General features: G+C 48.6%; 2 protein-coding genes across 7 annotated transcripts; both read right to left on the reverse strand.

Moving 5' to 3' along the window:
* Positions 1-15,590: 15,590 nt before the first annotated feature.
* Positions 15,591-245,463, reverse strand: LOC142575350 (uncharacterized). 6 transcript variants are annotated; one of them, XM_075684634.1, is made up of 15 exons: positions 244,642-245,463; positions 73,335-73,576; positions 49,902-50,071; positions 48,056-48,161; positions 47,173-47,273; positions 45,868-46,029; positions 45,371-45,464; positions 42,953-43,016; positions 38,263-38,418; positions 37,023-37,189; positions 35,531-35,805; positions 33,673-33,730; positions 31,124-31,338; positions 24,515-24,723; positions 15,591-19,493 (listed from the first exon to the last, which is right to left on the reverse strand). In XM_075684634.1, the coding sequence occupies exons 1-15, from the start codon at positions 244,728-244,730 to the stop codon at positions 19,304-19,306; spliced, it is 2,298 nt and encodes a 765-aa protein (XP_075540749.1). In that variant the 5' UTR covers positions 244,731-245,463; the 3' UTR covers positions 15,591-19,303. The 6 variants fall into 6 exon arrangements, with proteins under 6 accessions (XP_075540749.1, XP_075540753.1, XP_075540754.1 ...); XM_075684638.1 differs by lacking the exon at positions 244,642-245,463 and adding an exon at positions 243,362-243,457; XM_075684639.1 differs by lacking the exon at positions 244,642-245,463 and adding an exon at positions 137,873-138,085.
* LOC142575351 (uncharacterized) lies at positions 184,152-186,845 on the reverse strand. The gene is made up of 4 exons (XM_075684641.1): positions 186,325-186,845; positions 186,079-186,232; positions 185,404-185,457; positions 184,152-184,787 (listed from the first exon to the last, which is right to left on the reverse strand). The coding sequence occupies exons 1-4, from the start codon at positions 186,727-186,729 to the stop codon at positions 184,351-184,353; spliced, it is 1,050 nt and encodes a 349-aa protein (XP_075540756.1). The 5' UTR covers positions 186,730-186,845; the 3' UTR covers positions 184,152-184,350.
* Positions 245,464-538,802: the final 293,339 nt, after the last annotated feature.

Here is a 538,802-nt window from a genome sequence, read left to right on the forward strand (position 1 = left end):
TCGCATTAACGTCGTCATTTACCGGGATACAGGTTCTGGCGGAATTTTTTAGGCCATGTTTTTCTCTGGCTTTAACCTCACACTTTGCGCAAGCGGGTGTTTGGCCCAGAAGACTGGAACCATGCCAACGACCGTGTATCAAAAGTGGTGGGTGGCTCCGTGGGCCGATTCCGATAACAACGCGCGACGTGTATTCTCGCGAAGGTTTTTAACGCGGTTTATGACGCGGGCCGATGCGGAGGAGTGTGCAATGTCACAGCACCTGTACACGCCTCGTAGCTTCGACAAAAATGCCACACTCTCCGGTGTGCCGTGAGTAGACTGGACGACCGGCCTTGTACAGAAGCAAAGATCCTGGGAGCCTGGCGTCACACCCAGAAAGCCACACAAGCTTTTCTGCAGTACATGAAGGCAACACACTTGAGTGCCGGACTTAGGGCCTGTACGTGGTCGATTCGCCCGTCCGTTCCGCCCTAGCCCGCCCGCGTGCGGACGCCCAAAAGGCGGATGGTGTCGCAAATTTCGATGCGCGCTCAATCCGCACGAGCGGATCGCACACGCACTCCTATTGGGCGACGCGGCCTGTTGACAGCTGGCAACCGTTCGGTGGAGCAAAGATGTTCAAGGTTGGCAACGACCTTTGACAGCGGACGACACTGGCATATTTTGGCAGATGTGATTTCAAGTTTCCGCGTCCCGGTGAAAATGCGACTCCAGACTGCCACATTCTGTTCTGCAGCCGTATGTGTTGCATTGGCACCGTCATCCTTCTTCGAAACATTGCACAGTCGTCTGATCTGCGCCACCTTTCACAGATGTATTGCAATCGCATCACCTCGCAGCACGCGACGTATTCTCGGATGATTACTTTCAGTGCGCGCTGCCTTGGCTGGTTGAACAAAACCTCTCTAATTATCCAACGTGCTGCGTTCTGCGTCACACGAAACTGACAGTGTCACCGGAAGCGCGGTGGCGAGGTTTCTGTAGTGCTAGTGACAGCTTGCAAGAATACGGAACACATGCACATCTGTCGCGGAATGCATTTGCGTAGGCCGCCAAGACGCACCTTTTTACCACTGAGCACGCGTGTGAGGCTCCGAGTACAGCTTGCTGATACGCTTGCTCGTGCTTTTTTTTTTTTCACTCTGCCAATTTTAAGAGAGTGCTTAAAGCAGTTGGATGCATGAAAGGCCTTTTCTTTTAAAGATATAAAGGCACCAAAAATGAGGCATGAAACATGCACCTTAGAAATTTAATACTTGCTGCTTGTAAACTTTCCAAACAAAATATAACCTTAAATGATGTGCTCAGCGATGAATGAAGTTGGGGATCAGTTATAGCCCGCAATGAAACTTCACGTCTCCTCATCGAATTCGATGGTTTGATGGACATATGGTGAAAAACCGCAGTGATATTGTATAAGACACGCTCGGGTGGAGCAATTGCCGGCCTTGATCGCCAGGCTAAACCCGCCTGTTGCTACAATTCACCACCACCACAAGTGCTCACCATGTGCAAAAAGATTGTGCATAAGTGGTTAACTTCATGCAGCAAGGAATTGAAGGTTAAGCAGTGAGTGTACAATTCATTATGACTGGCTTAAAGCAATATGTATGTATAGCGGTGGCCTCATGCAGATATATGTATACTCGTGAGATGTTTCCAAGGGGAGTATTTATTTGAAAGCATATAATTTACATTGCTGATAATAAAACTTATTTTGAGTGAAATCGAACAATTGCGTTCTTTTTTGCCAGCCTGGGTGGCCAATATGTTACCTTACTACCTTACCTTACTATTAATACTATTACTATTACTATTACTTACTATTACTATTACCTTACTATTACTGATACCTTACTACTTAACATACATAATTTAACATTTCAACAATGTACAAACATTACCAAAGCGCACAAAATTATGCAGTACCTTGACACGCATGCTCCCTCTCTCACCCATGGCACCAAACAAGGATGTTCGACTTGAGACTGTTTGATGCTGTCAGCATCATACATGCGTGTTCTATTTTGATTGCTCTACATATAAAAAATAAGCTCTACTCAGGTTATATGAGTTAGCTGGGCATGGGCTGCATGTTGTTTATGTACTTATGCAGTAACAACCTAGCTAGCTCATGCACATCCATATTTTAGGAAAATGAAAAATGCATAGCACAACATAAACAGTTGGCCAGTGCCTGTATTTATTTGAAAGCAAACCGAGATTATCAAATGTAGCTTAGCAGTGAGTTCAGTGACCTTTTGGGGTGTGAAACGGTTGATGTAGTTAGTAGTTTTGTGTTTGTCTTTCTTAATTAGTTGCTGTTTTAAGGTGCACATGACAATGAAATGAAGGCACATAGGGCGGAAGACAGGGCCACACGAAAAGTGAGGAAACGTTCATTGCCATTTTTTTATTTGCATAAAAAACCAGCGAATAGTTCCTTAGGTTCAGTTTTGTGAATAATGCACAAGGTGTTCTGCGTAAAATTGAAAGATTGTTGTGCTCCATTACCTATTCACTATTCGGGTAGCCGAATGAATGATACCCCCATTAGCACTGTGAGAGCACAGAAATTGGCAGTCAAGAGGCCGCAGTGGCTCAGCCACTGTGCCAAATGTAAGATTCTTCCAGAAGAAAGCATGGATACTGGTGAATTGGGCATACATTCGCATCTACTATTCCAATGCACACATCACAAGTAATCTTTCATTACTTGATGCATTGCTCACCATTGTACAGACATTGCCTCAGCATTGTGTGTGTGCAGTAATATAACTTGGCAAATCAAAGGTGTGGTTATTCAGTACACTGGAAGCAACATTGCATGTGGGTTAGATAATATAATGCTCCTACATATGGGTCAGCTTAGTATTATCAGCCGCTTTGTTTACTAGTCGTTCACTGTTATGCCTGGACTATACAACGCCACTGGACAATGCTGTATTCCTGCAGGCACGCTAGAACAGCATGGCTATGCACAAACATCCCTTCACATTGCGCTGAAATTAAGGTGGTGTAGATTTGCTCTCAGGATGTGCTTATAAGCATAACTGCTGAGCATTTAAAAAAGCGTTTGAAATGTAAGGGTGGATACTCAGCTTTGAAGGTGTGACATCTTACATTTATAGTGAAAGGTCACATCGATGGACAGGAAGGATACCACACAAATGCTCGTGGTGTGACCTCGCAGTCACACTGCAAGTAGTTTTCTGCGGTTTTTAGCTATAAACATGTGAAGCAATCTACAAATTCAAAACTGTATTAAGCAAACTGAGACACCATGAAAAGCAACATAACACTAAGGTGTACACATTTTTTTGTCACATCAGCTATTTTTGTTGCAGGTTAAATATGTATACGTACTATTTGTAGCTGAAAACAACATGTATTTCACATTTAGAGCTCATAATTTTCAATGGAAAAGATTTTTGATGTGTCAGACTGACATATGGTGCCTTGTCCAATGTTGTGCACACAGATAGCTATGTTTGGCACAACTTGAGTAGCGCATTCGTAATGGACTACTACAAGCAAAATCCGTTTTGCACCTCTCCTTTGATGTTCTACCTCCCGACACAGAAGTACAGACTGGAATCTTTTTTATGTCAATATTCAAAAGGCAAACAGGTTTTTGTCATCACATGTCTCAATATTTCACACATGGCACTTATTGCACGTTTTGAATGAGCATTCATTGCCGGTGGTATATCTTCTAATGTGAAAATAGTTTGTTCGACATAGTTTTACCTGTTTATTTTTTGACTTACCCATAAGTTCTCTGCCCTACTTGTATATACCTTCTTCAGTACTGGTATCTGTGATGTGCCTTCATTAGCGCAGTAAATGTTGTGAAAGCTGTTAATTCATAAAGTAGGAAGCCTATACAATATAAACAAGAAACTTGCAGGAAAGTAATCACGACAAACTAGCTGAGATGGTGGTACTAATCTACTTGTTTTCACTTGTGATAGCACAAGTGTTCCCACTTGTGCTACTGGAAGGTTGTGACCGATATGCTCGCGAAGGTTTGGGTCATTCACATTTCAAGGGATGAGTAACTGTTACATACGTGCCACATCTTCCTCTGCCTATATCAATGACTTACCTACGTGTGGCAGGTTTAGCTGTGTGATTATTGGTGTAGCTGAATTGATGTGTCACACATAGTTTCCGCACACTACCCGATTGGCGAAAAACATGCAGGAATTGGTCTTTGAGCTATTGGTTCAGCGGTGACTTTCCACTAAACTGACTGTTGAAGAGGCAGATTTCACTTCTTTGAAAGGCCCATGTGAAAATTAGCCTAGAACTCATGACGCCAAATACTGTCACCATGCGTGACTAAAAAACAACACATGACAGAACAATGAGCAGTGGAATTAATCTCACTAGTATACAAAGAATTGCAATGCATTCAGTATTTCACTGCTGGTATACTAGACACGAACCTTTATATGAGTTGTTTGGATGGCATAATCAACAAGATCCCTCTAATAAGCTGTGGCATAAGCTAAATAAAAAGCTGATACCTCAGGTACTGCATTGGCCTAAAATATGCATTCTCACATGCAGTGAATATAGTTCCTAAATTGGTTTACATAGGTATGAAATGTTATAACTGCACCATGTGATAAAATTTCAATAAGATCAGCTGAATACCACATAGAACATCTTTAATGGGTATAGTTGGTGCAACGTGCCTTGATATTAGAAGTTGTGCTGTTTTATTCACACACACATGCACGTAAATGCAAGGTACACATACATTTGTGTTTACGTGTGACTGTGTGCATCAAATGAACAGCACCACTTATACAACAAGCCATAAAGACAAATAATTTTTTCGTACCAGTCTAATTCCTATTAACTATGCAGTGATTTTTTTTTCTCATATGCAGCAACTCAACTCCGTGCATAAGTTAAGCTGATGTTGCTAATCTAAGCTAGACATGTGTGTCATGTCCAGAATATCATAAAATAAAGAAGTGACCATGTGTACGGGTCTAAAAGTGATGGTTCGGCAATATCTTGTCCGGCTCGGTAGTAAATTTCCGTCAAAAAAGAACAATTCAGCACACTGACAAAGCAGGGTGGCTAACATAATATAGGGAGCAGACACTCTGCAGGCAGAGTCACTTGAAGATTTTGCCAGCAGTTCGTCCTCATTGGCTGGCTTCGGTCACATAACTAATGCTGACATAATTAACTGTGAAAATCTGTGTTCAGGATAAACTCATAGCAGCCAATAGGCACGTTTTATATTGACACGTGTACTTATCTTTATCGGGCGACCACGTTTCACCGCCTAACAAATGTTATCGCACAGCGCGGGTCGCACCTGCATGTATCCGAAGTTTCTGGAAAGTTATCGATGCTTCTATCCGCTGTCTGTTGTCGCCGAACCTTGTTTTATCTGATTTCATCGCGTGACGCGAATGGTGTAGAACTTTGTGGAAGGCACGCGGGTCCCAACGATTAGTCTGGAACATTCGACGATTGCTGTATAAAAGCCGACGCGCTTGACCCGCTGATCAGATTTTCGACGATCGCCGACCGTGTTCGCCGCTATCGTTGTGCTATATAAGTGTAGCCTGTTTTTGTGGGCACAGGTTCGCCCAATAAAAGTTAGTTTTGTCTTTCACAGTACTGCTACTGCGTTCTTCAACGTCACCACCACGTGACAATATTGTGATAGCAGCTGACTTCTCAGGGACAATGCACTGTTGCCATGAACATGCTAAAGAATGACAAGAGGCGAGGTCCCCCTTTTCATAGTCTGGCAGCGCAGCTGAAAACGGTTCAGTTAATGAGTGCAACCATGGTCTACGCAAAATAAAGATCAGTCAGATAGCCACTTATAGCGTCCAACATTTCACACCCCCGAATGATAGGTAGCAGTAAGCTTACTGGCAGATGAAAGCGCACTGTAAAAACATTTAATGGACATACTTTGCAGGTCCAAGTCAGTTTAATGCACAGTATTTGCTAATGACTGTTGGCAGAATGAACACGAGGAGGGAAAATAAAGCACTCATCAGGCATATAATGCTGGTACTTGTGCTATTGTTCGCTTTACAGTGAAGGCTCGTCCCGCATCTCCTTCCCCAAGTGTACGGTAGCAAACATAACAAAGTCTATTTAACCTCCCTGCGTTAGCTCCCTTCCCTCTCTGTCGCTCTATTTACCAACAAGGCTAAGCAATAGGTGTCTCTGGCGGCAGATATCGACTGGTCTGCGGGGACGCTATCGCTGAAGTTTGACTGTCGTCCTTCGTTGTAACCTGCTCATCTTCTTTCTTTGCCCCACATTCCCTAATCATTGAGAAATAATTTAATGGCATTAAAATACAGCATGAAACAAATGTAACGAGGCAAACGCCGTTAGGATTGTTTTATCCTTTAGCGCCGTTAGCCTTGTAATGCACAACGTGCGATTTTTGTCAAGTTAAGTTTAGCACCTCAAAATTCTTATTTAGGCGCGGTAAACTTTAAAATAGCATGGAAAAACGTTTTATGATAGGGTGGCACGAGTTTCTAATTGTGAATCATTAAGCAAACCAGTTAATAGTTTAGTATTTGCAATACAAATGTAGCTTTTACTGAAATAACATTTCATCGTTTTTTAGTTGCCGCAAATGTGGTCTCCATGCCCAGAGATAAAGACGAACAGCCTGTTCTCCTTATTTTTTAGGTTGAACTGTGTTAGGTCATCTGAGTTACATTCAAAGAAATAATTTAACTATGCGAACACCACCAGTACGGAGACGAGTTTTGGCTGCAGCGATGGCACCAGAGAGATCGTGAGGATCGGCGGACGTCTCGCTAGAAAAGTTGTGCTGGCATTTCTATCGCCAGCCTCGTTTCGCGCTGTCGTTGCCTCACGCTCGCTCGATAGATCACGCTCACTTCTCACCAATTAGAAACAATACTTATTTTTTTCTCCCTCTATTTCTCTCTCTCTCTCTATTTTTTTTTCTTTTCTCCTCTTTTTTCCTTGGTTGGATGGGGATTCGCATTGGTTCCGTTCCAGGTCCAAGTTGAAAAGGCAGCGATATGGTTCTGACCTATCTGTGCCTGGGGTAGAGTAGCCTAGAATACTTGGGCAAGTACGCTCTACGTGAGATATCCGGAGCTCGGGTGATGAATTCCAGGTAGTAAGGACAGTGCAAAAAGATAATAAAGTTACAGAGGCATAGTTAAGAGCTTTAACGCGCGTTAATTGTCGCTTATATGTTGCCCTCTTAAATGCCGTCGAACGATATGCCGTCTACAGTAATGGCGTACCATGTCCAGGAATTTTGAACACTGATTCTTCGCCTATCTGTCGAACTTCACCACAGTGTGCCAGCGTAACTCAATGGCAGCATTTAAAAATATATATATGATAGTTCAGAAGGCCGACCGAATATTAACAACTTTCAGTTACCAACGTCGATAGACGTACGCCCTTTTATTAACATGCCTATTTACGGTGGTTAGTCGTAGCGTCTTCGCTGCGTGGCTAAATTCATAGCGCGTACTACTGGGACACAAGCTAAGGAACAAGAAAAGACAGAAAGAAAAGCGCTCTGAGTTTAGCCATGCTTCCATATCAACTTACTCATTTTTCACTTTTGGTCTTTGCTGCACTGTAGCAGAATTTTGGTCAGGATTAAAACACTGCTATAACACAGCAGAAAATTTACATTTAAGCGCCGTAAGTATGCACGTAATTTAAAAGGCGTACCCTGTCAACTTTGATAACTCAAAGTTGTTGGAATTCACGAGACTTTTCGACATATCATTTTTAAGAAAGTTGTCCTTTGAGTTACGCTTAAGCGTTGCGGTGAAGTTGGACAGAATGCTTCAGGCACCATGTCCAAAAGTCCTACGTGTGATCGTTTTCTTAGTAGCGCTCTTAGCAGCGAGGTATGCCAACCAACCGCGATTATTACACATAAGTGGTTGATAGAGTGATGGTATTTTAAAGGTACACTAGACATAAACACTAAACCAGCGTAGAATGATGCAGTACTTTTTTTATTATTACAACGCTCGATCCGCCAAACGCGTCTCGCCTTGTTGTCACCGCAAGTCTGTCCGAGGGGACTTCACGAAGCCATTCGTCGCAGTGGTACAGGAGAGGCTAGAAGGTCACTGCCCCCGCTGGCTGATCGTAACAGCATCGAGGCACCTCAGCGACGATGATGATGATTTATTGCTATCCCCTTTGTAACGAGGCGGTGACAAACAGTCACATTATTATTATTATTATTATTATTATTATTATTATTATTATTATTATTATTATTATTATTATTATTATTATTATTATTATTATTATTATTATTATTATTATATGGAAACATGTACATACAAGCACACAAAGGAAACAGGGAGGGACCAAGCTGACAACTGCCACCAAGAGGGGCACAACGCCTGCCTACTCTTTCGGGAGGAGGGAATGAGAAGATGAGAAGAGGAGAAGAAGATAGGAAACAAACAAATAGGAAAGAAAATAGGAAATAAACAAATGAAAGTGTGTGTGTGTGTGTGTGTGTGTGTGTGTGTGTGTGTGTGTGTGTGTGTGTGCGTGTGCGTGTGCGTGTGCGTGTGTATGTGTGTGTGTGTGTGTGTGTTTCTCCTCCTCAAAGCTCCTCTATCTGTATTTCTCTATCTGTATCTCTAAGCGCCCTGAGCGGAAGCGCCCCTAGAGCTTCTAGCGGCATCGGCGCGAAAACCTACAGCGCCCGGCAAGGGCAATGCCCCCCCCCCCTCCGCTCATACCACCCACACCAACGCTCAAAATTTTATGATGTCACGATGAGCGGCCTCTCGTCACGGTAAGAGAGCTCGTTTTACTAATGCAGAAGTCTACAATTTACTAATGCCGTTTAACTTGATATACGTTCTTAGTGCCCCTTTAACGTCCCAAAGCAACGCATGCGCAGGGAAAGAAGCTTTGATAATTATTCCTATAACACATACACCAAAGAACTTAATGGACCATGGTCACATTCATCAGCACCAAGGAACGCTCTGAAAGCTTTGCTGTCTATGGGAGCGCGGCATCGTCTCTAATTTATCACTTTGTGCAGACGAATCATTGTTGCAGTCACGTCATTTGCTCTCATACGATGACTGTTTGTTTGCGTGATTGCGTGCAGCGCGCTATAGAATTTGCCTAGAGTAAAACGATCTTGCTAAGTGACTCACTTCCAGTGCTATTCAATTCACTTACCCTGACAACATCTCCAGTTTATTCCTCGCCACGTTCTTGCGTACTGTACCCTTCGAAGCGACTTTCTCTGCACTTTGCGTTTCACTGTGGAGAAGCCAGCTAAAATAGTTTTTTTGCTTTTTGTTTGTTACGAAAAAACAGAGCGGTACACATGAAACTTTCTTTTATTTGCTTCAAGTCTGTTGACGTACCTTTGGAACCGGTTGTCCCTAGTTCAAGAAAAATTGCAACTGCTGAAGGCTCCTCACGTGGTCTAAAGCTTGAGTTGCTGATCAGAGGCTTTTAAGCTCGTACGAACACTAAGCGCTTAGCAAAACTTGCCTCCTATGACCACGATACTCTGGCGAGTGTCTTGTGGTTAGTGTTTTTGGTATGTATAGTATTTCGCCGGAGAAACAGAGCCGCATTCATTCATAAAAAGAAAAAGAAGAAAGAAGAGCGAGAGAGAGAGAGAAAGGTTGCTTACTGTGTGTGTCCGACATTCATTCGCAGATTGCGAAGACCCACACGAGTTGGTACCATGGTGGGTATCAGAGAGGTACCCCACCATGGAATATCCACCAATCCCTCGAAATCTAAAGACAGAGGATGCCACTGCCTGGCGTAGGCTCGAGACAGGTACTTACACGAACTTGCACACATTACATCGCATACACCCCACAGGTTACAGGGACGAATGCCCGTGGTGCAGGGCCACACCAACCCTATACCACATTACTTCGGAGTGCACGCTACACAACATAGAATACCACGACACGAGCACCACGAGGGAGCAATGGGAGGCACGGCTGTCCAGCTCGGGCCTCGACGACCAGCTCAAGCGGATCCAGAGAGCTGAGAAGATGGCAAGAGCCAGCGGAGCCCTGGAGTAGGGGCCTCGAACAATAGCGATTATTCTGATTACTCTTTTAATGAAGTTTATCTATCCTATCAGAGAGGTGATGCAGCAGAACCAAATAAACATCGTTAATTGCAAGATGAAGGCGACGTTACTTCTGCAAATGGAAAATATGCAAAAAATAGCCAGGTGCGTTCTGATTACAAGGTTTTCCAAAATGATGTAAATATATAATAGTCTGTAACATGGTTTGCATGCTGTCTCCATTAAATATGTGGGGGAGTGGTTGAGATTAAAGAGGGTAGGAATGCCAAGGTTGGTGAAGCCTGTTGTGGGCAGGCACATGCATCTCGAGTGATCGAAAAGGACACAGACTCAGCAGCCCTGCACCTGTGACCGAGCTAAGCAGCTGCACCGCAATTTGCTGCCCGACATGATCTAGTGATTCCAGTCATATACAACTGAACGAATGTGTTCCCATAAGCAATGTTTAAGATACGTCTTCCCTTGGAACACCCATGTGCACTACGGTTCGGGTGACACGGTGAAATTTGTAGTTCTCAGTTCGGTCAGATGCACGAGTCAGAAGCAACGCCAAAGATCTACACCTGAACACTGGAACATACAAGAAAAAGTATTACGGCCACGAATTTTTGAGTGAGGGTTTCGGCTTGAACAGAGCCAGTATGCAAACGCTTAAGGTACACCAGAGCTTGGAGGCGAGCGTAGAAGCAATCAAGATAGATATGTCATACTCTTCTGTACTTTCCACTTGATATTGCGGCACATCTGCACATTTTGCAATACTTGACAGGCTTTATTTCAATCGCAAGGTCGGTTTCGTACTGCAGTTTTACGATCAAGGAAATTAAAGTTACAACGCAACTATTTATTTTTTTTCTTTCGAGGCCACGGAATGCGGTGGTGGAGTTGCATTTCTTCTTTTATTCACCTGGGTTGCCAATTAGGGCGTCTATTGATTACAACTCAAGTAATGTCAATTGAGAAGCGAAGATCAATGTTAAACATTGGTCGTATGATGGCGACGTTTACTTAATTCGTACAGTCGCACGATAATTAAACCTAATTAATTAATAATTTGAATGAATGAATGAATGAATGAATGAATGAATGAATGAATGAATGAATGAATGAAACGTCGCCATCATACGACCCGACTCGTTTACATACATCAGAAAAGTACGCTTGCAAGATGAGCGACTGGAAAGAATGCTTACGTACTATCTGGCTAGTCCAACCAGGTAGATTCTGCAGTTATTTTTTTAACATTGTTGGCGTTTCTCAACGGACGCGCAAAAAGGGTCATGGAGATTTTCAAGAATGGGAAGACCGAAATTAGAAGGGGAAATCTGTACGATAACACAAAGGGCAGTGTCTTGCTGTTTGAGGCTCGAGCTGGTTTCCTAGAGACAAAAGCATACCGGAGCAAATATTCGCTACAAGGTGAGGCATCTGTTTGCTGCAGCGAAAATCCGGAGACCACTCAGCACATCCTAAGAAAATGCGAAAGTATTCGCCCAGTGAGACACGTAGATATACCTACACCTTCCAGGAGTGCTTGGAATGAAAGTGGATGGAAGCATCAACCGCTCAGTAGCAGAAATAGGAAAGAGACGTTCAGAGTATTGGTGAAAAAAAAGCAGGGACGAGATCATACGACCGGATCTGTTACAGGTATAGGTAGCGGTGCATCTAAGTTAGATGAGCAGTTGTGAGGAAGAGAATAAAGGTTAAGCAGATGTACAGCAAAAAGTCGCAGTTTCGCCCTAAAAGCGACGCATCTATTGCGATAGCAAATTAGCAGAGAGTCACAGGAAGTAAGGATAGTATTTATCGGCCGTAACAACTTGTAAACATTCGCTTGCTGATTAAATTAACAAGCATATGGTGTCAGGGCGTACAGCAAACAAGAACACATCACACTCGATGACCGCGGACACTCGGCGTCAAAACGCTGGCGTGAGTAAACGTGGCAGCAGCAGCGAGCGAAATGATCTTCGTGCTGTCCATCGCTTCAACGCAAAGTCAGTGCCGAGAACACACTGCGCGCACAAAGCTACGAGCCGCCGACGAACCTAGACGCTGCCACCAACGAATGTTATACCCATTTATAAAAGCGACGAAATAAACATTAACCTCCAATTATAGGTCATTTTCGCTGAGAAGCGTGTGTTGTAAATCTTCAGAGCATATCATTTGCACCAACCTGATGAGCCATTAAAGCTTTTTCTCCCCAAGGCAACATGGTTTCAGAGCCGGATTTTCATGCGACACACAGTTAATAGAATTTACACATTGCATATTTTTGAATTTCCGTAAGGCGTTTGATTCGGTCTCGCACACATTGCTGTTACTCAAGCTGTCTGTTCTTAACATGCCTGCTAAAGTTTTGATCTGGATTGAAGCTTGTCGACTTGATTATAGAAGACAGCGAGTGCTTCGTGATGGTGTATCGTCATCTTGCGCGTATGTGTTATCTGGCGTTCCGCAACGATCCGTTCCAGATAAATTTAAACGCGCTGTACGTGGCTCGTCGCATCTCGCCGGTGGGCGGCCGCCCGAAACTTGTTCAATAAAGCAAAGCGACTCCTGTAAATCCGCGACCAGCCTACGCGTTTGTTCTCGTAGACTGCAGATGGGGCCAGCCATAGGTTGTGATGTGCGTAAAGTGCGCTGCCGGTCATCGCCTGTGCATTCTTGCAGCGCAGCGAGAATGCAGAAATTTCAATTTTTCAGAAAAGCCGGCAAAAGGAGAGGAGTACCGGTCTCGCAGTTCGACTTGCGGAGTTCAGTACAACTCCTTCACATCCTAGAAAGTAATACTTGGACGAAATGACTCGGGCAACGGTATGAACGGTATCGATCGAGATGGTTAACACCGCTGTTGGATCCGTTGGTCGGATCACTACGGGGCGCGCACTTCCGCGCAACCGTAGTGTTCCTGTATATATGATATACAGGAACACTACGCAACCCGGCGGTGTAGTTGCGCGCAAAGGGCGAGAAATGTAAACAAAAGGGGAGAATCTGCCCGACAAGATGGCACGCAAATTTCCGGCGTCACTGAGATTCGAGAGTGACGTCAGGGCTGGCGACTGCATCCGTGTTAACCATGGATGTGCGTGGCGCCGGCGCAGCTTGTTAACTGCGCTTCGGCAGATATATCGTAGACGGCGACTGAGTGGACGGCCCGAAGCTTTGGCCACAGCTTCAGACACGTAAGCGTTTTCGGCGCTCATTACACCTTGTCCAAACAGCGCGTGCAATGTTTACGATGCTTGTACTATGTAAGCAGCGCTTGAAATGTATTGCAAGCTCTCCAAACTTTCCGCTTGTGAATTAAATCACGATCATTGCGTTTTGCTCTTCGTTCTTTATTCGACAAACACTTTGAAGTAGCAGTGTGTCATATTTCTGATTCAGCAACGTTTCTCGGTGAGCTCTCCGACTGTTTATCTTCTGCCTACTATATGATGGCGGGTGTGCTCAAATGCGATAGATTTGTTCTTCCTGCGCAGAAGGCTTGGAATGCTCTGTACATTGTAATAGCTCGCAGCAAATATGGTATTATCCTAGTCACTCGTTTACCCTGTGGACCGTCACGAAACGCTCTGCTTCTAATACTCTTATGTAATCGGTGCTGTCGCCGTCACACATGGTTCGGCGCATTGATTCAAGGGTGTGCCCTGCACCGATTGTTGATGCGTTGGCGTTATAGCGGGCCTCTTTGCGTGTGAATGGGGGGTGGATGTACGTGTTAAAGTGCGAGAAACTTATTGTTCCGGAAAGCGGCGCTATTCGCAGAGCCACTGTAACGATCGAACAGAGTACTCACTCTTGCCGACGTCCCAGGGTTGAAGTCCTTTCATCGGAGATTAGCGAGGAAAGCCGTGCATTGCAAATGACGGAAAACACGGGTAGTCCTCATGCAGCAGCGATCCGTGAACTTGGTCCGATTCATTCCATTCCTTAATGTGCCAGTCACTATTTTTGCACGCAACTATACTGCACACGGCTTTCCCCTACCGTTCCACATTTTTGCAGCATGAATGGAGCACTTTTCGTTAGTGAACACCCAGTTGCATTTACAGGAGGGCAGAAGCAGTAATGGTTTCGTATTTGTTCGCTTTCGTTGAAGCATATGCTCAAAGATACGCACGGCGCGCTGCTGCCGAAAGCACCCTCTCATGAGCAAGCTCCTCTGCGGTAAAGGACTGTATGGCAATTTTTTTTTTTTTTTTTTTTTTGCCAGCTGGGAGAAGATGTGAAGAAGATAAGAAGCTTGCTTGGTTGGCCTTTCACGTCAACCACAAAAGGAAAGTACAATTTTATGTTTTCAGATGGTATTGTTAATGAGACCTATAAAGCGATTTTGTGAACTTGTGAGAGCAGGCCCATAATGAAACTTCACCATAAATGAAATGCGGATGTGGAGAAGCGGTAGAGCACCCGCTTCAAAGCCATGGAGTTTTTGGTTCACACCCACATCAAGTCGGTCTCTTAATCATTTCTGAGGCTTGCAGCACGGTGTAATGAGCAGCCATGATGTTGCCAGGAAGTGCAATTTTGCAAGGAACCATAATGTTACAGGGATACTCTGATACCGAGCACGTAACTATTTTGGCCAGTAAAAAAAAAAAAAATACCAATTGGTGGCACACGCAAAATCCACATGCAGCAGATGACCGATTGATTGTTTGACTGAATTATGTGGTTTACCATGCTAAAGCAGCACTATAAATACAGGAATGACAGTTGTACTTCAGATTAATTTTGACCACCTGGAGTTCTTAAAGTGCATCTTAAAGGGACACTAAAGCGAAACAATAAATCAGTTTAGACTAATGAAGCATTGTTTGAGAACCCTGCAGGCAGTCATTTCGAAGAAATAGTTCGATTATTAGATGAGAAAATGAAGGTCCAAGTACCAGAATTTGAATTTCGCACCGAAACCCCAGCACCGGTACGTCAGCGTGAAATCGGGGATTCCAAAGTATGTTTTCGCATTTGGGCCACGTTGGCTGAATAAAGGTTCCCGAAACTTGCCTTGTTTAATATTTGGTTCCTTTAGAACACAATGTAGTCAATCTGTACCGCTATATACAATTAGTAGGCCCTAGAAGATGCCATCAAAATCCAAGACGTCACAGCCCCCAGGTGCGGGAACTTAAGTAGGCGTCGCAACCCGTATTTTCTGGCTTACCAAACGTCTTATCGCTGTAAGAGTGGTGTTTTTGGTGTTGTAGAACGGTAATTTACCAATGCAGAAGAAATCATTTTTCACTTTAGTGTACCTTTAAGCACCATGAGTATTTTTGCATTTCTCCGCTATTGTAATGCAGCGACTGCAATCAGGAATCGAAGCTGTGACCTCATGCTCAGCAGCAGACTGCAACAACGAACACATTGGGAAATGGCCTATTTCCAAAATTGTAGGTAAGAAGGCGCTGTTCTCTTCAACTTGGGAAATCAACAACACAGATCAATTGACTCCGAAAACCACCCGTGCATAATAAAATAGATGAAACATTTAATTCGTAAGGACATTAATAATCGGTGAAAATATTTACAAACACTTGGTCAAGAGAGGAAATACTGACTTATGAAGGGTTAAAAAACACAGATGAGAAGGCGTGGGTGGTGGGTGGGGCAGGGATACATGGCATGGGCAAAGGGGTTGAGGAATAATCACTTTGAAGAGAACCTAAATACAAACTTATAAGGAGAGGGAGTAAACTCCAAAATAATTTATTAAATTGTGGTTATGCACTTCACGACTCGAAGGCCACCAAGTTGGACTCCAGTACAAAGAGGGGTGGGGGAGGGGGCAGGTGGGATGCGACAAGGAGGAGGGAATCGGTAGAAACAATTTCCGAAGCAGGAGTCCGAAAACAAGTTCAGATTAGGTTGTGCGGTCCGGAAAGGGCAGAGTCGCAGAAAGTGGCAGGCAACATTGACACAAAGCGTCCGTGCACCGTACAGTGCCAGAAGCTTTTTGTTTTAAGTCTTTAGTTCATTCGATATAATGCCCGGGACAGACCAACAACAACAAAAAAAGTGTGAGTGAGAAGGCGGATGTTTTTTTTTCTTCTTTTTTTCTTGTGGTACAGGGTACATGCCTGCATTGGAACCATCAGAAGCAAAGCGAATGGTCAATTGCAAATTTAGAATGAGGAGGGGACAAGTGGGGAAAAATTTGTTCACTTTGCAAGAAGAGTCAAACACAAGAGGATCACAGTTCGAAGAAAACAATTTTAGCGGCGTGGAAAGATGCAGCCCATTGGGAGCAACAAGTGGCGTGCAGAGAAAGTTCCCACGGTCAAAACAACAACAAATACGAGAGGAGTTGAGAGCACAGTTTTTGCTTTCACTGGCTGCCAGAGTCAAAAACGCAAGTTGCTCAAGAGTTCTGTCTGAGGACTGGAATCGACGAACGAGTTTGTTCATATGAATATATTAACTAGCTCTTACAATAACATTTTTTTATATACTCATAAGCAAAGGAGAGGAAAAGAAAAAACTAGTTCTATACGCTTCCTGTCTCCTTCTCTCAGCTGCTTGCAAGCACTTGAGCACTGGCAGTCAGTGTAACCTCTCTATGATAACAACCATGCACAACAATGGCCAATTGCACATATCTGCAAAGTGAGACTCAGGACAGCAAGAAAAGAAAAAAAAAGGCAATAAGAAAAACGTCTACAGCCAAGTCTCGTACAAATGTGCATGCACTGTGGAATGAAGTGTTGCAGCAACTGCATGTCAGTTTGCTTAATACACCTGGTACACTTACGGTTTAACAAGTGCCAATTTGACAATTTTATGTCTTTGAAGTCTGCTATGTGCTTCGTACAAACCAGACCATGGCAGAAATGTGAATGGAACATTTTCGCGGCTGCTCACAGAGTGCAGGTCCTTTGGAATACTGAGCGAAAGTGCAATAAAAATGTTTCCTAAGTTCCATGTATGGGAAAGTTAATTCTGATTGGCATAACTTCCACTACATGGATTCTGGAACTGTAAATATTACGTACAATATTTATGGAACACTAAAACGTGTCCTTAAAGGGTTAATCATTGCTGCAACAATGTTAATAATTCATGAATGCAACTTCTACACATTCATTTGTTGTGAAGGCAGAAGTTGAAAAAAATGACACTCGCGCAACAGCAATGCTAGACAGTGACCACAATGTAAGAAAGTGACACAAGTTACTTTGTTAAATCTGCGAGAGTCTGGAAAGCGTCGCATGAAACACGTCCCTTGTCTCACTAACTGGCAGTAAGTACACCTTGTATAGATAGGTGCAAGATTAACACACTTCACAACTTCTGCAATCACATGCGAATGACAAAATGACCACATTGCTCAGGATTATCCTAGGCTTGCAGCTAACAGCTCAGACACAACCAAGTGTCAATGTTTTAGAAGCATTCCAAGTGACCTGCACCTGGCGAATATTTAGCCGAGTTGTAAAGGCGATTCTCGGTAAACAGCAGAAAGAAGTTGGGAACATGACAGCTAGACAAGAAAGGAGGTCTCACAGAAACGCACACATCCCAATGTGAATTGGTGAAAGGAAAGATACCAGACTAAGTATGCTGGCATTCTTCAGACTGTAAAGAAGAAGAAGAGAAAAACACATTTGTGTGCACCCCGAAGTCTACAAAGAGGCTGACAGATGCAGCATTTAAGTTAGTACATCTGTCCTCCCAGCAGCGCCGGGAAAAAGCAGCCTTAGAAAAATAACAAGAGTATTTATGTGTTGTCTGGGGCAGTGTGGCATACACAAAGAGAAAAAATGGAAAGATTTCCTTTCTTCTCACTTGGTGCCTCACTCACAGCAGTAGTCCCATGAAGTGCGAGGCGATATTACTATAGTACAATGTGCTTTCTTTTTTCTTCCTTTTTTCTAGCTTTCTGTGTTTAAGTTTTTCCAAAACAGCAAACAGCAGGTTTTGGCAGTACTTACTCGCTTTCGCTCTCTCTCTCTCTCTCTACATTCTCACCGTTTGTCGCAGGGGGGGGGAGGGGATGAGGGCGAGGTGTTAACTTGCGCATCTGCTACACATTTTCTTTGGTATGTCACTGCTAGCGCCATGGCGTTTGCCGTCGTGAGATCCATACCACAGCGTGCAAAAACAAAACACAAGCAGTTTCATTTCAGCCAAGGGGAAGGGAGTAAACAAAGGGAGAAAATGGGGATCAGCAGGGAGGCAAGAACAAAGCTATAATCCCTTTCTTGGCCTTAAGAGGAGGGAGACAAGCTGAGGAGGCAAATGCTTTTTTCCATCTCTCCCTCTTTTCGGCAGGCAAATTGTAGAAGCGCAAGGGGGAGAGAAGGGCTTCGAGACAAACGAGCGAGAGACTCTTGTCCCCGGGAAACACTATCACCGGGGCATCTCATTCACCCATTTGCGTGTAGGTGGCTGCGTGTGTACGTGTGGTGATGAAAGTGGTTTCCACTGCGCCTCAGAGGATGCTCCACTGCTCGCTGGCAACGGCGCCGCGAAGAACGGCACAACGCACATGCATTTTCTTTCACACTCATCAAACAGTCACACCAATCACTCGCAGCAGTAGTCACAGCATCCACACCACCAGACCGGCACAACATTTCAAGTGTCCACAGAAGCATCCATTGTATCATAGAGTTCCTCCGTGCACTATGTGTGCAGGCATCTTCTCGTGTGGGCATAAGGGTTTGCCTGCGCAGGGGCTAAAGCTCCTCCTGGAAATGTCCTCATCATTTTTTTTTTTGGCACATTGGATGTTGTGCACCATCACCTTCTTTGCAGTCTCTCGCCTCAAGCAGTCCTTAAAGAACACACTTGGATCAATATCAGTTACAGGCTGGCTCGAGACCATGTAGAAGAGGCTCACAGGCATCGTGTCTTGAAGGCTTTTGTAGGTAAGAAGATGGCAGCATAGCAGCTACGCTCCCAGTAAGACTTCTCTGTAGCTGCATGGTTGGTCATTAGGAAAGTGTGTTGAAGCTTCCTGAAGAGTCGGTGCAACTTGCCGATGCTCGATGAAAAGCGAAGAGATGAGGCGATCTGCAGATATTTCTTTTTTGTCCTGCGATCTCTCGCAGTTCTCTGTGCTTTGCAATGAATAGAAAGTTTGTTGGCTTGTGGTCCTTGTGTGCAAAAAGACGGCACCGCACTGCCATCAAGACGGCGGCTTAAAGCTTGTCCTTAGGTTACTAAGCCAAGATTGTCCTATTTGGGCTTATGTACGTATCGCAGCACAAGGTATCCTAGTGCACGGAAGAAGACGAGGAAGCTGATGAGTACCAAAGTGTTGGCCCAGATGGGCAGTGGCATGCCATGGTCACCTATGATGTCCTCAACAGGAATGACACTGCCCCCGGTGTTGCAGGCTGTGAAGTGGGAGTTTCGTGACAAGCACCTGCAGAGTAAAAAACAGCATGGAATTCACATGGACGCTCTGTACAAACTAATCACGTGTCCAATCTACCGTAACTGCACCTAAAAAAATTTCACATGCTACTTAGTTTCCGTAGCAGCATGCCACAGATTTGGAACACAGTCCAACCTCCTTACAGTGAAGTCACATTCGACACAAAAGTATGTTTATTACATCCTATCATTTGTTTTATCTATTATATCAAGGTTGCACATAGTAGGATGCCTTCTTAATTTGTTCATTTATAAGCTATTGTTGAGATTACACGATTTTGATCATTATCAGGGCATTACAACTACAGCAGCTGTAAAGATTCTGCTATAAAGTGCCTTAGCAGCTACAGCTGTGAAAACAGCACATGCCATGTTGCATAACAGAAATCTATAGTCATTCAAGAACCTTGTATGCGACAACACAGACGGCCCCTTACATGCAGAGGGACATTTGCTAATCATGTGCACTTCATAGTACGACCTTACTCAATATTTCTTTTCCTGTCAGATATATTAAGATGTATGTACTTAATTAGCAGATACAGCATAAATGAAAAAGGCAGATATATTTCTTCCTGATAAGGAATTTACATTTCTATTTGGGTTCACTAATCTACAAAACGATATGTATGGCTGAATTTTTTTGTGTTAGCTGGAAGCTTTAAGTAGGGGCTCCTATCTAAATACATGGGAAAGAATAATTCTTTTTTCTCGGCAAATATTGCACTGAATTTGATGAGCTTGATTGCCTCTAACAGAAAAACTTAAAATGTAGCGACTGTTGGATGTGGATTCGATAGAAGTCGATGTTTCTACAAAGATTTTCAGAAATCGTAAATTTTAAGAAAATGAAACTATGAAGTTTACAGTTCTGTAACTCGGCAATGAAAAATGATAAAGCAATTCTCTAAATTGAATCTAATAGCACATCTCAAGTGGACAAATTCGCTGTAATGTACATCATCAAATACACTACTAACAGTAGCACTTTTGCAAAACCGTCGTAAACATTGTAACAAATTCACATAAGATAAATTAATGTATCAAATTGCTGCACTTTGGATGCAATCTACAGACGGGCGATGTCTGTTTTGATTGCAGAGGCACAAATTTGTAAACCATGGGCTTCCATATGTTTTTAAACACACAATTATATAAAAATACTTGTAAAAGAATTCAAGCCATAAATCAAAATTCCACTTCCAGCAGTCTCTAGAATTTAACTTTCTCTCTCAAATGCACTAAATTTCATTAAAATCAGCCTAGTGGTTATCTCAGAAAAGCGTTTCTGCGCTTTACATGTATTTGAATAGGCTTCCTCCTAAGATAGTTTGCTTACTTGTGCATGTCTTTTAAACTATAGTATTGTGTCTGTATTACAAGTAGATGTTACACAGAGTTACATAAATGTCTGTTAGTGGCATGAGCACTAACATAATAGCCAAGATCTGAAAGAGTCTTCATAAAAGTTGTATGCCTGCTCATAGTGAATAAAATGTTAATATGTTTGTTCATCCATTCATCCATACAGTGATATAGTGCAACTGTTATTTTGAGGGAACATTTCTGTTTCTTTATCCTCTAGGCCATCTGCAGCAAAAGTTTCATTGTTCCCTGATGTACCACATAGCATGCAGCCTCAATATAAGCCTCAACATATAAGTGTGTTGGCAAAGCTCACAACACCATTGCTTTTGATTCTGCAAGTGCACTCAACATCAGGACGTGACACTAATGCTGAAAACAAATGTGCCTTCACAGTGACATCTTCCTCCATGTCTGCACTAAATGGTTCAGCCTATCAGTGAAATCTGAAAGTGACTTTCCCAAAAGAAATCAGTCCAAAATGTGGCGTCAGTCTCACTCCATCCACATGTGGTATCGTTCTTGCATGGCTTTGATCTGTTCCTAAAAGTTAATGCACTAAGTGGCCAAGCAAGAAGTCCTTTTCAATTGTTGGGTTTCCTAGAACTAGGTTCTGCCATGTGATTTCAATTTATAATGAACTACACAGGAAATGCGGAATCGATTCGAATGAAGGGTGCCTTGAGAGCATCAAATTGCATTCATTCAAAACAACTCTTCATAATGGGTGGCCCTTATAATGGGTGCTTTGGCTCTAAGCAAGTTGTGACTCCGCTTTCTTGTGAATTCTTAGCATTCAAATCCTTTAAACGGCAGTATCAAAAGCTATGATTGAAAACAGAGGCAAGAACCTAAACAACACTATGGGAAAGTCTGATGAGACACCTTTAAGGCACTGACAGAGAAATGAAACAGCACTGTCATTTGTCCATTGCTGTGGCATTGAGCATGTCAAAAAAATCTGTCACTAAAATGTGGCCAGTGTGCTGTGTGTTGCTACTGGACCCACACTTTGTAAAAATCACGGACAACTTAGTTTTGGCAAGCACTGAATTTTGCTAATAACGAACTATTCACAAAAATTTCATGTTGCGAACAGTTCACGGGACCAAATAGCCATTAGGGCAGCCCTTTAGCGGTGTGGTAATATCATAAAATTTGGTGTCCACGAACTGTATTAAAACTTGCAACAGGAACTAAGAGCAAATCAAGCTGGCCAAAGAAAACGTCATCACAGCATCAAGAGAGAGACAGAGAGAGAGAGCAAATTACAAATGAAAGGTAAGGAGGTTAACCAGGACTGAGCCCGGTTGGCTACCCTACACTGGAGAAAGGGAAAGGGGGACGGAAAGATTAAAAGAAGAAGAGAAAGTCTACTGGCGATATCCTTCGGTCACTCAGTCCGGATCACAGACGCTGAGTCAATCCGGTAGCTTTCAAATATCGCAGAAGTGCTTTTGTGGCCTTTTGTAGCTGCGATATGCGAGGCCATGGTCCCAAGATCTTGTTGGTCCCAAGATCAAGAAAAGCTACATCGTTTTGATGGAAATAAACCTTATTATTATTACTATTATTATTATAATGCACATGAAATGAACCACCTACTATTGGATGTTGCTTAAATTAATGACCATGCAGCCATCCTAAAAAGATTGAATTAAGGAACTCTCTCTTACATAACGTATATATGAACTAGACAAATAAAAGGATATGAAGGATGAGGGATCTGGGCTCTTTTTCGTTAGTTACAGCCATATGAAGGAAACATACAATGAAGCCATAGAAAGACTAGAAAAAATTAATTATGTTGAATTGAAATGTAAAAATAATTAAGGAAGAGAAATGAAAGTGGATGAAAATATAACTTGATGTAGGCAAGAGCCAAACCTACATCTTCTGCCTCATGCATGATGTGCTTTGCCAATTAAGCTACTGCGGCACCCTTCTTGTGCACTTGTGCATGGGTTAGGCATGGGAGTGTTTGGCAGCAACACTTGTTGCCATGGCAGTGAATGTGGAACAGCTTTTGGAAGGCAAATGTATGTGGAAGACAGGCCTGTTGCAACCAAATGGCTTGAAGAGAAGTATTTTTTGACAGAGTTTTGTCCAACTAACAATTAAATGATGGTAAACGTCCTTCATTACTATCTACCAGTGCCTAGCATGCAAACATTCAAAAGCAGTGGCACAAACAGCTAGCTTCACATATTGTTTTAGAGAAAAAGCTCTAATGTGAGCACTTCCGTGGTCTGCGAACACACACAAAAAAGATTTGGTCCTTTTGAAATTGAGCATACAGTAAACAAAGTGGAGAGGCTGCATATCACAAAAAAAAAAACTCAAGAAAGCCACACATCCTTATAGAAGAGTTGATGGTTGGGCTAGTTGGTTTTCCATAAGTGAAGCATTAACTTATAGAAATAAAAACCACAGAGACAAGAAAGATGGACAAAGACAAGTGCTACACTAACAACTGTTTAATGGGAAGATAGAAGCATACCTATTTATCCTCTTGTCACGCATGCGCATGTCAAGCAAAAAGAAAAAACACATACATATCAAAGGCAGTTGCTCAAGAAGTCAAATTCGGCATCAAGTAATGAGATAGAAGGTTCACATATACACCTATCTCTATTCTTCTTGATAAAGAAAGCCTCAAGTGCAAGCCTAGAAGAGGTGTTGCGTTGTGGAGAGCGTTGCACCCAACAAGCTTTCGAAGTTGTGCTCTCGAGTTTGCTGTGAGAGCAGGCGGGGCTGCCGCACGAGGCATGAGAAGCCCTTTGTCAAGTGCTCCAGAGGGGTTGTATATTTGCAATTCCCTTGCACCCTTGTGGGCAGCTGTGCAATGGACAAACCAAGCTTTGCGTGAATGACCATTTAAGGAAACATGCACAAAAAATAAAAAAAACGGAGGATATGGACGTACATATGGTGGCTCATGATACCGCGTGTGGGTGTGACGCTCGTTTTTCTGGGAGTACTATTCTGGGCAGGAGCAGCAACACCTCTTCTAGGCTTGCACTTGAGGCTTTCTTTATCAGGAAGAATAGAGTTAAGTGTATAAGTGAGCCTTCTATCTCATTACATGATGCCGAATTTGATTTCTTGCGCAATCGCCTTTGATGTGCACGTGCCTGTTCTTTTTGCTTGACATGCGTATGCATAAGAAGAGGATATATACATATGCTTCTATCCTGTCATTAATCAGTTTAGTGTAGCGCTGGTAAACATCATAAAACAGTCAACGCTTGGCAGTAATGTACTGCAAAATGGCTTTTGGTGCCATTATACCTTGCCTCTCGAAAGAATGTGGCATTGCTAATTATTGAGAAAGCAGCCCTCCAATATTGTAAGCTAACCACAGTTTCAAAGCAGAGAATGTTTAATTAACTTGTGAAAAGACTAGTTTGTTGCCTCTGATTATTTCTACAGCTTGATTTACTGCTACTGAATTGCAGTTACTTTATCACTGCTCAACTAGCAAATAAGCTGTAAAACCATACTTGCATCACATGTGGCAGCATTTCGATAAAAAAAAACTATTTCATTACTTAATTTACGTTGACACCAACAACAAACAATGACACCACGATGAACAATAAGCACCACAAACTAACAACACCAAGCTTCTAGACGGTGGCTCACCTGACCTCCGGCCCACTGCTGAACTCAACTATGTGCATGTTCTGGAAGGCGTAGTGTACCATGGAAAAGTACTGCAGCCACCGTAACCAGTGCGGCAGGGAAGATGCGTAGTAGCCTCCAAAGAGCATAGTGGACAGAGAGTACAGTGCCGACACTGTCACGGACACTTGGAGGTCGGTGCAGGTGGCACCGATGAAGAGCCCCACACTCTGCACACAGCACAGGAGAAACAACTCAGTTGTACAGCCCCAGACAAAATGAAATGGAGTCATATGCAACGTATATGAACTTGGAGGGTAACAACCAACTTGTACAGCTTTGTTTATATTACTCTCAGGAGAGTGTTGACCTACCCGACGGTCAGTGCAATATCATGGAGCGCCTCTGTGAAGTTATTGAAGGTAAGTGTGCGAGTGCATAGCATCCTCTTGTCTAAGCATCATCGGCTAGGCTATTCTGTTCAGCTCGACATAGTTTGTGCCACATAACCTCCTGCCTGTTGTGTCAGCTGGCACTCCCCTGAGATGATTAAAGACTTGAAGAGCTGTATGTCTCGATGGGCTAGCTTGCATATCTCCGCTAAAAAAATTCAATGCACAAATAACTTCACGACAAATCAGTCTCTGGATGAGTTAAAACTATGCTAAATTTATTGAGCATTGTGCCATAGAAATATATCGGATGAACAATTGAGTGTACACAAGCAGACAAAGTGAGAATGTGTGCTGCACTATGTGACAGCAAACCAGAAAATATTTGTGGTTCTTAAGAACAGCTTTTACATCAAAACACAGCTGTCATTGCTGAACATGGGCACTGGTCCTATCCACTTTCTGTCCACACTTCAAAACCCTCCTTGCCTCGCATCATTTATGGAGTGTAGAACACTACAGTATAGCCCTTGCCCCTTCCTTCTCTGTGCTACAATGAAAGAATCAGTTGTTACAAACTAGCGAAAATTAATTAATGAAAAAGCCGCACTTCACCTGAAAGACGAAGTATCTATAACGATAGCAAAGTACAGTGAAACCTCGTTAATTCAAAGTCATCGGGACCGCAAAAAATCTTCAAATTAAGCGGGTTTTTGAATCAACCAAACACACAAAAAATGCAACCCAGGCAGACAAATTTTGCTGCAGAAATGCGCTACCTTTATTCAGCGATCTTTGGATTACTTAAAGTAATCAGAGATGCTGGTTTGCCGCGTCCTGTAGTTCGAGGCTCCAAGGGTCATGTTTTCTAGTTGGTCAACTACTTGCAGCATTTGAGAATTTCCACTGTGGCACTCAACAAAACTGCGGATAACGTTCAGCGATCCGATAACTTCCTCGAGAGGGGGTGCTCGGGAGGGTTCGTTAGCATGGTTGTCACTGTCATCGCACATGGTCGCATCAGCGGTAGCTTCACTCTCCAAGTCTGAGTAGCACGTTTGTTGATCATTTTCAAAATTTCAGATACTCGGCGAAGCCGACTGCACCGGATTTGCTATCCTCTGCGCAGAGTGCATTGATGTGGTCGCATTACTCGGCTCCTTCATCGAGTGCACATGAATAGTCAGCACCAGCACTGACAGTGCTTTCCTTCGAGAAGCCAGCATGTTCAAAACACTGCATGGTCAAAGTGGGTTCCACTTGCTTCCATGCATACACAATAAGACATATGGCCCCGAGGAGGTCAATGGAGTGCTCCTTGCCGTTGTCGTAGCAAAGGAGCATGCGCTTGAACAGGTGGTGGCGGTAAATCTTCCTCGTGTGGTGAATGACACCTTGGTCCATTGGCTGCGAGGTCGACGTGGTGTTCGGAGGAAGAAATACATACCATCCTGATAGCTTTCAGGTATGGGATGTCACCATGTGCCGGGCAGTTATCAAGAACAAAGAGTACATTCCTGCCTGTGACCGCGAACTTGCGGTCAAGCTGCCGAACGCAAATCTTCAAATATTGTACCTGTGACCCAGGCTTTCTTGTTGTGCTGGTAGATAAGCTCATCCCTAGGCAGCAGCCGTGCATTTTTAAAGCAGCGAGGCTTCCCACTCTTTCCAACTACGAGTAGCAGCAGCTTGTGTTTACCGCACATGTTCGCGCCAAACAGAATGGTAATTTTTTCCTTGCCCTGCTTTCGACCCTTGACCGTGGTGTCCTTCACTGCGAAGGTTTTTGTGAGCAGCATCTTGTAAAAAAGGGCTGCCTCGTCAAGGTTGTACACATCGTCTGCACTGTACTCACTAAACAATGGAGCCAAAGTGTGTTTTTTCCAGTCGTCAACAACGGTCTCGTTTGCGCTGCCGCTCCCGCCACAGGCGGCTACGAAGGTCAAATTATTGTGCTCTTTAAAATGGCTGAACCATCCATTGCTACACTTCAACTCTTCGTGCCCAAGTTGTAGAGACAAGTTGATGGCCTTTTCCCACAGTATCGTTCCATTGACGGGAAGGTGGGCTGCGTTTGCTTTCTGCAGCGAGCGAAGTAAAGCTGATTCCACATCTTGATACGTGAGAGCCAATACTTGCGACCGCTTCGAAGAATATGTTTTGCTGTACGCCTCCAGTACCTTCGAAGGTTTTACTGTATTGGACAGCTGTACTGGACAGCTTTACTGTATTACGAAGAAGGTTTTATTGTATTGGACAGCTACGCGAAGTAAGGTTTATCGTTTTATCAGTTCTATAAATTGCCGTAGAGATTTACCTACTTATTAAATTAACAAGCATGGTGCCACACACAAGCAAGTAAACATGAACAGAGTTTACTCAGTGACCAACACTCGCTGTCATGATGCTGGCATGATGAAGACCATCGGCAGATGGGAGCGAATGATTTGTGCTGCCTCTCGCTTCAATGAGTCTCCAAAACTTGACATTAGGCGACTGCCAACATTAGGAGCGCGAGAGAACTGTGCACGTTAAGGTAGCAGCGATCTTGCTGCTTGCTCTACCATTGCACTTGCCAGCCATGTGCAGCACAGCCAGGCTAGAGGAGGAGATGCAAGCTTGCCTACTTCCCCTAGCACGCGCTTGATCAAGTTACTGCAAGGCTGACAGGCGAGAGGACACCAGCAAGCCGATATGCCAAGTCATCTTTCCGTGCAGTAAATGGTGGAGGTGATATGAATGAACACTTGCAGCCAAGCGCACACATTGCTTGCGACCACATGCGTGCAGGTGGGGGTGAACATAGAAAGCTGGTAGCTTTAATGCGTACAGTTGGATCACAAAGTTCACAGCGGATCACAGCGTAATTTAAATGTTAAGACGAGGAAGCACTCGTTCCAAATATGTTGCTTGCGACCGTGTGCATGCATGCAGTTGGGGTGAGCAGAGAAAGCCCTGGCAGTTTCAATGTACACAGTTAGATGTCACATGATCTGCTAAGTTTGAAGGTACAGCATGTTGAAACGAGGAAGTGCTTGGCCCGAAGGGAATGGAATGTTTGCTTTGGGTAAAACTGTAACATTCTTTAGTGACTTCGGCTCTAAATTTTCCCGGATATTATGTTTTTCTTGCTTTTTTTTTACCATATTAACGAGGTTCTACTGTGTTACCCAACCCGAGTGATGTTTGATGACAGTGACTTCAGAAGAGAATGCAATGTTGCAGACGAAATTACATGGGCGGAAATTACTGTTGTTTTAGAAGGTTCTTTATGAAGTAAAATCACTTTTCCTCTCAATAAATGACTCAATGTGGTTTTGAAAACGACTGCATGCTTGGAACATGTCATCCTCGTTCATGTGAGCCATTAAATTTCTGCTAAAATGGCAGGCTTTTATTTAGTCTTGCATTTTACAGCTGTTTGTTACACGCTCAGGAACTCTAAGATGCAGTACTTTAGGAGACTTAAATCTGGGGAGCCAAACAGACAGACTATCAGTGATATGGTCACAGGGGTTCCTGGAAAATCTTGTGTCACAAAGGCTGTGTGGGTAAGAGAAAAGGATTGCTAAAAAAAGAAGGAAAGACATCTGGCCTCTCTCAAAACACTGCCATTGTCTAGAGCTTCAAAACGGTGTCCACCACCTTAATAATGTGATTGTGGTAACATGAAGAGAGATATATATATAGGGATATTTATTTACACAACGGCAGACAGATTGGCCTGAGCTAAAGCTTGCTCTGGCCCATTGAAACATGCAATACTAAATGAAAAGCTGCCATTCTTCAAGAAATTTATTGGCTTACATGAATGAGGACAACTTGTTCCAATCATGCAGTTGTTTTCAATGCCACATTGTCGGTTGCTGAGATGGAAAATGGTCATCCCTTTTCCTCCCCCGAGTTAACATTAAGTCCTTAAAAAAAGTGCAGCAGCACAATTTCTTCATTGCTAAAAACAGATAAGACCATTTGGGGTGATGAAAACATACGCATCTCTTCAGGGTACCTGTCATTATGTATGTGAATATGTTCTCGTTTCACGTTTTGTTGTGTCTGCTTGGGTTTGATGTTGCCTTGCTTTTAATACTTCTTTGTCATATCTCGTCTCCTTTGCCTGTAATACACATGCATGCAGCTGCATGCATTGTGTGTTTTCCCCAGATTAAACAGATTTGCGAATAGCACCAGGTTTGTCTCTTTTGCTGTTGTGTCCTTCAGCAGCGGTTCTATCAAATAACTACATATACAGTGATAACAATACCGGTTTTTAACAATATATTGGTTATAACAATGGGAAGCTGCGGCACTGTCAACTTTTATATGTTTTGCATGGTGAAATAACGTGCTTACTACAATGCCCTGATGCCACATTATCTGTTATAGCGATGAAGTATGGCTGAAAGGTAGTGAAATGCAAAATTCTTGAAAACATGAAATGCGAGCTGCTGAACGATGGCCGCTACCCCAACAGCCGCAAGCTCATTTTCCAGCCTTCCCCGTGCACCTCTCTCTCGTCACCCTTCTACCCTTCCGAACACGAACGGGCAGCACCCATAGCTCTACACCGTGCCACCTTCTGAAACAGGAATGGACCACGCCAACTGTGCTGCTTCCAGATTGCTCACTGGCTCTTCATTCAACGCAGATCTGCAAGTGGCTTAATTGCTCGCGTTCGTCTTTGTTGGTCGCATCGAAATCGTTCCTGGCCACATGGTTTCTCCGCCTCGTTTAATTCTTTGCCGAAACAAAAGATGGCTGATCCACCCGCTGATCATCAGCAATGCACGACATTTCCGGTGAAAAGAAAGCGCATGGCTATATGTTTGGAAACTAAGCGCTTCTAACTGATGAGGCAATCATCATGAACATGCTTGCATCAGATAGAGAGGGTGACGACGGCAGCAATGATGCGGTAGGCCAGGCAGACTCGACGCGAGGCAGATGATTCAGTCCCTCCGGGGCTTCATTTTCGTGAGGAACCTTCCGCTGCACTACGTGGAGCACCTGCCTTGGAGAGGGATGTCGGCAAGCTTCATATAAAGCATGCAAGACTGATGGACATGGGGTTTTCTCATGCAAGCCAGTGAGAAGTACGTGGCAAGAGCATTGTGGCAATCTTGCCTCAGTGATTCTTCTGGATTTCTCAAGCTAACAAGCTGCCGCAACAACCTTCTCACATGTTTTAAAAGGCCCCTTTTGGGGCCACCAAAGCGATACCTAGGTGGAGCTCGCATAACGCTTGCCACCCGTGACTCCTCTTGCCAGTTGTTATAGCTGTGTCATTCTTTAACGCCGACAGCCGCGGCTTGTTACACGCGAATGGAGCGCCCAGGAAGCAGTTAAATGAGTGAATGCAATCATCAGCCGGATGGAGGAAGGTGGTGGGGAGGGGCACTGGCCTCCCCGCCATTATAGTTTTCTCACAACAGCTCTGCCATCCCCCTATTTAGATTTTTTTCATGCAACCCGGTAATAACAATTATCGGTTGTAACAATGGAATTTTCGTGGCACTTGAATTAAATATTGTTATAAGTAGGTTTGATTGTGCATTTGTACTATACATGAAGGAAGTAAAAAAAAAACACATTAATGATTGTCATAAGAATTGCAGTGTCAGTCTTCTCTAGGCAGTTTTGATATCACTGTAGAATGCTGAACTACTGAAGGTGGCGAATTATTAGGGCATGATGTCAAGGCAATCAGCCTAATAAGTGCCAGTGCATACGAGATGTTACATGAATAATGAAGCCATGTATAAGTGGCTCTTTCCACTGATCCGATAGCTCATTTGTGCATGGAATTGGCATTTCGTGATATTTTTCATTTAGCACTACCATGTTTTGAAGGTACCACTAGCTTGTTTTCTTAGAAAAATAAGTACATGTCTGTGGCTATGACGCACCAAGAAGTGTAGGCTTTCTCAACAACAGAATGGTGGCACCATCCGACATTGTTACCACAAACACAGTGCACAGTAACACTGTAACAGATGCAATGACAATGATCGATTTCATTCACAAAGACAATAGGTACTATTCCATTCCCGCATCGCACAATGTGTAGTTGTAATTATTTTAAGAACAGGTAAATACGGTGTTCAAATATTGCATTAAAGGAAACGTACACTGCGAAGTTCCACCTTTGTGCGAAATCTGAAAGCAACATTTGTTACGAATCATCAAAAGTGCCATGACTTGTTAATTTGTATGATGAGGAGCTACGTGCAAGCCTCACCTGCGATACCACTGTGCTTAGGACGAGGAAACCCCATAAGCTGAGGAACGTCTGTGCACTGTGAAAGCCGAGCATGGGGTAGGCGATGAGGTGGAATGCAGACGGTAGTGTCAATGTCAGCGGCAGCTCCCCTATCATCTTGGCCAGGTAGTAGGCCGACAGGCGGTAGGCGCCTGACGCCCGTTCCTTGTTGATTACTTCACGCTCGGGAGGAACTGAAAAGTTCACAAGGCGACACTTCTGTGGGCATCATGGGGTACAAAGTAGCAGTGCAAAGTAACATGTCCTCTTGAGAAAGAAAAGATACTTAATGTTTCATGCATGATCAACGAAAAGTATTCTAGATAACGTAAGCTAAATACCATATTTTCTTGCATATGAGATGCCTCTGCATGAAATCTGCACCCCAAATTACAGCCCTCGAAAAAAGAAAGATGCATTTGTGTGTCTAGGACACCTAAATGACTGTAGCAAAATGTGTTGAACTAATTCTAGCCTAACAATTGCACAGCACACAGCCTTGGGTATGCCTCGGGTGAAATTTCACCTGCCAGACATGCGTGGGACAAGAAGTTGCTTTGGCTCTCGCATTCACCTAGCCAACATGTTCTAATAGCAGAGTACCTGCATAAAAATAAGCGGGCACATCCCACAGCAAGGCTAGAGGCCCAGCGCAAGCAGCCTTGGAAAAAAATTATAATTTGCTATGCAATGCCCCCATCCTCCGCTGAAATGTACGAGCTCCAAGTCTTCTTGCATGATATCATGGCACGAATCATGCAGGCCTTGGGAGGCATTTAACTCGGCACACCCATGCCAATGCTGATTCTATTGGTTGATGGCACAACACCAGCATCGAATGCAATATGACCTGTGCATCAGGTGCGTAGCCACACTTTTTTTTTTCACGGGGGAGGGGGTGGCACTAAGGTTGCATTTCAGAGGGGGGAGGAGGGCCAAGACTTCATTATTCCCTGTTAAGTTTCCTATGCTTGGTGTATAACAACACAACTGTTACCTTGAGCAAGCCCTTGGTCTACCTGAAGGCATGTACCATCCTGTACTTGTCTAGGGCAGGGGTTCAAAGGATATGCATTTTTGTTTATAGGCAACATGCCAGGCGTAAAGGGAGCAGGGCGCTGGCAGGAAATATTACAGGGGGGGAGGAGGCGCTGAAGCCTGGTAGCCCCCCCCCCCCGGCTATGTCACTGCTATGCATCCAGGCTGCACACCAAGTGACAAGTTCAGGCACATGATCGGCACCAAGGCCTTTTTTCAGTGTGCACCTAATTTCTTGCAACACTGGTCAGACTCACCGTTTCATTAACAGAGAGCACATAGGATCATTCACAGTGCCTGCTATTTTTTTTCTTTCAGAGGCATGGAGTGCCTCCTCTAGCTGTTCTATTCCTGACTGTCTTCCAGCATACATCTACCCCAGTATGTGACTGTTATGCTAAAGCTAACAAATTAAATATTGCCATGTCTGCTTGTGAAGAAAACAACAAGAAAGATGAAACACGAAGTGGAAAAGAGCATCAGGGCAGGCCTGCCCAGTTCTCACAATTGAACGGCATGAATTGAGAGTGTCTTGCTGTTCCTCTCTTTGTGTTCCCGTCTTTCATGCCGATTTCATGACACAAGTGTACAAAATCATTCAGCTACCAATCTTTATACAAGCAGTAGTGTAAAAAGTTTATGTGGTACAGGATTAAAAAAAAAAGGCCTCCCAAAAATTGAGCATATAAGTCAAACCGTGTTATATAGTTTGGCGGACAAGTCTGATTCCATGAAAAGAATGTTTGTCTGCCTATAATGTGACTGAAGAAAGAAAAGCACTTTATTTTGGTCATGCAATACAGTGAAATGCTTAAACTCTGGAAGAATCTGGTACCTGATTATAATACAGAAAGTGAATTAGATGGATCAAGGCTCCGAGTGAAACCTCACATTCAATACAAGATATTACTGCAGTGTCTGTAAACACTGGGCAGATGGCCTTGAATTAACAGTTGCATTCAGCAGCAGCCATTTCCAACACACTGTGTTCCACTCACTCACAGAGGTTGCCCGAACCTTAGCAGAGATTCAGCTCTTATGGGGAAACCATATCCCCGCAAACTTCTGACACAGACTGCAGTCAACCGCAAAAGTTTACCGATTGAGTTTACAAATTGCAGGATGTGATAGAATGCTGAATTTACACTATGTTGTTCTAATATTACCATAACAGGCTGAAAATCCGAATACTACCAGGCTGAATATGTCTGTCCAGGCTGTGTAAATACTCAATAGTTCATAAACTTTTGCAGTTGACTGACTGTATGTGACAGGACACATCATACATGAATGCACAAGCAGTTATGGCCATGCAGGGCTTGGAGGGGTGCAAACGTATGACGATACAAACAAACAAACAAACAAACAAAAGCAGAAACAAACAAAGGCTTCACAAGCTGAACAAAACAAAAGCTTTCTTTTTTTAGCCACATGGAATCCTATGACGATGGGGAAAGAGCAGGGAAAAGGGAGGTATAAAATATTCTTACAAGATATGAGTGCGCCAAACAACGCAAACAGCATCCAGTATGTTGTGCTGAAGAAGATCTGCAAAACAAAGAAATTGTTAAAGAGGTGCCAAGTTCTTTTTGTGTAGCAACCACTATAAGGGCAGAGAAAGAAGCCAGTGACTTCTCCAGTAAATGCAAGTCTAAAAAGAATTCTAATTCAGCTTTTGCTAGTACATGCTGTCTTACATCCAAAAGGACAGCTTTATGATTAACAATATAGAATATTCAACACAGTAGACTTGTCAAGGAGCACAAAGAATTGCATTGTATTAAGGACTTAAAGAGTGTCTATTATAACATACAAAAAATAGTCATAGTCTGTTCTTTTTAAAAATGTGTGCATGCCCTTTGAAAATTACGTGTTGTCAACTGTAGTATCACTGATATCTGGAGAGCTTCACAAGTTGACATGTGTTTAGGAGTAGTATTTAGGTGTTAAGAACCTCGATTTTGTTCCTGGCTCACAAGATTTTCCTCTTTACAGATACACATTGAAGAACACAGATCATGCAACGGTGTCACAAATTTCATCAGATGAAGTTATTTACCTTGTGTCATTTTCGTTAAACCAAGATTTGTAAACAAGATTTCAGTGCGTATGAAAAGTATGTGTGCAGTGGACGTAGAAAAAATAAAGATCCGGAAAAGTTTTTGCTCGTGGTGTAGTAAACAAATATGGCACATAACCTGGAGCAGCCAACAAGCTTTGTTATATTAGGCCCGATTTTAGCGCCACTTATGTTTTAGGTCTCAGAGCAATATTCTTAAAATACTGGACATCAGAAGATGAGAGAATTATAATTATTAAGTACACAATTCCGTGTTAACAGAGTAACAGCCCAGACACTTTTTTACTAACTTATGTCCCATTGTACACATAAATTGTGCACCAATTCAAGAAAGACATCTGCTGTTGCTAAGTAGAAAAACAAGAGGAAGTTATTGAGTATTTTTTACCAAGATGAAGCAGTGCCACTACTCTTCTAAAACTAAATTTCCATTATTTGCATGATGGAAAAGAAACAAGCTGTTAGAGGAGAAAATCGCAGATGAAGGGAGACTTCGTGTAGTTTACAACAATGTTCATAGAATGACATCGCAGATTTTGTAGCACCTTTACAAATTTAATGTCTTTTTCCTGAACAAAAGGCCTAAATATGGGGTCAGATCTAATTTCCTCCAAACTGCAAACCAAACAATGAATAACTAAGCTCTAATAATAATAACAGTATTCTGGGGTTTTAAGTGCAAAAACCATGACTTGATTATGAGGCAACAAAAACTAACCTCAACCTTCTGCTGTTGTAACCTGCAATGTCACGAGGAGCTGCTTCCGAAATCCAGAAATGGTGCTGCTACTCAACTTTTGCTCGTACATTGCTTACTGGCTTTCCTAGTGCCCGAGGGCAGTATCACTGGTCAATCACTTTTGGGGATACTATCACTGCCAACCTGCATTGATTGACTAAGTGAGCCAAACTTAATGAAATCACGCACATCCCAAAAGTCATTTTCACACCGTGCACTCTTAGAACGTATTGACCGTTTCTTCATTACTCCAATGAGTAGTCAGAGTGGACATTACGTTTCACAAGGTGCGAAGGCATCCTGAAAGATGACTGCTCTGCCCTTCGAATGCAATGAAACCCAAGTGAAACTTGTTCGATGTAGTTGTCACTGTTACAAGATGTGGTACTTTGAATCACACCAATCTGTATACTGTGGGTCTCCTGCTTTAAAGTCTCTAACACACTTTAGTGTTTCTTTATAAATACAGACAACACATTGCAGAATGGAGCCGCTTTTGGCACCCAAGCTCTTCAAAAAAACCGCTCACCCAGCCCCTAATATCAGCAATGGTGTCTTCAGTTCGGTCCACTTGGAACCAGATGAGCCCGCACACGACGCCCAGGCCGATGGTCTGGACCCAGTTGAGCTTGGACAGCATGCGGCCCTTGGCTTCGAGGAAGTTGCGCCGCGTCAGCACTGACACCTGAGTCCAGAAGGACGTTGGCCACTTTTGCTCATGGCCCAAGTCATCCTGGCTGCTGAACACAGAGCTGCCAACTTCAGACCACGAAGAGCGACCCGAGTCCTCGTCGTCACGAATGGCTGCATTGCAAAAGGCGGAGAGGAAGAAAATGAACTTTCAAGTGAGCTGTGCCAACATTCTTAGAATTGCTTCTACGAAATAAATTAGAAACCTGGTTATACATAGCTTGTAAACGAAGCAAGATTTTCAAAGAGCTACCAACAGAATGTTTTTTTTTCTCTAAAATGTCACTATTCATTCTAGTGTACAGTGCCATGATTGAGCCCTCGAAAATTTAACTTTTCCTGCTAACTGGTTTTCTTTTCCTGAAGTAAGGCACCTAACATAATGTTTGTTTCTTGTTTCAATGAAATAAATGAAAAGCCTAGCTATACATAGTTGGTAAATGAAGAGAGGCCTCCAAGCATATAAAAAGCTGTCAGCATCAAAAGGATTTTTTTTTTCAATAATATTGATGCTTTTGATCATGGTGCAAAATGTCATTAATGTGCCTTTAAACTGTTATTTTAACTTTTCCAGCTCATTGCTTTTCTTTTCAGATACCAAGTCACTTAAAGTTTCAGTGTTCGCATTTCTACAAACTTGAGCTCCATTCTGGTTCCGAAGAAAAGACAATTCATGTTGCACTTGTAGCCAGCGAAATATGAAACAATATGTTCTGCACAGCCTAAAGCCAGTAAACATTATAACCATGAAATATTAATCAAACTAAATATCAAAGAATTTAAATTAACAGCAGTAATTTTCTACACTGAAATAAGAAGCTTCAGTCAAGGCCACCTGCCAACTGCAGAAAGGAGAATGACACCTGTTAAAATCATGTTCAGTCAACAGGCAACAAACTTGCACTCACGATTCCAAAGAGAACAGTATCAGAAATAATAAAGTCAGCTATAAGAATGAAAGATGTTTGCAGGCAATATCGTGACATCTGTAGTTATGCAATGTCTTCAAGGTATGGAAGAATTTTATTGCATTCTCTGACATTATTCTCAAGCACTGGTGTTTTGCAAGGTTTTGTGGCTAAATTCAGCAGAGACATTTAGCCCTAGAAATGCAAAACTGGTCTTGCAAGCCATGCAGCTCAAAGGAAATGAGATGGGAGCTCAGTTTTCATCCCCATGTGGTAGCAAAATGTACATTCAGTGCAGCCCCATGCACTAGTGAAAAACTACAAGGAAAACACAGGCACAACAAAAACGTGGCACAAACGTGACAAATGCATAACACAAGCAGCACACATTTTGCAAGAGCATGCTTGAAACTTGTGGCGCACCAATTTTGCTGTACACTGTGGGGATCTTCTTCTCGGGGTCAAGCATTACTCGCAATTCCACTTGCTTGGACTTTTCTGTGCCTGGCTTGTCATCCTCCGACACAGCCCAGACATACTGCTGGTTGTCCCCATGAAGTTCTTTGTGACACGAGTCCTCCTCGGCGTGCCTGTGAAGTGAATGTCAGCAATAATGTCGCTACAAAATAAGTGCAAAGTCCTCCTTTCCCTTCTCTTTCATTTCTGTTTCGTTTTCTTATTTTTCTTTTCTGCCAAGTATTTTGTGTTTTTGTGCACATAGTATGAGTATATGAAACATGTGTATTGCATTTAACAATTTCTGAAGGTTTCTGAGTGTAACACAACCAGCAGAAGAACACAGGACAGACAAGAGACATACATAGGGCTTGTGTCCCGTTTCTTCTTTGTGTCCTTTTACTGGTTGCGCTTCGTAGCAAGTGCTACGAATGGGTGGAGGTCTCATATTCCCTTAATTGGTTGTGCTACACTGGAAAATGTTGAAGCTGATGTAGCAACAAGTCTAAATCTCAACCCTAATGATTTCCTTTGTCATTTACTCTGATATGTATCTGTGCTGTGCTAAGTATACATATTGGGTACACAGCTACGTGGTCTTGCAATAAATACATACAGAAGAGTTTATTGAATTGAATTATGCAGCTTAACTTTAGTTACAGAGAATGTCACTGTAAGGAAACTCCAGGTTAATTCTGATTACCTCAGATTCTTCAACCCAAGGTATGGTACACACGTGTATTTGCATACCGCTTCCATTGGAATGCTGCAGCGGTGACCAAAAATCTAACCTACAACTTTGTGTTCAGCAGCAGAATGCCACAGCAACTAAGCGACCGTGGCAGGTCGAAAAATTTAGAGAAAATTTGCATATGCCTACTGCTGAGCTAGGCTGCTATAAGTGTGTCTTCTTCCACATCATTGGATCAAGCAAACGTTTTATGTAATGCTTTATTCAGTTACAAAAGATCAGTTAGGAAGCTTGTGCTTCATAAGAAAGAATGGTCACAAGTTTTCTGGTATAAAGTTGAACCTCGTTAGGACAAAGTCTCATCGAACAAAAAAATACCTTCGCTGCATTTGATATGTAACCATATATCTATTACATGCCGATATTGGCAAAAAAAAAAAAAGACACATTCTAAATTTACTTTCTTATATCCATGTTGGTTATATAGAGGTTCAAATTGTTGACAAATGGACATACTTGTGCTGGAAGGTCTTCCAGACATGTTTGTGACACTGCGGGCAATTGACGACGTTCGCAGCCGCCCCGTTGTAGTTGCACTGGCTCTCCACGTCTTCTGGACTGTGGTAGACCTCGCTAGTTTCAAGCAGCTGCTTTGGGTAGTCTGGATGTTTTCTGTGGAAAAATCAAGGTGCTTGGGATCAGCTGAGGCATCAAACCAGTTCTCTTACTGCGGTCCAGTAGTTGACAACATACGAGTGGGAACGAAAAAGTGTTAATGAATTTAAGCCTGAAATGTACTGCCCAGAGCAATACACCCCCCCTCCCTCCCCCTAACGCACAGTTTTTGAAATTTCAGGTTCGTAACCAAAGGCAGTTCATGCAGCTTTCAGTGGGAGTTGCACAATGTGGCTTGGCAGCGACTTGAGAAAAGACTGGATATGATTTGCCTTCATGTCGTGGTTCGGCTGCTCTTCAGCATCCCACTGCAATATGATCCAGCAAACATTTGGGTCTTAATGCACTTGACAAGCATGCAGGTGTATGGAAATTTTTAGCCCATAACAAAGCTCCACTAAAACATCCTTCAGTCTACTTTTTCATAACCTTCACATCTTAATCCACGCTACGAGTATGTCTACCACATCACCAGTCTCTCTACCCTAGCTCAATTGCCAATTAGTATGAGCTCCCAGACAAAACCACAGCGTCACTTTAGCTTATTACTGTCGAACAGAAACCGAACAGTTTGCAATGTCACAGCATCATGCTTTTCCTACATGCCGCTTAATGTAAAATATGGAAATGATGGAATGCTGCAGCTGTGACCAGAGTAACCAATTCATTACAAGTGGATATGAGCTTGTTGTCCATCCAAAGCTACTATTGCAGTTTTGGGGGCCTGTTCGCATTTAAGCTTTGCCGGTTCGAAAACTTGCAATTTGACATAAGATTCCTGAATTCATCAGCCCCTCCACATACAGGTAGCCTGGACTGGTGCCTTCATTTCCACCTTTATCTCTCACTACACAAGATAAGTAACCAAAAACTAGACCACATTGTTTATAGTGCAACATAGCATTGAAGCGAATTTTTCACATCCAGCTCTTGACCATTTTGCCCCCAATTTTTTTTTTTTAATCAAGATCGGCTATCTCTTAGAATAAGCATTATAATAGAGTACAAAATATGACGATCAAATAAGCAATATTTTTAGGTAGAACTTTTGGGTAGGTCATTCCATTTGCTTTCAGCTATTCATGGCCAAGTTGAGCCACATATTTCAGCTTGTTTTAGTAAGGGCTGCCTGCCTGTTGGCCCAAATTTTATCTAATCATCCTGACAGTGACCCAAGTTGAGAACTTTGTTATGTTATATAAGCTAAGCTACTGTGTCTGCAGGTTTGTTTGCTTGCATATTATTATGCACCAAGTCTTGCATTATTAATGGAGACGGCACTAAAAACCCACACCCCTGTGTCATCAAATTGGGTGAACTCAAATTTTTCACAAAAGATGGTGCTTGATACTTGGTCTCATAGAACATGGCACCTGATTGCAATGACCGCATATCTTGCTCGCAACAACCTGAAACAGCTCCTTATAAAAATCAAACAATATGGTTTCCGCTTTATTAGGCAATTCAGTGTAGTTCAGACCAATTCAGGACTGAGTATAACATTACTGAAGAGGTCAAAGAATCTTCAGTACTTAATAGTAATTGATTGGCAGTGGTTGAACAAGAGATGCTTCTGAAGCTTCTTGCCTCAGTTTTTGTCTCGAGACATATCTTATGTGACCACTGTTGAACACTTCAAGGTTTGTTCTCCCTGTGAAGCTCAATCTTGTCAAGATTAATAGCAAATGGACACAAATGATAAAAGTATTTCCATTTTTTCAAAAATGATATACTTGAATATGACCAAAAATGCGCACACGACATGGTGTTGTTAACCCATTAATTCCAAATTTATCATATATGCTATTCTAAGTTTTAACACAAGATCAACAATTGCATTTTGAATATTCTGGAGTGATGCTTCCAGCTGTGGATAGGTCAACAAACAAATTATTTATTAACTAATTACTACATTAAGGTCGGAAAATACAGGGAAATTTGTAGGTAATGTCTGTAGAAATCGTTCCGTGTTTTTTAGGTGGTGGGCATGCCGATATATATTCGAATTTTTAGATGAACAGCACTCCTGAGCCCTTCCTCAACTCAAGATGATGTCACTGTCATAGTTGGCAGCTGTCATCAAGTCTGTCGACAAGAATAACAAATGTGCAACACATTCCTTACATTAAAGGGAGCACTGGCAATAATTTTGAATGCCACTTCTTTTTTTTTTCTTCTTCCCGTTTGATTAGAAGGCAGCCAATGTTGTAAACATGGTATAAGGCCTCAATTCCTTTAATGCATGACAAATCATAAGCTATACAATCTTGTAATGCAACAAGTTGGAATAAAGTGCAACTTCTTGGTTTTAGGGTCTGTTGACAAAGGGTCCTCTACACATCACAAAAATTGTACGTAGTCATCAAATGGTATCGCAAGCTGCCGTAGCACATGATGATCAGCCTGGTGCAGTTGTCACAAGCCACACAATGATGAACCAAAAGCTGGACGTGCACTGTGTCAGCCATTCACCCTTTTTTCACTCTGCACTTTTCTTAATTTGACATGTGATCAGCTTGGTCCTCTGCTGCCACTTTCTTCGAAAGATGCAGCAAAACTCCTCACCATCAGTCTCCTATTATACAGTCACCTAAAGCCCTTGCCAACGCTATAAAAATGCAGCTTTGAGCAGAGCACCAGCCTGTGTATGATTTAGTGCAACACACCCCATGCCCACAGACCACACTCCATTTGGCTTGCGTTTTGGATTCATCACATCAAATGGCAGTAAAATTCACGAGTTGTTGCACATCTGAGGAATTCAAGCCCGATACTGTGATAATGAAGTCGGCAGCTATCTAATAAGGTGGCAAAAAGGCACCAGTGCTCCTTTTTTACAGCACAACCCAGTTGATCTGGTTTTCTAGGAAGTGCAGGAAAAAGAAGGTTAACAGCTGGGAAAATGTAACATTGAATAAGTCCCCAAATCGCCACAGCAATGTCATAAACAGCTCTGAATGGCTGCTAGTACAGCGATTAGAGATCTCGGAGCTCATACTGTGACTGGAGACGGTGCGTGCATGTGTATGTGTAATTAAACAACACATACAATGCTGCGTAACAGTGGCCCATTTCTAGTGTTAATATGCTTCAGCACAATATTTTCTGTATGCTTCACTGCATAACATGGCTTTATTGTGGCAAAGCCAATTTCACACAAACGGCAAATACGATTGTGCAGAGACGTGCTTATTGGGACTGACAATCTCGTACTTTCGGCATTTCACAGTGGGGCAACAGGCTGGGCTCAATTGGCTGAACCAACAATATACATTTATCTTCAAATCATCATATCAAGAGCGAAATTGCCTCTGCACCGCTAAATTTATGTGACTGCCGCGTTCACACGCGATATAAAATGCGGGAGCATTTACAGAATGGGAACAAATCTAATTGGACCATAACACATAGGAGTCAATGGGCTTCAAGTTTGGACTGCAAAAACGCAATATAGCAGCTCGGGACAACGCAACAGCGAGGAATGTATGAACAGGGCTCCACCGTATTAGCCATCTTTAAAGCCTCTCTGAAAAGCGAACAGTCCGCTCACCAGCCCCTTCCCCTTGCATGAAAGGCGAGCAAGTGCAGTTAGTCAAAGTGTGAAGGTATGGATGCAGGCCTTTTAGCTATTCAGGGTGCGGCTGTTGCGAATTTACTGTGGACTGCACAGGGCTGACAGGATTCTTTTCGTTTCTCTTTTTTTTTTCTTTTTTTTCTTTCTGCTAGTTCTGCCAATTTCCTGCCGGTACATAAATGGGTTAGTGCTGATTCCAGTAACCATGCATGGCCCAGCAAAAGCGTGAATGAATGTGACCTAGTCTCGAGGGCTCGAATCCAGTGTTGATTTGAACAGCAGCAAGCCGTCCATTTCTGGACAGCAAATGTCATCTGCAATGCATATCAATATCAGAACGAGTCAAACGATTAAGCCACTCCATTGCTAAGTGTGACGTCAAGACCATTAAAACAAAAAACAACGAGCTGATGATAAGGTTTCACAGGCTGTTGTGGGGCAGTTCTCTTCACGACAGTCAGATGCATCTTCATGTTGACAGCATGGAAGGACTGGGCTGTTTATCACTCCCAAGAGTAATGATGGCTTGTGCCAGATATATGCACCCGACCATGAAAGTTTTGGGGGTATGGAAATTGCAACATAGTTCATTGTTCTTTTTTTATTTACCTCTCAGATGAATTCAGCAATTGAGTGCGATTCAGAAGGGAAGTACACAACACTTCGCTTTTCAGTTGTATGGATGCAAGCTGGCTGGGAGTAAATTTTTTCACCAATCCAGACTGACAACTTTTGAGGTCGGGGGCACATTTAACACACAAATATCTGAATGGATTGAAATAATGGCAGGACATATAAAGCGCCAACCAATCGTTGAAAAAGGTATGCGCCCGATATTTCCCGCCATGAATTTTCCCGACCAGACTGGTTTCTGTCGAACCCTGGATTGAATTGAAATAATGATCAAAGAGTGCTTTGATGATATCAGTCACACTCAGTCCTTCTACATATACTTACTTTAGTTCTTGCGCGCTCAGGATAATTTTCTCTTGGATTTCGGGTGACCTCTTCACTTGTTCAACTGAAAAAGATGTTTCGGCCACCAATAAGTACATAGCGAATCGTACTCAATGATACAGGGCAAGTCACAGATATTGACAGGCACTAGAAATGGTGGTTTCTAAGCTCTTGTTTCCAGTGAATTTTCTAGGCAACAAACTCCCTTGCCCAAATAAATAATCAGACCATTATTTGTAGTCAGTTACAAGACCCCACTAAGGTCAACCCCACAATCTATAAACAAGGTTTTTGGCTAAATTAAACATTTTGGCCTTCCAGGAGTTCAAAAGTCTGGCCAAATACATTTGCCCACATGTGATATACAGGGTCTTGTGCATGACTGTGGGTGTTTCTACAAGATGGCATCTCTACAAGTGGCCATATGCTCAAGGTGACAAGGTCAGTATCTTTTTGCTTTCTTGTTCAGGTCCTATATTTGCTTGGACATGATGGGGTGTGCCATACCTGGCTGTAGAGCAACTCATAATTCTGTTTGGACTATGTTTTATATGTTGAAGTTATATGTACAAGGTTAACTTTAAATGAATTAAAGATGTTGACAATTCAAATGAAACTATGTGGCCCGTCGACATCCAGTTCAACTGTTCTGAATTTTCTGTCCATGTAGAATCTGAAATGCAGGTTTTTCACTCCAAGAGGCAGTCAAGCATTTCGGTTACATTATGGACAGCTTTGCAACTTTGCAACATGGCCATCAGTCATATCGCCAGGCGAATGTTCCATCATGCATATGAAACAACACCTAAATACAGCTGCAAATGTGTCAAGCTAGCGAAAATGAGATCAACTAAGTGATCACAACTCTGAAGAAAAATATTAAGACACCAACAGAAATCAACAAAGAAGCTACCCCTTTACAGGGCAGTAAGCACAATTATCATATGTATAAAAGCCAACATATATTAATGTAAATGTCTTCAAGCGAACGTTCATGTTTCTCCTGCTTTGAAACTCCATACATACCGTATTTACTCGCATAATGATCATACCTTTTTGTAGAAAAAATTGACGCAAATTTAAGGGTGCGATCATTGCGCGGGTTAAATTTCCCACAAGAAGCAACATTTTCTTTTTTGATCCCGCATTTGCTGTGGGATGACAAGCAGGCGGCTGCCACCATCTGCCGCTGTCAGTGCGGGACACCAAAACAAAAATGGTGGCCGGCAGAGCAAGCCGAACGCTCCGAACGCGATTATTTTTCTTCTCACAAGTAAATTACGCATATTGAAACAGTTTCCTCCATATCAGTAATGAATAATATCATTAATATCGGCAAGTTTGCGACAATAATGTAGCCATGTACACTTTGAGGGGACGGAAACAGAGATGGGCGCGCTTAGCTGGCAGTGAAATAGAAACACATGGCGGGCATGCTGCAGAAACTGCAGCATTTGTCTTCACTGCTATCTTAATACGGCACATTTCCACTAAGGGTGGGCAAATATATTAGCTGCGTTACAAGCGTCGGCGAATTAATAGGGTACACTTGTAATGTATCAGCGTAAACGTGGCCACTGTAGTTGCCGCTCGCAATTTGTCACGTGCCCACTAGTGCAGACGAGAAGAATCGAAAGGCGCTTTTTATGTTGTTGTCGTTGACCAAAACCATTATGAAGCCTACAAATAATAAAGCCGAGGCAAGTTTGGTTGTAGCTTTTTTTTTTTTTAATGGAAGTGCAGAAAGTGATGAAAGGAATGAAATGGAGCATCTGCTTAAGAATGTTGGGTGTTTGCAGACGGCTTGGTATGTCTTCAAAGTCGTTCGTGTAGCATTCGACAGATGGAAAGCGCGATCACCATTAGCTAGCCTTGGCACACGACATATCGCTGCAACAAATTCAGGGTGCGATCATTACACGGGAAGGAAAAAAATTCGAATTTTGACGACAAAAGTCAGGGGTGCAATCACTACGCGAGTGCGATCATTATGCGAGTAAATACGGTAGTTCGAGCGAAATGTGCTATTTTTGCAAGGTTTAAAGAAATGGAGGCTTTAACAAAAAGCAACATCTCACTTACCAGAGCACAATTATCACACGTGTAAAAGTCAACATATATTAACGTAAACGCCTTCAAGTGAACGTTCATGTTTCTCCTGCTTTGAAACTGCATACACAGTTTGAACAAAATGTGCTATTTTTGTGAGATGTTTAAAGAAATGGAGGCTTTAGCAAAAAGCAACATCTTACTTATCAGAGATACCACAATGTAGCCAAATGTTATGTAATATGTTCAAGGAAAACACACATTTCGACGATTAGAAAACACACATTTTGACGATTACTAGCAGTAGCACATCAGTCTCAAGATTATCAAATGTGCAAGGCCGTTGAACACGAAAGTATAGACACTTACGGATGAAATCAGCTGGGTTAAAATGCTGCTGGATTTGAAGACCTATGCTGCTGAAGAAGTCAACTACTTTGTTGACGTCACCATAGTAGGCTGTCTGCAAAGCAAAGGTTCCATAATTATCTCACTAGATTGAAAAATTGTGATAGCTCTCGCCAATGGGAGATATGACAATGAGAATCTGTTTATTTCAGAATCATTTTACACATGCTGTAACAGGATTGCCCAGATTAATTTTCACCGCCTGAGCTTTCTAAATGCACGTTGAGATATGAATTTGCAAACATTATTGCATTTTGCCTCGATTGGGATGGAGCCACAGTGAACGGGAAATGAATGGACAAGCGCATGCTTGGCAACAGAGCACCACTGCCATTAAGCAGCCACAGTGGGTGCCAAGATTTCGGCACTCTGTCTCAGTCACAAAGCACACAGCAATAAGCTTTGCTGCTTTCTTGTGAATAATAACGAACACCAGTGACAAGCTTAGGAGCACCAACCTGGCCATTGCAGAGCAAGAGAAGCTTGTCGAACATGTAGAATATCTGGCTAGAGGGTTGATGCACGGTAATGACGAGGGTCTTGTTTTCTCTGTGGGCGTACTCCTTCAAGGTCGACATGAGTGAATGCGCTGTGCTGGAGTCCAGACCTGAGGTGGGTTCCTGCACCAATTGAACAAGTTTTCCAGTTTAAAGGGGTTCTCAAGGCCGCGTAGGCAACTCCTATGATCTGAAATTGTTGGCAAGCTGAGACATTGTGCATGTACAAGAATGTGAAAGTTAGGCTAGTTGATTAAACACCAACGTTCTAAACAACAGCACTAGCTACAAGAATGTAAGTAGACAAGCAACACAGATGCTGACGATCGTCTGGTGTTTTCATGGTACTGAAAGGCCGGCTTCCAAACATGGACAGAAGTAGAATGAGAAAGGCAGCACAAATATGTGCATGAAAAAGGTGGGAAAATGTGTTTGTTAGCCAACATGACACTACTATGAGCTGCGTGTCATGAGGCAAAATATAAGTTTTCCTATGGTCCTGTAGTTAGAGCTGTGTTTCATAATCATGCTGTGCTTTTCACATTGTTGCCACATTTTCGCTGCCATCCACTCTACCTTTTCACCCACTTAACGATTGCTGACCACCCAAAAATAGAAAATGTATTTGAAAAATACCAAGGTCTACAAAAATATCTCGAACCTTCAACATAGCTATTAAGCACATTATGCAGTGCAACATGCTCTAACATCCCATATCAAATTATTCCAAGTCAAATTTTGTGTAACGTCCCAACTGAAAGCAGACGAAATGAAAAAGTGAATGGCTAACGAATTTCTTCCTGGAAGATTGACTACACCATCCACTTCATTTACTTGACTCACGTTTGTTTTGTTTAGTACCTTCTCTGTAAACCAGTAGGCAGTGGAGATTGTCCTTTACTTTATCATTTCGTCTGCTTTCTTTTTTATTTCATTGTCCCTTCATTTTAATAGTTTGACATTAGTGTTATTTAGATCACATGCGCCATCAATAAATTTTAATTGCAAGTCTCCATATTATGCATACACTAATTCCAAGTCAGCGTAGTATGTGTGTGTGTGCCATTTGTGTAATGCTGCGAGTGCCATCGTTGGTTTGCGCTTCTAGAAATTAGAACCCCGTTGAAGACTACTGAAGATGCAGTATTACGAATTGCTAAATCATCACAGTTTACAAGATTTCAGACTCTGGAAATGGAGGAAATAGGCATGTTAACTGAAGAGAAAAACAAAAACACAAATTAAGTGTCACTTGTGTATACTCACATCAATGAGCATGACAGTGGGATTCGTGAGCAGCTCGCAGGCTATGCTCGCACGCTTCTTCTCGCCGCCAGACAAGCCACGCTTCATGACGTCGCCTATTACTGTGCAGGAAAAAAAGATACAAGCAGAAAAGTTGTCAGCACTTATCTTAATGCAGAATGTTCCAGAATCTCTCTGAAAGTAAAGCACTTCTTTCATACGCCACAACTGATGTCCAACAGTGCATCCACATTAAGAACAGATTGCGTTCACTTTTATTCTGAGTGTTAAGCTTGGCCATTAATCATGTCTGTATTTGTTTGCAGAACACAGTGTTAAGTTTTTACAAATTTTACATGCAGTTACCTCTTGTCATGTCATTTTCTTGTTTGTACATGCATGCCAGAAAAACGACATATTTCATTAGCCAATTCCCATTTCTCAATCGAGCAAATGTCCCCACGGTCCAGGGGGGCTACAATACCAAGTCAATTATACCTGAAAAAGATTTCTGAATGCTATATCCATAAATAAAACAATATTATGGGGTTTAACATGCCAAAGCTACCCAAGGACTACGAGAGATGTTGTAATGGACACTCCAGGGGTTCAACCCCCTGGAGTTCTTTAGCATGACCTAGTTAAGTCTAAGTATACATTATTCTGCCCCAATTTCATGTGGCTTTAGCCACAGAAAATCGCACCTGCAACCTCATGTTCAGTAGCACAGTGCCATAGCCACTGAGTCACTATGGAAGGTCTTCAATATTCTCAAAATTAGGTCGCACATTACCTGCTCCAGCCCCAGTCATGTCACAGTAAAGGTAGTTTGTATAAAAAAATATGCCAAATCAGTTTCTCTTTCTCCTGGTTTGTTTTAAGAAGTTAAGGCTTGCTGTCTTACTTGTGTCTTGACACCTTGAGAGGTCCAGGACGTCAATGATTTGGTTGACATGTTCCATCTTCTCATGGTACGACATGCTTTCGGGGAGCCGCAACTGTGCTGTGTACTGGAAGAAATTTTTTTTTTGTTAGCACGTTTCACACTGCAGGAGGAATATCAAGTTTGGATATTTGCATATCGACTTCAAGCATTTGTAACAAATTGTTACTCTTTCACATGCTTTTTGGAGTCCTTCTGAACAAAGTAAAAGTTTTACAGCAGTTTGCTAGACATACTTTATGGTAGCATTAAAAACACGAGTGCCATTCGTGATGGCCCTTTAAGAATCCTCTTTGCATGTTTAGGGTGTGTTACATTCCTCAACGAGTGTACGTGCAAAAAATGCCAGCATTCTGTAGTAAAATTCTGATATTCGATGCCACACCTGATCTATCCTGTGCTAGTTCCTAGCGTAAATATAGAAACAGTTTACTTGTATTATTTTGTATGTTTGTTTCTTGTTTTCCTTACTCTGGCAAATACACTAGGTGGACTTGGAGTCTGTATTTTCATCCATTCGGCCGTTCAAGGAAAAGGGATGTCATAATTCTTACTTTCATAGCTTGTTGAATCTTACTACACTTGCAATCAGAGAGAGATGACAAGATAGGAATATGCTTCACAGACAGGACAGGGATTTGCATCCTCCTTCAGTTGAAGAGCCCCTTCTGATAAGGCAATCCCAAGGTGGCCACTCTGAGCAAGTTTGAATGCTTTAACACATGAGGATCAAAATGTCGTGACTGGCTTGAGTTATGCATTGTCATGTCTCCTGTTTCCATTTCTACATCCAATTTGATCTGTTGATCATTGTTACTTTTTTTGCCTCTAATTATGCATCATGTCTGCACATTATATGCACATGCATGTTTTCAAGATAGAACTTGTATGTATACTCTATTGTTAAAAAAATGTTGCAGTTATGTCAACATCAATGTGAAAGAATGCATGTGCCTTACAGAAGGTGCATAATTTACATGTCATCCTTATTGTTATGACTGGTTCGCTTAACCTCATTTTTCCTCTATCATGCAACAGTTGTTAATAGCTGTATATAGTGCTGCGACATCGGTTACTTGAACCTCAATTGGTGTTACTACTAGGTAACAAGGTGTTGTCGGCAGGCCGCAGGCATCCGAGAGACTAACGCAACCAAGCAAGGGCGAAATGATTTCTAGTATGAGACTTGCACTGTTCATTCCATGGTAACAAAGTAGGAAAAAAAGAAGAGCATAACAAAAAAGATACATTGCGGGGCTGCTTAAAAAGGACGGCTAAATTCGTAGGCGGGATTTTGCCCATGTCAACCAACGTCAACGTCACATGGTATGTACCGAGTCCGGTCAGTGATTGGCGGCTGCTCCCTCTCTCTTAGGCAATGTTGCATGTGCTTGCCTTCGCTTGTGGTAACCCGTGCGTCCCATTCGATTCGAGAAAGGAGAGCCTCCTCTTGACTCACACAGTTCATGAAAGGCATCCCTCACCCACCACGTCCCGCACACACAAACAGAGGGGTGCGTTATCACTGTGGTGCGTTATTCATGCCGGGAAATACCTGAGACACCCATAGGAATTTGGGATCTACCCTGTGCTTTCCAGTTAGGCATCGTTTTCAATAATCCAATTTGCACTGGGTGATTCACGCCAATCATAACGGTAGGTATGTAACATTAGTTATCATTATATCCAGCTACCTCATAACAGTGTCCCTCAATCCTGTGAATCTTGTCTTTGTAAAAAAAGGAAAATGCAGCAATGCTTCCCATCAAAACAACCAGTATGCATCAAACAGCATGAAGCCACTTACATTGAGTGTCTGCCTGAGTGTGAGGTCTGGAAAGAATATGTCTTGCTGGAGGACATAACAGATGCGCCTGCGAAGTTGCTTGTTGAGTGGCTCACTGTTGAGTAGAACAACGCCAGAGTCCATGCGGATGCGACCAGCCAAGGCATTCAGAAGGGTTGTCTTGCCAGAGCCTGCATGAGCACCGAAAGAGAATGAGGTTATTCACATTTCTGTACCGATGACTTGGAAGGTTCGAAAATAGACCCATAGCAAACTGTAAACGAAGCATTGTATGTTCAATCGCAAACCCTTGGCAAATTGAGGCTAAAAACAGACGAGTTTAGGAAAGCCACACGAGATGCCCGTTACAAGTCAGAAAGAAAACAAGATGCATTGAGAAGTAGAATTTAATAGGCCGGCACGAGGCATATATGCCTTTGGTGTGTTGTACGCTGTTTACTAAAATAGAAACTGAGTGAGAGTCGGCAGTGATGAAGTGACGAGCCGTAAGCGTATCGTATTGCGAGCGCGACGCACACGATGCGTGCGATAAAAAGAGTGTCTTTACATTTGCGCCTTCAAGTACGCGCATACAGCGCACACACAGCTTGCACGCATATCACCAGCTCCTCCATTTCCGACCAGTTCAAGTTTGCGCTGCTCCTGAAACAAGTTCTGCCACACGACAACAACGTCGCGCAGTGAAACCCGCTTGCGGTATAGGTACACCAGTACTGAAGGCGCGGACTCGCGTGTTCCTGGCGACACGGTACGGCAGTTTCCGCGACAAGACGTACGGTTTGAAGAACACAGTACAGTTTTCAGAGAAAAGTTGGCGGGTCACTTTTCACGAAGCAATCACGGTAGCGCCGCGTGTTGCTCCTGGTAACCGGAACCACCGTGGACGATTCCATAGTGGTCCATTGTCCCTTTCTTGCTTGGCTTCAAGAGCAAGAGAAATACTCCTGGTCCAGCGCTGACATATGTTTCTCTAGAGCATTTCAATACCAGCTATACAGGGCTCAGCGTCATATTTACACTGATGGCTCCGTTACGCCTACATCATCTGCCATTGGTGTGTGGATCCCGTCTGCGAGTGTTACTATGTCTGCCACTTTTTGCCGCCTCACTTCAACTACAGGCACTAAACTAGCTGCACTGCGGGCCGCTTTGATTTACATCATCGACCAGAGAGCCGAGTCTTGGGCCATCTTCACCGACTCAGAGCGGCCCTGCAGTCCTTGAACTCTCCACGCATGCAGGAACAACTCGTAATGGACACCAGGCGACTATGCAGTAAAGCCTTCAAACTGCATCAAAGCGTTGTGCTGCAGTGGTTACCAGCCCAGTGCGGAACTCAAGGCAACGTCCAGGCTGACCACGCTGCCAAAGCTGGACACGACACTTCGAGAGAAATGGCCTAGGTACATTTTCGAGAAAAGACGCGGCGACACTGGTATCTGAACACGCTTGGCGTCTCCAGCGATCCCTCTGGACGGATTCCAGTGCGGACCTCTGAATGTAACGTCCCTGAAGACCTGCAACATGTTCTGTGCGACTGCCACCACTACGCGTCAGCGAGAGGGTATCTGAAAGCGTCGCTACACCTTCAACGGGACTCGAGCTTGGCACTACAGCACCCTGTCGGCCCATGGCAAAGCACCATGCCAGTGCGTTACGAGCCACGAAAGCGCTGCTGAAGTTCTTGCGGGTCACGAGCCTTAAGGAAACTTTGCAAATATGTCTAGAGAGAGAGAGAGAGAAAGAGAGTGAGAGAGTGTGTGTTTGCTGTTAGGTGTTTATCACTGTATATATCATAATCATCAGTCAGCACCTGGAGTAGCATGTCAGGCAAACAGCCAGGCTCTCTCTCCCTGTTTGGTTCAATTTCCTGCTTTGATGACGCGACCCAAAGTTCTCGATGCACTGCACGAAGTTGACGACATGGAAACACACTAGAACTTGAATATAACGAGCTCGGCTAAAACTAATTACTATCTATATCGAACCTGTGAAGCTGATCGCGCAATTTTCCCGTAAAGTGACTTCCTCATAACATAACGGATTGCTCATTGGCTGTATGGAACTCGGGGGCTTGAATCAAGCCCTTCAACCAAGACATCCCGCCACTGAATGCCAGGAGCGGCCTCACCCGAAGTTTCAGCAAATGTGCTGCACCGCGGCAGCATGCCGACAGTGGGAAAGTTAGGGGCAGCAGGGTCTACGCAATTACGCGCATCAAGAACGCCATTCTGGGTGACACTTGGAATCGGTTCAAGGCACGAACTCGCCTAAACGAACTTATGTGATGCATCTGTTACAGACTTTAATGATCTCCAGTGGAGTGAAGAAGGAAGGAATTCATTTATTGAAAAAAAAAATACGCGTAGCAGGCAATAATAAAATGACTTGAAATACACCCGAACTATTTTTAGCTAAGCCTGTTCGTTATAGCCGGGACGCCGCGGCGCGAGACGCAAGACAAGGTTGAAGAGTGTCTGTGTTAAGTACTTTCCAGTCACAAGTGTGTTCCTCTGCCCTCGCGAAGAAACCAAAGGGTATTAAGTTGTGGTCGATGCGACCACCGTCGCCTGGCAGCTAGCGGAGGTCGACAACCCCGACCCGTGCAACGTAGGAAACATCCGAAGAAAAAGAAAAAAAAAATGTATTGCGAAAGCCACCAGGAAGCGCTCGCTCGAAATGAGACGTGGGAAGGCGCCATGAAGCGGCACAAGTGAAACAAACAAGCTCGTCTGCTGCCAATGCTCACAGAAAACGGACGAGACGGCCGCGTTTAAAAAAGAAACGGAGATGAGGAGCTAGCAGACGACGCACCGCGATGCCAACGAACATGTGCCCGGGCCGCTCGTCTGCCGTCGGTGTTCCATAACCGTCACCCGCTCCTCTCTTCATGGGAGACCAAACCTTTCGGTCCGTGGTGGGCAGCACCAGCCGTCCTTCCGTGTTTACCCTCCACTCGGAACGTACGTCTCACTTTCCAACGAAAAACGCGAGCTTTTTGTCAGATTTTTTTTTTTATCCTAGTCTCTTGTCTTTACTGCAAGCTGTCTGTCGAACACGTGCGCTTTCCAGAGCTTCCATCAATAACGACGGTGTGACACTCCACGGCACACCGGAAGCGCGATTTTTTTTTTTTTTTTGTCTTTTGCCGATAGTGACTTGGGTGTGTGTGCGTGCGTGTGACCCGTAAATGTGCCCCTCTTGAAGCACGCCCGAAAGCGGGTAACAAGTTGCAGGCGCTCGCATCGAGGACGTCGTTTGAGAGAGCTGGCGTGTGAAAGTGCCGAGAAATTTATTTGAGTTGTGTCCGACACGCTATACGCACGAACGGCGGACGGCTTCCGAATTCGCGTGTAATGTGGGGTTTGTTCGCACGAGACCAATACGTAGGAGAGTTCGAATAGTAAAATTTCCGAGTTGAATACGAATGTTCAAGGAATACAACCTTCGGCTCTCGAAATCGAATATTTAGTCATTTCTAAACAAAGTAAAGGATGAAGTTTTTGCGGAGTCCAGTTCGGTTCATAAATAAAGAAATGTTGGAAGGTAACGTTAACACGTAGTTGAACTCGACGATAGACTGCCTTCCGGCCTGGGCGAGTGTAGGGGATCGCGATGGGGCGCACGAACCCCATGATTAATTGTGAGAGCAGCGCTGGAGCGACAACGTTTGATCGACGTCAAGTAGAGGTTGAATCGGATCACAAATTTTTCCGATCAGTTATCAACTTACCAACATCATCACTACAATCACATCGCCACCACAGTCATCACAAACGTCATTATCATTATCATCAGCGAAGCTCGGAATAGCAAGGTCCATCGTCGTTGTCACCATCATCACCAGCAGCAGCTGCTGCTTTGTCGTTACGCTTCACCTCTCTTCGAGATCGACCCACGAAAGACACTGCCTTCAGAAATGGATCTTACATATATTATCTCGCCACGTATGTAATAGCAGTCACACTTGAACCCCCGGGCAACTAAGGAGCTCGAAAATAACATCTCGAAATAACTGCAAAGCAGTTGTTTTGCTGTACATGAAAATGATAGTGATGCACAAGGGAACAGCGCGTCACCAGACGCACACCCAGTGTTGTGTTCGCTAAAGAAGATGTATGATACTGGATACAGCGGCGCACATCATCTTAAACGGGTGTAAACAAGGTGAGGCAGGACACACCAACACAAGTCCAGACCACGAATTCGTATTATACAGGCTACACAAACGCAAGCCATTCTTGTTGAATGAATGGACATAACTGAGGTAAGTTATCTGCCCCGTGCGTTCTCTATGTAATTGGTGCCTCTGCGCAGCAAACGTTGCTCTCCTGAAACAACAATTCGGAACAGTTCTCGCTTCTATCGTTCCCTCTTCCTCAAAACTCCAGTAAGCGCTAATTGTTATCCACTATGTTCGAAAGAAACGAATATTCGACAAATTCCAGTAGTGAATTCTCGAACTGACCACGAACCGAATAGGATACATTATTAGATTCGTATTAGGGATTTCGTATATTGGCACATCCCTACAGATAACATTATCACTATTCACAAAATCGTTTAGAATGATGAGCGGTATCGAACATGACCCCGGACGCTGTACCACATCGCGATTGAGACTCAGGTGGCGGAAGTGTTCGGGCAGAACCCTTGTGTGCCGCTCTGTGCGCGCTGAGCGACATCTCGTTTCTCAAAGCGCTGCTTCTAAAGCTCGAGAGGGGGCGGGGGGGTGGCAATACTGGCGGGGGAAAACGAAAAGGAAACAGGCTGACCTGCACACACAACGGTTAAGCCGCTGAACTGAATCACGCGAAAGGAGTGTCCGTGACCGCGGACATATGCTAAGTGCATATGTCGCGATTTCCCGCCCCGAGACGAGCGTTCCAGCGGCGAGCCGGAGGGAATGTTTCGCGCCCACCATTTAACGTCGAGCGGATAGATGGATGTCCTTCGTCAAGCCGACGAAGGACATATGTCCTTCGTCCGCACACATATGGCGCGCGCGCACACACGCACACAGTTGGGCGCCGGAAATGTGGATAGGGCGTGACGACGCTGCAACGCTCGCTCGTCTCAATAAAAATTGGGAGTGCTATAGCCACGCCACCCGCTGAGCTGCGACCGAACAGACTCGCATTCCTTGGGTGAGGGCATCGCGTCTGGTTGACCAGCGGCATGCCAAGCTCGTCCACGCATCGTGGCCAGGGGCGTGGCCAGGGAGAGGGCACACCGGGCACGTGCTGCCTCCCTCCCCTTTCCCGAAATGTACGTTCTAAAGTGTGTAAGGTATATCTAAATATACGTCTAAATATGTGTTCCCGCAATGATTCGCCGTTTTGGAATGCGGTCGGAAACCGCACCCGCGACCTCGTGCACAGCAGTGCGCTCATCTGCGGTATACACCTGCTGCAAGTAAAGATGAGCGTTAACGAGCTGCCCATTTTTTTTTTCCCCAATTTTTTGCGAAACCCGCATACTCAAAGATTACTGTATAATGAGGCTTCAAACAAGCCGCGCACGACGGCTGAACAGGGTGGCACAAGTTTTGCATTCGGACAGTTTAATGTTGCGTGCAGAGCTCATTTAACTTAGGAAAAAAGCTGCCAGCGAAAGTACGTAGTTGCGTAGTGTGATGAATTATTTTTTTAAAGTGTTTTCGCGAAATGGCGGAAGAGTTATGGCGACCGTTTAAACCGCTACAGCGGGTTTCCCGCCAAGCGCTAATTCCGCCGTAAGTGCGTAGAGTTGTTAGAACGAACTTCTTAACGAAGGGAAAATGAGACATCCACCCCAATCGTAGCAATTGCTACAAAGGAAAACCCAAAGGAAACCTTGCGGGTTTCCGCAGAACTATTACGTCAAACGAACTCCTTGATCGGGGCAGATGCTTAGACCCACTGAGCTTAGTGTATGATTCAGTTTCATCAGTTCGTAGCTTGGCAGCTCTTACCCCCGTATTCTGAAATCTTGCGAATTCACTGATAATGAGGGCACACTGAAATCTGATTGTGTGTGCGTGTGTGTGCGTGCGTGTGTGCGTGTGTGTGTGCGTGTGTGGAGGGGGGGGGGCGTCCCGATTGCCAATTCGGTTATTTACTTTCTTCAATGCATGCGTTTTGCCTTTTCTCAACACGTGGGTCACTTCCCGGTCTGTTTGTTTCGCTTTTATTTTATGCCGTGAACCTGTTTTTGCAGCACGTATACACTCTCATGAAAACTAAAACCGTCACCTTAATTTTGGCTTTGGTCCGAAGCAAGTTTCTGGCGCGTAATATAGCTTGCGCGCGCACTCTGTCGACGCGGTGCGAGCAAAGCCGTGATCTTGAAACATGCTATGCCTATTACATTGCTTTTAGCGTTTCGTTAGTGGTCAGAGCGGCGCTTCGGCCGCGTTATCAAGGGATCTTGTTGTCAATGTGATCAGTCGGCCTTGATAGCGCAATAAGTGAGACGTAAAGCGGAAGTACTAGCTGCAAAGTCGCGAAACCTGCTGTTGGTGCTGCTTCCATACCATTATGAAGGTGATGCGCTGTCTCTTCGGGTTTGCGACAGACAATGCAGTTGCTTTCAATCACCTTATTTGAGGGCCCTGCTTTGTGATATATATATTTCGTGAGGTTTGTTTGCCAGTCGGAAAAAATTGCTCGCAATTAGTACGTCGATGAAAGCGCAGCAGTTGGACGTCATTTGGGGGTGCCTACAGATGCCTCATTGACACTTTCATAATCAGGACAGTACTTCTCGAGTTATAATTAATTGCAATTACCGAATTAAATGTCAGTAAAGAAAAATAACTGGCGGCTACGCCACTGTACTGGCAACAATATGCACTAGATTTTCTTCGTGTAACCCAACTGCTATTTTTTTTTTAAGTCTTGGTGCATGATAGTTGGGGCACCTTGTATAATTCACTCAGTAACCGAAACGACGTTAAGCCGAATTCACTCGAAATCAGAATCGACAGCAGTCATGCGCAAGACCGCTTATAACCTGACTCACAGAAAAAAAAAAGAAAGACACAGGCTGCAGTTTCTCCGGGAAGGCGAAGCAGTATTAGTGATAGCGAAGCATACGACAATTACACGAAGGAAGGTTACACCATGGCAAATGCGACATGGCAAAAGTTTTGCTATGTCGCAACGGGTATAATTCTGTAACTTCATGTAAAATCATTGTGACATTATAATGATATTTCATACATATCATTTAGCGTGCTAAGTTACACTTGCTGCTACACTTTCTTTTATTATTTGCAAGTGTACACGTGCACGTACTGCTGATTATGCCCACGTGCGCATGCCCATAAACGCGGCTGCGCTCTTGTATCTGTGTTTATTATGACGAAGGCCGTGCCAAGGCCGAAACGTTCAACCATTAAACATGCAATTTTCGTAAGTGTGCCCCTTCGTTTCTTCAACTGTATATATATATGAGGTTCGGAAAGATAGTCGGGCCCCAGCCACTCCCTCCCCTCCCCCCGGAAAAATGAAAACTTTCCGCCTATGCAAGCGCGGGATTCAAGTTGAGAGGCATTTCTGAATACGGGGGTTAGAATCTTGTCTCGTCTAGGACTGGTTCCAGGGCAGAGCCTACAGCGTCTGGTGACCGTCTCCTGCAGATGTTGGAGCAGACGCCTTCGAAGACACACAGGGTCTTCACGTGTACCTGGACCCTGGAGCAGCATATGAGCTTCGCGCGGAACCAACAAAGAAATTCCTTGTCTTCGTCCAGGAGTGACACTGGCCTCTATCAAACGTTCTACGGTTAACTGATATACAGTTGTTGAACAAGAGGTGGCTCTAGATAACCGCTATTGCCATGACGTAAACGGAGACAATAGACTTTTCAACAATCTATAGGTCAGGTTATGAGGAATGCGATACTTCTTTTCTTTTTCTTTTTGCAAGTGAGCGCCCCCGACCCCCACCCCGCGCGTTTGGTTGCGAACTGCTCTGAATAGCTGAAATGTTTCCGTTCACCAATCATGATCATCGTTCACTCACTGAAAAAGTCGACGTTCAGGAGAAACTGGCAACATATTGTGCTTACAAGCCAACACTTCTAGTCCATAAGAAATAATTCAGCCAAATCAGATGGGATAAACACCAGTCCTCCGAGATACCGCTTGTTTGACCACCTCCATGCCTCCGAATCTCTGCGTACTTCTGTCTCGTTTGGTACTCTGTATATTTATAAAGTGCCACTCCGGCCGTCTGGGTCAGTGGGACTGCCGAGTCCCTGCGCTGAACGGCAGAGTGGCAGAGTCGGCGCATGCTCTCTCCGCTGTCTTCAGCGCGCGAGGAAGGAAGGATGCGACACAGCGGAAGATGAGGGGTGAGCACCAGACCGGGAGGCGGCGGTACGACCAACAGAAAGAGGAAACGAGGTCGGCAAACCGCAGATGCGGCCGCCGCCACCGCCACAAAACGAAGCGGCGCGCGCAACGCACACACGTATGGTAGTCCGTGAAGAGGCTCCTTCCTTGCAGGACGGGGGGATCTTAGTGGCAAGAGCGAGCGAGCGAGGCGGCATGTTTTGGCTGTTTTGGCCGGGTGGCCGTAGTAGAGGACCCGTCCTAAGCGGCGCGCTGGCGCTGGCTGCTTCGCGCTTTTGTCTTTTGGGTGGCTGCTCTTTCATCCCCCGCATATGGGGGAAGTGGGGAGAGGAAAAGGGGGGGGGGAGGCGCTTGCGGCACCGTCCTTGACCCGCTTCTCGACTTATCGCCCCGGCGGCTGCTTGCGCGGCGGCGCTCAAGAAAGAGCACGCCCCGGCCTGCCAAACGGAGAAGCCGTCTTTCCCGGCGACGTCGAGTGATGTGCCGTGCTGTCGAGCCGGGCTACCACTGGCTTCCCCCGTCGCGCGAGGGGAGTAACAACTCGCCTTACAAGACTGCTTGCTCCCTCCTCTCCCCCCCCCCCCTCTATATAAGTAAGCGAGTGTTACACGTTTGTAAAACGTTAAGGCGAAAGCCTGCTTGCACACTTGGCACACTTTCTGTCACGATTAAGATACGTCTATGAAGAACTTTGGAAACTGTCCATCGGAGCGCACAACAGAGCTAACCGAAATCGCCGCCCCTGGTGGTACTTAGGGCCAGTGCCGTCGGCGCCTTCGCAGAGGGAGGGGCAGGACGAGAACGCTGGCATGACGAGCGGCATCGGAACCAGCGGTGGAAGACGACGAACGAGCGAGCAGTGGCACGAGCGCGTCTCTGTGACCACGTGACGTGTGAAGTCGGGCACGCACTAGGCACACGCTTAGTAAGCCAAAACCGTGGAGCAGCCATGGCATCAGGGAAGCTATGGAGCATACGTGCAAGTAGGCTCCCTAAGGGAAGCGTGCTCGCATCGCACCCCGGAGGCCTGGGTTCGATTCCCACTCAGACAGAAATTTACCAAATTTTCTTTTGAAAGCCACTAATTGAATTAGTTTACAGGACCCTCCCTGAGAAATATGACGTCAGTCCGAGCATTTGTTGGCGTGGTTTTACTCTTTGCGGCGTCAGCCATTTTTTTTTCAAGGCGCAGTGTGGCCAAGCCAATGTCACCGCCAACCTTTGTAACAGTTGCCACTGGCGCATTATCAGGATCAAGCGTATGAAACGCGTGCACAGACGCGTAAACGATGAGTGTGCCTCTGCTTCATAACTCGGGGTTCAGCTTTGACTGAAGCAGCGTGCGCAATATATGAGATGGAACAAAGGCTAGACAACGTGCTGCCTTTCTTGTTTTGTGTGCTGTTTCGAACATGAATCAGCTCCAGTAAAAAGAAATTAGAACCCTGCTGTGTTGGCGTTGCTTACTTTCCCTGAACGCGTCCATCCACGCGTTGGACAGCGTATTGCGACTAAGAAGTCGTCTTGACTTGGCTGACTTGGCATCGACAGTGCGCTGAACAAGTGCCACGTACGCCACACGCTCTCGCTCTATTGGGCGCATTAAAGTCTGGCACTAGTTGAAAAGTGGGGATGCCATCTCCTTAAGGAGAGTGCACTGCCGAAATGTGCTACAGCGGAAGAAAAGGTTAATGTGGAGCGGCCTGCCCCCACCAAACTGATCCACAGGGAGACAGCGCTGTAGATTAAAGCCCAAAGGGGTCTGGTCACTATTCTACTTGAGTTAAAGAGTAAGAAAGGGAGCTTGAGTAGACCACGTAATGCGAACGGCGGATAACCGGTGATCTATTTGAGTTACAGCATGGGTGCTGAGAGAAGGGACGCGGGGTCGAAGCTGCCAGGCCTCTAAGTGGGGTGATGAAGTTGGGAAACTTGCAGGCACCGGATGGTGTCACAGCTGACGCGAGACATGAGTAGCTGAAGGTCGCTGGGAGAGGCCCCCCCGCCTGCAGTGGACATTACGATCATAAATGATATGATCATATTCTAATTCACACTAAGAGAAAAAAAAAACGGCGCTGGGCAGGTCATGTAATGCGCAGGTTAGATAACTGTTGGACGACTAGGGTTACAGAATGGATACCAAGAAAAGGAAACGCAGTAGAGGACGGCAGAAGACTAGGTGGTGCGATGAAATGAGGAAATTCGCGGGTGCTAGTTGGAATCGGTTAGCGCAGGACATGGGTAATTGGAGATCGCAGGGAGAGGCCTTCGTCCTGCAGTGAACATAAAATAGGAGGCGGCTGCTGCTGATGATGTGGATAATGATGATGCGATTATGATGCGATTATGATAATAATAATAATGATGAAGATGCGGCGACGACGATGATGATTATGATGATGACGACGACGGACAACCGGCTCTTCAGCGAGCATGTGCGCAATGAGAGTGCGGGCGAGGTGCAAGAGACACCGCGACAGTTTTTTTTTTTTTAATAATAAAACAGCGCAAGCAGCAACAACCTATGAAACTTAACGTACCAAGGCCTGTGAGAGGCACCGAAGAAGGGAGCCCCTGATTGACAAAGAGAATAGTGCAAAGCTGACACGCTGGGCATATTGCGACAATGCCCGCGCGGGCTCACTCAGAAGCGAACTCCTCGCGTTAAATCGCGAGGGAGAACGACGCATCATCCCAAGGCAAATTCCATTGCCAGCACACTGAGCCAGTCTCGCAAAAAAGGAAAGATCAAACGACGGAGGAGAAGTAAAGGGAACAGAAAAGAGGAAGCCGAGCCATCTTGACTCTGTCAGCCAGATATCCGACGTTTATTTGCACCGCGGGCTAACGAGAACGTGCGTAAACGGGGCTTTTCGAGACCCATTCGCCGTCAACGCCCGGGAAGCGAGTGTGCAACAGCCTGCGCAGACGCTAATGAAGAAAAATAGGAAAAGAAAGCGACAGCAAAGAAGCAAACACAGTCGCGTGCATCGTGAACGAAAGCACAATGAGCCGAGTGGGGCGGAGTCACAACCCAGCGCACGGGGAGGGGTGCAAGGGGAGCGCACAGCAGCTTGGCCCGCACTTGCAAGCGCACAGCCCCTGTACGGTGCCAAGGGCGAAGGATTGTTCGGCTCGAGTGAACCAGCTGTTCAACAACACAACCAGGCGTACACTGCTGCTGATAGCGGAGCTACCGCGCTGCCCCGGGGCGCTGCACGGCTTGTTTTAGCACGCCTCGGGGCTGATTGATGGCCCCTTGGAACAACAAGCCGCATAGAGATGAATGGCTCCATTCGCGTGTACTGTTGTACGCGTAGGGTATATAGCGAGCCGTACTCGCCGATGGGAGGGGAGTATTTAAACGGTATTTATGGGAGGGGAGAGTGCGGTCGTTGTTTAAAAACGAAACAAGGAGGAGGAATGAGATGCCTGGCGCGCAGCGTCTGCAGAAGTCGACCGCAAGAGTGTACGGGACACTGGTCTGTGAAAAAAAAAAAAAAAAATCCGCGAAGCCTACAGGCACAGAGCCTCTAATCTGAGATTTAAAGTTTCAATCTGCAGCAGTTTATGCGACCTACATAGCGATCCGTTAAATTAGAATTGCCGTGCTTACTTAAAACATGTGTTCCGCGAGAAATATTGCCCAGGAGAAAGCGCCGGTTGTTCCAGTCCCTGCTATACACCGCACCGGGCCGGCCTGAAACAGCTGCGACTTATTTTTCACGTATTTGCTACGAGGCAGCACCAAAAAATAGACACGTGTAAAAAAAACTCATATTTAATGCAATGGCTCGCTATTTTCTGAAGTTCCCACTCGACATCACCTTTCTTCCTCTACACGCTACGCCGCCGACCTTGATGCACCACAACCGCTTCCAATTTCCTCTTCCCAACTTTTTCCACGAAACGCACCCCGTTCGTCCTTTCTCTATACACGACCCTTCTTTCGGATGAACAAAAAAATAAATAAGAATGGGGCGAAAACGTCCGGTCGGTAGGATCCCATTTTTCAGGAAAAAAGAGAACCTTGAACACCGAGGTTACAACAGCATCGCTCGCAACAGACACAGAGATTAGTTGCACGACCGAAAGAACGGTTGTCGAGCGAGTGTATAACCTTGGATTTCGGCTGGAGCCAGTCCCGATTTTTGCCTGGCCGGAAAGCCGGGCCAAATAATAATAACGACGAGGCAAACGAGAATTGAACGAGTCGTGCAACCGATTCACGCACATCTCGGGGGGGGGGGGGAGGTGATAGAGAAATGGGACAAGGTCACACTCGATTCGGAAATGGGGTAGACTGCGTGACGGGTAGGGGTAAAGAAAACTTCTAAAAGGCCTAAATTCGGGGACGAAATAGAAGGGGAAAGAAATTGAGGGCCGATGAACGCAAAGTTGCGCGTGAGATGTAGTATAAAGGGTGAAAAAGCGGGAAAAAAAAGGCTCCGCTCCTGTCAGAGGAAAGACGCAGCCGGTACGCTGTATACAGTATGTAAACGCATCGCACGTAAACCTGAGCGACGCGCTGCACCGCGTGAGAGAGAGTAGCGAATCGTGGAGCCGTGTTTGGGGCTCGGCGTTTCAGGCACCGCGAAGGGACGCTCAACATCCGTTCACGGGATGTTGCAGCAAGGTCAACTGATGCGCGGTATCACGTGTAAGAATAGAAGGCGTTTCCATTTTGACACAAATGCGGGAAAGATCGGAAACGCCGTGGAGCGGTGTAGAGAGCAGGCTTTCCCTCATAACATTGTCATCGCGAGTGCGCCGAAAGAGATTCAACAAGGACGAATATATACGCGAGGAGGCGTCACCAAAAGGACGCCAGTTTCGGCCATGCTGGTATTCCACAATGAAGTCCTTAATGAGATAACAGCGCGCGCGGAATACGCGTAAACTCTACAAAAGCTGCGGTACCCCATTGAAAGTAAGGCTGCAGACTAAACTTCCTGTACGCACCACACATACACACTCCGCAGATATCTAGCAACTGCGGCCTGTAGACATTGGTTATAACCCAGGCTTAAAGAGCGCCTCGTTTCGGGCTTTGTAGCCTTCGGCTGTCTTGTCCTTTCAAACCGCTAACGAGGAAGGCATAGATAGACAATGACCAAATGAAGAATCGATGCGCACCGCCAGTAATTAAGTAAAGGCCCGTATTTTTCCTTCGTTATAATAAGACAATAACGTACCACCACTTCTTCAAATAGCCCTCTGGTCCACATTCACCGCATGTTCTCCCCATCTCGCGTCACTACTTTGACCGGGAAATGCAACAGATCGCTGATTGTGCTTTGGTTCATTTGCAACGTTGAACTTTGCGTCAGAACCCATTATCTCACGTATCATCCGGACATATCTACCACAAGCAGCATGAAGAGTCAATGATTAAGCGAGTGCGACGGTATATGACGAACAAGTTTTCGACACGCATGTCGGTCACGCGTTTGTTTGGACACTCCAGCGGCTGCGGCATACGGGATGTTTTCTCACCCTCGCTGGAAGAGCATATAATAAGCGAGCTTGAGACGCTTGACCTCTTAAGGCCAGGACAGAGAAATGGCGAATCGGTGACTGCCACACTTGGCGCGACCAGCAGTGGTGCCAGCGCGCGCAGATAATTCAACGAGGAGCAGGGCGGCTGGAAACTGGGGCAACCGCTGCGAAACCAACTGCCGCAGCGCGAGCGACGCCCTTCCGAGCAATGGTCGGCGGCGGAAAGCGCCGCGTCAGATTACTTTCTCTCGGATAATTGGTTTCCTTTATTCTTCGCTTCCGTCGTTCTCGGCGGATTTCGTTCTCTATCCCAGGCACCCTCCCATCCATGCTTTCTCGAAGCAGTGTACTATGCAGGGCGGCGTGCTCTCCGCTGCTCGTTAAACTTTCACTGTCGGCCACGACCCAGGGAAGCTGGAGGAGGGGGAGAAATTAGAACGGGGAAGCGAATACCGCATTTATCTCTCGAAACAAACTGCGAAGACACGCGCGCGCAAGCGAGAGAGAGAGAGAGAGAGAGAGAGAGAGAGAGAGAGAGAGAGAGAGAGAGAGATGCGCCCGACCGCCTATTTTCCCGTAACGTCCCGGCCCGCCGCCGTTCACCGCTCGCTCGTCCGTCACGTGAGCGCACCCAAATCAAGAAACGAACGACGCTCAGAGTGTGTGCGCGCGCGCGTTTAATAACGAAAAAAAAAAGAACGCGATTTGGAGAGGGCACGTGCGCTTCCTCGGGGCGGGGTCACAAGTAAGGAGGATTTGGTTGATTGAGAAGCCGAACAAGGGGAGAGATTAGCGGGAATGAACCGCAGAAGAAAGCAGTCTTGGGCGTGATGCCGGCAGAAGGAGTCCAGAGAGGGCCTCAGAGGATGCGCGGCTCCCTTTTGCCCCTCTATATATTCCTAGGTGGAACTGGGCTGAGGGGGAAGAGCTCAGTAGTGTTCGTTTGTGCGAGCCAGTAAGCGTACCGTCGCGTCCATGAGAATGAGGTCGAAGATGGAGAAAAAGGAACGCACTCGATCAGCCAGCCGGGACTGCGGGAGTAACTAACAAATGGAGAGAAGAAAGAAGACATACATGGGGGAAGGCACCTTTTCTTCCGTCCCAAAGCACGCGGAAGACCATATGCTGCTATACATGGAGACGGTGCTATGCGAACATCTGAGAAAGAACGCGCTACAGGAGGGGAAAGTGAGCTATACATGAAAGGGAAAGTGACCTGGCTTTCCCCGCTGTTCCCCGCACAAGTACACGGGGATGAGTGACCCGTTTCATTTTTCTTTCCCACTTTATGGAAAGAAGCGAGGCAGCAGCAACGTGTATGTGTACCTCATATAGTGTCTCGTGCGAAAACGCTTAAGTGAAGAGTTAGCCTACTTTCGTAACGCAATGCCAGCTCTACATTATTTTTCCTAGAGGAAGAGGCAGAGACGGAGGGCGAGAAGCACTAGATTAAGTATGCAAATTTATTAGAGCGCGCCGTAGAGTCTCGTGGGCCGGATATCCCGCAGAACAAAAGCGAACAAAGTGAAAGCAAAGTTAAGCAAGGGGACAAAGATGGATAAAATAAAAAGCCAGGGGTCGATGCCAGGAAGGACCGGGGGCCATTGAAGGCTCGAATGAAACGCGGAAGTAGTCGCTCGCGAGGACCACGGTAGAAAGTGTGTCGGAAAAACTTTGGGCTCAACTCTCGGAGCGGTGCGTTTAGTTTACACGTACGGGCCTTCTGCCGGTTCCTTCCCCTCCCAGCCTCCTCATCGTACGGCTCCTCTCTTCCGACCCGGCGGCACCTTTTGATTAGGGCGTGGCATCTGCACAACAAAAGCCCCGCCGGGTCGACGGGCCCCCGGAAGGTATAGGCAAAGCCTAGTAGTAGCACTCGGTACGACGCGAAAGCGAGCGAGCGAGCTTCCCGCTTTTCTCCTTCCCGACACCGTCGTAACAGCGCGTTCTTACACTCAGTGTTTATTCAATCTCAAGCATTCTCCTCCGTCTGCTCTGTCGCCAGCCATCTGTCTGGACCGACGAGACAGGGCTGCCGACGGAGGAGTTGCGACGGGTGAAGGCTTCCCCTTCAAGCGTTCTCTTTTTACCTTTTCTTTATCAACCGCGTCACTCACGATTTCTTCGAAAGGCCCGTAGCATAATAAAGCGCATGCACACGGCACATAGTTGCGCTCTTCATTGGATGACACCTGAACTTCCTATGTGTCCGCGCACCTCGAAAAGTCCATCTCGCATACGCTCGGGTTCCCTCGCAAAGTCGTCCTTCGGAGGTGGGTGTCCCCATTTCCCTGCACTTACCGCGATGGAATGCGAAGGAGAAAATGGGAAAGCGAAGGCGCCTGTTGTCGCTTCTTGTCGGGCGCCGTTCGGTCTCGAAGGAGACTCGCTTCGCTTGTCGGGACCGCTGTGCTGGGTGCGGGATTCTTCAGCTTCGTAGCACGCGCCGCCATGCTCCCGTCCCACCCTTCTCAACGCTATCCCCCTCATCACTTTACTTCCCCCTTCAGACGCTATCGCCTATTTTGGTTCTCCAACGTCTAAAAAACAGCAAACAAACAAAATGGCGGTGAAGAACGTTAGAAGGGGGCATGAAGCGCCAAAAAAGAAGAAAAGATTCCGTTCACTTTCAGCGCGCGTGCTCGCGAGGTAAGAGAAGCAGACGACACAGAGGAGCGGTTCGTCTGCTACGAGCAGAAGGAAAGGCGGGGGAAAGGGGGGGGGGACGCTATTGCAGGGGGGCTGCCCCACGGTTTGAGAATCAGGTCGACCGGCGGCTGCGAAGAGCGCGCGGGCGCCGCTGCCCCCGCTGCTTCTTTCTTTTCGAAGGCGAAAGTGCCGGCACGCCGCTCCCCGCTATCGAACGCCGCATCGACAAACAGGAAAACAAAAATAACGCGACTACACAGCGACGACCACCGTGCCGGTTGCCTAGCCCGCCTGCAGACTGTGCGCGCCTCCCATCGCAATCTGCCTGGGCGCCCACTACCGTCCATCCTCCTCTTTCCGCCAAACAACGGTAAAGTAGGCGAGCACGCGCGCGCGAGCTTGCACGCGCAGGGTTTACAGGAAGGAGCCCGTGACGGATAAGGGCCGTTCAGATAAAGAAAATGGCGTCGACGGCGGAGGCCAGCAGACGACGCCCGGGTTGTGTGTGCCGAATTCTCGTCTGCTGCTGATCCTGTGGTGTTTGTCTGCTTGCCTGCGTGTGTGTGTGTTGGCTGCTGTGTCTATACAGGATCGTCGTTTGCGCGTACTACACCGATGCCACGTTTTCTTTGCTTTTGCCCAGGTTCACAAAATAACTAATATAAAACGGAAAGAAACAGGCATCTGATATTTTTTTAGTGCATTCTTCCCCCCTCAGACACGCTGTCTGCACAAGAGAGGCCGACAGAACTGCGATGACGCAGCTGACTTTCGCTGCCTCTTCGTTGCGCGCACGGGGTGGCGGGGGAACCGCTGACCTAGATTTTCCTCCTCTTTTCTCTTTCTAAATTTATTTAAATTTTCTTTTTCCGCCGGGTTGCGGATTCGAACCCACAACGCACTCTTGTCCTCCCTCCTCTAAAATGTTGGCGCTCGCCTCCCGAACCTCTCAGTGCCGCCTTCTGTTAGCTGCGATGCCATATGCATTATTTTCTTCAACGACGACGCAGTTTCCGTTATTACGATGGCAGTTGCTCGGCGTTCATTTCTTTCAGTTTTTTTCTGTTTTCAGACTTCGCTGCTATCCCGCACCCTCGTCCCTCGCCAGACGCGAGCTTATTTTGCTTGTCATTTGCAACAACCGCCGTTGGGCAAGCTGCTGTTAACGGCACGGAAGTGGAGGGGACTGCATGGAAGCACGTACACTGCATTCCCGCAGAATGACGCGTCTGTGTTTAACGACCGCCGAGACGTCGAAATTATGAAAGAGCCCTTTTCTTTTCTTTCTTTCTTTTTGAGGCAGACATTCGGCGAGTTTTCCCATGCTTCCGCTTCGAGAGCGGATAGGTTAGCGCTATCCGAGAGACCGCAAGGCCGCTTGAAATCGGGGACGTTCTCTTCCAAATGTTTGAGGCATGCCAGCCCCGGCCGAAACTCAACTGAACGCGCGAACATTCATTGTGAAGAATGCTGCCTGACGTTCGTAAGCGTTATGGGCTGCCCACAAGCGTGGGCGTCAAAAGAGGGGAACGAAGACAACGCGTTCGCTCAGCGTTCCCGCTACAAAGCCTCCTCTTTAATTTTATTTGTGCTTGTAGCCGACGACGACGGATTCCCGGCAAGTTCTCCAACGGCTCTTTTCAAGCCTTGCTGTTTCTCTCTCTCTCTCTCTCTCATTCAGAATGTCGCGTGATCGCTATATTTAGAAAACACGGGCATCTCTAATCCGCTCGTGGGGGGGTTGCCGAGCGGTAACGTGAGAGTCCACGCAAGTCACGTAGTAAACCGGATGCTGACGTCAGCGCCCGACGAGTTCATCCGGCTGCGATGCACTGACGTCATCGTCGCGGAACAGCCGGAGAAAACACTCGACCGATGCTGCTGCCGCCAGTTTTTCTTCCTTTCGAGGGAACCTTACAATTCGCCCCCCCCCCCCCCCACACACACGCACTCTTTTTTAATTTTGACTTTTCTTTTTCACGTAAAACTTACGCGAACATCTGCCGTGCGCCAAGAAAACAAAACAAAAGAAGAAACGAAAAGAAGGGTTGGGGAACGCAAGAAAAAAAAAATGGGGGGAATAACAGGCACCATCCGTGGAATACTTATCTCGAAAATGCTCCTAAGATCAAAGTCTCTGAGGCGGCGTCCGATCGAGCGTACAGAGGAGGCTGCCGATGCACCTACAAGAATCGGCCACCCACAGCGCCAAGAATTCAAGTGAGAGTAAAGAACAAACGCAACAGAACGAAAAAAGGCCACAACTTGCCTCAGTCAACCTCATCTCGTAGCGCTTTCGTAACCGCCTTTCCGTTGGCGCGCTTGCGTTTCGCCCTGTCGCCATTTACAACCACCCCTCTCTCTCTCACGATGACCTCACCCGTTCATTCGTTAACTCGGAAGGCAACGTACGGGCGCGATCTTTTTTTTTTTTTTTTCATGCGTGTCTGAGATAGCGAGAGAAAAGGCGGCAACTCGGGGAAAAGAGGCGGCAACGTGACATCCGACATTTGCCAACGATTTTACCATGCTCCGTGTTAAAGGTACGTGTCTGCCTTCATCAATACAAATAGTGCGTTCATTTTGTAGTATTAATCGTTCGTTAAACGGCAACCACGCGATAGAACAATGTCCTCAGCTAACTTGAGTGCACTACATAAGGCATTTCCCGGAGATTTCCTATTGTAACGTCCAGCGTGAACCAAATCGTCTTGATGTCCGCGAATCTCATTATCATTACTTGGCACCAGTTTTGTTCGAGCAGACCACCGCTTATCGGTTGCATCACATGACCCAATAAATTCGATTTCTTTCAGTCGGACCGAGATATCGTCTACTAGCGCTCGATCACCGATACGTGCTGACAACCTTACAAACAGGAAAGGGACACTATTCTATTCAACTTATTTCGCAATCATACGTGTTACGATTGTCCCGGAGCCTACGGTAAATCTGTCGACACTTTAGAGTAATATTAAAGAGGAAATTGAACGAGATTGTTAAATTTCATTTCTAGAACACTGTCATTTCACCACCTATCTATGCACCTGTCTGCTTCGAAATAAACTCGTAGTTATTCTGCTCTCCGCTTTCCTTTCCTGTGTATGCACCTGATTTCTGTGTTGTGCGGCGCGCCACAAGAAACAATGAAGAAGAAGACGTTAAATAGCTATCCGGCACCCATTCAACGCGCTGTTGGCAACTTCGGCCCTTGTCTGCTAGTGACCAAATGCCACCGAACCTTTCCAGACCGGGAAAGGACCGAAGCAACCGCAGGTGAAAGTTACAAGACCGCTGTTCAAGGCATGCTACACTACGACAATAGCTTTCAACGGCGTTCCGTTCTCTCCGAGTTCACACAGCTGCGAGCGAGGTCTAGTGTTGCGTAGCTTCCGCGCCACAAAGGGGCTCTGACTGACAGAACAGAGTCCCGCGTCCTTCAGCGCAACCTAGCGGGCCTTTTTCCTAGAAAGCATTCTCGAAAAGGGGAAGGAGCGTGGTTCTGGGCCACTTTACCTCGGCAAACGCAGCCTCATCCGTCTAACCGGCGCCTACAGAAACGCTTCGCTGGCCCTGGACTTGTACGATGTTCTTCTGTCATCCCGCGTTTCTTCGCTGGCCATACACAACAAGCGGCTGCACGCACGTGTGTATGTCACGGAGGGCCGTATAGTTGTCCCAATGATTCGTCACCGTCTTTCCTTCTTTCTTTTTTTGTGCGGCCAGCATTTTTCGCGGCCACTGCAAGACGAAGATTGAGGCGCAACAGAGCCCCAGCTTTTTATCCCCCACCTTCTTTCTTCGCGCTTCTCTTCATCCTAAATCACCGCCCGTCCGTCTCTACTCCGGCTAACGGCGGGAAGTCGGCGCGCGGCGCAAGAAAGGCTTTCCCGCACAACACGCGCCGCGTAGGAGAAGCGCCGTCGCCACCTCCCGCGGCGCGCGCGCCCTCCTGGAAGAATGGCTTGTCTGGACAGCACGCACGACCGCCGTCGCCGCCGAGAGGAGGCCATTATACGCGCAGGCGCCAGCACGCATACGTCGCTGGGCAGGCGAAGCAGCAGAAGCAAGAGAGAGTGAGAGGAAAACTACGAGAGAAGGAGAGACTGTCCGTGCGTGTGTGTGTTGGGGAAGGGGGGGGGGGGGCGGTGCTGTATGGGCATGCACCACGTTGCCCGGGGAGCTGTCGACGGTACGGCAGGACAAACCATTGCGCGCGCAGACGCGATTGTGCGCGCGCCAGCGCGCACCTGCGGTTCATCGCCGCTCGAGAGAAGACCGCGGTGCGCGGAAGCATTATGACCGGCCTCACGGGGGACACAGATGAGCGCTTGCTAGCGGGGAGCCGCTTTTCTTCGGCCCCGGCTCGCTTTCTACGCCGCGGAAAACGAAGGACCCTTCCCCTCCCACCCTCAAACGCCCTCGCTTTTCGAGACGCCGCTGACGCGCCCGCACTTTCTTCGCCGAATCCTGGTACCGCCGCCTGACCGCGAGACACGGATTCCGCCTAGTTGTTCGGAAGGAAAGGGCTCCCTGACCCACCGACCTCGTAGTAGTAGCGTAGTAGTAAGTAGTGGAATTGTCGTGAAGGCGCAGTGAAAAAGAACTGAAAGGGAAAACGGTTCGCGGGGGGTTTTCCGCTACGTGCGCGTTTGTGCTTCTCCAGAAACCGATCGCTCGGGTAAGGCGCGCATGTGTGTACGCGTGGGTGTGCGCCCGTTTTGCCTTCTTGTATGTGGGTATGCGAGTAGCTCGAAAATTCCTGCTACGGTTGGACCTTGAAATGTCTATGACTGGGCACTGAGATATGAGCGTCAAGTCATCGTTAAAGTAATATTAGAGCCTCTTAAGTTTACGCTGTTTTCTATGTAAACGCGAGTTACGTGATATTATTGCGCCTGCGTTAGGCTTGCAATCTGACGTTTATTGTGCTATTGCACCCGACTTTCAGTATTAGGCTTATCGTGAGTATGCTCTTATGCGAGCTACCTACAGAGTGTATGGTTTTGTCGTGTCCAGCAATCGTTGAGACCGTTTTTTTTTTCTTTTTGTCAACCTCATCTAATATCTGCATTATCTAATAGTGAATGTGTTGTCTTTACAATTTTCATCTTGTGAGGTGATAAAACATTCACAATAAAGGGAACAAGGTTACTCGAGTTCGAATCACGACATCTAAAAGATCTAAGAGTTGTTTTCCCCTCTTGTCAAGCGATATGCAACTACGTGCTCAGTATTTTTTTATATATATTTTACGACCACGGAACTACTGCATTGCACAAAAGAAGAAAGACCGCTGATCTGCCACTTGCGCTCGGTGCGCTGTAATTTGACTATCTTTTGCTATTACTGCCGTTTTCGTTTATCTTGAGCACGTGAGGAGGTTTAAAAAAAAAGGGAGGAGGGGGGTTGAATGTTGAGGGGATGATTCGATAACACAATCACGCCATATGTACGACAGCAGACGCCGATAATTAACAAGGTCAGTAGGAGCAGACGTGAATCGATTAAATAATCATATCGCGGGTATCCCAAGACGCCTCCGCCCCCATTTGCAGACATCCGGCGAAACTTCATCAACGGGCTAAAAATTCAATTTTCTCTCGAATGGATTCTGTTATGAAACGATAGGAGAAAGGGGGGCTGGGTGAGGGCGAATTTCCAGGTCAGCAATATCGAAACTTAGCCGTAAGAAAACGAGGAGAAAGGGGAAAATTATATTGCTGCTGCTGGATAATTGCGAGGATCTTCAATCTGCTTCCACCACGGCGGAACCGGAGACGAGTTCGAAAAAGAGACGGGAGACATTAGCCGCTGCGCTGCGGTGCCCTTAAAACAAAACAAAAAAAACCTAACCTTACGCGAGGTTAGATTTTGTTAAGGTTTCATTTGGGGGTCCAATAGAAGACTTAGCGCCAGCGATACGATTGCTTCGGAATGGATGCTTGCTAAAGTGACGAGCAAAACATCATCACAGCTGCAATTTCAAGAGACATTGATACCAGACGATAAGCAAATGGAACAAGACTTCCTCGGCGCAAAACATAATTTCACCCCGCCCTTTTGTTTACTTGCGTTAGGGAGCTTCCATCTTTTTTCGTTCTTTTTTGTCAGATACGGTATAGTATAAGAACGCAGGCTTCGTAGTAGCCAAATTTGTCATATTGGTGCGGCTATAATAAACGACAACTGACAATTAAGCGTGACACTGCGTTACAGCACAGACTTGTTTCATCGAGACGACTGACATTCAACAGACCGGGACCTCATAGCCCACGCAGACGCTTGTTCCTTTAGCTTTGCAAACCGTACCTATACGCGATTCATGGTCGTCATCATCATCATAATCAGCCTATTTTATGTCCACTGCAGGACGAAGGCCTCTCCCTGCGATCTCTAATTAGCCCTGTCTTGCGCCAACCGATTCCAACAAGCGCCCGCGAATTTCCTAATTTCATCGCTCCGCCTAGTCTTGTACCGTCCTCGACTGCGTTTCGCTTCTCTTGGTATCCATTCTGCAACCCTAACGGTCCAGAGGTTGTCTAACTTGCGCACTACATGACCTGCCCAGCTCCATTTTTTTTTCTCTTAATGTCAATTAGAATCTTTACTATACCCGTTTGCTCTCTGATACAAATTGCTCTCTTTATGTCTCTTAACGCTATGTCTAGCATTCTTCGTTCCATCGCTCATTGTGCGGTCCTTAACTCGTCCTCAAGACTATAGTCCCAAAGCAACAGTGGGTCCCCAAGTGAACGCCAGATCTAAAAGAGACGCTGTGTATTGGACAGCTCCGGCTTCATTTCGACCATCCCGGGAAAGAGGGAGGTCCTGAAAGGTGCAGCACTGCATTGCCGCCATGTCCCTCTGTCGCGCACCAACTATACGGGCCAGCTCAGCAGCAGCGGCTCGACTGAAAGGCGACCCGTCGGCGAGGCACTCACCGGAGGGTCCCATGACGGCGAGCATCTCTCCGGGTCGCACGAGGCCGGAGACGTCCTGCAGCAGGGCCTTGCTGCCGCAGGACACGCTCAGGCCCCGGAAGGCGAGCTCGACGGGTCTCGCCGCGGCCGCAGTGGCGGCGGCAGAGGACGACGAACCATGGCCGCCGCCCCCGGCGCCGCAGCTGGCGCCGCTGCTGGTCCCCTGCGCCAGCCGGCAGCCGCCGCTCGAAGAGCTCTCCAACCTGCGGAGGAGATAGAGAGAGGAATCGTCTCGTTCAAACGTCTACCGGTCGCTTTTTTAAAAACTCAATCGCTTTACTAGAAAGATCGCTTAATGCGAAGTTTTGCGAGGTCAAATCGCTTCGCGCAGCGCATACAGCAAACCGTCGCTAAAGCGAAATCGCTTTACTCGAACTTCGACGAGGTCCCGACTACGTGCCCATGCATTTCACATATTATTATTAGACGTGGAGTGGCGCCAGACTCGGCTACTTGATGTAAAGAGGAAAAGCCACACAATACGGTTAAACGCGGCGCACTCGGAAACACTTTGCGACAGCCAGGAGAGATAAAGAGCATTATGACCATGATGGCAAGGTGCTTTTCGCTTTGTGACGGACGGACGTATGGGTCACGTCCTAGCAGTAATAATGATATATCAATCCGTAAAACAAACAAAAAATGCATTGCGAATACAACTCCGTACCCTGGCGTCACAGGTCTTCGCCCCCTGTGGCTGCATTACAAGATCACAAACGACAGACGAAGTGGTTGACGAAGGGCGCGATCAGAATTTCACTTATGACGCTACTGTCGAGCGCGGTTTTGGTTCAATGCACGCTTTACGAGCCTCCGTACTTTAGGAGCACACTTTCCGCGTTACTACGGCGCGTTTGGCACCTCTCTGCTTTCAATGAAATACCGTTTATAAGGAACCGCCATTCATGTCCCGATGACTGCAATACGAGGGCTTATTGCACTTTGAAAATATTGCAGGATACAGAGAGAACGCAACCTCCTGGCTCCCTCATTTTGCGCGCCTCGTGTTCGCGACCGGCCATGTCCAGAATATGCGACAAGTACAGCGGCATGCAAACCAATGTGCTTAAAATATACTTTCCTTCCCGCTAGTAATTTCCACATGTCACAGTTTCTCTGATAATATTAGTGACTGCAATTACCAAGGTTTGCTACTGGCAGCATGATCCCCTGTTAGAGGATACACTTAATAAGCATTTCAGGTCTGGCTACAGGCGAATTTTGACACGAAGGCCTTGGAAGTAATTTCTTTGCCAATACAGGTCTCCCCTAACGCGTCACACTTTTTCCCCCGAGAAGTTGATACGTTCATGTTGGTTTGAATACAAACTAGCTGTTGCATTTAAATGTAAAGCACACCGCAGGGAAATTTTATAGTTTAATTTAGCTGCTTTTAAATTTTCCTTGCTGCTTATGCTTGGTTTCCACTGTGGCCGATTCCCACATGTACCACAGTCGTTTTAATTTTAATTTGTGCCGTCCGTTCAGTGTACGGAAACGTTCCAATGGGACGGCAGTGCGAAAGGCTCTCGTAGTAAGACTGGCTAAATGTTAAATGAGCTCAATGTTAATCCAGAACTAACGCTTTCCTTACAATCCATTCATCATAATCCGTTGGATGTCGTAAAGCCGGGGTAACGTCGACACTTCGCTGACGCTACTATAATTAACCAGGCGGTATTATTGCGTAAATGCGGTACGCGTCGCAGTCGTTCCAGTGGCTTTCTCTCTCTCTCTCTGGCTTTACATTTCAAGCCGCGGAACGCGGAGAAGCTGAAGGCACGCAGTTTCAGCCCTATTCAGAAGAAAAACACAGATTTCTGCCGGAAATTTCCACATCATCGCCTGATTCCGGTAACACGAAGACCGAGTTCACTTATCTATAAACAAGACTAAAATCTAAAAAAAAAAACGCAGAGTCACTTGTCACAGATACGCCACCACGAAATATATATTACGACAACGAGAGAGGGCAACGGGCACAGCAACACTGTGAGCGAAAACAACCTATACTGTGAAGGAAAAAACAGCGTAGAAGACAGCGCTCATCCCCTATACGCTTCTTGCTAATGTTCGAAGTTACGTAAAACGACCAGAAAGGTTAATTCGATACAATTCATACCTGTACGGAGAAAGCAAAAGGTCTCTTCTGGCGAACATAGGTTTTTCCATGGTGCCACATATTCGCGAGCTCTAAAGTTCTTCAAATGTCACGAAAATGTAGGAAGCCAACGCAAGGAGATATCTGCGCCAGAATTTTTTAGACATTGCATGCGAGGAGCAATTGAATTTCGGAGAACTGAGCTACGGACGTCCCAGAAAGAGAGTCGGCAGCACCGTCCAGTTATACGCTAGCATAGCTTCGGCACGCTTATGATAAACACTGCGATGTAAATACACCGTTGTCTTTCACAGCGGAACAAATTTAAGACAAAAATAGACATTTAAGTTTATCTGAATCCAGGTTAGAAAAGTTGATAATGTCAATACAATGAACGCAACACAGCGGACTTTTATTGGAAGTCAACGATGCGTAAGATATACCGCAAATGTGCGGGGGAAAAGAGCCCGATAGCTGTTTAACCAACCTACTTCACATGCAAAACAGTCATTCGAAGTTATCTGCGTCGGAACAAGTTAAGCTACTCGTTGAAGGTTTCCTTCGACATCATTATGTGCAGTCTTTTGGAAATTCTTCGGTTGAAACGCTACGACAGAATGTAAGGCCGCTGTGAAGAGAAACGAAGGAAAAGCACTGTCAGTTTTTTAAATAACTTTTGTTAAGCTGCCACAGGGCGAATTCCCTTTTCGGACTAGGCGGAAAGCTTCAGCGCACAAGAATCAAATAATAAAGGGCTGTTTTCGCAACTTGTCACGTCTTTACGAAGCCGTTGAGCCAAGCAACCTCAGCTTCTAGCAATGACTTTTGTTGCAATAGCAATTATGCGGACGCTCGAAGCGTATACCTGCAGCCACCGCTTTTTAGTATAAGTCCTTAAAGTCTTACTTAACTCTGCAGAAGTCATCTAAGGCATTTTCACCTGCGGAATTATAGGGTACCTTCAGCACACAGCTTAGTAGCTTCACAGAGAAGCCAATGTTACGCACCGCTTACGGAGTCTCATCAGCGGTCGCGCGCGAGATGCCGCACAGTTACGATCGCGCACGAACATTCGCTACATTGTAGTTTTTTCATGCAATGGTGCTTGAATGACACGGAATACAGCAGAACAGTGACAAGGTACTGACGTGCACAGGGATACCAAGACTGACGTCCATTATGGTAAAACCTTTTCCGAGGGCTTTGGAAGTCAGTCTAATTACCATCAGCACAAGTTCAACAAATAAATGATGCCAGGGCGTCTCGTTGGCATGTTTCTGACTGCCAGCAACAAACATAACTACTTAGCAACCTGCGAATCACGCTGTAGCGGCGTCCTCTGGTACAACACTTGCGACGGGCACATATTAAACACAACAGCGCTTAGTACGAGAAGTACGGGCCAATACTATAGAAAAGAACACGCTTTCGCAAATTAACAAAATAATTACCCTCAGCAGGTCAAAGCGAGCCGCACGAATCACCAGCGAATGACAGCAAAGCGAACGACATTCTGACGATGCAAACCAGCATCTCCAGAACGCAAGTTCAATCGCTTGCATTTCACATCATAATATTGCACGTCGGCTCTTTAACGATCGCTGCATTCGCGCTACCTAGCAGCCTTTTAAAACAAGTATTTCACCGTTCCTACCGATTCTGACAATGTGAGAGCAAATCGCCGATCGCACGATCGGTGCCAAGCCCCAGCTCCTGCGTTTCTAAAGTCTCTGCGAGCGCTCACTTGAACTGTCCCCGGCAGAAATGACCGTCGTAGGCAGAACACAACTGCGAAAAGAAAGAATGCCGCGCGAGATAGAACAACCGTCCACTGGCGAAAGGAACCGCAGCACAAAAGGAGCAACTGACCCGCATCCATGCCTCACAATGTCCAGCCTCGAGACGTCTCCCTTGCCGAGCACCAAGGACACGTAGCCTGGCAGCACGCGCGGCGGAGATCCCGGCACTTGCACCGAAGTCGCCTCGGCCGACGCGGGCCCCATGGTGCACGCGTCAAAGTCAGCGCGCCTCAAAGACACCACCACCGTTCACACTAGCGGCGCTAAAACAGGGCGCGCGCACACACACGCGCGCGCTCGGGCAACAGGGGCGCAACAAGCGCGTGACTCGATCGGTCGGTCGTCTTCGTCGCAGCAGCGCTCCCCAAGAGGCGTTGGCCGCCGCTCCTCGCAAGCACCGCTCGCATCCGCGTCGGCGCGCGCACTACTGACACAATGACCGGGCAATCTCCGCCGTGGCGCCCGGCGGCAGCCATTCTCCTCCGCCATGCTCTTTCGCTCCTCCTCTTACCCAGTTGTCCTCCTCTCCCATCCTCCTCTCTCACACCCGGACGTACACTACATGACGGACGAGGAGGAGAGAACGCTGCCCTCCTCCGAAACAGCCCGAGCTCTTGCTGCTTCGGTACGGTCGTCACCTTACGTTTCTTGGTCCGGGCCAGAGGTGCGTAACTCCCCTCTTCCCCGCACCCTCGGTGATGCAGTGTTACCGAGGGGCTGTTCCGTCCTCCTCGCGCAAAATAGTCCGCCCTCTCCATCTGCCCTCCCCATTCCACCGCGTAAACGTGGCGTGTGGCAGTTCCCGTGTGGTACACGCACCGCGACCCTGCCCACCCCGAAATTCCTTTAGAAGCTACCGGCTGGAAGAATGTACGAGCTGCTGCGTACGCGTGCGCGCATACATTGCAATGGAGCAGTAGCGCGGGAACGAAACTTCCTCGAGGGTTACGCGGTCCCCTGGTGACTGAAGAACTCAAAACTTCCAAGCCATTCCTCGGGTAACCACAATATCAACCGAGGAATTTTATGCGCAAGACAAAGCGGCAAATTTGATTGCGAGAGCAGGCTTTAATGGCAAACTCGAGAGAAGTTAAGCCTGGATGATGAGTTCGCGTGAGTACGGCTATGCAAGACGTTGAGTAAAAGACGAGATAGAAACCGTGAGCGAAAAGAACATGACACTATTCGAACTGAACGTTAGGCACCCATGTGCTAGTGTTCCACTGCAGCCATTCGATATTCAAGCAACTTGTTATCTGGACGGCAGTCGATTGATAAGAAAAGGCCTTGGCCCCTTAGGCTGGAAATATGGAGTCGGGAACGTAATAAAATGGCAGTCCGATCAGGCCCCGGCAGAGAGCGAGCCGAGGACCTCTTTGCCTGGCAGCTGATACAGTGTTTAAGGCAAGAACAGAGAAGAAACAACTATAAAGTGCACCAAACGTTGTTTTGATACATTTAGTGCACTGCTTCTGAACACGTGAGAAAATAGTTTCTCTCGCTTATTCATTGTTTCGTTACGTTTTGGCGGCGGTTCGCGTAAATAATATCAAAGTCATGGAACAAAGGCTCGGCTACATTATAGCGAACCAATGCGGTTCTGATTTTTTTTTTTTCGCACCAAAGCCAACCATGATGCTATGACAGGCGCCAGAAACGGGGTTCAGCGTTTTAATTATAGCCGCAGAGGGCGTGCTGTAAAGAATTAATGCGATAAGGTTTCGCCACTGTTCGAACCTTGAATTGAACCTAAAGCTTAACGCTGCGACCGTACAGCGTGCCTGTGCAAGCATGCGGTACGCCAAGGACGTGGACACTTTGGCAACAAGACATAAAGATTCCGGGAAAGTAATGTCTGCTGTTGGTTGGCCAGAGTGAAGGGCAGTCGACGACGACATTTTTTTGACAGAGTGAAGAGAGGCATTCAAGCATTTCGCCATCGTGAGCTCCTGGTCACCCTTCTGGAAAACTTAAGACCCAGAAGGCTTCTGCACTCGTGTTCTGTATTCTTGTCGGGATCTTTTCGCGCTGTCCCAAAGGTTTCATTCACACAGATATTTACCAATAAGCTCCGTTTACAACCCTTCGGCTTCCAGACGAAGCTGCCAGTAGCTAATGTTCGGAGCATGCGCAATCGCTACAGAAATAAACGAGACTAAGCTCCGCGCGATGCATAACGCCGACAGTTCCATTGTAGCACTATCGACGGCGCGTTCGCCGAAGTGTTGCGCTAGTTACGCCTAATGCGACGTCTCATTCGTGCTTGTGCGTGTACTAAGCGGTTTTTTTTTTTTTATTGAAGTGAATGTTAGGAGAGGTTGGCGCCTTTATGGTGGCACCGGCTACTCCTTGTCGCTTGGCAAACGAAACAAATTTGCGTAAAAAATAGCGTTTTCAGTGCAAGTGGGCATGAACTTTAACGCGGGTGCACGTGGGACGTTTCTTGTGGTTAGCTTTAGTTATCGTCTTAATATACGTTTCGATTTCCTTTTTCTGCGTTTCTTTGTCAAAGTACGTGCGTGCCTGTTACAATACGGGAAATACGTACGGCCTTGGTTTGTTAGCCGAGCCTTGGGATAGCCGGCGTTGATGCAGCCTATCTTCCTGCTCAGCTGCAATTAAGGAACAAAGGACTTCTCCATGCGTAAATACACGCCCGGCTGCCAATCGCCGCAGCTGATAATCATTCAAGATAGTAATCACATTTACTATCTTGAATGATTATCAGCTGCTGCGATAATCATTTAAGCAGTGTGGTAAGCTCACCTCTTTGTTAAAAACGTGTCCTACAGAGCCAGTCTAAACACAACCCGCCAAGCGATGACGCTCTGTGTATACCCGGAACTATGATTTAAACACCTTTACAAACGCCTACTTGCGGCGAAGGACTCAGCTGCTGGAACTTTCTCTTCGCGATAACAGTTACAGCTTCTTCGGTCAACTCCATCGGGGCAACGACACTTGACTGAGCGCGCGTTCGATCCGGTCCAGGCACCGTTTAGTGTCACAGAGGTGCTCGCGTGGGCGCCACAAGGGGTCAATGAACGAGATACGTGTCCACCTCGACCGCTGCTAATCTTGTGTACCTTCGGACTCGACGTCTAAAGGAGAGGCGTAACGCCTTACAGGCAAACGTCACGGGACGTGGACTCCGAAGCAGAGGGAAACGGAACGCCCCGGAGCAACGAGGAACGGCGTAGCTTCGGACGGCACTCGAAGCTGCAGGAGTGTCACGCAAAGTAAAAGCCGCACATTGGTGTGTTCCCTTACTTTTCTTTTGTGAAATTAAACTGCGCTAGGAACGAGACGCAGGTAGATAAAGACACAGGACGAACGCTGACAAACAACTAGCTTATTGAAATCACACAATGCTGCCGCTTCGAACTATGCGCATGCCCAAGCCGAATCATAACCGCGTGACCATGGAACACTCCCTCGGCAAGCCCCTATCTGCTGTGTCGGCTGTGGGTAGGAGTAGCATTCACCAACTCCTACAGCTATCGTATTGGAATGGCGGATTCACCAATGTGCGCTAAGTGCAAGTGTGAAGAGACCACCAGTCACCTTCCGTGCCACTGTTCTCGCTTCGATAGTCAACGTGCGACTCTCCAGTGTGCCTTGAATAGACTGAATGACAGGCCATTTACGGAAGCGAAGATCTTGGGAGCCTGGCCTCACAGTTCATTGGCCCAGAAAGCAGTTCGAGCGCTTTTTCGCTACCTGAGGGCAATAGACTTGAGTGCCCGACTATAGACATCCTACACCTAAGTTCTCTCTCTCCCTTTTTCACTCCCCATTCCCCTCCCCATGTGTAGGGTAGCAAACTGGACTCAGTCTGGTTAACCTCCCTGCCTTTCCGTCTTCCCTTCTCTCTCTTCTCTCTCTCTCTCTTCAACTTCTTTCTTGAAAAGATACACTGACGGTTCGCTGATGCACGTAACTGGGCCATGTCTTATCAAGGAAGCTTCCAAGATTTCACGTGCCCTTCGGTCCTTTGTTAGCCCTAACACCTTCGTTTTGTCAAATATCGGCTTGCACTTCTTCGCACATGACTTACAATGAACTGGCAGCTTCTTTCCACTGCCATCTTTTAATCACTTAAAATCAAAGGCTAATCTTCCCAAACTAGATAGGCGCCGCAAAACATCCAGACTTTGCCTTTATCATAAGCTCTACCATATACCCTCCCTCTGCAACACCCTTATCTAAACAGTCTTTCAAGCCGTATCAGCCACCATAAAGCAGTTTACCCGCCACATGCTCAGACAACTGCACAACTTCAATCCTCCTTTTATGAAACAGTAGTCAATCGTAATAATCTTCCAGTCAGCGTCATTACTCATGATCCTGCGAGTTTTAGGTTCGCCATTGAATCACTTGCCTGATCGCGTCATCTGCTCGTATTATCTGCAGTGTTCTTTTAAACGTGTTTCTGTCGACATCTTAATATGTTTATCGAGATGTCTGCCTGTTTTTACTCACCGTGTTCCATACCTAGAAAAAGGTCACTGCCGCTTTTTGTACACATTACGTTCAACACTTGTCGATTGTCATATTTGATAAGTTTTCGTGTTTTTACCCGTTTTTCTATTCCTTTATTTGTGGGTGCGCAAAGTGTTGCAGTCATCGGGTTTTTCTACGTTGCTCTTTCTCTCCTAACTCATTTCAGTGCTTACTGCAAATGGTAAATTTGTATGCTCACCCACCCCTCATGTAAAACCCCTTCAGGAGGGGTATTCGCGGTATTGTAAATAAATAAATAAATAAATTTCTGCGCGTAACCAACGAGGAAACCCGTCCGTCCGCCACGTAATCCGATAGATAACTTTCACGATACAACCCGAGCAGCGAACGAATGGACTTTGGTTCTCGCCTCTCGCTTCAACGCGAACTAAGCGGCGAGGACATGGCGCACACGAAGCTATCAGCACTCGGTGCACTCCGTCCCCATCGCAGATTAGTTTCAAGGTAGTGGACGGAAGGCCGTGCCATACGCAACCGCCACCTGAGTACGGTTGATAATGGTTCGCATCGAGAAGAGGCAGCGTCGTCCACCACGTCTACGCACGAGGTCTGTCAATCGTGACACTGTTTCATTTGCGTCATGTACTACAGCACGCATCGGCGAGTGCTCATCTTCTACGAACCAGAGGCATCATTCACACGCACCTTCATATAACATCAGTGAACATTTTTACATTTCGGTGATACAACCGCGCTTCTCCGTTTCACGGTTCTTTCGCGCTCTTTCTCGCAATTATACGAATCACGGCAGCACGCGGCGACGAATAAGCAGGTGATCGGTAGCAAATGGTTAGGCGTAGTTTATGTAACTCCCACGGAAGATTCTGCGTGTGATGTTTTCCAGAACCCGCGCCTCCCGATGAGCTTTGATGTCCGCTGTGCGTGCACTTAAGGGCAATTGCTGCTCGCAATTCTATGCCGGAGCAAATTCTTGTCTCGTATTTGACCGTAACTCCGTGTTTAGAGTCTTCGTGCTCCGCGATGGAGTGCGTTTTACATTGGCTGTGCCCAATCAGAGTGAAACGCATAGTAGTTCTGGGTGCACAGAGAACTCTCGAAAGCGGGACGAAATATATATGAGGCATATACAGTTACTCCCAGAAAGATAATCTAAAAATATATTTAGATGACAAGCTTTCTTATCTCTCCATTCATAAGCAACAAGAGCCAACGTTGCTCCGTTGAAGAAAGCTAGCCGTTGTTTATCACTGAAGGAGTCGCAACTTAGCCGCATTCGCTCTGTTCTCCAGGCGTACGCGTCACACAGGGGCACGTTAAAACGACACGAATGATCTACGTCGCCTTTTAGATTTATTTTCCTCGGTCCTCATAATGACTCCTTTTCAAGCTAAACAGCGCCAGAAGCACAAGTAAGGCACAATTTCGATACTTTTCTTTTTGTCTAGTTTCTGCGGGTGAGCGGTCGTTGCGTGCTGCACGCAACCATCCATCGCCAGCGTCGTTACTCGCATCCTGAGTGCCGCGCACGGCTGAGCGACCAGCACGCGATACCGAACAGCATATATACACACCGGCCACCGGAAACGAGGCGGCTCCGTGCACGCAACTGAATTCGATCAAAGCCTGCGGGGAGTCAGGTTGCGTAAGACCCTCCGATAAGCAAGAGCCGAGAGAGAGAGAGAGAGAGAGAGAGAGAGAGAGAGAGAGAGAGAGAGAGAGAGAGAGAAACGCTAAGCGCGACTTCTCCGGCTTTCTGCCTCCTATAAAGACGCGTGCGGTAAATTATTCAGCGATTGCCGGAACTTTCGGCGACGAAGAAAAAATGCGAGCTGTCCGAGGAAAGCGCTGCTTCGTGACGTCAGAGGCAGCTCGACGCATTATAACGCCAATATTTCCGGGTGCTGTGCCCGATTTCTAAATCGATTTTGCGCACGCGTTTCAAAAGGGTTGTGCCTCCGATATTTTTCATTTACAACGACGGATAGCTCGAGATAACTTTGCGGCCGTTTTAAGGGCCCCATTACCGAGCCACTGCTTCTTGCGAACGTATACTTGGCTCGCACTTGTTCTGAAGCAACTGACGCCAATCGACGTGACGAAACGGCAGGACAGAAAAGAGCGTTCTCGCGGCTAACTTGTTCGCAGCGGACAATTAACTTTTCTAAAAGGTATCTAGGTGTCGCCGTGCGCAAGCACAGTTGCGCGCGCCGAAATGCGACCCGATAACGAAAGACGTGGAATAGCAAATAAAGAAAAAAAACGTGACAGGTCGCTCTTGTCCTGTCATTTCTTCGTATCGTTCTGCGTCTGTTACAGACTAACGCATTACGCAGAGTGATGACAGTGTTTCAGGGTACGGTGGAAGACGAATTGGACGATTAAGCTGGAACAAATTATCTATCGCTGGAACCGCGGAATAAATACCCCTAGATATGGCGACGCTTGGCGCGGAGGCTCGCGTATTCAAGCAGTCAGTGTCGTATGTCTGCGTAACGCTGGGGAAGCGCAGTTCAGGTCCTGCAAATCCCCGTCACTCACACGAAGCACCCAGTATAGCGACAGCTAGCCATGCAAGGAACTACCGCCTACACTGATCACCGTACAAATAACAGCATACACGCGAGACGTCATCGCGTCTCGTAACTGAAACGCAAGATCTAGAACGCAATGGACCTCGGCGAAGCCAGGAAAACGGCCTGGTCGGTATGAATATGTGTCTGAAAACCATAACAGCGCGATGTTTTATTTCTTTTTCGTCCTATGTTCCTTGGACGAGAAAGAACAGCCGCTTAAATAAAATTATTCTGGTGAACAAATCGGCGCAAGATGTCGGCACAAGCGCAGCTGCTGATATTTAGCGGTTTGAACACAGCCGAAGAGCGAGCTTGGGAGCATGTGCCACTCCCAGTTTCAAAGCAGATGGCCACATCATCATCATCATCCATTCGCGTTTGTGGTGTTCCGGATTTCGTACATTGTAACACCTATCTGTGCCCGCTTCATATTGTTTCTTTTGCATAAATCAAAAGGGATCACGAAAAAAAAAGATATTCACAAGCACATTGACGAAGTTCTGGTCCCCGATTGTTAGAAACCCTAATTTTTTTGGCTGCGCGCTAGCCCTGAAGCCGCGTTGTCAACGAAGGGTAACAGGCAAGCCTCATCGTTTTCCTCTCGCGGTAAAATCACGAGCCATCGCGTGCCTTCGTTTCGAACCTGCAGCTGCAGACGACGAGCCAGACAACGAATTTATATAATGACACGGCAAAAAAAACTAAACTGGATCGCAATCCACTTCAGCCCCTTCCCCGCCCCCTCGACGACAGGTACATCGCTCACTCATTACGTGGCCACAGGCTACCATACTGCTCGCGCCTGAAGGCCTGCCCGCGTAGACAGAGAGAGAGAAAGAAAAAACACAGGGGTGAACGACCGCACCATGCGGCCACTGCGGCCAGCAGCCGCGGGTTATTGTACACCGTCGCCCGCATGCAGGAAGCGATCGGCACACGCTTTACGTTTCGCCCCGCTTCAGATTGCATTGTTTCCGGGCTCCTGTACGCCCAGTCAGGCGGGCGTGCGACAGATATAGAAAAATAGAAGCCGGCGCGGCACTTTCTCAATCGCAACGCTGGACGCTGAAAAAATCCGCTCGTGCCATTCACCTGCAGGACCCGCTATAAAGAGCAACAGGTCCGATTGATCGCACTGCACGCTTGCGAGGCAGTCAGCAGAGAGGGGGGGGGGGTGGGTAGTAATCAAAGCATCACAGAAATATGGTTAATAAAACCTCGGAGAGCTTCTTTTGCTGAATAATGGAGTAGCCAGGTCTGTTGATTTGGCAACCAAATGCTGCGGAAAAACCGCCGACAAAAATTAAACATGTCCAATAAATAAATAAATAAATAAATAAATAAATAAATAAATAAATAAATAAATAAATAAATAAATAATCGCTTGTGGAGTGCAATGCTTTCATGTATATATTCCCCAAATAATCTAAAAATTATTTTTTTTATTTGTATACTGTCTATTTTTCTTTTTTTTGCCCGATTCATTTGGCCACCCGGGGTTAACCAAATCTCGGCACGTGAGCGTTATTGCGTTCCACTCCCATGGAAATGCGGCCGGGATTCGAACCCCCGACCTCGTGCTCAAAAGCAAGACGCTATGTACAGTATATAGCCACCGAGAGTCTTTGCGGCGTCGTTCAAGAGAAAACAACTCGGTTTAGGTGAAACGGAAAGTGCTTCAGTTGCGTCAGTTATCTGTCCACCCTCTGAAAGAGCTGCCGCAAAGGCAAGAGGAGCGACAGTCGGTGTGCGTGTGAATGCGCCGACCAACAGTCTCCCTGCCCGTTCGTCCCCCCCATCCCCGAAATATCTTGTCTTGGCGGCCGATAAAGACGGAGATATGGGCCACGCGTTATCGCCGCGCTGTTAAAGAAATAAAAATCTCAAGGCGGTGAGCAGTGTCCGCAACTCAAAGCATCCGAGCGACCCCTCCCACTCAGCGAGTGTCCACAAGACGCCGGCCGGTTTCGAGGATGACCCGTGCGTTCCCGTGCATGCGTCTTGCTGTTCGAGACCTGGCACCACCTGACCGAAGCAGGACGAATGCCCCGTCGCGGAGGCGCTGAGGCTACGGCGTTGAACGCCAGGTGGTAGGTTCGATTCCCTGCCGCATTTCGCAGGGGCGGAATGCCAGGAAGCTCGTGCGCCGGCGATATCGGTGTACGTCAAAGAATGCCAGAATAGCACAGCTCGCTGCTACGGTATCTCGCATAGCCCGTGTGTACGCATTTAGATTTAAAGCGCTAAATCAGTAAATCAAGAAGGGGCGTGATTATTCAGCTGCGCTTACAGCCCCGAGCCTACAGGACCACGGCAGTTCAAGCGAATGCCGTCACGAATCTCGCTTGGACAACCGCCAATCAGACCATTTAAGAAAGAGAGGCGATCACACCAATGTGTGCAATCTCTGAAAACTAACTGCCACTAACTGCCACGGTGAGGCAAGAATTGAAGGGTATGAGTCGGATCTGCATAATCACGCTCCATTTAAGAGTCTCATTGCCAGCAAGCAAACCCGAACCAAACGATATCCGCATTCTGCTTACGAAACCGTCCCCCAGAATGCACCGCCTTCGATCGTTTTCGAGACGTCGGCGACCCGCGACTTCGCATAGCGTTGCGAGCGGCCAAAAATGGGCGCCGAGAGCGCCACGCTGAAAAAAGACGACGACACCGGGACGAGAAAAAAAAAAAGAAAAAGCAAAGAGCCAAAGAGAGACGACGGAGGATCGAGGGCCGAGTTTCAGCGAGGTCGACAGCCTCGCCGACGAGTCACCACAGCGGCGGCAACCGGAGATGCAGAGTAGCTGCAGAGGCTGGTTCAAAAAAAGAAAAGAAAAAGTAAAACAAGACCGAAATGAAACAGAATATGCATGATGCATCCGAAGCAGAGCAAAGTGCCGGCACCACAGGCCAGCCGCGCGCGATGCGCCACGGCAATCCGAGAACCGCGAGCCCGATCAGGAAACGAGACTGCTGTGTACGGAGACATGCACAGCGCGCGCTCTATAGGCCGGATAGGAGCGGCACGCGACGACCTCGCCGCCGGCACTTTATGGGCTGAACCGCGCGCCGGGTTTGCGGGGGAGAAGCGCGTGCCAAAAAATCTCGGATAAGTGGTCGCGCCTCGCTTCGAGTGCGCGGCATTTTGTTGTTTTCTTCCCGCCGCACGAGGCGCGTGCCTTGGAAGAGCGGACGCCGTAAGCCGCGTCAACCGACTCGATCGCGCTTTCTTCTCGAGCCGAAACCCTCGCACCATCACTTGACTAAGAGGACCGGCTCAAAGTAAGGCCTCGTGTGACGGCGGCTCGCAAGGCTCTCCCAGACTCGCTGGCGTCGCCCGACTTTGCGTTTGCTTAGCGAGGACTTGCGTATCGAGGAGTCCTCCCAGTCTTCCCCGGCAGGCCTGGCGCACAAACACGCTTACGCCCCCCCCCCCCCCCACCACGTCCCAATCCCATCGCACCCTCGCACGTCTCTCATCTAAGCTTTCTCGCGAACCATCTCGCCGCGTCCCCAAACAAGCTCGCACTTAGCGCTGGCTTGTGCGCGCAGAATGCCCGACGGCCACTCGCGCGGTCGTGTGTTTCCGGAGGGAACGAAGCGGGGGCCGAGAATCGAATGCCGGCTCCGCGTGACGCAACGACAGCGAGCGACCTCTTCTTGACTCGCGGAAGTGAGATGAGCGCCGACCCGAGCACGCGCCGGAACGCATGCCAAGAACGAGATTCAACTAGCCGCCACTTGAAATCGACAGTTCAGAGTATAGGCGCCAATGGACCGGGGCGCGGGGTGGCGCGAATGGAAGGATAACGTGTCACGGACAGTTCTGAGAGACGCCGAGGACTTCATTGCTCCGGATTTTCAGAAAGAAGTCCTTGATAAATCCTGTGAAATGCTGTCGAGATATGTAAAAAGTCCCGGACATCCAGATAAATTCCTGAACATCGTGAAAGAATCCTGAGCTAGTGGAAGAGTCCCGAACATACATCGTGAAAGAGTCCCGAACAGTGAAAGTCCTGGATATCACAAAATATTCCCTGGACATAGTGGAAATTCCCGGTATTCTCAAAAAGTACACGGTATCCCAAAAGAGTACCTGGTATCCCAAAGATTAGGACCTGGCATCCTGAAAGAATCATTCGTATCGTGAGAACGTCACGGATATTAAGTCAAGTTTTGGAAATCGACCCTGTTGCAATAGACATCGGTCTCGGATTGATGGCCTGGTGAAGATTAGCACCATCGAGAGTTCGGGCGTATGCATGCAGGCAAGCCCTTTGAACGAGGCGGCGCACGTAAACGCGAAAAATTCTCGACTTTGCCGATATATCTATTCATTCCGCGCTTGTGGGCAACACTTCAGCGAGAAAAGTTTCCTCCGTCGCCGAAAAAGCCTGTCGAGAGATGCAGTATAAGAAAAGTTTACACCCTTTGAGTCATATCTTGCCACACAACAATAAAACGTCATCTGTCTTGTCCGCATTTCCTTTCTTTAACGCTGCGAGCCCGGCACTTCCCAGTAACGAACGGCATGCGCGTTATCAGCACGGCATAGCATTGCCGACAGGAAAATAGCGGGCGCGGCGTTTTCAAGAAAGGAAACGCAAGCGAGGCAGATGATTCTTTTTGTGTGGCACATATACACGCCAAAGAGCGTAAACTTTTTTTATAGTGTGACATAAAAGCAATGCCTGCGAAACGCGTTAGCACAGCGGAACTCGAGGTGAACTTCCGCGTTCGAAGCGCGACAAAGTCCACTCTTGCGTTCTAAAGAAGAATCACCGAGTAATGCGCTATTTCCGCCACCAAATGTTGCCTTGACGCAAGACAGAAGAGGGCCACAGAAATGGGTACTCGAAACCACGCGTACTTTCCTAAACAACTACGCTCCTCAGGCCAAAACACTCCCCCCTCCCTTCCTGGCTTCCGGACCTTTTGTATGGGAGGGGTGACAGCCCGAACACCGGAGGAAGGAATCACGGAGTCCGGAAACGGCCGAGGCTTATCGACGAGACACAGCCGCGCGTCGGCTTGCAAGAGAGGAGCAACTGCACCACACACAAACGCCATCTCTCGAAAACACGCTCCTCCCAAAGTCAACGCCGGTCGACTTCGTGTTCCCGGTGCGTGCAGATCTTCCTGACGGTGCCGCTGCAAATGAGCCATCTCCGCCGAATGCGACAAAGGGTTGCAAGAAGGCAACAGCCCCGCCTCATTCAGTGGCCTCTACTTATAGCATACGCATATGCCACTCGCCAGATTGAAAACGGTCGCTGGTGGCCGGCACCGAGCAGGGCGAACACCTCTCTTTCGCTCCCCATGGGGGAACAGCATCGAAAGCTAAAAATAGAGAAGCGCCGCCTTATTTACGGTGGCTGACGCGAGGCGGAGCAGCTAATTAAACGAAGGCGACAACGAAGCCGAGAGAAGCCAAGAAGGTGCTAACGCGCGTCTGGTAATACCACAAGGGAAAACAGGTTTCATCCGGTGTTGCCTGTACTACACCACTCGTTCGTCCCCCCGCTGGAGAACTCGGCGTCTCGCTGAAGAGGTGCTACGCGCGGCGTGAATTATGCGTTCAACGGCCATTCTCTCTCTCCCAGCTTCGCAAAGACAGCGTCGTTTCGTTTGTCCGCGCACAAACTCGTCCACGAACAGATGCTGTGTCGTTCACATACGCGGCGGGAGTGTGTGTGTGTTCGCACGTTCTTGGATAGCGCGCACGCACCCTCCCTCCTCCCCCACCCCCCCTTCCAGCGAGGATATGGATCCTTTCGTCGTCTTCCTCGTGGCGTTGTATTAGATGCTGCAGGACGAACGGCCACCGACTTTCACCTCTCTCCGTCCATGCATCACAAAAAGCAGACGATATACGAGAGACGCCGGCGAGCGGTCCTCTGTACACCTCTCCGGCGGTTCGTGTGCCACCGAACGCCGTAAGGATCGAACGGGGGAGGAGGTGAGGCGATGGCGTTAGCAACAGTTCGGTTGTACCGGATCAACTGAGAAACGCCATAACTCTCGTTGGAGGCAACGCATCACGTGCGAGCAAAGACCCCGCGCCCTGGTAGGCCACTGTACCGCTCAGTCCTCTGTGCCACCCTTCACGAGAATTCAGTTAAGTTGTGCTTAGAAAATGCGAAGTTTTACTGTAGCGTTTTATGGACGTTTCATTATTACGCTTTATAGAGGGTTTATTAATACGTCTACAGAATGCCTATGTACGGCGTAGTTTTACTATAACGTTTTATAGACGTTTCATCATTGCGCTTTATAGAGGCTTTATTAATACTTCTACAGAATGCCTATGCACGGCGTAGTTTTACAACATTTTATAGACGTTTCATTATTACGCTTTACAGAGGGTATACGTCAACAGAATGCCTATGCAAGGCCTGCAGGCTCGAGTAATATCTATGTACATATCAGTCTATCAGCAGTCTATCAACAGACCAAAGGAAATTGGCCTGATGGCAATTACTACACTATGTGCCCGAAGGCTGTTCGGCGTTATTCGGAGATTTTCACTCGCAAGGGTTCGCGTGTAGCTTATTTACGGCCGCAGTTCGCCTAAAATCCCAAGTTCGTTGCCTTCGCGGTATACGCATACTCTCTATGCTAGTGCTTGCAGGTTGTGAGGTCAGAGCAGCCGTTAAAAAAAATAAAGAGATGAAGGAAGAAATATTGCACGCACGCGCACACACACACACACACACACACACACACACACACACACACACACACACACACACACACACACACACACACACACACACACACACACACACACACACACACACACACACACACACACACACACACACACACACACACACACACACACACACACACACACACACGTCCAGGGAAGCGGGGGAAGGGCTGATTGCTACGTAGGTCAAGATTCGGATCCACTGCGCTCTGGAGAGAAAGAATGTGTTTCCAGGAACATCGCGTAACTGTGGGAAAGATGACGACGCAGTATATATACTGGTACAACTGCAACCACTATAAGAACAACAAAAGATACGCAGCTTGGGAAAGGAAAAAGAGGCGCGAGGAAGAGAGCAACGGCCCCACGGACGCTCGTAGTCTCGTAAATAACGCCGCACGCTGTCAAGCTAGTCCGAGAACAGGCACCCGCCACCTTTAAGAGCAGATCCATTTACTTCAGGAATTTTTACGGTTTTCATTTTTCTTTTAAGGCGAAAACGCATACAGAACGTGCATGTGCTAGAAGAAACGCCAGGCACCGAGAAATGCGTAAGCCACGTTCCAGTCAGAGCAAAGTTTACGATGCACTACTCCGCGCCACCATTCGAACCCCTTTGTTTCCCGGCCCGTATGCCGCGCGCAATGCCCTGGCTTTTCTTTTCTTTCCTCGACTTCTTACACGTTCGCTTTCTCGCTCGACTTCAGTGCACGGTTGTCTCTTGGGAAAGCCCGTAACGTATGTATACGACGGAGGATGACAGGCGGTGGTTTATTAAACACGCCGCGCGCAGAAACTCGTATACCACCTCGCACGCGCACCGGGCGGTGTAGACTAGAGGATACACAAAGGAATCCCCGAAAATGGTTTCCAACGAAAGAGAAGCGAGCCGAAAAAGAAAAAAAAATTAATATTTAAGGAATGAACGGAAAAGGGTGAGAATGACCTCGGCACGCAGTGCGTATACATCGCTCAGGGAACCCGTTGCCCCCAACGAAAAACGTTATTTAAGAGCAGATACCTTTTTTTTCTTCTTTTATTACGAACGTGTGGCTTTTAGCCGCGGCGTTTTCTTTGAAACGGCATGTGCGCTCTCTGCGCGTTGTTTGGCTGGGCGGTTCTTCCAAGAGGTTCGTGCTCGAGATCCGCGTTTAGAAATTATAGACTTACGCGCTTTCCGCGTCATGTTCAGCCCATTGTTCACGCACGTCCCTAGAATCCCTTACCAAGGTGGTGCACTGCTCTGCCCCCCGCGGCACGGATTTATGAAAAATATCGGAGCGAAGCTAACGTCGTGGACTTCCCGCGGTGCTGGGAAAGCCGAGAGAGAGAGAGAGAGAAAAAAAGTTAGTGCATGACCTGTGGGAGCTCACACCTTCGCAGCAAGGAACGCGAAGGCCTTCGTGCAGCAAAGGAATGGGATGCGGCGATTGTGCCAGAGTTCAACGAACTGCAGCGACCGATTCTACGCTTTCCTTTAGTTCCGGCTCGTCTGGCTCAGCTCGAAAGCGTACAGCCTCGGTGAAGAAAGTTCGCGGGCCATCACCTCGTGCGCGATCCGCGCACCCGCCTGGATGGCAGGGCTACGAGACTTCCCAGGTGCCCACTGGCGCCTCTTCGCGTTAAGTGACGAATAGGACCGTCTAGTTGGCCTCCACAGCTTCGCGGTAGCACAGTGCGGCAGCAGTCAAAGCGAAACGACAAGCCAGAAAAAAAAATTGTGTGTGTCCGCTCATTTCTCTAACTAGCGGAAAGGTCACGCATGCCTGCAGTTGTATCCAGCGCCCACTAGGATCGCGCGCGTCGTGCTTGGGAAGCTAGAGGGAGTGACGAGACGGAGGGGTCAATGATCAGTTGAGCAGGAGGCTTGCAATGGCGGTGACCGCGTGTGCAGCCACGAAGGCCTTTGAAGCTAATGCCAAGATTTGACAAAAAAGCACGCCGCTGGACCAGTGCGCAGCTACACGCAAGCGTGCCCGGGGGCGGTGCGCAGTACGGTATAATACAAACTCGTTTCTAGCAGCGCTGTTTATACGTCTCTGTCTTTGTCGTATTCCTACGCGGTTTCCTTGTAAGCGACGAACAACAAGTCCACCTGAGAACGCTTCTGTAGTGGGGCTTCTTGTGGAATAATGAAAGTGCTGACAGGCAAAACGCTAAGAAAGGAACATGCACTCTCGTCACACAGCGTGTTTTCTGACTTCCCGAAAAGCCGACCCCCATCGCCCAACTCACACTCTTGAGGATACGTCCTACGCCTCTCACGATTGCTTTGCGCCGAAAGGCGCCGGCGCCGCGGGTAGTTCACGTGCTGCGAGCTTGTCGCGTGCTGTGGCTCGCGACGGCTCCGTTTTCTTCGAAAGGTCGTTGACTACCATCGCATAAAAGTTTCGAAACGCCAACTACCGTCTTTTACGTTCCAAATTTGTACGGTGAGCTGCGAGGAAGCTGGACGGCTCGGGGGTTAGCCTTGACAACGCAGACTTCTCAAACGTGCGCCTGAACTTGAATGAACGGGCGCTTTAGCATTCGAACCACGTCATAACGTGGCCGCCGAGGGCCGGAGTCGAAACCGCAACTCGGTGCTGGCTAGCCTAACGCGACAGCAACTCAAGTCGCCGAGGCAGGCAAGCGAAATAAGATTTTGTGGAGACTGCATCGACATGCGTTTACAAGTGAAGAACACTACGATGAGGTTTACTGAGCGCGCAGGCTGCCCGCAGAGCGGTGCGTGCGTTGTTTGTTCTCCTACAGCGCGACATAAGTAAGGTTCCAGTTGTGTTCCTGCGCGTCCGACCTCTCCTTGGACCGTCCATATGCGAAGTCCAAGATATGTGTGCGGCCTCTACACCGTTTTGTGCAACGGGCGTCGATGACACGTGAATACGGCTTACGATAGAGGCTTGGACTGCGTACAGAGAGTCACACAAACACGCGATATAGTTAATGTACCTGTAGAATGAAAAAAAAAATAACGCAGGCAATCACGTCGGCTCTGGGGGAGGCCTTCAAATGACAACCATCCAATTCGCAAACAAATTTTCCTTTCATCAAGCCCATTAGACGCTTAGTCAGGGCAGCTCTCGGCCGACATGAAGTCACCGAGTTCAAACATGCAGCGATCAAGCTACGCTAACCAGCTGAAGTTTAATGACCGCATCGAACATCGCGACCGATTTAATGGCGCAACTGCAAAAGGCGTAATGTGATTCACGCTGCCTTCTAACGAACATCGCAAGAAGCTGTGAAAGATTTATTCTGAAGAAAAGAATATACCACGCACACAGAAGAAAATTTAGCTCGAATGAAAATACTCCGATACGCTGTTCTCGTAACAGCAGACACCGCCAACTTTCGTTCGGTGAAGCCACCTCAGCGTACCAAAGCAACAGCGCCGGTACAGGCTTAGAAGTGGCGAACAGAAGTGAGTTGGCACAGCCATAAAATAGCATCAGTCGGAACGTGCGTACATGTGCACGGAACATGAATTATTCGTGGGTTGTCATCGATACGTAGGGTGAGTGGTATCCGCAAAAAAACTCTTGGCGCCAATCCTTCCTGAAATTCCGTAATAAGTAAGGCAACAAGATACGCCCAGACCAAAAGGAACGCATCGTTGAGGCGAGAACCGAAGCATAGCCACGCTCCCGAATCTTGCCGTCAGAAGTGCCACACAAACCGGTGCGAAGCTGAATGCCGAAGCAAAGAACCGCAGTGTCAACATGCGCGAGAAGCGTACACGTAATCCGATGCTTCAAGAGTCAAGAACTTATTGTGGTACATCGAGCAACAACACCGTTGTTTTGTGTCGCACGCTGCTTAGGTAACGAAGAAGGACAAGAGGGCGAGGGCGAAGCTCCGCCGGAGGGATTACACGCGTGTACAGAAACAACTTGTTGCACGGAGACAAAAACACAAGAACAGAACCGGTGCGATCACCTTGTTGCGTCGAAAGGGCGCTCGTGTGTACTACTCGAGAACCGATAAGGAAGCACCGACCGCCCAAAACAAGACCTACATTCACGGCGGCGGCGGCGACGACCTTCAAGGAGGAAGACGCGTTCGCGCGGCGGTAGTTCCAAAGAAGGATGCGCGCCGCTACCGCCGCCGGCCAAGAAACACGCAGACACGCGCACAAACACACACACACACAGGCAGCAATGTCCGGTACGCACTTTGATGTCTAGTACAACGTCGTAGCACGCAAGAGCCACAAACGGCCACGAGCGAACAGAGTCAAAGGGAGGAGTTGAAAGCACCGGCGAGGAAGAAGACGAAAAAGTAGAAGACGAAGATGAAGCAGACGGGGAAAAAAATAAAAGAGCGGACGCGCGAGCAAAACAGTGGCACGACGGCTTGTTTTTGACCTAGTGACCCTTATGGCTGCACCTAGTGGCCCCTCTTCTTCGCTTCGCACCCACGGCTGCACAAGTAGCTGCGGCAGACCAAAACATGCTGCCGCCGCCGCCCGACTTTTTTCACGCACGGTGCTCTCTCGCAGCTTCTGCCAGAGCACGCGCCACCAACGACCGACGACGGCTCGAGCAACGTTTTACTTCCTCCAAGTCGCGCTCGTTCTTCCGTTTTTGTTGCTTCCTCCAAGTTCCGCGACGAGAGATCGAGGAACACCCCGCCACGCAACAACAACGAAGGCGCCAATCGTACCCGACAAAAACTCTTGTTTGTCGAAATAGTAGTTAGAGAGCGCGCAAAGCGGGACAGCAGTGCTTCCGTTTCGGGAGACGTACATCACCGCGCGATGAAGAAAGAAAGCCGGTGCAGCAGCCCGGGTGCCTCCCATTTTTTTTTTTTTTTCAATTTCGTTCCTGTTTAGTCCTCCTTTTTGTCTCTTCCTACAAGATTTCTCGAACGAGTGACCGTCAAGCTAAACGCACCGCTTGTCTAGCAGTCCAGAACAACATGCGTATAAGGTATAGGTCGGCAGAGGTGGGAAGGAGGCACATGAGATGTGCTTGCGAAGTCGCCTGCTTTTCCGACCACCGGCTGCATAAAACCAGCAATGGGCTGAAAACGAAAGAAAAGTACACAAAGACTGGGAAAAACAGTTTGCTGCTCACCGGGGCAACACGTGGTCCGACGTAACGCGAAACGGTCAAAATTCGCGCAGCAGATGCACCGAAAGGTTTTTCTCTCTCTCTCTTACCCTCCTGCAGGTCAGGTGGAGATGGTACCCAGAAAACCAGCAGGAAGAAACCAGAATGCGTGCCACCCTGTCTATGGTTTAAAAAAAAAGTTTAAATAAGGCCCGAAAAGGGGGCGGACCCCGGATGCCCGCGCTGCGGGCCAGCCGGACCAAACAGATCCTGCGTGCAAGCGTTGGGATAAGACTGCGCGCGTTCTCCGTTGCGACCCCCCCCCTTTTTTTTTTTCAACGAACCAGCCGCAAACAAGGCGGCTTCGACGCAAAGTTGGACAACAGATTGAGTGTGCGCTGACGACCGGGTCCGCGGGCCACCCGCCGAACTCTCAGTTGTCTTTTATTCATTTTGGTTGCTTTAAAATCTTCGTCGTTGCCTGACCGTTCCTACCGGTCCTTTTCCGCCTACCTCTCACCGCAGCCTGCCGGACACTGCAGTTTTCCCCGTTCCACTGGTGATTGCTTTTCCGGGGGCCGTTTTTCCTTCCTACGTTTTGTACTTTCAGTGGCGCGTCTTCCTCAAACGGAACCGTCCGGACCTCCAGGAAGGGAGAAGCATAACGCCAAGAATGGGGAAAAAAGATAAAGAATGGACAGAAGGGAGACAGAAAAGGAGTGGCCCGGAACAGACCGCCACCGGTGGGGTTCCCCACGGGCAAGTTGTAGGTCAAGAGGTGAGGAGTTCCCCAATCCTTCTTTCCCCCTTTGCCGCTTTTGCGTGGCGCTCGCTTGAACCCGGAGAAGACGGCCAGACGGGAAAAATTGCAGGGCTTTTTTTCTTAACGCCCTTTTCTCTTCTTTTATTTCTTCCACCAACAACACACAGGTCAGTTCGTCTGAGAGTCGCAAACAACTCGGAAGGAACCGGTCCGCCACCGCTTTCTGTAATATCACCCTTCTGAACGCTCTCCTGGCCTTTTGCTCCCGTACAATATTTTTTTTCCTCTTTCTCTCCCGCATCCGGGAAGCTGACCTCCGATAGGCAGACGAAGTAGAAATGAAGAAAAAAGAAAGTAGAAGGGCAGAGGTCATCGCGTTGGTGGTGGCGGCGTATGGTTATGTCCAGTTGGCGCAACCAGCCCGCTTGGTCGGTAACCGCGTTTCCTCAGCTTCCCCCGAGCCAACCTCAACCTCCCCTCCTCCCCCGCCAAACCTTTTTTTCTTTGCCTGTCGTTCCAGACAGTTTCTCAATTTTCAGCGCCTCTCAGGATTTTTTTTTTTAGGTCACTTCCCCGTTTTTGCGCTTTATTGCCTCATCGTTCAGTGTCTGAGAAACACACCGCCGTGCTGCTTTTGAGAGGGGAAAAAGAAGGAGCGATTTTTACGCCACGACCAGACGGATGTAGCCCGTAGCCCTCTCTCTGGTAGCACGGCTCCCAAACGGACGACCAGCGGTAGTAGATGCCATCGAAGAGGGTCGGCGTCCTGTTGTCGAAACAGAAGAGTCAGAAAGAGATCAGGACCAACGACCAAGACGACAGCTGGGGAAAGAACTTAAAAAAAAAGAATCTTTCTCGCGCGAGAAAAGAGACTGCTGCGCCCTTCTCCTGTCTGGCCCAGTTCCCGTTCTTCGAGCCACCAGAGGTAAGACTTCCTCTTCTGTAGCACGCAAGCAGCGGACACGAGCGGTTCTTCCCGGTCCCGCACACGTCCTTTTCACAGGAATCCCTGGCATGACGACTATACTCCAACGCTGCCACAAACAGTCCACGGGTAGCGGATTGAATGTGCCACTTGCTTTGTTGGAAGTGATTTGTTCACGAAGTGAAGGGTTCAATCGTGTGTTTATTTCGCAGATTCGTTGATCAACGCAAAAGTCAACCCAAGCGTGTCACCCCAGCGCGCGCCGTAACACTGAAGGCAACCCGCTCAGGATATTCTGAATATGGTTAGCCTCAATGCTTCAGTCAAGGTTACCTCGAAGCTTACCGAAACAATAAAGCACGTCGCCTGCAGATCAAGCAGGTTTCAAAGCGTGGAAGGAGACGAAGAGGAGGGGAGCGGTGCGATCACGTGATTCGAGTCGCCAAAACGTGGGACCAATTTGGGCGCATTTATACCGGCGAGTGGAGGCGATCGCGCCACCAAATTGATCGCAAAGCGACGATCGCAAATGTTCGAAAAGCAATCGCTTCGGGTCAGTCACTCGCTGCACGATTTTTCGATCACTTCCGCGACGGAAGTAGCAAAGCTGCTGAACTAATCGGCGGCGCAGGAGCACGACGTCGGAATACACTGACGGTTATTTGACGTGGCGATGGTAGTGCGCGAGCCATCCGAGCAGACGTGAAGGGCACTGAATGCGAGATATTTCGGTGCGGCGACGCGATAGTCGAGCTTGTCGATGTGAACATCGGTAGCCGTGAGCCGCGGTCAGGCGCGCGACCTCGGTCAATCGCCGGTGTGAATGCACATCACTTAAGGGATGTCGCTTTAAAGAATACAACAGTGAGCAAACAAGTCTCACCGGCCTCCTGCGGGCGATACGATGCACGATCCAACAAAGGTTACTCGCTCGGAGAAGGAAGAAAAAAAGAAGAAAATAAGGACCACGATGTGCTCGGCATGGCGCGAGAGCTCCGCTTTTTGTCGAAGCGTAAGTCGAAAACGATTAACAGGCGCTCAGCCGAATTGCACGGGCCATTTTCGCGCACTGGTCCCCAAAAGCCGAATGCTGTTCGGCAGCCCAAGCACACAAAATATAAATAAACAAGTAGAATAAACGCCCGGTCAGAGACGGGGGAACGCAATCGCCATAGGGAATCGGGCACGCGCACTGTATCTCTGCCGTTATTGTTATACGGTCAGTGCCTCCGCGCTTGCTCACGGACAGTGGTCATGCGGAGGACTCGAACTCTCACACAGCCTTCGCCGTCACTCACGGACCGTTCCGAATCACCGCCCCCCCCCCCCCCACCCTCTCGGGCACTCGCTCACACCACTGAAAGAACGCCTCCGTCGCCTAGAGGTCGGCCTCAGGTATCCCCTAGCGAACCTGACTTTTTTTTTTTCTCTCCACGTCCGGGTTTGGCTAGATAGTCCGCAGACGTAAAGCTTATTCCTTTGCGTAATTCATATTTCAGAACCTTCTTTGGCTATTTTTCTTTCTTCGACCTCCAGCATGCAGTTTAGCGCCACACTTTCCGTTTTTATATATTTATTTACTTTTTTCACACACGCACAAGCAGACGGCATTGTGTTGCACTGGCGGCATTTCAATGTCGTCTGCGCCCTTCTGAGGTCAGTCCCTCCCTCTCAGGATTTTTTTTTATATACTTTCTATTCTTCAACGCCAGCTCAGTCCCAACTGGAGTTCTCTCTCTATCAACACCCTCCCTCCTACAACACCGAGAGTAAGCCCCTGAGGCCATGGGGCGATTCGGTTGGTCAAGCTGACCGGAATGCAGGGTGGAGGGGTATTCCGGCACGGAGCCATTGTGATCCGAGTCTTATATGCATGCGTAACGCACGCTGTTATCCTTATCGCGCTGTCGTTTGTGCGTTTCTCTCGCGTGACCTTATACTCTCCTGCGATCGGTACTTTCTTTTTTTACTTTATCTTTGAGCACGAGACTTTCGCAGCTCTATGACCGAGGCCTCTTGTTGTGCTGTGTTGCGGACATTACGTCTGCCGCCGAACCCCGCCTCTGTTGCGGAAGGTCGTCTGCTTCCGGTTGCGTCTTGGAGCAGCTGCCCTTTGGAGAGCGCGTCGTCTGCATTTGATTTTTTTTTCTTACAAGCAGACGTGACATGCAGACGCCCCCATGTGCAGAAGTTACCCCTGAGTCTCTATTTTCTGTTTGGAATAGCTTTCAAGGTTAAAAAACACCTTTTCTTGGCAACCTTTCATGAAAAAGAATGGTAAAAAAGCGAAACCAGGCTAGTGGGTGCGCTTTCAAAACAGACGCGTTTCGCAGGCGCATGTGTATAGATAGGCCAAGTTGCATAACGTACGTTATGTCATTGGCACCAAGCGTTGCGCAGAGTGGTGTTCCACACACACACACACAAAAAATAATATCTACGTTTCAAGGGTTGCGAGTCAGAAAATGAATGTATTTCCTGACAGCATTCTGCCGCAATAAAGACAAATACGTTCGAAGAAACGAGATTAAATAGGGCAGTAAGGGATGCAATATCATTTAAACAAGAAAGGACGTTCTATGGATACCAAAAAATCCGTCAGTTGAGCAATAAACACCCACAAGAACGATGAAGAATGTCAGAAAATATTAACGAGCCATATTCAGAACAGGTGAATTGATGCTATCGTCACTTCTCAACAGATATGCAACAACCTCTCACAGCTATACAGCTCCATTTTTTTTTTTTCGCAGGAAGGCAGTTGCAATGTTACTCGTTACAAACACATTCACGCTCACGCGGCGGTGGCTTAGCAATAGTTGTTTTGCGTATGATCAGGAGGTCGCAGGTTCGATTTCCGCGGATTTCCATCCGCGTAATGGTGAAATGGTGTGTGAATGTGTATGCGTGTGGTGATGGGTTGCACAGAAAGACATTGGCGCATCGAGCATCGAGTGCACGTTAAAGAAATACAGAACGTCAAAATTAACCCAAAATCTAGTTTCCTCTATCTAACGTACACCGTCTCTTCTTTAGCAAGCGCGCAAAAGCATCAATCGGGAAGCCATCTTCTCTTCAGTACCCAGGTACGTGCGTTGGATACTTCTTAGCCATGTCAAAAGACCTGAAGGGCAACGAAAGTTCTGCAGGACCTGCCTCTACAAATACTCAGGTGCAGGTTGCGCAGTAACCAGCTCGTCAAGTCTATGCCAAATATATGCGCATTCACGCGAATCAAAACCATTGCTCCCCTCGTTTCGCATTCGCCCGAGCATTTGCTCCGCACGCGCAAGAGCACACGCCTTGCAGGAACCTAAAGAAAAGCTAGAGCTCTGTAAAACAAACCTCGCGTACGGCAACCAGCCGTAACGCGACACAAACAACTTGAGCACAACTTGAAGCAGCGCGAAAGGACGAGAACTTGGACAAGAAAATAAACACGACAGGTCGGGCGCTGTCTGTGTCTCGTTCGTGTCCTCGTCCCTTAGCGCCGATTCAAGTTGTATTCAAGACGAACCAACTCGCCCGAAACAAGTTGTTGAAACAACTTTAACAGCGGCGATTAGAGTCGAACGGGCCCCACTTACAGACGGCAGTACGCTGTGTGCGGCAGCATCGTTGGACGGAGAAAGGATGGATCGGAACCGAGAGCGGAACGCCGTGTCCCGCCCAGCTGGTCGGCGAATGCGTGAAGAGCGCCGACACCGACAGTCGGAGACGAAAGAAACATTTTTTAACAAGAAACAAAACGAAAAAAAAAAAAGAGGTCCCGCTATAGACGCGCCGCCATCGCTCCAGCTGGACCTCGATTAACTGCTGTGACGTATCGGAGTTCGAGCGGCGACTCAACTGCAGCGAGGTTGGCGACCGCGTCTGCGTTGGAACACGCGAGTGTGCGACCCGAGTTTGCACTCGCGCGTAGGTGCAGTCCGCCCTGTGCGTCCTTGGAAAACCGCACCTGCTCTGCGACGCGCGAGCCTTCAACCAAGAGTCAGTACGGGGCAGCGCGAGTCAGAGCGCGGAGTTGTTTCTTTGTTGCATGGCTTTCTTGTTCGTGGTTTTGTCCATGGTTAAACTGAGCCGCTCGGTGATGTCACGCTGCCTCGCCTATAGGAGCGCGGCTCGGATGATTTATTGCTTTTACGCCCAGTGGTTCACACGCGGCGTATATGAATGCTTCATCACCGGAAAGTTCTGGGCTATCTTTGAGCGCCTGGGTTTCTACTATGTCTGTCAAAAGTTACAAGTTGAACCTCGACTGAACGGAGTCGATGAGTGTCGAGAATGATTTCGTTAAGTGGGGAACCTCGTTAAATCGAAGGCACTTAGAAACACTCACAGACGATGAGCTCGTTGAGCGCGCATTCTGTTCCTTCTTTCCTTCAGCGCTGCCGCATGGCTGGCATCGGATAAAGCCATCGCAGAGCTTGCAATACCGAGACCGTGCAACGAGTAGATTCGTAAAACAAAATCTGCCCGCCTCAAAACGACATGGCAACGCGTTTACTGTAGAGCAATACGTGAATAAGTTTCGAGTCATCCTGAACACAGTAGGCTTCCTGCAACTATTTATTTACTCATCTTCTCCCCCCACATTTCGTTAAATTGGGAGAGACGTCGAGTTTACTTCGTTGCTTCGAGATTTTCGACGTGTTGGTCTATATGAATGCTTGTCGGGGAATGGAAGCCACTGCATAAAATGAAATAAATCGCGGAATGAAATACACGTCTTTTTTTTTTTCACTATCTCTCTCTTTCAAGCCCGCACACCACTCACTCACTGACAGGCGCGCACACTGTAAGCAACGCCACCAAGTCAATACACCCCTCTCGGTGAGACAGTTGAAAAAAAAGAAAGAGCTGAAAAAATTGCTTTCACGTGACATCCAAGTACGGTATTCTAAATTTAGCCCAAGGCTAGAGTTTAAAGCCCGTAAACGGTAGAGGACTGCTCGATATCTTTCCGTGGAAAGTTTAATGGTGTTGCTTTTTCCAACCGACCGTGCAAAATACGCGCCGTGACAGGATGCGAGGTTGAAAGAGACAAACGTCTGTGGCTTAACCATTGAGTCAGCACGAGTCAAGAGATCCTTTGACCACGAGGGCATAGACGAGGGCATTAACACGTAGTTCGTGGGATGCTGCATGCGCTAAACTCGCGTTTCCGTCAAATAAAAGGAAATAAAAGGAACAGAACGAAAAGAAGAAAGAAAGCCAAGAAAACGCACTGCCACTGCAGGTGTACTTGGCAGGTGTGCTCTTGATGAGTCATTTAAAGCTCAAGTTGGTTAAGTGACAAGGCAACCTCTGTCAGTGAGCGGAATTAATCGCGCGCCGGTGCAACTCAGGTGACCGCGAATTTTGTGCGACTCCGTGGAACCACTGTCGTGACGAGCAATGAACACCACGCGGCACCGTCACTCCCTATGTGATAAATCTTGCGACTCAGAACCACCAAAACACTGCGCGTTTGGCGCGAAGAAGTTTGTCGCATCAGGTTTTGTTTCACCGCTACAGCAATGCTCATATGTTTCGGTTCCCGCAGTTTAGTCGCAAAGGTGCGTTGAAAATAAACAGCAAGAGCAGCAAAAGTACAGCAGCATGCATCCGAATATATTACTAATGGCTAAGTGCAAGTGTGAAGAGACCGTCAGTCATCTTCTGTGCCACTGTTCTCGCTTTGATAACCAACGTCAGAATCTCCACTGTGCCTTGAATAGACTGGACGACAGGCCACTTACAAAAGCAAAGATCTTGGGAGCCTGGCCTCACAGTTCATTAGCCCAGATAGCAGTTCGAGGGCTTCTTCACTACCTGAAGGCAACAGACTTGAGTGCCCGACTATAGACATCCTGCGCCTAACTTAGTGTATGTGAAAGTGCGGTATAGACTCATCTTTTTTCTCTCTCTCTCTTTCACTCCGCATTCCCCTCCTCACGTGTAGGGTAGCAAACAGGACTCAGTCTCGTTAACCTCCTCTCTCTCTCTCTCTCTCTCTCTCTCTCTCACACACACACACACACACACACACACACACACACACACACACACACACACACACACACACACACACACACACTAATGGCAAAGAGTAACAACGGTCCACGTGATTCTTCAATTGCTTGGAACTCTGCCGGGAATGAACGCGCGCAGCCTATATTTATGCTGAACAGAGATTTTATTAAACTCTCCTCGCTTTCAGCGAAACACGCATGCGTAGTCGCAACCTGTCACTAGCTATACCATGCGGTGCACAATCTGCCTGTGTAACACGGCAGAGAGCTTTAGAAATAGCGCGCCCAAACCTTTCTTGCGTTCCCGAAGCCCCACGCTCTGCTTCCGTTCTTTTGTACGCCGGGCCCTTTTCGTCTTCTTTCTTAAGGCGCGCAAACCCAAGACTCCCTAATTATGCTACATATATCGCAAAAATATTTGCAAGGAAAGCGTTTCTTTCGATGCGTAAGTGGGTTTCGACGCGATGCGTGTCCGAACTGGTAGATCAACATTTCGAACTTAAGATGACGGGAATAAAAACGCGCTATATATGAAGCCTAAAGACCTAACAAAGAACAAAAAAAGCAGGAATTGCCGATTCGGCCGGCACGTTTTAGAACACTGTCATTCCGCGCATTTTCTGTTCCTGTGACCACGTGGCCAGTCACGGCGAACGCAAGTACCAACAACACAAAATAAACCTTAGTGCGAAATATGTTTATGAGCTTGCGTTCTAACAAAAAAAAAAAGATGGACAAAAGGAACTCCAGAGCGGCTGCAAGTTGCGGAAAGTCAGATGTGCGTACATCGACGCCGCAGTTTCCGTTCGTACGTGAGCTATTCCGGCCGGACGTATGCAATCCGTTTCGACAGCCAGACCGTTGACGCGGTGCGGTTTTTCGACACGCGAAAGAGAAATATCGTACAGTCCAAAAAGTTGAGCTTTTGCCGTTTTCACGTTGCATGGCTATTAGAAAAATAACAAAAGACCCATTGCTGTGTGTGAAGAGTGGTGGTGAAGCTGCCGCTGTAACGCGCTATCCGCCGTTAACACACACACGCACACACACCAGCGAACTGTGAACCGGATTTAGATGTAAATAAGTTCCTGCGGAATATCCTGGCCAGAAAATTATTCAGGCAGTTTACATGACTAACGCGAACTCTCAGACTTCATGTTTAGCGTCACGCAAGGCATGCAATCAAGGGTTGAATTCAAAAGGTTTTTTTTTTGTGTGTGTGTGTTCCTAAGTGCCCGTCACCTTAGCCCTTAATACGTCAAACGCCATGATTTGGTTGGCACCTGCTCTTACGAACAGCTACAGCGTAAGAACAGCGTAAGCCCAGGTATCTATCTACAATGGCAGCTGCAGCTAACATTGAGAAGACGCCGCATTTTTAAACGGACACTGAAGGAAGAATCCCGAGACGATTTTCAGGAAATTTAAACAGTGCACTATACGTTAGCAAACAGATCAGTCTAAGCGTGATCCGACATGTCGCTAGCTGGAAACGACAGAAAAATTAGAGACTGGTAGACACGTCACCTTAGACTTTCTGCACTAGCTTGGTGAGGTCATGCGATTTTTAAAGCGTTTGTCCTGTTCTACACCTTAGCGTTTATGAAGAAATACCGACAGTGGCGCAACCAGAAATGTATTTCGGAGAGTCGGGGGCACTCACTTGACTGGGGACGACGAGGGCGAGCTGGAGGGAGGAGAGGGTTGGGCATGCCGCGTACTAAAACAAATTTCAGGGAGGAAACGGGGGAGGGGACACTTGGCTATATGCCATTGAAGAGCAATTAGACTGCGCGCAAAGAGCCCATGCAAGGGCTCTCAAAAACCTTTCTTGCTAAAGAGAGAGAGAGAGAGAGAAAGAACGACCGAAATGTGAGAATATACACTGAAATTAATGACCTAGTTCTGACGTGTGCAATGTTCCTCTTTAGTGTCCCTTTGAGGTACTGATGCGGTACTTTAAATGACTTTCTAAGTGTTTGGATGTAACACTGCGGCATGCAGTCACCGCTACAGACGCAAAATACGCTCGCTTCTCTGGTAAACGATACACGCACAGTCAACAACACAGCAGCCGTTTGGTTGGCTTACACGCACCTCACGTTCACAAGGAGTATGAAAAGATACCTGGCTATAGCTCTGTCGCAGTTGTTCCCTGTATCAATGTGGAAGCTACGAGCACCTCGACGGAACAGGTGGGCAAACGCGGTTTGCTGCCGGCGAGAGCATCTGCCTCTGCGGGCCTGGCAGCCTTGGCTCTGCTGCACGGAACTACTGAGACAGCACAGATTCATCGCTAGTTCTGACAACCGCTTCGAGACAAACAATTCATGCGAGCCAACTGGAGTAAAGCGAGCAGTAAACGCGCCGGAAACTACGTACAGTGAATCAATCAGAAATACCGGCAACATGTGTTCCGAGAAATCACGCACGTTTTTCCGAAACAGTTAAAAAAAATTAATTGCTATCCTGCATTTTATCTGTGCTGCTTTATATGGCACGGCAAGCAAAAAGGCGGAAACCGAATAAAACATTCAATGATCCCTGCCGTAAACTGAACCCTGACTAAGCTTTGTGCTCAACCTTGCATTAACGGGCTATCGACCTTCTCGAAATCAATCCCATGCACTTGCGAAATGTAGTGTCACAACGCCGACTTTAGGGCTGAAATATGAAACCCCGTTGCAGACTGCAGAATGAGAATTTGTGACAAAGCTTGCAATATCGACAAATAACTGATGTCAATAATTTTCTAACGCCATAAAGGTCGACCCGACGGGGATCTACCAATCCACATATCAATCAATATATCTAGCTATCTCATCTCAATCTCTCTTTTTACGCAAGTTCAAAAAGGTAGACCACAACGGCCTTCGCAGTACTTCACAGCGTAAATACAAAACGGGCGCCACCCTTTCCCTCGACTGAAATCCGCCGTCAATTGAGGGAAGTGGAAAGTCGATGCACTGGAAATACTTTTTCTTCGATTTGGAATTTGCAGTACCGATCGAACCACATTTGTTCCAAAGGATGTTTCCAGTATTTTCTGTCAAAATACAATACGCGCAATCTTATAGCGCTAGTAAGTACGTACAGAAATCGAAAAACAAATCCGCACTGCAAAGCAATCAAACAAAAATTTTTAAAAATGTGTTGAAATTACGCACGTTCGTGTAATGTTCGCGCCCGAGCGAAGTGGCATGAGCAAAAAAGAAAAAAAACTAAGTATATTAGTGCAATGGCTCCAGACAGGCCGCCATTGTAATATGAACCTGCCAACGTTTAACGCTAGAACGTTATGTAGTGAGGCGAGTCTAGCAGTGCTATTCGAGGAATTATAGGGCAGTAAATTGGATATAATAGGGCTCAGTGAAGTTAGGAGGCCAAAAGAAGCATATACAGTGCTAAAAAGCGGGCACGTCCTGTGCTGCCGGGGCTTAGCGGAGAGACGAGAACTAGGAGTCGGATTCCTGATTAATAAGAATATAGCTGGTAACATACAGGAATTCTATAGCATTAACGAGAGCGTGGCAGGTCTTGTTGTGAAACTTAAGAGGCACAAAAGGAAGGTTGTACAGGTCTACGCCCCTACATCCAATCATGATGACCAGGAAGTCGAAAGCTTCTATGAAGACGTGGAATCGGCGATGGGTAGGGTGAAAACAAAATACACTATACAGATGGGCGACTTCAATGCCAAGGTAGGCAACAAGCAGGCTGGAGACAAGGCAGTGCGGGAATATGGCATAGGCACTAGGAATAGCAGGGGAGAGTTATTAGTAGAGTTTGCGGAACAGAATAATGTGCGGATAATGAATACCTTCTTCCGCAAGCGGGATAGCCGAAAGTGGACGTGGAGGAGCCCGAACGGCGAGACTAGAAATGAAATAGACTTCATACTCTGCGCTAACCCTGTCATCATACAAGATTTGGACCTGCTCGGCAAGGTGCGCTGCAGTGACCATAGGATGGTAAGAACTCGAATTAGCCTAGACCTGAGGAGGGAACGAAAGAAACTGGTACATAAGAAGCCGATCAATGAGTTAGCGGTAAGAGGGAAAATAGAGGAATTCCAGATCAAGCTACAGAACAGGTATTCGGCTTTAACTCAGGAAGAGGACCTTAGTGTTGAGGCAATGAACGACAATCTTGTGGGCATCATTAAGGAGTGTGCAATAGCAGTCGGTGGTAGCTCCGTTAGACAGGATACCAGTAAGCAATCGCAGGAGACGAAAGATCTGATCAAGAAACGCCAATGTATGAAAGCCTCTAACCTTACAGCTAGAATAGAACTGGCAGAACTTTCGAAGTTAATCAACAAGCGTAAGACAGCTGACATAAGGAAGTATAATATGGATAGAATTAAACATGCTCTCAGGAACGGAGGAAACCTAAAAGCAGTGAAGAAGAAAACTAGGAATAGGCAAGAATCGGACGTATGCGTTAAGAGACAAAGCCGGCAATATCATTACTAATATGGATGAGATAGTTCAAGCGGATGAGGAGTTCTATAGAGCTTTATACAGTACCGGTGGCACCCACGACGATAATGGAAGAGAGAATAGTCTAGAGGAATTCGAAATCCCACAGGTAACGCCGGAAGAAGTAAGGAAAGCCTTGGGAGCTATGCAAAGGGGGAAGGCAGCTGGGGAGGATCAGGTAACAGCAGATTTGTTGAAGGATGGCGGGCAGATTGTTCTAGAGAAACTGACCACCCTGTATACGCAATGCCTCATGACTTCGAGCGTACCAGCACCTTGGAAAAACGCTAACATAATTCTAATCCATAAGAAAGGGGACGCCAAAGACTTGAAAAATTATAGACCGATCAGCTTACTGTCAGTTGCCGACAAACTATTTACTAAGGTAATCGCAAATAGAATCAGCAACACCTTAGACTTCTGTCAACCAAAGGACCAGGCAGGGTTCTGTAAAGGCTACTCAACAATAGACCATATTCACACTATCAATCAGGTGATAGAGAAAAGTGCGGAATATAACCAACCTTTATATATAGTTTTCGTTGATTACGTGAAAGCGTTTGATTCAGTCGAAACCTCAGCAGTCATGGAGGCATTGCGGAATCAGGGTGTAGACGAGCCATATGTAAAGATACTGGAAGATATCTATAGGGGCTCCACAGCCACCGTAGTCCTCCACAAAGAAAGCAACAAAATCCCTATAAAGAAAGGCGTCAGGCAGGGAGATACGATCTCTCCAATGCAATTCACAGCGTGTTTACAGGAGGTATTCAGAGACCTGGATTGGGAAGAATTGGGGATAAAAGTTAATGGAGAATACCTCAGTAACTTGCGATTCGCTGATGATATTGCCTTGCTTAGTAACTCAGGGGACCAATTGCAATGCATGCTCACTGACCTGCAGGAGAGGCAAAGCAGAAGAGTGGGTCTAAAAATTAATCTGCAGAAAACTAAAGTAATGTCTAACAATCTCGGAAGAGAACAGCAATTTACAATACGTAGCGAGGCACTGGAAGTGGTAAGGGAATGCATCTACTTAGGGCAGGTAGTGAAGGCGGATCCGGATCATGAGACGGAAATAATCAGAAGAATAAGAATGGGCTGGGGTGCGTTTGGCAGGCATTCTCAGATCATGAAGAGTAGGGTGCCATTATTCCTCAAGAGAAAAGTGTATAATAGCTGTGTCTTACCAGTGCTCAGCTACGGGGCAGAAACTTGGAGGCTTACGAAAAGGGTTCTACTCAAATTGAAGACGACGCAACGAGCTATGGAAAGAATAATGATGGATGTTACGTTAAGGGATAAGAAAAGAGCAGATTGGGTGAGGGAACAAACCCGAGTTAATGACATTTAAGTTGAAATCAAGAAAAAGAAATGGGCATTGGCAGGACATGTAAAGAGGAGGGAAGATAACCGATGGTCATTAAGGGTTACGGACTGGATTCCAAGGGAAGGGAAGCGTAGCAGGGGGCGGCAGAAAGTTAGGTGGGCGGATGAGATTAAGAAGTTTGCAGGGACGACATGGCCACAATTAGTATGGGAGAGGCCTTTGCCCTGCAGTGGGCGTAACCAGGCTGATGATGATGATGATGATGATGATGATGATGATGGTATTAGTGTTTCGTTACTGTAACAGCGCTATTTCATCTTATGACAATTGCGCTTCCCCACAGCAATTTATCATCTCTTAAAAGCCAATAAATGTCGGGAATATTTCCTATATCAGTAAAGACATTAACTGAGCCACCCACAGTATCGCATGCTGGCTCATTTGTACAGCCACTTCCCAAAGTTTTGTCAGGGACCCTCTTACAGAACCCAAGCGACAAGTTAATAAGACCCGCGTTCGTGCGTCACGAAACGCTTGGTTCAAGAGGAAAACACGTGGCATTCGTCTTTAATCTCCGGATGAGGACTGAAGCTTCGCCCGCAAGCTGGCTTTCCCGCTTCATAGAGAAGCACCTTGTGCGGCCCAACCTGCAACGCGCGTGGAGGTAGCGATCATCCGCAGCGCAACCACATTCTTGACATTACCAAGAGAGAGAGAAGGGGGGGGGGGGTAGCCGGTAACAGGAATTCGTAACCAACCCAGCCATAAATAAAGCTCGTCCCGCTTTCGTGAAGCAAAAAATAAAAAATAAAGATGAACTACGACGGCTACGAAAAAAAAGAAGCAGACAGGTTGCCAGACGCGTTACCCCGACGCGAAAGACGCGCCACGACAGGCCAGGATTACACGAAAAAAATTATTTCCCCAACTGGGTTAGTAGTTAAGTCGGCATTGAGCTAAGCCCGCGAGAGAAGAAGGGGTGGGGGACGGGGATGGGGGAGGAAGCGCTGAAGATAGTCATCCGTGCGTGCGTAGCGGTGCTTCTTCAAAGACGCAAGTCGCTGCTTCTCCTTCTGTGTTGATCTTTGTGTTCTTGTCATTTTCGTCTCAAGCCGTAGAGGATGAGGAGTAGGGGGGTTGCTCCGTCTAGACATCCTCAGGCCAAGCGCGACCGCCTCGGGAGTCGCTTATGGTCCCTTCGTCATCAGCGTGATGACCCGGCGTAGCCTCATCGAACCCGCCCCTTCACTGCATTTTTCTTTCTTATTTTCTTTCCTACAGCTGCTCGAGAGGAACGGCACATCGCCTGCGGCGAGGATGACGGCGGCGAGCGTGCTACTGGGTCGTCCTTGGCACTACTGCCTCAGTTGCTCAGCGTAGCGCGACCTTGACACTGAGCCGGCCAGACGGGAGAGGGTGAACCAGGGGGGGTGGGGGTAGGAAAGGAGCAGCAGCACGCAAAACGTTGACGCCCGCCAAGGTCAGGTTAGCTAAGGTTTCCTCCTCGTCCCACTGCCTCCTGCGGGCCGTTCCTTCTTTCTGAGCGAGCATCAAAGCGGCGCCGTAACGTGCGTGAGGACTTCCCGCTATGTATACAGAGAGAGAGAGAGAGAGGGGGGGCGCGTTGTGGAGAGGCATGCGAGAAAAGGACCGCAACCCGTTGCAGAGGCAGAGCGCGCGATTACGCAGCGGTGTGGGATTCGGAGCGTCGGGAAGAACCCCGTCCTGACGCAATAACATATAAACAGCACCGCGCACAGGCACTGGCTCTGGGAGGAGACGCGTCACTTTCTTAGCACGCGGCCGCGCGCGCAACAGGCCGACGCAAGACGCCACCGCGAGCAATTTCTGGGAAACGGTGAATGGTTGTGCACGCAACTTTCGTCGCGCCGCGCCCACACCTGCGCACCGCAGTGGGGCGAAGATTGATGCACTGCTTCCTGCAGGGGCGGCTTTCGTATTCTAGAGATCAGCTTGGCAGATGATATGATTGCGGTAATGCGTGTTCGCCAAGAAAGGTCACTTCAGAGGGTGATACCAGGATACTTGAATGACTGGACGCTTGCTATAGGCGAGTTAGCAACTGCATTGGAAAAAATAAAGGGGTTGTGTTGACGATGAAATGAGACCAGTTTGCATTTGTTAGCGCTTAGCGTCATTAACCCGAGGCCGCACCATTCACGAACGCGGTCAACGTCGTCTTGAAGGGTAGCTTGATCCGAAGTGTTAGTAATAGTACGATAAATTAGACAGTCGTCGGCGAAGATACGGATTTTACACGATACTTCACGATCATTAATATATATGAGGAACAAAAGCGGGCCGAGCACAGATCCCTGCGGTACGTCCGATGTTACAGGGAGAGTGCCGGAGCTGTGATTGTTGATAGAAACGAGCTGAGAGCGGTTACTTAGGAATTCTTTAATCCATACTAGAACATTAGGGTGGAAATTTAAAACGGCGAGTTTTATTAATAGACGTTGGTGTCGCACCTTGTCAAATGCTTTCGCGAAATCAAAAACATCATTCAACGGTCTGCAGGTAACGGTCAAGGTTAGAATGTAGGTCGAAGGTGAAGATTGTCAACTGTGTTTCGCAGGAGAGTCCTCTACGAAACCCGTGCTGAGCCGGTAGAAGGAAATTGTTGAAATCTATAACGGTGATATGTGAATAAATGACACGTTCCAGGAGTTTGCGAGGCAGGCTGGTTAAGGAAATGGGACGACAGTTTAACGGAGAATCTTTTATACCTGATTTCTGAGCCGGATTGACCCTGCCCACCTTCCAGTCGTCCGGTTGGATTCCTGTTGAAAGCGACTGAGAGAACAGTAATGAAAGATCTATGGCTGAAATATATTTTGTGTTCTTTAGCAATTTTGGGTTGATTTCGTCGACTCCAGCGGCTGATGATAATTCAATTCTGTCGACAAGTTTCATGATGCCTTGCGAAGTGAATTCGATTGATGTCATTGCTGAAAGTGTTACGCTAGGCGAAGCGGGCAATGATGAGTGAGTTTCGTCTGTGAAAACGGAAACAAACGCACGGTTAAATATGTCTGCACATTCACTATCAGTGGCTTCTTCGCCTGCGGTGTTGGTGAGAGCGATGGCACTTGTTTCTTGCGGGTTTATTATTTCCCGAAACCTCCTGGGGTTATTCGTTACTATTTCTGGCAGGTTAGTTTGAAAGAAAGCGTGTTTAGCGCAGCGAGTTGTGTTATAATACGAATCCTCGGTTGCACATAGCATTTATCCCATACATCTGCACATGGGTTCCGTTTCTCTTCGCTGTAAAGACGTTTTTTTCTTTCTTTCTAATCTTTTCAGATTGTCTTATAACCCCGGTTTTTGGCGATTTGCACGAAAACTGATACAGGGAATAAATTTGTTTGTTAGCTCGTTTATCTTGTTTTTGAAAACTGTCCAGTTATCGATGACAGATCGGTGATGAAATGTAGATTGAAAAGATGGCAGGAAAGCTTCTAGTTCTTTGTTAATCGCTTCGTAATTTCCTCTGTCGTACATGCGGATGGTTTTCTTTTAACGTTTGGCGGGGACTGGGGGTAAACTTGAAGATGGCATAAATAACCTTATGATCGCTAATTTCACGCAGGTGATAATCGATGATAAGCTTTCGAAGCTGTTGATTAGAATTATTTTCTGCTTGCGGCAAAAATCTGCGGCCCCACTTGTGTTCGCTATTTTATTTTTACAATGTTACTTCTAAAGCTTTTCTCTACTGAGTGACTTTCGAGTTTAATCTATCGTTCTAAATTTATTTTACGCGAATCTTGCGATAAGCTAACGATAACACTGCCGGTACGTTCGCTACACTTTATGTTCTATTCATGAGCCGCATATGAGATTTATTATGAAGATCATCACAACCATTTTTTTTTACTGACGCCGACAACAACGAAAACGATTTCTCCGTAGCGGTAACGCCTAAGACATCGGAACATCCCAGTCTGGCAAAACAAGCATACAGCGACGGCCTGTCACCGACTCGAAGAGTCGACAGAAAACGTTGTTCCTTTGGCTGTTTATCTATGCACCGGCTGTACCTGGTGGCGCTCAATCTTATCAGTTTTCTGAGAATCTTCGGCAAGCGGAAAACTACCCGAGCTTCTCCGCAATATAGCCCACAGGAATCGCCTGTCAGGCTGTGAGCAGTTCGCCTTATTTGTCCAACTAGCTCGTGCAGGCTGCAAGCGACGAATAACTTGGATACACGTAACTGTAAGGCGCAGGATGCTCACGCCAGGCAAGTAGCAGTAAGCGAAGGTCAAATTATCCTACAAGTGGTCATGATGATGCGATCTAATAGCGACGTCGTAGTGGACAGCCCCAGTTTTACCTATCTAGAATCCCTCACCGTGCATACAAAGCACACACGCGGTTTATGCATTCCACTCCCACAAATAATGAGCAGGAAGCAATCAAATCCGCCACCTCCTGTAGAGCAGCAGAACATCACGGTAGCTGCGAGTTTCGGAAATCAAAAACATAATTCGAATAAAATAACGAAAGCGAAGCACCGTATACTGCTGAATTCAAAATAGAGTGATGTATCAATGGTACCCGTAAAAAAGAAAATACTAAACAATACTGAGCAGTGTCGGCGCACAATGCGAAATCAACAGATAACGTCAACTGTTTTACCCCCGCATCGTCTCGTTCGCTGCCCACGTGGTGTTATCGAAACTTATAGTTGCGTCAGTCGTTGCGCAACCTTAAGGCACACATGTTTTACACTGGCAACACCGAAGAAAAAATAAATATAGGAGGAACTAGCGAGCGGGCTCTCGCGAGCTGGACGTCCGGCCCACGCGCCAACACAATGAGGCGACGACGACAACGACGAAGGATGTGCCATCCGCACACACCGGCCGTCGTCGTCGCCGTCGACAGCCAAGCAAGCGAGCAAGCAAGCGCTGGCGGCGTTGCGTCGGTGCCCGGTATCGGTCATGCCGAACGAGGTTATCGTGGCTCGAGGATAGGCCGCTTCCTTGTTTCGTTGCTGCAGTGCAGTGACCCGACCTCGCAGCCTTCGAACCTGCCTCTCCCCGCCCCGCCTCTCCCCCCCCCCAGTTTGCCCTCTCCCGTTCTCCTCTCCGCCTCTGTCAGCAGCAGCAGCACCACTTATCTGCGACCTCCGACGACGACAACGACTACGGCGCCGCCGCCTTGCCAATGAGCATGCACGTCGCGCCGCCGGCTCTGCCGCTTTGCCTCTGCTGCGGCTTCCCGTGTATGCACACAAAACCGCTTGACGCGAGCGGCCCTAACCTCAACTATCTCCCTTCCCCCACTCTTTCCAAACTGTCTCCGTTCCTTCCGGAGGCACTCCACGCAGCACCCGGCGCCACTTGCATAACAATGAACTCATCGCGTCCGCGCCGATGCGTCCTACCCAACCAGATGCAGGCGGGACACCTTTATCTGTTCATCCGCGCGCTATCTGCGCTAAGCGCCGGGCCCGACGCCGACACGGTGACCTACCGACAGAGCCCCGCAAGAGAAGCGGCGCTGCGCAAGTAACCTACGAACGCATGAACGGCATTAGACCGAAATTTGAATCGCTTTTATGCGGCAGCCAATTTTTTTACCAGAGACTGCAGGAACTGGCAGAAACAACGGGCGAGATAGGAAGCCAGCCATTTCCTCTGGCATATATATATGCCGTGCCACTACAGTTCGCTTGTTGGTGGCTTCGTGGTCAACTTCTCCGTCATCGAAAACCCGCAGTCACTGCGCCGGCCACGGCGATAGTTGGCGATTGGTGCGCTAGCATTTAAAGAAAGAAGAAGATGGTATGGTCTATACCACAGTCAGCTCGCAGTGGTAGTCTGCGTTCAGAAAATATTTTTAGTATTACTATTAACTGCAGCACGCTGAGTGACAGGTGGTATACTCGGGAATATTTGGATCCGCGTGCGCGTGGTTTCAACCGTTGGTTTATGTTGGGACGCGCGGTCAGCAGTAATTGGATTGGATTGGAGAAACTTTATTTATGCCTGCAGTTGGGCGCTCGCGCGCCCCGACGAGGGCCTACGTCATCCTCGAAGGTGCCGTTACTCGGCGCGGGTCTCCGCTCGCCGTTGCCGGCTCGCTGGGTCCGTGCCTTTCGAGCAGAGTGGCTCCAGTGCCGCAGCAAGCTGCCGTTGAGTAGGCCGTCTAGCGACAAACGTAGAAAAGCATCGTCCGATTGCCCCTACTATCACACTCGACAGGTTAAGCGCGTCCCAGACTTGCTGCTGCGTGATAAAACAAATAGAAAAGAAAACAACGGAGGAATGTCCTCGCAACCGTTGCCTTTCGTATACATTCAAAACGCGAGCAATTTTCCGTTTCGTATGAGCCGGGAATTGTTACTATGCTTACATGTAATAGACACAGTGAACATGCATGACGTTGCCCTTTGCATAGAATGGAAACAAACACGTGTTATGCGTCTCGTTAGTTCGTTCGTAGTTATTTCGACTTAAGATTAGACGAAGTCCTTGAATCTATTTTTTTTTTTTCGCCTCAGCAAAAAAAAAAATGTTTTTGGTGTGGTGCTGTTTACTGGACAAAACCAGTATGTTTGATTTCTTTTTGTTCTTGCTCGGCATCAGGCAGAAATGTATTTTTACAATAATGTACACTTTGTGCTTTTGTATTTTGCGTCTCTGTATAAGACTGCATTTGTCTGTGTAGGAATATTAGATTGTGCTTTATGCATTTCTGTAAGATTGTATAAGCTGTGTCAGTGCTGTGAGAGCCTGCTGCTTTTTCAAACAGTCGAGATGAGTTTTTTTTTTTTTTTTCGCACGGTCGGCCCTTAATTCCTATCGCTAAACTGTACTCATGCGAAAAATAAACATTTTCATATCAACTACTCGAGCGCTTCACTGAAGCTTCGCTTCGCGCTACATGTGCGTTTGATCTCAGTCATTTCTTTTTTCCTACCACAGCTCAAGCGTGAACGCAGGTCAGGAGGCGTATCAGCGACATAATAGGTACTGAATGTCAGAAAGGGGGGGGGGGGGGTAATTACGCTAACATTTTCGTGCCAAAAGCATATTAACGCAGGTGTAGCATGTCTTTCCGCAGAAGGCAATCAAGTGATATATACGAAGGCAGACTATGTATTAGCATATTTTTTTTATATAGAACAATTTATAACGTGGTATGTTCCCCGCATTGAACGTGAGGAAAGTTGCATTGCACAGGCGCACAACTTATTTTACTAACGCCTTCTGCGTTAAGAATTAAATTATGGGGTTTCACGTGCCCCAACCGCGATCTGAGTGGCACGTCGTAGTGGAGGACTTCATATTAATTTTCACTATCTGGGGTACTTTAACCTGCACCTAGCGTATTTGCATTTAGCCATCGTCGAAAAGCGGGCTGCCGCGACCGGTATCGAACCCTCGAGCTCAACACCGCAGCGCCGTATCCGCTGTTATGTAACCACGACGAGTGCCACCCCTGTTAAAAATATACTGCCGGATAAAAAAAAATGCTATATCCGCCTGAGCTCTCTAATGGCTCCTGTCCCGTTATGCGTAGCTCGCCCAGGCCACGTGACGAACCACGCAACTTCACTACACTATACCGGGCTTTCTGCCGCCTTTCCACTAGGTTTACGTACTCTTGAAACTCACTATTGCCTCAACGGCCGGGCCACATTTCATGGTCGAATCCAGCTGTTCTTATCCCAATTCCAGCTAGGATATCGCCCATCTGAGTTTGATGCTTAATTTATGACCCGCGGTTTCGATCAAGTTAGCAGAGAAGCCTTCGCATATGCCGCCCAACATGCGAGAAATGGCGGTTAATTTCGTTTGTCAAGCGTACTATGGAATCACATATGCGAACGTGCCGAAGGTCCAAAGGGGCACAAATTAAAGACATGAAATGTTAAAAAAGGTAATACGCTTCCTTTCTTTCGTAATTCGCAAGTGGGCTTCTCAGCACTTCATTTCTGCCTAACCGATTATGGATCCCGTTGTCCGACTGAGTGAAGAAGAGAGAGAGAGAAAAAAAACAAGGATAGGAAAGGCAGGGAGGTCAACCAGAACAGCATCCGGTGTGCTACCCTACGCTGGGGGTAGGGGAATAGAAAGAGGAAGAAGGGGAGAGAGTAAGCACTGTGTACGTGTGGGAGGGACACCATACACAAGGACCCTATAAACGGTCTCTTAAGCCGGTGCACTTCAAGTACTGCACTAAGTGAAAATTGTGTCTTCTCTATGCCGTGTCACCATCGCCACGAGAACACATTCTACTTCGGAAAACAGAGCTGCGTCCACGCGGAACGAATGAAATAGTAATTTCGGAGGACACGCAGATCCAACGCAACAACGCAATCTGCAATGACCCGAAGCGGCTGGCTCGATTTATCGAGGCAGCAGCGGATGACACGCGCACGGCCTCGTCGTCGCCTCTAGCTGTTGGCTTCCGCTGCCACGGAGACAGCGGCCGTGTACGCGATGCCTTTAGAGGGAAGGGCTAGCGGTTAGTCTGAATACAAGAAAACAAAAGCAAGTTTGTTAAAAACCAAAAGCTCATCCATTAAGAGAGATCTGCGAGGTTAGGAGATGCTCATGAGTCGACGCAACGCTTGCAAGTTAAGCGTCGTGACGCATCGTTCTATTGACGCAGACACAGGTGCACCCACAAACCACATTGCGGGAAACGCTTGCTTAACAACTACGAGAAGGGCGTAATGGACCGGCAGCAGGTAAAAGAAGGAAAATATTGATATCAGATACGACGAATCAATTCCTCCGGCGCAGTCGGTGGTTTATACTCGCTTACCTAACCATGTACCGTGAATTTAAGTTCGACGCGCGCACAGCCACCTGCCCTATACATGAGGAAGGCAATGACATTTCCTATCGATGACAGAGCAAAAGGTAATTCAATATAGGCACTGAAGCCGCGCATCTTCGTTGAAAAGTAACGTTTTACGCGAACATTTAATGATCATTTTTCGCAAAAGCAAGCTTGTATCATAAAGCTCATTCCCTCGCACTTATGATACCGCAGATGTAGACATAATGTAAGCACTTCATTAGTGAAGGAAAATTGATGTAAGTAACGATTATGTAACTCATTTCGCCAGTCATCCTGAGTAGCCAATGTCCAAACATTTCTATCGCAGCTGGCACGAATTTACCAGAGCCATGAATTAATTTTCTTCCTCTGACTTGACGTTTTTTAGATAATACCACCTTCACTAAAAAACAGCCCATCACCTGGCTGTTGACGCTTAGCAACAACAATCAGGTGCATCGGTTAATCGTCACCAGATAACAACAATGACCTAAACGAAGACGATCGCCTAATTACGAAATAAAAACAAAATCTATGACGCCAAGCCTGCTTTCATCACCGCTAGCCCCCCCCCCCCCCCCACCAATGTTATATCTACAAAGAAAAGGTCTTGTGCATACACTCTTACCAGTTTATCTCACAGGCTTTTCTTTATCTCATAAATTGCTAGCTGGACGAGACCCTGTGACCCTATGTTGTCCTCACCTAATCTAGTACTCCTGCGAATCACCACTGAAGATCATGCACGCGCTCTGGGCGCGGTCGCAAAACGTCACGTCGCCCAGTGAGAAATGAACAACACTGCCGGCTTTCACGAGCCACCGGCACATCAGGACAAAACGAGCAGAGAGGTCTTCCAAGATTCCGAGGTTTACACAAAGCCCCGATAGCTTACCTGATTTCGTGGTCCGCCCAACGGGGCTCGAAGAGTTGCACAATCTCGAGACCGTAGCTCAGAGGAAGCATTCCCGCGCGAGGGCCCCACTCTAGGCGGAAGGCACGCGACCACGCGTCGCGACACCAGCGGTCACCGGCGGCAGCAGCACAATACTCATGGAAGTCGCCGAAAAGTCGCTCGAAGAAGCCAGAGGCGCGCCGAAGGAGGACGCCTTTCGACGGCGTGCAAAAAACGTGCGTAGCAGAGGGGGCACGCGTCAACCGAAGGCAAGTCCACAACCCAATCCGGAACCGGGAAGGCCTTTCGCGCGGTGTCTTCGCCGAGGCCTTCTTATCTCCTCTTCCTCATTCTCGTCAGCTGTCTGTCACTCGCAGCCGCGGCGGAATTGGAAGATAGCGGCGGCGGCGACAGCACAAAAGGAAGGCGGAAAGAAACGGGGCCGGCAGCCGCGGCGGCACTCCTGCGGCGACGCGCCGCCTGCGAGAACAACCCGCGGCAAGGCTTCACTTCCCTCGCCACCGAAGATTGCGCGAACGTTGCCGGTGCGACACTCGCGTGCCGAAACAACCGAGGCGCCTCCCGAAGTCGAGTCGGGGATTCGAACCAGCCTGTCGCGCAAAAGCGAAGACGCCGGGTCCCCCGAATGCCGGGCGGGACGCGGTCAACCGGCGCCGAGGGGGGGGGGGAGAAGAGAGACGCCCCGTAGCGATAGGAACTCGTTGTCCGACGCACCCCGGCGATGGCCCAGGAGAGCAAGCAGGTCGTCCGTCAAGGTTGTCCTTCGCTTGGCGGGCGGTCGCGAGAGCAGGAGCACGCTGCCCGCGGGCGTCACAGCGGCAGCAGAGTGGAGCGTCCTTCTGCGTCGGCAGCGTGTGGCCAGCTGAGCGGCGGCGCGGGACCAAAGGGGCGTCGGAGGGGACGCAGTGAGCGAGGAGCGCAGGGCAGCGCGTGAGCGTGCGCGCGTCCGAGGTAGTGGTGTGCGTGCGTGTGTGCGGGGGGGGGGGGGGGCGATGCCCGGCCTCCGCAGTGGCTGACTTGCACTGGGGCGACTCGCCGCGCACGTCGTTCCACGCGGAGGGGGGGTGGAGATGATGCCGAACAAGAAGAGAGGGGCTCGGAGAGTCGGTCTGTGTGCCGCGGCGGGCGACGCGGAAGGACCGCGAGGGGAGCGGACGGGCGAGGGAAGGTGGCAGCGGTGGTAGTGGCGGTCAGGCCAGGGCCGCTGGCGGGGGGTCAACGCCTGATACAGCAACCCATTTCTGGGTCCTGCCGCTCTTCTTCCTCCCGCACGCTGCTGGGGCGAGCGAGCGAGCTCGCGATGCGTGCGTGCTCCCGCGGGCGTTCGTCAACGCTTATTCCTGCTACTTCTGCTGCTTCTCGCACCCACCTTCTCGGGAGGCGGCATCGCGCTACACAATGCTTGCGGGTTGCCCCCGAACGGATGACGAGAGCAGAGCAAACGCGCACCTGCGACGATGAGCGGTGCGCACACCTGCTCGTTGCTGCCGCTTCCAGTGGCGACGGAGAGATAGCCGCCGCGAAGATATTGGAGAGAAAAAAAAACGCGCGCATGTCTCTGCCGAGTGCGAGGCGTAGATTATACGCTGTACGCCCGCAAACAAGCAAACACACAGTGGAAAAGGCTGGCCGGCGCCGGATCGCCGCACTGCTCGGAGGAGGAAGGTTGCTAGTGTTCCGGACGGATGCGCGCACCAGATTCGTCGCGCGGAGACGCATGAAGAAACAGCTGCGATTTTGAACTTTTCGAGCAAACGAGTGGCGAGTTTTCAACATAGGAGAGGGGGGCGGCAACGCTAGTGCACGTTGCGGCGATGCGATAGTGTCGCGGCGAATTGCGTCGTGATCGCGCACGGACACACCCTCTTGATCGCGAAATCCGAGCGCACTTTACGCGATTGCGAACACGCCGAGCGGCAACGAGATCGTCCGCAGAAGTTTGCGTCTAACCACGCAAAGAAATTGACAAAGAAATAAATCATTAAGGTCACGTGCAAGCACCGTTGATGGGCTGCATTCCCGGTAGAGCTTCCCTGTCGCCTCACCCGTCAATGTAACGAAGCGTCCAGTACAGGCAGAAAGGGCGGCACACCAGGCTCAAGTCGTGGTTTCGCAGCGTGAACAAAGGCTTACAACATCCCGACGTTTCAATACACTTCTAAGTTAGACACTGCCGCCCTTATGTTGAGGATAGCTATAGGGGCTTGTTGGTACGGCATATCTTATTTTGTTGTAGCGCAAGCTGAACAAGGACAACAGAAAGGCACATCTGTGTGCCTTTCGGTGTGTGTCCCATGTGCCTTTCTGTTGTCCTTGTTCAGCTTGCGCTACAACAAAATAAGATATGCCCTTGTGCATTCTACTTCCAGACTACTTGGTATTATTTCATTCCTCTTACGCAGTCCCTGATTTTAAACAACACGTGTCAACGTAACTTTGTGAAACAGCAAAAAAGAAAAAAATAGAAAGAAGCAATACTGCGCATGTCAACGGCTTTGACAGTCGGTTGCGGCGTTCTGTGGTTGTACGATGCCAGCGCATGCGAAGAGCGCCTATAATGTGCCGACATGCACCAGTCCCTGCACATCATTAAAATAATAATTTAAAGAAGAGAAGAAGAAAACCGTCTCGTCGACTGCGAGCACGACAGTCTTGTTCTTATTGTTACGGGGATGTTGGGAGTATAGATAGACTGTATTTACAATATATATACAAGCAGAGTCAACGTGGTTACGATGGCTGACAAGCAACAACACGCAGCAGCCAGCGTCTCGCGATCTTCTTAATTTCTCTTCTTTTACCCTTCCGTAACAGTATGTAACCTCTAATCCGAAAGCAGAATGCCGAGCAAGGACAGCTCCGGCACATGATGATTTCTCGTCAACATATAGCAAACAGAACGTGCATGTTGCCAACTGGACTTCGCGATTACCCTTCGTCGAGCGGTCGTTCAACGCGTGTGCTAGTTTACCGTTGACAATGCATCTCTGCGCGAACTGGATCCCTCACCGCACCAACGGCAACATTCGCTGTGAAAATTACCTATGCAGGCGCCCATCAGCGCATCGTGCTTCCGAACTGACAGATTCCGGGGGTCAAGCTTCGCGCAGCTCCTTTAAAGCAGGTCATTTTCGCTTCCAATGTAAGGCCGTCTCGAATTTTGTGTGCCTACCAATACGACAGTCGCAAAGAGTGCTACATGCATACACATCGACCGATGCGAGAGGCTGCCACAGCTAGTGACTCTGGTCGCGGCTACGTCCCCCGAGCATTGCTTCTCACGTCACTCGAGGCCGGAGCGCCTTCAGCGAAGATGAAGAACGCACAATCCAATGATTGTAGGCTCACGTAAGTGAACCCCGGAAGGTATTCTTATCCGAAGCTGCCCAGGGTCATCCCTTGGGAACGTTAAGACAACGGGACACATTATCATTACTGCTGTACGCTCCCATATGTAGACGTATATATGTGCCCCCCCACCCCCCTTACACACACACACATCTCGCTTATCCCGCGGCACAACCCTCAGGTGGGATTGGCCTGAGGCCCAGCCCCGTCATCATCAGACTTTCTACTGCAGCTGCTCTCTTCGGTGGCAGTGGCGAAGAACCGCAAGAAGTTGGAGCAGGCGAATCTCCGGGTGGAGCTCTTCTCACGCGCCCTGACAAGGCGAGGAAGCGCGTTCCGATGACCTCAGCGACGGCAGCAGAGGCGTGCCTTCCCCCTTTTCTTCTCTTCTTCATCTGGGTACGCGGTGGACGAGTGCGTGTGTGCATGCGAGCGAGGGGGGTTGCCCATTAGGCAAAGGGACGCCGTTGTGCACGCGCCAGCGCAGCCAGCGAGCGGATCGAAGCGACCTGACCGACGCCGGCACGCCAGCGGCGTGCGCGGTGGTACGTGCAGAAGCGGAGGTCGTCGACCTCCCGTCCGGGATGCGGCGGCGGCGGCAGGAGGAGCTCTCCGCCGCTAGGCCGTTACCGCCGTTGCTCCAATGACACAATGAGCGGCGGTGGGCCGACCGATGGGCTCCCTCCTCCTCCGCGTGCGCTTCTTCATCCTCTTCCTCTTGCTGCTGCTTCCTCGCTGCCGCTTCCCCGCCGAGCGGGAGCGCGCGCGCGGCCACGAGCCGCACCCCCTCCCCTCTCCTCCACTGCAACTGCGTTCGCCCTTCTGCCATCCCCGACCAGCGGCGCTCACAACGATACAGCTGAACGCCACGGCCTGCTCTCGACGACGACGACGACGACGACGACGACGATGATGATGATGATACACTTTATTAAATAAAAGATAGAGGCTGCAGTTGTGGTGAGATGTGGCTGCTAGTAGCGGAGGGGACCGCAAGCGAAGCGCGAAGTTGTTGGTACAGCAAGAACCGAAGCGCACTCCATATTGAATGTCAGCGCAAAACAGAAAGAGACAAGGCACACATGCGCATGTGCATTGGACCTTTCTTGCTTCGCGCCCACATAGACTGAATGAACAGTCATTAACATGTGTCGATAAGCATTTCTATTTTCATGACATCACCACATTCGCCGAGACATTTCTTTTTCCACAGCCAACGGTCACGCAATTCAACGCCCCGCTCGTGACAAGAATCAGTATACAGCACGAATCGGCATGAAAGCACGAAGAAAGCGCGCCTGTTCCCTGTCCCTGTTCGTATGCGCGTTTGCGCTAATTACCATGTCAGAGCGCAATCGTCGCAGCGAAATATTCTCGGCGGTTGCTTCGTCAGAGGGCCTCGAAATATAAGGCTTTGAAGTTCCCATCAAATTGATATACTCGCTCTCGACCCAGTGTCACGAAATGTTCGTGACACTGTTGCAATGTGTTCATGCAATCCTTACTTTCACAACGTGCCGTTTATAACACTCTGAGAATGAGACTCCCTCTAGGAGGGCACCAGTTATAACTATATTTCCACCAAACGACTTCAATTACAGCTAACCAATCAAGAAATTACTCAGAATAAAATCAAGTGTAATGACTTAGACAATAGAAAAAGAAAACAGGGCAACAGAAAGAAGATGAAAATGGATAGAATTGGCTTACGGCTATTCACCTCTGTCGATTTTTCTTTCTTTCTTTCTTTCTTTCTTTCTTTCTTTCTTTCTTTCTTTCTTTCTTTCTTTCTTTCTTTCTTTCTTTCTTGCAAGCCTGAACTTCACTGCGAGGACTCGCCTCACAGACGGCATTTGTGCTCCACGCTGACATGACTCGGTTCAGGCCATTCGGAGCTATACTTATAGATCGGCAAGCCTGTCGTTAATTTTATTGCGTCACGCTCTCTTGTCCTTAGAGAGGAGCATTTTTGAGACAACGTTTAGAGGGGAGGTCCATCCGGACAACAGCAGCGTGAAGGTCACGCTAACCTTATTGTGGCCTTCGTATTTATTTTTCTCTGCCTTTTCTTTCTTTTCGCGTATTATTTTCTAACCAACTGTTCTCTTTCTTTCTTTCCTTCCTTAGCACCGCCTTTGTCATTTGCAGAGAAGGCAAACGTTGCTTCTGAGACTGAATGGCTTTTTTTTTTCCCTCGTCTTTGCTATTCGGTTAACATTTTATCTGATGTCCACAATTCATTCTCGGAAACATTGATTGTCGTTAGCGCCGAAGTTTCCGCAGAGATTTCGACAGACTCACTCGTTACAGTGCGAGACGATTGCTCGCTTTCCGTGGGGCGGCCCCTTTCACGATATCGCTATGGAGTCGCTGACTCGATGCACGACAAATACAGAAGGCAAATTTCATGCGTAATGCAAGCGTAGGATAGAGGACAATCTCCAAGCTTCTTTATTCTCATAACCTATTTTTTTTATTCTACCAAACGATGCCACATCTGGAGACGCGTTACGTTGCATCTCTCTCTCTCTCTCTCTCTCTCTCTCTCTCTCTCTCTCTCTCTCTCTCTCTCTCTCTCTCTCTCTCTCTCTCTCTCTCTCACACACACACACACACACACACACACACACACACACACACACACACACACACACACACACACACACACACACACACAGGCTCTTACTGACTAAGCCATTGCATTCTTTCGCTCGTTCACTTCTCTCACTGAAATCATTCCACCCACTCGCTAATGCTACTTTACGAAGGCGCGGCCACGAAAGGACCTGGCGCTACTTCAAGCACTCTATCCGTCTCCTTGTTCGCGAAATCTACCGTATATGGAAACCATCTGTGCCGTCGCGCGCATTGCCGGCGCTGCAATCGATCTCGTCATTCCACGTCGTCACTTGACATTTTCCTTACTTCGTCTTTCCTTTCTTTCTTTTCCTATCATTACTACTACTATTCTTCTTCATTCGACTTAGGGCTCCAGTCACGGCCCGCACGGGCTTGCGTCCAGACTTAACATGAACGGCGCGCGCCTCGCCGAGAGAGTGGAGACACGATTGCGAAAAAAGGAACAAATCTTACTCCTACCTCCAGCTTACGTAAGCGCAGCAGCAGCAGCCTGCATAATAGACGAGAGCGCACCAGAGTGCGCGCCAGTCTCTCGCGAGCCGTTCGAGTCTGGTTGTGTTTGTTCTTCGGTTGCTGCTTCTTCTGTGGAGTGTACACTTGTCTTGCCACTGATGGCTTCTCTTGAGGGCCGGTATCACACGCGCAGCGCAGGCGCGTCGGCTCTTAGCGCTCCCAAGTAGACCGAAAAGCACTGTTGCGAAAGTAAAACGCACGACCAAGAAGCGCCAGAGAAAGAAAGAAAAGCAAGCAAGCAAGAAAGAAAGAAAGAAAGAAAGAAGGAAAGAAAGAAAGAAAGAAAGAAAGAAAGAAAGAAAGAAAGAAAGAAAGAAAGGAAGAACTAGTCATCGCTTTTCCTCGCTCGCGATCCCTCTGTCCTGCTTGTCTAGCCACGGCGTGAATTTCGAAAGCCACGCAACCTTGGAACAACAGGAGACGGCACACGAGCTCTCGGACGTTCGGATCTTCGTCGGCGCCTGCAGTGTTACTTCGGGCAAGGCACGCCGCCGCTCAGACGGATCCTATTTACATTCCACTATGTTACTCCTTTCTTTTCTTTTGTCAGGCTTATAGGAACCCAGAACGCCGAAGCACTGTCACTAGAGTATCGCAAAAGAAATACGAGAGAAGGCGAAGTTGCGACAACCACAGGTACAGTTTTAAAAAAGAAGAAGAAGGAAAGGAGAAAGGATATCGAGAACTGAAGCAATCAGGAATACTGTTGAGCTCGCTGTTGTTGCGTTTCGCCTGCGACACGTGGTTTTGCCGGCGCGACTGCGGCGGGGCGGCAGACATTTTGGCCCGATCGTCGTCGCCGCAACGCTCATCGGCAGGTGTTTCCAGGCGCGACTGCGGCGATGCGACCGCAAAGGACCACCCTCTCATTCCAGTCATTGTGCCCGAACCAGGCGATGCGAAAGCAGGGATCATCCTCTCATTACAGTCATTGTGCCCGACCGGCAGCGCTACGACAGGGTGCTACGAGATCGTGCTCGACATGGTGCTACGGCAGCGCTACGACAGGGTGCTACGAGATCGTGCTCGACATGGTGCTACGGCAGCGCTACGACAGTGTGCGTCACCATTAGCCCATTGTACATTCACGTGCTCGTCTTTTGAGGGGTTCCTTCTTGCCCTCAACTGCGAGAGTATAAAAACAGCTGCCCCCGGACGCCAAAAGGAGGGCTCCGATTTCTTCTGTTGAGTAAAGTGCTCTCCCGTCTCTCTACTTCGGTCAACCTGACCGCCAACTCTTTGCGATGTTAAAATAAACAAGTTGTTTTGTTGTTACCAGTCGACTCATGCTTTGCCGGGACCTTCGGATGCTTCCAGTTGTACCCCAGGCCGCCAGGCCAACGCTACCCTTGGGGCTTGCGACCCAGGTACAACCACGGGCGTCAGCGCCGAGTTCCCAACAACCGATCGTACCAGCGGTGCGATCCAAACATCTGGTTGGCAGCGGCGAGATCGCCTCCGACTTCAAACAACTGTCTGCCAGCGGTGAGATCGCGACAACGGAGGCCAGCAGCGAAGAGATGCAGTTGACTGTATGCTGAGCAGCTCAACGACGATCCGGGAGCAGTGCAACGAGCCCTGTGTGACGACTGGTTGCCTGCAGCGGAACGACTGCGCGGAATTCCTGCCTGCGAGGTTTGGTGAGTGCGGGACTTTCTTCTTCTGAGCTTTGCCAGGCTTTTTGTTAGTGTTAGAAACAGAGCTGGTAATTGTGGTTGTCGTTGCTGCCGGGTTAGTTTGCGGCAAGACAATAGTAAGCAGTAGAGAAAGCAGCATTCAGAGCAGCCATGGATTTGAAGTCGTTGCGCAAACCGAAATTGTTGGAGCTTGCAAGAGAGTTGGGTCTGGATGTCTCAGACAAACTCAGAAAACCAGAACTGCTAAAGGCTATTCTTGAGTTAGAGGCTGAGGATGACGAGCTGTCGGAATGCCTTGAGACCATTGAAGAGAGGGAGACTGCAAAAGAAAAAGAAGAGCGTGAACGTAAAGAACAGAAAGAGCGAGAGCAACAAGAGCGTGACCGTCAACACGCTTTGGAAATGAAGCGTCTTGAGGTAGAGATGGAACGCGCTCGTAATGGAAGTCAGGCACACGGTGCAGGAGAACGAGTATTGTTCAAAATGACTGACCTGATGCGGCCGTTTAAGCTTGGAGAGGACATTGGTTTGTTCCTGGTTAACTTTGAGCGAACGTGCGAGAAGCAGGGGTTCTCTCGGGAAACGTGGCCACAGCGCTTGCTCACTTTGTTACCCGGCGAGGCGGCCGACGTAGTCGCTCGCTTGGATAGAGAGGAAGCAGAGGATTTCGACAAAGTAAAATCGAGTCTGCTAAAAAAGTACCGGCTGTCTGCGGAGGCGTTCCGTCGGAAGTTTCGGGAAAATGAGAAAGGCAGAAGTGAGTCATATACAGAGTTTGCGTATAGGCTTATGTCGAACATGCAGGAGTGGCTCAAAGAAGAGAAAGCGTTTGGTGACCACGATAAAGTTCTGCAGTGTTTCGGGCTAGAACAGTTTTATAGTCGGTTACCGGAGAACGTGCGATACTGGGTCTTGGATAGGCCAGACGTTTGTACGGTGGCTAAAGCCGCTGAGCTAGCCGAGGAGTTTGTGACACGTCGGGCTCGCGGAGCTAAGGACGGTCAAAAGGGTGAATTTGGCTCGAAGTTTGAGAGGCCGAAGTTCACACCCATGAGAGCAAAGGGGAACACGCGTAGTGCGGATGCGAGTGAAAGCAGTCCGACCAGACGTAAAGAGACGGCGGCAGCCAAACGCAGAAAGCGGTTCGAGATGAGGCGAGCGGGCGTTTGTTATACGTGCCAGAAGCCGGGTCACTTTTCGGCGCAGTGTCCGGAAACAACACCAAAAGTTGTGTTTTTTTCAATAGGCAGCACTGACGAGAACATGAAGCTTCTCGAGCCTTACATGCGAGACCTCCTCGTGAACGGGAAAGAGTGCCGAGTGCTTCGCGATTCCGCAGCTACGATGGATGTAGTTCACCCGTCTTACGTAGAACCCCATATGTTCACGGGCGAGTGCGCATGGATCAAGCAAGCCGTGGAAGCTCATAGCGTGTGTCTGCCGGTAGCAAAGGTGCTTATTGAAGGACCTTTCGGAGCGCTTGAGACGGAGGCGGCAGTGTCATCTATGCTGCCACCCCAGTACCCGTACCTATTTTCAAACAGGTCCGATCACCTCCTGCGCGAGAAGGGGCTTTTGTTTGGTGAAGCTAGTGTTCAGGCCTTAACCAGATCGAAGGTTCGGGAGCTCGCTGCAAAGGCGGTAGTTGCGGGGCCGACGTTATCAAACAACGAAAAAGGGTCAGAGGCGCAGCAAGCTGATATTCCGAGCACGCCCGAACTGAATAAACTTGAGTCTGTAACGTTAAAGGCGCCAGATACTGGAGAGGAAACGCCCGACGCGGGAAAGTTAGAAGAGCTATCTACTGATTTGCTCATCGCGCCTACGTCAGACGGACTTGATAGGTTGCTAAAAGTCAGCCGGACGGCTTTGATAGCCGAGCAAAAAAAGGATGGCAGCCTGCAAAACGTGCGCTGCAATGTCAAAGAAGGTATCGCCAGGAAAACTGCGCGTTTTGTGGAAAGAGGTGGAGTCCTGTACCGGAAGTATCTAGACCGCAGAGGAGTGGAGTTCGATCAGCTGATCGTGCCTCAATGCTATCGTCAGGATCTGTTGCGCTTGTCACACGGGGGTTCGTGGTCCGGACACCTTGGAGTTAAGAAAACTAAGGACCGTCTCTTGCAAGAGTACTATTGGCCAGGGTGTTTTCGGGACGCAGACCATTTCGTGAGGACATGTGACACTTGTCAGCGGGTGGGCAAACCAGGGGACAAATCGAGGGCGCCGTTGAAATTGGTACCTATCATTACGGAGCCTTTTAGACGGCTCGTTATTGATACTGTGGGACCTCTGCCGGTAACAGCCACGGGGTACAGACACATTTTGACTGTGATCTGCCCAGCGACAAAGTTCCCTGAAGCAGTGCCGCTTAAAGAACTCAGCTCAGTTGAGATAGTTAATGCACTACTGTCCATATTTGCGCGAGTTGGTTTCCCTGCGGAAATCCAATCAGATCAGGGCACAGTGTTTACTAGCGCTTTGACGACAACTTTTCTCGAAAGGTGTGGGGTAAAGCTGTTACACAGCTCAGTGTACCACCCACAGTCGAATTCCGTTGAGAAGCTCCACTCCGTCATGAAGCGCGTGTTGAGAGCGTTGTGTTTTGAACATCGAACTGACTGGGAGCTGTGTCTGCCTGGGGTGATGTTTGCTTTAAGGACCGCGCCGCATGCGGCTACGGGGTTTTCGCCAGCTGAACTGGTGTACGGTCGCTCGCTTCGATCTCCGCTTCGCATGCTTCGAGAATCGTGGGAAGGTAGGGGCGACGACCCAGTCGTGGTGGAGTACGTGCTTAAGCTCCTCGAACGCTTAAGAAGGGCACAGGAGTTGTCAGGTGAAGCAATGACAAAGGCCCAGCAGAGGGCCAAGGTTTATTATGATCGGACAGCCAGGGCCCGTCGTTTTGAGGTTGGCGATGAGGTCATGATATTGCGCGCATCGCTAAACAACAAACTAGACGTGCAGTGGGAGGGCCCAGCACGAATTGTTCAGAAACTGTCAGACGTTAACTACGTGGTAAGTCTGCCAGGAAAGCGGAAAGCACAGCAAGTTTACCACTGTAATCTGCTCAAACCTTATAGACAAAGGGAAGCAGTGGTGTGCATGATGGTAAACGTTCCTGAAGAGCTTCCGGTCGAGCTTCCGGGACTAGGCTCAGTGACGAATAGGGAAGACACCGGTCAAGTCATTAGTGACCTTATCAGTAAAGCACCGCTGTCGCCCGAGCAGAAAACCGAACTACACCAGCTATTACAAGAGTTTCAAGGTCTGTTCTCTGAGAGGCCTGGTAGGACTTCTGTACTTACTCATGATATAGAACTTACCTCCACAGAGCCAGTACGATCCAAGGCGTATCGGGTGTCACCCCGCCAGAGCGATATTATGGAGGCTGAGGTAAAGAAAATGCTACAGCTCGGTGTTATTGAGGCAGGTGAGAGTGATTATACCTCCCCTTTGATTTTAGTTGAGGTACCGGGCAAGGAACCTCGTCCTTGCGTCGACTACCGCAGGCTTAATTCCATCACTAAGGATCAAATTTATCCGATCCCTAACATCGAGGAGCGCCTTGAGAAAGTTAGTAGCGCTCAGTTTATTTCCACCCTAGATCTTGTCAGGGGTTATTGGCAGGTTCCACTTACAGAAGAGGCTAGTAGGTATGCGGCGTTCATTTCACCAATGGGAACATTCCGTCCTAAAGTGTTGAGTTTTGGTTTGAAGAACGCGCCATACTGTTTTTCAAGTCTCATGGATAAAGTGTTGCGGGGACAGCAAGAATTCGCTTTACCGTATCTAGACGACGTAGCGATATTCTCCGCATCCTGGTCTGAGCATATGACACACTTGCGGGCAGTGCTAACCCGCCTGCGCGAAGCGGGCCTGACAGTAAAGGCTCCTAAGTGCCAGTTAGCACAGGCCGAGGTTGTCTACCTCGGTCACGTGATTGGTCAGGGTCGTCGCCGCCCCTCTGAAATAAAAGTGGCCGCTGTGCGAGACTTTCCGCAACCGCGCACAAAGACCGATATTCGGTCGTTCTTAGGTGTCGCCGGCTACTATCAGAGGTACATCCCTAGGTACTCTGATATCGCGGCTCCCCTGACGGATGCTCTAAGAAAGACAGAGCCTCAAACAGTCGTCTGGGACGAGACAAAGGAAAGAGCTTTTAGCGCCCTAAAGAGTGCCCTAACAAACCAGCCTGTGCTACGATCGCCAGACTATACAAAAGGGTTCATTGTTCAGTGCGATGCTCGTGAGCGAGGCATGGGCGTTGTACTGTGCCAACGGGAAAATGGAGAAGTAGAACACCCCGTCCTGTATGCTAGTCGTAAGCTGTCCAGTCGTGAGCAGGCGTATAGCGCCACCGAGAAAGAGTGTGCGTGTCTCGTGTGGGCCGTTCAGAAATTGTCATGCTATCTAGCCGGCTCGAGGTTTATCATTGAGACGGATCACTGCCCTCTCCAATGGCTGCAGACCATCTCTCCCAAAAATGGCCGCCTCCTGCGCTGGAGCCTCGCTTTACAACAATATTCCTTTGAGGTGCGTTACAAAAAGGGGAGTCTCAACGGTAACGCCGATGGCTTAAGTCGAAGCCCCTAACGTAGGAATCAGCCTCAAAATTGTTTGTTACTGATGTTTTTCTTCCTGAGGCAGGATTTTTTTTTTAACATATTGCTTTTGTTTAGTGTTTCAAAGTGATGATATGCTTTCTAGTGCAATTTTTCAATTTGTGGACGCGTTCTGAGTGATGCTAGACTACTGTAAGGAACTAGGCAGTGGTATAAAAAGGGGAAAGAGCCTGGCAGGGCTTAGTGAGGGTTGTGCCGTGCTTGCTGACTGAGCGGTTGAGTTTCAGCGTAGTTCTAACGCTTGCCGGGAACGAGAACAAAAATGTGAACTCTCCCGAAGTCACTTTGCAGTGTCCCGTGCGAACCTGAACGAGAGAACGAGGCCTTCTCTGTGCGCTGCGCTCAAGAAACGTCGAGGGACGCCCGACTTCGGTTATGAGCATCATCGAGCGACATCCCTCCGGACAGCGGATGCAGTCCCCTGTCCATCGGGATCTCCTTCCCCCGGCGGGGCGGTCTGTTGCGTTTCGCCTGCGACACGTGGTTTTGCCGGCGCGACTGCGGCGGGGCGGCGGACATTTTGGCCCGATCGTCGTCGCCGCAACACTCATCGCCAGGTGTTTCCAGGCGCGACTGCGGCGATGCGACCGCAAAGGATCACCCTCTCCTTCCAGTCATTGTGCCCGAACCAGGCGATGCGAAAGCAGGGATCATCCTCTCATTACAGTCATTGTGCCCGACCGGCAGCGCTACGACAGGGTGCTACGAGATCGTGCTCGACATGGTGCTACGGCAGCGCTACGACAGGGTGCTACGAGATCGTGCTCGACATGGTGCTACGGCAGCGCTACGACAGTGTGCGTCACCATTAGCCCATTGTACATTCACGTGCTCGTCTTTTGAGGGGTTCCTTCTTGCCCTCAACTGCGAGAGTATAAAAACAGCTGCCCCCGGACGCCAAAAGGAGGGCTCCGATTTCTTCTGTTGAGTAAAGTGCTCTCCCGTCTCTCTACTTCGGTCAACCTGACCGCCAACTCTTTGCGATGTTAAAATAAACAAGTTGTTTTGTTGTTACCAGTCGACTCATGCTTTGCCGGGACCTTCGGATGCTTCCAGTTGTACCCCAGGCCGCCAGGCCAACGCTACCCTTGGGGCTTGCGACCCAGGTACAACCACGGGCGTCAGCGCCGAGTTCCCAACAACCGATGGTACCAGCGGTGCGATCCAAACACTGTCTAAGCCGGCAAACGAGGTAGATAAGAGAGTATAGACCGGCGTATAAACCGGCTTTAAGTGACGTAACTTGGACGTAAGTTAGACTTTCGCAGGCTCACAACTACACAAACTCGTCGTCGAGAGTCAACGCCCGTGTGCGTACCTAATTCTTAGACCTCGGCTGAATTAGGTCTGTGTCGTCAAATAGGAACGCGATCCCCAATTATCCCGAGTTTCTCAGCTACTGCGCAACTTACTGTTTGTAGTACTTTGTTATACCGCTCGTCGTGAGTGACACGCCGTATTACAAACCTGGATCCGAATTCACAAAGCTTTTCATTGTAGTGATGGGCGCTTGCCGTCGGCTGGCCGTCTTTGCTACTATGTCCGACATCACGATTGGAAAGCATCTGGTCTTACGAACAGTTCTGACTAAGCCAAGAAAGTTGTATATATCGAATGCAGGCACTGTCCATTAGTATTCTCTCTCGCGCTTACCTAACCCCTCCTTTCTTCCATTCACCGTGCTCTGTGTAACCTACTATGCAACAGTCAATAGCAGTCGGCGTCACCATCAAGAGCTACTGTTACCGATCTCTCCGCTTCTTTCTTTTTTTCTATGTAAATCTCTCAATCTTGTCTTCAGAGAGTCGGTAGCGCCCTGCATGGGTCAGCGTTTTCAGTTGCCATGACAACGTTAGCTTAGTACCTGTACAGGGTTCAGTGCTCGCGCAGAAGCCACACGTGCCGAACTGTCGTCTGCGAAAGCCATTTTTTTTCTCCACTGGTCTCCCTCAGTGAAGCAATATTCAAAGTTGGAAGTCCACTTCACTGGACGGCCATTATATACTTTTTTTTTTCGAAGAAAAAGAAAGAGTTCTGCAGCGCGAAATAGTCAATTTTGTATTATGTATTAACATGCTCTCCTCTTCAACTGCTTATTCATTCTCTTGTAGAGAACAGAAAGGATATCCATTGTCATGGACAGTACAGAAGTTGTACACAGTTTAACCTCAGAGCACACTTCGGCGTTGAAAGAAAGGGACCTATTACACCGAGCGAACTCGTCGATTCTATTGTTAATCTCATAGGTCATTTGTTACTTCGCCTATCCTTTCTTTCGGGTATTTTCATTATAGTTCATTAGGAACGACATTTCTATGAAAATATAAATGCCTAGCTCTAACACGTTTATGAGATCCGCCCGCGAATTTCAACCATTGACCTTGAGTGCGTATACGCGCCACCGCAGGCCCTTGAGTTCATCATCATCATCATCATCATCATCATGAAGCGGTGTGCTTTCTCGTGCTCGAATAAATTACTCGCTCCAAATCGGGCAGTTGCCCACATCTTCACTTGTTGCGCGCGTTTTCGGCCCGGAGCGCTCGCATGCACAACACTGTGGCGGCAGCAGAAGCAACAGCCGCAACAACAACACGAACACGTCGACGTCGCCGTGAACGCTCGCGCGTGACGCTCGCTGAACACGAACGTAACAGTGACCCGGTGAATGGAAGCGCCGGGGGAAGAAGAGAGAAAGAAAGAAAGAAGCAAAGTGGGCGAGGGAGTTTGTTTACGTCTCGAGATGCGCCGGGACCCGGTCGCGTTCTTTCGGAGCGCGTGCGTACGCCCGTTTATCTGGAACAAGCGCTTGGGAAAAGGAGGAACGGAGAAGAGAAAAAAAAAAGAAGGGATCTTGGGCTGGTGTAACGTACGAGAGCGTGAAGAAGCCCGCTTCTCCAACTCGATTCCCTCACCCGTCTTCTGCACAGTCTGCCCGTCTGCCTTACTTCCATCCGCTTTTTCTTTTCTTCCCCCGTTTTTTTTTTTTTTCCTATTGCCACAACGTGCCAGTGAGTGCAACTCAGCGCAGCTCTCTAATCGACGCACGAAGCAAGTAAGCGTTGCGGTTCACGAAGTCCATCGCCGTCAAGAAGAAGAAGAAGAAGAAGAGGGCGAAGAAGAGGCACGAAAGAGAACGAAGAGCAAGAAGAGATGATGATGTACCGAGATGGCTTTATCGCGTCTGCCCTGCTGCTGGTAGCAGCAGCGGCAGCAGGCTCACGCACACATACTCGCTAGCACTCTTTTTTTTTCTCTCCCTCTCTCTTGGCAGTGCGAAGAAAAAAGATGAGACGCGAGAAATAAGAATATAATGCGTCTGCGCTGGCGAGTCAGAAGGGCACGAGAACACCAAAGCGACGAGAAAAGATGGATGAAAACGAGGTCGGTCGTTCGCTACACCGTAACACACTCCTCCGTCTGGTTCACGCGCTGCGTGCGCAAGCTCCAAGTATAGGATGTGTCGTCTGTCATCTTTCGTCTGATTGCCGGAGAGCAGACGATACAAAGAACGGAGACGGCGTTTCCGACGTCGAAATAGCGGGAGGGGGCAGGAGTAGATAGGAGGTGAAAGGCTGAGGAACATTGAGACGCGGATCTGCACAGCTGTCTTAATTAAAACAGAGCAGCATTGTGGAAACTATACGAGTCTTACTGTGGTCGTCCGGGTGCGGCGTAGAGCACCGGCCGTGAGACCTCTTACAGCGCTCATACGCGATACGAAATTCGCGCATAAACAATGCTGCCAGATCGTCACCACGTTTCAATTTTCTTTCGCAACCTGCGCCGTATGTTTCCAACATGACAGAACCACTGGTTTAAAAGATTGCACTGTCGTACTAATTATAGCTTAACGCACGCAGATTACTGGGAGTTACCCACATGATATGACTTTGTAAGTGTTCAGTGTGTTACATTTATTCGAAGTGCTCCGTTTATCTACTTTCATTAACGACTCAAGTAGTTCTACACCTCTTAGAGAAGGGAGAATGGGGAAAGGAGATGGCAAGAGGGGCTCAAGGACGCTTGCGGCATTTGCGAGAAAATGAAACGGACAAACATAGCTGCCTGGATGTCCGTGTTCTTAAAGTAACTGGCTTACGATATCGGCTTCATTAGAAGGCCCATCTTGGAACATCGGCGAGTGTTCACCACACGTATAAAAGCGCTCTAATGTGCACTTTCGTGCGTCGAACCGGCGACCCCGCAGGTCATTCTCGTATAGCGTCCTCCGCCCTGCACGATAAACACAAGTGACACACAATTCACACATAGTATGTAAGGCGAGGCGACGAACCATTGCACCTTGCGCAACACCCTGACGTCCCTTGCGTCGCGTCAGCGAGCGGGTCTGCGAGCGGATGGGTTTTTCGACCCGGTGGTCTCTCTCGCGCCAGATGTAGTTCCCACAAGCGCTATAGCTGGGGCGCCGGAGGTGTATAGTATATGGATGGGGACAGAGGGGGGGGGGGGGGGGGGGTGTGACGACGCCTGTCCCACATACGGTGCGCGCGGGTGGTTGCTGCCGCTGCGTGAAGGCTCCTTTTTTTGCCGTAACTATAGTAAAACGCGCACTTCACCTAGATACCGCATAGTAGCGGCCCGCTTGGCGGCCTCTCCGCGTAACGGGACGAAGGACGGGTCACCATCTCGACGCCTCTGCCAACGCCTCGTCTCACGATGCGCTCCGAGCGCCGGGAAAAGGTTACGGCCAACCGGTTACGCTATTCGCTGAGCGCACGTTAGGTTAGGGTGTGTTACCGAGGCGGCTAAATCACACGAGAGAGAGAGAAGTCGACCTCCGCTTCAGGCATGTGATCCCGGCTGGCAGACAGAAAGAACGCACGGAGCGAGGCGCGGCATCTTTTGCGTAGAGTCTGCTAGAAAAATCATTAGTCGAAACTCTGCCCCTGTAGTGTCCCCTGTGTGGCTGCAATTATGGTGGTTGAGCCAGCACGGGAATGATGTGCATAATACGTGATTTAGCCTAAACTTATTTTCGCAAAACTTATCATTTTCAACAACGCATTGGGTTATAAATCCAGCAATGCGCAACGATTATGCAAGCGCGTCGAGTCTCGATGCCCTCAAGCGTTCAAAGAAAAATTACAGCTCGGATATTAAGACCAATATGGGCCGATAAAGTGTCATAAGTATAGCCGGTAGAACGTCTGAATCCACAAGCACGAACATCAAATAAATTCAGGTACTAACCACCATTCTATATCGCAGCTGAACGATCGAAGCGCCGGAGTTTCCTCTAGTAATTCTTGTAGGAAACTGATGCTCTGGACACATCAGTGGAAAAAAAAAAAAAAGGCAGTGCGGCCTACTCCTCTCTGGTAGTCTTTTTTTTTTTTTTTAATCACTGTCAAGCTGTATGTTTACAGCTTTCTTGCTAGGCTGCCCTTCAACACTGTACCTTGTACATGTTGTAAATAAACTTGACTTGACTTGACTTATTTGACTGATGCATGCACAGAGATACGGTCTTCTTTTTTCTTATTCTTCTTCTTCTCTTTTAGTCTTTAAAACGCACTTAGGATAATCACTGACGCATACGATACATTTAGCAGTGGAAAGGGAGGCAGCCGTCGAGAGAGTCCGTTACACATTTCGTTCCGTAATACATTTTGACGGGAAACCGGTTGAACAGCCAGCCTTTCTTCGTTAGGAACAAAGAGAGTGGACGCCCTTAATTCTCAGCCGAGTGTTCTCGAATCACCGCACAACATGCGCGCCGCGTTGAGATATACTCACATGACGATATCCATTAAGAAGACCTGGGTTTGTCTGAACAAACGCAACTGCCGGCGCTTCGAGACAGTGCAAACGACTCCCGCGCACTGTCGCCCTCCTCGTGACTGACCATCCTCGCTTCAAGCACAAACGAAGGCAAAGCGCGTTAAGCGTGACCAGGTAACGCATAAGACGGGCACGAGTGCGCACACTTCTCCGCAGCGCAAAGACAAGGAACTGAAACGAGGCGAACGAAGGACGAAGCGAGATGGCCGCGATCTTTGCTCGAGTGGCCAGAGAAATGTCACTGGCCTGTCGTTACACCGCTGCGCGCGACTTTAAAGTCGCGCGAAAAAGCATCGGCGAGTATGCGAACGGAGGAACGCTCTCGGAAGGTCGTTGCCTTTCGCGCGTGCACACATGCACTTGTTCTCTGTCGAAGCGGGGGCGGCACTGACGCGCGTTCCGAAGGTCACTGACACGCCCCGAGACTGGAAACAAAAGTGTTTTCGAACACGATCTACTCAATCCGGTCAGCGGCCGCTGCTTTCAGGCTAAACTCACACTGTCGGAAAGAATACTGTATTATAGATTATAGATTTTGTAGGTCATGCAATTTTGGTAACGTTTTCTGCGTTTTGTTCGGAGAAACGAGAACCGGAGGGGGGTGATCACCATAACACGGTAACGAAGGTCAATCTAGTAAATATGGCGAACAGCGCTGACAACAGAATAAGGGATGCGAATAGGAGAGCTGCGTTGCGTTTCCTTACGCATATATTGCGCCATCATTTGCGCAGATAACCGGGTGAATGAGAACCAAAGTAGCCCAGCTTAGAGCCACACTACAGCATTGTTCACCTCATCTTCTCAAATTTCGCGCAAAAAAAAAAAAAAAAAACGCGACACCGATGACGCTGGAATGACGACATGTCTTTTGCGATATTTTGGGCGCGAGTTCCACTCAGTTTCGCCCGCGAAATCTCTGTAAAAGTTACCGGACAGAGCTGTTCATTTCTTTTCTCTCCCTTTCTCGGCTCATTTGTTGTAGTCCTATTTGACTGAAGATCAATTAGCCATAGTCTCGGCCATGCCTACAGGTACAGCTTTCGAAATACAAAGACGCACAAGAGTAAACGCACACAGAGGAACTCAACCCTTCGCTTCCCCTACATGTGACGTCACGAGGACCTGGTGCCGAAATTTTAAAGCAGAGTCACCGCCAGTCTATAGCCATTATACGTCATTTGTGGGGTATCGAAAGCATCAATTCTAAGGCAATCGTCATCTACATATTTGATGGAACTAACTCCACTTATAGCGTCATATATAGTACGTCTATGCAGTGTGCCTAAAATTAGGCGTGAAGTGAAACTACAGATTCACATATATCAAGACGCTCAAGGAAAGTACAGAACGTGTGACAGCGGATGTGTAATCAAGCCAGAAAACGACATGAAAACGAAATGTGCGGCCGTCGACGCCACATTGAAGGTTCCCGCAACAGCTCCCATCCCGTGACGTCACATATCGTGACAGTGTTTGGCGGATAGACATTGCTGATTATAGAAGCAAACCCTATAAAAAGCTCCGCATTACACGCCTATATGACCATATGGGTTTAGTATGCGAACGACAAGCATGAGAAATATCAAAATGAAAGAAAAAGGAAAAGTTATATACATGTACGGGTTTGTGTAAAGGATAACACACGATAATTTAAGATTGCTGATAAAGTACAAATATGATACAAGATAAGGATCTCTTTGTTTGTTTTAAATGTGACTACATATATTTAAAAAATGAGAACGCGCAACCTATCAGGTTTGTCGACATTTCGCAGACGCAAGGACACCGCGACATTATCCCTTGCACGTAGGCGGAAATGTTGATTCCGGAGCATTAGAAAAATAAAGAAATAAAAATGAAATAACAATAACGATAATAAAAAAATTAAATAAAGAAGCGCCGGTCATTGTCTACCATGCGTCGTGCTCGCTACTCAATTCCTTGGGTGACAGGAGACCGTCATTCGGCGAAAAAAAAAAAAAAAAAACACTCGCAGGCCCGGGATCTGCGCGCCTATTGAGACGTCGCCAACGCGGCGCCGTATGAAGTAGTGTGCGCCGACCGCGGTGCATTGTTGCACCCGGCTCTGCGGATGGCTGCAGGCGAGGGTCTGATCTCGGAGCGCGCGAGCCAGAGGGGCGGGGCTGAATTAAGCGCCGCAGCTGTAACAGCTATATAGACTAAAATGACCATACGAAGCCAATGAAAGCCACAGGCCAATTGAACTGTAGATCATATAGAAATGTAGAAAGAGAGGGAGAGAGAAAAGGATGCAGAGAAATGAAGGGAGGTTAAGCAGAGGTAGAAAGAATAAGTAACAGAAACTAATGCGGACGAAACTATACCTTGGTTAGGACTGACAATAAATATATGGCTGCGACTAACGAAATTCGAGCCTCTTTGTTGCCCTTCTTCTCGTTGATAGACTAGAACGTAACCGTGAATTTTTAAAACTGCCTATCACACCAGTCCTAGAGAAGCGCCGTGGTACAGAGCTCTAGCGGACAAATTCTTTTCCTAAAATAAAATCGATAAGCGGTTTTACGTTCGCCTCCATCAGAATGCGGCCACAAGGACTGGAATGGGTGGATTCGGATTTCTACATGCAATTCTCAACGTGGCGGCCATCCCCACATCGCACGAGGCTGGAGCATCAAAGCAATCGCGCCCGTGGTCCCCTGCCTCTCGGCATACCGAACGGCAAAGCTAGTCACCTATAAATCAGATTTGTATTTTACTGAAATGAATATTAGGAGAGGTTGGCGGCACCGGCTACTCCTTGTCACTCAGCAAAGGAAACAAATTTGCGTAAACCAGATGAATCAGATTATCTTGCCGGGAGCTCGGTTTAGCGGAGCCAAGTAATAGACGTTTTGACAGGTTGAGAACGGAGAGTCGACTGACTTCATTCAGGAGCAAAAGCAAGTTTGCCGAGTGGCAGTGGTGGGGCCCCTATCGAGAAGCCGCTTCGGTTCGAGTAGGAAGCAACTCCCCCCCCCCCCCCCCCCCCCCCGGCGGGGACAACGAAGCGACGTACGGTCGTTACAAGGGCTCCCCTCCCCGTCCTCCTTCAAGAATACCGGAGGCTTAGGTGCGAATGGCACAAGGAATGAAGAGTGAATGTAAAAGATAGGCTCGTTTCACGCAGTCGCACGACACTGTCTCTTCTTTGCCGCGAACGTCAATCTTCGAGGTTTTCTCTGAACGCGAAACCACACGAGAGGGGCCTTCATAGGAAGGAGTCAATGGTGGCTCGATAGAGTCGCGTTGCAGAAAGACGTGCGTGGTTGTGTCCATTGTCGGCTGCCTGCGGGCGATGCGTGGTGGGTGTAGGTCGAAGCTGGTCGAGCCAGGAAACAGAGAGCCCCACGGCGGGCACAACGAAGTAACGGACGGTCGCTACAATTTGAACGAATCAGAAATGACCAGTAATCATATCGTCGGTATGAATCAGTGCAGCGAATTTACCAAAATTCCACCGATCTACGAATCAGTCAAATTAGAAATCAATGAAACAAGGAAAGCGGCGACGTCGGAGTCGACGCTTGCCTCCTTTCACAAATGTGACCTCAAACGATTGTTCGCGGGTCAATCGATCAACCGCCCAGCACTAGTCTGAATCAAGGCGGCACTACTTCGTTTTCCGTTACGCAATGACGGCAGCCTCAGAGTGTATTGTAGTTTCCGAGACACAGCGCGGTGAAGGAGGACATCTTTGCACCGGACGAGGGAGCAACGAACTGACACGAACGGAGAAGGTTGCTGAAAAGAGCGAGATCGGTGACCCAGTGATATATATATGTATATGTTTTTTTTTTCTCGAAGTGACGTCGCAGACCTACCCGCTATACATGCACTACATACGCGCGTGCATTGTTGCATTGTTTTCAGCCCAGTTGCAGAGTGAACAAACGAAGAAATACAACGCCGGCGGTTTCTCCGATCACTCGTGTAGTCATCGGTTTCCGCCCAGATGCTGTGCAGGCCGTGAGTGCGCAAGCACATAGAAGAGACGAGCGAACAAACAACATTCGCAATTGAGTTCAACGCTCGTTCGCGGCCTCGTTCTAAAGTAAGAAACGATTTCGAAAATACGGAGGTTCGCGGACCACGTTGGGAGTTTTGTTCTTGAAGGCGACTGGGAGCGTCATAGCAGCTTAACTATAAGCGCGACAAGGGCAGTTAACAATGCCTGCACGCTAACCTTCCGTTCACGTTATATTTATCCGCCCGTCTCCCTCTCTCTTTTCTTCACCAACGAGTAATTGTTGTAAGCAGCGGCCAAAAAAAGAAAAAGAGAGGGGGGAAGGGAGAAGCTTTGCCTTGATACCCGTTACTAAATTAAAATGAAACACTACTAAACTCTACTACGCGGAAACAGCGCGAAAAAAACGAGGCAAGTAAGACAAACAAGAAAGGCGCTGCACAAAACTCCCTAAACTGCGCTCTATCCGCTAAAGCACTAAACTCCGCTGGCCAATGTCCAATCGCTATAGCGTGAATATCAAGCTATTCCGGCTGGAAGTGTAAACTTGGCCCAACAATTAGACCGACAGAAAAGAGAAAAAAATACTTTAGCTGTTCTAATAGTATCGCACCTCCTACAATACAAAAAACGACACTTCTACCGTGAGCCGGAAGAAGCTATTGGTAAGCCAGAAAAGACGAAGAAATAAAATACGGGTGGCGACTTCGTCTTTATCGGTGAATATGGATTGCAGTAGCACTTCGTTATTACAAAATTGAAGAGGGGGCCACAATTACTTCGTTATATCGATTATACTTGGTTATAACCATTACTGAATGTACTCCAATATGAATATCTTAATGGATATGAATATCACCGAGCCACGACGGCCCAAATACGATTTACGAACCATGATAGCCGGCCCACATATAGGAATTCCATGACACTATACTGACGTACCAGTGTTCTGGTGCGAAATTCTAAAAGTAAGATTTTTTTTTTTTAATATTCGCTACTTCTCTTGTAATAACCAACCTGTTATCACAAAACTGACCCAAATAAGAGTGTTTAAAGAATGCTTTACCAATCTGAACCGTGATGGAGTGTTCTTGTGTTCAGTGGCTATCTTATGCTTCCCCGCGCAGTACTGCATAGGTAGTGCAACTCCTTCGTGTATCGTACGCAGCAGTCGTTCCGCGTTGCTCCACATACAAGTTACTATGAAGTGGAGAAAAAAAAAAGGAACACGAACAAAAGTTCGCGCTAGTTGAACGTGTGCGCTGACGCCGGCAAGCACACACTGGCAAACAGTTACGCCATTTCACAGGATCGTATGTAATTCCGGAAAACGCGCGCGTCGTGAAACCTCCAACCTACGCTCCGAAAAATGAGAGCGCTCACTAGCCAATCCCTGTACAGGCATCCCTCGATAAATGAAGAAAGAAAGAAAGAAAGAAAGAAAGAAAGAAAGAAGGAAAGAAAGAAAGAAAGAAGGAAAGAAAGAAAGAAAGAAAGAAAGAAAGAAAGAAAGAAAGAAAGAAAGAAAGAAAGGAAGAAAGAAAGGAAGCTGTTTGGCACAGGGATTACACGATCGATCAAGCCCGGCCGGCAGCTCACAGAAAGTGACAACAGACTCGCACACGGCAGCGCCACGCGTCGCGAAGCTGCCTGGTCCGTCTTCTTTTCTCGGAGGACATATTTATTGCGCGCCTCACACGTAACTCGGCAGCTCGCCCACAATCTTCCACGTCACGACTGAGTGCACTGCAAACCTCTTTCCTCCCTTGCCAACTCTCCTTTACCCCTCATGCAACAAAGAGCTGTGGGACGATGCCCTACGCGACGGACCTCCCGAGGTCCTCCGAGCTGTGATACAACGGGCTCGAAACATCGCCGGAATCATCTTAGGGACCCTGGACTGAGGGTTCCTCCCACACTGCTCTCGCCATTCAAGTATTATTAATAAAGATGTTTTACTCTCTCTCTCTCTCTCTCTCTCTCTCTCTCTCTCTCTCTCGTTTCGACGGTGGCAATACTTTGCGTCGCGCTATGTTGATTAAACGCTATTTAAATTTACGAATCGTACCCGGTGAGTTCGCGAGGCGATGGATCCCCTCAGAAAGAATTATCGGGACTACACGCCGATGTCGAGATATAAATTTTCAAAGTTTCGGACAAAAAAGGCATTGGCGTTCCCGTTACTTTTGCGCTTCAATTCATGAAACAGCATTTTCTTTTAAACAGATCAGTGGAGCAACAGTGCATATTTTGCCGCAAGTTCGCATATCTCGAAACCGGTGCCATCCTCAGAATTTGTTCGAAGAGAGTATAACTTTCGAACTGACTAGCTAAAATTCGTAGATTGATATATGTGCTCTAAAGTAATTAATTGAAAAGTAAATCAGCGTAACTATGTCAATTATTAAATCAAGCATATTTATTTCTCGCAGAAGCAATAGCCGCCTCATCGATCAATTTAGATCAATGGTTAGAACTGTGATACCTGCCACAAGAAAGTTTTAAAAACTTGGTGCAGCGTAAAAAAATTACAATAATAAAAAGCACCCTGTATATGATCTAACTGCATCTCTGTATCTAACCGAAACTGTAGACGTATATCGATCGATCTAACTATGAGCCACGAGTCAGCCAGCGAGAAAAATATGAATGTAGGACGAGGGCTTCCTTCTTGTCAGCCTCTGACAGCCCTCATCGCGACGCCAATTGAATGGAAGCTCCACGGAAGGTTGCCTTAGAATTGGGGGCGAACCCTCCTCGTTGTACTCTGGAACACTGCAAGCCACTGTCGTTACTGATAAGCTGACACGCCTAGGCTGCACTGCAAAACACGTTTGTGTGACCGAGTATCTCTCCACAAATCCCACACACCAACCAGTGCGCACTATGAGCCCCGATTCGGAGAAAAAAAGAAGAATAAAATTAAAATTGCTGGGTTTTACCTGCTGCAGAACCTCGACATGATTATGAGGCACGCAGTAGTGGGGGACTTCGGATTAATTTTTGACACACCTTTAACGCGCACCTAAATTTAAGTATTCCACTGTTTTTTTTTTCTTTTTTCACTTCACCCCCATCGAAATGCGGCCTCCGCAACAGCTACGCATCGAACATTGCGCAGCGCATTTTTTTTTTTACGAAATCGCGTCTGGCAGCCTATTATTATTATTATTATTATTATTATTATTATTATTATTATTATTATTATTATTATTATTATTATTATTATTCAAAAGATCTGAGAGAGAGAGATACAACTGAAAGAAAGAAAGCAGCAAGGAAAAATCAGCTGCCACTGGAGGGTGCAGAGGCCCGGCCCGCCCACTCTTTAGGGAGATCGGACAGAGAACACAGAAACGAAAGATTAGGCTGTTAAATAACTTGCACGCTTAAAATTTAAAAAAGGGTGTTAACCTGTCCATAACTCACATCATTACACCCTTTTTTCGCATAAGGGTGCGAGCTATAGGCATATTTACACCCTTATCTTGAGGGTGTAAATTCTTTTACGCTGTAGAGTCACTGGACGCGGACAGGAGATAAAACAACGAAAGCTGTACTCCTGCAACCCGCGCACACCTGGGACACGGACGGTACACATTTCTATTACGCACAAATGCATTGGCCACGGTTGAGACAACGCACCAGTTGTCTATGGTAACGAATCCCAGAGACAAGCTGCATTCGGACAGATGCTTTGAGTGACGTCTAGAGCACCAGCCAGTCAACCATCCGCGCTCATCCAGCCGCCCCTATAGGGACTGCTGGCCGTGTGCCCGGACAGTTCCAGCGTTCGTTAGACGCTGACAACATCTCCGCCGAGTAATCCACTCGACTTCGAAGCAGGGAGACCAGCGCTCTAAGCCTTGACTGTCTATGGTAGACTACATAAGACAGCTAGGGCCTTATCAAATACCTCAGATCTTATCGTGTTGCATGTCAGTCTGTCTATTGGGCCAGTCCTGACGACGCACGCAAAACTTGGGCGCCGACGCCAGTGACCCACGTGGAACTCAAAGAATGTACAATGAAACATTATCAATTATTTGTCTTAATAATTATTCGCTTTAACTTAAGACGAAACTAAGAAAGAAAGAATGCTGAAATTCAGGTAAGCGAGGTATTCACGGAACGTTATCACGTAAATCATTGATGAAGGCAACGCACTGTCACTGTTGCTGCGTTGAATGACAACAGGGGCTGATACTTCAGAGAGTTATAAACCGGGAAAGCGCACTCAAATCCACCAGAAAAACCTGAAAAGTGGCACTGCAATGTGTTGCTTGACGGCAGCGAAAACTAGAAAAAAAAAATACAGTCTACGCAAAGGCGTGAGGCTATTTACAAACCACACTTGCTAAACGCCAGGCCGAAACTGGAGCACGGCGAGAAGAGAAACAGTAAAGCGGCTTGCATTATTAATAGACCTCCTGGCGTAACTTCAAGAAGTGGAAACATAGTACGGAACGACGACAAGGTGTGCCCGCTCTCTCTCTCTCTCTCTCTCTTCCTTTATTTCATGTTCTCCACCTTATAAAGTGCAGTCTACGTCCATAGGAGGTACCAGATGAGTGTATTAGGAACGTTCGTTGCGGCGACAAAAGACATCTTAAAGCTTCGACGAGATATATATATATATATAACCACCCTTATAGTAGGTGCACCACGGCGGCTAGCTGGACGCATTCACTAAGGATGCCTGTTCGTTAATTACGTGCCTTGCAACTACGCAACCGTCTCGACAGATTTCGTGCTCTCTAGTCACAAAACAACAATGTAAGCATATTTTTTTTTATTATTCCTCAGATCTGGCGCTATACAAACACCACTCATTAGATCTCCGCACTGTGTGAATAGACGTCACGACGCAGGTTAGGCTCCCACCTGCAGCAAGTGCAGTTTCCCTTATTGTTTCACTCATATAATACTTGCCGGCTGTACTGCCTACTACTGCCTATTCCTATTCCTGCCTGTACTGCCTATAGGCTGTACTGCCTATTCAGGGATCCTTACTCGTAAACAAAATTATCTCTCTATCATTCGTCTCTCTATATTGCGCCCCTCGGTTTCCCTTTTCCTTCGCCCCCGTCAACATAAAGTGGCAGACGCGAAAGAACGTCGAGACAGTGCGCCCGGTTCCCGCGTCGTGCGACTTAAACAGGTGCGCCGAGTTCGACTACAGACGCTACAGAATACACGCGCCGCTCGGAGATAAGGAGACACAGGCGGAGCGAGCAGCTAGATCCAATCCGGCATCCAAGGCGCGCCGACAAGAAGAATGTGTGCGTGCGTGCGTGCGTGCGTGCGTGTGTGTGTGTGTGTGTGTGTGTGTGTGTGTGTGTGTGTGTGTGTGTGTGTGTGTGTGTGTGTGTGTGTGTGTGTGTGTGTGTGTGTGTGTGTGTGTGTGTGTGTGCGTGCGTGCGTGCGTGCGTGCGTGCGTGCGTGCGTGCGTGCGTGCGTGCGTGCGTGCGTGCGTGCGTGTGTGTGTGTGTGTGTGTGTGTGTGTGTGTGTGTGTGTGTGTGTGTGTGTGTGTGTGTGTGTGCGTGCGTGCGTGCGTGCGTGCGTGCGTGCGTGCGTGCGTGTGTGTGTGTGTGTGTGTGTGTGTGTGTGTGTGTGTGTGTGTGTGTGTGTGTGTGTGTGTGTTCGGGCGGGGGAGGGAAGCGGGGGACGTTCCTAATTAATGACTTCTCAGCGGTTGCGTTTCGAGACAGTCCCGCCACGCGCTCTCTCTCTCTCTCCCTCTCGCCAAGCTCGCACATCGACGCAAATAGATGCCCCGTGTGCTTGCTGGCGCGCGGGCCCAGCGCCGCAGGGCCTGCTGCTTCAACATTCGGAATCGTCCCGCCAACTGCGTGCAGCGCAGCGAACGCTACGCTGCTCGCGTCAGCCAATCGAGTAATGTGAGCCGGCTGCATGCACCAGAGAATTAGGTTCAGAGCCGTTATCACAACATGTTCTTAAGCTGCAATTGTTCATAAAAGCAAATTTTAGCCATACCTGAAGCGGCCCACCAATAGCAAAGAACACTTATAAGCACGAGATGTTTCGTACATACGGCCTTACATTTTGAGTAGGGCCAGCGATTAGACGAAGCATATGGTAAAGGACACACGAGTCGCGTTGTTGTGCTGCGTCTAAGTACTGACCCTGCGAAAACTGAACTATGCGATACCAATGGGCTTTAAGTTTCTACCATATTTGAATGGAGGAAAGTTCGTTCATTGTGTGTCAACTGATCATTCTGCGAAGCTGCCGGTCAGTAAGCGTCGCGCTGAAGGAGATCAGAGGCAGACAATTCGGAAGAGCCTCGGCCACTTTTGGTTCTCTCTTTCTGTAGGTAGCAGACTCAACCCGCAGTCCTCGCTCCACTGCACGGAATTCGGCGGATGGAGTTATAGGGTGCAACCTGGGGGCCAACGGCCGACGCGGAGCCGCAGTCGTCACGCAAATCGCTCCAACAGGTGTGTGGCGGCGGCGGCGGTGGCCTCGTCGTTTCCGTCAGCCGCTCGGTCGACGGGCCAGCAGGCTGGCTGGCTAGTGGGGCCGGCGAGATGTGTAGCGGCGATATTGAACCTAGTCGCGCATAAATTGGCGCGTGCAATCTTATGGATTCGAGCTGCCGCCCATTATTAGGTCGGGTCAGACTACGTGGGAAGCAGCTTGTAAGCGCGCTAGGCGCCCAGACGGAAACTACAAATAATAATTGTCGAGCAAGAATGAGTAATCGCCGCAGCGCAGACGTAACGAAATCGTGGCGCGGCAAAAGAAGAATCTGCGCGACCAATACCACGCCGCTGAATTACGTAATAAGCAGGTGCGCCGAACGAGCACGGAGCAGCTGTGCACCGTCGCTCTTCTGGGGGGGAGGAGGTGGCAGGTCCTCCCAACGTTACTAGGGTTGTCCCTTATGCCCATGTACTTCGTTAATCAAAGCGACTTCGACGCGCGCTGGGTCACTCGCGGTGCAATTGGTAGCCACTGCGCTGTGCGCAAGCGAGCAAGATAACCTGCAAGACACGTAAATTACTGATTCTTCGCAGTATATTTCTACATAGCAGCGCTTCTAGTACGATGAGCCAGACTATGTAGTTCTAATTCGCTATACTGATACTGCCTTCTCGAACATACTATTGGATACCGGGCGCTTGCTAGGCCATTGGCGGATCACTCGCGCGTAGTGTGGCGCGCGACCTCGACTCGCGATCATGTCGCGTGATCGTATAGCTTTAGTACCCAGTTCGTTAAGAACAGCATACCGCAACTGCCTTATAACAGAGCATGAACCGTATATATACGCATCTCCCACGCAAGTGCACCGTCCGGGCTGGCGCTGGGATAAGTCGTGTCCTCCGACATTCGCACCGGTCGTCGGAGGTCTCGGAGGCCCATTGACGCGAGAGATTAATTCGGGCATCGGCCGCACAGCGGACACACAGTGTTGTTCTTTGAGAGCCCCGTCTCCGGTGTGGCAAATAACGAATGCCGCTGTGCGCAGCAGGCCTTGATGCCCTGCCTGCGAGATGTCTTTTTCGCGACGTTTATTTATAAAAGCGTTCCTGGAACGCTTCCCGCCGCCGTAGGTGGATCACTCGGAGAGAGCACGCCGCGCGCGCGCGTTGCTGTTGTGCTCTTCGCGCTACGTCAAAACACCAAACACCGCTCCCCCGCCTGCCTTCCCCCCTGCAACTCCCGGACGAATTTGTATCGTCGCCCTTCCTCTTTTTCTTTTCTTTGTGTGTGTGTGTTTTTTTTTGTTCCGCGCCCAAGCGCTGAAGCTTAGCCCTCAACTTGAGGTCGGCGCACGAAGCCAAGAGAAAGGCGCCCGACGCTTGCAACGCACCCGACGGCCGCCTGCGGAAATCTGTGACGACAGAACGATGATAAGCTCGTGACGTACGCGACAAAACTGTTTTGGCTGCTCACAGAGTATCAGTGACCTCTGGACTTATAATACACCCCCAAGCCAGGTGGTGCTGCTCCGACGCATTCGTGCGGGCGGGCCCGTCTACTTCGGGCATCCTCTGCGTATAGCTTGGGGAATTTAGCGGCCGCGACTTTTAAACTCGGATGCCGTAAATCTCTCCCAGCGCGCCGTGTCGACAGACTCGGTGCGTTGTTTGCGACCGACCCGGGAGACAAAAGACGGAGCAGCGCCACAGCGAACTACGGCCGCACACACAAGCACGTGCGCGCTCGTGTGTCATGGCTTGGTTTTTTTTTTTTTTTTTTTGGCTTTCTTGCTGTCTCATTCCCCGTGTTTATGTTTACTCCCGCCACGGAAATAGCTCTCGGTTAAGGAATCACATCTGTTTGGGCTAGAAATGTCTGAACGTGACGCTGCGCGTACCGTACTCAATTAAGACGGATGGTCGATGACGGGTAGCCGTGGTTATCGTTTCAGTGCGCGCTTTCAGCGACAGACAGCAACGGTGACCGTGGGGATAAATGGCGCATAACCCCAGTTAAACCTGCTAATATTGCTTATTTTTTCCCTGCATCTAACCGCACTGGCGGATAGGGACTTCATTTGTTTTACAGCAAGCCAGCTTGCCGACTTGTAAAGGTTAATGTTCTACTGCCACAATGGCGCGGGTAAACCAGCAAGCTATCTCGGACACAGGTAAACCTGCAACGTATCAACCATTGCAGTCTATTTACAGGTAATTACGGTGTTGAACGTGTGAAAACTATACGACCAACAAAAGCACTCATACACCGCAACAAAGATTACGTAAGTGTTATACCAGTTATTACGAGTAAAAAAAGGAATAAGAAGGTTTAGGTGTTTTGAAAAATTGCATTTCTTTTTCTTATTGCCATCGCATGTGTCCTGTTAGTCCTTAGGCTTCAAATCTGCGTACTCTTCTATCTACACGAAGCATATCCTCGAACTTCCTTGTGGTTGTGCGGCTACTTCTATGACGACCACGAAACAACTAGACAACCAGCAATCACAATTCTTTCGTACTGCTGTCGCAGCGAAGATTCCGTTCTTCATATCTTTCGGTGGTTCCCCCTGGCCCCGCCCCACTCCTATCGAGTTGATTTTTTTTTACTTCCGGGGTAGTAGAACACGTACCGAACAAACCGCTGTGAAACTGAAGCTAAAAAGCTAAACCAAAGAACGGCTCAAGACGGAACCGCGTCCACCAGCGCTACGCACCACGTTCGATCGGCTACTCATCAGAGCACCGCAGCTGGGCAGTGCAGCCGAACGGAAGCAAAAAAGAAACCTTTCGGCGCGACCGCGAACAGTGCACTCGGGTTACACTTCCTCGATCTCACCTCCCCCCCCCCCCCATCTCCTCTCTTGCCTCCGCTGGTCAAGCGTGTTCGTCCCTCCTCGGTCGAAAAAAAGCGCGCAGTCCGGCCGCTGACTAAGGCAGGTGCCAGGTACGAGCGCTCAACGTAGTGGAGGCACTACCTACTATATATACGGGACTACCGCTTTTGGCCGCGCTGGCTTGGCCGGGGAGAGGACGAGGGAGAGACGGCGGCGCACAGCAACAACCGCGCACGATCAACTCGCACGCGCGTGCCACGTTCGTTCGTTCGACGCGAGGTGAAGCAGCGCCGCCGTCGCCTACTCGCGCGACCGCGAAGAAGTTGGAAAGAAAGAAGGGAGCATCCGCGCGCGCGCTGCCGCTGCTGCTGGTTGCGTGCTTCCCTCGCCCGCGCGGCTTCCTTCCTTCCCGTTAGCGCGGCGGCTGCCGCCGGGCGGTGGCGTCGAGAGACGTTAGAGCACAGCCGGGTCGGGTCGTTGAACCCGGCGCCGGTGGAGGAAGCGTGGCGGAGGGTGGGCCACACCGCTACGCTTCCTTCCTCTCCGCGCCAGCATCCTCCACTCACTCACCCCCCCCCCCCCCCGCGCGCCATCAACGACGCAGCAGGAGCGGTGGCAATGTTGCGCAGCGCAGACGCACGACACACTCCAGCCTGCTGGGTGATATAGGGAGGAGGAAGAAGAGGGTGACACCGAAGTGGAGGAAGGGCGGAGAAGTACGCGCGCCTTGGGAGGGGGAGAAGCGTAGCCCCATTTTATGGGCAAATGACTGGGCCAAAGCGACTCCCGTAAGCTCCGCTCGCACGTCTGCCCTGCCTGCTCGCTTCCTCCTCGCGTCTGCTGCGTTCCTTTCTTTCTTTTCTGTTGTTCCCCGCCGTCCGCTTCCCCCGTTCCCCCTTCCAACTGTTGTTGTTCCCTCGTCAGTTGTTCTTCCCGGCATTTCCCCCTGTCTCCCTGTTTTTATTTTTTCCTCGCTTTCATTTCTTGTTTTGTTCTCTCTCCCTCCCTCCCCCACATGGTCCAGCCCTTGTGCGATTCCCGTCTCTTCAGCCACCTTTCTCTCGTCTTGCTCGCCTCCTCCCTTCCAGCGCGCATCTCTCTCGGCAGCGGCGGCTACTTTGCATGCGAGCCCACACTGACACAGAATCCCGCTCACCCGGATAAGAGAGGACGTGGCGGGGGGAAAAAAAGACAGAAGCCTCGCCCGACTGTGTTGCCGGGCGCGCCTAGACGGATGGAGAAGCGCAACAAATGCGCGAGTAAGCAGCAGCAGTAACGAACCGCCGCTGCCTCGTACAGTATGCCGTCTGTTTGGAATGCATCTTCTCGAGCGCGTTCTCGCAATTCTGTTTTTGTTTCCCCGGGATAATCGAAAACGCCAAAGCTTTAGCAGGGAGGAACGCGTTCGCCAAGTAATGGTACAACGTGTCACAAACTGTTTTATCCACTTGAATGAAAGGAGGCGAGACGAACGCGATCAGTGTCCGGAAGAGTGACAGCTGGAATTTTTGTGTTTTGCTATTAAAACCAAAAGAAAAAGAAAGAAATCCAACAGTGCCGTTCATCTTGCTTCCGGGCTGGCTCTGTCACCATGCCTTATCTTCGCTGAGGATGCTGACCAAGCAGAACGTCGCAGCTCTTAGGTCACGACGGCGGTAGACGTATCTCATGCATAAGAGATTGATACTCGTTTCCGCATGCAATGACCCCAGTGTACACAGGAATTTATTTCTAGATGGGTGGAGCAGAAAGCCACCTCCATTCGATATACACACAAACAGGGGAGAATGGGAATTTCGGTGTCGGTTCGGACCATCTTGGGATGTCACACCAATTTACCGCGCTATATACAGCCAGAAACTTAATTGATGTACACGAGACGATGACGCACCACGTTACCCGGAAAGAAAGCGTCTCCGGCAGAAGAACGGTTAGTGCCCACATGTGACGCAGGTAGATGTCACTAGTAGCTTCTCGATAGTTTCCAGCTCCTGCTTGAGTACATTTCTGCCTCAGTGTGCAAACACCCAAGGGTGCTTCGGGTTCGCTCGCGCGAAGGCACAGCTATGATGCCAAAGTCTTAAAGCAGTGAAACGAACTCTCCATTTGCGATGAATTTCAGTTTGTAAACAACATGCTCCTCATCTCTGGCGGCAAGCGGTGGCAGCCGCTGTATTTCTAAAACCACGGCCTCCGAGATTGCTGCCGCGTAGCTTTATTGCGCTGACAACAGCGCATTCTTGAAGGCCACGCAATAGAATCGCACTTGGCAGTGTTTCGATGGTGCGTTAACAAAGTCGGAAAGCGCTCGACAGAAGTTGGACGCATGTGCGTCGCTTCCTGGCGCGCTGTATCATACCATAAGCACGCCAAGCCGCAGGCTCCACAGCCGATTCTCAATTTGTTTCCACCGTTTTCTTTGTACGTGTCGCGTGACTGCACTGCCGTGAGGCAACCGGATGCCGGTCCATGAGGCTTGATCCCCGACTGAAACAACACCAGCACTGCTTCCGGAGCTCTCCAGAAAAGCAGAAACCCCTCGTTGACGTCGCATCGGTCGAGTGCCTGCTCTTCAAGTCCGCCGCGGAGAACGTCGACCCGGGTCGCTTTTGGGTCGAAAAGAAGAACGCTCTTCCGGTCTTATCAGGCCGGCGCTCACATCGCAACGGGCACAAGGGAGATAAAGGCCGCGGCGACGTGTATGCCCACAGCGAGTGCTAATCGCCGCGTCTCATTTAGTGTGCCGTTCGTTTCGCTTTACATCGCACGGCGCGGTGCTACCATTGCCCTAGCTCATGTGCGTCTGCTTATTCAACTCGTCCAAAGTTCGTTTGCTTGATTGCTCGCGGTTTCTTTTTTGCTGTCAAGTAAACAAACAAGGAAACCTTGCATTAAGGACACACATGAGCATAGCCGCCGCCGGGCTAATTTCTCTAGACCTCCCAGACCACAGACAATTAACTTATCTCGGATACAGCGATCCAAACCAGTGGCCCACGCACGACGACGAGTCAATACGCTTTAAGTGCGATCGGACAGGTCATATTTCCCCTCATTGTCGCTATGGTCAGCTTTCGATCGTCTCCTCGTCTCGCGTGCTCTTACCGACCGGCAGAGAGCCGGTCCTCGCTCTTTCGCACCCGCAACGACCCACCGCACTATAATGTTGCTGCTCCGACCCCCGTGCTACGACCGTCGCTCGCCGTCGCCATGCCCTCGCCGTCCCTCATCGGAAAACTGACCAGTGCAGCTCCCGTAGATGATGCTGCATTGGCCAATCAACCTGGAAATCCTCTGTTGACCCTGCCCATCCGACAACATTTTTTGGACATACAAGTGGACAGCGTGCCTGCCTGTTTCGGCACCCATAGAACCTAGAACACCTTGCTTGCGTTACGAACAGTAGAAATCGTCTTTAAATTCATGTCAGTCAATGGTGTGCCCTTTGCCGATGCGCAACAAAGAGCGCGTGATGCAACAAATATGCAATAACATATATAGAAACTTTAGTCAAGCAGCATATATCAAATTACAGTGGCGGTGAAATAAACGCAACCACAACTTGCGTGGTTTCGCCGTCACTGACTGAAATATAAACTGCATATAACAGAGTAGCATCCACATTTCCTTTCGGTATTTACCTCCGTTTCTGTCCTAAGTGGCTGCGTGCTCGTACACGGCACGCGGCTGTTTCTCGAAAACGCGAGAGTTAGCTATATGAACTCTCACTGCGATAACGGGAGAACGACAGCGTTTTACGAAAGTGCGAGCATTTCGCCTCGCATCATATCTCGCTTCCGAAACATCACTGACGCCACGCAAAGCAAAACAAGCCTGGCTAGTACCACACTACCTGAATCGGCTGCGTTCTCGAGGTGATAAGCTCGAGAGGCCAATAAACCGCAGGCGCCATTGTTTTGAGAGGGCTATCAATCAAATGGCGTTTCCGTGGCACGGAAAGAAAGAACTATACAGTTCCCATTCGATTGTTTGTATTAGAATTACGACGCGATGCGATGACACGCGGAAAAACAAGGAATAAGGAGTAAAATTTATCAACACCGAAGCAAATTTGATATTCCCAAACAAGGTAATCGGAACTAAGGTGCATTAATGCTTTGATGGGGGGCGTCGTCGAATGTGGCGCGGTATTTATACGTGGTGCGTAAAAATGCACACCACATGTTGTCTGCACAACAGCCGTAAAAGAAACAATTCACGCTTTCTTTGTTTACATACGTCACTTAGATGTCCCACTGTTTCAATGCAGCGAAGTGTACGAGTGGTATTACTAAAAAGAAACCGTAACAATTATATTGCTCTAAAGTGCGCTGCTTCGAATGTCGGCTCCGTCGCAATACCTGATTGCGAAACGGAAAAGCCCTCGCTAAGGCGCTTTCAACTCTGAGCCGGCACTCTTCCCTGCTAAACTCCCCAGCTCGACAAATACGAAAAATAAACAAACGAAGCACTTAGATTTATAACACTCGCGGCGCTAGGCAATATTTGTGAAATGCGCTGCCTTACAAACGGGCAAGGTCATTGTTGTCTAGGATAATGGTTCATTTAGACGATATTGAAGGTACTGCAAGCTTGTGGCGCTTGCTGCATCATAATAGCTCGCTGTCACTTGACATACAAGTGATATTAAATGCAAAAGTAAAAATCATAAAAATGAATTACTGATGCACGCTTGACATATTGACAAAAACAAAACGTTCTGTATCAATCCTAGTAAAACTTTTTAATGGCCTGGTGTGCTTGACATACTTGTAACACACATGCGCTGTAAACCAATGGCGTATAAAAATTTGATATAAAAGAATTATACTCGCGCAAAGGTTTAGCAACATTGTAGCCACAGTTTATGCAACATATAATTAAAGCTTGTAAGTGTTAACACAAGTTTCAGTGCCGTAACAACGTCTGCTATACCGTCGCGGTGATCCAGCGGCTACGTTGTTCTGCAGCTGCAGCACGAGGTCGTGGGTTCGGCTACCAGGCGCGGCAGCTGCATTTAGATAGGGGCGAAATGCAAGAACGCTCGTGTGCTTAAGTTTATCTGCGCGCTTTAGAACCCCAGGTGGTTAAAGTCAACCCGGAGACATCCACCGCGATGCCCCTCGTAACCCCTGTGCAATTTCGGGACATTAAACTTCCTCCCTCCCTCCCTCTTTCTTTTCTTTTTTTTTTTTTTCGACACAGAACCATAGGAGGGTACTTTCCACTCTCCATTTCCTCTCGGGAAAATGCAATATCTGAGCGTTTTTTATCCCGTTCGCATTTCCATTAGGTCTGGAGAGTGCGCGCGAAAACGACAGCCCCACGTGACGCCTCCGCAACGGGGCAAACCCGACGGCGCGCGCCGCGCGCGCTGTTCGTTCTGTGCGTCGGCCCGCGAGGGGGCAGCACCGCTGCACCTGCCGTCGCTCAGCCGTCGCCGACGGAAGTAGACGCCGGAGAACAGCGTGGAAAGGGGGCAAAGCGCTCGCTTGGCTGACTCTGCGCTTTTCGTTTCTTTGCCCCCCCCCCCCTCCTCCCCACACCCTTCAGTTGAGGGGCAACGCTGCAGTAGCAACAAGGCAGGTAGACAAGCTCACGCACCTGTGCCCCACAATTACGCGAGACCTCCGGTTCCCATCTGCTCGCGCCACTGCTTCGCGAGCGACGCTCATCTAATCGACTCTTCTTGCTGCTGCTGCTATGGCCGCAGTGCAACCGAGTATGTCGTGCCACACCGTAACTAACCTTTCCGACATCCTCCTCTTCGTTACGTCAGTCTACTCGTTAGTATTTGGCGAGTGTGTGCTCTTCCCCCGCCTGTACTCCTTCCGCTCCGGTGAATTCGCCATTCCGTGTGCAGCGCCGTCCCCTTTACTTCCTGTCTTTGATCTCCCATGAGCGATAGCTGATAAAGGTACTTCACCCATCTTCCGCTGCCATCCGCCGCGGCTATCGCTATGGTAAGGTTGTTTAGCAGTAAGCACAGCTGCCCAAAATGGTTTTTTTCGTTTCACCAAATCGTTAACTCCGAGCGACAGTACGCACACTTGAAGTCACAGACACCTTTAGAGTTACTGTAGTGTTTTCCGCTTGGGCACCTCCCATAGTTAAATATGCTGGCTGGCTGGAAGTGGCCGACTGAAATGATTGATCGACTGATTGATTGGTACATCGATTTGACAATACAAAGAGGCACTGGATAGGTCAGTACAATGGCAAAATTCGGTGGTCCGACGAAACTTGCGCGCGCAGACTTCGTGCACCGCTACGTTCCAGAAACTTTCTGGCGCCTTCGCTAGGCTTCTCCGCATTCCTGTGTGACCGCAGGAGCGAAGCGCTGGGACGAAGCGCTGGGACTAATGCGACGCATTTCAGCCGATAAGCGCTTTGGCAAGCAAAGTATGCGCGCGAAACATGGCTCTAAGACCGCACAATGACCGCTGCGGACCTAACGCAGTAATTGAGATTCCAAGTACTACCAACTTGTTATTTTACTAAGAGTCACTAGCCCAGAACCGAAGGCCCCAAGATTTTATCGCCCGGGAATGGCTACGTCTGGTAATGTAAATCAAAGCGAGACAAACAACTTAAAAACAAGAGTGAACAGTACAAAGCGACCGCCCCAGCTAAAAAGAAACACAGCAGGAAAAAGTATAACGAGTGCTCGTCCGGGGAGCGATAAGTGTTCTGCCCCGACTATTTGCAAAGATTAGCAGAATACAAATGATTAGACAAGTGGCCGAAATAGAGACAAAGATATATGTAACAAAGGTTGAAAAAGACCGAACAGAAGAGCGGCAAGCCAGTGACTCTGCGGTCATTGCGGTTAGAGATAGACAGAAGGAGTTCTGAAAGAAAGCGGGGTAGAAACGTAAAAGATCAAAACCGAGGGAATGGGTTAGGAGGAGAGTTGAGAGCAAAAGGGAGCAACGATGGAGTGTATGAGAGGGAAGTGGGTAAGGGCGCGTTTCTTTCTTTTTGTTTGGCTCTCCTTCTTTTATCGTCGTCGACAGACGCGGGTTCCTTCTCGCCTACCCTCCTTCCCCTCTTCCTCCTTCCCTCGCCTCCACCACCACCACCATAGCCGCCACCCTTTCGCCGGGGTCGTCGACCCTGCTCAGCTCCGGCGGCAGTGGCGGGACCCGGCGCCGGGAGATCGCATCCGTTTTCGTTCGCCGCTGTTTCATTCTTTCTTCCTTTCTTTACGTCATCGTTGCCGCTTTTTCTTTGCTTTTGTTTCCTTCTTCCCCCGGCTGCAGATTCTATCCGCTCCCTTCCTCCGCACCTCTCTCTCTCTTTATATATTTTTGTGTCTCTCTCTCTTCTTTCCTTCCTCTTTCGTTCGTCGTGCCGGGAGTTTCCGCCGTCTTGCCGTTATTTGTCGTCGCCGGGTTGGTTACTTGCTTGGTTGGTTGGGGGGTTGATTAGTTGAACCAACCGCGATGACTTGTTCCTTTTTTTTTAATTCTTCTAAGCCGGTAAAGCCCATTTGCCGACGCTCTAATCATTCTCAAAGACACACTGACGCGCACCGAGACGGGCCCAGTATATGATATGATCTCGCAGAGAGTCATGGCACTGCGCCTCAGGGACGCAAATCAAGCCGAGCTTGCGTACCCCATCGGGTCAGTCGGCAAGCTAGTCGAGACTCTGTCGCGTTCCCCCAAAAGATTGGGCGGGAGAGAAGGCAAGTCCAGTAGTCGCCCGCACCGTTCTCGTCTGCTTTCCAGACGGCGCTTCGTTCAGGCCCCAAGAGAGTCAGTTCGCTGGCTGTACGGGATATTGTAGAATTTATGCCTTGACCTACACCACTGTCCCCGGTTTCCCTTTCTTTCTTTCTTTCTTTCTTTCTTTCTTTCTTTCTTTCTTTCTTTCTTTCTTCCTTTCTTATTCGTGAATGCTGCATATGGAGGAAAGGTCGACGCGAAGATGAGCATCGATTACTCGGAGGACTTGTGATGAAATTCTCTCGTTGGGACGTCCTGCGACTCAGCCAACGGTTCCCTGAACTTCTTTGTGAAAAGCATATCGGCGCGCCGCGCTACCGTGAAGTTGGATGTTTTTATCGTGATGAATGAAATAAAAAATAAAATCGCTACGCTTAGAACTTGTATAGATCAATTAATCAACGCAGACAACTTGAAGCACGTGCGATCTGTACAGGTGACGTATACGACTACTGAAGAGGGAGAAGCAACGTCATAAACAACAAAACGGTAATTGTTGTCAATTGTTCAATAACTAGATGGCCGGAAAGACAACCTACATTGTGAAGAGGCGGCTACGCCAAGATACAGTTAGGAAATTCAGGCCACTCTTTCTCTCACGCAACAAACAACTTTACTAATTCTATAAAAGAAAGATGAATAATATAGAAGTAAAAGCTAAATTGAAACGAGGCAAATAATCAAGCTAACCAGAAGAAGCGTCCCATTAGCACTCGCAACGTCAGCTCATGCTCACTTTGCAATAAAAACGCTATTATACGTGCACACATGAAGTTCAAATTGCTCAAGTATCCCATGCTAATCCTGAGCGAGCCTCCACAAGCGTACGGGTCAGTCTCCTTGCGAGCAGGTGACGCAAGTCTTGCTCAAGAGAAAGACGGCGAGGGGGATGGAAATGTATGTGGCGAACGAACATTCCGCACGCAGCCACCGGAGTGAGAGCGACGCAAGAAAGAAATAAGAAAAGAAAGCCTTTCCTCATTGCGACAATATTTGCTACAAGCTGTTTTCCTCCAAGCCCCACCACCACTTTTGCTCGCATCCAAATTACGAAACGGGTGTTGCCGAAAACGGGCCGCAGTGAGCGTCGCGACATTTGTGCTCGTGGCCACGTCGTCCATCGTACTCGGTGACTTGTCAAGGCACCGTGACTGTCGAAAGAGACGGAGTCTATACGCCAATGGTCGCGCGCTTTTCCCCGAACTTTGCGACACTACTTGCGTGCAGCAGAGTTATAACGCCAAGGTCGACGCTGCCACGCCAACATTTTACGAGCCATGCAAGCGAGATTCAAGTTAATGAACCCTAATTGCAGTGGCCACGCTTGACAATGTGGGCGTGGGACAAATACCAGCCGGTCAGGCTGGTTACAAACTGCCTTGAGCAGATTGGCCTCACATTGGACTCATCAGCTGGCCCAGAAAGCAACACGGGCTCTTCTAGAATACCTGAAGGCGATATAGGCTTAATAAGAAAATGCCGGGTATCGTCACTGCACTTGCATAGTTTGAACTCTCGTCTTTTCTCTTTTACTCAGCCTCCTCACTTGCAGAGTAGCAAACTGGATAAAGTTAGTTAACCACCCACAACTGTTGATGTACGCAGAGATATAAAAGGAGTACGAAAGACGTGTGAAGTAAAGGCAGATATTTGAGAATATGTAAAATGGTACTGGAAGTACACTTTCACGTTCCTTTACAGAGTCACCTGTTTCAACAACGAAGGAGATGGAGAGGGAGGGAGAGAGAGAGTTTGCTCTATAGCTTATACTTGTCCTTCAAGAACACAATAATGCGAGAGGGTACACTTGCTTATCGACATTGCACGCCGCGACTTCGAAGGCACGCTTCAGTCGTTACGTTGTCTGACGCGATCGTGCACTTAACGAAAAGTCAAAACGAACGGCTTTCGCCTAGGTAATCAATCACAGTTGTTAACCATGAAACCATAGCAGAAACAAGAAAGAAAGAAAGAAAGAAAGAAAGAAAGAAAGAAAGAAAGAAAGCTTCTGTGGAACTCATCTAAGTACTTGAAAGTTCATGCAGTGGTAACCTCTGGCTCCGCGCTATCTTCTTGACATCATGTGTACAGTGTTTACAGACTATCGCTTCAAGGCTTATAGGATTTCGTGATGGGTTGTAAAGCGGCTTTCTTTCCAAAGTTACGGTGCGAGTTCAGTGGCCAATTTCTGCTCCGCGAGCATCACTGACATAGTCACACACACACACACACACACACACACACACACACACACACACACACACACACACACACACACACACACACACACACACACACACACACACACACACACACACACACACACACACAACCACACACACCGCGCCAGTAGCATTCAAATGGTCCATACATACTGCCACCACGCCTTTCTTGCTCCTGTATAGCACCATCTTGCTCTCTAAACACCCTTCACGTGTCGTGAGTGAAACGAAGCGCAAAATATAACGTTAAGAAGAACGTAACGATGCGCGAAGAAAAGCGACGAAGGAACGACGACGAAATCGTGATCTTCGCTTCATCGGCGGGCGCGCCTTTGCACGGTGTTCGCATTGTACGCTCCTCTTTTTACTCGACATTCATCGTTTTATGGTTTTCTATATTCCCGCGGAAACAACAAAGCTTCTTCTTTATCTCAGCGTCGGAGCGCGAGGGGTCGCCGAACGCCACGTGTCCGCAATAAACGCGACTATATGTGGAAGAAGCGATCTCCGGGTCGACACACCCGCAGGCGCTCGGACGAGCCGATATAACACCGCGGCATGACGCAACCCATATTCGTCGGCCCTCTTCTTGCCTCCGCCAGCGAAAGCTTCCATCCCAGCGGATCGTTCCGCGCGGGAAAAACGCTAACGCGAAAATACGGCTAATGACTCCTTTAGGTAAAGCCAGAAGGCGACGTCATCAGCACTATACTCTCGCCAAATTCAGTGCAGTGCAGCGGACGCTACAGGGCTCGCGTGCCAGCCAATCAGCCAGAGCTGCCAGCCAGAGCTGGCTGCATGTTTCGGGGAAGCGAGTAGGGCTCGCCCAGTGGGCGCTTTACTAATCGTTCCACGGGTGTATAAACTTAGCGAAGAAGGACGTGGGCTAACGAGCACTATATGCGTCCGTAACAAGCCTCGCTTAAAGTTCATAGCGCCTTTTTTTTTTTTTTTTGCCTCGTCACAATGAAATTTCACCGAAGCGACGGCCAACTTGCTGCGCCAGTCGCCACAGTCCCGCCGTGAAGCTTCCATTCAGTGCCGATGGCGATGCGAGAAGAGGAAAACGAACGAGCCGCTTCTTCTGGTTCCCTATTTTTGGGTTGGCTGGTGCTGCCCGCGTACGCGACCTCTCCCTGCATTGCACGGAGTTGACGAGGCCCGAGCGTACGTGTTTGCTGCTACCGTCCGCCGCCTACGAACCGGAGTTCAGGCGGCGTCACCTCCCGCGAATCTCCTTTGCAACGGAGCCTTGCCAAGGAAAGCAGATCGCGGGCCGCGCGACCGTTGGGGGAGAATAACCTCCAGCTTGCACGCGATCTGGAGAGCTCTTGACCTCAGCATCGCTTCCCTCCCCCTTCTGCCATCCTCACCAACCAAACCCCAGGCACATACAAGCCAAGGCACACCCGCGCTGCCATAGACCTCAAGTCCTTCTTTCCTGCTCCCTACTTCTTGGAGTGCCGATAACACCACGTGCCGGCTAAGGCGAGAAGCAAGTACGAGAGATACCTCGCCACGCGAAGCCCGAGGAAAGAAGGAGGGGGAGACGGTTGGTGGGGGTTCACGGAAGAGGGGACAGTGAGAGGCTCAAGAGCACACGAAGTTTGAAATCTCGCAGGGGGTGTCGCCTTCCACAAGCATAAGGTACGCCTGTGGAAGGCGTACCTTACGGTAAATGTTCCCGTAGTGTGGGAGCAAATATTGAAAAGATAATAAAGAAAGGAAATAAAATGATAAATTTCGTCAGGATGTGCGTATTCAAAGTCCAGATTCGAAAAAGAAAGGCACAGTATATAGTGGTCGCGCACTACACAGAAGTACACGATGTGCACTATGCTGTTCCGTGAGGCATACCGCAGCTTCGAGCAAGTTTAGATTTTCCGGAGCCCTTGCGCAAAGGTTGAACTTTAGCGGCTGGTTGTATATCGATATTTCCTTCTTTCTACGCTAAAGTAATCCCAAGTAACCACTCCATTATTTATTTCTTTATTGTGTGTTTCTGCTTACTGCCACTGTCAAAGATTTCCTGACTACTTCTTGTTATGTGGAACACTATAAATCTGTCAGCTTCTCCCGCCATATTTATGTTATTCTGTTGTTCTTCGCTCTGCCCATTTAATACGTCAGGAACCCGATAAGGCGTGCAATACTAAGTCTTCGGCTCCGGCGCCATGACAATGGTGCTTTCTGTCACTACTGAAAATAAAGCTTCTAAAGTAAACTACTTGAAAAAAAAAAGTTATGTTCTTTATTTTATTTGATTTTCATGCGTACAACCCCCCCTTTTGAAATTTTTTGTTGTTATCCACTCTATGTAATGTCCTATTCTGAACCTTTAGGGTAAATAAATAAAATGAAATGAACTCCTATAACGCCGACAGTCAAAGTGGCACCACCGTGTTTCCCAAGAGGCACCTGCCGCCATGGCAAAAGTGCGGCTCGGCCGGGCATCAAACGACTGCGTCAAATCTCTCGAGCGACCAGCGCATAAGCCGCTGCCCCTCCGCTTTCGACACGGAGGTACAGGAGAAGGGACAGAAGGGGGGGGAGGGGGGGACCCGCCGCCGGGCCATTGCACCCGGGGTCGTCGCGTCGCGTGCGAGCCACGCGTGGCACGGCGACGACAATAACAAGAGCCGGCAGGACGTAGCTGCGAGCGCCCACGGCCGCCGGGCAACGCATGTGTAGCGGAGGAGACGCGCGACGGAAGCGGGCGCCCGCGAAACGGTGCAGCACACGCGGAAGTCGAAGCCGTGCCAACGTCATTTAATCGGGGATCAGCTATGGGGCCGCATTCACGAAGCTTTACTGTGTAAATGTTTTTCTTTTTCGTCGCAATTGGTCGGCGGCTGCCTTCACTGGTGATATGTCCAGAATCAGGATTGGCTGAAATTTGCTATCGCAAACAATTCTAGCGTATGAGCTTTTAGTGAATACGGGCCCCGATTCGCAAAAAAAGCCGTTCGCACGTGAGCGAGTACCGCGGTATGCCGACGCTTAAGTTGGAGTGTGCAAGTAATGTTCGTGATGAGAACGTTGCAAACGGAATACTACTGCCACATCCGTCGTTGCCGTAATCGCAAGGGCGGCAATCGTTAAGGGAATGCCACCTGCTAGGCGTTGATTGATTGGTTGATTGATGCATAAGTCACTTATTTAGTGTGCTTTGAAATCTTGTTGCACTGGCACATATATGTATGCTGCAACACGTCGGAGAGGGAGAGTGTGTGGGTATAGGGCGTGCGAGCGTGAGCTGGCGATCGAGTGAGCGCTTGTGCCCGCACGCTTGAGAGACGTCGCAGACACACCGAATGCTGCCGAAGCCGACGCCCCTTGCTTCCACTACACTGTACGCTTTTATACGGAAACACAGCACACACAGAGCCGGGGCCGGCGGGGCGCGTCACTCAACCGTCCCCTCGCCCGGCGGCGTCCTTATCACGTTACCGCGCGGCGCGCAGGAACTCGCTGTTCAATGACCGCGCAGCGGCAGCGCGACTGATCCCAGTCCTGCGGCACGCGCCAGGGCTCTGACCACGCTCTTTGTGTGAGAGAAGACAGCTTCGCCGAGCTGACAGGAGGACGGAAGGCCAGCTAACCGCGATGGCTCGCTTCGTACGGTGAGAATGCGGAGGTTTGCGGAAACAAGTTGATGGAAATCGGTCATCATCATCAACCATCGTAGTCGGTATCACAGCATGACTTAGGCACCTGCCAGGGATCTCCAACTGACCCTGTACTGCCGCTTGTGTCACTCTAACCCGCCCTAAACCAGCAGATTTCCTAACCTCAGTCACTCTGTGCAGCTGATCCCACGAAGGAGCCCCGTCCCTCTTCACGATGACATTCATTCTGTTTCACCAGTGCACCATATATGTTATGCGCATTGCACAACCGGACCAGCTCCACCCTTTCCTCTTAAGGTCAACCAGAATGGAATCGACCCACGTGTGGCTCGCTATGCATATGCTATCGTTCTATCATTTAAAGTTACGCTTATGCATCGCTCTTGCAGTTCATCGTTGCGCAAAGGGAGGCTACACTCCGGCGGTATCAGATGGCTCCATGGGCATTACAAGCAGCGCAAATAGGAGAAAGAGAAGCATTTTTACTACTGCTGAGACGAAGTCATCGGTTCGACACTCCAAATATAACCGGGATGCGCCGAGGGTTCCTTCAAAGCGCACCAAGGAATCATGTTAATAGAAAGAAAGGGGCAACGGTCGATACCGCTGCACCCGTCTGCATTAAAGCACGTTCAAGCTAAACATTTGATCGTGCACCCAAATATGCGTTCAGCGAAGCGTCTCAAAACAGTTCTACCTTTTGGGACGTATAGTGTCGAGTGTACTGCACTGAACTCAAACTGCTGCGTTCCATTTCTATGTCCGTTCTTCGGTACATTAATGCGCTACAGCTTCGAGCTACGGATCCGATACCGCTCGATCCTTTGTTCGGAGGGCAGTGAACGTGTACGCGAACACCAAAAGAAAGTTGAATTTAAATAAAATACCACAGAGCTTGTTTTGATGGAGGAGCCCGGCATCATCTTATGGCTTTCACAACCAGCTGGGCGGCTTCGACGGCGCAAGGACCTCGCGAAATCGTGAGGAGAAACAGAGAGCCCCCTTCCACGGCTTTTCGAGCAAACATGAGCCGCGGTTCGGTGAGCACAGATTCAATGGCCTTCGACAGCAGGGCGAAACAAACGTTCGTCTTTTAAAGCATCGCAGGCACTCGATGCCGCCGCCGCAGCCTCAATATGTAACTACACGTGCGCCGTGGCGCCCGCGCCTGCTTCTCATCAAAGGGACGGGCGCATGCAAAGCGAAACAGCATGGTAACGGGCTTCGATGCCCCCGCTAAAAACACAGATCCGCTTCAAGTGGTGCGGCGCCGAGCCGGCTTTCCAGCAGAGCCTGTGGTCAAGGCGAGGCGCAGACTCCTCTTCAGTATCTAGGGCCTGGATTTGGACTTATCGCTGCTATACGCAGCGTACGGTAATCGTATACGCACACGACGGCTCCATTTCGTCTCGCCGGGCCCGTTCGTTGATGATTCAGAATCCAGACGCCATGTGTTCGGCTAAACTTAGCTGAGCGAGGCTCCGACAGAAAGGGTCCTTCGACCGCCCGCTGCGAACTTCAATTCGATGCGGCACCCGTTCTCAAAAGCTTTCGGGAGACGAAAGTCTCCCGAAAGCTCTCCCGAAAGTCTCCCGACTGCCCTCCTACGCGCGCGGCGTCGCCGACGTCGGAATTTATAGACCCTGGAAAATTCAACATTGAAAGACGTATAAGGTACAGGTAAAGAAGAAAAAAAGGAAAGAAGAAAAGAAAAGAACCTGTGATGTTCCTTGCCACAGGCCCCTGTGCTCTCTATAGCCCTATACACAAATACGCACCTTCCGTGAAAAAAAAAAAATAATAAAAAGGAAGAATTCGAACACCCACAGGGGAGCGTTCACACCACTAGTTCCTATAGTTTCTGAAAGGGGCTGTAAAGGTACGCCAAAGCGTTTCGCTTTCCACGCATTTTATTTTCTAAAGCAATTCGCCTCTTAAGGACTTCTACGCTTTGAAGAACCAAGTTGCGCATTAAAAAAAAAAAAAACAGCCACAGGAAAATTGTGACGGATACGGAAAGAGCGCTCTTTCCGTCTCCGTCGCCTTTTCCTTAGGTTGTCTTTTTCGAATGCGCAACTTGATTTTTCAAAGCAATGCGCCAACTAGCCCGGGAAGAAGTTCTTCTAAACTTCTACGCTGATTCTAAAGCGGTGTGCTTATACTGAAGGCACAGAAATGACCACGCAAGAGAGAACGCAGAAGAAAATCACAATGTTCGATAGGATTCAGAACGAGTTCCTTTGGGGTACGCGACCCGATACACAATGCGTGTGATGCCAGCACCATCCCATATTAAGTGCCACATAAGAATTAGTAGCGTGGGCACCTCCTAGAAGCGTGTAGATAGCTGTCCCGTTTTGTACGTCGCCCACATGCGCGCGCACACCCCAAACACACGTCACGTGTTCAGCGTATGAAGCCGCCTCGCAGGGTCGGTGCCGGGGTTTCCGGAATCGGTCGATAACCCGGCTTCGCGCCCCGCTACTCAAAGCCGGCTCCGCGAACGCGCAATTAACGCACAAGGAAGAAAGGAGAGCGCGAAAGCGAGTATACGTGCAAACGGATAAAAACGAAGCACTGCAGCGGGAACCGCACGGTTTCGATACCGCGTAGCCCGGCTCGCTAAAACACTTGCCCGACTCCAACCCCATCCCCTTCTCCAACGCCTTGCCACTCCGAACCTTCCCCACCTGCCTCCATTTTTTTTTTAAATATATATAAAGCGCCGCCAGTCACCGGCCTGCCAGGGGAACGTGTACAGTAACGAATATAAGAAACAATAATAAACGGAACATGCGCGTTGAGTATATATATATATATATATATTTTTTTTTAAATCTCTATACAGGAAGAAGACGAGGAAAAGAACGTGAGTCGCGCAGCTCTGAGCACGCCGGCTGTTGAACCCGGGGCCCGGGCGGGCGTTCGTGGAATTAGGAACCACTCAGTTCTGCTCTCGTCTTTCCGGTGGGGGTAAGTGGGTGGATGGGCGCGGGAGCGCGCGGTTGTTTTTACTCCGGTGCTCTTGCCGCAGTGTACGTTTCACCAGGCCCATTTTGTCTTCGCGACGGCCACTCCAGTTGCTCCGCTTTAGAACCTTCACCTTCGCGCCTCTTCGCACGACGCCAGCTTTCTTTCTTCTTCAAAAAAAAAAAAAAAAAGAGGGGGAGAGGAAAGGAAACCCGCTTTCGTTTCACGCTTCACTTTGTTTCCGGACCGTCATGAAGCAGCGCCGTTAGTCTTCTTTATTTCTCTCACACGTGCGCTTTTCCTTCTTTAAATGCCATAGCATTGCAGGCGGACCACACACATCCTGTAGGCATCTGTCTGACGAAAAATGTGGGCCGATCCCGGAGGCAATTCACCTTAAGAAGGCGTCACTAAGCGCTGTAGCTGTCGCGAGCGAAGAATACGAGAAAGTGGCACGTGACACAAGCGCCGGATGTTTCAAGGAGCGACTTTGGCACGCGAGAAGCCTGCGTGCGACCGTGGCCTGTGATTAGAGCACTAAGGCTGTTGTGCTGGAAGACGGCGGTTCGATACAATCATTGGACGCGAATTCATTTATAGCATTATAGGCGGACTTCCCCCCTGTTTAGAGCCGTATAACGGAAAACTAATAATAATAATAATAATAATATTTGGGGTTTTACGTGCCAAAACCACTTTCTGATTATGAGGCACGCCGTAGTGGAGGACTCCGGAAATTTCGACCACCTGGGGTTCTTTAACGTGCGCCTAAATCTAAGTACACGGGTGTTTTCGCATTTCGCCCCCATCGAAATAACGGAAAACCCGAATTGGAAACGGCGCATCGATAAATGGGAGTGTGCAAGGTCGCCCGTGACGCCTCGCAAGCAGCTGTCGAGACATCTCAATCTAAGTGTGCTATCGCGCACTTAGAAAATTAGCAGTGTTCTTCCTTCTTCGTCTTCTCCTTTATGAGGGAAATGTAAGCGTGCTTATTCATCTTGGCAGATGACAGTTTTCCGTTAGCTTTGCTGGTTAATGCAGTTATGAGCCAGGGAACGTGCAGAACGCGTCCATCTGCTTGCAAGAATTTCGAGCGACATGCAAAACTGCGTACTGGTGCGGGAAATCGAACGTTGTTTTGCGTCCTACTGTTCTTTCCAATAACGAAATTTGGCTAAAACGTATTTTTTGAGTATCCAAGCCCTCTTGCTTTTCCTTAAAGGTTCTCGTTTTAAAGAATAATGCACAAACTTGAGCATCATTGATGGTTTCGCAAGATGAAACACAAAGAACTTGGAGCATACGCGATTTATTGAGAAACATTGCGCGCTGATTGAAAGACCCGTGCAATGTATACAATGATTCGTTCCTTGTCCACGTTATCGTCCTGGTGGAATTCATCATTGTGACTCGGGTGTTCGTATCGTCTTAGTCGAAGTAAACTTTTTTTAAACACGTGTTTCCATTGGCTAATCGTACACGCACAATGTATGCTATCAAAGAGAAAAATGAGAACTGACATTTTTTTTTAACAGCTAACGAGCAAATATTGTCGGGAGTGACTGTTGAAGGAGAGTGTGCGGCTCTCTGACATGCTCTCTGAGGTCAGGCGGTGTCCGTGGTAGCATTACCAGAGTGCCATTAGGAGTGTCAAGGTTGAAAAAAAGTGTGCGAGCGTGTGAAGTGCGAGAAGCCGGTCACGTGGTTGCACTTCGCTCCTCGAAGAGGCAGGACGTTTGTCTAGAGAGTTTCTGAAGAAAAAAAAAAAACACCTCGCAATGCGGTGAACGCTGTTTAAATCATGGATCCGGGACCTCGAAGAGGTGCGACGTAGTAGCGCTCACGGATGTTTGTCGCATTTACCGCTAAATTGCCACTGAATATTTTCTGGTATACATTCCATTTAATAACTGCCTGCGGGGCGTTGAAAAATGTCGGATGCGATGTGCGCACTACTGACGTTATATATCCGCTAGCCAGCCATCGGACGCATGCGGGGCTAGAACCGCTTAGGTGTCGTTTAAAGCCGGCTAAACAATAAATAGACAATTATTATAACTCTGCCGAGATTGCTCCGACAGTATGTACTATCTTATTGTGTTCTAGCGCAAGCTGAACGCTAAGGACAACAGAAAGAATGTACGTACAACAGAAAGTATGTACTACTCGCTCACAGCCAGTTTGGCCACATTGGAATTCAGTCACAGTTGGTCTGTAAGAAGGACGCGGCGAGCCAAACCGCAGTGTGTATAAACGCGACACCGGCACAAGGTCGCGCGGCGCGCGCTGGATCGGCGCTGGCGCGACGACATCGTTTTCGCTTCGGACGACGACGACGACGTGACAGCGCACGCATGGGGTGACCTCCGCGCGTAAGCGTTTCCTTCGCGAAGAGTAGGGCCCGCAATGACCCCCGTGTAGTGAGTGTATGGGCATTTTTTTTTTGTCGACTGCCAGACCTCGAGCTCCGCGCCCAGTTCCGTTCCGCAACAAAAGCCATCCATATATGCAGCCGCGGTATATACACGATTGCTTCGAAACCAGTTCTGCATTTTATGTACGCCGCGGATGGCGGACCGGTGGAGGAGATTTCTTTTTTTTTTTTTTTTCGCGGTGGGTGGACGTCGATCGGCCTCGATCGGCACACATGCTGGCTTTCCCATAGCTGCTGCTGCAGATACAGGCGAAGCAATGTGACCACGCGGCTAACCAGTGGCACACATAAGTTGTTCGATCTCGGGACAAGCCCCGCCTGGGCGAGCTACTCTACGCTATTCGGAACGCAGATGATGTTCGTAGGTGCAGGCGACCACGCGGGGGAAATAAAAGCTGAGGCGAGCATGGCTAGGATTTTCTTTTTTTTTTTTCTTTCTTTCTTCTTTTTCTTTTTTTTTTGTCTAGAGAGAGCGAGAGGAATATAGGAAGGCAGGGATGTTAACCAGTCAAGAGTCTGGTTGGCTACACCACACCGGGGGTAGGGAGAAGGGGAACAGAGCGAAGGGAGAGATGGTTTTGCCAAAAGAGCGAGCAGTACGGGTAGAAATGCGACGATCACAATGACGATGACTGATGGTCTTCAAAGTCCCAAAGCAGCAGGCGAGCTATGAGAGACGCCGTAGTAAGGGGAGAGAGCGAGTTCGCGGTTCGGAGTTTTTCGACGTGCACCAGGAGCGCGCGCGCCTGCGGAGACTCCGCGCCTCGCCCCTATCGCTATGCCCGATGAGGGAATTGAACCACTGACCTCGTGCTCAGCAGTACAACTCTACGGGCACCTAACCTCCGGCGCGGCGGTTATCAAACAAATAATGTTTAAGCGAACTGACAGACGGGGACAAGCAATGTACATATACAAATAAGCGCTAAATGCGCTTGAATTGACACGTTCGAGCGCGTTCGCTTGCGCGTACCCGTGAGTCACTGCGCTTAAACATTCTCAAGTACGGTCTTACCGACGAGAACCAATCTCAACGCTCGAACACAGAACATGCCACACGTAGAAACGGGATCAATGCTGGATATAGGGATTCATGCAGGTATTAATGCTGTGCTCGAAGCCAATTATACGGTATGCGTATACGCATACGGTTAGCGGGAACATCAAATTAGTATTTCGGGACCGATGACACCTCAGTTTCTTATTTACACGGAAGCCTCGGTGACATCTTAACAGTGTATGCCTACCCAATGCCTCCCAACACGCAAGCACGTTTCTTTTTTTCCTTGTGAAGTTAAATAGTTTGATGGTTCGAATGCTAATTTCAAGAGCCAACCGAGCTCCACACCGCGGTTGCCGGGACGGACGCCGCGAGAGCCCGGAGCGGGCGCTCCGCGCGGGCGTGTAACAAGGCGGAAAATCCGGTTGTTGGCGCAGCAGGCACCGGCGGGCGGCCTCCGTCGTCAATTCCTTAGTAGGTCTCGCCGGCGCACGGGGCCGACGACTTGGGCCGACTGGAAGTGGGTCTCGCGGCCGGCACAGAGCTCACGGCGACGAGGGGGGCCCCTCGTCTGGGGGCGCGCACACCACTGCAGCTACAGCAGCCATCCCCGCCGCTACCCGGGCGCCTCGCGAAAAATGGAACTCCCGCTTCTCGCTCGGAACGGACCAAGGCTGCGGCGGCCGAGGCGGGCTCGATCGCCGGCGAAGCAGCTGGGCGAAGCGACGGCGGCGACGAATTCCGGCGGCGCTGCGGGGCCCCTCGCGTTCGTGCGCAAAATAATAATAAATAAATCATAATAACCTGGGCAGGAACCATAGGAGTGTGATCGCAAAAAGCAGAACGAAAGGTTCCCGGTATACAGGTACCTGCCGAAGTGCGCTGCGACGAATACGTGTATTGGCTAAAGACTAAAGAGAAGAACTACCTATAGTTGAACTGTATCTGTAAGTCATCGTTCTGCAGTGTCAGTGAAAAGAGAAAGAGACACTCTTAGCGAAGAAGGAGGCTCAGGAGCACCGGAAAAGGGCGCGAAAAAAATAATAAAAAATCGTAATAAACTGGGCAGGAACCATCGGAGTGTGATCGCAAAAAGCAGACCGAAAGCTTCCCGGTATATATGATACCTGCCGAAGTACGCTGCGATGAATACGTGTATTGGCTAATACCACAACCTGTCTTGCACCTCTCTCTCTCTCTCTCTCTCTCTCTCTCTCTCTCTCTCTCTCTCTCTCTCTCTCCCCGGCATATAGTTTCCTAGCCGCAAGTACATGGCGGTTCACCAGCATGGGAATGATGTGCAGTACGCGAATATTAGTTAAACGTTGTCTTTTCTGACTTCAGACGGCTTTGTGACTTTTAGAATTGATCATTTTTCGACAAAATATTGTGCTATAAACGAAACTATTCGCACCGATTATTCGTGTGCCTTCTGCGTTTATGAAAATAGGTTGGCTTCGAGCTTTAGGTCAACCAAGTATAAAGCGCAGTCAGTAAGTAAAACGCAGTAAGGCGCGAAAACATCCGAAGCCATAAGCGCATGGACCAGACAAATCCATGCGTACTAGCCATCCTTCCCACGCTATAGTTGGATGATTGCAACATCACGGTTCCCGCTATAGTAATTTCAGTGGGAAACTCTCCGGCATCCGTGACCGGCCTTTTTTTTTTTTTCCCCTATAGGCCAGACCGGCCATGCACGCAAGCCGAACGGAAGAACCGAACAGAACTTCGATATAAAATATTACGTAAGGCCTTTTCATCACACGCAGCGCATACTTTTACAGGCGCCAACGTGGAAACGAGATTCAAGCGTGATTTGTCGCGTACTGCACCAACGCCGCCCACGCTGGGAGTTGCTGACAGAGGCCTGCAACCTTAATCGAGCCTCGCAGTACGCACAGATTTCGAAATTTTGATTTTGAGAAAGGCGCAATAAAAAACGAGGCCACGAAGCGATGAACGAGAACGACGCAGCATATTTTTCTTTTTCTGCGCATATATATATATATATATATATATATATATATATATATATATATATATAAATATATCTAAAGGCGATGTCTGATGCACAACAAACGAACTCTACAACAACTGCGACCGAGGTGAGTCGTAGGTTTTCGCCATGTCACGATTTCGTATCAGCCGTACACGGTAATACGGCAACCTCGAACCGGTTTCGTTTCACTGCGGGTGAAAGCATTTACCGCACGGCCAGGCGCTTTCCCGTATACGGTAATGCGGCACTGCTAAAATCATATTTTACAGGGAGTCGAGCGCGCAGAATATCCAGTACGTTCGAACCAAGATCACATATAGTGCGACATGCAGTGCAAAATTCAGTTCACCGTTATCGATGTCAAAGAAGCATTGGGAAAACTGCATTCCCACGTTTATGCCACATCAAATAGATTTAGCCGCGCCGTATTATACGCCTGTACACTCTAAGGATTAAAATTAAATTATGGGGTTTTACGTGCCAAAACCCCTTTCTGATTGTGAGGCATGCCGTAGTGGAGGTCTCCGGAAATTTAGACCACCTGGGGCTCTTTGACGTGCACCTAAATCTTAAGTACACGGGTGTTCTCGCATTTCGCCCCCATCGAAATGCGGCCGCCGTGGCCGGGATTCGATCCCGCGACCTCGTGCTGAGCAGCCCAACATCATAGCCATGTACAGTCTAAGGAAGCGTACTCGGTGGCGCGGTAAATGTTTCCGTGTAATGAAATATGCAGCATGCGCAAAGCAGTGAAATGCCATATACTATAATACGGCCAGCTGTTTCGTACAGTAGTACAAGGTAGTGCTAAATCATTGTTGGCAGCATGCATTGCTCCAACGCTGATGTATAGAGTGTGTTTCAGCGAACATTTCATTTTTTTTAATTACCTGTGGCAGATAACACAATTCTAGTCTATGAGCTGATCTACTCCAAGAGGTGGACATTACTTGCACGTCCTTATGGAACATATTGCAATTTGCAAATTCTAGCGGGTGAGACTGCAAGGCATATCTACTTGATAAGACACCTTTTACGAAACATGCGCCGTCAAACTTGCGATGAAAATACACTTTCGTTCCATTTACTTTCTTAACAAAACGTCGTCATATGGATTGAGGCACAAAAGTAGCTGGAACACCAATGCCTTTTTCCGCAAAGTTCGGGAATAAATATCCCGAAACTGGTGTCGTCCTGACACTTCGTTCCAAGTGCCTTGCGAACTCACCGACTAGGATTTGTAAATTGCGATATGTGCCATAAGGTAATTAGTTAGAAATTTGAATAGTGAATGTTTCTTTAATCAGTCGATTATGAATGTCAATTCTTTGTGCAAGTAATGTCCGCCTCTTAGAGTAGACCAGCTCAGGGACTAGAATTCTGTTAACGTGCCACACGCAATTACAAAAAAAAATTGAAAGTGTTCGCTCAAACACCCGGTATATAGAACACGGAAATGCAAAAAAGCGCAGGGGTAGGTCCATTTAGAAGCACGTGAACGGTATCCACGCATGCGCAATTGGAGACAGAACAGGTAAGAGAGGTAAACAAAAACTCCGGTTCCGCATTTTCCTATATGCTAACCTCCTCCGTGGTTCAGAAGAGGGGCCTCCCGCTCGATTCTCCTACATCGTATACGTCATCGATTCTGGACCACCGATTCCTGTTCTGCTTGTTCGCCTCGCTTTCTGCTCAGAGTCCCCGACAGGCGAGCTACACGCAGCCGGCCAGTAGGGGGGGGGAGGGGGGGAGGACGCTTTCTACCGCGCCGCTTTCTTTCTCGCTTTATACAACCCGCCAGAATTATCGCGAGAGCGGCAGGCGAACTGTTCCCCTCGACATCCACTTCTTCCAAGGGCACGGCGGTCAGGCGAGGAAGCTCGCCGCGCCGGGTCACCGAAGCTGCTCGAAGCGCGGGGAGTAACACGGGCAGATTGTGTCCAATACCCCTGTCACGCGGGAAAGATTTAAGGTAATTTGCAGCGAATGGCACTCACATTTCATGTCATCAGTTCGCTGCTACGCAGGGATATTTGACATTACACGACGGAAATTGCATTCTAGATCGAACGCCCCGGTAATTCATCGAGTCTGTTTAGGAAGCTAACGCGCACTAAGCAAGAACCTGGTGCAAACTTTTAACTGCTGTCGCAGTAAATATTATAAGCTTCCGTAAGCGTGTCCGTATGCATGTGCGTCTGCATACGGTGGGGGAGCAGAGGACGTGATTGGGGGGAGGGACAGGGGGGAGGCGTTTCAATGTGAAGTGCAATATAAAGAGTATCTATCTATCTATCTATCTATCTATCTATCTATCTATCTATCTATCTATCTATCTATCTATCTATCTATCTATCTGCGAATAAAGGAGACAAAAGACTGCGGCCATTAAGCCTCAGCTCGGAGAGGAGGAAGATGCACGAGATCCTGGACTCCGTCCTCGAGAACACTGGGAAGAGTCGAGCGCGGCGGCGCACTGACCACCATGCGGCTGCAGTATTCTACACAGAGCGTCGACGGCTGCGGCGAGGTCGGGCAGGTAGGTTGAGCCAGGAAGTGGGAAGAAGGAAGCGCCACGACACACCACGCTGATGACGAACACGGCGCCGCTCATGATGACCGCAGGAGCAACAACGGAAGCCCGCCTTCCAGACAAGGGCCAAGGGGCGGGTTGCTCGGGTGGGAAGCGGGGCGGGGGACTCAGGAAACATGGGTTCAAGCGAGGAAGGAAGATGCGCGTGGACGATTTGCGTGGCGCGCGATATAATTTGGGCACTTGGGGAACCCCCGACAAGGACAGGAGGGGGCGGTTCCGACGGAGGAGCCAGAAAAAAAGAAAGAAAGACAGAAAAAAAAGGAGGCGTCTCGTAACGATTCACTACTACCACTGCGTTTTCGTGTACAGGTATACGTGCGGGCGCGCGGGCGCACACACACACACGCACGTCGAGACCCTATTCGGTAGGCGCTGATTTCCGGCGACCCGACCGACTGACTGACCTTGGCAGGCCGCTGCCTGCTGCGGTCGGCCGCTGCCTGCGAGGACGTCGAACCTGGCTCCAACGAGCGAGCGAGCGAACTTTTGGCTCAGTCACCCCGGGCAGTAGCTACTACTGCCTTCTTCTGGCTGGCTGATTCGCAGCACTGCCACGCGTGGCATCACACTCCACTTCACGCGCGGCCCCCCTGCGGCGCCCTGCAGCCAGCGGGACGCCCTCCTCCTCCTCCTCGTCCCTCGCATCCTCTCTCACTACCTTGCCTTCAGTGCAAGTGGCCCCGCTGTTGCCATGCAGCCGCACTGCGATGGGGCAGCACGCTCAGATTCCCGTTGATCGCTCGCGCAGGTATGCGGAAGGTGGGAGCCTCGAAATCCTTCATAAGAGCCGAGAGCTCTGGGTCAGTAGTAATGCGCCATTAGAGCGGAAGGTGCTGGGTCACTGACCTCTCGTGACAACGGAACGCTGTCGGTCAGCGCTGTTTCTGCACACTACACCGCCCATCCAGCTCCGCACCCCTTTGCGTTTGCGTAAATCCACTGCCGAGTGGCGCGGCCCTAGCCGCCGCCCCATACCAAGATCTAAGTTATACGTGCGCTTTGCAAGCATCACCAGCGAATACGCATTGCCGAAAGCTGCGAGCGACGCCCTGGACCGATGTCTCCGATGCTCAGCATACATTCGCCGTCAAGAACTTCTTTTCCCACACTATCTTCCTGTCTCGGGATTACTTCTCCCTGATAAGAACAAGGCTATGGGTCAGTGCTACCGAATTACGCTGGCGCGAACGGTTATATTTGTGACGTATACTGTTAAGGTTTATTGCATTGATGTAACCGGTTTACTTACGCACTGCCGCGAGCGCGCTAGAATTTTTATAACTACGTAATAATATCGTTTGCGACAGCCCCCCTAAAATCTTTTTTTTTAATCAGTTGTGAGGAGAAGCGCTGTATTCTATTGTTGTGTCCGCTCTCCTTCTTGTTTAGCAAACGCAACCAACGCCTATAGCACAACGTATGCCGAGAAACTGTAGAAAGGTTGTCAACGTAACTGTACAAACCTAAGTACAGAGACTCAGCTGACCCATATCGCAAGTGTGGTAAACGTGAAGAAAAGCACACAAGTCTCTCGTCGAGCCTCAGAAGCGTGAAACGGGGGGAAGAGTATAACGCTAAACAGATTAGCGTAATTCTTGAGATTTGTTCTGATGGCTGTGCGAAGGAGCTGTCGCACACGGTGACGCGCTCTCCCATCTCGGCTGTCAAAATGACAAATTATCTTTTACCGAACTGCATTTTTTTTTTAGAAAGACGAAAATCGCGATTACGACAAACTGCTTTTACGTATAGATTAAGACTCAACATTAAGTGCTAAAATTAAATTCTGGGGTTTTTCGTGCCGGAACCACTACACGGTTATAAGGCACGCCGTAATGGGGACGCATAGTTTAGGACTGAACATTAGGTGCTAAAATTAAATTCTGAGATTGTACGCCCCAAAACCACGATGTGATTATGAGGCACGCCGTAGTGGGGGACTCCAGAAATTTCTACCACCCTGGGATCTTCAACGTGCCGCCAATGCACGGTTCACGGGCGTTTTCGCATTTCGCCCCCGTCGAAATATGGCCGCCAACACTAAGTGTATTCAGGTCACTCAACCACAGCCGGAATCACTCAATACATAACGGAACACGTTGTGTGTATAGTTGCGAATAGCACGTCCAAGTTTTTTATTATTATTATTATTATTATTATTATTATTCAACCTCCTCGGTCTATCAAGGTTCTTTCCTTTTTTTCGTTGCGTATTGAATATGGGTTTTGTAATGTGAACCCTTAAGAGCCAAATTTCTCAACTTTTGGACCGTGGGCCCAAAAAAAAAAAAAAAAGAAAGAAGCGGCACTGTACATGATCCACTCAGGCTCTGCTGTTTTTTTTTTTTTCATACAATAGTTCAGATTTTTGGAGACACAGACTTCGGTTAATGCAGATGCGGGACCCTTCAGCGGCCCAGGAACATTTGCTTCATATGAAATTTAGAATTGATGTCCCCGTGTCTTCTTTCTTCTAATATTTATTTGTGCATAGTTTTGCTCCGAATCATCATGCCAGAGAAAAAAGAGTAGCCGGCGCCGCCTACAGGCCTCAACATATTTTTAAACACCGCCAAGAGAGATAGAGAGAGAGAGCAAAGAATAACTGACCGACCACGGTGGCCTTTTCAATTCCTTAAGTCGCTCACTGCGAACCACAGTTGATTGAGCTAACGCCGCTGCTCCGGCTCTCCATCCTCCGGTGCGGTGGCGAGCGTCTTCATTTTCCTCAAAGGTAGCGAGCTTTCTTTTTTTTTTAATTACTCATCTTAGGCCACACATACGCCATGCCGAAACCCTTTTCTTTCAACTGCGTATCGTTCTACGAAGACCACGAATCTGCTCAGCCGGAGACGAACACGTTGAACGCGCTTCCTGCCTTATATAAACGGTTGACTGCAGCATAGAAGGCGGTCGCTGAGAATATAGGGTGTGCCAGCTACCGTTAGCCAAGCTGTTCAATAAAAAAAGCAAATAATACTTAAAAATGCATGGTGCGAGGTACGGATCTTAAGGCCTAAGGGTGTTCGATCATCAGACCTATGACGACCGAACATCGTAGATCTTATAATTGCATGATGCACCGTGTTTCCTTTATTTAATTTTCATTTTCGTTGAACGGCTTGGCTAACATTAGCGGGGACCCACGGTGTGTTGTAACGAGTGTAACACTGCATTGCTGCTCAGACACTAGCCAATACATCACACATCTCTGATCTGAAAGTGATCTGGAAACCACGATGAGAGGAAGTTTACAACGCCGTAAAAGTACAAGCATTAATCAAGAGGAAAAGTCCGGCTGAAACCGCATTCGGCCATACATGTAATTGAATATCTGACTAAACTGAAATTTCGAAGAAACGATGGTCTCAGCATCATGGTCCAACATGCGAAACATACCATGCAAGAAAGAAATAAAGAATGCGTAGTGCTGTCTTAAGAGCGCTGGGGCTCGAAGTAGGATAAGCACTGGTTTAATTCACCAAAGCATCGCGCATTTGTTTTTCTTTAATGACAGTCGTTCGAATGCACTAAACAAATTCAAACTAACAAATGACAGTATACGAGCAATGTCGAAAAATTCAATTTTATATATGGTGTCCTTGAATGCTTCTTCTTTCTGATGTAATTAGGGCATCTCGAGTGCTTATACGTTATGGTTTGAAATTGTGATTTCAAATTTTGCGCACGACTCACTCTTATGTACCGCATGTTGCTCTTTGTGCCAAGGGGATGGCGAGGCTAGACACGCTGCCAATATGCAGCTTTTACCCTGCTATCCTCACCATAAATGTCACTTTCTGTTATGGTACAAATGTACTGATGCGGTGAATTAAACCAAACCTCAAATTCTGGCGAGCGGACGGACAAGTTCAGTCCGTTACATGTCGCATGAGCTACAGTTTCCAGTTTTCATTAAAAAAGAGAAAAGAAAGAAAAGAAAATGACGATCCGACATCAAAGTGACTCGACGCCACGTCATGGAAAAGCTGCGGATGCCGCGCGGCGAAGCGCGCATCCAGGAGGGGGCGCGCGCTCTCCGGTCGAATCAGGAAGGAAGCAAAGCAGCGGGCAGGGCGCAACAAGCATTCGCGCATCCGCTGACCGACCGGCCTGCCTGCCGGCACCAGAAGCGGCACGGCGTGTGCTGCGGCCTGGCACCACTGACCCAGTCGTTTTCTTCTTTCCTGCTCGCCGGTCATTGACCTGAGCCGGCACAACGCCGTCGCCGATGCACGGAGGTCGGGCGTGCCAGCGGGCGACCTTCCCGTGGCCTTTTTCCCTTCCGACCTCGCGGCCACACCGCGCCGACGATACCATTGTTCCGCCGGGCTCCATTGTCCTTCCTGATGATGATGACGACACCACGCGCCCTGGCAGTTACCTGTCCTATAGCTCCGTTCCGACGCGCCCACCACGCCTGGTGCGCTCCTTGCTGCGTTATATATACATGCTACACACGCGCGCGCGCGCCTTCTCTCGCATCGAGCCCAAGCGCGGCCCAGGTCCCGTCCGACGCACGTACACGCGTTGACGCACCCGCATGCGCGGCACCAGTAGCCGCGTTTACATGAATACGGTAGAAGCGTATCGTATTATCTTGCCGTATCGCATTCCGCTGATGCACCTCCGTTTACATGTATGCGCATCTCTCTGGCTGGCAAGCTAGCGCCGTCTAGTGTCACATTTGAAAATGAGCCCCACTACTTCCGGTAAGCATGCTTCCGCTGTCCCGCGCGAACAATCCGAAAGCGATACCATACGCACCGAGTGAGCTATGTGCTTCAGTGCGTCTCTGCATCTGCACGTCCTGCTTCTCTTGTCTGCGTGGATGAATTTGCATGTAGTTTGGTTTGCATTAGCACTTATCCGCTACCAAGAGCGTTGCCGACAAATACGGCTGCTGCACACTCAAGCTTTGCAACTTGGCGCCAGTGCCACAACGGCGTCGACTCTCAGCGGATTGGCGCTGATGCAAGGTAAGAAAAACGTCCTAATTATGTGGCCCACCCTTGTTTACGCGAATTGCGTGTTCTTTAAAAAAAGAAAAGAAACGACTTATAACATCATGAGTTGGAAATATGATTCTTTTGTAATCTGCACGTACCATGATCGATTTGATGCACTGAAAAGAAAGCGAGCGTTATATTGTTAAAAAAAAAAAACTTTGTCACACGTCTACGGTGCTGTGAAAACCGCAGTTTTGTTAATAATCTACTGGCATTGCTCCTCCATCTATGTGAACCGCATTTATTGCAACATGGCATTATTTTCTTTGCCAAGTACTAGCCGCATTTTGTAGGACATGATGTTTCGTTAACACGTTTCACTACTAAGAAATTGTAAGGAAACGTTAGCTTTCTGTGCGCGCTTTTATATGTCCCACAAGCTGTGGCTGTGGTTAACAAAAAATTGAATATGAAGTAACAATCCACTGTAGTTCCCTGTGGAGAATACTGCATGTTTTAGGTAGAAATATGTAGAAATGCTTGCAGTGTTCCCGCTAATTTATTCGTGCATTATTTTACAGATCGTTTATCAAAAGAGCGGCGCAAGCGGTCTTTCTGGGCAAAAACAAGATGTGATGTATGGTGGTGTCGCATCGTCTTAGAAGAATTCACGGACAGCGACTGGAGGGAAAATTTCCGCATGAGCCGGGCTTCATTTTATGAGCTTGTCTCTCTCATGGGAGATTATATGTCACCCAAATCTGGCTGGGTGAGAGCTCCCTTGCCCCTGGAAAAGAGAGTGGCCATTGCATTGTACAAGCTAGCTAGTTGCTGCGAGTACAGGAATGTTGCAAACCAATTTGGCGTGCACAAAAGTACTGTAAAAAAGTGCTTTTACATGTTCTGTCGTGCACTTACCAAGTATTACTTGAAGACATTCATAATGCTACCATCAGCACAAGAAGCCACAGCAATAGCCAGAAACTTTGAGCTCAGGTGCCACTTGCCTCAAGTTTTCGGGGCGATTGATGGGACTCACATTCCAATAACTGCCCCGAAGAAAGGCTACAGAGACTTCGTAAACAGGAAGGGCTGGACATCGTACAATGTACAAGCCGTAGTGGATGACAGAGGCCTGTAAGTGTGTTTTAGCTATGCTTTCTAAACCTAAGACACCTAGACAACAAAATATAGGTTTCCAGTGCTGTAGTTATTCATAGTTCAGCTCAAAGCCAACATAAAATGCTAAGAGTATTGCAGCAAGATGCCATTTAGCTCACATTTGTGTGCAAGTCACTGCACCCATGTTCTGAAGAAAGGGCTTGACTACATTGTTTACTATAAATATGCTTTTATACCATGAAGGCTGCTGTGGATGACCAGGACTTGCATCTTCAGTTAATTTACAGCTAAGGACTCCTGCTACACTAAGTGCGTTATTTACTCAGTGATTTCTGTACAAAGTTGTGCAACTGTTGCGTCTTTCATATGGTGCATTCTTGCCTTACTTTTTCTCATGCATAGCTGAACACTTCCCCATGTTAGTGAGATTAGATAACAGCACAAAGCCTGGCATATCTTAAAACCTCCTCTGCAAAAAAAAGCATGATCTAAATGATGCCGAATTTTTCAGGTTTCGCAGCATCACTTGCAACGTGCCTGGATCAGCACATGATGCCACAGTGCTCAAGCTGTCCAACTTGTACCGGAGGAGCAACGACTTGCTGCCACAGGGAGAAAGAACCTTGCGCGGCTTCCAGATACCATTTATGCTGCTTGGCGACCCTGCGTACCCATGTTTGCCATGGATTTTAAAAGGCTATACAGGGGCACTCTCTAAGGAACAGGAGTCATTTAACGTTTACCATAGTTCAGGGCGCAATGTAGTGGAGCACGCATTTGGGCGGCTAAAGGGACGATGGCGCATACTTTTAAAACGCGCAGATACCAGCTATAAGTTTATGCCAACGGTAATAGCAGCAACGTGTATACTGCACAATTTCTGTGAACAAAGGCGGAAAAGCATCGCAGATGCGTGGCTGTCAGCTGTTCAAGATACGGAGCAAAACATCTATGTGCAGCCGTCTAACAGTCCTCAGGACCGGAATGCCGTCTATGCTATGAGAGACTTTTTGAAGCAGTACATGGCAGAAGAATTTCCTTTGCGCTCTGCTTCATGGTAGAACGTTAATAAAGGTCACGAAGTTAACATGGTAATTGTTAACACATTTTTAACATGTACCGAAGCAGAAGTACACTGGCCCTGTCTTAGATGACGAACTGCAATACGCCTATAAAAGTGAGAAGCAGTTACTCATTCATAAACTTGCAACCTGTTTGGAGATCACATGTTATGTGTTCAAATTATAAGGTGGTTGTGAGGAACAGAAGTTCCTAAGCTCAAGGTGTTCATTCCACCTTCAACATATCCCAGATAAAATGCAACAAAGTGTGAAAATAAAATGTTTATTAAGAACTGGAAGCACCATCTTGTCTGCTAAATTCAGCTTACAATTTGTACACAACAGTAACAAGGCAGCATTGCTTCTCATTAAGCAATGGAAGTGGCCAATACTTTCATGTAATATATATAAAAAATTTAAACAGTAAATGCAGGAGTAGTGGAAACACTGTCTTTGTGTACTACAATTGGTAAACATGTTTGTTACACGTGACAAAAAATAAATTTTGCTTAACTGTGAGAGGACATCCACAATAAAATGTGGCCACAATTGAGTGCGACCCACTGCAAAAATACCTAGAGTGACTAGGCACCACAGCACCTTTTATCCGTGATAAAATGTACAGAAAATATACAGGCACTGTATAAAGTGTCCTTCACAACAAAAAATTGCCAGACTGGCTAGACATCACAGGTTCTCTTGACTATAATAGGAGTCATAAAAGTCATAAATGATGTAGGCACTTGACAGTGTCACACAGAAAAAAACCTGTGGCTAGCCACCACAGCTCTATCACAAAATACAAAAAAATATAGGCACTGCATGTAGGCAAAATGTCACCAGAGGCTAGACAACATAGCTTTTGTTATCTGAGATAGTACCAAAAAAAATGCAGGCAATGTATTTGGTCCAGCAAAACAAAGGAGTGAGTAGACAACACAGCTCTCTTACCTGCGATAAAATAGATAAAATACAAAAAATGTAGGTACCACATAAACTGACTGGCAGGCAGCAAAAAATAACCAGACGGGCTAGACAACCCACCTTTTCATATCTGATGAAATAGTAAGAAATGCAGGCAATGCAATAAAATGACCTACAGCGAAAAATAGCAAGAGTGACTAGAGTACAAAGAATGTCGGACAGCACCAGCTGTTTCCAGCACTTAGCATAGCACACTGAATATGAGCCACCTACAAATGAGCCGACCCAGAGCAAAAAATAACCAATGGCTAGGCACCACAGATCTCTAAGATAAAACGCGAAAAAAAAAGTTAGTAAGGGTCGAGCAAAACAAAATGTGAGTGAGACAGCACCACAGACCCACAGAAAAAACAACGTAAGTGACTAGAGTGCTACAGTGCCTGTGAGCAATTTTTTAAAGGAACATCAGACAGCACCAGCTGTTTATAGCACTCAATGAAACACACTTATATGAGTCGCTTATGAGTGAGGCGACCTCGATGTGGTTGAGCCAGAAAAGTTCGGTTGCGCTGGCATGTCTTGCGTCGAGTTTGACGGGTGACATGGTTGGAAGCTTGTGATGTTGGAGGCCACCCCCGTTGTGACAAAAGGTCCTTGTGCAGGAAAGCTGAACACTGCTGGCTGGTGGCCTGTCATTTGCATCTGTTGGCTGAACACTTGTGACAAAAGGGCTTGAGTGCCTTGAAGGAAGGAAGTTGTAATGTTTGCCATGAGTTGATTCATGTTATTCCGCTCCTCCTGTAAAAGCTGCCGCTGCTGTTGAAATATCATGTCTGTGTGCTGTCTTAAGAGCTCAGCACTTCTGCTTTGCTGATCAGCGAACAGTTCACGCAGCTCCGAGTGCTTGCTGTATCTGGAGCGCTTCCTTGGTGGCTGTGAACAGCTGGCTTCTGGGGCTGCACGCAAACACAAGCAGTTGAATAGTTTAACTTTGTCATAAGAAACCTATTCCAGTACAGAACCTTTTGTTCTTTTCGCTTTGTCACGTCATGCAAATTTTAAGACTTGCTTGCGAAGAAAAGGAGCACTTTGGTTTTCCCTAATATTCTGCAATTTCAGCATCGCAGATCTTGTGACCTCGGATTGTAGTGCTAATTTACCCAAAATTGTATATATTTCTTAGCAAACGTTTTTTATGCACAGCACAGTCGCATTGCCCAAGTTAACGTTCACAGAATGTTTCCAGCGTTCTTCATTTCTTGGCCAGGTGAGCACGAAAAAGGTTTCTTAAAACCCGCCGTGGTTGCTTAGTGGCTATGGTGTTGGGCTGCTAAGCACAAGGTCGCGGGATCGTATCCCGGCCATGGCGGCCGCATTTCGATGGGGGCAAAATGCAAGAACACCTGTGTACTTAGATTTAGGTCCTCGTTAAGAACCCCACGTCGAAATTTTCGGTGTCCGCCACTACGGTGTGCCTCATAATCAGAAAGTGCTTTGGCACGTAAAACCCCATAATTTCAAAGGTTTCTTAACGGGCGTATGTGATTAGACAGAAAGGAACCAGTGACTTACAGGACTGTGTACTTCGGAGCGTTTCGACGTCATCAGCTTCACTTGCACACGTGTCTGCGAATAAAATAAATACGAACAGCCTTATAAGTAAGTGCACATTGCGCAGTCTTCTGCTAGTTTTCACGTTTAATTACAAAAAGAAGGCGGAACAAATACATATTAGGTATTACCTGCAAAGGCACCATTACATTCAATGTGCTTGCGTCTCCAGTTATGGTGAACATGTCCGCAGTGGCACATTTTATTTCACTGGCGCAAACAGAGCTAGGGTTTTCCAACAAAGTGACAAACGCCAGGCATGCAAATGACCACATATTCTTTTGTAAAGACCATACTCCTAAACGCGAGCCTACAACGATAGGAAAAGAAGTTCGTGAATTCACCAGATGCCCACCGCAGTGGGATCTGCAGCGGGCAGCATCGAGCGGTACACATAGGGATATCGATATCTTCGGTTGCAATCGCAGTTCTTAATCTTATTCGCGGGAAGCTTGTCTACATAACGCTTGCCCCCTGCGGTTTGTGTTCTCGCACCTTCTGGCCGCGCCTCTTCACAGCTGCGAGCTGCCGTTTGTACGCAACGTTCACGCGAAGTTTTACTCGCTTCGTACCCATATACGTCGTTGCTTTTGCGCAGTCCGCAAAGTACGCGAGTGTTATGCTGTATTCGCTTACCGGCTCGGGAGTCTTCACTTTCATCCGGCTCGTTACTGTCGATACCGTAATGCAGCGCTTGGCTCATAGGACGATGTGCGAGTAGAGCATTCATTTCAGAAAACCACTGCCAAGTGGATTTTCCCGCGCCGCTCTTGCTTTGCTCTAGCAGCTCCTAGGGCATGTCAAAAGAAAGAGAAAGGTGTTCTAAGCAACCAACACTATGGCACAGGCCGAGAAGGGGAACAACTAAAATTGGAAACATACCTTATTGTATCTGGACTTCAGGTTCTTCCAGTGAGTCCGCAGTTGCTGCCAAGACCAATGGTAGCCGAGCGCGGCCATCTCGGCTTGTATTTTTTGAAAGTGTGCCTGATTTCGCTGACGCCGGGAATCCAACAATTCACTTATATTCATCTCACTAACTATAGCTAAAAAGGATGATGTTTCCTCGCGTGTAAAGGAAACGCGAGTTGACGCTTCCTCGCGAGCAACAAGACCGTGCGACGCACCTGCTCCTTCAGCCGCCATTTTGCTTTGATGTCTCGCAGTGCGGCAGCGGCCGCGGCGCTGGTTGGTTGGCCGGTTGTAATCCCGCAGCGAATGCTTTCCCATAATTCCTGATGCGATACGCTTCTGTTTACATGCGCCGCTGAAATGCGCATTCTCCATCTCAAACTACCCCTGTTTGGCGTATTGAATGCGATACGTCTTCCTAGCGAATTACATCGTTTACATGAGATGCGATACGCTTGAAAGTTAATACGATACGCTTCTGTCGTATTCATGTAAACGGGGCTCGTGACGAAGCGGGCCCGCGAACGTCCGCTACGCCGGTCGCCGCGAAGGTCACGGTCGCTCGGTCGACCTGGCACGCGTTTGTTGTCCAGGACGTCGGCTGTCCCATCGGCTGTCCCAGTGTCGACTCGCGCGGGCGTGAGCTTGACTTCCCCGACCGACGGCGACGCCGTTCCACGGAAGTATCGAACGGAAGCCCCGGAAAGAAAACGGAAGGAAATTACACGTATCAAAGGCGGAATTCACAACGCTTTCCGTTCGTAAGTGCTGTTTTTGATTGGCTAATTGTCTTCGCTAATAGTACGTCCTACATCGCTACTGGCTGGCACGGACGCTTTTAGCGTAAGAACGTTTTATGAATACGTGGGGCCCACGAGTCTGCAGTATATAGGCGGTGGTCCCAGAATGTGGCAGCTGTTCTCAGAAGCTAAGCTATCGCGCAAACGAACACCGGTAACAACACGGAGATGTAGTCAAAGGGGGACGCTCAATACGATTCGGCGCGTGCTCGTGCCCACGTACCCGCTGCAGTAGCTTAGTATGGCGTTGGCCCGGTGAAATCTAGATGACGGGTTTGATCCCAGCCGCGGTGGCCGCACTTAAATGAGAACGAAATGCAAAAAAAAAAAAAACGCTCGTATGCTTCGATTTCCCAGGTGGTCAAAAGTTCAAAGCTAAACCGGAGTCCGCCATTACTACGCGTGCCTCATAATCAGATCGTGATTTTTTTTTTGTCCCGTAGAACCCTAGAATTAATTTGAATATTTAAACGTCTGCACGTCCATTCTACTTATAAAACTACAATAATCTGTCAATTGCAGGCAGCAGCGGGACGGCTTAACCCTACTGTAGAACCAACCAATAGGTTCGATAACGCTCCCTTGAATCTCGTTTGCTTATCTCCTTTGATAGCAATTCCCTGACTCGGCAACGTTATGTAACCAGGGCGCCGACCTCTGGTAATATTTGGTCCATCTTCCGGCGCCTAGCCAATCAACCGGGGAACTAGTTCAACAGATGTGTGGCGTTCTACGGAGGAGCACCACAACCATCAGAGCACGTTACTGAATCCCATGGGCGGTAAACATTCAACGGCGAGTGACGGTCACGCGGTGTGTGACGCGAAACTGTCTGCCAACCAATGAGAGCCTTCGGGTTAAGCAGTCAGCGTCGGGAGCCAAATGAGGTGCACGGCGCGAACTAATGTGGCATGGAATTCCCCATCTGCGCTGAATACGGTATTGATCGTCCTTGTTCTTCTTGTAACACGAAGAATGGATCACGGCACACATTCTTCAACATGAGAGGATTGCCGAGTATGTCAGCAGACTCGCTGCAGACTTTCCAGTGAGACTTGAAGAAAAAAAAAAAGAAGCGCTCCATTCCACGCGTGGTCAAGCAAATATTTTCGTGCAACAAGATCTTTTCGTTTTGTGAAGTGCTTAATTCCGTCTTTTTTTTTTTTATTCTCTTCGTGCACATGCGCTTGAATTTTGTTTCCTTGTTAATCAGCATTTTTATAGAGTAATCTCCAGAACTCATAATCCTCAGCCTGTATGGAAGTGAGTAGCAGGAAGCACACATGCTCCTTATCTCTCGACCTGATCCCCTAAAGATAAATCTTATATTTTCTTATTTGATCTTTGATCATTGTCGAAGGTCTCTCTCTCTCTTTCTCAATGACGTCTTGGCCTTCCTTACCCCTCACCCCTTCGATTAATAAAGTTGTCACTCACTCACTCTCTTTCCTTTTTTTTTTGCACTACTTTTGTACTGCAGTGTGATCGTAAGCCATCAATGACTTTGCCGGTCACTGCCATCACGAAAAAAAAAGAAAGGAGACGAATACAAACTCGCCCAAAATCACGACGTCAGAAATAACCAGGCGTTGTCATTCTTCAACATTCGGTTTTTATTCTATGGCGACAAACACGGCCATTGTGGTGCTCCGGTCGTTCTGTGAAGTGTCAACGCAAACCACGCATGCACGTTGAACGTTGCGGGAAAAAGGCGTTCGAATCGCTTTCGCGAAAGCAACGGTTTTGCTCGAGCACTGAACCAGTCAGAAACAGTTCATTTTCGAAAATGCAGCATGCTTAATAGAATACCTGCGCCCTTTGAAAGCCTACAGGGAAAACAAAAGGAAAATGTGGCCCACTTTGTACTGCTGTGGAACATAGAATGCAGGCGCGTAAAAATCAAGCAACAGTCTAAGCTGTTCCGGCGCAGGTATGCACGAGCGACGTTTCCGTTAAGTCACTTGCCACTAAAGCGCCGAATGAAACCATACGCTGCTGATGCACTATAGATAAGAAAAGGAAATGCGTTGGCCCCGTAGTGTGGCATCACTTACTTATCTCAACCAGGCTCGTGAGACAGACAAATGGCTCGGAGAAAGCAGGACAAGAACTGTACGTCCCGCATTTTGTGTGTGTGTGTGTGTGTGTGAGTGTGTGTGTGTGTGTGTGTGTGTGTGTGTGTGTGTGTGTGTGTGTGTGTGTGTGTGTGTGTGTGTGTGTGTGTGTGTGTGCGTGCGTGCGTGTGTGTGTGTGTGTGTGTGCGCGCGCGTGTGTGTGTGTGCGCGTGTGTGCGTGTGTGTGTGTGTCTGTGTGTGTGAGCGTGTGTGCGTGCGTGCATACATTTGTAAGTTGATCTATATCCGCTATGACGTACAACTAACCCACCCAAGTTGCAATCCTGCTGCATAATTAGCGTGTATCCGCCAAGTGTTTTGAGTGCGTTCCCCAGCTGCAAGCGCTGACAATGACGTAACGACCGCACGGGTGCCTCCATGATCAAACGTGACACAGCACGTGAGTGTGTACGATACAAAGAAAACAAAACAAAGAGCAGGGTCCCAGCTACACGCATAATTTATTTGCATCGCAGGTTGCCTTTGCGAGCTGGTTATGTAGCGTAAGCAGGTGATGAGTACACAGCGAGCGCATTTGTTACCAGTATAAAGTATAGCTGTCGCATTACATCCCGCTTACCAGCATGTAGGTTTCGAAGTCTGCACTAATAGCTTATTGAGTAAATAAATAAATAAATACTTTTTGCAGCACTGTACGTTTTTGCATGTTGCGTTAAGCAACCAAACACGAAGTCAGCTACAAGTTATGAAGTTTACATGGTCGTCGACGCATAGTCAAGTTCTCGCGGGAGAGGAAGAACAAAAAGGGAAGAAGACATGAACAAGACAGCCATTCGAACACTACGAACGGCAGGACAACGCGCACTGCGGACGTACCGGTTGCTCCGAGCGCTCACGATGCCGCTGTGCCAAGTGTGCCTACGATGCAGGCCGCGGCATCGGCGACAGTGCCTTCGAGAATTTCGAACCATTTACAACCACGAAGCACAACCGCACGATTGACGAACAAGTGGAAACTCTTGTAAGAAGCAGCTACTGCGCCAGCAATAGAGTCAGCAGTTTGCCGCAAATATAATTGGAGCTGATATTTCAACGCCCTGTAAAGGGCATTACATCAAGTCATTACATAAATGATGATGAGTCGCTACCATAGACGTAAGAAATTGAGACATACTGACGGTAACAGAAACAACCGATTTGTGCCCGGTAGAAGCGACACGCTCACTAAGTACTTCGAAGAATCCGTAGCAGAGGCATTCCGTATACCGTGCAGACCTTGCGTCACAATACTTAATGCTAACGAGGCAGGCTTATCCCGGCAGCGGGGTTAGCTGTTCCGAACCGAACCATCGAAGCAACGAGCACGATACGAAGCATATTGCCACCCTAAAATGTTCAGTACGATCATCATAGTAGCTTGCGAACCGTACACTTAATAAAGCTAACCGACGCCTGGCCGGCGGAGTCGCCCAGATAGCGGTTCGCCGCAGACAAGCTCACCCGGCGAGCGGGCTGCTCATCACAGCATGCAGGCGCATAGGAGAAACGGCGCCATCGCGCACGCGGGATGTCCGGCGGAGAGGCGAGGCGCCGGAGCAAGCCGAAGCCCCGTACGCTACCACCACGAGCGTCAGCTCCGCTCACAAAGCGGCACCAACCGACACTGAGACGGGTGCGGCGGCGACTCGCTGCGGCGCCAGCGAGACCGAGCGGACCACAGAGTGAGGGGGTATCCAGAGAGAGGGGGGGCAGGGGTTCCTGTTGTCGCCCCTCCTCTCATCTTCTCTCTCTCTCCCTCCTTCATCTGGTCTTTAAGTGTGATTGTCCTGAGAAGTCAAGTTCAAAGTCTGCGGCGAGCGGGAAAGTCAACAAGCCGAGAACACAAAAGAAGAAGCCGCAGCCGACGAGAAAAAGAAACAGCAGGGAGGTAACGAGGAAGAGGAAGATGCCGGGCAGGTAGTCGAGGGAGGATGGAAGAAGGTCACGTGTCTGAAATCCTTCTTCCTCTCTATCTCGCTCTCACCAGGAAAGGGGTGCGACCCGCTGATGCAAGGGTGAACGAGGGCAGAGCCAGAAATAGAAAAACTAAACGCAAAAGAGCACATAGTATGCGGACAGGCAGACACGCGCACGAAGACCTGCACGGGCCAAGGGGAGGGTCGAACGTGTACGCATTAAACGGTCGCAAGGGTTGCGCTTATAAGCGGTGTCTGAGAGGGGGGGGGGAGGAATCAGAGAGGGCGATGGAGATGGGCGGGAGGCATTTGGGAAATACCGGTCTGGTCCCACCGGAAAGGGTCGCTGACTTCTCTGCGCGTGCGAGGGGCGCTCGCTCCAAAACAGCCGCGCCAGAAAACGACAACACAACACAGCCAGTGGTCGCGCGCGACGTCACGAACAAAACGAACAAAGTCTATAGCGAAGCGCTCGAGGAAGACTGACTTGAGCGACTTCAGGAGCAAAACACGAGCAGGAAGCGAGAAAGAGAGAGAGAGCTGGAGGGCGAGAGAGTGAAAGAGACAGTCCTTCCTCCTCTCGTCTTCTGTTCCTCGTGCTGACATGAGTGACGGCCAGCCTGCGCGACCCGGAGAACGAAAAAATACGCAAAGAAAGGGGGCGAGAGAAGGACTGCGAGGAAACAAAAATGTGTGCGATTTTTGTGCGCCAAGAAAACAAATTATTCCACAATATGCGATGTCGATCGTCGAGGAAGAGGAAAGGGAGAAAGGAGGAAGTTTCTCAAAGCAGAAGCAAAGCGCAGCACCTCAAAGCTTCTGAAAAAAAGAAAGAAAAAGGAATGAAAGAAAGGAAGGAAACAAAGGAGATGCAAAGAAAGGAGACACTGAGAAAACAAGCAAACATAAGAAAAATGAAAAAGCAAAGTATAGGCACCCTTAGAAACCGAGAAATCTGGCGCAAGGTAGATCGACTACTAAAATGAATAAAAAAAGAACAAGAGAGAGAGAGAGAGAGAGAGAGGCGCCATTCTGAAAAGACCGGAAAAGAATCTTCCTCCTCGCGTCATCACAGGACCCAAGCTCATTTCGTCTTCCTCTTCCCGCTCCCCTACAACGAACACTGCGAGCAAGTCACACACACGCACAGACAGGCCCCAAGAACCGAAACAGCCGCCCCTTGCGTTTAAACACCATACTTCTTTTATAACTCTCTCACAACCTCCTCTCTCTCTCTCTCTCTCTCTCTCTCTCTTTAGGTTCCGTCTCCGTACCTCTTTACCACAGGCACTGTCTCTTTCTCAGCTCGACTCTGCCTGTGTCGGAGCTCGGGATGGTCACTTTGGGGTAGTCGCCGATTACCTAGAGCAGCCCTCTCTCACCCCCTCGTCGCGAAGAGAGGTGAGGGAACTGCCGTAGATGCGGAGCAGAGTGAGAGGGACTCAGCCCATTCTCTCCCCTCAAGTTCCTAAGCAACATTTTCTCGCTCCCCTCTCCGTCTTCCTTTCCTTTCTTCCTCAGAGTTATCATCCGCGGCAACGCTCCAGAGCACTTGCTCCACCTGTTACGCCTCCATTCCCACCAGTCTTTCTTGTCTGCTTCATTCGAGCGAGCGCGGATGGGTTGCGATCTTCAGGAGAGGCGGTTAGGAGGGTCGTCAAGTTGGCTTCCCTCCCCTACTAGCCCCGTGGTACAGTGGCCGACAGACTCGTTGCTTGGCGTGGCTGCGACCGCTCTCCCTCATACACTACCCTCTTCCTATTCCCCTCTCCTCCCGTCTCGCAACTCTCTCCCCTCTCAGATACTGCCTCCTCTCTGCTCATTCTTTATGGCCCTCACTTTCTACATACAACAACCCTCCCCTCACCCAGCCCTTACATTACTCCTCTCATATCTTTCTCTCCACATGTTTTCAACCAGCTCCTAGAATCACAACATAAGAACCAATGGTGCCTCTCCTCTTTCCTTCTTATCTCGCTCTCTGCTACAGCGCTCGCCTCCTCTCCCCGTGTTTTCCGGCTTAGCTACCGGAGCGTCCGCGCCCCTCAGCGGCGGGCCGTTGCGCCCGCAGGCGGTGGAGGCTGCTGGTGGCGTCGCTCGAGCGTTAAGGGAACACTAAACATCAGGTCTAAATTACTTTGGACCGGTAAAGCTTTTCGTGTTACTCAGGGACTGTATCTTTGTTTCATTTGACGGAAGAATGATTAATTACTGATCCAGAAAAATGAAAGCCAGAACTCTTTTCGAATTTCCTGACGAAATCATAGCGAACTCGGCACCCGGGGCCGATTTCACAAATCTTCTCGTTCCTAAATGTTCTCTGCTGGCTGCCGGAGCTAATAATACGTCCAGCATCAGGATTGGATGGAATATGCACTAACGAACAATTGTAGCCTAAGAGCATTTTCCTCTTAGTTTCAGGCCCTTCCGCACGTAACAATTTTTGCGCCGACAATATACCAATATCCTGTCTGAATCGTACCAATCCAAAATCGCATATCTTCGTGCGAGAGTAACTAAATAGGTACGCGCCATCAGCAACAAGAAATGAGGATGAAGAGGGAAACAAATAAGAGGGGAACAAATAGAAGCAATCCCATAGGTGATACAGACCATTAAGTTAGCGCGAAGGAAGGCATGCAATTATGTTACCATTGGAAACCTTGGGCAATGCCCCTTCGTGGTAACGTTTGGATGCAAGAAGAAGCATCCGGTAGGTTACGTTTATAGTCGAGTTTCCATTGAAAACCTTGCGCAATTCCCCTTCATGGTAACCTTTGGATGCGAGATGAAGCATCCAGTAGGTTACGTTCATAGGCGAGTCATCTGTGTTGCGATTTTCTTTTTTTATCAGGTGTTCTTTTAATTATCACTCGTATTTTTTTTAACTTCTACATATTTACTCATCAAACAACTGCATGTTCTTTCTTGCCTTATTCCATTTTCTTACCCCTGTTTATGTACAGCTGGTTGTTTCGTATGTAGCTGCGTGGCCAGTCCCACCCGGAGGCGTGTGCCACGTTTCAAGAGATCAACATCACCAAACGGCGAGATGGCAAAGCTGGGAGCGCAGACCAGGCGCTAATACTCTCGCGATGAGAGCAGTTCGCTCGCTTCACTCGCACGCACAGCAAAAGGGCGGGGGGGGGGGGGATAGAAAAGATCAGCATGAAGAAAAAGAAAGAGGAAAGCAAGAAAACAGCAGCCAGAAGCACGGAGAGGGCGGGCAATATGGCATTCAGAAGGATGTTGGGGAGCAGACGGCCGAGAACGACGGAGGTGGAGCAGACGTTGCCGCCGCCGCAGCAGACGACTTGGGGCAAGCATGCGCGCGCGTGTATTTAAATAAGCAGACGCGCCGAGCAACGGAAGGAAGAAAACCCAGAAAGAAGAGGGCCACCCGAGGCAATGCGGTGATCGATCAAGTCTATGGTGTGGTTGAAGTACCGCGGTTTCCACATTTACCCTTTTTTCTTTCTTTTTTTTTCACACCTCGCGCACGGGTTTAGTCGAGAATCTCAATTTCAGTGGGGTCCTTGAAACATACGATCGCGCAATTCTAGCACGACATCCAGTTGTTCAAAGAGAGAGACCGCTTTTCGATCCCTGCCTATAGACGGTGAAAACCCTGCACAAATCGTGCAAGCCGTGTACAATATACTTTAGTCCACGCAGGCCAGCGTCGCTTGAACGCAGAATAAGTCATAGCACGCCACGTATACGATGATCTACGGTTCGTATTCCGACGTGCCCACTGGCATCGAGCATATGCGCCTTGCATGACGCTGGTATCCTGCCATTAAGCACAAGCGCCGAGTAACTTGAATACAGACTCTAAATGACACTTAGAAAGCCGCTTATCGATATTGCTACGATGATTATACCACGTCTAGCGGTTCGCATGCCTCGAAGTGAAAGGAAGAGCGCCATCGCAAGACTGACAAAGCAACTACCACAAAGCATGCTTTGTGCCGGTCCTGACTTGGGCCCATATACGGCAGTCAAGTTTCTTCCGCCTCCTCCTTTCAATTCCTTTATTTAATTCGCGATAGGTTCCACTTGTGTTTTCATTTATCGCTCTGATTTCGTGAAACCACCCGAGTCATGGCCTGTCCTCGACGGTGGGTTTCTGCCACATTTAGACAAAATCATCGTCATGACCATCGCCATTACACATAGGGCGAAGCCACCACGAGACACCTTGCTCGTTATCGCGCTTTCCCCAACAGCCTCGCGATGTGAACGGAGTTGAACGGCCAGTCCAGAACAAGCAGCCCCCCTTCCTCCCCCCCCCCCCCCCCCCCCCCCACCACCACCAGTACACGCCATTCGGGGCCGAGAGAAGGGGGCAGGTTTCCTTCATTTTTATTACTGTCCCCACAGCCAACACTGAAGCGCAGCGCTGGGGAAATGAATATGGCCGGTGTTGGTGGGGGGTCGAGAACGCTTCCTGGGACTCGTCAGCCAGACGGGCCCGGCGAGACGCTGCGGGAGCGTCGCCATCGCTTCCCCTGTCGCCGCCGCTTGCGTCGACCGGATGCGGAAAGCGCGGCACGTGCAGGCGGATGTAGTACGGCGGCAGAACCGCAAGCCAAAGAAAGAAAGAAAGAAAGAAAGAAAGAACGGATAGATAGATAGATAGATAGATAGATAGATAGATAGATAGATAGATAGATAGATAGATAGATAGATAGATAGATAGATAGATAGATAGATATCAGCTATTTGGCGATAGCTCTCAATTAGCGACAACTAAATTAACAATGGCCGTTCCGAGAATATCGAGAAGACTTTGCTATTCAGCATCCTAGTACTTTTTGTAGAAGGAAAGTTCAGGAACAATGCACTAAAAATACGTTCAGATACTATTTTGATGTTTGCAAGAACCTTGGTAAGCCGAGAACTCTACCTGAAGTTTCAACGAGCACATTCAAAAAGAAAAAAAAAAGAAAAATAAATTCTACTGCAAAAGCAGTACACTGTCCCAGCCGACACCACAACTTTTTCAACGTCGACTTCATTAATTAAACGTGCCGGCACATTCTCAAGAAACGACTCCTTCCTTGCAATATGCATAACATTGTGTTCATCCATTGCCTTGTTGCCTACTGTGGTCCTCATAATACCCGCGCAGCGGATATACTTACTATTCTCACAGTGAGGTACCCCAGAAATTCTAAAACACGAATGTTTCACGATAGCTCAGCCGGTCAGCGCGTGTTACGTAAGTATTCCTTTCGCTCGATTATATTTCCTTATCGTCTACCGCTCACGGTCGGCCAATCCCGATGATAAAGTAGTCTCACTGTCCCGATCGAACCACTGACGAAACGCGAAAAGGAATGGTGTAGGAACAGAATCAATACGTTCTACAGGCCCAATTTTTATTTTACAAACGACTCGGCGGAAGCTTTTCTTCTTTTCTTTTTCCATTCGCTATACGGTGACACTGAAGTCGAAGATGACGAGGGGGCGTGACGAACACGGCGTAAATGAAAGTACGGAACCGCACAGCGAGCCCACGTGAAAGTCGTAAAGTTGACGAATGTTTAGAGTACGTGCTCACATATGTCGTCAGAGGGGACGTCCGGCCGAACAATTCCGGCGAGGCAAAGAACGATCGCGCTTTCGAAAAACGGCTCACGGTAAGGCACTCGAAAGGACGACCAGGTCAACCCAAGAAAGGAAAGCTTCTTTTTTTTCTTTCTGCAGGTCCAGGCTGAGAGGTGACAAGAACGTGGACCTCGAAGATAGCCGTCCAGTGCGAACAACACACCAAAGATTGCAGGCGCCAATGACAGATACCGAGGAGCAGAAACAAAGCTCTCTCTTGGCACTGGAAAGCTCGTTGCCAGTGCTTATTTAGTGTGATGCCTCGTTAGGTGAGCTTGAACCTCTCTAGGCCTTTCGACCCTTGTCCTCCCCTCTTTCTTTTTGCTTCATCGCTGGCACTACGTGACGACAGTTTGGAATAATTAGTTATGGAATAATTGACAGTGAATCTGCGAGGGTGATCGCCCATTTCGTCGCAATACTACTGACCGCTCACTCGTATTAGGAATAATCAATTAATGAATGTTTATTATAGTGCCAGAGACAACCTATCCGCCTCCGTACTGGCGCACTTGACAGAACACGCCAATACACATTTATGAGCGACCGTGATGCAGAATGATAAAACGAAGACAACACTGCTTCGTCACATAAAGCGGATATAGCTACGCACAAAGGAAATGAAGACAAGGTCGTAACGAAGATATATAGAAGGCGTATCGTGTAAAACAAAAAACAGAAATACAGGTTCTGCAATCCAAAAGCGCATAAAATAATTGCGCTGTATGAAAAATGAAGATTCGCTGAGGTTTAATTATAAATTTCGGCGGTATAAGCCGTCCATCTTCAGTGGCCTGTTTCCGCAAGCTCACATAATTTCATAAACAACGACGGCAACAAGCGACGCGATGAAGATGGCTGCCGCGTTCGCTCGTCGCTTACAAGTCGTACCCCATGCGAGCGATGACTTCGAGCGACATCTCCCCGGTGTTGCTGGTATGAGGGCAGCAATGAAGGCGCCGAAACTAGCGTGACGCGTGCTTTATTGCTTAAGTTGATGTGTTTTACTGTAAAAAGCAGCGTAAAATATTGCTGGGGGGCTTGCAGTAGGTTCTTACCCTTCCACGTGTAAAAATTCAATCGTTTGCTCCTTCCGTGCGACAATCAGTAGTATTTGAGTGATGTACATCCAGTTCCGGCTTCGCGCTATTGGCTAATCGCTCATAGCACTTCCAGGCGACGACCGACGAATTCTAGATTTGCAGAACCGAGCGATCTGTTCAAGCGACGGCCCGATCCGTCGCTCAAAGCAGTCGCTCGTCGCTGTCGCGCACAAAATCGCGTTCGTGGGGTTTAGCCTTAAAGCGAAGCGACCGGGCGATCTCCTAAGCGCTGATGTTGAATCAGGGGTGTGCGCCTGTGTGTACATACAAACGAGAGAGTCCAGCCCTCATCCTCGCAGGAGGGAGAGGAAAAAGAAACAAAGAGAAACGAAAAGAAAGACAAGAAAACAATGGCAAACATAGAAGTCAGTCCACCACTGTTTTTTTTTTTTTTTCGCCTACACGGACAGTGACGATCACACGGCAGGGATAGACCTGGGGACCCGCGTTCGCGCCCGCAGAAGGCGAGCGTTGCCACCAGCGGCGCAGTTTCGACGAAGGGGGGCGAACGCGAGCGTGTCACGTCCCGCGGCGGCGTCGCGGGCACTGCGATAAGCACGCTGTTCCGAGCAGAGCCACGGCTCAGTGCGAGCGCTTCGCAAGCCGCTGCAGCCGCCAGCGACGACGACGACGACGCAGCCACGGCAACCGCAGCGGCGCCTGTGTCGCTCGCGACTACGTGGGAGGTCTTATCACGTCCGCGCACAGGCTAGCGTTCCGAAAGGCCTGCTTGCAGGCGTGCGATCCGCCTTCCTCCCTCTTTCCCTCTCCTCCCCTCTCTCTCTTTTACAACTCCTCTGCCTATGACGTCAACTCCCACAGGCACATATGCATAACCCTGTGTGGAGGCCATTCTCGCTTTCTTTCTTTCTTCATCGCACACTTTCCTCTCACATTAGCCGCGCTCGGCCTTTTTCTTTTCAATACGACCCGCCGTGCACGCAACTTACCAGCAACGTCTCTTTCGAATCAGTGAGTGTTGGCACATTTATAACCATAATTAGCCAAGTTGCCGCAGTGCGACCGGAGCTCCGTTGTGATGTGCTGCGCGCAAGCGATATCCGTCACTGCAGGCGGAGGCGCGGTCGAGGAGGAGGTGGAGGAAGAGAACATGGCGACCCACAGCAGCTGACGGCAGGGGGAAGATTGCAGACACGAACGCACACTCGCGGTGTTTGGTATCGCGGCACGGCTCTGACAACAACGACACTGTTGACGACAGGCGAGGCGATGGAACGGCCGCCGGCTCGCGAGTGGAGGTCCGCGTCGCGAGAGCAAAAGCTTCGCCAGACGTGCGAGGCCACCCCCGTGCGCCTTCTTCATGAATGACGGCGGCTAGATGTCGGATGAGTTCAACTATGAATGCATCGTCAGACGCAGCGCTCACTACTTCTCCAAGTTACAAGCACTTGCTGTTTCCCTGGGGTAGCGAACTCTGCACCTGAAGGATGATTGAGGTCCCTGTCACGAAATTACGTTGCCGCAGTCTTTCCCTGAACTCTTGCTCACACAGCTCAGGTTTGGTGCGCCTATGGTTTTTTTCGCAATGAGGAAGAAACAATACCACCCTTGTTCTATATATATATATATATATATATATATATATATATATATATATATATATATATATATATATATATATATATATATTATCTCGTCGCCGCATTACTGGTTCAAGAAAGAGAATACTGGAACTACATCTTCGAAGACTTGGCCTGGACTTATCCGAAGCTGTTATTCTTTTGACTGGGGTCCTCTCTACTCTGAGATTCAATTGGATTGAATTCTGGGGTTTTACGTGCGAAAACCACGATTTGATTATGAGGCACGCCGTAGTCGGGGACTCCGAGCTAATTTTGAACACGAGGGAATATTTAACGCTCCCCCAATGCACGGGACCACGGGCGTTTTTTTTTGTTTCTTTTTTTGCATTTCGCTTCCTTCGAAACGCCACCGCAGCGCCTGGGATTAGAACCCGCGACCTTGTGCTTAGCAGCGCAACACCGTAGCCGTTAAGTCACCTCGGCGGGGTTGCTCTGGGATGTTTGCACCGCCGGGATGTTTGTACCACTGCCCATGAATTTCTACTGAGTCCAACCGAATGCCCTGTAAAATTATTCGTAGCATAAGAAGCCAACAAACAAAGACACCAAGGACAACAGAGGCGAAATTACTTGCACTTGCTAAGTAAGTACAAGTAATCTGTTGCAAAGTGTTTTTTTCCGACCGAGAAAGACACCGCAAATGCACGCGAAATTGCGGCGCGAATAGCCGCTCGAGAGGCACTCTGCGTGCATTCGCGGGCTTCTTTCACGCTCGGGAAAACTTGTGTGGCACGTACTGAGCAACAGAAAGCTGCATCGGGAGATTTTTCATGTTGCTCTACAATTTCCTCATTGACGCTTTTCATGTAATTATAATATGTGAGAAGTTGGTTAATTAACTAAGACTAATTATCTCCTTAGGCGGAATAAAAAAAAAGCAATTTCAATATCTCCGAACGATGGCAAACAATAGTACCTTGGTTCTGTCCAGCTACGAGGCATTCGCATATTTTTAAGCTATGGCGCTGGAACACCATATATATATATATATATATATATATATATATATATATATATATATATATATATATATATATATATATATATATAGCCACGTGGTAGTGACGGTGAAGAAAGTAAAACGGTGAATGGCGAAACTACCGTTTTATTGGGCGAGCTTGTGCCCACGTAAGCAAGTTACACTCAATGGTCAGCAACAGCGGCGAACTTTCTAGTTTTCTTTCAGTTACTTTTTCTGTAAAACATTTCAAGCGCATCAATAAACTGAAACTGAAAAAACTGAACATGATCGGTGGTCGTCGAAATCTGGTCAGCGGGTCAAGCGTGTCGGCTTTTATACATCAGTCATCGAACGTTCCAGACTAATCGCTGGGACCCGCGTGTCTTCCACAAAGTTATACACTATTCGTGTCGCGCATACATGCAATCAGATTACACAAGATTCGGTGACAGACAGCGGACGGAACCATCGATAACATACCAGAAAATTCCGATACATGCAGGCTGTCAGGATTGGGGGCTCAGTCCCATCGCTCGTAACCCGTTGTCAAGATTGGAGTAGGGCATAAATTAGAAGGTAGCTGGCCCATGCCGTCGTCCAACTTATCCACGCTGAGCACGTTGATGAAGGGAAGGACTGCTTCTCATCGAGAACGAGGAATATGGGTTTATTTACAGTATCTACATCAGTCTAACATGACTGCTTGAGAAAGCGTATCAGTCTAACATGACTGCTTGAGAGAGTGTCCTGAGCAGCCGCACAACAGCGGTTTTTAAACACTTTGTGTTCCCTAGATCCCTAGGTGAGGCAAAACGTTCGACGCCTTCGTAAACAAGCCGCCTCTCCGCGGGACGGTTTACACACACAAGTACGCATTTTCACTGCACTCGGAGCTGACCTTCGCCACGCGGCCGTCGTGTTGTCCATTGTCCTGCGTCCCCGTAGCCAGGTGGTCACGCCCGACGAAAGCCGGCGCCCCTAAATTCCAGAGCGGACCTCGCACAGTGGCCTCCGCCCCTGCCCATTGTTTGGCGTCTTGGTCGGCGCGTGGGAAGGGGTCTGAGTAGACGTTCCCGCGGGCTCAGCAACAATAGTTGGTTCGCCGAGCCCGTTTAGTCACAATGACGACGAGGCTAGAGCGTAACGGTGGCGTTCCGAGACAAGGTTGCCGCTGCTGTCGCAACTGGCTGGCAAAACTTGCATCTCAGCGGGCCGTTCTTAACAAGGCGCGTCCTGCGCTGTGGGATAACATTTGTTAGGCGGTGAAACATGGTCGCCCGATACAAAGAAACTAGTACACGTGTCGATTATATATATATATATATATATATATATATATATATATATATATATATATATATATGGCGCACTGTTATTGGTATTAAATGAGCGTTATCAGAATCGAGTTGTTAGACAACCTCGAAGGCGTCTTCTACTCCTGTGGTCTACATGCATGGGGATGGAAAATTAACACGATAACGAAAGATCGAGTTGCAGACAAGAACAACTGGCAAAACGATAATGTGGGAAATTCATAAATCTGTATACAGCGTCTGCTAATACGAGCTCCGGTATGGTTGCCAGACCGGAACACAAGGGCTGCGCACAAATACACCTTCGTGCATAAAATGGACCTGTAGGATATAAATTATAGTTACAATAAAAGAGGGCAATCTACATTTTTTTTATGCACGCACTCTGGAGCAGACGACAACGGATGGCGGCAGACGGCGGCGTCACTTTCGGCAGACGGCAGATGCCCAGAATGATTGAACGATTTCCGCGGTTGTCTGACGCACGTGGTTCGCCTTATTACGGAATTGCGGCAGTCCTGATTAAACGCGATACGACATCATCTATAGTGGATATGGCAAGAGTAAAAACTTTATGGAACGAACCAGCAGACAGTCGATCGCCTGCGGGGAAGCGCTAATTAAACAGAAATTCTCACGAACGTTTCGCCGCAGTTTCTGGAGGATTTCACATACGCCAGCTAGACCTATAGTCTCCTTCGCGCAAATTAACAAACGAGGCTGGGCTCCAAGAGAAGAATTTAAGACGTCGTTTTCCATTCAAATTATAAATTGGATCCACGGAAATCGCATTAAATTTCCCATGTCAAGCAAGAATCCATATAGGCATCGGCTGTCAGGATGCGCCCTGAAAAATGGGGCACTAGCTTACGTCAGTGCCTGCCCATTTTCTCGGAGAAACTACGTAGGAAGATATAGACTCTGCGACGAGGTTTATTAGAGTCGTCGAGAAACGCAGGCGGCAAGAAAGGAAACGAAAGAAAGAAAGAAAGAAAGAAAGAAAGAAAGAAAGAAAGAAAGAAAGAAAGAAAGAAAGAAAGAAAGAAAGAAACTTCGGTTGATTCGAAGCGCGATGCACCTATATGACCAAGATAGCAATCTATCTCCCGCGCGGAATAAGGTCGCCAGAGACAAATGACAGCAGCAGGCGCACAGCGATATGTCCTTGCCGCATCCGAGTAGTGCTCTCGTAATCCGCTCTTATCCGAGCCACGTACTGCACACAATTACGCTGTGCACATTATTCGTCCACTTAACCGCCCTTATCAAACACACCGGATCGCTTTTAGTCTCTGAACACACTGTCGAGCAGGAGGCAGTGCCGCACTTCCGACCTTTTCGAACATCTCCAAATCTAGACCGCACCCTCCTTTATCGTTATCGCCGGTTACGACATAATAGTCGGTTACGCAACTCTATAGACATGCAGTAGGTGCTATAGTGACCCGTCTGAAAAGCTTTTCGAGGTTATCGTTTCCTAATCTGTCTCCTTTTTTTTATTGTCAGTTTTGCCGTTGCGAGTACAATGGCACCACACGCAATGTTCCTAGTGTAACAAAGAAGGATCAAAATTAACCCTACTACCGTATTCACTTGGGGAAGTGCATTGTTATGCCACAACTGTGTTCTGCCGTTGATGTATCGCTCCTGCCAGCCACCCTGACAATGTGAGAATGCCGTCAACGAGTTTACGTTGCGTTAGGTTCGCTTTAAGAGGGAGGCCTAAAAAAGAAAAAGAAGGAACCGTTGTACAGCCCATCCAACAGTTGCGATCGCAACGTGTCACTTCGTCGGATCTGTATCCCGCATTCACCGTGCCATGTGTTCGTTGCGACGATAACTATTTTTGGAGTACATAAAGGTGTCACGTCAAAACCAGCAGACAAAGATGAACGTCCTGCAACGTTCAGCCTTGACGTCACAATACGTGCTCGGTTTCGCTCGGGCTTTCAGCTTCTTTGAATAGAAATAATAATGCTGGCCTAAGGTTAGGACTATAGACAAAGAGGCCCTGGGAACATAGGAGGCTCGAATTATATATATATATATATATATATATATATATATATATATATATATATATATATATATATATATATATATAAGTGAGCAAGGGACGGAAGTCTCTCAACAGGAGCCAACGCTTCGAGAAGAATAGCCTTCACCGGGACAACGATCTTAACGTAAGATTAAGTTAGGTTAGCTCAAAGTTTCAGGAACATGAGGACAAAGCCAGTAAGGGGTATAAAATTGAAATCGGAAGGTGTTAATGGCCTTCAAAAGAAAAATATGAAGAAAAACACAACAAGCAATGCACACCAATTACACAGGTGACGACATTTATTTTAAGCCCCAACACCGAGTTCAGGAGTTTTCGACGCGAAGTTCCTCTTCAGGAGGACTCCCACTGACGACAATGTTGCAACCGGGGCGCACGGCAAGTGTGGGCGGGTTATTGACCGCGGCGGCAGGAATGCGCGCGCCAAGAAGAACGTATACGTGGACCCTCTCTGCGTTTCGAGTACTGCCTGTTCTCTGGAACTCTAAAGAAAATACGAGAAACAAAAACATCAAAGAAAGAAAGAAAGAAAGAAAGAAAGAAGTACTGAAGGTGTTGCGTAGTTCGAAGGAAAAAGCGAAGCTCGCACAAGCACGGAGAACGGAAATCCTTGTACTGCTATATAGCAGCTAGCTCCTCTCCGGTCAGCGTAATTCAGTTATAGTTGCCCCGCCGTTGAAACCCGGCCGCGCGCGAGAGCCCCTCCTGGAGGGAGAAAAAAAAAAAATATGATAACGTGAAAGTCACGCACACAAGGAGAAACGCAGGGCGTAGACGCGATAAGTATAGAGTCGGCCGAGTGCACGACATACCTGCACAGTGAGCGGCATCAAAGGAGCGTGGAATTCACAAGGAGGGATGCGGGAGGAGGAGGGAAACGGCGAGGGCACGCAGCTCTTGGCCTATGCAGTCATGCGCGAGCGAACGCATTTGAGGGCCGCAGCGCCGCTCGCAGCCAGCGAACAGCAGAACACACAGAAACAGCGGCGCGCACGGGTGGCGCCTTCAAGGACACAAACCGAGTGGACCACGTGCAGACACCCATTCCACTGCGCTCGGGCTACTTTCACCGCTATTTGGTCGTTCGCTCTAGCCGCCTCCTTCTAGACTCTCATCTGGTCCTTATTGCGCCGTTCGCTTAGCTCCTTGCTTTTTTTTCTTTCTTTGCCTTCTTTCACCGCTATTTCGTCTTTCTTTCGGTCTATTCCGACTCCCCCTCTTTGATTCGCTTCTCCGACTGAACCTCTTCCACACCGTGCTTCTTTCTTTCTTTCTTTCTTCCATTACGAACGTCGGCGAAGCGTCCAAATTACGCGAGCGCTTAAAACGACGATGAGCCAGTGATGAGAAAGTCACAGAACGAGAGAGAGCGAGAAAACCGTAATACAAGCCACAATATATATAGAAAGAAAGAAAGAAAGAAAGAAAGAAAGAAAGAAAGAAAGAAAGAAGATGTACCTTGGTTCTGGAGGAGCGGTTGTGTGGTGGACTGACCCCTCTTGCTTCAGAAGCCCAAGCGCGCTCTCGCATGCGGCGCAAACAGGGCGGGAGCATTAAGGTTCCCGCTGTATTACATTGTGAAACAGCCGCACAAGACGAAGCAAGCGCGCCGCCCACGAAGGGAGACTAACTGTCCATTAGTTAAACTGTCACCGTTACCGTTCACCCTTTCCCGTCCGCCCTTCCCACACATGTTTACTACGCTCGCGAGCTTGCATCTTAGCACACACGTAAGAGCGCCAAAAATGCCCCCGGATGCCCGCTTGCCAAAGAGAGGGAGTTGAGGGGAGAGGGGAGTTGGAGGGAGAAAGAACCCTTGCAACACAGCCGCGGACGCACCCACGGATGTCTCCAGAACCCCGAAGCTTTTATCGTGCAGCATAGAGATGCTGGCAGCCGACAGAGGAAACCGTTGTCGTTTCTCGTGTTTTATGGCACAAAGTGTACAGCGCTAGCCTGTGAGGGACGCTTCAGCAAGGGTCGGATGGGGAAGAGAAGTCGTTCACACGGCGAACATTTACTCTGTGTTCCCCTCGCGGCGGGCTTTTGTACATACTAATTGCGATCGAGATATGGCCGCCAGGATCCGGAATCGAACCAGCGACCTCACATTCTGCGGCAGAACGTTACAGCCGGAGAAGCATGGCTAGTGAGTGAGCCGCTCGGTATACGGCTGTCCTACCTGGTCAAGCACCGGCTCACTTCGTGGTGAAGTTTCCACAAAGCGTTCTGGAGCTAGCAGAAAAGAAAGGATGATCTACGCAGAGATGGCTGCATATTTGTTTGGGAGGGAGCACAGGTACGAGGAACACGCCGGTGGCCATAGAGGCGATACGGCCTATAACCGGCAGACTGTGCGACTGCATGACATGCAGTACTGCTAATTCATTTTGTAACACACAATCTGATCTGTGCCCAGTACACAGCACGTGTGAATGAATCCCCCAGAGCTCCACATGCAGGTGCTCAAATCGCGTATGCGTATTGTGTAAAGCGAAACGGGAGAGACAGGGAGGAAGTACATACACACCGCATCTATACCGACTCGCACACCTATAGCTAGCAACTGACAAAATGCTAATCGCAACTTGGAGCCCACCGCGGTGTAGCTCAAGGGCTAACGGCGTTGCTCTACCGAGCACAAGGTCAAGGTCAAGGGTTCGATCCCGGCCGCGGCGGCCGCCTTCCGATGGAGGTGGAATGCAAAAACGCTCGTGTGCCTAGATTAGGTGCGAGCTAGAGACCCCAGGTTGGTCGAAATCAAAACCCATGGCGCTGCGTCGCGGCCCGCAGTGAACCGCCAAGCTGCGGCGGCTGGCGCGCATGCGTACAACTGGTCTCCGTTACGCCTTGTACCGCGTGCAACATAGCGGTAACGTGTGCGATCGTGCACCGTACAGCAAGAGAGGGTGCCCACCCACAATAGCAGAGTCGGTTGTGCTTCAGGGTCGCGGTGGCCTTCGCTTGCATACCGACGCGCTCCTACCCGCGACAGCCTAATTAATTACCGCGTTTGCCTTCGCCCCCCTAGCAAATTACGTTCCCCCGCAAACCGCGCCGCGTCTGTATCTTCGTTGTTTCTCTCTTTGAGAGTTCGAGGCCCTTCTCGCAGCCTCGTAAACAACAGACTCGAGACGTCGGAAGGGCCGCAGAAGATAGCGTCCAACCCTTTCCCTCTTCCACGCGAACCAATCGTCATCTGAAGGCAACACTATCCCCGCAGATGAACGCACCCTCGTTTTGGAAGGGTGTGGAAAAGAAAACAGTGCCTGGCGGCAAAGCCTACTTGGATGACTAGATGGATGCTCTGAGCAAACTCTTTGAATAGGAGTGGTAGATGGGGCAACCATATATATACCTTTCTGGTGCATTTATTTTCGTCGCTTAAAATCCGGGTTAACACAAACCGCTGCATTATCGACGAAAACTTATTTCCCTAAAAAAGTAGGCTCTTCGTTAGACGCGCTACATATTTTTACGCCACCGATACTCCATGGAGCCGTCTTTCACAGCTCTACACTTGAAGGAGAAAGGAATCGCCCCCTACCTGAGATTGAGGACTTTCTTTTTTTTTCATAGTATTGTCGTTTTATACTGGCCGGGCTCTATAATTCGCCTCGCAAGATTTTCAACCACACGAGCAATGCCGCAGCACTTTGAATTCGCGCCCCAGACGAGCGCACGACCCCATAAGGAAGGCTAACACCATCGCCTGAGGATAACGGCTTCGTTCGCGCGATCGGTTAGATATCAAACAGTTACCGAGTTGCTTGACCTAAACCAGTACTGTTTTTCTCCTTTCTTGCATTTCTTCGTCGTCTTCTCCTTCTCTTGCATCGTAATTTTGAATGGGTGAAATGAACAGAACGCTGCTAGCCGTGCAGCATTAAGGACAATGTCCGAGTGCCGAACGTTTTCTTTCTTTAGAAGCCACAATAAGGAAGAAAGTAAGAAAGAAAGGAACATGTTATTGGGTCCCACGAGCACTAGAGCAACTCCGAAACCAGATGGCAAAGAAGAGAAAACGCATCCCCGTCTATCTTTTTCTTTCTTTCAACTAGTATTAATGCAATATATGTATAAATTTTTACTGTTTCGTATTAAAGAGCTGTTTCCTGGGAATTACGCATGAGACATAACTCGTCTGCTTATGATCGACAGGAACGACCACGAAGAAGATAAGAACTCTTGCGCAGATCTCTCCGATACGAGCAAATGTTCATGCAGGAAATTATACCGAGGGCTACGAAAGCGGGGAACCTCCCGCATGAAGCGCGTCTGCACGTCGAAAGTACACGCTCCAAGCGGTTGTGTCTCCAATAAGGTGCTCGTCTTCGAACGAATGGTATATTCGCCATAAACGCACTGCTCCCACGCGTCTAGCCCCATTCGTGCGACAATCGCATGCGACACCGAGTGCGACGTCGCTGCGCCAGCCGAGTTAGTCTATTGGCTCACAGCTTTTTTTTTTTTTTTTTCATGGAAGGTTGGAGCGATTCTGCACCCCTCAACCAGACAATCTACGCAAGCTAGTAGCAGGGCGAGCCAATGGCGTCGCGAGACGGTCGGTAGCGAACAGCACATGGCCTTTTCTTGCTCTACATCGCGTTGAGTCACGCGTTCTAACTTTAAATAAAGAGCGAAACAAAATCGTTCTGCCTCATTGTGAACAAGACTTCCGCGGGGAGCCGAAACGTCGTTCCACCTTTCCTTTTTTGGTCGGTGCCATATAATTTTCGTCACGTACCATCCCGACCAGACGGGATTCCGTCAGACCCTTGACTTCAAGCGTTCTAATTCCCTTCTTTCTTTCTTTTTTCTTTTCGTTTTTTCTGTTAATAGGTTCATGACTGCGTGCGGTGTACGTGGTGCGGCGGGAACACTGCACGTTGCATGCATCGTGCTACACGATTAAGATCATAAATGCTACACATATGCGAAGGTATCGCATCCACCAAAGACCAGAAGACGATGTGAAATTATAATTTAAAGCTTCTGTCGCCGAATGGCACCTTGAAATAGATATGGAGGTGTTAAAAAAATGAAAAGAAAGAAAATAAATTCGGCGGATGCCACGCACGAGTGGAAATTCGGTGATTAGAGCAGCCCTCTTTGATGTTTACAGAACTGTCTTCACTTTTCCTTAATTATCCACTTCTATGTATGCACCTCAACGCGTCTCGCTCAATGCACCGCACTCTGGTCTCATTTTTGTTCACTAAAATTCTTTCTCCACGCTCGACTGTTTCCGCATGTTGCCGACTTGTTCACTTTTCTGTAGCCGGCGTCTTCACTTCTTGTCTCTTGTTCTGCTCGTCCATTCGGCAAGCCACCCGGTGGCACACACCAATTTTCGGCCCTGCTTGCGACACCTGTGGCTGCGAAGAGACGATCGCGCACCTCATCTGTGACTGTCCACGTTACAATGTGCAAAGAAAAGTGCTCGTGACCGTGCTCGAAAAACTGGACAATCGCCCCTTCACAGAAGAGAAAGTTCTAGGACACTGGTCCAGACGGGTTTCGGCACTCAATGCCTTAAGGGCCTCGAGGTGTTAAGGACATGTGAATTGTGCGAACGCCTTTGACTTTTGTTGCGCGTAACATCGCGTTACTGAGTGCATTTTTCTTGTTTTTTTTTTCTTTCTTCCTTCTCCTCTTATTCCTTTTACCACTTTCCCCAACACAGGGTAGCCAGCCGGTATTTACACTGGCTAACCTCCCTGTCTTTCCTTCCCTTTTGTCTCTCTCTCTCTCTCTTTCGGGGAATAGTCAAGCGCGTTCCATACTCATGCCCAGTTGCCCAGTGGCCCAAGTTGCACGCTCGGCAAGAGCGCAGCGGTCAACAGCCGAAAAGCGGGTGAAAGAAGCGAAGAAAGCTTCGCTTTAAAAACGCGGTCGCGACGACCGGCGTTCCTAAACTCAGATTTCTGCTCGACCACAGGACGTTCCCTCGACGAAAGAAGCAGAAACCGCTACGTTAGCAATTTACGCTGATGACTTAACCAGCCCCCCCCTCCCCCTCGAGCCCCTCAGACGGCCTCTCTCGGCTTGCCGCTTGAGAAAAGACCGCGCGCGCTGTCTTGGACGCGTGCCATGTTCTGCACCTCCCCTTCGCAGCAGCAGCCGGTGATCTGTCGCCCGCGCATTCGTACACGCTTTTTGCGCGCGGCAAAAGAAACAGAAGAGAGCAACTCTGCAGTCTTGCGCGTGCGAGAATCTTTGAGGTGTGTGCTTCGCCGCCCTACTCTTCCAACGCCGCAGCCCCGAGCGCTTGTTTTGGGATCCCTCTCGTCTCGCTAGTTCTGTGCAGCGCTACGGAAAGCGAGTGTGACCTGTTAGTCGCCCTAATGTTTAAGCACGGGACGCTACGCGAGACAGTGTAGTATAGTTCCAAAATATGAATTTTGGCGTACGCGCCCTCAATGCGAACGACCTGACGCGCACGTGTTGAGTTCGCTATCGAACCTCTACAAAGGAGGAAGAACATGATCGTTAGCACCTCCACCGTCATCATCATCAACTATTATAATCATCATCACCGCGTGTGGCTCGAATAGGCTATCACGGAAGGAGAACGCTATCATATCGCTGTATGGTCAGGAAGCCGCAGCGTGCTCTCCGTTTGCCATGCAAATAGTCATTTCGTAACAGGCACTCGCTGCGATAAGATGAGCGTCTCCAAACTCCACTATTCTTCTTCGCAGGCCAAACAAGCATCGCGATAGGCTCACCGGCAGGACACCGCGTTAATGGTATCGCTCTGCGCTAGGGAAAAACGCGGGGAAACGAAATTTTATAGTTCACATCAGGCAGACTGCTCTGCGGGTCATGTGAGGCGCGGAACAGACATCCATCCATTGGCACACACACGCGGATTCCAAGGGAAAGGTAAAAGCGGCAGAGCGAAGAAAGGATCGGATGGGCTGACGATATTAGAAAAGTTGGAGGCATGGAACCGCTTCAGCAAACGGAGGGCGTGGCAGGTTTGAGATCTCCGGAAGATACCTTCGTCCAACAGAGCCGGTGAGTCGCATGACGAAGCTGACGGTGATACTGGCGGCAGTAACGACTTCGTCAACCTGAGTGGCACTGACTTCGATGGAGAGAGCGCTACCCCACTCGCGACTGGGACTGGCCGCGATGGCATCTTCTGCAGCACTGCACAGATTTAACGATACGAGAGCGCAGAAACAGCAGCTTTCGCCCGCAGTTCAACACGCCGCCTCGTTCGCCGGCGAGGTTAAAACGAGCTGCTGCTGCGTCTTCCCTGGTCCGGGACGTACGCGATGCGGGAGGACTGGCGTTGGCGGGAAATCTGTTCGCTCCCTTCGTCGCGTCTCAGAAGCCGCGACGGAACGGGAGGAAACTGGTGGTGACAGTGTATTCGCTGGATGATAGGGTTCACTGAACTCTCGGGTGAGTATGCGCTGAGAGTAACACAAATTCGCCGACTCGTCGAAATGTTTTAAACTCTTAAGTTCAGACGGAGTGAATGAAATCCGTGGAGCGAAATGAAATGGTTCCTTACGGGCGTTTAAAAGGCCCACAACGTACTCCGCGAGTCCCGAACAAGTGTGTTTGGCGTCTTACGCTGGGCGCTCGGGCGCCCTCGCATGGCAAACGAAAGGATGGTTGGCTCGCGGAGACTGACCTCAAACAGGGACACAAAAGCTTATCAGGGAGATGGAGGCTTGGAAGCGAGTAACAGTGGGCAAACAAGGAAAGCTGAGCCTCAGCCTAAGACGATGTTTCGACAAGGGGGCTTGTCTTCGCCCTGTGCTATTGTCGTAACATTTGTTCTGCAGGATGAAGGTTCTGTTGAAAGACCACTGGCGCAGCGCTAAGTGCGACATCATGTTCGATAAAACCGACACGTGCGTTAAGTATCTCTCGGATGCAGTGACGCACATGACACGAGAGCCGCGGCGGTCAATCGACTCCAACGACGACCTCCGGCGAGCGAGAAAAAGACGGGGGGGGGGGGGGGGGGAAGGAACGCGGTCGCCAGATGGGGCGGCGCGGAACGCGCAACAAGAAAGTAACGACGCAGGCAGCAGAGAATAAAAGTGCACGCAAGCCACACGTCACGCACGTGAACGGGTATATAGTAGCAGCGGGAGCGGCGGCCGAGTCTCAAGGCCACCGCCGTGCATGCACCGGCGGCGAAACTCTTCGCTCCACCTGACGCTGCTTGCACCGGAGGGACCCGCTGTACTCGATCCCTTGTTCGCTTATGGCACTCTCTTTCTAATGGCCGGCGCTATGACGCGGGTCTCGGGAGAGGGGGCGCGACGAACAGAAGCAGACGGCGGCGTAAAAGCGGTTGGCACCGGGGGGTCTCTCTATCTCGAGGAGAACGAGGAGCTAGACAACACGAAATTCCAGAGGAGAGCGGATCAGTAGCCGGCTGGCGCCGCGGTCGCCCGCGCGGTCGCTACCCCCCCCCCCCCACCCCTCCTCGACACCGCCTCCATATATACCTGCATTTAGCTCCGAAACGGGCCACCGACTCTGTACCGACGCGAGGCATCGACAGACGTCGGCGCGCGTCCGATCACCGCGTATCGCATAAAATCCGACGCCCGACGACTGTCGGCAACGAGTATTGCGTCAAAAATACATCTTTCTCGCCAGGAGTCACTCAGGCTGCGTAGATTCTTTAGCCGATTCACAATTCCGGATGCGGGAGCGAATTACGCGTCAAGAGCCGCAGACAGTTAGATTCGCCAGTATGCGCGTAAGTAGCCAGCAATTGATTCATCAAGACCTTTCTGCGCTATACATTCGCGCGGGCGAAAGTGGCTGCTCCATATAACCCAACTTATTCAGCCGTTTCTTCCTTTAAGCAATACGACTTCGACCAAGGAGGCAGAGTTTCATTCGTTAGTCTGGATGGGCACAAGCTGTCTCTTTCACTTATGCATACACGCACCATCCTCCTCGTAAGTGTTTGTCCTAATGAAGCGAGCGACGGGCAGAAAGGATGTGCACCTTTATACGGATTCACCATTGACAGCTGTTCAGGGCACCGGTTTAGCGCTCTGTCCGACCGCTAGCTAGCTATTACACTGTTTCAACTGAGCGCACATAAACTTTAATAGAGAGAAAGCAGTTGACGTGACAGCTATAAAAATCGTCCCTCCCCCATCCACACGCTCACCTCTATACCGAGCACCTCAGATAAGCAAGAATGATTGCTCGGTGACAAATATAAAACCCACGTTCATAGTGTATGCTACAGTCCTGGTTCGGCAAATCAAGTCACGCGGTGAATGACACGCAGCGAAGCTGAACAGCAGAACCGGCATTGCTTTGCCTGCAACAGTCTTGTCTATGAGAGGAGGGGGGGGGGGGAGAGAAAGAGAAAGGAAAGAGAAGCAGCTCGTCGAGTGTGAACAGCTATGTTTTCTTCCCGCGTGTCCGAGGGCTGCGCGTGTTCCTCTTCCATTAACGGCATTTTAATCGCCCTTCCATCTTTTAGTGACAAAAAGCCGTCGATGACCTGTTGCTCTACGCAGCTCTATATCTAGTGCACTGGCAGAAATGTTTTCGAGCGGGTATCCGGCGACGGCATTGCTGGCTGTCAGGTTGTCGTGTTATACGACTGTCTGCAATATAAATTTGCCAAGTATAGGTCACGGTCACGTTGGACGTACGAACAAAGCACTCCATGGTGCACGATAACAATATACATCCAAACAGCGAGAACTCCAAAGCTCTAAATTACATCTATTTTCCCCACATCACTTGACCACAAAAGCTATACGTAAAAACACAATTCGTCTTCTTTGAAAATGGAACCGGAACTCAGGCGCATTTTTGGTGCCAGGTAGGTGAATAGTATGCCCTACGGGAATTTCGTTATACATATTCGCATTGTCACTCGTTCATCGATCCCTAGGATCCTAGGACCCTAGGATCCCTAGGAGCCTAGGACGGACAGTACTCAACGAGCGCAATAGTGTGACCTCAGTCCACATCACTTGTACTCATTGAAGAAATCAATGCCTCGCCTTAGTATTACTTGCACTGGGTATTTATCTCTGTAGGCGAATCACGCGCAGCGTTTCTATTTTACACGCTGTCCCTTTCGCTTGAGAAAGTGTTTTGTATCATAAATACAAACTACCGCGCAAGTCTTGCTCAGAATGGTCGCGAAGGAAACTAGGGAAAATGAATGAACTCGTGGCCCGTACGATGAGCCGCAGGGTGGACTCGAGATGCAATTTACAGGATCGCGCTCATGATTTATCTGACGTTACCTATAACTTGCCATGAAGCATTACATTATCCTGAATTGGAGTGCGAGTGGTCCCTTGAGTACTTCTGCCGTGAACGAGCAGACGACGCAACTCCTCAAACTGCCGCTGTATCGCGAAGAAGAAAACAAACGTGTGAGAACACGCTGCTTTACGTCTTTGTGCTACCTAGAACATCCTTTCCACGGTGCTGCTTCTTCATAATACACCCTCGTAACTTCTAAGCCAGCGACGTTTTCAGAAAAGCCAGTTCTCAGCTACTAAAAGCGGGCAGCAGACGACATTCTTCCGCTCGCGCACACCGTCGACGTCTGTTAGAGCAGCAGCAGGTCGTCGTCTGTTAAACTTCCGCCACCTTAAGAGTAAAGCACACTAAGGACACTGCGATTTACGCCTTGACGCAGCCTGTAACCTTCATATCAAAGGGGCTGCTCTTCATACTACACCCTCGTAACTTCCAAGCTAGCAATGTTTCCAGCAAGCGCTCAGCTCTATATGAGCGGCGCAGAGCGGACGACGCTCTTGCGCACCGTCGACGTCTGCAGCCAGCCGAAGTAGCCAGCAGGCCCGTCGTCTGTTCCTTCTCATTTCGCAGGATGAAGAGCGGACGACGGCTAGAGAAGAAGATGGGGGGTAGGAGGAAAGCAAAAGGGAAGGCGAGCATCCCTCTTCCTCTACTACTATCTCTCTCTCCTCCGGCGGCGAGACGACCGACCCAAGTCCCGAGAAGCGATTCACGGGACGCAAACGACGCGAGTGGGAAGGGGATAGTACTCCGCCGTTGCTGCCGCCGCCGTCGCATATTAGTCGGAGCGTTGATCCCTGATTCACTCGCGGTGGTGTCGCGCGACAACTGTGCGCCGCGGGTCTTCCCCTCCATCCCCCTCTCCAGTGATGGTGGCGCGGCGTTTTTTCTAAAGAATGTTCGCGGGCTAGCAACAGTACGCTGCTGTGGTGGCGCGTGTGGGGCCGACAAAGGACATGTTAATTTGGCGCGTGAATTATGGCAAGCAACCGCTGATGTGTGACGTATGTGCCCTGCGGACATAATTTGACACGGAGATAGTGGTTCATTAACGCCCCTTCGTGCTCGCTGCTAGCACTTACTCCACGACTAAAGGCTCATTCACAGCGGTGATTTGAGGAGATCGCGCGACCATTGGCGAATGGCGACCAAAAAGCGACTAAAGGCGACCGACGCTCGCACCGGCAAGTGCGACCGGCCAGTCGCAGTCTGCTCACAATCCGCCTCTTTCACGGCGCGACGGCGCATGCGCCCTGCCCTAGCGGATTAGTCACGAAACGTTTTGGAAGGAACGCGCAAGTGCGGCCGCGCGGCCAGATATCAGGGAAAAGTACCCTGAAAAAAAAAAAAAAGAAAGAAAGCTCTTGGACGCGCGCTGTTGCAAACGCTCGTGCCATGCATGTACTGCGTTCAAACTCTACTGGTAGCTCGACGTTGGCGCGGTGCCGAAAACGAGTGTAAGACTGCAACTCCACTTTGAAACAGAAAAGTGCCAGGGCTTCATCGGGACTGCACCGTGAACCACGTAGTTGCCGCCTTGCATCGACGGCTGTCAAATGTATCGATAAACCCCTGCGTTACACTTGGGCGACACTTCAAAAACACGTTGCTGACGCAGTCTTCCTGCAGCGTCGGCCCACTGTTGCTGGCGGTGGCAGCGCGTGCCTGACTTCATGTACTGTTTTAAGGCGTGGTAACAATTGTTCTATACGAGACCGACAAGACGCTGACACCGACGATTGGCCGACTATTCAGCACTGTGCCTCTGAGACAATTTAATCGTAATAGCCCGACAATGACGCAGCCTATACGGGTGCGAGTTGTCATATAGCGCGACGGGCTTTCTTTTCGACAGCACCGACAAAATCAGCGTGACGACCGTGACAGCTTGACCGAACTCTACGTGATCAGTCGTCGAACCGACAACGCGACAGCTGCAGTTCATTGACTTGTAAATATAATTATTCGCGCTCAAAATGCGTCGACATGCCTTCGAAGTTGAAAAGCACGAGCTTCACTCCTCTCAAGCCGTGCAAGTGAAGTTTGAGCCAACGTTGATACTGTTTAGCGAATTTTGGGTTAGGCCTGACCCAGTCGAATTCGTGCACCCGCTACCGATGGAGTTGAACTTAAAAAATAAGCAGTCAGGACGAAGGAAACCGCTCTTATATTTAGGTTGCGGCCCTATAGCGATTTGATAACTACTCATCACTTCGCACGGCACGTACACAATAAGCAGCAAGTGGCGACACAGCGCTGTGCCAACATCTTGTACTTTGGTCACCGTACACGAACGCTGCCGGTCGCATTCCCGTAGATGGTGGGTCTGTTTGTTGTTATGCCGACATTTCTTAATTCCAAAGAAGCATTGTTTACCTCTGCGTCAAACAGGAAAGGAGAGACAGTGCATTCGATACAGCAGCATAAACTCGCTCAGTTGCCAACGGTGTCAGCGATGGCGCCCGCCTTTATGCGAGAGAACTACACGGCATATAAGTGGGGACTTATGCCGAGCACAGTTGTCTCTAAATAATACTTTATAGCACGCGCAAACTGTAAGTATGATGAAGTTAAACAAAAGCGAGAATCAGTAGTAGCAGCCCGTGATATATATGTCTGGAGCACAGTTGCAGTTTAAGGGACTCGGCCGCTCATACTGACTCGTCTGTATGTTTTGATAAGTTTTGATATTATTTCACATCAGCGATGCACCGTTTCTACAATAACCGAAGCTTACAGCGATCTGAAGCTGTAGAGTTAAACAAATGCGCCGCTTTGGCAAATCCCACGTGGAAGGCTGCTCTCGAGGGCTTCTTGAATATGCGAAATGTTTAATGAATGTGTAAAAGGAATACAAAAACCGACGTGCAATCGCAGACATCAGCGACAACGAACTCAAGGCAGCCGTATCGGCGGACGGAACTCAGCGTGCCTTTATCGGCCGCGCAGTTACCACGACAGCGCACTCGGACCTGTTCAGCCACTATACTCGATGGGTGAAGGACATGCTGCCCCGGAGAAACCATTAATAATTAATCGCGATCCACGAACCGCACAACCGACGTACACTCAGAATGGGCGCAGGTACACAAATCAACCGGCGAAATCCCCAACACCCTTCCAAAACGTGTCGAGCGGCGGGCGTCAGAGGGCAGCACAGGAACATGAAAGAGGCGGATTGCATCGCCGCGTAAAATAAGCATCAGCGTGTACAGACTTCCTGTTGCTGCGCATCTCATGGGTTCGTAATTTTTTTCGCGACTGCGGTCCCGTGACTGCAAAAAAAAAAAAAAAAAATCGAGCAGCGAGTGGCCGGCCCAAGATGGTCGCTTTTCGAGAAAAGGGACAATTTGCGTCCATTTGCGACTGATCGCGAAACCGCTCTCAGCCGCCTGTGTGGATGGGTCTCAAAGGAAGAGGCTGACATGTCAGGGTATGTGAAACGCAAGGAAGGACAAAGCAGCGTGCACGAGCCCCAACTTTGCTGCCGCACCAGCGACACTGTGCAGCTCGCATGACCCAGCTACGAATGCGTGCAGAGAAAGCCCTATCGGCAGCTTCAAAACAAACAAGCTTTTTCATGACAACCCAGCTTTCCAGGACGCACATACTCCTCTCGATGCGGTAATCCTCAATCATGCGCGACCCACAACCAGTTTGACTAATATAGAGACGCACGTAACAGGAAACACCACTGAAACGAGGAATCTACCAATCCTACGCTCGAGATATGAGGTGTCCCTTAAGCTAAATATGGTATTCTGCAATCGGGATTCATCCACGTTAAGTCTTGTCTGTTGAGTCAGCCGAAGTCGAAGTGCCGACGAATTCCCACCCTGCCCGCCGCGTCGTTCGCGAACTCGGCGTGTGTGTTCCCGGAATTCGTGCGTTACGTCACTCTTACTGGTATTGCCTGATACCTCGTATTTGTTACACGACCACTAGTATAGCCGTCGCCACCTATAAGAGCCAACTCCTGCTATTGTTTCCCGTAGAGATAGTGCCGGCATTGACTGACGTAGCACGGCGCAGCGCACTTACAGCGCAGAGAGAGAGAGAGAGAGAGAGAGAAAGGACATTTACTGCAGTGCAGAGAGAACATCCCCCCGCTTTCAACACAGCGTAAACGTTTTTGCCACCACTGTCGCTACTCACCACCACTCGATGTCGCACGATACAAGACGGTTTGATATAACCACATACGCAACACCGAACAACGCGACCACGCAATAAAAGAAGAAAAAAAAAAAGAAAGGAAAAGAAAAGCAGGCGAACGTTATTGAGTTCCCGCCGTCCCATCGCTTTCTTTCCACCTACTTTCTTCTGCATGTCGCGTCTCTCTTTTCTCACGCCTCGCTTCTCTCGCAAGTGACCTTGTAACCGAGCGGGGCTTCCTGAGAAGCCCGTCGGTCGTCTCACCTCTTTCTGCTACACATCCTCATTCGAGACGAGATCCCGGAGACGGGCGAGCTCCTCTCAGAACGTTTGCCGCGGGGGAGAGCCTATATAGTATATAGGAACGGACGCCGCAGGTGCTTTCTTCCAGGAGCGGCAGGCCAAGGCATCAATCCCTTCCCTCCCTCAACCTTCTCCCCAGCCCGCCACAATACTCTACTGTTCTTGCCGGCGACACCCCGGATCGACTATACCGTGCAGTATAGTAGAAGCTAGCAAAATGACACCGTGTTCGAGAATTCGAAGCGTTACACATCCTTCCCACGGCAGCCGGCTATTCCAGTATTTTCCGCTTCTAGAGTGAGGTTAATGTTTGTAATCGATCAAATAAACTAACTCAGAGGAGACAGCGAGAGCATCAACAGTGTACGTTAGACGTTGCACGAAAGAATACGTGCAGTGTATTAGTAGGTACGATCGAATGTAGCTCGTGCGGACTATATCAATACGCTAACTGCACCATGCGCACATTACTCGTTATGCGTGCTTGAGCCATCACTCATTACTGGGGCGACGACTGGGCGGTTATGACGTTCACGGTCGCAGGCGGCTCGGCCTCTTGCTTTTTCGGAAGACAGCAAGAAACCCTACTGGTCTTAAAGAGTTCGGTCCGCGCCGAGCGAAGCCCATTATCTAGGCACTCTCGAATTCCCCCGTGTTGGCAACGTTGTTGCGCCACTTTGTCAGCTCTGACTGCGCCATGCTGTGAAAGTTTGACAAGACGGCGCCATTTTAGGGTGCACGCATCCGCGATTGTGCTACAGTGCGGGCAGAAAGCAAGGGAAACCGGGCAAGTAGTGCGGTGTATCACTGCGCACGTTTCGTTGTGAGCTCCCGGATGCGCATCTCTAGATACAATAAGTTCTTCACGTATTAGGACTATAGTGTCCGGAGTTAATGTCACGCCAAATTAACGCAAAAATTTAATATTCCTAGCTCCCGATGCATGAAACGCGCTATGCTCATCGGGCTTGAATGCGCCGAGTCGCACTGTGGGTGACCTGCGTCAGCAGCATATCTTTCACATCACTGCATGCATTTAGCCGTAGTGTGACGCGTCAGTGGGGCTCCTGCTACTGCCTACGCGCATCATGTTGCGCAAAAACCGACGGCTCAACTGTCTGCGTCTGCCGCCGCGCTGTCTGTATGGGCTTTCCCCATGGTCTTTTCGTTCTTTTCTCTTTCTCTTCCTTTAGCCAATTCCTCTTTGTTTCTTTTCATTCGTCACCTTCGTTTTCCGTTACGTGATTCGTTCCGACACGACGCGTGCATTCATTCATTCATAAGGGGGCGTCTGAACGTCCGGGAGAGCACCTGAGAGCACGGTGGTTGCCGAGAGGTGAACGGCGGTGTCGATATCTGTTCGCACACTGACGCAAGGGCGCACTTTCTGCGGGGTTTACCGCACTTGCAACCACGCTGCGCGAGCACAGTAGCGTGCACGGGTATCGAAGGCTGATGACTGAAATAACCACAATGCAGACTGCGCCACGTCATTCCGTAGTCGTGGTCAATAGCGAGACGCCTTGGGATAACCAGAGACGTTATTACGGCGAATGACTTACGCGCACCGCTGCATTCACAGCGATTTTCTGAGCAGTGCTCACAGTTACGAGGCGTATGACGGGTGGAACCACGCAAAACGTGCGCCACAACGATGCGATGAGAGGGCAGCGTAACATTTCGTTATCTATAAACAATCAAGTAGACGGGAGGGGAAGCCGTCGAAAACCTGTACCGTCACGTGAAGCTGGTACAGGAACCTTAGAATGGACGGCATCGCGACTCGTTTTTAGTTTTTGAGCATTTTCTGGCTGAGACTCCACTCACGGTAAGAGTAATGCTTTCGGTATTTTAGAAGGGCAGTTTACTAATACTGCTGAACAGACGCAGGGCTTAATTGTCAAACATGACGTGCAAAAGTGATAATCTAAACAGGAATCGCCATCTTCTTTCCACCGTGGCCTGCACGTCCTGCATGTTTCTAACTCAAGCTTCAAAGACAGGCTGCTGCCTTCCATACGGCTTCCGTTAGCCACTACCGGTCTCTCAGCTTTCAGCCCCTTCCTCTATTACGTAAATTAGGAGTCAGGTACACGTCATTACGTAAACCAGGTAGCCGACGTTGAGACTCGTATCCCATCGTATCCCATCGCTATCACCAATTGTTGCGACTCCGGTTACTTGAACCCCGACCGACGTTACTATAGCTGGGCAACGTGGCAGGCCGCAGGTGTCCGGAAGACCATCGCAAGGCAGGGGCGAGAAGACGATTTCTAGTGCGAAACGTGCACTGTTTATTCCATGGTAACGAAGTAGGAAAGAAAGGAGAGAATACAAAATGACACTTGCGGGACCGCCTAAATAGATCCGCTAAAATTGCAGGTGTGGCTTTGCTCACGTTAACGTCACACGGTGTGTAGAGTCCGGTCGGTGATTGGAGGCTGCTCTGTCTCTCCTAGGCGATGTTGCAAGCGCTTGCCTCAGCTGGTCGTAACTCGTGGGTCCCGTTTGGTTCGAGGGAGGGGGGCCTCCCTTTGACAGCTCGCGGAAGGCGACCCCCCCCCCCCCCCTCCTTCCTGTCCCGCACGCACACAGAGGGGCCCCTATAACCACTGCGGGGCGCCAGTCAGACCGAATACCGCCTGAGACACCTACTATAGGAATTTGGGATCTACCCTGCAATTTCCGATTAGGCCTGGTTTCTCAATAATCCTATCTGAATTGGGAGCTTCACGCCAATCGTAACACCGCGCGGAATCTTTTTGTCTACCTAGTTCACACGGACCTCTACAATCTGTTCATGTAGCGGACGTCATGTGGTGGTGGTTCAGGTGATGGGAAGGGCGCTTGTCGCTCCTTAATTGGGCACCTAGGAAAAATGGTAAGACGCGTTGTCTGACGATCAAACATCGGACCAACAAGACAAGCACGCGTATTTTAGCCGTTGCAGGCTACCACTGGAACCGAAGCCTGACGCACGCGTGAAGCGCGGTATACGAATGAATAAATAAATAAATAAATAAATAAATAAATAAATAAATAAATAAATAAATAGATAGATAGATAGATAGATAGATAGATAGATAGATAGATAGATAGATAGATAGATAGATAGATAGATAGATAGATAGATAGATAGATTATAATGCAGTAAAGCCCAAGGACGTGTTATACAAGCATTACATCTTGGACATTGCATCGACAAGGCCAGCTTTCCAAGAGAGAAACCAAGTTACAGCTTGAGAAGAACCAACACACCACGGTGGCGTATGCGGAACGCTACACATGTAATAGGCGTGTATACATATATATATTGCGTCAACAGCGTTAAAAGTTATCAAACGGAACATTGCGCCGCTAGCGGCATGCAAAATTCCGCCCCCCGCCTACTCGCGAAAACCAGCTGCGGAGCCCGAGAACGCGCCTTGCGTAACCGACCTTTCGTCGAAGCGCGTCGTTTCGCAATGAAAAGAGATTGCGCCTGCGTTACCAAAGGAAGCTACAAGTTATAACGTCGCGGTTATGTCATAGCCTCCCGAGACAAGGACGGTTGCGCGACGCTCATGAAAACGCTGTACTTTCTCACGGTGGCGCCTGCAGGCTATATGCGCGCAATAAAAGGAAAGAAAGAAGTTGCAAAGATAAAGAAAAAGCGCACATCGCCAGTCTCCCACGTAGTTTTCGTATGAACCGTTGCGAGTTACGCAAATATATATATATATATATATATATATATATATATATGTGTGTGTGTGTGTGTGTGTGTGTGTGTGTGTGTGTGTGTGTGTGTGTGTGTGTGTGTGTGTGTGTGTGTGTGTGTGTGTGTGCATGCACGCGATATGATAAAGGAGAGTGCGTTTCGAAATAATCCACCGAATGTGCATGGGCATTCGGTCGAACCACGATTGGAGAGCCCATCTAATACAGTGCACAAAACCGGTGGTGTCTAGAGGAGTAACCGATTTCTTGAAGCCCTTTCTATAGAGAGCCTTGATTTACGGCAGGCTGAGTGTTCTGGTAGGACGACGGGGCGTGGTTGGTTAAGTTGCCTATGGCCGGAGCACGTGACTCAACCCTCCTTGCGCTGCAAACGACGTCTCATCGGAGAGTAACGCAATTATGTAAATTCTGCATGTTACATGCTACTGCGCCGATTGCTTTAATCTTGTTGGCGCTGTGCCTCTCATTAAAACCGTCAATCGAAAGCAGAAGCTATAACAGGACATGACGTCAGCTAATTAGGGCGCCTCCTTTAAGACTCCACCTGTGATTAAGTGGCCGGTGCTTTCACTATACCGGTAGCCACCTGTCATGGAGCGATATATTAGCGCCGTACAGCACTATATGTTCTATGGACCCCAAGACAGCTGAGGAGACATTAACGCTTTTCGAGTCGGTTCTCATTACCCACATGTCGTCTGGTGGGTTGGCAGTTTCCTAACTTTTGTTTAACTTGACCGCATATTATATATGTTCACTTTACAGGCTGCCTCTCAACGTTTGTGCCGACAGAACGATCTACGTCAAATCGGCGCCAATATTGTAGAAATCTGATTAGACCACTTTCTTGCAGATTCCAGATGAGTATTTTGCATACTCGTGTCGAAGTTAATCTTGCGCAGCACCGAACGCAATGTGCAATGTGATGTACAAGGGGTTTTCAGGAGTATACATATACGCCGTTTTGTCGGTTTCCCGCACGGCGAATGCGGCGGTGGAATGGTGGCTGGAATTATTCCATTCCGCGCAGTTGCCAACCGATAGCCGAGTGGAACGGGTTTCAGATCTGCAGCGATTACAAGGCGACCGTGCGCAGAAACGTGGGAGAAGATACCTAAGACTATCTTACGCAAGCGTTTAAGTGCCGCCATCTTGAGCTGTAAGCGCTGCTGTTTTCTATCTTTAACGACGAAATGTATGTAACTATACAGTCGATTCGCAAGCATGAAAATAGTCTTATAAGTGTGTTCTCTGCTTCGCGACCATGTTACATGACTTCACTTCTCATAAAACTTGGATATTGTTTGTGTAACAGCTCAAGATGGCGGCGCACATGAATCGAATATCGCGTGAGTGTAGCGCGTCACTGGGTGCGCTGAAAGAAAGAAAGAAAAAAAAAAAATATATATATATATATATATATATATATATATATATATATATATATATATATATATATATATATAGAGAGAGAGAGAGAGAGAGAGAGAGAGAGAGAGAGAGAGAGAGAGAGAGAGAGAGGACCAGCGCGAACAAGTTGAGAACAGAGACAAAGAAGGCGACAGGGCAAACAGGGGCGTTCTGCGTTTGTCCTGTCGCCTGACTCGTCTCTCGTATTCGCTTTTTAAGCACTGGTCTTACGCAATTTTTGCGACGTTGCATGAACTGTACTTGTGGCCATTTCGCGTTTATAGACAGCCACTCTCGTAGTATTAAGTGAGAGAGAGAGAGAAAAAAAAGCAAGGATAGGAAAGGCAGGGAGGTCAACCAGAAAAGCATCCGGTTTGCTACCCTACACACTGGGGGTGGGGGAAAGGGGAATAGAAAGAGTGAAAGGGTAGAAAGTGAGCACTGAGTGCGTGTGGGCGGGACACTATGCACAGGGACACTATAAACGGTCTCTTAAGCCGGTGCACTTCAAGTATTGCACTAATGCACGATTCGCTTTTCGTGCCAGTGACGGGTGCAGGCCACGGTCCGAGTATCTTTGATTCGTTGAACGGTCTTAAGTCCAGTATTAAGTAACCCACCACTATTTCAGGCGGGTAAAAAAGCTTAGGGAGAAAGCCAGACACACAAAAAAAGACGTCGGACAAACGGCGGTTGTTGGTCCAGGGTCTTTCCTGTCTGTTCGTGATTCCTCCACCTCTCTTTTTCTTTCTTTTTTTCTTTTTTGTCGCTAGAAATCATGGTGCATTATTACCGTCTTTACAGCTGCGAAAAGTTTTGTCCCGCTACAAAAACCATGCACGATATTCAATTGCATCTGAACAGAAAGTCTATTTATATCAACAGAAACACAATGTAAAAAATTATTTTTTTTTTCGTATAGTCCAGGGTGCTGCAGCAGTTCCACTCAAGCTCATTTGGGAGCTGATTTCAGCAATCTTGCACGGTTTTCACGTTGTCTGTCACATTACAGAACCGCATATACGCCGACCTGAGAAAGCGCATACAGCCCAGCGGTCTGGCTGAGGTAAAACGCCGCGCACAGCCAAGGTTTCCAGGAGACCGGGCTCGACGCCTGAGAGTCAGTCAACTCCCGGCCATGGCTCGGATAACACTGGTTTGAAAGCGACGGCAAACGACTCTGCAGCGTGTAGCTTGCGTTCCGAGTTTCGCCTGCCATTTTTTCCAGCCCTTCCTCTGGTCCTTATTATTTTTCTTGAATTGGACGGTTATTAACGAGCGTCTATGAACTCTCACGCAGGAAAAAAAAAAGAAAGAAGAATAGACAAGAAAGCAAAGATCGATGTAACGAATCCGCCATTTAGATGGTTTCGCGTCACAAGTCCCTAATCTTTACGTCGCTCACGCGTACTATCGTAGGAGGCTTTTTCAAAATGGTGTAACGTATACGCAGATACTCTCGCGGTAAAGGACGTTGGCATCAAACAGCCCGGTCGGCAACGCGGTCGAGGTTTGCCTCCACACGAAAGTGTCACCGCAAAACCGTGCAGCGCTAACAAAGGTTGTTGCGTTTCGCCTGCGACACGTGGTTTTGCCGGCGCGACTGCGGCGGGGCGGCAGACATTTTGGCCCGATCGTCGTCGCCGCAACGCCCATCGGCAGGTGTTTCCAGGCGCGACTGCGGCGATGCGACCGCAAAGGATCACCCTCGCATTCCAGTCATTGTGCCAGAACCAGGCGATGCGAAAGCAGGGATCATCCTCTCATTACAGTCATTGTGCCCGACCGGCAGCGCTACAATAGGGTGCTACGAGATCGTGCTCGACATGGTGCTACGGCAGCGCTACAACAGGGTGCTACGAGATCGTGCTCGACATGGTGCTACGGCAGCGCTACGACAGGGTGCTACGAGATCGTGCTCGACATGGTGCTACGGCATCGCTACGACAGTGTGCGTCACCATTAGCCCATTGTACATTCACGTGCTCGTCTTTTGAGGGGTTCCTTCTTGCCCTCAACTGCGAGAGTATAAAAACAGCTGCCCCCGGACGCAAAGAGGAGGGCTCCGATTTCTTCTGTTGAGTAAAGTGCTCTCCCGTCTCTCTACTTCGGTCAAACCTGACCGCCAACTCTTTGCGATGTTAAAATAAACAAGTTGTTTCGTTGTTACCAGTCGACTCATGCTTTGCCGGGACCTTCGGATGCTTCCAGTTGTACCCCAGGCCGCCAGGCCAACGCTACCCTTGGGGCTTGCGACCCAGGTACAACCACGGGCGTCAGCGCCGAGTTCCCAACAGATCGTACCAGCGGTGCGATCCAAACATCTGGTTGGCAGCGGTGAGATCGCCTACGACTTCAAACAACTGTCTGCCAGCGGTGAGATCGCGACAACGGAGGCCAGCAGCGAAGAGATGCAGTTGACTGTATGCTGAGCAGCTCAACGACGATCCGGGAGCAGTGCAACGAGCCCTGTGTGACGACTGGTTGCCTGCAGCGGAACGACTGCGCGGAATTCCTGCCTGCGAGGTTTGGTGAGTGCGGGACTTTCTTCTTCTGAGCTTTGCCAGGCTTTTTGTTAGTGTCAGAAACAGAGCTGGTAATTGTGGTTGTCGTTGCTGCCGGGTTAGTTTGCGGCAAGACAATAGTAAGCAGTAGAGAAAGCAGCATTCAGAGCAGCCATGGATTTGAAGTCGTTGCGCAAACCGAAATTGTTGGAGCTTGCAAGAGAGTTGGGTCTGGATGTCTCGGACAAACTCAGAAAACCAGAACTGCTAAAGGCTATTCTTGAGTTAGAGGCTGAGGATGACGAGCTGTCGGAATGCCTTGAGACTATTGAGGAGAGGTCAAAAAGACAGGAGCGCGAACTTAAAGAGCAAAAAGAGAAACAGGAGCGCGAACTTAAAGAGCAAAAAGAGAAACAGGAGCGCGAACTTAAAGAGCAGAAAGAAAAAGAAGAGCGTGACCGTCAACACGCTTTGGAAATGAAGCGTCTTGAGGTAGAGATGGAACGCGCTCGTAATGGAAGTCAGGCACACGGTGCAGGAGAACGCGTATTGTTCAAAATGACTGACCTGATGCGGCCATTTAAGCTTGGAGAGGACATTGGTTTGTTCCTGGTTAACTTTGAGCGAACGTGCGAGAAGCAGGGGTTCTCTCGGGAAACGTGGCCACAGCGCTTGCTCACTTTGTTACCCGGCGAGGCGGCCGACGTAGTCGCTCGCTTGGATAGAGAGGAAGCAGAGGATTTCGACAAAGTAAAATCGAGTCTGCTAAAAAAGTACCGGCTGTCTGCGGAGGCGTTCCGTCGGAAGTTTCGGGAAAATGAGAAAGGCAGAAGTGAGTCATATACAGAGTTTGCGTATAGGCTTATGTCGAACATGCAGGAGTGGCTCAAAGAAGAGAAAGCGTTTGGTGACCACGATAAAGTTCTGCAGTGTTTCGGGCTAGAACAGTTTTATAGTCGGTTACCGGAGAACGTGCGATACTGGGTCTTGGATAGGCCAGACGTTTGTACGGTGGCTAAAGCCGCTGAGCTAGCCGAGGAGTTTGTGACGCGTCGGGCTCGCGGAGCTAAGGACGGTCAAAAGGGTGAATTTGGCTCGAAGTTTGAGAGGCCGAAGTTCACACCCATGAGAGCAAAGGGGAACACGCGTAGTGCGGATGCGAGTGGAAGCAGTGCGACCGAACCTAAGGAGACGGCAGCAGCCGAAGCCGAACGCAGAAAGCGGTTCGAGATGAGGCAAGCGCGCGTTTGTTATACGTGCCAGAAGCCGGGTCACTTTTCGGCGCAGTGTCCGGAAACAACACCAAAAGTTGTGTTTTTTTCAATAGGCAGCACTGACGAGAACATGAAGCTTCTCGAGCCTTACATGCGAGACCTCCTCGTGAACGGGAAAGAGTGCCGAGTGCTTCGCGATTCCGCAGCTACGATGGATGTAGTTCACCCGTCTTACGTAGAACCCCATATGTTCACGGGCGAGTGCGCATGGATCAAGCAAGCCGTGGAAGCTCATAGCGTGTGTCTGCCGGTAGCAAAAGTGCTTATTGAAGGACCTTTCGGAGCGCTTGAGACGGAGGCGGCAGTGTCATCTATGCTGCCCCCCCAGTACCCGTACCTATTTTCAAACAGGTCCGATCACCTCCTGCGCGAGAAGGGGCTTTTGTTTGGTGAAGCTAGTGTTCAGGCCTTAACCAGATAGAAGGTTCGGGAGCTCGCTGCAAAGGCGGTAGTTGCGGGGCCGACGTTATCAAACAACGAAAAAGGGTCAGAGGCGCAGCAAGCTGATATTCCGAGCACGCCCGAACTGAATAAACTTGAGTCTGTAACGTTAAAGGCGCCAGATACTGGAGAGGAAACGCCCGACGCGGGAAAGTTAGAAGAGCTATCTACTGATTTGCTCATCGCGCCTACGTCAGACGGACTTGATAGGTTGCTAAAAGTCAGCCGGACGGCTTTGATAGCCGAGCAAAAAAAAAGGATGACAGCCTGGAAAACGTGCGCTGCAATGTCAAAGAAGGTATCGCCAGGAAAACTGCGCGTTTTGTGGAAAGAGGTGGAGTCCTGTACCGGAAGTATCTAGACCGCAGAGGAGTGGAGTTCGATCAGCTGATCGTGCCTCAATGCTATCGTCAGGATCTGTTGCGCTTGTCACACGGGGGTTCGTGGTCCGGACACCTTGGAGTTAAGAAAACTAAGGACCGTCTCTTGCAAGAGTACTATTGGCCAGGGTGTTTTCGGGACGCAGACCATTTCGTGAGGACATGTGACACTTGTCAGCGGGTGGGCAAACCAGGGGACAAATCGAGGGCGCCGTTGAAATTGGTACCTATCATTACGGAGCCTTTTAGACGGCTCGTTATTGATACTGTGGGACCTCTGCCGGTAACAGCCACGGGGTACAGACACATTTTGACTGTGATCTGCCCAGCGACAAAGTTCCCTGAAGCAGTGCCGCTTAAAGAACTCAGCTCAGTTGAGATAGTTAATGCACTACTGTCCATATTTGCGCGAGTTGGTTTCCCTGCGGAAATCCAATCAGATCAGGGCACAGTGTTTACTAGCGCTTTGACGACAACTTTTCTCGAAAGGTGTCGGGTAAAGCTGTTACACAGCTCAGTGTACCACCCACAGTCGAATTCCGTTGAGAAGCTCCACTCCGTCATGAAGCGCGTGTTGAGAGCGTTGTGTTTTGAACATCGAACTGACTGGGAGCTGTGTCTGCCTGGGGTGATGTTTGCTTTAAGGACCGCGCCGCATGCGGCTACGGGGTTTTCGCCAGCTGAACTGGTGTACGGTCGCTCGCTTCGATCTCCGCTTCGCATGCTTCGAGAATCGTGGGAAGGTAGGGGCGACGACCCAGTCGTGGTGGAGTACGTGCTTAAGCTCCTCGAACGCTTAAGAAGGGCACAGGAGTTGTCAGGTGAAGCAATGACAAAGGCCCAGCAGAGGGCCAAGGTTTATTATGATCGGACAGCCAGGGCCCGTCGTTTTGAGGTTGGCGATGAGGTCATGATATTGCGCACATCGCTAAACAACAAACTAGACGTGCAGTGGGAGGGCCCAGCACGAATTGTTCAGAAACTGTCGGACGTTAACTACGTGGTAAGTCTGCCAGGAAAGCGGAAAGCACAGCAAGTTTACCACTGTAATCTGCTCAAACCTTATAGACAAAGGGAAGCAGTGGTGTGCATGATGGTAAACGTTCCTGAAGAGCTTCCGGTCGAGCTTCCGGGACTAGGCTCAGTGACGAACAGGGAAGACACCGGTCAAGTCATTAGTGACCTTATCAGTAAAGCACCGCTGTCGCCCGAGCAGAAAACCGAACTACACCAGCTATTACAAGAGTTTCAAGGTCTGTTCTCTGAGAGGCCTGGTAGGACTTCTGTACTTACTCATGATATAGAACTTACCTCCACAGAGCCAGTACGATCCAAGGCGTATCGGGTGTCACCCCGCCAGAGCGATATTATGGAGGCTGAGGTAAAGAAAATGCTACAGCTCGGTGTTATTGAGGCAGGTGAGAGTGATTATACCTCCCCTTTGATTTTAGTTGAGGTACCGGGCAAGGAACCTCGTCCTTGCGTCGACTACCGCAGGCTTAATTCCATCACTAAGGATCAAATTTATCCGATCCCTAACATCGAGGAGCGCCTTGAGAAAGTTAGTAGCGCTCAGTTTATTTCCACCCTAGATCTTGTCAGGGGTTATTGGCAGGTTCCACTTACAGAAGAGGCTAGTAGGTATGCGGCGTTCATTTCACCAATGGGAACATTCCGTCCTAAAGTGTTGAGTTTTGGTTTGAAGAACGCGCCATACTGTTTTTCAAGCCTCATGGATAAAGTGTTGCGGGGACAGCAAGAATTCGCTTTACCGTATCTAGACGACGTAGCGATATTCTCCGCATCCTGGTCTGAGCATATGACACACTTGCGGGCAGTGCTAACCCGCCTGCGCGAAGCGGGCTTGACAGTCAAGGCTCCTAAGTGCCAGTTAGCACAGGCCGAGGTTGTCTACCTCGGTCACGTGATTGGTCAGGGTCGTCGCCGCCCCTCTGAAATAAAAGTGGCCGCTGTGCGAGACTTTCCGCAACCGCGCACCAAGACCGATATTCGGTCGTTCTTGGGTGTCGCCGGCTACTATCAGAGGTACATCCCTAGGTACTCTGATATCGCGGCTCCCCTGACGGATGCTCTAAGAAAAACAGAGCCTCAAACAGTCGTCTGGGACGAGACAAAGGAAAGAGCTTTTAGCGCCCTAAAGAGTGCCCTAACAAACCAGCCTGTGCTACGATCGCCAGACTATACAAAAGGGTTCGTTGTTCAGTGCGATGCTAGTGAGCGAGGCATGGGCGTTGTACTGTGCCAACGGGAAAATGGAGAAGTAGAACACCCCGTCCTGTATGCTAGTCGTAAGCTGTCCAGTCGTGAGCAGGCGTATAGCGCCACCGAGAAAGAGTGTGCGTGTCTCGTGTGGGCCGTTCAGAAATTGTCATGCTATCTAGCCGGCTCGAGGTTTATCATTGAGACGGATCACTGCCCTCTCCAATGGCTGCAGACCATCTCTCCCAAAAATGGCCGCCTCCTGCGCTGGAGCCTCGCTTTACAACAATATTCCTTTGAGGTGCGTTACAAAAAGGGGAGTCTCAACGGTAACGCCGATGGCTTAAGTCGAAGCCCCTAACGTAGGAATCAGCCTCAAAATTGTTTGTTACTGATGTTTTTCTTCCTGAGGCAGGATTTTTTTTTAACATATTGCTTTTGTTTAGTGTTTCAAAGTGATGATATGCTTTCTAGTGCAATTTTTCAATTTGTGGACGCGTTCTGAGTGATGCTAGACTACTGTAAGGAACTAGGCAGTGGTATAAAAAGGGGAAAGAGCCTGGCAGGGCTTAGTGAGGGTTGTGCCGTGCTTGCTGACTGAGCGGTTGAGTTTCAGCGTAGTTCTAACGCTTGCCGGGAACGAGAACAAAAATGTGAACTCTCCCGAAGTCACTTTGCAGTGTCCCGTGCGAACCTGAACGAGAGAACGAGGCCTTCTTTGTGCGCTGCGCTCAAGAAACGTCGAGGGACGCCCGACTTCGGTTATGAGCATCATCGAGCGACATCCCTCCGGACAGCGGATGCAGTCCCCTGTCCATCGGGATCTCCTTCCCCCGGCGGGGCGGTCTGTTGCGTTTCGCCTACGACACGTGGTTTTGCCGGCGCGACTGCGGCGGGGCGGCAGACATTTTGGCCCGATCGTCGTCGCCGCAACGCCCATCGGCAGGTGTTTCCAGGCGCGACTGCGGCGATGCGACCGCAAAGGATCACCCTCGCATTCCAGTCATTGTGCCAGAACCAGGCGATGCGAAAGCAGGGATCATCCTCTCATTACAGTCATTGTGCCCGACCGGCAGCGCTACAATAGGGTGCTACGAGATCGTGCTCGACATGGTGCTACGGCAGCGCTACAACAGGGTGCTACGAGATCGTGCTCGACATGGTGCTACGGCAGCGCTACGACAGGGTGCTACGAGATCGTGCTCGACATGGTGCTACGGCATCGCTACGACAGTGTGCGTCACCATTAGCCCATTGTACATTCACGTGCTCGTCTTTTGAGGGGTTCCTTCTTGCCCTCAACTGCGAGAGTATAAAAACAGCTGCCCCCGGACGCAAAGAGGAGGGCTCCGATTTCTTCTGTTGAGTAAAGTGCTCTCCCGTCTCTCTACTTCGGTCAAACCTGACCGCCAACTCTTTGCGATGTTAAAATAAACAAGTTGTTTCGTTGTTACCAGTCGACTCATGCTTTGCCGGGACCTTCGGATGCTTCCAGTTGTACCCCAGGCCGCCAGGCCAACGCTACCCTTGGGGCTTGCGACCCAGGTACAACCACGGGCGTCAGCGCCGAGTTCCCAACAGATCGTACCAGCGGTGCGATCCAAACAAGGTGTACAGCAGTGTCAGCTAATAGTGGTGCCGATCGAAGCGACACCCGTTCGTCGCAACTGCGAGGAACGGTTCATAATTACACTGAGCACAAAACAACAAGACAAGCAAACGACATGATTATCTTCGATTCTGTTGTACAGATTTGCGTCAATTCGTATTCTGCGCTGTTGAAACCACAGGCTAACTCGTCAAGTTTATCGTTGACGTATACAAAAACCGTCCGTCAACGGCTTCTCAACGCTATCTTTAATTAATATCGTTAGGGCCAACGCCACAGTGACCATTTCTTTCGCCACTCTACAGTCGGGTTTCATATGCGCAATATGGCCTCGCGAACTACAGCAGCGAGAGGCTGACACCGGCTCCATAGCTTCTACACGGTTTTAGTTGTACGCTTTGTGCATATCGGATGGGCGAATGCTTGCCCTTCGCTGCCATCCCTGATTGCTAATACAGCCATGACGGGCAGGGCCGCTCGCAATTATTCTACTGTCTCAATCCCTGTATCGTCCCTTCTCATCTCAGATGACTTAGATGAATGAGATCGATGAACAGGCGATGAGATGATTAGAGGGTGGCCATTCGTTACCTATCGCCAACCGGCGACCTTTCCCAAGCTGTAAAAAAAAAAAAAAAAAAAAAACATGAGCGAAATAAAGGGAGAGGCGGAATAGGCGAGGAGAACGATGAACATGTCACCACCGCTCTCGGACGACAAATTCAGTGCACGAAATGAAACTTCGACAAGCACGAAAGCGAAGAGCTGACGCACACCGAACATTATAGTGACCGAAAACAGAAGCAAGAACAAGCAGAACGCGATGTCTTAGCTCGGAGGAAAGAAAAACCGACGCTCAGCGGGACGACACGTCGACAAGAGATTGGATCAGACGTCGCAAGGGGCTACTCGAATACGCGCATATATTTTAGCGCGACACTGCTTCGAGAGACGGCCCGAAAAACAGTGAGCGCGCGGTGAAGGCAGCAGTGCAGGCGCGCCTTCTCATGGCCGACCGGGTTTTCGTGCGTCCAAGGGAAATTATGTGCAAGCCCGGTCGCGGTCGCACGAGGAGAAAGAAGGGAGCCCTGAAACGAAGGATATATATATATCAGTAGAGCGGAGTGGCTTGCAACCTTGCAGTCTTTATATTTTCTTTCCTTCTCTCTCTCTGGCTCTCTTTGATGCTCCCTCGTTATCTATTTAAAGAAGGCGCGCGCTCGGAGACATGAATATTCTCGTCACGTCCATTCCCGAAACAGCAATATGTGGTAGCGACTGAATTAAAACAAAAATGAAAATTTTTAACTCCAGGCGACACAGCCGTAGCTGGCCACAGAGCGGAGTCAAATCAGCGGTGACTGCGACTATACCCATAGGCGCACGGGGCTGCGAGGCGCCAGCCCGCACTATGATTGATTGATTGATTGACATCGTGTTTTATTCCACCGGAGGAAGGTTTCTCCCAGCAATCTCCAATTACTCCAGTGTCAGCGGCACAAACGCAACCAGGGAAGTGCTCGCGCCATTCGCCAGCACTGGCTGCACACATTACCGCACTCCAAGGGCGCGCGTGTCAGCGGCGCCAGATAAACACGCCAGTGACAGCGCCGCGTCGGCACAGCGGTGAGAGAGAGAAAGAGAGAGAGAGAGAGGTGCTTGCAGTGTACACTGACGGCGCGGACGTCGGGCGCTCCGCTGACGTCGACGCCGTCATCCCCGACGCTATATAGCTCCGCCAGCTGTTTTTCCCCCAACCCGGTCCGCTTCTTTTCTTTTTTTTCCCTCCACGCAACCCCTACTTAGAACGCGGTTGCGTGCACTGGTGGTGGCGAAGAACTGCACAGTTACGCAACGGCGAGGGCCACAGATCTTCGGACCAGTCGCGCGTGTGCAAGCAGCGCCCGCTTATGGGAGATTGCGTCACGAGGGGCAGCCTCGTCGCACGAATTCGAAGCACTGCACGCTGACGTGTGCCGGAAAAGCGCAGTGTATGGAAAAGCGCCAAGTGTCTCGTTAATTCATACCTTCGTTCTTTCATTCATCATGTACGCTATCACATAATGCAGTAGACTGTCAAGGTAATCTAAAGAATATTTAATACAGGCTGGACAGTACAAAAGCTTGAGACAGACTGTAGACAGACAGATAGACATACAGAGAGGTAAATTCATTCATTCATTCATTCATTCATTCATTCATTCATTTATTCGCGGGGTTAAAAGTTCCGCAGAAGTACTTCGTATAGTGCAGGACTCCAGATTAGTTCCGACAACGTCTCTTTCCTCAAGGTTATCAACGCGCACGTATACCCAAGTACAGGGGCACTTTGGAATTACGCCCCCATGTTAATGCAGCTGCTACATCAGCGAACGGAACCAGCGACCTTACGCTCGATAGCGCACGGAACACCGCGGCCACTAAACCACTATGGCGGGTGACATGAGTATAATAAGAAAGAAATACTTATCGACGAGCTCCAGTCAAGAGCCGAGGACAAAGCGCGAGAGGGATGGTAGCTGATGCATGCAGAAACGTCTGGCATAATACTTTTAGGCAATCCTTCCTTGGTCTACGTAGCCAGCGTAAAGCTGACCGAGGCCATCTTCCTTTCTTTCGCAGCCCCGTACTTGTATTCAGTGCAGAAAAAGATGAAGACAAAAAATTCACCGACGATTACGATAGTCCATAATGCGAAATTTGAGCGCAGCTCTAACGAGTTTTCACATTTCGCGAAATATTGCTGGCGCGGACAGTCTGCCTCATGCGGCACGTTGCAAATGGACGAAGTGCGGCGCGACTGCCTCGCTAATCTGGAGATCGCGAGAACCAGTGCATTGGTGACGCGTGGGCGCGATTCACAGCAGCTGCCGCTGCCGACAGACCTCCCAGACGACGAGCGCTACACTGGCGCCATCTCGTAGCAATTGTCGCCACACTACGCTTTTAACACTTTCGCTACAGTGAACAAAACTTTGCTACACTTTGCTTTCGCCATACCCTCCTCCGCTTCCCGCCTCACGGCACCACTGCGCCCTCCTCTCCGCTTTCCTTCTCGCGTCTTTCATCCCCCGCTTCGCTCCGCGTTAGCTTTCATCTTTCGCTGTGCTCGTTCGTTCGGCTACGCCGCCGCCACTGATTCGCGGGTTCGCTCCTAGCCGCGGCGTCAGCATCCCCATTGGGGCAGAATGCAACAGCGCTCGCGCATGTTAATTAGGTCCAGATGCGCGTTAGAACCCCAGTTAGTGAAAATTAATCCGGAGTCGCGCGGACTATACGATGATCCTCATAATGAGATCGTGGTTCTAGCACGCGAGACTACCAGAATTAATTCCTCTTGAATCTGCGAATACGAGCGAGCGTCGCCAAATTTCAGCAACGTATAATGCACACGGTGTCGCGACGAAAGCTTCGACTCAGATGAGCTAGCGTTGCTATTCGAGCGCTCACCGCAGAGTCGCGATCGCGCCTGACTCGAGGGCCTGCGAGCGCGGAAACCAGTCGGGCAGCTGAGCTCCCGTCTCCGTTGCTGCTGCTGCTTTTTGCCGCAACCGTCGGAGAAAGCTCGAGAGTGGAGAGAGTTGACGAACGTGCAACGTGCCCAGAAGTCCTCACCGACTCGCGCGCACGCGCTGTGACGTGAAGCAGGAGGATGCGGGTTTTTACGAACGGCTATGTGCAGTGGTTGCACCCTGCAGCCACAGGCACGCGCCGTATATTACTCCGTTTTTGTTTTTGTTTTTTTTTTGGGGGGGGGGAGGTATTATTATTATTTTTTTGCTTCTCTCGCGCTTCGTTTTTAAGGTAAGGAAGAAGACACGCTGCTGCGGCTATGTCAGTGGCTCTAGGAAACAAAGGAAGAAAGATGGCTCCGCGGAGGCCGCTACAGGCTGACAGCTCCCGATATGCGACGCTTTGCCGAGGTGGACTTCGGTATATAAGGAAACCGCGGAACGCTAACTGTGTGACTCCCCGTAATTGCAATACGCACAATCAGCCCTACGCACAAGCCTCAGTCATATAGGTGTAAGACCCATCGGTGGAAGACCGTTCAATGAGACGCAACCTCTGGAGACAAATGACCCCGCGCACTTCCGAGCAGGAAAAGCAGCGAAAACGCGGTTGCCGTTTTTCAACTCAACCGGACTGCGTGACCGCTTCTGAGGAAGTGACGAACATTCCAGTTTGTCTTGCCCCAGTGTAGGACAGTAAATCGGCATCACTCCTGATTGCGTCTCTCCTGCTTCCCCTACCTCTTTCCTTGTTTATGTATACTTCCCTCTTTGTCTACGTATGTATGTATGTATGTATGTATGTATGTATGTATGTATGTATGTATGTATGTATGTATGTATGTATGTATGTATGTATGTATGTGTGTGTGTGTGTATGTATGTATGTATGTATGTATGTATGTATGTATGTATGTATGTATGTATGTATGTATGTATGTATGTATGTGTGTATGTATGTATGTATGTATGTATGTATGTATGTCGAATACAAGCCAATGCTTTCACAAAAGTCAAGCAGCCGCTGCTGTACACCGTTTCACGGTAGCCGCAACAGCGTTTATACCGCAATGTATTCAGCCGCGAGTACGCTCCTCGGGGCACGCATTTCGCGTCGCACGAAGACAATTTGCGACTGCACGCAGCGACGGCCGAGCTAGCGTCCTCGGCGTCGCGTCCCCAACTGCCGCAATGCCACCAGCATCGGCCAGCGAACGCGTCGTTGAAAGCCGGGCGCTCGGTTTCTACAACTGCGCACTCTCCGACAGACCGCATGCCCGAGAGCGAGCCGCACGCGATGCATAGCAGCAGCGAGGTGCTGTAGTCACGTACCTCCTCCACGCCTTCTTGTTCGTGTCCTTGTTAACGATGTGTTCCTAAAGTGAAGCCCACAGCGCGTTTAAAAACAATATATGGACACCCGAAAAAAAAAAACGCCTAAAGAATGTCTATGCACTGTCAATGATTCCTTTTTCGCGCTAGCGAAAGATGCCAGCTCGAACACCGCCTCCGCCGCAGCGACGCTTGGAAGTAAGTGACGGCTCAAGAAGTGGCGAGAATGAGAACGCCCCCCTCCTCTTCCACCTCCTGCCAATCCCGTGCCGTTGGTCTTCTTCAATAACGCGATAAGCTGCCGAAGGGTAGCAAAAATAAGAAAAAACTAGAGAGAGAATGGTGGCAGAAAAAGGCTGCGTGACCCAAAAGTTACGCGCGGTCCCGCGTGGAATATAAATGGAGTTGTCCGATGGAAGAAGTGTGGCGCGCGAAGTTATCGTGAACGCACTTGTGGAGTTAGCCATAAAACGTGGCGCGCTTTTTCTTTTCTTTTTCTTTTTTTTTTTCATCTTCTTCCCAGAGTGAAGGTCAAGGCGGCAGCTGTCTGGAGGCTGCGAAAAGCGTGCAGGCGCGGCTGGTGATCGCGTTAGCAACCACACGCGTTCCGATTCGACTCGTCACCCGGCCAGTCCTCTGAGAGAGGTCGATTTGACGCCAAATTTATACAAGCCACAGAGTGTGACGTCATGAAGATGTGGCGACGGAGCCCATAAGATTCCATTCAAGCAAAAAGAAAAGGAAAATGAAAAAAGACCAGGCAAGTGGAACGTAATCTTGGAATCTAAGTGACACGAAGCTCGTTTGTGTTAGCCGACTCTAACATGCAGTATATCACGTGACCGCGACCCCATCTGTTGGCTGTGTGTGGCGAAGGCGATCGGCGTGTGACGCTTGTCGGTGAAAAGAATAGCGATGCAAGGTGTATGCGCAGACAAGTACGACACACATCTAAGTAGATTTAAGGCTTCTAGACATCTCTTGTGTCACAGCGGCACGTACTGTACCCGGGAAGGGGGGGGGGGCACTGACCAAGAAAGGGGCACATGCCCCGTTGCACACAGCCAGTGGCCCCGGTTGTCCACTCGTCAAGACAGCGGTCACCCGCAAGGTGGGCGAAAGAGGAAAGAAACGAAAGTTTTCGGTTTAAAGAGCGATTCAGAACGGGAGAAGAGGGCGTGTCCATCAACGTCGCCGTAAACCGAAGGGCATAGCCCTAACCACGCTCTTTATACACGCAGCAGTGCACCGCCGGGATCTTTCGCGCGGTCGCCGGGCCCGGTCGGGCCGGTCAATCCATCGCTGCGGCGAAACGAGCGTCCCGAAGGGCTCCGCGGAGAGCGGCGGCTTATCGAAGCGGTGCGTCGCGTTTTCTGGCGAGGCGAGAGCGACTCCTCCTCGGAGGCGCGCTCTCCTCTTGCCTTCTTGCTCGGTGCACTGAACCGATAAGGTCCGGCAGAGTCGAAAGATATACGCTTAGGCACGGTAGGCGAGTCGCGCGCGGGCCGAAAGGTCGAAGGTCGGGACCTGCATTTGGGCTTTACGGTCGGACTGTATGTATTAAGGCGTCGCAAGAGCGAGCGATCGCGATGAGACGAAGCGCTGCGTGGCTAACAACGCCGACTGGTCTAGCCAGTCAGCGCATACTGTCAGTCCGCGCCATGCAGTCTGCTGGAACGCGGGGTCGCAGGTGCGATACCCGGCCGGGCGCATTCGGGTAGAAAACGGAATGCAAAAGCGATCTTCTGCGTTGATGTAGGCGCGCGTTAAAGAAACTCGAGGTGTTCAAAGACGTTTCATAAGTACGACTGTTGAAATATTCACACAGCGCATCTAGACGCTTCGTAAGGTCGCCCCGTCACATCTGTTGATCTATACAACGGATGTGAGAAGAAAAGGATTACGAGAAGCCGCCTATATTTCCGCAGCAACTCTGCTAGCTCAGCCGGCTAATAACGCCGAAGCAATTCGTTCTCGAACAGGCAGCATCTGTCGCCCGTCTTGGAAGCGATGACGCGCTTCCAAGATGGGCAACCGATGCGCTATTCGCTCACGCGTACTGTCAGTTGCTATAGGAGCAGTACGTAAAGGAAATAAATAATTTGAACAATATTCACGGAGCTTACTCAGAGTGGTCCAAACCATGGGCTCGACGCAGCAGATCCGGCAAGGAAGTCGAAGACAAGGTGAGAAGTTCGGTCGCCATGAGTCGGTGGCTATAGCAAGACGCGCCTATACACCTCCGGACAACTGCGGGAACTCGCGAAGAACAGAGCGAAAAACGCGTCTGCCAGATACCGTAGCTAGCCGACCTCTTCACGTCGGCTATATACTCTCGGCCGCGCTCTCCCCAGATGCCTGTAAGAGCGCGTCTCCCTAATGACCCCTCAGTGACATGGCGCCACGGTGAGAAGCGGCAAGTTGTGAGAAGCGACAAATTGCCGACCAACGTGGAGAAACCGCGGAACCACAATTGTCAACGTTCGTTCGGAAGGAACCGATAAAGCAGTTCTCTGAGAAAACTGTAGAAACCGCAGATGGCCTCCCCGGCAGTCGGTCGGGGTAGACGGGTCGAAGGCGTAGCAAACCAGTCCCAGCTGACAGAAGCGCGCTCCCAACATCAAGAGGCGGGCCGCGACGCGTCACATCTGGCGAAAAGATGTCGAAGCTCTTGCGATCGGTGGCCGCAGGTAACGTCGGCGACCGCTTGACCTGTTCGCCACCGAGGATGTACATGTGTGCGGTAGGCAGAGAGACAGACGCTGGGGGCGAGCCCCGCGGTTTGCGTGTTTACGCACAACGTGTGTTTAGGGGCTAGGGGGGCCTGTGTCGCGTCGTCTACTTCGTTGTCACGTGTCTCGCGCTGCTAGAATACGGAAGAGCAGAGCAGCAGAAAGGGTGTAGAGGAATAACGTCAATTATTTTTGATGCTCGGTGCCTACATCCACGTGAATCCCAGTCACCTTTTCTTCTATCTTTTCAATGAGCGCTCGTCGTCGTTGAACAGTTGTACCGTGGTGGAAAACGATGCCACCTGTGTTCACGCGAACGCTGCGCGAACGAGCGACAACCTTGCCGGTACGACACGTGAAGTGGCGCCTAACGCAAAGGAAGGAGAAGAACGCAAAGAAACAATCGAGACGAGTAGCAATATGAAGAAGACATACAAACATGCGCTACGTTTCCAGAATCATCATCAAGACAGTGTTACCGACTCAGACATCTTTCTTCCTCGCTGATGGCGTCCAGGGAGGTGCTGTCAACACTGCCTAGGTGAGAGCAAAGGACGCGATGCAAAAGAAAGCCCTTTCCCCCACGCCCTAAAACAATAAAAATAAGAAAGGATACTGCGCAATGTCAATTTAACCACGTGTGTTTCGTTCTCCACCAGATCGAATATGTTCGCACTCTGCTGGCGGGTTCGTTCCCAGCACGTGCCCATAGCGCAATGGGCTCTACGCAGGTGCACTGTGCATCCACGAAAGAAGAGCAAAACGTAGATACTGGCGCGGCACCCCCCATCCCTTTCTCCCAATCAGCGACAGCCTGCAAGAAAGGAGGCGAGACGACGAGGTCCTGTGAGAACTGGGGGCGCAGAAACAGAAAGGAAGGTAAAATGCCAGTCAGACGCATACGTTCCCATGAGAGGCCCTCATACGAGAGCCGATAGGCCCAAAACGAGATTGGTTTGAACCTGATCTGTTTTTTCTTTCTTTAAAGTTTACTCTTACAATGGGTTACTCGCAAACTCGAACATGCCAGCCGCACGCCGAGTCCGCCCTCAGCCGCGGTGTGCTCCACATTGTTCTAACACGGCGCTGCCCCTCAATTGTTATCGACATCGTCTGCACCCCCTGCCGCCTTTGCAGGTGCTAAGCCGCGCCAGATGCATGTGCGACACGGCTTAGCACGCTCAAAAAAAGCTGGCCGGCACAGATGGTGGTACCGGTCGATAGGCAGCGCGGTAAGCTAGGTCCTTCTATTTTTCGAACGGACGACACGTAACGCGCCTTTTAATGAGATGCCGGGGGGGGGGGGGGGGCGACCCCAACTCCTGTCCGCTCAGGTGACCACGTTCCCGGAGTGCGAAGCATCTCGCTGAATCACGAATACGAGGCGATCCGAAAACGGAACGCAAATACGGAGGCGTTTCCAAGAAACGAAGTTTATCAAGAGACGAAGGAAGAGCACTGACGAGCGTGTATTCTCCGTGCGCTCCAGATTTCTCTTCCCCGGCACGCCTCGTGTATGGCAGGCAGCGAGTGGCCACCGCCTGCCTGCCTTGCATGCAGATTCAAACCGGAGAAGGAACCAGCTCTCGTAGAACACGCGCATCAGAGAGACAGATACAAGCACGCAATATACATATATATAGATATATATAGTTCAAGGAAAAGTTCTGTAGGTCCGGTTAAAAATGCAATTTCCATAAGTGAGCCCCTTGTTTCTTTTACTATATATATGCGCCGCACTCACGATTTAGGAACCGCTCCGCGATGAACCCCTTCCCACTTAAGCTGTGCTTTCTCACAACTCCCCAATCATCACTCACGAGTGCAGAAGTATCCTTCTGCATGGGACAGGTAAAAACGAAAGAAAGAAAGAAAGAAAGAAAGAAAGAAAGAAAGAAAGAAAGAAAGAAAGAAACGGGCGGCCTGTTTTGCAGGCCGATACCCGGGGAATTCATCGCATACTGCTTCAGCGGCGGCGGCAGCTGCAGAATAAGTGAGGCTCATCCCGCCTGCCTGCTTGCCTGCGGCGATTAAAGCGTGCTGCATTTCGCAGCACAAAAACGCTCGGTTTGCGTCCAATTAGGCCCTATCTCACCAGTCTGCAGCCGAGGCCGGCCTCGAAAGACGCGCATACACGACGACTTGCGCGGCGGCTTCGCGGTCAGCCCGCGCACGTGACAGGCGGTGCACAGCAGGTGCAAGCCAGCCGGCAGTCTGGCACCCGCAGCGGAAACTATAAAACAAGCAAGCGGGCGGGCGGCGGCGAAGATTAGCCAACCATGCGCACGCCACAGTAACGAGCGGATGTTCGACGGAGCACGAGCAACGCCGTTACTGCTGCTATACTATATAGCATTTCACGATGCGGAAAGACAGGCGTACACAGTCCGCGACACTTCTGTTTAAGAGCACTACATCACTGCGCTGCGACGCAAAGAAATCCATGTCTGCGCGTTGCTGAGTGGTTTGACAGGTCATGCTCGTGACTAGCCCAAGCTACAAGAACCCCCCCCCCGCGCGGACACTGCTTACAGTCGAACGTCGTAATAACGAAGCGCTCGGGGAGTCCGAAATCATTCGTTATACAAGTCACTACGTTGTAAAGGTAGAACGATAAAACCGGGACAAAATGATTCCTTCGTTACACAGGTCATTTCATTGTATAGCGCTCCGCGGCTCAGCGCTCGGGCGTTATAGATTGAAGTGCGGACGACCGTACAATACGTGGACACATGAAGGAGGACAAACAGATGCGTTCGTTCTTCCTCTGTACGTACTCTGCACGCCCGCCTTTCCGTGCCATTCGCTACACCTCATGCAGCTTCACGTTCTTATATATAGCAGTTCCTCGCTTAGTTCGTTTTAAGGGACTCCGTAATTCGCAAGAACGGCGGTTGTTTGTTGTTTCATTTTTTTTTAACCCCCACTGCCATCATTCCCATAGAGCAGTAAAAACCTACCAGTACTAAAGAAAAGTTGAGCACGTTCAATTAGCATAGTAGCCACTTAGTGGCTGGCACACTGGCTCATGCCGATTTGGAGAGAGGTGCTGACGCTTTAAGTCATGCCGTTGTGCCTCGGAAAGGTGCGTTGTTTCTGGTGAGGTTATAAAAAAAAAATTAACGTGTGTCGGGCGGCTGGCAGCTACAAGTTGTTTCCAAGCGCAATTTCGACGCAGCATCAGCTGCTGCACCATGTTGCCGCGATTGCGCGGGCATCTCAAACCGTGGCTCGCCCACCACTGAGACGCGCAAGCTGCTCGGTCAGAAAGACGAAGACGAGAACCCCGCAACATATCACTTGCCTTCGGTCATTTCGTCTTGAAGGGGACGCTCCTAGTCAAGTTATCGAGGATGGGTAACACTGGGCTGGATTATTTCTTAGGATGGAGACCACCAGTGCTAATTGCTCCTTTTAACATCGCGGTATCCGAGATCGGCCTTGAACGAGACAGTTGCGGCAGATTACGGGAACATTTCCCCCACATGTCCTAGCAGCCAGTTCTAAAAAAAAAAGGAAAGTCTGAAGAAAGCAAAACAAAGAGCAAGTTGTCAACGAGCTCACGTAAGAGGCAAACGGAAGAACTAAAAGCACGGGGACAAGACAAAAGGAGAAAAAAAAAGGAACTGTGCGTGTGGCTGTACTTACGGCGCTTCCACGAGTAGGTACATCACCGACGAAACCGAGACGCAGCCAACGTGACACCTTGAACGGAAAAAAATCCTTGCCACGCGCGCACACGCGGTAAGGTACTGCCGCCCGAGGCGTTATCTGCGACCGGGGGAGTCAAGTTCGAAAGGCTGGGCGCGCCTCTCTCGCTGAGGAGCCGAGAAAAAAGAGGAAGAGGTGCTGGGGGAGGGGATGAACGTGACGTGAACAGCCGAGCAGCAACGCAAGCTCTGTCGTGTGTGTACTGCAGCCCGAGCAGCGCGAAGCTAGAAACCTCCCCCCCCCCCCCCCCCATCCCGCAAGAGCAAAAATAAAAGAGACAAATCGAGATAAACAACAAAGAGGGGCTTCGGAGGAGGAGGAGGAGCAGCTAAAGATGAAGAACGCAGAGGGGAGGGGATGGTGCAACTCAGTCTGCGCGCCGACACAGCCGACAGTGCGGCGATGGCGGAGGAGGGGATGAAAGAGAAAGGAGGAAGAGATATGGAGGAGAGAGAGGGCAGTGAAACCTCCCGCCGTAGGGCAGTGTACTATCGGAGGAAATTTCTTTTTTCTTTCTATCTTTCAGTGCATGTCGTTCGCATGGGTTGCTGATGTAGGAGCAAAAAGACGCCAAATCGTGCAGTGCGCGCGGCTGAAATAGAGCTATGTGCTAGGGACAGTCACAGCTGTCACTCTAGAAAAGCACAAACATTCCGTGGCCTCCAAGACGGCCTCCTTCGGGTGGCAGTAAGGGCAATCATAAGCAATCACGTTGAGAAACTTTTAAACGAACAAAAAATAAAATTGTCCCCAATGACAAGCGCGGGAATGCATGTATGCGAGTAACTTGCACCGACGTAAATAAGTTAATCGTAATGCTCTCGCATGGCACGTCTTACTAATGACAGCAAGTGCTGAACAAGCATGAAAACTTTCCGTTTCGGAGGATGTTCTGTTAGCGGGAATACTGAGTAACAGCGAGAATAAAAGAAAGCATTCCCCCCCCCCCCCTTCAAAGCACAGCCATCGCGCGCGCACGTCGAGAAACGTCAAAACACAACGGACATCCACGTGCGCGAGAGTTTACCGCTGTTTTTATACGACACGAGATTACCCGACAGAAACCCGCGGGACAAAAGAAGAGGTCAAACACCGATCAAATACAGCCAAGACATGGTGTGCTCGTTAGGCTCAGTGAGAGCGTTTGTTGGAAGAACGAAACAGGAGTACACGCACACAGAAAAAAAAAAAAAAGGAAAGACGGAGAGACCACAGACCTCCTGTTTGAGCAGACGGTATACTTGTCCTGCCTGGGCATGGTCAGATACTCGTCGCCGAGGATGAACAGATCCTTGGAGATGATCATGGTTCAGCCGGTTCCGTCGGATGCCGCGCGCGAGACAGAGCCAAAAGGCGTGCGATTCGAACGCCACACCAGCACCACACCGTAGCAGACGACGCGCGCTCGCCACGGGCGCGGGGAGTAGTACTGCTCAGGCCGAACCGTGGTTCGCCGGCACGGCTGCCCGGCGCACGGGACGATGCATCACAGAGCTGGGACTTTCTCTCGCTGCTTTCTCTCCTCAAGAACAGCGCGACACAAGTGCAAAACGGCGGCGGCAGCGGCAACAGCAGGAACGACAACAACACTCACGCAACGGCAGCAGTAGGCCGCTCGGTGGCATTCACACACAAAACGGCAAATCTAGCACCAAACGCGAAGTCGAGTGGGACAAGGCGAAAGCCGGCGGCGGGGTCCTGTGGCGGCGGTGGGGCGAATCCCTGGTCGGATGTAGCGGGGGGCGCTCTTTTCAAAAGAGCCGAAGAAAGGAAGGTTGTGGGGGGGTAGCCCGAGGAGGGGGTGCCGGTGAGGGGAGCGCTTTCACCCCTGCTGCACGACGACCCAGAAGAGGGGGGTTTGCGGCAGGTGCGGAGACGGGGCTGCTGCGCACAGGTGCTTCAGCAGGTGAACTGCGGGTGCATGGTCCAGCCCCGAGGTCCGGTTTGTGCAGCGTCTCTCAGTGCGAGGGTGCGAGCCAAGTCGGCGGCAGCAGAGCGTGCGGTCTCTCGCGACGGCCGCTCGCAGTCGCTGTCGACACAGTGACTGAGTTATTTGCGACGCAGGGCGGCTGGCGGCGCTGGAGGCGGCAGCGCGCGCGCCGGAAACGGGTTGGGCCGAGTCCAACGCAGCAGCGCCGGCGTGCCGCGAGGGAGGAGCGACCGGCTTGCTGCCTCGCTTGCCGCTCGGTGGGCCTGCGCTCCTCAAGCAGCGCTGGGGGTATCCGTCACGCAGAGAGCCGCCAGACGGCAGCGAGACGGCCTCTAGTCGAAGAACCCGGGCCAGGGAGCACCCCAGTTTTCGTACGGCCTGCCAAGGCGTGAGAGCGCTGGGGAAATCTGACGTTGCAGGAGGGTCGCGTATTGGCCAGGTTGGTAAATATTGAAACGCTTGAAGCAGCGCCACAAACATGGCACAAAAAGAGAGCGTCGTAGTTTGTAGCTGCAATAAGGAAGGAGGCAACACAATAGAGATATATTCGGGAATAGTATTGTGATGGAGTGACGTCGCGCAGCGCGCGAAGGTCATGGTGGGTAGGTGGGAAGCACGCGACGTATTCTGGGATGATCACTTTCGGCGATGTTATCGCCTCGGCCATCAGGCGCATGCTGATTGGATGGTTGCGCAAAATCGGATGAGCTGAATGGCTGGTTGAGCCCTACGCCACGCGAACTCGATAGTATCGCTGAAAGTGATCGTCTCAGAACACGTCCAGAGTACGCCTCCGCCTGGCTATTCCATTTCACTTACTGCGAAAATGTAAAGCTGCTTAAAGAAATCTGTTTCGGTCACATGGGCTGCTACGAAAGTTATCAGTGTAAACAAATAATAGTGAACGCTGAGCTTGGGGTACGAGTGCTAAAGAAAGCGAGGTTATTATTTCTCTTTCTTGTAGCGCGAGTGTGTGCAATTTTTCGTTCTAAACGCCACGTGCCAAATATTGCCCAACAGCAAACTTTCTCACAATACGTAACAGGTATGTCTTAGATGGACGCCAGGTTCACTGCAACAAGGCCAAGCGATCAGTCATTACAATCGCGGAGTCGTTCCAGACTCAACATGATCGTCATCCGACACGACCTACGGTGCAATATTCCCAAAGCCGCGAGTGTAGTCCTGTGTCGAAATGACCTACAGCCTTGTATTAGATTCTGACTCCAGGTTTTATATATAAGAATTTATGCGATGAATTCATCTGCAGCCTTTAAGTTTATACGAAATTCGAAACGCTAAGATGAAAGCTTCCTAGAAAACTCAAGCGGCTGTAGTATGTAGCACCGTCTAAGGTATCCAAGTTTTCTATAATGTGTTCACAAATACTATACGACATCAGATTGGAAGCAAAAACTGATGTTACGTAATTTTGAGGAGCGCGACAGCACAAACGCACGTGCCCGCAGGTCACGTCAGCTCAGCGTCACAGCGTTGTCTGGTAGCTCAGTCTCGAACGACAGCCATACGAGAACGAACGGGGTGAGCGTTTTCATTTATCGGCCAAGTATCAAGTACCAGAGAACGCTATACAGCTTCCGCATCGGCTTCTACCATAGCCTGAACATCGGACAGCGCGCGCAAGCTCCCTGTGCACTGGATGTCTCGGAGGCTATGCTTTTACCACGCTGCATTTGTTTGCAGCATAACCTAGAGGGGAAATATCACTTTACCGTCTATGGTGGGATATCTGGTATCATTCTGGAGACCGTCGGATTCCTCCATGATGTCAGATGAACCATATTGTCTTCCGTACCATCTTGTCACTTGACTGTAGCGTCAGCCAATCAGTAACGGAGAGGAGGCCTCGCCCAATGTGCACTACTAATCCCTCCGTGAAGCTTTCATTCAGTCGGCGTCGTGCGGAGGGTGACGTCAGAGAGGGACAATTGACGAGCCCTTCTTCTGGTTCTCTGTTCTGGTTGGTTGTCAAAACCCATAGCTTTCACTGCAAATCCCAGAGTTGCTGAGGTGAAATATAGGACAAAAGAAACCATCAGCTCCTACAGCTACGAAGTTTCAGTAGTTTCAAACGACAAACCTTTTTATACCCTTCGTCCCACGAAAAAAAAAAAAAAGTTTGTCATGGGCGTTCATAAAAAATTAACAAGTTGCAGTACACCAAAAGAAAGTTGCAAGCATGAAGATAATGTTTCTAAAGCGACATCCGGATTGAGAAAATCAAACACCATCGTACCATATTTCTTTCAACAGACACCAAAGCGAATGTCATGTAACGCAAGTCGACAGTCGTCCCACGTGCGTGCAGATGTGTCTATGCTGTTTTGATCCATCTGTTTGTGTAGATATCTATTGACGGGTTGGCGTTGTCTTCCCATGAACACGCGGAGATAGTCTTTGTTTCTTCCTTCTTTTTCGTTGGCGTAATTACCTTTCAGTGGATAGTTGGCGTTCGTGTTTTGCGCTCATGACTTTTCATATCCTGGATCTAGGCGGGTTTAATTATTACTTCGCTCACTATGTCACTGCTGAACAACCACATAAATGGGTCGTGTTTTGTTACTACAAAGCAACTCTTCACAACGTCCTGCTTTCTTTACCGTCAGAAAGCGTACGAGCAGATGGTATCCAACGTAAGTGAAATTAACCATCGTGCTCCGGAAGAAGTTTACGACACCATCTTTCATTGGCTCCCGGGTCACTGCGGCATCGTCGACAAGCACTTCGCTGACAAGGTTGTCCAGTTGGCCCACGAAGACGCCCAAAAGGTTTCAAGTCTTTTCGCGAGGAGGGTCGCTGTGAGAGAACTTCTTCTGCTTGCCCGCAAGAAGACATGTGTCTTCTGGAGTTCTCCAACTGCGTAACCTGGACCCTTCCATAGGGCAGTTCGTCTTTTGTGTAGTGACGTATGGACGCTACGGTGTAACGAGACCTTGCTGCATCAAGTAGTATTAATGTGAAAGCATTGTATGTCCCACCACGGGAAAATCCGACGTAGTCGGCGTGACCGAAAGATAGTACCAAAAATGGCCGACGGCTCAAAGAGAAAAAAAAAAAAGAATAGACGTCAGAAGAATAGTCGGATTGACGTCAAATTTCTCAGGAAGGTTCTTGTAAACACAGTAAATTAACGGCTTTGGAAAGAACATTTGGTATGTTTCGGGCTGGGTGGGAATCGAACCAGGGCCCTCGGGGCGCGAGACGAGTCCGTTTCCCCGACGCCATGGTGGCTCTGACTGACGTGAGTTGCGCGTAGTGTGTGCGTCATTGCACGCGTCACGTCGCAGCCATCTGACTGACTAAACCTGCGGCCTAGTGCGTGCGTCATTGGGCACGCGACGGCGCTGCCAATGGGGAGGAGGTGGCGCCACGTCATAAATGTAAAGTGATCGCGTTCATGACGTTCCGTGGGCTACAGACGGCATAATGCTTTCGCATTCCCGCACGTAATCAGTCTTAAGTGTCCCTGTCGGACTATTATTATTATTATTATTATTATCATCATCATCAGAAGTAGTAGTAGTAGTAGTAGTAGTAGTAGTAGTAGTAGTAGTAGTAGTAGTAGTAGTAGTAGTAGTAGCAGTAGTAGTAGTAGTAAAACGAAAGAAAAACAATGGTGTTATAGTTTCGAATAGGCACAATTGTTTGACGAACACATGAGCCGCATATTTTAGTAAAGAAGTCTGTGCGAAGGTAAGGGAAACGCAATGGCAGCCGACGAATTAATGCTAAGAAATTTTAAGGTATATTGCATGTAGTTGGTTGATAAGCCACTGAGACAATGGGACATCGCTGGGCCTCTGTCACTACAGTTGACATAAAAGTTGATTACATATTGTTGTTAGCGACGTCAATAGTTATGAAAAGGGTAACTGGAGATCGCAGGGATAACTAGGCCTCCGTTTTTCACTGAACCAAAAATAAGCGGCGATAATGGTTATCATGGCGATGATCAAGCTTGTTGGCAGAAAATCATATACAGTAGTTCTTGGTAGAAATACTAAACTGCTTGAGAAGTACGGGACTGCCTGGGGAAAAACTTTCCCCGCCCTGTAGAGTGGAGAGATTATTCTCAAGCAACTCCTCGCCGCAGGAATTGTCGGGAAACTTTATCGTAAAGCTGTGCCCACTTCAGTAGGGAGAAAGTCGTTGCACTACACTTGGCGCAGTCTTGGATACGCTTTCAGTCTAGACACGTGTTTGAGTACGATGGACAGAGCACCGGTGACTTCCAGGCTGGCGCGTGGCGTCGCGAGAGTTCTCCTCTAGCGCGAGAACATTCTTTAAGCTAATTTTATTTCTGCGAAGCACGCTCTGCAACCGGGGGGGGGGGGGGAGGATCGTCATCGCAAACATGACGCCATGCCACGTGACGCACAGACTATACGAGCTCAACCTGACGGGTCATTTCTCCCTGGAAGAAGCTGCTAAGCGCGTTCCTATTGCCGAACTTAAGCGGCTCTCTAGGAATCAAGACAACATTGTTAAAGCTTACAGCACCTGGTGAGCAGAACTCAGTTTATTTGCCTGTTTTGCTCGAACGTGAGCGATGCGCACGCGACTAGCTGCGAGAGTTACCGCAGCACCAGCCGTAGTCTTTAAATGTCTTGAAGCCAAATTGTTCAATGTTTTCTGTCGTGTTTGTGTTTTTTTTTTTTGTCACTCCGTTCTTCGAATTCACTCACTACGCCGGTGGATTTTCATGTTGACATAATTTCGAGTGATGGCCACAGTGAGTGTTGCTATATATATACTGAGTAACGCATCACCAGTCTTCGCGCACATTTCGCACTTGCATACAGCAGACGCTCACTCGACACAGACTCAAAACCCACGTACTTGTTAGTCACCCGTTCTAAAACAGCAACCACAGATGAGCCCACGAATGCTGCCAAACATCTAGCGACGCAAGGCACCACCGCGCCGAGACAAGCGCGAGGGCGTTAGCGCTACGGTGTAACTTGCAAGGTCGAAATAGTAAGCACTTTCTGGCTGTTATTACGTTCCGCTGCTGCGCGCAATGAAGCAGTCGTACCCACTTCGTTACGCAATAACGTGAGAACTAGGGTGTAAGCTCGTCAGCCAATTAGGAGCACGAATGCAAGCGACTCCGCATCGAGCGTCGCTCCGAGTCGCAGCGTCGTCTGCTCATGACTCGAGCGTCGGGGCATGCCTCGTAGCTTCTTCCACATAGGTTGCACTCCAGTGCCTGGTTATCGTGAAACGCTGAACAGCGGATGAAACCGGGGACAACGACGCGCCGCCCTTGTAGCACCGCGCGTGCATTTTTTGTCCGCCTCTTACTGACCGCTGGGCAGCGTGCCCGCCACGGCGATCGACCGCATGCAGTGTGAACGGCCCGAACCGCGCGCTCGCAAACGCAACTTCGCAACGCCGTGTCGAGCGCACACATCGAGTCCAGCCACGGTCGGACCTGGGGCGTCGCGAACGCGCATCGCCGCCGTTCGCCGCTTCGGAACGCAACCGCGTTCGGAAAGCCAGCAGCAACAGCCGCACTCGCTGCCGCCACAGCGTCGGCGGTCAGCGACCCTCTCGAAGCGGCGGCGGCAGCAGCCGGGCGTGCGAGGCACGCAGCCCAACAGCGGCGGCGGCGGCGGCTCCCGCAGCGAGAGCGGGCCAAGTCGAGCTGCTCCCTTCTTCCGATATCGGTCCAGATTAGCCGGCCTTCCTGCTTTCCCAGTTATCCGCCGGGCGGAGAGGCGTCACCGCGGCAGCAGCCCTATTTTGGGCCCCTGCCGTCGACTCCTAGCTTCGCTGCCGCTGACCGCTGAAGTTGCTGCTGCTGCTGCTGCCTCGGATGCTTTCTCCGCCGCCCACCCGCCTCGAACGGCTCGCTGCTACTGCTCGAATGCACCAGTGTATATATACTGCTACGCTTCGGGACGGGGACGCGTTTTCGTGGCAGCGGTGCAGGACGATGTCGTGCAGCCGCTGTGTGCGCGGACTCAACTTTCTCGAGTTGTGTACGCGCCCTTATGTGTATACAACATGCACGCGCGCGTTTACGGTGCAGCGACGAGGAACTGCGCGTTGGACGGGCGCGCATAGAAAAAGCAAAGTTTATATATATACATATGGCCTCGATTTCGTCTTCGTTCGCGGTCGCGCGCACGCGCGCGCACTTTGTCGGTTTCGCTTTGCGCGATCTCGTGCGCCGGCTGACCAAAATGTATCTGCAACAGGCTTTGCCGGGCCTGCCACGTACAAGGAGGAGGAGAACGAGAAAGTCGGGCTGGTTGGTTCTGAAGCGTGGCGGCCAGGGGTGTCCGCTCGAGATCTCGGCGTGGTTCGCAGCTGAACAAGCGCGCGCGCGCGCGCGTGTGTACGTGTGTACGTGCATTCGCTCTCGGGCGCGGTCAGTGGGCACGTCCGTTCCACTTAGCCAATCCATATCGCCTGCTGATTTGCCTATATAGAGTGTTTCGTCTGTTGCCTCGTCTGTTTAGTAGGACGAAGCCGCTCACGAGGAAAAAAAGGAAAAGCAAGAAATCTGCGCGTACGCCCCCATCTCTTCGCCCGATATCCGCGTCACGTTTTAGTGTACAGAGAAGCATTGCTATCGGGGCATTACACTGTCGGAACACCGGTCATCGGCACAACGTCACAGTTGATGGACAGCGTCCATATACAATCGCTTTTGCGCCGTCATTCTTCATCTCGCAAAGTGGCACATGTCAGCAAAGGGCTTCAATCTGAATTTGCTTTTATCGGCTTACAGCTATGTGCAAGAAAGACTTTTGGAAATTGCCACGTGGTGGTGACCGGTGAGAAATCGAACACTGACAACACTGTGAATTAAGAAACTTGGCCCGCGTATTCGCAAGAACATCTTGAACTAGTTTTGCCCGCAAAAGAAAGTTTCAGCCAGTGCTGCTATACTGGACTTACTGTTAGCCAACTCGGCCGGCCAATGATAAAGAGGACTAACAAACAAAACGCGTCGTGAATCCGGCCCTTTACTCTTTATTGTTCGAACTCGTGCTGCCTTTACGCTGAAAATACAAAACAATACGGAAATCACAGCGATAGCTGCGAACGCATTCATCGTTCGTCAAATCTGAACTCGCTTGGGGGTCAAAGGTGTCCGCCATTTACAAGTCACTAATCGAGCATTTCCTCCAGAGCAGTGGCGTAGCCAGGAAGCTTTTCCGGGAGGGCTCAGGGGCCTAGCGCTTGATCGGGCGAGGAAGGGAGGCACGTGTTCGGTGTGCCCCCCCCCCCCCCTCCCCTCCACTCCCCCATGGCTATACGCCCCTGTTCCAGGATAATCACCGGTGCTCATGTACATAGAAGCGCACACCACCATTCGCCGCACGTGCACAATCTGATCAGACACGCCCCAGGAAATTTCGGATGCTCGTTCGTCGTCGTCGTCGTCGTCGTCGTTGTTGTTGTTTTCTGTACCATGCTGAGAGCGCTACTGAGTTATACTGCGCTCGGCGAGAACTTGATAACAGCGCTAATTTGGCGAAAACGAATATCGGCAAAAGTAAAACAACGACGCGCGGCCATACTCCCTTTAATTTTGACGACGCGAACATTAAGTACGTTTTGCGTTTATCCTCGTCATTTCGGGCGCATACGATGTTTGACAAAATAAACATTGGTACATTCAAACCAAAGCAATCACCCACCTACAGTATGATTCCGTGCAGCAGAGCCTCAGCGGTAGAGAATACCTGACGTCGTGCCCAACACGATACACCGAAACCTTGGCCGAGCCGGGACCAACGACTCTGTTGTCTCGTCTGCCAAGCGGGATGTCGCCACTTTGATTTCTGGCTTTCATAGAGTAGGTGGGCGTATTTCGCAGGGGACGAAGTGCAAAAGCTCCCGTACACGGAGGTTATGACGGACATCAGCATCAGTTCTGCCTGACTTACAATACTGGCTTCAGCACTTCTGAATCAATCGTTTAATTAATCAATATCACCAATCTATCTATCTATCTATCTATCTATCTATCTATCTATCTATCTATCTATCTATCTATCTATCTATCTATCTATCTATCTATCTATCTATCTATCTATCTATCTATCTATCTATCTATCTATCTATCTATCTATCGGAATCGTTAATTCGATAGATCGATGTACCTGTGTGACACGGCCCCAGGAGCACTTAGATATACAATATATTGGCGTGGGGTACATCTGTTCATCCTTGTTCTGCGTCCCATATCGTTACTGCTGCTAAGATGTTTCGCAAGGCTCGGCGCTGGAAGCGTGACGTAGGCAGTGCACTAAAGTCACTTCACAGCGCGATAATCTCCGAACCTCCGCGCCATAACGAGATCGCCCGGCTCGCGTGGGTTGAAACAAAGTCGGACATAAATTTTCGATCAGCGTACCCAGCGACCATGCTTTTGTGGCCGCGGAGGGCTCTTGCGTTCGATGGCGTTCGATTCCTCTCACGTATAGGCCGATGAAGTAATGGGGCGCCGCGGCTAATATCGGCATTCCGGGGGCCTCCGTGGGTCAGAGCGAGCGACCGAACGGACACCGGGTGGCCCCCGGTGAAAGGATTCAGGAGCCAGCGTTGTCAAATCCAATCACGGATTGCCGGTGCAGCTGCAAAGCGGCATCGATCGGGTCAGTCACGTATTTGCGCGCACATGCGTCTGCTGCTGCCCGGATCGTGTCACAATATAGCCCAGAGCCAAAGCTTTGTCAATAATGAGGTAAACTGAAAAGCTTTATGCAACTATAAGAACACAACGACAGCGTCGTCGTTTATCTATATGTTCTAAGTGAAAACAAGAAAGAAAAAGAAAGAACGCGCATTAAGAGCAGCTAAACAAACCATCCTTCGTTGCGTTCGTGTATCGCCGCGTTGCTACGGTGCGCTGTCACGGCGTTCTGCTGCTGACCATGAAGTCGCGGCTTCGACTCCTGGCGTCGGAGACCACGTGACGGCAGCGCAATGTGTCAACTGTCACTGAGCTATTGGTTCCTGTTATAAAACTTCAGGCGGTCACAGTTAAATCCGGAGCTACCGCAACCCACAGTGAAGACTCACAACGCTGCGTCTTCAAGACACATAACCGCAATATATATATGTATATATATATATATATTGTGCAGTCGTTGTCACACTTTTATCTGGAAGAAATGTACGGATGAAATAGTGAATTACATAATTCAGAAGTAGTGGTATCGTCATGCTTCAGCCAAACAATAAAAGCGCATTGTCAGGCCAAGCTGTTATGTTCTGGTGTGGCTTCTGAAATGTTTGTTCTAATAGGTGGGCGGCATATGTGCTGCGCGTTGTACGCGGCACGAAAACGGAGTTGGAGAATGAGACATCTCAGAGATGTCTCATTCGCACAACGCACAAAGGAAACAAGGAGGGAGCAAGCTGACAACCGCCACCTAGAGCGGCACAACGCCTGCCTACTCTGTCGGTAGGAGGGAAAGAAAAGAGGAGAAGATAGGAAGCAAAGGAAATAGGAAATAAACAAATGACAGAGACACGGACCAAGGAATGTAGGAACACGGAAAAAATGTCTATAAACGAGAGGCCAAATCAGTTTTCTGCATTAAAGTTAGCAAGGCTCTATGGGCCTGGTCGCGTTGAGCAGCGCTCCCTCTCGGAAAGAGGCAATCGTCAAGGGTCGTACACTTGAGTCCAACCAATCCATATTCCTTAATTAGCAGTGCACGGTGTGTGACGAGTGCTGGACACTCCAGAGTAAGGTGATCAAGTGTCTCACATGAGCCACAGAACGTATACGACGGGCTGTCCACACGTCCTTGACGATACAAGCGTTCCCCCACCAGCACAGCGCCAGCTCTTAATTTCACTAACACTGCATGCTCTGGCACTACGAGGCAAGCTACGGCCACGAACACGGGGAGGGAACGAGCTGTTTGCAACACGGTGGTCTGGGTGCTGCTTTAGGAGATACCGGCGGATTAACACACGGGCGTTGTCAATCATACAAGAAATTTCCGAGTAGTCACTCCCGTTGTGAGCACAGGTTGAAGCGAGGTGATCAGCCTCCTCATTTCCAGCAATACCCACGTGCGAAGGTGTCCACTGGGTAATGAGGGACATCCCACGAGAAGTAACTTTGTTGACGGGCTCTATTATACGGCGGCGAATTGGCCTATTGGCAACCTTTCTCAACAGCACCGGAGTTTGTAAGGATGACGACCTTCGACATGCTTATTTCTTCCTCTACGTATTTCAGAGCAACACAATGCCGCCATTTTCACTATGCGAGAGAACGGTCACTGAATCAGCCGGTTAATAAGTGCTTGTCCATCTGACGCTCGGTGACTCAGATATTGATCGATCTAAATAAAGCATTGAATTTATTGCTTCGTTCGCATTGACTATAGCTGCAAACGGGTCGAGTAAGAAATGACTCTGACCCATGGAAACCAACCAGGCCGCATTCATACACGCATTTCGTAGCGATTACACCCACCCTTTACGGATGGGCCATCCCAATTCGCCCTGACGCTGCTTCAACCCGACCCGTTATTGTTTACACGAACCCGACGAGCCGATTTCGACCCGACAGGCCGAATCGACAGGACTCGATTGAGAGATTTATTTGATGGTATGGAAACGTCGACAACATTCGTCGAGGGCTTTTTCGCAACGTTCGGTTGTGATATTTGAGAGAAGGAAGTGAAGGAAACGCAGGGAGATCATTCAAACGCGCGCCCGGTTTGCTACCCTACGCAGAGAACAAGGGTTAAGGAATGAAAAGAAAGAAACGAGGAGAAAGCATGCGTGCATTACTATACAGTTTCTGAACTCGACAAACCTCAGTGAGCGACGGTAGAGTTTCGATATGCACCTACGGTCGAGGCAATACCCTCAATATCACGCGAAGAGATATAGTTACGTCAGGTAATGAAAACGCCTACAAAATAAACGCATCGTAAGGATGGATGGATAAGTGGGCTAAATGGTATTTCAGTCTCGTAAAAGAAGCTTAAGAGCGCAAGAAGGACGACAGATGGAGAAGGTGACACACGAGTGACATCGTAAGTCACATTGTAATGTTTATACACTCGCACAGATCATGCCGACTATAGTCATGTGGCCCCTGTAGAACCTGGCGCGCGTCAAATGCCTTCGCATCCGTGTATAGACCATACAACCTGAGCAGGAAAAAAACCGTGTGCGTCCACAGCCTTCTTTCGGCACTGTCGACGCTTGGTTGTGCCCATGTTTATGATGTGCCGCATATCGGTGCACTGGCCGCTTGGCATCATAGTCCACATAACAGGTGCTGCGTAGGGCGCTGCCATTACGAGCGGGAAATTTCCGCGGGCTGATGATCATCACGGCCACTTGCGAGCTCATGGCGCCGCGCGAGCTTTGTGCGCTCAATGAAGACGACGACGACGACGACGAGCTGCGTGATTGCGGCACGAGCGCGCCGAGCGTCGCAATGACAGAAAATAGAAAACAAATCTCCAACCGAAGAAATCCACGGTTGGCTTAAGAGAGAAGAAGGCCTGAGACACATCTGCCTGGTCATTTGCGACTATAGCTCTGTGACGCAGGAAGGCTGCCATGTTAATCCCCGAAATCAAAACTTTGTAAAGAATGAAATACAAGGTATGAGCAACTTTGGTGGTAGAGGAGTGGTTGAGTATGCGTGGTTCCGAATTTGGTTCGACATTCTTTTTGCCGAGGCGACGTCCAACGCTGGACGCCGGATTTTCTGTAACGCTCTCGTGTTAATAATTGAATAGCTCATTAAATCGCTCGTTGTGCATTCGAAATTATTCTAATACCACACACACACACACACACACACACACACACACACACACACACACACACACACACACACACACGCACGCACACACACACACGCACGCACGCGCACGCGCACACACACACGCACGCACGCACGCACACAGAGAGAGAGAGAGAGAGAGAGAAATATTTGATGTTTAAATATAATTATTTTTACTTCCGTATCTGCCAGGTGTTTCATAATTGTCATGAACGTTATACGTCACCCCGATTTACTTTTATGCGAAGCATATTAACGTAGGTTTCGGGCCTTCGCGCGACGCCCGGCGGTGGCCACCATTGACCCTGAAGTGGGGTCACGTGACATGACGTCACGTGATGACGTCACACAGGCTGCAGATGGGGCCTCATATCGCGCCGTCGGTCGCCTCCCGGCGGTGGCCACCATTGACCTTCAAGTGACCTTCAAGTAGGTCACGTGACATGACGTCACGTGATGACGTCACACCGGCTGCAGATGGGGCCTGATATCGCGTCGCCTCCCGGCGGTGGCCACCATTGGCCCTGAAGTGAGATCACATGATGTGACGTCACGTGATGACGTCACACCGGCTGCAGATGGGGCCTCATATCGCGCCGTCGGACGTCGCCCGGCGGAGGCCTCCACGCTTCGGTTCGCGCCGTCGCGCGCGACGCGGTGGCGGCGCCACCATCGCTGCATCACGTGATATGTGACGTCACGCCAGGGATGAAGCGGCGCGCGCCCGCCGTCGCGTCAGTCTCTGTGCCCGCAACCGCGCCAGCGTCTTTGCGCCGGGCGTGTATGCGGTAAAGATGCCTCCAAACGCTAAGGATACGCTAAGGTTAAGCCCAGTGGATGCGAAGCATCCACTGGGCTTAACCTCTTCGCATCCACTGGGCTTAACCTTTATAAGCCTCCAATTCTTTCGTTTAGGTTTTTCTCTCTCCCCTTTCCCTTTAACCTTTAACCGCCGGATTCATGGACAATCCCCCGTACTGGTTAAGCGCCATAATTGAGGAACAAGCAAGCAAGCAAGCAAGCAAGCAAGCAAGCAAGTAAACAGGTTGACGGTTCGGAGCAGGAAAGACGGCTAGGGCGCAGAGGTGGGAGCTTGTAGGGCGCTTGCACCCGGGCTCACGAAGCCTCTACCTGGCCGGCTCTGCTCTTCCCGTTGGCATGCCTCCTCCCAACAACGACGTTAAAACGATCCGCACGAGTGTGCTGACGAGGGTTTGGAGGCACGGCCTTGACGGGCGCCGGGGCCCGGGCTCGCAGATGCCTCCACCCTCAGCAACGTGTCTCCCCGATGACCTGTGGCGTCTCTTCCACATGTGAGAAGAAGCGGGCGGCGTTTCGACAACCGGGCACCTGCAGGACTCTGCCATCCTCGAGCGTCTTCTAACGTCACTGTTCTCCCTTCGTCGTCCGGGTCTTTTACACAAGAAACTCATACCTGGTGAACTTTCTTTCTTCCAGCATAAGTTGCTGAGAACGATTCTGGCCTTTTAAATGGTGCTTTCCATTAATTGCGACGGCGTTTATTCCAAATGATTTTAAGTCCGTGTAATTTGTTGCATGCTCCATGTTTCTGCTTGAATTCTACAAATCCTTTACTGAACTGACGTTGAGCTTTTGTCTCAGCGCTGTTTGATGTTTGTCAACATAAAGTGCGGTGTTTGTGTTTCTGAATTTGCAGCTGGCTTTGTTCATTTCTGGCACAGAGGCAACACCTCGTGTGTTAAGAGAATAGACGAACCAATTCGTTACAGGCACACAAAGTTACTTACAAGGCAATGTATTAAGACTCGATCGCCCATTACGGTTGATCGTTGTCAACAACAGCGTACAGGCTACTTCAAATTCCCAAAACGCGACAGAGTTTTGAGCAAATAAGTGACACTCTGTCACGAACCCGGATAAAAGGAGTTAAAGAGCGAAAAATCTGATCGTCGCTGGATAGACGTTCGAGAAACCGTAATGGGACATCGTCACCATACTTAAGAGGTCATTAAGAAATGGCCGCGCGCGGAGGTATTCTCCGCCAAGGACGCCATTTTGTCGCCCTGCAGCCGTCGGAAAGGCCGAAAGGGAGGGGGGGGAGGAGGGGGAGGGGGGGAGCGATTAGAAAAACCAGAAATATCTCAAACTAATCGTGTGAGGCGACAACGTGAGAGCAAGGTAAACACTTAGAAGTGAGAGCACGTTCTCGCCTGCTTGGTCGACCACAGGCGAGAAATAGACGCAGAAAGAACGAAGAGAATGGGCGAAGGGATGAGTGACATCCGGACGTGTTTTCTTGAGACCCTGGCGACCGCTGATTACCGCAGTCGGAAACACTTGCAGAGAGAGAGAGAGAGAGAGAGAGAGAGAGAGAGAGAGAGAGAGAGAGAGAGAGAGAGAGAGAGAGAGAGAGAGAGAGAGAGAACGCAAGAAGAAAGAGAAACAAGAACAAAACTAAGTATAGGAGTGTGAGAGAGAGAGAAAGGCTCGAATTCTTTCAAGCCGTTTGCGTCCAAGAGGGTTTCTTGCGAGTAAACACTAGGCATCCACCTCAATGCAGGAAAATGCTGCAAAGCAAACTTCATCGTTGACAAAGTGGTTGCACATGATAGCAGAGAGGAGATCTTGTCGTTTTATTTTATTTGGCAAACATGGTCATTCGAACGAGGACAGCGCAGACGACAGCACAAGAAAAGGAGACAGGTATGGAGCTCTCAAAAAGTGACCGTATATAGCTGCCACCCTATACAACGGTCGCTGGCCTCTCAGATGGCGAGAGAACGGCGCGTTGCAATCACGGTGGCGGTTTGACATCGACAATGGCTGCACGATGACGATGCAGCGGGTGGCACGACGACTGCTCAACCACAATGCAGATGGTGACACGCGCGATGGCTTATACAGGTCGCGGATACGCGTGATCGAATTTAGGAAGTTTTCTTGAGACTTCTGGCATAACGACGTGACGATGATGCTCTTTTCGGTTCTTTATTTAAGTACGCTATATGTACGGACACAATGACGAACGAAAGAACCCATGACACTGTAGACAATTCTCGGGGCATAGAACTCCGCGTCAATCACTCTGTACTAACTGGCGGTATACCATGTGTAAGCAGGCGGTGGCGCAAGGCTCGGTTCGGTTGTTTGACGATTCGGAGCGCCGCGGGAAGCTGAAATTATGTGCGAACCTTGCTCATTGTTCTTCTTGCTTTTCAATGGTGTATCACGTTGTAAAACTGCGAGCTCTAAATATCATATAGTGTGTATAGCACCACTCCAAAGACTCAATCCAATTCCAACAGGATACGCAACCGTCGAACCCTCTCGAATCCTAGGTAACATCGCATGAGCAAATAGTTACGCGAAAAAACAGTAAAAGAGAAATAACCTGTGATGAACGCATGTATATAGGAGCCCAAACGGACCTTGCAAATCGTGCCGTTGCCTGCAGCGCGAGCGCATCCGCACGTGCGGCCTGACGTCGGCAGGAAATTGTCCCGCGCGCGTGCTTCGAATATCGAGGCTTCTTTAACCTTAACTAAGGCGGCGCGGCTGGGCTGTCGTTGCCAAATGTGGCGACTTGCAGTAAGGTTCCACCAAATCTACAGCACTCGTCAGTGACAAAAGTTGCGCTAACGGGAAAAAAAAAAAAAAAAAACGAGCTTAGGCGCATAATGGCCAACGGAGCTCGACCTCATCCACAGCCTCCTCTATAACCGAGCGAAACATTACTACTCCGTCGGCCGATGACCGCCGCGGAATAGCGTAAACAAGCGCTCTTTGTGGACGTTCAATTGAAATTTTATAGCGTGTTTAGGTCATCGTAAACGGAACGCGGTACAATGTCTGCTGTGTTCCGCCTCGGCGGCACAATAGCGCATCGACGCCGCTGCTTGCTTTCGCTGTACGGTAACGTTATGTTATGTTATGACTTTACCGCGAGGTTTTCACCGGTATATTACTCCTTTTGGACGCCGCGGGGGCGTTGCTCGGGAAACAGTTTCCTTCTCTCCCGCACCGACTGCCGCAGGCGTCCGGTTACATGGTGCGCGCGTGTTTCGTTGCACCTGCAGCCGCCAATTCCTCCCTATATATACACACACGGGGGTTCGTCGTCGCCGGTAACACACACACACACGCACACGCACACGCACAGAGCTATGGCTCGAGCCGACGACCCAAGCGCCGTCGGTCACTTCCCATTGGAGTCGGTCAGCGACCCCGCCCTCGCCCCGTCTATATAGCGCTGTTGGGCTCGGAAAAAAAAACGTAACATAATAGAGGTGGGAGGGCTTGGCGCTGCAATCAAGGCGATCGCGCCTGGGGTCGGAAACATCGAATCGCCTTGGCGTTATTATTTTCTTTATTTATACGTAGGTGGCAAGCAATCGGCTGGCAGTTAGCGGTGCCGCCACTATAAGCCGCAATGCCGGGATGAGCTATAACTCTGTTATCGCTCGCTAACTGCGCAGTAAGATAGGGTTAGGCTGGTGTTTATGGTCTCTGCTCATGCCCGATCGGGAACGATGAGGCGAACGGTGAGCTTAGTGTGTCTTCTTAGCACTTTGAGAGAGTGCGTGTCTCAGTTTCATCAAAAAAAAAACTTGCGAGGTTAACGTTTACACACCAATCGAGCCTTGCCATGCTACTTCGGATGTTGAAAGGCAAAGAAAGAGAGAGAATTCACTAACTGTCTCTCTTGTATGTGAACTCGACTATGGTCAGGGCTTGTGTCCTGTCACAAGCGCTCTTGTGTCGTCAACGCGGATGCCGCGAACAATTAAATCTGTAAAAAAGCCGTCGAATAATTCAGCCAATGTTTCATCAATCAATCAATCAATCAATCAATCAATCAATCAATCAATCAATCAATCAATCAATCAATCAATCAATCAATCAATCAATCAATCAATCAATCAGTCAGTCAGTCAGTCAGTCAGTCAGCCAGTCAGTGAGCGCGTCGTCGCGGTTTAACCTAAACCATATGTGAGAGCTCAGATGGAAGAGAACTGCGGATTCAGCTGTCTCGTTATACGGTTTCAGATAATGTAATCGTGGTGCAGTAAAAGCACTTTCCGCCCGTCTGAGATCTGTGGACAGAGTACATAAAGAAAAAAAAAACAGAAATGTGGCAGGCTGTCCGGTAGCAGACGTTACGTACGGCTGAGTATAAAATACGCGCCTGCCAAAAGAACTAACTTCTCGTGATGTAATGCTCTACGACCTCCTTGCGTGGCCGTGCACTGATTGCTTCGTCGGCAGTTTTGCAACACGCACTGCACTTTTCCCGAAAGAAAGAAATAGAAGAAGCAAACGAGAGGGATAATACGGCGCTGTGGAAGTCCGCCAGCTATTGCATTTTTTTCTTCTTTACGCATAGAATGCAGTTTTGTTAAAGTTGAACACGCAGCATTGTACACCTGTATAGCTTTGGATTACCGATGATTTTTATACTGAGTTTTCAAAATACTATTATAATAAGGCTATTATTTGACTACTGCGAAACCCTTCTCCTCATTACTTTTTTGTAGTTATCATTATTTTCTTTGTTGAACGAGATATTAGCGTCTGTAATTGGAGCCGACTACTCCTATTAATTGACATCTGAGTGCACAAAACGATGCAAACGTCTCAAGCAAAGATTCGATAAAAGAATGCAGTGACACATGTTCCAAGTCCACAAGTACACAACGTGAGTGTACAAAAAACAAATGTTCCCGGGCAGTTTATATACTAGTGTTCTTGTGGAAGTCCGAATGACTTCCTCAGTTTATGGTGCCATGTTCCAAACATATCACTGCTTCCATTTTCAATACATGAAAGGAGACACCGCGATATTGTGAAACGACGCCCACATAATCGAGTTATTCACCTTGTCCCACGCTTCAACTTGCAGCCGACATCTCTTGTGCATTCGATATTGCATCACCAACTCGTACGTGTACTTGTATACTCATCTAACACCTGTTCGCCGAACAATGACAGGAATTGAGTTAGCTAGAACCGAGCTGATACGCTTTCACGCGTGGAGAACTTGAAATGCAGATACATGTAAGTGATTTCTTATACAGCTCGGAGTCATCGGGGTTTACGAACAGCACTGAACAATGGACTTTGTATGCCTCATGCTTCGGTTAATCTGTACACCCATTGATTCCCCACCTTCTCTCAGTGCGCGCTGCCTATTTGAACTACTACAGCACAAGACCGTCAAAATACAGCTGGCAACGAACGCATAACACCTACGCTAGTTAGCGAATGAAGTAAAATAAAATAATTTTTGTTAGGGAGATTAGTATAACGTAAACTTCTTTTAGGGGTGTGCGTACAGTGTAAATTACCGCTAGGGGCGTTCTTACCGTGTCAATTATTATTGGGGCTGTTCGTAGAGAACAAACGTTTGTTAGGGGTGTGCGTACAGTGTAAATTCCTGTTAGGGGAGTTCTTATACTGTCAATTCTTATTAGGGGTGTTCGTAGAGAACAAATGTTTGTTAGGGGTGTGCGTACAGTGTAAATTCCTGTTAGGGGAGTTCTTATACTGTCAATTCTTATTAGGGGTGTTTGTAGATAGTAAATGTTTGTTAAGGGTGTGCGTACAGTGTGAATTCCTGTTAGGGGCGTTCTTATACTGTCAATTCTTATTAGGGGTGTTCGTAGAGAACAAATGTTTGTTACGGGTGTGCGTACAGCGTAAATTCATATTAGAGGAGTTTTTATACTGTCAATTCTTATTACGGGTGTTCGTAGAGAGTAGATGTTTGTTAGAGGTGTGCGCATAGTGTAAACTCCTGTTAGGGGCGTTCTGAATTATACTGTCAATTCTGATTAGGGGTGTTCGTAGAGAGTAAATGTTCGGGGTGTGCGCACAGTGTAAATTCCTGTTAGGGGCGTTCTTATAGTGCCAAATCTTATTAGGGGTGTTCGTAGAGAGCAAATGTTAGGGGTCTGCGCACAGTATAAATTCCTGTTAGGGGCGTTCTTATAATGTCAAATTTTATTAGGGGTGTTCGTAGTGAGCAAATGTTAGGGTCTGCGCACAGTGTAAATTGCTGTTAGGGGAGTTCTTAGACTGTCAATTCTTATTAGGGGTGTTCGTACAAAGTAGATGTTTGTTAGATGTGTGCCCATAGTGGAAACTCCTGTTAGGGACGTTCTGAATTATACTGTCAATTCTGATTAGGGTATTCGTAGAGAGTAAATGTTCGGGGTGTGCGCAGTGTAAATTCCTGTTAGGGGCGTTCTTATAGTGTCAAATCTTATTAGGGGTGTTCGTAGAGAGCAAATGTTAGGGGTCTGCGCACAGCGTGAATTCCTGTTAGGGGCGTTCTCATAGTGTCAATCCTTATTAGGGTTGTTCGTAGAGAGTAAGTGTTTGCTAGGGGCCTTCGTATAGTGTAAATTCTTAGCGGTGTTCCTACACTCTTAAAAATGTTTGCCCCTTTGGGGCTTATTTTGTCCTACAACGATAATCATCATCTGCCTTGCTTGCGTTTCCTTTCGTGAAAGATATGCGCTGGCTACTTTCCTGTTGAGAATGCCATGTCGCGCTGATAATGCACATGTCCTTCGTGGCCTGGGAGTACCGCGCTCGCAGCGTTAAAGAAAGGAAACGCAAGCAAGGGAGATGACGATTATTGCTGTGGGACAAGATACGCCCCAAAGGGTGCCAACTTTCTTAAGAGTGTATAGTGCAAATTCTTTTTAGGGGCATACGTACAGTGTAAATTTCCGTTAGGGGTGTTCTTACAGTGTAAATTATGGTTATGAGTGTTCCTACGGTGTAAATGCATGTTAGGGCTCTTCGTATTGTGTTAATTCTTGTTAAGGGTGCGTGTACAGTGTGAATTATGATTAGGGGTGTTCGCATAGTGCAAATAATTGTTAGGGGCGTTCGTTAGCGAATCGAGTATGAAGAGTCGGACCCGCCGCGGTGACTTAGTGGCTATAGAGTTCTGCTGTGTAAACTAGAGATCGCGGTTTCAATGTCCGGCCGCGGCGGCCACATTCTTGTGGGCGTGGAATGCAAAGGCACTTGCGTGCCGCGCCTTGGGTGCGAATTAAAAGCGGCGTTTACATGAATGCACGTAAGTGGCGTATCGCATCGCTTTCATGTAAACGGTGGTGACGCGCTCGGCAGACGAATCGCGTTGATGCGACAGGACAGTACGCAGTTCGAGACGGGGTAATTTCTCTCGCGCGGTGTAAGTCTCGCGCCGTGATATAGAGTGTCACATTGAGCGTGGAAGATGGCCCTGCTCTCCTCTACTCACCTGAGGAATGCAAATTGCCGGAAACAGGTTCCGTGGTTGTTTCGAACAAGCGCGTGTGCGCCACATGTAAACGCGGTCGCACATTAAATACCGTTATCTACAAAATAACCCGATACGCAACTGTCGCATTCCTTTTAAACACGGCTAAAGAACTTTTGTAGTAGCCAATTCATCCCGGCATTTATTGGTGGGTTGAAACATGCGGCAACTCTGTGCGTGACGATGGAAAACTTATTCCCCATGACAGCGCTAAAAATGCAACACCCCAGAGAAAAGCGCATGAGAAAGGACCACACGAGCGCTACCGCAACAATAGAACATTTATTCAGCAAACACAATTATACATAAGCGGAAGCTTGTGCCTTACGCAAGTGGCAGACTTCACATTGACGTACCGCAGGGGCATTGAAGGAAATTCAGATTTTTCAGGTGAGACGAAACGCACGCACGCACGCACGCACGCACGCACGCGCACACGCACGCACGCGCGCGCACACACACACACACACACACACACACACACACACACACACACACACACACACACACACACACACACACACACACACACACACACACACACACACACACACACACACACACACACACACACACACACACACACACACACACACACAATCTTCAATTATATTATAGGGTTGTACGTGCCAAAACCAGTTTCATACTATGAGGCTCGCCACAGTGGAGGACTCGCGAAAGTTCGGCCACCTGGTCTTCTTTAACGTGCACCTAAGTCTAAGTACACGGGTGTTTTCACATTTCGCCCCCATCGAAATGCGGCCTCCACAAAATCCTTACAAAAAGCGTTATACCAAAATGCCAATTTCACATTTCAATTTAAACATTTCAATTCATAAAAATAACGCAAGCATGACAAAAACAACAACATAGGGAGGAATATGTGAGTGTGAATATCTGAGCGCGTACCGTCTGTTAGTGCGCACGAGGACTGAGGCGAGACCTGAGTGACGACTGGATGCATACACACTTTGATAGCGATTAGACGCAGCACACAAGCATAAAAAAAGAGAAAACTTGGAGCATCAGACACTGACAAAATTGTTTCCCGATGACTGACTTTATTGGCGACTCCGCTGGCGGACAATTTTGACTGTTTCTAGAAAGTTGTTAGGGTAAACTTACTCGAAGCCTGCACCCCTCTTGATTTACACGGGGTCTCGTGCATGCTTGCAAGGGAGCAGCGCAGGTACCAGCGAAACTCATTTTTCTTACGTGCATTTCGGTGCAGTCATGCGCCGCTTCATCTTAAAACATTTTCGCGAATTGAACCTATATTTCGTCAAGCTTGGTGCCACCTTCGTAAACACTACGAAAATTTCAGGAGAATCGGCAGGTATGGTTACATGAATTCTATTGCGTTTCTACTGACCTTTTGTAGACACAAGTAGACTTTCTGTTTCGAGGCAATTAAATACCATGTAAAATCTTTGTGAGAGCCACCCACTGCGTTTAGTAGAAACCATACGAGTTTATCGTTTCTTGCCTCGCGATTTATACGAGCACATGAAACGCAAGGAAAAAAAAAATAGGGTGGGCACGAGGCAGAAATATCGCGACAGATACCAAATCTATTTTTCATGCTGTAACAGTGATGGCTTCCTAACGCGTGTCTCCTTTTATTGCGATAGCAATTATACGGAGGCCCATTTGTGCCGTCGGCGTCGCCGTGAGGTTCCCTGTAAAGACTTGATTGATTGATTGATTGATTGATTGATTGATTGATTGATTGATTGATTGATTGATTGAAATATCGTAAATTTTCGAAGCCACAGAAGATGGGATCAATGCCACGTGGAGATGTTCTCGAAACAGTCTTTTCCTTGAGCGCGGAGTCGTCCCAGATGCGGCCGAAGGAGCGAGACAGATTACCATGAGCCGAAGGCACGCCATGGTTTCTCAAGAAGCACGTTGCGAGAGAGGAGGGAGGAAGGGAGCCCTCTAGGCGCATGCAGGGCGCCTAATTAACGCTACCGAGAGGCTTAATTAAGGACAACGAGGAGCGTTAGTGGGCCGATGGACGAAGAAGGGTCAAGCGGCGCTCGTTGACCCCGCGCGTCCAGCGCAGCCGCGCGATTCGCGGAGCTCATCTCAACACTCGCGTCATTAGGCTCGGCGCACTTTGAATGCCCGGGCGCGCTGCGCTTGGCGAGATTTTCCCGGGCAAACCGGAGAACATCGTTACGAGTCGCCGCGAGGCGATCAATTCGATCGTTCCGGCTTCCCGTGATTCGATTACGCACCGCAGAGCGGCGCTTAATCGTGCGTGTCGCACACTGGGCACGTGACACGCAACCCGGCGGCGTTTTCAACGAGAGGGTTATGATGACATCGGACTCCCGCGAACGATCGAGAACGTTCTATTAGGCTCAGCTTGAGGAAATTGGCAGAAAAGCGAGCTGCGTGATTTGGAGAACTCGGGAGAAACAACAAGATGGTTTTGTGCGCACGCGTGTGTATCCTATAGAAGGAAATGAACGAAATCGTGCCTTAGCTCGCGATCCTATAACACTGAGCAAGGCCGTGAAGTTGCCAGACTGTCTCGGCGATGTCAGAGCTGAACACCTAAAACAACGCCATGATCGACCAACGGACTACAAAGACAACAGACTCATGTCACTATATCCATAACGAACACATGCTAGACACTACGTGCCACTGTACTAATTATCCAGGCACAAACACTAACACGATACCCAATGATGCTGTGCAACACGACGCTGAGAACGGATCGTTTGAGAACAGCATATTTTTATGTCCACTGCAGCACGAAGGCCTCTCAAGTCGTCGCTGCAAATTTCTTAATTCCATCACACCAACTAATTATCTGCTGCGTGTCAGTTATGTGACTCCAGCTTCACTATTACTGGCAGTGATCAGACCACTCCCTTCTCCACACTTTTTGAACTCTCTAAAAAATCCCGTTCTGTCTTTCTGCACCTGCTAGAGATGGACTGCTCACAGCGAGAGCCACGCCCTAAACTTTGGCCACTGCTTATAGTCCACGTAAAGCACGTTCCACGACCAGAAACATAAAGTAGGGTCGTTCGGGGACCCTGGGACATACGTGCCCGAACACCTTGGTCAAATAAAGTTGTTTCTCTCTCTCTCTCGCTCTCGACTGAGCACCGCGACAGGGCAGCAAGCATGGACTCCGAGAGCGACGACTATACGACGGAGTCGTTGCGAAAACGAAGTCTCTCTCTCTCTCTCTCTCACTCTCTCTCTGTTCATCTAGGTCGCCATCGCTTTATTTGCTTCAGGATGAACTTCGACAAACTGTGCCATCTCGCAAGCTTGCCACCAACGCTCACTTAACCTGTACACGCGAACGACATCTCGGGTGCTTTCTTACAGAAGAACTTTGTATACAGTTACAGTAAGAAACGTTCGTTTGCTGAAAGCATGCGCCAAATTTCTTTTTATTCTTTTTATTTTAGCGTAGTATGATGTGTATTTTGAGCAGCACAATACAAGAACCAGTCTGGCAAGCGGTAGAGCTGTACTTTGAACCAGGTGGAAGGTTAGGTTTCTCAGTTATTGATATATAATGGGTACTCCATGTAGTCTTGTCTAAATCCTAGGATAACAGTCTGCTCAGCGGACGTTATACATGACTATCTGTGATGCAAAAAAAAAGATGAATTCAGGCTACGATATTACCTGCAGATGCGCGTGATTAGCGAGTCCAAGAAATCTGAACAAGAATCGATGTTGATATCAGAGCGATACGCTCTCCAGACCTAAAGGCAGCTCGGCATTATAACCGCTTTTCAAGACGCTTCTTATTATCGAGTCGCAGGTTACAAACGCGAAAAACGTTCCTGTTCTTTTTCCTATTTCTTTCTTTCTTTTTCATTTTTCGTTTAAATAAGATTATTAGATGTGAGAGACATGTGCATGCATGAGGAGAAAGCAACCATTTTCCCTTGTTCCTGGTGCTAAAAAGACCTGTTTTATTGGCCTAAACATAGATATTTAAGACATATTCCGGGATTTCACACCGCAGTAGGAAGACTCCGGATTAATTTTGACCATCTAGGGTTCCTTAACATGCGCTTAAATCTAAGCACACGAACGTTTTGGTATTTCGCCCCCATCGAAATACGGCCGCCGAGGTATGGATCCAACCCACGACCTCGTGCTCAGGAGCCGCGACGCCTACTGATCTACCGCGGCTGCAAGACAGATATGAAGGTGTAACATCGCGTAGCAGATTGACACGTTAAACTGAAGTGAATGGTTTATTATTGTGCTCCAAAAAAACTACGTCGATGCATCTTCCCAGATTTTTGTGCCAAATCGCGGTATTCGAAGCGCACTTCGAGGGCGTTTTTTCGCAATGGCCTCGATCAAATCGGCGTCAATTTTCACGAATTCCAACAAAAAGAATATGCTTAAACCACTACCATACACTTCCGAATGCACCGTTCGAATTTATATCCCGGATTAATGTTTCACTTAATCTTTTTTTTTTTATAATCTTGAAAAGGATGGAAGGTAATGCGCGTACAAGGGGCCACGCGAGGATTGCAATTAGTGAGGACATCGCTGTAGACTTTATACAGATATTAGACGGCTAGTGTTCGGATTTTAGAGTGGAACAAAGGTGCATGAAACGTCGACATATATATATATATATATATATATATATATATATATATATAACCACCACCAATTCGTCCTCCTTAGAGAGTTTTTTTCCGTCAATTGACTCCGAACTCCCGCCTGCCCAGCGTACCCAACTCTTGGAGCTGCTCGACTGCTTTTGGATGTAATTCGATCATAAGCAATCTTCCTTGGGCCGCACATCCACCATCGTTCACCACATTGACACCGGTACTCATGCTCCCCTACGCCAGCGTTCATACCGAGTTTCTCACGCTGAACGCCGTGTCATTGATGAACAAGTCTACGACATGCTTCATCGTGGCGTTGTTCAGCCCTTACACAGCCCTTGGGCCTCCCCGGTTGTGCTGGTGAAGAAAAAGGACGATAGCATAAGATTGTGCGTTGATTATAGGGGCCTTCATAAGATCACGCGAAAAGATGTCTGTCCGCTGCCCAGAATTGATGACGCTCTCGACTGCTTGCAAGGAGCAGACTTCTTTTCCTCTTTGGACCTTCGATCTGGGTACTGTCAGGTCCCTATGAATTAAACTGACCGTCCCAAGACTGCGTTTGTATAACCCCAGACTGTCTATATGAGTTTAACGTGATGCCGTTCGGCCTTTGTAATGCACCTGCCACCTTCGAACGTCTCATGGACAACTTTCTTAGAAGCCTCAAATGGCACACGTGTCTTTGCTACCTGGACGACGTTGTAGATTTTTCGGTGGACTTTGCCTCCCATCTTACCCGCCTTGCAAGCGTGCTGACTTGCCTTTCACACGCTGGAATGCAGCTTAATTTGAAGAAGTGCCACTTTGCCACCCAGCGGCTTGCCATCTTAGGCCATGTTGTCAGCAAGGGTGGTGTCCTTCCCGACCCTGCAAAGCTTGGCGCCGTCATTGAGTTCCCCAGGCCGTCTACGCTGAAAGAACTCCGTAGCTTTATAGGCCTGTGTTCGTACTTTCGCAGATTCGTGCGTAATTTCGCGTCCATAATCGCCCCCTTAAAGGGACACTAAAGGTTACCAGAAACTCAAGTTAAAGTGGTAGAGCAATGTTCTAGAACGTCTAAGGCGTCAATATAATCGCGAACAGAGCTTTAGTAACCGAGAAATTGAGGTAAATGCATGACACGATTTGAGACCCCCCAGCGACATTCCGGTACTAGCCCGATGACGAAAGCACTCCTCATAATTTGTGTTACTAATACTCAACCACTCGTATTAAAAATATCATTTCATTCGATCATAAGACGGAAAAAAATGCTACTTGTCTAAGTCTATTCGATTCTAAAAAAAAATAACATATTGACGTTACCCTTCAGTAATATGGGTGGTCGAAAGGTTTCGTTTTCGCTCGACTCTGCGCGCTCGACTCTGCGCCGGGCACGCTTTGGAGTTTCAGTAGTTTCGTTATCGCGTCGTGCTGTGAGGGTTCTGCTGGCTCGCGAAACTTTCATTTGGAAGAAGCAGCGAGAATGCCACGTCCATGTGATGTCGTGGGAAGCCCTCGTTGCTTTCCCGCTCCGGAGAGCCGGTGTCGAGGCCGCCGTCGTAGTACGCAACGACGCCGGCAGCGCGAGCCCTCAGCAGCAGGTCGCGCTCGTCAGTGCTCAAATCGCTGGAGTTGAGCCCACCATCGCGAGCCAATCTGTCGTTGTCAGGGTCCATTGCGACGAGCGTCGAAGTTTGCGTCATAGAATGAAGTACCAGCTTATGGTCGCGCGTTTCTCCTTCCGCTAGCCACCATACTCCCGCTTTCGCTCTCCTGTCGGCTCTGTCTTGGCTCTGTTTCTGGCCGCGCGTTTGCGTTTTGCGCAGAAAAGCCGTAGCGCCGTCTGCGGACGCCGTTCTACTCACCGATGGCGCAACGTCACTATGAGACCATGATGTCAGTACTCCTCGATCGGAGGGCGGGCGACTTGAACTGCGCTAGAGGTACGCGGACGCTTCAGAACGCATTTTCTCTTAAAATAAGTCTCTCCTTGGCACGAAACAAGCGTTTCGAGGTTTCTGGGATGGTATGTCAACAGTCCACGTTGACTTAATAGTAACCTTTAGTGTCCCTTTAACGCAGCTGCTTGCCAACAGCCAAGGCATTTGGGCATGGTGTACCGCTTGTGAAAATGCGTTCACCACCATTACGCAATCTTCTGATATCCCCACCTATTCTACGCCACTTTGACCCGGACGCTCCTACCGAAATCCACATGGACGCTAGTGGAGTAGGCCCCAACGTAAGTCTGGCTTCGAAGAGTACGTCGTCTCTTACGCCAGCCGCACTCTCACCAAAGTGGAAACGGACTATCCGGCCACCGAAAAGAATGTCTTGCAATCGTTTGGGCAATCACCAAATTTCGACTTTACTTATATGGCCGTTCATTTGACGTCGTGACCGATCGCCACGCCCTGTACTGGTTGTCGTCATTAAAAGACCCATCCGGTCGCGTAGGTCGTTGGGCGCTTCGTCTACAGGACTATGATATCCGTGTTGTCTACCGGTCAGGCCGTAAGCATTCGGATGCCGACGCTCTTTCGTAATCGCCACTGCCCGATGATCATGGGACTCCGTTTGTCTCCAGCTACGATTCTTCGTCTCTTACATTCGCCAACATGCAAGCAGAGCAATGCAGGAATCCTTGGATAGCCTCTCTTCTAGAGTATTTATCTCAACCGTCACCACGCACCACCGACCGCTCGCTTCATCGCACTGCTCGCCACAGACCCATCCGCGAAGGGCTGCTCTACCGCCGCAGCTACCTACCTGATGGCCGTAAATGGTTGCTAGTGATTCGTCGCCATTTACGTTCCGACGTCTGTACCTCTCTTCAAGCGGATCCGCAATGCGCCCATGCCGGTGTACTAAAGACGTATGCTCGCCTACGGCTTCGATACTACTGGCGAGGAATGTACCGCTTCGTTCGCCAGTACGTACCCTCGTGCTCCAAGTGCCAACGCTGCAAGAGCCCACCTCACAAGATAACAGGGCCGCTCCAACCATTGCCTTGTCCCTCCCGGCCTTTCAACCGTATCGGCATTGATTTGCACAGCCCTCTACCGTACACCCCAAGTGGAACTCGCTTAGTCATCGTCGCCGGGACGACATCACGCGCTACGCCGGAACTTCAGCGCTGCCGGTGGCCACAGCGCGTTAAGTCGGTTTCTTCATCCTTCGCAACCCTGTTCTTCGACAGGGTGCGCCTCGCGATCTACTGAGTGACCGTGGTCGTTCATTTTCATCCGAAGCTGTAGAAGCCCTCCTTCGCGAATGCAACATTGTCCATAGAACTACAAGTGCCTATCATCCACAAACCAATGGCATGACTGAATGCTGTAATCGCACTCTCTACGACATGCTCGCAATGTACGTCTCCGCTGACCACAGTAACTAGGACCGCATCCTCCCCTTTCTTTCGTATGCTTAAAATAGCGCCACTCAGTCTACCACGCGATTCTCTCCCTTATTTCTTCTTTATGGTCGCGAACCTTCCTTGTTTACGGACACAATTCTTCTGCATCGCCCGATGCTTCCGAATCTACGCCTCCATCCGAAGCCGCCACTTATGCCGAAGAATGTCGTCAGATCGCTCGCTCACTTACCGCGCAAGACCAGGTCAGCCAGAAACATGGCCGTGACGCAAGCTCGACTTATCCATCATATTCACCTGGAACACTGGTATAGCTCCGCGTTCCTTCTTCTACTACTGGCTTTCTACAAAGTTCAGCTCAAAGTATGACGGCCCTTACCGGGTTCTACAACAGACGTCCCCGGTCAGCTACGTCATTGAGCCTATTCAGTCATTTACGGACCAACGACATCGCGGATACGAAACTGTTCATGTCGACCGACTGAAGCCGCATTACGGCCGACCACTGCTGTGGAGCTCAGAACGACAGAAAGCTGAGCTAGTTGGTAAGGATTCATTATGCAAAAAAGAGGTGAGGCGTGCAGACAGGATACAAGAGTAGAGAATCGGCGTTCGTGTTATCCACTTCTCTACTCTTGTGTCCTGCCTGCACGCCTCACCTCTTTTTTTGCATAATCAGTGCTTTTGAGTAGGGTCCTCGTTCCGCAGCAGGGCTTCCCAGACCTCTCTGCAATTTATGTTTGCTTTAGCCCCTGGGGAGCTAGCGCATTCCAGATTATGTGGTCGAGGGTCCCTCTCGCCCCACAGTGTTTGCACTTTCTCTATCATGTGTAACATGGTATGCCCAGACCGGGTTTACGAAGATCCCAGCTTGCAGGCGCCGCCATGCGACTGCATCTCTATTGTTTAGACTTTTATCCGGTGGTGTCACCAGTGTCCTGCGTAGCCGATAATTTGCGACAATGCGTGCTATGAGTTTATATATATATATATATAACTGAAGTCGAAAAGATCGCAAGAATCACGCGACTCAAACGAGTACATGCGATTATTTTCTTTTTAACGTGTACTTCTTTTTCTTTTGCAAGTGAAGAAAAATGGAATGTGGGCGTCTTTGGGGCCAGTATACCACGTATCCCCTCCCCAAAGGGCGCGCGCGCGCGCGCACGCACGCACGCGCGCGCGCGCGCACACACACACACACACACACACACACACACACACACACACACACACACACACACACACACACACACACACACACACACACACACACACACACACACACACACACACATACACACACACTGCGCACACTATGTATGCATATCAGACAAGTCACGATTGACATATTTTACTTGTCTTTTTCTCCCTCTCAACGTAATGCATTTAAGAACGCGTGCAACAAGCGAATGAGGATAGAAATAGAGGAAAAATAAATTAAATGGAGGGCTATAACTTCTACGGTACGGCGACAGCCTCAAACTGGTTGAAGGAGACAGCAAGGATTCGCTTGATCCGTAGTCAGGGGCCAATGAACTTGCGTACACGTACCTACATATGCGAGACGAAAGCGAGAGACCAACCTGATGGCGGGTAAACAGTTTAGCCTTACTAGAGTACTTTCGCTCAGGGTCCACGAATATAACGGCTGAAATTGCCGTAGGATGACACGCACAATCACGCACAGTGATTGGTGATTGCACATTTTCTCCCATTCACAGATGACACACAAAAAAAGAAAAAAAAATGGAGAGGGCTTCTGCAGTGCTACGCGGCGAATTGTTTGTGTCGGCTGTGTACGAACCGGGGCCGCAATTTACTTGGGGGCTCAAGCCCTTCAGCGGTGACGGGGGTGCACGTTTATTTCCACAGGCGAGCGGCTGATCAACAGAGATACTGGTTGTATGCGACAAGCTCGATGTTCCCGTCAGCATTATATAGAGAGAGCCTTAGGAACTGAAAATATGGTCCCACTAATGCATGACGAGACAGGACCATCACGACGCATGCGCAGTGCTTTCAGAGCATGATTGCCACTGTGCTGGGAGAATCGGGGCTTTCTGTCTGCTATATGGCCTGCATCTATCTGCGGCTGGCAAGATACGTATACCGCTGCTCGGTATATACAGTCGACTTTATTTGGCGGGCAGAGGAAATGGCTGAGGCGAGCCATCTTTTTGGGGAGCTGGACGCGAGGCCAAGAAACTTGCAGAGGACCCTACGACGAAAGGTTCTCAAGAGGAAACGAGGCCGTTTAATGTCTCAAAGACCTTAGTCTAAATCCGCAGTGAACGGGCAGCTAAAGCCCACGTCGCTTGCGGCTTCATTTCCTGGCCACTACGGTGCCATTTCGGCGGCAGTGAAAGCACCGCTGACGCGAGCTCTACAAAGTGCGTCGAGGGGTCTGACGCGACCTGGAACGTCATTGAGAACATTCAGTTCCAGCTAGGATATTTTAAGGCCCTCTTAAAGAGACGCCGTATTCATCCGGATTCTCAAAGCACATCGCGCAGATGCCCATGGCGTTTGTGTCGTCCCCCTTTTCGTTCCTTCTGGCCCCGTGCTTTCTACGCCTATACCGTTTCCACCATCTGTCTACGCTACAGAAGGCCACAAAAGCGCTGCCGCGAATTCTGAAAGCTACCGGATTGAGTGATGTCGGCGTCGAGCTATGGCGGACTTTCTTTCCTTAATCTTTCCCTCCCCTTTTCTCTTCACCCAATGGAGGGTAGCCAACCAAGCTCAGTCCTGGCTAACCGTCCTGCCTTTCATTCTCTCTCTCTCTACGCGGCTATGTTGCCGCTGCTTCACCGCGGAGCACTTTATTGGGCTCCCTTGTCGAGTAAGCTATAAACAAATTAATTAATTAATTAATTAATTAATTAATTCATCCGTATTAAACACCTCAACAGTAAGTGAAAATACCTGGCTGAAAAAAAAAAAGAGAAAGACGAATGTTTCACAGCTTGTCAAAGTTCCGTGCCTGGGGGAGGCAGTCAAAGACGCTCGTGTGCTTGTTATAATTAGCCACCACTACCCCCCCCCCCCCCGCCCTCCCTAATATACCATTTGAAAAAAAAAAACGCAATTTTCGGAGTTGCCTGACTGTGCTGTTCCTCATAGCCCGAGGACGCTGCTTCGGAACAGCGAACCTCGCCAATCGAATAATTTAACTCTCACCCCCAAGTACGCAGCAGTATACCCGGCGCACAGATTCGCCGCGTTATCTGTATGCGACAAGATTTCCTGGGGAAAATAGTTCGTGGAGTCCATTCACATGTAGCGAACTGTGCCCGAATGCGTGCGCCAGGTGAACGAAAGAAGCTGCTCCGAAGTTTGTTACCGGAGGCGAAGCGGCGATTCGGGGCAAATGCCGAGCTAGTAGCCTGCACCGGTGCGCGTGCCAAGGCCGTTGATCCCTAAGCGCGCTGAGTGTGTCCGAGAGTGTACTCTGCCTGTCCAAGTGTTTCTCTGCAGCTGTTCAGTCGATCTCACGAACAAACCGTGAATCACAGGGAGACAGAAAAAGGCGGGAAAGGCAGGGAGGTCGACCGGACCGGTTCACTGCACCACGCAGTGGCAAAAGGTTTTATTATACCTGTTATATTTTGCATACAACTATTTAATTTAGTTCTTTCAATGTTAAGGGATGGGTATAGAAAGAAAGAGCGGAAGAAAGAAAGAACACAAACTTCGATCAGTGATCGACTGCGGTCTCCATATTTAACCACCACGACTCTCACAACTTTCAGTTCTCTCTCGAGCGCGGAACCAACCCCTTTCCAAGGGATTCCCCTCATGACGCCTGCGCTACGTGCGCTGTCCCGCTTCGCGTGCTTGACGCATGGTCCAGATCGGGGTGCGACTCGCCCTCGCGCGGACTCCTATCGAAATTGGCCACGGTCGCTCGCGCCGATGTGGCAATAAGCTCGTCGAGGTTGTTCGGCAAACCGCGACTCGCTCATCTCTCTCTCTCTTCTATAGCGTGTCGAGCTCACGGAGCCAGGACTTTCGCAACAAGCGACAGCGAGGCCAGCGCGGCGACGCGTTTTTCCAAGTTCCCGCGCCGTTCCTCGAGCGTGTCTGCGCGTGTGTTCAGCAGCAGCAGCAGCCCACATATGTGGGAGGCGATCGCGACTCGGGATCAATACCGGCCCGCCTCCGCCGTCGAAACAGCGCTGCACGCGTTAACGGCGCCGCGACGCCGGGTCGCAATGCTGCGTGCGCGCGGGCTTGCGCGGCTGCGTCGGATGGAGCGACAGGCAGCTCGCGCTTTCGCGTTCGTCTCGAGAAGCGACGCGCCGGCTGCGCGTCAGTTAGCCCGGACACAACATATCAACCGGTGACGCAAGACTGAGAGAGAGAGGGAGAGAGGAAAGGCTGACTGGCGAGGCCGCCCACGCTGTCTGGAGGCCGCCGGAGATATACAGGCTGCGCGTCGGGAGGCAAATTTTGCTCCCCCACAAGGGTCTGTCGGCGGCAGCGCGTGCGACGGCGGCCGCTTTCCTAACTTTGCGCGGAGACAGCAGTGCCGCCTCTAGGCCTCGCACTCGATTAAACGCCGCCTGTCGACGGAGTTCCGCTCGCCTGAATAATGGGGGGGCGGGGAAAGATCCTTGGAGGAAAAGACGCAATAATAATAATAATAATAATAATAATAATAATAATAATAATAATAATAATAATAATAATAATAATAATAATAATAATAATAATAATAATAATAATAATAATCGCAGGCTCAACTGCAGATGACGTCTACGAAATGCGAAGCATTCGTGATTTGTATAGAGGACGGTTGCACGAATAATGTAACTGCTGTGCAACGAAAGGTTACGTAGAGATTATAGATTGTAGAGTTTTTGTATTCACAGCAAAACACTGTTTTTTTTTTTCTAATGGCAAGAAAATCCATCGATCGAAAGCAAACCGAAACCCAGTGGCACACGCCCAGTTGCCCCATGCAGTGCACGTACCCAGCGAACGTGCCCAATGGTACACATATCCAGTATGTGCCACCAGGGCCGAGTCACCCTGGTGGCACATACTTCGTAGCATCAGTGTACAACCCCAGTCGCCCCTGTGGCAAATAATTTTAGACTGTGCCATCACAGGAACCGTCCCACCAAAACATCGAGACGCCCCGGTGCCCACCCTCCCGCTTGCAAGAAAGTGGCTGCACTCGGAGAAGAATGCTTCCGAGTAAATTTCCAGCAGAACCCATCTCACACCGATTCTCGACGCTAACGCGAAAATCATTAACACGTGATGGAAGTCAGTCAGTCAGTCAGTCAGTCAATCAATCAATCAATCAATCAATCAATCAATCAATCAATCAATCAATCAATCAATCAATCAATCAATCAATCAATCAATCGACACGTGATGGAGATCAATCAATCAATAATGACTGTGTGCTTGCGTGCACTTGTCTGTTCGCCGCGTATTTCGCGGTCGTCCCGAAGTCCAGTTGGCTTTCGTCACCGCGACGATGCTCTACGGGCAGCTGTGTGCGTGCAAATAGTGCAAACGCCTGCTTGCAACATGAGCTGCGCCGGTCTAGGCTCTGACCTTCAGAAGCTCTTTCTCTCTTTCGTTCGTTCTTTTTTTTTTTTCCGCAGCTGAGCGAATGCCTTTGTGCGCTGTACGCTCCTGCGCGTCTGCATACAGGCGGATGGGACAGTCACTCTCTTTCTCGCACGAACGCAGATAATTTCGCGCCGCGCCGCATGCATACATATGCGGTTCGCGTGTCTCCATTCATCATCCTCCTCGTTGTCTTCATCATTGTCGCCAGGTGATCAGGATGGACGATGACGGATCGCGCGTCGTTGCCATTTTATTGCGCGCGCACAGCGACGTCACTGTCGCAGCGACTGTCATGCGATGGCACTCGCGTGTACGCGGTGTCGCGGCGCAATGAAACAAAAACACTAATACAAAAAAAAAAACAGATTCATAGAGTAAGAATAATACAGATATAAAGAAACGACCAAAAAAAGTGTGTCAGAATAGAGTAGCGAAGAACCCGTAGGTGACAGCCTCATCGCAAAACTTAACACAAAGAGAAAAGGAAAGAAAGAAAAATACGCAAGAAAGAAAAACTTGAGCCGACCAGCCAACGGGGAATCTAACCGTGGGGTTATAAAGATAATGCTCGTCGACTACGAAATTGGAACAAAGTGACGTTTTATTCCTGTCAGTACACTGCTGGGCTGATCGCACCCATGTGGCATGGTATACAGAAGCGTTATTTCACGTTGAAATGAAGCAAGATATTTACGCGTTTTTCAATTTCCCGCGCAGGTATAGTGGCGTGTGACGTCGTGCCAGTACCCGGCATGGTATTTGGATCCGACTGCTGGTACGATCTGTTGGGAACTCGGCGCTGACGCCCGTGGTTGTACCTGGGTCGCAAGCCCCAAGGGTAGCGTTGGCCTGGCGGCCTGGGGTACAACTGCAAGCATCCGAAGGTCCCGGCAAAGCATGAGTCGACAGGTAACAACGAAACAACTTGTTTATTTTAACATCGCAAAGAGTTGGCGGTCAGGTTTGACCGAAGTAGAGAGACGGGAGAGCACTTCACTCAACGGAAGAAATCGGAGCCCTCCTCTGGCGTCCGGGGGCAGCTGTTTTTATACTCTCGCAGTTGAGGGCAAGAAGGAACCCCTCAAAAGACGAGCACGTGAATGTACAATGGGCTAATGGTGACGCACACTGTCGTAGCGATGCCGTAGCACCATGTCGTGGCGCTGCGCACGATCTCGTAGCACCTGGTCGTGGCGCTGCGCAGCACACTGTCGTGGCGCTGCGCAGCATACTGTCGTGGCGCTGCGCAGCACACTGTCGTGGCGCTGCCGGTCGGACACAATGACTGTAACGAGAAGATGGTCCCTGCTTTGGCATCGCCTGTTTCGGGCCCAATAACTGGAAGGAGATCCCTGCTTTGGCCTCGCCTGTTTCGGGCACAATGACTGGAACGAAATCCCTAGGCGGTCGCATCGCCGCAGACGCGCCTGGAAACACCTGGCGATGAGTGTTGCGGTGACGACGATCGGGCCAAAATGTCCGCCGCCCCGCCGCCGTCGCGCCGGCAAAACCACGTGTCGCAGGCGAAACGCAACAATGGCAACTGACGCACGAATGCGCATGCGGCATGCGCAGTCACTCTCGACGCGCTATCGTACACCTCTGTTTCTAATGCTCGAATAAACCGACGTTCTTCTTGTTCTGGCCGCCATGCTGTTACGACGTCCTTGCTAGTTATACGGTGTCAGAAGTGCAATACAATCTACGATCGCCCAGATCTTCAGCCGCGCATATGGTGACGAATATGGTGCAGTTGAACACTTGGAGGCGGTCAGGCAGATCCGACTTCTTACGCAACACGGTTAATTTGGCTTCGCAAAAAAAAAAAAGAACAGTGAAGTGCTCCATAACAAATTGCGCTCTACTGATTCGCTGCGATTGCCTACTTTTACAGCATACCTCATATGCACGCCCTTTACTCGCTCCAAAGACTGTACTCGAAAAGCAACTATAAATAATACCTGTCCTGGCTTCTAAGCACATCGTATCTGGAGCAATTTGCAGTTTCCGCGTGAGCGACGCAGTCATACCTTAGTCCGGAAGTGAAATAAGTTAATCGAAGCCGGCGGAAAACCATGCTGAAAACGGACCCAACAACACCAACAAATCAACCAAATCAAACGAAACCGGTTACGCAGAGTGAACGCGGGTTAAAAAAGAAAGGTCAGAAAGCGAAAGGTGTATACGATCGGCCAAGGGGGGTAGTGACCTTCTAGCCTCTCCTGCACCACAGCGACGAATCGCTTCGTGAAGCTAACAAGGCATCCCCGTTAAACAGACCTGCGGCGCCAGCAAGGCGAGACACGTTTGGCGGATCGAGTGTCGTTTGTTGGTTCACTGTCACCGTCACGGACCAATGGGCCCAACAAACTCACGGACACGTTTCCTCACGGACTCCGATAACCGCCACGGTCGTTTGACAAACGCTCCAGCTAACTACGGTGTCATCCCAGGAACCAAGACGTGCCAACTTGAGTCAAGCGTGACAATCCTTGTCTACGAAGCTCCGCTCCTTTCTGCGTGTTCAGTGAACAAAGGTGCGGCAGTGATTGTGTGAACCTTCGCCCACAACGCGAGTCCTTCGACGACTTTGGACGCTCTGACTGTACGAGGGTGGGGCGGTAGATTTCCCTGGCCTAGGGATCTAGGGAGGACAGAGGGGGTTTAAGCAGACTTTTTCGGCTCCTCAGTGTGCTTCAATACAGTCATGCTCGACTTATGAGGCGTAACGTTCTCCAATCTTCATGTAGATATTTTAAATAAACCCCGTGCTCCTCGTTCTCGATGAGAACACGTTCCTCTCTTCAACACCGTCCTTAGCGTGGATGAATCGGACGACTAAGTGCGCCAGCTACCCCTTTTGACATGCCCGACACCAACTCTTACAACTGGCTGACAGCGGTGAGAGGGACATTGCGACGTGGTGCTGTGTCTGCGGTGAGTGCTTGGTCTTTGCTTTGACTCTTTGGGCTTCATTAAGAGTAGGAAAGCTGGATTGTTGATTGTTGGCTAGCTTGTGCTTACCTAGTTTTGTTTAGCGAGCAAGGTAGTAAAACAGCAATCATGGATTTGAGAACACTGCTGAGAGACAAACTGTTGCTTGTCGCTGAAGAACTGGGCCTAGAGGTACACAATGAAATGATAAAATCGGAAATATTAAAGCAGATTTCCAAACAGGGCAGGGAGGAGGACGTTCGAATTGCATTAGAACTCTTTAGAGAAGATTAGAAACGGGAGAAAGAAGAACAGGACAGAAGGAACGCGAGAAAGATTGCGAGTGAAGAAAACACCGCGTTCACTAGAGGCGCTTTTGTACCGCTTTGAAGCATCGAACTCGTGGCTCAGTGGTAACGTCTCCGTCTCACACTCCGGAGACCCTGGTTCGATTCCCACCCAGCCCATCTTGGAAGTTGCTTTTTATTTATGAAGTGCCTGCCGTGATTTATCGCTCACGGCCAACGCCGCGGACGCCGTCGCCGACACCGACGACACCGGCTTTTCTGCGACACGAGCTCCTTAACGCTATCGCGTTAAAATGCAACATTACCTTGAAAAGTAAACCTCTGAAGTTGTCTCGAGCGAGTGAAGAGGCTCTGGAGTGATCAAGTGAGGAAGAATCATACCGCATGAACAGACTGTTAAGGCCATTTGAGGTCGGGAACGACATAGGGTTGTTCCTGGGAAATTTTCAAAGGACTTGCAAGAACTTCGCTCCGAGTACATGGTGTTAGGATTGGGGGCTCAATCCCCCCGCTCGTAACCCGTTGTCAAGATAGGAGTCGGGCATGAATTAGATGGTAGCTGGCCCATGCCGTCGTCCAACGTATCCACGCTGAGGACGTTGTTCAAGGGAAGGACTGCTTCTCATCGAGAACGAGGAATATGGGTTTACTTATAGTATCTACATAAGGATGTTGCAGTTAATCATTCTAGCATGACTACGACAGAAAAGTGCACTGAGCGGCCACACAACAGCGGTTTATAAACACTCGGTCCTCCCTTGATCCCAAGGTGAGGGAAACGTTCGACCAGACATCGTAAACGAGTCGCCTCTCTGCGCGAGGGATTCCACTCACACACACACTTCTTTGCGCGAGGCTCACGGTCCTCAACCGACGTCAGACGGACATTGTAGAACTCGGGACTTACTTCAGGAAAGGTGCCTTTTATTCCCCGAGCTGACCCCCGCAGCGCGGCCGGTTGTCCATTGTCTTGCGTCTTGAACGGCGCGTGGGAAGGGGCCTCGAACTACGTTCCCTCGGGGACTCCCCCGCTCGCAGCAGACCGGATAGGCGGTGTCGTGTTCCGGCACAAAGCCTGCTTCGTCGAACTCATCTCGGCTCCTGCGACGGAGAGTCGAGGACGCGCGTATTGTCCTCCTGACGCAGTCGACTTAGTGACGCCGTGGCTAAGGTTTGCGGCAGCCTTCCAGGAAAAGTTTGACGCCGCTGTCGCAACTGGCTGGCAAAACTTGCACCTCAGCAGGCCGTTCTTAACAGTGGCCACAGCGGTTGCTGTCTATGTTGCCGTGTGAGGCTGCTGAAGTAATCGCCATACTCAGTGCGCAAGATGCGAAGATTATGCGCAGTGTGCAAAATTATGCGAAGGTTAAGGCTAATCTTTTGAAGAAGTACCGGCTTTCAGCCGAAGCTTTTCGGCAAAGGTTTCGTCGCATGGGCAAGAAGGACAGCGCGGGATATCCGGAGTTTGCATATAGCTTAAAGGCCAACCTAGTCGAGTGGTTGAAAAGCGCGGAAGCGTACGAGAGCAGAGACTTGATTGTTGAATGCATGTTTCTAGAGCAGTTTTACAAAAGCATCCCACAATCTGTGAAGCTGTGGGTGCAAGATAAAGGAAACGCAAACACTGTGCAAATTGGCGGCCGAGTCAGCCGAAGAGTACGCAACGCGTAGAGAGCTCAACGCCGAGGACGGTAATTGGGATGGTCGGAATAGACCGCCGAAACAATTTTCGTTCAAAAAGGCAACGCAGACGAAACAACGGGGGCATGTAGACAGAAAAAAAAAGGACGTCAGAAAGGAGCGAAGAGAAGTCAAATGGCGAAACCGTTCAAAAAGAGCAGAAAAGTGAATTCAAATCTTTTAGAGCTATCCGCTGCTATAAGTGCCCCAAACTTGGACATATCACTGCGAACTGCGGGAAGCCAAGGGTAGCTTTTTCCTACGTGGACGAAAGAAACGCGAACATGGAACTTTTACGCCCATATCTACCTGGATAATAATGAAGAACCATGCCGGGTGCTAAGAGGCAGTGCCGTCACCATGGACATTGTCCATTCGTCTTACGCAACGGTGGATGACTTCACCGGAGAGCCGGCGTGGATTAAATAGGTTGTGAAAGAGCGTGCGTCTGCCGATGGCGAAAGCAAAATCAGCTGCCCATTCGGAAACCTCGTGACCGAGGCTTGTCGGAGTTGTCGGACGATCTCGGCGCTGCCACCATTTGTAAGGGTTGTCGGTCGTAGGGAGGAACTTGGGAGGAACTAGGCGTATAGGGTTTATTTACAGATAATTACATTATAACAAGAGATACATTCAACAGTCTAGCGTGGCTTCCAAATGGAGCACGCAAGACGAAGCAGACAGCATACGAGCTCGAGCACACAGCTCACAAGCACAATAACGAGCACACTGACGAGCACGCTCTAGCAGCCGACAAATAGCCGCTTATAAACACTCCGTTCTCCCTAGATCCCTAGGTGAGGGAAATGTTCGAGTCCTCGTAGCCCACAGCCTTTGAGGGAAGGGGAGAGGGGGTTTACACGCACACATTCCGCACAGGTTTCACTGCCCCCTCTGAGGTGAGACGGGCCCCGCAGAACTCGGGGCTTACGTCTTGAAAGGCGCGTCTTATTCCCCGAGTTGACCTCCGCAGCGTGGCCGCCGGTTGTCCATTGTCTTGCGTCCTGTAGTCGCCACGAGTGTCAGCAGACTGTGACGAATCCTGGTATCCAATTACCGCAAAGCACCCTTTTGTTAGGGAAGCTCTTCTTGCTGCAGAGAGACCATGAAAACCCGGCAAATCAATCAACAATACAGGGGGCGCCAAACGTGGCCAGCCCTGCTGCCGTAGTCTCCAGTTCTCCGAAAGGAGTTCATGGTCGGTTAGCGCTGTCGTGCACGCTGTTTCTCTGAAGGGCGCCACCACCGCGGGTCGATCGAAGCACGTGCAGTGGACTGAGCTAGTTTTGCAGAGCAGTACCCCTGCAGGCCGATCCTAACAGGCTGCAGTTTCCAAATTCTCGTCGCTGCAGTAGCCTTTCATTTTTTTCGAATCGGTTGGATCAGTTACTGCGTGAGAAAGTGCTGAAAGTTGGACAGGGCGTAGTACAGGCGTTGACGCGATCGTAAGTTCGTCAAATCACGTGGCTTTCATCTGAAAATGCCAAAGCCGCTCCAGCAGAAGCAGCAAAAGAGGTAGCCTCGGCAACAGAAACCGAGCTAGGCTCGAGGGATGAAAAAGTGGTTGAGGAAACCTTGCCAGCTGACCAACTCAACGAGAGCGTATCATAAGGCAGGTGTCAAAGTTAACGCCTGCAGGGAGAGCCAGCTGACACACTCGCAAGCGAGACATGGTCGTTACTATCACCGACATCAAAGAACTGTGATCGGCTCTTACGTGTGGACAAAGAGCCACTGACAGCCGAGCAAAAAAATGACATCAACCTAGTTAAATTACATTAACAGCTAAAGAAGGCATCGCTAGGCGCGATGTGACTATGCAAGAGAAAAGAGGCTTACTATATCGGCTCTACAGAGACCGAAAGGGTAGGATTCTGGATCAGTTAGTAGTACCTACTAATTACAGGGAGGACCTTTTGGGTCTCTGTCATGGAAATGTGTGGTCTGGTCAGCTAAGCATAAACAAATCGAAGGAACGATTGCTTGTGGAACACTACTGGCCTCTCTGTTTCAAAGGTGCAGAAAACTTTGTAAAATCATGCGACGCCTGCCAGCGCTCGGGTAAACCAGGAAAAGCTTGGAAAACTCCGCTAAAGGTAGTGCCCTTAATATCACAATCCTTCAGACGACTTGTGATAGACACGGTGGGCATCTACCAAAGACAAAGTCGCATTACAGGTACCTGTTTACCATGCTGCGTCCGGCTACAAAGTTTCCGGAGGCAATCCCTTTGAAAGAACTCAGCTCTACCGAAGTAGTAGACGCGCTTTAGACAGTATTCGCAGGAGTTGGGTTTCCAGCCGAAATTCAGGCGGATCAAGGGTCAGTATTGTCACGTAGCGGTGACGTTGAAGAACACAGTAGCAGTACTATGAGCGACAAAACTAACTTTTATTGGGCGAACCTGTGCCCACAAAAGAGGCTACAGTTGCACAACGATAGCGGCGAACACGGTCGGCGATCGTCGAAAATCTGACCAGCGTGTCAAGCGCGTCGGCTTTTATACAGCAGTCATCGAATGTTCCAGACTAATTGTTGGGGCCCGCGTGCTTTCCACAAAGTTCTACACCATTGGCGTCACGCGACGAAATCAGATAACACAAGGTTCGGCGACAATTAACAGACAGTGGATAGAAGCATCGATAACTTTCCAGAAACTTCGGCTACACGCAGGCGCGTCCCGCGCTGTGCGATAACATTTGTGGTGACCATCTGTGGCGAAACGTGGTGACCCGATAAAGATAAGTACACGTGTCAGTATTCACCAGCTCGCAAAAGTGCGGCGTAAAGTTAATACACAGTGCCGTCTATCACCCTCAGTCAAACAGTGTAGAGAGGTGGCATTCAGTGTTTAAGCAAGTTTTGCGGGCGCTCTGTTGCGAGCACAAGGAGGACTGGGACAATTGTCTTCCGGCTACATTGTTTATTTTGCGAATGGTTCCTCATGAGGCTACAGGGTTCTCGCCAGGGGAACTAGTGCATGGGAGGACACTCCGTTCCCCACTGAGAATGTTGAGAGAGACGTGGGAGGAAAAAACAGAGAGTCAAACAGTGGTAGAGTACGTGCTAAATCTGCTGGAGCGGCTAAGTGCAACACAAGAGGAGGAAAGAGAAAAGAAGAAGGCAGGGAGGTTAACCAGAATAACGTCCGGTTGGCTACCCTACACAGGGGGAATGGGAAAGGGGAAAGCAAAGATCACAGGGAGAGAGAGGAGGGAAGGAACACAAGAACTAGTCGAGAAGAACATGGGCGTGGCACAAAAGAACACCAAGCTCTATTACCGCAGGAATGCGAGGATTCGAACGTTTAAAGCTGGGGACCAGGTAATGATCTTCAGCCCTTCAAGAAAGAACAAGCTTGAAGTTCACTGGGATGGACCAGTTAAAGTGTTGCACAAACTTTCAGATACTAACTATGCTCTGAAAGTGCCTGGTCGTAGAAAAGAGGTGAGGATATACCACTGCAATTTGATGAAGCCATATCTGGGGCGGGACGGAGTCGTTAACTTTACCTATCTCGCGCTGTAGGCCTAGGCCTCACGCGCACGACGGAGTGTAGGCATGGCCTCCGGCTTAGCTGCTGAAGGCATGGAGATCACCTCGGAGGATGATATCGGATGGATGACAGCCATCGCTCGCCGAAGGAGACGTGCATTAGCCGCTGGCGGGAAATTCGTGACTATAAAGGATACCAACCATGGCGGAAAGGTAGTCGCCGCACGGCCACCTCGTAGAACGTGCTTAAGCGCGTCGCTACCGCGGCTAGGATCCCGATGCTACCGAGGGATCACACCAAGATTATTGTCCGCCCACGCGGCGACCTCGACGTTAAAAAGTTCAGCCTGGTACCTCTCTCCAGAGCGGTGGCCATGGCGGCATAGCGCCGGAAGACACGACGGAGGACACGTACTGTCCGAACGGCTGTCAAAACATTTTGGTGGTGTCGATTCCGAGGGAAGAAAACGCGAGAGCTTACGCCAAGGTACGCAAGATCCATACGAGGGATGGACCCTTCGAAGTGGCGGCCTACCCCGCAGCAGGAGAAGATACATGCAAGGGTGTTGTTCGTGGTATCGACCTGGGCATTAGCGACGCGGAACTGAAAACCCTTTTCCTCAATCAACGAAATCGGGCCTCGTCGAGGTACGTCGGATCAATCAAACTACAACGGTGGTGGTGGTGCTTTTTCAAGGACAAAGAGCGCCAAACCACGTTACTTGTGGTAACGTACTCATGCCCTGTAATCTTTACCGACGGCAGATAGATGTGTGCTACGGCTGTGCTGAAATCGGACATAGATCCGACGTGTGTCCCAATCCGGCAAGTTTTAGAAAGTGTAGGGGCTGTGGAATCCCTTCCCCACCTGAAGATCGTCGATGTGATCCCAAGTGCGCTATTTGTGATGGCGCACACCCAACTGGGGACCGAAAGTGCAGACGAAGGTTCCAGATGCCTTATATTGTGAGACAAAGGCGTCGAAGGCGCCAACGACAGCAAGAGCGCTATACACAGGTGGCCAACGACATTGATGACAGCGACGATTCCCAGCGCAAATGGACGATGCGAGAAAATGACGCCAGCTTGCGCTCCCGCACGAGAGGACGCTCCAGCTCACGAGGGCGCTCCCGCTCCACTGGGCGTTCTCGATCCAGAGGACAATCCAGCTCCGTAGAATCTTCTGGTGTCGACTAACAACCACGAAGGCCTGGGGCGAGATCGAGGTCCCGTTCACAGTCGACCCCAAGAGCAACCTGGGCCGACCGAGACAAGAACGGAGGCCCTGGGAAACCAGGACAACCGACAAGGGCAAAGTCTAGGAGTACTAACGGTAGGGTACTAACAGCCGGAACGTGGGTCAAATGCTCGAATATTGGCATTAGAATCCGAAAATCGGAAATTGAGGCAAGAGCTGTCTGAGCTCAGGGAAGCTTTCAAATCCTTTAAAGAAAGGTCCGAAACACCCCGTAGTCAGATGGATACAACGGCTCCAAAACCCTTGGCCGGCGAACCCAAACGTAAAGCCACCCACCCTGTTCCAATTAGCGAAACGGGGAAGGAAGATTTAGAAACCACTGAGGCAAAGGAGATGGGAGAGGGTGAGGCACCCCCCCTCCCCAAACCCAAAAAAGTCAAAATAGCCGCAAGGTTAAGAACAATAGACAGGACTCTGGCGAAAATAATGGAGCTCATCACTAATCTAGATGCTAGAGCTGGTCAACTAGAAAGGCCCAAAGTTAAGGCAAAGGCAAGCGCAGCGGCTGCATCGGCAGTCCACGGAGGCACAAACGGTAGCTCGAGCGCAGACTCCAGGGGTTCGGGTAGTCAACCAATGGTATCATAATGGCTGCAAACGACAGCAATAACATTAGGATCTGGCAGTGGAATTGTGCGAGTTTCCGAAGGCGCAAGGCGCCCCTGCAGCAGCTCATTAGATCGGCCAAAGTTAAGCCGCACGTTATTCTCTTACAGGAAACACTAGCTAAGGAGGATATCTCTCTACCAGGTTACAGCTCCGAAACCTTGATCATTCCAGGGGGTCGGGGAATAGCGACTTTGGTTAGAAAAGGTACTTCCTACGAAACTCACGAGCTTCCCAAGTACAAGGTTGGTCTAGAAGCACAAATGATCAAACTCATCCTGAAGAACAAAAAAGCAGCTAACGTGTTTATAGCTAACGTTTATAGCTCTCTGGCAGATAGGAAAAGGGAATTTAAGACCATCTTGGGCCGCATTTCGAATAAGGCAGATGTACAGCCCCACTCGTAGTGGCTGGTGACTTCAACGCTCCCAACAAAGAATGGGGCTATGGCCATCAGAGCGTCGAGGGTACTAATTTAGCAACCTTGGCCAGTGAGTTAAAATTTGCGCTTATTGCAGATGCTAACTTCCCCTCCAGAGCTGGTACCTCCACTACCAGAGATACAACCCCGGATCTAACATTCCTTCGGGGAATTGAAGGCTCGCGGGACAATCTGCAGGAGAATTTAAGAAGTGATCATTACATAATTGAGGTCATCTTACAGACGCAACCACCATCACTCAGGATCACTCAGGAAATATGAGTACGTGGAGTGGGATCTCTTTCGTAAGTTGCGTAAGGAAACCAGCATAGGTGGCGAATCTTATGAGGAGCTTTCAGATCAACTAAAGGCAATGATTAAGAAAGCTACTAAAGCAGTCTCAACAGAAATAGAAGTCCCAAAATTGGACTCCAAGCTAACTCACATGCTGGAGGCAAAGATATCCCTTCTAACCAGATGGAAGAGTCACAGACTTAATAGAAGACTTAGAGCCAAGATCGCCCAAGTTAATCGTGATATCGAAACCTACGCGGCTCAATTCTCCCGTCAACAGGCTTGTTCAGAAACAGACGGCAGATTGCGCAGATGAGGCAAATGGAATCTATTGAAGAGCCTACTTAATGACAAGCTCTCCAGAGGTACTACAAACCTCGCCATAAACAGACTCGTCAATAAGCAAGTAACTATAGAGCGGACAGCAAGAGAGGTCGCAAATGACCTCGCACACATGTACCTGCCAGTTAAAAATGAATATGAGAAGGAAGAAGAAATAAGCGAACCTTACTCCGAAATATCGCAACCGGACTTGGACAGTGACTTTACTCAAGTTGAGATAAGGCATGTACTCTTTAATTTAAATGGCAGATTTGCCCCGGGTCCGGATGGCATCACAAATAAACTTTTTCGAAACCTGGATGATGATGCCATAGACATAATCACGGTCAAAATTAACAGTCACTGGAGATCCGGCACCGTCCCACCGGAATGGAGGGAGGCAAAGTTGACGTTTATACCGAAACCCGGCAAACCACTAACAAAGGAGAACCTCAGGCCCATATCACTTACATCCTGTATTGGCAAGGTAGCCGAACATGCGACTCATAACAGGATAATAGAACACATAGAAAAGCAGGAGCTTTTCAGGTACAATCTCATAGGTTTTCGGAAGGCATTATACACACAGGACGCCATGCTCATGATCAAACGTGCTATTATTGACGACCCTAGCAGAGACGTAAAGGGCCTCCTGGGTCTGGATCATATCAAAGCATTTGATACGGTGGCGCATAAACATATCCTACACGAAATCTCAACCTTGAACTTGGGAAGCAATTTTTACAATTATGTGAGGTCCTTTCTAGCTAATCGGACAGCTCGGGTGAAATTCAGGACAGTCACAGGCAGTCCACACAGTATAGGCAACAGCGGCACACCACAAGGTTCGGTATTGTCCCCACTCCTCCTTAACATTGCCATGCACAGGTTCTCGGAGGAATTGTCCAAAATCCTGAGCTTGGGGCACGTCATATACGCTGACGATATCACAGTGTGGGCCCCCAAGGGGTCACTCGCAGCACTAGAGCAGACACTAGAGGCAGCCGTAGACACCACAGAATCCTTCCTTAAGGGCATCGGACTGAGGCTATCAGCTAGTAAATCTGAGCTGCTGCTCTTTAGACAGGGGAGACAGATTGTTAGAAACCTTGCGCGTTTAGAAACTCTGCCAATTAAAATCACAGACAACACAGGACGGGTCATACCCATAGTAGACACAATTAAAATTCTGGGTCTTCTCATTGACGCAAGGAGCTGTAATGCTACGGCCCTAAACCTTTTCACAGGGCAGGCCAACAGTACTTTAAGGCTCCTGGGCAGGGTCTCAAATCGAAATGCAAGCCTCAAGGAGGACAATCTCATCAGAGCATATCAGGCATTCTTCATCAGTCATGTAACGTACATTGCATCATACCTGAACTGGGAGAAAGGAGAGAAGGCTAAGCTAAACGCACTTATACGCTCCGGACTGAGAAGGGTTCTGGGACTCCCGCACGGAACGAGTACCGAACTCCTCAACAATTTAAGACTTCATAACACTATAGATGAGCTCATTGAGGCGCATTCGATGTCACAAATTGCAAGACTCTCCAACACTAAGCCAAGGTGCAAAATTCTAGATGAAGTCGGAATACTGCCTCGAGGAGGAGACGTCTCTAAGTTCAGTATACCCAAGGAGGTGGAGACACAATTACTTTCGGACCCCATACCTAGAAATATTCATCCTGTCCACAACAAGGGCAGAAGGGACGCCAGGGCCAAATGCATTCTGGGGAAACTGCACCAACAACAAAGCTCAACTCTTTTTGTCGATGCAACTAGTTATGGATCGGGCAACCGCTACGCCGTGGTCGATGATAACGGTAAATTGATAAGCGCGGCGTCACTAAGAACGAGCTCAACTCATGCCGCCGAAGAAGCAAGTATAGCACTTGCGATTACAATGAGGAGAAGCTCCACGATTTTCTCCGATTCCCGTACAGCTATTAGGAACTACTCAGCCGGCCTCGTCTCAATGGAAGCACACAAGTTACTTACACACAGTCTTAATACTCATAATTACAAGCAACTGGATAGCTCACACCTAGTCTGCTTTCCGGCCACCAGGGCCACTCGGTCAGCCCCAATGGCTGAAATCCTAACGAGCAAGCTAACTCTGGTGTGCGAGATCTCACATACCACGCACCAGATCAGGAACTGCTCCAGGATGACTGCGGCTCTTACAAAGACCCATTTGCTACTTTTCACGAAATCACCTCACACTATAGGGATGGCAGGATATTTTTCCTCCCCCCCCCCCCATCAGAAGCTCAAAAGAGGGCAGACAGTCACATTAAGAATGATTCAAACTAAATCTTATCCAACACCTTTTGTGCTTAACAAAATTTACCATGATTTTCCCGTGGAATGTAAAAGATTGTGGACACGCTCCGTGTCTATTTGATCATATGTTCTGGCTGTGCCCCAGCCAAAGGGCTTCGGATCTCAACAGTGAGGAGGACTGGAGTCGGCGCATATCCAGCGAAGTCCTCCAAGATCAACTCCTAGCCGTCCGGAGAGCTCACGACATCGGGAAAGCCTTTGGCTTACCGGTGCCTACGTGGGCGGAGCCACCGACTTAGCCTGGGGCTTTTGACCTCGGGTCCTAGTTTCTTTGGACCAAAATAATGTTCTTGACATGCCATGCCAAAGATCCGGATGACATTATTACCGAGTTTAATGTGTGTAAGGCGACCTGCAACTCTGAAATCAGCCTGGAACAAGTAGAACACTCGGTAAGCACGGACGCTCTTGAACCAGAGCAGCTAGATGAGCTGAAGGGGCTACCAGGGAAATATCTCGATAGATTCAACAATCGGCCCGGTAGAACCGAACTAATAACGCATGAAATAGAGCTGACATCGACCTAACCCGTAAGATCAAAGCCTCACAGGCTGTCTCCACAACAGAGAGAAATTATGGAGGCAGAGATACAGCGCATGCTAGAGTTGGGAGCTATTGAGCGCGCTGAGAGTGACTACACGTCACCGTTAATACTTGTGGAAACCCCTAATAAGGACCCTCGTCCATGTGTTGACTATAGGAAGTTAAGTGCCAATAACAGAGATAAGTTGTCCCCGATATACAAGATTGAGGAACGAATAGAAAGAGTCAGCGCTGCTAAATACATTTCGGCTCCAGATCTCGTGCGGGGATACTCACAAGCTCCCTTTTCAGGAAGTGCCAGCCGGAGAGCCGCACTTATCTCACCTGTATAGGCACTTTTCACCGTCTGGTTCTAAGCTTCGTACTGAAGAACGCACAGTTGAGCTTCTATGAGTTGATGGACAGTGTCCTAAATGACTTGCAGGAGTTCGCACTGCCATATCTTGATGATGCGCAATTTTTTCCTGGCAGCTGGAAACAACACATATCGCACCTCAAGCAGGTGTTCTCGCGGTTGAGGGACGCATGTTTAACGATGAAGGTGAAAAAAATGTTGGTTTGGCTGCTAGCAATTTACTTATTTGGGCCATGTAGTCGGCCAGGGCACGAGACGGCCGACCGAGCTGAAAACAGCTACGATTGGAGATTTTTCACAGCCGCGCACGAAAACAGACATTCGCTCATATTTTAGGACTTGTTGGGTACTGTCAACGGTACATTCCGAATTGCTCGCAAATATCAAGTCATTTAACGGAAGCACTCCGAAAGGGAGCACCGAGTAACGTGCACTGGGATAAGGACAAAGAGAACGCTTTGCAAATCTTGAAAACGTTATTAGTTTCGCGTCCTGTGCTTCGCGCGCCAGACTATACAAATGAATGCATAGTTCAGTACGACGTAAGCGACAGGAGAATGGGCGTTGTACTTAGTCAGATCGGCGATGATAATGAGGAACATCCTATTCTCTACACCAGCAGTAAACTGACTCTAAGAGAGGAAGCCTATAGCGCTTCAGAGAAGGAATGTGCCTGTTTGGTTTCGGTAGCCCAGAAGTTGCGTTACTTGTACGGAGCGAGATTCCTCTTCCAGACCGACCACTGCCCTCTGACATGGCTTAATCAAATGTCAAAAAAGAAAAAAAGGTCGCTTGCCCCAATGGAGCCTCACCCGCCAACTGTACAACTTATCCCTTAGATATAAGAAGAAAAAGTTGCATAGCAATGCGGAAGGCTTGAGCAGGCCAATTTGAAACTCGTTTTGCGTTTAGGGATCGCACCTTTTTTTTTTTACGTTTGTTAAGCCAAGACGATACCCTTTCATTTAGCAGTACTCCATCCATGATTGCTAACTTTGTCGGCCCGAAATTCCTTAGAAATTTGCATAGCGAAATACAGTTTTTGTTTTTCTGCACTCATGTTTTCTTTGAAGCCTGGCGGGTCTAAAGCGAGATCCAAGATACTTCGGCGCTGCGTCCTACACCAACTCTTACAAAGGTTATGTTCGTCCTGAAAGGATCCCTCGCGGTTGTAATTGCTTTCTCATTTCCGCAGTCCTTTTCTTAATCTTCCTATGTAAACGTTGAGTATGTTGCATTTCTATTGGTCGCATGGTCCCACTGTCTGACTGCTTCAACACTGTTCGTGTAAAAATGCAAATAGTGCTTGCATGCGGTAGTACTTAAAGTGGTCCAAAGATATGATATAGTAAAAGTAAGAAAATTGGAGCCCTTTATTATCTCAGCCTCCCGTAGTCTACGCACTGGCTTAGGGTGTAACGTTGCTTAATTCTACGTTACCGGCCTCCTTGATACACATGTAAAATGCGTGTTTGCCTCGTAATTAGCTCTTGTCTCCTTGCACTGTCCGTGAGAGAAAACACGGCAGCGGAGGGGCCGATCAAGAATGGCACACTGGTATAAGTCAAGATTTTGCTGTCTAACGTTTGAAACTAACACTTTCCTAAACGAGATCCTTTAAGCAACGTGAGGTGCGTTTTCTCTTACACCTTTATTTTCGCCTATGAGTGGAAGGTAGAGTCATAATCTCGAACACATTCTGACAAGTCTCTTAGCATATACGAGCGAAACGGCCTTCCGTGTAGGTATCAGTGTATATTATTGACGTACGGTGGAGCGGAGACTGACGCAAGGACATTTTGAAAGCTTCGTGTTATTCCTCTCAATGTGCACTAGATCAACATTTACAAACGAGATGTCTAACGTTTTACAACAACAACAAGAACAACTTAATGACATTCAGTCACCGTTCACATCTCTTCTCACACTCGAGTACATATATGCCGTGGAAGTTTTTTTGCAAGAGCAACTTCCTTTTTTTTATTGGCTCGAGAGCATAGGCTTGCTGCGATCGCAGATGCATTTCTTTCTTTTAGTTTCTTTTCCTTATTTTCTTTAGTAAAATACACAGCTGTACGGGAGGCCTAACTTAAAAAAAATATACATGCTATGTCCTAAATAAGTATCACTTAAAGTCAGCGCTTACATACCTTTGCCATGTTGTTACATTTACAAAATTTAAGCTCTCGTTTCAATTTAATTTTCTTTCGTTTCTTCACTGTCACGTCTCACCTTTGAATGCAAACTCAGCTACCGTCCGATTCTCGGCCTTTCCTCTGTAATGGGTCGTGACATTTTATTTCGACGAACCAACCAACCCACTCAACTTGCGCGTGGTTACGAAAGGTTCAAGCGATTACGGATTATTAGGGTGTAAAAAGACGCGAAACCGCCTCCAAAATCCGTATAGAGATTCTGCTGTCTCTCTATTGACTTTTTGCTGCTCTCTGCTTAGATGCAACTGAGTGTCAAGTAAGATGTTTGCAAGGGATGTGAAGAAACGACCGCTATTTGCTATTCTACACATTTTTGACGATGACGATTATTCTATAAGACCGACGACAATTATTGTTTACCCGCCGTGGTTGCTCAGTGGCTATGGTGTTAGGCTGCTGAGCACGAGGTCGCGGGATCGAATCCCGGCCACGGCGGCCGCATATCGATGGGGGCGAAAACACCCGCGTACTCATCATCATCCTGGTTCATCATCAGCCTGGTTACGCCCACTGCAGGGCAAAGGCCTCTCCCATACTTCTCCAACTACCCCCCGGTCATGTACTAATTGTGGCCATGTTGTCCCTGCAAGCTTCTTAATCTCATCCGCCCACCTAACTTTCTGCCGCCCCCTGCTACGGTTCCCTTCCCTTGGAATCCAGTCCGTAACCCTTAATGACCATCGGTTATCTTCCCTCCTCATTACATGTCCGGCCCATGCCCCCCGTTTCTTTTTCTTGATTTCAACTAAGATGTCATGTACCCGCGTTTGTTCCCTCACCAAATCTGCTCTTTTCTTATCCCTTAAAGTTACACCCATCATTCTTCTTTCCATAGCTCGTTGCGTCGTCCTCAATTTCAGCAGAACCCTTTTCGTAAGCCTCCAGGTTTCTGCCTCATACGTGAGTACTGGTAAGACGCAGCTGTTATACACTTTTCTCTTGAGGGATAGTGGCAACCTGCTGTTCATGATTTGAGAATGCTTGCCAAACGCCCCCCAGCCCATTCTTATTCTTCTGGTTATTTCAGTCTCATGATCCGGATCCGTGGTCACTACCTGCCCTAAGTAGATGTATTCCCTTACCACTTCCAGTGCCTCGCTACCTATCGTAAACTGCTGTTATCTTCCGAGACTGTTAAACATTACTTTAGTTTTCTGCAGATTAATTTTCAGACCCACCCTTCTGCTTTGCCTCTCCAGGTCAGTGAGCATACATTGCAATTGGTCTCCTGCGTTACTAAGCAAGGCAATATCATCAGCGAATCTCAAGTTGCTAAGGTATTCTCCATCAACTTTTATCCCCAATTCTTCCCACTCCAGGCCTCTGAATACCTCCTGTAAACATGCTGTGAATAGCGTTGGAGAGATCGTGTCTCCCTGTCTGACGCCTTTCTTTATTGGGATTTTGTTGCTTTCTTTATGGAAGACTACGGTGGCTGTGGAGCCGCTATAGATATCTTCCAGTATTTTTACATATGGCTCATCTACACCCTGATTCCGTAATGCCTCCATGACTGCTGAGGTTTCGACTGAATGAAACGCTTTCTCGTAATCAATAATAATAATAATATTTGGGGTTTTACGTGCCAAAACCACTTTCTGATTATGAGGCACGCCGTAGTGGAGGACTCCGGAAATTTTCACCACCTGGGGTTCTTTTACGTGCACCTAAATCTAAGCACATGGGTGTTTTCGCATTTCGCCCCCATCGAAATGCGGCCGCCGTAGCCGGGATTCGATCCCGCGACCTCGTGCTCAGCAGCCCAACACCATAGCCACTGAACAACCACGGCGGGTCCGTAATCAATGAAGGCTATATATAAGGGTTGGTTATATTCTGCACATTTTTCTATCACCTGATTGATAGTGTGAATATGGTCTATTGTTGAGTAGCCTTCACGGAATCCTGCCTGGTCCTTTGGTCTAACAGTCTAAGGTGTTCCTGATACTTTGTAGGCAACGGACAGTAAGCTGATCGGTCTATAATTTTTCAAGTCTTTGGCGTCCCCTTTCTTATGGATTAGGATTATGTTAGCGTTCTTCCAAGATTCCGGTACGTTCGAGGTCGCGTTAAAGAACCCCACGTGGTCGAAATTTCCGGAGTCCTCCACTACGGCGTGCCTCATAATCAGAAAGTGGTTTAGGCACGTAAAACCCCATAATTTAACAATTATTGTCTGGGGAAAACGTAAGCCCCCTAAAAACGGGGTGTAACTTTTCTTCTTTTTTTCCCCATACATCTTCGATAAGAACTACTCTGTCGTACCCGAGCCTTCGCTCCGGTGTCGGTGCAATACGTGTTCGGCTTGCGTGCCCGAGCGCCGCTCGCTACAACGAGGCACGTTTCGATCATCGGCCTATAGCGCGGCCAGTGTCGAAAGGAAAGAGGGCGGACACTATTAAACCCCCACGCAAACTGCGCGCGTTTGTGTATCGCAGAGACCGCTCGCGCGCTGCGTGCCTCGAGGCGCGCACGAACGAACAGGCGGTCGCGTACTTTTCCACGCATCCGGTCTCGGCGGCCGCGTTGCACGAGACCGCGCACTTCCACCGCCACGTCGGGAGGAACGCGCAGTGCGCCCGGCGTCACTGCATGGCGTGCGTACGTGGCGAGAGGAGCGCTGACACCGCCGGGCGACCCCCGTCCGTCGTTCGTGCGTCGGCCGTATCGGTTTGCCCGTACAGTTGACGGCCGACTTGTCAACAACACGGAGACAACGAAATACGGACGGAGAAAGGGTTTCTGGGACATCGAAAAAGAAAAAAAAGATTATGGGTTTTTTACGCGTCGTAAAACAATGATATTATTATGAGGCCGTAGCACGTGGAGCACTCCAGATTAATTTTGACCAGCAGGAATTCTTTAACGTGCACCCAATACGCTGTGCACGGGAGTTTTCTGCATTTCGCCCACATCAAAATGCGGCCGCCGCTGCCGGGATTTGACACCGCGCCCTCGGGCCTAGCTAGTAGCGTAATGCCGTAGCCGCTAAGCCACCGCGGTGGGTGGGACAAGGAAAGGTGGGCATCTGAACAGCGACTCTAGTATAATATTGAAATATTCGGAAATTGCAACCAATGCTACGGGGATATGACTGGCCTACCTGTGCTGTGAGAAGAGGCGATTATTTCTAATCGTCTTCATAATTACGTCGTCATCGTCGTCATCAGAATCATTATGATCATCGCTGTCTTCGCTGTGCCTAGGCGTTGCACGTAGATCGCTGTACCAAGTGGTCGGGAAAAAAATCAGGAGACAGTGGTTCCATGCGAAATTAATACGTAATTACAGCTGACAGAAGAATATTCACCACGCCGTATTTACGCGAGACCGGTTCGCATGAACGTATGCTAGCCAACCACGATAGCGAGCGTGGTGATAGAGAAGGTGCCGGCCAGTGTCTAAAAGTTCTAAATAAGAAAAGACCGCGTAATTTAGTGTATTGAACGAGCTAAATAGTGAAAAGTATGCCTTAGAAACTGAGAGTAAATAAATAAAATAAAATCAATCAATCAATCAATCAATCAATCAATCAATCAATCAATCAATCAATCGGCAGAGTAAGGCACACGAACGACATCCTTTTGGAACTGTCGAAGAAAACACGCCCTTGCTAGTCAATCCGGAAACAGTCACAGCCTATAAGTTCGCCCGATCTCGATCGCAAACATGCCAGCTTATGCGGAGCATGTGCACTTCGACTTTTCTGCATCTCGGGCACTCTTTCGTCGCGAGAAGCAATCGGAGGTGTCTCCGCGAATGAGCATCGCGTAGCTCCCATTTTGTTCCAACCGAAGAACGATATAGGTTGCGCCACACGTGAGAGGCCGGAGACCTCTTTTCTTTCTTTTTCGCCCCAGCATTCAAAACAATCGCGCAAGAGCTCGAGGGTGCGGGCTGAGAGCTCTTCGGATCTTTCTTCACGGCCTCACGATCACCGCTAGATCGTCGGGAGTGCAATCTTGACGTCGGCAGCTCGAGCAAAGCAATTCGGCTCGCGCCAATTGGTCTGGTGTCTGGACAAACCCTTGCCGTACACGGAGCGGAAAGTGTTTTTCACTCCGGCCGGCCCCCCTGATAGTTACGCTAACCACGCCGCCGACGGTCACGGTCGAGGCGGGGGCGTCGTCTGCCAGCGTCGAAGCCGCACGAGCTTCGGTGAGCACGCAGTCACGCAGCACTCATTCCTCGACTGTGGAGGAGGCCGACTGTGGACGGGTAAACAACTTACGCCGTGTCTTCAGAATGTCGTTGCAGCAACGCCGGTCCCATTGTGATAAACGGCGCCGTAACGAAAAACACGTCCGCGGCAGACGCCCCCGTGTAGCCCGTTTACGTACTGTACGTACGGTGTTCTTAAGTCAGCTTGGGGGATTACGTACACGCACGTGTTGTCCAACGATTTCGCGCTTTGACTATATACAGACATGACTTGGCACTGTGACACCTGCAAATTTGGAAGAGTATGCGAGCGTTTGGAAACAGAATCTAAAGGCGTCAGAACTGTGTGTGGGGGGAGGGGGTGAAAAGAGAGGAGGAAGAGGAGGAGGGGGTGAGCAAGCGGTTCTTCTGCCTCTCCGTCCCATGCTCAAAGAATGGGTACGGGAGAGAGAGGCTATTTAATGAAAGCAGGAGAGGTTTGCTGGCGGCGTGCCTAACATGCCACTCCAAATGAAAACGTTGTTAAACGATACGCGCAGGGCACATAGAAGAATACATGAATTATCTATACCGCAACAAACGGCATCCAATACTAATTAGAATATCTCGTTGTGGCCGGTGTCTAGCACGAGGGTAGAAAGCAAATTCGTAGCGCGGCTGCGCAAGCGGCGCCATAGAAAGTGGTTAAGCACACGCCTCGTAGCTCAACGCAGTAACCATGAAGTGTGATTAGTAGTATTAATTGTCACTGTACATAGTACATAGAGAGTGCAAAACTGTGACGAGCAAGTTGAGCACTTCCGTAACCCCCTTTATGGCGTTTGTGGAAATAGCAGTTCGACGTAGGAGATGTATGGTCTGCTTGCTGTTACTTGCAAGGCGTTCTGGGGGGTCCGATGGCGTACGTTTACATTTAACATAAGGCGAAACATGCCGAATGGAACGCGCTGGCCGTGTTGAAGCGTGCTGCCACAAACAAAAAGAAAAAAAAAGACAGAAAAAACTACGACCAAGCGGGAAAATTTAGAGAAGTAATTTGTCCATAAATTAAAGTGCGCACTTCGGGCGATAATAATAACGATCATAATAATAAAATGTTTACGAACAGCCAGCCACGATGGCTATCCAAAAGGGAGAGAGAGAGAGAAAGGGAAGGGGCGGTAAAGCGCGGAAGTCAACCAGACGAGCATCCGATTGGCTACCCAACACTGGGGATAAGGAAAAGGGGAAATACAAATAAGAAAAGAGTGGGCACCGAGAGCCCTTGGGAGGATGCTCAGGAGCACTACTAGCGGCCTCCCAAACCGGTGCTCTTCAATGCAATACTAGTGCATGAATCGCCTTTTGTGCCAGTAACGGATGTGGCCATGGTTCGAGTATCTAACTGGACTCAGAGATCGGTCTCGAGTACACTCGGTTTAAAGTTGTCCCGAGAGAGAAGCGTTGGAGGTCGTAGAGAGGACAGGCACACAATAGGTGCTCAATGGTTTCCTCGTACCTACAAGAGTCGCTCGTCGGGCTGTCGTAGCATTGCTCCTGGAAGTGCTTATGTGTGGCAATATGTTACACTGTGTTCTATGGGTGGCGGTCCACATACCACTGTGCCTTGCCCACACGCGGGAGTGAACTTCGAGCGCCACTTCCTCAAGGACCAGTTCGGAACCCCCTGCAGCGTCTGGATGTGATCAGATAAGGACAGACTAAAAGCGGTCCCGACTATCTTTCGTTTTCAGCGAAATATTTATATGAGGTGCGAAAATGTATCTTTGGAAAGGAATCAATCTTCGTTTTTCGATACTTAGCATGGATTTTTAAAAAGAAAGATACTTCACTAGAGGTGGAAAACAGCGTTTTAAGGACTTGCATATTTCACAAACTCGAAGGAATATCACTCTAAAACTAGTGCACTGTACCCCGCCAAAATTTTTTCGGCAAATTTGCAATAACAGTACTATTTGTCCACGGGAAGTAAAATTTATGTCACCACCAGTATGTTTCTCAAAAATTGTCAAACTCTGGTCTTTGAGCAACTGCCTCTGACTGACCGCGTAGTCAGGGAGTTTTTGGGGCCATTTTGGCTGAAGCGATAAAGCTGAAAAATATTTCTGACATATCTTCAATAGGTTTCTCGAGGACTAAAAATAAGTGTGGAGCTACACCACGTATTTATTTGGTTATAAAATCTCAAAAATACAAAGATCGCAAATATAGCGAAAATTGGAATTTAGAGAGGTTCTCAAAATTATCATAGTCGACTTTTGTGAAAATTTTATAAAGTACCCTCCCAGGCCTGGTAAATCTGCTACGGCAATAACATAGTACCCTATGTTATTGTAAGCGAGAAAATTGAGCCTATCTTAAGGCCCATGAATGGCCATCCTAACGATGTGTCTCCTTCCAATAATAAAATAAGCATCGCTCATATTATATTCTGAACTCATTATTTCAGTTGTAGTAAAGAAGAGTGACTCAAATTGTGTCTTTTTTGCCCCTTTTTAGCCTTGAAATGAGTTGAGCCTGAATTTTCGTAGCTCCATATTCCTACTGTGGTGCGTTGAGGTAGCAAGCGCGTAAGATTGCCTACAGCAAGATTTTTTATGACTACTCGTGGGAAACCATTTCTGGCATTGACCTCTCAATTACATCTGCTACCTGAAATGCCCCTCCATGTGCATAAATGATGTGCCAGCCTAGTGGAAATACGCGATGACGCCATTGCAGTGGATGAGCCAGCTGGGTAAGCGTGATGAGGGCAGTCGCAGAACGGGGTCCTGAATATTATTTTCATTTTCACTTAAATTTTTATGTTCGGCATAAAAATAATTCCACACTTCGGTACTGCAACAACTTTTCCAACACACACTTCTTTTCACACACAGTAGATTTATATATATATATATATATATATATATATATATATATATATATATATATATATATATATATATAAAAGTGAGGAAAGGCGGAGCCAACAAATCTCAGCTGAGACAAGGCGCAAAAATCTCGCTATCGAGCAGCAAAACGTTGCAAACTTCAAAAGCACGTGGTATAGAGAACACAGTGTTCTGCACCTTGACCCTTTTATTCCACATCAAACCACCTCTCACATGGAATTAAGCCAATCTGATTTCGTTCCTCTCCTGTAGCCCCCACCTGAGCTCCGCCTCGACATCCCGTCCAGAAAGGCGGGCGGCGCGAGTTGAGCTGGGATAGCCGGACGAGACGAGTCGTCGACCGGGTTCACTTTGCGGACAAGCATGACGTGGCTCAGCGCCGTCAATTCACGACCCACACAATTAAGGACGGCGCTGACGAGCTGCTCGCAGCACATTTCGTTGCCGCTCCACCCCGTCACACTTGTCTACGGACGGATTATATAAGAGATCCGTCTTGTCGTGCGAATCCAGCTTTATCCGCAGACGAGTCGCTGGTCGAAAGACAAGACGCCCTATACCAGTTAATATACCAGTTACCAGATACCACCTGGTATAGGGATACCAGGTGGTATCCTGGTATCCCTATACCAGGATACCACCTCGCGGCGTCCTGGTGTAGCTTTGGCTGAGATGTGGGATGGAACAGCTTGCGTAACATGCGCGCCGTCGTTTCTTTGCTTTTTCCGTGGCGCGTATTTATTGGTCAGCAGCGCCGAGGGAGCGATGGATTTCGCTTCCGTGGACGGCTTTCATCGAGGTCGACACCCTCGCCGGCGACGACGTAAAAACCAACAAAGAAGCAGAAAGTAGAAGGCCGCGCTAAGAACTTCCTTACATTATATCGCTCTTCTGTTGTTGTTTTTTCTTTTTGTAAGTAATTCAAACGTGGTTTTCTTCAATAGGGGCACCGATAAACTCGGCAGGGTACCCTAAGCACACGGTGCTGGTGGCTTCTGTCAGCCACCCGTCACGGCGCTTGAGAGGAAGGCTTGCGGAAGCGGGCAGGTGGCAGGGGTGGTGTCAGCAGCACCAGGTGCTATTGGCTGTGTGTGGTAACTGGCCGGACGACAAGGATGACAAGAATGACGTCAACGGCACCGCATGACGTCGACGTAGGTGACGACGATTGCATGCCAGTCGCTATAGATACGATAGCAGCAGCAGCTTGGTCACAACGCTGACCACACTGTGAAGATGATAGCGTGACGACGATCGATGACCGCGCTACAGATCGCCCTTTGTGGCCACAGGTTTGAAACCTGGGTCGGAAGAAACAGGTAGTTCTCATTTTCGGCCACTCATGCTAAGGAAGCATAACGATGATAAAAGTTGATTATAATAAAAGTGCACACATGGAGCGAAAAATTGTCGATGATGACCTGAATACATACAGCTGTAAAGCGCGGAACGTTGTGGCATCCCCAAAGCAAGCACGACCCAACTCCAAGCAGCCGCTTGTTCGAGGGACACTTCGCGATTGGGTTTCACGCCTAAATCACAATACGACTACCGAGAGGAGACCAAGCGCTGAATGAAGGTCGGGCCTAAGTGGGTACCACATATGTTCGGAGCATCCGTTCTGATAATTGAGAAAAGCGGACCGTCTCTTCCTAAGAGGAAAACTGAACGTGCATGTTCACGGAAGTGACCACATTTCGTTATTTGAAACACAATTCTGACGTTCACTAAAGCGCTTGTAGTAGTTTCGACAATGGCGTACGTGCGTGTACTGAATTTCTCGTGAGCTGCACGTTGGTAACCGTACCTCAAACTCTGCAGGATAAGGAAACTGATTTTTTTTACTGGCAAGATAGGCTAACACCCTTGTAAATGTCACTTTACACGTGTTTACATTTTCTGTATATTATAGTCCGCTGCGTGAAATAATAAACCAGTTGTTAGTATGCGCTCGTATTGTGTACTTCCTCTCGTCCTTCGTCCGGGTTGCGCTGCCCACCCATAGCAATATGCTCAAACTCTTGATCTGCTGGCGAACACTGAAGACTTCTGCGCGGCTTCTGTCTCTAGCGAGGACTGCGTCGAAACTGCGTCGAAACTTGTCTTGAGAAAGTGCATTAACAAATGAGCTCAGCTTTTGTCGCTAGCAAAAGTAATCCCTGACCACACTTGTTCCTTTTTCTCTTTGTCGTTGTGGCGATTTCGAGCTTGCCTGGATTACGCTATCTTCTGCTATTTAAGATTTAGACTTGGGTTCTGCGTAATACTTTCGCCCTGCTGAAGTCAAAGCTCATGCCATCTTCAAGAATCGCAGGTTGATGCAATTTTATGAACTGCAGATACTGCACGCGATACCGCATTGCGCACAGTCGTCCGGTGAGTCAGTTCTTAACTCATCAGCCACGAGTGCATTTTTTCACGGGCAGGCTCCGTTTCAGGGCACGTTCAACAAAGTAGACGATGTGCAACCACCGCATCGCGTTGTTTCGTATCTTTAGCGGTATCCCGTACACCATGACGTGTCGAAAGGCACCGACTTGGCAGACTCCAGCTCTCGCAGCACTGCACGCTTTTAGGGAAAACAATATTAGCTTTCGGGCACGAGCGAGTGAGCGGTTGCGTAGGGACAGAACGCGAGGAGTGGGCGGCCAGGCCGCGAGCTGGGTTCGGCATGACAAATTAGCCACGTCTCGGGCCGGACCCTTATATGGCCCCGCTGAGCACGCGTAACGGCGTTATTCTTAAATTTTTTTTTCTTCCTCCCCACATCGCGGAGAACACGCAGCGGCAATGTGCTCGCCGCTTGTGTACGCACCGCGTGCCACTTTGCAACCGCGCCCGTCAGGAGCCGTTAGAGCTCCCGACGACAGGTATGCATACCCCGGCTGCGGTATGGCTGGCACGCCGTATTCCTTCCGCCAAACGGTTGCAGGCAAAGAAATGTATACCGTATGCTCTGCAATCTAGGCATCCGCCCGGCCTATTATAGTAAGCGTAACCACATAGAGAATGGGCTCTTCTATAATAGGGACGAAAGAGCCAGAAAGGATTCGCCCGGAGAATGTATAACCGTCAATTCTGTTTGTATAAGGTCACTTGATGTTGAGCCGACCCATCGTGAAGGAATATCTTCAAATCTGTGGCACAAGAAATAAAAAAAAAGAACAGGATCGACAACGCTTGTGGTTGTTGTCGCTTGTTAACTACAATATGAGAAGTTTGGCTACTGATTGAACCCGCTATCCCAAATCATGGTTAGCACACACAGACCACACACACACGATATATATATATATATATATATATATATATATAACAGTATAAATTAATACATAAAAATAAATAGTAAAAGGTTTTCACAATCGCACAGAGTCAAACTCCTTAGAGTCAATCTAGACAAATACAAATGTCTTCTGTGTATGTACATCTGTGCATGCATGATAAAAGTCCTCGGATGACCTGTGACAAGCACAATTACTCTGCTCATGATTAAATCCATGAGTTAACAGCAGAGCGCACAGGGAGTGTGGGGCGCGATAAAAGCACACCAAAGCACACAAGATGTCAACTGGTACGACAAAGGCAGTCATCAGGGTATTGTTTCGAGGAATAATTGCACTATGCCACTCAAATGCACTATTCACAAGGAACTAATTAAATCATCGTCCACAAGAAAATCACTCAAGGCTTTTACAGCTTCTTTTGCTCATATAGACAGAACCAGCGATCGAGCTAATTCATTTTCTTTAAAAGAAAACGGACGTCCAGTCTAAGCCGTCCAGTCTGCTCTTCGGTTGTCTGTGTATTTCATGCGCTGTACTATTCCGCACGAATGCGTGCCAGCTCTCCCATCTCTCGATCTTGAGTAACCAAAATGACAATTTGTCATGAAACACTGAGAGAACGCGCAGCAGCAGTGCGCCGATGTGTGGCACGAAGAGCTTCGTCTCAAGCGATAGCGCATTTGAATATTATGAATGAATATAAGTATGCAACAAACAGCCGAGCAGGATCCAGAAGATGAAATTCGTTACTCCTTACTTCACTATTATTTTTTAAACAGGCGGTTGAGAGAGAAAATCTCTAGATTTTTAGACACATTTCCTTCGGTTTCATGATGCGACATACAAGAACCCAGCATTTATGGCGCCACTTATACCTCGATCAGTGTAGTTGGTCCCTATCCCTTACCAGGCCGCCGCTATGGCTCGCGGGACTTCAGCTTAAACTAAGTGTAAGTACCGCGACTATTCTATTTTTTACTTTGCATTTTTGGAAGCGGAAGGCGCGACGATCTGCGTTAGGGCCGGCTAACAGAACATCACCGTAATCCACGGTATACGCAATGTCAGGCGTACAAAACACGGACGCAACACAAACAAAACGTGGACAACACTATTTCTATTCGTGTCCTTGTGCTGTACGACTGCATCTCCGTACCACGAATACCCGCAAACTCGCTCAGCCTTCTTCTGCCATAAGCTTTTCACGCATCCGTGAACCGCGAGAAGTGTGTCGCAGCTACCGCCGCGCAAAGGGTGCTTAAAATCGAACGAATTCGGTATACATGCTCGACCGAGAAACTTCTGCCACGAATCGCCCATGCGCTTATATGATGAACACACCCGGACGTGCGTGTGAGCACGCGCGCTTCTTTTTGTTCTAGATACATCCAGTCCTGATTGATTGCACGGCCCTGCTTGTCTCTGCTCGAAGCAGCCGCGCCAGTTCTCATTGTATCTCCGCCCTGTGCGAGACCTCGGCTAGACACATTTCGCGTCCCCTCCCCGTCCTGGATTCCACAGCCTTCCGCCGGGTCCTTGAGTTAAAACGCCGTGCACGAAGCCGAGCATGGACTCCGAGATCGGGTGGCGAGGAGAGTTAGCGAGCGCCGCCAGATCTCGGAGGCCATGCACCGCCGCGCGCAGAGTGTCTTGCAAACATTGCTAGTTGAAAATTAGGCTCTAGTGGCCTACAAGCCCTTCAAGTATAGCGGTTCAGCTATCGTGAGAGTGTTCATAATGGGAACAGCGCGAACAAGACGACGACGGAGTGAAAGGACACAGGACGAAAGCTGACGCACAACTACGTTTACTGAAACACACATCAGGTATATAAGCGACACAAGCGATCACGTGGTCAATCGAGGAACGCACAACCGGGCCACGTGTATACAGGGCACCTGTTACCGTATCGAGCTATCTAGCTAGGTACGTTAATTCTTGCTGAGAAAGCGCAGTCGAAGGCTGACTAATGCACCGACTCGCCCAACTTTCCACTTTAATATCGTGAGAGTGATGGGCTTGACAAGACGCACGTACATGGTACTTGACCAAACTTCGTCCTTCTGGCTTCAAAGGGCCTTGTGACTTTACAAGACGATCAATTTTTTTCAACAAAATATTGTGTCGTATATGCAACAACCTGCACGATTATGCATGATCGCAGAAAGTTATGGCTTTCGCATGTGTGAAAAGAAGTAAATTAAAAAGTTGTGATATCTTGGAAATTTAGAAAGGTAATGCGGTAAAAAAAGATAACGTGACTGAAACTTCTGAAAAGACAAGCACGACTATTGGAAAAATTCATATGCAGGGTTTCCCAGCTAACGTTAGCCAAGCTGCTCAACGAAAAAAAAAAAAAACGACATTAAAATCCACGGTGCATGGTACAATCTTAAGACCTGTGGTGATCGGTCGCCAGGCGTCTGCCGACCGAACACCTTAAGTTCTATAACTGTACCTTTCACCGTGTTTTCTTAATGTGTTCTTTTTTTCCTTTTCTTTTTTGCGTTGAACAGCCTGGCTTATGTAAGCTGGGACACACGGTGTGTGCATAAGTCCATAGTATGCTGAACGATTGGAGGGCCAGAGCTCCCGCTCGTATTTTCTGTAGGAAGCTCTAAGGTACCGAGGGCTTCGATCCGCGTCGGACGTTTGTTTCTTCGCTATATCGCACACGCCTCCCTTCGCGCGCAACGCGCAAGCACGCACGCATGCGCAGAAGGAAACAAGGGGCCCAGCTCCCGCGACATACATCACGTTCACGCCTGCAGCATTCGGGACAGAATAACGCTGCGGCAGCGTCCTCGAGCGGCACGGCACGCAAGCGGATGATAGATGCAGGCTGCCAACAGGGCAGCCATGACGGCGCGCTGACCGCGTACACCTCGGGCGTTCTCGGCGTACACGTAAGTTATGACGAAAGTGCATGCAAGAATCTGGGAGTCGAAAAGAATGGTCCGACCGTGTGCGCACGCCTCCTTGGTTGGAAAGTGGCCGCATTCGAACCGGTGCTCTCGCTCTGAGAGAATTGAAAAATTGCTCGGGGTGGTCGTTTTCCGCTTGGCTGCACGTTTGTGAAAGGGTGCCTTTTTCTTCTTCTTTGTTTCCTTCTTTTTTTCTTTTAGTGCTGGGACATTGACACGTGTGTTGACGGTGTGGTCATGCTCACTATTCACGCTCTCGTGTGTCGGCGATGTCCTCAGAGATGCATGCAACGCAAGAAATGCAATCAGTCGTTCGGGAAACTCCGCATCAACTGCGGGAATATTGTACTTGGAATGCAAATTGCACCTTCTACACAATAGCGCTTGCGAACGCACGCGGTGCTTCTGGGAATTGTGTGCCGTTTCATTTTGTCTAAAAGTACCAACGTAAACTTAACACGCGTTCCTCCTCGTGCACCAACACAGGTTGTGGCAAGATTTGTTGTATACACGAAGCGTCCTCTCGAGAACTTACTCGAAAATTCAGTGAATTTTCAGTCACTGGTCAGTCATTTTACTGAAGCGTGCGAGTCGTACGATGCACGTGATTAACCTGAAATCTCTCTTTCTCTTTACCGAACTCTCATTTGCTTCCCTCTACCTCTCCCCACGTGTGGAGTTGTCGACTGGGCAAAGTCTAAACTTCACTGACTTTCCTCTATACAATGATCTCACCTCCGCGCCAACCGGTGGCCAATGATATGATCGAACAATTCGTGTATAGTGCCACATAGTTAGCGCAGTCTTTCTTTCACTTATCTATTCTGCTTTAATTAATAATAGGAAGGATAAGAGCCAGTCTCAACGAGGACGAGTACGTATATCTTGATGAGAAAGTTATAGCTAGTATGTTCCCTGAAAGAGGTGGTGCAGAAAAGCCACAAGCTTGTGCAGAGAAACAGCAATATAGTACAGGCAAGCAGAGCAGACAATTATACGTCGACACATTTCTTCTCCTTCACTGTTCGCCGCTTCGAACAGCAGCGTTCACAACGTAACGTTTCTATACTTGAGGACGTTTGCTTATTTATGCTGGCCATGAAAGTTAACGCCGCTATAAATGCGCATCATTTTCTTCTTTATTGTTTTGTTAGCCCGGATGGTATTAGGGAGTGTTCACAACTAAGGCTACGCCTGGCGTTTGAACGTGTCTGTGTATGAAGACACCTTCCATCTGGCACGTGATGGCAGCGGCGCCGCAACTTCGTGACGTCACGCTCGGCAGCTTGTCCAGAAGAAAAAAAAAAGAACGCGCGTTTTGAGTTCAATGGCACGGAAACGTGCGCGCAACGTCCATGCGCACACGTCTTTCCAAATGCCTCTGAGGAAATCGTCGCATACACCCAAGCGCCGCTCCGATGCTCAGTTTCGCGTTAAAGACTGACGTCGGGCGGCGCACTAACTTCCTTCCTCGCCGTCGCTAACTTATACGCCGCTGGCTCTATTTTTGTGTCTATATAAGACCTCACAATGGTTCTGCAACTGGGCTAACCACGGAACCGGGCTCCTTCCTTGCATATGCACGGACTCAAGTGCAGCTGGTAGTTGACGAGCGCGCAGGGAGCTTGACTTGAACGATGTTTTTACCGGTTGCCAAAGATATACTCCCGTTCGGAACCGTTATACGGTGCTTGGACTAAATATGGCATACGCGGCAAACTTACGGCGGCGTTGCAGCACGAAGGCGCCACATTATGCGCCTCCTGTGACGTAGCACGTGTTGCGCTTTCATAAAAAAAAATTAGAGCACAGTTTACAGCATTGTCTGAATAGATTTCTCGTATACGTACCCCTTTGCTTTCGTATGGACTCGAACTTTAGGCTATGCAAAGTCCATATACAGGTTATCGAGAAAAGCAGCAGTCCCCGACGCTATGCTATACAGACACACCTCTACGCGTCTGTATAGCAGTATGCGTCTCCTGGCCGCCGCTGTATCTCGCCGGAGCTATTTCGGTGCTTTCCCGCAATGGACCCACAGCTTGCGCGAGCGAACCCGAGCCCAGTTTTTAGCCTTTTTCCTTGCGTACTGTCGACTCAAGTGCTGCTATTATCGTAGACGATCTCTCGACGCGCTGCGGCTCACCGGCACGTCGCGCGGAACGCCACGCGCGCGCCCGACGTGCAAACTTCCTCGCGGTTCTGCTCGCCGCATCAGGGCAAGCCCCGCGTTAGCACGCGCGCTCGCGGGTGCTGGCGTACCGAGCTTGCCCTCAAACTCCGTGCAGTGCGTGCAAAGGCTAGGACTAGGTAACGAGAACAGGCTCGGCTCCGTGTTCTAGAGAAGGGACGACAGGGAGCACGCCCATTGTGCGCCACTAATCCTTCCATGAAGGTTCCGTTAAGAGAGCGTCGCGCGCAGGGCGATATCAGAGACGACAGAAGAAACCGTTCTTCTGTTTCTCTTTTCCACTTCGCCGACACGACACACAGCTTCGGCTCCACTGCACGGATTTGGCGAAACGGAGTTCAGGAAACGTCGAGAAGGCTCTGTACTCCGTCTCACCAACACTGTGCAGTGAAGAGAAAGGTGCGAGTCGCACTCGCCAGCCATAAAAGAACCAGAAGGAGGGCTCCTCCATTGTTCTCCTTTGATCGTGCTCGCGACGCCAACTTCACGGAAAGATCAGTGGTGCACAATGGGCGAGCCGTCATACTTTCTCTGGAACAGGAAGCCGGCTCTCGTTGCTGATTGGCTGACTCGAGCCCAAGCCCTCGCGGCACTGCACGGAATTATAGAGGCGGAGACATACATGGTAGTATACAGTATACAGGCGGGTGTTAGCTGGCTCGCCTATGCAGCGCTCGTCGGCCGTCTGCGAGGCGAAGACATACGAAACGGGAAACGCAACGTCCTTGCCGACTGTTTAGAGGGCTCGCGCCAAAGAATCAACGCCTACACACCGGTGAATTCGGGGTACCACATGAGCCGAAAGCTTCGCTGCCGGTGCCGAGGTCAGCTTCTTTGGAACCCGGCGCTGGCGGGCAGTGTATAATACATCTCGTTTACGAGGCAGAATAATTTAAAGCTTAGGGCTGCAGTGATGATTTATTACATTCGATTCCTGAAGGCCGTTCTCCAGGTCCATTACACGAACAATATGTAGATTTTGTGCTTAGTAACCTCAGTTTAACGCTGTTGTGAAACACTGATCGCGTCTGAATATATAACCATACTCATGCATAACAATCGACTGTGTATTGCATTGGTTACTACAGTAAAGAAATGCCCATTTGACATCGCAACATTGCCGGCGCTCCAACTATTTCGTAATATAGTCCATGATGTGGCGCCAGTGAAAGTAGAAAAAGAAAAGGTCTCCAGTCCACGCTGAAGATGATTGGACGGCTGAGCTACATATATCAACTAGAACGAGTACTGATTGCGACGTAGGTTGAAATTATTCACGTGGCGACATTTACATGCACATTACCTAATTATCAGCCTAAGACGTTTCGATGGCCTGCGACTTGGCTTGCGTCGATACTTCGCGCACATACAAAGAGTTGGCCACAGAGAAGAGAAACTCGCAGCTACTCGTATCCACGCTGCTCTTCAGGAGTCTGCACTATAGCGCTATGGGAGTCCTCCCATAGCGCTGTCACAACACAAATTAGTTACTAGACGGGTTCTTCTTTTAAGTACCAAAGTGTAATGACGTCACTCCCGGCTCCTTCGATGGCACCGTCAAGCTGCCACCTCCGCGGCAGCTTCCGCAACAGTAATCTTTACCGAGAAGCGTAAGCGGAGATAGCTACGTGCTTCGCCGTGTAAGTATACGTAGGCGCAGGAGCGCCTTATCATCTATCATGGGGTTCGCATGCTTGTTTTGAGCTTGTTCTTTATCGAAACGTATGCTGTTCTTTCCAAAGATGCACTGTTCCCTTCACTTTGCCGAGTGCTTGTAGCCTCTGCCTTACGGGAGTATGAGCCATAGATGACGATATATCGTTTTCCGTCGACGTTACGCCAGGAAGAAATCCCGGGATCCTAGTCCTAGACAGCTTCGCTGTGAAAACGACGAAGACGGGCCTTCTCGCTACGGAGCTTGTCGTGCAAGGTGGCCAGCTCTGACTTTTGTTCACAATTAGCTCGTTGCTTGCGCCGCTGCTGCGGACGGCAGATGTTCGACCAACTCGTTATGCTCGAACAGGTATGCTCCAGTGCAAAGCCCGAACGTTTACTAGGGGTTTAGTCTTCACGCCGGACTCTTGCTGTCGCGAGAGTCTGTCGCGACTGTCTGCGCACTAATTTGCTGCCCGCTACAGGCCACGGCTTCAAGCCAAAAAGTGGCCGTCGCCGCTGGCTGACTCGTCATACTTATAGCACACGCCGACGGAAACGCCGATGCGGCCAGCGCGCTAGCGACATGTGCCTCATTCGTGGCGCTTTTCTTTTTGGCCAGAAGGAGCGACAGCAGCGGTGGTTGCTGCCGCCGATGGGACGCCGCAAGGACGCCGGCCAAGCGTTGCAAGCGCTGCTGCAGACGCCAAGTTCAGGGACGTCCTCGACAGGCGAGGGTAGCACCGCACAGGGCCGGGTAACACTGCATTCCCTCGCCCCACCCACCCGCCTTCTTTCCACGATCCTTGCCAGCCGCCCTTGCACGAGACTCGTGGTGCACTGCTTGTACGACTGCAGCTGTCCGCTGTTGTCCGCCGGCTGTGCGCTGTTGCAACTGCCTCCTCCCGGGGAGGAACAATAGACCAGCGAGTACACGACGGCGACCACGTCTCGCTACGCGTTTTTGTTGCGTGAGCCGGCCCGACTCTGATTTGCATGAACAACAATCCCGTCATTGCTGCGCTGTTGTTGCGGAAGGCACGTGGCGTCTTGCAAGTCGCGAGAAAGCACTTTGTGTAGCGTCTCTGTAATCGTTCAAACGCAGGCATGCGTGCACTGTGCGTTGCAGCTGTTTCACTTCAGGGAAGGGCGGCGATGGTTGTACAAGAAGAAGGGAATCAATGACTGGGTAACGAATCGATCAGTGAATAAATAAATGAACGAATGAATGAAGAAATGAAGGAACGAAAGAAGGAAGGACTCAGTCATCAATCAATTCAATTTATTTTAGTCGATTTTTCACACCAGGTCGACTTAGAAATGAAACAGCAGATGAGGATTAGGCAGTTCTTTCTGGAGAGTTAATCACGAACGATGTTGATGGTGTGACGGAATTCCGTTAGGTCGGGATGGAACATGGTGTAATAAAACGAAGCGCCGACCACAAAAGATCTAAAAAGGTTAACGCTTCGGTTCCAACACGGGAGCCTTGTTCACTAAATTGAACGAGGCTTCCGCGTGGGAGCCGGAACGCTAACCTTACTAAACCTCTTGTGGTCGGTACTTCGTTTTGTTTCACCAGAGCTAATCATGCGGCAGTCTTATGCGGAACATCACATGAGGGAATTGTGGTGATGGCGTTTACTGCGGACCTCATTTCATCCCCTCCTCATGTAAGCAGCAAGGATCTCCGCCGCTACCAACGTGCACTTACGATGGCTCGCCACTAAACTTTCCCCTCTCGAAGAGGGGTGCAGAGAGAGAGAGGCGGGGGGCATTTGGGGGTGCCCTTCTTACGACTAGGGGACATCTGCCAAGTTCATACTATAGCCTTCCAGCTTCACATTGTCTGTGAGCACACATGTTATGGCACTGTTGGAAGATAATAGATTCTTATGGGCATTCTTACGTCTGCGTAGTAATACAGTCAGAGCAGTACAGTACTACTACTGCAATATAGTTTGAGCTGCCTGAGCGCGCCTCGCAGGCCATGATTTACTGCTGGAGAGTACAGAGAGAGAACAGTCCCCGGGCTTTCTTTCGCATACCCTGTCTACCGTGTGTACCAGCTAACGTTAGCCAAGCTGATTGAAGAAAAAAATATTTAAGAAAAGCACAGTGCAAGATACTATTATAAGACCTACGGTGCTCGGTCGACAGAGGTTTAACTACAGAACACGGTAAGTCTTATAGTCGTGTCTTGCAGAGCGTATATTTTAAGTATTCCTCTCGATTTAACAACAGCTTGGCTAATGTTAGCTGGGATAGCTTTTATATATATATATATATATATATATATACATCGTGACGTCGTCGTCACCTGGAACGCACGTCGCGCAGTGAAAAGTTAGGCGAGAAGGTTCACCTCGCGCCACGGCGGTTTCAAGTCCCAGAGCAGCACTGGGGCTATGACCGACGTCGTATAGCAGAGGGCTTCGGAACAATTTAGATCGCCTTCCTTAACGACACCTATATCGAAGTATAGGTTTTTTTTTTCCGTTCCATTTCGCCTGCATCGAAGTGCAGTCGTCAACGTCAGGAATTAAACCCGGGACCTGCTACTGCCGCAGCAGCAGAATGCCGTAGACGCCTAGCTAATGCGGCAGGCGGAATTCATTTCATCAGCCATATTTTGCAGACTCGTGTAATCTGATCAAAGGCCGAGTTCTAAGTGCGTCGCAACAAAGTACCACTGTCTCTTCTCGAGACAAGGTAACTAATATGAAGCCATTCTTTCTACTAGGTATACCGTTAGCTCCGCATCGCTGCCTCCTCTAACGGTCTCTGGGCACAGAAGGTCCTTGTGCGTACGGAACAATGGGAATGGCTGAGACACTTGCACGCCTGACAGCTCACGTCACGACTACCATTCGAAGGTTAATTTACTTTGTCCGCGCGTGGCGCGTACGGCCCTTAATACCAGCAACTTCGTGATCATTTATCTGTCGTGCTCTGTTGTCCCCGAACGGATGTCGCATATATATATACATCAAAACGTTTATTCATGTTTCATGGTTAACTATAGTTTGCACGACAGTTAATTAGCGAGCAGTTTTGAAACAGTTCAGTTGGGTTGGGGTACAAACAGAGCACACTTTGGTGCTTGTTTTTCGCTGATGGTCACGGTGGTGACGATGACAGTTAGGAAGCATGGGCATAGTGAAACAGAGAGAGATGGAGAGAAATAATTTTATGACCTGAATATTTCAGCCTTATTATATACTGGACTTGCTACTTAGGGCGGGTTGATTGACATGAGATCAAGATGAAAAGAAATACATTTTAATAATAAAATCAGGCAAGAAACAACAAAGAGATCAGGATGTCTGGAAGTTTTGACTGGCGTAAGTAAAATTAGCAGAGGGCAGAAGCATACATAGTTGACTTTCTGCCGATAGCTGGGACTGTTGTGAATGCGTTGCACGGAAAGGAATGCCACGGAGGAAGTTCTGGGGAACGGAAGGCTGAAAGTGAGCCGGGAAATGAACTGCAACTGCCACCAGACTTGCAGAAACGAGATTGCTGCCAAAGCATGTTCGCAGCCTAAATCCGGCGTGTCACAAAACTTAATTCAGAAGTGTTGTAGCGTCTAAAGATCCCGGTAGACATTGTGCTCTGCAACAAGATCCCCCTGCAGATGTGCATTTTGGGAATTCCATGCACATCAGGAGCGCTTGAGCTTGCGTACTGTCGATAAGTTCCAGGTTACTTTCTAGACAATCACTGCAGAGCTGGAAGCCTGAAACAAAACAGCCGATTAAATTGAAGCACAGAAGTAGCGTGTCTCTAGATAGTGGACGTGTATGGCGGGCAGAATGACCTTACGTATCAGTTCTATATGTAAATTGGCATGGGAAGCTAATGGGCCTGATCGCAAGGACAACAAAGCGCTTGATTACCTTGCAAAAATGTCAATTGTAAACGGAAAGTATTTTTAAACTGCGAGATGAAAAGAAAAACAGAAAAATAAAGTAAGACTTGCGAAGTTCTACGACTCGCCGCGTGAATTGTACGTGCTATGACAAATGTGCTTATGCATGTATACGTAGACTGTAACTTTGATTTCTATATTTCTTTTTAACGTTAACTACTTTATTTATTTGCCGGCCACTTTCCTGCGTATGTTTCAGCTTAAAGAAGGCCAGTATCCGACATGGCTCGCGAAACCGACATGTTTTACACACGCATGTAATCGCGTGAATTTGGATGAATAATTGAAGCTGGATGTATCTGCCAGCGCACAGGTCCCACCCGCGGCTCCAGTTGCATGGAGACCAAGAAGCGCCGCGCCACGCGTAACGAGAGCCCGCGCTCGCAACGCAGTGTCACGCCCGGACCTCATCACGAGGCCTCATTAGGCCCCGCTGGCTTCTGAGAAGGACAAATGCGTGTCGTTTGTGCGCAGTGCGCAAGATGTACAGTCACCTGCAAAAGTTTACGAGACGCGGGATTTGCGAAAGAGCCAAATTTGCGCGACGCCTGTAAACGTAGCCTCTAATTAAAAGCTTTGATCCGTAGCAGTCCTTGCGAACTAGACTGTTATCCATTAAATTAGAAGCGCTAAGCCTTAGCAGAGCAGAAATCCATTTTTGTCGTGAAACCCGTGCCCCGTAAACTTTTGCGGGTGACTGTACTTGACCAGGGGGCAGATAACGTGCGGGAGCACGAGAGATGAACAACAACAACGACGACGACGACGACGACGACGACGACGACGACGACGACGACAACAACAACAACAACAACAACAACAGCACTTTATTGGTTCAGCAAGGTAAGGGAGTCAAGACCATCAGTCCAGGGTCTCGCTGACGGCGTCTTGCAGGGCTGTGATAATGAAATTCGCCAGGTGGCATTGGTATTTCAGGCGTAAGAATACCGGATGTTCTCAAGCACGAAAGCATGGATAACTATTTCGTGGAGCTGCTGAGAAAGATATAGAGGGCGTCCCAGCTAACTTTAGCTAGAGTTTAAAAATGCGCATATGTCATGCAGCTGGACAGGACAAAGGTAATATTGTTTGCCGTCGCTTGGAGATGCTCAATTTTTTTTTCATTCCGCCTAATTAGATAATTAGTGTTAATTAATTAATTAGCTTCGCCAATATTGTAATTAGATTAAGAGTGTCAATGAGAAAATTGTAGAGCGACATGAAAAACTCCCGATACAGCTTTATGTTGCTCAATACGTGCTACATAAAGGTTTTTTTCCGAGCGCGAAAGCAGCCAGCGAATACACGCAAAGTGCCTAGGGCGGTGTTACGGTTGGCGTCTAGCACCTCGTGCAAAATGGATTCTCGACCACCATGCCTCATCGAAACGAAGTGTGACTTCTTAATTCGCCATGGTCGTCTCGAGTGTATACCGGTCTGGCGGACGTCCCGCAGTGTTTACAGGCCCCCTTTTGTGTGTGTGCGACTTTAGAGGGATCTTTTCCTCGAACTGTCAAGCTCTACAGGAGAACTTCCGCGAACCAGCAACGCGCAAAAGAGAAGGATAAGCGTCTACCACACCGGACCTGCGGCTTGGTATATACGTAGGCAGGACGCTCTTTCCTTGCTGCAGGCTTGGTATCTACGGAGGCGGGACGCCCATTCACAAACCAGACTCTGTGCCTGTCATGTGACGTTGACGGGAGCAAGATCCCACCCACGATTTTAGAGAGCCTATTTAAGGTGCTCCGAAATGTACTTTTAGAACACCTCATTCCCTTCTTATTATCTTTCACCAAGCTTTGAATAAACCGTGCAAGTTTCGCACTAGAAATCGTCTCGTCTTTGCCTGGTCGCCATGGTCTACTGGATGCCTGCAGCCCGCCGACAACGCCACGCTACCCAATAGTAACGTCGGTCGAGCTTCGATAAACAGGCGTCGCTACAACTCGGCAGCAGTACGATACGCTACCCTGGAGTACGCAACAGTGGCCAGTCGTGCGGGTTTTCCTCCGTTCTTTATGGAAACAAAATTGAAATTGAATTGAATTTTCAGTGTGTTTGAAAGTGTATTGTGTCCACCATTGGTCTTCTTGCGGTTTGTCTTGCACAGGGGACCCGAATCTCTGTCAGGTGTAAATATCTCCACCTTTTGTTCGGGCCTTCTTCCGTTCTTTATGGAAATACAATTGAAATTGAATTGCACAGACGGCGAATATTTATTGAAATACTTCATTTTTATTTTCTTCTTTTCTATCCTGGGAACGTGTCAATTTTTTCAGTGTGTTTGAAGGTGTATTGTCTTCAACAGTAGTCTCTTTTCGGTTTGTCTTGCACAGGGTACCCGAATCTCTGTTAAGTGTAAATATCTCCACCTTTTACCGTGAGTAGGAAGTTGCCGCACTTTCGCCCGTTATACCCTCGTGCTGAGTGTCCACTCTGCAAGTCGCGAAATGCTGAAGCCGACGTCCACCTCCTGCTGTGGGTTTGCCCTGCACTGAAACCGACGAGGCTCCGGCACCTCGCAGCAGCGGGACTTTCACCGCATAATCCGAGCAATTACACGGCTTGGACGCAGGGACCGCATTATCGATCCCTCTTGGACTTCATTAGGTCGGCGAATCTCTTTTCATTCATTTAATCATCCTTATTCACCCCCATCCCATACCCCTGTTTGCCCGGAGGCATTAACCGTCGCATTAAAAAAAAAATCTCCACCTTTTGGTTCGGTCCTTTCTCTGTTCTTTGCGGAAATAAAATTGAAGTTGAATTGCAAAGACGGCGAATATTTAATGTAAATTCCTCTGTTTTCTTCTTTTCTGTCCTGGAAACGTGACCAGATTTCCACTTTGTTTTACGGAATGCGCGATAACGGACGAGACCATATCATAAGTGTTTCAGAAAAAATGGATACCTCGAATTGCTGTCCTAAAGCATAGAAAGTCGCCGCTGGAAGTGTCCCGACATTGGGTTCCTAGCCGTAAAGAGACTACATGTCCCACATTTAGTTACGCATATATCTGTAGTAGTAGTAGTAGTAGTAGTAGTAGTAGTAGTAGCACTTTGCGGGTAGTTTTCATAATATCGTCGCGTTATAGTAGCGGTGAAGAAACCAAGTGCTGTCACGCGGTGATTCGGCGAATTCGGCGAACTTATGCCCAGAAGATGCAGGCATTCCCCTCTGCTACTTCTGGTCCGTATCACTCGTCTTCCCTGTCTGCAGCGTTTAGTGCTACGCAGTCAGCATACGCCACCTCTATCACTGTGGACCGTTTAGCTCGATACGATTCAAAAGGAATCCCGAGCGAAGGAGAGTCGCAGGCGTGCCTCTGGCAAGACTGTTCCGCCAGCAGCTTGCACCATCGTCATCATTCTCAGTGGCAACAGCATCAGTAGGATAATAATATGACAACACCAAGTGAACATCGTACTATCGCGATTGTTCAAGAAGCACGTGTACAGCGGAGACCGACAAGGTACGGCAGCCGCGATCTATAAAAGCTTGTACGGAACAAACAAAACAGCTTTTTTTTCTTTCTTTTTTTTCTGTCGTAACCCGCACATATGTGCGCAGCTCTATTCCGGCAGCCGTCCTTGCTGGCTGACGCTCCAACAGATGAGGGGGAGGAGGACGCGTATAAGAATAACAATATTAGTCGGGACCTTGCCCTTCGGGCGCGCAGATGAAAGTGAGCGGGTCGCGAAGCGTAAGCGCGCAGCTCGCCGGGCGCATTGCTCCCGTGCTGCGATCGCCCGGGAGCCACCGAAGGATGCGTGCGCAGCGGTTTCGCGATCACCACCCCGCGGTGCAGGAGGCCCCGCTGCAGCGCCGTTCGGCACCGGCGCCTTTTCGGAGCGGCCTAATTGAAATGTCATCGCCATCCGCAACACCTTGAGCGTTGCACGGGCGCGGGGGCGGGTGCCTTTGTGCCGCAGGCGGATGTTTTTACCGGGCCACGCGGTGGGGATGCTCCCCTCACCCTCGAAGAACAGCGGGACCGTACGCGCGTCAGGGTGCGTTATTCGCTCGGGATTCTTTGCGTGCTCGCTGTGCGATATGCTAGCCGTGGAGTCATTCATCCGGGCGCTTACTCATTTTCTCGTTCGATTGAATGTGCCATTCAATTTTTACCGTTCGCTCTGTCACTCGCCTGGAGCTTGGTGTAAGACTTAGGCGAACGCATGTTCACATTCTTCTTTCTGCCGAAAGTGTTTGGTAGGAGAGGTAGGTCCGCCATAGTTTCGTTTCAGGTCTGGTTTCACTCGGGCAGCGAGCTTGCGCTTCCGGCTACCTATACACGGCTATCTAGACCTCCAGATTCTCATTCATCTATTGTCAATCAGTCAGTCAGCTCATCCGTACATACATAAGCCAGCAAATGTACAATCAATCAATCAATCAATCAATCAATCAATCAATCAATCAATCAATCAATCAATCAATCAATCAATCAATCAATCAATCAATCAATCAATCAATCAATTCTTTGACCTACAAAGTGATACTGCCGTGATTATATGCTCTTGTCAGAGTGATACAGCCATAGAATATCGCACATTCTTCCACTCGAGCTGCTTGGCAGCTGTCACTGGTGGAGTGTTATGCAATGATATGATAGTAAATGCTGATGTTAGTTATGAACCATTCCGGAAACAGGGTAATGGGTCATCTTTCGTTCAAACCTTGTTATTTTACTCGGCCTCTGCGCTATGTAGACCTGTTATCGTCAATGGAAAATGGTTAAAGGCTGCTTGATGGAAACGGATTAGCAAACAGCGGCCTTTATATGTAGTGAATGGTTTCAAGTGAACCGCCTAGGCCAAGTAGAATCACGTTATAACAGTCTTAAATCTTGACACTGAATATACAACGATGAAATTCAGGTTTTGGTGCCCGTAAAAGCGCCTTGTTCGCAATACAAAGAGGTCACGGCTGACACAGCTTGCGTACTCTCGAATTTTTGACGAAGTATTTTGCAGAGTTGACGCGAAGATTGCGGACCATTCTGATAAGGGTGTTGTCAGTGTTTTGACTAATGAGCCATTCTATGTGAAACCATATCACAGTTCGGGGTGTCGCCAAGATACTTGTGCCGTCAAAATTAACCTATGGCGTGTGCAGACATCTGCACGCGCTCCGCTAAATTGTTTCTTGCCGCGTTATCCTTCTTGGCGACATGCTAGCGTTGCTTTAACCGTTTATTTATATTATCTGAGTCACCCTTATGAACAGAGCAATCGTCGCACGGTATGTTGTGCATGTTGCGGTACCAGGAAACTTGCATCAGGGCAAAGAGCCCTTCACGTTGACCAAATCTGTATGGCGCTGGACAGCTGGATTACGTGCATACCACGTTCTCGGAATGCACATGCGAACGCTTCACTCAACTGCACCGCATACAAAACGACCGCACGGGTTTTTCTTTTTTCTTTTCCTTTTTCTTGGACGCGCTGAAGTTCAGGCTTCTCTTTGCCGTTGGAGCAGAAAAAGTTCTCGAAACTCGTTCGGAACTCATTTAGAAGTCAAAAATTAATATTAAATTCTGGGATTTTACGTGTCAAATCCGCGCCCTTATTATGAGGTGCGCCGTAGTGGCGGACTCCGGATTAATTCTCACTACTTGGGGATCTTTAGCGAGCTCCTGTCGCACGGGCCACGGGCGTTTTTGCATTTCTTCCCCACCGAAATGCGGCAGTCATGGTCGGCATTTGATCACGCGGCCTCGCGCTTAGCAGACGCAACACCATAACCGCTAAGCCACTGTGGCGGGTTCATTAAGAAGTGCATTTAGAACGTGATGTAATTGCAGATAAACAAAGATCTGGACCCAATCAGACACTGTCTAAGTGCACGGCAGCCACGTCAAGCTTACGCGGGGACTCCCCTGGAAAAAAAACTGTACGTGAAGTTCAATTGCATCTCAAAAGAAAGTTTATTTAGCGCCATAGCAAGTCAATGGAAACAAAACAGTGTTTTAATATTAATTGCTGTACGCATTCAGGGCACCACCCGTCCTTGCTTCTTGTGCTTTTGTTTTTGTTTACCAAGCGTCCTCATAACGGTAAAGAGAGAGAGGCAAAAGCAGAGAAGAACAAGAACAATAATGCAGTAAAGGACAGGGCCAACCAGAACAGTGTCCAGTTTGATACACTACAATGGGGAAAGCTTCAATTTAACTTTACCGTTTCATCTCAAGTAACCGTTTCACACTCAGAACATGGACTAAATGATGACAAAGAGGAAAGAAAAGATAAAGTAAACCAGGGACTAATTGCAGGAGTCACGAGGAAGTAGTGGCCAATACCGCACCAAGGAGGCCGGCCAATTCCTGTTCTTGCGGGGAAGTGTCATTGATTGGACATAGACTAGCACAAGCCGCGTCAGACGCCATTGTGAACCTGAAAGCTGCAGTGTTCTGGAAGGCGATTCGAACTTACACCCGTCAGATTTGAAGCCCGTTGTTCTACGCCCCCACGTCTACGCCACCAAGTCACCACTCCATGGCTGGGAGAGTCATTCGCCCTGCAGTGGACATAAAAATAGTCTGATGACAATGATGATGAAACCAGGGACTAAAGACGCTTGCCTTTACATGACTAGGTCCCTGTCCCTAATATTTTGTACGCTCGAGCAACAAAGGGGAATAGAAATAGGAAAATAGACAGATAGTGATCACTGCATGCGCGCCCGCAGGCAGATTCAGAGGGCTATAAATAAATACAGGGTGACCGTTTTGTCGTCGTAGAAGAGCAAATAATTTATCAAACAGCTTATCTGAATGCCCCTGTCTATGGTGCCCTTTCTGATGCATATACACATAATCCTGTCTTCTGAGCTCTTCGCGTTCTGGTGTCAGCTTATATAGTCTGTCCGAACGCAGATCGAAGCAATGTCTTTTCGACACGTGCGGCAGACGACACCTTTAACAGACGAGCGGTGATATGGCGTACACTCGTCTCCATGGCGACACAAAGCGCGTCGCTATGCTTCCCCCCTTCGGTTTTTTGTTTTCTCATCGGCGCGTTTGGGACGGCAGATGGTTTCTCTCGATGGCTCGCTCAGTGGTCGCCCATCTCCCATCCCGTCGCCGCAGACGATGCAGCAGCCTCATCGCCGTCGTTCGATATGACCGTCATGTAAAATGTCGCCGCGGGTCGTCTGCCCGCTCCGTCGCTCGTCGCTGGCAGCCTATAAGGCAGCCGTCGCTGTTCCTCTCCCCGAAGCGCACGTGGGGTCTCATTAACGCTCTGTCGCAAGGCTCTTAATTAGACGGTGCTGCTGACGTCGCCGACGCTTATAGCGTGCGCTCCCGGATCTGCGAGCTCTGCCGTATTGCTGCATGCTTCTGCCGCGCAGATGGACGGGCCGCCGGAACCTCTCGCAATCGTGTTCAGGGTGCATACGCAGACACTTTCTGCGCTCACTGCAGCGCTGTCCGGGGAGTCATTCCGACTCATAACGCCGAGCGAGTGCTTTAACATCGGTCGCAGCAATAAGGGGGAAAAAAAATTGTGCCTACGCCCATCCTCGCTTATGGTCCCCGGTGACGTGTCCCCCGGTTCGCAACACAATTAGGGCGTGGGGAGCACAGCGAGCTTAAGGGCAAATAGTTGGGTAATCCGCCAATATATATTTCGCCTGACGGCCAAGAGAAAATGGCACAAGGACGTGCGTCACCGAGGGTGGAGGCTAAGCTCCAAGCACCGTGGTTCCAAGGGACTCGCAATTAGCTGCCTGCGACTTGATCAATTGGTACGCTACGCGCTGACTGAGTGTGCGCACGGTCTGGAGGTGCTTCCACGTTTCGTACACATGTCGCGGATGTTTTCACAGGAAAGCGTACCTATCTGCTCGGGTATCTAGTAGTGTGGCTTAGGCAGACGTCACTCCGCAAAACACGTCTCTTGGCGTGCTATCGCAACAAATCGAACCATCACGACACGCGCGGAAGGACCGAGGGTCCATATATTCGAATGGGGAACGCAGGCGACGTTGCAGATGATCGTTTCTTTATCATGTTCAATTATTTATTTAAACAATGAATCTCATTAGTTATGAGCGTCGGCCTTCTTACATCTGGCGTCACAGTCAGAGTGCGCACATTGACAGTTGCGCACGCGATTTCTGCAGCTGAAAAGAGAGGAGTGTTGACGACGTATTTAAAAAAGAAATTCTAGGGTTTAACGTGCCAAAACCACGACGCGATTATAAGGCACGCGGTAGTACGAGACTCCGGAAATTTGGACCGCCTGCGGATCTTTGACGTTCACACAATGCTCGGCCCACGGGCGTTTCTTCTTTCACCCCTATCGAAATGCGGCCACCGTCACGGGGATTTGATCCCGTGACCTCGTGCTCATCACCGCAACGTCACCATGGAGGGCAACCACTTACTGTGCTTTTGTGCACGATTTGACTTGGCACGTTTGGGGCAACTGGAACGACAGTCACAGTACGTTTTGGAAAGTGCTTTAACATCGATCTCACCACTAGCTCGCCGCTCCACGAAGCAATGAAGGCACTTTCTGAGAAGATTTTTTGGGGGAACGACTGGCCTATGGACGAACGCATTTGACTGCATGGCGCTATCCACGCGATGAATCTTCCCTCTCCTTTCTTATTTTCCTCTCCTGAGTGGCGTTGCCAACGAGACGCTCTTCTGGCAAGTAAGCACTTCCACCTTCCTGTTTCTCTCTCTCTTTCCTGGACCCTTACTGAATAGACAAATGCGTGGTATGTGCACTACATGTCGTGCCATCTTTGTCGTTGTTGTTGTTGTTGTTGTCCTGAGTGGCCGTGGCACATACCCACAGTGGGGGATTGGCCATAAATCGGGTGGTTCGGCCGTGCCCCCTTCGTCTTCGTCGTCATCGTCGTCGTTGTTGTTTGTAAAGGAAGGTAGGCTTCTTTGGCACCTGCTATGCCAAAGTCACAAACACTGCTCAGGAAACAAAAATAAAGATGAAAACGAGATGAAAATACCAAATGAATAAAACAAACGCTGCACACACTATAACACCAGTTACAAGCATGGAAGCAAGGTTAGATAACGCACACAAGCACCAGAAACGCGGTCCAGCTATTTGGTGCGGGTCGCCGCACCATGACGAGAGAATCCCTGCGCGGTTATTAGCAAATGTAAGTGTGATCAGAACTAGCACATAAGCTTAAAGAGTGGGACGCACAACACCGAACTGGGACAGACGACATAGAACTGACACATTAGGTCGTCATCTCGTTGTTGTTGCTGTTGCTGTTCATTTAACGACGCGAACCCATGCGGAAACATGCCACCAAAGGGCCGGCTCCTCACAAGCAAAATATATAATCCGCAAGGGCTAAGAAATGAAAAAAAAAATACAATAAAACGTAATAGGAGGGGAAGGCGCCTGTCGTAAGGACAATTATAGGCGAGTTCTCTGTTGCGCTAGTTTATACACGGTCATTTAGAACAAAAAAAAAAAAGAAAGACAGCGCGCCCTACCGCGACAAGGATGGGGAGACAAGCAGCACCGACACAATTTTCTGTCTTCGTTCTACACAACCGTCCGTGCATTGGCCGGTTCCCCTTTGACCGACGCCCTTCCTTCCTTCTTTTCTTATTGAAGATCAAATCAAGACAATCTATTAATTTGCGCAAGCGCGCAAGTTCGGCTGCTGCCAATGTCTCAATGACAGCGGAAATGAAACTGAGCGTGGTGGACGTTGTGAACAATGCGAGAGTATATATAAATGGGCCTTAAATTTGGCGCCTGGCCGCGTATATACTGTAAGGAACCTGACATAGAACACATTTGATGAAAGACAAGACAGGGGACTCGCCGGCGGCGGCTTAATGGCGATGGCATTCTCTTGCTGAACGCAAGGTCGCAGGTTCGAGTCCTTCCAACGCGGTCGCATTCAGCTTGTGTAGGAATGCAAAAACGCTACTATGCACATATTTATGAAAACGCTGAAGGATCTCCAGGTGGTAAAAATTAATTCGAAGTTCAACATTACAGCGTCTCTTATTGCCCGCGTGTTACGCACGGATCGACGTTAAACACCACAATTTCACACTAACAGGTTAACTGTGCTATAGTAGATCGTCGAGCAAAGGCACAATATGACCGTTATAGCCCCGGAATTGAAGGCCAACCATTATTCGCAGCAGGCAGCGCCTTAAGTCCCGCATTTTTCGTGTACCCGTACACAGTCAGACGTGTTCAAAGTCACCGTCAGTGCATCGCTGTTTCGTCGGTTCTCGCAGTCTGCGCATTGACCCGAATCCGAGACGCTGACCAGGCGGGGGAGGAGTGCGGATGGAGAACTTGCCGAAGCGGAGTAGACAATATTCACGACGTTGCTCGGTGTTGGCTATATAAAGAAACGGCGTGTATACGGCTCTGGGGTAACACCGGATTAACTGAAAGCGCGAGTTCGAGTGGCACTGCTTTGTGTATGCAAAGAAGCCGCGCGCGCAGATGCGGCGTCACCGAGAACGTTTTTCGACGGTTTGCCGTGACGTCGAAGCGCTGCCGCTCGCTGCTATTTCTGAACGAGGACGGCCGCTGACCACGGTACAGGTTTGACGATCGTTTCTGGTTCGGAGGGCTTCGGTCAGACTCGGAGGGGGGGGGGGGGGGGGGTAGAGGCGTGGTTGGGTGTGCGCAGCTTATTGAGCGATGATGCCGTGTCATACAGGCATAGATAGGTCTCGTGGAAGCCCACGCGTCGCCATCGATACAGTTGCCTAGTCGTTGTGCTTATAGCGTTTGTTCTGCCGTGTTTCTGTTTGTGGGGGGGGGGGAGGGGGGGGGTTGCGGATAGCCTATATTGGCCTACTCACCGACCAGCCAATTGACTATTTATTTATTAAATTTATTTGTGGATCAATCGGTCGGTCGTCGGTCAGTTGACTGACCGACCGACCGACTGACTGACTGGACTACATGGGGGGGAGGGGGGGAGGGATTCTGTAAGAGTCCACCTAGTGTACAGTTCATTTCGGCCGCTGCTGATTGGCTAAGGACACTTGTTTCCTCCTCGTTCGAACAGCTGCATCCAATCAGCAGCTGCATCCATCAGCAGCAGATACCGAAATGTACAGTCCAGTAGGTGGACTCTTACAGAATACCCCCCTGGAACGACCGACCGACCGACCACCGACCTGAGCGGTACACGAGCGCGTTATCACAAAGCAACCCGCCGTGGTTGCTTAGTAGCTATGGTGCTGGGCTGCTAAACCCGAGGTCGTGGAATCGAATCCCGACCACGGCGGCCGCACTTCGATGGGGCCGAAATGCGAAAACACCCGTGCACTTAAATTTATGTTGACGTTAAAGAATTCCTGGTGGTCAAAACCATTCCGGAGTCCTCCACCACGGCGTGCCTGATAATCAAATCGTGATTTTGGCACGTAAAACCTCATAATCGATTTTAAATCACAAAGCGGGTGCCGCACCCACAACCTCGACCAATCGATTCACTCGTGCGTCAGAGTTCAGAGTTGGAAAATATGGACATAGGAAGACAAGTAAACGTAAACAACTCGATATCGTAATGAGTAATACTGGACGTATCTGCGAAGGCTGCCAAAAATTCTTAAAGGTCACCTGTCGCCGATAGCACAATTCTAGTCCTTTAGCTGGATTACTCAAAGAGGCTGACATTATTTGCACGACAAATAATCGAAATATTTCAATCAGTACTAAAGTTCACGAATAAAGTTTTTTTTTTTAACTAATTACCTTACGGGACACATTGCGATTTACATTTGTAGCCTGTGAGATTGCAAGGTATATCCACTTGGAAAGAGTCCGTTGGGTGAAACCATTTTCGACTCATGCACCCTAAAACTTGCCGTATACGTAAATGCGTTACCGTTCCACATACTTCTTTAACAAAACACCCTTTTACGCATTGAAACACAAAAGTAACTGGACCGCCAATGTACTTGTTCGCAAAGTTGCGGAATTCATATCTCGAATCTGATCTAATCTTGAGAATTCCGTTCAAGTGGTTTCGCCGTGCGAACTCTCCGGCTGCAATTCTTAAATTGCAATATGTGCCGCAAGGTCACTACTTAAACAAGTTAGTGAATTTAAGTAATCAGTAAATTATGCATTACGATTTCTCGCCCAAATTATGTCTGCTTCATTCAGTAATCCAGCTCAAAGACTGGAATTGCGCTAGCTGCCAGAGAAAAGAAATTTGACAGTCTTCGCAGAGACACCCAGTATATCCGCGGAATTTGTAATAATCACAAGAAAGATAAGATGAACAGTTTCTGTCTCGGCTGCAGCCTACAGGTTACGGTCAGCGGCTATGACCTTTCCCTGGGGACCGACAAGTCGGGCGTCATTCACCAGCCGTGTCTGTCGCATCATCGGGGCTTACAGTGAGCTACACGTTCAGGTTGATTTCATTCTATATACCTGTTCTCCTCTTAAGCCAAACAACGCCCCAAATCCCAAATGACTATCTTCTGAAGAGGCCGGCTACCTATATCTGTCATATGTGCATATTCTGTAATGTACTCATTACCACACTTATGAGCAATCACCACATGTGTACACTATTCAAAACGATCCCCAGCGCACTCTGCCAACATAGTAAGTCTATAGCAACAACTGTTGACATCACCTGTCATTGTAAAATAGCACTCCATGCAGACAGGAATTCCTCGGCCGAATTCGCCATCTAATCCTCAATTAGCACTCAATGTTTCTGGCGCGAGCCTCGTTGGGCGAGGGAAAAAATAAACGAGAGCAGCATCGCGCTACATAGTATAATGCCGCGGGGTGCCAATCAGCACATTCGACGCAACAGCTTCACTCTTTTCTAGTCCGGAAGCGACTAAAAATATAGAAATAATCGTTTGGCAGGATAAGTATATATGGAGCACAGATCAACGCCCGGCCTTCTACTGCGCTCAACCTGTCGACTCCCTTTGTTCGGGCGTCAAGTGAACAGAAAAATATAAGAAAACAAGGCGTCAACAAAGCCGAGCGGGAACAGTGATTGCTGTCCGCAGCGCTGACGGTGCCGGCAGCAAACGGGCGCGCGAGAAAGGCCTTGGCTCGGAAAACTGACTCGAAAATGCGCGGTTCGTTGAACCGCGACGTGAAGAAGGAGAAACAACTCTTTTAAATTAGTGCCCGTAATTGCTGCTGCCAACAACCGAACGGTGTCGTTCCGTGAGGTTGCCGGTATTGTGAGCGCTTGTGCGACTTACCGTACATCTGTGCAGTAGGTAGGCTGTATGCATTTAGAAAATAAAATAAAATGACTGGCAATGAACGAGAAATCTGCGCAGACAACTATAGCCTCGATTGGTGCTCATTTGGCTACACACGATCCCGCAATGTGACCGTTTCCATGAGATCTTTGTCTCGTTAAGTTATTCTATCATTTTCTTCGTATTTCCACCTGAACGTCCCCTGTTCCCTTCTGTAGGGTAGCAAACCGAATTTTACGTTCTGGATAACGTGCCTGCCTTTCTCCTTTCATCTATCTCTAGAAAGGCCGTTAGGCAGTGGTCTTTTTTGAAACCTGTAGATTGTATATAGACAACTCTGAAGACATTGCCTAAAATTTATTTATTTGTCAACTAGTGCCAATACATATTCAAGAACAAATTTGTTTGGAATTCTGTGAACCACTATACGTTGAATACACCGACGGAAATAAACTTTTTATCAACTTTCGTTTACACACGGACTTTATATACGGACTATGCATGGCGACTTTACGCAGCTAAAGAGAACGCAAACTACTCCATAGAAGTCTAGTGAAGACTCTATACACTAAGTACCATTGCAAAAACAATACATATAATTCAGTTACATAGCAAGGGAAAGTCAACTGAATGCAAGAAAAAGTCAATAGAAGCAATAGAAAAGCAACGTCATTTCCATTCTGACTTTTGTATAAAGGTCTGCGTCTTTTGATGTCTCCTTTTCTCGTTCCTGTTATTAGCTGTGTAACTACATGTAACGCCGAACAGCTTTATAACGCCACCTTTGATCTTTCATGGCATCATGCAAAATATGTATGGTTTACCCATCACTTGGAACCGCCGGGTACCTTCTTCAGTACGGACAATGTCCTTATCTGTGCAGGTTACCATTTTTTACGTCTGCAGATGTTTTGTTTGGATGGCAAAAAAAGAGAAATAGAGAGACACCTGATTCACATGTTGCGATCTCATCATCATCATCATAATGATCATCATCATCATCATCATCATCATCATCATCATCATCAATCAGCCTGGTTACGCCCACTGCAGGGCAAAGGCCTCTCTCATACGTCTCCAACTACCCCGGTCATGTACTAGTAATTGTGGCCATGTTGTCCCTGCAAACTTCTTAATCTCATCAGGCCCACCTAACTTTCTGCCGCCCCCTGCTACGCTTCCCTTCCCTTGAAATCGAGTCCGTAACCCTTAATGACCATCGGTTATCTTCCCTCCTCATTACATGTCCCGCCCATGCCTCCCCCCCCCCATTTCTTTTTCTAGATTTCAACTAAGATGTCATTAACTCGCGTTTGCTCACTCACCCAATCTGCTCTTTTCTTATCCCTTAGCGTTACACCCATCATTCTTCTTTCCATAGCTCGTTGCGTCGTCCTCAGTTTAAGTTGAACCCTTTTCGTAAGCCTCCAGGTTTCTGCCCCGTGCGTCAGTACTGATAAGACACAGCTTTTATACACTTTTCTCTTGAGGGATAATGGCAACCTGCTCTTCATGATCAGAGAATGCCTGCCAAACGCACCCCAGCCCATTCTTATTCTTCTGATTATTTCAGTCTCATGATCCGGATCCGCAGTCGCTACCTGCCCTAAGTAGATGTATTCCCTTACCACTTCCAGTGCCTCACTACCTATCGTAAACTGCTGTTCTCTTCCGAGACTGTTAAATATTACTTTAGTTTTCTGCAGATTAATTTTCAGACCCACCCTTCTGCTTTGCCTCTCCAGGTCAGTGAGCATGCATTGCAATTGGTCTCCTGAGTTACCAAGCAAGGCAATATCATCAGCGAATCTCAAGTTGCTAAGGTATTCTCCATCAACTTTTATCCCCAATCCTTCCCAATCCAGGTCTCTCAATACCTCCCGTAAACACGCTGTGAACAGCATTGGAGAGATCGTATCTCCCTGCCTGACGCCTTTCTTTATTGAGAGTTTGTTTCTTTCTTTATGGAGGACTATGGTGGCTGTGGAACCGCTATAAATATCTTTCAGTATTTTCACGTACGGCTCGTCTACACCCTGATTCCGTAGACGAGCCGTATGTAAAAATACTGAAAGATATCTATAGATCTCTTCTTGTCCAGTGCTAATGCATTCACTGCAGCGCATGCCAACGGAGAGAAAGGGTGCTGGGTAAGACAAGAGCGGGCGCCGAGGAGAACAGAGAGAAAGCGTTTAATAGATGCGTCATCCTCGCTATACTTATGCAGGACTTGCTACTTCAGACAAGTGTCTGAATTGATATGAAGTGGAGAAGAACATGAACAACAAGATAACCAGAGAGAATGAAAAAGGGCACGATGGAACCGTAACAAGTTAGTGCAGGTAACCCTGTGCTGTGGTCAATGTTTGAACAGCGTTGCCGCATTGAATGGCTCCGTTGTCGGTTGTTTCATTGGCTGCGCGGTCGGCGCGCGGCGCATTCGAAAAGTACGTGAGGAGGAGGAGGAGCATCGGCACATCGCGTGTAAGTATGCCGTCGTGTTGACGTGCCGGCATGCACGACGACGTGCTGTGATGCGTGACCCCGAAACAAGCTGCAGGCGGGGGAAGTCGGAGACTTTCATTTCGAGTGAAAGTGACGACGACCCAGTTTTTCTTTTCTTTTTCCTTCTGCATGGCGTCGAGTTTGCATTGCCCTCCTCGCTAGCGGACGCTCGGTTTCGCGCTGATGCCACGAAGCCGCGTGGTCTGCGGCGCGGGATGAACCGAGCGAGTTCGCGGCAGTGGTGATGCCGGGCCCCGAGAGCAAGGTCTCTCGCGAAGAGGACCCGGATGTATCTGTTGGCTGCGGCAAGCCTACTAAAGGATGCATTGCATTTCATAGGAGCAATCTCTACCCCCTGCCGGTTATCCTAGTAAGATGCATTGCGCTTCAGAAGAGCAATGTATACCTCTTGCTTGGCTTAGGGGAAGAAGACGAAGTGCTTCTCTTGCGGAACATATCTCGCCCGTCTCTGTGCTGTACTCCGCGTCAGGTGACGAGTCCTCGGAAGACAGCTTTCAACTTGTCCAGTACCGCAAGGCCAAACGAAGAATTATCGACTCATCTTCGGCGTCCAGCTCAAACACTGTGAAAACAGCGCCTCAACGATGGCCTTACTCCATCCTGTTTGTGTCACAGAACGCTACCGACAACCTGCGCGTCCTCAACAGGCAAGCACTCTCCGTGTATCTAGAAAACACCGTGCCAAACGAGATCAAGGATGTCAGGATAAACACTAGGCGAAACATCCTGGCAATTGATGTGATGAACCCGAGCGCGCTGACCATACTACAACATGTAACGCAGCTGGGAAACATCAAGTTCCGATCCATCGTGCCAACGAATGGTGCCACAATAACAGGAGTCATCTATGACATTGAGAATGAAATATCTAATGCACACCTCCCAATTCTCATAAAACCAGCAAGCGAACACAACGTCATTGTGCATGTTGGTCGCCTCGGCAACACACGTTGTGTGAGGATAACGTTCAAAGGCGACTGCCTTCCACCCTACATGAAGGTCGGCCACTTTCGCCACCAGGTTCGACCATTTATTCCAAGACCAATGCAATGCTTCAATTGTCACAAGATTGGACATGTGAAGGGCGTTTGTAGAAATTCGGCCGCGTGCCCTCGATGTGCCGAACCCCACTAAGAGGACAACTGCAGCGCAACCACGTTGAAGTGTCCTAACTGTCAGGGTGATCACTGCGCCTCTTCCAAAGACTGTCCTCAGATCAAGAAAGAGATCACCATTTTTAAACAAATGGTGAGAGACAACTCTACCCACGAAGAGGCCGCTGTGAAAGTACGGCGCAGACGACGTCACCGTCGAAGGTCTTCACGACGGAAAACATCAAAGTTTCAGGAAAAGTCAACTCGTCAAGCAGCATCATCAGCGGAAGTTTCCAGCACTCCGAACACCGATGTTGGAAGGGAGAAAACTGCCAGATCTCTCTCCACAAAGGAATGGCCGCCACTTCCATGTACACGACCGCCAGAAGAGCCGCAGAAGAAGCCGCCCCCAGTACAGCAAGGTGCTGTATCCGAGGAGTCGCGGAAAACAGATGAGCAAGTGATAGCACTTATTAGGCCTTTAATGAATGCCATTCGCGTCTTGCTAAGCAACATGCACACACCGTCTGCCAGAAGTGCGCTTTAAGTACTGGACGCTCTGAGTCCGGTGCTTGCAACCCTTGAGTAGATCATGGCTCCACATCCACGGTCTTTTAGGGAAGAGGTCCGACAAGCAGCTATTTTTCAGTGGAATGCCCGCGGAGTCAGAGCGCGCCTTTCGGATTTCCGTCGCTTCGTGTACGCCAGTATGTTTCCCATTATCGTCATTTGCGAGCCGAACTTATCGAACACAATCAGGCTTTCTGGATAATAATAATAATAATAATAATAATAATAATAATAATAATAATAATAATAATAATAATAATAATAATAATAATAATAATAATAATAATAATAATAATAATAATAATAATAAGAGTAATAATAATAATAATAATAAACATCAGAACAGTAAGGTTTTGGTGTTTATTCGCCATGACCTCACCTACACTCATCAGCCTCTACCACCTAATGACAATAATCAATATACATGCCTAAACGTAAGGAAAAAGAATTTGGCCTTTACTTTTGTAGGCGCCTACCTATCTCCGTCAAGTCGATTTGATTACAAACGACTACGAGACATCCTTTCCTCAACTTCGAATCCCTGGGTCATCATTGGTGATTTCAACGCCCATCACACACTCTGGGGAAGTCCGATGATCAACGCAAGAGGGAGAGCTCTGTTATCTTTCACCTCCAGTAATGAACTTTGGTTGCTGAATGATGGAAGTCCTACGTTCTTACGTGGCTCCACGTACAGCAGCTGTTTTGACTTGGCTTTCGTCTCACGAAGCCTTGTCAGACGTGCAGGGTGGTTTGCGGACATAGAGACGCACGGAAGCGACCATATCCACACGTACATCAAGATCAGAGGATTGTCCCCTTCCAAAATACAGGATACGATCGAAAGAGTGGGCTGGCCTAAAATTCAGTCTATTATGGAAGAACACTGCGACGCCAATCCATCTTTCGACTTGGAAGAGGCAATCAAGAGCGCGGTGCAAGACACTATGCGCACTCTCACATGCTCTTCGAAACTGAATGAATTTGATGTGGAACTAGAACGACTTCGAGCAATCCGACGACGTGCTGAACGAAGATACCGACGTACGAAGACAATGGACGATTTACGGACCGCCAGGCGCACGCAAAAGAAGATACAGCACCGGTTAGACAAGCTCGAATCGCAACGTTGGACTGCCTTCTGTGAGTCGCTAGATCCACGCAAGCCTTTATCGCAACTATGGAAAACGGTGCGCGGTCTCCGGACACTCCCCGTACAGCGATTTCCATTCAAGGCGCTTCCCCTATCTCAAAAGAGATCGGAGATTGACGTGGCAGAGGATTTCTGCTCCAGATTATCCGGCCAACTCACAGCTACCAACATTCCATCGCCTTCGAGCAGTTGTCCGCCACTACGTGATCACCGGATGGATCTACCATTCTCAATCCACGAACTTAAAGCAGCATTAGCTTTGTGTAGCCGCACATCAGCGCCAGGACCTGACGGAATTTCCTATCGAGCTCTGACAGAGGAGTTCTCCTTGAGGTGTACAATGAATCTTGGAGAGATGGCACGCTGCCAACGACCTGGAAGACAAGTCGCTTTGTTCCACTGCTGAAGCCTGGCAAGTCGCCGTTGTAACTCTCATCATATCGCCCGATCGCTTTGGCGAGCTGTGTGGGCAAAGTAATGGAGAGGATGGTCCTAGGACGCCTGGAGTGGTACTTGGAGTACCACAACACCTACCCAGATGCCATGGCGGGCTTCCGACGCGGTCGATCATCGATCGATAACGTCGTCGACCTGGTCACCTACATTCAACATGAGAAATGCCGTAAGAGCCTCTGCGCTTCTCTATTCCTCGACGTTAAAGGGGCCTATGACAACGTTACGCATGAAGCCATCCTCTCTGCTCTCGCTGAGGTAGGAGTAGGTGGTCGGATGTTTCAATGTATACGGAGCCATCTATCCATGCGATCCTTTTTTGTAAGCACCGAGAAAGGCCATACTTGTCTAAATTATAGCTACCGCGGCGTCCCCCAGGGCGGTGTACTTAGCCCTGTTTTGTTTAATCTAACACTAATTGCTCTCATTGAGCACGTGCCAACCACTGTCAGGCTGTCAATGTACGCGGATGACATCTGCATATGGACGTCTGCAGTAACACGCCTACAGTTGCGAGCGAGAATTCAGAGAGCCGCCACACAAACTTCTATCTACCTCCGTAATAGAGGCCTGGAAATTTCCTCCGAGAAATGCGCACTAGTGCCATTTACGCGCAAACCCACGGCAAACTACATTGTAATGATAAATGGCCAAATAATACGACGGTTCCGATCGTACGAGTTTCTAGGTGTCATGATCGACAGGGTCTTGTCATGGAGCCCACACATATCATACGTGAAAAAAAAAAAAAAAAACGGTTGACAGGCATCTGTCACCTGTTCAAGTTTTTCGCTGGCAAGACCTGGGGAATGTCCCCAAGTGCCATGTTACAACTGTACAGGGTACTTTTTCTAGGATTTCTCCAATACAGCTTGCAAGCAATAAACAACACAGGCAAAACGAATTTACGCACAATACAAAGTCTTCAGGGTCAAGTGCTCCGGATCTGTCTAGAACTGCCTCAGAGTGCTTCAACAGTGGCTACGATAGCAATCGCTAGAGACCACCTTCTCAAGACCCACACTGAAATTGAAGTACTCAGGACCCATATAAGTGATCTAGCCAGGACTCCTCATCACCATTTAGCCTCTCTACCAGCGGACAGACCACACACATCTTTCAGCCAAACGATAACTGCATATGATGAATCATTGCCAGCTTGTTTCACTCCGGCTGCGAGACCTTCGATCCCTCCATGGTGCCTCGCTCAGCCAAAAATTAACCTCGCAATACCTGGTATCTCGAAAAAAGCTGATCTATCATCATCAGCCCTTAGACAGCTCACGCTACTATATTTGTACGAGAACTACCGTGACTCTACGCATATTTACACTGATGGATCTGTCCTTCCAAGCAGCTCCGCGGCGGCAATCTTCGTACCAGCGAAAGCCACGACAATAAAATTTAAGACGACCCACGCGACAACATCGACGGCAGCAGAGCTCGCAGCGCTCTTTACTGCGCTTAATCACATTGGTGATGAACCGCCGCACAAGTGGACAATATTCTGCGATTCGAAGGCGGCACTACAGTCTACTGTAACCTTTACGATGCGGACCGCACGAACAACTAATATTTTATATTAGAGAGACGTTACACCATATAAGTGATGCAGGCCATGAAATAACCTTCGAGCGGCTTCCAGGGCACTGCGGTATTATCGGCAGTGAACGGGCGGATCACGCTGCCCGCTCAGCCATACTGAGGAGCGCCACGTCCCAATTCCTCTTTCTAGAACTGACGCGGCACGGAAGCTCCGCCTACTTGCTGGGCAGTGCACCGCGTCGCAATGGAATGAGCCACATTTAAGAAATACGCGACTGTACTCACCTGATCCCACACTAAGTCTTCGAGTGCCATCACAGCTTCGCCGTACAGACGCCACGCTTTTATATCGACTTTGGTCGGGCGTTGCCTTTACCAAAGCATATGCATTCCGCATAGGGATGACCGACACCCCAACATGTGACCACTGTGGCCATGAAGAATCAATTGGCCACATTTTGTGCGCCTGCCCGCAGCACAGCCCACGGAGGGCATGCCTTCGCCACGAACTTGATTAACTGGACGACCAACCGCTATCCGAAAAGAGAATTCTACGACATCGAAAGCACCTACCGTCACAGAAGAAGGTCGTGCAAGCGCTATTGCGCTTTTTGCGATCTACCAGCCTGTGTGAACGACTTTAACTAGAACGCCTTTTGTGTGTGTGTCTCCATAAGTGCGTGTTTCTTTTTTTCCTTTTTTTCCTTTTTTTTAGCGTTTTCCTCTGTGTCATCTCTCTAACCCCTATCCCCCATCCCCAGTGTAGGGTAGCAAACCGGAGGCTCATATCTGGTTAACCTTCCTGCCTTTCCTCTTTATTCGCTCTCTCTCTCTCTCTCTCTTTCTTGGCTTCCAGCTTGCCCCTGACTACGAAGTCGACGCATATATGCATGATATTAGCATGGTTAGTGATTGAAAAGACGTTTATCTCTGGAAGGATAAGTCTCCGAATTGGTCGTCGTCGCCTCTGCTTTGTTAATTAAGTGGTGATAATATGGAACCATAGGCCACTAAGAGCCGGTTATCTCTGGGACTGACCGATCATAAAGCAGCGTTGCGGGCAAGAAAGAAGAACGGGCGCGGTCCTTGCATGGTCGCGGCATGAAAACACCGGACCGCCTGCACCCAATTCGGAAACCAAATAACATACGGAGGAAAGCACGACCGTCGAGCAATGACTATTCACAAGAGATTTACATGACCGCTGCTCACTGCATAAAAAATGGATAAGGGCGCGAGGAGCGCCCGCTTGCTTCTTTTTCGCCTACAACGCTGCTTTATGATCGGTCGGTCGGAGACAATCGGCCCTTAGGTGGCCCACGGTCCCATATTATCATCACTTAATTAGCAACCGCGACTAAATCAACGACGTGCATGGTCACTACATGAAAACATCTTAGCGCATATACACCCTACGGGACACCAAGAAACACCCGTTCTGAGCCGCACTGCGTGTATCGCCCGCAGTGTACCACGTTGTACCACTGAGTGGTACAACGTTTGGCCGTCTGCTCCTTTCCCTTCACCTACCAACCCTTGACTCTCATCGACTTCGTGGCGGACACAGGCCAGCTCATAGTAAATCATCATTCGCATCCACTCATACAACACCGGCACCTTGCGTTTCTTGTCGCGCTCGTCAAGTCCATAAAGTTTGAGGAGGAGGAAGAGAAAGAAGTGCCCAGGGCTCACCTTTGCTCTGGGCCTACCGCTGTTATGCAGTTTTTTTACAGTTTTGCCAGTTTCGTGAACACATTTTCATGAGCAAGAAGATGCTCGCACGGCCACATGAACAATTAAGGTCAGCCGTCTACTTCATCATTCATGTTCGTACGACACGCCTCTGGCAGCTCGGACCAGCTCCATTCCTGGGAGAGCTCAGCGCCCGAAGCCATAGCCATGGGCCGTCGTATGAAGAAGAAGATGCGCCAGGTGTAGAGTGAGCAGACCTCATCTAACCAGAGCGAGCAGCAATCTTTCACTGTCGCTTACGTGCCGCTTACGGCGTTGCACAACCTAAACACCCTCGGTAGGCAGTTTTTAACAGAATATTTTGACAGTGCAGCCCATGGGCAAATCAACGAAATTCGGATCAACTCTAGAAAATACATTTTGACGGTAGATGTAAAGAATTATACTATAATTGACAAGTCAAAGACTATACCGACATTAAGCGGAATTCCCGTCCGTTCCTTTATTAATTGCGGGAAGGTGTCAACGACTGGTGTAATTTCTGATGTCGACCTTGAAATCAAGTATGTGTACCTCAGGAACTTGCTGACTCCATCGGTGCGCATTCTCGAGATTCGCCGCTTGGGGAACCCCCGATGCATCAAACTAGTATTTCCTTCATCGACTTTGCCAGCGACTCCCAAAGTACGTGATAAACCGCGTCCGATCATTCCTACCGAGGCCTCTGCAGTGTCGGAAGTGTCTCAAGATAGGCCACGTAAGCGCTGTGTGCAGACATGAAGTGGCCTGCCAGCGTTGCGGTTGGCAGCATAATACCAACGACTGTCACAAAAGTAACTCCGTTGAACTTGTCCCATCTGCCCCGGCTCTCACGAAGCAACGTCGTAGGAATGCCCGATGATGCCACAGGAAGTTCGTATTCTCTGCAAAATGGCAAGAGACAAGTCATCCCATAGAGAGGCTGCTTAATCGGTTCGCGGAGACAGACAACGCTCGCGTAAGGAGCGTCACCCAGTCACTTCAGAAGACCCGCATTACGGGGCGCAGGGTCCACGACAACCTCCAGACTAGTGCCAACGCCGAGGACGGTAACCGCGCTTACTGCAAATTCAGGGTCGCTGAGAGCACAGGGCGAACATTCGTCGCCCCTGTGTGGCAGAGACACGGAGTGGCTTTTGCTGCCCTGTTGACCCACGAGCACGACGACAATACCGTAGTGTTCCTCTACGTCAGGAATTGGGTGCTAAGGCTGGTAAAGCCGACGACCCCATACAGGCAAACAAGGAGCCGAAAATAATGACAAGGAAAGCGCTGAAAATATGCTGCAGCACCTGTTAGAATCAATGCACGTGATTCTTTGTGATCTTCAGACTCCGGCCGCTAAACGTGCCATGAACGTCCTCGCCGTATTGGAGCCGCTTATCGCTGCTCTTTACATAATTTAAAGACCTTTCTTAGCACCACGTAGGAAAAGCCCAGACACAAGCTTCTTCGTTGCGCATTTTTGTGGTTTCAGTTAGATTTGTGACTTCAGCCATGCTCTGGAAGCCGGGTGACCCTTCTCAATGACCTTTTTTTTTGTAGTTTGTTGATAACCACGAGAATGCTGAGCTTGCCTTCATCAAAAACTGAGAGCTGGGCGAGTTGGTGTGGTTCCACCTTAACAAAAAACTGCGCGAAAAAGACGTATAGACGACCGTGTCTGTCGTTTCTCTTTAGCTTGTCTACGTCTTTTCGCACAGTTTTTTGTTAAGATGTTGCCTTCACGGTCCTGCATCCTTCATCTACGCCAACATCAACCCCCATCCAGCCTTTACCTCCGCCCGCGCGCGGAGGTAAAGGAGGTAAAGGAGGTAAAGGAGGTGTAAATGAGGTAAAGGAGGTGTAAAGGAGGTAAAGGAGGCGTGCGTGCGTGCGTGCGTGCGTGTGTGTGTGTGTGTGTGTGTGTGTGTGTGTGTGTGTGCGCGTGCGCGTGTGCGTGTGCGTGTGCGTGCGTGCGTGTGTGTGTGTGTGTGTGTGTGTGTGTGTGTGTGTGTGTGTGTGTGTGTGTGTGTGTGTGTGTGTGTGTGTGTGTGTGTGCGCTACGATACATATTAATATTTTTCCCCATGGTTTCCGTGTTTGGATAACAGTTCTGGCCAACACTGTATAAGAGGCACTTAGATAAAAGCAGCAATACGTCGCCGCAGTCACTTGCTGCGAATTCGCCGTTTGTAGAGCATCCCTACTGTCGAATCGATTCGCGGGGCTTGTTAGAAATCGACACTGTGATGGCGAACAGGGCGAGTTGGCACTTATCCCTAATAGCGGCGCACTGTAAACGACGATGCCGAAGGAGAGAGACGACGAGATAGACAGGGGCTACGAGAGAGGCCGTGAGGGAGGACTTTTGAATAACTTTGCTCGCCTGGGGTTGTTAAGAGGATGCTTTAGCTTGGGCCCAGCTCCGATGCGGCCTTTTCAAATACGTGTAAAACACAGAAATGCCTTTACGAGAGAAGCTGTAAACAGATTTGAATGAAATTTGTTCCATTTTTGAGACAAAATAAATCAATGCAACTCTAGGAATCGGAAGCTTTATTTAGGACCTAGAACGTTTTCGTAGATTTACCTAAAATAGGTAAGCTTAAAAAAAAATGAATAGCAACGTTTACAAATTTGTAACACTGCACCAAAAACAGATAACACAGTTATGTACGCTGGATCTGTTAGAGCATCTCAAGTGGACAAATTTGTTTATTCGTTTAGAGCTTACGCGAAATTGTTACGATGTTCACGAGAGTATTGTTATACTACTACTCATAAATTATAGGGGTACATTACAGAGAAATGCAAGAACGCATCAAGTTTGCTCGCTTTAGATGTATTATTAGGCGTAGTTTGCAAAAGTCTAATATTGTGTTTTTTTATTTTTTCTGAGTTAGAGTTATGAACTTGTTACTTGAATTTTTTTCATCGGTACTGCAATTTCAGACATTTTTTTCTAAGTACACTGATGGCCTCAATAAAAAAAAAGTACAGTTGCTCAGTCACCACATTTTGTCTTTGTATTTTAAGTGCAATAAAGATAATGAAATTTGGTGCAGCGGTTGGCGAGGAGAAACGATTTCTCCGTTCCCACGTGTTTAAGTGGGCACGCTGAAAGAGTCAACCACACACTCAAAGCAATACAATGAATCACCCTTGGTGTAGGGCACTCGAACAAAATGGGATATTCTTGGATGGAAAAAGTCAAGCCGAGCATGGGAAACTTTCCAGAAACCCTTCCCTGCACCAGCCGTATATAGTGCCCGCCCCGTGAGCTGTTTTTCGGCGGAAGCCAACGGCCTACGCGCGTTTACAAAAGACAAATCTCCACTTCGACCTGCAGGACTCCGCGGGAGACCACGGCGCTGCTTGGGCGGCCGATTGAAGTGGCGGTGTTCCCGGGTGTTTTGATTCCCGCCTGTTGCTCACTGTCCGTGCGGTGGCGGCGAAGTCATTTCAATCCGTTCCCGTACCGCCCACACGAGAATAGAAAACAAAGACACGAAAGTCAACGTTTGGGAACCACGGAGATGGCGTGACCGCGGCTACGCGTAGAATGAAAGAGCGGCGCGAAAAACACGCCACCTCTGCGCGCAGGCAATTTATTAAACACGCGCTGGTGCTTTGCGCGTCGACATGGGATCGGGTGCCACGCAAAAGGAAACTGAAGGAAAGTCCATCCTGTCGGAGTGACGTCAAAAACACGTCAGGTCTCTGACGTACTGAAAGAAGTAGCACATTTCTTTTTTTTTTTCCCTCCTCGGGTTTATTTGTCTAGTTTAGGTTTAATGGTAGTAGAACGACGGCAGTTGAGGATGCTTCCCTCCTCGGATATTGAGGTAGCGGGGAAAGAGAATGACGCTGCATGGGGGACCTACTGCTCCTACGCACATTCGTATTCGCGGGTAGAATTCACAAAGTTGGCTGGCCAACTTCGCTAGCAGGGTCAATATGACGTCATGGTTGGTCAACAGCCTGTTCTTTCGAGTAGTTATGAATACGAGCACTGTTTCGCTCTGTATCAGACACCGCTATCACGGTTCAAGTCGGTCCTATCGTACGACAACTTCTACTGCTGAAATGCTTCAGAATAAAGGCATTCGAACATGCTCATCTTCAACGTGACTGGCGCTGCGGTGTATGATCAGCGTTGAGAACTGAGGTTGAACAGCGCGAATAAGACAAGGACACGAGAAAACAAATATCACAGACAAGCGCTGACTGCTAACTGGAAGTTTATTTGAAATTCTCCAGCCATTTTATACCTTTTCCAGCTTAGGCACGCATGCACGAGTGGCAAATACATCTGAAAAATCGGCTACATCATAATCTTTCGTGCGAAAAAGCTATTTCTTTTACCGACAACGCAAGAGAGGGAGCGCTTACAGATTTATCTCCTTCATTTCTAATGTAATAAGCCTCTATAATTTCCCTTTCCTTCTTACCTTTTCCTTTCCCTATGAATATTTTTTTTTTCAAATTTGGGAGTGCAGGGACACTTGTTGCAATGTCCTGCTAAATGACTTCCATAGCTATTCGTTAGGTTACTGCTGTGCTGACAAGCGCTGTCGTTGAAACACTGTGCCGTTTGCCCTCTATATGTTTTTCCACAACTCAGCGTTATCTGATAGATAACGTTGCGCCTGCAGTCAGTGAAACAATATTTATGATTTGTGGTGCGCAGGGGCCTTTCGAGCGTTCTAATACGATTGCATATCGAGGAAAGCTTGCACGGGGCACTGAAAAGCACGTTAACATTATGTCTGTTGGAAACTTCCTTTAGATTATGTGACGACTTGTATAGCACCACGGGCGCTGCTCTCTTGTCTTTATTCTTTTCTTTGTGCGCAGGTCCCGAACTGATTCTTTTTTGTCTCTGCAAGATAGCTTCGCATACGGACGTGATGACAGAACAGGAAAACCTGCGTTCTGTAATCGTGCTATCTGATTTTAAAAAAAACTTCGCTCGCACTCATGCTGACACGACTTACTCAGTGCTTCCTTAGTGAACGTGGTTGCTATGCCTCTCTTAATAACTTTATAGTGTGCGCTGTCGTAGCGCAACAAGGTTTTCTTATATCTGGGATGATATGCCCAGCATACATGCTCATTCAAAGAAAAACAGAGATTAACATCGAGAAACTGAATGCGGTTGTTAATTGGCAATTCATATGTGAACACAAGTCCTCCCGATCAGTTGGTGAACGTGTCCAAAATTTATTCGACCACGTCACGAAAATGCATACAGATATATTTCTTCCCAACAATTAAGTAGACGTCAATGTACCTAAACACTCGCGTTAAAGGCGTGTTCACCAACTTAGCAGAAATTACATTGTCAACCAAGGATTAAACAAATGTCGCACAAAATGGGGCTGATTCTATACAGATGCCTGTACGTTGGCTGTTGAACTAGCCATCAAATTAATGGCGGTTGAATGAAGATAACAATCTAAAAGCGTTAAAAGAATTGTCGTTGTTAACACCAACAGAATTCTGAAAATTCAGTTCTCTTAAATCTGATATCCTTTCCCACGCACACGAGTTTTGAGTTTCACGCGAGTTTTGAGAAGCTCAGGAGCACCTGCAAACCGTCATAGGCAAAAGGAACATAGAAACTATTATTTTATATTAAAATAGTAAAAACGACGATGCTTGCTCTGAGAAGTGTCTTGGTACGCCCGAGCAATCATATACTCCCACTTGCGATGGTGTATATACAAACAAACAAGCGCCGAATGCAGAAATCATCATCATTACCATCATCACTACCACCATCACCCTATGATACTCATCCGTCGACGCCGTCATCAGTATGATCAGCCTAATCTACGTCCACTTGCAAGACGAAGGCCTCTCCCAGCGATCTCCAATTACACCTGTATTGCGATTTGCGTCAGCGGACCCCATCCTATAAGCCTGGTGTAAAGCAGGCAACTAATTAGCGGACTCGTTGACAAAATCGGCCCATAAGGATGCAGCAATTCAACTCACCCCTTTATTACCAATGGACGCGCAACACATATTAAGAGCACTAAAGAAGGACTTGTGTATGTCAACCTGGTTCAACAAAAATACTAAAGAATAAATTCTTTGCTAAGTGAACCCTCAGCTCAAGTTCCGCGTGCATGTAGAACTTTCGAAAAGTACCGAGACACTAATTCATCGACTGCGCCTTGGGACAGCATACACAAAACACCTTCTATGTCGGATAAAACGGGCTTCTTTCTCAGCTTGTTCCTATGGCAAGGACGATGAGGACGTCGCCCTCTCCTCCTCAAATGCCCCAGACACGCGACGCAAAGACGGCAGCTAGAACGAGCGCTACGCTCCATAGATCCTCAATGACCTTTCTCACTCGCAAAACTGCTTGGCCGATGGCCATCGAAAATAACACAGTGAAAAACATTTAATGCACTCGAACATTTTTACGAAAATGCAAGCATCCTTAACAAGTACTAGATATTGCACTGAATAGATACACAATGTAACTACAACATGCTTTCATTGTTTGTAATTGTTAGTGCTTGTATATTACGTGTTATATTTTTTTTGTATTCTGTCCTGAAACTCACTCATGACTGTCATATTCAGTGTGTCTATTATTTTAACTCTGTTTAATTCATCTGTTTACACGCTCATCGCAGTCTACATCGCGGTCGGTTGTGTGACTTTGTTTGTGAATTTCTTTACAAATCCATTGTGGTGAAGCTTGCCTTTGCCTTTTATATTGATATGTTCGTGGATGTATGGGACTGTGTTCTGTGTATTTCTGGCCCTGTAACGTCTTTTCTTTTATTTTCTTACTATATATATATATATATATATATATATATATATATATATATATATTGTTATTTCTGCTGTGAGAAAAATAGTAGCCGTCACCATTGTAGGATGACTACATCTCTTTCTTTTACTGTCATTTCAAGAACAAAAAAACCTGGGAATTTGCTAATCTCATCGCAATACCTGCTCATCCGCCGCCTTCGATTCCATTCAACTACAGCCGGTGCCCATTGTGTATACTGCAATAGACCCCACCGGTAATTGTTCGACGCATCATATGACCTGCCCAAAACCACTTCTCCCGCTTGATCTCAAATAAAATATCGACTACACCCGTGAACTATCTAACTCATACAGGTGTACGTATGCCAGTACGTTAGCATACCTCCCAACCTGTGAAACGTTAAAATTTGTAAAAAAGAAATAAAAGCCCGCGAGCACAACACAGGAAAGGGGGAGGGCGGGACATAGCACTAGTTGTTTTTAAAGCTTGCCCTGAGCGTAGGCCTTCTGATAGATAGGCGCTTTATTAATGACGATACACGTGTATACACGCAACACACAGGTAGCGGCAAACATGCGACACCATAAACTGACAAGCAACGCACTATTTTCAGATTACAGCGACTTTTGAAGCCACATTAATTGCTGCTGCCTATTTTGCCTGCTTCAGGAACCGTTGTCTGAACAAATAAGCTAATGGTAGCTATAATCTTTGCTGTCCTTTCGCAATCAGCAGACTTCCAGGACTTCCAGTGGTATGGTGGGAGACGGACGAGCGACGATTTTTCGCGAACAGAATTCATTCGTAAAACTTGACGAAATATTTGTAAGATCGCACAATCCCAGCTCGAATTCGTAAACTTTACAGAAAATTCGGTAGGGTTGGCCGGTACGCATCAGTTGTTCCCCCTTATCATTCTAGGATCCATCACGTAAGCATGCCACACCCCAAAAAGTAATCGCTGTGCCTGGAAGTGGTAGACGGTGAGCTACTATACTGTACTATAGGTCAATGAACTCTATTGTTTACGAAACTTTTTCCGGACCTCCATGGCGTCACGCTCTCGGAGTACGTGACGGCAACGTTCCTCGTATAACTGCCGCCGCACGGTTCGACTAACAGCGCGACGATATAACGTGACTCACTCTGCGATTCACGCGTGTCTGACATAGACGACGCTGCTGCATATTTAATTAGGCCTTTTGCTTGCTTTTTCGCACTGGATTCCACGTTTACACGCCGCAAAGCCACGGCACGGCCCAGCTTAACTGTCTGGCTCCTGAGTCACAAGGTCTCGGCCACTCTTCCTCGCTTCGCCTTGAGGACGCCGCGGACTTTCTATGATTATCGTTTTCTTTTTTCTTTCTGTAGCCAACCGCGCGTCGCAGCTTTTCATATACTGACAGCAACGCTCAGTAGTCGGATGAAGCGCATTTTGTAGGAAGCGTTGCCAGAATTTTCCACACAGGGAGCAATCGCCACCAACTACCCTGGCGATAGCCCAACGCAACACAGCTTTCTATCGAATACTTTGGCATTCAAGCATTCTACATGCTCTGCAGAGTTTCCGCGCATGTTTTGCAGAGGTGTTTTGCAGCATTTGTAGAATGCAGCTGCATCTCGATGTCCCTGAAATATTCAAAGTTTCCATCATGTTGAGTTGCCCATTAATTTATTCTCGCGTTAGGATGTAATGGCCTTCTGTGCTGTGTCTTATTAACTAAATACTGAACAAGTTACTTGGTTGTTTGTTTATTACTTTGTTTCTGAATTCAATATCCGAAGACGTTGCAGAAGGGAGGGAGCATTGAAAGAAGTCAACTCACTAATCAACAATCTTCGTCGATTTGCTGGAGTGAGATGGGGTAGTTCAACCTCTTCCTTATAACGCATTCACTCGGCAATCATTAGACAAAGAATAACATATTCTGCTCCTGTGCTACATGTAATATCCGGTAATCTAGAGGAAACAATTCAAAAATTGCTGGCCAGAGGCCTTCGTATACGTCTTGATGTTCCGCGTGGATCTGCCAGTGCTTTAGTAATTGCTGAGTCCCACCAACCAAAATTTCATACACTAACATTTATGGAAACTTGTCGCCACTTTTTTGTTTGGCAACACAACACGCTAGTCATCCACTATGCCAAGACTTTCAGGATAGAACCGCTGCACGCATACATGAAGAAACACGGCAGGGCAAAAACTTACGGCCTGCTTACAAATACTGGCCTACTTGCGCAACTCATCCACCATGGCTACTAGCAATTCCAGAAATAGTCACTCCAATTCCTGGAGTAGGTCGCAAATGTGATAAGCCCGTAGTTGCGATAAAGCAATTAACTTTATCACATCTTTACATTATGTACGTAGATCACCTTCACGTGTAGAGAGAGAGAGAGAGAGAGACGGCGAAACAGAGAGCGAAAGAGAGTGACGAGAGGGTGTGAGAAGGTGGACTCGGTATTTACATGTGTAAAATGAAGTTGGATGGGTTACGTGCAAAATGAAGGTGACGTAAAAAGGAAGTTCGGTCATTCTAACCTCTATAATGCAAGCGTGGGCTTTTTTTATCCAAATAAGCTTTTCGTTTCTCCCCTTTTCCCCAACTTCGCTTTTGACTTTTCCCGGCAAACCATACGTTTGGTGTTTCTCGAAATCTAGTCATACAACAGCCATTTTTTCTTTGATAGTTTGCTTCCAATCAGGCTCTAAATACGTTGAGAGGCTGTTCACGTAGTTTCTTTTTAACGATAGTTAGCGGCCTTGCGGATAAAATTGACTCCTTGCTCATATTTAGATGTCTTTTTTGCACTGATCAGTATTGGCGTGGTACCTAACTTTACCGAAACATATATTCCTGCTGTAAGTGTTGGCGTCTGCATTTGACCATTCAATATTTTATACTTATTAATCACATTCGGTTCGCATTAGAAAACGTTTTTATTCCCCCACCTCTGGTACAGAGCATATCCCAAAGCTCGCAGCGGTTGTACTCGGCCACGTCGGAACACGGTCGCGTGCTGAATCATCAGGTGCTGAGTCATCTTGGCGATTGAGGGAGAGTTACGTAAAAAGGCGAGCGAGCGAGCGTATCAACAAGTACAGAGCAGATTGGTATACCGACGCAAGCATTTTCAGCACGGATCTAAGCGGGCAATCTGTACACGGGAACGGAATCGGCGGCGCGGAACAAAATAATGTGCGCACGCGCGAAGGAGACGAGGTCCGGCTAGCTTTCGTACACTTCGTTTTGGTTCCCGTGGAGCCGTAAGCGTGTGGTCGTGCCCTCTTTTGTTCTTTTCGAGACTTGCCTTCGCACAAGGACACATCTCGATTCGTTCGGCTGCCGTTCCGTTTTGTGCCCCGTACAGCGCGGCAGCAACTTGAAGCGCAGCGACATCATACTGTACGCCGTCTAGCGGGACATTCTTTTGGCTGTGGTCTGGTCTCGCCGTTTAAAGAGCACAGCTCTTAGTTACTATATTCACGATTTCCCCACTGCATGCCGCAACCGCTGGATCCTTTCGTTTATTCACTTTGTGTGACACGTGCCGTCCCATCGTGCAACCGCGGCAACTTAAACAGCTTTCGGTTCGCTTCGAACTATGTGGCAACTTGACGGGCACATGTAGACAGCTTGATTGAAGCTCCCAATCGGCCGAGGGCTGAGCAGGCCGTTCCATAGCAACTGCGCACGAGTACCTTCCATGACAGTGGTCAGGGCGATGGTGACGATACTGGACCACCGCCTGTATGTCCACGTGCAATCTGTAGTTGTAGCGGCAAAAGCACTGGCGCTATGCTAAAGCGCTCTAACAGCCCTTGCTAATGGTACAAGCTTCGCAAAGTACGGTTCACAGCGCACCATACATGTATCATCGCTTCTCACAAATGTTACGATAATAACGGCAGCACCCACTCGTTTCCGGCACTCCGCCGCACTGCCTTTGAATCGCAATTTTTCATTCCTGGCAAACATGTTCCGGCTCAAAAAGAAGAACTAGGCCAGCGTTGTTTTTCATCGCGCGCATGCAAATGAACTATACGGCTTGTGCAAACGGGTACGTGTAAGACCACTCCCTTGTCGCGCGGTCAATTCTCAAGCGCGTCCTTAATCTCCGCTCGGCCAATCGACGAAGCGATGGAATCGCAACCGGGCTGACTTTATACGCGGCACGGTGCCGTGTATAAAAGCACAGACCGAGAGGCGAGCTGCCGTTCTGCTTTGCGTGCGTGTGTTCCCGTTATTCGGCGTGCCTGTACAACACTAGAGACAGTGACGCAGTGTAATGTACATCATCGTTAGCGCGTGTATAAGATACACTTGCCCGTTTCCCTTTCCTTCCTTCCTTCTTTCTTTCTTAACATCATGCAGCGGTGCCTACGTGCTCCTCTGCACGCACTTTCAGCCTCCGCCGGGGCCAAACGTCGAAGGAAGAAAAACAATGCCGGAAATGCCGCGCCGTCTTTTCACAAGGGCGAAACGGCCAACGCGGGATTGCTTCACTGTCTCTATCTCTCTTTCACAAGATTTTTCTCGTTGCGTTTGGCGTTTTGTACGCAGGGGACGCGGTTACTAACGGCACGCGAACGCCCCTCTTCCGCCATCGATAAGGAGTCGATGAGTTTTACCAGCTGTAACAAAAATAAATATGTGCATAAAAAGAAGCCGCGGCATTTCTTTTCATCACATTATCAAACATTCGTTGCTTCCCGCTGCCCACGTACTACGTGCAATGGTGGTCGCGAGCATTAAGGCTGGTATACGCTGTTGCATTTAAGTATCGCGCATCCCAGTCGGATCACGGAGCTCTAGATGCGAACCGGCGACCGGTCTCGTGTTCAGCAACAGAACGACGCTGCTCCTAAGCCTCAGCGGCAGGCTAACTCTCTCATGACGATGTCAGTTCTTATCAGCTAAGATCGTTTATAAGTTCTATCAGACTTGGGAAAACCTGGGTAAACTTAGATTCAGGTGCACGTTAAAGAACCCCAGCTATAGTACAAATTTCCCGAGTCCCCCACTGCGGCGTGCCTCACAATCAGATCGTGGCTTTGCCACGTAAAACCCCATTTCAATTTTTAATTAACTCCCTGCATCCGCACGCTAACGTTCACCTCAGCAGTCCACGCTGTTTCCTGAACGCTGCGCCGCTTCAGCGAAGCAAGTAGCTGCAGACCAAGCTCGCTGACTAGGTTCGGAGCGACGACGATAGTTACCGAACACTTCTCGGCTGTATAGAGTGCGACGGAGTGTACACGTACGTGATGCAGACATATCGCTCAATCGCGCCTGTTGCGTTAATTGGGTGTGGGACTTCGTACGTACGTCCTTCCGCTTGTTGTATACCCAAGCGCGCCGAGGATTATGCGATGGAACTTGACGATAGCGCAAGCCGCGTGAGGCGGAAGATACGAAAATGCGGGTCAAACGGGGCGGCAGTCTGGTCACCCCTGTCTGGCGCTTCGTCTTTTTGCTGTAACTCAAACCCGATGCTTTAAAGATAACTACAAACACGTCGAAGGTTGAGTGGCGCAGTTGTCTGCGCCACATTAAACCTCGTATGCGCCACATGCAGTATTTAGGCTAACAACGTGCGCGCATACGGCTATTACGTGGTGGCTCAGAATCAGGTTAAATTCAACTGTTGGAATATGTCTGCGTATGGGCAGTGCGACAGAAACCAGACGAGGCGATGGAAGCGAATGTAGGAAGTGAGCGAATTATTTAAAATTCATGAATTAACTGTATGAGGAGGAGTTTACAACTTTAGAGAACAGCACTGTGAGAAGTCACGAAGCTCGTGGCATGCAGGTACAAGGCGTGGATTAGTCGTCTTCCTTCTTATCTCTAAGGCGATCCACGCTGCTCTTTCTGCTTCAATGCAAAATAAATAATACATGCGATTTCACAATGAAATAGTTCAAGCACGTGTTCGAGCTAATTATAGATACTGTGGGCACTTATTGAGCACTTCTTCTTCATCTGTACATTATCATCATCATGCATGTGCTCCTCTTCTTCATCGTGCGGGTAGTCGCATCATCATAGCGGACTGGTCCGAGGGGCCTTCGCCGCGTCTCTCAGGCTCAATAAAGGTCGGCCCTTAACTGTGACGTCACAATACGTTATTCTCACCAATGTTTCGGTGGTCTCTGATGGTTCATAGTCCTAAAGGCGTGCGCGCGCGTTCGCTTAGGCGCGGGATACTAAGCAGGCTTGACCTTTGGACAAATGACTCTTTTCTCTCTCATCAATGTGAGATTAATTAAAAAGGCACCCGACCGTTAGGGGTCCGTCGACGCAATTCGCTGAGTCGGGTATAGCAGAACTGATAGTTGGGCGAGTTGGTAAGTGTTCATGGTGAAATTTGTAGCGCGCACAATAGACAAGGACGCAGAGAAGGTGGACACACGAGCGCTTTATTCACAACTGTTTATTTTTGAAAGGAGACAGAACATACAAGCACCAGCTATCTGCACTGAGCATGTGCAAAACGGGTCACCAATGTACAAAAACAGATTACAAAGGTGCAAGCAGTATTCAGGAATACAAATTCTTTGTCGGTGATAGCAACCGATGATTTTTGTCCGAAAACAAAATGTCAATGTCAGAAATACCGGTTACAATGACATAGGTTACAGTGGTTAGACAAGTGCGAATGATTTTCTTTTCCGAGAGAACGCTGATGTTCTTTTAGACGAGTGTTTATGCACCGACCGGTTTGTCCTATGTACATGTCGCCGCATGTTAACGGAATCGTTTACACAACACCTATTCTGCATTTTGTGAACTTTTGATCGTCTTTGGAACCGCAGCTGCATTTTCTTTTTCTAATGTTAAACTTTTTTGATACAGCTTGGCACAGTTCTTGCACCTTGTTATAAACGCTGGAAACCACTTCAACGCCATACCGGCTGACCGGTTTTCATACCGTACCGTAGGGGTTTTCAGCGCTCCTAACAAGGTGAAACAACTGTACCAAGCTGGTTACAAAAAAGTTTGACATTAAGAAAAGAAAATGAAGCTGCGGTTTTAAAGACGATCAAAAGTTCACAAAATGCAGAATAGGTACAGGATCCCGAAATGCGGATAGGTACGGAATGTGTACAGGATTCCAAAAGAACATCAACATTATCTTGGAAAAGAAAATCATTCGCACTTGTCTAATAACTGTAACCTATTATTGTGAACCGGCATTTCTTGACACTGATATTCTGTTTTCAGATAAAAATAATCTAATAGGTGAAATTACAAAAGGGATCCATATAAGAAGGTGTGCTGAAAAGTGCACCAATCGACCATCGGTTGCTATCACTGAGAAAGAATTTATATTCTTGAATACTGCTTGAACCTTTGTAATCTATTTTTATAAACCGATGACTCGTTTTGCACATGCTCAGTGCAGATAGCTGGTGCTTATATATTCTGTCTCTTTCCAAAAATAAACAGTTGGGAGCAAGCGCTCGTGCGTCCACCTTCTCTGCGTCCTTGTCTTTTGTGCGCACCGCAAATTTCACCATGAGATAGGTATAGTTCGCGCTCATTAGAGCAGAACGGTGGTTAAACCAATACGCAAGCCATACACGGCCCTTTCTCGCAGAGCACCTCGCGCGAGTTGACTGACCCTCTAAACGGAGATTAGGCGCGCATTGCGAAAGAATATTGGCGACCTTTTGTATGCGACAAGCAGCTGCCCGTGCGACGGTATATCGTGATTCAATAAATAATAATTAGGCGCGGGTTGCACGAAAGCGGTGAATGGCGGACATTTGCCGCGGTCAGTGGCCCCAGGTCCTTATGAAACTCCATCCGAGCGAACGTTCAAATAAAGAAAAGAAAAAAAGGAAAGAGGGAGAAAGAGAGAGAAGGCTCCCTAATGTCGCGTCCCGGCAGATGAGAATCTACGGAGGAAGGAAAACATGAAGAGGCGGAGTTTCAATTAGGCTTTACGTAAATCTTCAAAGACACAGGTTCTTCTCGACGCGAATCTGGGGATGTTTCATTATGAAACACCGCTATTCGTGCCATTACGAAATGCCGTTATTGCAATATGAGGAATGCGCGAGACGCTGGTAGGCCTATTGTTCGCCCTAATTTGAGCTCAGCTCATTTATCATTGTTCTCCACGTGCAGGTGAAATGCGCACTCCAATTTATCTGTAGCTCAGTGTACGCGCACCTGCGATCCCGGTGATCTCTTCCAGTAGAAACAGACATTAAACTTTTTTGTTTTTCTTTTTTTGGCAGGGCAACTCTGTCATATTAGCCGGGTCATTTAGAGAAGTGAATATTGCTCGCTCGATAAATCGCAGCACGATCTTAGTTAATTAAGAAAGTTTCAGCGATAACTCGTGTAAACGTTCACATGAGGACAAGTGTCCAAACAGAGGAATTGAAGTTCAGCAGTATAAATGTCACGTCCACAGACAAAAAATCCTGTCCTTAGCTGCAGTTTCGAGAAATGCCTTCTGGAAGTCTGCGGCGAAATGCAGTGGTGCTCCAATTGATACTTATAAGCATTTCATTCTTTCACAGTCCTGGTAAACGTTAAATGGAACATCAACACATTTACACAGAATTCCGGGACGTATTGGACAATGCATGGTGCTTGTGTGGTACAACGGTGTGGTGATGCTCGTGTTGTCCAAGCTCGTCCATTCGGATCCTCGTCCGAGCGGCTACACCTGTCAGGTTTAGAGTAGCTCCTGAATTCCCCCCCACGCCTCCGCCCCCCCCCTTCCCCAAGATAACAATAAAAAAACCCTCCACTGAGACTATGCTAGTCCCGGTGCAAACTAACCAGGTACGGCCACTGCTCATAAAAAAAAAAAAAGAAAACCTTGTTCCTTGTCACAACATGAATCGACCTCCCCGGCGCAGTATTTGACCACTGGTTTGATCTCTGGTTAACCTCCCTGTCTTTCCTTTGCCTTTCTCTCTCTCTGTCTCACTACCCCCCTCGCGAATCTTGCAGTCAATCCGCGACCGCCAGTCATTCTCAATAGCTGCGGATCACCTTACAAACACGACGGTCAGACCTGCTAAGCAATATATCCCGGGTGTTTCAACGAACACTTAAAAAAAAAAATTTGCATGTGGCAGATAGCGCAATTCTAGTCATAAACTGGTCTATTCGAAGAGGCGCGCATTACTTGCTCGAAAAATTGAAATGCATAATCGACATCAAAATCACAAATTCACTAATTAAGTGATAAACTAATTAACTTATGGCACATATTGCAATTTACAAATTCTTGCTCAGGAGTTCGCAAGGCGAATCCACTTGGAACAATGTCTCAGGATGACACCACTTTCCATATATTAATTCCCGAGCTTTGCGGAGAAATGCATTGGCGTGTCAGTTATTTCATCCTTCAGTGCATAAAGCGACGTTTTGGTAAGAAAGTAAGCGCAACGACAATGCATTTTTACCGCAAGTTTGACGGCACATGTCTCGTAAATGGTGTAATCCACGCAATTCTTTTCAAGTGGGTATGCCTTGCAGTCTCACCTTCCAGAATTTGTAAATTGCAATATGTGCCATAAGGTAATTAGTTTAAGACTTAATTAGTAAATGTTTGTTAATTAGCTAATTATGCACTTCAAATTTTTTTTGCAAGTAATGTTTGCCTCTTCGAATAGACCAGAATGGTCTTCGAATGGACTAGAATTGTGCTATATGCCAAAGGCAAATTTTTTAAAAAGTGTTAGCTGAAACACCTTGTAGATGGTGCTAAAAATAGCTGGATCCGGATAGACCGCTTCTGGGAACTAAACCTGCAAATGTGTAAAACGAGAACATCGTCGGGTGAAATTAGCCTACAGCATGCTATACATATACTCTGTGATAAGCTCAATATGCGACGCGGTGCATGCGCATGCGACGTTGGACTCGGTGTTGTTGTGATCGCACCGCTGGTGCGATTTGTTGGGAACTCGGCGCTGACGCCCGTGGTTGCACCTGGGTCGCAAGCCCCAAGGGTAGCGTTGGCCTGGCGGCCTGGGGTACAACTGGAAGCATCCGAAGGTCCCGGCAAAGCATGAGTCGACTGGTAACAACAAAACAACTTGTTTATTCTAACATCGCAAAGAGTTGGCGGTCAGGTTGACCGAAGTAGAGAGACGGGAGTGCACTTTACTCAACAGAAGAAATCGGAGCCCTCCTTTGGCGTCCGGGGGCAGCTGCTTTTATACTCTCGTAGTTGAGGGCAAGAAGGAACCCCTCTATAGACGAGCACGTGACTGTGCCGCTCGGGCACAATGGGATAAGGTGACGCATACTGTCGTGTCGCCGCCGGTCGGGCACAATGGGGAGGAGAAGGTGACGCATACTGTCGTGTCGCCGCCGGTCGGGCACAATGGGGAGGAGAAGGTGGCTCACACTGTCGTGTCGCCGCCGGTCGGGCACAATGGGGAGGAGAAGGTGGCTCACACTGTCGTGTCGGCGCCTGTCAGACCCCCTCGCTTCACAGTTGTTGGGAGCTCCTCTCCCCGGCTGCCGCGCTTCGACAAGCGTGGGCACCAATATGCACATACACTCACACACGCACATGAAGACACGTGGCATCGGAACATGCCTGGACGCGCTTGGCGGGGAGGCGTAGCGGCGACGCCGAACGGGCCAAAATGTCTGCCGCTTTGTTGCAGCCGCGCCGGCTAAACCGCGCGTCGTAGGCGAAACGTAACAGTGTCTTACCCCATGTGATAGGATACCTGTTATGGTGTGAAAGCAAAGGCAAAAATAAGCCGTCCGTGACGACGCTGTTGTCCTGCCCCAGTCACGTGATAGCCACACGCCGTGCTGTCCCGTGAAACAAATGCCAAGTCAAGCGCGCCCCCTCTCTCTTTTTGCTCCAACACGTGTCCCGTACTGTCAGACTAAGCACATGCATACTACAAGACAGAGGTGTACGGGAATATGGAGGGTCGAAATGACCAGCAGAGTTATCGAGAAGGAAATAAACTAGGACGGGGCATTATGTCATGCTGCTAGCCGTGGCAATTCTTGGCAACGACGGCCACAACTCTCTGAAAAGCCATCTCCTTCGCTTTCTTCTCTCGCAGTATCGGCCCAATACATGACCTCCTAGACTCGGCGTATTGGTTGTGAATGTTTGGTTCCCGGCGGTTTTTATTTGATGCGCACTTGTTCAGCTGCCTGCCATGCATAGCTGTGCCTGCAGAGCGGGAACGCTACAACAAACCACGCACTCTGAAGTAACGGATCACGCGTCAGGCCCACTCGTTTGGTTTGAATCGCGTTGCGCAGTGGTCCGTCCTAGTTCCTACCTACCTCCATGAATGTATAGTGGCCGAAAGAGGAATGCCCCCGAGGCCAACGTTTCGACCAAGCGGACCAAGTCAACAAAAGTCCAAACACTGGCTCCAGGCACATCCGTTGTTGGATCACCGCTGATCCCATTGAGTAATTATTGCAGTGGAGACATAGCGTTCTCAAGAGTAAAACAATAAAGGCGGGCAGTGCTAGAGCGTTTCTCGAGCTTCGCAGCATCCGGTGGCAGATAAGGGCGCGACTTCACCCCGACTCCGCGATGGAAAGCCTCTGGTCTGTCACGAGTACAGAAGCTGTAGGCTTCGCTGTGCAGCTCTCCGGGTCGCGGCGGCGATCGAGCGTGCACGCAAACCGCTCGTCCTGTCCTGTTTCTAAAATTGGGTATGGCCCGCTACTCGGGCCACTACTACACGACTGCACGGGCCTGCGGGTTACATCGCGCGCACGGGTGTTGGCGAAGAAGAAGAAGGAAGAAGGGAGAGGAAACATCTTTTTTTTTTCTTTGCAGTGTTACGCCTCGAAATACAGTAAAACAGAAGTTAAGAAAGAAGGAAAGAAAGAAAGAAAGAAAGAAAGAAAGAAAGAAAGAAAGAAAGAAAGAAAGAGGAACGCTTGGAGCTTGCCGAGAGAACCGCGCAGTCGGGCGTGCGAGAAGACGCGAGCATCAGCATGTTTTCTCTCTCTCTCTCTTGTTTTTTTTTTTTTTTTGTTCCCGCCATCTCCTCGGCGCGCTTTCACTCTATCTAGCTCGACTTGTTTGTCTTTTCCCTCTTCCTCGTCCTTCTCATCATCTTCTTTTATTATTGTTATTCTCCTCCGGCGCTTCTTGGGGCTCCTTCCATCGCGGCGACTGTTTATTTGTCCTCCGAGTCGAGCAAGGCTCGGCGTCGAGGCGCCAGAACGCCACTCGCGATATACCGGGGGAGGCGCCTTCGAATGCGCGGCTTGTCTGTCTGTTTCTGGCGCTCTCTCCGACCGCACGCTTGGTTTCTGTTGTTTCTGCGTCCATATCGGTTTGAACTGGCTGCATTCCACGGGCGTGTTCCCCTGCCTTCCAATAAGCCGCACCCCCGCTGTTAGTCGGCACGCTTCTGTTCCTTCTTAAGCTTGCTGACGCACTGTCTTGTTCTTCTTTTTCTACGCGGTTAAGAAGTTAGCGCATCGAATGGTGCCGTAACACCGCTGACCCGCTGACGTGGGAGCAAGCAAGAAGGGGAGAAGAAAACAAAATATTAACGCGAACGGTTTACAGTTCGCGCTTTACCGAAGAGTGAATGATGCATCGCCTGACTTGCAGTTGCTCCTTCTTTCAGCCCCAAAGAAGACAGCCTCACCTCAATGTGGGACGCGGCAGCAGGCCAACTTAGTGCAGATTCTTAAAGTTAAGCCTAGGCTAACTAACTGCTGAAGATGGCTGCACCACTTCCGACTGCAATATCTCTTGAACTGCAGAAATAAAGATGTATGTATGTATGTATGTATGTATGTATGTATGTATGTATGTATGTATGTATGTATGTATGTATGTATGTATGTATGTATGTATGTATGTATGTATGTATGTATGTATGTATGTATGTATGTATGTATGTATGTATGTATGTATGTATGTATGTACGGATGGACAAATGTACGGACGGGTGTAAATTAATTGTGTGATTTGACGTTGGGGACTAACAGTGCGTTATGAGGGACACTGTATAGTGGACGGGTCCAGATTAATTTTGACTTGAGATTGACTGTTTGACTGTTTGACTGTTGATTAATTTGACTTCAGTGGCCATACACCCGCCGCGGTTGCTCAGTGGCTATGGTGTTGGGCTGCTGAGCACGAGGTCGCGGGATCGAATCCCGGCCACGGCGGCCGCATTTCGATGGGGGCGAAATGCGAAAACACCCGTGTGCTTAGATTTAGGTGCACGTTAAAGAACCCCAGGTGGTCAAAATTTCCGGAGTCCTCCACTACGGCGTGCCTCATAATCAGAAAGTGGTTTTGGCACGTAAAACCCCAAATATTATTATTACAGTGGCTATGGTGTTGGGCTGCTGAGCGCGAGGTCGCGGGATCGAATCCCGGCCACAGAGTTCACATTTCGATGGGTGCGAAAACACTTGTGTACTTAGATTTAGGTGCACGTTAAAGAACCCCAGGTGGTCGAAATTTCCGGAGACCTCCACTACGGCGTGCCTCATAATCAGAAAGTGGTTTTGGCACGTAAAACCCCATAATTTAAATTTTGACTGCTTGGGGTTCATTAATGACGTGCACGTGAATCCGTGAATCTAAGTAAGCGAGCATACACGTTTTTCCGCTCATGTAAATGCGGCCGCCACGGCTGCAAATCGAACCCGCGACCTCGCATCATGCATCACAGAACGTCACAGCCACTGTGCAGACTCCGGCGGGTTTCAGTACTATAAGGATAGTCACAGTATCGTACAAAAAAAAAAAATCAGCACGAAATTCTGGCGCTATATACTACCTACAGGAGCTGCAAGTATGGAATTTCAGCTAGCGCGTGGATGACCGGTAGTACGCCTATACTTGTCTAAACTTGACGCTTCAGACGGCTCTCTCATTCTGGTAATTGGTCATTTTCAACAACAGTGTAGCGTTGTATATGCAACAATTGCCGACGATTGGGTATGGGCGCAGAAAAGTTATTGCCTTCACGCGTTTAGTAAAATCTCACTCGTGGAAACTTAGAAAGACAAAGCGTAGTATTGAAACGACGCCGTAAAAATGTCTGAGAAGCCACAAGCGACGAAGATCAGGCAATTAACTGCGCAACTACGCATCATTCCAATGCTATAGCTACACAGTCGCAGTGCCAGAGTACCCCCTGTTGATTTGCGTACGATGAGCCACGGTGGTAGCACTGCCACTTGGAACAGTTGCGAGTGCGGAAATCGTCACGCTCAGTTCAGAAGTACTGCGATTTGTTTGCGCGCCAACAAGTGCAAAAGTGATGTAACGCGGATTCGCGGTTCTTGAAGAGTAATCCTTGCAAAATACACGTTTGTTTAAAAAAAGAAAAAGAGAGAGAGAAGATCTGGGATGTTTTATGCCAAAGCCACGTTATGATTATGAGGCACGCCATATTCAGGGACTCTGGATTAATTTTGACCACCTGGGGTTCTTTAGCGTGCCCACAATGCACGGCACATGGGTGTTTTTGCATTTCTCCCTCGTCGAAATGCGGCCGCCGCGGCCAAGATTCGATCACGCGACCTCGTGCTTAGCGGCGCAACGCCAAAGCCACTAAGCAGCCACGGCGGGTCTGCGCGTTTGTTAGCACATTGATAATATTTAGTAAGTGAATGAGTGAAAGCAAGCTACCAAGAAAGTGGAGCGAGAGAGTGAGGTTCGATGAGAAGGGGCACTACTATCTGCTTCCCTGCAGGGAGCACGGCTCAGCGCCCGAGTGAATCGAATGAGTGCGTGGAGTGGCTCAGTGGAGTGACTGAGTGTAGTGAGTGAGCGGGCAAGTGAGTGTAGTGAGTGAGCGAGTGGGTATGATTGAGTGGACTGAATGAGTGAGTGAGTGGTTTGAGTGGAGTGAGTGAGTGAGTGAGTGAGTGAGTGAATGAGCAAGTGAGTGAGCGAGTGAGTGTTATTGAGTGGACTGAATGAGTGAGTGAGTGGTTTGAGTGGAGTGAGTGAGTGAGGTAGTGAGCAAGTGAGTGAGCAAGTGAGTGTTATTGAGTGGACTGAATGAGTGAGCGAGTAAGTGAGTGGTTTGAGTGGAATTAGTGAGCGAGCAAGTGAGTGGATTGAGTGGAGTGAGTGAGCGAGCAACTGAATGATTGGATTGAGTGAGCGAGTGAGTGTGGTTGAGTGGACTGAATGAGTGAGCAAGTGAGTGAGTGGACTGAGTGAGCGAGCAAGTGAGTGGATTGAGTAAGTGAGTGAGTGAGTGAGTGAGTGAGTGAGTGAGTGAGTGAGTGAGTGAGTGAGTGAGTGAGTGAGTGAGTGGATTGAATGAGTCAGCACGTGAGTGAATGGTTTGAGTGGAAGGAGAGAGCGAGCGAGCAAGTGAGTGGATTGAATGGAGTGAGTGAACAAGCAAGTGAACAAGCAAGTGAGTGAGTGAGAGAGTGAGTGTGATTGAGTGGAATGAATCAGTGAGCAAGTGAGTGAGTGAAGGGAGTGAGCGAGCAAGTGAGTGGATTTAGTGAGAGAGTTAGTGTGATTGAGTGGACTGAATGAGTGAGCAAGTGAGTGGAGTGAGTGAGAGTGAGCGAGTGGAGTGAGTGATAATAATAATAATATTTGGGGTTTTACGTGCCAAAACCACTTTCTGATTATGAGGCACGCCGTAGTGGAGGACTCCGGAAATTTGGAGTGAGTGAGTGAGCAAATGAGTGGAGTGAGTGAGTGTGATTTAGTGAACTGAGTGAATGAGCAAATTAATGAGTGAGTGTGATTTAGTGGACTGAGTGAGTGAGCAAATGATTGGAGTGAGTAAGAGTGAGCTAGTCGGCGTAGGTGATTAGTGGACTGAGTGAGTGTAGTTAGTTAGTGAGCGAGTGGGTGAGTGAGACAGCGAGTGGAGTGAGCGTGAGTGAGTAGAGCGAGTGAGTGGTGTGAGAGAGCAAGCAAGCGGAGTGCGTGAGAGAGCGAGCAATCAAGTGATAAGTGAGTGAAAGAGTGAGTGAGTGACTAAGCTAGTGGAGTGATAGAGCGAGTGGAGTGAGTGAGTGGATTGAGTGAGAGAGAATGAGTAAGCGAGCGTAGTGGGTTCAGCTAGCGGACAGAGATAATGCTAAACGCGCAGTAAATATATTGTCACGTGGTGGTGACGTAGAAGAACACAGTAGCAATACTGTTAACGACCAAACTAACTTTTATTGGGCGAACCTGTGCCCACAAGACAGGCTACACTTATAGCACAACGACAGCGGCGAACACGGTAGGCGATCGTCGAAAATCTGATCAGCGGGTCAAGTGCGTCGGCTTTTATACAGCAGTCACCGAATGTTCCAGACTAATCATTGGGACCCGCATGCCTTCCACAAAGTTCTACAACATTCGAGTCGCGCGATGAAATCAGATAACACAAGGTTCGGCGACAACAGACAGCGGATAGAAGCATCGATAACTTTCCAGAAACTTCGGATACATGCAGACGCGTCCCGCGCTGTACGATAACATTTGTTAGGCGGCGAAACGTGGTCGCCCGTTAAATATAAGTACACGCGTCAATATTTTGTTTTCGTCTACATAACTACAGAGCCACCCGCACGTTCATTTGTTCCGTTGGTACTTGTCCAACAGGTAATTAGGTATGCGACTTAATGGGTTCCAACAATCGCACCCTGAAGCTCATTACCACAAGCCTCACAAACTCACTGACATAATGTATTCATAGCGTTCTAGCATGCGCTTAGTACACTACGCTAGAGCAGATGCCCTTGCAAAGCGTTAACTCCTAATTATTATGCAACAAATCCCCGAACGATTGCGCATATAGATTAATCCGTAGCGTCATAGCAAGGTCTAATGCTGCTGGAACGCTCAAAAGCTAGAATGCCGAAAACCTGCCCAATACAAAAACACAGCAAGAAGGACAGCGCGTGCCCGTTACGCCGTTCATTATGTTGCACGAAGTTAGGCCAATGTACGCTGACACGCGCGCGGGCGATTATTAAATAGACCATAAAAGAAAATAGTAAATAAATGAAAGCAGACGCGCGTAGAATGAATGGAGGCGTCGAAAAGGGAGAACGGGGCAACGGGGGCGTTAAACTCCGCCGACCGGACAATCGAAAGCGGGCGCGCCGAGTCGTCAATCAAGGCAACCAGAGCAGCAGGCCTCGTGGCAAGTGGGACTCGGGCACGCAAGTGCGACCCCGGGGCCGCCGCGAGTGCGCGCGTAGTAGCCTGCAGCAGCTCTGCGCGTGCCAGATGTTGTGCGGTATACACGTATACGAGCGCAGACGCGCTACAGGTACACGCATGCGCTGCCGTCCACCGAAACAATGCTGTCCCTATAGGCCTACCTCATCCGCACTGCCGTGCACGCAATTGTTGCGCGTGGTATACCCGCGCGTACCGACACAGTCGCCCGCCGCGCCTGTTTACCGTGGGAACAGTGGCCGCTGCTGCGCTGTACAAGCCGAAGTGCCACTACGACACATTTGTGTCGTTGTAGCGGTGCAATTAGCCTTTTACTGTTCTACGCAGTTATGAGACTGGAATGCCTCGGCTGCGTAAAAAAAGTGAGGCAGAAATTCTCGTCGTCAGTTGGAGGGGTCGAGCTGCACCGAATACTAGTTACTATAAGGCCACCTATGTAGGAGAGATCCCATTGCGCAGGCTCAGCGGCTGTGTCTTTAAGTTTATGAGCAGAACGCAACATAACGGTTCGATTACCGGCCGCATTGTTTAAAGGGAGGTGAAGAGAAAAGCGTTCGTCTTTGGAACATTGGATGCGCGTTCGAGAATGCGTGCCATATTAGCTCCGGGATTGTTTGTTAGTTAATCGATTCATTTAGTCAGTCAGAATTTTATTCCATTCGTCCCGACTGCGGACCGGCGGACCGAATACATTATCTTCGTCACACCTGCTTTTGTACAAACCACTCTCTACGGTACATAGTGCTTCGCAAGTCCGACCCAAGGATTCCAGCGTGCGCGCGAAGACATTGCGGTGCCATTTAAGCGACATGCAATGCGGCCGACATCTGTTGCGGTGGGGGAATTGAATTCCTGACATAGATATATTGTCAGCGCAATAAACACCGCTCTACCGAAAAAGGTCGGACGCGGATCGCACTTGTCCCGAGTGCATTTCTTTCGTCCATTGTTTGCGCTCACTAAGTCGAGCACTCAGCAACTCTCTTTAATTTAACTCTACACGCGACCGATCCCGTGCTTATGGCCCAACTACACAGTTTCACAAGACACCAACGCGTACAACGCGATAGATAAACCCGGTCACACGGTTACGTCGCCGACATGGGGCTCCTCCTTTCCACCCCGAAGCTCACCTGCCACACTCCCGTTTAGCCAGGTGTTCGCGCATTACATAAAATTTTCATTCTCGCAGATATCGAAAATCTAAACGAAAAAAAAAAAGATGAAGGAAACACGAGGAACGTACGATACGTAATGGTAGCATGGAAGGGAAAGTCCCCGAATCTCGACGCTAATGGCACTGATTTGCAAGAATCCGCTTCGCCTGGTTCCAAATAAGGCCCGTAATAAAATATAGAGTGGAATCAGCGGGCAGTAGAAACGTGCGCTGTAGAGTCATCAAACGTCGAGTGAGAAAAGTACTCGCGCACTAAAACTGTTCTAAACATAGCCTGAGCGAGCTCGTGAGCTCATAACCGTCTTTCCATGCGTGCCAAGACGGTTATGCTAATACGCCTAAAAAAAAAAAAAGTAAGCGTGCAGTGCATCCCTCCTTTCTGGCAAGTAAGATGTCATGATAATGCGGAGTCCTGGCGACACGATGTGGTGACGACAAGTTGAGCTGTACACTGTAAATGGGGAAAACGTGGGAATTCGCGGTTCACTGCACTCAAATTGAACAAGTAAAAGAAAGAAAGAGAGAAATAAGAAGAAGCTGAAAGAGCAGGAATGAAAGAAAGCTTAACTGGAAAGTCGGCCGGTTAGCGAGAAAGGAAGGATGTGACAGTAAAAAAATAAAAAAAAAATAAAGGAGATGGCAGTTGAGACGAGTCACCTAAATTTCTTTTTTTATATATATATATAATCGCACGGCTTCTGTGGCGTGAATGTGTCGCACGAGGTAATTCTTGCAGGCAGTCCCGCGAAACGGGGTGCACGGACCAAAGTTTCTTTCCCCGGTCAGTGAAAACCCAGCGCGGTGTTGAAAGCGTCCCGTTCCGATACCCGCATTTGTGTGTTTGCTCCTGCTTCAGTCACTCTTCATTCGTGCATATATCGCAGGCGTCAGTTAGTCTGCGGATGAGTTGACAAAGTTGTTTTTGACGCGAACAATCAGTTCGTGAGAGATCGCCGTCAGAGCGCACTATAGCCGACGGGCTGGCACTACTACGTTCAGTTCTTTTGTTTTGACTAAACGCTGCACCATCCACTAAGGCAAACGGAACGCATTTGTCAGTTAAAAACGCACAGAAAATACTAGATACGACAGGTCCTAGCTATCAGAGGTCTCAAGTGACACCTCGAGGGATTGGGCACTTAACACACAAACTAAAGCAGCGCATTGACAAAATCGAGACAATTTGTGCGAAAGAGCTCCAATCTCGTGTTGTATATGAGCAAAAGTACATCAAAAGGGTCCAAGGGGTTCCTGCTGATTTTCAAGCTGCGGCTGCTTGCTCGCGATATGCAAGCGAATATGCTCCCGCTACGGTGACTCGGTGCACCGGGATTACAGGCGCTGCTTTATTCCCTCTCAGGACTAGAGAGAGAGAGAGAGAGAGAAGTTTAATGATATGAAATGCTGAGAGGTCGGCCTGAGGTACATTCCTCTAGCCGTTAAATGGCAAGAATCTGCCATACCAGCATACTTTGCCCCGGCTGACCTTCCACATATGCCCCCATGGGTAATGTCCAAAATGCCGGTGCGTCTATCTATTCCGGGAATTTCTAAAAAATCGCGAATACCTACCGTCGGCCTCAGACATTTAACACTTGAATATATATCGAAAGAATATGACTCCTCGGTGAGCGTGTATACAGACGGATCGGTATCGTCGTATGCGTCTGGTGCGGCTTTCGTCGTGCCTGCGCATCACGTCATTCGACGGTTTCGTCTCCATAACAAGACGACTTCAACATCTACGGAACTAGTGGCGATCAGAGAGGCCGTTCAATATATTTCGCGACAGCCTCCTCAAATATGGACAGTCTTCAGCGACACAATGGTTATGGCGTCGCTCAGCTGAGAGAGGGAGATAAAAACTTATTGTGTCCTTGATGGGGTCCAGTGGTGCCGAGGGTTGAGAGACTAATACGCAGGGCTCGTCAGGATCGTAAGACTCAGGAGAAGGCTGATGCGCCCGGTGTGCAAGGGCTCGGGCGGCAACGCGGACGGCTTCGTTTCCAGCCAGACCTGAGTGACCAGGGGCCCAGATGATCTGGATGCGGCGTTGCCTTCAGTGGGGAGTGCCGGAGAGTATCTGCTGTGCTTGGGGTGCTATTAGTCCTCTTGTGTAGTTGCGAATGGCCGTATTGGAATAGCTGATGATGCAGTGTGGATTGGTAGAGGCGTATGCCAAAGCAATGGCCGTTTCTTCTCCTTCTGGTTGAATGGTGAGTGTTGTTGCGTACTTCAAGGCAAGCGTATCGTACTGCTGCCGAGTTGTCGCGGCGCCTGCCTATCGAAGCTCGACCGACGTTACTTATTGGGTAGCGTGGCGTAGTCGGCAGGCTGCAGTCATCGGGTAGACCATGGCGACCAAGCAAGGGCGAGACGATTTCTATAGTGCGAAACTTTCACGGTTTATTCAAAAGTTGGTGAAAGAAAATGAGAAGAGCATGAAGTCATCAAAAGTACATTTCGGAGCCTATTAAATAGGCTCTCCACAATCGCGGGAGGGATCTTGCTTCCGTCGACGTCACGTGACCGGCACAGAATGCCTGCTGCAAGGAGGAGGCCGTCCCGCCTCCTGGAATTGTAGAGGCTTGTCCGCCTCCTTTGCACGTTGCTGGTTCGTGGAAGTTCTGTAGACTTTGGCCGTTCGATGAAAGGGTTCCTCTAAAGTCGCGCGCGCACACACGCACACGCACACACACACACACACACACACACACACACACACACACACACACACACACACACACACACACACACACACACACACACACACACACAAGAGGCCTGTAAACCCTGCGGGGCTTCCGCCAGACCGGCAGACACTCGAAATGGTCACGGCGAATTAGGAAGTCACCCTTCATTTCGACGAGGCAAGGTGTGTGAAGGTCGGGTGATAGAAATTGCTTTCTGCCTGTGGTGCGGGACACTAACCGTAGCAGGAGCAGTCACGCCTCATTTCGACGAGGCATGGTGACAGAAGGTCGGGTGAAATCCCTCTCTGCACGTGGTGCCAGACGCCAACCATAACAGTATTCATGCGGTCGCGGCAAGGCGGTGCTGCGAGCCCGCGACTACGGCACCCACCACGGCTTTCTAGTGGGGGTATTCCTCTGTGTCCACGTAGGTTTTGCGGCTTGGACGTAGCGCTTTAGTAGTCATTTAGCTCTATCTGCTCGTCGTTCCTGGTTGTGTTCAGGGTCCATATTGCGACATATGGGCGGGATAACTAGCTGAGCGCGAATGTGTGTAGGGACGGGTAAGTTTGGTCCGAACTGGGCAGTGTAGGTTATGTCTAGAGTGCGTAGAATGTTCCATGCACGTGATGGAATTTGCGAGTCGTTCGTATTGGACAATACGCCGAGCTTCAATAAGCTCGTCTATGGTGTTGTGAATGCCGAGCGTGTCCAGTTTCTTGTTAGAGGTGGAAATGGGAAAATGTAGGGCTTGCTTATAGGCCCTCTTGATCGTGGTATTGAGTTTGAGCTTTTCAGTCGCATTGAGGCGAAGGTACGGGGTGACATAGGTAATCCTGCTCAGCTCGTAGATCGTTAGCAAGCAACAGGTTTCCTTTCATGCCGTGATGTCGATTTGCGATGCGTGCAATGAGGCAAGTGGTTTGGTGCACATGAGTATCTAGTTCGTTGACCATCTCCGTGATTCTGCCGTTTTGTTGGAAGCCAAGTGCCCCGTGCTCAGCTGAGCACAGGGTCGTGGGTTCGAATCACGACAGCGGTGGCCGCATTTCAGTGGGAGCGAAATGCAAAAACGACCGTGCACCGTAGTTTGAGCGCACGTTAAACAACTCCAGGAGCTCAAAATTATTTCGGAGCCTATATCGTTTCTCATAACCCACCGTGCAGTTTAGGGGCGTTTAGCAACCCTAACCTGAAGACACTTGTAGGCGTCCTCCGTATAACTATACGGTGCGAGCGAATTGTCCCTCTCTTTGCATTCTCCCTTTTTCTTTTAATTCCTCGTCCACTCTACCCCTGCAAGGTAGCAAACCGGTCTCGCTAACAACCCTGCTTTCCTTTGTTTCTCCCTCTCGCTCTTTTCTGGTTCCATTTCTTATCCATCTTCCTCTTATATGTGACTTTATTTCGGTCAAGGTGCAACCGTAACAATTTTTTTCGTTCTTTAATAACGATTTTACATCACCATAATAATGATTATTATCATCGTACGAGGCAGTTAGGCGGTCAGAAAGATTTCAAGCGAGCCAATCCGTTCTTCTCTTTTTTTCGGCGGCCTGCATTTCGCGTATTATGCCAAACGGCGTAGCCACGCTCTAGTACTTTTCCGAGAAGAGGTGGATGGCGCTGGCAAAGGGACGGGCATCGCGAGCGCCGGGGGGTCGACGACCCCCGGCCTCCGCCGCTGGTCGGGCAAGAAAGCGGGTTAACTGTCGAACGCGCCGGCCAGCCGGCCGGCGCTGCAGCTGCCGCGCTGCGCGCCACATCAACAACGAAACGGCACACAACCGCGCTGGAGAAAGTGAGCGAGAGAAGCGAAAGTGGCAAAGTGGGACGGCGGCAGGCGCGCCACGAGAGCACGCACGTGAGCACGTGGCGACGGCGTCGTCGACAACAACGACGACCGAGCGTACCACTCCGACCGTCGGCGGCGCGAGTAGGGAGGGAGGGGGGACACGAGTTGGCCTACCGTGCCTACCACAACACCTGTGCCTCCTCTTCCTCTTTTAACCCCTTCCTCCTTCTCGTCCACCTTCGCGTCGCACGAGAAGCCCGGTCTCTACGCGCGCTCGTTCCTTCGGTGGTGGGGTCACAAAGACGCCCACTGCACTGCAGGCCGGCGTGCGCGCCGCAGACCCACCTCCCTGAAGAGGGAGAGAGTGCGTGAAGAAGAAAAAAAAATCCGAAAGGACAGGAGCTAAGTGAAAGAAGTGCATGAACAGTGGACACTGAGGTCGCCAAGTCTTTTGCGTTCTCCCGCTCGGTTCCTTCTTTCTTTTGTAGTTGTTGTTGCCCGCCTGCGTGTCGTTGGTTCGAGTCTGCCTCTTTACTTTCTCGACTCGTTTACCGAGTGCCCTCCTGCCACGGCCCTCACACCGAGACGGCCGCCACCGTCGTGGTCGTCTCGCGTCTCTTCGCCGCGTTAAGTGGCCGCTGGCAGGAAATGCGTGTGCATTGCACCCGTCGGCCTGCCACCGATGTTCTAGACGATTAGATGCGGCTGTAAAATTTGCTCGCCGGACAGCGTGAGAGGGAAGGAGAAAGAGAGAGCCGCGGTAAACGACGTCCTCTTTATTTCGTTCTCCGCGTTTTTTTTAATCTTCTCCGCCACGACCTTCTTTTATCCTGTAGGACCGCCGCGACAGACTGCCGGGAAAATCGTAGGAAAAAAAGAAAAACAAGGCTGCGTCTGTTCAGACTAAGGTCGCTCGGTTTATCCCACGCGTGCGTTTAGCTATTGCGACTTAGCTAAACTATTGCGCAAATGACGTACGGTACAGACGCTTCAAAAAAGACGCTTAGAATGCTAAGCGGGTTGTTCTTTTGAGATAACCATTTCATTGGAGCAGGTTCGGTTTTCTGGGGGCGTATCTACAAAGATATCTATATGCTCGTTTTAAATGTTCAGTCCGTATCATTTAGAAATATTGCATGCATAATACTTATATCCAGAGAGAGAGAGAGAGAGCGTGAGTGAGAGAGTGAGTGAGTGAGCAAGGACAGGAAAGGAAGGGAGGTCAGCCAGACGAGCACCCGGTTTGCTACCCTACACTGGGGGCGGGTGAAAGGGGAATATAAAGACGGAAAAATGAGAGAGTAAGCACTGATTGCGTGTGGGAGGGACGCTATACACAGGGAAACTATAAACGGTCTCTTAAGCCGGTGCACTTCAAGTACTGTAGTAGTGCACCAATCGCTTTTCGTGCCAGTGACGGGTGTTACCGCCTACCTACTCACCCACAGTCCTACCTACCTACCTACCTACCTACCTACCTACCTACCTACCTACATACATACATACATACATACATACATACATACATACATACATACATACATACATACATACATACATACATACATACATACATACATACATACACACACACACACACATACATACATACATACATACATACATACATACATACATACATACATACATACATACATACATACATACATACATACATACATACATACATACATACATACACACACACATACAGAGACCCATACTTCGAAGCACGTCACCGCTTTATGCCGGCACCTGTTGCTGGAACTTGAAGACGCTCCCATATGGGCCAATGGAAAGCTGTAAAAATTGTCCGTTGTGGCATTAACGCCCTAAAAAGCACCGCCGTTATCGAGATACACCAGCACTGGTTCCATTCGTCTGCCAACATCTGGCGTAGCGTTAACATGAGAAAAGAAATATTGAGCTCCCGGATGAATTGCCTGTCTGAACATGCGCATCCAACAGGCCGCTGCGTGGCATGATCTCGGGCGTTCTACTGTGTAGTTATCGTCAAATTCAGGTTCACAAAACTGTGTCGCCTGTTTCAGCGTATTTCGGTAATAATGTAACTACACGTAATTGTTCCCTAAAAATGAAATTGAAGTACAGTGAGCGTCCCCGAAGAAGAAATGTAATCGCTAAATTACAGAAGTGCCAAAATATGCAATAGATTCCAAGTAATCAATTACATATAATTCGTTACTTACAAGTCTGGTCGTACATGACTTAACTTAAAGCTGCAAAGAGAATATTGAAGCTGAGGTGAAAGTTAGAATTGCCGTGACGTCATTGACACCAGATGGCAGCCCTGCACTCCCAGTTTCCACTGTACCATCGAAGATAATCGTGTCGGGATGAGGCGGAATTCTTCACTGCGCTCGTTGTTCAAAATGGCATACGAAATGACTCCAATGAGCTTCTTCCCGCTTCCATCTATAGATGAAACTGCAATACGGTGCTCATGCCCCCCCACCCCTCGTCACGGCATAAAAAAAAAAAAAACTGGCATTAAAAAAAAAAACGTCCGTCATAAAGTGGCCAACCGTTTCGCTTCAGCGGTGCGACAACGCTACTGACCTACTTGTAGCACGCTCGAAGAAAGCGGAGCTAATGATTGCTATTGCTTCGCACGCGTAACGTTTGAACCGCTTCGCCGAGATCATCGCTCAATGTCAGCGTCGATCACGGAGACACGGCTTGTCAGTGGCGACGAGCGAAAACCAGCAGACCTTGCACGTTGTTCTGCACGTGGGTATTCATCATTCCATATATGTATTCCCAGGGCGTGGCACATCTCCCACGATCACTCTCATTCTTGCTTTTCTTCTTGATCGGTCCTCATTCATTGCCTATGCCTTACCCCTACTGATATCACACACTTATGTCATAGCGGTTTTTTTTTTTCCTTCCTCTGGTTTTCCGTTAAATTCATACTAGAACCCGGAACTGAAATGACCCGGAGAATTAAAAAGAAAGAAAGATAAAAAGAAGGAGCCTTCATTCTCAGCACCCCTCCTGTGTACGCACCCACTTCTCGGTCCCTCTGCGTGCGACGCGGGTGACCCGCAGAAACGTGTCGCAAGGTGTCTTGTTTATTTCTCACAGCGTTCCCCACGCCAGCCACACCCGCCGCCGGCTTCCTTCGAGCGGGCGCAGGCACCCCGTTTTCCACGTTCTTAACGCCGCCGTCGTCTTTTTCTCAGGCCCGTCGTTGTTCTCAACACCTATTGGTTTGTGTGTCTGTGTGCGTTCGTGTCCCTGCAAACGCGGGCATGTAGAGACAGCACAAAAGTCGGAAAGACGGCGGTGGTACAGCAGCGAGAGGAGGGTCGTGCTGCAGGCAACGCTGCTGGTGGAAGTTGGCGCAGGGCGCCGCTACACCCGTCGCTGGAGGTGCGCCCGCCGAAACGGTGGGCTCAGAGTTTCAGCCTTGGAACACCCTGCCATAGGTCTGGCCTGAGAGGAGGACGAGGCTGCGGCGGGAATCGGGAGGACGGTGGAAGAGAGGAGAGAGGGCATTGAGACCTTCGGTCTGTTAAGGAAAACGGAATACGCATCCCTCCGGGTTTCGGCGCGTCTCGCGGAACTACGCGGCGTCTTCTATAGACGTTGCGAACCAGAAGCTGTAGTAGCAGTAGACGAGCCGTAAAATTGCGGCTCTTGAGAGAGACGACCCCCCTGGTAGGCAGCGTGAGCGTTTCTTTTCGGGCATTGTGCGCGGCCCGCGACCCGTGCAAGGTAAACAGATGGTTACCGGGAAGCTGCCAGCACTACCGCCTCGCAGCGAAGCCAGCAGCTAACCTACTCCCCCCCCCCTTCCCCTTTCTTCTCTTACATACACACCCTGTCGCCCTACATTTCACCCCAAAGTTCTCCGACTACTAGACCGCCGCTCGGAGCACACAGAGCCAGCCGCAGCGGCGACAACAAGCGCCACGACAAAGGGCAACCACCACTGCCACGGGTGTCGAAGAAGAGGTGGAAGAGGAGGAGAGTGCCAGGCGGGGGGTGGCGTTGTGTGTGGCGCCTTCGTCGAGCACGCGCTCGCTCCCGCTGCTCTCCTGCGGTATAACCGGCGATAACCAGCGGGAATGATACGGGAAGGAAGTAGAAGAAAACTAGCAGCAGCAACAAACCCGGTTGACCCAGTTCGGCCCGCTGGCAGAGCCACCTCGGGAGGAGGCCGGGCTGAGCTGAACTCGCACGTGGGGCTTGCCTGGCAGATAACGGCGAGAAAGCGAAAAGACCGATTGAAAGGGAGCGCGCCGATGCCGGTTTGGCTGGACTTCCCAGGCAGCCAGCAGGAGGAGGAGGCGCCGCGTTGCATAACAGAGGCGGCCGAGCGCTGCCTTGCTTATTGCCTCGAAGAGAAAGAGCGCGAAAGGCGGGCGCACTGGTGCTCACAGCGCTGCATGCCTTCGTCGCCCTCAGCTGTGCTTGCTCGCTTGCCTGCGCTGCTGCCGCCGCCGCAGCCTGTTCGCCGCCAGGTTTGATCGAACGCGTGTAAACAAAAACAGAAGAAGAAAAGCAAAAAAGAGGGACCCGAGCGAGGAACGGTGGACCGTCGAAAGAGAGAGTCGGTGGCGGCGCCGAACTGCCTCTGCGATCGAGTGATGCCAGCAGCGGTACGCCGGTTGCGTTTTATCCGTTTTGGGGGAGGGGGGGGGGACGCAGCATAGCGCTGGCTTGGCGCTCTCGCGGAAGTGTGCAAAGGAGGAAAGAGGAAGGAGCCCCGTACCGGGCTGGCGTGGCGTCCCGCTCCCCTCCTTAGCAGCAGCAGCCAGCGAGCTAGCAGCGTTGGGAGCTGCCGCTCACTAAGCCACCTGGGTGACACACTTCTAGGGGGGGGGGGGGGGAGGGGGGAGTTCGAGGGAAGATCGCGGAGGGGGAACGAACAGGGCAAAACTAGATATTGGGGCTGCGAGAGCTTTATGGGCATCCGCGCATCCTAAATGCGCTTGCGCCCTCTATTTGTGTGTACGTTTGCGTGTGTGTTGCATGTGTGTTTGCTTGTGCGGGCATGTGCGCGTACGATTAGTGGTCTCCTTACTGCGCACGAGGTGGTGTACTTAAGTGTAATGCGATCTTGTATTTTCAGTGCTGCGGCTGTGGCATTGTCGTCGTGGCTACTTCACACATCTCAGTGCGAAATACCTTGTTTATTTTTTTTTTTACTTGTTTGTCCACATCTTTATATAGCGGATGAACTGAGATCATGGGAACCCCCTCATGAGTCACCAATGAAACTGTGGTTGAGCAACAAAGAAAGTCGGGGAACGAAGGCGTGCAGAAGGATCAATTTAAGTAAGTACTTTATTTACAGTAAGCAATTTACAAAGCTCACTACAGGGGCAAGAGCTAAAGCAATCAAGCCTGACAAAAGCCCAGCAAGGTATTCACAGCAAGATGTTCCTTGAAACATACAAGGCCGAATGCCCTTGGTGTGGTGGAAAGCCAACTCTGTTTGATATCTCATGGGACTAACCCAACAAACCCGTCAGGGTCAGCAAACACCTACACATGTATACACGTGTAGGTGTTCGCTGACCTGGTGCATATATGCACCCTTAATAAGAAGTTGCGAGATGCTACTCGGCAGCTCGGATCCAGAAGAGCAACTATAGCCCTCATTCAACTGGTCCGGCGGACAGCAAAGGCCAGTGGAACCCTGGACTTAGGCTCCCGACCACATCGACTTCGACTTCTTTTGGTAAATAAAGTTTAACAAACGAAGGAAAGAATTTCAGAAGCGCCCAAGAGGTTCATTAACAACGGCCTTCACCTTTCTGAAGCCATGGTCACCACAGTTGTGATGATCACAATTTTCGGAGAGTGAACGATGACCACGCTTTTAGAAAAGTGCGAACCTCTTGGGATCCCGTCAAATGGATCAATTGGCGTTCTTTTTTATGTTGCGTTCATCATTATAGGAGTTAAAGTGCAACAAGAAATAATGAATTTATTAGCCTCCCCTGAAATTGATCACCACTCTCATGAACATATGGTCATCAACTTAGTTGGGAACACGAAACCAAGGTGCAGCACTGAGGAAAATGAAAAGAACCTCACCTAAGCCTTAAAGTACACAGTTCTGCTGTAGTACGTTCGCTTCTATCTCTTTGTCAGTAGTATTCTGTCATGTAGGTTTGCAGTGTTTAATACAGAGCTGCAAGTCATACAGGAATTCTTTTCTTTTAGGCAAGTTATTCCCGCCAGAATCCGCAATGGGGTGGCACATTTGTGAAGGAAAACGTTGGCGTACAGCTAAACGTAGACTGAAGATACACGGCAGCAAACCGTTGTTGCTTGGTGCTGCAATCGAAGCGATGGCAGTTTGCCTTCAAATTGTTCCCCCCCCCCCCTCCCATTTCATTTTTATTTTTATTTATTTTTCTAGTCTAAGCGTAGTCGCTTTCCTTTCGTCGTCTGTGCCTCTCCTTTTTCGGTCACCCCGTCGAACAAGCACACACAGCGGCCAGTTGTTCTGAGCTGTATGGACACGACAACGTGCATACGCGCTCGAAACCGAGCCGATATTTTCTTCTTACCAATTGTGTGCAGTACAGCGAAGGCTGCTAATCTCGTCGTCCAGCTTGACGCGAGTGAGCAAGCTACGGTAACGAATAAAGCTCGCCCTTTGTGCACTAGAAATCCATCCGCGATCCTGAATCCCATACATCCTCTGTCGCGCACAGGAACATTAGTGGTCAATCGACCACGGAACCTCTGGTTCTGGGGCCGAATTCGCAAACCTTTTCGTTGGTAAGTGCTGTTTGCAGAATCGTATTGAATCGAGCCAGTTGGTGCATACTGCAGCTCTAAGGACGAAGGCGGGAATAAATGAACCAGGCATTGTGTCAATGGGCGTCGGTTTTCCTTATACAGTATGTATCCGATTGGTTAGCGTCCGCTTCTACGAACAAAACTTATAGCCAAAGAACATTTTGTGGGTACGCGTAATGTGGCCGCACATTAGCAAGAAGTCCACATTCGTAAGAGCAGATGCCATCCTTTGCGGAGGCGGCTTGCCAATGACAAACAGCACTCACGAACGAAAATATTTGCGAATTCGGCCCCTAGTTCTCTTCCTGGGTAATTGCTGGCGGGTTACGCCTGCAACGTCCGCTGCGCTGCACGGAACTGGTGAGACGAAGTGTAGAAGACACCTATATATCGCCGCCGCATCTTTGCCGGCCCCCTGGCCCCGATTTTAGATGCAGGGCGCAAGTTAGGCGGCCGCGTGCAGATGCGCGGTTCCCTCGCGCTGTCCCTCCTGTTCCTAGGCGGGGTGGCCACTCACCTCCTCGGGACACGACCACCACACGATGACCCGCAAACGAAAGCGTCGCCTCCTTGTGTAGGTCAGGGAAGTGAAGGGCTCGTTCGTGTCGCCCCGTCGTTTTCGCCTTCGGTTTGTTTCCGGTGCTCTCGTTTCTTCTTCTTTTTTTTTTTATTTTTTATTTTTTTTTTTTTTGCTCTTCGTCGCTTTCTCTCCTTTGAAACCTTGCGAGACTCGCTTCACTGCGACCCTCCGCCCAGTTTGTAGATGCCAGCATCGAGTGACGCCTCCCATGACTGCAAGACGGAAAAGCATCGACGCAAGAACTCGTTACAAGCACGCAAGCTAACCTTATAGGTATATGCTTGTGACGATTCGATGCGACGATGTGCGCCCGCGTGCGATTGCTGAATTTAACCCTTTGGTTTAGCAAAGGAAGAACGATTTATATCACCCTTGCCAGAGGAAATCTGCAAAGGAGTGCTGAAAAGTATTCAGCCTTGCCCAGAAAAAATTGAAAGAGGTGGCTGGGAAGTTGCCAGACATATATTGGCCAATTTGTCCGTTATAGATGGTGTAAAAATGAGCGACCTATGTATGGTTCTACCTTTTCTTTCTTTCTTGGGAGCCATATATATATATATATATATATATATATATATATATATATATATATATATATATATATATATATATATATATATATATCAGTGATGAAGAAACATGTAAATATAAAACTTAGATGAATAAAATATGACTCATATTAGACGGTTGTACTGATGTTACCCCTTCCAAAAAAAAAAAGGACCTGTGTAAGGGATGGAGGCACAGTGGTTCCTCTAGGTCAAAGAAGTTCAAAGGTCGGTGCAGAAGCAAATGTAAGCAATGTTTTGGGATAAAAAATGAGTTCCGCTTGTGGATTACACGTCCAACAGGATGCAATCATCGATGCAGAACATCATTGTGCTTTATTGGCGAAATTGAGGCATTACATCAAGAAAATATATCCCAGAAGAACTCACCGAAAATGCGTCATCCGATTACACGAAAATGCCTCTGCTCATACAGCAGGTGAAACAATTGCAACACTGACCTTCGTAGGCTTTCAAGTGATGCCCCACCTATCCGACGTCTGGTATGTGCCATCATTTCGTACTAATTATGGTCGCCAAATGCTCCGACATATAATTCCAACTCTTCTTAATCGGCGCAATGAGCACTGAGGACCTAACGATAGGTTTTTCTTTTCTTTTTTTTTTTGTACTGCAAGTTTGCGTCTCCTTTCTCCCTTTTTCTTTTCTTATTGTTATTCTTCGTTTTGCATTGTTCAGTGTTCCTGTGCGTTTCGTGTTAATTCTGCCGCCTTCACTTATATGTCATTGCAAGAGGATGTTCACTAATTTTTTTATTGAATATGATGTTTACCTATGCACTGTAGTCTTTCTTTTTTTATTGTTCTGTCCGTGTTCTGTTGCTGCCGGTTTTTATGTACGGGGGTGCGCCCCTCTGTCAAGCCAGTCATAGGCTTTTTGGGTGCACCCCTAACATCCCTGATGTTGAAATAAAGGTATTTGTATTGTATTTGTATCCTATTCCAACCTGGCTCATTCTGACTACCAACACTCGTTCCCCAATCTCAAAAAACACCTAAAGAGACAATGATTTGAATGCACGTGCTGTGGACGCAGTCAATAATGCCAATTAGTGGTTACGCACCAGCAGATGGAAGAATTTCATTTGCAGGTACTTAAAGAAACGCATGACAGATGTCGCAAATCCACTGAGTTCCTCAAGAAATGTGTAGAATAGTGGGGCAGTTACAGCTTCCTAGCGAATTTTTTTCTAGGTAAGACTCAATGCTTATCAGCATACTCCTATAACTTATTGCAAGCTCTGCAGGCTTATAGGCGGAAAACTAATTGCAACCGCAACTCACGTCGCGCTTGCGCATGCAAAAATTGGAATTCCCTGCCCGGTAACGTTCGTCTCTTACCACTAAACGAGTTTTTTGGTTGCCACTGGCGAACAACTTGCTAACATTAAATAGCTTCATCTTCATTACTGTTCTTTTTTTGTGTATGTGCTTACTTTTCAATGACACTTGGTTCAATTATTTCCTTTTATTTGCTTTGTTGTCTTTCACTGACATTGCGTAACGTTTCTCACTCCTGCTATATCCCTAAATTAGGGCAGCCGTATATGTAAGTAAACGTAAATAAATACATAAAGATTAAAAAATAAACTCTTGGTCTATATTCGCGCATTTAAGTTAAACAATACACGAAAACCTGATTTTGCATTGACATCCTCGTGGGGGGAGAAAGATTGATAGCTTGACTAGAGACAACACGGTGTGGCCAGTCCCCCCATGTGGGGGATTGTTTTGAGGTAACAACAACGACTAGAGATCCTCGCCTGCTTACCGAGCTGACATGCGTGCTAATCGTGACGAAAGGTTAAAGAAGGCGTGACCACCAGACCCTAAACCAAGCGCGCGCACACGCACAGGACATTAAAGAACACATTAACGCACTCGAAGCTATATTCTAAGTTCCAATCGTCTACGCTGCGCGCGGACTATTTTGATACGCGAATTGAACGCAACTCGACCTACATGCTCAGAAGAATGAGACCAGTAGCGGCTGATTTCAAGGATGGAATCGTATGGTTTTCTACAAAAAAAAAATATATATATATATATATATATATATATATATATATATATATATATATATATACACTGTAAAATAATTTACACCTTTAAGGATGCATGAGGGTGTAAATCGGTCTATAACCAACTCCCTTCCATCGATAGGGTGTAAGGGTCTCAATTATAGGCAGATTTAAACCCGCATATGTACCCTTAAGAGCGCAGATTAGTTTACGGCGTGGAAAACGATGGCGCTAGATCCTACAGTACTATCAAGTATTGGGGTTCACCCTGCACAAGAATGATGTGCCGTATATGGGCTTGCTTCGTTCTCTTGGCTTCAAACGACATTGTGACATTGCAAATTGACAATTTTCAAAAACATATTGCGCTGTAAACGCAACAATTCGCAATGATTACGCATGCGCCCAGAAATTTGTTGTATTCATTCGTCGAAAAAAAAAATCTTGAATATTTAGAAAGATAAAGCCTAATAAAATATCTCCAGAAGAATATCCTTTAGACAAATTGATGTACAACCCGTTGTGGTAGCTGAACGGTCGAAACGGCAAGCTTTTCCTTCTATAGTAAATATACACTACAAGGAAGTTTGGCACGGTTGCTCTTGTAGGAAACTCTATGGAGCTAGTCACAGTTAGCTATTGGCAAGGACCTGAAAAGAACGCTATCGTGCGCCCACAGCGTCGTCCTGATAAAAGGCATTTTGATTAGCATATTTGATTCGGGTGACATCCCAGGGTACTATAGTAAACATCAGACAAGGGGCGAGAGCATAGACCATATATCCACGGCCTAACGAACAACAAATCTGTTTCGTCCGCGTAAGAAGTAGAGGGTTGGAAGACAACTTACTGCGCCAATCCGTTACATCGTCTTCCACCTGACAGTTGCACTATGAGGACATTAGATTGTGCCGACGCATCAGTCAGCAGTGTCCTTGTCTTCTAGCCAGAAGTCACACTCTACGGATTGTTTCAAGCTTCGAACTCGCCTCACAGAGGACTCACAGAAGGCTCACAGAAAGGTGTGACTCCTCAAAAGAAAGAAAGAAAGAGGACCCGAAGGTATCGAATAATTGAAGCCGGTTATTATTAACAGCAGTCATAATTACACACCACTAATGAAATACCAACATGACCTTGCGATATAACTAGGATCTCATTCTGGCGCATCAAATAAATAGGCAGCATATGTTACACTCGTGTAACACGCGAAGGTGAAAGCCTGCTGGCACACGTGGTAATGCACTAAGTAATCTGGTCGGAGGGGTCAGACTTCTTGCAAGACATAACGAACCGCAGTGTGAAGTAAACGTATGGCGCTGTAGGTCGATTTTCCCAACAACACATGCTAGAACTTAATGCACCATCTGAAGTTTATTTCGTTCTTTCTTTTGTTCTTCTTTTCTCTTTCCCTCTCCTGCTTTCTTTCTTTCTTTCTTTCTTTCGTTAATTTTTTTCTTATTTTCTTCTTTCATAATCAGCCATGGTATCTATGGCCATTCGTGATGTTGTTTCCTTTCTGTCTTTCCTTCATTTTTCTTGTCTTCATTCGTATTCAGCCATAGCATCTTTGCTTGCTTACGGTGGTATCAGTCATTCCAGATTACGTTATATTTTTTTTCGGGGAGGAGCCATTACTGATGATGTTATTTTGCGCACCGCTCGTCAATTTTTTTTAAACCACTCGACTGATGACGCTATTTTTTAACCGCTCGACTATACGCCGCTTTTTTTCAGGTATGATCCATTGCAACGAGCACTTAAGGCTCTCGCCTTAAAAACGACCATAATAATAAAATTTATTTATTTATTTATGTATTTATTTATTTATTTGTTTATTCATTCATTTATTCATTTATTCATTTTACATGCTTTCAAGCCCCGTAGGCGCGACAAAAAGGAATGGTACATACACAGAAAAGTAATGCCGAACAAACAATAAAGAAATTAATCAGACGGCACGGAAAACAGCAGTCTTGAACCTCGATGCCTCTGTAATAGTGGAGACCGATGCGGGAAGCTTGTTCCTGTCATTGCACGTACGATGAAAAAACGAGCAGTTGTACGCGTTCGTATGACAAGATGGCACGGAAACTTTATGAAGGTGATCGCTGCGGGTATAAAAAGTAAGAAGGAGGTGTTGAAAGTTTCTCTTTTAATAGCTCTTAATAATAATTTTTATAAATAAATAAATAAATAAATAAATAAATAAATAAATAAATAAATAAATAAATAAATAAATAGATGTTCTACCTGCGAACTCCAAGATATTTAGGGATTAGGACAGGTGTATAGACACCACTGCCCATAGCTCCGACAGCGTTATTGATCGAAGTGATGCTATATTTCGCGACGGTTCGCTGCATTACCGCACAGGATTTGGGGGCTTAAAATGGAAGGGTTAGTGTACGACCATGCAGGCACCGCGATGACTTTCAACATTGGTTGTGCCGTTTTGTAATAGCCTCGTATTTTTAGGCGCTCACGTGTCATCCGAGCCATTTGACGGAGGACCCATCGCAGTAAACGACGAGATCAAATCAGAAATGAAGTAAGCAGGAGAAAAGCTGGCGGGTTGTTCTGGAACCTATTATATTCCGCCATGGTTGTATTATAAGCCAACCAGAATAAACGTATTGTGACTCAGTCAGAGCTGACAAGATGGCGGAATTTATTTGACAGAGAGAAAGAGAGTGAGTGAGTGAGTGAGTGAGTGAGTGAGTGAGTGAGTGAGTGAGTGAGTGAGTGAGTGAGTGAGTGAGTGAGTGAGTGAGTGAGTGAGTGAGTGAGTGAGTGAGTGAGGCAGGCAGACAGACAGACAGACAGACAGACAGACAGACAGACAGACAGACAGACAGACAGACAGACAGACAGACAGACAGACAGACAGACAGACACCTAAATATTTGAAACTTCGCACTATCTCTTTAGAGGCGTTGTTTATTGTGCAAATGTTTGGAGGAGTGTTGGTCAACGTAAGAAATGTCACTTATATCGCTTTTGCGACGCTAATCTCCGTGCAACAGAGCTGACACCACTTACTAAGTTGCATTAAGCCCGCTTGTATAAAACTGTTAGGATCTCGGAAGTTGATATCTGGCTCTAAATGACGCAGTCGTTTACATCTATCTCGCTTCCCTGAAGCGCAGTGGCACACCAACGTTCTGATACGCGTGTGACCGAGTTCGCTGCTATCTCCTGTGCACTGTGGCGATAAGGAACCGGAACAAAACCAAAGTACTCCACCACCTGTACGCGTCAGATCACAAGATCTTAAGCCTGGCGCAATATTGCTGCATCTGCTCAGTGACATCACGCTGATGTTCATTCCATTGTTGATCTGACGCGACGTAATGCGGAAACTGTATCGCAAAAGAAGACAGACAGACAGACAGACAGACAGACAGACAGACAGACAGATAGACAGACAGACAGACAGACAGACAGACAGACAGACAGACAGACAGACAGACAGACAGACAGACAGACAGACAGACAGACAGACAGACAGACAGACAGACAATTCCACATTGGCACCAATGACATGCTATTTTATATGCCTTATAGTTTTCTGTCGGCGTTTTCTGCTCGATCCAGCTACTACACTATATATCAGGCACGTACCCAGGATTTTTTTTCGGGGGGGGGGGGGCAACCACCTTCATCATCATCATCATCATCATCATCATCATCATCATCATCATCATGTTTTATGTCCACTGCAGGACGAAGGCCTCTCCCTGCGATCTCCAATTACCCCTGTCCTGCGCCAACCGATTCCAACTAGCACCCGTGAATTTCCTAATTTCATCGCTCCACCTAGTGTTTTGTCGTCCTCGATTGCGTTTTCCTTCTCTTGGTACCCATTCTGTAACCCTAATGGTCCAACGGTTATCTATTATTATAAAATATGAAGACGCCAAATTGGCAAAGAGCGCGCAAATTTGCCTAAGCACATCGGGACCTGTCCCTCACGCTCTTGTGAACCACGTTTTTCAAATGTGCGGATTCTTGCCCGAAGTAAAGATACTAGAGCAAGGGAACTGGTTGAAGCCTATCACATAGGCAAGAAAGGCAGCTTGTGCGTGAGCGATACTTCGATATCATTATATAAGGCCGAGATGAGGTTTCTTGAGCGTGGTGCGTCATGAATGCTTGATTAGATGCGTGAAAGAATGTTTGCTCTGTGCGCATGTGTTGACTACAGTATATATGTGCCTGAGTTCTGTAAATAAAACAGTTGCGAGTGGCGCCCTGTCCCATTTTATTCGCTTGTGTGTGTCTGTTGATTTGGCGTTTTCGTATCTTATAATGAATAGCTACCAACTAGCCCAACAAGAAGTGCTTTTAACGGTTATCTAACCGGCGCATTACATGACCTGCCCAGCTACATTTTTTCCTCTTGATGTCAATTAGAATATCGTCTATACCCGTTCGCTCTCTGATCCAAACCGCTCTCTTTCTCTCTCTTAACCTTATGCCTAGCAATCTTCGTTCGATCGCTCTTTGCGCGGTCCTTAACTTGCTCTCAAGTCTCTGCCCCATATGTCAGCACTGGCAAAATGCACTGATTGCACACTTTACTTTTCAATAATAATGGTAAGCTTCCATTCAGGAGCTGGCAATGTCTTCCGTATGCGATCGAACCTATTTTTATTCTTCTGTGAATTTCCTTCTCATGATCAGGGTCCCCTGTGATTAATTGACCTAGGTAAACGTACTCCTTCACAGTCTCTAGTGGCCGACTGGCGATTCTGATCGCTTGTTCCTTTGCCCGGCTATTTATCATTATCTTCATCTTCTGCATATTAATATTCAACCCCACTCTTACACTCTCTCTGTTAAGGTCTCCAGTCAATTGTTGTAACTCGTCGGCATTGTTGTTGAATAGAACAATATCATCGGCAAACCTAAGGTTGCTGAGATATTTGCCGTCGATCTTTACTCCTAAGCCTTCCCAGTTTAATAGCTTGAATTCTTGTAAGCACGCAGTGAATAGCTTTGGAGAAATTGCGTCTCCCTGTCTGACCCCTTTCTCTATAGGTATCTCCCTGCTTTTCTTGTGTAGAATAAGGTAGCTGTAGAACCTCTGTAGATATTCGTACGCGAAGGACGAGTCAGTAAGATGACAAACTATTTACAGATTATATTTACAACAACGGTTGCAGCGCTGACCGGTCAGATTCACAGCGCGAGCCCAGTTCGTTCTTCCTCCTCTTTTCTGGAGTGATGGCGCCCACGCGCCTCGTTCAAACACCACACGCATGTAGCAATATTTTCCAAGCTTTTTACGTAAGCGTTCTGTACTCCTTGATTGCGTAGTGCCTCTATCACTGCTGGTATCTCTACGGAATCAAATGCATTTTCGTAATCTATATAAGCCACATAGAGAGGCTTATTGTACTCTGCAGATTTCGCGATAACCTGATTGATGACATGGATGTGATCCATTGTAAGGTATCTCTTCCTGAATCCAGCCTGTTCCCTTGGTTGACAAAATTGAGTGTTGCCCTTATTTTATTGGATATTATTTAGGTAAATATTTTATATAATACTGGGAGCAAGTTAATGGTCCTATAATTTTTCAATTCTTTAACGTCTCCTTTTTTGTGGATTAGTATAATGTCTGCATTCTTCCAGTTTTCTGGCACCCTTGCAGTCGATAGACACTTCGTATAAAGAGCCGCTAGTTTTCCAAGCATTGTGTCGCTCCCATCTTTGATTAAATCGACTGTTCTTCCACCTTCTCCTCGCGCTCTTCATCGTTTCATGTCTTGCAGGGCCCTTCTGACCTCATCGCTAGTTATAGGAGAGTTTCTGTATCCTTTTTATTACTGTTTCTAAGTGAGGTATCGTGACTCCTCTGGGTACTGTATACAGGTCAGCTTAGAACTTTTCCGTTACTTTAACTATATCTTCGATATTGCTGATCCTTCTTATCTTTTAGTGCATACATCATGGTTTGTCCTATGCCAGGTTTCTTTTTTACTGATTTAAGGCTGCGTTTATTTTTTACGGCTTCTTCAGTCTTTCTCGTGTTCTAGTTTCGAATATCAGTTATTTTCGCCTTGTTGATCAGTTTTGACAGTTCCGCTAATTGCGTAAAGCTGTGCGGCCGCCTGTCCTATACAACCGCGTAGAGCGCAGGACTCTGCGATTCTAGACGTACTGCGCTCACCGCGAAAGGTTAGAAAAACACCCACATAAGCACAGCAGAGAAGTGGCTACGTGAGGTGGTTCGACCGATAACTGTAGAAGCGTCATTCAGAACAAGTAATTGTTCTCCACTTCCGGTGGCGTTTTCTCTACTTCCTTTTTAAATAAAAACATGTTGATCCATAAATATTCTCATAAACAACGGTTAACTTCTTTATTATTCGCTTTTGCTTGCAGTTGGGTTGTTGCCTTGGCTCTCTCCCTTAGTAGATCGCTTAATTTCTGAACTCCTTGCAATTTTTGTTTCCAGTTGCCAATTTTGCACGGAAAGTGCTATACAATTAGGGAAAAACAGACGAGGTAACGGGCGACAGTCATCTTGCTTATGGGTTTAAGGGTTATTGCAGGGTTTCATGATGGACGCTCTTTCACATTATTTTATTTGCCACCTTATCTAACCCATATCACGTGTACATGGTTCCGGGCATCTGCCAGCGTCGCGGCGAGCCTTAACTCAAGGAAATAATGAAGCAAAGGGAAAAGTTAAACGCAATTGGCGTTTTCTCCGGCCGCAACTCGTTGCATGAGAGTACAGACCAGCTGAGTAACAGCCGCATCCCTCTCCTGGTCCCAGGATCAGCCTAAACAAAGAAGGTTGAACTAACAAAATCAACAGCTATGCGCGTGACGGTTGAATAGATGGTGACAACTGAACGCATCTCGAGTTAATCGCGCGTGTGCGGAATCTATGAGAAAACTGTCCTTCACATTACAAGAGATGCCGATAACTACCGCTATCTAAAAGGAGTGAAAAAGGCAGCATAATGCTGACCGATGAACAGCTGCCAAGTCTCAACATTGATCTGGCGGCGCTCTAGGAATGTGTGAGGAGTGGTGGCGTGGGTGGGGAGGGGGGGATATGCCACTTGATTTCGGGCGGGGGGGGGGGGGGCCGGGCCCCCCCGGGCCCCCCCCAGGCCCCCCCCCTGGGTACGTGCCTGCTATATATATAGGCCAAAAACACTGGGCCTCCCCGCCCACCCTTTTATATTTGAAGAGAAAAACAAAAACAAATTATAAGCAAAGAAAGAGAGAGAGAGAGAGACGCAAGCATTACAGAATGCCTTTGTGAAAAGTGTCAAGCTGGTTTTCCTGCAATACATAAATGCCCATAACGCTGCAGCAGCCACAGCGTTAACATAGTGATTGCTGGGCAGCAGATTATTTGTTCTTGCGCCTGTTCGACTTTTCCCAGAGCAACTTAATTCAAGGGACGAAAAACAATGCACGAGTTGCACAGCCATCAACGTTCGAGCACCAGCAACATCAAACATGGAACTGCAAATACTGAGAAGCCACCCACTATTTTTAGACCACAGTTACTTTTCCAGCGACTCTGCGTTTGCCGATATCGCCTGATTCAGGAACTTGCTTGTAGAAGTTTGTTTGAAGCAAGTACCCTTGCTTCGTCCTTTCGCCATAAGAACACTTCCTACGGAACGTTCAGAGACCAATCACAGAAATATTTTCGAGAACAGATATTCCGTAAAACTTGACGCAACATTCATAAATTCGTAAAACAAGCCCAAATCCGCAAGAATTATTTTTTGAAAATCCGGAAAGTAGGCAGATGTGAATGTTTCAACTGTCGTTAACAAACGATTGCAAACGGTGCAAAAGTTGGCGAAACACGACGCTCCATTATTTATGGTCTCCACATTCAAATGACTCGCACGTTAATTTGCCTCGCACCCTAACCGCAATAATTTTTTCCGGAGCAAGGGATTGGCGAAAAAAACAAAAAAACAAAGGGTTAAACGCCGCAGTAAACCAATAGAAGCCGTTGCGCTACTGAGCTCGTGGCCGCGGTTTGAACTCCTGCTTCGGCGGCCGCATCGCCAATTTGCAAAATGCCAAAATGCTCCTGTACTTAGATATAGGGGAACGTTAAAGAAACCCGGACGGTTAAAGTTAATCCGGAGACCATTACTGCGCCGCGCTTCGTAATCAAATCGTGGTTCTCGCACGTAAAACCACAGAAGTAAAAAAAAAAAGAAAAAAAAAGAAAAAAAAACTAAAATCGACGTTTTCGTCCGAATGACGAACTATTGACAGCGATAGCAAAAGTTTAGTGTTGCGACATGTTGGTACGACGCAGCGCCTCGGCAGGAACAGCGCCTCGGCAGCTACCAGGCGTCTCACAACGGTCGCGTGTTAAACGTGGCCAGTGGTGTTGCAGGCAATCGCATCGCTACGGTGCACGAGATGAGACCGACGGGAAACCGTCGACGTCAGCCAGCGCTTAGTGAGATATTAGATAGCCTGGACGCTCAATTCCCGTTCCGTTCAGAGCAGTGCATAGACATAGCAGCTCAACCGGAATGCTAGTAGGCATTATAATGGCCTGTACACGACGCTCATGCCAGCAACGGAAGGCAGAACGCTAGCCTGACTCCGCTACCGAGGCGATTGAGCGTATAATATAGCGTTAACGGTCCGCCCACTTCGTTTTTTCTTTTAGAGCGCAGCTCTTTGGCGTCCGTTCCTGGGTTTCGCGTCGTCGTCGGCCTCGTAACCAGCTCCGCCCCCCTTTCATCCCCCCAGCGCTAGCAGCGACCGACTGATACCGCTGGATGCCGCTGACGCCGCTAGAGAGTCAAGATAACGTGACTGCATAGAACACCGTCGCCGCCATGCAGAAAGAGGAGGAAAGGGTCCCCCCCCCCCCTGTTCTTGTGTGGCGGATAGGGTGCTCTTCAGTTGCCGACGCGCCGGTTATTTCACGTAGGCCCCGGCACGTCGACGAATACGTGACCACCTTCCCACGGCTAGACCTGGTTCTTAGCGCTGCGGAAGCGAGGGTATCATATTGTTTGTGTCGGCATCGGCGGCGTTGTCCCTGAAACCAACTCCGCAGCTGGGGTTGACTCACTATCGGCGTCAGCGGCATCAGTCAGTCGCTGCTATCTCTTCCCTCCTCCCTTTATCGTGTTGTCCGCTTGCTGTGCGCGCTTCTGCCCCCATCGTTTGCCGCTGGGTGTACACGCCGCCCCCCTCCCCCCTCTTCCTGCGAGTCTCCGGTTGTCAAAGCGCCGGCTCGAACTTAATTCCTTTCTTCGCTCCTCCTCCAATGCAACCCCTGTGCGGTGGCAATCAGAGAGCCAGATCGGTGGCGGCGGATCTGTATATGTGCACCGCCCGAGCCGAAATTGCAGCTGCCGTTCGCCCTGTGCGGTGGCAATCAGAGAGCCAGATCGGTGGCGGCTTGACATAAAGACAAACAGCAATTTCCTAACACTTATGCGGGAGAACATCCCGTTCCTCTCGCTCGTAACGCGTCCCACGGCTGTGACAACCTCGCGAGGCACTTGTATAGATCTCGTCTTTGAGAATCAAGCATTGGTGTACCAAGTCGAACATATATCAGTCTATTTCTCCGACCACAAAGCTTCCTTCATGACTGTCAAGAACTGTTAGTGGAGTCTTTGTTAAAGGAATACGTGTGAAAAATAAAAAAAAAAATTCTGTGATAGCGCATACATGTGTTGCTCGATTTCTTTGCCTCAATCTATCGAAAAGGTGAAACAGCTTATTTGCTGCGCTCAAATTTCGCATTAGGAAGTAACGTAATCGTCGGTAATTTTTTTAAGCCAAACGCACTCCACGTTCTTCCAAATGCTTCTAACGCTCCTCCACGCGCGAGCCGCGCATGCGCTATCGGGAGGAACAGCGGGCCAATATAGCGGCGGCAGCGCCAACTAGCGCCAACGGTTCGAATGCGCCTCCAGCGTCCGTATCCATGGTCCGTATAATTGCTAACCCTATAAAGCAAACGGTTGCACCAGACTGCGCATCCGTCATAGATTTTTATTTTCCGACGCAATTGCTACGTTGCACGGTCCTTAATTCCAGTCTGAATGGCAAAGGCACGAAATAACAATATTGCTATTGCGTTATTCATCAAGATATTTACCGGAAGCTACACTTTTGCGCCGCTTGCGAACGGAGGGGGTCAAGTTCACAAACAATTCTTCGTTCGTAAGTGCTGTTCGCCATCGGCCGGCCGCCTTCACTGATAAAGTGCGTCCAGCATCAGGATCGACTGTAATTTGCTCTCGGTAAATCAGTTCTAGCGTAAGAACATATTTCTAAACACGGGCCCAGGTCAGCCTGATCGCAGGTGTTTCGAAAGGAAAGAAAACTCGCAGGCGAACGATGAATGCGCATGGCGGGGCGTGGTGGCTATACGGTGCACCGGACTTATCGCGCATGCACAAAGAAGTTATATGGCCGCTTTGGAGGGGAAAAAAAGAAAGAGTGGGCTTATCAAAACTCCGCCCATGTTGACAAGTACTTACGCAAGAACTTGTGAATATTAAATTCTAGTGACTCTAGGAAGCAGAATTGTTGTTGAGGGACTGTAATTTTTTTACGAGAATTCCCCCAAAATTGGCAAGATTTAAAAAAAATAAAGCACGCGTAGTTTATAACTGAGTAACTCAGCGCCAAAAACAAATATCCCGGTTCTAAAACTGTACATCTTGGAGCACATCATGCGGAGAAATTTGATAAATGAATTTACAGCGGATGTTGAATTGTTACAATCTTTACGAGGGTTTTGCAAAATTGCTACTCACAAATTAGGGGTGTATACTTCAGAGCGGTGTATATTGCATCAATTTAGTCCGTTTTAAATGTGTTAATAAGGGCAGCTTATGGAATGGTGATATCGTTATCATTGCTGAATTATAAGGTGTAAAGCTTGATAGAGTTGTTCTTCGTTTCTGAATTCTGTAATGTTTAAGAAGTTTTCTTAAAACATTTGCGGCATATAACAACATATGCTGCCTACAGTCACTATATTGTAACTTTCTTCTTTAGAATGCAACAAGCCTCATTCAAAAGCGGTGCAGTGGTTGCCGAGAAAAACGATTCTATATGTTCCTTTGTATGCAGGTAGGAACTCAAGAGCTAAACGTGCGTTTCAAACAGTTTTTCCGGGTCTCGCGTCCTTCGATGCTATCTCGCCGATTAAACCGGCTTAGAAAACGGAAATGCCATGTACATATAATGTCGGCTCACAGGAATGAATGCTCATTGTTGATGTAACCTCGACATTACTGTCCATGTTATCGACAGTTTATTCATTCACATAATATCGACAGTGCACAATCGATAACGCGAAATCGCACGACTTACCACTTCAACATAATTTTGGCGAAGTTTTCCTGTTGCCTGTGTTTGAACTGAATGTTACTGATGATCTGTTATGCCAATTAAGCCAAGAATTTCAGATCTATCGATCGCGCTGTCAAAAGCGAGCTATGGCAATACTATCGATTATAGTTTTCGTGACTCTATCAATAGTTTCAATAAAAAATACAGTAATAATATCGATAGTGCTACGACTAGTAACACTATCGATAATCTTTTTTTACACTATCGACAATTTTAACAGAGCTATCGATACCATCGATTGTCTATCCAGCGATAGTTTTGGATCACTAATGCTCACTCTACTCCAGTGGTAATCTACAAAAAGGAATCGCTATCACTTTTTAACGATACCTAACACTTCGAACTTGAATCGCGTAGTTCTTGCTTTGTAATGTAAGTGTTGTTGCGACATAAATGTTTGTTATACAGGGCGACCATTTTTAAGTTTTATGGAATTATTAAATATAACCGATTGCAGGTAACATAATTCTAGTTCTTCAGCTCTTATACGAGAACTCGGAACACATATTTCCCTCATTAACAAAAATCTACTAATTACATTTTGAATCATTTACCTTACGGCACATGTTGTAATTTACAAATTGTAGCCGGTGAGTTTGCAAGGCGTATCCACTTGGAATGAATTTCCAGAATGACGCCAGTTTGAAGATATGCGCCATCAAACTTACCGTAAGAATGCACTGTGGTTCCGCTTACTTTATTAACAAAACGCTCTTTTATGCACTGAAGCACAAAAGTAACTGGAACGCCTTTCGACAAGTCCACTTGTCGAAACGTTGGCTCCTGCTTTCACCTTGTTCTCGTTTTGCTCATCGTCTGGAACTCCTATGTATTTCGTTCCACCACATTGGGAAACAATATCTCGAAAGAGGTGTTATCCTGGAAATTCATTTCAAATGAATACGTCAATTGCAAACTCACTGCTAACAATTCCTAAATTGCAATATGTGCCCTAAAGTAAATAATTAAGAAGTTAATTAGTGCATTCTTTTCTTAATTTGTAGAACATGTGTTACGATTTCTCGTGTCAATACCGTCCACCTCTTCCAATAATCTAGCTCAAGAGCAAGAACTAGGCCGCGTGCAGCAGGCGAATCTTAAAAATTCCATAAAACTGAAAAATTATCGCTTTGTATATATACATGTTTGTTCGATCTTGAGTATACTTCGCTTCGGCAATCTGGGACCCTTCTCAAACTATTCTAACAGAACACAACGAAGGTGTTCAAAGCCGTGCTTGTCGTTGTATATTCTCTAATTATTCTCGCTACGTCAGCTTTCCGGCTATGAAACTTACCCTTAGTCTACCTGAACTTTCATCTCGTCTTAAAAGTGCGCGATTGTGTTTTTTTCGTACCATGTATAATTTCAACCCCATAAATGAAATACTTATAACATATCCGTCATACATATCGTCCCGCTGTGATCACGACCTTTAAGTTGGTGTTCCGTTCTGTTGAACAAAGTTGTGCCAGGATGTTTTTATTCCGAGAACAAGTCTGGAGCGGAACCACCAGCCTGCTTCCATCGCCACTATTCCGGACAATGCAAATTTCAAAACAGCCGTAAACAACACGTTTTGTTAACACTTTATTGCTGCACATGTATGTCTATGTTGTCCGTGTATACCACTTGTGTCTGTATAATGTCTGCGTGCCTGGAAAGTATTTTGATAGATACCCTTTTGTTTCAGCTATTTGACATTGTGTATTTTGCAAAAATAATGTTCTTGTATTATACATTTATTGTTTATACAACTTCCAGACATTAGGTCCCCATATATACAGTATTTTGTGCTAGGACTTTATCCAGGAAAATTATCTATGTATTTTGCCACGCATGAAATAAGACACACTGACAGAAAAAGAAAAAAAGAAACATCTCGACCGCGGCATTTTGTTGTGCCAAATAGGACTCTGTACGTGGTTTGGCTACGACAGAACAGCGAAGCGAACCGGCGCGGAAGAAGCGTATCATCCTCAGTGCCCCGGTCGAAGAATTCGCTCCCATGATCCGGCCATTGTGCCGACACCGGGGCTCTCTCTTCCTCTCCAGTGAATCCGACACTACACGCCCTCCAAGAAAGCCACTGCCGCTGCCGAGTCACTAGAAGGAGAAATGATTGATCACCGAACCGCGGCAGTTGCGCCGCCAGAATCGCGGAAGAGGGAGCGTGTATTCGTGGGCGGTCCCCGCGAGAATCTCTTTGCGCGATTCGATCTCTCGTTCTCTTTCTTGACCTTTAATACTGCTTTTGATTGTTCGCCTCTTGTTCCTCAAGTGACGTGGGCCGCGGGCCGCAACGCTGAACACGTTACGGCATAAGCAAGGATATTACCAGGTGATCTTGTCTTAAAGGAAACAATAAATATTATCCGTGGTCATTGCATTTCTTCGTCGTGCAGACCATTTGACGTTACGATAACAGAGTGTTCATTTTCGGTGTAAATTTAAGAGGCTTCTACAATTTCTCAGGAGGTCTTACTATATGGCTGAATAGTCTGTTTTAGTGCTCATAAAGAGAACTAAACATGTGTACATATGTAAATCAAATAGAAATAGTGTGAGTCAAAAGTTAATTTGTCTGCATGATACAGAAATGCATAGTCAGACCAATTGGTTAGACTCAGCTATATGCGAGTGGTCGACGATCCGCGCGGCCGGTTGTCGCCATTGTATTTATTTATTTATTTATTTCTAAAAAACCTTACAAGGCCCCTACATGGGGATTGAGAAAAATTAAATTATGGGGTTTTACGTGCCAAAACCACTTTCTGAGGCACGCCGTAGTGGACGACTCCGTAAATTTTGACCATTTGGGGTTCTCTAACGTGCACCTAAATCTAAGTACACGGGTGTTTTCGCCCCCATCGAAATGCCGCCGCCATGGCCGGGATTCGATCCCGCGACCTCGTCCTCAGCAGCCCAACACCATAGCCACTGAGCAACCACGGCTTTTCCTTTTTTCTTTATTGCATGGAATTATCGGTACTGTCAAACCAATGCAGTTACATTACATATAAACATATAAGACACTGAGCAACCACGGCGGGTCTACATGGAGATTGAGTAAGGGGGGCATAGAATCAAGTAAGTACACACAATCTAGTAACAATAACATTAATTAATTTATATTAATTTAGTATTCCCATATTCTGCGAGACAACGAAGAAAGGACGATAGGTGCTATAAAACGATGTTAGGACGATGAGGAAGAAGACAGAACAAATATAATTAATACGTCGCAGTCGGTGTCATAGGGACGATTCATTCAATTTGTCGCAGGGGCAAAAAGAAAAAGAAGAAAACTTCAAGGTGACTTGCAGTTTCTCCAGATTACATTTTCTTGAATTTGGTCGCAGTGAGTGGCTGCGTGCCGCTCACTGCATAAAAAAAAATTGGCATAAGAAAGTCATGCCAACTTTTGCTTTACTTTTGGTACGACCGTTATATTTCGTTCCTGTTTTATATGTTACCGCATCAATAAACCTTTAGGTCGAGTGGAATTCCGTCAAATCCGCTGGGCTACTCGAAGGGGCTGGCATTATTTGCACGGTAAATTGATGTGTGCTGTTAGATAATTAACAAAGTTTCATTCATTCCCCTTTAATTACTCACTTTAGGGAACATATATTAATTGTGGGATCGATGCCAAGCAGTAGTGAAGTGATAACCGCTTAGTAGAAAGGCTGACTTAGGAAATTTTTGTCCTGAATATCTGTAACGAAATGCAATGTCGTTGCAGTTAATACTTATCAGTACGTATTTATCGGTACTTCATCAGTCTGGCCATTCAAATATGTCGCCTTCTTGTACTGCAAAAGAGCTCGCGTGGCCTTCTGGCCTATAGCGAGCGGTGAGACCAGGCTTTCAAGGTCTTAGCTTATTGCAACTTGGGTAATTAGTTACGCGCTTTAATATTTTACCACGGACTCACTAATCTCTGCCCTCGGCCTGCTCACTACGAGCAAGATTTCGCATGGATCCAATGTCCAACCTACAACTCTCAACGACAGTTTCTGCGTACGAGTTTTAGTCAATAAGACGACAGACCGTTGTCGGAGGCTAAGATCATTGCACCTTGACGGCACACTCCTAGTACGCTCAAGGCCACCAAAGCGCTATAATCTGTTTTTTGAAGAAAACCGGACTAGAGGAGCGCTTGCGAGTAAACATTCATCGTCAGTGAACATTCACTTGTGGGTGCACGCATAATGACTCTCCTTCTTTCTTCGTATTACAGCGAAGCTGTTTATTTCTAGGGTTCCGTGCATTTTTCGTGTCCGTCAACAAATGTATGTGAACCAAAACTATCATCATCAGCCACGGCTCGTGCCACGGCTCGTGCCACGGCTCGTGCCACTGCTCGAGCGTTCTTTGTCGTCGTCTTCTTCCACAGCTGGCTCTTTCATTCTTTCACCAAACTTTATTTGGCGAAAGAAGTCGGAGCTGATGTGGTCGGGGCCCTCAGTCCAGGGCTCCGCTGGCCTTTGCTACCCGCCTGGCCAGTTGAGTGAGAGCAAGTGACTCTCCTGGATTCGAGCTGGCGAGTAGTACCTCCCACTGCCCCCCACTAGTGTAGATGCGTAGATGTTTGCCTACCTCGACGGGTTTGTTGGGACAATCCCGTGAGATATGAAACAAAGTCAGCTTTCCACCACACCAAGGGCACTCGGCCTTGCATGTTTCAGGAAACATTTTGTTAAGTCAGTTAAGATTAGGGAATACGTTCGTTTGTATCTAACGGAGACCGTTGGCTTCCGTATTGTTGAGCGATTTGTGAGGTGGACCGAATGTCTGTCGGTCAAGTCTCTCATACGTAAGGATGTCTCTGCTAGAAGTGGGCATATGAGTGTGTGAAAGTGCGATCACCTGCCCCCGCTCGGTTGAAAAGTTCTCGAACTAGGGTGTTGGCTCTCTCGTTGCCCGGAAGGCCTACGTGGCCGGGGCACCATATGACTCTGTGGTGATGTTTGAGGTTAATAGGAAGCAGGTCCCTTATGTTTTGTGGAACCAGGTCTTTCATGGAGGGTTTACATGTATGCTGTGAGTCTGATAAACTCACGGATCCATTGTCAGATTTTTCTTGCAATATAGTGGCGTTGGCAATAGCTGCCGCTTCCATTTCGGCCGTAGAAGTGGTGACGATTTGTTTGCTGTGGATGAGAGAGAGAGAGAGAGAGAGAAAGAGAGCAAATGATAAATGAAAGGTAGGGAGGTTAACCAGGACTGAGCCCGGTTGGCTACCCTACACTGGGGAAAGGGAAACGGGGACGGAAAGATTAAAGAAAGAAGAGAAAATCCACCGGGGATATCGTTCAGTTACTCAGTCCGGAGCACAGACGCTGACGCAATCCTGTATCTTTCAAATATCGCGGCAGCGCTTTTGTGGCCTTTTGTAGCTGCGATATGCGAGGCCATGGTCCCAAGATCTTGTTCAAGGTGGACGGTTTTCTATCTAACTGGTTGAGAGCTGTGCAGAGATCTTGTCTTTCATTTTCAAATGATGGGCAGTAGCACAGTAGATGGTCTATAGTTTCTTCGACACCGCAGGCATTGCACTCGGCGCTATCAGCCATTGCTGTGGATGAGGTAGAGATTGTGATCGACCGCCGTGTAGATGAATCCTCTCTTGTTGGATAATTGTGCTGCGTCTACTTATACGACGCCGGGATTATCCTTGTACATGTTGCTGAGCGCCTTAACTTTGACCTCTCGTCTGTCCAGGTGTCCAGGGTTAGATAAAGGTATGTTCCCTGATGAGATGAGGTAGCTCCTCCGGGTCCTTGTTAATTAATATACGCTGGATGTAGAGGGTAGCCCGCTCGCTTGAGGATCGCCCTTCCAGAGTGGGTTACGCTGAAGCGTTCGCGTTTACATTGCAGTACTGAAGCCTTTAGCTCAGCATAGGTATTGTATACCACCAGAGACAAAAGTTTGTCCTGAATTCATTCCTGATAATTCGGCTTACTCCTCTTCCGCCTTGCTTGTGCTGAGGTACGGAATGCTATAAGTGATTCCGCTTAGTACCAGTGCGTGGGCGAGCCTAAGAGTGTCTTCTTCCCTCATGCCTGCCCGATGGCTGGTTATCCTTTTGATCATTCTGGCAACCCGCTTCGTGATCGTGTTTAGCGTGTTTCTGTCTGGCGCATATGTGGCTCTGGATCCAGAAACATAGGATGCGTATCAGATCCACTTCCTTGACTGCCTGTCCATCCATTTGGATAGTGATACGACCGTTATTTTTGTGTCATTGGTTGGGGAGGCGTATCACTTCCGGCTTCTCTGATGCGCACTGGAGCCCGCTGCTTTTGGGTGAATACAGACGCTGCATTTGCTGCTTGTTGAAGATTAGTACTCCTTGTACCCAAGAGAGCCCTTGTTCGTCCAAAGAGTGTAAAGTGTGTAGTCTAGATCTTCTATTTGGTCCAGGTGTGGCTATATTGAACACTAATGGTGATATAATGGAGCCTTAGAGGTGTACCCTTGTTGGGCACGTCGGACGGGTCCGATCTGGTTTGGTGCAGGCTTATAGTCACCGTTCTTCCATTCAAGAAGGAACTGACATAGTTGTAGATCCTCTCTCCGTATTCTGTCATGTTGAGCTCGTCGTGCACTGCTTCGTATGACAGGTTGTCGAAGGCTCCTACCAGGTCTAGGGCTAGTATGAGGTATTCGCCTCCTGTGAGAATTTTGTTTAGCCCGTCTTCCCTAATGAGCAGAAGGGCATCCTGTATGGAGAGGCCTGGCCTGAACTCGACCATGGTTGCGGGAAAGTAGTGGTTGCTTTCTAGGTATTTTTGTAGTCTGGTGGTTGTCACATTTTCGAACATTTTACCCAGACAGGACGTGAGGGATATTAGTCGAAGGACTTCTAACGTTGGCGCTTTGCCCCGTTTGCGAATGGTGGTTGTAGAGGCTTTTTTCCAGCTATTTGATAACTGGCCACGGCTCCAGCGTTTCTCGTTGAAGAAGTGTCTGTGAAGAGGTGCCTCCAGGGCTTCATCGCTGAGGTTTCTTATAATGGCTCTTGTCATCTGAACCCGGCGCTGCGTTCCTCCAGGCAGCTTGTGCTGCTTGGAAGACTTCGTTCACGCAAATGGGTGTGTCTAGGTCGGGTCGCTTTGCCTATGTATGGTTTGGTGCAAGGAGGTATGTTGTTCAGCATTAAGCACCTCTCATTAAGTTTATCAACGAGCTCTTAATTGGTACCTTGGAAGAGGCGTGCTATCTTGTGTAGTGTTCTGCTGGTCTCGCTCTTGCTTTTCCCCGCTTCTAGCATGCATCTGAGAATATTCCAAGTTTACGTCGTGCTGAGAGTGCGTTTGAGGGAGTCACAGAATTGTAACCAATCATCTGTCGCCAGTATATATGGACGCGTAGATGTTGGCATTTTCTGAGAGCTCAGCAATGCGCTTGTATAGCTTCTTGCTTAATCCTTCTGATTTTCATCGTTTCATCATGCTCCTTCTGGCCTCCCACGTGTGTAGGAGGCGAGTATCTACTACTGGAATTTCGGTGTGCGCTTGACGTGTTTGGTGACTGCTTCGTGCTGGCTGCCGATGGCTTCTGCGAGGCCCTGCTAGTTCTCTTTTTCTATCGGGGTGTTCGTACAGGGAAGCTGAAGCGTCTGTCGAATTCGATAAGACGCTCATATACGGATGCGGTAAGCTTATAAACCATGCAGGTAAAATTTTGGGGGGATTTTTCATTTAGGAGCGCGGTATCGTCGGTTAAAATTGCGCTGTCGCTCCGCCCACCGTCGAACGCCGCGCGCTGCTGCTGACACTGACGATGCGAGCGGATACCGGAAATTGCTGCGTAGTGACGTCAACACTGGTTTTCCGTTCCTTCGCAGTCTCCGCGACCGTGCCTGACCGCGCTTGTTTCTGCGTGCGTGCTGTCATAAGCTGCTACGCTTGACCCTGCATTCCTTTGTTTGTGTCTATGTAGAGTTGTAGTTAACGTGCGCACCACCGATTGAAATGGTGGGCCAACAATGCCGGCGTTCTGTGCAGCCTACGGTTGCACGAAAACCAGCGGCCGCGACGATGTTGTCTTCCATTACTTCGCGCAAGACAAGAAGCTTTCAGTTAAGTGGGAGGCTGCTGTGAAGCGGAAGAATTTCACGCGCCCAAGTAAAACAGTGATGTGCTCTAACCACTTCAGTGACGACAATTACTACCGTAGTTTATCAATAATGCGTGATTTCGGTGCTCCTTCGTGTGAACGGAAGGTGCATGTTTAGCTCCCACCCTTGACGCAGGCTTCGTCGCCAAGCGCCGCGAATTGCCTATTCGCTCGTGTGTTGTGAAACAGCCTGCATGCAGCTACCATAACGCAGTGCAAGTGTAAAGTTTGCATGTGTTGGAACGCCGGCTCACGACAGGACGCTGCGCTCCCCCTTCTCTCGCGCACATAGAGAAACCGACCATCTCACGTAGCCGACAGAATTCTAGCCGTAACGTAGCCGGTTCTTTTCGGCCGTAGAAACAACGCAAACGTTGGAGCCTATCTTGGGTCGTACTAGAAAGTTCTTGTAGTTCACGCCTTGCTCGCCGCTGAAATGGCGTCAGGGATGTACTTTGGCGATAAGTCATTGATCGACAGACCTCGCATAGGTCTCAAAACAATCTTGAAGTGGCTTCTCGGTAGTGCAGGAGGTAGTTTTCGTCCCCTCTTGCCATTAGATTTTTTTGGCGGTCGTCGGAAGAGTGCTCTATAGGACGACGAGCTTTCGCGATGTTGGTTTCCCACGCTTTTCTGTGTCGGCAGCCCTCGCTTCTTGAGTGAAATGGCCATTTTCCAGCCCACAACGGTGTTGGAATCGTCTGAGGACGCGGTATTCTCCGTATCTTCAAACTGGGAAACCATGCTTTGTGTAATAAAATTTGCCTTCAACGTGCTTCATATGGTGCGTTCCGCCGCAACACTCGCCAGCGTATCCAAAGCTTTTCTATGGCGTCTCCCGCCTTAGTACACAGTGGTGCCGGCGCGGTCACCACTTCGAAACTTCAGACTCAGAAAAAAGGCAAAAAATTCCCTCAGAGCGGTGCGGTGATTTCGGTCTCAAATATCAAAACACGAACGTATATAACGAATGTATAACAAGAATGAGCGCGGATGTATATAAATAAATGTGTGTGCGTATACCTTTCCCGTAGTCTTCCATAAAGAAAGCAACAAAATCCCAATAAAGAAAGGCGTCAGGCAGGGAGATACGATCTCGCCAATACTATTCACAGCGTGTTTACAGGAGGTATTCAGAGACCTGGATGGGAAGAATTGGGGATAAAAATTAATGGAGAATACCTCAGTAACTTGCGATTCGCTGATGATATTGCCCTGCTTAGTAACTCAGTGGACCAATTGCAATGCATGCTCACTGACCTGGAGAGGCAAAGCAGAAGGGTGGGTCTAAAATTAATCTGCAGAAAACTAAAGTAATGTTTAACAGTCTCAGAAGAGAATAGCAGTTTACTATAGGTAGCGAGGCACTGGAAGTGGTAAAGTGGTAGTCCTTAAGACAGGTAGGGACCGCAGATCCGGATCATGACGCTGAAATAATCAGAAGAATAAGAAAGGGCTGGGGTGCATTTGGCAGACATTCTCAGATCATGAACAGCAGGCTGCCATTATCCTTCAAGAGAAAAGTGTATAAAAGCTGTGTCTTATCAGTTCTCACGTACGGGGCAGAAACCTGGAGGCCTACGAGAAGGATTCTACTTAAATTGAGGACGACGCAACGAGCCATGGAAAGAAGAATGAAGGGTGTAACGTTAAGGGATAAGAAAAGAGCAGATTGGGTGAGGGAACAAACGTGAGTTAGTGACATCTTAGTTGAAATCAAGAAAAAGAAATGGGGGCATGGGCAGGACATGTAATGAGGATGGAAGATAACCGATACTCATTAAGGGTTACGGACTGGATTCCAAGGGAAGGGAAGCGCAGCAGGGGGCTGCAGAAAGTTAGGTGGGTGGATGAGATTAAGAAGTTTGCAGGGACAACGTGGTGTTACGTTTCGCCTACGACGCGCGGTTTAGCCGGCGCGATTGCAACAAAGCGGCAGACATTTTGGCCCGTTCGGCGTCGCCGCTACGCTCCCCGCCAGGCGTTTCCAGGCGTTTCCAGGCGTTTCCAGGCGTTTCCAGGCATGTTCCGATGCCACGTGTCTTCATGTGCGTGTGGGAGTGTATGTGCCATTGTGCCCGACCGGCGGCGATGCGACAGCAGGGGGTCACCTTCTCCTCCCAGTCATTGTGCCCGACCAGAGGCGCTACGAGAGCCGAGGTTACCTTCTCCTTCCAGTCATTGTGCCCGACCAGAGGCGCTACGAGAGCCGAAGTTACCTTCTCCTCCCAGTCTTTGTGCCCGACCGGCGGCGCTACGACAGTGTGCGTCACCTTAGCCCATTGTACAATCACGTGCTCGTCTATTGAGGGGTTCCTTCTTGCCCTCAACTGCGAGAGTATAAAAACAGCTGCCCCCGGACGCCAAAAGGAGGGCTCCGATTTCTTCTGTTGAGTAAAGTGCTCTCCCGTCTCTCTACTTCGGTCAACCTGACCGCCAACTCTTTGCGATGTTAAAATAAACAAGTTGTTTTGTTGTTACCAGTCGACTCATGCTTTGCCGGGACCTTCGGATGCTTCCAGTTGTACCCCAGGCCGCCAGGCCAACGCTACCCTTGGGGCTTGCGACCCAGGTGCAACAACGGGCGTCAGCGCCGAGTTCCCAACAAATCGTACCAACGGGTACGACCACAACAACTCGTACCAGCGGTGCGATTCAAACAGTGGCCACAATTAGTACATGACCGGGGTAGTCAGAGAACTATGGGAGAGGCCTTTGCCCTGCTGTGAGAGTAACCAGGCTGATGATGATGATGATGATGATGATGATGATGATACCTTTCCCTACGATGACCACCGATCAAGGCAATAAATGTGTTCGTATCTTTGCTCAAAATTCTGTCAAATCTTTGTCATGTGCTACACAGCTTAGCTGGTCATCTACCTTCACAGAGTGGAATGGCTCATTCTTTCTTTCTGCCCCCTTTCGCTTTTCTCACGTGTAGGGTAGCCAATCGGGCAAGACTGGTTAATCTCCCTGCTTCTCTCTCTCTCACCACGATACCTTTACTGTAAGGGTTGCTTGTAAATATTCTTTTGCGAGCACAACATCTGGCGATGCCAGAGGAGCATATATAGAGTTATTGGAGTTCGTGTAAGTCGTGCATGGCACTCGAGTAACAGGGGCCTATACGGAAAAAAGCGTGGGTGACACCAAGCGGAGTTGAAGTACCTTGTGGCTATGACAAACATGGTAACGCCGGCCACCACGCTCGGCCTTAGCAGCAAAATTACAGGATTCTACTTCACCGGTGGACGCTACGAACATGGAATCGTAATTGAAGTTCTACAGCTCGGGAACGGACAGAGGCAAAGGATGCAGACAAAGTTCACTCGCTCTCTTTCAACAGGTGCCACCGTAAAATGTAGTCCGATGCAGGAATGATAGCTAGCTCCCTTCCGTCCGAAATGATGAACCATGTAGCCCCAATCGGTTGGCGCGCAAAACGCAGGAAGCAGTCGCCATGAGCTCGTCCACGTCTAAAATGGGCCCTTCTCACACGAACTTCCCCGCTTTTGGAGGGCAACGACACGTTTGTTTCTCACGGTTTCTCTCTCATTTTTGCGCAACAACAACAACGACAACAATAGCAGCAATCGAGAAAGGGCCGGCCAGGTGGCACAAATTCGGAGTTCTGGGGGTCCCTAATTTTCCGAGCTCGACCGCCGCCCCTCCTCCTCTCCGTGGAACGCATATCCGCGTCTGCACGCGGCGAGGGATCGCGCAGGTGCGGGCGGGTATAATTCATTAGGAAGCCGTTTGTTTCGTTGCCTTCGTAGCCGCTCACGTTATACTGCGCGGGTCGCGGAGGGCGTGCAGCGCTCTTTCGCAACGCATCTTGGCACGTAGCGTACTGCTTAAACTCTACGGAACCAGCAACGCAGTCAATATCCTAACCGCCGCCTCCTTCAGATGTTCCCGCCCTCCTTCCTATACTTCGGGGAGGCCACGGTTCCCTGCACTCCGACCCTCTCTCTCGGTTCTGACTGCGTCTTCCTCCGATATTTCCCAGCTCGAAGAAGGGGGCAGAGACTGCCGGCGGTCGTGAGAGACGGGTCCGCCGACGCCGCCAGAGCGGGTGCGCGCGCGGAGCTTCCTCGGCGCGATGAATCGGCGCGCTATACGACGTTGTGTCGCCGTCTTTCTTTCTTTCTCGCGCGAGGGTGGTGGTTTGCGGGCTGCCGCTGGAGGCGTTGGCCCGGAGCGGAAGCAATGGCGGCGCGGCTGCTCGCCGGCCACACCGCCACCACCACTCTTCGTCGTCGCTGGCACGAAAGAGGGGGGATTCCCGGCGACCGGCCTTGAACCGCGCAAGCAGGCAGCCAGGCCTGGTGGAAACGAGCGACGCTAGCGCGCTCTGCCTCCGGGTCTTCGACTCCGGCCAGCCCGAGGCCCTCGGCGGCGTCTAACGACGTCGCCTCCCGTGCGACGACCTCGCGCACCGCACCGGGGCTGCCTGGCAGCGGTGCGCACCGGAACAAGGAAAAAAGAGTGGAAGGAACAACGATGAGAGAGGTCCACGCGGCGATGGAAGTCGCTCGACGTTAACAGTTCCGCTCCGTGGGAACTCGCCAACAGGCATTGGACGCATTGAAACGTATAATTCTCCTCAGCGAGTTTTATCCTTCTTCGGTAGTTCCTTAACCAAAACCAGACACGTCCGCTTTTGAGGTTCTTCCTCTTTCCGCGACTTGACCGGGCCCTCGGCTGTGCCTTCTGCGCGCGCTCGTTGTTCGTGACTTGCATTACGTACTCAGGCATACCTGCAACACTTCTCTGTTAGTTGTGTGCGCAGTCGGATTAAACATTTCGATGGTCTCGAGCCGGTGATCTCCACTGCAGCGCAATTTACCTGCGAGCCATGGTGCAGTGTTGGCGAGCAAATATACATTGAGTAAAGTGCCAGAAAGCTGCAAAGGGTGTTCTTTTTTTTCTGTCAACAGCAACGGCCATACTTACTACTTGCATCCAGAGTGTTTAGCTTGTCATATGAAGAAAATGCCCAATGTCCGAAGTGCCTTTCTGCTGCGGCTTAAATAAATGCGCGTCAGACATTCCCTGGGACAAAGAAGGCACGCGAAAATGCGCTCCAGGGTGGTGGTGGTGGAGGTGTCGTTGGTCCACTTCTATGGGACGCTTACCCACTAACGCGGAGAGGCAAGGGATCGGGACAGCGGGAGGCATAAAAGGAATTCTTATTCGAATATTCGAAAAGCAGAAACGAAAGAAAGTGAAAACAAAACTAAAGACTAGGTAAACTCGTTCACGCTGGCGCAAGCATAAGGTCGTCTTTTTCGTCCTTGCGATTACCTCCAGCTATCCCGAAAAAATACACCAAATGCACCGGAGCTCTCAGTTTGTTCTCATATTTACATCATTGGAGTACAATAACTTTTCTAAAGTAAGAAAATATAAAAAAATTGTCATCCAGCGTCTTTCCATCGCGTTACATTCACCTTTCAACATAGCAATATCCAGACCCCACCATAAATATTGTTTACAAGACGACGAAGCCCCTCATACTCTGCGTCGCCGTCAAAACACCGAAATGTTCCGACGAGACAGGGGCACCAAAGATACACACGTCCTCAACAGCTTATATTTCTGTCAACGCCACAGCATTAAATATATTGCGTGCCTGCATTGGTAAATTATATTAACATCCCACAAGTAAACAGTCGAGAGGGGAGATTTTTGTGTTCTTCACCTAGCCTCGCCATCTATATGCTGCGCTAGGTAGTCGCCTCATCACACAGCGCTGAATAATTATCTAATCATGCTTTGATCTTGTGTCGACAAGCCCATATCCCAACATGTGTCATAATGTCAACGTGTGTTGAGCGTCATGCCCTAATAAAGCTTGTTCTTGTTCTAATGGTACACTGTGCAAATTTTTTTTCTTATTCACTTCGGAGAGCAAAACGTTTTTGTTTGTAACTTTAGAGAGCTTTCGCACAGTTTACATGTTTTGGCGCTAATGTGACACCCAGACGAAAAGGAAAACTCGGCAGAACTCATCTCAGGATGACTGTCGACGGTAATGCGTTTAGCATTGAGTCAAAACAGCGACACAACGTATTGTCACCATCGAAACAAGTTATGTATTAGGCGCGTACTGCAGCGGCGTTTCTCTTTCGCGCTTCTCTAAGAACACTCGACGCCATCTAGTGCCGCCGCCACTAAGTTCACCTGGCCTCCGAAATGCATGGCACTCCGGTGCATGCGAATGCCGAGAAACGCGTCATGCTGCAGCCAGGCTCCTCTCTCGCGCTTCTTTCACGACACGCTCCGTCATCTGGTGGCGCTGCCGAGAAGTCCGCGCGTGGCCTCAGGGACGAGAAGCGTGGCGGGCCGGTGCCTGCGAACGCTGAAAATTGTTCCCTCGCTTTCTGCAACATCAGAGGCACATACTCTGTGACACGAGTTGGTGAGAGGTTCATTGAAGAGCGGCACACATACGCAGTGAATTCATGGCGCAGCTCACTAAAGCATTGTCGTGAAATGCGTTCATCGAAAAGCGGCTCATGGCCCGTGCATTTGTGGCGCACCCTGCTAATGCGTCGGGTTGCTGTCCTTGAGGAACGCTTGTGACGTGGGCTAGATTCCGCTCAGCATCGCAGAAACTATAGGGATCGTTTTCGTCATTCTAAGGAGGCACATTCACTGTGGCGCATGCCTACCAGAGTTACCATCACAGACGTTCATTGGACACTAGCACATACATAGTAGCACATATCGAGTGCTTCATCATAATCAGCCTGGTTACGCCCACTGCATGGCAAAGGCCTCTCCCATACTCCAACTACCCCGGTCATGTCCTAATTGTGGCCATGTTGTCCCTGCAAACTTCTTAATCTCATCCGCCCACCTAACTTTCTGCCGCACCCTGCTACGCTTCCCTTCCCTTGCAATCCAGTCCGTAACTCTTAATGACCATCACTTATCTTCCCGCCTCATTACATGCCCTGCCCATGCCCATTTCATGCCCATGCCCATTTCTTTTTCTTGATTTCAACTAAGATGTCATTAACTCGCGTTTGTTCCCTCACACAATCTGCTCTTTTCTTATCCCTTACCGTTACACCCATCATTCTTCTTTCCATAGCGCGTTGCGTCGTCTTCAATTTGAGTAGAACCCTTTTCGTAAGCCTCCAGGTTTCTGCCCCGTAGGTGAGTACTGGTAAGACACAGCTGTTGTACACTTTTCTCTTGAGGGGCAATGGCAACCTGCTGTTCATGATCTGAGAGTGCCTGCCGAACGCACCCCAGCCCATTCTTATTCTTCGGATTATTTCAGTCTCATGATCCGGATCCGCGGTTACTACCTGTCTTAAGTAGATGTATTCCCTTACCACTTCGAGTGCCTCGCTACCTATCGTAAACTGCTGTTCTCTTCCGAGACTGTTAAACATTACTTCAGTTTTCTGCAGATTAATTTTTAGACCCACCCCTCTGCTTTGCCTCTCCAGGTCAGTGAGCATGCATTGCAATTGGTCCCCTGAGTTACTAAGCAAGGCAATATCATGAGCGAATCGCAAGTTACTAAGGTATTTCTCTATTTTCCTTCTTACCGCTAACTCATTGATCGGCTTCTTATATACCAGTTTCTTCCATTCCTTTCTCAAGACTAGGCTAATTCGAGTTCTTACCGTCCTATGGTCACTGCAGCGCACCTTGCCGAGCACGTCCACATTTTTTATGATGCCAGGGTTAGCGCAGAGTATAATTTCTATTTCATTTCTAGTCTCGCCATTCGGGGTCCTCCATGTCCACTTTTGGTTATCCCGCTTGCGGAAGAAGGTATTCATTATCCTCATATTATTCTGTTCTGCAAACTCTACTGACAACTCTTCCCTGCTATTGCTAGAGCCTATGCCATATTCCCCCACTGACTTGTCTCCAGCCTGCTTCTTGCCTACCCTGGCATTGAAGTCGCCCATCAGTACAGTGCTTCAAGTGTGCGTCAAATAGGTTCCTCGAAGAGCGATGCTTACCCAGTCCTGCATCTACGTGGTCCTTGTCGGCGTGAAAGAGGTTCGTTGAAGGGCGGCGCGTATGTACACATTGGCACATGCTCAGTGACTCAAACTGGTCCACTTGTGTGCTTCGAACCCTGTTACCTCAGCACATCAGCCCGATGAGCTAACCACGCGAGCGCCATTGATGGCTTACTCAACAATGCGAGCCCAGCGAATCTATAATGAAATGTTCCAACCAGTGTACAATTTGTTTCTGCGAGCCGTGCCAGGATAGCGAGCACCGTGATTGCAGTAAGAGAGAGATTGTGAGTGTGAAGAGGAAGAGGCGCTATCTTCTGCAGCGACTGCAGTAAATGGCCAGTCTCGCAATTTCATCCCTTGTAATATTTCCTCAATACTCGACTTTCCAGTCGCGCCATTCGTTATCAGGTTTATCAGGGCTGGCTTTGAGGACTTCCGTTACTAATAAGGTTATATTCTCACCTGGTGAAGCGTGCCGGCAAACGCGGTTCATCTCTTTTATGTCACATCGGCACGACTCGGCACTAAACATCTCGCACAGCGCAGTGCGTGGCTCTCTCTCCCTCTCTACGAATGCCGCAATTTTTCCAGCACAACACAAGCGCCGTGAGGGACAAACATTGCAGAGAGGGGGAGCGGCCGCTTCGGCGGCAATAGCGGCGGCCAGCGCGATTTCACGATTCCCGCGTTCCAGCGGGTTAAACTTCTCGGAAGCGGTCAAAGGGGCGCGTGCGAAGGAGAGGCGAGGAGAAAGCGTGGCGGGAAGCTGCCGACGGAAAGATAGAGGAGGACAGAAAAAATGTAGAAAGGGAGGTGAGTCCACCTCGTTTCCTGCAGCTCGGTCGCTCGGTCTGTCGGTCGGACGATCGGCGCGAACTCCTCCTCGGATGCGGGTTCAAAATACCGCGCGAAGAAGACAATCCCGCTCGCTGTTTTCATATCGGGCCGAAGAGTTGGGCGGAGGAGGGGAAAGGCGGGAGGGCTTCCGCTTGGGCGAGGAGGCACGGGAGGAAGGGTCAAAGGGGGTCACTGGCTCCGCGCAGCGGCCACTACCAGCCCCAACACCACCCAACACCGCCAAACATCTCGAGCGGAGCCACGCGGAGAATCTTGGTTGCCGATGCTTCGCCGTCGCTTGAGGTCACTGACTGGCAGCAGCAGCAGCAGCAACAGCAACAGCAGAAGCCGGCCGAGAGGCGAGCACCTCCGAGCAACGCGAGCGGGCCCAAGTCCATCGCGCTTGCATCACTGTTGCAGGCAGCGGAGTATGTGCGCGTGTAGTGCACTTTCGCTAGGCCTCCTCTCCTCCGCAACCATGCGGGGTGCACCCCCGCGCACCCTCTCCCTCTATTCGCGTGCCTGTCCCTGGCGAAGGAAAGGGAGTGAAAGAGACCGCGCGGCGCGCGAGAAGGCTGTTTACCCTGGCACACGCGAAAAACGCTCGCGCGTGACCCAATCAACAAATGGCCTCCGGAGCGCCCGTGCGGCAGGGTGACCAATGAAGTCTGCTGTTTCGCGGTCGTCACACCCCGGCGGACATTCGGCGGTGATGGCTCATTCGTGCGCCATCGTCGGGTGCTTCGAAGGCCACTCGCACGTGCCGAGACGCCACGAGCGATGTTATTACAGCGCAATAGGTTATGCGGCACTCCATTGCCGCTCGCGTATACTCATCGCTCTAACGAGTGGCGGCTGAATATGATGTGGGGCTGTTGACTCGGAGATGACTCGCTTGGCCGGGGTATGGAAGGCGGTTTCGTAACTCGCGGTCCCTCCGGGCCAGCTCCTTCGCGTATCCGATGGCAATGGATAAAGCGATAAACATGGTCGAGATGATGGCTCTGAGAGGTCTGCTCACGTCGATGCGCTCAACAGCTCGGGTAGCTAATCGAGATAGAAATGAGCCCGTACGTACGTTGCAACACCATGGTCAAATATTGTTGCAGTGTCTTTCACGTTCGCTTTGTCGTATCCTTTCAGAAAGCAGCTATTGCATACGTCTCATTTGCGATTTGCCCACAGAGAAGAAGGCCTCAGAATGCTCGCGAATCCAGAATGACGTTTCTATTACCCGGTACTTGATGAAGCGAACCCAATCGCTCGCACATCTATACTTTAGTGATTTCCCGGCAATTTAGAGTGAAATAAGAGGGTTCCGTACTATACGAGAGAATAGAACAATATTACTAATTATCTGCTCGGCTCTTGCCTTCAAGTGTCTTGCTCTTCAAACGTAAGTATGCCTGACGACAGATAGATCACGTTTGCTCAAAACGTGTTCAAAGCAGGGCAGAATGTGGCCTGTATAACGTAACAATTTTATTCCACTTCTATCCCTTTTCGCATTTTCTCTGTGGTCCTAGCGACGCTTCGCTACGTTGTCATTAGGAATGGCCGGTCTCGAGCGGTGAATGACACGGAAACAATAGGATCGAGCGAAATTAATAGTTGCATTAGCCAGGCCGTGTACGTCGCCTTCTTTAAATTTGATCTCTCACATTTCTCCACCTTCGTGCATTAACATGTATGTATGATATCCATGAGTACATAGTCACCCGCCACGGTAACTCTGTGTCTATGGCGTCGTGTTGCTGAGCCTGAGATCGTTCGATCCCGGTCGCGCGGCCGCAATTCGATAAGGGGAAAGAAGAATGAAATATATATATATATATATATATATATATATATATATATATATATATATATATATATATTGTTTGGATCGGACTGCTGGTACGATCTGTTGGGAACTCGGCGCTGACGCCCGTGGTTGTACCTGGGTCGCAAGCCCCAAGGGTAGCGTTGGCCTGGCGGCCTGGGGTACAACTGGAAGCATCCGAAGGTCCCGGCAAAGCATGAGTCGACTGGTAACAACGAAACAACTTGTTTATTTTAACATCGCAAAGAGTTGGCGGTCAGGTTTGACCGTAGTAGAGAGACGGGAGAGCACTTCACTCAACAGAAGAAATCGGAGCCCTCCCTTTGGCGTCCGGGGGCAGCTGTTTTTATACTCTCGCAGTTGAGGGCAAGAAGGAACCCCTCAAAAGACGAGCACGTGAATGTACAATGGGCTAATGGTGACGCACACTGTCGTAGCGATGCCGTAGCACCATGTCGAGCACGATCTCGTAGCACCCTGTCGTGGCGCTGCCGGTCGGACACAATGACTGTAATGAGAGGATGGTCCCTGCTTTGGCATCGCCTGTTTCGGGCACAATGACTGGAACGAGATCCCTGCTTTGGCATCGCCTGTTTCGGGCCCAATAACTGGAATGAGATCCCTGCTTTGGCATCGCCTGTTTCGGGCACAATGACTGGAACGAGATCCCTGCTTTGGCATCGCCTGTTTCGGGCCCAATAACTGGAATGAGATCCCTGCTTTGGCATCGCCTGTTTCGGGCACAATGACTGGAATGCGAGGATGATCCCTAGGCGGTCGCATCGCCGCAGTCGCGCCTGGAAACACCTGGCGATGAGTGTTGCGGCGACGACGATCGGGCCAAAATGTCTGCCGCCCCGCCGCAGTCGCGCCGGCAAAACCACGTGTCGCAGGCGAAACGCAACAGACCGCCCCGCCGGGGGAAGGAGATCCCGATGGACAGGGGACTGCATCCGCTGTCCGGAGGGATGTCGCTCGATGATGCTCATAACCGAAGTCGGGCGTCCCTTGACGTTTCTTGAGCGCAGCGCACAGAGAAGGCCTCGTTCTCTCGTTCAGGTTCGCACGGGACACTGCAAAGTGACTTCGGGAGAGTTCACATTTTTGTTCTCGTTCCCGGCAAGCGTTAGAACTACGCTGAAACTCAACCGCTCAGTCAGCAAGCACGGCACAACCCTCACTAAGCCCTGCCAGGCTCTTTCCCCTTTTTATACCACTGCCTAGTTCCTTACAGTAGTCTAGCATCACTCAGAACGCGTCCACAAATTGAAAAATTGCACTAGAAAGCATATCATCACTTTGAAACACTAAACAAAAGCAATATGTTAAAAAAAAATCCTGCCTCAGGAAGAAAAACATCAGTAACAAACAATTTTGAGGCTGATTCCTACGTTAGGGGCTTCGACTTAAGCCATCGGCGTTACCGTTGAGACTCCCCTTTTTGTAACGCACCTCAAAGGAATATTGTTGTAAAGCGAGGCTCCAGCGCAGGAGGCGGCCATTTTTGGGAGAGATGGTCTGCAGCCATTGGAGAGGGCAGTGATCCGTCTCAATGATAAACCTCGAGCCGGCTAGATAGCATGACAATTTCTGAACGGCCCACACGAGACATGCACACTCTTTCTCGGTGGCGCTATACGCCTGCTCACGACTGGTCAGCTTACGACTAGCATACAGGACGGGGTGTTCTACTTCTCCATTTTCCCGTTGGCACAGTACAACGCCCATGCCTCGCTCACTAGCATCGCACTGAACAATGAACCCTTTTGTATAGTCTGGCGATCGTAGCACAGGCTGGCTTGTTAGGGCACTCTTTAGGGCGCTAAAAGCTCTTTCCTTGGTCTCGTCCCAGACGACTGTTTGAGGCTCTGTTTTTCTTAGAGCATCCGTCAGGGGAGCCGCGATATCAGAGTACCTAGGGATGTACCTCTGATAGTAGCCGGCGACACCCAAGAACGACCGAATATCGGTCTTGGTGCGCGGTTGCGGAAAGTCTCGCACAGCGGCCACTTTTATTTCAGAGGGGCGGCGACGACCCTGACCAATCACGTGACCGAGGTAGACAACCTCGGCCTGTGCTAACTGGCACTTAGGAGCCTTGACTGTCAAGCCCGCTTCGCGCAGGCGGGTTAGCACTGCCCGCAAGTGTGCCATATGCTCAGACCAGGATGCGGAGAATATCGCTACGTCGTCTAGATACGGTAAAGCGAATTCTTGCTGTCCCCGCAACACTTTATCCATGAGACTTGAAAAACAGTATGGCGCGTTCTTCAAACCAAAACTCAACACTTTAGGACGGAATGTTCCCATTGGTGAAATGAACGCCGCATACCTACTAGCCTCTTCTGTAAGTGGAACCTGCCAATAACCCCTGACAAGATCTAGGGTGGAAATAAACTGAGCGCTACTAACTTTCTCAAGGCGCTCCTCGATGTTAGGGATCGGATAAATTTGATCCTTAGTGATGGAATTAAGCCTGCGGTAGTCGACGCAAGGACGAGGTTCCTTGCCCGGTACCTCAACTAAAATCAAAGGGGAGGTATAATCACTCTCACCTGCCTCAATAACACCGAGCTGTAGCATTTTCTTTACCTCAGCCTCCATAATATCGCTCTGGCGGGGTGACACCCGATACGCCTTGGATCGTACTGGCTCTGTGGAGGTAAGTTCTATATCATGAGTAAGTACAGAAGTCCTACCAGGCCTCTCAGAGAACAGACCTTGAAACTCTTGTAATAGCTGGTGTAGTTCGGTTTTCTGCTCGGGCGACAGCGGTGCTTTACTGATAAGGTCACCAATGACTTGACCGGTGTCTTCCCTGTTCGTCACTGAGCCTAGTCCCGGAAGCTCGACCGGAAGCTCTTCAGGAACGTTTACCATCAGGCACACCACTGCTTCCCTTTGTCTATAAGGTTTGAGCAGATTACAGTGGTAAACTTGCTGTGCTTTCCGCTTTCCTGGCAGACTTACCACGTAGTTAACGTCCGACAGTTTCTGAACAATTCGCGCTGGGCCCTCCCACTGCACGTCTAGTTTGTTGTTTAGCGATGTGCGCAATATCATGACCTCATCGCCAACCTCAAAACGACGGGCCCTGGCTGTCCGATCATAATAAACCTTGGCCCTCTGCTGGGCCTTTGCCATTGCTTCACCTGACAACTCCTGTGCCCTTCTTAAGCGTTCGAGGAGCTTAAGCACGTACTCCACCACGACTGGGTCGTCGCCCCTACCTTCCCATGATTCTCGAAGCATGCGAAGCGGAGATCGAAGCGAGCGACCGTACACCAGTTCAGCTGGCGAAAACCCCGTAGCCGCATGCGGCGCGGTTCTTAACGCAAACATCACCCCAGGCAGACACAGCTCCCAGTCAGTTTGATGTTCAAAACACAAGGCTCTCAACACGCGCTTCATGACGGAGGGGAGCTTCTCAACGGAATTCGACTGTGGGTGGTACACTGAGCTGTGTAACAGCTTTACCCCACACCTTTCGAGAAAAGTTGTCGTCAAAGCGCTAGTAAACACTGTGCCCTGATCTGATTGAATTTCTGCAGGAAAACCAACTCGCGCAAATATGGACAGTAGTGCATTAACTATCTCAACTGAGCTGAGTTCTTTAAGCGGCACTGCTTCAGGGAACTTTGTCGCTGGGCAGATCACAGTCAAAATGTGTCTGTACCCCGTGGCTGTTACCGGCAGAGGTCCCACTGTATCAATAACGAGCCGTCTAAAAGGCTCCGTAATGATAGGTACCAATTTCAACGGCGCCCTTGATTTGTCCCCTGGTTTGCCCACCCGCTGACAAGTGTCACATGTCCTCACGAAATGGTCTGCGTCCCGAAAACACCCTGGCCAATAGTACTCTTGCAAGAGACGGTCCTTAGTTTTCTTAACTCCTAGGTGTCCGGACCACGAACCCCCATGTGACAAGCGCAACAGATCCTGACGATAGCATTGAGGCACGACCAGCTGATCGAACTCCACTCCTCGGCGGTCTAGATACTTCCGGTACAGGACTCCACCTCTTTCCACAAAACGCGCAGTTTTCCTGGCGATACCTTCTTTGACATTGCAGCGCACGTTTTCCAGGCTGCCATCCTTTTTTTGCTCGGCTATCAAAGCCGTCCGGCTGACTTTTAGCAACCTATCAAGTCCGTCTGACGTAGGCGCGATGAGCAAATCAGTAGATAGCTCTTCTAACTTTCCCGCGTCGGGCGTTTCCTCTCCAGTATCTGGCGCCTTTAACGTTACAGACTCAAGTTTATTCAGTTCGGGCGTGCTCGGAATATCAGCTTGCTGCGCCTCTGACCCTTTTTCGTTGTTTGATAACGTCGGCCCCGCAACTACCGTCTTTGCAGCGAGCTCCCGAACCTTCGATCTGGTTAAGGCCTGAACACTAGCTTCACCAAACAAAAGCCCCTTCTCGCGCAGGAGGTGATCGGACCTGTTTGAAAATAGGTACGGGTACTGGGGTGGCAGCATAGATGACACTGCCGCCTCTGTCTCAAGCGCTCCGAAAGGTCCTTCAATAAGCACTTTTGCTACCGGCAGACACACGCTATGAGCTTCCACGGCTTGCTTGATCCATGCGCACTCGCCCGTGAACATATGGGGTTCTACGTAAGACGGGTGAACTACATCCATCGTAGCTGCGGAATCGCGAAGCACTCGGCACTCTTTCCCGTTCACGAGGAGGTCTCGCATGTAAGGCTCGAGAAGCTTCATGTTCTCGTCAGTGCTGCCTAATGAAAAAAACACAACTTTTGGTGTTGTTTCCGGACACTGCGCCGAAAAGTGACCCGGCTTCTGGCACGTATAACAAACGCCCGCTCGCCTCATCTCGAACCGCTTTCTGCGTTTGGCTGCCGCCGTCTCTTTACGTTTGGTCGGACTGCTTTCGCTCGCATCCGCACTACGCGTGTCCCCTTTTGCTCTCATGGGTGTGAACTTCGGCCTCTCAAACTTCGAGCCAAATTCACCCTTTTGACCGTCCTTAGCTCCGCGAGCTCGACGCGTCACAAACTCCTCGGCTAGCTCAGCGGCTCTAGCCACCGTACTCACGTCTGGCCTATCCAAGACCCAGTATCGCACGTTCTCCGGTAACCGACTATAAAACTGTTCTAGCCCGAAACACTGCAGAACTTTATCGTGGTCACCAAACGCTTTCTCTTCTTTGAGCCACTCCTGCATGTTCGACATAAGCCTATACGCAAACTCTGTATATGACTCACTTCTGCCTTTCTCATTTTCCCGAAACTTCCGACGGAACGCCTCCGCAGACAGCCGGTACTTTTTTAGCAGACTCGATTTTACTTTGTCGAAATCCTCTGCTTCCTCTCTATCCAAGCGAGCGACTACGTCGGCCGCCTCGCCGGGTAACAAAGTGAGCAAGCGCTGTGGCCACGTTTCCCGAGAGAACCCCTGCTTCTCGCACGTTCGCTCAAAGTTAACCAGGAACAAACCAATGTCCTCTCCAAGCTTAAACGGCCGCATCAGGTCAGTCATTTTGAACAATACGCGTTCTCCTGCACCGTGTGCCTGACTTCCATTACGAGCGCGTTCCATCTCTACCTCAAGACGCTTCATTTCCAAAGCGTGTTCGCGCTCTTCTTTTTTCTCTTGTTGCTCTCGCTCTTTCTGTTCTTTACGTTCACGCTCTTCTTTTTCTTTCTGTTCTTTACGTTCACGCTCTTCTTTTTCTTTCTGTTCTTTACGTTCACGCTCTTCTTTTTCTTTTTGCTCTTTAAGTTCGCGCTCCTGTCTTTTTGACCTCTCCTCAATAGTCTCAAGGCATTCCGACAGCTCGTCATCCTCAGCCTCTAACTCAAGAATAGCCTTTAGCAGTTCAGGTTTTCTTAGTTTGTCTGAGACATCCAGACCCAACTCTCTTGCAAGCTCCAACAATTTCGGTTTGCGCAACGACTTCAAATCCATGGCTGCTCTGAATGCTGCTTTCTCTACTGCTTACTATTGTCTTGCCGCAAACTAACCCGGCAGCAACGACAACCACAATTACCAGCTCTGTTTCTAACACTAACAAAAGCCTGGCAAAGCTCAGAAGAAGAAAGTCCCGCACTCACCAAACCTCGCAGGCAGGAATTCCGCGCAGTCGTTCCGCTGCAGGCAACCAGTCGTCACACAGGGCTCGTTGCACTGCTCCCGGATCGTCGTTGAGCTGCTCAGCATACCGTCAACTGCATCTCTTCGCTGCTGGCCTCCGTTGTCGCGATCTCACCGCTGGCAGACAGTTGTTTGAAGTCGTAGGCGATCTCACCGCTGCCAACCAGATGTTTGGATCGGACTGCTGGTACGATCTGTTGGGAACTCGGCGCTGACGCCCGTGGTTGTACCTGGGTCGCAAGCCCCAAGGGTAGCGTTGGCCTGGCGGCCTGGGGTACAACTGGAAGCATCCGAAGGTCCCGGCAAAGCATGAGTCGACTGGTAACAACGAAACAACTTGTTTATTTTAACATCGCAAAGAGTTGGCGGTCAGGTTTGACCGTAGTAGAGAGACGGGAGAGCACTTCACTCAACAGAAGAAATCGGAGCCCTCCCTTTGGCGTCCGGGGGCAGCTGTTTTTATACTCTCGCAGTTGAGGGCAAGAAGGAACCCCTCAAAAGACGAGCACGTGAATGTACAATGGGCTAATGGTGACGCACACTGTCGTAGCGATGCCGTAGCACCATGTCGAGCACGATCTCGTAGCACCCTGTCGTGGCGCTGCCGGTCGGACACAATGACTGTAATGAGAGGATGGTCCCTGCTTTGGCATCGCCTGTTTCGGGCACAATGACTGGAACGAGATCCCTGCTTTGGCATCGCCTGTTTCGGGCCCAATAACTGGAATGAGATCCCTGCTTTGGCATCGCCTGTTTCGGGCACAATGACTGGAACGAGATCCCTGCTTTGGCATCGCCTGTTTCGGGCCCAATAACTGGAATGAGATCCCTGCTTTGGCATCGCCTGTTTCGGGCACAATGACTGGAATGCGAGGATGATCCCTAGGCGGTCGCATCGCCGCAGTCGCGCCTGGAAACACCTGGCGATGAGTGTTGCGGCGACGACGATCGGGCCAAAATGTCTGCCGCCCCGCCGCAGTCGCGCCGGCAAAACCACGTGTCGCAGGCGAAACGCAACAGACCGCCCCGCCGGGGGAAGGAGATCCCGATGGACAGGGGACTGCATCCGCTGTCCGGAGGGATGTCGCTCGATGATGCTCATAACCGAAGTCGGGCGTCCCTTGACGTTTCTTGAGCGCAGCGCACAGAGAAGGCCTCGTTCTCTCGTTCAGGTTCGCACGGGACACTGCAAAGTGACTTCGGGAGAGTTCACATTTTTGTTCTCGTTCCCGGCAAGCGTTAGAACTACGCTGAAACTCAACCGCTCAGTCAGCAAGCACGGCACAACCCTCACTAAGCCCTGCCAGGCTCTTTCCCCTTTTTATACCACTGCCTAGTTCCTTACAGTAGTCTAGCATCACTCAGAACGCGTCCACAAATTGAAAAATTGCACTAGAAAGCATATCATCACTTTGAAACACTAAACAAAAGCAATATGTTAAAAAAAAATCCTGCCTCAGGAAGAAAAACATCAGTAACAAACAATTTTGAGGCTGATTCCTACGTTAGGGGCTTCGACTTAAGCCATCGGCGTTACCGTTGAGACTCCCCTTTTTGTAACGCACCTCAAAGGAATATTGTTGTAAAGCGAGGCTCCAGCGCAGGAGGCGGCCATTTTTGGGAGAGATGGTCTGCAGCCATTGGAGAGGGCAGTGATCCGTCTCAATGATAAACCTCGAGCCGGCTAGATAGCATGACAATTTCTGAACGGCCCACACGAGACATGCACACTCTTTCTCGGTGGCGCTATACGCCTGCTCACGACTGGTCAGCTTACGACTAGCATACAGGACGGGGTGTTCTACTTCTCCATTTTCCCGTTGGCACAGTACAACGCCCATGCCTCGCTCACTAGCATCGCACTGAACAATGAACCCTTTTGTATAGTCTGGCGATCGTAGCACAGGCTGGCTTGTTAGGGCACTCTTTAGGGCGCTAAAAGCTCTTTCCTTGGTCTCGTCCCAGACGACTGTTTGAGGCTCTGTTTTTCTTAGAGCATCCGTCAGGGGAGCCGCGATATCAGAGTACCTAGGGATGTACCTCTGATAGTAGCCGGCGACACCCAAGAACGACCGAATATCGGTCTTGGTGCGCGGTTGCGGAAAGTCTCGCACAGCGGCCACTTTTATTTCAGAGGGGCGGCGACGACCCTGACCAATCACGTGACCGAGGTAGACAACCTCGGCCTGTGCTAACTGGCACTTAGGAGCCTTGACTGTCAAGCCCGCTTCGCGCAGGCGGGTTAGCACTGCCCGCAAGTGTGCCATATGCTCAGACCAGGATGCGGAGAATATCGCTACGTCGTCTAGATACGGTAAAGCGAATTCTTGCTGTCCCCGCAACACTTTATCCATGAGACTTGAAAAACAGTATGGCGCGTTCTTCAAACCAAAACTCAACACTTTAGGACGGAATGTTCCCATTGGTGAAATGAACGCCGCATACCTACTAGCCTCTTCTGTAAGTGGAACCTGCCAATAACCCCTGACAAGATCTAGGGTGGAAATAAACTGAGCGCTACTAACTTTCTCAAGGCGCTCCTCGATGTTAGGGATCGGATAAATTTGATCCTTAGTGATGGAATTAAGCCTGCGGTAGTCGACGCAAGGACGAGGTTCCTTGCCCGGTACCTCAACTAAAATCAAAGGGGAGGTATAATCACTCTCACCTGCCTCAATAACACCGAGCTGTAGCATTTTCTTTACCTCAGCCTCCATAATATCGCTCTGGCGGGGTGACACCCGATACGCCTTGGATCGTACTGGCTCTGTGGAGGTAAGTTCTATATCATGAGTAAGTACAGAAGTCCTACCAGGCCTCTCAGAGAACAGACCTTGAAACTCTTGTAATAGCTGGTGTAGTTCGGTTTTCTGCTCGGGCGACAGCGGTGCTTTACTGATAAGGTCACCAATGACTTGACCGGTGTCTTCCCTGTTCGTCACTGAGCCTAGTCCCGGAAGCTCGACCGGAAGCTCTTCAGGAACGTTTACCATCAGGCACACCACTGCTTCCCTTTGTCTATAAGGTTTGAGCAGATTACAGTGGTAAACTTGCTGTGCTTTCCGCTTTCCTGGCAGACTTACCACGTAGTTAACGTCCGACAGTTTCTGAACAATTCGCGCTGGGCCCTCCCACTGCACGTCTAGTTTGTTGTTTAGCGATGTGCGCAATATCATGACCTCATCGCCAACCTCAAAACGACGGGCCCTGGCTGTCCGATCATAATAAACCTTGGCCCTCTGCTGGGCCTTTGCCATTGCTTCACCTGACAACTCCTGTGCCCTTCTTAAGCGTTCGAGGAGCTTAAGCACGTACTCCACCACGACTGGGTCGTCGCCCCTACCTTCCCATGATTCTCGAAGCATGCGAAGCGGAGATCGAAGCGAGCGACCGTACACCAGTTCAGCTGGCGAAAACCCCGTAGCCGCATGCGGCGCGGTTCTTAACGCAAACATCACCCCAGGCAGACACAGCTCCCAGTCAGTTTGATGTTCAAAACACAAGGCTCTCAACACGCGCTTCATGACGGAGGGGAGCTTCTCAACGGAATTCGACTGTGGGTGGTACACTGAGCTGTGTAACAGCTTTACCCCACACCTTTCGAGAAAAGTTGTCGTCAAAGCGCTAGTAAACACTGTGCCCTGATCTGATTGAATTTCTGCAGGAAAACCAACTCGCGCAAATATGGACAGTAGTGCATTAACTATCTCAACTGAGCTGAGTTCTTTAAGCGGCACTGCTTCAGGGAACTTTGTCGCTGGGCAGATCACAGTCAAAATGTGTCTGTACCCCGTGGCTGTTACCGGCAGAGGTCCCACTGTATCAATAACGAGCCGTCTAAAAGGCTCCGTAATGATAGGTACCAATTTCAACGGCGCCCTTGATTTGTCCCCTGGTTTGCCCACCCGCTGACAAGTGTCACATGTCCTCACGAAATGGTCTGCGTCCCGAAAACACCCTGGCCAATAGTACTCTTGCAAGAGACGGTCCTTAGTTTTCTTAACTCCTAGGTGTCCGGACCACGAACCCCCATGTGACAAGCGCAACAGATCCTGACGATAGCATTGAGGCACGACCAGCTGATCGAACTCCACTCCTCGGCGGTCTAGATACTTCCGGTACAGGACTCCACCTCTTTCCACAAAACGCGCAGTTTTCCTGGCGATACCTTCTTTGACATTGCAGCGCACGTTTTCCAGGCTGCCATCCTTTTTTTGCTCGGCTATCAAAGCCGTCCGGCTGACTTTTAGCAACCTATCAAGTCCGTCTGACGTAGGCGCGATGAGCAAATCAGTAGATAGCTCTTCTAACTTTCCCGCGTCGGGCGTTTCCTCTCCAGTATCTGGCGCCTTTAACGTTACAGACTCAAGTTTATTCAGTTCGGGCGTGCTCGGAATATCAGCTTGCTGCGCCTCTGACCCTTTTTCGTTGTTTGATAACGTCGGCCCCGCAACTACCGCCTTTGCAGCGAGCTCCCGAACCTTCGATCTGGTTAAGGCCTGAACACTAGCTTCACCAAACAAAAGCCCCTTCTCGCGCAGGAGGTGATCGGACCTGTTTGAAAATAGGTACGGGTACTGGGGTGGCAGCATAGATGACACTGCCGCCTCTGTCTCAAGCGCTCCGAAAGGTCCTTCAATAAGCACTTTTGCTACCGGCAGACACACGCTATGAGCTTCCACGGCTTGCTTGATCCATGCGCACTCGCCCGTGAACATATGGGGTTCTACGTAAGACGGGTGAACTACATCCATCGTAGCTGCGGAATCGCGAAGCACTCGGCACTCTTTCCCGTTCACGAGGAGGTCTCGCATGTAAGGCTCGAGAAGCTTCATGTTCTCGTCAGTGCTGCCTAATGAAAAAAACACAACTTTTGGTGTTGTTTCCGGACACTGCGCCGAAAAGTGACCCGGCTTCTGGCACGTATAACAAACGCCCGCTCGCCTCATCTCGAACCGCTTTCTGCGTTTGGCTGCCGCCGTCTCTTTACGTTTGGTCGGACTGCTTTCGCTCGCATCCGCACTACGCGTGTCCCCTTTTGCTCTCATGGGTGTGAACTTCGGCCTCTCAAACTTCGAGCCAAATTCACCCTTTTGACCGTCCTTAGCTCCGCGAGCTCGACGCGTCACAAACTCCTCGGCTAGCTCAGCGGCTCTAGCCACCGTACTCACGTCTGGCCTATCCAAGACCCAGTATCGCACGTTCTCCGGTAACCGACTATAAAACTGTTCTAGCCCGAAACACTGCAGAACTTTATCGTGGTCACCAAACGCTTTCTCTTCTTTGAGCCACTCCTGCATGTTCGACATAAGCCTATACGCAAACTCTGTATATGACTCACTTCTGCCTTTCTCATTTTCCCGAAACTTCCGACGGAACGCCTCCGCAGACAGCCGGTACTTTTTTAGCAGACTCGATTTTACTTTGTCGAAATCCTCTGCTTCCTCTCTATCCAAGCGAGCGACTACGTCGGCCGCCTCGCCGGGTAACAAAGTGAGCAAGCGCTGTGGCCACGTTTCCCGAGAGAACCCCTGCTTCTCGCACGTTCGCTCAAAGTTAACCAGGAACAAACCAATGTCCTCTCCAAGCTTAAACGGCCGCATCAGGTCAGTCATTTTGAACAATACGCGTTCTCCTGCACCGTGTGCCTGACTTCCATTACGAGCGCGTTCCATCTCTACCTCAAGACGCTTCATTTCCAAAGCGTGTTCGCGCTCTTCTTTTTTCTCTTGTTGCTCTCGCTCTTTCTGTTCTTTACGTTCACGCTCTTCTTTTTCTTTCTGTTCTTTACGTTCACGCTCTTCTTTTTCTTTCTGTTCTTTACGTTCACGCTCTTCTTTTTCTTTTTGCTCTTTAAGTTCGCGCTCCTGTCTTTTTGACCTCTCCTCAATAGTCTCAAGGCATTCCGACAGCTCGTCATCCTCAGCCTCTAACTCAAGAATAGCCTTTAGCAGTTCAGGTTTTCTTAGTTTGTCTGAGACATCCAGACCCAACTCTCTTGCAAGCTCCAACAATTTCGGTTTGCGCAACGACTTCAAATCCATGGCTGCTCTGAATGCTGCTTTCTCTACTGCTTACTATTGTCTTGCCGCAAACTAACCCGGCAGCAACGACAACCACAATTACCAGCTCTGTTTCTAACACTAACAAAAGCCTGGCAAAGCTCAGAAGAAGAAAGTCCCGCACTCACCAAACCTCGCAGGCAGGAATTCCGCGCAGTCGTTCCGCTGCAGGCAACCAGTCGTCACACAGGGCTCGTTGCACTGCTCCCGGATCGTCGTTGAGCTGCTCAGCATACCGTCAACTGCATCTCTTCGCTGCTGGCCTCCGTTGTCGCGATCTCACCGCTGGCAGACAGTTGTTTGAAGTCGTAGGCGATCTCACCGCTGCCAACCAGATGTTTGGATCGGACTGCTGGTACGATCTGTTGGGAACTCGGCGCTGACGCCCGTGGTTGTACCTGGGTCGCAAGCCCCAAGGGTAGCGTTGGCCTGGCGGCCTGGGGTACAACTGGAAGCATCCGAAGGTCCCGGCAAAGCATGAGTCGACTGGTAACAACGAAACAACTTGTTTATTTTAACATCGCAAAGAGTTGGCGGTCAGGTTTGACCGTAGTAGAGAGACGGGAGAGCACTTCACTCAACAGAAGAAATCGGAGCCCTCCCTTTGGCGTCCGGGGGCAGCTGTTTTTATACTCTCGCAGTTGAGGGCAAGAAGGAACCCCTCAAAAGACGAGCACGTGAATGTACAATGGGCTAATGGTGACGCACACTGTCGTAGCGATGCCGTAGCACCATGTCGAGCACGATCTCGTAGCACCCTGTCGTGGCGCTGCCGGTCGGACACAATGACTGTAATGAGAGGATGGTCCCTGCTTTGGCATCGCCTGTTTCGGGCACAATGACTGGAACGAGATCCCTGCTTTGGCATCGCCTGTTTCGGGCCCAATAACTGGAATGAGATCCCTGCTTTGGCATCGCCTGTTTCGGGCACAATGACTGGAACGAGATCCCTGCTTTGGCATCGCCTGTTTCGGGCCCAATAACTGGAATGAGATCCCTGCTTTGGCATCGCCTGTTTCGGGCACAATGACTGGAATGCGAGGATGATCCCTAGGCGGTCGCATCGCCGCAGTCGCGCCTGGAAACACCTGGCGATGAGTGTTGCGGCGACGACGATCGGGCCAAAATGTCTGCCGCCCCGCCGCAGTCGCGCCGGCAAAACCACGTGTCGCAGGCGAAACGCAACAATATACACACAAAACGTTGGTGCCACTCTGATTTAGGCGCACTTAAATGAATTCAAGGCGTTCGAAATTAACCTGGAGCATACAACTATACACGGCATGCCTCATGTAATCTGATCGTATAGTCCTGGCTCGTAAAACCCCAGTATTTATTGAGTACACAGTCGTCCCAAGTTCTCACTTATTTTAGTCAAAAATGTCTGCGTAATGTTCTCGTTGCGTATAGTCTTGTCTGTAAACTCCAGCTCGAAGTCCCTCTGAGTCAGTGGAGGCATTGTCTGAACCGCGAGTGACGCGTTTCGCCGTCGTTTACGAGGTACACAGCAGGCGCAAGGGCATTAAGAGAGAGAGAGCGATAAAACGTTACTTTTGCACAGTGTTTAATAAGCAAGTGGCCTCGCCCCAAGCTTCCGCTTCAAGCGTACTTCAGGGTAGCCATGACGTACGCTTCCAAATGTGCCTACACTTCAGGAGCAAAGAATATACGATCAATGAGGAAAGTACATGTGCCGGAAATTGCCCCGAAACGCAGGCACAGTTAGCGAACACGAAACAGCGTTGATCGCGCATATGCGTATCTCTTGTAGGTACTCCTATAGGAGGAAGATTAAGCTGAATTGGTAAAGTACATTAGAATGATTTAAAGTGGCCGTCTTGAAACTGAACTGAAACTGAAAGCAGTCTTGGTTAGCCATCTAATGAGACGCAAGCACGAAAGAAGGGCTTGTAGATCCCGCTCTATCATCTCTTGATAATATTATAATGTTATCATATTATAATGTTATAATAGTGTTATAATATTTGGACCGGCATATGTTTCAAGAATTTTATTTCAATTCTTTTCTATTTCGGGCTTCGTCAGTGGTGGAAGCAGCGCGGCGATGTATAAAACGTTATCATATGCATCGATCGCCCGACCGTAAGTGATGGATGACAAGAAAGGGACATTCGAGCGAAAGAAATCATTACGTTGTAACGGCCTTGGACAACATCTGCTCGGGACTACTTGATTATTTACTAATAAACAATAATTGCATTGCATTCAAGAGGACTAGTAAGCTTTGAGAACTCTCTTCTGATAGAAAAGTTTAACGATACAAACTTGTGAAAATTCTTGCTTGAAGAAAAAAGCGCTACGAAGACGCGGACTAGAAGAAGAACATGTACGACGGACAAAGCGCTACTTCCAACTAAATGTTTTTTTTTTTTTGAAGAAATTGGACTTTAAATAGATACAACCTAGAATGGCCCATCGTGACATCACGACCTCCATATATCTCATTAGAAAAGCTATCTCTTTTTCGACGTAAGCGTCACTGAAGGGCAGCTAATGCACGTGCCCTCGGCCTTTGCAATGTAGCAAGCTTCCAAGATCTCCTGTTCTAGACTATCTCTAGACCGTGCCAGAAACCTGGTGTCGCGAAGATACGGACGGCAATTGTGACGTTTACAGTGTTCTGCCAGATGGCCCCCCGCATTGTTATTTACGGCCCAATTGTGCTCACGCGCCCTTTCATTAAAACACCGTCCGGTTTGACCGATATAAACCTGTTGGCAACTTAGGGGTATCTCATATACGACATTACTTTTGCAAGCCGTGTACTGCGCTGCATGTTTCTTAGAGCATGGTTCGGGTTTTGTTTTTGTCATCATAGGGCATATCTTGGCCAGCTTACACGGTGCACTGAAGAGAAGATTAACACTGCGCCTTTACGCCACCTTCTTGAGGTTGTGGGACACCCTGTGCCAATAAGTAATCACATGTAATCTCTCCCTATCAAATGGTTGTTTTGTGTTAGTGCCCTCTCCTGCCTGTTTGATCTTTTGAAGAAGCTTATCGCAAACGCTAGAGATCAAGGGTGAAGGGAAATCGGCTTGGCGTAGCCTTGAAACTTGGTTATTGAAACTGCTTTCTATGTTGTGGTTGCAAGATTTATTTAGCGCTTCTTTAAGACAAGTCATTGCAACTCCTCTTTTTACTAGCTTGTAGTGCGCAGTGTCGTATGAAATTAGCTGCTTGTTCATCCTCGGCTGGTATTCGAAACAGACATGCGTGTTCACCAGAGTGACATTGAGGTCCAGAAAGCGAATACTGTTATCACAAGGCCTTTCGCACGTCAAGTTTAGAGCCTCCGATGCATTTCTAAATGTGTTAATTATAGATTCAACAGTGTCATCTAGCCAAGACTCTGGAACGTCGTTAACAACCACCAGGTGGTCATCGACGTACCTCATTATGGAAGGAGCACATGACTGATTCAGAATGCTATTTACACACTTGTCAAAGGCGCTGAGAAAGATGTCCGAAAGAATGGGAGCGAGCGACGATCCAATGCAAATACCCTTGCGTTGTACATAGTGTTGGTTTTTGAAACTAACGACAGTGGAATGAAGATAAAAGCTTAACAGTTCTAAAAGCTGGCCACTAATCACTCCGGTTGCACAACTGAACCTAACTTCACCAAAGTCTTCCATTTTGTTCCTAATGGCACTGAGCACTCCGTCATGAGGAATCGCACAATACAGGTCTTCAACGTCCAGCGAAAACGCGTGCACATTGCTCCAAGTTCCTTGTTCTAAAGTCAGCACGACTTCACTTGAGCTCAGCTAAAGGAAAGGGTCATCTAGGGGTAAGTGGCATAAATGGCGCTTCAGGTAGTGCCCTACTTGTATCTGTCATGTCTTCTTCTCAGAGACAATAGCCCTAAAGGGGCAGTCAGGACCTTCAGTGACGCTTACCGAAAAAAAAAGGTAGCTTTTCTAATGAGATAGGGAGGTCGTGATGTCACGACGGGCCATTCTCGCCATTTCGCCATTTCAAAGTTCGGCTTCAGAGACGCCGCAATAGGGCACTGAACCAGTTTTGACCGAGTGGCGTTCCCTTAACGCGCACCAATATGTAAGCATACGAGGGCCTTGTTATTATGTTTTAATCTGCCGCTGTCGACAAACGAAACCGCAGCTTTGCACGCAGCACCAGAGCGCCACGCCTTCTGAGCCAGCGCACGGCTACGAAGAAAGCGTAAGAATTCAGGAGCGGTGCCTTGTAGGAAAACCAACAATCCTCGACGAGCACGGCGATCGTGCCGCTTTTTGACATTCATTGACAAGAAGAAGAGGAACTGAGGGCACGATTTCTTTTTTTTTTATTTTGGTCACAATCATGTTACGCCAACAGACAATGAAACCAATGCGAACACTCGCGCTTGAATCTCACCTGCAGCGCAGCAAGTGGTGTTTTCGTGCACTTTCAGTTCCCTTTACCTTCATAAGGCAGGGTAAGGTACTGTAAGTTTTCTACAATGAGTACTTGATGATGATGATGATGATGATGATGATGATGATAATAATAATAATAATAATAATAATAATAATAATAATAATAATAATAATAATAATAATAATAATAATAATAATAATAATAATAATAATAATAATGCAGTACTTTGTAAGAATTATTTTATTCTGATTGCATCCAGCTTTTTACCTTTTGTGTGTGTGCGTGTGGTCGAACCAAGCAGCCCGTCCCGTGGACAAAGGCTGCGCAGCACTGTGTGATCCAGTGACGATGGGCAAAAGTAGCAACAAATACAACAAAAATCGGTAGAAAAAGCCCCAAGAGCCATTTTATCGCAACCTTTTGTTCGTGACCAGATCGTCATTGGTTAGTCACTTCGCTCATATGTTCTGCCAAACGTTATTTTTTAGGTGCAGTATATTCAAATAAAAAAAGGAGAAATGCGAAAGAAGGACGCATACACAGAGAAAACGCGTACTATCAACTGATTTAATGATTCAAAGTACTAAAAAAGAAAAAAGAAACACAGGGCGCCATTTCGGCACACACGCTACACAAGACGCATGCATATGTCGTGACAATGGTAGTTTATCTATAACACAACAAATTAGCCTCAAACAATCGCATCTCTGCGGACAATATCTTGCAATATATAGATATACTAGCATTGTAACGACATCTGCGCCTTGTGTGCCACGTGTGCGAAAATAGATAGCGCCCTATATGTCATGTCTTTTGAATCGTTAAATCAGTTGGTATACTTGGCTCTTTGCCTGCATGTGTGTCCTTTCGTACGTCTCCTTTCACCCACAAAAATTATGTTCAGCAGACTTCACCAGTTTGCCCAAGTCGAACACCTTTTGAGCTGATGTAGAAAACGTTCGTTGTTACAGTTAGCCGCGGAGCATGTTACTCCTGAACCATTCTAGCTTACGAATCGCTTCGTGAATTCGCCGGCCCGTGTTGCGTTTCGCCTGCGACACGTGGTTTTGCCGGCGCGACTGCGGCGGGGCGGCAGACATTTTGGCCCGATCGTCGTCGCCGCAACGCTCATCGGCAGGTGTTTCCAGGCGCGACTGCGGCGATGCGACCGCAAAGGATCACCCTCGCATTCCAGTCATTGTGCCAGAACCAGGCGATGCGAAAGCAGGGATCATCCTCTCATTACAGTCATTGTGCCCGACCGGCAGCGCTACAACAGGGTGCTACGAGATCGTGCTCGACATGGTGCTACGGCAGCGCTACAACAGGGTGCTACGAGATCGTGCTCGACATGGTGCTACGGTAGCGCTACGACAGGGTGCTACGAGATCGTGCTCGACATGGTGCTACGGCAGCGCTACGACAGTGTGCGTCACCATTAGCCCATTGTACATTCACGTGCTCGTCTTTTGAGGGGTTCCTTCTTGCCCTCAACTGCGAGAGTATAAAAACAGCTGCCCCCGGACGCCAAAAGGAGGGCTCCGATTTCTTCTGTTGAGTGAAGTGCTCTCCCGTCTCTCTACTTCGGTCAACCTGACCGCCAACTCTTTGCGATGTTAAAATAAAATAGTTGTTTTGTTGTTACCAGTCGACTCTTGCTTTGCCGGGACCTTCGGATGCTTCCAGTTGTACCCCAGGCCGCCAGGCCAACGCTACCCTTGGGGCTTGCGACCCAGGTACAACCACGGGCGTCAGCGCCGAGTTCCCAACAGATCGTACCAGCAGTCCGATCCCAAACATCTGGTTGGCAGCGGTGAGATCGCCTCCGACTCCAAACAACTGTCTGCCAGCGGTGAGATCGCGACAACGGAGGCCAGCAGCGAAGAGATGCAGTTGACTGTAGGCTGAACAGCTCAACAACGATCCGGGAGCAGTGCAACGAGCCCTGTGTGACGACTGGTTGCCTGCAGCGGAACGACTGCGCGGAATTCCTGCCTGCGAGGTTTGGTGAGTGCGGGACTTTCTTCTTCTGAGCTTTGCCAGGCTTTTGTTAGTGTCAGAAACAGAGCTGGTAATTGTGGTTGTCGTTGCTGCCGGGTTAGTTTGCGGCAAGACAATAGTAAGCAGTAGAGAAAGCAGCATTCAGAGCAGCCATGGATTTGAAGTCGTTGCGCAAACCGAAATTGCTGGAGCTTGCAAGAGAGTTGGGTCTGGATGTCTCAGACAAACTAAGAAAACCTGAACTGCTAAAGGCTATTCTTGAGTTAGAAGCTGAGGATGACGAGCTGTCGGAATGCCTTGAGACCATTGAAGAGAGGGAGACTGCAAAAAGACAGGAGCGTGAACGTAAAGAACAGAAAGAAAAAGAAGAGCGTGAACGTAAAGAACAGAAAGAAAAAGAAGAGCGTGAACGTAAAGAACAGAAAGAAAAAGAAGAGCGTGAACGTAAAGAACAGAAAGAGCGAGAGCAACAAGAGCGTGACCGTCAACACGCTTTGGAAATGAAGCGTCTTGAGGTAGAGATGGAACGCGCTCGTAATGGAAGTCAGGCACACGGTGCAGGAGAACGCGTATTGTTCAAAATGACTGACCTGATGCGGCCGTTTAAGCTTGGAGAGGACATTGGTTTGTTCCTGGTTAACTTTGAGCGAACGTGCGAGAAGCAGGGGTTCTCTCGGGAAACGTGGCCACAGCGCTTGCTCACTTTGTTACCCGGCGAGGCGGCCGACGTAGTCGCTCGCTTGGATAGAGAGGAGGCAGAGGATTTCGACACAGTGAAATCGAGTCTTCTAAAAAAGTACCGGCTGTCTGCGGAGGCGTTCCGTCGGAAGTTTCGGGAAAATGAGAAAGGCAGAAGTGAGTCATATACAGAGTTTGCGTATAGGCTTATGTCGAACATGCAGGAGTGGCTCAAAGAAGAGAAAGCGTTTGGTGACCACGATAAAGTTCTGCAGTGTTTCGGGCTAGAACAGTTTTATAGTCGGTTACCTGAGAACGTGCGATACTGGGTCTTGGATAGGCCAGACGTGAGTACGGTGGCTAGAGCCGCTGAGCTAGCCGAGGAGTTTGTGACGCGTCGAGCTCGCGGAGCTAAGGACGGTCAAAAGGGTGAATTTGGCTCGAAGTTTGAGAGGCCGAAGTTCACACCCATGAGAGCAAAGGGGAACACGCGTAGTGAGGATGCAAGTGAAAGCAGTCCGACCAAACGTAAAGAGACGGCGGCAGCCGAAGCCGAACGCAGAAAGCGGTTCGAGATGAGGCAAGCGCGCGTTTGTTATACGTGCCAGAAGCCGGGTCACTTTTCGGCGCAGTGTCCGGAAACAACACCAAAAGTTGTGTTTTTTTCAATAGGCAGCACTGACGAGAACATGAAGCTTCTCGAACCTTACATGCGAGACCTCCTCGTGAACGGGAAAGAGTGCCGAGTGCTTCGCGATTCCGCAGCTACGATGGATGTAGTTCACCCGTCTTATGTAGAACCCCATATGTTCACGGGCGAGTGCGCATGGATCAAGCAAGCCGTGGAAGCTCATAGCGTGTGTCTGCCAGTAGCAAAGGTGCTTATTGAAGGACCTTTCGGAGCGCTTGAGACGGAGGCGGCAGTGTCATCTATGCTGCCACCCCAGTACCCGTACCTATTTTCAAACAGGTCCGATCACCTCCTGCGCGAGAAGGGGCTTTTGTTTGGTGAAGCTAGTGTTCAGGCCTTAACCAGATCGAAGGTTCGGGAGCTCGCTGCAAAGGCGGTAGTTGCGGGGCCGACGTTATCAAACAACGAAAAAGGGTCAGAGGCGCAGCAAGCTGATATTCAGAGCACGCCCGAACTGAATAAAATTGAGTCTGTAGCGTTGAAGGCGCCAGATACTGGAGAGGAACCGCCCGACACGGGAAAGTTAGAAGAGCTATCTACAGATTTGCTCATCGCGCCTACGTCAGACGGACTTGATAGGTTGCTAAAAGTCAGCCGGTCGGCTTTGATAGCCGAGCAAAAAAAAGGATGGCAGCCTGGAAAACGTGCGCTGCAATGTCAAAGAAGGTATCGCCAGGAAAACTGCGCGTTTTATGGAAAGAGGTGGAGTCCTGTACCGGAAGTATCTAGACCGCAGAGGAGTGGAGTTCGATCAGCTGATCGTGCCTCAATGCTATCGTCAGGATCTGTTGCGCTTGTCACACGGGGGTTCGTGGTCCGGACACCTTGGAGTTAAGAAAACTAAGGACCGTCTCTTGCAAGAGTACTATTGGCCAGGGTGTTTTCGGGACGCAGACCATTTCGTGAGGACATGTGACACTTGTCAGCGGGTGGGCAAACCAGGGGACAAATCAAGGGCGCCGTTGAAATTGGTACCTATCATAACGGAGCCTTTTAGACGGCTCGTTATTGATACAGTGGGACCTCTGCCGGTAACAGCCACGGGGTACAGACACATTTTGACTGTGATCTGCCCAGCGACAAAGTTCCCTGAAGCAGTGCCGCTTAAAGAACTCAGCTCAGTTGAGATAGTTAATGCACTACTGTCCATATTTGCGCGAGTTGGTTTCCCTGCGGAAATCCAATCAGATCAGGGCACAGTGTTTACTAGCGCTTTGACGACAACTTTTCTCGAAAGGTGTGGGGTAAAGCTGTTACACAGCTCAGTGTACCACCCACAGTCGAATTCCGTTGAGAAGCTCCACTCCGTCATGAAGCGCGTGTTGAGAGCGTTGTGTTTTGAACATCGAACTGACTGGGAGCTGTGTCTGCCTGGGGTGATGTTTGCTTTAAGGACCGCGCCGCATGCGGCTACGGGGTTTTCGCCAGCTGAACTGGTGTACGGTCGCTCGCTTCGGTCTCCGCTTCGCATGCTTCGAGAATCATGGGAAGGTAGGGGCGACGACCCAGTCGTGGTGGAGTACGTGCTTAAGCTCCTCGAACGCTTAAGAAGGGCACAGGAGTTGTCAGGTGAAGCAATGACAAAGGCCCAGCAGAGGGCCAAGGTTTATTATGATCGGACAGCCAGGGCCCGTCGTTTTGAGGTTGGCGATGAGGTCATGATATTGCGCACATCGCTAAACAACAAACTAGACGTGCAGTGGGAGGGCCCAGCACGAATTGTTCAGAAACTGTCGGACGTTAACTACGTGGTAAGTCTGCCAGGAAAGCGGAAAGCACAGCAAGTTTACCACTGTAATCTGCTCAAACCTTATAGACAAAGGGAAGCAGTGGTGTGCATGATGGTAAACGTTCCTGAAGAGCTTCCGGTCGAGCTTCCGGGACTAGGCTCAGTGACGAACAGGGAAGACACCGGTCAAGTCATTAGTGACCTTATCAGTAAAGCACCGCTGTCGCCCGAGCAGAAAACCGAACTACACCAGCTATTACAAGAGTTTCAAGGTCTGTTCTCTGAGAGGCCTGGTAGGACTTCTGTACTTACTCATGATATAGAACTTACCTCCCCAGAGCCAGTACGATCCAAGGCGTATCGGGTGTCACCCCGCCAGAGCGATATTATGGAGGCTGAGGTAAAGAAAATGCTACAGCTCGGTGTTATTGAGGCAGGTGAGACTGATTATACCTCCCCTTCGATTTTAGTTGAGGTACCGGGCAAGGAACCTCGTCCTTGCGTCGACTACCGCAGGCTTAATTCCATCACTAAGGATCAAATTTATCCGATCCCTAACATCGAGGAGCGCCTTGAGAAAGTTAGTAGCGCTCAGTTTATTTCCACCCTAGATCTTGTCAGGGGTTATTGGCAGGTTCCACTTACAGAAGAGGCTAGTAGGTATGCGGCGTTCATTTCACCAATGGGAACATTCCGTCCTAAAGTGTTGAGTTTTGGTTTGAAGAACGCGCCATACTGTTTTTCAAGCCTCATGGATAAAGTGTTGCGGGGACAGCAAGAATTCGCTTTACCGTATCTAGACGACGTAGCGATATTCTCCGCATCCTGGTCTGAGCATATGGCACACTTGCGGGCAGTGCTAACCCGCCTGCGCGAAGCGGGCTTGACAGTAAAGGCTCCTAAGTGCCAGTTAGCACAGGCCGAGGTTGTCTACCTCGGTCACGTGATTGGTCAGGGTCGTCGCCGCCCCTCGGAAATAAAAGTGGCCGCTGTGCGAGACTTTCCGCAACCGCGCACAAAGACCGATATTCGGTCGTTCTTAGGTGTCGCCGGCTACTATCAGAGGTACATCCCTAGGTACTCTGATATCGCGGCTCCCCTGACGGATGCTCTAAGAAAGACAGAGCCTCAAACAGTCGTCTGGGACGAGACAAAGGAAAGAGCTTTTAGCGCCCTAAAGAGTGCCCTAACAAGCCAGCCTGTGCTACGATCGCCAGACTATACAAAAGGGTTCATTGTTCAGTGCGATGCTAGTGAGCGAGGCATGGGCGTTGTACTGTGCCAACGGGAAAATGGAGAAGTAGAACACCCCGTCCTGTATGCTAGTCGTAAGCTGACCAGTCGTGAGCAGGCGTATAGCGCCACCGAGAAAGAGTGTGCGTGTCTCGTGTGGGCCGTTCAGAAATTGTCATGCTATCTAGCCGGCTCGAGGTTTATCATTGAGACGGATCACTGCCCTCTCCAATGGCTGCAGACCATCTCTCCCAAAAATGGCCGCCTCCTGCGCTGGAGCCTCGCTTTACAACAATATTCCTTTGAGGTGCGTTACAAAAAGGGGAGTCTCCACGGTAACGCCGATGGCTTAAGTCGAAGCCCCTAACGTAGGAATCAGCCTCAAAATTGTTTGTTACTGATGTTTTTCTTCCTGAGGCAGGATTTTTTTTAACATATTGCTTTTGTTTAGTGTTTCAAAGTGATGATATGCTTTCTAGTGCAATTTTTCAATTTGTGGACGCGTTCTGAGTGATGCTAGACTACTGTAAGGAACTAGGCAGTGGTATAAAAAGGGGAAAGAGCCTGGCAGGGCTTAGTGAGGGTTGTGCCGTGCTTGCTGACTGAGCGGTTGAGTTTCAGCGTAGTTCTAACGCTTGCCGGGAACGAGAACAAAAATGTGAACTCTCCCGAAGTCACTTTGCAGTGTCCCGTGCGAACCTGAACGAGAGAACGAGGCCTTCTCTGTGCGCTGCGCTCAAGAAACGTCGAGGGACGCCCGACTTCGGTTATGAGCATCATCGAGCGACATCCCTCCGGACAGCGGATGCAGTCCCCTGTCCATCGGCATCTCCTTCCCCCGGCGGGGCGGTCTGTTGCGTTTCGCCTGCGACACGTGGTTTTGCCGGCGCGACTGCGGCGGGGCGGCAGACATTTTGGCCCGATCGTCGTCGCCGCAACGCTCATCGGCAGGTGTTTCCAGGCGCGACTGCGGCGATGCGACCGCAAAGGATCACCCTCGCATTCCAGTCATTGTGCCAGAACCAGGCGATGCGAAAGCAGGGATCATCCTCTCATTACAGTCATTGTGCCCGACCGGCAGCGCTACAACAGGGTGCTACGAGATCGTGCTCGACATGGTGCTACGGCAGCGCTACAACAGGGTGCTACGAGATCGTGCTCGACATGGTGCTACGGTAGCGCTACGACAGGGTGCTACGAGATCGTGCTCGACATGGTGCTACGGCAGCGCTACGACAGTGTGCGTCACCATTAGCCCATTGTACATTCACGTGCTCGTCTTTTGAGGGGTTCCTTCTTGCCCTCAACTGCGAGAGTATAAAAACAGCTGCCCCCGGACGCCAAAAGGAGGGCTCCGATTTCTTCTGTTGAGTGAAGTGCTCTCCCGTCTCTCTACTTCGGTCAACCTGACCGCCAACTCTTTGCGATGTTAAAATAAACAAGTTGTTTTGTTGTTACCAGTCGACTCTTGCTTTGCCGGGACCTTCGGATGCTTCCAGTTGTACCCCAGGCCGCCAGGCCAACGCTACCCTTGGGGCTTGCGACCCAGGTACAACCACGGGCGTCAGCGCCGAGTTCCCAACAGATCGTACCAGCGGTGCGATCCAAACACCCGTCAGATCGGCTCGCGAGTGCTCCTGTCCGGTTGCTCGTTCCGTACGAGGAGAAAGAACTCGCGTACAAGCGATTCCGTGAACACCTCCGAAATCGGGCACAGGAATGATGAACCCACTCTGGTGTCAGGAGCAGATGACGTTAAGCGAGCGTATAGTAGACGCTGCTACGTCACCGGAATTTCTCGCTCACTGCGTCACCACTGGAAATCTACTCCCCTCGCGTTTCGCGAGAAAAGAGAGAGAGAGAGAAAAGAAATGCCCCGCGTAATATAAGAACGAAGAACAGAAGTTGGGCGACGAACTCGTGGTCGTGGAAGGGGACGGTGGCGTCATCGCCGTGGCGTTCCTAGTTTCGCCCGACGTCGATCCGGTGCGGTCTCTCTCTGGTTTCTTTTTCTCTCTCTTTCTTGTTTTTTACCCGTTTCTGCGTTAAGCCGGGTTGCCCCTCTCACCTCTTCCTCCGTTTTACAGATTCGATTTCTCTTTTGACTTACACGCGTAGCAGTTTTCTCGCTTTCCCTACGATTGCAGTAGTTGTGGGGGCGGGCGAATTCGGAGGGGGGCGCAAGTTTAGCCGGGAAGTTAGCGACCGCGGGCGGGGGAGGAGTTGCCGAAAAGGAAGCTAGAATGCAGCGCTCAGCTGAGTGCAACGACGCTGGCGGAAAGCGAAAGTGCCTACTCCCCGCTGCGCTCTTTTCGAGTTCTTTTTTCTTTAGTTTTTAACATGATTTTATTTGAAGCGTTCAGAAGGAGAGCTTTTCTCTTTCTCTCTCCCAACTGTAGTAGCAGCAGCATTAGCAGCAGGGGAAGAAAGCGACGTCTGACGGTCGAACGCGGAATTCTCGCTTATCAGCGCGCATTCCCCGGCCTGGCCGACTGACCATGGCTGCTGCTGCTTGCAAGGGAAGCGCGCGGACAGCTCCGAGCCAGCTGCTTCGACTGCTCCGGGTTGGTGGGACCAGTTCTCAGCGCTGGTTCGCCGCTGTCCAAGCCTCTTCGCGCCGTGAACACATGGCGAGGCATGGGATACTCCCGGAGAGAGAAAAAATAAATGCGAAAGCCAGAGCGTTTTTGCCTAATCTTTATCTTGCCTGCTCACTTATTTCATTGGCTTTTTTTTTTCTTTTCTCTTCACCGGAGCACTTGACCTCCGCCAAGGCCGACAGGCATGACACAGCCTTGTCCTTCAATCGGTGAGGTGACACAGAAATCATTACGAAGTGACCGCTCTATTACACGCAGTGATCCTGCGGCACCTCGTAGTACTACGACATTGCCGAGATAATGGTATAGCTTACTTATGATGATGATGATGATGATGATGATGATGATGATCATTGTGATTATGATAACTTAGAACGGACTTGTCCCAGTTTTCAAGTGAAAGCCAGCATTTTCTAGTGCAAGCTGGCGTGCGCTAGGCTGTGATCGCTCGGTACACATGACAACGAAAACCACAAGGCTCAGCCTGAATTCGTACACAACTCATGTACCTCACATCACACATATAATACACACCACACATTATAAACCACAAAAAAGTTGACGATGGTGATGATGGCGCGTAATGATCATCGCAGAAGCGTCATATCATTGTGAAGCACAACAGGATTATGATAATTGTGATTCATTTATATGAAGGTGCGTCATCATTATCTTCGTAACAAGGTTGTAGTATTGTGGGGTGTCGCAGGTTTTATGCAGATTGTGATGATGATCATCATTATAATCAAACTACCATCATCATCATTACAGCAGCGTCGTATTACTGTGGAGCGCCGTAGTCGAGGCAGAATGATGGTGACGATAATAATGAGGATAATGAGGATGATGATGATCATCATCATTGTCATTACCCAAATGAATATAGAAAATGTACGGTATGAGAAGGAAACTGCATAGATGTATGTATGTATGTATGTATGTATGTATGTATGTATGTATGTATGTATGTATGTATGTATGTATGTGTGTATGTGTGTATGTGTGTATGTGTGTATGTATGTATGTATGTATGTATGTATGTATGTATGTATGTATGTATGTATGTATGTATGTATGTATGTATGTATGTATGTTATAAGCGTTCCGTTCGGAACGGGGCGGTGGGTTGCGCCGCCAAGCTCTTGTTATTTTATTGCCCAATGTGCTACCTATGTTAAAGAAGAAAAAAAGAAAAGGGAAACAAACCCACGGTGAATTCACATCACCAAACGTTCTTAACCCCCACTGTGAACTTCGTTTTTGTACGCCTCCGTTGTTTGTCGTTTGCCTGCTTTTCTTCCACCAATCTTCCAATTACCTCTTCATAATCTCTATTGCGGACATGTTTACTCTCCCCCTGCTCTCGATGAACCCAAGGGCGGACGGCCCGAACAAGCGCGCCTAACCTACTACTTGGTGTTGTGAAAAGATAACGTAGGGCAACACAATAAAATATCTACTTAAGAACAAAGGCTTCCTCAGTGATATTAACTTATCCATGTGCCACGTGAACCGAACCCACCCTGAAACCACAAACTCGTTCATCTCATCATGCCATTTACGTAGTCCCCTAGCTTAGTCCGCGAATGCGGTTTTCCTTACTAAGGTGGTCATTCATGCAAGCAATCCAACGGTTACATTATGGGCATTACGTTAACCTTCTCTTCGGTCAGCAGTCTCGACCTGACTCAGAATGCCACCTACACGTGTTTGATGACTAATCAATAACGCTGTCTTTCAAACTACAGTGGCGATGCCACACGTCACTTTACTAATATTTTAGAGACGTCTGGCTTTATGTAGGCACCGCGCTGTGCTTCCGACACTTCTGATACACCTTTAGCACGCATATTCAAATAATCGAAACAATTTAATTGAATTGAAAGCTAAGCGCCGAAGCCACAGAAAACGTTTCACACCCATGAATCTTTTACCGACTTTTTCAGCGGGTTTCCGTTGTTCCACTCCTGACTTCGCTCGCTCCCGTCTGCCTCCTCAATTGGAATATGCGTTAGTGGATTCGCATCGGTCGCGTGCAAAGTAAGCAATGGCAGAATCGGACGCACGACAAAAAATTAAAAAGAAGAACTTCGCAGGTGTGTGCCAACCTCACACCGAAGTTCACAAACCCTCAAGTAATATAGGGTTGTGTTTGCCGACTCATGGCCGCGCTTTGGCACTGCGTTCGAGCGAGGAACGCCTACACTTAGCTGTCCTCCAACGTGAAGGCGGCTTAAAGTGACGCGAGAAACAAAAATAAATTAAAGATACAGCGCAAAAATTACGCATACACATAAAGAAGACACGAAATTGTGTAGTGTCTACTTTATGTGTATGTGTAATTATTGCACTGTATTTGGAACTTACAATGTTAGACCGACTAGCCCAACAGACGGTCCTTCTGAAACAAAAATACTACATTACTGGTTTTAAAGAAAGCGAGCGTATAAAGCGTCTATATTCGAAAGAGATATACGTAACATAACTTTTACTTTATATTTACTGATCATTACGTTTCGTAGTTAATTCTGGGCTCCAACAAACAATGCGCTGCATTTTTTGAATATATAATGTTTAGGAGATGTTGGCGCCACTGATTGGGCCAGGCTACGCCATTTCGCATAGAAATTTAGATATCGAAGGCCAAATAGATGAAAAAGTGAAGACAAAATCAAAATCAAACTTAAAATCAATTCATATGCATATGTCAAATACTCACTCTTAATGTCATGTTACATGAACTAGAAAAAGAAAGAAAGAAGACATAAGATTTACATTTGATATCGACCACGCCATCGCATGTTGCTGTAAATGTTGTAGAATGTATAATCACATGCCCCGACCCCTGTTTAGTCCCGTGCACTTTTTTTCCCGGTACTTCCGTCACTTAGCTGCCGACGCACTCGCATTGACATCAACGTTTTCTACTAAATACTTGGCGTAATGATCACAGGCGTCAACCTTTCTTTATTTATTTATTTGGTTCCATTGCTAAAATACAACCTCTTGGGCCTTTCCACATAACCGCATCTCAAAGCAGACCGGTAATACAGAGAATTAAAAATTTATATCAACACTAATTTTCTCTGTCCAGACATATTTCAAGAATTGCTTCACCTCTTGCTCTGAACATCTACTCTGTCGTCAACCGTTACCTTGCTGTTACCTTGCGTTACCTTGCCTGAACACATGCAGTCTCTCGCTTCCTGCATTGCTTACCGTAATGGACCAAGCGGTGTTGTCGATAACCACTGCGTCGTTTATCGCGGATGACTGCAAATTGTTTTCTGGCCTTATCCTTCTCCGCTGAATGTTCGCACCTTATCGACGTATCGTTGCATTTCTTGCGTCATTTCAGTTTATTAGCTTTGTCGCGCGAGTTGTTTTACTTGTCTTCCATTTGTGAGCCAGCATTCAGACGTTATTGTTGTTGCTGGCCACGTAATGTAATCAATCAATCAATCAATCAATCAATCAATCAATCAATCAATCAATCAATCAATCAATCAATTGATTGATTGACTGAATGACTGGTTGATTGATTGATTGATTGGATTGCGTTTAACAGTTCGCATTAAACAAAGAAACAACGTAGCTCAAAGCGGCTTGTGTGTCGCGCGTGCTTGTGTTCGCACGCGCGCTTGCGATCGCACGGCATTCTACACACTGCTGATGCGTCGTGTCGCCCATTTCGATGCATGCGAACGCACGCACGCACCTACAGGCAAAGCGCGCGCGTGCGCGTACCGCCATCTGTTGGCCCCCGACCGCAACTGAAAAGGCAACGGCTGCAAAGAGTAGCGGGAGTGGACTGCCCAGAGATTAACGTGACGCCGGGGATCATCACCCGTCACCAGAAACTCTTCCCGTTTTCGTTTATAATTTCCGACAACAAGAAATTCCTCAAGGCACAGTGCTGCGACAGACGAGCCTTGCAACTGAATCTTCTGCGGTTTGCGCGACATGAAAACCTATAGGCACACTACAGTTGCGTCCGATTGGATATCGCCCCTCAAACGTAGCACCGACCCAATGGACGCAATTAGTGTATCTTTGTAGCCGCGAAATGCTTAATATTTGGTATGCCTGCACGCGCGCGCGCGCGTCTCTCTCTCTCTCTCTCTCTCTCTCTCTCTCTGTGTGTGTGTGTGTGTGTGTGTGTGCGTGCGTGCGTGTGTGTTTGTGTGTTTGTGTGTGTGTGTGTGTGTGTGTGTGTGTGTGTGTGTGTGTGTGTGTGTGTGTGTGTGTGTGTGTGTGTGTGTGTGTGTGTGTGTGTGTGTGTGTGTGTGTGTGTGTGTGTGTGTCAATAATAAATGTTGAAAAAGTGGCGTTATCGTAATTCGTAAGTGCAGTACATCACATTTTAAACGAAAATCTTGCGCACATGCATTCCATCTCATCAGTTGGCGGGACGCAATTACTTCCTCGAATGACCCCTTGAAGTCGTGCGCCCCTAGCAGCAGTCGCCTGTCGCATGGCTTACTACCTGGCGGATCGCTTAGCAGAATGTGGGTGTAGGCCAGTTGGTGATTCATCATTTTGGGAAGTTGCCGCAAGGAAAACACGAGACTTGAAGGAACACGAGACTTCCGCGTTAGAGAAGATTGCTACAGTCCTGCCGTTGGCTCTTGTTTTTCCACTATTATATCGTTAGGCACAACTAAGGCCTGGCAGGTCTCTCGTATACTGGCGCGTATCTGTGTGCTATTTTTGTATTCAAATTATAGAGCAAGAATTCCGTCGACAACATCGGAATAAAGCTATAAACGCAGGTGTGACATAAACTGGGAACTTGTCGTATTTGAATCTATACGCTTCCGTGTTGTTTCGTTTCGCTGTGCCTCCTTGTTCTGCTTGCTGTATAAATATTTCTTGTAACCACCATGATCTCTCTGCATTAGAGTTATACGCCTCTCCGTAGCGAGGGATTTCGATATATTCCTCGCAAACAACTTTCTGTGTCAATGAAAGGAAAGGTACAGCTGCGTAGCTACTGCACATTTGTTGCTGCGTCACGTAGTCTGGCAGTTTGACACAGTCTCAGTTTCTTGAAACAGATACTAAATCAGCGTAGCTTCCACGCACGACGGTTTCGCATCTTTCGCAAGTACGACAACCCCGGTGAGCATCAGGCACAATATTGGAGGTAGTATTTTACGAGCCAGCAACATACCGCCTTGGAGCGACCTTTATTTATCCAAGTCCTCGGGGTCAGCTGCAGGCGGGCCGTATATATCTCCGTGGCCATGCTTTTCCGTAGAGCCTGCTCTAATCGGAAGCCAAAGTGGTCTGTTCGCACTAATTCATCAGCCCTGAATGTGTCAGCCTGAATTAAACGCTACTCATTTTATTGATTCACGTTTGTTTGAAACGTTTCCTTCAATGCGTAAGCAAGTTTGTTGACTGCAATATTATGTTTAGGAGCAGCATCCCCTAAATATAATGTAATACTCCCAGTGTAATGAACACTTCGTTCGGTCCAACATGGTTTACGGTATCAAAATTCTGTTACATTTGGGGTTACTTATGGAAACTGAGTGTTTATACAGGCGGGCGTTTGCACTCAGAGGCTCTATTTGCAGCAGTCATAAAAGTGGAGCTTCCCTTCCTCTCCCACATGGCAGCGTACGCATTTTCGATACTATATCCAACACCCTATGCAGAGAAGTGGGTTATCCGAAAATATACCAAGTGATACTAAATGTCGCAACGTTACCGCCTGAACACAAAAATTCGGAGGCCGAATTCACAAAGCTTTCGGTTAGTAAAAGTCTTCTTTGCTAATGGCCGGCTGCCTTCGTTAATATAATGTGTCCAGCATCAGGATCGGCTGAAATTTTCTCTTAGGAATATTTATAGCGTGCAGTAGTTTTTGTGAGTAAGGGCAGTATGAAAACCGGAGGCTGAACTTGTAAAGCTTGTCGCAACCGTCTTTGTATCACCATCCTACCCACAACATTCGCTAATTGTGTTCCTTGCATTACGACCACGGTTGTCGCCCTTTTCTTGGGACAACCCTATAACTTATGTGTTTATGAATATACTGGCACGGGGTTTCTTAACGTGACATCGTCTGCAGAGGTACCCACGGCACACAGCAGATTGGTTTAGTGAGCCCTGGGCGCAACCCGACCGATTCTTCCCAGGATTGATGACAGCTCGTCGTTAGTATAATCTTCCGCAGCAGGGGCAACGTTCGCAGAACGAGGGCGGTGTGAACAAATACACATGACGCGTATATTTAGCCGCAAGGAAAGCGTCGTGATGCACTGCGCGCCTCGCGTGACGCTGATAATCCTTCCGTGGTGCACAAACGAACGATGACGCCAGCCCTGTTTACGCCGCCGCCGCCGCCGCTCTGCTGCACGCGTTTTTGAGGCTTTGCGCTGCGGCTTGGGCAACGGACTCGCGCGAGTCGGGCCTGTTTTCGCACTCCGCGGCTTCTCGAGAATTGTGACGCAAAAGCGCAGGGGTTTCAGTGGCCGGCCGACAGTCTCCGCTCCCCGGCTATTTCGTTCTGGCTTGGTTCCTTTCCCTCAAGCACTATTGCAGGAAAAAAATATAAACGTTCGCGAAGAGCGCGTACAACTTTTCCTCGGTCGATATAGTCGATGTGTGACACGCGTCGCAGAATCTCGGCTATTGCGACGTCGCCTTCTTAATCGTCGGCGTCCGAACTTTATAGAAGGTCGATGTTTACGAGTTTCTGTCGGTCCGTAATATATCAGCCACTCGGCGATAAAATGTGTCTCGTTCTGGATTGCGCAGGACGCGTCGCAGGCCGTTCAGCACTGTATTTGGATCACGCGCCTTGTATATAGCCTGGATGACGTCACGGCCGGCTTCTCCAATCAGAGCCGTTCCCCAACCCACGGCGTCTACCGCATCCGCTGATGCTCGCTTTCGCTAAATTAAAGCGACCTGCGTTATTTGTGGCCTATTGAACGTCGATATTTATATTTAGGGAGTAAATAACTATATAATAATCAGCTTTTTTTAATTTACCCTATAGTTTGTTTATTACCCCAGGTATTATTACCCTTAAAGTCGGTGCAGTAGGCATCCTGGTCTGAAAGCTTTCCGCCATACACGCTATATGTAGGGTACACAGCACGGTTACTCTGCACAATGCTTAGTGAATCATTGACGCATACGTAAACACGTGGTCACAAGACCTCGCGTGCCAAAGTAGAGCAAACACCCACTCATCAGGCCGAGGGTTCCTAAAGAAGAGAAACACCGGGGAAAATAAACGCAATTCAACTCAGAATATTACGAACCTGCCGATTTATTGCGGGTGCGATACGGCTAATGAATCGACTTGCAACACTGAACACGTATTGGTGGGCGAGTTTGTTATACAAGAGCGACTACGTGGTTGTCCCGTGTCGTCTTCCTTCGTCCGTTGTTTTATTTGGCGCCTCCGCCGTAATCATAACTTGCAACGTACACACGCAGAACAGTCGTCGATATGAATTCACGTGATTCGCATTTCACTCGCTTGACTCTACGTACCTGAACGGTCCTTTTAGAACTGTACAGTTTTCCAACAACTCGAATCAGGGATATGCTGCAGAAATCACTCCACATAATATGCAACGAAATTCGGCGCGACAGGACTGCACAGCGTTCTAATATCCTAATGTACGCATCGACGGCATAAATACCGCTTTAAATATCGCCAAGCAACATTGCAGACGCGTTAACACGTCAGAAAATATGCGTTTTCACCGCTTAGTGTTGCTTCTGTAGTGCTGCGCCGTTTTAGACATGTGGGAAACGGAGTGTATATGTTGTAAAACTCTCTCACGAGGCTCCTTTCATATACCCTCAATATTATTTATTGTGCTTTTTGTAAAGTGAGGCTAAAGCGAGTTAGAAAAAATCAATTTGAACGTTAAAGTGCATGACCTTCGTAGTCCGGACTCGCAGTGTCAGCGGATACATCTGCCAGAACAACGTGTAAATCAGGAAACACGCACGAAAAACTACGAAACTTTCGCTGCACAAGACGCTCGTGCAGAGTCCGCTCTGACGTCGGTAAGTTGCGAGCTTGGCCCCGCTGACCGATTGTTTTGGTCAAGGGAGCAACGGTCGCGAGATTCCTGTTTACCGCACACCGCGGCGCAGCTTTCTTGGGACAGGAGGCTAGCGCTGTCGTGCTTGCCGCCCTGTGAGGCCACAATGCCGAGCGCTTGCTGAGCTCGGCCCCGACAGCTGCTTGCCCAGCACGGACGTCACTCGAGTAAACCGCGGCTGCGGTTCAGAACTGCGCAATGCGTCTTCGATGCCGAAAAGGGGGGCTTTCTTGCGCCTCTTTCGGGCTCAGACACTAAATATTACCCCGAGCACTTGTCTGCACGCGTGCCAAAGGAAATAATGAGAAGAAACATGACTGACAGTATGCTTTCTATATATATATTCTTATCTCATAATTCAGGCCTCTGTATCGCGTTTCAGCTATAAAGCTTTATATTAAAATTAATAGAGAAAACCCTGTAAGGGAGCTGCGAGTATGATAGTTAGAAGATGAATTTGCGTAAACTTCGTCCTCTTATAGCTTCAAACGGCACTGTTACTTTGCAAATGGACCTTTCATTTTTTTTTTCGACATTTCTGCAAAGTACCGCGTTGAAGATGCGAGAATTCGCATTGATTAAGTACTAATTGCCTTGACGATTAAGAAAAGATATGAGCACTCGGAAATGTAGAAAAATGAAGCCTAATAAACGACGTCACTCAAACGTTTGAAGCCACGAGTACGACGACTATATAGACAAATCAATGTACTAAGTCCAGTACCTATTGAGGCGCCAGTTGGTTATACACGTTCGTGAAAACACGCTGTTATTCACTGGGGCGAAATTGCGCGACCAATTGGTTCTGGACAAAAGTGCGCTCTGTGTGGTGTGTGCTTCGTCCAGTTCTGACCTAGCGACTAACAGCGCGTTTATACAGGCATACAAATCATTTTAAAGTTGAAAAGCGGTGTGCTATAGCCGCTGATTAAATTTCCAACATGGAGGAAGAAAAGAACCGGAGTGGGGGAACGTAACGCAGTAAAATTGAAGCCAGCATTAAGGGTCGGCCCAACACGTGATCACGCATCATGGTAAGCTTTATAGTACCATCCACCTCAGCGCTATCCGCGTTCAGAACGCGCTCTTCAGAAAAGACGGCCGGTGTGACAGCACCGTGCAGCTGACCGCGATCGCCTACTACAACGAAGTCGATAAATATAATAAACGATCGAAGTTTCACAAGCACACCGGGAGAGAATGTGCACGCAGCGGTTGGCGAAGCACCCGAAGAAGCGCGCATCGATTAAGATCAACCGGGAACCACCCACACTACAGGCCGAGACCTCCGACCACGTGTCCGGTCACGTGTTGGGCCCAAGGTAAATATACCTGGTAGGGAAGCTTCCATGGGAGCCCACACGTTCAAAACATGGCGGTTCATTGGCGGTTCGTGGGGCTTAACGCCATCTGTAAGTGGTGGGAACACTTATAATAATATGACGTCATACTGAATAATAATAATAATAATAATAATAATAATAATAATAATAATAATAATAATAATAATAATAATAATAATAATAATAATAATAATAATAATAATATGACGTCATATCCGTAAAAAGGAAAAGTGACGTCATTTTGTTTTCGAAGGCGCGAAATTTCTTTTGTTGGCCTGCCTTTGGAACTATATATTCAAATACCCCGCCATTCGACTTGAAGCGCGTTTCGAGCTTTCAGCGCGGAAAGCGATGCAGGAAAATGCCAGCCGTACGGTTGTCGAAATCGCACGCCTGCACAGAACATGCTTTCTTTGGAGGCCGACGAAAGCTTTAGGTGCAGAGTGCTGATCCTATCGTCGGATGCCAAGTCCGTCGGCCGGCGCAGTCGCACGAAAACAACCACAAAATTATCTGGTATTCGTAACTCACTACTTTTGACTGAATAGGTTAAGAAGCGATGAAGTTACGCGCCTCACCAAATTCAGACAAACTTCGAATAGCAAAAAAGCACAACGTGTGAGGGGGGCGTATTTCAACAGGTGAAGTTTACGAGCGCGCCTTTCTGCACATTTCAAGAGGTGCATTGCATTGCGAGTGATAGTGGCGTCAACGCCCTCTGTAACGATGGGCGCTGAAAAAAAAAATATTTTAATAATAATAAATTAAGTAAACTTGTATTTTCTTAACTCGTCACGAATATATAAAATTGACCAGGAATTTTATTTTTGTTGAATGAATCTAACTGTGCCTCGCTTGAATTAAAAAACGGTTTTTTCATTCCCAATATTTGTTCCCTCCAAACATAGTCGCGCTTCAATCTCCGCTCCCATAACCCCCCTTGCTGATGTCAGTGACAATTTATACTGAACCGCCTTTCGCCCCAAGCTTCGCGACCTATTTGGATCGACCTTGTTGGGCCGATCTTTAAGAGAGAAGCAAGGTGGTGGCTTCACAGAGAGTCGGCTTGCGAAGGCTGGCTGTCCGACATAATTCCCGCTCCTAGTTTATTTCTTTCCTTCATTATTCATATAGTCGTAGTTGCCGCCTATTATACGCGACAGTCAAATCACTACCGACGATGACAGCTTTATTAATATCGGAAGACAGCAACTCCTTGTTGACATCGCTAACACAAATAGTTAACATACCGTCACAAATCTAACCAAGCAACGCAATCTGTATTGCTTGAACCACGTCGTCGCATCAGCAACAATTCTTCTTTTCCTGAGAAAAAAAAAATGTTATAGGAGGAATACAAACGCAGCAGTAAAACACACGGCAACACAAACACTATGCTTGCTTCACAAAGTACAAACAGGCAAACAAAGGCGTTTGTGAAGGAGCTTCACCAACTTAGTCGTTTCGTAATGACGCGTCATAAACATACGACGAGAATCGCGAGGGATCGGTAATGTTGCCGTCACCGCACGTCAACGCCGTAATAACTAAGAGCCGGTTCCGGAGCTAATACAAGTCGCTCGCGCAGCCCGCTTGAGTTGTTCGCTGGGAAAACGTACACCACTCTTCACGGCACGCAGTCACCGGGGCTTTTAGGGGTGAAAGAATTGCTGGCAACGCCCCGCCGTTTTTCACATCTATAGTTGACCACGAGAGCCGCTTTCCTTCCTTCGGTGCTTAACCGCATCGCAACCGCCATTGCGCTCGGCCACCGTACAAACCCCGGTGAGTCGCCCCGCCCGAATCTTGCGCGATAAAATTTTCCCCGTGAGAGTCCACCCACGTCGTTGTCGTGCATGCCAACTTTGCGGTCAGTGTGCCCCTGCAACTCTGATGCCGGATCTAGGCAGTGTGCGCAAACCTCCGTGAAGCATGTCCAACTAACCCGCGGCAAACGGGCAAGTGTGGCTGTAACTAACAGAGGCGACGTCGACGACGCATCTGCATATACGCTTCACCTTGTCCGTGGAAGTACGTAGGAGTTAAGGACGAAACCACGGTGTCGCCAAGGGCATTGCACGCTGCAGTACCGCGGATGCCTTCGGTTTGGAGGTCCCACTGGGTTCTTCATGAATGCATGGCCCTGTCAAGAGACCGCGGCGTGGGCTCCGCGACTGGGCTGTGGTGTACGTCGAGCATTCATTCACCCACGTCTTCCTTTTCGAGGCGACGTTGCTGTCCAGCCGCGACTTTCTTATTATTATTCTTTCTTCGGAGACTCGATTCCATTCAATCGAAACATCTATTATCACGTCAACCGTGTCGTTCTGGCCCGTCCTTGTTTGTTCACTCTTCTCTCGTTTTGCAACACTTTTACTTGGTTTTTTTCGGCGCCATTCGCGTCCGGTTCAGTCAAGCCTGCACGTCGACATACGCGGGGTAGGGACAGCGTCCAGCCAGGAGCACCGCCGCCAACAATGCGTTCACGTTACACGTAGCGGAATGAAGTGGCCACCGCTTCTCGATTCAAGCCAGATCGCGGTTCGTGCCTCTCGTAAGAGAGAAGAAAAAAAAAAGGAAGCCGACGTCGTCGCCCCTTGCCACCGCCGCCTGCATAAGAACTTACGACACCTTGGCTGCATGCGACCACGGCACGGCACAGCGCGCGGGGACCCGATGATCAATGTCCGGCACAATGGCAGTGGACAGGCCGCGGGCCTCGCACGCTGCGGGCACTACACAAGCTGCGTCCGGTAGCGGACGGCGCGGTCCTTCCTGCTTCCCATTCATCATATTTCCGGTCAGGGTCGGTTTCCTAACCCACGGCGCGGAGCCTGCCGGCCAGCGGCGTCGTCTGGATTCCGCGTCGAGAGGTGCGTCGTCTGCTGCGCAACGTGGTCTGCTTGGGTCCAGCGGATCCCGCTCGTCCGCTCCAGAGCATGTCGTTTCTTTCTTTCCAGTCCATACCTACACCTCCCCCTGCCCCGTCCGACCCCTCCTTGACACGTCAGGCCGCCCCACCGGCCAGCCGTTCGGCCAACAGTGGCCGTTCGCATTGTGCGGGCGTCATCTTAACTGGACTTTCTCTTCATCTTACACACCGAGCGGCGCGCGCGGCGTTAGGCCGTAAGAAGCACCGTAAATAAGCCCTGAATGGCCCGGTGTGTTCGGGCCCACGACCGCCAAGGCCGCCACCGGCCCTGTGGGAGAACAGGTGGAAGAAAGAATAAGGGACACCGTACACGTCACTTTTCTTTATCGTTTCGGTAGGGTTTTCGCTTTCTCGAGTTAGTTCCCGTTTCTGACGCCCTTACTATTGTCATTCTTAACGTCGGGAACACGTACTTTCTTTTTTTTCGCGCTTGGGTCATCACTGTGTGTGTGTGTGTGTGCATTTGCGTAAGAGGAGATCCGATGTGTCCGAGATGGAAAGGAAGACTCGAGATATAACCCGCAGAAGGCGATTCCGGGCGGCTGCACATATAGGCGCGTGCAATATTGCACGCGTTCTCGGCTTGACCAGCTGCTGCGACTGTCCCAGCGCGTCTCTCGCGGTCCGTGTGTGACGAGACACGCGGCAGCACGTATAGTGTGCTTGTCCCCCCATCCTCGGAGCGTGACGTTTATGTATTTTGGGGGGATCGGCTCGGCGTCCGCGCGCGGCTGAATGCCCGCTTTGCCATTCGGAGTTATGAAGCGAGCGTGTTCATATAGGTGTGTGAACGCTTCGTGTGGGTCTTTCGAGCGCCGTGGAGTGGTGAGGCGAATGTCACCGCTTCAGATGGTCTGCAAGGCTGTGTGTGTGTGGGGAGGATTGGCTTCATGGTCGCGTTCGGGCGTGTCGCAGCCGCTCTCAGCCGCTATGGAGACCAGGGTGCGAGGACATTATCAGCGAGGGGAATACATATATTTATATATAGATACACGTGGTGCAGGTATTGACGCGATATAATATACAGATGCTCATGGTCGGGCTTTTTGCGGGAGTCTATTGTCATGGCTGCGGGCGGGCGCGCGGGCTTGGAGTAAGTGCTCTATACGCGCGTACGTGTTTGCAGTCGGCGTTTTTGCACGGTGGTCCATCGTGACGTCTTCTGGCGCAGACACGCGCGTTTCGTCCCTAAACGACAGGCGGGAGGGATTTTCATTTTTTGCTGTCAAATCCTTGTTCGACATGTCAGCGACTTGTCTGTCCGTCAGTTCGCTCTCCCTTCGGAACAGGAAATGTTCTCGATACGCCCAACTGTCCGCGATACCTATATGGCGACGACGAATAATAATAAAGAAGCTGAAGAAGAAACAGCGCAGCAAAAAAAATAATAAGAGCGGTAATTCCTTCCCCGCTTGACGTACCGCTTGATGTGCCATTTTACAGGCCCTGTATTCACATATATTAGTACATTAGTACTTCTCTACGCGCTCTCGTGTTTGTTCGAGTTTACGTCTCTATGCATGCGAGAATACGGAGAAATGTTTGGCACATATTGAGCCGCCTTTTTCAGGGCGTTATGCTAATTCCATACAACCGGCATCTAGTACCAAGTGAGAAGCGGTGACGTGACGGACGTCCGTATTGTCACGTGGGATCAATTGCACTGAAAAGAGCGCGCACTTTTGCAGACACAGTTCGTAAAGCGTTTTCGCTGTCCGCATTGTTCTGGGTTATGCGTCTCTTGCACTGCATTCTTATCTCACTATATGAAAAACCCATTCACCGAGCTTAATTCTGAGCTGAAAAGGCGAAAGTAGGAAATGAAAGAATGTTGTGGCTGTGTAGACATAGCAGCCGAAATTGCGTTGGCGATGCACACAGACTTTATAGATAAATGAGGGCCATATCTATCTTCTTTGTTTCTTTTCTTTTTTTCTTTTTTGGGAACAAGGGGACAACGCGGTACGGTCAGGTGTATGGTGTCGCCTTATATAAATAGCTCATATTGCTGGATGCGCAGGAACCTTTGCAGGAACTGTTGGATGTGCAGGAGCTTTATGCAGGAACTCATGGTACGGAAGACAAGTATGCTAAGTCACCGTGTTCTCTTTTTTTTTTTTTTTTAGGGGTGGGGGGACTATTCATTGAACGACCGAGAAAGAAGGAAAAAGAAGACTAATGATATTGCGTAACGAATAAAATGAGGCTGCAATTCAAGTGGCCAAGTGGTTGAGGCATTAAATATCCGAATAGAAAAACCCGAGCTCGAATCCTTGCGGACGCGGAAACAACTGTTTTGTTTTTCTAATTTTCCCCTCTACCACTTGGGCCACAGCCACGTCCATTCATCAGTCTTGCTAGGGGCACGAGCGGACTTTTGCTCGCGATATTCACCGCCCCGTGCAAAAGAGGAAGCTTTAGCTCAGGCCCAACTCCGACGCGGCCTATTCAAATACATGTAAAACGCAAAAACGTTTTTCTGAGATAACCCCTGGACCTATTTTAATGAAATTTGTTGCATTTGAGAGAGAAAGTTAAATTCTAATGACTGTTGGAAGCGGGATTTCGATTTAGAGCTTGAATTTCGTTAAAATGATTTTTAAATATTCAACTGTTTGAAAAGAATAGAAGCACGAAGTTTACAAATTGATAGCTCTGCATCAAGAACAGATATCGCGGTTTTGTAAATGACATCCATTAGATCATTCAAAGCGGACAAATTCGATATGTCATTTTACATCTTACGTGAATTTGTCATGTCGTGTACAACGGTTCTGAAAAAGCTGTATTTCCATATTATTAATTTTTTTATATTCATGTGTAACATAACAATTTTGTCCGCTTTACATTTACTTTCTGATGCAATTCACAGAATTGTATTATCGTTTTTCGTTGTTGAGTTACAGAGTTGTAAACTTGATAGTTTCGTTTTTTGAAAATTTTTGATTTTTGCCAAATTTTAATAAAAAATTGACTACCTAACTCAAAAATTCGAAACCAACAGTCACTAAATGTTAAGCTTTCCTTTTAAATGCAACAAACGTCTTGAAATTTCGTGCAGTGGTTGCCGAGAAAAACGAATTCTCCTTTTACATGTATTTAGATAGGAGCATCCGAGCTAAAGCTTCCTCTTAAATTAAAAGTCACCGTTTATTATTAGCAGTGACGTCGTGGCTCTTTTCGCTTCGATGTGCGATGAAGCTAAGACAAAGCTCAGTTCAATTCATTCGTTTGTTCAGTGCTCTTATGTGCAATTTATAGCTTTTGTTTTCTTGTTATTTCGTGTAACGCGTGATATTGCTTCCTTAAGACACTTCCTAATATTCGTTTGTCGGCATGGCAGCACGGTCGAGGGCAAGTCCACTGCGGAGTTCTGTCTTGAGCCGAAGTCTAGCACCTCCACCTGATCTGATACCGGTACAGATAAGATATATATAAAAATGTGTTCGCTATCCACAAGCTAGCTTGGGCACAACCAGCATGGCGGACAGTCCATGGCAGCACTGCGTCCTCTTCTTCGTCCCATCGATGATCGTCGGTCGTTATGCACGCGCAGCACCGTGGCATTTTGGTATACGGCGCACCCGATACATAGAGTGCTTACATTCCGCTGAAGCAATGGTTGTATTCACGCGACATTTCTAAGTTCACTTTTTTGTAGCATAAGTTTATCACATGCATGCACCAATTTGCCACGGTGGCTCATTGGGTATCTACGGAGTTCTGTTGCGGACAACGAAGTCGCGGGTTCGTTTTGCTGGCAGTGGCGGTCTCATTCCCATGGCGACGAAACGCAAGAACGCTCATGTGTGACCGTGCTATAGATGCATGATGAAGAACGCCGAGTACGCAAGATTATTCCGTAGACCACCGCGTCCCTCATGTCCCGCTGTATACAGCTTCTGGACTGGGCAGTAATCGCGTGCGCTAGTGCAGTTTTTGAAATGAACCAGCCTGAGCGACCCTTTGTCAGTCCTCGTCTGCATCTTCAGCTGTGCGCTCATAATCACCTCGCGAGGAGATGGCACTGAGTGCTGGCGTGGTTGCAACAATTTCTTCTTCACTGATTTATCCGGCGTCCCGCCTTTCTTGCTCTTTCTTTCTTTCTTTCTTTCTTTCTTTCTTTCTTTCTTTCTTTCTTTACTGGGTTGCAGTTAACACTCTAAAAAATGTTGGTTACGTATAAGTTATGCAAATGCTCAACTTGCTTAACGTATATGTGTGTGCGAAACAAACCGCCACTCCTTTCACTGTTTGCTTTTACTTTGCCACATCGCTTTTCTTTCCCGCTTGCCTGCTTCGCGTGCGCTTTCGTGCGAAGTGATTTTCCTGGAACGTGCCGCGCTTTTGCCGATCGTTTCCTTCTTGCCTAAGCCTACTCGAGTTACCCTTTAAACAGCACTCTCGATCTCCTTCTGGTTCACCTGACCACTATACACGAGGAAACGTTTCCAGCATAGCCGAGCGAATGCACTGGTTAAATTTACTGCAATTTGTAACCGCACCGCGCTGTCTCTAGCGACGCAGAAACGCCTTTCTTTTTCTAGCTGCATAAGCGTGAACCAAGGTAAAACGTGCGTTGAAGTTACCTAACGCTTAGGGAAAAATTAGCCCAAGACACACACATGAAAATAGTTCATTTGCACTAGTGGAATTCGACTCCTGTGCGAACATTTTATTTATTTTTTTGGTCATGTGTTACTTTGGTTTTTGCGTAAGCAAAAATCTATAATCTGTCGTTCTTTGGTTTCTTGATTTATCTCTCTCTCTCTCTCTCTCTCTCTCTCTCTCTCTATATATATATATATATATATATATATATATATATATATATATATATATATATATATATATATATATATATATATATATATATATATATATATATATATATATATTCTTCTTTTTTTTTTTTTTACTGCGGAGACAAGCACACGCTATGTAGCTACGGTTACTGAACCCAACGAAGACAAGTTGGTTTGTCGAGTCGAATTCCAGTCGTTCGATTCATGGAAACGCCGGTGGGTCGGGCCTGCAGTTAACGTTGCGTAGGGCTGACTCATTTACGACTACGAAGGGGGGGGGGGAAGTTTCTCGCTTGAACCGCTCGGTAAAACACGCAAACCAGACATCAGGTCAATTCGTCCTCCGGCGCAACTCACTCGCGTTGAGTTTGCGTAAGCTAACCCAATGATGTATAGCGCTCCAGAATGTATTCGCTCCGAAATTTCTCCGCAGCATCAGAAACTGAAATTTACTGCGCTTCTATTCATTTTTGCCTAGCTGGACTATAATCTGCTGTTCCCTACGTATAATTCTTGCTGACTTTGTCTCTCTTCCAGGAAACTGGGATCTTGCTTTCCGGAACACCAATTGTACTTCGTTACCATGGATGTAGTCATATGGAAGCCGTGTTTTTGCGGGATTTCACGGCACAAATGCATTTGCGAGACTGAAGATGTGCCATAGGAAATTTTAATTAACGCGCCTTCAATACGAAAACGTTTGTGCAGGTCCACACACACACACACACACACACACACACACACACACACACACACACACACACACACACACACACACACACACACACACACACACACACACACACACACACACACACACACACACACACACACACACACACACACACACACACACACACACACACACACACACACACGCACACACACACACGCACGCACGCACGCACGCACGCACACGCACACTTGTCAGCTTTTCAAGAAAGGCCCGAAATAAAGGCTTACTGACCTCAACGGAAGCCCGTTACCGGCAGTAAGGAGAAAGAGGAGGATTAAGACATTTTTCTCCCTGCGCCTCGCATGCAGAATTGAGATCGAAGCTTCTGCCTACACAGGACTGCGCCTTCAACTTACCTATCCTTGTGCCTGCAGTAGCACAGCTTCAGTCTACCGGGGTAAGTACGTTACGCTAATGAGAAAGAATATGCATGCCCATGCACGCAATTATTTAAAACAGCGTTCGGTTTAAACGTGAGCCCTTTCCTCGACAGTTTCGCTTTAGCTCGTTGTGTACGCAGCCCACCCCGACGGCGGCGTACAGAGCCTTGCGCACACAGGCGCGGACAAACAACCTCTTGGCAAGGCAAAAACAACAGATGCTGCGCGCGGGTCAAGGAATTCGTAACTACCGTCTGGAAAGTGGCTCGGAGAAGACACCGAGAAGGCGCGGGGACAAGACGAAGAACAAGGAACAGAATGCGCAACGCGAGTGAAAAACAGTCTATAGAACTCTGTGCGGGACGTGCATTGGACATCCGATGGCTTGACGACGAGGATGCGTATGGCGCGGTGCCATGCGGTGTGCCGATTTTATGGCCCTGTTCTACACGTTCCTCCTCTCCCTCGGACAGCGCACGTGCTGCCGTGCCTGGCGCTCTCTGAGCGCGTTGTATTTGTATTTAGCCGAGTGTGCTGCTCCCTGACGTGCCTGGCATGTGCTAAAGAGAGCGTGCCGTCACACATCGCCAAGGACAATGTGTCACCGATCCCCTTCCTGACCAGCTTTAGTGCTTCTGGACGCGAGCGCTGCAGGGCTGTGTCAATGGGTATATGCGAGCGCTTTTACAACATCTGCGCGCGATGCGTGGTCCAATGTTGACAACAGTAAAGACAATTCTTTTTTGTTTGTTCAGCCTGTGTTTGTAAATAAATTAACCCTTCTACAATAAAAAAAAGGTGGTCTTATACTGAGAAGTTTGGTAAGCCGAAATACTGACGCAGAAGCTATAGAGACGGGTTGAGACGACCCCTGAAGTACCCTCACCAGGTAGCTGTGACATCACGAATTCAGACGTCTGCTCGGTGCTGCTTATTTTGTCATGGAATAATAGCACGAACTACATAGTGTTCTATAAGAGCCAAGGACAACTTCGCATAACTTGAAGAACTGTTGCTCTGTAACAGTAACCGAAACATGAAAATTAAATTGAAGTGCTTCAAGTCACACTGACGTACCGGCGCTGTGGTTCCGACCTCAAATTACAAAAAGAAAAGAAGAAAGAAAAGAGGGGGGAATAGTTATTTAACGTACATTTTTTAAAATGATCAAGCTACTGCAGCGTAATTGTTGCAAACCGAGTTTTCAAATAATACTTTATCATTCAATACTTGTTATTGGCATTCTTCGGGAATTTCAGCCAGTTCGCGGTATGCCTCTATGTATCCACGCCCCCGCGCGTTACCTCTTTTCCGCCAACGAAGGTCACCGGTTGTCCATGGTCTATTGGGTAGAGCATCAGGTGTCGAGCATTATATATAGGTGGTGAGCATCGTATGTTATTTAGTGAATCGGTCAAAGAGAGAGAGAGGGCTCTTTATTAGAAAAACATAGAATTTTGCCGGCGCGCATATAACCGCTGGCATGCTACTATGTATAGGGATGGGGAATGGGATTGAAAGATTCCAGAAGAGAGTGGGAGAAAAGGAAGATAAAAATAAATATGAAATGTCCGAGTGGACCTGATACTAATATTTACAGGTGACATGGCGGGTAAATTTAGGCTTTTGTATATGGAGTGTGCAATTTTTAAAGCTTTCCTATTAGACCAATTTCTGACAGGTATTTGAACAATAAATCCAAAACCCGTCACTGTTTTGAAGGGCCGGGCATTGGACCTAAGATGCTCGATAACGTCAACCGTTCGCGGCAAATCATGTCCATTTGTTGCTCAAAAAATTGTCTCTCGTCGCGGTACGCGGGGCATTCTAGTAATACATGCTCAATTGTCTCGAAGTTGCGAAAGTTATCAAAGTATGGGTTAGTGGTAAGTCCTATGCGGTACAGATAATTGTTCGTGTATGCCACGTTCAGTCGAAGACGATGGTACAATGTCTCTAAGTGTCGAGGAACTGCTCCAGGAATTTTCGGTCTCATTTCTGGGTCAGTGTAACGCAGGAAGTTATCTTGGTGAAGCGGCAGATTCCACTTGGCTCACTGGGCATGTGCTGCTATTCAATGAACCTCTTTGACGCTAGCTTAGTAAATAATGAACTAAAATAGTAAACGCTCTAAAATAAACTTATTTGGTGCCAACTTTGGTCGCTGGGTATGCGCCGCGCTTCATGATAATCATTATATAAAACAGATCAACAACAATTACCCACCGACCATAAGACGGATTGCCAAGACCGTTAAGGTTGCCAATCATCTCCGAAGGATGGATGCAACGCCACTTTCTCTTTACTGCCACTTCAAGGTGGTAATTGATACCAACAGTAAATTAGTTCGGACTGCTAAAGTATTCTTTAAAAGCTTTATTTGCATTCCTTTAGGGGAAGTCGTGAAATAGAGCAGAAGATGGAGGCCAAACATTTGTTTTTTGTTCGAGAAAAATGTTCAGCGCCGGAACGTCAGTGCGACGTTACGGATTACAGAGCATTTACTTTCTTGTAATCCTGCTGTTTTGGTGCAGGAAGAGAGTTTGATAAGTCAGGTCCTTGGTTCTTTTAGCAAGTCCCGTTAAGCAATTAGAACAAATTAGAAGATGACCCATCAGCAAGTCCATATTGCTGTCGTCATATCAGTACCCCAGCTATATCATGCCAGAGGTGGCGCCTTGTGAAATAGCTGGCAACTCCCGTTTATAGTTCTGAGACAACCAAATCAACGCGGCGATCAGCCATGTTTGTCGGCTGGCGCATGTGCTAAATGCTGATACAATTCTGGAGTTATCAGCAGAACAGAGTGCTGTAATAGTAGAAGACAAACTGCCTGCTTTTGTGCACTTAAATTTATCGTGCCAGGCATCATAGAAGCGTATACGCTGTTCGCATATTGATTCATTAATATTGATCACGAAGCTTCGAAAAAACGCTCTTACAAAAAAAAAGGCGCTCTCAGGGTTGGATTTCGATCCATTATAGGACATAGCATCACAGAACTCGCGTGGAATGGTGTTCTTCGTATGTAGCTTGTAAATACGACTGTCGAGAACGGCACATTATCCGAGAACCACCTGACCAGTGGTTGCCTAAGCTCTTTTTCTCTTCTTTCGCGTGACATTTAATGAACCCCGTGTTTACCTCCCAAAAAATTAATAGTGGTCTCTTGCCTAATTGCAGAACGTCAATGCCGCGCAGAAGACCGTGAATCCATGAAATAAACAGGTTTGGCGCCAGCTGACAAGCGAGGAGGTATATTAACCTAAATGGAAGATAACATCTCGAGAGAGATTTACACCTTTAAGGAGGAATGCTATCTATGCTACAGCTCATTATGAAGAAGGAAACTGTTAAAGGTTCAGAGAGCGACGCGTTAAAAAAGAAAAGAAAGTAGAAGGAAAGCGACGAATGTTCGACTACCATATATACGGTCGCATGCCTGAAGGCTATAAGGTTAAGCGTAAATTAATCTTAACGCCAATCAATAATCTAAAGGCTGTTTCTCTAAACATTTCGAGTCTGTCTCCCTTGCTTTCTTTCTTTTTTCAGTGCCAGAACCTTCTTGCCGCCTGCCTTCATTAGTATCGATTACACGGCCCCAATGATTGGACGTGACCAGTGGCCGCACACGACACAGAAGAAGCATATAGGTGGCGTCGCTCTGCTGATTGCATTCCGACCAGCACAGGCAGAACGGTGTCACGTTCAAACATAAATACCCAAGACAGTGGATGGGGAAACGGCGCCGCGGTGGCTCAATTGGCTAGAGCATCGCACGCGCAACGCGAAGACGTGGGATCGCTCCCACCTGCGGCAAGTTGTTTTTCACCCCCTTTCATTTCCATTGATCTACCGTTTCTTTAATTCAATTAGTAAGTACAAGTAATTTTCCCTATGTTGGTGTGTTTGTCTGTTGACTTCTCGTGATATGATTAATAAAAATGGGGCCCCTCGGTTAACCCCCTTTCTTCTCGTGTGTTTGTGTGTTATATCAGTTACTTCTGTGCTTCGATGCATAAAACGACGTTCTTTTAAGGAACGAACTGGAACGCCAATGCATTTCTCCGCAAAGTTCGGAAATTAATATCTCGAAACTGGTTTCATCCTGAGAATTCGTTCCAAGTATCCATTCGCCTTGCGACCTCCACGGCTAGAATTTATAAATTTCGATATGGGCCATAAGCTAATTAGTTAAACACTTAATTAGTGAATTTTGTATATTAGTCGATTATGCATTTCAATTTTTTTTGTGCAAACAATGGCTGCCTCTTCAGGCAGACCAGCTCACGAACTAGAACCATTGAAATTTTTTTAACGTACTCGCTGAAACAAACACCTGGTACAAAGTGGCCGGTGTCGAGAACGAGTCGCAGGGTGGTGTCTCGCTTTCTCTCTTCCCTCGATTCGACGCCACTCGGCAGCGGCTTGCATGAATTCGCTGTTGTTGCCTTTACGCTTCTGATGTGCGTTTTCTGGCGCTGTAATTTGCCATGCGTTCTTCTGCAGCTAGTTCATTATCGCGTTTGCACAACGCGTGGTTCACTTGAACGGCACAGTTTACCGTAACTGTCACATAACTGGTATACGAGAGCGATCGCCAGCGGCCGAACGAGGGAGGTATGAACTTGGAGCTAAGCTTTCGCAAAGGGAACTCGTCTTCTTCAGGGCAAAAGCTGGTTACCTCTAACGTATACTCCACAAACCGCAATACCGCAATACAGTACCGCAATACATGCATGCGAGACATTCGCATGCCTCTGCTCCTAGCCGTGAATGGAAACGTAAGCAAACTCGCGCTGCCCATATACTCGAGTGTACGCTACCCCTCAAACGGCTTTTCGCAGCAAATTCCACGTTCCTCGCCGCCGCCGTCGTGGGTGCCGCGGAGCGCGCGCGCCGCCGGCGTGTGGGCCGGCCGACCACCCCGACCGGCGCGGCTCTTTATCAAACGCGGCGGCCCCACCGCCAAGGACGACGGCGACGACGACGCTTTGATGAGCGCTGCGCCGGCTCGAAGGCACGGCCGCGAATCGCCGTCGCGCAGCTGCCGCGCCGCTTGCCTTCAGCGGTCGCCCGCGCATACGCGAAAACCGTGCAGCGTGTGCAAGCCAGAACCGCTGCTTGCGGAGGACGGCGAGCGTGGCGCCCACAGAACGCGGCTCGGCCGCTGCAGCTGCGTCGCCTGACGACGCGACGAAAGAAATGACCAGAGTGAACGAAGTTCGTCTCCTGTTTTTGCGTAGCGCGTTTCGCGTCGAGTTGACAATGTGCACAAACGAGGCCAAATACGTGCATATACTGCGTCGTCCTCTCTACCGAAAGAGTCGGCCGCTTTCCGCGTCTCCAGAAAGGAAAGGTATACGACTGAGCTCCCTTTTAACGGAGATGTCGCCATGGTGGCAAGCTAGGCTTGATACGTTGCTCGAAATGAAGGGCAAGAAAGGTGAGGTGACCGAGAGTCGATGAACACGCTCACAGCGGGAGCAAACAGGCACACACAAGCAAATCCGTCTGTAACAGCGCGCGAAGACGCTCATCGGGTCTTCTAAAGCTGCTTAATCAAGCAACGTCAAGCACATATACGTGATGAATTAATGCGTGTGAGTGAGTGAGTGAGTGAGTGAGTGAGTGAGTGAGTGAGTGAGTGAGTGAGTGAGTGAGTGAGTGAGTGAGTGAGTGAGTGAGTGAGTGAGTGAGTGAGTGAGTGAGTGAATAAACATTTATTTGGTCCAGCAAAACGCGATAAAACGCGCACCCGGCTAATCCCACGACGGGACTGACAGATCTAGTCTGCCGGCCCGATCGTGGGCGTGCTGGGCAGCCAGGATTTGGTCCTCAAAGACGGAACTTCGCAGGAGCGCGTCCCACTCTTCCTTGGTGAACTGATCACGCTCTTTAAGATACAGTGTCCCCAAGGAGCTCAATTTGACCTACTATTTCTGTTTACACTAGAAAGTTTCAGTGACACCCGCCATGGTTGCTTAGTGGCTATGGTGTTGGGCTCATACCATACGAGGTCGCGGGATCGAATCCCGGCCACGGCGGCCGCATTTCGATGGGAGCGAAATGCGAAAACACCCGTGTAGTTAGATTTAGGTGCACGTTCAAGAACCTCAGCTCGTCAAAACTGCCGGAGTCCCCTTTACGGCGTGCTACATAATTAGAAAGTGGTTTTGGCACGTAAACCCCATAATTAAAAAGAAAAGGTTCAGTGCGTCATTTTCTGTCGCTTGGAATCCAAGAGCGCCTTCTTTGAAAGCAACGGGCATGTACTCTCTCTCTCTCTTTATATATATATATATATATATATATATATATATATATATATATGTGTGTGTGTGTGTGTGTGTGTGTGTGTGTGTGTGTGTGTGTGTGTGTGTGTGTGTGTGTGTGTGTGTGTGTACTGCTTCCCCCCAATCCGAGAAAGTCACGCAGTTTGCGTTCATTTTTTTTCTTTCCTCACTTTCACCACAAAAGCTCGAATTGTGAATCAGGACTGAAAGACCTAGCGAGACCGTCAGTAACAGTCAGCTAGACTAACACACAAACGCACACACACAACAAAATGGTTTAATTCCCCAAGAGTGCCCCTTATTCTGCACACGGGGCTATAGAAAAGCAACATGTGGCACAATTCATACGACAACTAAGGCGTTCAAAGAGGCACACAAGTAATTGGGAACGCCTTAATTGCTTTATGAGGCAACGCATTCGATGTTTTATGGCGCTGGTTATATTCAAGGCTGCATCGGCACAGAGTGCAGCTTCTCCAATACTGCACGGTTTCTTGCGAGACACCGCGTATACGTATAATGCGCCGAAGCAAAAGCACGTGCGGCAGCCGATATTACGGGCCGCGTATATATATATATATATATATATATATATATATATATATGTATGTATGTGTGTATGTGTGTGTGTGTGTGTGTGTGTGTGTGTGTGTGTGTGTGTGTGTGTGTGAATGGTCATTTATTTCTCCTGCGCCCCCTTGCTGTGGCTGTAGGTCGGGCCTGTTTCGCACAGGCTGCTTGTTAGGCCTTCTCCCTGCTTGTTTCTCTGCCTTTGCGTTTGTTCCGTCCAGTGTTTACGACGGAGAAACGGCTTTTTACCAGGCGCACAGGTGCCATTACTCTGAAATGGACCGCGGCGCCGAGGCGAACAACAAGCGGGCTGCCGTGTACATCGGCGGCCGACAAACGTCCATCGAGCGGGCGAGAAAGACTGTAACTCAAACGCGCGCGGTACATACGCACGGCAGTGTGTAGGAATCGCTCGGAAAAAAACACGTGACGCAAGCACCCGGGACGAGCGCACTTTAGACCAGGGTTTTCCGCGCTGTGTAGTAATGTGCACGACATGATGCAGTGGTGCCCGCTTCTTTCGCCACTGCGGTTTCTCGCTAACGTCGTGTTGTGCATTAGACCGATTCGCTGGGATCCCTAATAAAGGCAGGGCTTTTAATGACGGGAATTTCAGCGCTCTCCAAATGGGGCGGGGCGATGGAATTGTACGAGCCAGCCTACAGTGATTGAGTCATTCAAATATCAACAGCGCGCATCGCATATTGCATTTGTTCGCTGGCGTTAGTTGAGGGACAAAAAGTGACGGTGGTGTTTAGACGTCATTGCTGACAGGTTTACGCAGTCAGTTTTCTCGGAAGCCTTATAGACATGAAGCGTACAGAGCGGACAAGTGATGTCGACAAAGAACAAAAAGAAAGGAAGGTACCTTATCTAGAATGTTTTATTACGAGCAGACACTTAATCTATCCCCTTAGTGGCTTTCCCTGTGCCATATAACTCGTTTCGGCCCAGATGACTATACTGGTCCTGCCTACAGAACGAAAGCTTCGCAGCTAATCTCGACATTTAACTTGCAACTATACAGAGAACGCTTACACAGAACGTCATCCACTGCAAGCATCCTTCAATCGCAACAGACCGAAAGATTGACCTCGTGACGCCGTAACGGTGACAATTCTCCCCGTTATCTGCGAGGCACTTACGTGATCGATGTGCAGCCAATCACCGAACCTCACAATCTAGAGCGCCCGTGGCGGCCGCGCGTCATTACGTGAAAGCTAAAGCAAAGAAACCACCTCGGCGGTCGGGCTTGCCACGGGCGCCCTCCAACAGCTCAACGGTCGCCGGTAGATATACCCGCAGTTACGTCTCGATCTCCGTAATACGGTCACGCAGTCTCGCACCGCGAATAACGTCAGCGGCCTAAACGGTTACAAGCACCGCCGAAGACAAGCGACAAGCCCGTAGTACAGCGAGAGCGGAGGCTCGCCCAAGGCTCTCGCGGGAGATGATTGCCAGCGGCGTGGCCCCCGGGCTGACATGCAAACGGAGCGCGGGGAATGACAGGGGCCAGCAAGCTGAGTCTTTCCGGGGCCTAATTCCCCATTGTTCGCCGCGAACGAAGGCCGGGCGTTCGACGACCACGCTGCTGCTGCCGCCGCCGCTCGGAGCACGCTACAAACGCGTTCTCGCGAGACAATGCGCGCTCGAAGCAAAGTGCTATCTCATGGCCGCCGCTGACACGAAGAGTTTAGAATGGGGCGGGAGGGGAGGAGTCGGCAACCTTCGAGAGCGCCGTAGGAGGATGCCGCCGCAAGCGGTGGTCCTTGCGCGCCTTTTTTTTTTTGCGTGTGTGTGTGTGTGTGTGTGTGTGTGTGTGTGTGTGTGTGTGTGTGTGTGTGTGTGTGTGTGTGTGTGTGTGTGTGTGTCGTATACACCCGCTCTCGCGCCAACTTTTTGTTTTATTTCGCGGCCGCCCCGTTTCGCCACTGTTGTCGTCAACACGGGGTGACCGACCTGCGAAGGTAAGGCCGTCCTCCCCACCCCCCCCCCCCCCCGGGCGCGCAGAGCGGGGCGACCTTTTACGCGCGCACTCACGTACGCGTCGCTCCGTGCCGTTGATTGTACGCACTCAATTGAGAGTATATATACACGTGCACACCTCACGGTGGCCTGCTACTACTCAGTTCTGGATGGCTGGCTGCCTCAAGCTCTGCTGAGACCTACATTCGTACGGCGTGGAATTCGTCGTTGTTCAGAAACCCGGCAGGGTTCTCGTATGCGCGACATTATAGGACTCTATGCTGTCATATCTAACAGGCTCGATTTCGGAAATTTCGGCGGGAATAGTGAACCTGGCCTGCTGCCCTTGCATCGACTGTCTTACACTGTAAACTAATTTGCACCCCTAAAAGTGCGTAAAGGTGTAAATTCGTTCACATTGTAGTCTAAGCTGGCCTGGTTAGTCTGGCCTCTTCGCGTAAAACACGCACTAAACCGGCAGGTATTCGGTATCAAATGCTATGCTACAGCGTAACATGGCATGGTTATCGTTTGGTAAGATGATCGTTTACAGGGGCGTGGTTTCGTATATGGTTCAGCAAGACCATTCAGCTGCAACAGTACGGTATACTGCGACCCTACTGCTGCAGCCCGGTTGCAGCCAGGTGACACGGAGCTTGCTCGGCTGACCACGGCACGGCGGTTAATCGTAGCCGCGGGCACAACGCTTGAGATGCTTATAAACACTTAGGAGGAGAAAGAGAGAAAGGAATATAACGACGGGTGCTGATTTATAAAATTTAATGTTCCAAGGCAACGCTTAGGCTACGCCACAGTGGAGGGCTCCAGATCAATTTTTTTGGCCACATAGGATTGTTTACTGTGAACCTATGATTTAATAGTTTAATCGGAATAAAACGAGGCCCGCGAACTTTGCAGTGGGCGTCAACCGAGGTACTGCGTCAAGCTGGCGATCTCTGGCGGCGATAAACGAGACCAGTTTGCTACGTTACCGGTGCAGTCACTCCGCGTTGCCTATCTCTGTCTACTGCGTTCTAACGCGGCAATATCACTTCGGCACATATAGTACGCAGTGTGGTTCGCTGATGACGCACTACAGAAAGTTAGGGGCACCGTACATGCACCTCACATGCGGATGACGTTCGGCGAAAATGAGGTCGGTGGTCGAGTGAAACCCCACGATAAATACGTTGTTCGCTTATCCCCTAGCTGTTGAACGTTCTCTCACTCGAAACTTCCCGTCGAGTCCATAAAATGCAGTGTCCACTCCCATTGACTGAAGAATTCACTGCACTGATATACATATAGTTTTCAGCAGGACGTACTTCGTAACCAAGTAGTCTCAGCGCGTATACACAAGTGTACCGGAGTATAGAGAGGCGGTTCTCAAGTAACCCTTCGTTGCATCTCCAAGGAGCGTGACTGAATCGCATCGTTTTCTCCACCTGAGGGTGACGTGTGCAGCCCGACAAACTGTGCAGTTTGCCCTGAGTCTTGGGTTGCACAAGCAGCTAGTTTGCGAAATAAGGCACGCTTATCACCACGCGTTCGAGAAAGGTCGCGACATTGCATTTCAATGGTTGCCGAGCCACTAAGGAATTGTCAGCAACGACAGCGCTGAAAGCTGCGCGCTCAGCTCATCAAAAACATCAGCGGGTTCCTATACCACTTTCAAGAACTGACGCTGCGCGGCAACTTGAATCCCTTGCTCGCCTCATCACACTTCTACGATGGAATTCACCGGTTTTCGCCAACTCACGCTTGCACTCTCTCGGCCATAACTTGCGACTTCGCCTGCCACCTGGACTATCCCTCCGCGAAACAACTTTACTGTGTAGCGTGTGGTTGGGCGTCGCATTTACAAATTCCTATTCATTCCTAATAGGAATGACCAACAGTGTTGCGTGCAATTTGTGCGGGTGCGATGAGACCCTAGGGCATATTCTGAGTCATTGCCCATTCTTTGACGCTCAACGACGAACTCTACAAGCTAAGCTCAGCCTAGCAGATAATAGAGTGCTCTCGGAGGAAAAGATACTTGGACCATGGCCTATGCAGTCTTGCATGCGAAAGGCCACAATAGCCCTTCTGCACTTCTTGAACTGTACAAGCTTTTGTGACAGCGGACATTCCTCTGCGACTGGCTCTGTGGATGACTAACGTGTTATTTTTCTTCTCTCTCCTTCTTATATGTTCTTCCCTTTTCTCCTCCCCAAGTGTAGGGTAGCGAACCGGACACGTCCTTAGTTAACATCCCCACCTTTGCCTTTTCGTCTCTCTCTCTCTCTCTCTCTCTAGGTCCGTCTGTGAATACGGATGTTAAATTCTTTCACATTCGTGAACGTGGTAAGATGGTGAGGAGCTTGCCAACCTTTACTATCATGTGCAGCGAGAGTATTCGATTAAATTAAGGAGGAGGAGGAGGTAAAGAAGGAAGGAAAGGTAGGGACGACAAAATAAAAGTACGCATGCAGCGTTGAAGCCAAAACCGACTGCGCTCTGCATCTATCAGGAGTGTTTGGATCGCACCGCTGGTACGATCTGTTGGGAACTCGGCGCTGACGCCCGTGGTTGTACCTGGGTCGCAAGCCCCAAGGGTAGCGTTGGCCTGGCGGCCTGGGGTACAACTGGAAGCATCCGAAGGTCCCGGCAAAGCATGAGTCGACTGGTAACAACAAAACAACTTGTTTATTTTAACATCGCAAAGAGTTGGCGGTCAGGTTGACCGAAGTAGAGAGACGGGAGAGCACTTTACTCAACAGAAGAAATCGGAGCCCTCCTTTTGGCGTCCGGGGGCAGCTGTTTTTATACTCTCGCAGTTGAGGGCAAGAAGGAACCCCTCAATAGACGAGCACGTGAATGTACAATGGGCTAATGGTGACGCACACTGTCGTAGCGCTGCCGGTCGGGCACAATGACTGGAATGAGAGGGTGATCCCTGCTTTCGCATCGCCTGGTTCAGGCACAATGACTGGAATGAGAGGGTGATCCCTGCTTTCGCATCGCCTGGTTCAGGCACAATGACTGGAATGAGAGGGTGATCCCTGCTTTCGCATCGCCTGGTTCAGGCACAATGGCACATACACTCACACACGCACATGAAGACACGTGGCATCGGAACATGCCTGGAAACGCCTGGAAACACCTGGCGGGGAGCGTTGCGGCGACGACGAACGGGCCAAAATGTCTGCCGCCCCGCCGCAGTCGCGCCGGCAAAACCGCGTGTCGCAGGCGAAACGCAACAGGAGGCGAACATATATGGCAGAAAGGCGTGGTTGTTGGGCACGGGCTATGCCGTCGGAAAACGGTATGTTGCGCAATTCTAATGAAGGAGAGGAGGAGATAATTTATTTGAAAGAAGGCAGAGAGGTCGGCTTGGGCTAACGCGCTCTAGTCTGCTACTCTGCACAGGGGGAGGGGGAACGGGGACAGAAAGGTGTGATGAGGGATGATGATGACACAGCAAGAGGGATGCGAAACGGTGAAAGCAAGTTCAACATTTTGACGATAAACATTCAGAAATCTCATCCATGAAGCCACTATCGGGTTCCGTATCTAGTCTGTAGTCACCAAATCAAACGAACCTTCAATATAAAGCGCTAAGACGAAGCTGGTGTGTGGGCCTCCCCTGCGTGAACAGCACAAGCGCCAAACAAAAGCTTTACAGCATGCAAAGAGCAGCGATAAGCGGCTACAGCACGCCGAGCACTTGCAGGGCACATTTAGCGGCCGGGTTCTGGAGACCACCAAGAATCACGCTCATTGACTCTACCAGGTGCTTCAGCATTTCCCGAACGCTCCCCCCCCCCTTTCTTTTTATTGAAGTGGATATTAGGAGAGGTTGGCGCCTTTATGGTGACACCGGCTACTCCTTGTCACTTGGCAAAGGAAACAAATTTGCGTAAAAAGGGAGAATAGCGACACAGTATATGACACTCAGTAGAACACTGGATGAATAAAAAATATACAGTCCAACAGTACATGAATCGCAAAGTTTTGTGCACGAGTTCAGTACTCGTACGCATATAAAGTCAGATATCTTGAGCAGCCAAAACACACATATAATAAACTGCAAGTACAGAATAGAATTATACATATTGCGTAAAAGTTGCGATCACCACATAAACCAGTTATGAACCACGAACAACATTTATGTTACTCGTTTAGCGTATTCGGATCATCTGAAACTTAATATTTTCCCAAAATGTTGGTGCCCTCTAAAAACTTTTTCAGAGCAAGAAGTGCTCTTTTCTGAAGGTCCGCAGTTGGCCATGGGCCAAGTATCTTTTTTAGAGTGAATGGTCTTCTGTCTAATATCAACAAGTTTGCTTGCAGTAGCCTTCTTTGTGGGTCGTATTTCGTGCACTCGAGTAGAAGATGATGCACATCTTCGTCTGGATGGCCACAAGAACACTGCGGACTAGAGACACGTTCTCCTTCTCATTGTGTCCATCTCCTTGCTTGCCCGTAGTTTTCACTGGTCCTTGCTTGCCCGTAGTTTTCACTGGTTTCATTGGGCCTACCATAATTGGCTTCATAGTGCAGAGGACCACTAGGACCCGCTGGCATGGCCGTGGCCCTAGAGGGCTGCGAAGGCCAATCCGTGTCTGTATCAGCCGGTGGAGGCGAATGTTTGCCGCGTGCTCTCATCGACCTTGAATTAGCAGTAGGCGCCGTTACCGTCCTCGATGCACGCACAGGCAGGTGTGGTCGTGGCGTCTGTTCCCCTCTATGTAGTTATTCTGAAATGGCTTTGTGACGCTTCTTTCGCGAGCATTGGTCACTTTGACGAATAGATCGAACAGCCTCTCTACGTGAACATTGGTCTGTTGCTATTTTTCGTAGAATACGAACTTCTTTTTTCATCTTCGGGCATTCCTTCGAAGTTGCTTCGTGAGAGCCATGAAGAGGCACCATAGTCGGTGGTATCATCCTCTCCGCCGCAACGCGAGCAGGTGGCTTTACTTCTACAAACAGCGCTCACGTGTCCTATCTTTAGGCATTTCCGGCACCGAAGAGGCCTCGGAACGAATGGTCGCACACGGCGTATCACGCAGCCCACTTTGGCAGACGCCGGTAATGTCGAAAAAGCAAATATAAACTTGATACATCGTGATTTCCCCAAGCGGGGAATCACAAGAATGCGCACCGATGACTTCAGAAGACTCTTGAGGTCCGCATACTTGATTTCAAGATACACGTCGGAAATCACACCAAACGTTGTCTCCTTCCCGTAAGTATAATAAAGGAGCGGACGGCGATTGTGCGTTACTGTTGAATGGTATTTAACTTGTCCAGTATTGCTGAATCTTTCACACCTATTGTCAGGATGTTCTTGCAAGCGTTAATCCTAATCTCGCTCAGTTGCCCAGGGGCCACACTTTCAAGATATTCGCTTAGAAACTGCCTGCTGAGGGAGTTCATGCTGTGTGACGTTGAGAGCGGAACGCGCAAGAAACCATGAAGGATTCCTGCTCACTCTGATTCGATGAAGTTGTCTCAGTCGACATACGGCACATCTTCTTCATGCGGCGGCCCATGGCTATGCATGGTGTACTCGCTGTCGGAATCCATGACTTCTGGCGTTGAGCTCTCCCAGGAATTGAGCTGGTCCGAGCTTCCAAAGGCAGGTCTTACAAATATGAGCGATGAAGCACACGACTGACCTTGTTCGAATGGTTGTGGGAGCGTCTTCTTGCTCAACCTCGATGAAATGACTCTAACTAAAATGGCAAAAACGCAAAAAATTGCATAACAGCGAGAGGCCCAGAGCACCAGTGAGCCCTCGGCACTTCTTTCTCTTCCTCCCCCTTGAAGAAATGGCGTAACGGTGCTGACGAAGGTCCTTGTCCGTGAATTGGGTGGTGCGCATGGTGTAAGGGTCGTGGTCTTGCGACGTCGCCTTTCTACAAGGGTCAGGGACCATCAGTTATAGCGTACATACGAGGCACATAGCTCCGCGAGTCACAGTGGGAAATTTTCGGCAGAAAGGGGAGAGTTTCCTCGGGCCAAGGTAAAAAGGCGGGCGATGCGCTTCTTTCTGCTATACAGCAGTTGACAGCCGAATGCTGAGTTTGCCGTGTTCGTCCGTCCCATGCGCCGTTGTCGTCATGCCGCCGCCGTAGTATACAGTTTTATAGGCGGACCGCCGAATCATTCTGTTTCAACCTCGTAATATGGAGAGAAAAAAAGAAATACTTCCGACACCGTCGCCAGTGGGCAACGAACTCATGGCGACAATGCTTCAGCATGTGCACTCGAAAGACAGAGCGATCGCTGAACATGCGCGCGGGGCAATCTTTGCGGGGTCATTGTGCCCCACACACACTCGGCAAGTGACCGCGCCCGTGCGTGTACTTCGGAGGCCGTAGCGGGCAGCGTTGTAGCGGATGAAGAAGAAGTTTTGCTATAAGCTTTGTGCTTTGGCATCGCCTTTTTGCCCTGTAAAGCAGGAATATCCCAAGCAGATCGCATCAAAAGGATACGGCGGCTATAGATTCGCGAGGACATAATTTCCGTAGGAGGGTTAAACGCATCGCGGAGCGCAGGACGAACAAGACAGAAACAAAAATTGGTTCGCATCCTCCTTTTCGCGAGACACAGCATGAAAACGTGTTAACGCCGCAATAAGGCCTACCAGCATGGTCATGCCGCATGATTGGACGATGCGCGCTATATAGAACAAGCAGATCTATAACCCAGCATCTGCCACTGCTTCGGAGGGTCGCGCAGTCCGCAGACGGTCCGGCGACCACTCGACAAGTGTAATCCGCACTGCACGGTATACGCTGTTATGACTAACAAATACGATTTTATTCGTGGGCGGAAACCTCACCCACCAAACGAGGTTAACGCAAAATATATCCACACATAACAAGTTTAACGCCTGTCAGATAAACAGCAGTGTACTTATTCCGTAGCAGAACAGTATATCCACGCCGTTGGGATCTTCATATGTTTCGGAATCACTAATTGCTGGTAAACTTCTGCTTAGAATTACAGTGAGAATGCTGCATGCAGTAAGGTCAGATCAGTGAAACGAACTTTCTTTCCAGAATACGATTTAGTCTGTTTTCACATTTAAAAAAAATATGGCAGAATTAATCTGACAATGAACAAAACTGATCTCCGAGGTTGACTATAGGCTCAAACACGCGCGCGCACATCGCGTTTGGTGCTCCGACGGCGTCACAGCCGCTGAAACTCCGGCCATGCTGACTTAAATCACATCAGCACGTTTCACAGAACCGTTTCCGACGTAGAAGCTGCCACGTCATACCAATAGACTCCGCGACGCAAGAACAACCACCACAAGCTGCCGCTGACCGTATACCTGGCATACAGGACGGAGCACTCACTCAAGCCAACAAGCAGACCGCCCATAGATGGCGCCACTGCGTACGAAGTGTGGCGGCGCCCATGAAAAATCGGTCTACAAGAAGGCAAAGCTATCTTGAAGAAGTCCGCAGACAATCTATGGACTACAAAATTTTACTTTTATGACACTCTATATACATATATGGCTATGGATTGACTGCGCACTGCGTTATTTGAGTCCGCAATGCTATATAGACCATCCATGCTCTACGCACATTTGCGATTTCACGTCCTAGAGCGTCCTGTTGGGGCGCGTACTGTTGGTATCCTTTGCTGTTTTGCTGACATTGTAAATGAGCGAAGGCCGTACTGGCGCCGACACATTTACGCTAATGCAAATACGAGAAGATATTGGTATGGAACTTTTGCCCAACTTCGCGAGACGTGGACTTGGACATGTGGCAGTCAACAAGCAGCCGCTAAAACACGCAACATTGCTTTGTAGTTTGCAGGCTCGGTGCGCCTGTATCCTTCTTACGAGTACCCTAAGTTTAGACCAGCAAATCAGCACTTATGCAGAAGACGAAATGAATGTGTCCACTAGGTGGGCTATTACAGAATACCCCCCGGCCTTGATGGCATACACGAAAACGCCTAGGCGAACTAATAATATGCTGTAAACCTAAGCAAACATTGAAGCAAATGAGAACCAACTTCTTTCTATGGTGATTTGCTTTCCTGGATTTTCAGTTTTGGCCGTTGGCACGTTGTTTTTCTTCCTTTTTCAGATAGTCATTACTCATAAAAGCAGCTTAGATATTTCGTAAATATTTTATTTTGTACATATCTGTGTGTAAGTATATATATTCTGTACTTAATTTTTTGTTCGTGATATTGTTCTATATATTAATGTGACCTTGTTAAGCTCCGGGGTCTGCCGTTCTGCCATCCGTTCAAGCGCGATGCTTAGTGCTACGGAAGAGAGGGCCTTGTCACGAAACGTTGCATTTTGCCCTTCTTTTAAGTGTGAAAGTTATCAGAAACTTGAATAAATTTCAATATAATATTTCGGCAAGCTCCTCCGGCGTGCGCGGTGACTTGAGAGGTCTTGCCAGGCCACTCGCGAGTAACGAAGAGTACTCGAAAAAGGACGTACGTGGATCGCTTCTGTGAGGCGCTAGTGAGTTACGTGACATCACGGCTTCATGAAAGCAGCTGAGACAGTCCGCTCTGCAAGCCTCTAAGGAAAGTGTTGTTTGTGCTACAGCGCTTCGCCACAGGCCATGCAGCCGCTACGTGGTGCAAGGCCAAATATGCTCACTGATCTGCGAGGTTTAATGTCGCAGAGCAACACAGATGCTGCGATAGAAGCCGCACTGGAGAGGACGAGCGCGTTTCGCGTTCTCGTAATTATTCAAAGAAAGCTCGTTACGTCCCCGCTGTCGCGGTGCCGGCATAGATTTTCCTACAAAAATTACTAGAGGCAACTAGGGCACCACAAATCTGTCAGCTACTAAGAGAACGATGGTTAGTACATGGATTTGTCCGAACTTTATGCCTGTGGCTTCAGACGTTCCTGCGGCTTTTCTTTGTTTACTGCACTTTATCGGCCTAAATTACGAAGCATTCATTTTTTTAACGCCTGAAGGCTAATAAGACACTGCTCATATGCATAATCATTGCGAGCTGTTGTACTCAAAACGCGATATTTTGTACAAAAAATGAACAATCTTCGAAGTCACAAGGCCGTCTGAAGCCAGAAGAACGGTGCTTTTTTGTGTGTGACAAATCCGTGTCATTAGCGTCTAAATTCCCTCTAGTAATTTTTTGGGGGAAGCTCTGTATGGATGCCTGGAAGTCGGGCGTGCGAAACGGCCGCAGCTATCGTCAGCACGAGCAGTTGTTCCCCGTTTGTGACGTCCGTCGCCAGGTGGCGGCATCTGCCGGGACGCGACGCGCCTCCAAGGCCGCTCTTGTCGTCCTACTTGGATGTCGTTCACCTGCGCGGCTCCCCTCCTTTTCCGCCTCTTTCTTAGTGCCCCTCCGTCTCGCAACGTTCTTCTTTTTTTCTTTTCTGCATGCTTGTTTTACTCGGCCGTTCCCTGTTGACGCGTTCTCTGGCTTGTCTCCTTTCACTTTCGTCTTGTGCCGCGAAGCGCTTTTCTTTTTCTATTCACTTTCGCTTTCACCTGTGAGTGCCGCGCTCTTCGAAAGCCGCACTTCGCTGCGGCAGTCGAGAGAGCCTGAGCACGGACGCCGAACGAGCGCAATGAGGACATCAGTATAACTCGAACTCTAGAGGCGACGTTATGCTAAAGTTTCGTGCATTTGGATCCTACGTTCCGATTTTTAGGCAGCTCGCAATTACTCGCGATGTCGTGGTAACGCTGGTACTCGAAGTTATCGCTTGCCAACATGATGACGTCTACAGAGGATGTTGCTGTTTCTCGCCTTAAAGGCCACTAAAGAGAAGCACTGCATAAGTTCGGATTAGTATTAGTAGTAGATTATTACTATTAGGTTAGTAGCAGCAGAGGTTCGAAAAATGGTTGTCGATTAGTGGAGGATGTGAAGACATAACTCGGCTCGTTGAATTTCACCCCAAAAGCACCGAGACTGTGACGTCATATATGTACGCCAATGGTGTAGCCAGGGTGCGACACACAGAGCAAGTGCCCCCACCCCTCTCCTGGGAAATTTCTGCCTTACTATGCGGGTTTCCCAGCCCCTCTCCCTCCGCTCCCCGTCCATGCTGTAGTGGGTGCCCCCTTTCCGGAAAAAAATGTTTCTCGCTACGCCACTTGGGTATACCATAGTAGTTTCGCATGTTCGGGCTGTTTACTTTATTTTATTTTGCACCCACGTGCAGAGAGATAGATGTTTTTTAACTCAAACTGGAGAGATCTGCCTGGCGGCACGCTGTTGGATCTGGAGGACAATCCCAATTGCTGTCCCCCAGATTTTGGACCTTGCCGTTGGGTGCGGGAGTTGGCCGAAGTTGAGGAGGACTTTGGGATGAAAACTGGAGGTAGTTGGATTTGGAGGACAATCCCAATTGCTGTCCCCCAGTTGTTGGACCTTGCCGTTAGGTGCGGGAGTTGGCCGAGGTTGAGGAGGACTTTGAGATGAAAAGTGGAGGTTTATTTACATTTTTTACAGTGATAGTAAAAAGAAATTAACAGTCATAAATTCATTACGGGCCGGTAGCAACTCGGACGCTGCGGCCCGTGGCAAGAAGCTCGAAAGAGATGAATGAAGGAAAAGCTCTTCTGCTGCTCCCGGTCTCTGGCTTTTAACCCCTTCGGTGTCTCGAAGTTACGTCCCGTTCGGCCAGTCGGCGAGCCCGCTCAGGTGTCGTCATTTTCGGCCAATGGTAGGCGCCCGAGCGAGTGTACGTCACATTCGGCTCAGAGAGTCACTCCTTGGGCTCCAATTGTCCGAGGGATTACTTGTCTGCGGTATTGCCTTCCCGGTCTGCAACTGCAGTCGCAAAGGCAGACGGGGGGGGGGGGGTTGGATTGCTCCCAGGGCTTCACTGTGCATTACGGCCGTCGTTGCCTCGCGGCTTGCAAGCGCCGTCACCATAGGCGGATGGGGGGAGATGGGTTGTCTTCGAGCGACCTTTCAGAGCTGCAAAGCAGCTTTCCTCAGGACCCAGGTTATCTGGAACAGTGCCAAGCTCCCGCTACACTTTCGGGAAGAGTCAAGCAGTGGGACAACAGCTCCACATGCGGCGCACGAGGTGGAGGACGCCAACTTGTTTGGACATGCCGCGCCTCGGGAACGTGGCAGATGTGCTTCTGCGCTCCTTAATTAGGTGTGACGCGATTCGATGTGGTCTGGTGAACACGAAGGAGGCTCAGGAAAAGGTCCCGTATATAACAACGCCTAGCATGCTTCCTCGGGTTAATACAATTATAGACCAAATCATGGGCCCGAGACATACGAAAGACACATAACATACACGAAACAAGCAACGTGCATAACTGAGGTATCTAGTTGACACGAGTATCTCGCGCATAAGCTAAAAGCGCCTTTGTAGCGCAAGGCACTGGCGGCACTATATCCCGTTGTCTAAGCACGTGTCCTAGGTCACGGTGCTATTCTTGAAGTACACATTCAGTACGGCCTCACATATATATTTGCGGCAGCTACGACACTGTTTCGCTTCGTTCGCGGCTGTTGTGCGGCGCGTCCACAGGCAGGTCGATTTGCCGACCGCAACTTGCCGCCGCGGTGTTAAAGCTTCTCTCGGCACTCGTGTAGCACTCAGAGTGAGGGTGGTGCCTTTCTTGGCGTAATAACGACGTGAGAAGCGAGCGGGGTGAAACGCAAACGGTCTCCCCTCCCCTCCGTGAGAGGTGCTTTAGAAGTCAACGAGGCGGGCCACCACTGCCACACACTTCAACGCGTAGCGCTCCTGCACTTGGATATATCATTAAATCTGAAAACTGCGAGATAGAAATGTACAGGGTCGGTCTTCACATCTGGGAAAACACCTGGTTAGCATTCAGGCACAGGCAGCAGGGTAGATTTGGCATGAAGTCCTGCAGAATAAAGAAAATGATAACCTTTTGAGTACATAAAGAGGTAGAAAGAGGAAGGAAACAAGAACGGCGTGGAAGTCAATTAGAACAGAATGTACGATTTGCTACCCTACAATGGGGGACGAGGAAAGGCGAAGGCAGTAAGATACGAAGGAAAGTGAGTGAGACAGAGCACTGATATACACGATGATGATTCGTTATGGAAACGCCAGTTCAACACGAAGGGGCAAGCGTGCTAAGCTGCGCCTTACCAGTGTTCTTTATTAGCGTCCGTATTCGGTGTTGCGCACGATTTTTCCACAGTGAATACGCATGCTTGCGTAGGGCGTCTGACCTCTTTTATAGCGTATTACACCTCGAACTGGAAACAACGTTTGTCATACCGAAAAATACTCAGTTGTTGTTTTTTTCCCCCGTTTTGTTAAATTGTGGGCAATTCTATGCATCCTCAAGATATTCAAGCTGTAGCGCAAGGAGTAATACGCAGACACGTAAGATACAGATGGCGGCAAAATTTCACGGATCCGGCGGGAACTGATAAGACGTCGAGTTAATTCCGAGCAGCTTGTGACCGCAGGCGTGCAGTAAAACCGTGCAACACTATCGTTCGCGTGTGCGGTGCGTTCTGGAAATTCCAACACCAGATCGCATATATGTATGGCCAGGTTGCAAAAATACTACTCATCTTTTTTTCCCGCATCCAGTGAGCCCATAAAATTATGTCACCGACAGTGCGCGAAAAACCTGAGGCGCACGACCGGCGCCTCAGATATTTGGCGGGGAGGCACTCGACAATTTTGTTTTACTGACAGGACTCCTGCACCGCCGTATTGGCATTACTTCGGGGATTAGAGAGAGAGAGAGAGAGAGAGAGAGAGAGAGAGAGAGAGAGAGAGAGAGAGAGAGAGAGAGAGCATAAACACTCTACATAGTTTGAAAGCATAACCGGGCAAATGAGCTGCGGGGAAACCAAAAATGTTAAATGCAATATCAAATGGCGTAATTAATACATATCAGTAGAATATCCAGACAAAATCAAGACAATTCTTTCCACTTCTAAGAACAAAAGGCAGACTGCTGTTTTCGGTATATTCACTATCTTCTTTAGGTGTTGACTCCAGCTTCTAATATATCCATCTGCCTTAATTTAATGAGAAGCATTCCTTGCCTCATTCTTGGCATTTTGCGGAAGGTAGAAGGTCTCGCTTCGCTTTAATAAAGAAAAAAATAATGTGTGACCGACGGCGGAATTGAACCTCTGCCGTCGAACACAGCAGCCTGGTGCTCTAGCGATTAGGCCACTTTTTTAAAATAAAACACTTCCTTTCATTAAGAAGAAAACTGAAACAAGTGGTTACAGCATCGGGAAGAGAAAAGGAAGATAAGAATAACCACTGGGCCACAACCGCAAGCATACTTCCCTCGTTCCATAGGCAGCCAGCTGCTTGAAACACTCAGCGTGTGCGCCTCGTGCCAATTTCTCGCCTTCTTTCCTCGTGAAAGCTCGCGCTCGAAGCGCTGCGTTAGTCTGCACTATCTCCGGGGTAGACACACTGTTCCCAGTATTTTCCTCGCAGCGGATTACGTGACGTAGAAACACTGCGACGTTGTACCGATCTCAAAGTCGCAACCAAGTTAATTATGTTTTAACAGTTCATCGCCGGAGTACAAATGCCCTCGTCGCTTGACATGGTCGCTTGATGTACACCACATGGCATAGCTATGTAGGTTCGCAGAGTTGTATAACACGTAGTCGCTGATGACGTCAAAATACCCGTTTCTCCCGCGTACGCTCGTCCAATACTTGTGTAGAACCCAACAGTCGCCACGTCGTAAGCTCAGGTCGAACGGCCGGCGTAAAGGAATCGTGCCATTGCGGCCATGCGATCGTCTTGAACGTGGTCGTCATCGTGCTGCTGACGTCACACACACGTGCGCTCGTGGCCCACGTACACAACTACTCAATTTGCAGGAACACGTTGGTCCACCTGTTATTGTTTTGTGCAGCCACAGACAATGCTGGATAGTGAGGGCACCTCATAATGCTTGGCATAACGTATATAGATTCCCACCGTGCTTTGTATCTGCACAATTTTTTTATCTTTAGGTTGAAGTCGTCGAACCCCCTTTTGCACTCCTTGAGTGCGCCTCCTTTTACAAGTTCGTTGAATAACGTTCAGCCGACAGGCGAGCGATGACGCGACAGATACAGGGAAAGATTCGCAAGCGGTGCGAATGCCGTTTTCTTTTTTTTTTATCAGCACGCACGCATTAGTTCTACGCGCAGCAGAACGCACGCAAACATTATTTACCGGCTTATGTGTCAACTACAAAATTTGATTATTCCATCAACGCGCGCTCGACGAGGTTAACTTTATAACCGCGGTATGAAGCGCACGGCAAAAAACACCGCGCTCATGCATCACGCGATTACCCTACATAAACGTCGTAAATATACTGCGTTCTCAGGGTGTGGGAGGCGGGTAGAGCCGTTCTTCTTGTCGGCTTATGTACGCATACATAGCGACGCGAAATCGCTTGTCGATCGCAGGGGCAGCAACTGTGCCAATCAGCTTTGAGATCAGTTGTAAAGTTTCAAATCCACACTGTCATCTCTAGCCCCGACATCTTGCAGCTGTGTCACGAACGAGAAAGTATGCTTATACAGTCCAACGAATGCGCCTGAGATGGATGGCGATCACAGGCCTGACGCACACCATCAGGATTAATTTCAGAACGACCGCATCTCGGCTGTCGTCAGATTTACTAATGAGTCAACCTTGGACTTCGAAAAATGGATTTTTAGCGACCATTCGTGTATTTCTAGCGGATGTCAAAACTACGAGAGAGGGGAGAAAGATAAGCGTGAGTTCTCAAACTCCGTGATGCCAGTACATGACCTATAGACTTCAATTTCTCATTTCTGCTTTTCTCTCGTTTTACTAAGACTCGAACGACGTTCGCAAGCACCACTGCAGCAAAAGCTGCTTATAATGAAATAATTGCAGAAAGGTTTAAGATTAGAAATGCCAGGTAAATATGTTGGAAAGTCTCATGACGGCGATTCTATCAGTTCCGTTGTACAGAGTGCGTTTTACAGTCTCAAAACTAAGGAAGCGTTGCGGGCGCGTTTCCTTTCGCGAAATAGTCACTTGACCCATATATTGTAGCTTCATATGCTCAGAATGGAATCCTTCTCACGGTATATCAGCCAGAGCCTTTTATAGCCATTCACAGCAAACTGAAGACATATAGAATGGAAAGCAAAGACTAACTGCATGTCGCTTCGTTCTCGCACATCAATGCGTTATCGTTCATCGAACACGTTGAATAACCACTCAAATAAAATGAAAACGAGACATCTAACTTTAATGGTCAACCGGTACCTAAACGTGAGGCAAAATTAAAGTGAGGAAGGACCCGGTACCCTGATAGATGCCTAGATGTCCGCCAGCAAGCGACGCCAGCAGCTTGTTTCGCCTTCCTGTAACATTTCTTGACCGGCGTCTCCTTCTTCCCGATCATGCTGAGCTGTTTGTAAAATTAAGTTGATACCTCTCTCTCGCTTTTCCTTCGTTCCCGGTCAGTTACTCGGGGAGCTATTCTAGGCATTGTCAAATTCCGCCATCTTCTCTGCCCTGATTGGCCGAGAGGGCTGCTGCGGCCTCTCTGATTGGCTCAAAACACCGCCATTACAGAATTTGACAACATGGCGGAATTTAACAATGTCCACAACGGCACCATCGACTGCTTGATTCCAAGTGAAATGGCGCAACCCACTACGGGGGGCATGCCGAGATTCGAATGGTAGTACGGTACAAAAATAAAAATAAAAAGTATATACCGGGTGTTTTTTTTTTTCAACTGCACCAAATTTTTGAAGATTGCTATGGCAGATAGCACAATTCTAACCATTGAGCTAAATTACTCGATATGGTGGTCATGACTTCTACGAGAAATCAGTATGCTTAATGGAATAATTAACATAATTACACTAATTAAGTTCCTAAATAATTACGTTACAGCACATATTTAAGCTTACAAGTTGTAACCGATGAGTTTGCTCGGCGTAACCACTTGGAACTAATTACACACACCAGTTTCGGGATATTAATCTTCAAAGGGTCCGACGAAATGCTTTGGTATTTCAGTTTCTTTTGTGCTTCAATGCATGGAACAGCACCGTTTTAAAAATAAGCTGAACAACACTGTACCTTTTACCGCAATTTTGAGGGCGCCGATGCCGTTCTCAAAATTCGTTCCAAATGGATATGCCTTGCGAACTCACCTGCTAGAATGTTCAGACGGAAATATGGGCCGTAAAGTAACTAACTAAAAACTTCAATTCGCGTAATTATGTTAACAAATAAATTAATTAAGCATATTGATTCTTGTAGAAGTAATGGCCGCCTCATCGAGCACTTTTGCTCGATGACTATAATGTTGCTATCCGCTACAAGCAATTTTTAAAATTTGGTGCAAGTTAAAAAAAACACGCCCTATATATATATATATATATATATATATATATATATATATATATATATATATATATATATATATATAGTCATATCATAAGTAGCCAACAAACACTGACAAAAGGACAACATAGGGAAAATTACTTGTGCTTAATAAATGAAATAAAGAAACGATAAATTAATGGAAATAAGAGTGGATGGGGAAACGGCGCCGCGGTAGCTCAATTGGTAGAACATCACACGCGAAATCCGAAGGTTGTGGGATCGTCCCCCGCCTGCGGCAAGTTGTTTTTTCATCCACTTTCATATTCAAAATCGAGCCGCCCGGTTAACTCCCTTTCCTCCTATATATATATATATATATATATATATATATATATATATATATATATATATATATATATATATATATATATATATATATATGATGAAGGTGCATGGTGCCCTGATTTAGGTTATGTTATAAGAATTTCGTTGTTGGAGAAGTATGGGAGAGGCCTTTGCCCTGCAGTGGGCGTAAACAGGCTGATGATGATGATGATGATGATGATGATAAGAATTTCAAGAAATATGTTTAGAAAGAGGTGGTTATGATAGATATCGAGGATTACTTACTTTTCACTGATCAATTATTACAATAAAATAATAATAATATTAGCATGGAAAATATATCGCACGGAAAATTAAGTACCTCATCACACTAGCACCTCCCGCCCTTCTTTCTTTTACAGCGGAGCTGTTATTGGGAACTAGACGGGCTGAAAGTGTCCGATTTGAAACTTCATCTTTAGAACGTGCTTTCCAAACATATGCGCCACATGTCGAAGAAAACGTATTGAAATAACCGCTCAAGCTATTGCGCAATCAAATTTGTCGGAGATACGGAAAATTGTACGGGTGCTGCGGGGGCACAGTAGGAATCATTTAAGGCATGTTTTTATAGATAACCGAAGTTATACGTTAACTACGCTTTGAGCTTTACGGGTTATTCAAGAACGCGTCGTTGCGGACCTGTCGCGCGCACCAAGACGAAAACTTGGAAGGAACAAAGTGTGTATATCTCGTGAGAAAACGTTCGAGGAATTTCAAAGTTGTATAGCTTGCGCTGTATGGGGAATTGCCGTATTTGCGCTTATTATGGCTCTTGAACCTTGCACCGGAGCAATAAAACATGCCTCCGAGTCATACGCTGGCGGATTCGGTCGCAAGAAGAAAAAAACAGGTATATGTAGCGAGGAATTTCTGGTTCTCCGTCTTCATTTGGACAGACATTCGGCGACCCTTGCGGGTTGCAGACCTGAGTCTTCGCGGCTGCCGGTATCGCGTGCCTAGGCGGGCTTAGGAAAGGGGTCGGGGACCCAATCCGTCACCTGCCTGCCCTGATGTTTGTTTATTTATTTCTATGAAAAGGACACAGCAGTCCCCCGATTTTACGATGAATGCCTCGTATATGTAACAAGGAGCGGTGTGCGTGTGGTGTGTGTGTTTCTTCTATACGTCCTGTGTGTTTATAACGCCCTAAGTTTTTTTTTTTTCTAATAATGTCTTACCAACTAGCCCACCTAGCCATCTTTTTGCAAAGACTCGCTCCCATGGACTGTCTGTACACTTGCCGATAAACCATCTTCGCTCGGAAACGCCAACAACTTTGTTACTTCCAGTAATTAAGTTTAGAGGCACGGAAAGTAGAACGAGTTTGTATCATACTGCATTTCTGGGCTATACAGTTCGAAAAATAACGAGAACACGAAGCAAGGTAAATGAACAGGACAAGCGCTGACTTCAAAAAGAATTATACAGAACACCGAAAAACAAACAAATAGAAGATGAACATAACGCACATGCGCACTCACCGGTGGCAAAAGTTCAGCTTAAAATTCTGTCAGTTCATTAAAGAGTGCTTATTAAAATCTACAAAAGCTTATCAGGAATTCTAGCACGTCTACAGGCACCTTCGTTAGGGATATACGCGGACAAAGGCAAGGAAACCCAGATTTCTCAAGCAGTGCACTTCACTATTAAGCAAATTTAACGACGGATGACTAACGCCACGCGTCGCCTTTCTTTCTTTCTTTCTTTCTTTCTTTCAGCAATCTTTTTCTGAAATTGCATTTCTAATGCGCATAGTATTATTGTAAGAGCTCATCCGTCGTCAGGCGGAAAAGTTGGTGAGTGCGGCCACGTCAGTCTTTGAACTACGGTATACGCACAAAATATCCGTAGTGACAGCAACTGAAATTCACGCTCTGTCACGCGGTATTATAGCAAACGACTATTTCCCTGTGGACAATTCCTCGCGTTAGCGTAGAATGCCGAATGTATAGGCAACAGCGTGTATCGCTTACTCTTAACTAAAGCCACCTATACAGGGCTGGACGCCACTGGAAACGAATACTGATATGAAGGAAAATAAGAGAGAGATTACGTAATCACGCTTGTCGGTATAATCAGTTTGCTTGTTGTTACAATCGAACCCTCATCAAAACTCGCCTGTTCAGATCTTTGCGCTTCTGCTTTTTATTCAACTCAGCAGTTTACTCAAGTTACATACGTATCTGAACAATGCTGATCAGAATTACTGTCTGAGGAAGTTTTTCTTGTACAAGTTTACGGTTACATTTTTTGAAAGGCAGTATACCCGGCCTAGTTAATTAAAGGTATGTTATACTTCATCTATTGCGCTTATTATACTGCTTATCCTACTGCTAATCCTTTCAGGCGACGCTGAAACTAACCCCAGACCGGACACGTGTTCAACACTTCTTAAATGACCCCTCACCACGTCAGGCCATCTTGAGCTGACAAGCGCAGAGCATCCAATGCGCGCTAACGATCGTGTTTGCAAAGAATTACATCGCTACGCGCTGCCGAAAGGTCTGAAATTTCAATCCGAACGCCCTTTTCCCTTTCCCTCGCCGCGACCGCGCTCTAAGCCGGACGGTGACGTGCTCGTGTCCCTGCGCCTACGTACTAGTGTTCGCTTCGCAATGTGACGTCGCTCGTGGTGACACGTGACTTCGAGAAATATTCAAGGCAACACCTGTTATTTGTGTGATCTGTTGCTTGAATTGACGAACTGAAGTTTAGAGCAATAATAAAACACACAAACGGAATGTCTGCATGTTTTTTTTTTCTTCTACTTCGCACCGAAGCAAGAGAAATGTGTTTCCGCTTCGTCTGCTTGTCCCCACGGTCGTACAGTCACGTGCCCAGGTACCAAAACTATGCTATTTTGTACCGTGTTGCAGCGCGTGTTCATGCTCTGCGATCCGCTTGTTCTGCCTCAATATTCGTGTATCACTGAATTACACCGCTAATCATGTGTTCGTGTGCACAGCGCGCAAAATTGTGTGCTGCGCGAAACGAGACAATGCGCACCGCCGTCAACGGAAATGCGCAGCGCCAAAAAGAAAAGAAAACGAGGAGAAAAAAGTGATAGCTGCGCCCGTGACGTATGCGTCATGCGATCCTGGAGGTCCGGTATGGGAGAACACAGGGAAAGAATTTCGCTTGCAGAGGCTAGACGGGGCGCGTGGAGAGAGTGTCTTGCTTGGCAGTGGTGCTCACCTGCTGAAATCATGGGTTCGCGGCACTGAAATATAGATCGGCTATTGATGAGCCGATCTGAAAAATTTTTGCAGCAGAACGCTCCCTAGAGGACATGTAACAACTACCAGCGTATAACGAAAATTGGCTATGGGGTCTGGTGAGGGCCCCTTTAAGGTTTTAGAGACTGTTCAACGGAATGAAGCCTGTCGAAACGCCATTTCAAAAGACTTAGAAGCGCTTAAGCACGTGCAAGCTTCCCTTGACGTGGAGTTTAAACAGCGCTCGGCCAGAGTACGCGCCATAGAAGCCAACGCTGTTGCCTTAAAAACGAACCCCGTGGCTACATCGTTCGAATGCGCAGGTATTACGCATAACTTTTTGGCAAACTGAAATCAATCGAACAACGTTGTGACGACTCCAAGAACAGACTACGTCGTTCAAATTTGTTATTCTTTGGAATTCCCGATAACCATGTCAGAATCTTGGTCCACGTCTGAGGGCCATATAATCGATTTATGCTCGAAATACCTCGACATCTCGTTAGCGCGTCATCCCAAATCGACCGAGCGCACCGCCTGGGCCGATGCTACGACCAAAGATGCAGACGTATCATCGTCAAGTTTGCATTATTTTAAAAGATAAACAGCGCGTGATAGAAAAGGGTTTCAAGCTAAAAGGTAGCCCATACGCGATATGCGAGAATTTCACTTTGCAAACCACGTGTAGCTACAAAGAAACTACTGGAGAATGCACGATCAAAAAACGCCACATGCAGACTCACTGTTGACGGAATGTGAACGCACAAATCAGTGTACATGTACGGTGCCGCAACCGATACAGTAAGGCAATTACCTCGATAACTAGCGCGGCCCTCTAAACAACGTCCACCCGTTAAACCCTTAACCTCACGCGCAGCCGCAGTAACAAAGTTATCCGTATCATTTACTAATGTACGAAGCCTCATTCTAAAGCGGGTCCAACTATGTTCCTATTTACATAATAGTGACTGCGACATTCTACTGCTAACAGAAACCTGGCTTCATACAGATATTGCGAACTCTGATGTACTAGGGGACACAGATGAATATATCATATATCGGAAAGACCGAGATGGTAGGAGAGGTGGAGACGTGCTCATCGCTGTAAAAAAACACTTTTCCAGTTTCCTTGTTGATGTCAGCAGCCCATTGGAAATTCTATAGATCTGCACTGCTTCATCTGCTTTTCGATATCTCTTCGGTGTGTGCTACCGACCGCCAGATAATTCTGTTTCCTTTGTTTCCAATCGTTACAATAACTTTGCCTCTATTCGACATAAATTTCCCGAAGCTACAATCAACTTTTTTGGCGAATTCCATTGCCCTGACGCGGATTGAACCGACCTAACGTCACGCTCAGGTACCACTCGCGATTTCATTCAATTGACCCTTGACTTCTCACTTACTCAACTTGTTTACGAAGCCACACGTCAAGTGGGCACTTTAGATCTTATTTTCACATCTGCGCCCGATAACGTAACCTCTTTACAGTGGTTTCCTCGTAACCTCTCTACAACTGGGTTCAGTGGCTGCTTGCTTCTGTCTACTGCACTCGAGATGCCTGCCTGTTCGCGTAACGATGTAAAAAAAAACATATTCCCAACTATAACAAAGCAACCTTTTATGCTATTAACCAGGGCCTTGAAATCTTTTGCAAATCCTTCCTTCAATCGTTCTCCTCTCGCTCAGTCACGTAAAAGTGGTCTGTTTTCCAGCAAAAGCTAACTGATTTGGTTCAGGCGCACATACCACGTATCTCATTTAAAACGAACTTATCTAAACCATGCTTCCACAGGTAGCTACGCGCAATGAAAAATAAAAAGAAACGGCTCTTCAAGACGGCAAAGCTCAGGGGCATGCCCCAGTCTTGGATGATGAAACACCATGCTGTGGATAAAGAGTACTGTCGTGCTCTTCGCAACACCAAACGCAAATTTATGTCATTTTATCGTCAATCGCTTATTAAAAATAACCCTAGAAAGTTTTGGAAACCAATTTCGCCCACCAACACTGCCATTCACATCATTTCATTGGTGGATGATGACGGGACAAACGTTGAACCGGAGGATTGCGCTGCTTCATTTAATAATTGCTTTACGAGTGTTTTTACAAAGGAAGACCATTCCAACATCCCGTCTACGGGAGAAGTCGATTATTTGATTACAGGTACATGGATCCCATAGTCATAACTACTGCCGGAATTGCAGCACTGATTAACAACCTCAAAGTATCAACATGCGCAGGAATTGATCATTTTAATACTAAAATCCTTAAATACATGGTCACAGTATATAGTCTCATACTCGCCCGCATTTTTCAACAATCATTATCAACAAGTGAAATACCGCACGAATGCAAAACCGGAAATATAATACCAATATTCAAATCAGGCAAGAAATCTAATGTTATCGATCATCGTCCGATATCTTTAACGAATGTCCCATGCAAATTGCTTGAACATGTCATTGCTTCCAACATCGCTCAGCACCTAGAAGCCAAAAATTTGTTTACCCAAACAAATACGGGTTTAGAAAAGATTTCTCCTGTGACACACAACTCTTAGAATTTGCCAATGATTTACTAATGCACACGGATAATAACCTAGAATCGCGTTCCACATTGTCGTATAATATTCTGAACTTTCGTCCCTTAATTTAGACTCTTTAACTTTATCCTGGGTGAGAAATTTTTTTCCTTCCGTAAGCAATGCACTGTTACCAATTCCTTCTCATCTACTCTTTGTGATGTCACCTCCGGCGGCCCCCAGGGTAGCGTTTTGGGCCCCTTGTTATTTTTAATTTGCATTAATGATCTGCCAGCGGGTATCTCCTCTAACATGCGACTTTTTCGCAAACGATTGCGTAACCTACCGTAAGATCTCTTCTTCAGCTGATCATCTTGCTCTTCAACAGGACCTGGATCTCGTAAATAATTGGTGCTCATGCTGCCAAATGTCTCTTAATACCGGTAAATGTAAACTAACGACCTTCACCCGCAATACGTCAGCCAGCATCCAGCTGCACTCGTAATAACTGCCACGTAGCACGTACAACGTCTTACAAGTACCTTGGCGTGCATCTTTCACTCAAACTTTCTTGGACAACTCACAGAGATAAAATCGCAGCACAGGCATCACGCGCCCTCGGCTACCTTAAACGAAACCTTCACGACGCTCCTACTTCGACCAAATCACTAGCATATCTAACATGCGTCCGTCCTCAACTTGAATACGCGTCCTCAATTTGGTCTCCTATTGAAACCTATCTAATCAACGCTCTTGAACATCTTCGAAATCGTGCTGCGCGTTTCATCGCCAAAGACTACAGCCGTCATTCCAGTGTTAGTAATATTACATCTTCTCTGTCCTAATCCTGCTTAGAATCACGCAGAAAAATTGCTCTAATCTGCTGATTTGATGAAATAACAAACCGTCAGCACCAAACCGCCCTCCCTCTCTCCGAACCGTTACGAACGTCTCGCCGTTTGCACAACAACCGCTCCTTCAAACGTATCGTTGGGCGCACAAACGCCTTCAATTCATCAGCTTTACTGCTAGCAACTGAACTACGGAATAGTCTCCCTGATAACGCTGTCCACATTCATGACCCTGTTACGCATTGTCATAACGTAACCGCTGTTTTCTCGTGACAAGTTTCTTTAATCGATTTTCTTAATTATGTACACGCTTCTCGCTAACTTCTGTATTTGGCATTGTCAAGAGATGTACCCTTACATTGTGTATGTGTATATATACATATACAGTGTATATATACACATACACAATTACATATATGTGTATATATTGTGTATGTGTATATATAGTGTATATCGCGTTCCGCTAACTATTATGTAACGTCACCTCGTTTTATGTACCTTAGTATACGTTTCATATACTCGTTATCTCTTCTCTGTAATGCTCCCACTTATGAAGATGTATACAGTACAATCCCCCCCTCACACAATATTTCTGCTGGAGCCTGTGAGGATTTTTAAATAAATAAATAAATAAATAAACTATACGGGGGCTGGGAATGGGAACATGCGCGCAGGCGAAACATGGCACCTGCGTTTGGCGTTTACGCGTGTCTGTGCCGCGTGAATTCCGCTGTGTCCTGTCTGATCATACCTCCGGGAGTTCACGTAACATAATACTTTTTCTATAAGTTAAACGTCCTGAGAACTTCGTGAAACACTCAATGAATAACAATGGATAAACGCGCCTGACGCTTTCCTTACTAGTACTGCCTTCAACCTTCCTATAAAACACACACGTAAACAGACACACACACACACAAAATCCTTTCATGTATTTCTGTGACGACATTTCGCATCTCATTGATCTCTCTCTCTTGCAAACATATTCATTCATGTTATTTTATGTACCTTGATACTACGAAGTCCGCGCATTACTTAGGTAGAAAGTAAAGCTTCCCGCATTTAACAATAATCATTTGTGAACCGGCACCATTAAGAACTCTCTCTCTCTCTTTATCTTTGTAGTGTTGTTTACGATAGTCTGCTTATCTCTGTTAATGCCTTTGTCTTACAGCAAGAGCTCAATTAGTGATTAAGCGGCTGAGTTATGCTTTTCCGGTGATTTGTACGAGGTGGTGGGTTCCATTTCCAGCCCCGGCTGTCGCCTTCCGGTGTGGGCGGAGTGCAGAAAAAGAAAACATTCCGGCAGAAGACATCTCCCGATGAACGTCGACGTTAATGAGATTAGCATTGTACCAATGTAGCGACACTGTATCGCCAACACCCAAACGTGTAATGCAAGCCGGGTTCCTCGCGCCCACGCTGCACTGCACATGCAGCACCATCTGGCGGCGCCACCGCGAAGTCCGCGCATGGCGCAGGTTCGATTCCGCCGAGCACCGGAAAATTTAAAGGGTCTTTTGTGTCATCGAGGAGTGGTGGCACATATCCAGTTACTCAAGTTGGCGTCAAAGCGGTTTATTAAAGGGCGGCGCACACCCAACGACCCGATTTGTCGTCAGACTGACTGAATAGCGGGAGAGACCAAGTGACACATAACCAGTGCTCTAACTTGGCACCAAACAGAGTCGCTGAACAGCGGCACATGCCCGGTGACTCAAGTTGGCAAGAAAATGGTCACAGACAGACAGACAGACAGACAGACAGACAGACAGACAGACAGACAGACAGACAGACAGACAGACAGACAGACAGACAGACAGACAGACAGTGACAGACAGACAGACAGACAGACAGACAGACAGACAGACAGACAGACAGACAGACAGACAGACAGACAGACAGACAGACAGACAGACAGACTCGGGAAAGCGCGAGGAGTACGCTAAGAATGGTAATCACATTAAAACGCTCATATACCATTCTTTGATTGCACGTTACAGAATACCAGCGGGCCGAAATTGTTATGGGGCACTCGACTATGGCGTTCATCATAGTCGAGGAACGCCACAGTCGAGCCTTCCACCTCCCTGTGCAGTTTTGCGACATAAAACACTTTAAGAGGAGTAAAACCAAAAGAGCAACTGAAAAGATGATCGCTCTTACGTCCCGCTCTGGGCGACGCTATGCGCCGAGTATAACATTCGTTTTGTTTAAGCTGCACGTCTTCGCAGGCGTACCGGCGAACGAACAAGGATATAGAAAGACGATGTTCAACATTAGAGCTACTTGCTTGTACTTCTCCAGCTCAACGTCTGAAACGTTTATTCAACTTCTAAACCATTTCCACAGCACGACGATGCGTTATATAGGTTTGCGAGTGACGTAAACCCGTTTTGTGGCAACGTTATCTGAAGGCAAAGTTATAAAACTGCACGTTTAAAGTGAAATGGGTCACGTCAAAATAGGAAAATAAAATTAACGCGAAAGAGAAAGAAAGCAACAAGGAAAAAGCGGTTATATCTTTCAACGGCCCTGTTACGCCCCCGCTCATGGGCGTTACAACGCTTTGGCAAATACGAACAGGAAAAATAAGGCCGTTTCCCCATTTTGACCGTTAGGAAAGCTTTTTTCTTCCTTTCTCTGAACCTCTTGCTTTTTCTTTAATTGTATATTCATTTTTTTCTCCCGGAGGACTGCTGTCGTTCCTCGAAATAAGAGAGATGGGGTAAACAGAAAATGGGAGCCAGCAGGATGAAATTGCGTATCCATCTCACTCCCCCCACCCCCCATGCAGCTGCATTTTTGCGTCCTTCCTAACCGAAATTCCGGCAACCTTGAAGCCTTTCGGATTTTCACAAAGCCTTTGGGCACGCGCAATGGTCCTCTGCTCGTGCATAAAAAAAGCGCCGAAAAAGAAAATCAAATAGAAAACAGAAGTGCAGACCTCGAATTCGGCCAGACAGACGGCATAGTGAAGGGGGCTTATCTAACGAAGCAGACGAAATAACAAAGATCGATGCAGACGCCGCGGACCGCGTCGTCTGCTGCAGAGAGTACACAAAGAGTGTACGCTATCCAGGGAACATTTGTAACCGCAAGATGACACGGCTATAAAACGCACAAAGGGAACTACTTGGGCGGGGAAAAGGAGCACGCGTGCGCACCGTTCGGGTGCATACACCGGCCTCCCGCATTCATGTCAGCGGAGGGAACTCTTTTCCAAGGCTGCCGAATTTTCGGTAACCTTGAGGCTTTTTCCGGGATTTTTTGGAGGCCAACCCTCTCAAAGGGGAAGTGAACTGTACGCAAATACAAAAGGAGGACGCAAGCGCAGAGGTGGGTGTAGCAATAATCGAAACCGATCGCACGAAAAGAGAGCGGTAAAAGTGAAAGGAAAGAAAGGGGAAAGGCACACCCGGAAGGCTGAACGAGAAAGGGTGGGCAGCGAGCGCCGCTATGCAATGGACGGGGAAAAAAAAAAGAAAGCAACGATTAGGGTACGCGAGCTTTCGGGGAAAACGGGCCAAAAACTTCGATCGCGACCGTTTGCGCACATAAAGGCGAGGATTAGGGCAACGGGAAAAGAAACCCTGGCAGATTCGTCGGGATGTGTTAAAGTTCAAACATAAAAGATAACACAAAGCACAGGTGGTGGAGCGGCGCGCGCAGACAGCAGTGGCGGAGGTGTTACAATTGTGGGGACGTGTTACAGCATTGAACGTAGCTTCACGACCAACCGCTGAACCACTTTTTTGTATTTCTTTTTCTTCAGAAATAGCTTCTTATGTAGAGCGAATGTTTTGTTATTTTCTCTTTCTCTAGAATGTAAGGCGGCAACTGCCTATTATGTGAGTGTAGGCATGGAGAAATAATCCTGACGTTTGCACATTAAGCAGATAACACTAGATATGGTGTTAGATAACACTGGAAAGGTGTTAGAAAAGCTTTCTAACACCTCCAGGACATTGTTTTTCATTATTGTGTTTGTGCCACAAGATTATGAGATAGGTGGAAATGTTCAGGGTGGAGGTAGCGCCGAAGAGGCGGCGGCGGCGGTGGCGTATTGCTCTGCTGCTGCTGCTGATGCTGGAGCAGCAGCAGCTTGTGTTGACGACGTTGATGATGTCGAATAGTTCACACAGAGAAAATGTTATGTTTCATGACATTTGTTTGTGGACTGCCATTCACAAAACTTTGAGGAATAAATTAGTCAACAGCATAATCGAGAAATCCGCAGAATAAAATCAGCCTCTCTATATAGCTTTCATAGATTACGAAAAGGCATTTGATTCAGTAGAGATACCAGCAGTCATACAGGCATTACGTAATCAAGGAGTACAGGACGCTTACGTAAATATCTTGGAAAGTACCTACAGAGATTCCACGGATACCTTAATTCTCCGCAAGAAAAGTAGGAAGATACCTATAAAGAAAGGGGTCAGACAAGGAGACACAATCTCCCTAATGCTCTTCACTGCATGCTTGGAAGAAGTATTCAAACTATTAAACTGGGAATGCTTAGGAGTAAGGATCAACTGCTAATAACTTAGCAACCTTCGATTTTCAGATGACATTGTCCTGTTCACCAACATTGGGGACGAGTTACAACAAATGATTGAGGATCTTAACAGAGAGAGTATAAGAGTGGGGTTGAAGATTAATATGCAGAAGACAAAGTTAATGATCAATAGCCGGGCAAGGAAACAAGCGTTCAGGATCGCCAATTAGCCTCTAGAGTCTGTGAAGGAGTACATTTACCTAGGTCCATTACTCACAGGGGACCCTGATCATGAGCAGGAAATTTACAGAAGAATAAAAATGGGTTGGAGCACATACGGCACACATTATCAGATCCTGACTGGAAGCTTACCATTACCATTAAAAAGAAAGGTGTGCAATCAGTGCGTTCTATTTATAGGGCAGAAACTTGGAGACTGACAAAGAAGCTTGAGAAGAAGTTAAGGACCGCACAAAGAATGTTAGGCGTAACGTTAAGAGACAGGAAGAGAGCGTTGTGGATTAGAGAGCAAACAGGGATAGCCGATATTCTAATTGGCATTAAGAGAAAGAAATGGATCTGGGCAGGTCATGTAATGCGTAGGTTAGATAACCGGTAGACCATTAAGGTTACAGAATGGGTGCTAAGAGGAGGGAAGCGGAGTCGAGGATGGCAGAAGACCAGCTGCGGTCATGAAGTTAATAAATTCGCAGGCGCTAGCTGTAATCGGTTGGCGTAGGACAAGGGTAATAATTGAAGATCGCCTTCGTCCTGCAGTGGACATAAAATAGGCTGCTGCTGCTACTGATGATTATGATGCTAAGACCAGGTATGAGCAATTTTAGTGATTGAATAGTGTAACAATATAACTCACACACACTGCATGGATAAGCATATATCATCTATATGTAATGTTCCGGCGAAGAAGAAGAAGACTGAAGAGGCAAGAACAGGAAGGGAGGAAGAAGAGAAAGAAGTGGTCAAGATGGATCCCTATTAATAAATGAGTGTATTTTAACTCGTATGTTATATTTGGCGCAGCCGACCATGTGGCTTGAAGTAACGTTGGTAAGAAGAACAGATGGGCAGGCGACCGTGAAGACTTACCAGCTTGATGGGGAAGACCCAGCGCTTCTTCAGGGATCAGCGACTTCATCGGAACTGCTTCGCATCATCACTGAGAAGAGCCAACTGAACGAAGCGGCCCTCGTTGGTAAAGGTGCTGTACCAATCGATGATTATATGTCTGAATTTGAGATTATGTTTCTGGCACATTCAAGGTTAGATTCCAAGAACGAAATTGAGCACACGAATAACGCCTTGTTGCAAGCGCTGTTGCAGCAGCAGACCATGCAGTATGAGCAACAGCGAGTGATTCTGAAAGCGGTGTGCGACTCGCTAAGAGCGCAGAAACCACACCGAGAAGAGATTAAGCCTGATAGTTTCTACGGGGCGTCCATTGCCGCCAACTTGTGGCACAGATTTTATGAATACGCATGTGCGCAAAACCACTGGACGTCATTGGACGACAAAGTGTGTAACATGCGCCGTTTTTTCATCTGGCAATCCCAAAAAATGGTGGGACATGCGAATCGCCAGTCAATGCCGTGATTCATGGCACAAATGGAAAGATAGTTTTCTTCCCGCTTTTGGGCGAAATCCGGTTGACGGATGGGACGATGCAATAGCTTTCAGACACAGAGAAGGGACAGCCATGGATTATTTTTTTCGAGAAGAGACGTTTACTCTACATTGCCGATTTTAATATACCGGACTCTGCAATCCTTCGGCCGATAATTCAAGGCATGACTAACGAATCGTGAAGAGTGGTTCGTGTACACCGACCAACCTCCACGGATGACTTACTTGCTTGCCTTAAGTATGTGTCCAGCGATTGTCTGATTGATAGCCCCTTCAAAAGGCATAGTACACTACTACCGAGCATTAACGCACATGGCGAAACGGTAGAATATCTTAATACGAAGTCGGACCATTGTGAAACGGTGGAAAATGTATACCTTTTGAAATCAAATCTTTTATAGGCTAAAATGATGGTAAATGGAAGAAGTGTGCACTCCCTGATTGATACTGGAGCATCCGTAATCCTGGTAAATCAGGAACTTGTCCAACCGAGCAAGGTGTATGAAGGAAGAATAGTTAGTGTTCAAAGCTATGATGGAAAAACTAGAAGGTAGCAACACTGGACAGAAGTAGAAGTTGGATTTGGTGGACATCACCTGAAAGTAGATGCCCTTGTCATGCAGGGTGTTGACTTGGTGTTTATTTTATCTAAACCGGACATGAAGCGATTGAAGATGAATATTTCTTGGAGAGACGAAGTGACCATTGAGGGATCATTTAAGCCTAATTTGTGTGGAATTGAAAATTCACATCGAAGAGTTAGAAATGCTGACGAGGTACTGACAAATTTTCCCTAACTTATTTGTGTTGAGACGTACCCGCCAGCAGCAGATGTCGTCGAGGTACCTTTTAAGCTTCGTGACGTCACAGTAGTGCGTAAGAAGTCGTACGGTCTCTCCCACGACAAAAAGACCTGGCTAAAGGCCGAACTCCAGCAAATACTAAATGCCGGTATTATAAGGCCTTCGACCTCCCCTTTCGCGTCACCAATCACCATAGTACCGAAGGACGATGGCTCGTTTCGCCTTTGCACAGATTACCGGCAGATAAACGGCCAGACTGATTTGTTTCCCTTTCCCATGCCCCGAATAGCCGAGATTATCAATGAAACTGGTGGATCAAACTTTTTCTTTCGGATCGACCTTTGTAAAGGATACTGGCAGGTGTCACTACAAGACGATTACAAGCAGTACACTGTTTTTGTAACCCCTTTCGATGTGCACGAGTACAGCCGCTTACCATACGGTTGGAAAAATTCTGGAGCTTGGTTTCAGAAAATGATGAATGGCATTCTTGAGTTCCTGGGAAAGTTTTGTAACGTATACATTGACGACAATGTCATATACTCACGTACAAGAGAAGAACATGAAAAACACCTTTCGTGCGTGTTAGAAGCCCTCAGCAAGTCAAAGATAAACAAGAAAAAGAGTGAATTTTTTCATACGAATGTTGTCTTTCTAGGAAGAGTTTTTGACGGCAAAACTAAAACAACAAAAGAGGAGTCTGTACAAAGGCTGCAGAAGCTCGTCAAGCCATATGACCTACACTCACTCCGTGTTTTCCGTGGACTCGCCGGTCATTTCCGTACGTTCATTAAGGATTACGCTGCAAATGCACGATGCCTCACCAAGCTGACGCAAAAGGATGTGCCATTTATGTGGAGTGAAGAGTGCGAGAAAGCGTACGAGTACCTTGTCGAAGCTATATCGTTGGATCCTGGACTTGTGCTACCTGACTTCAACAACCCTTTCGAGCTGTACACGGACGCTTCAGAATACGGTACAGGGGACGTTCTGTATCAACGAGACACAAAGGAACATCAAGGACGGCAACTCAAAGTGATTGGCTATTATTCTTCTACGTTCTCAAAAGCTTAAGAACATTATACGACCACAGAAAGAGTCTCTGGCTGTTGAGATGGCACTCCGGTATTTAAGAAACTACATAGAGGGTCATTTCCGGCTTTTCACTGACGACCGAGCGTTAACCTACCTCTTGAGATTAACCCAGCCTAAGGGCAGGGTGGAGCGTTGGATCAGTGAAATACAACAGTTCACTTTCGATGTAAGCCATCGACCTGGTGATAAGCTCCCTGACGCAGATGCTCTTTCTAGGCTTCACATCATAGAAGTGAGAACATCTGATCATGGACACGTTTACAGCTTGTGGGAGGGCACTAAAGACTTGACTTGCGATAATGCCAAATTATGCGTGCCAGGAACTTTGGTGAAAAGGTTTTGAAGCTTTACCATAGCAGCCCAGAGTCAGAAGGGCATGATGGTTTCTGGAAAACTTATTGGAAGATAAAAAGTCGATTCACATGGAAAAATATGAAGGAAGATATCAAGAATTACGCGCAGACCTGTTACCAGTGCCAGATCAACAAGGCCAAGTATCATCCAAGAGGGAATCAAATGGTCATCGGTAATCATTCACAAGTACCAGTTGAAATAATTCATCTAGATTTTGCCGAAATAAAAAAAGCGAGGCGAGGGAGTCAGTAAGAATCAAGCATTCCTTGTTGCAATAGGTGAATGCACACGCATGGCAGCTGCAAAGCCAGGAAAGGAAGACGCCAGTTCTGTTTTGATGTTACTGGAGCGAAATATGTTCAAGAACACCAAGGTGGTGGTGTCCGACAACAGGCCAGCTTTCCACAGTAAGAAGCTTCAAGAATTGGCCTGTGATAGAGGAATTGTCCTGAGATTTGCCGCACCCTACCATCCAAAAGGAAACGGCCTAGCTGAGAGGCTCACTCGGGACTTGAAAACGTTCATCGCAATTTACCATTATTTCCACGGAGGATGGAAGTGTGCCTTGGAGTCAGGCACCACAACAATTCTCATACCATGGGATTAGGATGCACGCCTAACTTTGCTGCATCAGGCGAAGTAACTTGGCTACCGACAGACTACGACCTTGGAATCGTTGGAAAAGTAGATCTACAGGAAAGGCGCAAAACGGAGGAGGAGTTTACACACAACAGATCAACCATGAAGAGACACTACGATCTGCGACAGCTCGAAGATGCCTGTAATAGAGCCTGGAGATACAGTTTTAGTCCGAAGGAGTTTAGATGGACCGAAGTCAAGATTTTCTGGGCCCTACACGACCATCAAGAACATAAAGCAACAAGGAATCTTGAAATCGCTACACTATTTAGGACCGGAAGGAAAAACTGAAATAGCAACAGGGAAAAATATCATACCCTATCATCCCAGGAGAGATGAAAACCGAAGTCCGGGAGGATGTGATGTTCCGGCGAAGAAGAAGACTGAAGAGACAAGAACAGGAAGGGGAAGAAGAAAAAGAAGTGGTCAAGATGGATCCCTGTAAATAAATGAGTGTATTTTAACTCATATTTTATAACATATACCTAAAATAATAGAATTGAACCTCAGTCTCCCAGCACAACAGCCCGATGCTCGAACCATAAAGCCGCAATCTTCTATTTTCTTTCCTTCATATTTATTTGAACAAGGAGTTACATACAAATTACAGGTGTGAACGGCTCTCTTGTAGACGACAGCGCCCACGGCGGGAGCACATCAATCCGTCCCCTCTTTTTCACAACAAAACAAGTACTACTGATAGAATTTCCAGAGGTTTCCTTGTCCGGACAGATAGAGCACGACTCACACTGCTACATAAAGACCGTTCTTAGCTGCAGGCGTATCTGTTACGCCTTCCATCTCTTGCTAAACGCACGAGTGCCACTCTCGTGGCAAGACCCACAATCTCCTTGAGAGGGTTGACACGTGCTTCCCGTCACATAGCACGTGAAAAAGTTAAAGTTAACATAGCACATAGCACAGGTTAAAGTAGCCGGATAGTCAACCTTACCACAGTCTTTCGCGTCTTCTCTCTGCACACACACACCTCCTCAACAGTCTTCTCCCGACAAACATCAAACGTCACATTCGTCCTTGAAACACTACTGCGTCGTCGACGCCTATGTGTGCGCAGTCGTATGAACTGCTCTTTGCATTTCGGCATAGCTTGATAACGGTGACGTGCATAAACAAAACCTCGTATGACAAGGTTTTCACTTGTGCAGATGTATATACATAAACATTGCATGAGACTTGCATACAACGACAATAAAGACACTTGTATCGGCACATCACATTTATTTTTTATAGCGTTTATTTAACCATTCACACTGATTCTAAGGTGTGCGTTTGATCAGCATAAGTTTTCTTTTTATCGCTTATTCTCGTTTCAACTCCTGTCCATACACAAATAAATAGTTTTGTAAAGTTGGCTTCTTCCACAAACACTCTTGCACTGAGGCGAAGACAACACTCTATTTAAGCGAACGCTTTCTTTTCTTTTTTCTTTACGTGGTACGACAGTACGACAGGTTGAATTACATAAATTGTGTACTAAACAAAATGCGCTTTCATGTTGCAATGCAAAAGCCGCTATATAGGTAGGTTGCTGGAAAAGTTCGAAATTCTTAAACACTTTTTCAGCCACCAGGGAATATAGTTTCGAGGACGCATAAGAGATGTTCTATTATGCAATGATTACAAAGACGTTTTCCAACAGCAATGACCCTATTTCGGCATCACAGCTGATTTTTAGCCTCAAAGTGATTGTGCAGATGCGTTTGACGACTCTCTACAACTGCACTTTGCAGCATAGAATTTTTGAGCGTTGTGTATCCTCTTTTGGTTCTACAGCACGAACCTTGTCTGCCGAATCATTAAGGAGACGTGTGAAATTACTTCCAACCGTTTGCTTTATGTTGAAATTAACCCATCGATTATTACTACATTATATGAAGACCAGTTTAATTAACTCAGCAGATGTTGAGTCAAGAAGGCTATGTTACGTTGCCGCTGAGGCTTTACGAATTCTCATTTTGGCTGCCTCTGACACATCACAACAAATAGTTAAACAAGGGATGCCAACTAACTAGTTAAGTATGTGTTACCTGTTGCTCGAGCTTTTGGCGGTCTCTCACAAATTTCACTACAGAATGATTCTGTGTAGGTTAACATGCTGTCGAGCTAACTGGGGGGCCGCTTTTGGAAGTGCAGCGCTAAGACACAACCACCATGAAAAACAAGCATAGATGCACATCACAGGCGCTGCTAAGCACTGCTTCATTCGAGAGGGAGCAAGATGCACATGTATAGTTTTTCTAATAATTCAGTTTTATTTACGCGGGCCCACAGGAAGCTTCAACTTTCAGTGCAGCTTGTATACACAGCCTCCAGAAATTTTAATCTGCCTCATGAACTTTTACTCTTTTGATTATCAACTACGCACTGCGTATTGTTCGTCGTGGCGTTGCAGAAAAGAACAATGTATCTTTATCAAGGATCGCATGTATTTTACTTTCTCTCCTAATTGCCTGCCACCCGCCCCAATGGTTGTTTTGTTTTCAAGGGATAATGCTGTGGTAGCTTCGAACAAACGAATTTAACGCCATTCATGTCGCGCGCGAAAGCCCCCCAGCGATATCTAGTTTACTTTTCCAAAACGTTGAAGCCGCCCGAAACAGCACAGCCACCGGTTATTCCACTTCGATTAACGTATTCGAAGCGATTCTCTCTTTCTCTCTCTGTGTAAACCCGTACAACGTTGCGTATATATATATATATATATATATATATATATATATATATATATTGCATACCACTTGCTGTTAGTGGAGTTTCAGCGTTATTTGCGCGGGCGGCCCCATGTAGGAGCGGTTGTTGTCAAAGGAGACGCATGGCCCGACAACAAGCCCGGCGGCGGAGAGTTATAGCCAGTGGGGGAGCCGTGGTTTACGGAGGGAGCGAGACGAGACTTTCGCCATTCGGGTCGCGGAAGGAAGCAGTGCCGTCGTTGCTTTGAATTCAACCCGCCGCCTTTTGACCGCGCCCCCCCTCCCCCCCTCGAGTCATTCCGCGAACGGGCCAGCTGCCCCAACGAGCGTGAAAGTGTTTTCCTTCGGAGGTCTGTGTCTTGCGAGGTGGTGAGACAAGAGGCCCATTGCACTGCAAAGGATTTATTTGCAACGACCTCGAGACACATCGGAACTCCGGATTGCGTCACCCAGGCGCACTTTTGTATGGAAACTGGGCGCACCGCAGTGTGGTTCAGCAAACGATGGGGCTTGCAGTGACGTCGGGAAAGCTTTTTGGGTAAGTGCAGAGCCGCTGGGAGGGGGATCGGAGGAAGATTCAGTGAAAACTGAAAGAAGACACATACACTAACTTCACTGTAACTTTTGACTCGTAGTCTTTAGGTGCCTGCGTAAAACGTTTCCGTTCGATCGCTTGCATAGTCCATCTTAATAAACAATTAACCACTTGCAATCAGCGTCACAGCCTTGTGTTGCGTTTCGCCTGCGACGCGCGGTTTTGCCGGCGCGACTGCGGCGGGGCGGCAGACATTTTGGCCCGTTCGGCGTCGCCGCAACGCTCCCCGCCAGGCGTTTCCAGGCGTTTCCAGGCGCGACTGCGGCGGGGCGGCAGACATTTTGGCCCGTTCGGCGTCGCCGCAACGCTCCCCGCCAGGCGTTTCCAGGCGTTTCCAGGCGCGACTGCGGCGGGGCGGCAGACATTTTGGCCCGTTCGGCGTCGCCGCAACGCTCCCCGCCAGGCGTTTCCAGGCGTTTCCAGGCATGATCCGATGCCACGTGTCTTCATGTGCGTGTGTGAGTGTATGTGCCATTGTGCCCGAACGGCGGCGGTGCGACAGCAGGGGGTCACCCTCTCCTTCCAGTCATTGTGCCCGACCAGAGGCGCTACGAGAGCCGAAGTTACCTTCTCCTCCCAGTCTTTGTGCCCGACCGGCGGCGCTACGACAGTGTGCGTCACCATTAGCCCATTGTACAATCACGTGCTCGTCTATTGAGGGGTTCCTTCTTGCCCTCAACTGCGAGAGTATAAAAACAGCTGCCCCCGGACGCCAAAAGGAGGGCTCCGATTTCTTCTGTTGAGTAAAGTGCTCTCCCGTCTCTCTACTTCGGTCAACCTGACCGCCAACTCTTTGCGATGTTAAAATAAACAGGTTGTTTTGTTGTTACCAGTCGACTCATGCTTTGCCGGGACCTTCGGATGCTTCCAGTTGTACCCCAGGCCGCCAGGCCAACGCTACCCTTGGGGCTTGCGACCCAGGTACAACCACGGGCGTCAGCGCCGAGTTCCCAACAACCGATGCCATCGGTGGGATCCAAACAACTGTCTGCCAGCGGTGAGATCGCGACAACGGAGGCCAGCAGCGAAGATATGCATATGACTGTATGCTGAGCAGCTCAACGACGATCCGGGAGCAGTGCAACGAGCCCTGTGTGATGACTGGTTGCCTGCAGCGGAACGACTGCGCTGGACTCTTGGCCGCGAGGTTTGGTGAGTGCGGGACTTTCTTCTTCTGAGCTTTGCCAGGCTTTTGTTAGTGTCAGAAACAGAGCTGGTAGTTGTGGTTGTCGTTGCTGCCGGGTTAGCTTGCGGCAAGACAATAATAGGCAGTAGAGAAAGCAGCATTCAGAGCAGTCATGGATTTGAAGTCGTTGCGCAAACCGAAATTGTTGGAGCTTGCAAGAGAGTTGGGTCTGGATGTCTCGGACAAACTCAGAAAACCAGAACTGTTAAAGGCTATTCTTGAGTTAGAAGCTGAGGATGACGAGCTGTCGGAATGCCTTGAGACCATTGAGGAGAGGGAGACTGCAAAAAGACAGGAGAGCGAACTTAAAGAACAAAAAGAGCGAGAGCAACAAGAGAAAAAAGAAGAGCGCGACCGTCAACACGCGTTGGAAATGAAGCGTCTCGAGATTAAGATGGAACGCGCTCGTAATGGAAGTCAGGCACACGGTGCAGGAGAACGAGTATTGTTCAAAATGACTGACCTGATGCGGCCGTTTAAGCTTGGAGAGGACATTGGTTTGTTCCTGGTTAACTTCGAGCGAACGTGCGACAAGCAGGGGTTCTCTCGGGAAACGTGGCCACAGCGCTTGCTCACTTTGTTACCCGGCGAGGCGGCCGACGTAGTCGCTCGCTTGGATAGAGAGGAGGCAGAGGATTTCGACAAAGTAAAATCGAGTCTGCTAAAAAAGTACCGGCTGTCTGCGGAGGCGTTCCGTCGGAAGTTTCGGGAAAATGAGAAAGGCAGAAGTGAGTCATACACAGAGTTTGCGTACAAGCTTATGTCAAACATGCAGGAGTGGCTCAAAGAAGAGAAAGCGTTCGGTGACCACGATAAAGTTCTGCAGTGTTTCGGGCTAGAACAGTTTTATAGTCGGTTACCGGAGAACGTGCGGTACTGGGTCTTGGATAGGCCAGACGTGAGTACGGTGGCTAGAGCCGCTGAGCTAGCCGAGGAGTTTGTGAAGCGTCGAGCTCGCGGAGCTAAGGACGGTCAAAAGGGTGAATTTGGCTCGAAGTTTGAGAGGCCGAAGTTCACGCCCATGAGATTAAAGGGGGACACGCGTAGTGAGGATGCGAGTGAAAGCAGTCCGACCAAACGTAAAGAGACGGCGGCAGCCAAACGCAGAAAGCGGTTCGAGATGAGGCGAGCGCGCGTGTGTTATACGTGCCAGAAGCCGGGTCACTTATCGGCGCAGTGTCCGGAAACAACACCAAAAGTTGTGTTTTTTTCAATAGGCAGCACTGACGAGAACATGAAGCTTCTCGAGCCTTACATGCGAGACCTCCTCGTGAACGGGAAAGAGTGCCGAGTGCTTCGCGATTCCGCAGCTACGATGGATGTAGTTCACCCCTCTTACGTAGAACCCCATATGTTCACGGGCGAGTGCGCATGGATCAAGCAAGCCGTGGAAGCTCATAGCGTGTGTCTGCCAGTAGCAAAGGTGCTTATTGAAGGACCTTTCGGAGCGCTTGAGACGGAGGCGGCAGTGTCATCTATGCTGCCACCCCAGTACCCGTACCTATTTTCAAACAGGTCCGATCACCTCCTGCGCGAGCAGGGGCTTTTGTTCGGTGAGGCTAGCGTTCAGGCCTTAACCAGGTCGAAGGTTCGGGAGCTCGCTGCAAAGGCGGTAGTTGCGGGGCCGACGTTATCGAACAATGAAAAAGGGTCAGAGGTGCAGCAAGCTGACGAACTGAATAAACTTGAGTCTGTAACGTTGAAGGCGCCAGATACTGGAGAGGAAATGCCCGACACGGGAAAGTTAGAAGAGCTATCTACAGATTTGCTCATCGCGCCTACGTCAGACGGACTTGATAGGTTGCTAAAAGTCAGCCGGTCGGCTTTGATAGCCGAGCAAAAGAAGGATGGCAGCCTAGAAAACATACGCTGCAATGTCAAGGAAGGTATCGCCAAGAAAAATGCTCGTTTTGTGGAAAGAGGTGGAGTCCTGTACCGGAAGTATCTAGACCGCAGAGGAGTGGAGTTCGATCAGCTGATCGTGCCTCAATGCTATCGTCAGGATCTGTTGCGCTTGACGCACGGGGGTTCGTGGTCCGGACACCTTGGAGTTAAGAAAACTAAAGACCGTCTCTTGCAAGAGTACTATTGGCCAGGGTGTTTTCGGGACGCAGACCATTTCGTGAGGACATGTGACACTTGTCAGCGGGGGGGCAAACCAGGGGACAAATCAAGGGCGCCGTTGAAATTGGTACCTATCATTACGGAGCCTTTTAGACGGCTCGTTATTGATACAGTGGGACCTCTGCCGGTAACAGCCACGGGGTACAGACACATTTTGACTGTGATCTGCCCAGCGACAAAGTTCCCTGAAGCAGTGCCGCTTAAAGAACTCAGCTCAGTTGAGATAGTCAATGCACTACTGTCCATATTTGCGCGAGTTGGTTTTCCTGCGGAAATCCAATCAGATCAGGGCACAGTGTTTACTAGCGCTTTGACGACAACTTTTCTCGAAAGGTGTGGGGTAAAGCTGCTACACAGCTCAGTGTACCACCCACAGTCGAATTCCGTTGAGAAGCTCCACTCCATCATGAAGCGCGTGTTGAGAGCGTTGTGTTTTGAACATCGAACTGACTGGGAGCTGTGTCTGCCTGGGGTGATGTTTGCTTTAAGGACCGCGCCGCATGCGGCTACGGGGTTTTCGCCAGCTGAACTGGTGTACGGTCGCTCGCTTCGATCTCCGCTTCGCATGCTTCGAGAATCGTGGGAAGGTAGGGGCGACGACCCAGTCGTGGTGGAGTACGTACTTAAGCTCCTCGAACGCTTAAGAAGGGCACAGGAGTTGTCAGGTGAAGCAATGACAAAGGCCCAGCAGAGGGCCAAGGTTTATTATGATCGGACAGCCAGGGCCCGTCGTTTTGAGGTGGGCGATGAGGTCATGATATTGCGCACATCGCTAAACAACAAACTAGACGTGCAGTGGGAGGGCCCAGCACGAATTGTTCAGAAACTGTCGGACGTTAACTACGTGGTAAGTCTGCCAGGAAAGCGGAAAGCACAGCAAGTTTACCACTGTAATCTGCTCAAACCTTATAGACAAAGGGAAGCAGTGGTGTGCATGATGGTAAACGTTCCTGAAGAGCTTCCGGTCGAGCTTCCGGGACTAGGCTCAGTGACGAACAGGGAAGACACCGGTCAAGTCATTAGTGACCTTATCAGTAAAGCACCGCTGTCGCCCGAGCAGAAAACCGAACTACACCAGCTATTACAAGAGTTTCAAGGTCTGTTCTCTGAGAGGCCTGGTAGGACTTCTGTACTTACTCATGATATAGAACTTACCTCCCCAGAGCCAGTACGATCCAAGGCGTATCGGGTGTCACCCCGCCAGAGCGATATTATGGAGGCTGAGGTAAAGAAAATGCTACAGCTCGGTGTTATTGAGGCAGGTGAGAGTGATTATACCTCCCCTTTGATTTTAGTTGAGGTACCGGGCAAGGAACCTCGTCCTTGCGTCGACTACCGCAGGCTTAATTCCATCACTAAGGATCAAATTTATCCGATCCCTAACATCGAGGAGCGCCTTGAGAAAGTTAGTAGCGCTCAGTTTATTTCCACCCTAGATCTTGTCAGGGGTTATTGGCAGGTTCCACTTACAGAAGAGGCTAGTAGGTATGCGGCGTTCATTTCACCAATAGGAACATTCCGTCCTAAAGTGTTGAGTTTTGGTTTGAAGAACGCGCCATACTGTTTTTCAAGCCTCATGGATAAAGTGTTGCGGGGACAGCAAGAATTCGCTTTACCGTATCTAGACGACGTAGCGATATTCTCCACATCCTGCTCTGGGCATATGGCACACTTGCGGGCAGTGCTAACCCGCCTGCGCGAAGCGGGCTTGACAGTAAAGGCTCCTAAGTGCCAGTTAGCACAGGCCGAGGTTGTCTACCTCGGTCACGTGATTGGTCAGGGTCGTCGCCGCCCCTCTGAAATAAAAGTGGCCGCTGTGCGAGACTTTCCGCAACCGCGCACAAAGACCGATATTCGGTCGTTCTTAGGTGTCGCCGGCTACTATCAGAGGTACATCCCCAGGTACTCTGATATCGCGGCTCCCCTGACGGATGCTCTAAGAAAGTCAGAGCCTCAAACAGTCGTCTGGGACGAGACAAAGGAAAGAGCTTTTAGTGCCCTAAAGAGTGCCCTAACAAACCAGCCTGTGCTACGATCGCCAGACTATACAAAAGGGTTCATTGTTCAGTGCGATGCTAGTGAGCGAGGCATGGGCGTTGTACTGTGCCAACGGGAAAAGGGAGAAGTAGAACACCCCGTCCTGTATGCTAGTCGTAAGCTGACCAGTCGTGAGCAGGCGTATAGCGCCACCGAGAAAGAGTGTGCATGTCTCGTGTGGGCCGTTCAGAAATTGTCATGCTATCTAGCCGGCTCGAGGTTTATCATTGAGACGGATCACTGCCCTCTCCAATGGCTGCAGACCATCTCTCCCAAAAATGGCCGCCTCCTGCGCTGGAGCCTCGCTTTACAACAATATTCCTTTGAGGTGCGTTACAAAAAGGGGAGTCTCAACGGTAACGCCGATGGCTTAAGTCGAAGCCCCTAACGTAGGAATCAGCCTCAAAATTGTTTGTTACTGATGTTTTTCTTCCTGAGGCAGGATTTTTTTTAACATATTGCTTTTGTTTAGTGTTTCAAAGTGATGATATGCTTTCTAGTGCAATTTTCCAATTTGTGGACGCGTTCTGAGTGATGCTAGACTACTGTAAGGAACTAGGCAGTGGTATAAAAAGGGGAAAGAGCCTGGCAGGGCTTAGTGAGGGTTGTGCCGTGCTTGCTGACTGAGCGGTTGAGTTTCAGCGTAGTTCTAACGCTTGCCGGGAACGAGAACAAAAATGTGAACTCTCCCGAAGTCACTTTGCAGTGTCCCGTGCGAACCTGAACGAGAGAACGAGGCCTTCTCTGTGCGCTGCGCTCAAGAAACGTCGAGGGACGCCCGACTTCGGTTATGAGCATCATCGAGCGACATCCCTCCGGACAGCGGATGCAGTCCCCTGTCCATCGGGATCTCCTTCCCCCGGCGGGGCGGTCTGTTGCGTTTCGCCTGCGACGCGCGGTTTTGCCGGCGCGACTGCGGCGGGGCGGCAGACATTTTGGCCCGTTCGGCGTCGCCGCAACGCTCCCCGCCAGGCGTTTCCAGGCGTTTCCAGGCATGTTCCGATGCCACGTGTCTTCATGTGCGTGTGTGAGTGTATGTGCCATTGTGCCCGAACGGCGGCGGTGCGACAGCAGGGGGTCACCCTCTCCTTCCAGTCATTGTGCCCAACCAGAGGCGCTACGAGAGCCGAAGTTACCTTCTCCTCCCAGTCTTTGTGCCCGACCGGCGGCGCTACGACAGTGTGCGTCACCATTAGCCCATTGTACAATCACGTGCTCGTCTATTGAGGGGTTCCTTCTTGCCCTCAACTGCGAGAGTATAAAAACAGCTGCCCCCGGACGCCAAAAGGAGGGCTCCGATTTCTTCTGTTGAGTAAAGTGCTCTCCCGTCTCTCTACTTCGGTCAACCTGACCGCCAACTCTTTGCGATGTTAAAATAAACAGGTTGTTTTGTTGTTACCAGTCGACTCATGCTTTGCCGGGACCTTCGGATGCTTCCAGTTGTACCCCAGGCCGCCAGGCCAACGCTACCCTTGGGGCTTGCGACCCAGGTACAACCACGGGCGTCAGCGCCGAGTTCCCAACAACCGATGCCATCGGTGGGATCCAAACACTTGCCGACGGTAATGTGATCTCGCGACATCAACGACGCCTTCAGGCTTCCCTCAGTGACATCGAGGCGAATATCGACTCTGTTCTTTCAACTTTATTACCAGGCACATTGAGTTCACGAACTTTGGGACTTCCGACTGCAATGCTGATACTGTACTGTCTCTGCAATCAGCTACTGAATAAACTTGAACTTTATCTCTGCGTGTGTGTGACGGGAAAGTGGGGTGGGGGGGGGGAGGGGAGGGGAGGTGGCGTGCACGCTTCCATGCTCAGCTTCACCAGTAATTAAACAGCGATGTCTTTCTTTCTTTTCTGACATGACTAAACAAGCAAGTATTGGTACCACTATAGACGGTGCCTGCTGCCCCTTGTCGCGTAGAAAATAATAAATATAGCACAAGTTGTAGAGCATCCCGAAGGCAAGAGAGATACATCGTAAAATGTCACAAAGATACGCAAGTACTGAAAACAAAAGATATGACACAAGGGAAAAAGAAAAACGTATACCGCTGCTTAAAAAGAAAAAGAAGAAGCGTCATTCTGACCGGACAAGTACGTTATATTCACCTTCTGCCCTAATAAATTCAATTTTTCACAAACTTGGCGGTCAGCTTACTGTTTATCTGTCGTATATGTTTGTTGCTAGTGAGAATTTCTTCGTGAAGTGTATGCGTGCGAAGAACACAAAATTGTTTGGCATGCAAGAAAAATGCTGTAAGAAAATAAAACATAACTTGACTGCCGTTCCGATGGTGGGAATATCCCCCCATGAGCAAATCGGTATTCGGGTCACCGAGCTATGCGATGAAGTCAACTTAACGGTTTCGAAAGGGCCTATACAGACCATTACTTTTTCCGCTAAACAAAGTAATTATGGATTCGCACCAACTAGCCCGCCAACGCATTCTGCTGACCTATACAGATCATTTATGTTAAACAGCACCAGAAAGACAAGGACAAGGAAGAGCACGGGACCTTGTCCTTGTCTTCTGGCACTGTTTAAAATGAATGATCTGCACATACTAGCTCGCGCCCAAACCCTTCTGTATCTATACAGGTCCACAGCATGATTTGCGACCACAGGTGTGTTAATATGAACTTATTTTAATACGAATCGAATGCGAATAGTAATTATGGAATATGGAATAATCCTTACAAAGGCGTATATATTTGCGGCAGGAATATTTATTTTAATGTAATCAAGCGCTACGCTTGTAGTGACTTGGGCAAAAAAATAACGGCGATCAGGGACAAAGGATCAATTTTAAACTCTAGATAACTGATTGTAAATAATGAGAACTGCACGAATAGCCGCACAACTACTTTAGAAACTGGTTGCAATAAAGCTATTCAAGAAATAATGGCTGCTGTACGACTAGCTTTCCGAAAACGCTAAATAAATGATCTAGAAAAAAAAATATCGGAAGTTGTTTAAAAAGAAAGAGAAGCTAGGCTACTGAAAGACTTACAGACCCACGCAAAAGGGCCAGTTGCAAAAAGGCATCACAGGTCGTAGCCTAACAGACAAAACAATTTCATGACTAGACTGCCAAAAACAGAATGACAGAGTGCGAGCAAAAATCGCTGATTGTAATGTAGACTTCGGACACGGAAATGAAAAAAAAAGATCCTCGACTTAACAGTTTCACTTCAAATGGTTTTGTCGTCTCCCGTCTATAATTTACGACACTTCGTTTAGGAGACGGAGAACTGTAACCTATAGGTCTCACATTCGGTTGTTGCGAAATGTTCAAAAATACCGAATAGTTCCTTTTCGAACACAAATAAGAACAGTTATAAATATAGTGAGCAGTATTGGATTCGTGATTCGAAAACTGCAAATATTCGTCCACCCCTGGTGGCGCGCGTTTCATGCTTCCCGACGACAGGCGTGACTGACAAGCTCCCCGGTCGAGCGCTCCGCACGGCGGGTGGCGACGGTGACAGGCGCGACCGACGTGTTCGAACTACCGCGGCTGAGTCCGGGCCCGGGTCTCTCAGGCCGGGCTCCCGGGGCGGGGTTTTTCGGGCACGCATGCGCGCATTGAGAGGGCGGACGCCGACGGCTTGCCCTCGCCACCGTCTTTCACGCGCGCGGCTGAGGAGTCCGCCGGAACGAGCCACCCTTTCTCCTTTGTTTCCCCTTCGAAAGAAATGAGCGACAAAAATGGGAGGTTGCGTGGGGTTCTCCCTATATGATGACGCGGTGACTGTCCCAGAGAACAAGAGCATGTTTCGGGCAATGGCGTCTTTCTCTTTCTTTATATTTTTTTTTCTGAGCAAGGTATGTGATAGTAGGCTTCGTGATTGTGATAGCCGACCCTTACTAAGCCTACCGTCCCATTTTCCTATATATAAGTTTAAAAAGAAAATATTAATGTGAGGGAGATTTCTGTGTCACCCACGGGTACAGTTCCTGAGACAATTCAGAATGAAAAACAGAAAGAACTGTTTTAACAATACCCGAGCGCTAAATGTGGTGAAAATTTTATTCGAGGGGTGAAAATGCGCGCGTACGGCACAGGTGGAATGCGGTTGGAGAGCCATGCCTGGCCACCAGAAGAGCGTGTGGATGGCCTGCCTGGCAGCAGGATAAGCGGCAGCATCAAAGCGACACCACGAACCTTGCGCCACGTGTACTGAACATTAGGCGCACGTTAAAGAGCCCCCTTTATAGGTGGCCGAAAACACTTGTGTTTCATCTTCGGCAGTGGCCATTTCTTCCGTGAGCTACGTATAACTTGATGGGCTGTGTAAAACTTGAACTACCTTCTGTCTATGTATGATTGGAAGTAACGCACGGTGTCATGATCTACCTGTCAAGTGTGAGAGACATTCAGCCGTACGTTCCTATGACAATATGATTTGCCTCATTCCAGCAAAGGATGTTTCGGTAAGCCTGGACATCTTCCTGTCAAGTGTGAGAAGCGTTCAAGCGGGTGTCCCCACGTCGACATAATTGCTCTCTTCTCAGAAACAGCGTCACCCCTTTTATTCCCCGAGCTGACACAAAGGGAAGGACGGAGGAAAGAAAACCCGAAGGGCTGGAGGTCGTCGACGGCAGAACGTACTTCCACAGGCTCCCGAAGAAGACGTCGACGACTACAAGACCGCAAGGGGTTATTTAAGGTCGTCCTCGCCCTCGTGTTAATCAGTATCGCTCAAGACTTGGATGAGAGTCACAACCATGTACCAACGAAATGAATAGATTCTTTTCTACTTTTTCCTTAATCATCACGATGCTTCGTCGTTTCCTGATACTTGCGGTGAAGACCTACTTCACCCGGTCGAGATCGTATCAACGGCCATTAGGAACAGCCAAAGCCTCTTTTTAGGCTGTGAAATAATTTGGCTACGTAGGGTTGAAAATATAGGAGTAGTACTCTGTAAGATGTGTGTATATATACCAGTGTCGTTACATAACATAGGATTTGGGTTGCTACGAGACGCTCGAACCCCGTCAATCAAATCGGTCATGCTGCCGTTACTGCTGCTGGTGGTGACAACAACGATGTTTAATAGATGCGTTTCTCACGTTTCTTCTGTATACCTCCGATTTCAGCTGCGGTCTTTAAAGTTTTTAAAGAAAGCTTTACATCAGGGGAAACTCCAATTTCCCCTTTCATATACACACGATACACAGAAACGCTCTTCTTAGACAACTTCTGAACCGATTGAAGTGAATGCTCTTGCATTTAAGAGAGAAAGCTGAAGAGAAAGCCATAGGATACACAATTCTGATTTAGGGTTTCGCAGATTTTACAAAAGCTTGGCGAAAGTTGGCAAGCTAGAAAAACTGCGACCGAAAGGTTATTGAAGCATAAATTGAAGGACAAAACACATATCGCAGTTCTGCAAACTCCATCTGTTGGCGCATCTAAAGCGGACAAGCTTGATGCATGAGTTTGGAGACTTACGTGCAAATGTTACAATGTTCACGGGGATTTCGCAAGATACCTACCCACAAAATTAACGGTATTATTTTGGAACGACCTGTAATTCGTCATTTTTGTCTGCTTTAGATGTATCAACAGGTGTAACTAAAATAATGGTGTGTGTGTGTGCGTGTGTGTGTGTGTGTGTGTGTGTGTGTGTGTGTGTGTGTGTGTGTGTGTGTGTGTGTGTGTGTGTGTGTGTGTGTGTGTGTGTGTGTGTGTGTGTGTGTGTGTGTGTGTGTGTGTGTGTGTGTGTGTGTGCGTGCGCGTGCGTGCGTGTGCGTACGTGTGCGTACGTGTGCGTGTGTGTTTGTTTATGGGTGAGTTGCAAGGTCGCAAACCTGATGCTACAGTTGTTTCTTTCTTTATCTCTCTCTCTCTCTCTCTTCATTGTTTTTTTCTTCTTTTTGTTAAGGAAAGATAACACTGCATTAGAAAGTCAACAAAGGCGCAGCCTCGCAATTTCCGTGAAGTGCATATAAAACGACCGGAACACGAAAATACCGCGAATCACGTGACTTCTGTGACATCATTGTTGTCGTTTGAGCGCGAAGTAGAAACAGAGGAAGTTTGGGGCATTTTTTCGTTAGGTTACAGTCACATTTCTTCCCTCCCAAACAAAATGCAGTCCAAGTATTTTTTGTTTTTTACAGCATCTGTCAGACTAAACTTATTTTTTGTTTCCTTTTAAGTACTTGTTCAAATGCCAATTCCCCAAGCATTAACACATCGTGATTTCTGTAATGCCCTTGCTATCATTGGGTACGCTTCTCTCTCTCTCTCCGTCACACACACACATATTGATGTGTGCGTGTGTGCGCACGCGCTGAAGGCTGAGGTGGCGATGACCCGTAACGTAATGCCTTACAGCCGCGCTCTAGCTGCGGAGGCGAGATTCCACGCGAAATTGTTCGTCCCGAAGAAGCGCGATGCTGCAGCCCCAAGGTTCTTCCAGGAGGAAGCGGAAGACACGGCAGGCAGAGACAAAAAGCACGGGGGGGAATGAAATAAGGACTTGGAACGAATACCGCGACGCTCCACGAAAGGTCGAGATGGGGAGAAGACGAAGAGAGAGAAGTAAATTGACGACGGGTGGAAAAGAGAAGAGAGCCGACGACTGGCTCGGAAATTTACGAGGTGTCGCGCCCCCTTCACGTTATAGGACTCGTGGCGGCTCGCTCGACGCCGCAGTCGGTCCCAGCTGGTGCTGCGCGAGAGGACGAAAGCGCGCGGCGCTTCAGCAGCCAGGCTTGGGAGAAAGAGTCCCGGGGAGGAGGTGTTGACGAGGTGCCTTCACGGGAGGCGTTTCTGCCGTCTCTCGAGGCGGCGGCGGCGGCGGCATTAATTCCGAATGCAGCTGGCGCTTCTTTTTTCCTTAGGAAATGCTGCTTGCGCCGCCAGACGTGCTGGCACTGCGGCGGAGTCGAGCGTGCCGCAACGGCAACGACCGCGAGCCGTGCGAGGTGCGCGGAAGCGAAGAGACACGCGGTAGCTAGAACGAGAAGCGCCAGTCCTGGCGGCTTTCAGTTTTCGGGACCGCGCAATATTCTTGGATCCCTGCAAGCGCTATATCTACAGCCTGGGAGCGGCGATTCGACAAAAAGGACTTGCCTTCGTCAGGGCAACGATATGGATGGCGGTATGATGTTGAGGTTCGGATATTTTTGTAGAGAAAAGAAAATATGAAGAATCAACCCCGATTAAGATTGCATTTAGGATTATTTGGGAGGTGGTCGCGACTATGTTGCACTGTGTGTTGTGCGTGGCGTTCCCTTTGCTCCCCCACCCCCCCTATACCTAACCTAACATCCATGCAACCAGGCAAGGACCGCCATGCAAGGACCCGTTCGGAACCCCGTGCTACGTCTGCGACCGCAGCATCTCATACGACAGCGTCTGCGTCTTCGAGCAGTGGCTCAGCGTCTCGACGGCAGCGCCTCAAAACGCTAGCAGTCACGAGAGAAAAATGCAAAAAAATATTCCGACTCAGAGAAGTTTGCCGAAACGTTGGCTACCGTGTCTGAGGCTTTGCCTACTGCTGATCGCTTCGAGTGACCATTTTCCTGACTGCCCTTGCACAACACGTGTCTTCCACACCCGAGGCTGAGGCCCACCACGGCATTCTGTCACGGAGCACGAGGTCACGGGGTTTTACCTTACCACCTTGAGCCCCTTGATGCGCTTTTCATACCACATATTCTGTGCATGTGCTCCAGCACTATAGATAAACTTCTTTACTTTCTTTCATAAATGTACGTCTTTTAACTTCCCCTTGGCAATTTTTTAAGAGCTACATAATTGGTGTTTGCGCCTTAGTGCATGCCCAGAATTATTAGCGCCGGAGGTTGGAAGCAGGGCCCACCAGACTTTTTCGACATTTGAAAAAGAAGAAAGCCCCTCCTGGCTGGAAATCCCCCCTTACAAAAAAAAAAGCAGAGTCATTTTCTTTGTTCTCACCGTCGAATCAGGGCCCTCTTTTTTGATGATTCAGCGCTTCCGCCAGATGCGTAGCAGCACGAAACGTAGTCCGACGAATGTTGATCGACGCGAACGTCTATAGCTGGTGCATAAGGCTGCACGCACGCACACGAAACGCATTTCCGGCATATTTTCGGCGTATATCACGCTGCGCGCTTTCGGTCATGCAGTCAAGGGACGGATGTCGTTCCACGTGGTTAAAACGGAGGGCGCAACCAAATCGAACGAATTTCAGCCGCGAATGCGTCGTGGAGATCCCGCGGCGCGCGACACGTGCACGAGGGACGCTGAAGATCAGCCTGGAATCCGTCGTGCACAGAAAATTATCGGGTGGGTTGTAGCGGGGTCGCAGTGGGGTATATGTGCAATGACTCGTGCGCCCTGCTGAGGATGTATGCGCACTGGTACAGAAATGTGCGCAACCAAACATACACAAGTGACATTTATTAACGCATTACAAACCTTACATGCTGTTGCCCCAACGCTGCCGAATTGTTGCGACGCCTGTTTATCGAAGCTCGACCGACGTTACTATTGGGTAGCGCGGCGTTGTCGGCGGGATGCAAGCATACGGTAGACCATGGCGATCAGGCAGGGACGTTATGACTTCTAGTGCGAAACTTGCACGGTTTATTCAGTGGTTGGTGAAAGATAAGAAGAAGGTAATGAAGTGTAAAAGTACATTGCGGGGCCCTTTAAATAGGCCCACTAAAGTCGTAGGTGGGATCTTCCTCACGTCAACGTCACATGATATGCACTGAGTTCCACGGTGCTTGGCGGCGGCACCCACTTACCCGGCGACCTTTCACGAACCCGCCCCCGCAGGTGGCAATCAGCAGGTCCGGGGTCGTAGGCGCTTATCCTTTCTTCTAGGCGACGTTGGTTCGCGGAAGTTCTCCGTAGAGCTTGACAGTTCGTGGAAACGACGTCTGGTTGTGGATAGGCGGCTGATCCATTGTCCCACTTGACGTCTTCACCAGCGTGCCTCCGCTGGCGGCAGCCCGGGGCTCCTGTCTGGTTCGCGGAAAGGGTTTTCAAGCACAAAGGGGCCTGTGAACACTGCGGGGCGTCCGCCAGACCGGCATCCACTCGAGACAACCATAGCAAATTAGGAATCCATCCTTCGTTTCGATGAGGTATGGTGGTAGAGCATCCCTTTTGCCTAGGGTGTTACATGCCAACCGTAACAACGATGAACTTATGACTCAGCTAGCGGGATCCCACGGTCTAAACTTGCAATTGTGCTCGCTCGCTATTCGTAGTGCATGGGCACACCGTAGTAAAAGGTGGTGGGCGCGAATCAGCGATCCCTGTGTCCTACTGTTCGATTATCTCTTTGCGCCATTTCTGGACCCTACGTGTCGAACGCAGAGGCGCCATAGCCGAGCAACCTTCAAATTTCTGCAACGACTTGCACACTTGTGAGCCTTATAATTCTCGATCACCACAGGCATGAATTTGATTGATTATAACTACTATGGCCAGAATGCGTGCTGCCGAGCCATGTCTCTGTATCGCGCCGAGCGAGAGGCTAAAGTTAGCTCTGTTGCGTTTCGCCTGCGACACGTGGTTTTGCCGGCGCGACTGCGGCGGGGCGGCAGACATTTTGGCCCGATCGTCGTCGCCGCAACACTCATCGCCAGGTGTTTCCAGGCGCGACTGCGGCGATGCGACCGCCTAGGGATCATCCTCGCATTCCAGTCATTGTGCCCGAAACAGGCGATGCCAAAGCAGGGATCTCATTCCAGTTATTGGGCCCGAAACAGGCGATGCCAAAGCAGGGATCTCGTTCCAGTCATTGTGCCCGAAACAGGCGATGCCAAAGCAGGGATCTCATTCCAGTTATTGGGCCCGAAACAGGCGATGCCAAAGCAGGGATCTCGTTCCAGTCATTGTGCCCGAAACAGGCGATGCCAAAGCAGGGATCTCATTCCAGTTATTGGGCCCGAAACAGGCGATGCCAAAGCAGGGATCTCGTTCCAGTCATTGTGCCCGAAACAGGCGATGCCAAAGCAGGGACCATCCTCTCATTACAGTCATTGTGTCCGACCGGCAGCGCCACGACAGGGTGCTACGAGATCGTGCTCGACATGGTGCTACGGCATCGCTACGACAGTGTGCGTCACCATTAGCCCATTGTACATTCACGTGCTCGTCTTTTGAGGGGTTCCTTCTTGCCCTCAACTGCGAGAGTATAAAAACAGCTGCCCCCGGACGCCGAAAGGAGGGGCTCCGATTTCTTCTGTTGAGTGAAGTGCTCTCCCGTCTCTCTACTACGGTCAAACCTGACCGCCAACTCTTTGCGATGTTAAAATAAACAAGTTGTTTTGTTGTTACCAGTCGACTCATGCTTTGCCGGGACCTTCGGATGCTTCTAGTTGTACCCCAGGCCGCCAGGCCAACGCTACCCTTGGGGCTTGCGACCCAGGTACAACCACGGGCGTCAGCGCCGAGTTCCCAACAGATCGTACCAGCAGTCCGATCCCAAACATCTGGTTGGCAGCGGTGAGATCGCCTACGACTTCAAATAACTGTCTGCCAGCGGCGAGATCGCGACAACGGAGGCCAGCAGCGAAGAGATGCAGTTGACTGTATGCTGAGCAGCTCAACGACGATCCGGGAGCAGTGCAACGAGCCCTGTGTGACGACTGGTTGCCTGCAGCGGAACGACTGCGCGGAATTCCTGCCTGCGAGGTTTGGTGAGTGCGGGACTTTCTTCTTCTGAGCTTTGCCAGGCTTTTGTTAGTGTTAGAAACAGAGCTGGTAATTGTGGTTGTCGTTGCTGCCGGGTTAGTTTGCGGCAAGACAATAGTAAGCAGTAGAGAAAGCAGCATTCAGAGCAGCCATGGATTTGAAGTCGTTGCGCAAACCGAAATTGTTGGAGCTTGCAAGAGAGTTGGGTCTGGATGTCTCAGACAAACTAAGAAAACCTGAACTGCTAAAGGCTATTCTTGAGTTAGAGGCTGAGGATGACGAGCTGTCGGAATGCCTTGAGACTATTGAGGAGAGGTCAAAAAGACAGGAGCGCGAACTTAAAGAGCAAAAAGAAAAAGAAGAGCGTGAACGTAAAGAACAGAAAGAAAAAGAAGAGCGTGAACGTAAAGAACAGAAAGAAAAAGAAGAGCGTGAACGTAAAGAACAGAAAGAGCGAGAGCAACAAGAGAAAAAAGAAGAGCGCGAACACGCTTTGGAAATGAAGCGTCTCGAGGTAGAGATGGAACGCGCTCGTAATGGAAGTCAGGCACACGGTGCAGGAGAACGCGTATTGTTCAAAATGACTGACCTGATGCGGCCGTTTAAGCTTGGAGAGGACATTGGTTTGTTCCTGGTTAACTTTGAGCGAACGTGCGAGAAGCAGGGGTTCTCTCGGGAAACGTGGCCACAGCGCTTGCTCACTTTGTTACCCGGCGAGGCGGCCGACGTAGTCGCTCGCTTGGATAGAGAGGAAGCAGAGGATTTCGACAAAGTAAAATCGAGTCTGCTAAAAAAGTACCGGCTGTCTGCGGAGGCGTTCCGTCGGAAGTTTCGGGAAAATGAGAAAGGCAGAAGTGAGTCATATACAGAGTTTGCGTATAGGCTTATGTCGAACATGCAGGAGTGGCTCAAAGAAGAGAAAGCGTTTGGTGACCACGATAAAGTTCTGCAGTGTTTCGGGCTAGAACAGTTTTATAGTCGGTTACCGGAGAACGTGCGATACTGGGTCTTGGATAGGCCAGACGTGAGTACGGTGGCTAGAGCCGCTGAGCTAGCCGAGGAGTTTGTGACGCGTCGAGCTCGCGGAGCTAAGGACGGTCAAAAGGGTGAATTTGGCTCGAAGTTTGAGAGGCCGAAGTTCACACCCATGAGAGCAAAGGGGAACACGCGTAGTGCGGATGCGAGTGGAAGCAGTGCGACCGAACCTAAGGAGACGGCGGCAGCCGAAGCCGAACGCAGAAAGCGGTTCGAGATGAGGCGTGCGGGCGTTTGTTATACGTGCCAGAAGCCGGGTCACTTTTCGGCGCAGTGTCCGGAAACAACACCAAAAGTTGTGTTTTTTTCAATAAGCAGCACTGACGAGAACATGAAGCTTCTCGAGCCTTACATGCGAGACCTCCTCGTGAACGGGAAAGAGTGCCGAGTGCTTCGCGATTCCGCAGCTACGATGGATGTAGTTCACCCGTCTTACGTAGAACCCCATATGTTCACGGGCGAGTGCGCATGGATCAAGCAAGCCGTGGAAGCTCATAGCGTGTGTCTGCCGGTAGCAAAAGTGCTTATTGAAGGACCTTTCGGAGCGCTTGAGACAGAGGCGGCAGTGTCATCTATGCTGCCACCCCAGTACCCGTACCTATTTTCAAACAGGTCCGATCACCTCCTGCGCGAGAAGGGGCTTTTGTTTGGTGAAGCTAGTGTTCAGGCCTTAACCAGATCGAAGGTTCGGGAGCTCGCTGCAAAGGCGGTAGTTGCGGGGCCGACGTTATCAAACAACGAAAAAGGGTCAGAGGCGCAGCAAGCTGATATTCAGAGCACGCCCGAACTGAATAAACTTGAGTCTGTAACGTTAAAGGCACCAGATACCGGAGAGGAAAATCCCGATGCGGGAAAGTTAGAAGAGCTATCTACTGATTTGCTCATCGCGCCTACGTCAGACGGACTTGATAGGTTGCTAAAAGTCAGCCGGTCGGCTTTGATAGCCGAGCAAAAAAAGGATGGCAGCCTGGAAAACGTGCGCTGCAATGTCAAAGAAGGTATCGCCAGGAAAACTGCGCGTTTTGTGGAAAGGGGTGGAGTCCTGTACCGGAAGTATCTAGACCGAAGAGGAGTGGAGTTCGATCAGCTGGTCGTGCCTCAATGCTATCGTCAGGATCTGTTGCGCTTGTCACATGGGGGTTCGTGGTCCGGACACCTAGGAGTTAAGAAAACTAAGGACCGTCTCTTGCAAGAGTACTATTGGCCAGGGTGTTTTCGGGACGCAGACCATTTCGTGAGGACATGTGACACTTGTCAGCGGGTGGGCAAACCAGGGGACAAATCAAGGGCGCCGTTGAAATTGGTACCTATCATTACGGAGCCTTTTAGACGGCTCGTTATTGATACTGTGGGACCTCTGCCGGTAACAGCCACGGGGTACAGACACATTTTGACTGTGATCTGCCCAGCGACAAAGTTCCCTGAAGCAGTGCCGCTTAAAGAACTCAGCTCAGTTGAGATAGTCAATGCACTACTGTCCATATTTGCGCGAGTTGGTTTTCCTGCGGAAATCCAATCAGATCAGGGCACAGTGTTTACTAGCGCTTTGACGACAACTTTTCTCGAAAGGTGTGGGGTAAAGCTGTTACACAGCTCAGTGTACCACCCACAGTCGAATTCCGTTGAGAAGCTCCACTCCGTCATGAAGCGCGTGTTGAGAGCGTTGTGTTTTGAACATCGAACTGACTGGGAGCTGTGTCTGCCTGGGGTGATGTTTGCTTTACGGACCGCGCCGCATGCAGCTACGGGGTTTTCGCCAGCTGAACTGGTGTACGGTCGCTCGCTTCGATCTCCGCTTCGCATGCTTCGAGAATCGTGGGAAGGTAGGGGCGACGACCCAGTCGTGGTGGAGTACGTACTTAAGCTCCTCGAACGCTTAAGAAGGGCACAGGAGTTGTCAGGTGAAGCAATGACAAAGGCCCAGCAGAGGGCCAAGGTTTATTATGATCGGACAGCCAGGGCCCGTCGTTTTGAGGTTGGCGATGAGGTCATGATATTGCGCACATCGCTAAACAACAAACTAGACGTGCAGTGGGAGGGCCCAGCACGAATTGTTCAGAAACTGTCGGACGTTAACTACGTGGTAAGTCTGCCAGGAAAGCGGAAAGCACAGCAAGTTTACCACTGTAATCTGCTCAAACCTTATAGACAAAGGGAAGCAGTGGTGTGCCTGATGGTAAACGTTCCTGAAGAGCTTCCGGTCGAGCTTCCGGGACTAGGCTCAGTGACGAACAGGGAAGACACCGGTCAAGTCATTAGTGACCTTATCAGTAAAGCACCGCTGTCGCCCGAGCAGAAAACCGAACTACACCAGCTATTACAAGAGTTTCAAGGTCTGTTCTCTGAGAGGCCTGGTAGGACTTCTGTACTTACTCATGATATAGAACTTACCTCCACAGAGCCAGTACGATCCAAGGCGTATCGGGTGTCACCCCGCCAGAGCGATATTATGGAGGCTGAGGTAAAGAAAATGCTACAGCTCGGTGTTATTGAGGCAGGTGAGAGTGATTATACCTCCCCTTTGATTTTAGTTGAGGTACCGGGCAAGGAACCTCGTCCTTGCGTCGACTACCGCAGGCTTAATTCCATCACTAAGGATCAAATTTATCCGATCCCTAACATCGAGGAGCGCCTTGAGAAAGTTAGTAGCGCTCAGTTTATTTCCACCCTAGATCTTGTCAGGGGTTATTGGCAGGTTCCACTTACAGAAGAGGCTAGTAGGTATGCGGCGTTCATTTCACCAATGGGAACATTCCGTCCTAAAGTGTTGAGTTTTGGTTTGAAGAACGCGCCATACTGTTTTTCAAGTCTCATGGATAAAGTGTTGCGGGGACAGCAAGAATTCGCTTTACCGTATCTAGACGACGTAGCGATATTCTCCGCATCCTGGTCTGAGCATATGGCACACTTGCGGGCAGTGCTAACCCGCCTGCGCGAAGCGGGCTTGACAGTCAAGGCTCCTAAGTGCCAGTTAGCACAGGCCGAGGTTGTCTACCTCGGTCACGTGATTGGTCAGGGTCGTCGCCGCCCCTCTGAAATAAAAGTGGCCGCTGTGCGAGACTTTCCGCAACCGCGCACCAAGACCGATATTCGGTCGTTCTTGGGTGTCGCCGGCTACTATCAGAGGTACATCCCTAGGTACTCTGATATCGCGGCTCCCCTGACGGATGCTCTAAGAAAGACAGAGCCTCAAACAGTCGTCTGGGACGAGACCAAGGAAAGAGCTTTTAGCGCCCTAAAGAGTGCCCTAACAAGCCAGCCTGTGCTACGATCGCCAGACTATACAAAAGGGTTCATTGTTCAGTGCGATGCTAGTGAGCGAGGCATGGGCGTTGTACTGTGCCAACGGGAAAATGGAGAAGTAGAACACCCCGTCCTGTATGCTAGTCGTAAGCTGACCAGTCGTGAGCAGGCGTATAGCGCCACCGAGAAAGAGTGTGCGTGTCTCGTGTGGGCCGTTCAGAAATTGTCATGCTATCTAGCCGGCTCGAGGTTTATCATTGAGACGGATCACTGCCCTCTCCAATGGCTGCAGACCATCTCTCCCAAAAATGGCCGCCTCCTGCGCTGGAGCCTCGCTTTACAACAATATTCCTTTGAGGTGCGTTACAAAAAGGGGAGTCTCAACGGTAACGCCGATGGCTTAAGTCGAAGCCCCTAACGTAGGAATCAGCCTCAAAATTGTTTGTTACTGATGTTTTTCTTCCTGAGGCAGGATTTTTTTTTAACATATTGCTTTTGTTTAGTGTTTCAAAGTGATGATATGCTTTCTAGTGCAATTTTTCAATTTGTGGACGCGTTCTGAGTGATGCTAGACTACTGTAAGGAACTAGGCAGTGGTATAAAAAGGGGAAAGAGCCTGGCAGGGCTTAGTGAGGGTTGTGCCGTGCTTGCTGACTGAGCGGTTGAGTTTCAGCGTAGTTCTAACGCTTGCCGGGAACGAGAACAAAAATGTGAACTCTCCCGAAGTCACTTTGCAGTGTCCCGTGCGAACCTGAACGAGAGAACGAGGCCTTCTCTGTGCGCTGCGCTCAAGAAACGTCAAGGGACGCCCGACTTCGGTTATGAGCATCATCGAGCGACATCCCTCCGGACAGCGGATGCAGTCCCCTGTCCATCGGGATCTCCTTCCCCCGGCGGGGCGGTCTGTTGCGTTTCGCCTGCGACACGTGGTTTTGCCGGCGCGACTGCGGCGGGGCGGCAGACATTTTGGCCCGATCGTCGTCGCCGCAACACTCATCGCCAGGTGTTTCCAGGCGCGACTGCGGCGATGCGACCGCCTAGGGATCATCCTCGCATTCCAGTCATTGTGCCCGAAACAGGCGATGCCAAAGCAGGGATCTCATTCCAGTTATTGGGCCCGAAACAGGCGATGCCAAAGCAGGGATCTCGTTCCAGTCATTGTGCCCGAAACAGGCGATGCCAAAGCAGGGATCTCATTCCAGTTATTGGGCCCGAAACAGGCGATGCCAAAGCAGGGATCTCGTTCCAGTCATTGTGCCCGAAACAGGCGATGCCAAAGCAGGGATCTCATTCCAGTTATTGGGCCCGAAACAGGCGATGCCAAAGCAGGGATCTCGTTCCAGTCATTGTGCCCGAAACAGGCGATGCCAAAGCAGGGACCATCCTCTCATTACAGTCATTGTGTCCGACCGGCAGCGCCACGACAGGGTGCTACGAGATCGTGCTCGACATGGTGCTACGGCATCGCTACGACAGTGTGCGTCACCATTAGCCCATTGTACATTCACGTGCTCGTCTTTTGAGGGGTTCCTTCTTGCCCTCAACTGCGAGAGTATAAAAACAGCTGCCCCCGGACGCCGAAAGGAGGGGCTCCGATTTCTTCTGTTGAGTGAAGTGCTCTCCCGTCTCTCTACTACGGTCAAACCTGACCGCCAACTCTTTGCGATGTTAAAATAAACAAGTTGTTTTGTTGTTACCAGTCGACTCATGCTTTGCCGGGACCTTCGGATGCTTCCAGTTGTACCCCAGGCCGCCAGGCCAACGCTACCCTTGGGGCTTGCGACCCAGGTACAACCACGGGCGTCAGCGCCGAGTTCCCAACAGATCGTACCAGCAGTCCGATCCAAACAGCTCTAATTGCGTGATGCATGGCGCGACAAAGGTGTCATCTCTGCACGCGAACTAGGCACGACCGAGTTACGGCTTCCCTCCTCTACACAACGATACCAAAGTAAGGCGTATGGATTGTACGGTTGCGCACATATAAGCGATAATAGTATAACATGTTTTCGTTACATCCGGTTTTAGCAAGCGACCCCCTATGCTGACCGAACTGAAAGAGGTTTTACGTCATAAAATAATCAACAGACTACAGCGATAGCAACGCATCTGAATTGATTTACGGCGACATGCAGGCAGCATGCAGAGCTCTCGCGGCGGGCTCCACTATTTTCTCAAGAAAAAACTATTTTGCGGCGAAAATGATGTCGTTCGCGTCTGCTTTAGTATTGCCTCTTGTGGCCTCCGAAATACGTGCACAGAAACCACCTCTCTCGGAGTTCGTGGGGCACGCAAAACTGCACACGAATTACCGAGCGCAGGTGCTGCGCGACAGCTGGCCCAGTGGTGAACGCGTCCGGCCACCACTGGACAGCAACTCAGGAATGTGACTTGGAACCCAGTATATCGGTAGTGAACGAGTCGCATTTTACTTAACCTTATATGGCGAAGCTGAGGACTAAGCTGAGAATGAGGAAAGAAGCTGAGCACGAAGCCTCGCAGCTTGACTGCTTCGGCGAGATTTTAACCGGAACATAAACATGCAGCTTCCTACCCTGCACTGGATAAAGGGCATGGGCAGATATAAAGATAAAGGAAAAGCACACGCAGCGAGAGAGAGAACACATACACCCGCGCACACATACGAAAAAAAAAAAGTGGGTCTGTCAGTCGTTCAACTATGTCGTTGACAGGAGGAACTTCAGTAGCACTGTCGGCGCCTTCTGGTGTGAGAACCGTATATGGGACCGGCACTCCAAGATCGTCTGCTCAGAAAGCGGCCGGTTGTCATGGCGTGCCAACGAAGATAGTGAAGGACACAGAAAACTGAGTTTCGAGACTTAAATGTCATTGCAGCAAAACCTGACTCACAAAAAGGCGACATAAGAATTATTGCCTTTCTCTCATTTTCCTTTTATAACGCTGTTCTAAAATGAACCATAAGTAACCCAACCAAAATTCAATTCCTAGTTCCATGTAACTTCACAAGTCCCTATAACGTGGTTGTCACTTTGGGTATTTGTATGGTTATACAGCGCCTTTACATACACGAGACGCTGTGTACCTAGTCCTTCGTCGCGCTTTCCGACGAAGCATCGTCGGAAAGCGTGACGAAGGACTGGGGACTGTTATGATCGACCTCAGTTTCCGAAGAAGCCATCGACTACCACATCTGGCGATGGGAGGATGGGCTGTTATGATCGACCTAAGTTTTCCAAGAAGCCATCGACTACCCCATCTGGCGACGGACGTATGCCCCACCAGCAACACGCAGCTGTCACGGTTGATGTTCACGCCTCATCATTCACTTCTCCTCAAGACAGCAACGTCGTCCTCCTGACCGTCACGAAGTGGCCAGTTTACAGTGAAAGGGTTCTCGTCGAGAACTTCCGAGGGAAAGAGGGGCCATTTAAGGCCGTCCTGGCCCCTGTGTTAAATCAGAACCGCCCAAGACTCGTATAAGAGTCACCACCACGTACCATTGAAGTGAGTATATTTTTTTTAACTTTTTTTTTCATCATCATGATGCCCGGCTTCGTCATCGTTACCTGATTCTTGCGGTGAAGACCTACCTCACCCGGTCGAGAACGTATTTATTAATTTATTTTACAATACTGCCGCTCTCAGCCGAGAGCCTAGCAGACGGACATGAACACTTTCTTTTCCCTACATAAATACATGTGCGAGCTAGACAAAGAATGAAAAAGCAACGATATTCAACAAAATACAAAAGATAAGTTAGATAAGGTATACAACAGAACACTAAACAAAGCAGAATAAAATTAACAACAACCGGGGCATATCATAGACAAAGCAAAAACGTGAAATATTTGGGAACAAACAAGTGTATACATTTTTTTTCTAAGTACTGTTAGTTTAACATAAAGAGAATATGAAACAAACATGAGAAGTCGTTAATAATCTCTTGTGATGAGCTCTAGTTGTGGACCCAGGAACTGAGGCATGTGAAAATACCAGCTAGCACAAACTTTTCGGTTACTTAATAATTTGTCCTCGTCCAAGTGCGCTATAAACGGACCACCATGGCGTTTGGAGATTGCACGAACCTGATGTAATAAGGTTACTATAAGCGGTTGTTGTAACCTGATGAACCTTGTAAATCTGATAACTATTGTAGTAAACCTTGTGAACTTGATGCTGGTACTTTATTTAACCTGTTGGGAGCCACTATAGGAACCATGATATCCGTTAGCCGCCGGTAGAAACGATGTAATCGGCTAGACGCCCATTCAAACCTAATAATGTAGTCGTCAGCTGGGCGCCTGCACTTTACGAAATCTGTTTGGTGCTCCTAAGAGCTTTATGTAGTCTGTTGATTGCTTGTGAGAACATATTTAAGTCTGCAATGTGCTGGAGCTTGTACTAACATGGCGCTATATGTTAGTCGCTTCCAGGAAGGTTGCCTGATCTGTAGGACACCTATAGGAGCTTAATGTAATCTGCTTGTGAAAAACTGATGTAATCCGTATGCAACGGAAGCTTGTGTAATCTGATTTCTGTAATAGAACCTTATGTAATCTGACAGCTAGACCCTTATATCAACATGACGTCATCGATTGATTGCTTGCCGAAACCTAATGTACCATTGCCGCGCTTGTATGAACCAGATGTAATCTGTTGGTCACTTGTCGGAACTCCATTAATCTACTTCTCTTTGTTGGAACTTCACGTAATCGGCATTTGAAAAAGAAGAAAGCCCGGCATCACCATTCGGCGCTTGTCAAATCCTGATGTAATCTGTTCCGCGCTTGCAGGTGGTGTCATCTGACGGAAACTTGTTAGAACCTCCTAGAAACTTCTGGATGTAGTAGCTCTTTGTACGACTGGTCGCACGAGGAGTAGGGACAGATTTTACGGAGACGCGTTGTGTGACGGCGACGCCCCCTTGCAAGCGCGGCACGCGACACGCGTATTAATGAATTCGTTCTTGCCACCACCGCGGCGGCAGCATCTTTTTGAGGCCCCGCGACTTAGGGTGGAGGTGAGGTCGTGCGAGCACGGGGCAGTCGACCCGACATGGTGAGTTCACGCTGATCGCGTAAATCACGTGACAGCGGCGGTGGTAGTGTTCGGACAAGACTCCAATATCCGCCCTAGATGCCAGTGATACGCCAGCAAGCGCGTAAACACCGATGTAAGTTGAAGAGCGTGTTCGAAACCGAGCTCCCATGCTTCAAAGATGTTACGCGATACCAAGCACGTTGCATGTCGCCGACTGTAATGGGCGCCGGACGTACGACGAATGTAAGAGGGCCGCGGATACAGGCGGTATATGGCGCGCTTCTTCGTGCTGCTAATGAACATCTCTCTGACACCGCTATATTTCTCTGCACATTTCGGTGCAGGTTTTGGAGGCCAGGAAACTCCTGTTCTAGCTCCCGCTCGATCGATAGCATGCTCTGGGGCAATCGGCCAACACTAGCGATTCACAATTTAATGGTGTCGGACACTTAGGTCAGGTTAGGAAGTCCGCAGAGGCGAAGATTTGCGTGGGCATACGTGTGAGTTCGAAACTTCGTATTTGAATGTTTGGAATGCGATAGCGTTACAAAGGTCAAATCCAGATTTTGCAACGCAGGCCGATCCAGGAGGCAGTGCAATCAAAAGCGCGGGTTGGTCGATCTGGTTATACAATGTGTGTATCCGCAATGCCTTTAGTGTGACTGAGAAGAAATTTTGTGCAAGCTTGATGACGCTGGTCCGCTGATTCGTCGCCACCAGCTCAAGCAGCATCCAGACCAGCGCGTCGCCAATGGAACATTCCGGCCCCGTGTTCCCGGTCGAGGCTTGCCTCGTCGCGCTAGAGCGCAACTACACAAGCTGAGGGTTGGCTGCGTGAACGTGCACGAACGTTTATACAGACGAGGACGTGTGGCCAGTCCATCGTGTACGTCTTGTGGCTGTTGCGAGACACCTCAGCACCTTATATTTGAGTGTCCCGCTTTCAGTGCGCAGCCCGTGTCGCTAGTGAGAGATCCTTGGCCTGCGGTGTACGATAATGTTTGTACGCCAGTGATTGTGCGTCTAACATTGGCGTGCGTCTAAACGTGATCAGGCTCATCGCGCTCCACTTACTTTTCTAGAGTTAACTAACTTAGGTTCACGTTTGTAGCGTCAAAACTATTCTATTCAACATTCTGTAGTAGCGTGACTTTCAGTGACCGGCCCTACTGTGTGTGGTCTGTACTGTGTGTTCTACTTTATTCTTTAGATTTGTCCTGTTGCTCTTTCTTTCCTTTTTCCTCCCCTCCTTCCTATCTTCCATTTCTCTGTTGATGTCACCTGCGTTCTAAAGAGTAGGCAGGCGTTGTGCCCCTGCCGCTGGCAGTTGCCAGCCTGGTCCTCGCTTCCCTTTCCTGTTAATTGTGTATATGTGTTCAAAACAAATAATAACAAAATAATAATAATTAGTGTGATGGCACCGTACAGGTTAAGAATGGTACTTTGCCTATGTAGGGAGGTGTGGGCGCTTGTTCTATGGGCGCGCCGTAATGCAAAACGAACACCCTGGGCGACTGCACTATATACGGCCACCACACTCCTTGAGCAGGGGTATATACCTGGCAGCGCATATCATATCCGCCATCAATTAAAGCCAGGTGCAAAAATTTAAGGACCAGTGTTGGCGCTAAATTTCGTTTTTCTTCTTAGCCTATAGGCATAAAGGCTCAAATCGAGTGTACTGCCCACGTGCGCCTGCTTCACTAGCGCCATGCTTCTATACAATTTCACGTTGCACTTTGAGGCGGTTGTACATAAAGTGGTAGCTGTACATGCGTGTGTGCGTGGTTATACAGCGACAGGTATGGTAGAGTGTAGGCAGAGGCGTAGCCAGTAGGGGATAAAGCGCGGCAGTGCGAAGTCGAAATTTCAGCACAACTACTTATCTACACGTAAGAAAAACCTAAATATATACTAACAAATGACTCGGGAGAGTAAGTTTGGACTAGCGAAAAGCATGCACCGTTTACACCTTGTTATTGCACGCAGAAAATAAATTAAAAAAAAAACTGAGAAGTCAAGGTATGAGGTCTGTTAGAACGTGCGAATTTTTGTTTACCCGCCGTAGCGACTATCGCGCTGTGCTACTAAGCCCGAGGGCGCGGAATCGAATCCCGACGCCGGAAACGATTTCGATGAGGATGAAATGCAAGAACGCCCGTGTACCGCACGTTGGGTGCACGTTCAAGAACCACGGATGGCCAAATTAATCCGGAGTCCTCACAACGGCGTGCCTCACAATCAAATCGTGGTTTTGGCACGTAAAACCCCATAATTAATTTTTTTCATTCTTTTCTTTTATTGCAAATGAATGAAAACGAAAATTTGAAATAATACAAGTTTCTTGTGTCTGTTTCATTAAGTGCGATGCCCGCGCCGTGTGGTATTGAGGTACCCTAAATGTAGGATATTTAAATACAACATGGCACTGGCATCGAGGCACCGTACAACAACGACCAAACAATCTCCTCGGCAGATAAGTTATACCTGTTTCTGTCTTGCGTCTCATCGAACATCGTCAGTCAGCGCGAAACAACTCCAAAGTGGGAACGGTGCGTGTGCTTGTATGTGTGTTAGAAGACGGGGCGATACTTCCTGACGAACCAGAGGAATCTAAAGAAGCGCGTCCGGCTGGAAAGAAAGAAAAAAAGTTGCATGACACGAGGAAGAGACCGTTGTGCGTCCTCCTTAGCTCTCGTCGACAACGCGTGTGCCCACACGGTTTCCGATGGCTTCGACTCCTCCTACAAATTGCGATCCGGAGAGTCATGCGGGCGTTGCGGAGGAAGACGAAAGAAGAAACCGCGGATCCGAGCAAAACATAAGACCCAAATGCATCCCCCCCCCCCCCCCCCGGCAGCATTACGCCGTGCGTCTCCTCCGCGCGTACGGGAGACGCCGATATATAGAGTCCCCCACAAACGTCTTCCCCCACACTCCCGTTCCTGAGGAATCGAGGCTGTGTCGGCAGCGCCATCGCCGGCGCTCCGGGCAAACGATCAGCGCCCCTCGCCCGCGCAATGCCGCACGTGTACACACAACGCGTGGCGGCGGCGACGGCGGCGTCTCGGTGCGACCGGCGGCGGCGGACGCTGCTGGCATTTCCGTTCGCAATGTTTTGGGATCGCGCGCGGCGCAGGGTTTGGCGGCCGTCGCAGAGCCCGTCGAACCGACCTCTCGGTCGGCGAGCGAGGAGGCGTTGCGCATTTATTTTCATTCCAGCGCCTTTCCTCGTCCAACTTTTCGCTGGGCTCGCCAGAGGAGGAGGTGGGTGCCCGGGCTCGGGGCGGTAGTCTGGGTGGTGTGCGTTTGCCTGCAGCCAGCCTCCCCCCCCCCCCCCTTTCGCCCCGGCAGCCAGGATTTAGTGCGTTGACCCGAAAACGTCAGCGGCGTCCGGAGAACCCGTCGCGGGAACATAAATTCGGCCCCCTTCGCGCGCGAGCGTGCAACGCGTGTTTTACGGGAAGTCAGCGGCGGCGGGACCTTTTTCCTTCCGCGCTACAGCGGATTACGACGTGCAATGCATGCTGAACTTGTCCGCTTTCTGTTTGAATTGTACAGCTTTCGTTTTTGTCGGGCGCCGCGGTGTCTCGCGCCAAGGCGCGACAATAAAGGCGTCGCACGCGAGACGACACCCGGGCACATTGCAGGTTAAGCGGCGGTTATACTGCGCAGATAAGAAGATTAGCTTGCTTTCGGTATCTTCAAACACAATGAGAGCACCGCTTTGCTTGTACAAGGCCGAAGAACAATTTGGCTTTATAACGTGTAATCTACAATGACTTAAAAGCATATCGCCTTCATATATTGGTAATGTATATTACGAAAAAGCGTTAGATTAGGTTAAGGTGCCAGCAGTCATGTAAACATTATGGTCAAACAATAGAGGAAGCGTGCTTGAATACCTTAACATACGGAGCCAGGACATGGTCGTACGGCCATTGTAAGTTTGTAGATGTAACTAGCATAGAACGATCAATGTGCTTAAACAGAAAATAACTACGTCCTCGGCGCACATTCTAACCCCGGATTTCAATATGAAATCGCTGTCTCTGCACCTCTCCTACCAATACCGACTGCAGTTTTGGCATGGCTAGCGGACATCAAAGAGTGCATGGAGGCCAGGGCTGTGTCGTCTGCCCCGCGACATACCACAACCACGTGCGCATCGTGCTGATACAGTGCGTGCCAACTATACAGCGTTAACCAAGGAGGCTATATAGGTTTATATAAACCTTTTCTGGTGGTTAACCTAACCTTCTAGAACGCTGTAGTGCCAGCAGATGAGCGTGTGCGTCAGCGGAAACCTTCCCCTGGTAGCGAGCAGCAGCTCCCACATTCTTCGCACGCCGTTAAACCGCAGTTTCGCACGAAAGGTGAAGCGCTGATACTGATGGCAAAGTATTAGACAACCACAAAAGGTATAAGGTTCGTGGTTTTATAGGCCGCATAAATTGCAGTAAACTTTCGCTCACTAACTAAACAAACATGGTGCCATACGCTTGCAGGTCTTCATAATTGCATATGACATGTACATGTGCCTTAGGAATGGGTGCATGTCTTTCTCTTCATTATTTCATATATTTTTTTTTTAATGCCGCTCGGTGATTGCGCGTGCATTGCGGCCGCAGTGTCGGTTTTCATTCTGCTATGTTATTGTACGGCTCCCTTTGGAGAACAAATATTTTTCTTGTTCTTCAAACGGCATGCGTGTCTCGTGTCTATTTTTGCGCATGTGGATTTCTATCACTAGGTCTTGCGAAACGCAGACAGAAAAGCTTATGTAAACTTCCTGCTTGCCGCTTCAAACAAATAAGCATACACCTGCCCCATGCGGCGCCCGTACCAGGATTTACGGGAAGTATTCTTAAGAAATGCAGAGCCCTTCCACTATGTGAAGATGGAAGACCAGCGAAGCTGTATTGCTCAATAACTGGATAAAGTTCTACAGAGTGTTTCACGTAAATTCAACCAAGGATTTTAAAAAAGAAAAGCAGTTAACCGCAACTGAATGAAGCCAACGACATATGGTTTGCCGTCATGTGGCGTTCCTTGGGGTACTTTTTATATTGCACTTAGTTTGTTAAGTAACTAAGAAAAATTATGCAATTTTTTAAAAAAATATTCCCTCTAGGGCGAAATGCATTTTGTTTCGTTGTAGAGGGCATTCGAAAACGACCGATCCAATTTTTTGTAGTAACGTACATGCTGCGTGGCGATCTTTTCCGGCATTTAAAAAAAAAAAAAGGCCCCCGAAATATGAAATAAAACCACGTGACGGCGCTCGCGCGCATTGCTGCGCTCTCAACCGCGGTTCTCGCGAAAGAATCGTGCGCGCGGACGCGTGGCGAAGCGTACCGTCGCAGCTATCGGCTTCACAGTGCGTCAGCATCTTTGACGGCGGCACACGGAGAGGAAGCACCACCGTCCCTGATAAGCGATAGACTGGACGCACGGTTGAGAGCGCTGCAGTACGGTAGCGCACGAGCGCAGTCACGTGGTTTTATTTCGTGTTTCGCGTGCTTTCTTTAAACGCCGGAAAAAATCGCCACGCAGCATGTACAGGTGCCCCCAGAATAATTCGGAACGCCGGACACGCAGCTGCTCGTCGGCGGAGCGCGCCGGCGGATAAATACAGGCAAGGTCTGCGCATGCGCACTCTCCCTAGCGAGCAAGTTTCGCTCCCTAGTGTTTCTAGATTGGCGGTGTCTTGCTCCAAAAAGGTAGCGCTAGGTGTCCTTTAGCATTGTGCAGGGGGGGGGGGGGGGGGGTCTGGGCGAATGAATGTCTGTAGCGCAGCATGCACCATAATCTATAAACAAAGGCTTGTGGACGCCGTGCAGCGTATTCTCGCCATGGTCTGCATCCCGTGTGGGAGATAATAGCGATGCTTTGCGTGATTACGTGCTAGTGAGGCGGCTTGGCTACAATGACCTCGCTGCCCTATTTTTTCAACCGTGTTAGCCTGTCCTGCGAAGTATTAGTTCTTAATAAATTATCTCCCGCTCCGTGGTACTAATGGCTTCGTAAAACGAGGACAATTTCCACTTATACATGACCCCTCTTAAAGGGTGTGTCTGCGATAGTGGCAATAAAAGAGTTTACAAAATGAAATAACGCGGCACGTTCTTCAAGGCCAGTTTCATGCACAGGAGGCCACCTCATTCCTTTTCCTCGTGGGAGGCCGCTCTTCGGGCCACTTGCTCGCATGACCAGCTCTGGCTGGTGGACCGTGCTTGCCTAGAGATGTCCGCCAGGGAGCTCCCGGACGTCTAGGGGCCCAGCCACATTTAAATAGATCCAGTAAAGTTTTATCCATCCATCCATCCATTCGAAGGGCACTTTAATGAACTCTTCACGACTCCAGTCATTTATTGGCGCACCACATTACGTGGTTCGCATATATTGTGCGCCAATCAATCACGGAAACTGGATCATTGGAAGCGAGTATTCTTACGTATTGATCGCGTGTCGGCGTTTGTTGGTGTAGATATTCATTTTCATACTCATTTTCTTTTGCTCAGAGGGGATATACAATGATAATCAAGGGTAGGCTGTGTGAGCTGAATGAAAAAAATATAGTAAGGAGAACATAGTAAATATAAATAACAGGAAGAACACTCGGTTCATTTTTTCCACAGAAAACAAAAAGAATCGAAACGTAACTTTGTTTCGTCTAAAGCGGTTGGCATGTTCTGCTATCAACATCTCGCGATGTCCACGCGAAGCGCAGCTTGTAGGCAGCGTGGAATTGACTCGCAGAGCGCATCTACGAAGTCCCTCCTCTCACCAAAGCCCTTCCACTCGCGCGTTATGGCGAGCCAGAGCTGGTCGGCACTTGCCCCTCCAAGATTCAGCTTGGATAAACTTTCCTTCATCGTGCCCCACACGTTCATAACATTGAAGTCTGCACCTTTCGGAGGCAAGTAAAGAACGCGAACACCACATTTTTAAGAAGTTTTTCCACAGCTCTGGCCATGTGCACCGGCTCAGGTCTTGTTGGAACAAGTAGCAGCCATCTTTAAATGGCCCGTCAAGAGCGTATGGCAATAGGTGGAAGTCCTGAATTTCGCTGTAAACTTCAGCTGTGAACAATGGGGACAGCCGGATTATCGGACCGAGGCCCTCTTTGCTAATTGCTCCCCAAACGTTGAGGGCAGAGTGGCCGCTGTTGTAGATCTCGGAAACATACTCAGGCTCATATCTACACGAAAAGGAGGCAGTGGGTAATGGTCTTTTCAGATGAAAGACCTCTTGCGCGTCCGAAGAATTTGTGCTTAAAAGATCAGAATGAAAAGGAAAATACCTGCAGTTGTATGGTCTCCATACCCGGCGCTCTTAATCGCATCTAGATGAAAATGTCGATTCATCTTAGAATATGACTTCCTTCCATTCTTCACAGTCGTCCAGCGCTCATATGCCCTGCCAAACTCAAGGCGCCGACGTTTTTGGCACTCCGTAATGTGTGGCTTTTGTGCCGCGACAAATCCACGAAGACCAGCCTCTCGCATGGGCCTTCTAATTGTTTCCTCACTGGCTTGCAGTTTGAGGGCTGTCTTGATCTGGCGGGCGCTCTAAAAAGGATCGGCAAAGGCTGCAGCAACAATCAGAAGGTCGGACTCTTGCAACATGCATCGGTGTCGTCCCGATCATGCTGCATCTTAAAGTCGGCCATCTTCATCCCTGTATGCTTGGATTATTCGGTTGACCGCACTTATAGACTTTCCTGTGAGGCGGCATATCTCACGTTGAGGTATATCTTGTGAACTGAGCTTAATTATATTTCTCCGCACATTCATCGGCACTTTTTTCGGCATGTTGCCTCGATTGTAATAGGGCGGAATTCGCGTAACTGTCATTGTTTAAATATGTTCGTATCTCTTTATCAATCGAGCCGCCGATATCATCACGGTTGCATCAGACGCAAACGCCGCCCTTTGCCAGCGCTAGTCACGGTCAGCTACCATAAATATTTTGAGCAAATGATAAATACGGCCCACATGAAAAATGAAAAACAAAGGCGCCCAAGCACCCGACCATGCAGATACGAGCGCTTATGCTCCAACGCGAGTGCATGCGCAGACACAGCTTGTCACGGACACCATCGGCCCAGCCCCCTTGACAAAACGTTAAGGGGCACCTAGGGCTATCGTTTTGGAGCAACGCAACCCAAACTAGATGCACTAGGGAGCCAACCCTGCTCGCTAGGGAGACCGCGCACGCGCAGACCATGGTACTACTTTTTCCACGGGCGCGCTCCGTCGGCGAGCGGCCGCGTGTGTTGCGTTCCGAATTATTCTGAGAGCGCCTGTACGTTACTACAAAAAATTGGATCGGTCGTTTTCGAATGCAACGTAACGAAACGCACTTGGATTCAAAGTGAATATTAAAGAAATTGCATAATTTATCTTAGTTAATTAACTAATTAAGCTCAATATAAAACAACACCCTAAGGAGCGCCACATGACGGCAAACCATACGTCTTTGGTTTCATTCGCTTGCGATCAATCACTCCTTCGTAAATCCTTGCTTCAAGTTATATGAAACACCCTGTATATGGTGGTTGTGCTATATTGGTTGAATAAGGGCACGAATACATGACTTCGTTGTTTGTTTTGTCTTTCTTCATTGTATTATTTTTTTATATTTGTTTACTTTCTATTTTATTTTACTTTTATTCTTTCGACTTTGTACATAATGCACTGACGTTTCGGCTCACATCATCATAAACTAGCCTGGAAGACGACGACGAACGCTCGAGCAGTGGCACTAGCGCGTTTGGGCGGTTGGCGCCGAGAACTTTTTTGACACTCCTTTTTGAAAAAGTTGAACAAAACTTTTTTTTCAAAAGCATCTGTTCTTACCCTTGTGCCTGGGACTTCTTAGGGCCCCACGTGTGACAAAGGTAGTTCAAGGGCGCGTTAGCGGTCCCCGAGCCCACAGGGGTATCTGCCATTGAGCTTGGACCCTTTCTGCACTATCACCAGGATCAGCCCACAAGATGATTACGCATCTCTTCCTCATACCATCATCATCAACCATCAACCCTTTTCCTCCCTATCCCTTTTTCCCGGTGTAGAGTAGCAGACCAAGGCAAGCTATAGCTCACGCCGGCCTCTCTGCCTTTCTGTATATATATATATATATATATATATATATATATATATATATATATATATATATATATATATATATATATATATATATATATGTATATATATATATATATTGGTACGGGTTAATTTATTGCGGTGTGACCTCGGGCGCCGAAAACAGTTTTAGGTATAGCCATTAAATAGGCTAAGCTTTGGCTCGTAAGCCATGTGAAATTTTTTTGTCTTGTCCATGCTTAACAAAAAATAAATAAGAAAGAAAAAAAAACGGTGCGGTAGCCTAATTCGTGGCTACATAATGGGCATGGCGTTGTGCTGCTGAATTCGAGCTCACAGGTTCAAACCTGGTCGCGGAATTCGATGGGAACTAAATGGAAAAACACTCGTGAACTTCTGCTTAGCTACATGTTAAAGAACCCCAGGAGGTGAGAACTGAACAGGGTGCCTCATAATCATATCGCCAGACTTAAAACGCCAGAATTTGTCTAATTAAAAAAAAAGGGAGGTAGCTGCGTGCTTCTGATTTTTTCTAGGGGGTGAGTGGAGTTCAGCGTTGTTTGTGCGGGCGGCTGCGCGTAAGGGCCACGCGGAGCGGCCAGAAGAGACGCGTGGTTTGACACCAAGACGGCGGCGGAGAGTTATAGCCCTCGGCGGTGGGGGAGCCGTGGTTTTCGAATAGCGCGTAAGCGGGTAGACTGTGAGTCGGGGCTTCCACCGGTCGGTTCGCAGAAGCAGTGCCGGGGCTTTGAAGTCAACTCCTCACTGCTGAACCGCACCATGCGGATACATAACGCAAACGGACCAGATGCCCCAACGGGGCGTGGAAGTGCTTTCTTCGGCGCAGTGTGTCTTGCGAGTTTGCGAGACAAGAGACTCGTGGCGCTACAAAGAATTTGTGGCAACGGCCTTGACGTATTGGAACTATACGGATAGTGTCACCCTGGAGCCCCGTTGTGTGCACACGCAGTGTGATTGTACAAACGATGGGGCGCGGAGAGTATTGGGAATGCTTTTAGGTACGTGCAGGGCCGTTGGAAGGGGATCGGTGGAGATCCGGCTAAGAGAAAGAAGACCGAAATTCTAACCTTTGACTCGTAGTTTGATGTCCGTGTAAATAGGTTCCATTGAATCGCCTGCCTATTCTGTCTTAATAAACAGTCAACCCCTTTGCAATCAACCTCATCGCCTTGCCTACGGTAATGTGACTTCGCGACATCCACAACATCTTCAAGTTCCCCTCACTGACATCGAGGCGAACATCAACTGGGTGTAAACAAAAGAAATTGTTCTCGAGTATGATTTCCGAGAAAAACATAACTTGAGGCAAAGCTCAAAATAGCACGTAGGACAACAGAACGGCCGTCCTACGTGCAATTTTGCATTTTGCCTCAAGTTTTGCATTACCAACTAGCCCACCAGTCTGTTCTCTTGAGAAAAACATGTTACGCTTACCCTATATTTCATACCTAAATGTCATGCCGTTCCCAACTGTACGTCCACTCATATATAAGCAGCTTCTGTATTATAAACGGCTGCTTTCAGCTATCCGGTGGACTATGATAAGGGCAATAATGAAGCAATTAAATGAACGGCATGCCTCACATACATGTAGATATATTTGTAGATCTGCTGTGTTCGCTGAAGAAGGTAAGTGTGGTACCACATTACAGACATCCAGTTTTAATAGGTTGCAGACATGGTGAGACTGACTCAAGTTAGCAGATATACAGGCTGCCCCAAAAGGGGGCGTTTATATTGAATGACAGCAAGGAACTTGTTAAGCAGAACCGATTAACACCCGTGCGTTAATTCTCTCAGGAACTGGCGCCTCTGCGCAACATCCACGACTCTCCAGCAGCATCGACACCTTCGAGACTTCAAAAGTGCTTAAAAATGCGTTACACTTTAGCGGAAACAGCTATTCAATAATTTTTAAACCTGCTATGGTGTTGGGCTGCTAAGCACGAGGTCGCGGGATCGATTCCCGGCCGCGGCGGCCGCATTTCAATGGGGGCGAAATTCGAAAACACCCGTGTACTTAGATTTAGGTGCAGGGTAAAGAACCCCAGGTGGTCCAAATTATTCCGGAGTCCCCCACTACAGCGTGCCTCATAATCAGATTGTGGTCTTGGCACGTGAAACTCCATAATTAATTTTTAAAGTAACTTTTAATAGTGAATTCTGAAGTCGAATACGATCTGAATAGCAAATACCATTCGATTAGACTATGCCGGATGTCCCCGTTGACTTGGACCAAGGTTTAAAAAAAAAACCCAAGCGCTCTAGAGAAATCGTACCGACTGCGTAGTAGCCGTAGTCATGTGTACTTACAGCCAGTATGTTTTTTTTTTCATCACGAAGTATTAATTAATTAATTGCTTTTAATTTGTGAACTTTTTAATTATTGCTTGAATCGCAAACATATCAATTACAAAGTTGTAGGTTACTTCAAATAACCTCCGAATCAAGCATTTGTTTCGCGCTCCTCGTTGGTTTTTCCGGGAAAAACAAAAGCGTGCGAAACATCCAAAATACGAAATATATATACGCGCTCGCGCGCCGCTAATCAAGCGCTCCCAAGCGAATAGCCACGGGCTTTACTATAGCGGCGGCAGCTCGATACAGGGCTTCACGCTAAGTGATGGTCGCGGCATCATGAGAACGCGCCGCTGAAGCAATTGATAAGCGTAGCAGAGCCTTGGGGGGGGGGGGGGCGATTTCGAAGCCGGGATCGGTGACGGCGAACTTGGGAGTAATTTTGCGCACTCATGTTGTTCTGTAGGTAGGCGCGCCCACAACGTGTGTTCCGTTTGTTCCCTTTAGCAATAGAAACAAACCTTGAACAAGCTATGTCCACCTAATGCGTTTTGGCGGATTTGCACGGCCAGCATATGCCGTTGTCGATTACGTAAATCATTTTCGCTTGACGTGTCAGTGCGTAAACAACAAAGGGGGATCTCAACGGTACCACGCCAGTGACCTGCTCTTCAAGAAGACAGTCATACCCTTCACGAATGATCAGAAGGCTACAATGATCCTGGTTATGCGGGCGGCGCACGGCGAGAAGAACAAGGCAGCCAAGCTATTCCGGATGTGGCATTGTGGAGGACGCCCTAGTCTGTCAACAATAATTAGAACGTACGAAGTCTATTGCGAGACGGGTAGCTTCGCAAGGAAGCGACACAGGACTGAGTTCAAGAAGCGGAAACGGATGTTTCGTCATTCTTTGCTGCTAACCCTCACGGTAGTGTGTGCGACGCCAGTGCGGAGGCCGGAACCTCAAGGTCATCAGTGCGGAGCATTTTAAAGAATGATCATATGCACCCGTACCATGTACATCACCAATAACTTGAAGACCGAAATTTTGAAAACAGACTTGATTTTGCCAATTGGATCAAAAGCAGGAACACTGCACAGCTGTCACTCACCTGCGAGGTGTTTATCGTACATGTTCTGAAGCACAGTGGCTTGAGTCTGCAGGTGAAATGACATGTTAGCATGAATCTACAGAAGACAGAAAATATATCGTCCTTCCTCTGTACGTAGTGTACGGCGTTGCACGGGCGCTAGTTTCACGCATTTTGCTTCTTCCAGTCCAACCTGGCCACATTAACAGCCTGGAGAGCATGGTCTAGATAACACAGCGGAACAAAACACGGAGACTTAACTCGATCCTGCACACACGACGCTTTTGCCACGGTACGAGACCTACGGGGTAGCACCAAATGTAGCACGCGCATGAGCACACATCACCTTAACCATAACAAAACCGCGATTGCGCCCCGACAACATGGCCGCTACAGCGAAAAATACCACGTGACTTCTTCCATAATCTCCTAGCGCGCGGAGTATGTAGGGTGTTATGACCGACCTGTCAAGTGTGAGAGACATTCAGGCGTACGTTCGCATGACAAGAGTAGTTGCCTCGTCCCAGAAAAGTCTGTTACGATAAGCCTGGACATCGACCTGTCAAGTGTGAGAAGGGTTCAAGCGGGCGTACCATGTCGACACAATTGCCCTCTTCTCCGAAACAGCGCCACCCCTTTTATTCCCCGAGCTGAAACAAAGAGAAGGACGAAGAGAAGAAAACTCGAAGGGCAGGAGGTCATTGACGGCAGAACCTGACGAAAACACTAATACTTCCACAGGCTCCCCAAGAAGATATCGACCACCACAATACTGCAAGGGATTATTTAAGACCGTCCTGGTCCCCGTGTCTTTCAGAACCGCTCGAGATTCGAATAAGAGTCACAACCGTGTACCAATGAAGTGAATACATTCTTTTCTACTTTTTTTTTTTCATCTCCACGATGCTTGGCTTCGTCGTCGTTTCCTGATTCTTGCGGTGAAGACCCACGTCACCAGGCCTAGATCGTATCAAGGGCTTCTTAGATTCTTTTTTTTTTTTTTTACTTCCTTTCGATACAGTGCCTGCACATGGCCTCGAATATATTCTAGGTACTATACTTTCACGACATGGTGGAAGGAAAGCGTAGGAGAGGCCCCAGCCAGCCTGGACGTGTTGGAGAAAGTGTGTTGGAGAAAACATTGTACAAAGATACATGCGACGTAGTTCTCCCTGTGCCAATGTACAGGGCAATATACAGTGGAGGCCAAGGGCAAGACGTGCTTAAGCGGGTGAAAAGAATGCAAGGAACGCCAGAGACCAAGTCTTTCTTTTTTAAGCTTCATACGGGTACGTTGAATGTCAAAACCTTTTTAGAAGATCGTGGGTTTTTCTTACCCTGGGGCTCGCACTGCTTGATCTGTAAGAAAGCAGAAACTATAGATCATGTATTTCTAGATTGTTGGGCGGGTGTCTTTTCTTTTGGGATGTACTTCAGAGGACTATCAGAAAGGACTTTCCTTTAGATCCACAGGGTATTAGATATTTATCTATAGAAAACGATGATGGACTGCCATTTGACCTTATTATGCTAGTTGGCCTACAATGTCTATGGCGCGCCCGTATGGCGGGGTATCACTGCGATCCGGATGCTCGGCCTGCACGAATGCTTTTCCGAGAATGCATGTCGAGATTTGTGGAAATTCAGAAAGTACAAGATTGTGTACCTGCGTAGCTGTCAAGGGTGGAACCCTTGACCGCGCTCAAAGAATTCTAAACTAGTCAGCCCTGTAAGGCTGACACTTGGTGCTGAAAACTTGCTAATTTATCTTGTTTTCTCAAGTCATTTGTTGTTTGATATAGAAGTACAAAACAGGCAATAAATAAAAAAGGAAAGTGTGGCAGAAGTCACGTGCTATTTTTCGCAAAGGAGCACTGGGACTTGTAGACAAACATCAAAGTTGTCATATCAACCGAGCTACTGAAGCTCTCGCTGCTGCTCTCAGCCTCTGAAAAGCGAAATAAGACTTTTCGGCCCATGTCTCCCTCGCAGCACATTCTGTTCGCGAGATAAGCTGACTTTGGAGCGTGGTATGTAAGGTTGAAAGTTGTGTTTATGGTCTATGAGTGTGATTGTCAGCCAGAAACAGACACTCAAGTTTTACGGCGCGGGTCTTCGGTGTCGTCTCTAACGTGCCGCAGTAAATCACAGGAGCACGTCTGCTTCACTAAAACGGTTACAGAACTTTCGTAGGCTTTGTTCTGACGCTCGTCGGCAGCACAAACTTCCAGCGGCTCAAAGCTCGCGCCTATCTGTTCCGGCGAGCTGACTGGAGGCGCAAAGGGAGATGGCACACCAACATGGCTACAATTCCAGCTTCAAAAACGTGACGTCAGGGTATAGAGAAATATATTCTAGTTGACTGTATACGTCAAAGCCTCTCCTAAGATGTGTTTCAATTCCGGCCAGCATCGGAGACAGTTTACATAGGCAGTTAAGGATACCGTAGAGTGTCATACAATAAACTCTATGAAGGAGACAGCCGAAACCAATGTTGGCCGAGACAGCTTCGAAGTCATGTAATGGAACGAGTTCCGAACCGTCTGGAAGACGGATGGATGGATGTTATGATCATCCCCTTTGAAACGGGGCGGTGGGCTGCGCCACCAAGCCCTTATTTAATTGCCTAATGTTCTACCTATGTTAAAGGAGACAAAAAATAAAAGGAATAAAAACCACAACGAATTCCCATAAAAGTTTCTGAACCCTTATTGTTAACTTTGTTTTTGTACGCCTCCGTTGTTTGTCGTTTCCCTACTTTTCTTCCACCAATCTTCAAATCGCCTCCTACTAATTTCTATTGCGGACATGTTTACTTTCCCCCTGCTCTCGCTGAACCAAAGGGCTTCCAGGAGACCAGTCAATCCTAAATCGACCGCTGGGCAATATCTTCACATTCTAATAAAACATGCTCCATCGTTTCCCTAGCCTTACCGCAGCAAGCGCATGCTGCTTCTTCCTAGACGCTTCTGCAACACGATGCCACCAGGCGGGGAGAAAAAAAAAGTTGAGTAAAGCATGCATTATTTCTATATTTTATGTCATTGTGCCTGCGAACCTACGAAAAACACGATGTGACTTACATTAAGGGCGCAGGAAAGCGTTTCTGCGTTTTCTTGTGCGCAAATGACCTTCCTGTCGGCTTTCCAAGCGTCCTACTCAGCCGCCATCTTGTTTGGACAGCAAAGTATCCTGCATCGTTATTGACTTCGATGCTGTTTTCGCGAAGCTGGCTACTTCATATCTACTTTGTCGTCTTCGCGGGTTTGGAACACAGCCTTCGTTTCTTTCCTCCATGTTAGGGTGGCTAGAATTCCCTATCCATGTTTCACGATGCTACCGTGGGGTCGCCATTTTTGGTCACGTGGTGACGCGTTCACTGCTCAGCTCAACTGCCTCCATTGCTGTCTCCATATGGGTGTGTTCCAATTCCGGCCAGCATCGGAGACAGTCTACGTAGACAGCTAAGGAGATAGCCGAGACAGCATCGAGGCCACGTAATGGAAGGCGTTTCTAACCGCCTGGTAGACGCACGGAAGACGCTTCTGGGACGTGACGCCACCTTGCGGCAACACAAAAAAAAAGTTGAGAAAGGCACACATTATTTTTGTATTTTAAGTATTTGCGCCTGCAAACCCATGAAAAACACGATGCAGCTTGTATTGGGGGCTTAGGATAGCGTTGTTACGATTGGCCTACGGGGGCTCGCGATCTTCGGAGAAGCGACCTCCCAACCCTTCCCAGCCCGCTGCGACAACTTGCTTTGTAAGGACAACAATGCGCCTCTTCAACAGCCCGATGGCGCCGGCATGTCTAGCCACGTTTGGCGGACCGAGTATTG

The sequence above is a fragment of the Dermacentor variabilis genome, chromosome 3 (genome assembly GCF_050947875.1).
Source record: "Dermacentor variabilis isolate Ectoservices chromosome 3, ASM5094787v1, whole genome shotgun sequence".
NCBI lineage: Eukaryota > Metazoa > Arthropoda > Arachnida > Ixodida > Ixodidae > Dermacentor > Dermacentor variabilis.

Excerpts from the sequence above, each read along its gene's own strand:
- LOC142575350 (XM_075684634.1), bottom strand. The coding sequence starts at position 244,730 with ATGATCATCTCCAAGGATCTGTTCATCCTCGGCGACGAGTATCTGACC. Across the intron at positions 50,072-73,334 it reads CGCCGTCATGGGACCCTCCG|GCTCTGGCAAGACAACCCTT; the intron begins GTGAGTGCCTCG and ends GTGCTCATGCAG. Across the intron at positions 43,017-45,370 it reads TAACCCAGCTGATTTCATCC|TTGAACAAGTGAAGAGGTCA; the intron begins GTAAGTGTCTAT and ends CATCTTTTTCAG.
- LOC142575351 (XM_075684641.1), bottom strand. The coding sequence starts at position 186,729 with ATGGAGAATGCGCATTTCAGCGGCGCATGTAAACAGAAGCGTATCGCA. Across the intron at positions 185,458-186,078 it reads AAGTGAAGACTCCCGAGCCG|ACACGTGTGCAAGTGAAGCT; the intron begins GTAAGCGAATAC and ends TTTTATTCGCAG. Across the intron at positions 184,788-185,403 it reads GCTCCGAAGTACACAGTCCT|CCCCAGAAGCCAGCTGTTCA; the intron begins GTAAGTCACTGG and ends GTTTGCGTGCAG.